Here is a 576,716-nt window from a genome sequence, read left to right as displayed (position 1 = left end):
TTAAAAAGTTGGCTTAAAGCTCAACATTCAGAAAACTAAGATGATGGCAGCTGGTCCCATCACTTCATGGCAAATAGATGGGGAAAAAGTGGAAACATTGTCAGATTTCATTTTCTTGGGTTCCAAAATCACTGCAGATGGTGACTGCAGCCATGAAATTAAAAGATGGAAGAAAAGCTTTTCTTCCTCGGAAGAAAAGCTATGACAAACCTATGCTAAGTCACTTCAGTCATGTCCGACTCTGTGCGACCCCATAGACGGCAGCCCACTAGGCTCCTCCGTCCCTGGGATTCTCCAGGCAAGAACACTGGAGTGGGTTGCCATTTCCTTCTCCAATGCAGGAAAGTGAAAAGTGCAAGTGAAGTCGCTCAGTCGTGTCCGACTCTTAGTGACCCCATGGACTGCAACCTAACAGGCTCCTCTGTCCATGGGATTTTCCAAGTAAGAGTACTGGAGTGGGGTGCCATTGCCTTCTCCATGACAAACCTAGACAGTGTATTAAAAAGTAGAGACATCACTTTGCTGACAAAGGTCTGGCCAGTCAAAGCTATGGTTTTTCCAGTAGTCATGTATGGATATGAGAGTTGGACTATAAAGAAGGCTGAGTGCTGAAGAATTGATGCTTTTGAACTGTGATGCTGGAGAAGACTCTTGAGAATCCCTTGGAGATTCTCCTCGGACAGCAAGGAGATCAAAGCAGTCAATCCTAAAGAAAATCAGTCCTGGATATTCATTGAAAGTCCCTGTGTGGGGAAGATCCCTGGAGAAGGAACCCACAGCTCCTGAACTGCAGGTGGTCTCCTGCATCACATTCAAATTTTTTACCACTGAGCCATCAGAAAAGTCCTGATTACAGGAATAACAGAGTACATATCAGCATGGATCTGTCAGGCGAGTGTATGCTCCTTGGTTCTGTCTCATCACAACAAAGATTTGGAGCAACGGACATTAAAGCTATCAGCACATCACAGCTCTCGGGTCTTGGACAAACCGTATTATAGCTCTTAGACAAGTCAGTGTTACAGCTCTATTTTATTTAGAAAATGGCAAGAGAATCCATCCTCCAGGTGTGAGGGCATGTCGACCCAAAGACAGGAAGAGTGCCCCAGCACGTGGGGGAGAGAGAGAGAGAGAGAAAGAGAAACAGCGCAGGCACGTGGGGGGTGGGTGGAGAGAAAGAGCGCACACATGCGGGGAAGAGAGAAAGAGAGAGCGCTTTGGCTCCTCCTTTTATATGTTTTTTCCTCCCCCTGGGCCTGCCCTATGCAAATTGGGCCAGCCAGGAGTGCTGTTTGTTCTACCTGAAGTCCTCACTCTGGTCCTCGGACCTTTCTTTGATCTTCGTTTGTTCTATTTTTGCAGGCTTTTCTCTTCCTTGTCTTTTAGCCTACGCCATTTTGGACTCTTGTTTCCTATTCTAACTATCTAACAGATCCAATCCTTGCAGAGGTCTGGTTAACTACAAGATCATTCTAACATTCCTTCTTCAGGAAGGACTCTGAACAGTTCTTCTCTGGAAAAAAAAAAGTTCCAAATGTAATTAAACTAGTATTCAGGAAGCTCTCCTTTATATCTTGCTTAAATTCCTCTTGTTGTAACCTCAGTATATTTCTGTTCTTTGGGGGAACTGAAACTTCGACACAGAGGAAGCCAATATTGTAGTTACAGTTAACCCAAGATCATTTATTCTTGCCAACACTTGAGTGCTTTTAAAAATTGTAACAGCATCTGGTGATGACCCTGAATTATTCCCACCCTAGTAAGGGTCTGCTTCTCCTAGTTAGGATTTGCATTTCTCTCATGGGTGGTGCTGTTCTGGGCTAAGCCACTTCCTCAAAGCAGGAGAAACTATGGGTGGGTCATCTGGAAATATTCCCTGAGGTTATAGGCCACCACTTCCCCTTCCTGCTCTATTGAAATGGAATTCCTGGGGCTCTGCTGAGGACTCCCTGAGCAAGTGCTCTCCAGCCCCCAGGCTGGCCCTTTTGTGTGTCAGCCTGTGACTACTCCTCAGTTTTAGATTTTGCCTGTAAGAAAGTCCTGGGAAAACCTGGGGGCTGAAGTCCTGATTCATGCCCCCCACCCCCCCAGCAACAATAGCAGAGGCAAATGACCAAGATGTTGAGGCAACAGGGTGTGCTGCTATAAGTGAAGAGAAATTTAACTTTCAGCTTTGTAATACTGACAAGGAACATGCCAAGAAACTCACTTTTCCTCAGAAGCAGCTTGTTATTGCCAAATATCCTATTCATCTGATTAAAGAGGAGATTCTCTTTGTATTCTGAGACTCTGTCCTGACTGCGGATATCAGTTGAACAGAATCTACCCCAGGATGCAGGACAGAGATGGGGGTGTAGAATTGAGTTGATGTTCTTTTGCTCTGGAGCATCTGATCGATGTTAAATGATAAACCAGCAGTTAGCACAAACATTGACACTACTTTATTCATTTTGATTTTTAAAAAGACAAATGTGGGATTTAAAATAATTTTAAAAATTAATTTATTTTTGGCTGTGCTGGACAACCTATTCATTGCTGCACAGGCTTTTCTCTACTTGTGGCAAATGGGGGCTACTCTCTGGCGCAGGAGGGCTGAGGGGAGCTGCTCCACGTTCAAGGTCAGGAGGGGTGGCAGTGAAGACATACCCCTCGTCCAAGGTAAGAGAAACCCAAGTAAGATGGTAGGTGTTGTGAGAGGGCATCAGAGGGCAGACACACTTAAACCATAATTACAGAAAACTAGTCAATCTACTCACATGTACCACAGCCTTGTCTAACTCAATGCAACTAAGCCATGCCATGTGGGGCCACCCAAGACAGGTGGGTCATGGTGGAGAGGTCTGAAAGAATGTGGTCCACTGGAGAAGGGAATGGCAAACCACTTCAGTATTCTTGCCTTGAGAACCCCATGAACAGTATGAAAAGGCAAAAAGATAGGATACTGAAAGAGGTTGGTACCCCAGGTCGGTAGGTGCCCAATATGCTACTGGAGATCAGTGGAGAAATACTCCAGAAAGAATGAAGGGATGGAGCCAAAGCAAAAACAGTATCCAGTTGTGGATGTGACTGGTGATAGAAGCAAGGTCCAATGCTGTAAAGAGCAATATTGCATAGGAACCTGGAATGTTAGGTCCATGAATCAAGGCAAATTGGAAGTGGTCAAACAGGAGATGGTAAGAGTGAACGTCGATATTCTAGGAATCAGCTAACTAAAATGGACTGGAATGGGTGAATTTAACTTAGATGACCATTATATGTACTATTGTGGGCAGGAATCCTTTAGAAGAAATGGAGTAGCCATCATGGTCAACAAAAGAGTCCGAAATGCAGTACTTGGATGCAATCTCAAAAACGACAGAATGATCTCTGTTCATTTCCAAGGCAAACCATTCAATATTACAGTAATCCAAGTCTATGCCCCAACCAGTAACACTGAAGAAGCTGGAGTTGAACGGTTCTCTGAAGACCTACAAGACCTTTTAGAACTAACACCCAAAAAAGATGTCCTTTTCATTATAGGGGACTGGAATGCAAAAGTAGGAAGTCAAGAAACACCTGGGGTAACAGGCAAATTTGGCCTTGGAGTACCGAATGAAACAGGGCAAAGGCTAATAGAGTTTTGCCAAGAGAACGCACTGGTCATAGCAAACACCTTCTTCCAACAACACAAGAGAAGACTCTACACATGGACATCACCAGATGGTCAACACCAAAATCAGACTGATTATATTCTTTGCAGCCAAAGATGGAGAAGCTCTATACAATCAGCAAAAACAAGACCGGGAGCTGACTGTGGCTTAGATCATGAACTCCTTATTGCCAAATTCAGACTGAAATTGAAGAAAGTAGGGAAAACCACTAGACCATTCAGGTAGGACCTAGTCAAATCCCTTATGATTACACAGTGGAAGTGAGAAAGAGATTTAAGGGACTAGATCTGATAGATAGAGTGCATGATGAACTATGGACGGAGGTTCATGACATTTTCAGGAGACAGGGATCAAGACCATCCCCATGGAAAAGAAATGCAAAAAAGCAAAATGGCTGTCTGGGGAGGCCTTACAAATAGCTGTGGAAGGAAGAGAAGTGAAAAGCAAAGGAGAAAAGGAAAGATATAAGCATCTGAATGCAGAGTTCCAAAGAATACCGAGAAGAGATAAGAAAGCCTTCCTCAGCGACCAATGCAAAGAAATAGAGGAAAACAACAGAATGGGGAAGATTAGAGATCTCTTCGAGAAAATTAGAGATATCAAGTGAACATTTCATGCAAAGATGGGCTCGATAAAGGACAGAAATGGTATGGACCTAAAAGAAGCAGAAGATATTAAGAAGAGATGGCAAGAATACACAGAAGAACTGTACAAAAAAGATCTTCAGGACCCAGATAATCACGATGGTGTGATCACTCATCTAGAGCCAGATATTCTGGAATGTGAAGCCAAGTGGGCCTTAGAAAGCATCACTATGAACAAAGCTAGTGGAGGTGATGGAATTCCAGTTGAGCTGTTCCAAATCCTGAAAGATGATGCTGTGAAAGTGCTGCACTCAATATGCCAGCAAATTTGGAAAACTCAGCAGTGGCCACAGGACTGGAAAAGGTCAGTTTTCATTCCAATCCCAAAGAAAGGCAATGCCAAAGAATGCTCAAACTACCGCACGATTGCACTCATCTCACACGCTACTAAAATAATGCTCAAAATTCTCCAAGCCAGGCTTCAACAATACGTGAACTGTGAACTTCCAGATGTTCAAGCTGGTTTTAGAAAAGGCAGAGGAACCAGAGATTAAATTGCCAACATCTGCTGGATCATGGAAAAAGCAAGAGAGTTCCAGAAAAACATCTATTTCTGCTTTATTGACATGCCAAAGCCTTTGCCTGTGTGGATCACAATAAACTGTGGAAAATTCTGAAAGAGATGGGAATACCAGACCACCTGACCTGCCTTTTGAGAAACCTGTATGCAGGTCAGGAAGCAACAGTTAGAACTGGACATGGAACGACAGACTGGTTCCAAATAGGAAAAGGAGTACATCAAGGCTGTATATTGTCACCCTGCTTATTTAACTTCTATGCAGAGTACATCATGAGAAACGCTGGGCTGGAAGAAGCACAAGCTGGAATCAAGATTGCCTGGAGAATTATCAATAACCTCAGATATGCAGATGCCACCACCCTTATGGCAGAAAGTGAAGAGGAACTAAAAAGCCTCTTGATGAAAGTGAAAGGGGAGAGTGAAAAAGTTGGCCTAAAGCTCAACATTCAGAAAACTAAGATCATGGCATCCGGTCCCATCACTTCATGGGAAATGGATGGGGAAATAGTGGAAACAGTGTCAGACTTTATTTTTCTGGGCTCCAAAATCACTGCAGATGGTGACTGCAGCCATGAAATTAAAAGATGCTTACTCCTTGGAAGGAAAGTTATGACCAACCTAGATAGCATATTAAAAATCAGAGACATTACTTTGTCAACAAAGATCCGTCTAGTCAATGCTATGGTTTTCCCAGTGGTCATGTATGGATGTGAGAGTTGGACTATGGAGAAAGCTGAGCACCGAAAAATTTTGAACTGCTTTTGAACTGTGGTTTTGGAGAAGACTCATGAGAGTCCCTTGGACTGCCAGAAGATCCAACCAGTCCATTCTAAAGGAGATCAGTCCTGGGTGTTCTTTGGAAGGACTGATGCTAAAGCTGAAACTCCAATACTTTGGCCACCTCATGCGAAGAGTTGACTCATTGGAAAAGAGTCTAATGCTGGGAGGGATTGGGGGCAGGAGGAGAAGGGGACGACAAAGAATGAGATGGCTGGATGGCATTACCGACTCAATGGACATGAGTTTGAGTGAACTCTGGGGGTTGGTGATGGACAGGGAGGCCTGGTGTGCTGTGATTCATGGGGTCGCAAAGAGTCGGACACGACTGAGCGACTGAACTGAACTGAACTCCAGTTGCTTCTCACTGTGGTGGCTTCTCTTGTAGAGCATGGGCTCTGGGCATGCAGGCTTGAGTAGTTGCTGCTTGCCAGCTTAGTTGCTCCACTGCATGGGGGATCTTTCCAGATCAGGGATCGAACTCCTGAATCCTGCATTATTAGGTGGATTCTTTACCACTGAGCCACCAGGGAAACCCCTATTCAGTTTTTTTTTTTTTTTCCCCCTTTGTTCTCTGTTACAGAGTGTTAAATGTCTCTGTATTTATTGGGTTTTAGAAAATAGTGAACTTGGAATTTAAAGGGTTTGAACTTAACCCCAGGTCCTGGGCTTCCCTTGTGGCTCAGTGGTAAAGAACCCACCTGCCAGAGCAGGAGAGGCAGGTTCTATCCCTGGGTCAGGAAGATCCCCTTGAGGAGGAGGAAATGGCAACCTGCCCCAATATTCTTGCTGGGAAAATACCAAGGACAGAGGAGTCTGGTGGGCTTTGGTTCATGGGTTGCAAAGAGTTGGACACGAATGAGCATGCATGTATACCTGAATTTATAGCTATGTCTTTATTTTCCATGGAAATGAAAATATCACCTTCAGATGGTCTCTGAAGTGAAGTGAAGTGGCTCAGTCATGTCCGACTCTTTGCGACCCCATGGACTGTAGCCTATCAGGCTCCTCCGTCCATGGGATTTTCCAGGCAAGAGTGCTAGAATGGATTGCCATTTCCTTCTCCAGGGGATCTTCCTGATCCAGGAATTGAACCCGGGTCTCCCGCATTGCGGGCATATATAGTCAGAGAAGGTCTCTGAAGCTAATGTTAACCGTAAATTGTGGGTTTTTAAATTTTTTAAATTTAATTGGAAGATAATTATTTTATAATACTGTAATAGCTTTTGCCTTACATCAACATGAATCGGCCACAGGTATACATGTGTCTCTCCTAGTCTGAACCCCTACCCCCCACACCTCTCTTTCCACCTCACCCCTTGGGTTGTCCCAGAGCACCAGCTTTGAGTGCCTTGCTTCATGCGTCAAACTTTCACTAGTCGTCTGTTTTACATATGGTAATGTATATGTTTCAATGCTATTCTCTCAAATCATCCCACGCTTGCCTTCTCCCACTGAGTCCAAAAGTCTGTTCTTTATATCTATGTCTCCTTTGCTGCCCTACAAGTAGGATCGTTGGTACCATCTTTCTAAATTCCATGTATACACATTAATATGCAGTATTTGTCTTTCTCTTTCTGACTTACTTCACTCTGTATAATAGTCTCCAGTTTCATCTACCTCATTAGAACTGACTTAAATGGGTTCCTTTTTGTAGCTCAGTAATATTTCACATGTATATGTACCACAACTTCCTTATCCATTTATCTGCAGATTTGACATCAAGGTTGTTTCCATGTCCTAGCTAATGTAAATAGTGCTACAATGAACATTGGGCTACATAGGTCTTTTTCAGTTCTGGTTTCCTGGGGGTATATGCCCAGCAGTGGGATTGCTGTTGGACACCCAAAATATCTTACCCTGAGAAACTCTAATACAGGGCCATTTTGTTATTCTTATCAACTGTAAAGTATATTATGATACCTCCTGCAGTGCATATTCCAGAGAACACCATTTCCGACATATTCAACATGAATTGTGCCCCTTTGGGTTATAGGCAGTGTAATACTTTGGACACTAAAATGTGATATTTGTACAAGAAATAGTTATTCTTTGTTGATAAGTTAACACAATTGTCTCAAATCCACGTAGCAATGTTGCAAGAAGAAATTACCATCTCCATTTTACAAATGGGAAGTCAGGGTTCAGTTCTGTTCAGTTCAGTCACTCCTTTGTGTCTGACTCTTTGAGACCCCATGAACTGCAGCATATCAGGCTTCCCTGTCCATCACCAACTCCCAGAGTCCACCCAAACCCATGTCCATCGAGTCGGTGATGCCATCCAACCATCTCATACTCTGTCATCCCCTTCTCCTCCTGCCCTCAATCTTTCCTCGCATCAGGGTCTTTTCAAATGAGTCAGCTCTTTGCATCATGTGCCCAAAGTATTGGAGTTTCAGCTTCAGCATCAGTCCTTCAAATGAACACCCAGGACTGATCTCCTTTAGAATGGACTGGTTGGATCTCCTTGCAGTCCAAGGGACTCTCAAGAGTTCAAAAGCATCAATTCTTTGGCACTCAGCTTTCTTCACAGTCCAACTCTCACATCCATATATGACCACTGGAAAAACCATAGCCTCAACCAAATGGACCTTTGTTGGCAAAGTAATGTCTCTGATTTTTAATATGCTGTCTAGGTTGGTCATAACTTTCCTTCCAAAGAGTAAGCGTCTTTTAATTTCATAGCTGCAATCACCATCTGCAGTGATTTTAGTAAAGCTTATTATGTCGACCCCTCTCTCCCTGTAAGAAAGTCAATAGTTAAGGATGCAGAAATAAGGTTTTGAAATCTGTTTGATTCTAAAATGTGGGCTTTCCCCACTACTCTATGAATATTGAATATCTTGGCAGTAAATGGGTAATCCTTCATCCATTCAGCAGATGCTTATTGAATGCTATTAAAAATATCAGTAAAGAATTATTGACACACATTAGGTGTACCAGGCTAAGGATAAAATGGGAAACAAGACCAACGTTGTCCATGCATGCATGGAGCTTTTTGAAAAGGAAACATTAGGCAAAGAAGTCAACAGCTAATACATTTGGGTTTCATATGTGACATACCTTGTTCTATGTGTTTTCAGTTCAGTTAAGTTCAGTTGCTCAGTCATGTCCCACTCTTTGCGACCCCATTGACCACAGGACGCCAGGCCTCCCTGTCCATCACCAACTCCCAGAGTTTACTCAAACTCATGCCCACTGAGTCGGTGATGCCATCCAGCCATCTCATCCTCTGTCATCCCCTTCTCCTCCCGCCTTCAATCTTTCTGAGCATCAGGGTCTTTTCAAATGAGTCAGCTCTTCGCATCAGGTGGCCAAAGTATTGGAGTTTCAGCTTCAACATCAGTCCTTCCAATGAACATTCAGGACTGATTTCCTTTAGGATGGGCTGGTTGGATCTCCTTGCAGTCCAAGGGACTCTCAAGAGTCTTCTCCAACACCACAGTCCAAAAGCATCAATTCTTCAGTGCTCAGCTTTCTTTATAGACCAACTCTCACATCCATACATGACTATTGGAAAAACCATAGCCTGGACTAGATGGACCTTTGTTGGCAAAGTAATGTCTCTGATTTTGAATATGCTGTCTAGGTTCGTCGTAACTTTCCTTCCAAGGAGTAAGCGTCTTTTAATTTCATGGCTGCATTCACCATCTGCAGTGATTTTGGAGCCCCCAAGAAATAAAGTCTGACACTGTTTCCACTGTTTCCCCATCTATTTCCCATGAAGTGATGGAACCGGATGCCATGATCTTCGTTTTCTGAATGTTGAGCTTTAAGCCAACTTTTTCACTCTCCTCTTTCACTTTCATCAAGAGGCTTTTGAGTTCCTCTTCACTTTCTGCCATAAGGGTGGTGGCATCTGCATATCTGAGGTTATTGATATTTCTTCCTGGCAGTCTTGATTCCAGCTTGTGCTTCTTCCAGCCCAGCGTTTCTCATGATGTACTCTGCATATAAGTTAAATAAACAGGGTGACAATATACAGCCTTGATGTACTCCTTTTCCTATTTGGAACCAATTTATTGTTCCATATCCAGTTCTAACTGTTGCTTCCTGACCTGCATATAGATTTCTCAAGAGGCAGGTCAGGTGGTCTGGTATTCCCATCTCTTTCAGAATTTTCCACAGTTTATTGTGATCCACACAGTCAAAGGCTTTGGCAGAGTCAATAAAGCAGAAATAGATGTTTTTCTGGAACTCTCTTGTTTTTGTTTTTTTTTTTGATGATCAACTGGATGTTGGCAATTTAATCTCTGGTTCCTCTGCCTTCTCTAAAACCAGCTTGAACATCTGGAAGTTCATGGTTCACATACTGTTGAAGCCTGGCTTGGAGAATTTTGAGCATCACTTTACTAGCGTGTGAGATGAGTGCAACTGTGCAGTAGTTTGAGCATTCTTTGACATTGCCTTTCTTTGGGATTGGAATGAAAACTGACCTTTTCCAGTCCTGTGGCCACTGCTGAGTTTTCCAAATTTGCTGGCATATTGAGTGCAGCACTTTCACAGCATCATCTTTCAGGATTTGAAATAGCTCAACAGGAATTGCATCACCTCCACTAGCTTTGTTCGTAGTGATGCTTTCTAAGACCCACTTGACTTCACATTCCAGGATGTCTGACTCTAGGAGAGTGATCACACCACTGCGATTCCCTGGGTCATGAAGATCTTTTTTGTACAGTTCTTCTGTGTATTCTTGCCATCTCTTTTTAATATCTTCTGCTTCTTTTAGGTCCATACCATTTCTGTCCTTTATTAAGCCCATCTTTGCATGAAATATTCCCTTGGTACACTCACACTAATTCTGTGAGGTATATATTACTTTTCTGTTTTACAGATGAAGAAGCTGAGGCGCAAGAATAATTTGTCCACGATGACATTTCTGGTCAATGACAGATGTGGGAGTAACAACCAGGGAGTCTAGCTCTAAGGGGCACTTAACTACCAGCAACACTAATGATGATGTAAATCACTATTTTATGACTGCTATAATAAAGGGTATAAAAGAAAGGCATGGTGTGAAAGCACGTAATGTATTTATTTTTATTCAAATGGCATTAGACCCTCACTTTTTGTTAAAATCCATACATGCATTTTTAAGGGAAAGAATTTTAGGAATATGTATGCATATTTATTTTATATCAAATTCTTAACCACTATTTTCTAGGAGTTCAAGCAACTTTAAAATTTTTATTTTTGTGATTTTTTGTAATATATAATTAAAAAAAAGAATCATCTATTAATTTTATCATCATAAAAAATGCTAGTACCCTTTTAATCTTGGGAAAATACTATAAAAACTGGGTTTTGATTAAGAAATTATCCTTCAGTGGGGCTTTGGGGGGCAGTAGTGGGGAGAACCTGATGTCCAAGGGGGAAAAAATTCACAATGAAAAAACTTTTCCATGATTCACCTCTGTGTGAAAATACATAAAAACCACTAAATTTTTCAACTAAATATTGAATGAGTCCTCTGGCTTCAGAAGATCTCACATTACACTCAAATTTTTTAATTCAAAAAGTTTGATTTAGATTGAATAAGATAAACAGCAGTAAACACCTATCTTCATGGGAGGTTTGTTACAAGGAAAAGCCAAAGCCTTGTAACCATTCAGAAGTGAAACTTGCTCAGTCATGTCTGAATCTGTGAACCCATGAACTATACATGGAATTCTTCAGGCCAGAACACTGAAGTGGGTAGCCTTTCCCTTCTCCAGGGTTTCTTCCCAACCCAGGGATTGAACCCAGGTCTCCCACATTGCAGGTGGATTCTTTACCAGCTGAGTTACCAGGATTCTTTACTAGCTGAGCTACCAGGGAAGCCCTTACCTGTCTACCAATTGTGGTTAAATGCTTTTTCAGGTAATAGAAACAGAGGTTGTTTTTCAGAAGAAAAAGACAAAGTGCTCTGATTCCTTAAGGGCTGGCATAGAGGAATACGCCTATGTTGCTATAATCTGTGGAAAATAAACCTATAAACCTAATGACTCAATAAATGATCCAATAAACCTAAATTCTGAAAATTTCCTCTTCTGATATCCCCCTAAATTTGCCCATTCTTAAAGTGATTGATGGCTTCTCTTTTAGAAAGATGAAACCATGATCAAGCCAGAATGCTGAGGCTAACGTAGGTAGTTTTGACTGCTAATTACTGTTTGAACTTTTTCAAAGTATAAAATACACATGACAATGGATACATGTCAAGAATGTACCAAGGAGGGCACAGCAACCCTCCTGGAGAATCCCACGGACAGAGGAGCCTGGCAGGCCCCAGCCCATAGGGTTGCTTCAGGACACCACTGAAGCAACTTACCACACACGCACACCCAAGAATATACCGCTTGGTGAATTTTCACCAACTGAACACATCCGTATAGTTAGCACCCAGATCAAGAAACATCATTACCAGACCCGAGCATCTTCCCTTCATTACCTCTTAAGAGTCAAAGGTAACCTCCTCAAGGTAAGCCCTCTCCCAACTTCTAACAGCACATATTGGTCCAACATGATTTTTATTTCTATCTATAGGATCTTTCACTATGTTCTCTTTTTCAGTTGGTTTCTTTCACTCAGCATTTCATCTATGAGACTCATCCATATTGTGGTGTACAGATTGCTTATCATCATTGCTTTATAGGCAACCTGTTGTATGCACAACAGTTTTTCATTATATATTCATTTTCAACACATAGAGCTAAAAATAATTTTGCAGTGGTGTTCAGGCTGCCTTTCTCCAATTCCCTAACCCCTTGACATAGAGTTTCCTAAAGGAGTTTATTAAGGAAACTTTTCACTATAGGAAGGAAAATGTTGGATTCCCGTTAATTTTCATTTGTTTGGAGTTTTCCACAATGGGAGATGTTAGCAGGGGAAATACAACATTGTGTGGGAAACACAGCAAATCCACTCTTTGTCATCCAAGATTGCCAGGCCAGTGTAACTAACTTCCTGTTTAAGTCCCTAGGTACTTGAAGACAGGAAAAGATGCTGCCATCTCGCTGCTCCAAAGAAAGTTGGAACCAGGCCCAGGTGTGACGTGGTTTAAATTGGCTTCTAGTCCTGCCCCAGTCTCCTTATCATCATCTGCAGTCTCCTATTGCTCACTGAGATGCCTGGGATCATGACCCTCTTCTTTATCAGTAGATACACACCACCTAAAAATGACTTAACTCAGTCATTTCCCACTATTTCTCCATCACTTATCAACCCAGTTGGGATCTTAGAGCTAGTATGAATAAGGCAATTTTCCCAGACCATGCTATGACCTTTCCTGGGAAATTGTGTCTTTCTGTCAGAGATACTTGGAGGTTAAGTATCTCCTAAGGAGAAGGATTGGAGAAGGAAATGGCAACCCACTCCAGTATTCTTGCCTGGAGAATCTCATGGACAGAGGAGCCCGGCAGGCTACAGTCCATGGAGTCACAAGAGTCAGACACGACTAAGTGACTAAACCACCAGCACCAAGGAGGGGAATATGAGTTGGCAAACCTAGTAATAGAAGGGAAACCCTAGTGAGACTATGAATCTTCTATAGGCGATGGGAAAAAAATTTGTAATTCCACACGAAATAGTGTGGTCTGCTAATACCATCAGCATTCTTCCACAATGGTGAGGTCAGTCACGTGCATGGTCATGGGAAGAGCCAGAAAACTGGTGTTCTTCCTGTATCTCCCTTGACCTGATGTTACCATGGTCACATCAGGGAAACACACCTTACCCTGGTACCCCTACTCCAGGCTAATGAAACCCTGCAGCTCACCTGGTGGGAGTCCCAGGCTGCCTGGTACAGGTCTTCAAAATACTGGTGTTTCTTCCTCTTTTTTAGTTAGTTATTTGATAAACTTGCCTTGTACAAAGCAGATGCTCAACAATAATAATAATACCTACCTTTCCCAGGGATATTAGCATTTGAGCAGTGGATCCTGAATGCCTAAATCCAAAGAATAAATGTCAACTTTACCAGTTAGAATAAAAATGATAATAGGCATTAGTTTTTCGAGCATTTGCTATGTGCTGGGTACTACATGAAGCACTCTAAATGCATTATCTTATTTAATCCTCCATTATTGTTATTTTATGAATGATGTGTGGAGCTCTAATAAATTTTGGAAGGTCATACAGCTGACAAGTGGCAGAATTGTAATTCAATTAAAGCCAAATTGCAATTGAATTAAAGCCAAACCCGTCTGATTGAAGAGACAAGTTCTTGATCATTACAACATAGACATTGCCCTTTGGATTTGCTTTTCTGCAGTAACAATTCTGCTTTTTACAGTTTTACAGTTTACAGCCATTATTTTCTTTGCTCCACCACATATTGCTGAGCTTGTTTTTTTCTCACACCTGTCCCTGATGCCATATTCTCTTTTTTTCTCACTGGACATAAACAACCAGTTGTTTAAAATAATCTCCTGATTTTTCAGGTTTATGAATTAAAACAGTCTCTAGAGAAAGGCTTTTCTCAGCTCTTGGCTTGATTCCTATTTATTAGAAGCATTTCTTCTCCTTCCTATTTAGTCTCCATCAGTTTGACTTATTGGTGTTCACTGTCATTCAGAAACCTGAAAAGAGAATTTTAAGCACTTGCCTTAAATTACCTACTGAAGCTTCCTACAGCAAGGTCAAGGCAGAAGGTGAGATGGGGTAGTAGCCCAGGACTCCAGCCAGGTGAGTTGTAGGGTTTCATTCATTAGGACTGGGGGAACAGGTCTCAGATCCCATTTCTGAAGCATGGTTATGCAAGGATGTTCCCTTCACAATGCGTTTGGGTACTAAGGTTAGGCAAGTTACAGGAGATGAAGCCAGGCTGTGGAAAAATCTTAGTTATGATATAAGGTTGAGCCTTTGTGTCATTATTACCATAGTCACTGGAAAAAAAAAAAAAAAAAAAGCCCCACTAAAGTAACAGCATTGGAGACAAGAAGGTTGCTGACATTTTCCCTTATTGCACAATCTTCCTAGAAATCCTGGAGCCTGACTCTCTAATTGTGGAATTTTTCAAAAACTGAGATAATCCAGGAAAGAGAGCTTTTAGAGAAACATCCTTGAAATCACATCCCGGCAGCTGCCAACTATGTCTAAACACAGAGCCCAGTGGCGCCGGCATAGTGAACGCTGCACGCACTTTGTCACTGCTGCAACTCTTACCTTACGCAGCTTTGTGTCCAGGTCATGTATACTCTGTGGATGTTTCAGAAGCATCTGTGGCTCCATAAAGATATACAGAAGAATATGCAGTGGCTGAACTTTTGGCCAAAAGGGATCTTGGAACCCTGTATGGTGACATGAGGAGAACTGGATCTTTGAAGTCAGACTTCATGACTTTGATTTGAGAAGAGGGTCTGGTATCAGCTCTACAATCCTGAACAAGGCAACTGATGTGCTTAAGCTTCAATTTTATCATTAGCAAAATGTCATGCACACAGCCTATAATCAATATCACATACTAATGTTGGCTCATTTTAAGTCAGTTTTTCCCTCTAGACGATGGTCCATAAAGATAAGGATACATCATGCTCATTGCTATATTCTATCACGCCTAGTACAGCATCTGGCAAGGACTAGGTGATCAGTAAACAGTTATTAAGTTAATAACTATAAAAATAAAAAAATATATATAACAAAAAAATCCACTGAGATTTTTATTAAAATTAGAGTTATATAGGATTAGATTAATTTTAGGAGTATTTATATTTTATGATTCATAAATATACCTTTGTGTTTTCTGTAATTTTTTCAATAAAGCTTTATAATTTTTTGCTATAAGGCTCCACACATCTTTTGTTAGGTGTATTCCTAGGTATCCAAAATTTTTATAATATTGTAAAGCCTTTTTAGAAAAACATCACATTTTCTGGTTCTTTGTATTGATGCTTAGAATTTCAGCTTAACTTTGTATATTATTTGATTATTGAGTCACCTCTTAAAATTGTCATTAGTCCTAATAACTTATCTGTAATTTCACTGAGGTTTTCTACTCAATTATATCATTTGCAAATAAAGATGATTTTGTTTCTCACTCTCCAGTCCTTATATCTTTTTTTCCTTTTATTCCCTGTCTTTTTTAAAACTATAGTTAATGTACAATATTATATAATTATAGTTATTATATATTGACTCACAAATTTTAAAGATTATACTCCATTTATAATTATAAAATATTGCCTATATTTCCTGTGTTGTACAATATATCCTTGCAAGTTATTTGGTACCTAGTAGTTTGTACTTTCGGAGAAGGCAATGGCACCCCACTCCAGTACTCTTGCCTGGAAAATCCCATGGATGGAGGAGCCTGTTAGGCTGCAATCCATGGGATCACTAAGAGTCGGACACGACTGAGCAACTTCACCTTCGCTTTTCACTTTCATGCATTGGAGAAGGAAATGGCAACCCACTCAGTGTTCTTGCCTGGAGAATCCCAGGGACAAGGGAGCCTGGTGGGCTGCCGTCTTTGGGGTCGCACAGAGTCGGAAACGACTGAAGTGACTTAGCAATAGCGTAGTTTGTACTTTTAACCCCCTAGCTCCATGTTGTCCCTCCCCTCTTTGCTCTTCCCACTGGTAAACACTAATTTGTTTTTTATATCTGTGAGTCTGTGTCTTTTTTGTTACATTCACTATTTTATTGTACTTTTTGAGTATTCCACATGTAAGTGATATCATACAGTATCTGTCTTTCTCTGCCTGACTTCACTTCACACCATACCCTCCAAGTCCATTGACATTGTTGCAAATAGCAGATCACATTAACAAACTGAAGAATAGCAATCATATGATCACCTCAATAGATAAAGAAAATGCTTTTGATAAAATTAAGCATCCATTTATGATAAAAAGTGCCCAGAAAGTGGGTATAGAGAGAACATACTTCAACAAGATAAAGGCCATGCATGAGAAACCCACAGTTAAGATACTCAATGGTGAAAAGTTAAAGGCATTTCCTTTAAGATCAGGAATAAGACTAGGATGTTCACTCTTGCCATTTTTATTCAAGGCAGTATTGGAAGTCCTAGCTATAGCAATCAGAGAAGAAAAAGAAAGAAATGGAATTCTAATTGGAAAAGAAGTAAAATCGTCACTATTTGCAGATGATTTGATACTACCCATAGAAAATTCTAAAGATGCCCCAGAAAATTATTAGAGCTTACAAATGAATTCAGTAAAGTTGTAGGATACAAAATTAATATAAAGAAGAGAGAACAAGATGGCAGAGGACCAGTTGGACGTGGAATACATCTCTCTTCACGGATACATGGAATACAGGAATACACCTGCAGACACAGAAGTGCATGCAGAATACCAGATGAGAGCATACAGGAGTACCTGATGAGTGGAAAAGAATATATAGAATCATGCAAAACTCAGTAGGATGAAGGAAGTAGGGGGAAAACAGAAGTGTTAGTAGGATTGGACCTGCCCTCCACTGGTGGGGGAACTGAAGCAGGGGTCCAATCCCAACACTGGGGCGATTGTCTGAGTCAGAGGAGAAACATTTAAGGCTGAAAGTGAAACAGCTGATCTGTGGCAGCCTAAATGGAATGAGAATCAGACAGTACTTGTCGCATCTATACATACCCCATATAGGGACACAGGTCCCCTGGAAGGCGCAGCAGCTGGGAGCTGGAGTTTAGGGATTGTGGAGCAATCCCAGGGCAAGGGCTGCTGTTGACTGTGGAGAGACGGATAGAGGGGATGTGAGGGAGGAGATTGTGGTGGGAAATGCCTGTAGAGGAAAGTTAGGCAGCCATGGAAGCAAGGCAATATTGCTGAGTCACACGTAGTGGGTGGAGCCATCACCACAGTCTCTCTGTCTCCACACACCAGCATCCGCAGCCAAATAATAGAGAGGCTGGCCCATCAAACGCCTGACCGCACTGAACTACAGAGTAGGACCCCACCCAGGGTGCCCTTTAAGTGTCTGACCCAGGGTGCCCTTCAAGTGTCTGCCCTGAAAGCGTGCTTCTTTAAGTGACTGATGTACTGAACTACAAAGTAGGACCCCACCCAGGGTGCCCCTTTAAGTGTCTGACGCACTGAACAACAGAGAAAGGACCCCAGGCAAGGGAGCCTTCTAAGTGCCTGAACAGGCGGAGCGATGGAGAAAGATTGGCCAAAGAGACCTTCTTATCACCAGCTACAAGAGGGTTGAAAAAAGACTCTGATAAAGCCATAACTCCTGCGGCGGAGGCAGTCTGTGTCCCTGCACACTTGGCGCTGCCAGGGTCCTGGCAAGTCAAGCAGCTGTGCCACTTTCAAGCTCAATCCTCACTAGGGCAGAGATGCCACAGGCAAAAAAAGTCTTGCATCTATACTCACAGGGTCACTTCGGTAGTATCTGACTCTTTGAGACCCTGTAGACTGTGGCCTGCCAGGCTTCTCTGTCAGGGAGGGGGGTTCTCCAGGCAAGAATACTGGAGTGTATTGGCAAATACTGGTTGCCATACCCTTCTAGAGCACTATAGTTCCTGCTGCCCTAGCTGCGAACTCCCCTGAGTACCTGGTGCTACCAGAACCCCTGCGACCCAAGCAGATGCACCACCTCCACATCTGGCCCTCACAGGGGCAGACCCAAATCCTCCAGGGCAGCCTCAGGAGCAAACCCTAGTGGACTACCCACATGCAGAGGTGGAAATAAAACCACACTTGAAACCCAGGGGCAGTGTGGCTAAGGAAGAAGACCCAAAACCTTCCCACAAGCTATTCAGGCTGCAGATTCAATCCACACTATCAACTAGGCAGACTGTGTCTATGGAATATATAAAAGCACATCGTGAGCTCCCACAAAGGAAAACACACTAGTTCTGATAGTTGTATGTGGAGGCAAGAGCACACAGGAGTAGGACCAGATTAGAATCTGAGCTGTTCCCACAGCAGGTATAGAGACCACCAGCACAGTGTTGGAGGGCATCCTAGGGAGGTGAGGTGGACTTGACTCCCAGCAAGGGAAAGGACTCTAACAGCAATGACTCAAGAAAAACATTTATTATTCTTATGCTTTGACTTGTTCTGTAGATTATTTTGGATATTTTTCTTCCCCACCCCCTTTTCCTCCCTCTGTTGTAGTTGTCAATTTTGTTGGCACTATTAAATCTAATTAAACTTTTGAGATATTTTTTCTCAGTCACATTTTTTTTCCTCCTGTCACATGTTGTTATAAACCTCTGCCTCTATGTTGGGCTTTTGCAGTTCTGTGGAGTTTTCCTTTTTTTTTTCCCCCCTTCTTTCCTTTTTTTTTTAAAACCTATTACTATTTTTTCTACATTTATTCCTCTGTTTGCTTTTCTTATGGTTCTTTTCTCCTTGCAGTTAATCTTTAATGTATATAAATATTCCTTATCTTCAGTTCAGTTCAGTTGCAGTAGTGTCCAACTCTTTGCAACCCCATGAATCACAGCACACCAGGCCTCCCTGTCCATCACCAACTCCTGGAGTTTACTCAAACTCATTTCCAACGAGTGATGCCATCCAGCCATCTCATCCTCTGTCATCCCCTTCTCCTCCGGCCCCCAATCCCTCCCAGCATCAGTCTTTTCCAATGAGTCAACTCTTTGCATGAGGTGGCCAAAGTACTGGAGTTTCAACTTTAGCATCAGTCCTTCCAAAGAACACCCAGGACTGATCTCCTTTAGAATGGACTGGTTGGATGTCCTTGCAGTCCAAGGGACTCTCAAGAGTCTTCTCCAACACCACAGTTCAAAAGCATCAACTCTTCGGTGCTCAGCTTTCTTCACAGTCCAACTCTCACATCCATACATGACCACAGGAAAACCATCGCCTTGACTAGATGGACCTTTGCTGGCAGAGTAATGTCTCTGCTTTTGAATATGCTATCTAGGTTGGTGATAACTTTCCTTCCAAGGAGTAAACGTCTTTTAATTTCATGGCTGCAGTCACCATCTGCAGTGATTTTGGAGCCCCACAAAGTAAAGTCTGACACTGTTTCTACTGTTTCCCCATCTATTTGCCATGAAGTGATGGGACCAGATGCCATGATCTTAGTTTTCTGAATGTTGAGCTTTAGGCCAACTTTTTCACTCTCCTCTTTCACTTTCATCAAGAGAGTCTTTAGTTCCTCTTCACTTTCTGCCATAAGGGTGGTGTCATCTGCATATCTGAGGTTACTGATATTTCTCCCAGCAATCTTGATTCCAGCTTGTGCTTCTTCCAGCTCAGCGTTTCTCATGATGTACTCTGCATATAAGTTAAATAAGCAGGGATAGGAGATGGCAAGAGTGAACATCGACATTCTAGGAATCAGTGAACTAAAATGGACTGGAATGGGTGAATTTAACTCAGAGGACCATTATATCTACTACTGTGGGCAGGAATCCCTTAGAAGAAATGGAGTAGCCATCATGGCAACAAAAGAGTCCAAAGTGCAGTACTTCCTTATCTACCTCTATTTAAATTTTCATATCTATTCTTTCTTTCCTTTCCTCTTAACATATTTACAAGTTTTATTTTCATTTCTTTACTTCCCAATTGGCACCTTGCTTTAGTTTTGTTTTCCAGTTTGCGCTTTAGTTAGTTTTGTTCTGATAGATATCATTTTTGGTTTTCTTTGTTCACCAGCTCAACCTACTGTATTTTATTTTTGTTGGACTGTTTTGACTTTGCTCATGGGTGTATATGTATATGTGTAAGTTCCATTATTTTAATTGGAGAAGGAAATGGCAACCCACTCCAGTACTCTTGCCTGGAATATCCCATGGATGGAGGAGCCTGGTAGGCTACAGTCCATAGGGTCGCAAAGAGTCAGACACGACTGAGCGACTTCACTTTCAGTTTTCTTTCATGCACTGGAGAAGGAAATGGCAACCCACTCCAGTGTTCTTTCTGGGAGAATCCTGGGGATGGAGGAGCCTGGTGGGCTGCCCTCTATGGGGTCACACAGAGTTGGACACGACTGAAGTGACTTAGCAGCAGCAGCATTATTTTAATTATTATTTACCTGATTTTGTAACTGTCATTTGTTTGGGGTTCACCTTTGGTTTCTTGTTTTTGATATCTGTTTTAATCTCACTTAATGCCATAATAAACCACTTGTGGAATCTTCATTTCTGACCAGAAATCAAGCCCAGAGCCTTTGGAGTGGGAGCACTGACTCCAAGATCCTAGACTCCCAGAGAATTCACCCCAGGTAGTATCAAATAGTGAGAATTCACACAAAGGAAGCCACTGTAAAAAAAAGACCCGGCATCACCCAACCAGTAGCACCCTGTGCAGGATGCCTCATCTAAACAACAAGCAAAAAAATACACACCCAATCATCAGCAGACAGGATTACCATCTCACTCAGTCTTGCCCATCAGAGGAAAAACAAACAAACAGAAACAGAAAAGCTCAGCACAAATCTCACCCTAGACAATGCTTACACAAACCACTGGGCCAACCTTAGAGGGCAGAAACTAAAAGGAAGAAAGAATTCAACCTTGAAGCTTGGGAATAGGAGACCTCAAATACAATAATTAAAAAAAAGAAAAAAGTGAAAAGGCAGAGAAATACTACACAAATGAAGGAACAAATCAGAAACACAGAAGTTCAAATAAATGAAGAGGAAATAGACAAACTACCAGAAAAAGAATTAAGAATAATGATAGTAAAGATCATCAAAAACCTTGAAAACAAAATGGAGAAAATGCAAGAATCAATTAAAAAAGACAAAAAGAATTAAAGAATAAACATACAGAGACACATAACACAATTACAGAAATTAAAAATACTCTAGAAGGAATCAATAGCAGAATATCTAAAGCAGAAGAATGAATAATTGAGCTGGAAGATAAAATGGTGGAAATAACTTCTGAAGAGCAGAATAAAGTAAAATGAATAAAGTAAAAAGAACTGAGAATAGTCTCAGAGACCTCTGGGACAATATCAAAGGCACCAATATTCAAATTATAGGAGTCCAGAAGAAGATGAGAAAAAGAAAGGGAATGAAAAAATATTTGAAGAGATTATAGTTGAAAATTTCCCCAATTTGGAAAAGGAAATAGTCATTCAAGTCCAAGAGGCACAGAGTCCCATACAGGGTAAGCCCAAGGAGAAACACACCAAGACACATACTGATCAAACTAACAAATACTAGATACAAAGAAAGAATATTAAAATCAGCAAGGGAGAAGCAACAAGTAACATTCAAGGGAAATCCCATACACTTAACAGGTGATCTTTCAGCAGAAACTCTGCAGGCCAGAAGGGAATGACAGGATCTATTTAAAGTACTGAAAGGCAAAAATCTACAACCAAGATTACTGTACCTGGCAAAGACCTCATTCAAAATTGATGGAGAAATCAATCAATTTTGTTTCTCAGATGAGCAAAAGTTAAGAGAATTCAGTACCACCAAACCAGCTTTACCACAAATGTTAAAGGGACTTATATAGTCAAGAAACACAAGAGAAGAAAACAGATCTACAAAATCAACCCCAAACAATGAATAAAATGGCAATAGGAACAGATATGTCAATAATTACTTTAAATGTAAATGGACTAAATGCTTCAACCAAAAGACACAGACTGGCTGAATGGATACAAAAATAAGACCCATATACATGCTATCTACAAGAAACCCACTTAAGACCTCAAGACACATATAGACTGAAAGTGAGAGGATGGAAAAAGATATTCCATGAAAATGGGAAGCAAAAGAAAGCTGGAGTAGCAATCCTCATATCAGACAAAATAGACCTTAAAATAAAGAAGATTACAAGAGATAAGGAAGGACAGTACATAATAATCAAGAGATCATTCCAAGAGGTAGACACAACAATTGTAAATGTCTGTGCACCCAACATAGGAGCACCTCAATACATAAGACAAACACTAACAGACAAAAAAGGAGAAGTTGACAGTAACACAATTATAGTAGGAGACTTTGACACTCCACTCACACCAATGGACAGATCATCAAAACAGAAAATTAATAAGGAAACACAAGTCTTAAATGATACATTAGATGAGATGGATCTCATCAACATCTTCAGGACATTCCATCCAAATGCAGGAGAATACACCTTCTTCTCAAGTGCACATGGAACATTCTCCAGGACAGACCACATCTTGGGGTCACAAATCAAACCTCAGTAAATTTAAGAAAATTGAAATCATATCAAGCATCTTCTCCAACCACAACGCCATAAGACTAGATATCAATTACAAGAAAAATATTGTAAGAAACACAAACATGTGGTGATTAAACAACATGTTTCCAAATAACCTTCAGTTTACTGAAGAAATAAAAAAATTCTAGAAACAAATGACAATGAAAACACAACTAAAAATCTAAGGGATGCAGGAAAACAGTTTTAAGAGGAAAATTTATAGCAATACAATCCTACCTCAAGAAACAAGAAAAACATTGAATAGACAACCTAACTTTACACCTAAAACAACTGGAAAAAGAACAAAAAAGCCCCCAAATTAGCAGAAGGAAAGAAATCATAAAGATCTGAGCAGAAATAAATGAAAAAGAAATGAAATAAGCAATAGTAAAGATTAATAAAACTAAAAGCTGGTTCTTTGAAAAGATAAAATTGATTAACCTTTATCCAGATTTATCAAGAAAAACAGAGAGAAGAATCAAATCAACAGAATTAGAAATGAAAAAGGAGAGGTTACAACAGACAATGCAGAAATACAAAGGATTATAAGAGATTATTATGAACAGCTATATGGCAATAAAATAGATAACCTGGAGGAAATGGATAGATTCTTATAAAAGTTCAAACTTCCAAGACTGAACAAGGAAGAAATAGAAATTATGAACAAGCCAATTACAAGTACTGAAATTGAAGCTTTGATTAAAAATCTCCCAAAAACCAAAATCACAGGACCAGATGGCTTCACAGGAGAATTCTATCAAACATTTAGAGAAGAGCTAATGCCTATCCTTCTAAAACTCTTTCAAAAAATTGCAGAGGAAGGAATACTTCTAAACTCATTCTATGAGGCCACCATCACCCTGATACCAAACCAGACAAAGACAACACACACACACACACACACACACACACACAACTACAGGCCAATGTCTCTGATGAACATAGATGCAAAAGTCCTCAACAAAATTTTAGCAAACAGAATTCAGCAACACATCAAAAAGCTCATACACCATGATCAAGTTGGGTTTATTCCAGAGATGCAAGAATTCTTCAGTATACACAAATCAATCAATGTGATACACCATATTATGAAATTGAAAGATAAAAACCATATGAACATCTCAATAGATGCAGAAAAAGCCTTTGACAAAATTCAGCACCCATTTATGATTAAAATTCTTCGAAAAATGGGCATAGAAGGAACCTACCTCAATATAGTAAAGGCCTACTATGATAATCCTATAGCAAACATTATTCTCAATGGTGAGAAACAGAATGCATTCCCCCTAATATTAGGAACAAGAATAGGGTGTCCACTTTTACCACTATTATTCAACATAGTTCTGGAAATCCTAGCTCAGCAATCAGAGAAGAAAAAGAAAGCAAAGGAATGCAGATCAGAAAAGAAGTAAAGCTCTCACTGTTTGCAGATGACATGATACTGCCCATAGAAAACCCTAAAGATAGCATCAGAAAATTCCTAGGGCTAATCAGAGAATTTAGCAAAGTCTCAGGATACAAAATCAATATACACAAATCACTTGCATTTCTATATACTAACAATGAAAAATCAGAAAGAGAAATTAAGGAATCAATTGCATTCACCATTGCAACAAAAAGAATTAAATATCTAGGAATAAACTTACCTAAGGACACAAAAGAACTGTACACAGAAAATGATAAGACACCAATGAAAGAATCAAAGATGACATAAACAGATGGAGAGATATTCCATGTTCCTGGGTAGGAAGAATCAATATTGTGAAAATGCCTATACTACCAAACGCAATCTACAGATTCAGTGCAATCCCTATCAAATTACCAAAGGCATTTTTCACAGAACTAGAACAAAAAAATTTCGCAATTTATATGGAAACACAAAAGACCCTGAATAACCAAAGCAGTCCTAAGAAAGAAGAATGGAGCTGGAGGAATCAACCCTCCTGACTTCAGATTATACTACAAAGCTACAGTCATCAAGCCAGTATGGTACTGGAACAAATATAAAAATATGCACCAATGGAACAAGATAGAAAGGCCAGAAATAAACCCATGAACCTATGGGTGACTTATTTTTGACAAAGGAGGCAAGAATATACAATGGGGCTAAGACAGGCTCTTCAATAAATGGTGCTGGGATAACGGGTGGAGCTATATGTAAAAGAATGAAATTAGAACACTTCCTAACACCATACACAAAGATAAACTCAAAATGGATTAAAGACCTAAGTATAAGACCAGAAAATATAAAACTCTCAGAGAAAACATAGGCAGAACACTTGATGACATAAATCAAAGCAAGATCCTCTAGGGCCCACCTCCTAGAGTAGCAGAAATAGAAATAAAAGTAAACAACTGGGACCTCATTAAACTTAAAAGCTTTTGTACAGTAAAGGAAAGTATAAGGAAGATGAAAAGACAACCCTCAGAATGGGAGAAAATAATAGCAACTGAAGCAACTGACAGAGGATTAACTTCCAAAATGTACAAGCAGCTCATACAAATCAATACCAGGAAAACAAACAATCCAATCAAAAAGTGGGGAAAAGACCTAAACAGACATACAGATGGCTAACAAACACATGAAAAGATGCTGAACATTATTCATTATTAGAGAAATGCAAATAAAAACCACAATGAGATATCACCTCACAGTGGTCAGAATGGCCATCATCAAAATGTCTACAAACAATAAATTCTTGAGAGGGTGTGGAGAAGAGGGAGTGCTCTTGCACTGTTGGTGGGAATGTAAATTGATACAGCCACTATGGAAGATGGTATGGAGATTCCTTAAAAACTAGGAATAAAACTACCATATGACCCAGCAATCCCACTCCTAGGCATATACCCTGAGGAAACCAGGGTTGAAAAAGACACATATATCCCATTGTTCACTGCAGCACTATTTACAATAGCTAGAACATGGACACAACCTAGATATCCATCAACAGATGGAATGGGTAAAGAAGTTGTTGTACATATGTACAATGGAATATTACTCAGCCATAAAAAGGAATGCATTTGAGTCGGTTCTGATGAGGTGGATGAACCTAGAACTTGTTATACAGAGTGAAGTGAATCAGAAAGAGAAAGAATAATATCATATTCTAACACATATATACAGAATCTAGAAGAGTGTTACTGAAGAACTTATTTACAGAGCTCAGTGGAGAAACAGACAGAGAAAATAGACTTATGGACATGGGGAGAGGGGAGGAGAGGGTGAGATGTATGGAAACAGTAACATGGAAACTTACATTACCATATGTAAAATAGATAGCCAACGGGAATTTGCTGTATGGCTCAGGAAACTCAAACAGGGGCTCTGAATCAACCTAGAGGGGTGGGATGGGGAGGGAGATGGGTGGAGGTTCAAAAGAGAGAGGATATATATATACCTATGGCTGATTCATATTGAGGTTTGACAGAAACCAACGAAATTCTGTAAAGCAATTATCCTTCAAGAAAAAAATTAAAAAATTAATATATAGAAATCTACATTTCTATACACTAACAACAAACTCTCAGGAAAAGAAATTAAGAAAACAATCTCATTTACCATTGGGTCAAAAAGAATACAATATCTAGGAATAAACCTACCTGAGGAGGTAAAAGGTCTATACTTGGTTAACTGCAAGACACTGATGAAAGAAACTTAAGATAATACAAACAGATGGAAAGATATACCATGTTCTTGGATAGGGAGAATTAATATTGCCAAAAGACCTTATTATTCAAGACAATCTACATTCAGTGCAATCCCTACCAAAAGACCAATGACATTTTTCACAGAACTAACTTTAAAATTTGTATGGAAACAAAAAGACTCTGAATAGCCAAAAGATTTTTGAGAAAGAAGAACAGAGCCTGAGGAATCATGCTTCCTGACTTCACACTATAATACAAAACTCTAGTAATCAAAACAGTATGGCACTGACAGAAAAAGTCACATAGATCAATGGGACAGAACAGAGAGCCCAGAAAGAATCCCATGTATTTATGGTCAATCTGCCAAATAAGAGGCAAGAATATACAATGATGAAAAGACAGTGTCTTCAGTAAGTGGTACTGTAAAAACTGGACAGCTACATGTAAAAGAATGAAATTAGAGTAATCTTTGTTTTTTATTTCTCGTCTAAGACATCTAGTGCAATACTGAATAGTGGAAACAGTGGGATCTTGTCTGACTACTGATCTTACAGGGAACGTTTACAGTGTTTCACTACTCAGTAGAATGCTTATTAAAGATTTTCTTTTAGATAACACTTATTACATTACAGAAGTTTCCTAACATTCTAATTGTTTTTAAATAAATGGATGTTGAATTTCACTGAACATTTTTTGTGTATATTGAGAAGTTTACATGCTTTTCTTCTTTACTCTCTTAATATGGAGAATTACATAACTGATTTTCTAATGTTAAAACAATTTTGCCTTCCTGGGGCAAATCCCAATTGGTCATGGTACACTATGCAACCTCTTCATTGTTTAGATAGTTCACATAAGGAAAGTTGAACTAAGGGAATATAAGCCACTTGCCCAAGGCCACACAACTCAGATACTTATTAAAAACCAACTACTGAAAGCTCGACATTCTGAGTAAAGTAGACTGGAAAAAAATGGATTCGACCTAAAAGGCGTTTAGTGATTACCAGCAGACCACTTTGTTCAGAAAGAACCACTCCGTCCCTTGGGTAATAACATCTAGTTCTAAACTTGCCTTGCAGTAGTAGGACCCCAATGTTTCATTTAGAGTTATGCAGGGTCCCCATCATCTCATAACCTCTGAGAAATCTCTGAGAAAAACAATTCCATCTTATCAAGGGCCAGAATCCATAGAATTATTTGAGCCTCAAAAACTGATGTATTGTTTAATGTCACAGCTGGAGTTAATATGTATTTTGTTCAGTGACTCATTTTGATAACCAAGATATTTGGGTGCCAAGTATTCCAGAGTATTTATGGAGTTTTGTTTTTTTTTTATTATTCAGGTTCACATGTTGATCTGAATTCTCCTCTTTAAGTCTAACAATGCAGTCCCCAGAAATAACATAATCTTTTAAAAATGGGCAAGAACTGAATAACTACAAAAGCAGCAGCCAAAAACCCATGGAGCAGTTCATGTTTACGTCTTGGACATCTATGTTTTCTGTCGTTTTTCACCTCTGTTGAGCCTGCCACCATTCACACCTCACTGCCAGTGACTGTACCAAAGTCCCCAAGCTTGTTAAGTGGAAAGTGTCCCAGTTTTTTGTGTTATAGTCTCAAAATACTACAGATTAGGTAAACTCTCTAGTAATCTAAAATTAAAATTTAAAAAATGAGAAAAATTCATAAAATTTAGAACATTTTAAAATTTTTCATAAAAATTAGAAAAATGAGATTTTTGTTGCAGTTATTTACCAGTTTGGTGAAGTTTCTTAAATTGGTAGTTATTTATCAGTTTGGCCAAGTTTCTTAAGTTATAAAATTGATAAAGTGGGCATTAGAGCAAAACTGAAGAAATGAACACTTTCATACCCTACTGTCAAGTTTATATTTTTATCTGGAGAATGATGAAATAGTTTCTGTCAATATTTTAAATGCACATAGGTTTTGCCCTAGTAAATCCACTTCTAGTAATTTTCCTAGAGAAATTATAGGACAGATATAGGCAAAGATAAATATCCTACAATGTTTTGCAGTATTATTTATGATAGCAAGATTTTTATCAATATGGGATATTTTAAATAAGTTATGGCATATTATATAATGGAATATTATGCAGCCCTTATGAAGGCTGATGTAGGTATATATTCATTAATAAGAAAAGATGTCCTTAATATATGGTTTAGTTTTAAGAACCAAAATATAAAAATAAAACTGTAATATAGTTTTGTTGAAAAAATTTTTCTGAATATATGAATTAAAAAAATTCTGAAAGCCTACCAAGTTAATAGTGGTTATCTTTGGGTGAGGTGATATAATGGATGATTTTCACTTTTCTTTTAAACTTTCTGTATGGGTAGGGATCCTTTATAAGAGAATATATTGCTTTTATATTTTCATTTCAGCAAAAGACTTCCTGCGGAAAGTTTTATTAATTACATTGACAGAAGAGCTAAAAATCATAATTTTACTGTAATAACAGAGTAAAACAACAAACTTTAGCTATAGAAAGAGAACACTTGGTACACATAGTTTACTCATGAATGAGTCAGCCAAATTAAAACCTCAAATGACACCTTTTCCTGTCTCTTTATTGTTAAAGGAGAGCAAATCCCTAGGAGACTATTATAACTCTTGGTAAGACAATTCCCTTTTATTAGGAGCCAGGAACATGGAATTATTTGAAGATTAAAAATTTGGACTTGATTTGATTACTTCCAGCTAAGTGATTTTATACAGCTGCCATTTTCCCATTTCTCTATGTTATGATAATCTATTGTTTAATGCCATGGCCAGAATTTACATGTATTTCAGTAAATTACACATTTTTATAACAAAGATATTCACAAGGAAAGGAAGCAATTTTTAAATTTACATGCAAATAATTTTGAAGCATAATTCAAAATTACCTATCCTTGTAGGACTCACTCAGGGACCCTCAGGCCAGTGGAAGCCACAATTAAAGCTGCCTTTGTTCTAATTATGCCTGGGAACTCTACACCCTCTGCGTAAGAACTCGCTTGGTCAGACTGCACAAGCAGGCTCTTCTGAGCCCCAGTTTCAGAGCAGAGACACTGTTCAGGTTGTCATTTCCCACAATACCAGTGTGCTGCAGTCCACAGGCTCACAAAGAGTCAGACACAACTGAGCACCTGAACACACACACACAATCTATCTGTTAAAGAAAAAAGACCTAGTGCTGCTTTCAATTCTATATATTTTTGTTCAACTGAAAAGCGTGTGGTGGAAGAGGACAAGGGGTTCATGGTTCTGAATGCAAGAACATTCTGTGGGCTATGGGCTAATGCAGGCTGTGGAGAGGGTGCCAGTCCAACCAGGGCTATGGAAGAGCATTGAGTGTTACAGGCAAAGACAGTATCACTGCTCTGAATAGATGGCTGGCTGAGAGAGAAGACTTCTCAGATGCCAGGAATCTGATGTGACTTGAATAGGTTTTTAGTAAGTACACTAAGAGCCAGAGGTTACAAAAGTGACTAAGACACAGTGCCTGCACTGGAGAAACGCACAGTCTTCTGAGGGAGAGTGGGGTTCAGGCCCAACCAGCAGAGGAGGTACTTGTGGTTGCCCAGAGTACCTGGCACTCAGATGAAAGGCCACAGCCTTGCTTTTCTTACAGAGCCTGCCGCTGCCTGTACAGCCTTTAGCTGTGTGCTGGTCCCATGCCGACCACATCAGGTGTCACAGAAAATATAGATCCTTTTCCACACAGCAGTCCTTCAAGTACTTGAAGAGTTACTGCTGACGCCAAACCAGAATCACTCCCGTTCTCCAAATCCTTTGTGAAACTTTCCTTTTAGAGTGAAGCAGAGGGTGTTAACCTTTGTTGACCTTCCTGACCATTCTGACCTTCCTGGACTTAAGTCAACCAAGAAAGACGGTAGGCTCCTCTCTTGCATTCTAGTCTGTCTGCCCAGTCTCCCTTGGCCTCCTCACCTACCGTTTAGCCTTGATGCTATTTGTAGCCTCAGGGTTTTGGCTCCTGATCTCCTTCAGGATTTGGTCCCGGACTCCCCAGTCACTGGCCCCTAGGGTTTCCCTCATTCAGTCTCCATGGACTCAGCCCTAAGCTAAAATTGGCCTGATACTGGCCCCTTAGTAGTGTTCAGACTCTTCCTGCCAGTGCAAGTCTAGGGTCTCAAAGAAGGACATACATTTGAATCTGACTTTAGGAACTTATAATAGGGGCAAGCAATAAAGAAAAAGGAAAACTTGTATATTCACCAGATTCATACATTCATTACAGTAAAAAAATATGTGTATGTGTGTGCTCATTCACTTCAGTTGTGTCTGACTCTTTGTGACCCTATGGACTGTAACCCAACAGGTTCCTCTGACTATCAGATCCTCCAGGCAACAATACTGGAGTGGGTTATTATTTCCCTGGCTAAGGGATCTTCCCGATTCAGGGATGGAACCCATGTCTCCTATGTCTCCTGCATTGGCATGCAGATTCTTTACCACTAAGCCATGTGGGAAGCTCCCACAGTTAAAAATAACACTCTTTAATTAAAAAAAAAAAAAGTGTATGTACAGTGTGTGTACATATGTGTGTGTGTTTGTCTGTGTTGGAAGTGTAGAATACATTTCTCCCCTGAAATTCTTCTCTTCTTAATCTGAAGTTGTTAAATTTCTAAAACCCAATAAATATTAGCACTTTAAGAAATACACTTGACCCTTGAATAATATAGATTTGAACTGGTTGGATCCTCTTATATGCAGATATTTTTCAGTAGTAAATACTACAGTGTTACATGGACTGTTGGCTGAATCCCCAACCGAATGTGGAAGGACCATAGATACCAAGAGCCAATGGTAAATTACACATGTAACATGAATTAATACTTTGCAGTTGTTCAGAGTCAAATGTGATAGAACAAGCTGTCTGTTTGTGTGAGCCACTTGAGGATGACCTCGCCTTGACTTGTGGGTTGGGAGCAGAAACCACAAGATGCACCTCCAGTTCTGTACCCTTCATGCGCCCTAGCTCACAGCTGCTCTCTCCTGAACCCTGGTGGCCCTAATTATCCTCCTGGGCATGCATTCTTTCATTTAGGCTTTTCTCCTTTATTTGCATCTGGCTTATATCTCCAACTAGATTGAAAGGTCCTAGAGGCAGTGTTCCATGCAGACTTAGCAGACCAAGTGTCATAACTTTGTGAAGTCCCAAGTCCTAGAACAATGTTCTACATGTAACAGACATTCAATAAATGGTTGTTGATGGGAATGCTATTACATAGTTGGATATTGGTCTAAGAGGCCTGACTGCACAAATTGCTTAATCCTTAAATAAAAAGCTTAACTAACTGGAAGGAGTACTTTTCTGAACTAGAGGTGGTATTTTGAATGCTAAATTTGTATTTTTATTCTGTGTTTGGTGCTCTTGCCTCTAGAATATTGTAGGGGAAATCAACCTGGAGAATGTGTGAAGCTGTTATTAGTCTTGATACAAGAAGTAGCTTGATTTAGTTTCACTCGTGATTCATCTTTAATTACCAGAGTTCATGCATGGAATATTCACCAGAAAATCAAGAGAAGGGGGTCAGAAGGACCACTTCTTCTTTTTCCAGAAAGTGCTTTTTAATGAATTTAATGGAAAACCCACATTTTAGTATGGTCATTTCAGCTAAACTTGAGTTTGAACCCCCTCTTCTTCATTTATCAGCTCTGGCATGCTATAATCCTCCAAGTTGCAATTTACTTTTTAACAAAATGTATATCATAATAATCTCTGAGTAGATGAGCCAGCTGTTCAGATGGAACTAACCAGGAAGACTGTTATGGGAATTGAATGATATATAGGCTTTAAAACAGGGGCTCCATAATAGTAACTAAAAATGTAACAATATCTTTGTTTCACTTCCTCAGTGACTTTGAGAGACTATCCATGGTATTCATGTACAAAAAGGTCACTCATTTAATTGTGTTTTTAGTGTTCAACTGTAGGGTGATAACCCTTCTGTGGTTATCACAGCCTTCTGGTAATCAAAGGGCCCCAGACACATATGCTCCTCGAAGGATAAAAATACTTTTAATACAAAAACCACTTCCTAGTTCATCTGCTGAGTTTAGAGTATTCTTGTGCGTGCATGTCCAACCACTGAGCTTGCACAAAAGAATCTGACTTATTTTACTCAGCTCAAGGGTCACCTTCTCTAAGCATCCTTTCCAATTACCTGTCCACTGCCACCGTCAGACTGAGGTAGATATCCTTTTGTGGGATTCGCACATGTGTATACACAGTCTCCTCCATATCGTTACAATTAAATTTCTATATTTGTCTCTTCACTTGGTCTTTGAGTTCCATCAGGACCAAGACTGCAATTTTTTTTTTTTTTTAAAATACGGCTTCTTTTTTTTTTTCTTTTTTGGCTGCGCTGGGTCTTTGTTGCTGTGTGTGGGCTTTCTCTAGTTATGGTGAGCAGCAATTTTATAGTTTCAAAGCATGGGCTTCTCATTGCAATGGCTTCTCTTGTGGTACATGGGCTTAGCTGGCCCTTGGTATGTGGAATCTTCCTGGACCAATGATCAAATCCATGCCCCCCACATTGGCAGGAGGATTACTAACCACTGGATCACCAGAGAAGTCCAGGACTGTATCTTATTTATCTGTATGTCTCCAGAGAGTAGCTTAGATGAGAGCACAGAATAGACCCTATAAAAATGCGTAGAACAAATAAATGAAACCCTGGATGGGGCTAAGTAGGTGTAAATAGGGCAATGTGGAGTGTGTCCTGAGACTCTGACTTATATTTAAGGTTATGTGGGTAGACAGTTTTATGAACATTCATGTTTGCTGTTTGAGACCTTTGCCCAGATGACTGATTCCTTTGCCTTTCCTTCCCTTTCAAAAACTGGAGAGCAAGATAGAGACACGAAATACTTAGAATACCACAGACCAATTTAAATAGAACTTCAGCAGGAAGAGTTAGCAGTTCATGAAATGTGTGTCAGATATCTTTTGAAAACTATTTGGGGAGAGATAACATCTTTGTCCATGACCGCGCCAGCCATCAGGGGAGTAACAGACATGTAGGTGTTTTGTTTTTTTTTCCAGTTGTAACTAGAGAAAAAAATATTACATCAAAAAAGAGTATGATATATTATCAAATGAAAAAAAGCACTGTGCCAAATACACAATGTGATTCCAATTCCACTGGTGACAGTATTTTGGATGATATTTTTCCCTTCTCCATGCTTTTCTTTACAACAAACATGTATTATATTAACCAAAAGAGGGAAAAGTTATATGTTTTTTTTGAAGTTCTAGCTTGTCATCCTATGGACTATTCTGTAGAAAGGACCCTTCTCTGTGCAGAGGACTAGCTGTGCAGGTGGAACTTCCCTGAGTAATTAACTGTCTTCTGCTTGACCCAATGACAGATGCTACACACCATGGTACAACTTTAACATGGCCTGTGAGATCTGACATGGTCTAGGTGCTCCCTAAGTCCCCAGCCTCCTTCACCACCGTCCAGCCACTGTGCTTCTCTGGTAGCGCCCAGGCTGCTCCAAGCCTCAACTGGCCCAGAATGTTCTTTCCACATCATACTTTTTTTTCTTCCTTCATTAACTGTGTGATTTTAATCTAATATTTAATGCCCACCACCCAAGGAAAACAACTTTGCTCCATGAGCACTCTACTCATTACTGAAACCCTAGTGTTAGCACAATGCCTGAAGCCTTGAAGGAGCATAAACATTTCGTTCTTTCTTTCTTTTTAAATAAATTCATTGGAACTCTTGGATTTGAGCCTTTTAACTTTTTTAGTTTTATATATTTTTTTAATGAATGATAATTGCTTTACAGAATTTTGTTGTTTTCTGTCAACATCAACATGAATCAGCCACAGGGATACATATATCCCCTCCCTTTTAAAAAAATTTATTTTTTATTGAAGGATAATTGCTTTATAGAATTTTGTTGTTTTCTGTCAAATCTCAACATGAATCAGCCATAGGTATATATATATCCCCTCCCTTTTGAAACTCCCTCCCATCTCCCTCCTCATCCCACCCCTCTAGGTTGATACAGAGCCCCTGTTTGAGTTTCCTGAGCCATACAGCAAATTCCCGTTGGCTATCTATTTTACATATGGCGATGTAAGTTTCCATGTTACTCTTTCCATATATCTCACCCTCTCCTCTCCCCTCCCCATGTCCACAAGTCTATTTTCTCTGTCTGTTTCTCCATTGCTGCCCTGTAGATAAATTCTTCAGAACCATTTTTCTAGATTCTATATATGTGCATTAGAATATGATATTATTCTTTCTCTTTCTGACTCACTTCACTCTGTATAATAGGTTCTAGGTTCATCCACCTCATCAGAACTGACTCAAATGCATTCCTTTTTATGGCTGAGTAATATCCCATTGTATATATGTACCACAACTTCTTTATCCATTCATCTGTCGATGGACATCTAGGTTGCTTCCATGTTCTAGCTATTGTAAATAGTGCTGCAATGAACAATGGGATACATGTGTCTTTTTCAACCCTTGTTTCCTCCGGGTATATGCCTGGGAGCGGGACTGCTGGGTCATATGGTGGTTTTATTTCTAGTTTTTAAAGGAATCTCCATACTGTCTTCCATAATGGCTGTATCAATTTATATTCCCACCAACAGTGCAAAAGCATTCCCTTTTCTCCACACCCTCTCCAGCATTTACTGTTTGTAGACTTTTTAATGATGGCCATTCTGACCGGTGTGAGGCAATATCTCATTGTTGTTTTGATTTGCATTTCTTTAATAATGAAAAATGTTCAGCATCTTTTCATATGTTTGTTAGCCATCTGTATGTCTTCTTTGGAGAAATGTCTGTTTAGATCATCTTCCCACTCTTTGATTGGGTTGTTTGTTTTTCTGGCATTGAGTTGTATGAGCTGCTTGTATATTTTGGAAATTAATCCTTTGTCAGTTGTTTCATTTGCTATTGTTTTCTCCCACTCTGAGGGTTGTCTTTTCACCTTGCTTATAGTTTCCTTTGCTGTGCAAAAGCTTTTAAGTTTAATCAGGTCCCATTTGTTTACTTCTGTTTTTATTTCTACTACTCTAGGAGGTGGGTCCTAGAGGATCTTGCTTTGATTTATGTCATCAAGTGTTCTGCCTATGTTTTCCTCTAAGATTTTATAGTTTCTGGTCTTACATTTAGGTCTTTAATCCATTTTGAGTTTATCTTGTGTATGGTGTTAAGAACTGTTCTAATTTCATTCTTTTACATGTGGCTGTCCAGTTTTCCCAGCACCATTTATTGAAAAGGCTGTCTTTGCCCCATTGTATATTCTTGCCTCCCTTGTCAAAAAGAAGGTACCCATAGGTTCATGGGTTTATTTCTGGCCTTTCTATCTTGTTCTATTGGTGTATATTTCTGTTTTTGTGCCAGTACCATACTGTCTTGATGACTGTAACTTTGTAGTATAATCTGAAGTCAGGAGGGTTGATTCCTCCAGCTCCATTCTTCTTTCTCAGGACTGCTTTGGCTATTCAGGGTCTTTTGTGTTTCCATATGATTTGTGAATTTTTTTTGTTCTAGTTCTGTGAAAAATGCCTTTGGTAATTTGATAGGGATCGCATTGAATCTGTAGATTGCATTTGGTAGTATAGTCATTTTAACAATATTGATTCTTCCTACCCAGGAACATGGAATATCTCTCCATCTGTTTATGTTGTCTTTTATTTCTTTCATTGGTGTCTTATCATTTTCTGTTTACAGTTCTTTTGTGTCCTTAGGTAAATTTATTCCTTGATATTCAATTCTTTTTGTTGCAGTGAAGAATGGGATTGATTTCTTAACATTGCTTTCTGATTTTTCATTGTTAGTATATAGAAATACAAGTGATTTCTGTGTGTTGATCTTGTATCCTGTGACTTTGCTAAACTCACTGATTCAGTTCAGTTTAGTCGCTCAGTAGTGTCCAACTTTTTGAGACCCCATGAATCGCAGCATGCCAGGCCTCCCTGTCCATCACCAATTCCCAGAGTTCACTCAGACTCACGTCCATCAAGTCAGTGATGCCATCCAGCCATCTCATCCTTTGTCATCCCCTTCTCCTCCTGCCCCCAATCCCTCCCAGCATCAGAGTCTTTTCCAATGAGTCAACTCTTCGCATGAGGTGGCCAAATTCACTGATTAGCCATAGTAATTTTCTGATACTATCTTTAGGGTTTTCTATGGGCAATATCATGTCATCTGCAAACAGTGAGAGCATACTTCTTCTTTTCCAATATGGATTCCTTTTATGTCTTTTTCTTCTCTGATGGTTATAGCTAGGATTTCCAGAACTATGTCGAATAACAGTGGTGAAAGTGGACACCCTCGTCTTGTTCCTAATCTTAGGGGGAATGCATTCAGTTTCTCACCATTCAGAATAATGTTTGCTGTAGGCTTATCATATATGGCTTTTACTGTGTTGAGGTAGGTTCTTTCTATGTCCATTTTTTGAAGAGTTTTAATCATAAATGGGTGCTGAATTTTGTCAAAGGCTTTTTCTGCATCTATTGAGATTATCATATGGTTTTTACCTTTCAATTTGTTAATGTGGTATATCACATTGATTGATTTGCTTATATTGAAAAATCCTTGCATTCCTGGAATAAACCCAACTTGATCATAGTGTATGAACTTTTTGATGTGTTGCTGAATTCTGTTTGCTAAAATTTAGTTGAGGATTTTTGCATCTATGTTCATCAGTGATATTGGCCTGTAGTTTTCTTTTCGGGGGTTTTCTTTGGTTTTGATATTGGAGTGATGGTGGCCTCATAGATTGAGTTTAGAAGTGTTCCTTCCTCTGCAATTTTTTGAAAGAGTTTTAGAAGGATAGGCATTAGCTCTTCTCTAAATGTTTGATAGAATTCTCCTGTGAAGCCATCTGGTCCTGTGATTTTGGTTTTTGGGAGATTTTTGATCACAGCTTCAATTTCAGTATGTGTAATTGGGTTGTTCATAATTTCTATTTCTTCCTGGTTCAGTCTTGGAAGATTGAACTTTTCTAATAATATGTCCATTTCTTCCAGGTTATCCATTTTATTATCATATAGTTGTTCATAATAATCTCTTATAATCCTTTGTATTTCTGCATTGTCTGTTGTAACTTCTCCTTTTTCATTTCTAATTTTGTTGATTTGATTCTTCTCTCTTTTTCTTGATGAGTCTGGATAAAGCTTTATCAATTTTGTTTATCTTCTCAAAGAACCAGCTTTTAGTTTCATTAATCTTTACTATTGCTTCTTTCATTTCTTTTTCATTTATTTCTGCTCAGATCTTTATGATTTCTTTCCTTCTGCTAATTTCAGAGGTTTTTTGTTCCTCTTTTTCCAGTTGTTTTAGATGTAAAGTTAGGTTGTCTATTCAATGTTTTTCTTATTTCTTGAGGTAGAATTGTATTGCTATAAACTTTCCTCTTAAAACTGTTTTCCTGCATCCCTTAGGTTTTGAGTTGTGTTTTCATTGTCATTTGTTTCTAGAAATTTTTTTATTTCCCTTTTGATTTCTTCAGTAACCTGTTGGTTATTTAGAAACATGTTGTTTAATCTCTATGTGTTTGTGTTTCTTACAGTTTTTTTTCCTTGTAATTTATATCTAGTCTCATAGCGTTGTGGTTGGAGAAGATGCTTGATATGATTTCAATTTTCTTAAATTTATTGAGGCTTGATTTGTGACCCCAAGATGTGGTCTATCCTGGAGAATGTTCCATGTGCACTTGAGAAGAAGGTGTATTCTTCTGCATTTGGATGGAATGTCCTGAAGATGTCGATGAGATCCATCTCATCTAATGTATCATTTAAGACTTGTGTTTCCTTATTAATTTTCTGTTTTGATGATCTGTCCATTGGTGTGAGTGGAGTGTCAAAGTCTCCTACTATAATGGTGTTACTGTCAACTTCTCCTTTTTTGTCTGTTAGTGTTTGTCTTATGTATTGAGGTGCTCCTATGTTGGGTGCACAGACATTTACAATTGTTGTGTCTTCCTCTTGGATTGATTCCTTGATCATTATGTAGTGCCCTTCCTTACTCTTATTATATTCTTTATTTTAAGGTCTATTTTGTCTGATATGAGGATTGCTATTCCAGCTTTCTTTTGCTTCCCATTTTCATGGAATATCTTTTTCCATCCTCTCACTTTCAGTCTATATGTGTCTTGAGGTCTGAAGTCAGGGTTTCTTGTAGACAGCATATATATGGGTCTTATTTTTGTATCCATTCAGCCAGTCTGTGTCTTTTGGTTGAAGCATTTAGTCCATTTACATTTAAAGTAATTATTGACATATCTGTTCCTATTGCCATTTTATTCATTGTTTGGGGTTGATTTTGTAGATCTGTTTTCTTCTCTTGTGTTTCTTGACTATATAAGTCCCTTTAACATTTGTGGTAAAGCTGGTTTGGTGGTACTGAATTCTCTTAACTTTTGCTCATCTGAGAAACAAAATTGATTGATTTCTCCATCAATTTTGAATGAGGTCTTTGCCAGGTACAGTAATCTTGGTTGTAGATTTTTGCCTTTCAGTACTTTAAATAGATCCTGTCATTCCCTTCTGGCCTGCAGAGTTTCTGCTGAAAGATCACCTGTTAAGTGTATGGGATTTCCCTTGAATGTTACTTGTTGCTTCTCCCTTGCTGATTTTAATATTCTTTCTTTGTATTTAGTCTTTGTTAGTTTGATCAGTATGTGTCTTGGTGTGTTTCTCCTTGGGCTTACCCTGTACGGAACTCTGTGCCTCTTGGACTTGATTGACTATTTCCTTTTCCAAATTGGGGAAATTTTCAACTATAATCTCTTCAAATATTTTCTCATTCCCTTTCTTTTTCTCATCTTCTTCTGGACTCCTATAATTTGAATATTGGTGCCTTTGATATTGTCCCAGAGGTCTCTGAGACTATCCTCAGTTCTTTTCACTTTATTCATTTTACTTTATTCTGCTCTTCAGAAGTTATTTCCACCATTTTATCTTCCAGCTCAATTATTCATTCTTCTGCTTCAGATATTCTGCTATTGATTCCTTCTGGAGTATTTTTAATTTCTGTAATTGTGTTATGTGTCTCTGTATGTTTATTCTTTAATTCTTTTTGTCTTTTTAATTGATTCTTGCATTTTCCCCATTTTGTTTTCAAGGTTTTTGATGATCTTTACTATCATTATCCTGAATTCTTTTTCAGGTAGTTTGTCTATTTCCTCTTCATTTATTTGGACTTCTGTGTTTCTGAATTGTTCCTTCGTTTGTGTAGTATTTCTCTGCCTTTTCACTTTTTTTTTTTTTTAACTTATTGTATTTGAGGTCTCCTATTTCCAGGCTTCAAGGCTGAATTCATTCTTCATTTTAGTTTCTGCCCTCTAAGGTTGGTCCAGTGGTTTGTGTAAGCATTGTCTAGGGTGAGATTTGTGCTGAGCTTTTCTGTTTCTGTTTGTTTTTCCTGTGATGGGCAAGGTGAGTGAGATGCTAATCCTGTCTGCTGATGATTGGGCGTGTATTTTGGTTTGTTTGTTGTTTAGATGTAGTGTCCTGCACAGGGTGCTATTGGTGGTTGGGTGTTGCCACGTCTTGTATTCAAGAGGTTTCCTTTGTGTGAATTCTCACTATTTGATACTCCCTAGGGTTAGTTCTATGGTAGTCTATGGTCTTGGAGTCAGTGCTCCCGCTCCAAAGGCTCAGGGCTTGATCTCGAGTTTTGCATGGGTCTATATATTCTTTTTTCTGCTGGTCAGGTATTCCTGTCTGCTCTCAGCCAGTGTCCTGAATGCACTTCTGTGTCTTAAGGTATAGTCCTGATGTATCCAGGATTTGAGGTTTTTTTTTTTTTTATGGCTATGCTGGGTCTTTGTTACTTTGCACAGGCTTTCTCTATTTGTGGCAAGCAAGGTCTACTCTTCCTTTCAGTGCATGCACTCATTGTAGCAGTGTCTCTTGTTTCAGAGCACAGTCTCTAGAGTGCAGGCTCAATAGTTGTGGAACACAGGCTTATTTGCTTGGCAGCATGTGTGCCGGGAGCCACCACGGGAGACCCCACCCATGACAAGGTCATGTGGAAGAGATCTGACGAGCAAGGCGGATCAGAACTCGAGGGACCCCCTGGATCTGCTCGACCATCTACCCCAAAACCAGAATCTGTCTGTCTTACTATTTTGTGCCTTTCACCAACTCTTCTGACATTAACAGGGGGGTTATCCCCGACCACCTTTCTCTGGAAAAAGTCAACTTAGGGCTTTAGTTAATAAGTCTCCTGGGCTTGATAGGAGTGTTTCAATTCAAATCCCTCTGATGGCTTTCTAGCTTGCCTGACAGGTTTATCCAGACTCTTGCAGCTACCCATGTGATTGTTCACAGCCTCCCAACCGTGAGAGACATGGGAAGCCTAAAACATTCTAAAAATATAGAGCCTTTCGAAGAGTTAAAAACTATTAGAGTAGTGCTGGTGTAAGATTTCATTGTTGAGCCAATGCTTGCTGCCAAGTTTCCATATCTCTTATCCATTATGAACCTGGGAGTGCATTGGTTAACATAGTTGGAATGTAAGAAAAACAAGTAGCAGCCTTGGAATTAACCACATCAGACTTTTGAGCTAATTGGTTCTTTCTTTGTTGTAACTCACTGCGCCTTTGCTCTGTGAGAATATAACTCTGTTTAGCACTTTCTGAGGCTGACATAGATTAGAAATATAAAGAAAAAACACTTTAAGGGAAAATAAGTTTTCCGGTTGAGCAGTCTTTATCAAAAAAGGGTCATAAAATGTCCACAGGCCTCCAAAGCCAGAAGATAATGTACACAACATTGTTTATGGGAAAGGTATGCTGAAAAAATCCTGGTTTTGATAAAGACAAAACAGATGTAATGTTTGGGCTGATTCTGCATGACTTTGCATCTTTCATTTCCTTCTATGTACAAGTCAAGGTATAAAAGTTCCTTTTGAAAATAAAGTTATGGGCCTCGCTCACCGAAGCTTAGTCTCCCTGTGTCATTCTTTCTTTCCTTTTCTTTCTTTCTCCCTCTGTTCTTCTTTCAGGATGACTCCTTGAGGCACAGGGGCTCTCTGAATTCACTTTTTTGTCTGGGCTTCTAAGACCCGATCAGGAAGGCACCCTGCATCTTCACCAGGGAGGGGGCATCCTGCATCCTCACCCCACCGAGAGGGCGCCTACGGCCTCCGTGAACAGAGCAAGTTCCATGCCAGGAGCTTTATTGGCTTTCTGTGTAAAACGAGGAAGATCAAGCCTCTTTCTCCCCCCCTTTTTTACTTTCCTTATCGCTGATGCTGTTATCCTGAGGGTACCCCTGGATCCTGCTGGGGCTGGACCCCAGCACATGTGGAATCTCCTCAGATCAGGGATTGAACCTGTGTCTCCTGTATTGGCAGGCAAATTCTTATCCACTGTGCCACCAGGAAAGTTCAGCTATTTATTGTGTATATAAATGAATCACTGAAATAATACAAACAGAAATCAGAGAGGAAGATGAAGGAGACACTTTTATTGTGTCTACCCAGAGTCATAAATCGAATCAATGAATCAACAAGTATTTGTTGGGTGTCTGATTGCTCTCTGCTGGATACTACAGGAGAAGCAAGACTAATATAAAAAGAGGTGTCATCCTTTGGGAATTTTTAGTACAATACAAGATGAGAAAACATGTATGGAACATAGAATAAATACTATTAATCAGATTATATTGGAATCATCATGTTTTTAGTGGCCACCTAATTAGAAACAATATAGATTTTTCTCCTAGACTAGAGCATTTGAGCAAATGTTTTCAGTTTGAACAGCTTTTAAACAGTCAATGGTATTTTCCTTTCATTCCTATTCCTTGGAATTCTTTTCTACTTCCCTCACACTCCTTACAATTTAACATTATCCCACTTAAAACATATTGTTGATAGAACCTAGAGTTTATCTAGTGCCTTCCCTCATATTCATCTGAGAAATGTTTTTAAATGAAGCAATGTCAAAAAGAGAGTCTAGAGTGTAAAAATAAGAATAGGAGGAAGGCAAGGCAAGTCTTAGGGAAAAAAAAAAAAGTGAACGCATCCACTGCACTTGCACTGTGCCAGGTATTGTTTTGAGCACTTCAAGTGTAAATCCATTTAACTGTCCAAACAATTCCACGTGGTGATGATGACTGGTGACTTATCCTTATTTGTTAGTATAGTTGAGGGAACTGAGTCACAGGAGGAAAATACCTCCACAGGTCACACAGATTGTCGGTGATGGAGCCAGGCAGTCTGGCTCTGAACCCTTGCATCACGCTGCTCAAAGATCCCTGTGCTTTCCTATCTCTCAACATCCCTTGTTCCCCTGCTTCCATCCCTCCATCACTGCCTCCTTTACTAGGCTTTCTATTTCTACCATGTGTTAATCCTTTCCTCTTCATTCCAAACTCCTAAGTTCAAATGCAGCTCCAAGGTCCTTAAATCATCTTTATCTTTGGACTTCCAGATTTTTCCATTTTATTCCACTTTCAATCAGTCCATGAGATGCCTACTTACAAGCTGTAATAATCATGTAGTGAATCAAAAATAACATCCACTACTGCACAACTGAATTCCGAAGGGATAAACTGGAGTTATGGTTTTCTGACTTGACACTAAACACTTGATACTTGGTTTTACTGCCTGATGGCATATCTGAAAAGTAATAATAGCTTATATTCATTGAGTGCCAACTGTGGGCTAGTTATTGTTTCAAGCATTCCACATATCAACTCATTTAATCGCATAACAACTCTGTAAGGTAAGTTCTATTACCATTCTATTTCACAGTTAAAAAAAAAAAAAAGAGGCATAGAGAGTTTAAGCATTTTTGCCTGGAGGACAGCCACACATGGAGCCAAGAGGGGTCTCAGGTAGTTGACTCAAAGAGCCCAAGTCTTAACCACTGTGCTACACAGACTTTTACTTTCCCAACACTAACCATTTTCACATTTTTTTTTTCTAATTTAAGAAGCAGAAGTTCCCTTCTAATAATTACCCATGTCTGTTTTATATCTCACTCCAAAACTCTAACAATCCCTCCAGATGCCAGAAAACCCTCAGTGGCTTTCCCTTTCCCACCTAATTTTTTTTTTGTAACTATTTTTGCTCAGAAAGCTGCTGGAATAGAAAACATTCACTGAGATTTTACAGTAACTGGAAAATTTACATTAATGATTAAGACCAAGTGTGTTTTCCGATATATGGCCTTAAATTGGAGTAACTTATCATAGATCATATCAAGGAAACTTGACCACTGGGGAACGTGGGTATGATTCCTGCACTACCCACCCTGGAATGTCCAGGAGTGATTCACACTTGCCCCTGTCTGTCTTCAGACCACCTCCCAGGGAAGTCTATACCCCACCTCCCTCCCCCTTCCTCAGTGACTGTTATTTCTAAGTTGCCAACATCGCTCCCATATTATCAACATTCTAACTTCGTGGGAAGGGCTGTGGTGACTTTCAGGAAAGTGAATAGGAAGTGCTTTTCTAAACAGCCTGACAGCTGAGGGGTGGCTGCGAGATTATAAGAAGTCTGGGCCGGACAGACAGCAGAAAGCCAGCCGTGTCACAAGAGAGATGGTAAGATCATTTCTTTTTGCTATGGGAAGTGGTTGGATGGAAGAGGTTTGGGAATGAGGCAGGCAGATAAGGATTCCTAAAATGTGGAATAGCAGTAGTTATGGATTTTTATACTGAGTAGCCCCATGGAGTTTGTAAGAATTTTGAAACCTGCTGCCCGCTTTGATCTTCCCAGCATCCTTTTGAGTTGCTATGCCCATGTTACAAATGAAGCTGCTGTGCCTTCCAGAGAGGCTAGGTGTTTGACCTAAGGTGCACTGTTGGACTGGATGTGGTCTGGATCTGAATTTCTGTCGTCTTGCTCCACAGCTACTGTCTTTCTTAGCAGCGCTTACAGGGACTCTCTTGGAGCAAATTCTGGTTAACCCTCAACTCTTCTCCAGGACTGATCTTCTGTCTGGGTTGAATGCAAGGCTGAGCAAATGCCCTGGTATAAGACTACAGTCAAATGGTTTCTCATCCCAGCTCTCCCATTTCTTTCTCTGTACCCTAGGAGTCTGCTGGGACTGATGTGGACTAGCCACACAGTTTCTGTTTCTGCCACAACTCTCAGTCCTGCTAGTGCCTCACTTTTCTCATCTGTAAAATGGACAGAATAATAGTACTTAACTTTGTAGCATCACTTTGGGAATTAAATAAGCTGAAAAACAAGTAGGTCTGAGCCTGGCACATAGTTGTGGGTTAGTAGATGTTAGCAATCATTGTTATGAGAAATAGAAGGATCGGAAATCCAGGAAAGATCCAAGGAAAAGGGCATTCTTGAACTCATTAAATAAGACACAAACACACAGTTTTACCCTTGACTTATGAGGTGTATCTCGTACAGTCCTAGGATCTAAAATCTTTTAGTCTGTGGCGAGAGAGGAAGCAGACTGTCCCTGTTTTTGAGCCCCTTTCTATGGAATACCAGAAGAAAGTAGTGCTTATATTCACTTTACCCCCATTTCTTTGTTTTACGATAGAACAATTTTCAAACACTTTAGTGAGGATTTTCCAGGTTGGGTTGAATAGGGATAAGAGGATGATGAAAAGAAGAGGAAGGAGTTTGAGTCTGTCCTGAATGTGAACTCCAGTGATGTAAGAATGTAGATTTCTTTTATCTCTTTATCTCTTGCATATTTTTCCTGAATTGGTCAACTTAAATGAATAAACAGTTATTTCTTTCTTCCATCTATTCTCCCTGGGATCCTCCTTTTAGAGGAATGTTAACAGACTGAATCATGGAGTTCTTTGAGATTCTGAAGAAAGGTGCAAATCCTTTCCCAGATGAAATGCCAGACATCCACATAAACATTGAGCTTTATGGATAACTGCAGGGGGTCCCCAGACTTCCATGTCTAAGAACCCCACCCTTTCACCTCCTGCGTTTTAAGCTCAAAAGTTTCTCCATTGGCTTCTTGGAACTAGGCTGGGACTCTGCAGTGAAGTGCTAAGAACTCCAGCCCTGGAATTGTTTTAAATGTTCCAAAGACAAGACCTCTTCCTTTGCCCTAGAGCACATTTGTCTCTTGGGATTCGGGAACCCCAAGCTCTGCATGTAAATTCAACTTCAAGTTCAGAATGGTTTCAATTAACCCTAGGACATGAGGAAACATATTAAGGTTTATCAGCTGGTGCGTTTTCAACCAGATGGATCTCAGAATGTAGGAGCTCTAAATGGGGAACTAACAGTTAAATTATGCCAGTGTTAGGGTATCAGTGGGCTAAAGAGGAGGTCTGGGTTCACTTTCGTCTATGCCTTTTAACCATTTTAGGTCTGTTAATTCTAGTTCTTGCTCTTCCTTTCATTAGCTATTTTTCAAAACATAATTAAATGGTTCACATTCTCCTGGGCTGGCTGCTAGGTCTTAGAAAGTTCAGCTTCAGAATTTTGTAAGTGGAAACTTATTAATCAAACCCCCCAAAATCAAAGTGACTTACTATTCAACAGGCAGCCTTGGGAAAAGACACTAGACCTGACCCTAAAGGATAGCATATGGTGTTTCATAAATGGCATTTATTACATTGTCTTCTAAGTAATTCATTTCTCTGATTGAAAAGCAAAATAGAAATTTTATAAAGTCAAATACACAAAATGAATCTTTTGTATTTTAGAGATATAGTTCAGTGATGGTCCAGATGACTTAAAATCTTTTAAGTATGCTACTTTATTTTTAATATTAATATTTTACCCTATATAATGGTGATCAGGAGTCTGATTTAAATATATACATATGCTTTGATTCTTAGTTTTGATGTCCTGGGTTCCTTCCTGTCTTTATTTCTATTGGTTATTTGGTTTTTAGATCTCTTTGTTTCACTGTTTCATTTTCTGCCTTTAGGCTGGGCCACTAAAAGCTATGCTATATTACCACCACCACCCAGAAACTTAAGGGAAACTATATGATCAGCTGTACTACCTAGAAAATCTCGACTCTGCCACCAAGAAGTTTCATAATTCTATCTCCTCAATGACTCTCACATCTTCCTACCGCCTTTGCATTCCTATTGACCCTCTTTAATTTTCTTTCCTTCCCATAGGAAATTTCTAAGACAAAACAAACTGATTCTGTAGATATTATAATACCCAACATTTGCAAATATTCATTTGGTACCCTGCCATGTACCTAGCAGTATGCTAGAAATACATGTAAATAAATGTTGAAGAGAAATAATTTGTTTAAAATCACCTGTAGACTTGCTGGAGAAGGGAAATCCCATGGAAATCCTGGGAAATCCCAGGGACAGAGGAGCCTGGTGGGCTGAAGTCCATGGGGTCACAAAGAGTCAAACATGACTCAGAGACTGAGCACAGACTTATTACATTTTGAATTTGAAAGTCTACAGATTATTACCACAAATTTTTAAAAAGAGAGAGACAGAAACATCATCTACTCAGGATGCTTCTCTGTTCAAAACCCTGGCACTTGGATTCCTTCTGCAACCAGTATTTCTGACTCACACGATTTGGCCATGAACCAACTCCTTTTCAACTAACCCCCAGGACTTCCCAATTTTCAGCAGCAATCAGACTACATCACTCCCTCTCTTAAAATCTGCTTGCTGCCCCACTTGACTTGCACTTAGAACAAACATTTCATCTCCTTGTTTTGGTTCCCAAAGCCCAGAGTGATCTGTCCCCAGCATCATTTCATCCTTTGCTTCCCCTTGTTCATTCCATTCCAGCTGCACTGCTTTCTTCCTGTCCTTTGAACACGCCAAACTTTCCTTCCACTTTAAAGCCTTTGTATTAGCATTTCCTTCTATCTTTAATGCTCTTCCTCCTGTTTCTCTCTGCTTTCTTCTGGTCATTCTGCTCTCAGTCTAAATGTCACCTTTTTAGAGAGGTCTTCCCTGACCTCCCTCCTGTCTATTATCACTACCCCGTCACTCTATCACATAACCTGGCTTTAATTCTCTAACTACTCCTTATCACTAGCTTCTGATTTTTATGTTTACTTGTTCAGTACTGTTGTATATGTGTTGGTGTTTGTTTCATTGTCTGTCTTCCATAGAATGTACATTTCATGAGGACAGGAACTGTATCTTTTTAATCATTTTAATGCCATTGCCTGGAACAGTACCCGACACATTGTAGGCACTTAATAAATCGATAGTTATTGAAATAAGTAGTGGGAAAGAACACAGGCAATTACAAGGACATGCCTATCTTGGTGTGGGGAGGAAGAGGTTAGTATGGAGAAGGCTCCTTTAAGGAGGAAATTCCTGCTGTACTAGAGCTAGGCACCCACAGAGGGAGAGGGTGCTCTGGGCATAAAAAGAACATAGGGAACATACAGTGTATTCTGAAAAGTACAAGATTTCTTGTTATAAATGCATGGTAGAATTGTGGCGGACGAGAGGGGTAATTGAGTAATGGCAGGAGATGAGACTAGATAAATAAGAAGAAGCCTCATCTTGAAGAGCCTCGAAGTGTCATCTTAAGAAGTTGGTATGTATTATTCAGGGAATAGAAACAGCTGATGGACTTTAAGTAGTGAAACAATATGATCAGATTTTGTGTTAGAATATTCTGATGGCATTAGAGATAAAGAACTGGAGATGGGTAAACTTGAGAAGAAAAGATCAAGGGGAAGATGATTTCTTTGGTCCGGGAAAGAAGTGATAATGTCTGAATTAGTGCGGCAGCAGTAAAATGGAAATCTGGAGAATGGCCAGGTATCTCATCAGAAGGTAAAGTCCATGGGGTTTGATGGCAGATTGATGTGAAAGGATCTTTGGTCTTCCTTCCCTGTTCCTACTTGATGGAGGACTTGAAGGTCTTTGTGGGCAAGTAGGTTGTGGGGCTTGGGTCAGGGATACTGTTAATAATAAGAACATGCATACTTTATATGAGCCCTGTTTGGTGCGGGGGTCTTTCAAAGGGACACACCCACTCCAGAAATTTACATGGAGTTTGCCATCTCCTCTTCCTCTTCTAAGAGCTGCTGCTATCTGATGGTTCTCCAGGCTTTCTTGAGACACACTAGCTATGGTAGGTCCTGATTTCTCTACCTCTCCTCCACTGGCCACTGTCCCAACATACCTCCTTGACCTGGCCCCAAAGCCACCCACATCGAGTTCAGTGAGTGAGTCCTGCTCCTCTGTTCTCTCACATGGGACGTGAGCCATCATGCCCTTGTTTCTCTCACACTCCAAGAGAATGAGACAAAGTGCCTAGAACATATTTTTTGTACAGCCTTCTTATACTCTCTCTCACCACACTTTTTTTTTTTAATTGAAGGAGGACTTCTTTCCAATATTGGTTTGATTTCTGCCATATATCAATATGAATTAGCCAATAGGTGTACATATGTCCCCTCTCTCTTGAACCTCCCTCCCACCTTCCATACAATACACTTATAAATTTGATACAATCACTGCTGTAACCCTATTGTACATAATTCTAATTATCACGTTTTCCCAACATTTTTCCATTCAGCATGCTTCCATTTTACCTTCAGTCATCCCCTTGCTATTTTTCACTTATTTGTTCATTTATTCATCTGTAACATACTTTTAATATCATTTTATTTATTTATTTATGGTTGTGCTGGGTCTTCGTTGTTGTGCAGGTTTTTCTCTAGTTGCAGAGAGCAGGTGGGGGAGAGCGGGCTACTCTTTGCTGCAGTGCACAGGTTCTCCTTGTGGTGACTCACCTTGTCGTGGTTCCCAGGCTCTAGAGCACAGGCTCGATAGTTGCAGCACACAGGTTTAGTTGCTCCGTGGCATGTGGGATCTTCCTAGACCAGGGATTGAACTTGTGTTCAATCCCTGAATTGGCAGGCAGATTCTTTACCACTGAGCCACCAGGGAGGCCCTTTGTAACACATTTATTAGGCAGTAAGCATCTGTTCTCTACTATGGCTGGGGTTCAGATGTAAGTCATAGCCCTTGTCCTAAGATGGCTCTGCCAGCTGCTCCCTCCAGCTGAGTGCAAATAGGTTTCTTCTGCATTTGGATTGCAGACTTCATGCTCAGGAGGAAAGTCAGGGGTGGAGATGCTGATGGAGAGCCACTGACATGCAGATGACCATAAGGAGGCCTCAGGAAAGCAGAAGATTGATGAGAAGAGGGTCCTGGAGGCAGGAGCCCAGGTTAATCTCTGTCTCTGCAAGTGAAGGCAGAGTTGATGTGGATTCAGGAAAAGACTGAGATCAATCCCTCAAGATGTCAGAATAGAAGCAAGAGAAGAACCAGGGAAGCATTTTAAGCAAAAGGAAGTAGTAATATTTATTGCTACAGAATGGTCAAAGTAGATAATGATGGAAAGACTGCATCAGGTTTGGTCACTGGGATGTCAGTGGTGAAGTCAGCACTTCACCACTGGTGGGACTGGTGGGACTAGGAGGGAGAAAGAGGAGGCAAGGAAATTAATAAAACTGAAATGTAGGGGAAGGAGAAGAATCAGACAGGACCTAAGCAGAAGACAGGGGGTCTAGGGAGAGACACTGAAGGTTCTGCCTCTAAAGTGCAAGGCTGTGGTCTTCAACATAGGCAGGAGAACAGAATCACCTTTCTGCGGTGCCTTTCCTGCCAACTTTGTCAGCCCCCTGGCATGCTGGCAGACATGGGATTACTACTGGGATCTGAAAGCTCTATGCAAAGGTCGAGGGGAAAGAAACACTTCCTGCCCCTTCTACTTTGTCTCTGCCTCTCTCTTCACCCCACACTCACTTTTAACTTTTTGGAAAGTAAAATTAAAGACAAGCACAGTGGAAAGCAGCTTTCATGAAGGTTTACACAGGCACAGGATGTTATTCCAATAACCCTGTCTCAGACTCCTTCCCAGTGACTTCCGGTTTGATGTAGGCTGCCAAAGAATATTAAAATAAAAATGAACAGAGCACACGGCTTCTCCTCAGGAGGTATTTCCTGGTGTTTCAGCGCTTGTTTAGTCACAGACACCAAGACAGAGCCCTTAACTCTTCACCATCCTAGATCTAGTGCTGCCTTGTCCTAACGGTAACAATGAAAGTAGGGACAAATGTGAGAACGCTTCCTCACCCCAAGGAAGTTTCAGAGGAAAATTATTGCTGAAAGGAAGGCTTTTAAGCATCATTCATCTTCCACACCCACACACCAAATGCTTGTCAGTTGCCAATGAGTCAAGGAGCCGTCTTACAGTTAACATAGAGATTTGCTCTCGGAGTCCATGAGCCTTCTGAAATTGTCCGAAAAATTTTAAGTGCGCAATTTTTAAAAAAGAATCCTGATTATGGCTTTTATCAGACTTTCAAAGGAGTTCATGAGTTCTGTGAGAATAAGAATCACTGTGCTTTATACATATAAAAAGGATAACCAACAAAGACCTATTGTATAGCGCAGGGAACTCTACTCAGTACTCCGTAATGACCTATATGGGAAAAGAATCTGCAAAAGAAGGGATATATGTATATCCAAAATTGAATCACTTTGCTGTACACTTGAAACTAACACAATATTATATATCAACTATATTCCAAGATAAAATAAAAATTAAATTTAGGAGGAAAAAAAGAATCACTGTGCTAAGCCAACATACATTCCAGTGAGCAAGCATCGGCAGGTCATATGAACTCACTGAGTCTCAGTGGTAGGCAGTGACGGTAGTCCCAGACCTGCTATAGAATGCTGGAGAAATGCTTAATTGACTTGGTAGTCATCTTTACAGTCTCCTGCCGCTCTTATAGAATGAGAGGTGATTCTTGGTATAATCGTGATTTTAGAAAACAGAAAAGGATGGTCAGATTAAAGCAGGAGACACACAATGACTTGAATTTTCCTTTCTCAGGTCTTGTGTCTTAACAGAAGCAATTGCCAGTCCTCTAAAATCTTAGAAAGTTTAAAACCAGCACACACTCTCTTTCTCTCTCTCTGTCCCTATTTTGCTAAACCAAACCATGTTGAAAAGTTTACGCAAACAACTTAAGACATAAAATGGTTCTGCTGGGACAGTGGGTGGACTTGGAAATGCAGATGGGGGTAGGAGCCTCACTGGCTCACTATTCCAACACTCTTCCTTGAGCTGGCCCCAAAGCCAGAGAAACCTGTAGAAATACTCTCCACAGGAAGAAAACCACTTTCTCAGGGCACAGGGAGACCACCCCCTAGATGATAAACACTACGATCCTCTGGTCTACCTGGGAGAAAGCCAGCAGATTCAAAGGCAAATATTGAATCTCATTAGCTACATTACTGTGCTGTTCACCAGCAATATTTTTCCTTCTGTCCTTGCCCCCCATCAAAATCCTGGAAAATTATATAACCTCTTGAACCCTTCTAAGTGGAGAGCTAAATTTTTAATCATAAGTTTTAAAATAAAAGACGGAATTTCCAGTGAATTCTAAAAATTGGCCTTTCACAATAAATGTTACATCATTTCCTAGAGTTTATCCAATGGAATAAAATACCACCGTGATCTGATAACACTTAAAAAAAAAAACTAGTTCCTAATAATAGGGAAGTTAATATTTTTTCTTTTTTGTTGTCTCTTCTTTAATACCTATTTCTATTTCATTTCCTGTACAGAATTTTAACCTAATACATTTTAAGCTTATTTTATTGATAACTATATCATATATTTTTATATAAATAAAAATATAATTAAGTTGAAATGTAAAAGATTCAATTTTATGAAATCATAAATCTGTGTTAAATGTTTTCCTTTTTGATCGAGTTAGCATGACAATTACTTTTAGTACACAATTTAAAAATAGCATAAACAATACTGTAAGTTTTAATAAGTAACTTAAACTTCCATATTTAAAATGGTATTGAAGACACATCTCTATATAAGGAGAGGGGCTTTTTCCCTATCCACGTAACCTTGTGTGAATATTATTTATTGATGTAATCAAACAAGTTCACCATCAATTCTATTCCTATATTTCATTTTGTAAGGATTTTATTAAACATTAAGGACCTTTATTCATTTGAATAAGTAAATGGAAATGGAAGCTTCTTATAATGATGTCTCTCAATTCTTTGAACTCCTTCCAAGTTTCATGTCCCAATCAAGTTAATGAAAAGAGAGAAATGGAAAACTCCTTGACATGAAAAGGATTTGTTTCACTATCATTTGAAGCATTCAAGTTGTCAGATCTACACCAATACTTTGGGTGGTTTCTGTTTGGCATACCAGATGTTTTTTACATACAGAGACCAGGCTTAATGATTAATAAGAGTTAGGTTACAAAAGGTGTGATTTCTTTTGTAAATGGAAGAAGTAAATACATTTGTAGGCAGATTGGTTTTAGGGAAGTGTACATGTTGAAGATAAAGTTGGGAATCTGAACAGAGATTTAATTAAATTCTCCCTGCTTATGTACTCCTTGGGAAGCCAGGCTCATTCTGGTTTGAAGATTGCTGCTATAGCACGTGGCATGACACTCGTTGGGTACTGAATTGAAAGTGGTATAACAATAACTGGTGATACAATATAATCCACAGAGAACTCTGTGGGATTAAGTTCCTACTAAGGGGATTATCCGGAGAAGGCAATGGCACCCCACTCCAGTACTCTTGCCTGGAAAATCCCCTGGACAGAGGAGCCTGGTAGGCTGCAGTCCATGGGGTCGCTAAGAGTTGGACACGACTGAGCGACTTCCCTTTCACTTTTCACTCTCATGCATTGGAGAAGGAAATGGCAACCCACTCCAGTGTTCTTGCCTGGAGAATCCCAGGGATGGCGGAGCCTGGTGGGCTGCCATCTATGGGGTCGCACAGAGTCAGACACAACTGAATCGACTTAGCAGCAGCAGCAGCAAGGGGATTATCGCCATACTTCCTATGCAAAGAAACAGCACCATAAATCATAACATTATGATACTCTCAACGTTTGATAATAGGTCCTGCAGCGGCCAGTTGATTAGCATTCTAGTAAGAACACAAAACATGCCTGCTTATCAAAGCCAATATTCAGAAAATCTAGATAGAAAAGTGCCAGGCTTCTTATACAAAGATAACTCCGCTGTCTGGAAGATTTGCACTGATTTGTGTTACATGCCCCACACTATCTGGTCTGTCTGGAGTCAACAGTACATATACACTGTGTGCACACGCACACACACACACACACACACACACAGACGCTACTACCACAACCACCACTTACCCCTATAGACCCTATATCATCCATCTCTGGAGCCCAACTGTGGCAATTGAGAATTTCTATCTAGGTAGCGATCTGGCTGGAAGAGCAACATAGTATCAGTAGAAAACAAATACATGATTTTTATGTTTGTGGTTTTGCTGGGGTGGCTCTGGATGAGCACAGATGTGGAAACTAGGCTCGGGCATGTCACATATTCCATCATCTACAACAGCAATGCAGGGTGGGTTTGAAAACCTAGAGATTTAGAAAAGTAAAAAAGCAGAGTGGCAAAAGTTCTTGTTTCAAAGTTGGGCTCTTCTTCTGTCATTTTCAATGTGCTGCTTTCAACTCTACCAACCATCAGTATTCTCATGTGTAACATGAGGATGCTGGGTGAGCATCTCCAGAACTTATTTGTCTAAAAACACTTTCAGTTCAGTTCATTCAGTTCAGTCAGTCAGCCATGTCCGACTCTTTGCGACCCCATGGACTGCAGCATGCCAGGCTTCCCTGTCCATCACCAACTCCTGGAGTTCACTCAAACTCATGTCCATTGCATCAGTGATGCCATCCAGCCATCCCATCCTCTGTCGTCCTCTTCTCCTCCTGTCTTCAATCTTTCCCAGCATCAGAGTCTTTTCCAGTGAGTCAGTTCTTTGCATCAGGTGGCCAAAGTATTGGAGTTTCAGCTTCAGCATCAGTCCTTCCAATGAATATTCAGGACTGATCTCCTTTAGGATGGACTGATTGGATCTGCTTGTAGTCCAAGGGACTCTCAAGAGTCTTCTTGAACATCACAGTTCAAAAGCATCAATTCTTTGGTGCTCAGCTTTCTTTATGATCCAACTCTTACATCCATACATAACTACTGGAAAAACCATAGCTTTGACTAGGTGGACCTTTGCTGGTAAAGTAATGTCTCTGCTTTTTAATATGCTGTCTAGGTTGGTCATAGCTTTTCTTCCAAGGAGCAAGCATCTTTTAATTTCATAGCTTCAGTCACCATCTGCAGTGATTTTGGAGCCCCCCAAAATAAAGTCTGTCACTTGTTTCCACTGTTTCCCCATCTATTTCCCATGAAGTGATGGGACCAGATGCCATGATCTTAGTTTTCTGAATGTTGAGTTTTAAACCAACTTTTTCACTCTCTTCTTTTACTTTCATCAAGAGACTCTTTAGTTCTTCTTTGCTTTCTGCCATAAGGGTGGTATCATCTGCATATGTGTGGTTATTGACATTTCCCCCAGCAATCTTGATTCCAGCCTGTGCTTAATCCAGCCTGGCATTTTGTGTGATGTACTTTATATATAAGTTAAATAAGCAGGGTGACAATATACAGCCTTAACATTCCCCTTTCTCTATTTGGAACCAGTCTGTTGTTCCATGTCTGGTTCTAACTGTTACTTCTTGACCTGCATACAGATTTCTCAGGAGGCAGGTCAGGTGGTCCGGTATTCACATCTTTTTAAGAATTTCCCACAGTTTGTTGTGATCCACACAGTCAAAAACACTTTAAACATGTTAATAGATTTGATGAAATCCCAACATAAGGGAGCTTATGAGAAGTCATCCTTGCTATAGATTCAAGGCAAATAGTTTATTATTCATTTATTAATAAAAATTATATATGTCTACATACATGCATTAAGCATTGAATAATATTATAGACATATATTAAAATAGTAAAGGAAGAAAACATAGATCAATAATACAGAATAGATGGCATAGTGCAGCATGACTAATTGATGTTCTGTGCGTCAAAGTACAGGCCAGACAACTGCGTGGATCAGGGAGGTTTTGTGAGACTTCCTATTATTCTTGAGTGTGGCATACCAGTTTTTAAAGGGAGATTATTACATAATAATAATGATAGCATTTTTAACATAATGCTACAAAATGTATCATAAAAGAAAATACTAGTGGCACCAAGTTGTTACTCAATAAATATTTGTTGAATGAATGAAGAAATTAAGTCTGTTCTAAGCCTTGATGCAATGTTCACCTAGGGGAGGACTTAAGCAGAGTAGCGAGAAATAAAAATAGAGCAGAAGGCTTGAGCCACCCCCTAATGGAAACAGACAGGTCACTCAAGACCATGATTACTAAGTAGAAGTGGTTGGCCACATTGATTGCACATGGACACTAAAAGGCAGTTTTCTTGTTTCAGGCCAGCTGCCCAAAAGCCATCTGGAACTGGAGATTTCAGAGAGCGGTCTTCAGAACTGTCCAACTCCTTTGCTTCAGTGTCCTGATCTTCGGTAAACCTTATGCTAACCTTTCACTTGGTCCTCAGAGATGAGGGTAACTTCTCCAAATGGGCAAAGTTAAGGATGGTAGCCAGTTGTGAGGCATGGGAAAACTGTCCAAGCCCAGATTCCTAGACGGGGGGAAATACACCCAAAACCACCATATTGGTAGAAAAGGCTTCAGGGAAAACATACAAAAATACACCTAGGGCCAATTTATGCATTAGACTCAATAGACACAGGCCTGAATTACCTTTAGAGAGCCACAAAAATGCTGTAATTTCTTTAGAAATTATTTTCTTCTAGGCCAAAGAAAATGTTTTCATGTGCAATACTAATATGTTCATCTTTAAACCAATGCAGTTATAAAAGTTTTAATTTTATTACTGAAGAAGGGGATTCTGAAGGCAAAATTCTATGCAAATCAGAATCTAGCCCTGGTGATATCAGAATAAAGTCTTATAGCGAAACAATGCCATAGAGGTGCCTATGAGGGAAGGCAAACAGAACCGACTCTCATGTGGGTAGCTGAGGAAAGGGTTGATTAGGAGCAAGGCCTCATAAACAGGAAAAAGAGCCATTTCCAGGCCTGATTGCACCTCTTCACTTGGGAACTGGCCTCTTCTGGTGGGGGTGAGCTCCCACTGGCTAGGTTAACACTACTTTGTGTCCTAATGCCCTTTATACTTTTGAAGGGCACATTCTTTATTTCATTCGATTTCATAAACATTCCTTTTAAAGGCCTGTTTTAAGTGCTATTTTAACAAGTGAGTAAGCAGAGATGGAGGAAGTAGAGTAATTTATCAAAGGGAAACAGCCTGGAGTAGTGGGATGAGTGTAAGATTGCAACCCAGGAGATACAATGAGCCTCTGGCACAAACCTGGTGCTTTTACTCAACAAGTATGCAGGGAATGCCTGATTAGTGACAAGCTCTTTGCTTGGTGTTAAGAATCCAGAGGTAAAAAGAGACCCCCATTAGGATTCACAATCTAGCAGGTGTGGCCCATGTCATACAAACAATGTTGCAACACCTGGCAGTAAGGGAGGTGCAGATAGAGACAGGGTGCCTGGAAGAAGGAACACCAAGCCCCCCTGGAGCAGTCATGGAAAGTAGGTGGAGGAACAGTTTACCAAGCCTAAGCAGAAAAGGGGAGCCAGAGGAGAAGGAAGAGCATGTGCAAAGGCATGGAAGTGGGTGACTTCTGGTTTTGCTAAAGAAAAGTAAATATGGCGGATGATGAGGCTGGACTAGCAGGTAGGCTCCAGATCATAAAGCATCTTATTTTCCACGTGAAGAGGTAGTACCTGTAGATAATGAGGCAGCCATCAGGACATTTGACATGTCATTTAAATGGCACCCAACTCCAGTACTCTTGCCTGGAAAATCCCATGGATGGAGGAGTCTGGTAGGCTACAGTCCATGGGGTTGCGAAGAGTTGGACATGACTGAGTGACTTCACTTTCACTTTAATTTGGGCTTGGGCAAAGTATTTAACATCTCCTCCATTTCTAAAAGGAGAAGGTTAGAAGGCCCCTAAGATCCCTTTCAATGCCGGTACTTAGTGATTCCAAATCTTTAATATTAATACCAAAGATCCTTAGGAGAGGACACTTTCTTATTCTTTTTTTAAAATTTATTTTTAATTGGAGGATAGTTGCTTTACAATGCTCTATTGGTTTCTGCCATTCAACAATGTGCTGCTGCTGCTGCTGCTAAGTCGCTTCAGTCATGTCCAACTCTGTGCAACCCCATAGACAGCAGCCCACCAGGCTCTGCCGTCCCAGGGATTCTCCAGGCAAGAACACTGGAGTGGGTTGCCATTTCCTTCTCCAATGCATGAAAAGTGAAAAGTGAAAGTGAAGTCACTCAGTCAGGTCCGACTCTTAGCGACCCCATGGACTGCAGCCTACCAGGCTCCTCCGTCCATAGGATTTCCCAGGCAAGAGTACTGGAGTGGGGTGCCATTGCCTTCTCCGCTGAATCAGCTATAAATATACATATATCCTCCCCTGGCTTGAACCTCCTTACCACCCATCCACTCCCACCCCTCTACATCATCAGAGAGCACTGAGCTGAACTCCCTGTGTTATACAGAAACTTCACTAGCAATCTATTTTACACATACAAATGAATACGTTTCAATGTTACTCTCTCAATTCGTCCCACCCTCTCCTTCCCCCACTGTGTTCACAAGTCTAGAAGAGCACATTTTCTTATTCTGACTTAAAGTGTATCAATACTTTTAACTAAAAGACGGAAACCATTCTTTTTCCTAAAAACAACTAGATTAGACATAAAAGAATCATGCTTTTGGTATTTCTCTTCTAGTCAGACTTGTCTGACTATACAGAAATAACTTATGCTCACAACCTCTTTCTCATTAGGGATGCTAACTTGATCCTCACTCTCCTTTACTTAGAGGTAATAAACCAGAAAGAAGTATCAGCATGGACCTACCACTACAGCAATAAAACATATTCATGGAATTATTCCCGGGCATTCTGTCAGAAGTACTACACGGATTTAGTGGCCATCCAGAATAAAAACGAGATTGCTTATCTCAACGAGACCATACCTTACTACAACTCTTACTACTGGATTGGTATTCGAAAGATCAACAATAAATGGACCTGGGTGGGAACCAACAAGACTCTCACTGAGGAGGCTGAGAACTGGGCTGACAATGAGCCTAACAACAAGAGGAACAACCAGGACTGTGTGGAGATCTACATCAAGAGTCTGTCAGCCCCTGGCAAGTGGAATGATGAGCCCTGCTGGAAAAGAAAGCGAGCACTCTGCTATAGAGGTAGGGGCTTCTCGACTCTAAAATCTACCTGTTTTTTAAAAAAATGCTTTCCCTGGTTCATTAATATAGCCCCTGAGTCAATAACATTGAGTCTCAAAGTCAGGGACATGGAAACAAAGAGTGAACTGTCAGTCAAGCAGCATTATTGAGCATCTTGAAGAATATAAGATCAGGATTAGAAAAAACTGGCCTTTTGAAGCCCGAAGGAAATTTTAATATCATTCAGTCCACCCTTATAATTTATAATGGCCAAAATAGATGCTCAGGAAGTTTTGGTGTCCTAAAATTTATGTCCATAGCTTTTCATTATCACTGGGCCCTAGAATAAGAGAATGTATAGTTTGAGAGAGAATTTGGCCTTGTCTCTAGGAGACAGCTATGACCTCATCAACACAGACACTCATTGCTTTTGTAGTATCGTTTCTAATACGAATCCACCACAGGTGCGCAGTGCCTACGCCCTCAAAGAGTCTCTTGCAGGAAGGAAACTCTGTCCTTCTCTATTCTGTCATCCAAGTGGCATAGACTTAGGGAGGAGGGCCTGGCAGGCCAGTCATGCTCTGTACCACCTAAATCTCATATATTCAGACCTATGACACAGCTCCCTACAAGGTCATTTGTCTTTGATCATGAGTAGGTCTTAAACATCTCATTCAACTCCTCTGCCATGTGGTCCTGGGCATAGACTTAACACAGGCAAAAAGTGGAAAGGCTTTGGCCCTAACTTCAGACAGGTTGGACTCAAAGAAGGAACTTGCTTGAGGTCACATAATAGAAGGGGGTGATTATGTAAGTGTGACCCCTGCCACCCCTCATCTAGTTCCTAACCTCCATGCTGTGATATCTGTCATAGGAGCTTCCATAATAATACAACTTTATGAATGTGATTGGTTAAGAGCCACAGCCTATTTTGTACCACACAGAGGAGCTTCTCTGACTACCCATGTACTGGTAGCTCCATTTGTCCCTCTGTGTCCCCAGATGGCAACCCCTCTTTAGGCCACATTAAATACAGCCTAAAACAGAAGTCAGGCAGTACTGATGAACCAGTAAGGGCAGGAATAAAGACGCAGACTTGTGGATACAGTGGGGGTGGGGGGACACAAATTGAGAGAGTAGCACTGAAACATATACATTACCATATGTAAAATAGATAGCTGGTGGGAAGTTGCTGTATAACACAGGGAGCTCAGCCCAGTGCTCTATAACAACCTAGAGGAGTGGGATGGGGTGGGGTGGTGGGGCATGGGAGGGAGGCTCAGGAGGGAGGCGACACATGTATACGTATGGCTCATTCACACTGCTGTATGGCAGAAACCAACACAACATTGTAAAGCAACTATCCTCTAATCAAAAATTTTAAAAATAGAAGCCAAGCAATGCTCCAGCAGGCTCCTACGGCACACTTCACAGGGAACAGGCTGGCTCTCCAGGGGACACTGTGGTTTTCTGTTGTCTGGCTAGCTCGAGGTTACTCAAGTGGGGCTAAGACTTGGAATAAGAAACCAGCTTTTCTTTGTACCTCTTAAGAATGCCTGTGATTCTGACCCTTCTGTATCCATGCAGCCTCCTGCCAGGACATGTCCTGCAGCAAGCAAGGAGAGTGCATTGAGACCATTGGGAACTACACCTGCTCCTGTTACCCTGGATTCTATGGACCGGAGTGTGAATATGGTGAGCCAGCTGATAGCAACGTGGTCCATGGTCTTGTGCTAGAGGTGATGCCAGGAAGCAAATCGTCATGTTGGAGGCTCTCCAGAGGGTACAGGCTAGTCCTAGGTCCTCTCTTTACCATCTGTCAGTCTGCCCCACTCAAACTGGCCAATCACACACTCAGGGTTGAACCACTTTATTTTTAGAGTGAACACATCCTCCTAAAATTTCAAAATTTAAAAGGGAAAATGTAAGGGCAGTAAAACAAAGAGAACTCTTTCAGGCTAATTTTGTTTGCTGGAAATAAACACCAGTGAAAGTATGATCATTTCCCAGGATGCAACCAATACAAGAGCTTCCCAGGTGGCTCAGTGGTAAAGAATCCACCTGCCAATGCAGGAGATGTGGGTTCAATCCCTGGGTCAGGAAGGAAATGGCAGCCCACTCCAGTATTCTTGCCTGGAAAATTCCATGAACAGAGGAGCCTGGCAGAATATAGTTCATGGGGTTGCAAAAGAGTAGAACATGACTGAGCGACTAAACAAACAAAACAAATCAATACAAAGGAACAGAGTAAAGATGAACAGGTTAGGTTAGAAGCCCAGGGAGATTGATTCAGATGGGTTATACAAACAGTTTCAGCTTTTAGCAAACCTGACATTTTTTTTCAGTGTGCAAAGAAAGAAATCAATATTTTGTCCTTACAGTCAGAGAGTGCGGCGAGTTTGATCTTCCTCAACATGTGCACATGAACTGCAGCCACCCTCTTGGAAACTTCTCTTTCAACTCACACTGCAGCTTCCACTGTGCTGAAGGCTATGCGCTGAACGGACCCAGTGAGCTGGAGTGTTTGGCTTCTGGAATCTGGACGAATTCACCCCCACAGTGTGTAGGTATGTACACCCAATTCTTTTCCATTCTCATTGACAACTAGAATTTCAGAGGGGACAAGAGGCTTTCTCCATTTGAAAACCAAGAAGATCTACACTAAATGGGACATTGTGCTTATTACTACTGCCCATCAACCAGAGTAACACTAGTTTTCATTTTCATCTGAGGAGTGAGGGAGTTTAATTCTTGATCCTCATGCAAAAGCATTACAAAAAGGTCCCTCTCCCTTTGTTCATTGCAAAGTGAACAGAGTGCGATAATGACTCGGGGGTTGGGTATTATTAATTTGAGAATTTCACCTTGCTTCTTTAAAAAGGAAACAAAGCAAGGATGTTTGGGTCTTTCCGAACAGCTACTGAAAGTACCATTTTACCAACCAAGTTCAGCACCTTACCTAATGCTTTGGGAAGATGTAGCACCTATTGCTGGCTTCCCAGGTGGTACTGTGGTTAAAGAACCTGCCTGCCAATGCGGAAGATGAAAAAGACACAACAGTTTCGACCCCTGGGTTGGGAAGGTCTCTTGGCATAGGAAATGGCATCCTGCTCCAGTATTCTTGCCTGGAAAATTCCTTGGACAGAGGAGCATCCATGGGGTCACAAAGAGTTGGACATGACTGAGTGCATGCACACAGACACACAGACACACACACACAGCTGTTGCAGCATCCTAAGGTTTCCAAGGTGCTGGGCATGACACCAGGCCTCATGCTATTGCTCTGTGGTTGTTTTTAGCTGTCCAGTGCCCGGCTCTGAAGTCTCCGGAGCAAGGAAGCATGAGCTGTGTCCAGTCCGCGGAAGCATTCCAGCACCAGTCCAGCTGCAGCTTCAGCTGCGAAGAGGGATTCGAATTAGTTGGGCCAGAGGTAGTGCACTGCACAGCCTTGGGGGTGTGGACAGCCCCAACTCCGGTGTGTAAAGGTGAGTTCCAGGAGGTTGAGGATGTATAATGTCCACTGCATCTGGTTCTTGCTGGGAGCACAGATGAAACCACCCTGAATCACAACTTGACTCTCCTTTTACCTACCACTCAGCTAGACTGGGGGCTTCCCTGGTGGCTCAGATAGTAAAGAATCCACTTGCAGTGCAGGAGACCCGGGTTTGATCCCTGGGTTTGGAAGATCCCCTGGAGAAGGGAGAAGCTACCCACTCCAGTATTCTTGCCTAGAAAATTTCATGGAAAGAGGAACCTGGCGGGCTACAGTCCATGGCGTCGCAAAGAGTCAAGCAATTCAGTCATGTCAAGCAACATGACTGAGCGACTAACACATGCACACACACACACACAAACACACACACACACACACACAGAGCTAGATTGGGTTCATCTGGGATAGGAAAGGAGTGTCAGGCTCTAGAAGAACAAGAGGCTGATTTTACTATTGACTGTAAACAAAATTTAGAAGTCCTCCTCTCCCCAAAACTCACTGCCCTCAAGTAATTTCAGAATGACCTCATTCATAAATTTCACCTAAGATGGAATGGTGACATCTCCATCTGTAAGTAGATTCTAGAAAACCTACCAAGAGAGGTTTCTAGCAGTAAAGGGGATAGAGGACATTTGATAAAGGAGTCTTGAAAGAAACTTTTATTTTAAAGAGATTTAGGTCCTCCCGAAGCTTGGTTCTACAAGTCTGGACAAACGTCATTAGGATCTCCTGACCCTTACAGATTCCTAGCTCCACTTAGATTTCCAGAGGTGGTTTCACCATTGCTCTCCCAGCTGTGAGCATGGTTCTTCTCCTTCCTCAGTACCTTTCTCTATGGCCTTGTTGATTCTGGCCAGCTATGCAGTGTGAGTTCCTGGAAGCCCCTACCAAGGGAATCCTGGACTGTGTCCATCCCCTTGTTTCCCTTGCAGTGGCTCTAGCTGCAAATTTGAATGCAAACCTTGCCATCGAGTGAGGGGCAAGGCAAACTGCTGCCTTGGCCCTGGCTGGGGAACCCCACCCTTGCCAGCCTTCAAGGGTAGGATTTTTTCACCAATAGCCCGCAGTCCACTGGGTAGTATAAGTTCATGCTGTCTATTTAGGCAAGGAGTCTTGACACAGTGGGGAAGACCAAGGGCTTTTAATATCAGTATGATCTTTTCCAGGCTCTGATCCTGAAATGGGTTGTTTAGCCCCCAGGAGGGATGGTTTTCTCTTCTGTAAAATGAGCTATGAATTGCAAGGAGCTTCTGTGAAATGAACTATGAATTTCAAGGAGCTTTAATAAGGATGAAGCATATAAAAAGTATACAATTAAATAGTATGTATAAAGTACCTCGCAGAGAACCTTTGTTTCTACCTCTTTTTTCCCTGTCTGCCTCACCGGTGTCTAGAAGCAGTGGGTCAGTGTCCTTGCTATACTTCAGACAGAGTCAGAACAGTGGCTATCAGGACACACAGACAGATTGCTCATCACAGTCCTTGGTGGCAGTCTTTGACAAAGGATCAAAGGAACACTGTGACAAAGGATCAAAGAGAGGCTGTGATACAATCCGAGGCAGGTATCTAATACCATAAAACTGCGTTCTGTGCAACTGCCTCACACCTCACACCAATTGCATCTTATCAAGCAAAAATGGGGAATAGCATAGCAAGAAATTAAATATTGGATAAGTGAATTCCTGGAAGACCTGAATTATAAGCCCAGCTCTATTACTGTCTACATGTGAGACCTTAGGGATGTCACTTAAAATTTCTAAACCTCACTTTTAATCTGCAAATTTAGAGAGAAATGCTAGAGGATCTTTGGAACTTAAATACCCTGATTCTGTAAAACCTAGAGGTCTAAGGTCACTGTGTGCAGTCTTTGTATTCTGAAAAACTCCAGGAATATTCTGGAGATGAAATGCTTTGTCAAGGAAGAGCATGAGGAAATCAGCCTTTTTCAGAACTGAGGTCACTTGGGGCTTAATTATGCTCAGGAACTGACCTTGGGCTGCACACTCACTTGGCAACCGAAGCCTGTTTAGGATGACATCCTGTGTTCCAGAAACAAGGCTCATTTAGAATCCTTTTATTGGGCTGGGTATTAGAGTGTCAACAATAAGCTATGTTGTTTTCGCTTTTTCCTTAAAAGTTCAGTCTGGCTATATCTCCTCTGTACAGATCCAATTTTCACAAATATTTTCAATGAATATTTAAAGAGTACCTTCAATGTCTCAAACACTGCCAGGCTCTCAGATACAATTCTGGATGACTGACATCAGCCACAAAGAGACTGCAGTCTAAGGGGCAGAGTTATAATACGGCATGAACAGCTCAAGCACAGGGGCTGTGGGAGCATGCTGGAAGGGGTTCTACCCTGAGCTGGGATGGGCAGGGAAGGTTTCTTAAGCAAAGTGTAGTGTAAGCTGAGACTTGAAGGGCAGGTGAGAAATTCAGGCAAAGAAGGGGAGAGGAAGGGAAGGTGCTCCAGGAAGATTCCCCATTTGGAAAAAGGACAATTTGGGGTTCTGAATATACTGACAATGTGAGTCAAAAAGATGCATGATCTCTTGAGGGGCTCTTCTGCAAAGGAATTGAGCCCTTCCACCACCCAGTGTCTGACAATCACTATTTCCATTTAGCCATTGCCTGTGAGCCCCTGGAGAGTCCTGTCCATGGAAGCATGGATTGCTCCCCGTCTTTGAGAGCATTTCAGTACAACACCAGCTGTAGCTTTCATTGTGCTGAGGGTTTCACACTGAGAGGAGCTGACACCGTTCGATGTGCTGATATGGAAGAGTGGACAGCGCCAGCCCCAGTCTGTCAAAGTATACTGTGACATCATAATGTTGCTTCCGTGCCTTTCGGCTTATTAGAGGCATCAGCATCTACATTTAGTTCTGTCATTCAGTTATTGCTCAAACATTCACTGAGAATCTATCCTGTGCCAGACCCTTTGCGCTGGGCACTCAGGATGAAGTAGTGTGTGAAGGCAGTCTTAGGGACATGTTCATTACAGCATCCTGAAATGCAAGGTGAGAGCTACACTGACTGACACAGATGTGGTGAGTTAGCATGAAGGACAGGGGGTTGAGACAGAGCAATGACACATGAGGAACAGCATGGTACAGGGCAAGAGTAATGACAAGACTTAGTCCAGTTCTGTCCTGTCCTGACAACAAGCTCTTGGTCTCCCTGAAACTCAGTGTCACCTGCAAAGTAAAGGTACTAATATTTGCCTTACCTACCCACCTCACCAGTGGTTGTGGATTAAAGTGTGTAAATGCAAGCTTAAAACTGCATGAGCTTCATAAATGTAGGTAAAATAATGATAATAACATTACTTTGTAAATCATATGTCTCTGATCTGATTTTACAAAATCATCTCCTTTAGATAGCTCCTGTTCTCAATATTTTGCTCTTGAAGAACAAAATAGGGAAGCCACTAGGATTATTTTCTTTTACAAGGGGGAACTGCACACAGAATTTATGTCCCAGAAGTGAAATACTATTAATAGCATCTTATGTGAGATCCCAAGCAGTTTATGTGAATCTCCTGGGTCAAAGTATACCCTGATTTTAAAATGAGGCAGTGGTTTGAAAGCAGGGTCTTGAAGAGAGATGTATACATCCATGTTCATAGCAGCACTGTTCATAATAGTTAAAATATGGAAGAAACCCAAGTGTCCCACACAGATGAACGGATGAGGAAAAATGTGATGTATCCATACAATGGAATATTATTCAGCCTTAAAACGGGAGGAGACTCTGGTTTCCCTGGTAGTTTAGATGGTAAAGAATCTGCCTGCAATGCAGGAGACTCAGGTTCAATCCTTGGGTAGGGATGCCCTGGAGAAGGGAATGGCAGCCCACTCCAGAATTCTTGCCTGGAGAATCTCATGGACAGAGGAGCCTGGCGGGCTGCAGTCCATGGGGTCGCAAAGAGTCGGACACGCTAAGCGACTAACACTTTCGCTTTTCTGACATATGCTACAACGTGGATGAATTCAAGGACATTAAGCTGAGGGTAGTAAGCCAGTCACCAAAAGACAAGTACTCAATGATTCCACATATGGGAGGTACTTAGAGTAGTCAAAATCAATGAGACAAAAAGTATTAAAATGGTTGTTGCTGGGGACTGGAGGGAGTGGGTGTAGGTAGTTACTGTTCAATGAATACAGAGTTTCAGTGGGAGATGAAGAATGTTTTGGAGATGGATGGTGTTGATGGTTGCACAAAACTATGAATATACTTAATACCACTGGACTGTACACTTAGAAATGGTTCACTGGTAAAAGATAGGCTTTATGCAATATGTATTTTACTACAGTTAAAAAATGGAAAAAAAAAAAAAAAGTGAGGCAGTAGAGGACTAGATCAGTACCGTGATGGGGAGGCTTAGGGAGGGGAATGGGATCTATTGTCTGAGAGACAAAGGCACAGAGAGCACTGCGACATGCTTAAAAGGGAGAGGTTCTTAAGGGGTCACTGGAGCCAGTCTTGTCTGCAGGCAGGTAATAGAAAACTGGCTTATTCTCTTAAGCATCCAGATACATGTTCTCAGTAACTCCCTTGATAGGCCTTCCTAGCGTTCTCCACTCTGACAGGCTAGGTCAGCATCTGATGCATAGCTATAATGATTTTAAGACTATGACTACTACTGATATACTGCTGGATGCTGCTACTACTATTAGTAATAATAGCAATATATAATATTTATTGAACATTTTAGTCTAACTCCATGAGATCATTAAAAGTATTGCTCCCATTTTAAAGATGAGAAAAGACTTATATATAAAATGCAGGTGTTCTCTCCATTTAAAGCCATATACTTCATATGACTGAGATCATAGTGTACATATAATTTATATTCTGCTTTTTCACCTAACATTGTACTTTGAGACACCTCTCATATCTTTTCAAGGTACAATAGATCATATTCCTTTCATGGCTCTACCATAGTTAATTTTCAGCCTCTAATTAGTGGCAGTTATGTTTGTTTTCAATATTTTGCTCTCACATATGATAAAAAAGGGCTTCTCTGGTGGCTTAGCTGGTAAAGAATCCACCTGCAATGTGGGAGACCTGGGTTTGATCCCTGGGTTGGGAAGATCCCCTGGAGAAGGGAAAGGCTACCCACTCCAGTATTCTGGTCTGGAGAATTCCATGGACTGTATAGTTCATAGGGTCACAAAGAGTCGGACATGACTGAGTGACTTTCACTTATGATAAATGATAAAAATTTAGTGGTATTTATGTTTGTTTTCAGTACTTTGCTCTCACAAATGATATAAAATTTCTCCAAACTGATTTTTGATATGCATCTTATTACATACTTAGCATCAATTCTTGGGTCCAAAATTACGATATTTTTAAAACTCTGGATGCATATTATCAAATGCTTAACAATGACTCAGCATTTCCTCATTAAGTCATTCAACTGGCATTGTGACTATATGATACTTTTCTCATCCTCCTTGTTAAACACGCCCAATTCAGAGATCCCTCTTGTTGGCATTAGAAAGAGTTAAGGGGTGGGAATCAATGAGTACTTGTGTATTACTCCTTCCTCACTCCCTGCTTCCTCCCTCCTTAGCATTGCAGTGCCAGGATCTTCCAACCTCAACTAAGGCCCGGGTGAACTGCTCGCATCCCTTTGGCGACTTTAGGTACCAGTCGACCTGTAGCTTCACCTGCGATGAAGGTTCATTCCTGGTGGGAGCAAGTGTGCTGCAATGCCTGGATACGGGGAACTGGGATGCTCCTTTTCCAGAATGCCAAGGTAGGATGAACTCTTTCCAGTGTCTTGGAAACAAATTGTAGAGTTATTTCAAAAAGCTGTATTTAAAAGGTGGTGACTGTCTAGGAGACAGAAGCTTGAAATGGACTAGAAAATGAATAAACACTATCATAAGGAAGCCCTGATTATCAGGTCACATGGGGATCCCATGTGCAGAGGCCTTGAGCAGCTGGCAGATACCACAAGCGACGGGATGTCCAACAGCAGGACAGGGGAGTGGGCTGAAGGCCCCTACCATGGAGTAGGTTCACTGTTCTCACTTCGCTAAAGATAGTCTCTGGAAACAAGGCCAGGGGAAAAGATAGTCCCAGGATGTTGTTCCAAGACTAATCTGGCACTTCAGTCCTAGGAAACACAGAGTATAGTGGTGGGATGGCAGGTAACGCATGGGTTTAATAGGAGAATGGGAGGGGCAGCATTTACAGGTGCCCGGCTGCAAATAAGATTGGAGAAACCCGCTTAGAGTAAAAGTGAAGAGTGATGAAAACAGAAAGAAACTAATCTACATATGCAAAGTCACAGGATTCTCAGAAGAAAAAAAGTACCTATTCACTAGAGTCAACTATATCTGCATTTCACTTGATATAAAATAAAGCCAGTTATTGAGTGAAATAGAACTGGTTCTGATCATCTGGGTTTGGAAATTGAAAGATAGATGTATACTTTTTATACTCCCCATTCCTTTTTCTACCCAATTATTTACTTATATTTATGGCAAACCCTACCTTTAAAAGATAACATTTGTATTTATAAAAGCTCTAGAAAAATAAACAAAAAAATCTTACATACTGTCCCCAAAATATCCCACCCTAAAGTAGACACTGGTTATGTTTCTCCCTTATTGTATAAATTCCTCCAATGTTTTCCTACTTTCCCCTCCACACAATTAGTATTTTTATGAGGCATATATAAGCTTAATAATAAAATCAGATAGGTAAAATACTAGACAATTCTGCATTGTTTGCCTTTGCTTTTCACTTTGTGCCCACTTTCAACATGAGTAAAAGCAGACAGATACGTGTTTTTAATAAAAAGGAAACCACTTGCTATTCAGGTCACACATAAGCACACACACACGCACACTACTATTAAGTTAGGGCAACACAGAGTGAACAAATGAATGAACAAAGGGGCTGACCAACTCAACAGAACTGCATGGTCTTTACCCCCAGACACAAGGGAGCCTGGCAAGCCCTGGGGGTAGGGCTGAGCCCACCTTCCGAGCTGGGTCTGCAGAGACCAGGTTTAGGATTATGACCTTGGCCCCTCAGCTCTCACTCTGGCTACGCTGAAGCCTGGATGCACTACAAAGTCCACAGGACTGTGGGGAAGAACTCGGGAGTCCCTGAGGGCGTTCCAGAGTACAGCACCTTTCCGGACAGCCTTGGGCTGTGCAGGGCACAGATTACAGTTCATTGCCCCATACCAGCCTGCCTGTGGGTGTTTCACAGGAGGGAGGCTGACACTCACCACGGCTTCCTGTGACCTTCTAGTTCCCTTCCGCTTTTAGTTCTTTGTTTACTCTGACTGAACTTTCTCCTCTTGCTGCTGAGCGAGCATCATGTGAAATACCCAAATGTGGTCTGGGCAGGAAGGTACCATGAGGCTTGCAACCTACTAGCTGTTGTAATGTGCCCCAAAATGTGTTATCAGTTTCCTTTTCCAATGCCACACCCCCTCACCCACCTTCCCACCCCAGCTATCAGAAGGCAAAGTCACAAAGGAGCTGCCAACAGACTCATGGCACCACACTCATGGCACCACATTTGTCCTTATGGTTCATAGGCTTCTTGACTTGTCTCCTCTCCCTTCTCCTCACCCCCACACTGAACACAGAAAGACTTTTCAAGTGGTGGAAAATACCAGGTCTTTGGACAAATGGATGAGATGGAAGATGTAGCTGGAGAGAAGAAGGGAAGAAGGGAAGAGACAGGTACAGAAAATGCTCACAAAGCTTCAGGCAGTTCAAATCTGTGGCTGAAAGACAGCCCTGGTTCATCCACACCACCACTGTCTCTGGTCTAAAGCCACACATGACCCAATCAGGCCAAACAATGAAGAAGAAACACCCTAAACCATGTATCCTTTTTTTTTAAAAAGCCAGTGTGTTTCATTGAGTTTTATTTCATTAATTGGCTGAGGGATATCTTGGCAGCCATTAACATTTGCATACATAGTGTTTTCACTTTTAAACCTTATAAAAATCCTGAGAACTATGTAATGCTATTATCCACATTTTAAAGGTGAATAAACATACGGAAATTCAGAGAGGTTAAAGTCACAGAGCATGATCTCCAACCAAATCAAATCCTCTAGCACCACAAACTCCACAGGGATAAACTGTGGCAAAGAACTGTGATATCTTGTTGACCAGTTTTTGTAAGTAGACAGGCAGAGTCATTTGCTGCTGGTCACTGTAGGATGAGACTGGTGGAAAGAGCATTTGCAGATGGCCAGTTACATTACTTGCCTACTTTGTGTCATGATTTTTTAATTTAATTTTTGCCTAGGATTTTGTTAACTTATTATTTTATATAATAATAAATTTGAGGTTCTCTGCAAAGCAAAGATTGTTATTTTTCCCATTTCATCGATGAAGCAACTGATGTTCAGTATGTTTACTGTCCAGAGATGCACTGCTAGTGAGTAACAGAGGCAGGTTTTGGACCCAGAGGTCATCACTTGGTTGGGGGAAGGAACTTTTGGAAGGGGAGAAAGTATTTTACTCCATTTCCCTATTTCCAATCACTTGTCATTGTTTTCTGGCAAGGTTAATGGGTCTACCTCTGAAGAAAGTGTCAAGGGAGCAGTCACTCCCACTCCCATCCAGGGGTAATTAACATGAATTGCATCACCATCACCATCTTTCCCAACAAAGTGCCAGCATCCTTTTAAATCACCTCTAAAGCTCTTTTAAATCCCTTTAGGGGTAAGCGTTTCAGAATACCAACCCACTGTCAGCTGCCGTTTCACACATTCAGGACGTCTAACTGGTGACTGGTACCATGAAATTTAAACAATCGTCTAATCCAGTACTGCACTGGTCTGTTAAGGACACACACATACACACACACACTGCTTTAAGTGGCTGTGTTCTAAAACAATCTCCTCTCTCCTCCTTGGCTATGCCCACACTAGCTGTTACCTGCGCAGCTCTGCCAAACCCTCAGAATGGAGAAAAGACTTGTGTCCAACCTCTTGGAGGTTCCAGTTATGAGTCCACATGCTGGTTCACATGTCATGAGGGATTCTCTTTATCCGGACCAGAAAGACTGGACTGTACTCCATCTGGACACTGGACGGGCTCCCCACCAACGTGTGAAGAAGGTAGGACCATGGGTTTATCCTTTCTTTTGGCTTCTCAGGTAACAGTATAGAATGGAGCATCATCATCAGGAATTCATGAAAATCTCAAGCTAAAGAAAGGCTTCTCTTCAAGGCATAACAATCTAGACCAAAAGCTTCCCCCCTCGAATATTCTTGTAACAATAACTTTAACCATTTCATAGTTCCATAATGTATTTCAGTGTCATTGTGACGTTTGATGTTTATCACAATCCTGAAATAAAGAGGACAGGCAATACTATCACCATTTTATGGATGAGAAAATAGAGGCTCAGAGATTAGGTAATTTATGGAAATTCATACTATTAGTGATGAAGCTCAGCTATGTCCCTGGGACTTTTACTTCATTATAAAGAATTCTCCTACTACACTCTTATTCATTCCCACACCCTCCTTCACTGAGCATTGCTAAGCCCCAGACACTGAGCTTATCTCAGGGGTGGGTGTGATTTCATCCCAGCCCCTCGAGGATCTCACAGTCTAAGGATTTGTATATAGCCCCTCCTTGCTCCAGTTCCATATGGATTACAAGCTCCCTGAGGGCAGGAACTGCGCCAACTTCATCTTTGCATGTCCTGCAGCAGCTAGACAGGAAAAAATGTAGGTGTGTGACAAGTATCTGTTGAACTGAATCTTCTCATTTGCTGGTTAAATTTATTCAAGCTCAAGCCTTATTGACAATGAATTAGTGGATCCTCAAAGGCAATGGCCAGATCTTAGCTATGATTCCCCTGAAACATCTGGCTGACACATATCTGGTATATGAAAGTGAAACTGTTAATCGCTCAGTTGCGTCTGACCCTTTGTGACTGCATGGACTGTAGTCTGCCAGGCTCCTCTGTCTATGGGGATTCTCCCATCAAGAATACTGAAGTGGGTAGCTGTTCCCTTTTCCAGGGGATCTTCCCAACCAAGGGCTTGAACCCAGGTCTTCTGCATTGCAGACAGATTCTTTACCATCTGAGCCACCAAAGATAGTGTACTCTAAAGTAGAAGTTTGCAAACTGATTCATTTATAGCTCTTTCAAACATCATCATTTTGCTCTGTGACAACCTAGAGGGCTAGGATGGGGTGGTAGACAGGAGGGAGGCTCAATAGGGAGGGGACATACGTATACCTATGGCTGATTCGTGTTGTGTGGCAGAAACCAACACAATATTGTAAAACAATTATCTTCCGATTAAAAATAAGTAAATTAAAAAAAAAACAGTCATTACACAATTTAAGTTGCAGGAATAAGCAATTATATAGTATTTTTTTACCTGTAACATATGAAACCCAGAATAAAAGCAATATTCTCAAAGGAAAAAAAAGTCACCATTTTTTTGGTTCTTTTGTTCTGTTATTCCATGTACTACAGTCAGGAATAATAAAACCAGCAATAATAGCTAACTTTTATTGTTTGCTTAAGTACCAGCTATTATATTTGCATTTTTGCATTCAATACACACAATCCTTAACATGGTTATCATTATCCCTGTTTTAAAGATGAAGAAGTGGAGGCTTGAGAAGATAAATAGCTGGCAAAGATATGTGTGCTACATCTTAGCTACAAAGTGTGCAGTTAGGATTCAAACCCAGGTCTAGCCTGATTAGAGGACTAGAGCTTTTACCACTGCACTACACTGCCACCCAGTGGCCAGTTTCTAAACCCCAGGTCAGCTCAGCTCAATTCAGTTCAGTCGCTCAGTCCATTCCGACTCTTTGAGACCCCACATACTGCAGCATACCAGGCTTCCCTGTCCATCACCAGGTCCAAGCCTGTCCATCACCAGGTCCGAGAGCCTACCAAACTCATGTCTATCGCGTCAGTGATGCCATCCACCCATCTCATCCTCTGCCGTCCCCTTCTCCTCCTGCCTTCAATCTTTTCCAGCATCAGGGTCTTTGCAAATAAATCAGTTCTTCGCATCAGGTGGCCAAAGTATTGGAGTTTCAGCTTCAACATCAGTCCTTCCAATGAATATTCGGGACTGATTTCCTTTAGGATTAACACGTTGGATCTCCTTGCAATCCAAGGAACTCTCAAGAGCCTTCTCCAACACCACAGTTTAAACGCATCCATTCTTTGGCACTCAGTCTTCTTTATGGTCCAACTCTCACATCCATACATGACTACTGGAAAAATCATAGCTTTGACTAGATGGACCTTTGTTGGCAAAGTAATGTCTATACTTTATAATATGCTGTCTAGGCTGGTCATAACTTTTCTTCTAAGGAGCAAGCGACTTTTAATTTCATGGGTGCAGTCACCATCTGCAGTGATAGTCATTCATAAATTTCACTGCTCTTGTCTAGTTGCAGCAGCAACTGCAGTAGCAATTGTTTTAAAATGAACTTTAGATGAGTGATCAAGTGAGTGAATATGTTTTTAGAAATCTATTAGTGAAAAGAGCTAAATACTTATTCTTTCTTATTCCTTCTTGTGGGATGAGCACTAGATTAATATCCATAGACTTGTATTGCTCTTCCCTGAAGTTATGGAGTCACACAGAAGATCATGTCACACCCTGATATTCTCAACTCCAAAAGGAGAGGAGTGGACAGGACACCTCTGAGGCTTTTCCCCTGGACAAGGATCCTGTAGGCTAAAGTACATAAAATGCTACTGTGCGCGTATGTGTGCTGTCTTGTCCGACTCTTTGTAACTCCATGGAGTGTAGCCTGCTAGGCTCCTTTGTCCCTGGGTCTCTGTCCACGGAATTTTCCAGGCAAGAATACTGGAGTGGGTTGCCATTTCCTCCTCCAAGAGATCTTCCCAACCCAGGGATCTAATGTATATATCTTGCGTCTCCTGCGTTGGTAGGCAGATTCTTTACCACTGTACCGCCTGGGAAGTCTAAAATGCTATCATCTATTGTCAAAAAAAAAAAAAAACCACTACAAGCCATCCAAGAAATCTAGGACTTTGATAGCTGATATCTTCAGGGCTTGTGCTTCATCACAGATTTTTCAATCACTCATTTGTTTATTCCATAGGCATTTATCACGAGTTCTATTTTTCCACATTCTGTTTTAAGGCTAAAAAATTTAAAAAAAAAACAAACCCTGAGATATAAGAAATACCTCACTGAAGTTTTTTGTTTTTGTTTTTCTCATGAAAGTTTTAAATCATACACTGCAATCAACATGGTTGTTAAATCTGTAATCTCTGAAGCCCCCATTCCTCCTGACTCTTTTCCACCTCCTTTTCTCCACAAGAGGTGGCATTTCAGGCCTGGCCCTGCCCAGTGTCTAAAACCAAACTTGACCGTGGGCAGCAGCTTTCGTGAGCTATGGGCTTTGGAACTGCCGACCTGGTCTGAACCTGATAGTTAGCTCTGGCTTTGGACCTGTGTTTCTATCTCATTCTCCAAATTTAGGCTCTAGATTTAGGCAGAGAGTTCCTCTTCTTTTCCCATATGCCTGAGTCCATGAATTTTGAAACTTTCAGCAGTGAACTCTGATTCTCACATGGTACTCTGCAGAGTCCTGGACTCTATCAGAGGGGACTGAGGGCTACCAAGTACACAGGGGCGATGTGGCAAGTGGAGCACAGTCTCTTGTTTCACGGTGCAAAGTGGGGCTCCATTTTTCTGAGTAAGTCCACAGATGTTTCCCTTTCTGTTAGAATGCCAGTTTCCTGGGCCCTCTAGGACTTGAGCTCCACCTGCATTTCCTAATCTTCCCCCTTGCCTTTAGGACCTGAATTCTTTTCCCTGAGCATAAGCGGTATTGAGTTGCTCCCATCTGGTTGCTCTGTCCCCGACATTCCTGGCTGTTGGGCCACTATCCTGATACGATGACTGTTCCCTCAATCACGTTGTCATTGACTCTCTGGAGACCCTGTTCAACTGCTGGACCTGACACCTAATGACCAACCTCACCTTGATGGGGAGGTATGGGTCCTGGTTTTGAGTCCCAATCCTAGCTCTGTGCTTCTGCCACACCCCAGCTCATCCAAGATCTAAAATACAGTAGACTGGTGCCCTCTAAGCTCTGGCCTGGCTCATGTCTCTGTTTCATTTCTCCACTCCTCCAACCTTTATCTGACTCCGTGAAGATTGCCAGTCTTTATTTTCAAAGTTTGAGTTTAGAACCACCAACTCAATGAAATTTATTATGTACACTATTTTTTCTTTCCAAAAATTTCATGACAAAACCACATTTGACTCAAGCTAAAAAAAAAAAAAATAATACACAGAGACAAAGAATTCATTAAAATTAAAATAATATAAAGCAATATTTTATCAGTTGATGACAGCATGTCTGTGAACCCACTAATTCATGAATTCACATGCCATCATGTTCCCCTACATCACCAATCAAAGAAAACATCAATGAAGACCGTTTCAATAGACAGCATTGCTTTGAAGTCCATGAAAATAGAGCATTAAATATGGTAATAAAACCAGCCCTTATCCATTTCCTATTCTTCTTGTAATAAGTCAGTTTTTAATAAAGTTTTAGAGTAGGCTCAAGAATATGACTACCTTTTGTTGTTACCCAGAGAGGTCATCTCTTGGTAAAAATCTCATCCTCTACCTCTGCACTAGGCCCCCTCACTCCACCAACTTCCTAAATTTAATTCAGCCCCCATTGCTGAGTGCCCACCACTTGCCAGATCTGGAATGGGCTTCCACATACCTCATCAAGTCTGCCCCTCAGACCGGAAAACAGGCTTCCTTGTGCAAGTTAGTCAAATCCTTCTTAGGGGCCTTTGATTTGACAAGGTTTATGTTTACAGAAGAGGGTTCAGAAACTTTCCTAGACACAAAAGGCTGTGTTTATAACCTTGGCAGAAAAAGACTCATAGAACTGAGACCAAAGCATATCCCCCAAGTAGATTTAATGCTGTGGAATTCTCTTTGTATGCTAGGGGTCACTTAAATCAATTTTTAAAAACAGGAACTCCTCTTGTTTCTTTTCATATCATGTAAAAACACTTGTCAGAATGCATCCAAATTAAATTGTGCTTACTAACGTTCATTCTTTTGACAAATATTTTTAGACCCCTCTACTCTGCGTTAGGCACTGTTTCCTGGGGTATAGCTGACATTATGTATTTTCTGGGAGATTATGAAAAAGCTATTTGAGGAAAAATGTTCATAAATGATTTAAACTCTATGACTTATACCAATAGATAATAAATGTTTGATAAACAGAATTGATCTGCCAGGCATGGATTCATTAATTACTCAACAATTTCATAGTTCTAAACTGAAATTAAGTATGTTACTTTGGCTATCTGAATGGTTTCACACAATCAGGATCCACAGTCCTTCAGTGAACAGCCCACTCCAAAAAAATGTGGGCCAGCATGAAAAAACCAATACTTTTCCATGAGGTGTTGCACAGGGCTTCGAGAGGCTTTTTTTAAAAAAGCAAAACAGCTAAGCAAAATGAGCTTTATCTGACCAAGGCATTGCATTCAGATAGCCTTGGATTTAAAGAAAGAACAGTCACTTAGTTTGGAATAACCCAACATGAGTGAAAGTCACTCAGTCATGTTCAACTCTTTGCGACCCCATGGACTCTACAGTCCACGGAATTCTCCAGGTCAGAATATTGGAGTGGGTAGCCGTTTCCTTCTCCAGGGGATCTTCCCAACCCAGGGATTGAACCCAGGCCTCTGGCATTGCAGGTGGATATTTTTCCAGTTGAGCCACCAGGGAAGCCCAAGAATACTGGAGTGGGTAGCCTATCCCTTCTCTAGGGGATCTTCCCTACTCAGGAATCAAGCCGGGGTGCATCGCAGGCAGATTCTTTACCAGCTGAGCTACCAGGAAAGCTCCAATAACCCAATATTTGTAGATAAATAATAGTCTCATGTCAGAGAATGTCACTGAGAGAAAGACATGATCCTAAGATAAATACGTAACTTCAATAAATTTATAAAAATAGTTTTTGAGGGAAATAGTGAATTCCTTTACTCATACACTTGGCATATGGTTGTTGAATACCACCTCTTGAGATCCTGCAGTGTGATTGTGGGAGACACAGAGATTTATGATTCTCAGGTTTAGGAGCTTTCCATCCAGGAGACGAGGGAAGAGTTGACATGTGATATGATAGCATGAGAGTTCAAACAAAAACACTAATGTGTTTAGAGGAGAAGACTTCAAGTTGCAGTGATCAGAAGAGGCTTTGGAAAGGCTGTTGTCTGATTGGATCCCAGAGGATGGCTGGGATTTTATTCAATGAAAATGGAAAGAAATTTAGGGTAGTTGGAGTCAAGGCCCAGAGGCAAGAACACATGAGGTCAGTTAAGGGAATTCCCGGGGAATATCCTAGCTTGACCAGGAGGTTTTGCACTTACCTGTGCTATGAAACTGTGGTTTTCTAAAAAAAGAAGGCCTGGGGATCCAAATGGAAGGAATAGTAGTTTAGGACATAACATGATCATTGCAGGTGTAGATGTGCTGAATTTGTGGAGATAGCAGGATATCTAACCGGAAGGAGTTTCAGGCAGAAGGAAGGACAGAAATGAAACCTTGGGCTGCCCTTATACAAAGAGGATGGTGAGAGTCAGGGAGGCCACGAAGTCTCTGAAGCAAAAAGTTTAGAGAAAAGAGGATGAAATGGTGAATTCTTGAGTCTGACTGCTTAAACCCTTGACTCCTTCATTTTCAGAATTTCTCCCTATACTCCTCTTTGCAAACCCACCATCCTTTCCCCTGCCCTCTGCACTTCATGACTTGTGTTTGTTGTGAAATGTCTGCTACCTAGCAAAACACTGGAGACAGTGGTAGTGCAATTTGTTGAAAACGTGAATGAATTAATTTGGTGCAAAACAGGGTTTCCAGATCAATTTGGAGATTGTGACATTCTTGATTTGGTTCTCTAGCCATCAAGTGTCCAGAACTATCTGCCCCCGAGCAGGGAAGCCTGGACTGTCCTGACACTCATGGAGAATTCATTGTTGGCTCAATCTGCCATTTCTCCTGTAACAAGGGCTTGAAGCTGGAGGGGTCCAACCATGTTGAGTGCACACCTTCCGGGAGATGGATAGCACCCCCACCAACCTGCAAATGTAAAAGATACATGTCTTGTATCCTTGCAAGACAGCTCTTCTTCTAGAAATTTTCTCAACAAAAATAACAAATACTTACAAACACTCTTACTATGTGACAGGTACACATAATATTATTATGATTGTGAAAGGTTCACTTCTGTCATGAAGTGGGTTATCTATTGGGATACAGGAAACATAGCCTATGGATTTAAAAGACATATAAGGAGAGGCAGGATTTTTTCATATTTGTGAATAAAAGATATACTAATTTTTAAGCACAAATTTTCTTTCATAATTTTGGCCTCTTTTTCTCAAAGAGCTTTGTTGGGTCCATTGAATGGTTTCCATTTCTTCATCACCAGCTGAACACTAGGGGTGGAGTTACTGGTCAAATGTTTCAAATCAAGGAACTGAAGTGGGGAGAGGTCAGTTGTCATCTCTCTGCCATGTGGCAAGTTAATGACAGAGCCAGTGGCATCTTCCTCACCTCACATTTCATGTTGACCTTTGGCCTGAAGATAATGAACACCTCCCAATAGAGCAGCAATGGGCAAGCAATTGGTCTATGCATATTTTGCTGAATTTTCATATTTCTACACCCATTATTCTGGTTTTTTTTTTTTTTTTTTTGGTTTTGTTTTCTTCTTATTATAAGTAACATTGACATCCTCTCCCCAAATTCTTCTTCTGGCCAGGGTAATCATCTCTTCAAGGATAATTTTAGATAATTGTTTTCATCTGGTTTTCTATGGTGGTGGATGGTTTAGTTGCTAGGTTGTGTCTGACTCTTTTGTGACCTCATGGATTGTAGCCTGCCAGGTTCCTCTGTTCATGGGAATTTGCATGCAAGAATACTGGAGTGGATGCCATTTCGTTCTCCAGGGGATCTTCCCACACCAGGGATGAACCCGTATCTCCTGCATTGCAGGCAGATTCTTTACCGCTGAGCCACCAGGGAAGCCCCTGGTTTTCCATACCTGATTTTAATAGTTTTCCTTAACTTCCTTAAGGAGCTATTGCTAGAACCTCCCTGATTATGAAAGGACCAGAAGACAGTTACTGTATGTCAGTCTTAACTCTGTTGTGCTCCTCTTAGTTGGGAGCTCTGTAAATTGAAACATTTTCTTTTCACAGTGGACACAGTATCAGCTCCTGCTCCAGGGGTGCAATGCCCAACCCTCATCGCTCCGAAGCAGGGAACGATGTCCTGTCAGCACCATGTGAGGAACTTTGGTTTGAATACCACTTGCCACTTTGGATGCAAAGCTGGATTCACACTCCTGGGAGATAGTGCTCTCCAGTGCAGACCTTCCAGACAATGGACGGCAGCAGCTCCCACGTGCAGAGGTGAGGCGAAACAGCAGGCAGCGCCGATGCTGTCTCCTAGCATGCTAGGCATTGTCCATGCCTGTCGAAATCCTACCCAATGCCAGTGACCACTTCAAGGGTCAGCTCCTCCATGAAACCCACAGCAATCCCAATTAGAAGTAATGAGCAACAGGCATATCATGTTTCCCCTTCCTTACATCGCAAGCTAATGCCCTGGTACTCCTAAAGGAGGAAACACATGGAAATGACAAAATGTGTTAGAGCCACAAGCATGCTGAACATGAAACCAGCTATATGAATTGTGAGTTACAAGGTACAATTCTATTAATGATGTGGCCTTGTAAACATTGCATATTTCATAACTGGAACCCAATTAAAAAGATAAATTATGAATGTTACCTCTTGAAGACCTATACCCTATGCATGAAGCAGTGTGCCTCTTCCATCATTGTATTCCCTATGAAGCACAGAACAGTGTTTTGCAAATGTCAGTATTGCCCAACAATATTTGTTAAATTCAGTCTCCTGAGTTGAGTTAAATTTGAGTTAAATTTCGTTTTCTGTACACAAATCTGGGAGAATATCCTGAAATGCCCTGAAAAACAGTTTAAAGAGAATGGTGGTCTCTACTTCTTTCAAACTTTCAGAGGCCAGGTATGCTGAACAATTGTTATCTCAAGAAACATGTGCTGACATGGCAGTTAATTGCCAGTGGTAGTAATAATAATATTTAGGACAACAATATTTTTGAGAAGCAAAATTCTGTAAATAGTATTTTTGTGGGCAAGACTGATCAATCCACTGGAAGTTTATTTACTGAATCGCCACTTTCAGCCCTCCTTAGTTCTTCGGCTATCCTTCTTTGAGTGTATATCTCAGTACATTTGATGTTGGAAGAACTTGTGGGAATATCAAAAATAGCTCATGTCCTTTCTGATCTTTTGTATTCCACCACATCTACTGGCAACCCTAGCTATGTTTCATATGAAACCATAATCTTTTATGTGCTTTCTGTATGTTCGCTTTTCCTACATTCTTTTTTCTTCTGCAGCTGTCAAATGCGCCAAGCTACCTGTTACTGAGCCAATAGTGATGAACTGCTCCAACCCTTGGGGAAATTTCAGCTATGGATCAACCTGCAGCTTCCATTGCCCAGAGGGTCAATTACTTAATGGCTCAGAAAGAACAGTATGCCAAGAGAATGGTCAGTGGTCAACGACCATGCCAACCTGTCAAGGTATGTGTCTCATACAGGTTAGGAAGTCACTTTGATATGGAAAATAATGAAATCAGTTTTTCTCCTCTGTGTGTTTCTTAACAGTGGTCTCATTTTCTATCACTGGGTTTCCCCTGAGTTTAAGAATTGTTTCACAATGAATCAAACAGAATCTCTGAATCTTATGCAGCGCAGTGGGAATCAAATTTCGTGACTCTGTGTAAACAATCACCACTACGTTTTCAAAGCTCCAATTTGTGAAATGAATCCTCTCATTTCCTTATAATCTTTGTATAGTATTGGATTGGCCAACAAGTCCAGCTGGGTTTTTCCATAAGATCTTACAGAAATACCCAAATGAACTTCTTGGCCAACCTAATATATCTTGAAGTTTCAAGATGTTTTAAACAGAAGGTTATTTAATGAAGAATCCTAATTCATTATCTCAGCAGACCTTTGTTTACCATATACCTCCCCCAAATAATACCCTATGTCTTCCTTAATCAAGCTCTGCTTGTAAGGTTTATTTCATCCCCTTCCATGTTTTTTCCCCTCTAGTGGCTTGTTGTAACTACTCTTTGTCATAAAAATGAATCTTCAATTACCTTCCCCCTCAAATTACCCAGTTTATTGTGTTTGTCCAAACTGCCATTTAATCATCTAATTCCATTTATTGAGTCTGTACCTTGACTCCTTAGAAATTATGTTTGATATTTAAGCATTAGGAAGAAAATCAAGTCCTGCTTGTGTCCCATTCTGTTGCAGTGATTTGCAACTTCCAGGCTTTTTGTGCTGGGTTGTTAGCACTGCCAGGACCTTGGAGGACTTATTTGATCTCACACCTTAGCGTTGTTGGGGCCCTTCTGGGGGAATGATGGTCTTCTGCACGAAACACTTCTTACGTCTCACACGTGTGTGTTTTTGTTTTACAGCAGGGCCACTGACTATCCAGGAAACCCTGACTTATGTTGGTGGAGCAGCAGCTGGTACAACAGGCTTAGTGACGGGTTCAATTCTCCTGGCTCTGCTAAGAAGGCGTTGCAGACAAAAAGGTAAATTGGAAACGGTATTCTCCTTATTTTCTTCTTTCATGTGATTTGGGGCAAGGCAGTGAAACCACAACTTCAGTAGTTCATGTCTGAAAACATTTGCATTAAAAGAAAATAAAGCCAAGTTAAGTGGTCCTGAGAACCAACTCCCATCAGAGTCAAATTTAGGGGGAAAAAATAAAACACAGATCCTCATATAATGGAAATCTGGACATGGGCCTGGAAATCTGAAATTTTCACAAGTTCCTCCCCACCCCAACTCCACCTACTAAGATTTTATGAGGCCAGTGTGCATACTGACACTTGGGGGCTTCTGGTCCAGGTAACCTTGGTTATTGCCAAAACTAACTAGAAAGGAGTTATACTTCATTCATTCATTCTTTCACACAATAGCCATTTATTGGTCAATTGATTAGGTAGTGTAACCCAGAATGATGGTCCTTGATAGTAAGGAATGTATAATTCAGTAGGCGACTTCAAGTTAAATCAATGCTAATACTGAAGTGTATCAAGTGCATTAGGGCAAAATGCTACCTGACCACTCCTGGAATACAAAATAGAAGGGTCCCACCCAGACTGATAGGGCAGAAAAGGCTCTTTTAAGTTTAACTTTGAAGAATAAGAGGGATGGATTTTGCCAAAGGAAAAAATCAAAATAGAGCTACAGCAGAGATAATAGCATGTGACAAGACCTAAAAGGGAAAAATACCTGGGAAAATGCCATGTTCAAGAGTTTATTGCACCTGAATTGGGAAAAAAAAAAAAGCTAGTGGAGGAAGTGAAAAACAAAGCAGGAAGTGTAAAAGAGCTGCTGCTTTAGTAATGACTTGGTATGAAAGCTAAGAGATGTGTATGTGCTCATGAAAACTTGTAGAGCTAATTCAGGATTGAGGCAAGAAAGTGACCCAAATGGATGAAGATTTTCTATAAGGGAAACTGTGTTTCTCGGATTGTTCATCAAAAGATAGCTGTAGCCTAGGAATAAAAAAAGAGAACCCTCCCTTAAGAGTTCAAACATCCTTTCATTGTCTGCCTGAGATGCTCAGCCTGTCCCTAAGTGGAGAAGCCTCTTCTTTTTTTTAAGTTGATGTACAATATTGTGCCAATCTATATAGCTAAGTGACTCATTTTTACACATACATACATTCTTTTTTAAATATCCTTTTCCATTATGGCTTATCCCAGGAGACTGGATACAGTTCCCCATTCTATACAGTAGGACATTGTTTCTTCATTTATATGTAATAGTCGGCAGCTACCAACCCCAAATTCCCAGTTCATCCCTTATCCTCCCATCCTCCCCCTTGGCAATCACAAGTCTGTTTTCTATGTCTGTGAGTCTGTTTTGTAGATAAGTTCATTTGTGCGATATTTTAGATTTCACATTTAAGTGATATAATATGGTATTTGTCTCTTTCTGACATAAACAAGCCTCTTCAAATAAGCTAATGAGGCTGCCCATCTTTCCTCATCAAACTGGGGGTATCAAAGGGGTCAGGAATGCTCAAATCCAGGGACAGAAAGTGGCTATGTTAAAAGTACTTGCCAGCACTCTCCTGGAATTGAAATTTCAACACCTATTCTTCACTGCTCAGAAGAACCCCTTGTTCCCTATTCTCATGCTCTCTCCTTTCACAAAGCCACCATTGCATTAGGCTGATTTTCCAAAGTTCCTTCATATACTCTCCTGTGAGTGAGTGAATAGGACAACAGATAAACAGTAACTCTGCTTAAAGACCAAAAATCTACAACCAGTCCCTCCACGCAACATCTGTGCCTGCTTAACCTAATCCAGAAGGCAGAGGCAAGAGCTCCTAAGACCCTGATCCCAATCTCCATCACCGTGTAAGAATCCTGTTCCTGCATCTTCCCCAAATTCTTTCTTTAGTTTTGAGATATTTCCAGTGAACCCTCTAAACTATGGAGAGGGATCAGCCACCACCCATCCTCTAATATCTATATAATAAAAAATTCATTTGTGAGGATGGAATGTTCTGATCTGTCCCACTTTGATTTTAAACTTTCTAGGATTCCAAGTTCAAATACTAGGAAAAGCCTGCATACTATGTCCCTCTCCTGCAAATTCAAAGTGCACCCTCATTATCACACCGAAAGCTCAATCATGCCCTGTAATAAATACACTTGTTCTTTTTCATTTCACCTAATATTTTCTAAATGCATTCAGACATGAGATGCTTTCCCCTTTGTATCTACCCATGGGATGATTGACAGACATGCTGCCATGTTTAAAGTGTCCACAATCAGAGTTCAGTGTCTGGATTATGACAGGAGGCCCCCGATAGTGTATATGATCAGGGAAGGAAAACACCCACTGTTATGTTTGGGTTTGTTTATGCAATTAGCTTGCCCAAGCTCAGTTGGTAAAGAATCTGCCTGCAATGCAGGAGACCCAGGTTGGATTCCTGGGTCAGGAAGATCCCTTGGAGAAAGAAACAGCAACCCACTCCAGTATTCTTGCCTGGAAAACCCCAGTCTAACAGGCTACAGTAAATGGGGTTGCAAGAGTCGGACACAACTTAATGACTAAACCACCACCAAATAATGATTAAGAGAGTATGGACAGAATGCAAATGCAGAGGGTCTCAGGTGCCAAAGAAATGGGTTTTGAGAACCGATGGTCTCAACGACACCAAGAGTAGCCAAGGGGATGAAGTCAGGGACCAGAGGTAGGACAGGTTGTTAGAGAAAGAGAAGAGAAGAAAGATGAGGGACTCTGGAGTTGCATACTGCTGAATGTTTAATTTAGCCTAAAACAGGTCCCACCTCTCAGGGAGGGATTGTTCCCATTAAGTCCCTTATAATAAGCCTGCCTGGAAATCAGTCTGCTGACTTACCTCAATAACCCTATCGCTGATGACCTTTCCCCTTCATCTCATTTTTTTTCTTTTAAACCAATTGTCTGTGTCTTCTTGCTTATTTCAGATGATGGAAAAAGCCCCTTGAACCCTCAAAGGTAAGATGGAAATGTTTTATGGTTAAGTTTTTCTAGTTTGACTTTTTAATTCACTCTATGAATTATTAATTCACTGTATGAGTATGTCAGAATGACTATACAGACACGCCTTTTATGAAACAGTCTTTGGCAATGTCCCCTAGACTAATTCTGAAGCAAAACTTACCAGTAATATGTCCCAGCAATACATAATATTTTTAAAAAATCACTAAGTGCCCTAATGATAATATAAGGGAGAAATACAAGATACAAGGGAAAGTGACATAGAAATAACACACTGGAACTGGGGCACCACACTAGCAGTGCTATGAGGTCATCATCCATCAGATACTTGTACCTTCAGGTAGAATCACGATGAAGGCAACAGTCAGAAAGGTCAGCTGGCAGGAATAGTCTATTAGTGAGTCAAACAGTATCCGAAGTGTTGTCAACACCAACCTGATTTTTTAAAAAGATGAATTATTCTGGCGAAGAGTTGGAAAACCTGTTATTATCTTCTCTTAATTCAGATGGTAATTGTGTTTTAAAAGATACACACAAAAAACTTAACATTTATATGTAAAGCTGTTCAGTTCTAGGCTCAGAGATTTTTCACCTCCAGGAGTGTTGAGTAGCTTTTCTAAAGTTGTGTGGAGTGTATAAGACAATTCTTTTGTGCCTTGGGCATTTTAGGACATCCAGCATCCTTAGTCCCTGCCTAAATGTCAATAATAAGTCTTGCTCATTATGAAAAATTTTAAAAATTGCTATAGAGAGCAGTACTACCATTCTTTGAAAAGTATTGCCGTATGATCAAGTATTAAGGGTAGAATTTTAAAAGGATTTCCTCTCACCAGGAAGAGGCTACAACAGGGGTCAGAGCAGGTATTCAGTACCTAAAGTATCAACAATAACTTGGGTATGAAGCACAAAGAAAATTACCCAGAACAGTTGATTGGGATCTTGAAAATCTCTTTGATTTTTACTCTTCTTTCCCTCTAAAGTCAGAGAATTTCAGGGCTGGGTGGTATTTCATGGTCTCTGGATGAACTTTGTGAAGGACTGGGGTCAAGGACAAAGCATCATATGGCAAGTTCACCTTTGTGTTTCTGTTCTTTAGCCACCTAGGAACATACGGAGTTTTTACAAATGCTGCGTTTGACCCAAGCCCTTAAGGTAAGTTGCCTACAGATATATTTTTGAAGGAAACAGACAGTAGGAAAAAGAAGACTATAAAGCTTGCCTTTTCTTTATATAATGAGGAGTTACGCTTTAAGCATATATTAGAGTTCAAACTATGCAGGAAATTGTGTTGGCAGTGGGAGACAGGCACAGCAGAAGAGTACAATAGATGGTGAGCATATAGGAGGATTTCCATTTACTCCAGGATATAAGTGTTCTAATTAGATGTAACTTATTTCAGGATGTATGACATTCCCATTACTGGCTGCTAGATGGTACTCATACTGTAGCCTTGCTTGATCACCAGAAATCATGACAACTAGAAAAATTTTACAAACTTTATGGAGCCAGTTCCCTATGCAACCTGCTGGGAAAACAAAAATAATATGATATTATCATATAATTATCAAAAATAATATGATATTATCATATATTATAATGTTATATTATCATATAATATATATGCCATATATGATAATACCTTCTTTCTTCCAAAAAGCTCAGTGAGTGGTTAAGTTTCCTAAATAGCCTAGATGACAGAATATCTGGAATCTAGAAAAAGATTATACAAAGCCTTAGAGGGTACATATGATGAGAGCTTTCTTTGATATTTTTCAGGAAAATACAATAATTTTAATTCTCGCTGTCATTTTCAGAGACCTGTCCTTGTCTTGGTGACCTCGTCCAATCCCCACAGGATCCTATTTTTGAACATCAGCTTTCCCGAAAAGACTTGATTATAACTGTTGAGTATTTGCTGCCATTTTCTGTAAATACTTGTGAATAAAGGACATGGAATTTCCTTTAGATTAGTTCTGCACCAGAGCAGACGGACTGGACCACAAGCCCCAATTCTCCACCCACCACCCCTTCCTGCTCCATTTCCTCTTCCTCCAACACAAGCCTCAGAAGCTGGGACTGAGTCTTTCTGCTGTGTTCTGTGGGCTTTGGCCTAGCTGTCACTTGCGGTACTAATTAGCTAGAGTCCAGAGCATCTGACTCACCAGAAGACCAGACTGGAAAAATAAAAATGCCTCTTTATTTTGGGACTGGAGGAGGTTCTCCTCTACTTTGTTGGAAGGCAGGAGGTGTCTCTGACTTGAGGGAATTTCTATAGGATTTCCTGGGTCTTCAGTGCTTGCTGTTGGTGAAGCCTTCTGGACTTCCTTGAAGCTCCAAGAGAGGCCTCTGGATGGCACCAGAGGCTGCAGAGGCCACAGAAGACTGGTGCTCCAGACAGGAAGGTACACGTCATGTAGACCGTCCCTCCGCCGTCACTCTCCCCCAGAGGACCCAGAGACCAATCCTTGAATGTCTAGTTAAAAGGATTCCCTAAATGCCATGTTCTAGTGTTTGATATTTTGCTGAATAAAGTCTGTATCCATCACTTTGTTGACATTAATGTAATATACAATCACGGTTGTCCCAATTACAAACTCGAGACTAGAGTCGGCAAATATGTATCTTACCACCACCCTAAACACACAAGAAGAAAATTAGAGAAGCAGAAAAGTCTTCATCGCCTGAATGTGTTTTATTTGATTCACATATTTAATAAATACGTTATTAAAAGTTACACAGTACTTATCTGAAACTGATACAAAAAATACAGAGCCAAACAATAGAGCTGTCCTTTCTGTGAAAAGCGAGGCAATGAACATGTCACATGGACTAGGTAAACATGCAAATAAAATGCAAATAAAACACGCAAATAAAAATGGTGAAACAGTCTAACTAAAGGTTACAAGGTTTTGCAAGAATTTTGGTAGTAACCTCGAGATTTAGGGACACACTGCTTTTAAAAGGTGTCACTGTTCTAGAGTCTTTTGGACTCTGTGGGAGAGGGAGAGGGTGGGACGATTTGGGAGAATGGCATTGAAACATGTATAATATCATATATGAAACAAGTCACCAGTCCAGGTTCTATGCACGATACTGGATGCTTGGGGCTGGTGCATTGGGACGACCCAGAGGGATGGTATAGGGAGGGAGGAGGGAGGAGGGTTCAGGATGGGGAATGCATGTATACCTGTGGCGGATTCATGTTGATAAATGGCAAAACCAATACAATATTTTAAAGTTAAAAAATAAAATAAAATAAATAAATAAAAAGCTTCACTCACATGAAAGTGCCCATAGCACCTCTGACTGCTCAGTTTATGCTGATCACTAGGCTCAGTATTAGGGCTTCCCTTATAGCTCAGTTGGTAAAGAATCTGCCTGCAGTGCAGGAGGCCTGGGTCCGATCCCTGGGTCGGGAAGATCCCTGGAGAAGGAAATGGCAACCCACTCCAGTATCATTGTCTGGAAAATCTCATGGACAGAGGAGCCTGGTGGACTGCAGTCCATGGGGTGGCAGAGTCAGCCACAACTGAGCGACTAACACTTACTTAGGCTCAGTATTATAGGAGAATGATTGTCAGCCCTGTGTCCTGATTCAGAATCTATATTTTGTAAAAATCTCCCCCAATGGAATTCTGATGGCTTACCAGCTTTGTAAAGCACTGATATTATAAATGAAAAAGGAAATGGCACTGTTCCTGTTCTTCAATAGCTGATAATGTAATTGGGGACACAAGAGACACCAATACAAACTGACCAAGAGTAATAAGTATGTTATTTGAAGAGTGTGGTAGGAATTCATAAAATGGAAAAGTCAGTTTGTCCCAGAATCAAGGAGATAGGTGAGACTCTGATTGGAATTTACAGAGTGGACAGTGAAGAGTAAGAGAATGGCATTCTTAGTAAATCAAATAATGTCAGCCAAGAAGCAAAGACAGAGGTTGCTGAGGAGCCTGACATCATGGAGATCCCATGTGAGATGCTAGATTACAATTTATTGAGAACTGTTGCAACAAATCCTCTGTCCATGGGACTTTCCAGGCAAGAATACTGGAGTGGGTTGCCATTTCCTTCTCCAGGGGATCTTCCTGACCCAGGGATTGAACCCATGTCTCCTGCATTGACAGGCAGATTTTTTTTTTTACCACTGAGCCACCAGGGAAGCCCCTGAGACAAGTCATAGACAGAAGCTTGGAGGCAAGTAGATTCAGGGAGCCCAAGATAAATCATAATGATGCTTCAGACAAGATAATTCTCAGATTCTCTATACATAGCAAAATCATATCTTAAAGCCATGAGAACCAGCCAGATCCTCTGAAATACGTAAGGAGCCCTGGGGACAGAAAAGATATAATCATAGTAATCAACTACACAGTGTTCCTTTATCCTCCCAACCACCCTATTGGGGAAAATTATTATTATCATCCTTATTCTCCTGATGTCAAAACTGAGATCAGAGAGGTTGTGTAACTTATCCAAGAGAATACAGCCAGTAAGTGGGATTGAGATCTGGTCTGATTCTCCCAGTGAAACTCTTTAAGCCCTCTCTTTTGTCTCTGCCTTAGGTGGCCACAGGCCCTTATCAAGACAGAACTGTGCAACAGATAAAGACAGATGGCAGATAATATCACTTACATGCGGAATCTTAAAGAAAATGGCACAAAGGAACTTATTTACAAAACAGAAACAGACTCCCAGACCCAGAAATCAAACTTAATGAATACCAAAGGGGGAGATGGGAGGGATAAATTAGGAATTTGGGATTAAAATATATACACTAACTCTGTATAAAATAGATAAACAACAAGGACCTACTGTATAGCACAGGGAGCCATACTCAACAGTTTATAACAACCTATAATGGAAAAGAATCTAAAAAAGATTATATACATTTATGCTGTTGTTTAGTCACTAACTTGTATCTGACTCTTTGTGACCCTATGGACTGTAGCCTGCCAGGCTCCTCTGTCTATGGAATTTTCCAGGCATGGAAATTAGCTACTAGAGTGGGTTGCCATTTCCCTTCTCCAGGGGATCTTCCCCACCCAGGGATTGAACCTGTGTCTCCTGCATTGGCAGACGGACTCAACCGCTGAACCACCTGGGAAACCCATATATGTATCACTTTGCTGTACAGCTGAGACTAACACAATATTGAGTCAAGACAGAACTGTACATGGGTAGAAGTTAGTAAAGTGAGCCAGGCCATCAGGCCCCATTCATGTGATCACCCCCTTGCTTCCTCACCACCTGAAAATATAGTATTTCTGTGCCCAGCAACAGGGCATAATGCCCTCTTCCTCAGATCAGAAGGAGAGTGGTGTGGTTAAGGATTTTGGGTCCCACCACGATGGGAACTGCAGAAGGTCTGGCAAGTGTGAACTCTGCCCCAGGCAGCTTTTTTGGTGGCTGGGGCTAGTGAGGGGTTCCTGGGCAGTGGGCTGAGCAGATGGAAGTGTGGGAGACAGTTTTACCCCCTCTCATGAATCCCTGAGTACTGCCCTGGCCGCTAGAACCTCCTATCACCGCATTTCCTTCACCCGTGGTAAAACAGTCACTAACTTGCTGGCTCTTCCTAATACCTCCGTCATCTGGGGCAGTGACCCAGCCAACCCTCAGCCTAGAAAGGTCTGAGGAGGTGGGGACAGTCCGGGCTATAGCCATCAGCGGCGCCTGGGGGAGTTGACAAGGAGGAGGACACTGCCACCCGCAGCCTCTGGGAGCTCACTGCAGCCCGGCCTGCGGACAGCCTCGCAGAGGCAGCCCTAACCCACCCCCGGGGTGGTGGCGGCAGGCAAGAGAAGGAAAGGAACCATGTTCCTCGCTTGCCCTGGCTTCTGGGTCCTCGTGGTCCTAGGCAGCAGCTGGGCAGGCTGGGGGAACCTAGGGGCTGAAGCAGCAAAGCTAAGGCAGTTCTACGTAGCTGCTCAGAGCATCAGATGGAACTACCGCCCCGAGTCCACACACCTCAGGTAAGGCAGGTGGGGTGTCTGGATGGGTTTCTCCGGGAAGAATAATCTATTTCTTTTAGAGAACATTCCTTTTGCAATTCCATTTCTGTGTGTGTGTGTGTGTGTGTGTGTGTGTGTGTGTGTGTGTGTTTAACTTCAGATAGGTAAATATAATTAATAGGAGGGTTTAATGAATAAAATTGGTGGATGCTTATTTTGCCTCTAATAATACAGTGTAATATTCTAAGGTTACAGAAAATATTGTTTGGCTAGATACTGCTTTCAAGAGTTTGTTGTTGATATAATTTTGTTAGTATCATTGCTTGTTGGTTTAATATATTGATTGATTCAAAAGCACCAGGCACCTACCTCTTCGTTAGCCCTTGTTGCAAACTCCTATTCCAGATATTTAGTAGTTTAGTATTTTTAGGAAGGGCTTCCCTGGTGGCTCAGATGGTGAAGAATCTTGCGCAATGCAGGAGACTTGGTTTCAATCCCTGGGTCAGGAAAATCCTCTGAAGAAGGAAATGGCACCCCACTCCAGTATTCTTGCTTGGGAAATCCCATGGACAGAGGAGCCTGGTGGACTATAGTTCATCAGGTCACAAAGAGTCAGACACAACTTCTAGGTACATACTATTTATTTTATATCCACTTAGCTTCATCTTCTAAAACTAAAGATGTGTACCTTGTAACTTTATTATAAGCAGATTATTGAGTAACAACTGCCAAACTTTTGTTACCTTCTCATAAATGACTTTCAAATCATCAATTCATAAAAATGCAACATTGTTTTTCTTTTATCTTTTTTCCTGTTTCACATGACTCTCATTCTTCTCTCATTCTTTATCAGTCCCTGGGATATGGTCTACTCTGGCTATTTTGATAAGAGTCACTATTAAAAGGCCTATGTAACTAAGACAAGGGTCAAATAATAAAACTGTATCTGAGTTGCAAACTCTTTTCCTAACTGAAAGATTAGAAATAAGATTTCCCAGAAATTAAACAAATCACAGGTTCTACTCAGTATTTCTCTGAATAGTAAACCTCTTAGTGTAACTAAGATTTTTTTTTAACTTAACATCACAGTTTAAATGATTGTGAAAGATGTGTTCCTCTTTTACAATTTCGAAACCAAAGCAATCTGCCAGGAAAGTATTGTGATGTTTTAAGCCTTTTAGTGCATAACATTAACCCTTTCAAAATCTCTTCTCTGTAACTGGATTATTTCGGAGGGTGTGTCAGCTTGGTCTTGTAGTAGTAAGTCCCTCTTTAAAAAAATCATTTAAAATATTGTATTTCAAGGTGATAATCTAGGTCACACCCTCACCCTTAGAGAGCCGATACTAACAAAAACCCCAAAGGAAATAGCAGTCTTTCCAACATCTATTTTCCTGCTCATGGGTAGAACACTAGCTTGGATGTTGGCTTTCCTATGTCATGCTTATGCTTGCTTATACTTGGGAGTTCTTTCTTCTGCAATTAACAATGAGAATAACAAGTTGAATATTGAAGGCAGAATCACATAGGGCAACACCCTGATTTACATGGTGAGTTGGTCATCCTATCCTCTCACTCTGTGATTGAGTTTCCAGAATTCTGGGAACAGTTACTCCTCTGGTATCAATTATTGAGTCAAAACCAAACAGTGATAATCCAGATGAACTGTCGCTATTTTCAAACCTCAAATCATGTCATTTCTTTCTAGTACTTCTTTTTTAAAAATTTATTTATTTTTAATTGAAAGATAATTGCTTTACAGTATTGTGTTGGTCTAGTACATCTACGTGAAAAATTAAACCTGTATATCTGGCTGCTTAAACTAAGAACTTGTTTTAAATTGTCCTACATCGAGAGCTAATGATACTCACTATAAAGAAATCAACATCCATCCTTTCCTAAAGTGTATTTTAGCACCAAGCAAAGATCTTTCCTTATTTCATGTAATATTGTCAGGGCAGTGCCTTTTAGTGGTGAAATAGATCTTTTATTCTTGCTCTGGAACAAAAGTGAATATTTTTGAAAATTTCCCTAAGGAAATATGTTCAATCACTTGCATGCATATAGTAACAGATATTGAAAAAAATAGATGTACATTGGTCTCTCAAGGGTTTAAGCCTTATATGATTTTATTATGAATAAATCATCTTTAAAGAATTCTCATAAATGGAAAACTCATCATGCATATTGTTTGAATTCATCTTTAACTTTCTGCTCAGTCTGATTATTTTCCAATAGCAATTCAGTTGTTCAAATTAAAAATAAATATACCTCTGTATGCACACACAATATACACAGGGAAACATATTAGGATGCACAACTCTACTAAAATTACTCTACATAAAAGACTGATTTTTCATAGTAAAGATCTTATACTGTCACCTGTACTCCTGTATTTAGAGATCTATGGTTAGGGTCAGGAAACACGTTTCAATTGCACCCTTCCAAGAAAAAGGACCTCCACATTATGGACACTAACATATACAATCCTAGGGTTCTTGGGCTCTATAAACTCTTAAGAGGTCATTTAATTAATTTTCAACTTGCCTGTTTTAACTTCCTACTTTTTCCCAAACTCAAAGAACCCAAAGCAATTAGTAAATAATTGTCTAGTTTCTACCTGAATGCTTCCAGTGACTGAGAACCTACCACCTTCTATAGCTAGCCCTTCCAAAAATACTTATGCGTGCCTCTTTTAATTCTGCATTCAAATATTAACACAGTTCTTGTACCCCACATTTTAAAATTATGAGAACTACTAAAATTACAGATTTTTCTGCTTGCTGGGAAAACTTGAAAGTGAAAAATCAACTTTAATTACACTTTTAAGATATTACTAGCTAAAATGCATTGAATATTTACAATGTGCCAGCTCTAAACCCTTTGTAGGTATCAGTTTATTTAAAATTTGTAATAATCCTTGAAGGAAATTTTACTGTTGGTCCCAGCTCACAATTACAGAAACAGAGGCAAAAATGGATTAAATAAACTTTTCAAGGTTATATAGGTAACAAGGGGTAGATACAGGATTCAAATCCAGACACTCTGTACATACAACCAGTTCTCTTAGCCTCTGTGCTACATAAACATCAAAGCAAATGTGGTTAGTATCTTTCTCTGTTATGACCTAATTATACTGGGCCACTCTCTGGATTAGGAAGCATATCAAAGCCAATATGGGCAACTGGTTTACACATCTGTAAGAAATTGTCCCCAATTATCTTTCCTTTTGGGCTCCCCTGGTGGCTCAGATGGTAAAGAATCTGCCTGCAATGCAGGAGATCTGGGTTTGATCCCTGGGTTGGAAAAATCCCCTGGAGCAGGCAACAGCTATCCACTCCAGTATTCTTGACTGGGGAATCAGATGGACAGAGGAGCCTGGTGAGCTGCAGTCCATGGGGTTGCAAAGAGTCAGAGATGGCTGAGCAACTAACACTACTACTATTATCTTTCCTTTTACCTTTAACTTTGAGTTTAAGACAAGGATGGGAATGGCGTGCCCATCTTTAGAGACACAGAAGGAAAGGATGGAAATTATCCCAGTACTCTCCCTGCTTTCCTCTCTGAATTCTTAACCATGGAAACAATTGGCCCTGTGCATCTGTGGATATGAAAGCTGAAGATACAGCCGGCTAACTGTACTGTTATAGAAGGGACTTGAACATCTGCAGTTTTAAATAAACTGATACCTACAAAGGGTTTAGAGCTGGCACAGGGGTGTTGTGGAACCAACCCCCACAGATACCAAGGATGACCGGACAGTAGTTTTTGAATCTTGGTTTTGCCATTATCAACTGTTTCTCCTCAGGCAAGTTACTTAAACTTAGATTTGTCATTCATTTGTTTCCTATATGAATCCCAGGGCTTTGACTCCATTAGCCATCTTCAACTTCTGAGCAAGAAAGAGTCCATTAAATCAACAGTTTTTGACAGTTCCCCAGCAGCTTGGGCTTCCCTGGTGGCTCAGGCAGTACACAATCTGCCTGCAATGCAGGAGGTGCAGGTTCAATCCCTGGTTGAGAAGAATCCTGGAGAAGAAAATGGCAAACCACTCCAGTACTTTTGTCTAGAGAATTCCATGGACAGAGGAGCCTGCTGGGCTACAGTCCTGCTGCTGCTGCTGCTAAGTCGCTTCAGTCGTGTCCAACTCTGTGTGACCCTAGAGACGGCAGCCCACCAGGCTCCCCCGTCCCTGGGATTCTCCAGGCAAGAACACTGGAGTAGGTTGCCATTTCCTTCTCCAATGCAGGAAAGTGAAAAGTGAAAGTGAAGTCGCTCAGTCACGTCTGACTCTTCGCGACCCCATGGACTGCAGCCTACCAGGCTCTGCCATCCATGGGATTTTCTAGGCAAGAGTACTGGAGTGGGGTGCCATTGCCTTCTCTGGGGCTACAGTCCATGGGGTCACAAAGAGTCAGACATGACTAAGCAACTAACACCAGCAGCTTAAAACTGTATATGAATGATGAGTTGAAAAGCAGCTCACATATTTATTCATAAGGAATTTGGCCATATCTTTAATCATTTAAAATATAAGCCTAAAGTTTGGGTTCTTTTTTAGAAATTTGATATGAGTAATAGGGTTGGTTAATGCAAGCTAAATTTGTGGAAGAATGGTTATCACAATAGAATATTCTTGAAGACATCAATAATTATTTTATTAACTTCACTTATCGTTCATATTTATAAGACCTGGGGTTTCTGAAATGCAGTTAAAAATACTGTTATTTCTAGTAAAGGTTTGAGGACATGAGAGATCTATTTTGTTGTACTGTGAGTAGATGTCATATAAGCCTTTCAAATGTATTTTATTTCCAGTTCGAAACCTTTTGAAACCTCCTTTAAGAAAATTGTCTACAGGGAGTATGAAGCATATTTTCAGAAAGAAAAACCACAATCCAGAACTTCAGGTAAGCCTGAAATATATTTTTAAATTTTAAAGATAAAACTCTATGGCTAATTTGATATTCACATATATCTAAAATATACATTTAGGGATATTTTATAGTAATGTGTCTTTGTTGTTTTTAACCAGTGTGACTACATAATTTGTAGGGCTCTTATTCATAGTGTTGAGAGTTTCAAAACAGTGACAACAAAGCATTAAGCCAAGCTGGGGGCCCTCCTGAGTATGGGGCCCTGTGCAATTTCATGGGTCACATGCCTATGAAGACAACTGTTTTTAATATTGATTTAAAAAAGCTAAACACAACTTTTAGGTGTTTGAATTTTTATTCATTCATCTAGCAAACTATTAAAGAGCACCTACTGTGGGCTGGGCATTGAAATAGGCACTATGGATGTCATGGTGGACAAGACAAATGCATCCCCTGCCTTCGTGGAGCTTATGGTCTAGTTTAACGAGCACAAATGAACTTTAGCAAATGATTATTTGCTGGGTCCTGAAATTCGTTTAAAGGGACTGTATACGGCTGATTTTTTTTGCATCTATCCTTCCCATCTCTTTTTTATTTAGTGTGATATGCATAATAGCTATAATTTTTAAAGAAAAATTTCTTCTCTTTTCCTCAACTCTTTTTCAGTTAAGGAAAGTAGGATGAATGGGTTTCTGGGATCTCAAATGTGGTGAATATGGTAACATAGTTCACAGGACTGATAAAGGCCATTAGGAGATGACGTCCTCCAGTTAGGTCCCCTAGATGATAATTCACATATGCTCAGATGGTACAGCGTCTGCCTACCCTGCGGGAGACCCAGGTTCAATTCCTGGTTCAGGAAGATCCTCTGGATAAGGAAATTGCAACCCACTCCAGTGTTCTTGCCTGGAGAATCCCAGGGACAGGGGAGCCTGGTGGGCTGCCAACTATAGGGTTGCACAGAGTCGGACACGACTGAGGTGACTTAGCAGCAGCAGCAACAATGGGCTTCCCTGTGTTCTGCAACACATTATTCACCTGAGAGCACAGGATTGTGTTAGCTTACCTCCTGCAGTTTTCATTCCAAAACTGCATAAAATTGGGTACAGGCTGTGCTACCATCCTGCAATCTCAAGACAGGCCACTCTTTCCCCCAATTTGACATTGGGCACCAAAGAAAAGGCAGAAATGGTCTTAGGTCATCTGGCTTATGGAGGATCTAAATGGCAGCTCAAACAACATTCAGCCGTGTTTGCTGTTTGCCTCCATGCATGAAGGTATTTGGTTTGCATTTGTAAAAATACCCCTTTGTTTTGCTTTAATTCTGAAGAAGCAAATAGGGAGGCTAAACAAATATTGCTAACCACTCATTGCAGTAAGAGGTTAAATTACTTAGAAGACTTATTCTGGGCATCAGGCATGTGCAGCCATGTGATGCCAACAAACAAATCAACCGAGCAAGGCATCCATGGTAACAAATTGAAGTGGGCCATGTGACAGCAGTCAGCACCTGACTTGGCTTATGGGCATTCTGGGCAGGTGGGAGTAGCCAGTGGGGGCTTCTGTTGGGAGCTAGGTCTGAGGGTATCAGCCAGAAGAGAGGGGTCAGTCAGTGGAGTCAGCTATGGCCAGGAGTGAAAACCAGTGCAGACATGGGGACTATTCCAGGAAAGTGAGGGAGCTGCCCTGCCCTGCAGAAGGCGGTAAAAGAAACCTTTGGTTCAAGAGTCTAGAGACCTGAGTTCTAGTCCCAGCAATGCCACCCAATCACTGACTGACCTTGGACACGCCACTCTTTCCATCCGCTTCCCAGGCTTTGTAACCATCTCTCAGATGAGGATTCAGCTCTATGGACTCCATGGTCCTATGCAGAACTAACATAAAAACTCAAACAAAAAGCTTCTCACAAGGTCAGTGTAAACTCTAGGACTTGGAGCTCAGGGAGTGGAATAAGACAACAGTGGGTGGAAACATAGGACGACTGTCTCAAAGATCACATTCTCTCATTGCTAAGGGAAAATGAGTTTCCTATCATTGCTGTAACAAATTACCACAAACTTAGTGGTTTAAAACAACACAAATTTGTTATCTCAAAATTCTTGAGGCCAGAAGTCCAAATGAGTTTCACTGAGTTAAAATCAAGGTGTTTGAAGAACTCTGTTCCTTCCAGAGGCTTCTGGGGAGAATTATTTCCTTGCCTTTTCCTGTTACTACTGATAGAAGCTACCTGCATCCATGGGCTCATGGCCCCTTCCTTCTTCAAAGCCAGCAGGTAGCATCTTCTAGTTGCTAACTCAGATACTCCTGCTTCCCTTTTCTGAGGACCTTTGTGATTACGTTGAGCCCACCTGGATAATCCAAGAAATGCTCCCCATCTCAACTTCCTTAACTTAATCACACCCACAGAATCTATTCTGCCATATAAGATAGCATATTTACAGGTCCCAGGGATTAGGATGTGGGAGGGCATTATCCTGCCTACTACACACCACCCCACAACAAAACTCTGCCACAATGTCCTCCATTTCAGGAAATGGCCCTCTCATCCACCCAGCCCTCCAAACCAGAACCTCAGCAGCCATCCATGGCCACTTGACCTCCCTCACCCCCTACTCTACATGCAACCCATCAAGTCCTGACAGTGTGATCTAAACAGCTCTCTAATATGTTCTCTCCTTATCATCTACATTGTCCTAACCTTGAACTAAGTTACCAACATCTCTCAGCCTTCACTCTGGTTTCTCACAAATGCAGCTGGTCACTGGTCCATGTTGCACCCCTGCTTCCAGATACTATTAGGTTAAGAGGCAAAACTCTGAGAGGTCTACAAGGCCCTGTGTGATGAGACCTCTGATCATGCCTTTGGCTTCACTTTCTGCCTTTCTCTCTTACCTCCAAAGCTCTGCCTTCCCACAGCTATCTGCCAGTTCTCTGAATAGGCCAAGTGTGCTGGCACCTCAGTGCCTTTGTACATGCTAGTCCCACTCCCTGGACTGCTCTTGTCCATCTCTTTGCCTTGCCTTTGGGCTTCAGTTAAAGTCTCACTGTGGTGGTGTCATATTGAATTAATTTTCACAACCACACAGGATTATAAGAGACAGTGTAGGGACAGCTCATGAAAGAGCAATTCTCCGAAAAAATGCTGAGTGTATATTTATAAAGTCCTCTTTTTGGACAAGGGAGTCATATAGTAAGGCTTTGAAGATAAGAAAGTTTGTTCTGCGTGCAGAACACCACCTATCGAGGCTGACGTGTCAACCAAGATATCTGTCTTAAGGGCATGAGAAAGAGCACAAGGAAAGGGTAAGACAGAACAGTCTTCAGAAAACAGGGCCTTGAGAAAGTAACAACATTTATATCTTCATACCTCACTTCCTCAGGGAAGCATTTTCCAACTCTGATCCCCTTCCTGCCTCTAAGAATTGCCTAGAAGCCCCTGTCAAATGCCCTGCAGAGAATCCTTTTCTTTTCTTTCATAATATGAACCACAGTTTGCAATTAAATATTTGTGTGACCATTTGTTAAAATCTGTCTTGCCTTCTATTTGAAGGCAGGGGGTACATCTGTTCTACTCACCATTCCAATTCTGACACCTAGGATAATGTGAGCACTCAATATTTCTTAAAAGAATGAATAACTACAAGGTGCAATAAAAAGAGGTGGTTAAAAGCTTAGCATTTAGAGTCAGACAGATTTAAGGTTAAATTATAGCTATGCCTCTAATTAGCTATATACTATTGGGCTTGATATTTAAATTCTCTGAGGTTCAGTTTCTTCATCTGTAAAATAAGTATCTTAATAACAACCTTAAAGATATGCTGGAAGGTTTAATGTAAAGACTTAGAGTGCTCAAATATATCAAGAGGGACAATTACAATTATCTCCATGGCAAACAAATGCTAGTTGAATTCCATGACTACTGTAACTTCCTTCTCCTGCTCCTGTGATTCCTAATGGGCAGAAGCCAACCCCATGAGAGCTTATGGATGGCCTGGAAGTGAGAATGGTCAACTGTCTGAAAAAGGGCTTTTGGCAACAAGTCTTAAAGCTTTGAAGGACATCAGAATCATTCAGGAGCACACCTCTAAAATGCAGATTCCCAGACCCCACCTCCAGACAGACTCAGGTTCACTGGGGCTGAGAGAGTACTTACTTGAGAAATCTGCCTTTTAGTTCAACCGTCACTGATTCTTGATGCAGAAGCATCTAAGGATTACACTCTGGGAAACTGTAACATATGATTCTTCAGAAAGCTGAGTCAAATATCAACTCTTGCCCTAACTCCACAGACAGAGTTGGTCCTTCATCCTTTCTGCTCCTGTAGCATTTTGCCCATATCTCAGCAGTAGCTCCTACCATATGTCTATCTCCAAATGAGCCTGTGAGCTCCTTAAGGACAAGGACAGTCGCTTATTTATCCATGTGTCTCCAGGACCTAGCACAGCACCTGGCATGTAGTAAGTGAAGCCTCACTGTTGATTTCTGCACCTCAATCTGCTGTCCCTGCTGTGCTCCCCATCAAAGTAACTGCTAACATTACTTATCCAGTTGTTTAGATCAAAACCCTGAGGATCACCCTTGCCTTCTCTCTCTCAATGGCTACATCTAACCCCTCAGCAAATGTGCTGCCTCTACTGTCAAAATGCCCAGAGTCTAACCTCTTCTCCCTGCTTCACTGCTGCACATGCTGGCCCAACACAGCATTATCTCCAGTCTATACCACCTGGTCTGTGTCCGCTGTTGTCACTACACAGAATATTTTCTACCCAGCAGCTAGGACAAATCTTTCTTGTGATTTTTTTTTTTAGGATGAACTTTAAAAAAAAAAAAAACTTTTTATTTTGTATTGGGGTATAGTGAATTAACAATGTTGCGATAGTTTCAAGTGGACAGCAAAAGGACTCAGCTGTACATAAATGTGTATTCGTTCTCCCCCAAACTCCCCTCCCACCCAGGCTGCCACATAATATTGAGCAGAGTTGCCTGTGCTATACAGTAGGTCTTTGTTGGTTATCCATTTTAAATATAGCAGTGTGTACATGTAGAATTAACTTTAAAACATATGAGACCATGTCTCTCTGCTGCACAAAGCTCAGTGATTTTCCATTTCACTTAGAAGAAAATCCAAAGTCCCTACCATGGCCCATAGGGGGTGACCCTAACTTTTCTCACTCTGGCCACACTGACGGTCTGTTCTTTGGATACATCAAGATCACTCCTGCCTCAGGACTCTGAACTTGCCTCAGGGCCACAGAATGGTCAGTTCTGCTCCCTGACTTCATTTAGGTCTCTGAGGTCTCCCACCGCAGAGAGATCTGAAGTAGCCAGTCGCCTTCTCTCACCTCACCCTTTCTTGACCCAAGATGGCAGTCTCTCCAGGAATGACAGTGAATCAGAATGGGGTGGACATGATCAGAACTATTTCTTCTATTTCCTTAACTGGCTTTGGGCCCAAGCCAGGTATTTCCACCTTCCTTTCCTTATCTGCCTGCATGGAATACAGAGGTAATGAGCTGGGAAAGCCTTCTAGATTGAAGATAAGCTCATCAACCTCAAGACTGAGAGGAATGACAGCAATCACCTGTGGGGTTTTCTGCATGTTTTTCTTGCTTAGCAGCTCTGTCTTGCTGCTGCTGCTGCTAAGTTGCTTCAGTCATGTCCGACTCTGTGCGACCCCATAGATGGCAGCCCACCAGGCTCCCCCGTCCCCGGGATTCTCCAGGCAAGAACACTGGAGTGGGTTGCCATTTTCTTCTCCAATGCATGAAAGAGAAAAGTGAAAGGGAAGTCGCTCAGTCGTATCCGACTCTTCGTGACCCCATGGACTGCAGCCTACCAGGCTCCTCCATCCATGGGATTTTTCAGGCAAGAGTACTGGAGTGGGGTGCCATTGCCTTCTCCGAGCAGCTCTGTCTTAGTAATCCTGAATACAGACATATTTAAAATCCTTGTTTTCATAGGACTTCTTGGGCCTACTTTGTATGCTGAAGTTGGAGACATCATGAAAGTTCACTTTAAGAATAAAGCACACAAGCCCTTAAGCATCCATGCTCAAGGAATTAAGTACAGTAAATTCTCAGAAGGTAAGAGGAATTTAACATCATATCCCTCTGACATGGGAAAATGTACAACTCTTTTACCACCAGTGTCAAACATTTTGAACCATATTGTTAATTAAGTTAAGAGAAATCTCCTTTCCTATAACTGGTAATAATAAAAATTGTGCCTTTGTAGATTTCAGAGGAGAAAGTGAAAACCTTCTGGAGTCATCTAGACCTCAGTTTTTTTGCTATGTTCTTGTTTTTGAATAGTTGGATGGGCAGGTTATCTAATCTTTATGAACTCCAATATGTTCCTCTGCAAAATGAGAATAATAATATTGCAAGATGGGTTAAGGCAGGGGTTCAAAAACTTTTTTGTGAAGAGCCAGTAAATACTTTGGGCTTTGAGAGTCATAGAATCTATCTTGCAAATACTCAAATCTACCATTTAGTACAAAAGCAGCCACAGACAATATGTAAATGGATGCTCATGGCTGTGTCCCAGTAAAATTTTATTTACAAAAAACAGGCAGCTGACTGGATTTGGTCCATGAGCCATAGTTTGAAACAGTGACATAGGACTAGTCAAACACAGGGCTACCCTGGCACATAGGTGGCATCTAATAAGTGATATTCAGTGGTGATGATGGTAATAGATGTAGTATTGAAATTTTGGACATACTGAAGTGGTTAAGAACATAAACTTTAAAAGCATACTTAGGTTCAAATTCCAGCTTTACAATTTCTGATTCTATGAGTATAGCATCTCTGAGCTTCAGTTTTCTCATCTATAAAATTGGAATAGTTATACCTATTCCATAAGATAGCTTTGAGGAACAAATGAGATCATTTAGGTAATGTACTAAATATGGTTCCCTGGAACCTGGTAAGTCCCCAGTAAATGGTGACAGTGATGGTGAAGATCATGGATATGGTGGAGGTTAAAGGGACCACATCAGCTACAGAATGGTAAGTACCTATTGTTGATATTATTCTGGTTATTTCCATTACGTTGATGTTCAGACCACAATAAGCAGAGTAGAGTTCTGTTAGCGACTGATTTAAGAAAATTATCCATACTACAATAGATGTTCGTATAACACCATTTAAAAATAAATTTTAACTTTTCATGATTCACAATTCTTTTCCCCATGTATGCCAGCCATTATACCTTTGAAGAGAAGAACTAAGTAGGAGAGTAGTTTACAATGTAGGTCTGGAACTAGATACCCCATACAAATTTTGGCTCAGACATTTATTAGCTGGGTGACTTTTGGCAAGTAACTCTACCTCTTGGTGCCTCGTCTTTCTCATCTGTAAAATGGGGATTGTAATCATATCTATCTCATATAGGTTTGTGGTCAAGAAATATCAGAACAATGCCTTGCATATTCTCCAGGCAAGAATTCTGAGTGGATTGCCATGCGCTCCTCCAGGGGACCTTCCCCACCCAGGGGCTGGACATTGGCACGCAGGTTCTTTACCACTGGCGTCACCTGGGAAAGTGAAAGAAAGTGAAGTTGCTCAGTCCTATCCAGCTCTTTGAGAACCCATGGACTGTAGGTTGCCAGGGTCCTCCATCTATGGGATTTTCCAGGCAAGAATACTGGAGTGGGTTGCCATTTCCTTCTCCAGGCCACCTGGGAAGCCCTGTATATAAAATAAGCACTTGATAAATATTAACAAATAATAAGCACTTGATAATTTTATGATGATAAAAGTAATTCAATTAAAATGTCTTTAAATTATAATGTTATAATGTCAATTTTATCTTGATTAAAAATGTTATTTGAAATATGTTCAAATAATTTAATATTTACCTGACAGTATATGGTTAGAGGGCTTCCCTGGTGACTCAGAGGGTAAAGAATCTGCCCGCAATGCTGGGGACCTGGTTGGATCCCTGGGTCAGAAAGATCCCCTGGAGAAGGGATAGGCTACCAACTCCAGTATTCTTGGGCTTCCCTGGTGACTCAGATGGCAAAGAATCTGCCTGCAATGTGCAAGACCTGGGTTCAATCCCTGGGTTGGGAAGATCCTCTGGAAGAGGGCATGGAAATTCACTCCAGTATTCTTGCCTGGATAATCTCCATGGACAGAGGAGCCGGGCAGGCTACAGTCTGTGGGGTCACAAAGAGTCAGACAGGACTGAGTGACTAAGCACACAGCACATATGGATTAGAAAGTGACTTTTTATTTATTATTTCCTATGTAAATTGCTATCAAACTCATCCTGACAACTCATGACTGATAATGTCAATGAACTAACCTCCCCAGGACCATTAGCATTATCACTTCATCTTTGGCTTGAGGAAAAACAATGAAGCATTAACTGAAATTTCAGGCATCTTGCCACTTTGCAAAACTCTGGGTGAGGTAGCATGTAATGGCATAATGACATAGTGAAGAAGAATTTCAACTACTTATAAGTATTCCAGATGACTGCATCAGGAATTCGGCAATGCCATGCACAAGGGGAGAACCCTCAAAAGGTTCCTGCTGCTGCTACTGCTGCTAAGTCGCTTCAGTTGTGTCCGACTCTGTGCGACCCCACAGAGGGCAGCCCACCAGGCTCCCCCGTCCCTGGGATTCTCCAGGCAAGAACACTGGAGTGGGTTGCCATTTCCTTCTCCAATGCATGAAAGTGAAAAGTGAAAGTGAAGATGCTCAGTCGTATCCAACTCTTAGCAACCCCATGGACTGCAGCCTACCAGGCTCCTCTGTCCATGGGATTTTCCAGGCAAGAGTGCTGGAGTGGGTTGCCATTGCCTTCTCCAAAAGGTTCCAGGCAGGTTCTATTTCAGATGTTGGAGGAGTTAAGTGTTACAGACTTTGTACTCCACTTAAGCTGTTTGCACAGAGAATGAACCTTGCAACATTATCCCTCTTCCTTTACTGTTTACTTGTCCCTGCACTCCCCTCCTGCCAGAATAATTTATGAGCAGTTGTTTTAAAATGTTCCCACCACTTCCATTGGTCACTTGGTTATTGCCCCTGGTTTCATGAATCTGAGAAAGGTAAACACAGATTAATGGGCAAAGTCCAATTTTATCTTGGAGATGAGATACAAATCTAGTGAACAGACTAAAAGATTGATCTGTCCTTTGTGGTGAAAAATAAAAAGGCAAGCCTTCTATTCATTTTATTGTGTCCTCTGTTAGAATAAAACATCTCCTTTTTCATGTCTGACACTTACCCTATGTCTTATAGCCTCCTTCTATGGTTTGTACTATTTTTTCAGGAGTGGAAATAAATTAACCATATGCTGAGTCAACTACAAGAGAATCCAGATTCCCTTATCTCAGAGGTAGATACTTGAGAGATGAATGGTTGGGAGGTTGAAACAATATAAAGGCTTAAGAGAAGACTCAAACAGTCTTTGTGGCTGCTTGGGCTAACCAGTGAATGATCCAACCTAGACAGCAATCTTCTTTATCTGGAAATTAATCCTTGAGCCCCACCAAAGATTTGGAGACCTACTGACATCAGCTAGAAGAAAAAGATAGCCATGGAAAGAATTCTGGCTTTAGAGCCAGAATGACCCCTGGATTTGAACCCTAAATTTGACTAGGCAATTGACTTTATCGCTAAGCCTCAGTTTTATTTCTATAAAATGAGGTAGCAATTCCTCCCAACTAAAGTTATTGCAAGGATTAGTCACAGTATATGTCAAGTTTTTGGCACATAGTGCTCATCATTTTATTTCTACGCAAATGAAATAAAATTCTACAATAGAATTCAGATGACAAAAGGAACTAAAATTGCACAGAAAACTTCAGTTATCCAGAGTACATAAGGAATGAATTGTTTTTTTTTTTTTTGAATGAATTGTTTTGAGTAATAACATTTTCCAGATAGTTTGAGGTTTACTTTAAGTGTTAAGATACTTTTTAAAATCACTTTGGATAGAACTCTTTCTAAATGTTATACTTTCCCAGACTTTTTAAAAACAGAAGATGAGGAGTAAAATTCTAATCCCTTCCTAAACCATTACTTACAATCTACTATGAGATTTTACAAATATTCACAAATGTTAGAATTGTGTGTAGTCTAAGAGTAAACAGACTCGAAATGAAGATCTACGTTGTCTATGGTGAATGAAAGTCACTCAGTTGTATCTGACTCTTTGGCACCCCATGGACTGTACAGTCCATGGAATTCTCCAGGCCAGAATACTGGAGTGGGTAGCCTTTCCCTTCTCCAGGGGATCCTCCCAACCCAGGGATCGAACCCAGGTCTCCCACATTGTAGGCGGATTCTTTACCAGCTGAGCCACAAGGGAAGCCCATTATCTATGGTATTGTCATAGATAAAGACCCTGAGCTTTCATTCATGGATTTTGTTACATTTATTTTGGTTGTCCAGGAACTTTGTTGCTTTTTTAAATTCTAGACTATGCTTTAGTTAGGAGATGACTGGAAATATGAGTCCAGGTCAGGAAAGACGTTACTGTACGCCAAGTTGTAGCATGGTGTTTTCAACTTACTTCCAGTTGCACGCCCTCCACAGGTGTACAATGTTACGTAGGGCAAGGATGGGCAGCTCTTTTGACAGGACAAATTGTGATTTATAAAAATACTTACAAGAACATTTCTTTTAGAAATGCATTTGATAGGAATATGTTTTTAAACCAGTAAATAAAATATTAATATCTGCAACTGTACCTGATTTTAAACTTTTTATCACTAAAAGAATTTCAATCTGAGGCTAAAATATCAGAAACTCTGTAGCTAGTATGTGCTGAACCGTTTGATCACAGTGCTACACGCTTGAGCAAATTTTGTTGTCCAGTAAGATTTCTGAAGCTGTTTCAGACAGTTCCCTTTAGCAATTTGTTTCTGAGGGAATATTAATATTATTCTTTGACTTGAAAGTGAAAGTGAAGTCGCTCAGTCGTGTCTGACTCTGCAACCCCAAGGACTGTAGCCTGCCAGCCTCCTCTGTCCATGGGATTCTCCAGGCAAGAATACTGGAGTGGGTTGCCCTTTCTTTCTCCAGGGGAACTTCCCATCCCAGGGATCGAACCCAGGTCTCCCGCACTGTAGGCAGACACTTTACCGTCTGAGCCACAAGGGAAGCCTTTGACTTATATTCTTTGACTTATATTCTCACAATTTAAATGTGGGAGTTGCACTGTGAATACTACACAACAAAATGAGTTCTATAATATTCAGCTATCTGCTGGTAAGCTAATTCCCCAAATAATACATAAGCAAGTAAATAACTTTTCCACCAGAAATTGTTCTTTGCATCTAAGTGTTGCCAAATTCTCTATGTGAAAACTTAGTCCTCTCAATTTTTCCAAAACATTCCAATGCTTGACATCATGCAGTCAATTACATTTTCCACTTTGCTCTGGATATTTTGGCCTCCTACAGATGCTTCTTTGAGTATATAGTAAATATCTGAAACAAACTGTAAGGGCTAATATATTGATAATAATTCTCATAAGTCTAAAAAATGTGACAAGTGTGCAAGTCTTTCTTCTTCAAAAGCCTTGCAGGCCCTGAGCAATGAAACTAGGCTCTTTACACAACATCAGCACTCAAATTTGCTCAGTGCCTAAGTTATAGTCTCTAAAAGAATGTTCTGAATATTTAAGGGCACACCGGACAGTTCACTGAGTTTATTAAATGGAGAGGAAAAGCTCCTTAGTGGGTGACCAAAGCGGCCCTTTATGTAACTTCACTTTTCCAAAGCTTGTACGCACTATTTTACATTTGGAAAAAAAACCCTGAGAATCTCTGGGCAAATAATTAGTTCATCATGACAAGTGTAACCACAAAGCTGACTATAGACAGAGCAGGAAATGAACAGAATTGAGAACTATAAAATAAAAGGTCACCCTTGTGTAAAGAATTTATTCTAGCAGGAAGCTGAACAAGGACTTTTTGTCCTCTAGCCTAATAGTCTTTGCTGGATAGTTCTCCTCCTTTTGGTTAAGAGTTTTAAACTTTTTGTTTTGATTACAAAGTCAGATTTGCAAAAAATATATTTCATAAATGCTTCCTTTATATAGCCATTTCTATTTCATATGTCATGTTATATACCTTACAAAAATCAAAGATACAACTTGCTTGTTTTATTCTAGATGAAAAGTAAAATAAAATACTTTAAAGTGAAAAGAATTAAAGCAGTGAAAAATTATCCCCAAACTATCACATTAGTAATCCTCACTCAGTTTAATTACAGGATCTATTCCTATATGCAGATTTGTTTCAAGATGCCCATATTTCACCTTGTAATTTTTCATTTAGTTACTTGAAATTTATCCTGTGTTTAACTAACAAGTGAATCTGAAATTTTCAGTAATTTACTCTGGTCAACAAGGCAGACATTAAAAACCACCATGTGTTCAAATAAACTTAGATATGAAACCCTGACCATTTTTTGTTGTTGTTGTTCTTTTCTTTTTTTTAATTTAATATTATTCTTAAACTTTACAATATTGTGTTAGTTTTAAGTTTGATATTGTTGGATAATCAGTTATACTGCTCTATCTAGCATGTGTTGGAACTTCTTCAGTGATTCTTATATAATTATATGATTGGTCTCATTAGAGATGAACTGATCTGATCATGGTGTTCTGATCATGGCTTCTCCATTGAAGTGGCCCTAGAAGAAACCTAGAAATGAAATCCAACACAATCAGGGCACTTGCTTGTAGTCTGCTATTAACTAAGCTGTGAGCTCCCTCAGGGTCTCAAGCTATCTTCTTTATATTTGTGCCCTGGCACCTAACCCAGAGCCTGGGACATAGATGATTGTGATAACAATCATCACTGAACTAAACTGAGAAACTGAGGACCAGATTAGAAAGTAACGACTACATGTTATTTTCTGCTTGCTCTGAAACTTACTAAATTTGCTGTGATTAATATATTAAGAGACTTTAAGAACACAAGATAAATTGTATCAGAAGTATGAAGTTCATTTCTTCAAAAACGGAAGAGGCAATGTCAATTTTAAAAATGCCTAGGAGTGGGATGAGAGGCTCAAGAGGGAGAGCATATATGTATAATTATGACTGATTCACATACAGCAGCATCCAACACAATATTGTAAAGCAGTTATCCTCCAATTAAAAAAAAAAAAAAACAGCTGAGAAAGGACATAACCAAAATACGAAAATATTAGCACAGGTTGCCATAACACTGGTTAAGTGCCAGATATTTTGCATGTATTTTTCAGTCCTCAGAACCCATAAACAATGAACTATCATTGCAAGAAAATGATTACATTGTCTTAAGTTATGAATGAGAATACTGAGGCTGCAATTTCCCCAAATTCAGACAGCAAGTGGTGCAACCAAGAAATTTCAAGTGTAGCTCCTAAACTCATGTATTTTCTTCCATAACCTAGCAGGGAGATGATACCATTAATCATATAATTTCACAAGTATTTTAATTATAGTATCATCAATTTTAATTAAGTATTTGTGAAATTATATATATCAGATATCATGGAATGAATAAGCTGAAATATAGGTTGATATCTGAAGTTTGAACATATGTTTATCCAGAGAAAGGAAGGAAAAACTTCAAAAGTTCTCTCTCACCCTACAAAGAATATCACATTTTATCCTTTTGAGAGCTTATGAATGCCATTTTCTACTAGAGAAATTCATACAGTAGAATCACAGTTGGAACAGTGGAAGCATTATGTCCAGAAACTTCATTTTTTCACCTCATGAAGTCACAAAGCATTAAGCATTGAATAAGGGTCATCATGCTTGATTCAACATAGCGTCAGTCAACAACTTGCCATGCAAATTCCGGTCAATAGACAAGGTTTGACCTGAGATGGCAAATCTCCTTATCAGTCCTGGTTGTGCTCTGTTACCAAAGCTGTTTTGCAACTTTCCAGAGGTAGTTCATTGTGTTTATTAGTAGAGACTCTTCCCCATAAACTCTTTTTTTCTTTTGGGTTTAGGCTGGAATAATATGATTATTCACAGGAAGCTATTTCAGCTTTTAACATTTCTCAACTCTTGATAATTTTAACACTCACATCCTTTTTATCAACAGAATGTAAGTTCAACCTATTAAATATTGGTTATCAGTGTCAAAAGGATATCCTCTGTGGGGGCGGGGAAGATACAAGAGTCCTATGTTAAGCTTTTCACTAGCACAAGGGTCACAAACATAGATGCCAACAGCAGCCAGGAAGGAAATTCAATGAAAATCTGAGTCCAGTAGAGACTGGTGATCAGATAGCCAGTGTCCAACTGCAGGGGGCAGCCAGGACTCAGATCCAGCCAAATTCTATGCAGAAATTTGGTCCAGTGTCACCTTGATCTCTAGCTTTTATTTGTTGTTGTTATCCCTTCTCCAGGGATCTTCCCAACCCAGGGATAAAACTCAGGTCTCCCACATTGCAGGTGGATTCTTTACTGGCTGAGCCACCAGGGAAGCCCAAGAATACTGGAATGGGAATCCTATCCCTTCTCCAGTGGATCTTCCTGACCCATGAATCAAACTGGGGTCTTCTGCACTGCAGGTGGATTCTTTACCAGCTGAGCTACCAGGAAGTGTATATTCTTTAACACAAACAAGCAATCCAGATTCTTACACAGTATCTCCATATAGTTAAAGTTGATATCTGATTTGGTTTAACACCACGCAATTCTAACAGATATACACATGAGCTTAGACTTGATGATCTTGCTTCTAGCCCATAGGAACCTTAAATCTTAAGAGTTCAATACGTTCATTGAGCACCTTCTCCATGCCAGGTACTGTAAAAGCATCAGAGATACTAAAAGAAGTATAATCCAGCACCTGTCTTTGAATTGTTCATATTCTAGTGATAGAAATGTGCATGGTACAGTTAATTATTATCTAGCAGGAAGAAAAGAAATTAATCATATAATTATACATATATTTAATTATAAATTGTGATGAGTGCTATAAAAGAAAAAAAAAGACACAGTATAATCAGAAATCAAGGAAGAAGCAAGCTTACATTTAAGCTGACATCTGAAGGATGAGCACACATTTACCCAAAGAAAGAAAGGGAGGAAGAACATTCTAGGCAAAGGAAATAATATCTGCAAAGATCCTGAGCTTGGCCACAATTTGGCATGTCTGGGAAACTAAAAGACCAGTCACATGGTCCAAGTGTGACTGATACACAGTGAACAAGGAGAAAAGTCACACATGTTGAGAATGGAGAGAAAAAAGGGCTAGATGATAAATGGACCTGTGGTTGCTGTTAGGGATTTTGAGAAATAAGAGGTCACTGTCAGGATTTTAAGCAGGAACATGGCAAAGAAAGATCTGCGGTTTTAAGGGATCCTTCTGTCTACAGGCTGGGAAATAGATTGTGGGGTTCCTCTTATGCCAGAATCCCAATGACCAGTTAACAGGCTAGTTCTCAAGTCTAGACTTGTCCTACAGTGATGGCTGTAGAGAGACACAGAGAAGAGTGCAAACTTGGAGTATATTTTAGAGATAGTACATTGCTGTGGATTATAAAATATGGACAACATAGAGGTATAAAGGGAGATGATACTGGATAGGCGGACTGGGTAAACTGATGAATGATTTCAGCAGCCATAGCAACACATTTAGTCTTTATCCTGTGGGTAAGACAAAACCCTTTAAAGTTTGATGGAATGAGTTGATACAGTTGGATTTGTGTTGAGCTTAGAGTAAATGATTCAGTTTCCTGTCTTCAATAGACTTTATGGTCCATCCACAACTAGTCTTTTTTTTTCCCCCTATGACATAAGCTTAATCATCAACAATAAACTAGAGGCTTCTGAGGGTATTAAAGTATATCTTTATTTCTTATCTCTAAGGCAAATGAAATCGTGACTATAATATTATTTCATTTGGTTGCATTGTCTTTCATACACTGAATGGTGTCCTGTGGAGAGCGGGTCAGTAAATCTAGATATAACTACTCAACTCTTCTGTCTTATGATTTCCATGCTTAGAACCTCATGTGGTACAGCAGTACATGCTCCTGCAGCAGCTGCATGTCCCACTGCTGATGAGTGCAGATGCTGTTTCCCACACCCATCTGGAGAGCCCAAATATATGCTGATACCATGCCAATTCACACGAGTGTTTCTGAGTGGAATATATTTTCCTGATGATGTGCAGTTAAACAAGGGGAGCTGATACTAAGATAACATAAAATATTTCTTATAGAAATGCAGCATCTCAGACTCCAGTTCCTGGACACGAGGGAACAGATTTATCCTTTTGCTTAACAGACAGGTAGGCAAAACAGATGAAAGAACAGTTTTCAGATATTGAACAAGAGACACTGTGAGAGAATGGTCCACAAGAGAATGAGACGGGCCCTCTGCCTGGAGACAGTCTCCAGGGCATAGCACAATGAGGGTGAAATGAAATAGAGCCCAGCATTCTCTGTGAATTGAAGAAACAAACTTTACTTGATTTAGACTATAGTGATTGGAACTTATGATTTGTAGTGCAGAGTACTAGAGAGAATGGTGTAGACACAGAGAAAGTACTCGTGAGAATCCAGTGAACGGTCCTCTCAAGTCTTCAGCTATTATACTAATATGCACAAGAGGAAAATATTAAGGGTAAGGAAAATATTACTAAAGAGAAAAAAACAGAACAATCCCTAGACCACACACAGGATCAGGAATAGTGTATGTTCCCACTATCAAAAGTAAAAAGACTTCCTAATAAATGGGCATTGGGTAGAATCACCAGCGGGAACAGAAATTGGACAATGGACTGGAAAAGGTCAGTTTTCATTCCAATCCCAAAGAAAGGCAATGCCAAACTACTGCACAATTGCACTCATTTCACATGCTAGTAAAGTAATGCTCAAAATTCTCCAAGCCAGACTTCAACAGTACAGGAATCCTGAACTTCCAGATGTTCAAGCTGGTTTTAGAAAAGGCAGAGGAACCAGAGATCAAATTGCCAACATCCACTGGATTATCGAAAAAGCAAGAGAGTTCCAGAAAAACATCTTTTTCTGCTTTATTGACTATGCCAAAGCCTTTGACTGTGTGGATCACAATAAACTGTGGAAAATTCTGCAAGAGATGGGAATACCAGACCACTTGATCTGCCTCTTGAGAAACCTGTATCCAGGTCAGGAAGCAACAGTTAGAACTGGACATGGAACAACAGACTGGTTCCAAATAGGAAAAGGAGTACGGCAAGGCTGTATATTGTCACCCTGCTTATTTGACTTATATGCAGAATACATCATGAGAAACACTGGGCTGGAAGAAGTACAAGATGGAATCAAGATTGCCAGGAGAAATATCAATAACCTCAGATATGCAGATGACACCACCCTTATGGCAGAAAGCAAAGAACTAAAGAGCCTCTTGATGAAAGTGAAAGAGGAGAGTGAAAAAGTTGGCTTAAAGCTCAACCTTCAGAAAGCTAAGAGCATGGCATCTAGTCCCATCCCTTCATTGCAAATAGATGGGTAAACAATGGAAACAGTGACAGACTTTATTTTGGGGGGCTCCAAAAATCACTGCAGATGGTGACTGCAGCCATGAAATTAAAACACGTTAACTCCTTGGAAGAAAAGTTATGACCAACCTCAGATCAGATCAGATCAGATCAGCCGCTCAGTCGTGTCCGACTCTTTGCGACCCCATGAATCGCAGCATGCCAGGCCTCCCTGTCCATCACCAACTCCCAGATTTCCTCAGACTCACGTCCATCGAGTCAGTGATGCCATCCAGCCATCTCATCCTCTGTTGTCTGCTTCTCCTCCTGCCCCCAATCCCTCCCAGCATCAGAGTCTTTTCCAATGAGTCAACTCTTCTCATGAGGTGGCCAAAGTACTGGAGTTTCAGCTTTAGCATCATTCCTTCCAAAGAAATCCCAGGGCTGATCTCCTTCAGAATGGACTGGTGGGATCTCCTTACAGTCCAAGGGACTCTCAAGAGTCTTCTCCAACACCACAGTTTAAAAGCATTAATTCTTCGGCGCTCAGCCTTCTTCACAGTCCAACTCTCACAACCATACATGACCACAGGAAAAACCATAGCCTTGACTAGACGAACCTTTGTTGGCAAAGTAATGTCTCTGCTTTTGAATATGCTGTCTAGGTTGGTCATAACTTTCCTTCCAAGGAGTAAGCGTCTTTTAATTTCATGGCTGCAGTCACCATCTGCAGTGATTTTGGAGCCCCCCAAAATAAAGTCTGACACTGTTTCCACTGTTTCTCCATCTATTTCCCATGAAGTGATGGGACCGGATGCCATGATCTTCGTTTTCTGAATGTTGAGCTTTAAGCCCACTTTTTCACTCTCCACTTTCACTTTCATCAAGAGGCTTTTGAGTTCCTCTTCACTTTCTGCCATAAGGGTGGTGTCATCTGCATATCTGAGGTTATTGATATTTATCACAGCAATCTTGATACCAGCTTGTGTTTCTTCCAGCCCAGCGTTTCTCATGATGTACTCTGCATGTAAGTTAAATACACAGGGTGACAATATACAGCCTTGACGAACTCCTTTTCCTATTTGGAACCAGTCTGTTGTTCCATGTCCAGTTCTAACTGTTGCTTCCTGACCTGGATACAGGTTTCTCAAGAGGCAGATCAAGTGGTCTGGTATTCCCATCTCTTTCAGAATTTCCCACAGTTTATTGTGATCCACACAGTCAAAGGCTTTGGCATAGTCAATAAAGCAGAAATAGATGTTTTTCTGGAACTCTCTTGCTTTTTCCATGATCCAGCGGATGTTGGCAATTTGATCTCTGGTTCCTCTGCCTTTCCTAAAACCAGCTTGAACATCAGGAAGTTCACGGTTCACATATTGCTGAAGCCTGGCTTGGAGAATTTTGAGCATTACTTTACTAGCGTGTGAGCTGAGTGCAATTGTGTGGTAGTTTGAGCATTCTTTGGCATTGCCTTTCTTTGGGATTAGAATGAAAACTGACCTTTTCCAGTCCTGTGGCCACTGCTGAGTTTTCCAAATTTGCTGGCATATTGAGTGCAGCACTTTCACAGCATCATCTTTGAAGATTTGAAATAGCTCAACTGGAATTCCATCACCTCCACTAGCTTTATTCGTAGTGATGCTTTCTAAGGCCCACTTGACTTCACATTCCAGGATGTCTGTTTCTAGGTGAGTGATCACACCATCATGATTATCAGGGTCATGAAGATCTTTTTTGTACAGTTCTTCTGTGTATTCTTGCCACCTCTTCTTAATATCTTCTGCTTCTGTTAGGTCCATACCATTTCTGTCCTTTATCAAGCCCATCTTTGCATGAAATGTTCCCTTGGTATCTCTGATTTTCTTGAAGAGATCTCTAGTCTTTCCCATCCTGTTGTTTTCCTCTATTTCTTTGCATTGATCACTGAAGAAGGCTTTTTTATCTCTTCTTGCTATTCCTTGGAACTCTGCATTTAGATGTTTATATCTTTCCTTTTCTCCTTTGTTTTTCGCTTCTCTTCTTTTCACAGCTATTTGTAAGGCCCCCCCAGACAGCCATTTTGCTTTTTTGCATTTCTTTTCCATGGGGATGGTCTTGATCCCTGTCTTATGTACAATGTCACGAACCTCATTCCATAGCTCATCAGGCACTCTATCTATCAGATCTAGGCCCTTAAATCTATTTCTCACTTCCACTGCATAATCATAAGAGATTTGATTTAGGTCATACCTGAATGGTCTAGTGGTTTTCCCTACTTTCTTCAATTTAAGTTTGAATTTGGCAATAAGGAGTTCATGGTCTGAGCCACAGTCAGCTCCTGGTCTTGTTTTTGCTGACTGTATAGAGCTTCTCCATCTTTGGCTGCAAAGAATATAATCAATCTGATTTCAGTGTTGACTATCTGTGATGAAAACCATAATCTTACAAATTCAGGGAGGTTGACAAAAGCAAGAAGAAATATAAATAAAAGCACAAGGCATATCATAATCAAATGAAAACCAGTGATGAAGAAAAAATGTTCAAAATAGAGGGAAAATGTCATGGATGGACAAAAATAGAATGGTATCACATATCATTAGAAACAATGCAAGCCAGAAGATAGTTGTATGTGTGCCACTCAGTCATGTCTGACTCTGCAACCCCATGGACTGTAGCCTGCCAGACTCCTCTGTCCATGGAGTTTTCCTGGCAAGGATACTGGAATGGGTTGCCATTTCCTTCTTCAGGGGATCTTCCTAACCCAGGCATCCAACTGGGGTCTCCCACATTGTAGGCAGATTCTTTACCATCTGAGCCACCAGGGAAGACAGAGATATCTTTAAAGTACTGGATAAGGGCTGATGGGGATGGTCTGTCCACTTGGTGTTCTATACCAAGTAAAAATATCCTTTAAAATGAAGGCAACATAAAGACTGTTTTAGACAAAGAAAGCAGAAACAATTTCTCATTAGCAAACCAGAGAAAAAAAAAGTTAAAGGAAGTGCTTTAGTCAGAAAAAGGTTATATCAGAGAGATTCTTGGAGCCACAAGAAGGAATAAAAGTTCCAGAAATGGATAAGTATAGAGAAAATTTTTTCTTGTTTTTAAATGATAATTGATTATCTAAATTTGAGCAAAGAATAATGACAATTTATTATGGGGTATATTATATATGTAGAAGTGAAATGGAGGTGACAAGCAGCACAAGGCTGGGAGGACAAAAATGGAAATATACTATTGCAAGTTTCTTGTAATGTAAGCAAAATGCTATAGTATTACTTGAAGGTAGACTATGATAAGTTGTATGCTGTGAACTGAAGGGCACTGCGAATAAAGTAAAGCTAAAAAGCCAACAGTGGAGGTAAAAAGGAAATGTTAAAAACACTCAATTAATCCAAAAGAAAGTAGGAAAGAACAGAAAATAATGAACAAAAGCCAGATGGACAAATAGAAAACAATAGCAGGATGGTAGATTTAAACCTAAGCATATCAATAATTATATTAAAAGCAAATGGGAAGAACACTACAACTAAGAGGTAGCTTTTAAGACTGAATTGAAAGCAACACGCAACTTGATGCTGAACTCAAGAAATCCACTTTGAAAACAAAGATAGATAAAAAGTAAAAGATGGAAAGTATATCACAGTAACTAATTAAATCAAACAAAATGGATGCATCATTCCATTTACATGAGAACACAGGAAAGCAAAACATAGAGACAGAAAGCAAATCAGCAGTTGCCTGTGTGCAGAGAGTAGGGGAAGGTATTGACTACAAATGTACATGGAAACTTCTTGGGGTGATGGAATTGTTCCGGACCTCCATAGTGATGGTAACTATAGAACTGTACATATTTATCCAAATTTAGCAAATATTGTACTTAAAATTGGTGAATTGCATTGTTTGTCATTTATACCTCAGTAAAGATGATGAAAGGGTGAGGGAGAGAGAGAAGGGGGGAGGAATAAAGAGGAGAAGAAAAGGAACAGGAAAGGGGGAGGGGAAGAAAAGAAATTAACCATTTGTTTTCCCAGTCATTTCAGTTACAGTAGTTTCCACTGGCCTTTTGCTCCATCATGTTAAACATTTTAGCCCTTTTCTCTGATCCTTAATTTCTACTCATATTTATACTCTAATGGTCTTACCTTCCACCTTAAGGAATTTATTGACTGTTTTACTAAACAAAGATAACTGAATCCCAAAGAGAAATTCTGGTACCAGTCGATGATGTGAAACTCTTACCTAATTAAATGAGGAATTCCTCAGAAGAAACTGCTCTTCCCTCTTGCTGTCGAACATCGACCTCTGCCCTTCCTGTCCTCACTTGCTCCATCTCTAGCCACATCTTCCTTTTGTTGCTGAAAACGCCACCCAACCCTCTGCTCTGCTTTTACTCTTGAGCATCACAGTTTCCTTTCTTCAAAAAGGAAGACCATTTCTATATCCTCCCCCATCTCCCACCAGTATGGAAAGCTGAACACATGAAGGTCTTAACTGGTGGGCCTTCTAGGTACACAAAGGACTGAAGTAAAGCATGTAAACTTCAGAGGGTAGATACATTTCATAATCACAAGAACAACTTGACTGCTAGACTCTGAGACTCTGGGGAAAGAATTGCGATAATCAGATGGTAGAGATGTGATAAAGGGCTCAGAGTGGCATCAATCGGAAAGAAGACATGAAACAGAGTGAAACAGTATATAAGTAGATGTGAATGTACTTAGAACCCATGCTAACAGGTGACTGAATATTCTTACTTATAGACTGGGAGAAAATATTTGCAAAAATATATGCAATCTCCAAAATGTATAGACAGCTCATACAACTCAATGACAAAAAAAAAAAAAAGTCAAAAAATGGGCAGACCTAAACAGACAGTTTCCCAAAGAAAATGTACAAGTGGCCAACAGGTACATGAAAAGGTGCTCAACATCACTAATTATCAGAGAAATGCAAATCAAAACTACAATGAGCTATCACCTCACTCAGGTCAAAGTGGCCATTATCAAAAAGTTTATAACTAACAAATGCTAGAGAGGGTTTAGAGAAAAGGGAACCCACTTACACTGTTGGTGGAAGTGTAGACTGGTGCAGCCACTATGAAACACAGAACAGAGGTTCCTCAGAAAACTAAAAATAGAGTTGCCATATGATACAGCAATCCTATTTTGGACATACATCCAGATAAAACTCTAATTTGAAAAGATACGTGTACCTTAATATTCATAGAGGCACTATTTGCAACACCCAAGCCATGGAAGCAATCTAACTGTCCATTGACAGAGTGGATAAAGATGTGGTATATGTACATCTATCTATCTATACATACATACAATGGAATACTCAGTTCAGCTCAGTTCAGTCACTAAGTCATGTCTGACTATTAGCAACCCCATGAATCACAGCACACCTGGCCTCCCTGTCCATCACCAACTCCCGGAGTTCACCCAAACTCATGTCCATCGACTTGGTGATGCCATCCAGCCATCTGATCCTCTGTCGTCCCCTTCTCCTCCTGCCCCTAATCCCTCCCAGCATCTGAGTCTTTTCCAATGAGTCAACTCTTCGCATGAGGTGGCCAAAGTATTGAAGTTTCAGCTTTAGCATCAGTCCTTCCAAAGTACACCCAGGACTGATCTCCTTTAGAATGGACTGGTTGGATCTCCTTGCAGTCCAAGGGACTCTCAAGAGTCTTCTCCAACACCACAGTTCAAAAGCATCAATTCTTCAGCACTCAGCTTTCTTCACAGTCCAACTCTCATATCCATACATGACCACTGGAAAAACCATAGCCTTGACTAGACAGACCTTTGTTAGCAAAGTAATGTCTCTGCTTTTGACTATGCTGTCTAGGTTGGTCATAACTTTCCTTCCAAGGAGTAAGCATCTTTTAATTTCATGGCTGCAGTCACCATCTGCAGTGATTTTGGAGCCCCCCAAAATAAAGTCTGACACTGTTTCCACTGTTTCCCCATCTATTTCCCATGAAGTGATGGGACTGGATGCCATGATCTTCGTTTTCTGAATGTTGAGCTTTAAGCCCACTTTTTCACTCTTCTCTTTCACTTTCATCAAGAGGCTTTTTTGTTCCTCTTTACTTTCTGCCATAAGGGTGGTGTCATCTGCATATCTGAGGTTATTGATATTTATCACAGTAATCTTGATTCCAGTTTGTGCTTCTTCCAGCCCAGCTTTTCTCATGATGTACTCTGCATATAAGTTAAACAAGCAGGGTGACAATATACAGCCTTGACGTACTCCTTTTCCTATTTGGAACCAGTCTGTTGTTCCATGTCCAGTTCTAACTGTTGCTTCCTGACCTGCATAAAGGTTTCTCAAGAGGCAGGTCAGGTGGTCTGGTATTCCCATCTCTTTCACAATTTTCCACAGTTTATTGTGATCCACACAGTCAAAGGCTTTGGCAGAGTCAATAAAGCAGAAATAGATGTTTTTTTGGAACTCTCTTGCTTTTTCTATGATCCAGCAGATGTTGGCAATTTGATCTCTGGTTCCTCTGCCTTTTCTAAAACCAGCTTGAACATTTGGAAGTTCATGGTTCACATATTGCTGAAGCCTGGCTTGGAGAATTTTGAGCATTACTTTACTAGCGTGTGAGCTGAGTGCAATTGTGTGGTAGTTTGAGCATTCTTTGGCATTGCCTTTCTTTGGGATTAGAATGAAAACTGACCTTTTCCAGTCCTGTGGCCACTGCTGAGTTTTCCAAATTTGCTGGCATATTGAGTGCAGCACTTTCACAGCATCATCTTTGAAGATTTGAAATAGCTCAACTGGAATTCCATCACCTCCACTAGCTTTATTCGTAGTGATGCTTTCTAAGGCCCACTTGACTTCACATTCCAGGATGTCTGTTTCTAGGTGAGTGATCACACCATCATGATTATCAGGGTCATGAAGATCTTTTTTGTACAGTTCTTCTGTGTATTCTTGCCACCTCTTCTTAATATCTACTGCTTCTGTTAGGTCCATATCATATCTGTCCGTTATCAAGCCCATCTTTGCATGAAATGTTCCCTTGGTATCTCTGATTTTCTTGAAGAGATCTCTAGTCTTTCCCATTCTGTTGTTTTCCTCTATTTCTTTACATTGATCGCTGAGGAAGGCCTTATCTCTGCTTGCTATTCTTTGGAACTCTGCATTCAGATGCTTATATCTTTCCTTTTCTCCTTTGCTTTTTGCTTCTCTTATTTTCACAGCTATTTGTAAGGCCTCCCCAGACAGCCATTTTGTTTTTTTGCATTTCTTTTCCACAGGGCTGGTCTTGATCCCTGTCTCCTGTACAATGTCACAAACCTCCGTCCCTATTTCATCAGGCACTCTATCTATCAGATCTAGGCCCTTAAATCTATTTCTCACTTCCAGTGTATAATCATAAGAGATTTGATTTAGGTCATACCTGCATGGTCTAGTGGTTTTCCCTACTTTCTTCAATTTCAGTCTGAATTTGGTAATAAGGAGTTCATGATCTGAGCCACAGTCAGCTCCTGGTCTTGTTTTTGCTGACTGTATAGAGCTTCTCCATCTTTGGCTGCAAAGAATATAATCAATCTGATATCGGTGTTGACCATCTGGTGATGTCCATGTGTAGAGTCTTCTCTTGTGTTGTTGGAAGAGGGTGTTTGCTATGACCAGTGCGTTCTCTTGGCAAAACTCTATTAGCCTTTGCCCTGCTTCATTCTGTATTCCAAGGCCAAATTTGCCTGTTACCGCAGGTGTTTCTTAACTTCCTACTTTTGCATTCCAGTCCCCTATAATGAAAAGGACATCTCTTTTGGGTGTTAGTTCTAAAAGGTCTTGTAGGTCTTCATAGAACTGTTCAACTTCAGCTTCTTCAGCATTACTGGTTGGGGCATAGACTTGGATTACTGTGATATTGAATGGTTTGCCTTGGAAACGAACAGAGATCATTCTGTCATTTTTGAGATTGCATCCAAGTACTGCATTTTGGACTCTTATTGATCATGATGGCTACTCCATTTCTTCTAAGGGATTCCTGCCCACAGTAGTAGATACAATGGTCATCTGAGTTAAATGCACCCATTCCAGTCCATTTTAGTTCGCTGATTCCCAGAATGTCAACATTCACTCTTGACATCTCCTGTTTGACCACTTCCAATTTCCCTTGATTCATGGAGCTAAAATTCCAGGTTCCTATGCAATATTGCTGTTTACAGCATCGGACCTTGCTTCTATCACCAGTCACATCCACAGCTGGGTATTGTTTTTGCTTTGGCTCCATCCCTTTATTCTTTCTGGAGTTATTTCTCCACTGATCTCCAGTAAGTAGCATATGGAATACTACTCAGCCATAAAAAAGAATGAAATAAGGTCATCAGTAGAAAGATGGATGAACCTAGAGATTATCATACTAAGTGAAGTAAGTCAAACAGAGAAAGACAAATATGATATCACTTTTAGGTGAAAATCTAAAATATGATGCAAATGAACATTTTTACAAAATAGAAACAGCCTCACAGACATATAAAACAAGCTTATGGTAACCAAAGGGGAAAGGGAGTGGGAGAACAATCAATTAGGAGTTTGGGGTTAGCAGATACAAACTACTATATATAAAATTATTATGACAACAAGGTCCTACTGTATAGCACAGATAACTATTTTTAATATCCTTAATAAACTATAATGGAAAATAATATTTTAAAAGATATACATATGTAACAGAATTATTTTTTTATTCACCAGAAACTAATATAGCATTATAAATCAACTATACTTCAATAAAAAATTTAAGGATTTTAAAAATGTTGGCTGTCTTGTCAAGTATCATAGAGAAGATACAGCCCATCCTCATATTCTCTGATGATTTCCTGATCAAAGGTTACTTACTTCTTTGATTAAATTTAAACAATAATTATTTAGACACACTGGAAAATTAACTTGCTAACCTTTAAATAATGTATAGTAACATTTCTTATTCACTTAGATCACCATAGACTCAGAGTTTTCATAATTATACAGACACAGAAGTGGATCTAAGTGAATCTTTCCACATAATGAAGGTTTACTATAGAAAGGCACAAACATCTTCATTGAAAGCTTATGGTCCTGCAGATTTAAGAGTAGTGAAAAAGTCTCAGAAACTCTTCAGATGTTCTCATGGCTTTTACTTTTCCAGGTGCGTCTTACTCTGACCACACACTCCCCATGGAGAAGATGGATGATGCTGTAGCTCCGGGCCAAGAATATACCTATGAGTGGATTATCAGTGAGGACAGTGGGCCCACCCACGATGACCCTCCATGCCTCACACACATCTATTACTCCTATGTAAATCTGGTGGAGGACTTCAACTCTGGACTGATTGGACCTCTGCTTATTTGTAAGAAAGGTAAAAAAAATTCAATGCCAACAAAGATGTTGGACTGGTAAGGAGCACTGTCATGAAATGAGGTTTGAAAGTACCTTGCGATCTTTTCATAAATTAAGAGAAGGGTGCAGAAACCAGATCATTGTTTGACACTGATATTTGAAGGGTGGAATCTTCTCTTTCTTCAATCCTTCCTTCATCTTGGTCCTGGGAGTCTCTCCCAAGTAAATCTTTGTCTGAGAGTATGTTCTGCTGCCATGCCCATATGATCTGTAACATTTACCTCAAGGCCAAGTCTTTTTGAAAGTATACAGCAGCCTACATACTCTGCTGAGAGTCCTTGGAAAGAATTTCGAATAATATACCTGAGGTTTGGGTTGGTAATTTGGTCTATAAATACACAAAACTCTAAGTTTCTTTCTTGTAAACAAACTGAACACTTTGGGTGGTAGATTTCAAACACACTCAATTGACTTTATAAGAAATTTCATTGGCTGGGCTTCTTAAGGAGTAAGCTTGGATTATTTTACCCCAAAGAATTTATCCCATCTTTTATTAAAATAAACAACCACAACGAATTTCACTGTGGGAAGCCATATGATGGATTCACCACCTGTCTATCCAAATACACATACCAAACCTACATAACGTTCCTAATTCATTTATTCACTACACAAATACATATTTTCATTGCCTGGTATACAGAAGATACTGTGATGACACTGAAAAAGATTTTCAACTTATAAAAGTCTCTTATTTCATTTTATTATCAGCTGCATTTTTTCCCCTCATGAGAATAGATTAACCTTGACCCTCTCAACCAATTCTCTATTTCTCATTACAGATACTAGCAAGATGGCTCTATTAAACTTAGAGTGTGATGCTTTTACCAGATGAGCTATGGGACCTATATATTGACTTATTGACACTGGAAGAAATGGCTACTTTACTAAAGTCTTGACAGTCATCAAATGTTTTCTCTATGTGTCAGATCAAATTTACCTTTAAAGTCCCATTCCTCAAGGCTATCAGATGTCAGAGGGAAAAGGTGGTATCAGGATTTTAATAAGCATTCAATCATTATTACTGATAGATGCTATTTTTTATAAGAATGTCTTACAGTAGACATCGGTGTGATTGGCTGCTTATCTAAAACACTGCCATCTAGGAATAGCTAGAGTCTTCTAACTTGGATGTTATTAAAACTATGTCTTTTTTCATAGGCACCCTAACCGAGGATGGAACTCAGAAAATGTTTGAGAAGCAACATGTACTGATGTTTGCTGTGTTTGATGAAAGTAAAAGCTGGAACCAGACATCATCCTTAATGTACACAGTCAATGGCTATGTGAATGGGACGATGCCAGGTAATACACAGGCTGTGTTGAAAAACTAGTTGAAGCATTGGTCCCATTGTTTCCCTAAGGCCCTAGGGAGGTTGACTATACTATTTTTTTTTTAACTTCTGATCTGAAAGGTCATGTAATCTAGTTTAGTAGTTCTCAAGATTTTATCATCCTATATAAAAACAAAAAACAACAACAAAAAACTAGCAAGTACAACAGACAAATTAGAAGCTAAGAGAATCATGTGATCTTACTAGATATCATGCTCTGAGCAGGTTTCACCTGCATTTCCAAGAAGACCTCCAGGATATCAGCTTGGTCTTCAGTGAATTGTGTGGTTCCTGCTGCACGGTGACCATACCTTCCTCCAGAGAGGAAGCCTTAGAGGACAGAATTCAAGGTCAATCCCTAGCAGGAAAGGTCAGCAGGAAGAATGCAATGAAGACATTTACAGTGAAGATGACTAGGAGACCAGGAGAAATATCCAGTATATGAAAATGCTACCAGCATTGCAAAAGACGATGAATGAGTAATATTCAATGACGTGGGATATTTTTCTCTTCATTTGCATTTCGACTCTTGTGAAAAAGCAAAATTATAACTATTGTTAAGAGAAAAAAAATTGACCCCCATCTAAACCACCTCTGCTTCTCTCTGATAGAAATGACCTAGAATCAAAGATCCTGTGGAGGAAAAATGGGAGAAGTGAACATATTACTTTATTAAACAAACTATGCTTCAAAGCACTAAGCTTCTCAGAAGCTATTTTCTGTATCTGAAAATCACAAATGGCTTCTCTTACTAAAAATGAAACTCGTTAAGAGTTGAGGTCTGGATATTGCTTTTAAATTGTGTTCCCTTTCATTTGATTCCATCTTCCCAGTCAGGGCTTTATACTCACATGACTCTGGGTTTTGATTCAGAGTTTAAAAACTTTAGTTAACTGAGCACATCTGACCTCACACCTTGCTCACTTCTCTACCTTATTGTGTTTTTTTGGCAGTTAACTGTCTCAATGTACTTTCTTACAAAAATGGGTTAATCATCTATCCTGGTGCAGAGGGTACTCAAGAATGTTTTTTTACAGATAACATAGCGCATCTAGTACTATGGGCCTTAAGGGGAGTGGTCAAAAGAGAAACTGTATGTGTCCTGGCAGAGTAAATTGTCTGTGCAAATGCAGAGAAGAAGCCAAAGTAACCCATATGAAAAAAATAGCAATTAATAACTCTATGTGGGCATAGAATTTAAGAACTTATAGTTGAAAAAGAGTAGTTGGGGTTAAGAAGGGCGACATAGGGAAATGTCATTAGTAGAAACAGAAAAGTTAATGCTTGTTAAACTGCCTTATGGAGTAGTATAAATTGAAAAACTATGATAAATGCCAGCACAGATGTATATAAGGCTCAAACCAATATAAGCATTGATTTGAGATAGATAAATTCTTCCACCAAATCCTCCTACCTTCCAGCTTCTTGTTCTTACCCATGATACCAGGAAATGGTCTTGTTACAATGGTCTAAAACAGACAAGCCCTCATTCCCTCTTTGTGTGAGGGACTGAATCATGGCCCCACAATCTAATATCAAGTGATTATAGATCTGAAATTTAAAACCCAAGCCAAGGATAGAAGCCAAGGTTGGAATCTCCTGCAGAGCAGATTAGCATTTTCACGGTCACTGTGGGAGCAAAGAAGGAGCCAAACAGCTTTTGTCCTCAGTTCTCATTACTCCATCCATGAAACGCTCCCAGTGACCCAGTATAATGAGGACTTACCCGCTGCATATTAAGGAGGTCCTATAACACAGAGAGTAACTCATTGCCTTGTCATTAAAATAATCAATCAGTGGGTAAAGAAACAGTGCATGCATGCTAAACCACTTCAGTCATGTCTGACTCTTTATGACCCCATGGACTGTAGCCCACCAGGCTCCTCTGTCCATGGGATTTTCCAGGCAAGTGCCCTGCTCCAGAGGATCTTCCCAACCCAAGGATCAAACCTCCATCCCTTACATCTCCTGCATTGTCAGGCGGGTTCTTTACCACTACTAGCACCACCTTGGAAGACCAAAGAAACAGTATAAACTCCTTAAAGTATCTTCACTTAAACTTGACCCCAAAACTCAGCCCTATTGGAGGTTTGGCCCTTAAACTCAGCCCTATTGGAGGCTCTGGCAACTCCAGCTGAGCCCAGGTTGGTTGTAGAGTGACCAACTACTCAGGCTTGCCCAGGGCTTTCTCAATTCTAAAATTGAAAGTTCTGTATTCTGGGACCCCTCTGTTCTTGGTAAACCAGAAGTGTTGGTCACCTACTTGCCTCTCTCTTTGGATCTTAGCAGTCCCTGTGTTTCTGAGCTAACATCCCCCATCTCTGGGCTCTTAGTACCACTTATTGCAATGAGTTGTGACTACTTGTTTGCTCATGACTCAGATGTCTGCTTTTCTAGGGAAGGTACCATAGTGGGAGTGTTTATACCCCCAGAATCTTGCATAAGGCCTGATGCAAAGCAGGTGCTCAAAATGTATCTGGTGAGTGAATTATTTTATCACAGACTGCTGATGACCTGTGTTGGCCCCCATCTCTCCCTCAGATATAACAGTCTGTGCCCATGACCACATCAGTTGGCATCTGATTGGAATGAGCTCTGGGCCAGAACTGTTCACCATCCATTTCAATGGTCAGGTCCTGGAGCAGAACCATCATAAGATCTCAGCCATCACTCTCGTCAGCGCCACGTCCACAACCGCAAACATGACCGTGAGCCCCGAGGGAAGGTGGACCATAGCTTCTCTCATCCCCAGACATTTTCAAGGCAAGAAATTCCTCCACAAGTCTTGCTTATGAATGTAGGATCCTTCTTTCTTCCTACCTAGGCACTAACTCTCTCATTCTCCTTACAAGCTGCCCACGCTCCAGACATAACATTTCTTGGTCCTCAAAAACAAAATTTAGATACTTTGCTCTTAGACTTATAACTTGTTAGTTGGGGATGGAGGAAGTAGAAAAATTGACAAATATTTTTTAAAAATGATGCAAAAGCCAACAAGATCTCTACTTCCTTGAAAGGAGAAAAGAGGAAGGAAACAAAAACATATCTGCAGATATTCTTTCTTGGGGTATTCAATATGCAGCTAAAGGAAAAGAAGTAGATGTTGGAGCCAGTCAAACTTCTGTAAATTTATAGAAAGACCAAGTTATAGACAGTGAAAAAGTTTTAACATGAAAAGATTGTCTTTCATAACAAGACGAGCACAAAGCCTTGCCCACAGAGGAACTCAGTGGATGTGTATTGACTGGAAAAAACAGAATCTAACCAGCTGAGGATTTTAAAGGACATCAGTGAATTCTGGTGGGAAAAAAAATCAACTTAGGTTGTTATATGCTGTCAGGTAAACAAAATAATGCTCTACTGCACATTGTTGCTTTAAAACTGTTAGGAGAAAGGTTTCTGTACATAATAGTAAATATCACTATAGGAAATCATTGTGTTACCAAAATAATGTGTATAAAAGCAAGACATACAAAAAAGAGACACTTCTGGGATCATTTCAGTTTTTGTTCAAACTGAGTGGTCAAAATTATATTTGAAGTAATGAATTGTCACAATATTCCTAGAAGATAGAGTCCCAAATAACAATGAAATAATAAAACTAACATTACTGAGTTTAAGTACTTTTGTCTTTTTACAATTTCATATAGTATATATTAGTATTAATATTATCTTAATTTTACAAACAGATGATAGGAAAAATGAGAAATTGACAAGATCTAAGTCATAAAGTTTTAAGAGTCTGGAAATTACACAAAATTTTTCTCCCTTGAGAAGTACAAAGAAAACCTTTCCAATTTTTTCCCCCTAACCCATCCTCTCTCTTTCCTTTGCTTTTTATTCTTGCCTTCCTCACTGTACTAAAATAGTTTCAAACCAAAATATTCAAAAGTTTTCTAAGTACTATATTCACTGTTATTACTGAAAACTTCCACAAATTTATTTAAAAGATTTGCATTTCTATCAGCCTTAATGTCTTCTCTCAAATTCTTCCATTTCCCTTACGTTCTAACTCAGCTGGGATGCAGGCTTACATAGACATTAAAAACTGTGCAAAGAAAACCAGAAATCCTAAGAAACTAACTCGAGACCAGAGGCGGCACATTAAGAGATGGGAATACTTCATTGCTGCAGAGGAAGTCATTTGGGACTATGCACCTATAATACCAGCAAACATGGACAAGTGAGTTTGGAGGGGTTCTTACTACTGTGCAAATGTTCATGACATGGTCTATAGGGTCCTAGATTCATAGAGTCCTAGATCCATAGGGTGAAATGTCATGAGTTGACAGCTTTCAAGGAAATACGTGTATTGGATTTCATTTTCAAGTCAATCTGAAATTACTCCATACTTACCAAGAGAACTCAGCATGATAATAACTATAGTCATAGGAACAACAACAATAATAATAGCAGCTACCACTTGTTGAATGCTTCCTATTGCCAAGCAGTGTGGTAAACCTTTCTAAGAGCTTTAACTCCACAATTAGAAACAGCTCTTATTTATTTTAGAGATTAGGAAATGGGAGAGCTGGATTAAGAAAATTAGAAATTCAAATAGCTCTTAAACACTTGAAAAACACTCAAGCTCACTCAAGAGAGATATGCAAATTATTAACAAACTTCTGTGGAATACTATTTTTCACCTATCATCAGACTCACAAGTTCAGATGATATAATCTAGTAGCAAGACTGTAGGAAACAAGCTCTATCATGTATTACTGGTGAAAGAGTGAACTGGAAAACCATTCTAGAAGATAATTTGGCAGCATGTATTAAAATTACAAATGCATATATCTTTTGACCCAGCAATCCCACTCTGGGAATTTACTATATAGATTCATATATTTGCTTACAGGTGAAATGAAGTATGTACTGGATGTTCACAGCTGCATTGTTAGCAGTAGCAAAGGCTTGGAAACAACCTATGCAAGTGAAAGTTTCTCAGTCGTGTCTGACTCTTTGTGACCCCATGGACTGTAGCCCACCAAGATCCTCCTTCCATGGGATTTCCCAGGCAAGAATACTGGAGTGGGTTTCCATTTCCTCCTCCAGGGAATCTCCCAGACCCAGGGATTGAACCTGGGTCTCCTGCATTGCAGGCAGATTCTTTACCATCTGAGATACCAGGGAAGCCCTGAAACAGCCTATAATGTCCCTCAATAGGAAAGTATGAGTATATTCACACAATACTAGGCGTCTGTTTTAAAAAGGAGGCAAACATTCTCTCTCTACTAATACAAAAGTTCTCCAAGAGATAGTTTTTAATTAATAAGTCGAGGGAACAAGATAGTAGAACAGCAGATTCCCCTACTTGTATCCCGCACCAAGGGGATACCACAAAAATACAAAGGAACACAAGAGACTACTACAAACAATATATACCAGTAAATTGGATAAGTAGCAGAAAGGGAAAACGGTCCTAGAAATATGCACTCCACCAAGACTGAATCAAAAAGAAACAGAAAACCTGAACAGATCAACAAGTAAGAAGATCGAATCAGTAATCAAAAACCTTGAAATAAAAGAAGCCCAGAACCAGATGGCTTCACAAGTATATCATACATGAATCCTCAAACTCTTCCCAAATATTAAAGAGTAGGGAACACTTCCAAACTTATTTTACAAGGGCAGCATTACTCTTATACCTAAGCTAGATAAGGACATTATAAGAAAAAAATTACAGGCCAATATCCTTGATGAACATAAATGCCAAGTTATCAAAATATTAGTAAGCTGAATTCAATACCACATTGACATTATCATAAACTATGATCACACCTCCTGATTTCAAACTATATCACAAAGCTATAGTTATCAAACAGCATAATAATGTCATAAAAACAGACACATAGACCAAATGAACAGAAGCAAGGACTCAGAATAAATATATGCATGTATAGTCAATTAATCTTTGACAAGGTCACTAAACATACACACTGGGGAAAGGATAGTCTCTTCAATAAATAATGGTGGGAAAACTGGATATCCACATGCAAAAGAATAAAATTATACCCTTAGCTTATTACATACAACATATACAAAAGCTAAGTAAAAATAAATTAAAAACTTAAATGTAATATCTGAAACCATAAAACTCCTGGAAGAAAACAAAACAAAGAAGCTCTTTCACATTGGTCTCAGCAATGATTTTTTTGACTATGACACCAAAAGCATAGAGTAACAAAAGCAAAAATAAACAAGCAGAGCTACATCAAACTGAAAAACTTCTGCAAAACAAACAACAAAATGAAAAGGTAACCTACAGAATGGGAGAAAATATCAGCAAACCATGTATCTGATAACAGGTTAATAGCCAAAATACTGGGTTGGCCAAAAAGTTTATTCAGGTTTTTCCACACTATAAAAGGAACTCATGTAATTCAATGGCAAAATAAACAAATGAAAACAGCCTGATTAAAAAATGGGCACAGGACTTAAACTGACATTTTCCCTACAGAAAACATACAAATGGCCAATAGGTATATGAAAAGGTGTCCAGCATCACTAATCATCAAGGAAAAATCATATCCTTGATGAGATATCACCTCACACCTGTGAGGATGACTAGCACGCAAAAGAGGTAACAAGTATTGACGAGGGCACAGAGAAAAGGGAGTCCTTGTACACTGCTGATGAAAATATAAATTGGTGCAGCCTTTATGGAAAACAGGCTTCCCTGGTGGCTCAGACGGTAAAGAAACTGCCTGCAATGCAGGAGACGTAGGTTCAATCCCTGGGTCAAGAAGACCCCCTGGAGAAGGGAATGGCAACCCACTCCAGTATTCTTGCCTGGAGAATCCCCATGGACAGAAGAACCTGAAAGTCCATGGGGTTGTAAAGAGTCAGACACAACTGAGTGACTAACACTTTTACTTGTGGAAAATAGTAAGGAACTTCCTCAAAAAATTAAAAATAGAATTACTGTATGATTCTGCAATCTCACTTCTGGGTATATATCCAAAGGAAATGTAGTATATCCTACCAAAGAGATGCCTATACTCCCATGTCCACTGCAAGTGCTAATCATGATAGCTTAAACGTGGAAACAACCTAAGTGCCTATCAGTGGAGATATATATGTGTATGTATGTTACAATTATACGTGTAATAATTGCATAGTATTCAGCCTTAAAAAAGAAGGAAATCCTGCCATGTGCAATAATATGGATGAACCTGCAGGACATTAGGCTAAGTGAAACATTCCAGACACAGAATGACGTATGCGGAATCTAAAGTTGAACTCATAGAAGCAGAGAGTATAGTGGTGGTTGCCAGGGGCTGAGAGGGTAGGGGGAATGGGAGAAGTTGATCAAAGTATACCAGTTTTCAGTTTTAAAATGAATGAGATCTGGAGACCTAATATAGAGTGTAGTATATTAACTAAAGTTAGTAACACCATAGCTAAGAACATTGTATTATATTCTTGAAATTTGTTAAGACAGTAGATCTTAAGTGTTATCAAAATTAAAAAAATAAGCAACTAGGTGAGGTGACAGAGTGGTTATTAGCTTGATTGCGGTAATCTCATGTACTCATATACAAATCATTATGTTGTAAATCTCAGATACATACATTTCTCAGTTATATTTCAATAAAGTCAGAAAATGCAACAAAAAATTCAAGGTATGGTACAGAATATGCAAATAGCTGCTTTTTGTTAGAGGCATGAGAGGAAAAGAATAGTTATATCTGCAAGTCATATTTGCATAAAGATGCTCTGGAATTATCTACTTGAACTGAATACAAATGAGTATTTAGGAAAGGCAGGAAGAGTTAGGGAAGTGGGGTTAAGAAAAAAAAAAATCCAGATTGCTCTGTAGCAGCAATCAGTGCTTTTTATTGTATATAATAAATCCATAAAATGCATAAACTCTATTATGGAACTCTGCTTTTACAAACAAAGGCAATAAAAAGGACCAAGGGGGAAAGTAGTTCATGTTATCTCCCCTAAATCATTTATTGCAGTAGCTACAGAAGACAGGTGAAGGCAGTTGGTTTTCAGTTGGCACCAGGACTGGGTGGATAGTAGAAGGGATAGCCCAACAGTACAGAACTATGTTTAATAAAGACAGTAGAAACTTCCCAGAGTGGGAATGTGTTCTTTTAGAGATGGAGAAATACCTGGAAAGCCAATTGCTTGTTGTTTTAGTCACTAAGTTGTGTCTGACTCTTTTGCAACCCTATGGCCTGTAGTCCATCAGGCTTCTCTGACCGTGGAATTTTCCAGACAAGAATACTGGAGTGGGTTGCCATTTCTCTCCAGGGGATCTTCCCAACCCAGGCATCAAATCCACACCCCCTTCATTGGCAGGCAGATTCTTTACCACTGAAATTCTTAGCCATCATGGGAGCCCTTAGGAAAGCCAACAGGATACTATAAATTAAGTGATACTTAAGAACAATTCATAGTGTATCTTATCCTTTCATCCAGGTAGACCTTTCAGAGATAGCTACTCTAGAAACCAGAGAGATAGGAAGATGTAAGTAGCTGCTTCTAACCAAGATTATGACTTCATCAGTGGTGGAGGAGACAGATCAGAGGTTTCCAGTTTTCCAACTAGAGAGAAGATATCAGGACTTTGCAAATCACATTAAGGTTTTCCTCCCTGCCCCCCCAAGAAAACTAGCATTTTATCTAATTCAAGAACAGAACTTCTAAACATAGACTCCCATCCTATTGAGTTCTCTACTTGAGAAAAATATTTAATCTTTTAAACTTTATTTCACTTTAAGAAAATACAGATCTCTGCATTTGGATAATTTCTCAAACCGAATTGGAAAACATTATAAGAAGGTTGTCTACAAACAGTACCAAGATGACTCCTTCACCAAACGCCTGGAGGATCCCAGTAGTGAAGGAGATGGGATCTTGGGCCCTATTATCAGAGCCCAGGTCAGAGACACACTGAAAGTAAGTAACAGAAATACAGAATCATGGAAGAACTTGAATAGTGAAAAACAGATGATAAGTACTGGTTATTTATTTTTTTTAACGTGTCCATGTAATTTTGAATTCAAATGTGGTTTTAAATCTTTTTCGTATTTGCATTTATTATAGCCTATCTCATAATACAAATCATCTAAAATAGTTGATCAGATTATAAAGGAATAAACCAAGGAGCCGATGTAACTGGGGTGAAGGATAATGTGGGGACAAAGAAAATAAAGCCAAGGATAAGTATGATGAAACACATACCATATGCTCCTATAATGTCTGCAAATTTTGTCCTAGGCTTTCTAGCAGCCAAAATAAACAGGTAAATAGGTCAGGCAAGATTCACAATAGTCATAAAAGAAGTACAATTTCCCCTGTTATTGAGACTTAGAGAAAGTTAGCCTATGGATGCTTAAAAAGAGCGTGCTGTGTGATGTGGTAGATGCAATCCTTGACCTATCTACAACTGGTATGATAAATGTAAAAGCTGCATGGCTTTTTATTTAATTATATTTATTTTTAATTGATTGATGATTCTTTACAATATTGGTTTGATTTCTTTTTGGAGGCCTCGGGGTCTTCTGCTATCATTTAGAGGTTACTCTGTAGGAGTTGTTCCATATTTTCATGAGTTTTTGATGTATTTGTCGGGGGGCAGGTGATCTCCCTGCTTACTCCTTGGCCATCTTCCTCCACTTCCTAAAAGTTGCATAGATTTTTAAAATGTTTCTCATTATAGCTGAGAGCATAACCAAATTGAATGAAAACAATTCATCAATGTGGTCTAAGCATGTAGTTCTCTGATGACTGGTCTCTGATGAAAGTAAATTTTGATACGTGTCAGGAACACTGAGTGTTCCTCAGGCTGGTTTCTTTACATGTTGTATCATGTCATCACCTTATCTTTTGGTAAGAACTAGACATCAGAGAATTAAAAGTTGCAATCCTTGGCTAGATTCTAGGATGAACATAATCTGCAGATTAAAGATGACCCGAATGCTTTAGCAAGCAACCAAGTAGAAGATAAGATTAATGTTGTTTTTTTAGATTAAGGAGGCTAATTAGGACTCCTGTGTGATGAAGCTGCTTCCTTCATCTCTTCATGGAAATGAACTAAGAGGATATCTTGCAGACAAAGCCAATTCTGTTCATTAAAAAATAAATAACCAAAGGGCAGAAAACCACCTTTCTCCTGTTTCTCTCTTCCCTCCCTCATTTCTGATCCCTTTTAGGTGCTCTTAGAACGTATAAAGATGCCTCATTGGAAATTCAAAATCTGGCTATTTGCTATGCCCTGTCAAGAAGATGTTTTGTGAGGGACTTCCCTGGTAGTCCAGTAGCTACGACTCTGCACTTCCAGTGCAGAGGACCCGGGTTCAATCCCTGGTCAGGGAACTAGAGTCCATGTGCCACAACTAAGAGTTTGAATGCTGCAGTTATAAGACTATATGCCTAGAAGATTGAAGATCCTACAGGCCCCATCTAAGACCTGGTGCAGCCATGTAAATAATGAATAAATATTAAAAAAAAATAAGAAGATGGCATCAAGGACAAGGGTTTGGGAGATCTGGCAGACTGGAGAAGGGAAGGAGCAGATTCAAAGGCAGATGTGGTCCAAGCCAAAAGGAGAGAGAAAGGGAGATGGGGCTCAACTTGGAGAGGGTGATGTACCGTGAGGAAAACGTCACTTCTAAAATCAAACTTCTCTTTCCATTTTCCACCTTACTATGTAAGTGGAACTCTCTCAAATGCATCTGTCGGGTGATGGGAAGAGGTTGCCCCTCACATACACAGTTATTAGTTTGCATTCACATAAAGACACAAACACACATATGCACCATGCAACAAGTAAATACGCAAAGCTAGCATTGTCTATTCTCATGACTGACCTTAAATCCTGAAATAATGGATTTGAATTAATTTTGTAGATCGTGTTCAAAAATATGGCCAGCCGCTCCTACAGCATTTACCCTCACGGTGTGACATTCTCTCCTTATGACAATGAAGTAAACTCTTCCTCAACCTCAGGTTTGAATCTTTCACGTCTACTGAATGAAATACTGACCTCTGAGAGACTGTCATATTGTCCCACTGTCCTTCTTGCCTGTTAGTATAACTTGTACCGTCAGATGGTATACATGTAGTGTGTGTGCTAAGTTGCTTCAGTGTCTGACTCTTTGTGACCCTAATGACTATAGCCTTCCAGGCCCCTCTGTCCATGGGATTCTCCAGGCAAAAATACTGGAGTGGGTTGTCATGCCCTCCTCCAGGTGATCTTCCCGACCCAGGGATGGAACCCGCGTCTCCTGTGTCTCCTGCATTGACAGGCAGGTTCTTTACCCCTAGTGCCGCCTGGGAAGCCCCCAATATACATGTAGGGGTATCCTCAGAATCACAACCAAACACTGCTTACTTCAGGGAGTTTGTTTATTCTGATGACTACAAAGTATGGTGTCCTTTGTTAGTGTAATAAGAGGCCTCAAGTGGACCAATATCTAATAGCTACAAGCTATCCAGAATAAAATGTGGAAAATTCTGAAAGAGATGGGAATACCAGACCACCTGACCTGCCTCTTGAGAAACCTATATGCAGGTTAGGAAGCAACAGTTAGAACTGGACATGGAACAACAGACTGGTTCCAAATAGGAAAAGGAGTACATCAAGGCTGTATATTGTCACCCTGCTTATTTGACTTATATGCAGAGTACTGGGCTGGAAGAAGCACAAGCTGGAATCAAGATTGCCGGGAGAAGTATCAATAACCTCAGATATGCAAATCACACCATCCTTATGGCAGAAAATGAAGAGGAACTAAAAAGCCTCTTGATGAAAGTGAAAGAGGAGAGTGAAAAAGTTAGCTTAAAGCTCAACATTCAGAAAACTAAGATCATGGCATCTGGTCCCATCACTTCATGGGAAATAGGTGGGGAAACAGTGCAAAGAGTGTCAGACTTTATTTTTTAGGGCTCCAAAATCACTGCAGCTGATGATTGCAGCCATGAATTTAAAAGACGCTTACTCCTTGGAAGGAAAGTTATGACCAACCTAGATAGCATATTCAAAAGCAGAGATGTTACCTTGTCCACAAAGGTTCATCTAGTCAAGGCTATGGTTTTTCCAGTGGTCATATATGGATATGAGAGTTGGACTATAAAGAAAGCTGAGCGCCGAAGAATTGATGCTTTTGAACTGTGGTGTTGGAGAAGACTCTTGAGAGTCCCTTGGACTGCAAGGAGATCCCACCAGTCCATCCTAAAGGAGATCAGTCCTGGGTATTCATTGGAAGGACTGATGCTGAAACTCCAACACTTTGGCCACCTCATGTGAAGAGTTGATTCATTAGAAATGACCCTGATGCTAGGAGGGATTGGGGGCAGGAGGAGAAGGGGACAACAGAGGATGAGATGGCGGGATGGCATCACCGACTCGATGAACATGAGTTTGAGTAAACTCCGGGAGTTGGTGATGGACAGGGAGGCCTGGCATTCTGTGATTCATGGGGTTGCAAAGAGTTGGACACGACTGAGCGACTGAACTGACTGATCCAGAGTTCTGGACATCTCCCAGGAGGCTCAGTGTAAAGAATATGCCTGCCAATGCAGGAGCCTCAGGAGACACAGGTTCAATCCCTGGGTCAGGAAAATCCACTGGAGGAGGTAATGGCAGCCCACTCCAGTATTCTTGCCTGGAAAATCCCATGGTCGGAAGAGCCTGGTGGGCTACAGTCTATAGGGTTGTAAAAGAGTCACATATGACTTAGAGACTAAACAGCAACACCAATTCAAAGTTCTATCAAATGGAGCTTAATATAAAGAGAATATCCCTTTCTCAACACTGATTCTATTGAGAGCTCAATTATTTTAAATTACTCATTCATTTTTTACTTATTTTTTCCATGAAATAATTTTGAAAATCAAAACCAATTTTAAATATACTTTTTTTTAGGCAGCAACACCATGATCAGAGCAGTTCGACCAGGGGAAACCTACACTTATAAGTGGAACATCCTAGAATCTGATGAACCCACAGAAAATGATGCTCAGTGCTTAACAAGACCATACTACAGTAATGTGGACATCACAAGGGACCTTGCTTCTGGACTGATAGGGCTTCTTCTAATTTGTAAGAGCAGATCCTTGGATAGACGAGGCATACAGGTATTTTGTCCCTGAAGTAACCTTTCAGAAATTGAGAACTTCTGATGGGAATAGAGTAGTTCTCATTGGTAAATAACGGGGCTTTTGCATCTGAAGAACAGAAAATATTTGTAGTCCCTTTTTAGCGTGAATGTAACAAGCCTTATTCCTTTAGTTACTTTATTGTCTTATTTATTTCTTAGATAAGTCTTATATGGACTCTATTGGAGAAGACAAGTCTACAGTACTATAACAGTACTTTTCGTTTGTTTCAAATTCCAGATCTGTCCATACTGGCTACATGATAAGCAAGTCACTTGGTTTCTCTTAATTTTTTCCTTTCATCAAAACAGTATTATTCCTTCCTAAAATTTTTACAGCGCTGTTTCAGGGCTCAGTGAGACATCACCTGGTAAAAGTGACTCTCACAAGGGCTTTGTTCACAGTGGGTTCACAGATGTCTGAATTTGTGGCTCCTCGGGCCCCGAGACCTGTGTGCCTTTAGTTTCTGAGAACTCAGTGTTGTAGGTAATCCTTAGGCCAGGATGCTAATCACTGCACACAGCACTTTTATCCTCCAGAGGGCAGCAGACATCGAGCAGCAGGCTGTGTTTGCCGTGTTTGACGAGAACAAGAGCTGGTACATTGAGGACAACATCTACAAGTTTTGTGAAAATCCTGAGAAGTGAAACGTGATGACCCCAAGTTTTATGAGTCAAACATCATGAGTAGTAAGTCGGAGGCCTCTTTTTGTCCATCAGTTTTTTATTCCTGTGGCTGAAGTGTGACTGTATCAAGAGGCAGAGGTGTGAATTAGAATCCACTCACCTCTTAGTCTCACTTCCAGTCCAGGAATTTGGTGATGAAATTACTGGGTGATAAAGAACTCTTTTTACAGCAAGAGGTCAATGCTTGTTATCCTTAGACACCCTGTTGGTTTCCTGCTTCCAATACATGTGTGTGTGTGTGTGTCTGGGTGTGTGTGTGGGTGTGTGAGCACATGTGCATGAACACATGCTCTGAGCAGGGAAGAACAGGGTGAAGGGTGGGGGTAGCTGAGGGAAGAGGCCTTGGTCAAAGGTATCTGAGGATTTTAGACTGGGTGCAAGGTGAATAGTCTTTATGCCCAGGGCAGAAACAAGGTAAATGATCTAAAGCTAGACTCAAATCAAACTAAGCAAAATGCAAACAGGGAGCCAAGAGTCTTAGAAAGCCAATCCATGAAGAGGTTTGAAGTGAGCAGTAAGAAGTACAGAACAGAAAGAATAATCTGAGTCAGGATTCAGCAGGCTTTTCTGTAATTTTAAAGTCCGTGCTCAAAGCCACTGCTATGGGAAGTCTGGGAGAAATTTCACTGAGCCAGCTGGAAGCAAACTTCTCCACAAGGGTCAGGGTCCCTTTCCTCAGAGCTGGGAGTTACTGTACTCATTTTCTCTCATAAGTAATCACAGAAAGGAGGACAATTTCTCCACAGTCTGTTCATATAATTGCAGATGACTGACAGTTGACGATTATTAGAACTGGCAGTTACCAGGAAAATAACTCTGAACAGGGAGTCAGCCTCAGCTTTTTTTGCTTAATTTCATTTTGGCAGCAAACCTGTCATAGTTCTAGACCAGTGCTGTCCATTTGAAATTATATATGAGCCATAAATACAATTTAAAATTTTCTAGTAGACATATTAACATTAAAGAGAGAAAGGTGAAGTTTGTTTTAGTAATGTTTTATTTAATATATTGCAAGTATTATTTAAACATATACTCAATATTAAAATTAAAGAGATTTACTTTATTTCTTGCTAAGTCTTGGAAATCCAGTGTGTACTTTATACTCACAGCACATCTGAATCCAGATTATCCATATTTCAAGTGCCCAATAGTCACTAGTGGCTAGTGGCTACCACATTAGTGCAGCTATAGATCATTTAGAAAAGCTTCCAGAATCAGGTACAAAGTAAAAACACATTAGGTCAGCTGTGTGATAAGTATTTAAGTGCTCACTAGTGCCAGGCATTATACTAGGATGAGGGTTATTGTGGTAACCCTGGCAGACATAGACCCTGCCCTCATAGAAAATCATCTGTGATTTTATTAACATGCTTAGTATATAAGTAAATACTGATACTGCCTAAAAATGTATCCCATTGAAAGAGAATGAAAATGTCTGAACTTGATAGCTGAGTGCAAACTAGCGATTATATAAATGCTAAGATGGAGCAATAAAAACTGAAAAATATGCTAAATAGACTTCGTTTTTAGGGATAATTACTTGTATTCAATAACTAATGCTTTAAGAATTTGACTTTCTTATGTTATGCTTTTTCTCCAGGTAAAATTACTCTAGATAATATTCTAAGTTGACTCTCAGAATATCTTTGAAAGCAGACCTAGAGTATAAAATATACACTTAACGAATGAATAAATCAATGTGAATGAAGGCTTTGTTTTTATCCTGACCTTTCTCCCTTGGCTAACTTTAAAGAATAAGTTCTCATTTGAAAAGTCTGTGTTTGATGTTCAATCTGGTAAAGCTTATCCCATATAATCACTAAGACCCAACCAGAGTATCATTGGGTTATCGTTAGCCACATTTCCTCTTGTTGGTATAGACCTGATGTTTTAACAGATTTCACTCTTCCAGCTATTAACGGCTATGTGCCTGAGAGTATACCCATACTAGGGTTCTGCTTTGATGACACTGTCCAGTGGCACTTCTGCAGTGTGGGAACCCAGAATGACATTTTTACCATTCACTTCACTGGGCACTCATTCATCTATGGAAAGAGGCATGAGGACACCTTGACCCTTTTCCCCATGCAGGGGGAATCCGTGACTGTCACAATGGATAACGTTGGTAAGACTTGGATATTTAGAGGGGATCCTCTGCTCTGCCTGGTCTGCTGCAGCTCTTCAGACTACCACGCTTCCTGGGCTTCTCTCTCTGATTCCTGGTGGGCTTTCCTTTCAATACTATTCATGATTTCTGTTGGGAGAATTGATTACTCAAATGGGTCCAGTCCTTTTATGTGCATTTCATTTAACCTTCTCTGGGCTAAGTGAATGTCATTGCAATATGTGCCAAATGCCTAGGACTCAGTAGACAATCAACATGTTATATCTATGGAAGACTTGCCAGGAAATCACATACCATTTCAAAGAGATTCAATATTGTCTTGGATCCACTTGAATTATTTATTCCTTAGAAATACCTAGATGTTTCTTATTTCTTGGGAAACAATAGAAACAAAAGAAACAATAAGATGTTTCTTATTTCATCATCTTTCACCTAACTTCAGCTCTCTAACAAAATGTGCAACTCACAAGAGCTTTGATATTCAGACCATTTCATTCTTGGGCTTCCCAGGTAGCTCAGTGGTAAAGAACCCGCCTGCCAATGCAGGAGACATAAGAGACCTGGATTTGATCCCTGAGTTGGGAAGATCCCCCTGGAGAAGGGCATGGTAACCCACTCCAGTATTCTTGCCTGAAGAATTCCGTGGACAGAGGAACCTGGCAGGCTATAGTCCATAGGGTCGCACAGAGTCGGACATGACTGAAGTGACTTAGCATACATGTACATTTCATTCTTGATTCATCTCTTTTTGAATATATTCTAAAACAGGGATTCTCAAACTATTTGTGCTGAAAGTTTTTTCTCCCTAATTTGCACCCACCAATACTTTGGGTCCATATTCTGTCAAATAAGATCAATGTACTGATCACATGGCTGGATGTCATGGAAATGTCAGATTGCAAAAAGGTTTCCTATACTCTTTCCTCTCAATTTCATTCCTTATGTCACTGTGGAACAGTAACCAGCAGTTCACAGATCAGTTATGGTCCACAGACCACAGTATCCCTGATGAAAATTCACTGGAAATTATCTGCTACAATGGACCATAGAGTTTTTAATATCTTTTTCTGTCCTCAGAGTTCTCTATTCTGTTTGTTTCTTTTTTGTAGGAACTTGGATGTTAACCACCATGAATTCCAATCCAAGAAGCAAAAAACTACGGCTGAGGTTCAGGGATGCTAAGTGTATCCGGAATGATGATGATGACTCCTATGAGATTATATATGAACCTTCAGGATCTACAGCCATGACTACAAAGAAAATTCATGATTCTTCAGAAATCGAAGATGAAAATGATGCTGACTCTGATTACCAGGACGAACTGGCTTTAATACTAGGTCTTAGGTCATTCAGAAATTCATCACTGAATCAAGAGAAAGATGAGCTCAATCTTACCGCCCTAGCTCTGGAGAAAGACTCTGAATTCATTCCTCCAAGTGCCAACAGATCTCTTGGTTCAAATTCTTCTTCCCCAAGTCATGTTAGCAGGCTTATTGCCAACAACTTTGCAGAATCTCTGAAAACTCTTCTGCACCTGGAAGCCCCTGCAGCTGGTTCCCCCCTGGAACACGCTGGCTTAGATAAGAACTCAGCTCTCAACCCTCCCATGGCAGAGCATTCCAGCCCTTATTCTGAAGACCCTAGAGAAGATCATCCACTCTCAGATGTCACAGGGATAAGCCTACTTCCATTTGGCACAGGATTCAAAAATCGAAAACCTGCCAAACATCAAAGATTCCAGGTAGGAAGAGGCCAAGCAGCAAAGCATAAGTTCTCCCAGACGCGATTCCCAGCACATAAAACCAGGACACGTTTAAGCAAAGACAACTCTTCTTCTTCCAGAATGGGGCCCTGGGAGGACATTCCCAGTGATCTGTTACTCTTACAACAAAAGGATCCATATAAGATTCTGAATGGAGAATGGCATTTGGTTTCTGAGAAAGGCAGTTATGAAATAATCCAAGATGCTAATGAAAACAAGACTGTTAATAAGTTGCCAAACAGCCCCCAGAATGACTCAAGGACTTGGGGAGAAAACATCCCTTTCAAAAACAGTCATGGAAAGCAGAGTGGCCACCCAACATTTTTGGTAACTAGACGTAAACCTCTACAAGACAGACAGGATAGAAGAAATAGATTGAAGGAAGGCCTTCCATTAATTAGGACACGAAGAAAGAAAAAGGAAGAGAAGCCTGCATACCATGTTCCTCTATCTCCAAGGAGTTTTCATCCTCTGAGAGGAGAGGTCAATGCCTCATTTTCAGACAGAAGACATAATCATTCATTGTTACTCCATGCGTCCAATGAAACATCTCTTTCCATAGACCTCAATCAGACATTCCCCTCTATGAATCTTAGCCTTGCAGCCTCACTTCCTGACCATGACCAGACCTCACCAAATGACACCACCAGTCAGACTAGCTCCCCTCCAGATCTTTATCCGACAGTGAGCCCAGAGGAACACTATCAAATATTCCCTATTCAAGACTCTGATCCAACACATTCTACTACAGCCCCCAGTAACAGATCTCCTGATCCAACACATTCTACTACAGCCCCCAGTAACAGATCTCCTCCCACACAGCCCAGCCAGATACCCAACTATGACCTAAGAAACAGGGCCATCCCTACTGATGTGAGTCAAATTTTCCCTTCCTTGGAACTCGAAGTCTGGCAGACAGCTACCTCTCTAGACCTCAGTCAACCATCCATCTCCCCAGACCTTGGCCAGATGGCCCTTTCCCCAGACCCCGGCCAGGAGTCTCTCTCTCCAGACCTTGGCCAGACGTCCCTCTCTCCAGACCTCAGCCAGGAGTCTCTCTCCCCAGACCTTGGCCAGACAGCCCTTTCCCCAGACCCCAGCCAGGAGTCTCTCTCTCCAGACCTTGGCCAGACGTCCCTCTCTCCAGACCTTGGCCAGGAGTCTCTCTCCCCAGACCTTGGCCAGACAGCCCTTTCCCCAGACCCCAGCCAGGAGTCTCTCTCTCCAGACCTTGGCCAGACGTCCCTCTCTCCAGACCTTGGCCAGACAGCCCTTTCCCCAGACCCCAGCCAGGAGTCTCTCTCTCCAGACCTTGGCCAGACGTCCCTCTCTCCAGACCTTGGCCAGGAGTCTCTATCCCCAGACCTTGGCCAGACAGCCCTTTCCCCAGACCTCAGCCTGGAGTCTCTCTCTCCAGACCTCAGCCAGCTTGATCTCAAGCAGACATCACCTCCTCTAGATCTTAATCAGACATCCCACACTTCTGAATCAAGTCAGTCATTGCCTCTTCCAGAATTTGGTCAGACTTTCCCTAATGCAGATATTGGTCAGATGCCATCTCCTCCACCAGACTCTACACTAAATAACACTTTTAAACCAGAAGAATTTAATCCGCTGGTTGTAGTAGGCCTCAGTAGAGATGATGGAGATTATATTGAAATTATTCCAAGGCAGAAGGAAGAGAGCAGTGAAGAAGACTATGGTGAATTTGAGTTTGTAGCCTATAATGACCCTTACCAAACTGATCTTAGGACAGATATCAACTCCTCCAGAAATCCTGACAACATTGCAGCATGGTACCTCCGCAGCAACACTGGAAACAGAAAATATTATTACATTGCAGCTGAAGAAATATCCTGGGATTATTCAAAATTTGTGCAAAGGTTTGACCAGTTCTTATATTTTCATTTTTTGCACTAATGCTAAAAAAAGTAATTATAACAGTCTAAGAAGATGATTTTGGACAAATCACTCTAAGATAACTTAGTTCCCCTATATAGTGCAACTTGGCTTATACTCTTTTCCATTGTCAATTCCAAGATAAGCTTTTCTACTTCAGGTGACATCGAGACAACACAAGAGCCATCACTGTGAGAAGTCTTTGGTATGGTGTATTTAAATCAGCAGCCTCCTCTCTCTTCTTTTCTCATCAAAGATGTTCCTACTCCTTCTTGCTCCAGTGCAGAGCCCAATCTATCAATGTTGTTGTTGTTTAGTTGCTAAGTCATGTCTGACTCTTTGTGATCCCATAGACTATAGTTTTCCAGGCTCCTCTGTTCATGGGATTTCCTAGGCAGAATACTGGAGTGGGTTGCCATTTCTTCCTCCAGAGATCTTCCTCACCTAGGGATTGAAACTGCATCTCCTGTGTCTCCTGCTTTGGTAGGCAGATTCTTTACCACTAGCACCACCTGGGAAGTGACTTATCAATAGCTGTAGGATAATCAATATGATTTCACTGAAGTTGGCTTCACATCTAAATTTGTGATGTAGAAATCTCCTTTTGCCATTACTTAACAAAAACATTTTTTAATTGTTTACTGATCAGTATGAAGTATATACCATCTTGGTGAAGATTAAGTCAAATTCCATGTGATTCCAGTTGCTGAGGTCAAGGGTATAAAGTAGCTTAGAAGCAAAAAGCAAGTTTATACCCTCGATTGAGCCATTCATTAGATTATGATTCATCTTGATTGGAACTTTTATTTTAACTTGGTTTATAGCATCACTCACCCATTCCAGTGTTCTTGCCTGGAGAATCCCAGGGACAGGGAAGCCTGGTGGGCTGCCATCTATGGGGTCACACAGAGTCGGACACGACTGAAGTGACTTAGCAGCAGCATAGCATCACTCAGTTAATAAGTCTTGGTGTGTGTGTGTGTGTGTGTGTGTGTGTTCAGTCGTGTCTGATTCTTTGTGACCCCATGGACTGTAGCCCGCTAGGCTCCTCTCTCCATGGAATTCCCTAGGCCAGAATACTGGAGTGGGTCGCCATGCTCTCCTCCATGGGATCTCCCCGACCCAGGAATTGAACTTGCGTCTCTTATGTCTCCTACATGACGAGCAGGTTCTTTACCACTAGTGCCACCTGGGAAGTCCAATAACTCCTTAATGAGGGCTTATTCTCTCCTAGGCATTGTGCTAAGTGCTGAGACAATAAAAGAGAATATAAACGCACATGACTCCTGCTCTCACTAGACACATTGTGTCTAGTCGGGCAGGTAGATATGAACCAAGTGCTCATATAAATAAATGTAAAAAAAATAACCATGATGAAGACCAATAAGGAAAAGTGATCGATGGTGATATGAGAAGTGGCAAGTCTGACTGGAAAAAGTGATGTTTGAGTTGAGACCTGAAAATGAACAGGAGGTGGAGAGGGGAAAGCATTCTAGACAGAGAGAACAGCATGATGAAGGCCCTGGGGAAGGAGGAAGCCCTGAGACTGAAGGCCTCTGTAGGTGGAGCTCAAGATGAGCGTGTGTGCTAAGAAAGTGTTTGGCTAGCTCTGTAGAGATAAGATACTACTAGGCTTTGTGGGCCCTGGGAAGAATTTTGATGTTTTTCAAAGAGCAGTAAGAAACCCTTCAAAAGTTTTAAGCCACTCCTAGTTGATTGGGATATTTGCAGTCTTTTTAACAAGGAGTTATACCAAGTGGGCCCCAAGATCTGCTTCGGTTCTAACATTTTAGGGTTCTAGCCACTTTTCAACCATAGAGTTGAAGGAGTTGATGCAATTTTGTAAGTGGATTGACTTACAACAGAGAGTTTTTAATGGCTTGACATGCATTTTTTAAAGTTAGTTTTCATTTTAATTTGCTCAAGTGTGGAAAACCACATTGGACTGGGTTCTATATTCTGGGATAACAATATAGAAAAAGAAGAGAAAGGGGTACAAGAAGCAACTACAAACTCTTGGGGATAACTGATGACATGGTAGCTGATGGCCATATTTATACTGTCCAAATATAGCCCATAGCTTTCACAAAAGCTAGTTGTTACCCTAATAAATTAAAATCAAAGTGCAACTAGAGTAAGCAAACACCACACATGGTGTGATTCAGAGAAATTATTTCATTAATTTGGTGCCTGACATTTCCACATGAAAACTCTGTGAGTTTAAGAGACTTTCTCCTGTGACTTCCTATTTAAATGTAACACCCTTTACTATATGAGAATAACTAGTTTGTCTGGGGATTGCTAAGCAAGTTCCTGAGGGAGTAAGGTTTTCTAGAGTGTAAAGAGATGAAACCAGTTCCTTCAAAACCCCATGTGTGTCTCCTGGAAGAATCCCATGGACAGAGGAGCCTGGCCAGCCACAGTCCATGGGGTCACAAAGAGTCAGACATGACTGACATGACTTAGCACACACATTCATGTGTGTTCTAGGGGACTGTATACCATGCTTAGAGTCTGGAAGAATGGGATTACTAGTATAGCAAGACTAGAAAGAAGGCAGAATGGGATTCTCTAACGATGGCTTGTATTGTATAACAAATACTATGAGATTCATGGTGAGCTTCTGGCCTGTTTCCCAGATTCTTGGCGAAGGAAATGACAACCCATTCCAGTATTCTTGTCTGGAGAATCCCATGGACTGTAGCCTGTCAAGCTGCTCTATCCATGGGGTCGCAAGAGTTGGACACAACTTAACGACTAAACCACCCAGACTCTAGGGAAATTTAAGATTTAGTAGGAAAATTTGATATTCTCTAGTCCCAGACTGAGCTGGTGAACCACATGCAGAATAATGTGATTTAGCAAAAGCAAATGTGGGGAGAGTGGCTACTTTCAGAATATAAAGCACCCACCCATCTAGTGGCCTTTACAGAGGTGACCCTCTAAATCAACTGACCATTATCATCTGCCTGTCCCAAACCCTGGCACTATTCCATTGCATGACTTTCTCTACTTTTTAAAATTAAAATCTGCTATGTTGATATCTGATTATATTTGTCATTCATTAATTGCAGTTGTTGCTGTTCAGTAGCTAAGTTGTGCCTGACTCTTTGTGACCCCATGGACTGTAGCCCACCAGGCTCCTCTGTCCATGGGATTTTCCAGGCAAGAATACTGGAGTGGGTTGCCATTTCCTCCTCCAGGGGATCTTCCCAACCCAGGGATCCAACCCCTTCTCCTGCATTGGCAGGCAGATTCTTTACTGCTGAGCCACCTGGGAAGCCTTATTCATTAATACATAAAATAAGTATCTGCTTACTATTTGCCAGGTACCTTGCTAGGCACTGGAAATAAAAATTATAAGCAAGCTAAGCACAGTCCCTGATCTCATGGGGCTTTCACTCTAATGGTAGAGTCAGATTTTAATAGGTAATCTCACAAATAAATAATATATAATTTACTATATATACTATAGAAACCCTATAAGAATACAACAGGGATTTACTATATATACTACAGTAACTATGTAGAAATTTAGGGAATGTTAGAGAGAGATTTGATCCAGTCTAAAGGGTCATAGGAGGATATGCTTAGAAACAATACATGAGATGGGAGCTGAATGATATTTACTGGCTTATGATTTTAGTCCCTTATATTTTAATTCATTTGTTCATCAAATATTTTCAAATATCTTCTTTACACTAGATGCTATGTTCAGAAACAGAGAATTTCCTCAATTCTTTGAATGGTCTTTAATTTGTTCCTTTAAACAAATGCTATTACTTTCATTTCAGTGATGACGTTGACTATGTTCCAGAGGACACCGTATACAAGAAAGTAGTTTTCCGAAAGTACCTTGATAGCACTTTTACCAAACTTGATCCTCAGGGGGAGTATGAAGAGCATCTTGGCATACTTGGTCCAGTCATTAGAGCTGAAGTGGATGATGTTATCCAAGTAAGTTATCTTTCGAGCATTGATAAGATCATCAGAGGAATCTCCACAAGCACCAGAGGGCTGTAGAGATGGAAGTGGCAAGAAAGCTATAGGTGACTTACTTATTTTCTAAAATTAACAAATAACTACATTTCTTTTCAAGACTTCTTACCAACCTACTTGCCACTCTTCAAGAAAAAAAAAGAAATGATCTCACAATTTTATTTCTTCCCCTGCCAAGTTCCTGTTCATTCTATATGGGCCAATTCCATCTCTCTGAAGAAACTATAATTCTCTCAACCTCTCCTAAACATTCAACTGAATTGCTCCTCCCAGGCATTCCCACCAAATCCCATCCATACTTTGTTTACAGTACCTTTTGTCTCCAGATTTTTAACTGGAATTCACATGTACATATCTCTTTACACCAGTAGATTGAAATCTTATTGTGAGTAAAACCAAAAGAAAAGAAAGAAAGTGAAGTCGATCAGTCATGTCCGCCTCTTTGAGACCCCATGGACTGTAGCCTTCAGGCTCCTCCGTCCATGGGATTTTCCAGGCAAGAGTGCTGGAGCAGATTGCCATTTCTTTCTCCAGGGGATCTTCCTGACCCAGGAATCAAACCCGGGTCTCCCGCATTGCGGGCAGACACTTTACCGTCTGAGCCACCAGGGAAGCCCAAAGCCTCATTCATTTTCAGATCTGTAGTGCCTATCTTTATCATTTCATTTGTAGATAATCTTTGAGCCTAAAAACAAACCTGTTTTGGTGTTTCTGGAGAAAACTACATGGGCCCTATCTCATTGGATGGTTGTAAAATTAGATTAAATAATACACAAAAATTACTTTGCGATTCTAAGCATTCAATATATCTTAGATTCAATTGAATAGCCATCCAGTTTAGCCCATAATGCTGACATTTTGGGGGTTGGGCTTTATTAAGTTTAAACACATTTGTGAATCATTCCTTTCTTTTTAGGTTCGTTTTAAAAATTTAGCATCCAGACCATATTCTCTTCATGCCCATGGGCTTTCCTATGAAAAATCATCAGAAGGAAAGACTTATGAAGATGACTCTCCTGAATGGTTTAAGGAGGACAATGCTATTCAGCCCAATAAAACTTACACCTATGTATGGCACGCCACTACGCGATCCGGGCCAGAAAACCCTGGATCTGCCTGTCGGGCTTGGGCCTACTACTCAGCAGTGAACCCAGTAAGCATAGCCATTGAAAATTTTTGTCGTTCCCCTAAGTTGAGTCCATCAAATGGAATGTCACGATTTCCTAGTAAATATCTGTCCTGCTTTCCATGAGGCATGTGTAAGGATTAGGGTCCACAGTCAACTGCTACCAAAACCAGGGACTCTGCATGCAGATCTTCAGAAGACAGTGAGAAGTGGAAAGGAGGAAGGATTACTTAAATGGTTAGCCCCAGTTGGAGTGACTGCTTTACAGAGGAAGATGTTTATCTGCAATTTCCTTGAACAAGTATTAGCTTTCTCCTGCTTTTTCTTTTTTTAAAATAAAAGAACTATAAATTCAAGATTCCCCCATTTTGATGGTGGTAGAGAGAGCATAGTCATAGATTTCAATTTCTATCCTATCTCTTACTGTGTAGCCCTAGGAAAGTTACTTGATCTCTCTCAGCCACAGTTCCCAGAGTTAAAAATGAGGTAACAGTACATAGCATGTGGAGTAGGCACTTGGTAATATTTGTTCAATCAATGAATTTATTTTTTACCATATAGGATTGCTGTCAGAATTAAATAAGATACTACAGGGAAAATATTTAACCTAACAGATTCTCAATAAATAGTATTTATAATAGTATCCCTATCATTATCATCACCATAATTATCATTACTACCATGTTGAAATAAGGGATTAATCAGAGGAAGGCAATATGAGCATCACAGAATGAAGACAATAAATATCCAGGTTTATTAAGCTGTAATTCATTTGTAATCTTCAAATTGAGAGCCTCTGAGAAGGTCTCCTTTTCAATAGGATCAGTGATTGTCAGAAGAGCAAAGAAAATCTTGAGAAACCATGAATGTGTGCTGTCTGCTCTTACTGTCTTCCAGGAAAAAGACATCCATTCAGGCTTGATAGGGCCTCTTCTGATCTGCCGAAAAGGGACACTTGATAAGGAGACCAACATGCCTGTGGACATGAGAGAATTTGTCCTGCTTTTTATGGTCTTTGATGAAAAGAAGAGCTGGTATTATGACAAGAAGCCCACAAGGTCTTGGAGACGTGCATCCTCAGAAGTAAAAAACTCCCATGAGTTTCATGGTATTTTCCTCTGACTTTGATCTCATCTCCAAACCAACTTACTGGGTGACAGTGATTCCTGCCCACAGGTCTTTTCAAAATCAGGCATAAGATGCTTCTGTGGAAACAGGAGCTCTAACTAAAACCAGATCCTTAAATGTCTAGGAGGCTGATGTCACCTGGCAGGTGGCAGTGTAGGTGAAAGAGAGCAGCAAAATCTGAAAGATAGCACACAAGGCTGCTGCAAAACAAACCCAAACCAACCAACCAAAAGCCACTGGGCTTCAACTGGTAACATAAATTGGAAAGGAATTAGTATTATTCTGCAATTAAACAGTTCATAAATCTGTTTCTTGATCTCTAAAGGATCAATTATTTATGTGGAAGTGATCGCCCACACATACTTCCAAAATAAGAATGACTGTCATATTTGTAACTCTCAGCAGTTCACAGGTGGATCTCAAAGAATATGAGAAGAAAGTGATTTAGGAAACTGGGTAGCCAGGTAATGAAAGAAGAATGCCAAGACAGCATTTGGGTGGGGTAAGAGGGAAAAGTACATCTACTCTGAAATCCATTTGGGAATTTAGTCAGTAAATTGGCAGTGGAATTACAGTTTTAGGGAAAGGCAGAATTTAGGATACGGTGAACAACGATATCCTAAGTAATTAGGATTTAGAAATCCTAAATTTCTAAAGAATTTAGGAATTAGAAAACAAATTAAGATCCCGTTTTCAGAGTTTGATGAATAGAGGTGATTGCTATGAGATTTCTGATCAAGGAAGGTCCTGTGCTTTGGGTGATGGGTCAGTCAATGTAATAGGAAAGAAGAAAGTTGCTACTGCTTCAAGAATTAAAAAAAAAAAAAAAAGACATTATAAGCAATATTCAATTCACTGCCACCTCTCCCAGCCAGTCATCAAGGCTAAGCTGGTCTATGCTCCCTCTCCCACCCTATTTACATACTCAGGCTACCCCTTTTAAGCTTATTTTTCCTAATTAAACTTCTACAATTGTAGAATTCAGTCTGATCTCATCTGTAAGAAAACAATATGATTTACAATCTGCTCCAAAACCCCACCCTCTGGACGCTGCTTATCACACAAGGTTAAAAAATTCTATTATGCAGTCTAGAATAGCGTTGATTGAGAGCTGACCAAGAGACTCCAGGCAGAGCTTTCTTTTCTTTTCTCCTACCATCTCTAGGCCTTTCAGCCCAAGGTGCTTGGTCTCAAGGTAGGAAGCACAGCCTCTGAAAACCTCTGAACACAGTGGGAAAGCGCAGACTGCAGAAGCAGACAGGCTGTCTCGTGGCTATGTCCTTTACCTGCTGAATACTCTCGCGGCCCTGCTTCTGATTATTCAAGGAAAGACTAAAATGCACCCTGTTTAATTTTAGTTTTAAATGTAATGTCATCTAAATTGCTATAATTTGGTAATCTTCCACTGTCGAACTTATCAGGGTATTTGATAAGCAGACCACCTATGCCTGGCCTCTGCTGTATGCACTAAGTAAATATGTGTTGAATTAATAAATCAATGAATGAATTCTATCACTCAGCTAAATTCAGCAAATGTTTATTGAGCACTTGCTGCTTTGAGCATCTTTTCTTCTCTATCCTGATGTAATGATTTGACCTAATAACTGCTGGAGATAACCTTTATTCTTAGATCTATTCACAGAAACCAAGATGAGGAGGGGAGGCTGATGTTATGAAGATATAGACAGGTGCTCCCATACCTGATATAATTTTAAGGGGGCCAAAATGATCTCAACTCTTCTCCCTCCAAAAATTCATTTGCTTGGTTCCAGAAATTCCATAATAGTTCCTTTACCCTTTAGAAGAATAAGCAACAACAGATAACACCACCACCAAAACTTCCCTCACTTCAGTCCCAATTAAGTGCAAGGTGGCCCTAAGCGTTATCATTAAAATTTTATACGTATTCTTTTTTAAGATGACCAGGTTTACCAGATGTTTAAAAACATACACACTTCAGTAAGGGGAGAGTTGATAAAGTCTGAGAACCCTGGACATCCCAGCTGGGAAAGGGGCAGAGGAGCACTCAGACAAATGAGAGGATAAACATGAATCTCTAAGGTTTTGGGGTCCAACAAAGATGAAGTGCAACTTCCTAACTTTGCCTGGAACTCTCTCTGAATTTCGGAGGCCTTAGGGTGATACACTGCATATCCCCTTACTTACCCTCTTTTCTCTAAAGACTAGTTTACTTATCTGCCCATATTAGTCCTTATCTTTTAAGTAGCCCAGGAAAATTCATATTATAAATGTAAAGAATAAATGGATAAAGCACAGAACAGGAAACATGTAAATTTGAGGAAAAGAGTGATAAACTGCTTGGAAAGGGGACTCACCCACACTTCTGTCACAGGCTGGTATGAGGAGGAGAAGTGGTTCTATTTCAGTCTCTCACTGATGTTAGGAACTGTAGGAGGTCCCTTACTATGCCTGGGCAGGGTTGTGGGGTGGGTAGGCATGCAAGTAATAAAGAAGATGGGTGGTGAGTGGGAGGCCCTATATTTCCTTACCAGCCTCTCTCCTGGTAGACACAGATTTCTAATTGACTGCAACTTTCTGTCCTTTCAGCCATCAATGGGATGATCTACAACTTGCCTGGCTTGAGAATGTACGAGCAAGAGTGGGTGAGGTTGCACCTGCTGAACTTAGGCGGCTCCCGAGACATTCACGTGGTTCACTTTCATGGCCAGACCTTGCTAGAAAACGGCACTCAACAGCACCAGTTAGGGGTCTGGCCCCTTCTGCCTGGTAAAATTCTTGGCAATGAAAAGAGGTCTCAGTACCAAATGGCAAGGCTGTAACTTAGCATCTGTAACTCTTTCCCATTCCCTCTTTGTGCATCTCTTCCTTGTGCATTGGCTTCCCTGGAGGCTCAGAGGTTAAAGCGTCTGCCTCCAATGCGGGAGACCCAGGTTCGATCCCTGGGTAGGGAAGATCCCCTGGAGAAGGAAATGGTAACCCACTCCAGTATTCTTGCCTGGAGAATCCCATGGACGGAGAAGCCTGGTAGGCTACAGTCCACGGGGTCGCAGAGTCAGACACCACTGAGCAACTTCACTTTCACTTTTCACTTTCAAAAGCGGTCAGGCATAGGCTCTGACTTGGATCCTGCGCAAAGCTATATTCCAAAAGTGCATGCAGAGTACAGAAGACTCAGCCAGTGTCTGCACTGTTTGCAGCACAGCACAGACTAAATCTGCAGACCGGCTTGGTTCTACAGAGATGCTATGTCTAGCGCAGGTTCTTCCAAGCCATTATGTGTCATGTGGGCCAGGTCTTAAGCAGATTACAAAATGAATCCCACAAGGATCAGGCATCTAAAACATTCTGTTGGGCAGAAATCAGAGACTAACCAGGATTTCAGCGTTCTTGAATTCTACTCCTCAGTCTTATCACCCTGATATCTTTGGGCTGTCGAAATCTGAATCTTAAACTGACTTATGAAGTGAAGAATATATTTTTAAATGATTATAAAAGCCAAAGAATAATAAAGGTATTTAAATCTTTTCATATGCAAAATAATGACTAGGTTTAAACAAACTACAACCATCAAAAAGGATTTTTATGTCCCAGTGAATTGCTTGTAGGTGTGTGAGTAGGAGTGTGTTTGATGCCATTGATCCTCAAACTGTACTGGGCATAATAAAAACTTACAAAGCTGGTTAAAATGCAGATGCTTTAAAGAGAGATTTTGCTCTCAGAGATTTGATCTGGTAGAACTTGGGCAGGAGCCCAGCAGTCTGCATTTTTAATAAGCAGCCTACCTTCCACAAATGGTATCTGAGAAGCTAGTCAAGGCAACTCCTTGATAGGATTTTGAGTGGGGAAGTTGGTGTGTGAATCAGCCTCAGAAGTAGGCACACTAGTCCAAACAGGCTGGATGTGGTTAAGGATGGGGGAAGAGAGGCTCCTCAGGTGGTACAAGGGGTAAAGAACCCACCCACCAATGCAAGATACATGGGTTTGATCCCTGGGTTGGGAAGATCCCCTGGAGGAGGGCATGGCAACCCACTCCAGTATTCTTGCCTGGAGAATTGCATGACAGAGGAGCCTTGTGGGCTATAGTCCATGGGGTCACAAAAGAATTGGACACCACTGAGCAACTAAAACAACAAAACAAATCACACACTGAGTAAGCTAGAGCTTCACAGCAGGAGGTTCCTTGAGACTTCTGCCTATTGGGGGCTGCGCATACACTCAGAAGGGTTGAACATGTGAAACAAGTGCCCAACAAATCTGCCGAACAAACAAAAATAATTATAGTGTAAGTAACTTTTTGTGTTTAAGGAACGTACTTATTGCTGGCATATGACCTGAAAATGGGATTGTCCTGCTGCTAAAGGTCAGAAGCAAACTCACGCCCTCCAGACTTTAGTTTGACACACCCTAATAGGACACTACAGAAAGAACGACTGGAGCAACAGCACTCTCACACACGGGGAAAAGGGGTTCTGTTTGTATGCAACACACCAGTTTCTCATTAACAAAGCTATCAAAAGCCACTCTATTAAAATCAGGGACAGAAAGAAAGGGTTAGGTCAGGCTCACCCCTGACTTCTCACCAAGTATTACCAGATCAATTATCCCTTCCACTAGCCTGGGAGAAGTGGGTCAGGGAACTGGCCCACTTAAATCTTTACACCTAACACCTGCATTAGAGAGTAGAAGGCTGGAGATCTTTTTTTAGTGTGTCTGAGGAGGATGGCCATCAGCTATTAATTTTTATTCACAATCTAGGAAATGCTCACAGATCATAGTCAATAGAATATAAGTATTAACTAGTGGTAGGAAATGTTAAATACCAGAATGAATAATCAGAGGTTTCAGAAATTTCATTTTTTCAGTGCTTTTCTGAAACAATGTTTGTACACTTCTATCTAAAATGTAAACTTCATAGAAAATATGAAACATGGGGGAAGGATGTTTTAATTTTCTCATATAAAAAAGAAAAACTAGAAAAATGAAGAGAAGGAAACATGTACAAGATTTGTGAGGCCCAATGACTATCATTCAAAGTTGCTTTGATAAGCTGCATTATGTATGGGTTAACTTGTAACATGATATTTAGATAAATGAAACATTTCTTTTTGTAAGGGGTATTGGAGATGTTTTTAAGGTCCCAGGGCAATTTGTTTTTAGTGAATGTGTGTGTGTGTTGTTGTTTGTTTTGATACACCTGTAATACTGCCTAAAGAGAAATGGCTAACTCAAGTTATATTCTAAATCACTTGCCATGCAGAGATTTTAGGATTCTTTGGTAGGAGTCAACCAGTGTTAGCCTGTTAATCTTTGGGTATGTAATGTTGTCTTTTATTTTAGGTTCATTTAAAACTCTTGAAATGAAGGCATCAAAACCTGGCTGGTGGCTCCTAGACACGGAAGTTGGAGAAATTCAGAGAGCAGGGATGCAGACACCATTTCTCATTGTAGACAGAGGTATCATCCAAGAGCCACATTATTTTTTTGTTTTAGCAGGAGAGTACCTGTTCCTAGAATATCACCAAGTTTTAGGTTGGAAATATTCAACTGTGAGAACTCTGACACAACAGAAGCATGATCTGTAGCAGTAATTGCTTTTATTTCGACCTAGAGTCTGATTGCAAACATCAGTCTGCTAGGAATCTTAAACTAAATGGTTCAAACCAAAGGCATTCCTCTCATTTGCTGAAGCGAAATAAAGCATCCTCCTTCATGATTTGTGAACCACGGGAAAGCGCATAAGAGAAATTCTCCAGACTTCTAGAGTAGAGGAAGGGAAAGATACCAGGAATTCAGCTTTGACCAAGATAGTCACTGAACTTGGCATTTTGGTATTCAAGAAACACAGTTTCCATCTGTCCATCCACTAATCCAGCCAGCCAGCACTTATTAAGCACCTGTTGAGTACCAAGCACTGTGTCAACATCCAAATAGCTTAGTGGCTAGCATTCCCTTCTTTGTTCAGCACATAAATAACATTGTAACTTTCAGGTCAACTTTTGAGAACACAGTCTTATAAAGGGTACTTAATATTGTAAAATGGCTTATTTTAAGATACAAAAATATGGAAATCAATTTAAAACCTATTTGCACTTCTGGATAAGTTGTTTTCCACTAAGGTGTCATTAATTTTCATTTCTATTAAGTATCAGTCTTGCCAGTTCATTTATGATTTTATGATCAGACATATTTAAGTGAGCTGCCACACAGATAGGTGAAAACAACTAATTACTGACCCAGAAGAGGTATATCTTTAGCCATGGAGATTTTTACTTTGTTATATGTGCTTTCTAAGCAAAGTTTATTCATTGTTCAATTTCTTATAGAATGTAAGATGCCAATGGGACTAAGCACTAGCCTGATAGCTGACTCACAGATCCAGGCTTCTGAGTTTTGGGGTAAGTAGTAGCATCATAGCCTGTGAAAGGGACCTCCTACAGTTGTGCTGTATACAGCCTGCAAAACCATACATGATGACCCTGCCTCCATGGGTCATTGCTCCTCTCAAGGCTTTTTTCTACCACATTTTGATAGTAAAACGGCAGTAAAATATCTAATTACTGACCCCCCAGAGATATAATCTCTAGCCATGGAACTTTTACTTTGTTACGTGTATTTTCTAAGCAGAATTTACTCATCACTGATTTTTTTATAGAATGTAAAGGTGTCAATGGGACTAAACTGTGTAATATTCCAGCCGGAACCACAGGGTCTTACAGGCAACATAATATAGTTCCCATTCAGTTCAGTTCAGTTAAGTTCAGTCGCTCAGTCGTGTCCGACTCTTTGCAACCCCATGAATTGCAGTATGCCAGGCCTCCCTGTCCATCACCAACTCCCGGAGTTGACCCAGACTCACGTCCATCAAGTCAGTGATGCCATCCAGCCATCTCATCCTCTGTTGTCCCCTTCTCCTCCTGCCCCTAATCCCTCCCAGCATCAGAGTCTTTTCCAATGAGTCAGCTCTTCGCATGAGGTGGCCAAAGTACTGGAGTTTCAGCTTTAGCATCATTCTTTCCAAAGAAATCCCAGGGCTGATCTCCTTCAGAATTGACTGGTTGGAGCTCCTTGCAGTCCAAGGGACTCTGAAGAGTCTTCTCCAACACCACAGTTCAAAAGCATCAATTCTTCAGCACTCAGCCTTCCTCACAGTCCAACTCCCACGTCCATACATGACCACAGGAAAAACCATAGCCTTGACTACACGGACCTTTGTAGACCCCTTTGCTGTGTCAACCATTCATCTATTCAAGAAATTTTTTGTTCACCCACTGTGCATCACAAACTCCTCAATTTCCTCTCTTTGCCTTCAAACTCTTGTCAAGATCAAGAGGTCAAATGTAAAGGATCATGCATGTGTACAAGCTAAGTCTGTTCAGTCATGTCCAACTCTTTGCGACCCTATGGACTGTAGCCCTTTCTCTATCCATGGGATTCTCCATAGACTGGAGAATACTGGAGTAGGTTGCCATTTCCTCCCCCAGGGGGAAAGGATCATGAGGCTCCCATAAATCTGCCCCATATCTTTCTGTTATGCAGGCACACTCAGCAGAAACCACATCAGCATAACTGAGAAAAAATAAACATGACCTATATTTAAGAAAAGGGGGTGGGTGGTGGTTGACAGCTGTCCAAGCACAGGCCTGAAACCAAGATCTCATCATCAGGGACTAACTTAGTAGCTGAGGCCTGTTTCCATTGCCTGGTTTCCTAACTAAAACAGATGTTCCTTTAGAAATCTGATTTTCCACTGGGACTAAATTCACTTGAGAAATTGCTAGCTGGATGTTCATTTTGTTTTAATTCTGAATAAATTATTTTCTTCCTTTGTATTTAGGTTATTGGGAACCCAAATTAGCAAGGTTAAACAATGGTGGATCATACAATGCTTGGATTGCAGAAAAACTTTCAACGGAATTTAACCCTGAACCTTGGATCCAGGTATGTCTTACTAACCTGATAATGCATGCATGCTCAGTCATGTCCAACTTTTTGCAACCCCATGGACTGTAGCCCACCAGGCTCCTCTGTCCATGGGATTCTCCAGGCAAGAATACTGGAGTGGTTTGCCATTTCCTCCTCTAGGGGTCTTCCCGACCCAGGGATTGAACTTGTGGCTCCTGCCTTGCCTGAGCCACCTGGGAAGGCCCAACCTGATAATAGTTACTACTATTGTAATAAAAAATGACAGTGGTTTAATAATTTCTTCTTGTTGTTCTTGCAATGTTGTTAAGGGAAATGGCAATTACTAGGTGCTAGGCAGCATTCTAAGTACTTTACATACTCAAAACCTGTGAGGTTCAGTTCAGTTCAGTCGCTCAGTCGTGTCCGACTCTTTGCGACCCCATGAATCGCATCACGCCGGGCCTCCCTGTCCATCACCAACTCCCGGTTAGTCTAGCAATATCCAGTTTTATAGATGAAAAAAACTGAGGCACGGAGGGATTAACTAACTTCCTAATGTCACACTCAACTAGTTTCTGGTTGAGTTTGGATTCAAATTCAGGTATCCTGTGTTCAAATATGGGTTGCACCTAGCCATTTTATTAGTTTGTTTGCTGTTATTTTGTTCTAAGGAAAGTTAGCTGTGCATTGACCTCAGGCAGTGTGTGTGTGACTTGTTGACAAGGATAGTGCTGCTCAGTGGCTTTGCTACATTGCAGGTAGACATGCAAAAGGAAGTCCTGCTCACGGGGATCCAGACCCAGGGCGCCAAACACTACCTGAAGCCCTACTACACCACCGAGTTCTGTGTGGCTTACAGCTTGGATCGGAAAAACTGGCGTATCTTCAAAGGGAACAGCACAAGGAATGTGATGGTCTGTGGGCACCACTGTTTCTCCCCAAGCCTAGGGTTACTATATCTTTTTAAAAAATACCTTTTGGGTGTTATAAATACAGATGGCATTTTTAGTGTTTTATGAAGAAAAGTGGTAAAGTGATGTGTCTGTATATTATAAACTAAAAAAAAAAAAACCCTTAACTTCTGAAATTTCAAAACTCCATAAAACTTGCAAGAAAAATCTCTTTTTCATCAAACCAAGTATCCAAACTTCTCAGATTGGCAGATGATATACAGCAGAATATCTGGTTGTGTGTCTTAAAGAGCCCATGCTAAAATTTGGCCACCAATTTTCGATTTTACTCTCACCTTTCATTTTGTTCTTTAGTTCAGTGTAACTGAAGGAAGCCCCAAGTGAAGGAAATAGTGTTAATACCAGCAATGCTCTGAGGCAGTATGATTCTCACATTTCTTTCTTTCTTTCTTTCTTTTTTTTGCTGTCACGCCTGAGGCGTGATGTCCCCCTGCTGGATCTTCCAAAGGCTCAGCCAGGGTTATTCCCAATGACCCAGTTATTCCAAGCCCAATCCTTCCCCTCCTCCCATGCTCCTCTCTCCAAAGAAAGCTATCTGAATACAAGGATCAGTCCACCATTATTATACTGATAACCTTGAATCAGTTTCATTTTTTTTCTGTAAATCGTTTACTATTTTACTATCTTCTATGTCATCATTTAGCTATTTCTTATAATAAATCATTTGCACTATAACCTTAGAATAGATCATGAAAACCTTAAATTGTGAATCATAGCAATCAGTATTGCAGAGAGTACACAAATTAAAGATTAATTTGTGTACTCTCTTAAAGCTTAAAGATTTTTGCATCTATGTTTGTGAGGGTTATCTGTGTATAGTTTTGTTTCTACTGTCCTTTTGTTTTAATGTGAGAATAATACTAGCTTTATAACATAAATTAGGTAGCATGCTCTTCTATTTTCTGGAAGAGACTATCTAGTATGGACGTTAATTCTTTAAACTTTTGGTATAATTCATCAGTAAAAGCCACATGGACCTGGAGATTTCTTTTCTGGGACTTTTTAAATTACAAATTCATTTTTTTTAATAGTTACATGTTATTCAGATTATCTATTTCATTTTGGGTGAATTGGGATAGTTTGTGTTTTCTCAGTCAATTGAGTCATTTCTTCTAAGTTGTTAAATATACATGTACAGGTTACTTGTATTATTCCCTTACTGTCCTTTTGATTTGTGTAGGGTCTGTAGTGATATTGACTATTTCATTTATGATATTGGTAACATGAATCTCTTCTCTTTTTCGCTTTATCAGTCTTACTTCAGATTTGCCAATTTTCTTTAATCTTTTTAAAGAACTGGCCCTTTGTTTGATTGCTCTTAGCTGTTGCTTTTCTGTTTACAATGCTACTGATATCTGCTCTTAGCTGTGATTTTCCTTGGCTCTTTCTGACACTGTTCTGCCAGGGAAGGGGGATGGGACACAGCCTCTTTACTGCCAGGTAGAGGTCACAGTCCATTCTCCACTTGGCCTCCTCTGTTGACGCGTGAGCTGGGACCCCTCTCCTCCTTGCAAATAGGTAGGGATGGAATGGTCTCCACTGACACCACAGGAGGGAAAGCCTTATTATAAGATAGAAGAGATGGAAATCCAGGGTCTCTATTTTGTTTTCTCTGCCAGGACTCCAGTGACAGTGTTGGGGTGCCTCGTTACAGTTTCATGAGCATGGGAGTCTAGGTTCCCCATCTGGCCTTTGCAGCTGTTGATAGGGAAGGGGACACTGTTTTCTAGCCTATGGTGTTTGGCTTATAGTAGAACAATTGTTGCCTCCAAGTTTTCAGTCTTGCTAGACTGCCTTTTCCGGTCCTGAGGCCAGAGAAAAAATGCTTTCGCTGTTTATTCTGTTTTTGTTTGTTTGCCTGTACCTATTGGTGGCTCCTGATTCCCGGCTCCCTTACTTATAAGTCTGTATATGAGGTAAAAAGAAAACCCAGGGGACTGACACCGTGTTGTTCCTTGGGTCCTGAGAACCCTAGCCAGCCTGCCTTCTCTTCTCCACCTTTCAGAGTCTTTCTATGTTTTCAGTTGTACTCAGCAGGAGGAACAGGGCAAAATTCATCTATACTATCTTCCTGAAGTGGAAGTATTCCCAATTATCTTTTAAGACCAAATTAATTTGACTCAGGCTACCTGAAAACGTAATATTACAACATTAAATTGGATGAAAATTTTATTATAAAATCACTTTATAGAGAATTGTTACATAACTAAATTTTCCTCTTTTCCTCTAGTATTTTGGTGGCAATTCAGATGCTTCTACAATAAAAGAGAATCAGATTGACCCACCTGTTGTGGCTAGATACATTAGGATCTCTCCAACTGGATCCTATAACAAACCTGCCCTTCGATTGGAGCTGCAAGGTTGTGAGGTTAATGGTAAGGAACACAGATGCATTATTTTCTTGCTCAGTTCAGTTCAGTCTCTCAGTCGTGTCCAACTCTTTGTGACCCCATGGACATTTTTTCGCTGCTATTCATCGAGTCAAGATTTGGGGCATATGGGAGAATGAGTAGAATTTTTAGTTTTCTCCAATTACTAAGGCTCCTAGAAAAACCTCTGTGAAACACAGGTTCCATTCAAGGAATGATCTAGACTGAGACTGGTTCTAGCAGCCAGAGGGCAGGCACCATCTCTCTGAACAATGTTTGGACCATATGGACACTGCTCTGACCCTCCAAAGAAGGACCCTAGCAAAGCATGACCTCCACCAGCCCATTTCCAATAAGAATTGAGAGTCAAACCGGGTCTGACCCTTCTAAAAGCCTTCCAACCAGGTCACTCAGACTTTAATATAATAAAAGTGTCTTGCAACATTACTGGCATATATTGCTGCTGCTGCTGCTGCTGCTAAGTCGCTTCAGTTTCCTTCTCCAACGCTAAGTCTATTCCATTTCCTTCTCCAATGCATGAAAGTGAAAAGTGAAAGTGAAGTCGCTCAGTCGTGTCCGACTCTTAGCGAGCCCATGGACTGCAGCCTACCAGGCTGCTCCATCCATGGGATTTTCCAGGCAAGAGTACTGGAGTGGGGTGCCATTGCTTTCTCCGACTGGCATATACTAGGTAGTCAATAATTGTTTTTGAGAACTAAATCTGCTTCCCAACTTCCTGAAACCTTGATTGAACTCTGTGTTCTGTTTCACATTCTATGTAGGTACCCAAGCCTTTTCTAAGTAAGTTTCTGTTTTTCAGGGGATGTAATGTGACCTGTGGTATATATAAATCTAGGCAATCATAAATGGCAATAATAAAATTCTTCTATATATAATAAGATGTTTAAGGTTCTCATCAACTATTCTTCTCTCTTAAAGTGGTACTTTCCAACATTTTTTACTTCAAAGCATATATAGAATATAACCTCGGTCTCACAGTCCGCAGTAAAAGAATGAAGCAGACCACCCTGGGCTTGGCTGATCCAGGCACCACCAAGTTGCTCAAGGGCTGAGGGAGGAGGGAGATCAATATACAAACATACCTAAAACTTGCTGCGGCACACCTGCTGGGAAGGTACAGCACCTTCTCTCAGGTAGAGGATAAAAGCACAGCTCACAGTGGAGAAAGTAACTGAATCTTGGAATCAGTTTCTTATCAAAGCAGATAATAATACAATAAACTCTTGATATTCATGAGGGATATGGAAAGGGCATTTTACCCATGTCCAGATAGCCATGGTATATAATATCCTCCACATAAAATGCAAATTTTATATAAGCAGGAAAATTTGAAACAGCTCCATAGCATAGCGTGTGCATGCTCAGTTGTGTCTGACTCTTTGCGACCTCATGAACTGCAGCCCATCAGGCTCCTTGGTCCATGGAATTTTCCAGGCAAGAATACTGGAGTGGATTTCCATTTCCCCCTCCAGGGGGATCTTCCCAACCCAGGGATCAAACCCACATCTCCTGCATTGGAGGCAGATTCTTTGCTACTGAGCCATGTGGAAGCCCTGAAACAGCTCTTTGAGTCATTTTTTTTTTTTCTTTCCTTATGGTATATGATGTTAACTGGTCATTTGTTCAGGTCATAGAGTCAAGCTACCCTAAAATGTGGCATTCAACAATGCTAGTCTATTTAAAACCTCCATTTTCTATACAAGAAGCATTAATTTTAAAATCTCTTCACTTTCTTGATGTTTATAATTAGTATCTATGACAGACATTCTTCTTTTAAGCCTCTTTTTTCCTGGAGAAAGTAAGGTATCACTTCAAGAAAATGTCTACATGACTTACTAGCAAGAACAAAGTGTCTTGTCTCTGTGACACTTTATATACATAGGGGCTTCCCGGGTGGCTCGGATGGTAAAGAAACAGCTTGCAATGTAGGAGACCCGGGTTTGATCTCTGGGTTGAGATTTCCTGGAGAAGGGAATGGTTAGCCACTGCAGTATTTTTGCCTGGAGAATCCCATGGACAGAGGAGCCTGGCAGGCTACAGTCAATGGGGTAAAGGGTAGCACATGACTGAGCAACTAACACTTTCACTTTCACTTATATACATGGATGTTTAGGAATATTGTCTACCTGAAAGCAGAGACCAACGTTTCCATGACTCTCTGAAGGAGAGAAATGAGTTTAGATGTTTAGAACATGGCATTTGATGTCAGACTGCCTGGGCTCAAATCTAGTTTCTGATTCTTTTAGCAGTGTTACTTTAGTCAAGTTTCTTTTCCTTGCTGTGCTTGTTTTTTCATTTGTAAAATGGAGCTATTTAAGAGCATTAAGTAATACATGTATAGACTGAAAACATTGCTGTGATGGTTGTTTTGTTGTTACTTAGCAGTAATATTATTTGTCTTCACTGAAGTACAAAATACCATACAAGGAGTACCGGTGGTGTGTAAATAATCACATTACTTTTCTCTTGACAGGATGCTCCACACCGCTGGGTATGGAAAGTGGAAAGATAGAAAACAAGCAAATCACCGCTTCCTCGTTTAAAAAGTCTTGGTGGGGAAATTACTGGGAACCCTTCCTTGCACGTCTTAATGCCCAGGGCCGTGTAAATGCCTGGCAAGCTAAGGTGAACTGTCCCCTGTGAATGGAGTTCTCTGTCTCTCTGAAGAAGGCATAGGCCCTCACTCCAGGGAACATGGGAACCTGGGAAGCCAGAAGATCCTCCCTTGTTTCTACAGAGTATGATCCTATGTCTGAAAACTAGGATGTGTGTTGTCTGGACAGTTTTAGCTCAGAGAGAAGTTACCATCTCTGTGGTCTTGATTTAGACTGCTGCTGCTGCTGCTAAGTCGCTTCAGTCGTGTCCGACTCTGTGCGACCCCATAGACAGCAGCCCACCAGGCTCTGCCATCCCTGGGATTCTCCAGGCAAGAACACTGGAGTGGGTTGCCATTTCTAGGGGCGGGCAAAACTTTTCTGCAGAGGGCCAGATAATATTTTAGGCTTTGTGAGCCATACATTCTCTGTCATAATTACTCAACTCTACCACTGTTGCAGGAAGCGGTCATCAACAATATGTAAATGAATGAGCATGGCTGTGTTCCAATAAAACTTTATTTATAAAAACAGGCAGTAGGCCAGACTGGGCCTTGGGCTGTATTTTGCCAGCTCCTGATTGAGACAACTTACATTATCAGTAAATGATTTAGATTTGTACCATATTCTCTTCTTTGGTTCCCTCCACAATCTAGCACTATCCTTTATTTTATTAAGAGTGTCATTTAAATTTTTTTGTTCCTGTTTTTTCAGAACTCTGTAACACTCCTTTGTATTGGTGACATCATAAAATGATGCCAAACCCGGTTTTAAAATCTGTGATCTAAGTTTTATAAACATCTCACAGAGAGTTATATTGTCCTAGATGTTAGCCCATTGAGTAATTAAGGTAACTTAGTTCTACGGTAACTATTAATATTGACTCATATTTATTTCATTCTTCAACTGATCTGGAAAATCAGAATGCCATAAGAAATCAAAACAGTCCAGTCAATCAACGTAAGCCAAGTTCCCTATTTTCTATCCACCTAACGCTCTCTCTTAAGGAAGTGAAAGTCACTCAGTCGTGTCCAACTGTTTGTGACCCCATGGTCTATACAGTCCATGGAATTCTCCAGGCAAGAATACTGGAGCCCTTTCCCTTCTCCAGGGGATCTTTCCAACCCAGGGATCAAACTCAGGTCTCCTGCATTGCAGGAAGATTCTTTACCAGCTGAGCCACAAGGGAAGCCCAAGAACACTGGAGTGGGTAGCCTATCCCTTTTCCAGTGGATCTTCCTGACCCAGGAATTGAACCGGGGTCTCCTGCATTGTAGGCAGATTCTTTATCAACTGAGCTATCAATTGATAGCTCAGGGAAGCCCCTCTCTTAAGAAAGCTACACTCCAATTCCCTGGACTCTCTATAGCATCCTGCGTCCTAATCTTAAATTAGGCCACCAGAAAGGAAAAGGGAGTTGTATTGTGCAAGCAGAGTAAACAAGAGTTTGGACCCCATCTTAGGGCTTCCTAGGTGGCGCTAGTGGTAAAGAATCCACCTGCCAATGCAGGAGACATAAGAGATGGAAGTTTGATCCCTGGGTTGGGAAGATCCCCTGGAGGAGGGCATGGCAACCCACTGCAGGATTCTTGCCTGGAGAATCTCATGGATAGAGGAGCCTGGTGGGCTATAGTCCATAGAGTCACAAAGAGTCAGACATACTGAAAAGACTTAGCACAGACTCCATTTGGATAGTCTCGGGGACCAATGTCTGTGCCCTGAAATTCATTTCTCAACTACCATAGACTCACAGAAAATTAGAAAGGCAAGGAGTTTTTACAAAGCATCTGGTCCAGATTTTTCTTTTAAGTCTAAACACATGCATCCGTGCTGAGTCGCTTCAGTCGTGTCCAACTCTGTGACTCTATGGATTGTAGTCTGTGACTCTGTGGATTGTAGCCAAGTCTAAACACAAAGGAAGTTAAATAATTTTAGTTTAGCCTGGTGGCAGAATCAGGAATCTCACTCTCCAAATAAACAGATCTGTGGTCTTTGTACCATCTGAAGCAACCCAAGTACTCATTTTGCAATTTTGCAAAAGGGGAAAACTGAGACCCACAGAAATTAAAGTAATAAAAGTGACAGTGTTGTATAACATTTTTATTTAATTTCTATAATATAAATAGTGAAGTGAAAGTCACTCAGTCGTGTCCGACTCTGCGACCCCCTGGACTGTATAGTGCAATTCTCCAGGCCAGAACACTGGAGTGGGTAGCTGTTCCCTTACTCCAGGGGATCTTCCCAACCCAGGGATCAAACCCAGGTCTTCCATATTGCAGGCAGATTCTTTACCAGCTAAGCCACAAGGGAAACCAAGAATACTGGAGTGGGTAGCCTATCCCTTCTCCAGCAGATCTTCCTGACCCAGGAATCGAACCGGGGTCTCCTACAATGCAGGCAGATTCTTTACCAGCTGAGCTACCAGAAAAGCCATATAATATAAATAAGATAATAAAACATAATTATCATTCCCTGGAAATCCAGTAATAAGCACTCCATACTTTATCTGCAGATGCATGGGTTTGATCTCTGGTTAGGGAACTAAGATCCCACATGCCATGCAAGGCAACCAGGGAATTTTAGGTCAGAACTGTTTGTTTCACTTAACCTTCAATTAGTATAAAATGTCTTTTATAGAGCTTCTTTAGAGAGGCTGAAAGTCTAAACCAGGCATGTGCAGGTATGTGCACAAGTGTCTCTATCTCTTTAATGTAGAGACAAAAAGATACACACCTACAAAAATCTTCTAGTTACCTATATGCATTCTGTATCATTCACACAACCTTGAAGACACACTAAAACACCAGTAGATGTCACTACAGGGTGTTAAATTAACCCAAGTTATCTAATAGAGTATATTTAATTAATTTGCTTTAAAAATACAGTAACGTGATTGTAGCGTATGTTTATATACATACAGCCATGTATATATGAGTGACGTTGAGAAAATATACATTGGTTATTTCATGTAGAATTGAACAAGACTACATTGTTGTTTAGTCATTAAGTCGTGTCTGACTCTTTGAGACCCCATGGATTGCAGCCCACCAGGCTCCTCTGTCCATGGGATTCCCCAGGCAAGAACACTGGAGTGGGTTGCAATTTCCTTCTCCAGGGGATATTCCTGACCCAGGGATCGAACCTGCGTCTTCCACATTGTCAGGTGGATTCTTTACCACTGAGCTACTAGGGAAGCCCAAATGAGACTATGGGCCAGGATAAATCTCCCAAAGATGAAAATTAATCTCAAGTTATTCCAAAACCTAATTAGTCTTTCTGATCCTCTTTCTCCAAGCACTTAATGCCAAACATGTGATTAGGCATTTTGTTTAGGCCAGAGACAAGACAACTACCATGACATGTGCAGCCCTGGGTGTAGCTTTATCAAGTCTCTCAAATAACATGTTTACTTGAACTATCGGAAAAGAAGAAATTGGACCGTTTCTATTTGACATTAGCAATGGAAAGAAAACTGGAGCTTTTCTAAAATAAGTAAGAGAGAGTAGACTATCTAGTTCTTTCCCAGATAACTTCAATAATATCATCATAGTATTTAATTCTCTTCTTTTCATTGTGGTAAAAGTCACATAATATGAAGCATACTATTTTAAGCCATATTTAACTGTACAGTTCAGTGAACTAAGTACATTCACATTGTTGTGCAACTCTCACCATCATTCGTCTCCCAAATTTTTCACCTTCTTAGACTGAAATTCTGTCCCCATTAAACACTAACTCCCTATTTCTCTTCCCCACCCCTCCTCACCTTATGGCCCCTGGCATCTATCAATATACTTTCTGACTATGACTTTGACCATTCTAGGCATCTTGTATAAGGGGAATCAAACAGGGAATCAAACAGTATTTGCACTTAATGTATACTGCAATGCATTTTATACTATACCATCATAGTATTTTAAACCAACTTGCTTAGGAGAAAAATATTTAGATAATTTAGCAATTGATTTTTTTCCTCGGATAAAATATTTTTTGAGCACCATCTGTGTGCCATACATTGTGTTAAGTAACTGGAAACAAAGCTAAGTCCCTGCCCTCAAAGAGTAAGGAATACACATAAACAAGTAACTGTTGTACAATGTGTAAAATATTCCGGAAGTACATGCCGATGATAAATGAGAAGGAACAGGGGAGGATTCTAGGAGAAAGGGAATTCTCAGGGATGAGACAGAAAAGAAATCCTTTGACCTCAACGCATTTCTGAATATCTTGATCTAAAAAAAGCAAAAGTTTTAACCTCTGTCTTATCCATTGTTCTAATCATTTTCATAGGCAAACAACAACAATCAGTGGTTACAAATTGATCTGCTCAAAATCAAGAAGATAACTGCGATTGTAACACAAGGATGCAAGTCTCTGTCCTCTGAAATGTATGTGAAGAGCTACACCATCCACTACAGTGACCAGGGAACGGACTGGAAACCTTACAGGGAGAAATCCTCAATGGTGGACAAGGTACAGGGAGATCTTGGCAAAAAGAAAACAGTTTGAAAACTGCTGTGATGAGAACAGTACCTCAGATTTTCAAATAGCTCTTGTATTTGATAAGTGTGCATTGATGTGCATCCCTCTTTAAGTCTTCTAAGTCCTGGACCTGGTCTTGGGACAGGGACCGTGTATACTATCTTTCTGTTTTGACTGAGTCACCTACAAAATCACAAGAACAACAGGGGATGGTGTGAAGTTTAACTGTCTCTGATTGAGGAAGATGGTGAAAGAGTCCTCACAGCCTGCTTGGGCTGTGTAATGAGTTACCACAGCCTGGGCGACAAACAAAAAGCACTTATTTCACACAGTTCTGGAGGCTAGAATCCTAGCTCAGGGTGCCACCAGGGGCAGGTTCTTGGTGAGGGCAGTCTTCCTTGTCGTGCCCTCCTATGGCCTTCCTTGGTGTGTGCACACGCAGAGGGAGATGCCATGAAGGCCCTACCCCCATCCCTAGTTCTAATCACCTTCCAAAGGCCCTACCTGCTAATATCATCTCATTGAGGATGAGGGTTTGAAGACATGAATTTTGGAAGGACACAAACGTACAATCTATAACAGGGGTCTAGACAACCTACCATATTAGCATTAGCTTAGGTATATTTGTTATTTATGGCTGATCAAATACCTATGGCCATATGCCTTTCTGTGCCACTGTTACTAAGCAGAAAACAATTGTTATCCTTCCCCACGAGGAGATTAATTTCTTGCAAGATGCACTACTCCATCACACTCTTAAATTCCTAGCTATGTGGATTTAAAATCTTACTAGAGGCAAAGCTAAGGAGATGAGCTGAATATTCTAGGAGTGGGAACTGGGCTGAACCAGTACGAGGGGGAGCACAGGAGTAGGGGATGGATGTTTACTGGATGCTCATCATGGACCCGGCCCTTATCTTAGTTAATGGATTTGAATCTCTCTTTCTGTCTCTAAACCCCTGGTTTGTTTGGTTTATTTCTCACTGTATCAGGATGTTCTCATAGTAGGGTAAACATCATTTTTATAAACAAATAGTGACTCAGTCTCTGATGTGTGTAAATCTTGGGGAGCTTTCTGAGAATGACAAAAGCACACCTCAAACACAGTTTAGTTGAGGATGTAGGGCATATGACAGAAAGGATATTAACACATAAAAATGCACGATTGTGTTTTATTTTAAATGTTAGTAGTAACTAAACATAATCATTAGCTATTACTAACATTTAAAATAAAATGCAACCATGCATTTTTATGCTTATTATCTGGCACTTAATAAACACTTGTCATATGTTGACATGCTCTTAAAATCTTCACAACAACTTCTACTGGGTAAAATCTATTATCTCCATTTTACCAATGAGGAAAAAACGGAGAATCAAAGTCTATAAGTAATTTGCTCAAAGTCACATAACTCAAAAGGGGCTAAAGGTGGAGATGTTTTTGTGGCTGCTTCACAGCACCATATCAGATTTCTTTATTTTTTCCTATTTCAACTCAGATCAGTGGAGAGGTGATATCCCTAAAGAGGTATGTCTGGAGTGAGATTTCATAATTAATTGAGGATCATCTTTGTGATAAGTTGTATGTGTTCATTGAGATCCACAGTTTGAACTAAAAAAGACAAAAAATTACCTGTTAATATTTTTTTAACTGAAATACAGTTGATGTACAATATTATGTTAGTTTCAGTTATAAGATTTCCATACCCATTATGCCATCATTAAAGAGTTTCTCATATTTTGCTTTCAGATTTTCGAAGGAAATAATAATGTCAGAGGACATGTGAAGAACTTTTTCAACCCACCAATCATCTCCAGGTTTATACGCATCATTCCTAAAACATGGAATCAGAGTATTGCACTTCGCTTGGAACTCTTTGGCTGTGATATGTACTAGAATTGAATATTTTAAAAGATAGGAGGGACTCAAAGATATCAAACCACTTAGAGTGGGCAATGCATTTTGTAGCTATTTTAAGTATAAAAAAATTTCCATTATTTCTCTTTTTTCTATTAGAGAATAAAATTTTATATGCAAAACCTTTATGATATAACTCCTGATAACCACTAAGTAAGATGATGACTATTATTTCTGCATTAATTTGAATATAGATAGGAAAACACCAAGAACCAACAAGAAAAGGCTTCTCTTCCACTGATTAAAAATTCTATATATAAGTAATATTCATATGATTAACATTCATCATTATAGTTTTCTTAAATGCTATACACATTAATAAAAGAAGTATTACTTCCTTAAACCACTCATAAACCCAGATAACTTTCATTCCTACCTTTTCCCTTAAAAGAGCTATGATTTAAGAGTATAGGGAAAAAACAGTATTTCTAAATGTTTTGCTTGACAATGGAGAAAAAAAAAATCATACTGCATGAAAGAACAAGTATTTAAAATGCCCTGTCTTACTGACATGCCAATGATTGTTCTGACCCTCCAGGAGTAAAGATATAACTAAACATATTTTCAGTGGTCCCGCCAGACTTGTGATGCTGGCCTGGATTCCCTTGGGACTGATTGCGTACATTGATGTTCAGGGTTAGGGATCATTAATAGGACAGATCTAAAATAAATATGGGATGGCTGAACGTGTAACCTTCATTGCATTCTAGCTGGTACTATTAAATACATGGCACACTGTTTCAAACATAGGCTCCCCTACAGGAAGGCAAATACCCGTCAAACAGATCATCAGAATTCTTGGCCCAAATGCAGCTGTTCCTGCTAGACCCGGCTCCAGGCAAACAGCTGAAATTCTCTCTCAGTGCCCTTCTCCTTATGGCCCCAGCCTCTACTTCTCCCTTCCTCCTCCTCCTCTCCCTTCCCCTTTCAAGCACTCCCTTTCTTGGGAACTTGGCATCTCACAGTTTTACAGATACTGTGAGACTGGGTAACCTTTTGGTAGCCTCTAAGTCACATGAGAGAGAATCACTGGTGAGGCGATCTATTTTAGTGGAACAAGCCACCCCAAAACTTAGTGCTTAAAACAGCCACAGATTTATTATTGCTCCTGATTCTGTAGGCTGACTGGGCACAGTTAACTTTATTTGGGGATCTCTAGTCATCTGGAGACTGAACTCAGTGTTGGGACAGCTGGTCCTTTATCCCTCTCCAAGTAGTTTCAGATTCTCTCATTACATGGCTTATCCACATGGTCTGTCCACTTGGTGCCTCCCACACTTGAGCTAGACTTCTTACACCATGATAGAGGCTCCCAAAAGCAAGAGTTCAAGAGGTAGGAAGCAGAAACTGCCAGTCCTTTGAAAGCCAAGCCCAGAACTGGCACAGCCTCACTACTGCTGTATTCTACTCATTCACATAAGTCACAGGCCAGTCTAGACTCAATGTAGGATGTCACGACACAAAGCTGTTTCTAGGAGATGTAAGTCATTGGGAGCCTCTTCAGATACTAATTCTCAGAGTTACCTATTGCCCCTCTGAGTGGGGTGAGCATTATGAATGTATTCAAAAGCTTCAAACATCCACAAAACATTGACTTTCTTTTTTTATGTTTAAAAATTTTCATTTTTGAGGCACAATTGAAAAATAAAAACAGAAATATATTTAAAGTATATATGTTGGTTTGATATATGTGTGCATTGTAAAAGGATTCCCACCGCCAAGTTAATTAACATCCCCACCACCTCACAGTTACTTTTTCTTTTTTCAATGAGAATACTGAAGATCTAATCTTCAGTTCAGTTCAGTTCAGTTGCTCAGTCGTGTCCGACTCTTTGCGACTCCATGAATTGCAACACGCCAGGCCTCCCTATCCATCACCAATTCCCAGAGTTCACCCAAACTCATGTCAATAGAGTCGGTGATGCCATCCAGCCATCTCATCCTCTGTTGTCACTTCTCCTCCTGCCCCCAATCCCTCCCAGCATCAGAGTCTTTTTCAATGAGTCAGCTCTTCGCATGAGGTGGCCAGAGTATTGGAGTTTCAGCCTCAGCATCAGTGCTTCCAATGAATACCCAGGACTGGTCTCCTTTAGAATGGACTAGTTGGATCTCCTTGCAGTCCAAGGGACTTGAAAGAGTCTTCTCCAACACCACAGTTCAAAAGCATCAATTCTTCGGTGCTCAGCTTTCTTCACAGTCCAACCCTCACATCCATACGTGACCACTGGAAAAACCATAGCCTTGACTAGATGGACCTTTGTTGGCAAAGTAATGTCTCTGCTTTTGAATATGCTATCTAGGTTGGTCATAACTTTCCTTCCAAGGAGTAAGTTTCCTTCAATTTCATGGCTGCAGTCACCATCTGCAGTGATTTTGGAGCCCCCCAAAATAAAGTCTGACACTGTTTCCATTGTTTCCCCATCTATTTCCCATGAAGTGATGGGACCAGATGCCATGATCTTAATTTTCTGACTGTTGAGCTTTAAGCCAATTTTTTCACTCCTCTTTTACTTTCATCAAGAGGCTTTTTAGTTCCTCTTCACTTTCTGCCATAAGGGTGGTGTCATTTGCATATCTGAGGTTATTGATATTTCGCCCAGCCCTCTTGATTCCAGCTTGTGTTTCTTCCAGCCCAGCATTTCTCATGATGTACTCTGCATATAAGTTAAATAAGGAGGGTGACAATATACAGCCTTGATGTACTCCTTTTCCTATTTGGAACCAGTCTGTTGTTCCATGTCCAGTTCTAACTGTTGCTTCCTGACCTGCATAAAGGTTTCTCAAGAGGCAGGTCAGGTGGTCTGGTATTCCCATCTCTTTCAGAATTTTCCACAGTTTATTGTGATCCACACAGTCAAAGGCTTTGGCATAGTCAATAAAGCAGAAATAGATGTTTTTCTTGAACGCTCTTGCTTTTTCGATGATCCATCTTAGCAAATTTCAGTTATACAACACAATGTTATTGACTGTAGTCACCACGCTATACTGATGGTCCTCAGAATTTAATCATCTTAACAGTAAATTTTCAATATGCTATCTAGGTTGGTCATAACTTTTCTTCCAAGGAGTAAGCGTCTTTTAATTTCATGGCTGCAATAACCAACCTAGATAGAATATTGAAAAGCAGAGATATTACTTTGCCAACAAAGGTCCATCTAGTCAAGGCTATGGTTTTTCCAGTGGTCATGTATGGATGTGAAAGTTGGACTGTGAAGAAAGCTGAGCACCGCAGAATTGATGCTTTTGAACTGTGGTGTTGGAGAAAACTCTTGAGAGTCCCTTGGACTGCAAGGAGATCCAACCAGTCCATTCTGAAGGAGATCAGCCCTGGGATTTCTTTGGAAGGAATGATGCTAAGGCTGAAACTCCAGTACTTTGGCCACCTCATGAGAAGAGTTGACTCATTGGAAAAGAATCTGATGCCGGGAGGGATTGGGGGCAGGAGGAGAAGGGGATGATAGAGGATGAGATGGCTGGATGGCATCACTGACTCGATGGACGTGAGTCTGAGGAACTCCGGGAGTTGGTGATGGACAGGGAGGCCTGGCGTGCTGTGATTCATGGGGTTGCAAAGAGTCGGACACGACTGAGCGACTGAACTGAACTGAACAGTAAATTTGTACCTTTTATCATCCTCTTCCTATTTCCTCTACCAGCAAGCTCCTGGCAACCACCATTCTACTCCTTATTTATATAAGCTTGCCTTTTTTAAAGGGTTTCACATGAAGTAATACCTTGCAGTGCTTATCTTTCTCTGTCTAGCTTATTTCACTTAGAATGATACCCTCCAGATTCATCCATGTTGTCACAAATGATAAGATTTTATTCTTTTTATAGCTGAATAATACCCCATTGTGAATACAGACCACACTTCCTTTTTCCATTCATCCATCTATAGATACTTAGATTATTCCTATATCTTAGATTTTGTGAAAATGCTGTAATGAACATGGAAGTGCAACTCTGTCTTCAAGCTAGTGGTTTTCTTTCCTTTGGACATATACTCAGAAGTGGGGTTGCTGAATCATATGGTAGTTCTGTTTCCAATTTTTTGAGGAATCTCCATACTGTTTTCCATAGTGGCTATACCAATTTACATTCCTACCAATAGTGTATAAGGGTTCCCTTTCTCTACATCCTCACCAACACTTGTTATTTCTTATCTTTTTGATAATAGTCACTTTAATAGGTGTAAGGTGATACCTTATTATGGTTTTGAGATGCATTTTCATGGTGATTAGTGACACTGAGTATCTTTTAATATACCCATTGACTATCTACATGTCATCTTTGAAAAAGGACTATTCAGGTCTTTGCCTATTTTTAAATTCAGTTATTTGGTGTTCTTGCTCTTGAGTTCTATGAGTTCTGTAAATATTTAGGATATTAATCTCTTGTTGATTGTGTGGTTTGTAAACCTTTTCTCCTGTTTCATAGATTTCTTTTGCACTTTGTTGATGGTTTCCTTTGCTGTACAGAACTTTTAGTTTTGTAAATTCCATTTGTTTACTTTTGCTTTTGCTGCCTGTGCTTTGGCTGTCATATCTAAAAAAGTCATTACCAAGATAAATGTCAAGGAGCTATCCTATGTATTTTATTTTAGAAGTTTCATGATTTCAGGTCTAACATTAAAGTCTTTAATACATGTTAAATTGATTTTTGTGTATGGTGTAAAATAGAGGTCCAATTTCATTCCTTTGCATGTGGATATCAAGTTTTCACACCATTTATTAAAGAGACTATCCTTTCCCCGTTGGATATTTTTGGTGCCTTTGTCAAAAATTAATTGACCATATATATTCATGGGTTTATCTTGGCTTTAATTCTATTCCATTGGTCTATGTGTCTGTCTTTATGCCAATTTCATACTGTTTTGCTTGTGTGTGTACGTATGCTCAGTTGCTAAGTCATGTCCAACTCTTTGCGACCCCATGGACTATAGCTGGCCAGACTCCTCTGTCCATGGGATTATCCCAGCAAAAATGCTGGAGTGAGTTGCCATTCCCTCCTCCAGGGGATCTTCCCAACCCAGGGATCAAACCCATGTCTTCTGTGGTTCGTGTGTTGGCAGGCATATTCTTTACCACTGAGCCACCTGGGAAGCACCCACTGTTTTGATTACTACAGCTTTATGACATAGCTGAAATCAGGAAGTGGGATGCCTCCACCTCTGCTCTTTGTGTTCAAGATTGCTATAGCAATTCATTGGCTTTTGTGGATCTGTAGAAATTTTAGGATTGCTTTTTATATATATATATATATTTTTTTGCTTTTTATATTTCTGTGAAAAAAAGCCATTGGAATTTTGAGAGGAATTGCACTGAATGTGTAGATTGCTTTGCATAGTATGAACATTTTAACAATATACATTCTTACAATCCATGATAGAAAATATCTTTCAATTTAATTGTGTCTTTAATTTCTTTTCTCAATGTTTTATACTTTCCAGTGTACAGATCTTTCACTTACTTGAGTGAGTTTATTCCTAAATATTTTATTTATTTTTGATTCTGTTATAGGTGGGATTGCTTTCTTTCTTAATTTCTCTTTTCAGTAGATCATTGTACAGAGAACAGGTCAGTGTATAGAAATGCAATTAGTTTTTGTATAATGATCTTGTATCCTGTAATTTTATTAAACTTACTTACTAATTCCAATGGCTTTTTAGTCGAGCCTTTAGGATTTTCTAAATATAATATCATCTGCAAATAATTTTACTTCTTTCTTTCAGATTTGAATGCCTCTTTTTTCCTTGCATAATTGCTCCAGCTATAACTTCCACGTGTTGAACAGAAATGGTGAAAATAGGCATCCTTTTCTTGTTTCTGATCTTTGGGAAAAGCTTTCAGTTTTTTACCATTGAGTACGTTAGTTGTGGGCTTGTCAGATATGGTCTTATTATGCTGGGGTGCATTTCATCTATACCTAACTTGAGAGTTTTTATCATGAATGTGAAAGTTGCTTAGTCATGTCCAACTTTTTGTGACCCCGTGAACTGTAGCCCACCAGGCTCCTCTGGCCATGGAATTCTCCAGGCAAGAAAACCCAAGTGGATTGCCATTTCCTTCTTCGGGGAATCATCCTGACCCAGAGACTGAATCTCGGTCTCCTGAATTGAAGGCAGATTCTTTACTGTCTGAGCCACCAGGGGATCCGTTTATCATGAAGGTATATTGAATTTTGTCAAATACTTTTTATGCATCTATTGAGATATGATTTTTATCATTAATTTTTGAATGTGGTATATCATATTTTGATTCACAAATGTTGAACCAGGGATAAATCCCACATGATCATAGCATATGATCCTTTTACTGTACTGTTAAGTTTATGAAAATTTTGGTGGGCATTTTTGTATCTATGTTCATCAAGGATATTAGCCTCTAATTTTCTTTTGTATCCTCATCTGGTTTCAATGTAAGTGTAATGTTTGCCTTATAATATAAGTTCGGAATGTTCCTTCTTCAATTTTTGGGAAGGATTTGATAAGGACTGGTATTAATTCTAATGTGGTAGAATCTAACTGTGATGCTATCTGGTCAGTTTCTGGATATTTATCTTGTTCTTCTGTTTGGAATATATTTTCTCACTTATTCCTTTTTCTTGATTCTTTGCATTTGTTTCTGTGTATCAGATAAAACAGCCACCTCTCCAGTCTTGACAGACTGCCTCCTGTAGGACATGAACCTCATGAGTCAGCCTAGCCTGAGGTCCTGGTTGCCTCTTAAACTTTTGTGATTGACCAAGCCACTTTCTTTGTTCCTAGTGCTCCCAGTAGATTGCCGGGCGCTAAGACCTGTCATTGTCCCAATGGCAGTGGGAAGTGCCCACATGGCTGTTTAGGGTCCTAGAGGACTATTAACTGTGTTACCTATCAGCTCTCAGTTCAACTCAGTTGAGTCGCTCAGCTGTGTCTGATTCTTTGCGACCCCCACGGACTGCAGCATGCCACGCTTCCCTACCCATCACCAACTCCCGGAGCTTACTCAAACTCATGCCCATCGAGTCAGTGATGCCATTCAACCATCTCATCCTCTGTTGTCCCCTTCTCCTCTCGCCTTCAATCTTCCCCAGCATCAGTTCTTTGCATCGGGTGGCCAAAGTATTGGGAGTTTCATCTTCAACATCAGTCCTTCCGTTGAATTTTCAGGTCTGATTTCCTTTAGGATGGATTGGCTGGATCTCCTTACAATCCAAGAACTCTCAAGAGTCTTCACCAACACCACAGTTCAAAAGCATCAATCCTTCAGAGCTCAGCTTTCTTTATAGTCCAACTCTCACAACCACACATGACTACTGGAAAAACCATAGCTTTGACTAGACAGACGTTTGTTAGCAAAGTAATGTCTCTGCTTTTTAATATGCTTTCTAGGTTGGTCATAGCTTTTCTTCCAAGGAGCAAGCGTCTTTTAATTTCATGGCTGCAGTCACCATCTGCAGTGATTTTGGAGCCCCCCAAAATAAAGTCTCTCACTGTTTCCATTGTTTCCCCATCTATTTGCCATGAAGTGATGGGACCAGATGCCATGATCTTAGTTTTCTGAATGTTGAGTTTTAAGCCAATTTTTTCAATCTCCTCTTTCACTTTCATTGATGGAGGATAATTGGAAGCATGACTTTCAAGCAACAACTAAGAAAGTCAAGATATTAGATATGCAGTATAGAACTATCAGGGAGAAACCTGGAAATGGGTGTTTTTGCCTACTTACTCTGCTGAGCCAGAGAGAATAGTCTCTTGTAGTATCTGTGCACCCACTTCATTTTCTTGGTCCTGGGGGACTCATAATTGCCAAGCCAAATCAGTACCCAGAGCTCGTTGCCTTGGCAGCCAGTCCCTCATGGAGCAGCCATAATATTTGGTGTGCTACATGGGTGGGTATGTTTCTTCCAGGGAGAAGCTGGAGACTTGGTGAGACAGCAGAGGACATGCCCACCAGCTCTTTTAGGCTCCTGGGAGGACCTCAGTCAGCTTCCACAGGCAGGCTGATTAGAAGCCAGAACCTCAAATAGCATCTGAGAAAGTATACACCCAAATCCCTCCTAGGAAGAAACTAGGAAGAATGTTTTTGCCTGTTCTCTCTGCACTGGGCCTTGAGAGGGAATAGCGGCAAAAAGTGCTTGCCTGCCTGTTAGAAAACTGCTCTTTAAATTTTATTATGGTCCTATGGGACTCTGACTGTCCAGCCCTGTTAGATATCAGAGCCGTGTGATTTGAGGACACACTTCTCAAGTGGCAGTTTCCAAAGTTGGGGCACAAATTTCAAGGGAGAAGTCGCTGACTTGGTTTTTGTTGTTCTTGTTGTGAGCCAGAGTAAGAATGTCGGGGAAATACCCACCAGCTCTTTTAGGCTTTTGGGATCCCAGATAGCATCGATATCCAGGCTGATTAGAAGCTGGACCCTCAAGCAGCAGCTGGAGAAGTATGCAGTGAAACCCCTTCTGGCAGAAACTGGGAGACGGGAGGTTCTGACTGCTCCCTTTGCACTGACCCTGGGGTGTCACCGCAGGGAGTGTTCATGACCCCTTTAACCACTCCTCCTCTGTTTGCTAAGATCCTGTGGGACCTGGGAAATGCTGAGCTCCACTGACTCTCTCAGCTAGGTGATCTGGGCATTCCTATTACTCAGGTGGCAGTTGCAAAAGTTGGGCACTAGGTGTGTGATGCAAACCTTCTCAGGAAGAGAGCTCACAGGGAGAACTGAGAATTGGAGAGGGGTGGAGCGTCTCTCCTAGTTGAAAGGCACTATGCTGGGGGTGGGCTCTGCAGTGAATGTGTTTCTCAGCCCTTCCTACCCATTTCGATGTGGGTATTTTCTCAGTGACCCAATGTGTAGGAGTCACTCAATTTTTTTCTAGATTTCTCTCAAGGGAAATGGACCATGTGAAATTGTTTATTCAGTGAATCTGTGGGAGGAAGGAGAGTCTGGAGCCCCCTATCTCGCCACCTTGGTCAGTCTAAAACACTGTCTTTCTAATAATGGGATTATTGCTTCTCTTTCATGATTCATGTCACTGTTCCACCAAAATTTCTCTTGCTTTCATTCTGTTAAGAGCAAAAGTGAAAGTGTTAATTGCTCAGTCATGTCCAGCTCTTTGTGACCCCAGGACCGTAGCCCAATAGGCTCCTCTGTTCATTGGATTCTCCAGGTAAGAATACTGGAGTGGGTTGCCAGTTCCTCCTCCAGGGGATCTTCCCAACCCAGAGATCTAACCTGGGTCTTTTGCATTGCAGGCAGTCTCTTTACTATCTGAGCCATCAGGGAAGCACTAAGAGCAAAAGACTGTGTCAAAATGAGAAGGAAAATTTCCTTTGGTCTCTTCAGGACCAGCCTCCGGGTGTAAAATGATCTGTTCAGTTACAAAGAGTCTCCATGTCCAGAAGGGCCCTGTGTTTAGTTTAACGCTCTGGGGTCACCCTCTTGAAATTCTTAATACTTTTTTTTCTTAACAATTTTTTAACAAGGAGTCTCACAGTTTCATTTTGCAATGGGCCCCACAAATTATGTAGCTATTCCTAGGTCCCTCTAGGAATGGGCAGGATCTCTTCCAATCTACCAAAGTATAATAGGGGCAAGAAAATAATAGGAGTGATAGGGGAAGAGATGAGAATAAAGCATGAGGTCAAGCTTTGTCATCCTATGTATGAAAAAAATTAAGGCCACAAAGTTTTGACAACCTGCCTGATGCTATGCTTTATGTCAGAGCTGGAACCAGAAACCAGATGATCAGATACCCAACTTCTTTTTCAGTCTAGTTTCTCTTTCATAAAATGGAAATTATAATGTTTGCTCTATCCCCCCAGACAGGTAGACATGAATATTGATTAATAAGGACTATTAATTTATTTGAAATATACTCATTTGGGGATCAATGAGATGTTTGGGTTATTTCTGATGCTATATAGAAATATTGAAACCCCTCTTATTTTGAAATAAAACCATGTCCATATTTTTAAGTTTAAAGTTTGAAGTCATTGAGATAAAATCACAACCTTTGCTATGTAGCACTTTTTTCACTGACATAACATAGTCTACTGCTTGCTTTATCATCACTGGTTGCTATTGAAAGGAGTTAAATGACTTGCAGTAGAATCATGACTCGGAAGAGGAAACTAACAGATAATATCCAAAACATGATGGATTATTTTAATTGAGAATTAGAAAAGAGGGGCCATGAGTGTATCACAAATATGCAATGGCCAGGGGAAAATATGGAATTAATTCTCCAGGGTTTTTCAGATTCTTAAAAGAAATTACGAACTGCATGTCTCTTTTTAGAATAACTTTGAATAACCACCCTATTTTGAGTTCAGGACCATTTGGCAAAACTCTGGGAAAAGGCATTTGTCAAATAGTTTGGATCCTCCAAAGAGCCATGAATATTTCACCATTTATTTCTCTAGAGGGGTCAAAAAGGCGCAAGTCATGGGGCAGTGGGTTTTGGTTCTATAATTGACATATACCTTAAGGCAGCTGGACTAATTAATACATGGTTTAAAATATCTGAGGGTTCCAAGCCACTGTTTTTATTGTGCAGGGTTTTTTGTTTTTGTTTTTCTAATAGAGAGTTATTTTATGGGAAATTCTGAATGCTTAATTCTCCCAAATTCTTATGGGCTTATGAACTAGCGGCAGTAAAAGCAGTAGGACACGGCAAATAAAATGACTCTCTGCTTCAGCTATTCCTAGCCAGAGTTCCGAAGACATTCTCACAGAAAGAAAAGTGAAAGTGTTAGTTGCTCAGTTGTGTCCAACTCAGCAACCCCATGGACTGTAGTCTGCCCAGCTCCTCAGTCCGTGGGATTCTCCAGACAAGAATACTGGAGTGGGTTGCTATGCCCTTCTCCAGGTGATCTTCCCAACCCAGAGATCGAACCTGGGTCTCCCACACTGCAGGCAGATTCTTTACCATCTGAGTCACCAGGCAAGCCCATTCACACAGAGGTCAAGCCTTAATTATCCTTAATTAAATAAAGAATTTAACAGCTTGAGTTGACTTTCACCTGTGGACTTAACTGACCTAATTATGCTCTTCACAGAGATAGAGACTATTTAAGAGTAGTTTACATCTTGAGTCCACAGGCCTGTTATGGGGCTTAAAATTACTGTAAATTATCCATAGTAATTTTAAAAACAGAACTAAGTAAAAATTTACAAGAAAAAAAAAATGAATTGGTTGTCAGTGAAGAAGGCTTGAAAAAGGGAGTCGTTAATAAGTTGTGCCAGAGGCTAAACTAGGAAGAATTGTCAGTCAGCTCATAGAATGGTTGCTGCTGCTAAGTCGCTTCAGTCGTGTCCGACTCTGTGCGACCCCATAGACAGCAGCCCACCAGGCTCCCCCGTCCCTGGGATTCTCCAGGCAAGAACACTGGAGTGGGTTGCCATTTTCTTCTCCAATGCATGAAAGTGAAAAGTTAAAGTGAAATCGCTCAGTCGTGTCCGACTCTTAGTGATCCCATGGACTGCAGCCTACCAGGGTCCTCCATCAATGGGATTTTCCAGGCAAGAGTAATGGAGTGGGGTGCCATTGCCTTCTTCATAGAATGGTTAGATTGTAGTATGTATTATGAAGACTGCCAGTGCCAGCCAGCAAAGTCGATCAGGTCCCGAGAATGTGCACGGCGAGGCTGAGAAAGAAAACTACAGCAAGAGACTACAACAAAGATAGGGTCGAGAGGTTCAGACACATCTCCACGAAGGGACGCAGTCTGACCCCGACTTTATTCAGCATCTTATATTTATACAGGAGAGTGTGAGAAAGACAAGACAGTTAGCATTTTTCTTGGTTGACCTATACATCTTACAAAAAGTCACAAGAAATCTTGAGAGCATGGGAATGGCACCCTGTTATTATTTCTTATACCAGATAACATTTCCCTGTGCGTGAGAAGTTTGCACAGAACTCCAGGTGTCTGCAGTAAATAATCGCCTAATCTCTGGGGTGGTGGGACAGAGAACTATGTTTGCAAGCAAACCCTTAAGGACTGAGGCAGCTCCCAGAGCTGTGTCCTTCAGGCAAAGGACCCCGTTCTCATGGGCAGCTCCCCGCAGAAGACTATACTTTTCTGTAATGAACCAAATAGGTCTTTTAAAATTTATCAGCTAGTGATGAATATATAGTTTGATATCTTCCAGACATTATAAAGAATCTTCTCTCCCCTCCAATCAGCTAATATACTAAATCAAAGATTCTCATACTTGTTCAGGAGGCGACATAATTGGACAGCACCATGCTCTCAGCAAAAAAATAAAATTCAAATGACTAAATGTAATTTGTAATATATATAAATGTATATATAATATATATTGCATAAAACATATATATTAAAACATAATTTTATATACATATGAATGGACTTATATATCTCTCGTCTTGTTCTTCCAAAAGATTTATGACTGCTTAGAACATAAAATCGGAGAAGGCAATGGCACCCCACTCCAGTACTCTTGCCTGGAAAATCCCATGGGCGGAGGAGCCTGGTAGGCTGAAGTCCGTGGGTCACTAAGAGTCGGACAGGATTGAGCGACTTCACTTTCACTTTTCACTTTCATGCATTGGAGAAGAAAATGGCAACCCACTCCAGTGTTCTTGCCTGGAGAATCCCAGGGACGGGGGAGCCTGGTGGGCTGCTGTCTATGGGGTCGCACAGAGTCAGACACGACTGAAGCAACTTAGCAGCAGCAGCAGCAAAACATAAAATACTACTAGATAGCATATGTTAGAAGTAGGAAAGAAAGCAAAAACAGAGGTATAATCATCAACAGTATAAGAATGCATACCATAAAGCCATTCACTTTGCTATGGGTGGTGCTTGGGTGTACCATGAAGTCTGTAAATAGCCAATGTAAAAAGAAAAGACTTATCAGCTATACAACTCAGTGTCCCTGAAAAATGTCCTAAAGAGCACCTTTTTTGACTCTGAAATTAAGTTAAAGTTAATGGGAGAAAAACTGTAAACTGGGAAAATTATTTGCACTGGTCTAATTTTTTTCCTATAATTTGGACTAGAGCACCATTCGATTCTGGTAGTAGAACACCTTCATCCAGCTCACAGAATACCTATGGCAAACACATCAACATTCAAAAGTAAGTATAGACATAATCTATTTAGTACAGATTAAGCATTTCTAATAATAGCCTTTCTTGAAAAAGAACAGATCCTGTTTAGAGTCTTCCAATTCAGTTAAACAAATGTTTATTTGTTAATCATTTCTAGAATTCAAAGACTGCTGCTGCTGCTAAGTCACTTCAGTCATGTCCGACTCTGTGTGACCCCATAGACGGCAGCCCACCAGGCTCCACCGTCCCTGGGATTCTCCAGGAAAGAACACTGGAGTAGGTTGCCATTTCCTTCTCCAATGCAGGAAAGTGAAAAGTGAAAGTGAAGTCGCTCAGCCGTGTCCGACCCTCAGCGACCCCATGGACTGCAGCCTACCAGGCTCCTCCATCTATGGGATTTTCCAGGCAAGAGTACTGGAGTGGGGTGCCATTGCCTTCTCTGATTCAAAGACTAACAGACTTATTTATAAATTTCTAGTTATTAAGGCCTGGTTTGAGTAATTATATATTGACCTCTTCTTAATAGCTGACAGTATTTTCTGATGTGTTATATTAACACTCAGTACAGTGGATTCAAAAGCAACAATTTCTCCTAGAATTTGAAATCATTTGGACTATAGCCTAGATTTTGAAACAAATATGTCACGAGCTCCCTGGAGAGGTATTTGTTTTAAGAGGGTGCCATGTATCAAGATCAAAGCTTTGCAAATAAACCCAGGTTTATATTTAACTACCTTCCCTCATTTTCCTCTCCAACACATACTCTGTTTCCCTAACACTTTATTCACCTTATTTTTTTTTCAGAATTCACAAAATGTATCTTTCCCTTTTTCATATTAAGAAAACTTCATTCAAAGTAAACATTTTTATCATCTACTTTACCAAGAGCATCTTGTCAGCCTATGTTTAGCCCCATTTAAAGTACTGGCCAACTAAGGAAATTGATTCTCCCCTAGAGACTCCATAAGGAAGTAAGCCCTGCCAATACCTTGATTCTGGCCCAGTAACATTCATTTTGGACTTCTGATATGAACTATATGATAACAGAATTTTGTTGTTTTAATCCACTGAATTTGTGTTAATTTGTTGAGCAGCAGTAAAAAACTGATACTATAAAAAAGTAATAAAGTACTGGCCACTTAAACCTAATATTACACTTTAAAAAAAATATACTTTCTAATAATGTTTCTTACCATCTAAATTGGTATAGATGTGGAGGGATTTTAAATTCAACTATAGGCTTTTCCTAGACTATATCCTTAGAATGCAAAGCTTCCAGTTGATTTTTTAAAATCTTATCCTACTCCCTTATTTTCTTTCTCTGACCTTTGATCCGACTTTGGACTATAAAGGATCTGGTAATAAACAGTAGCTTTTTAGTCTCTTCTTTTTTTCATTTTCTCTCTTAGCTTTCTCCAGAGAAAAAGACCTTTTAATCATGTTTCTTTCTCCTCTATCTAAGCTTGCATTCAATGAAAACTGAATCTCTTAGGAGCAAATCTGTTCAGTCAATTCATATTAAAGTCACAAGCAGTGTTCTAAGTACCAAAGAGAACAAAACAGACAAAATCACTACTCTAATGGTGGCTACGCTCATGTTGAAGGAGAAGGCAATAAACAATAAGAAAAACATACAGGATGGCAGACAATAAGTCCTAAGGGAAAAATAAATCAGAGGAGTGAACAAGGTGTTTGTAGAAGGGGTAAGATCAATATGAAATAGGGTGGCCAGGTAAGGCCCTAGAGTGAAGTGAAATTAAAGCAAAGACCAAAAGGAGGTTAAGAAGTAAACACAGACATATGGTTGGGGTGGGGGGAATTAGCAGGCAGAAAGAACAATGAGTGCAAATATTCTGCAATAAAAGCACGCAAGGGGTGGCCCAGGAATAGCAAGGAAACCAATGAAACTGAAGCCAAATGAGCAAGGAGGTGGGGGTATGGAGGTCATGGCATGTAGGTCTAGAAAGTCCTTGGACATCTTTGCTGAGTAAGGTGGGAAATTACTTGGGAATTTTGAACAGAAAAGTGGTAAGATGTGAATTAGGCTTTAAAAGACTGGCTGCTGTATTAACAGAGCAAGGATATTCAGAGAAAGACTAATTTATAATGCAATTGCAGGTATTCATATAAGTGGGTGGTAGCAATAGAGTGGTAAAAGCCTTTGGGAGTACAGGTGTTAGGGTACAATGTACAATGTACAATGTATCATACTCCCAAAGTCTCCGGGGAAAAGTTCTTCCAGGAAGCACTGCTAGTGCTTTCTAAAAGCACTTCAGTTCAGTTCAGTCGCTCAGTCGTGTCTGACTCTTTGCAACCCCATGAATCGCAGCACACCAGGCCTCCCTGTCCATCACCAACTTCTGGAGTTCACTCAAACTCACGTCCATCGAGTCGGTGATGCCATCTGCCATCTCATCCTCTGTCGTCCCCTTCTCCTCCTGCCCCCAATCCCTCCCAGCATCAGAGTCTTTTCCAATGAGTCAACTCTTCGCATGAGGTGGCCAAAGTACTGGAGTTTCAGCTTTATCATCATTCCTTCCAAAGAACACCCAGGACTGATCTCCTTTAGAATGGTTGGTTGGATCTCCTTGCAGTCCAAGGGACTCTCAAGAGCCTTCTCCAACACCACAGTTCAAAAGTATCAATTCTTCGGTGCTCAGCTTTCTTCACAGTCCAATTCTCACAGCAATTTTTTGTGTGTGTGTCTTCTGCCAATTGTTACCAGATAACTTTGATTCCAGTCTACTTCCTCAGCTAACTCCTGTGCACATAACCTGAACCTGAATCTCTCAGAACAGGTCCTCCTGTGGAATGTCTGACCCAGCCAGCCAGAAACCCCTTCTGGATCTTGTAAACTTCCACCCCACCAAATATTAGATCCATCGAGGCCTCCAGTTCTCAACCCCTCCACTATCTCCTGCATCTCAGATCCCTCACTGCTTCACTTCCTTCTCTAAGCAGCATGCACCACCGTTCATCAGCCTTACTTACAACCCTCAGAACACTCTCATCTTCTCTACCCCTTGTCTCCATGCCCTGAGAAATCCCCAACCTTGGATTAGTCCAGCCCTGCATTCTCCATGGCCACTGCAGGCTGATTCTCACAGTCAGACTTGCTGAGCTGGGCCACCTCCGTACAAGTCCCTTGTCAGTTACTCCCCACATAAGTGATTTCAAAACTTCCATACTCTGCAGTAGAACCTGTCGCATTCCTGTTCACCTTTATCTCAACACATACCTAGCCTCCTTCTGCACAGGAGACACAGATAACATTAGGCAGTGCTTTCAATGTCATTCCCACTTCTGCTGTTTAGTCACTAAATTTTATCCAACGCTTTGCAACCCCGTGGACTCTAGCCTGCCAGGCCCCTCTGTCTGTGGGATTTCCCAGGAATAAGATTGGAGTGGGCTGCCATTTCCTTTAACAGAGGATCTTCCTGACCCGGGAATCGAACCTCGGTCTCCTGGTTGGCAGGTGGATTCTTTACTTCCCTGGGTCACCCGGGAAGCCCTGTTTCCTCTTCTACCACTTTTTTTTTCCATTTCTATCCACCCTACCTCCTTCTCTGAGGAGGAAAAAATGCTCCCTTTTTTTTAGTCAACCTTGCATTTCAGTTTTAGACCCAGCAAGTCCTCCACCTCAGATGCCTCTTTCAAAAACCTCTGAATCTCACAGTGGTGATTATAAGATTATATATGTCAAATCTTATTGAACAATACATTTTAAATGGATGATTTTTAAAAACACTTTTAATTTTGTTTTGGGGTGTAGCCAATTAATAATGCTGTGATAGTTTAAAGTGCAGAGCAAAGGGACTCAGTCATACATATACATGTATCCATTCTCCTCCAAACTCCATTCCTGTCCAGGTTGCCACATAACTGAGCAGAGTCCCCTGTGCTATACAGTCCTTGTGGGTTAAAAATGGATGATTTTTACTGGATGAAAATTATACCTCAAAAAAATTAAGATGTTTTAAAACTCTGACTCTTTTTTCCTCAGCTCACAAAATATACTCCAACATCTTATAGAATAAATAAAAGCTAAATTAGAAAATGTAATCTGCATCTGGGCCTGAACAAGCTTTCAAAGAGCTTCCACTATGTGCCCAGGTCTCTCCTAAGTATTTGGAAGCTGAACCACAATGGTACTTAGAAAATAAAAGATCTCAATTTTTTGATCAATTCTGTGCCAAGCACTGTGCAAAGCATTTACATATCTAACCTTATTTCACCCTCCCAGCCACTCTAAGAAGTAGGTATTACTATTTACATTTTACTTGGGAAAACTGAGCTTTAGAGAAGGGGACAGTACCTTGGGCAAGGTTGCCAAAATGTGCAGTGAGGGCTGGGCCCTACACTCAAAGGCTGTCTGATGCAATTCACCTCCACCCTCTTCATGTAATAAGCCAGGTGATTTGATCTGATAACCCTACCAGATTTCAGGTAGGGTAGGAGTGGAGAGGTAAGGGATCAGAACGACCAGCTGCTCACAAGTTTCGTGCATTTCTCTATCCTGTATGAAGCCCCTATCCTCACTGCTGGGAGCATCAAAACACTCTCCACCAAACCATCCCCTGCCAGAATAAAGTATTAAGGCACAGAGTTCTCGGTCAATCTCCAGACACAATATCCTGAATCTGTGGGTCCTCTCTTGTCTTTCAAGAGCTTCTGTTCTAGATTGCAGGTAGAAAACTTGGGAGGTGAGGTCAGAAATGTAAATTGGTCCTAGTTATAGGTAACAGCATGAATGAATTATTCTCCTGAAAAGGCATTCAAATGCCAATGCAGAAATAGCCCTTTTTGATCTTATGGTTCTTAACAGACTCTAAAGGTGGCTTTGTCTGAGATCAAAATAGATGTTTACATCAAAAAAGAGGAAGTGGGCCATAAGCATAAACTGATTCAGCTATATGTGATGTTATAATACTTGTATATACACAGTACAAAAGTATTAATGAAGATTGGAAATGTAACTTGTGAGGTCTAGTCCACCAACAAGCATCTATGGTACAACTCCTATGCTCAAAACACCAGAATAAACACATGGAATACAAAGATAAAGACCACATTCAGTTTCTGATCACAAAAGAAACCCACAGTTGATGGGAGAGAAGTTATATATATATTTATTTATATCTCTCTCTCTCTCTCTCTCTCTCTCTCTCTCTCTCTCTCTCTCTCTACCAGAAATCATTTACCAGGCAGGACATGGCCAGGGCCTAACAGAAATACCTGTGGTTTGAGCTGTCATCTTCCCTGTACTTGGACTGCTTACTGATAACTGACAATGTCCTCTCTCTGTTAGTAAGGATTCCAGCCAAGAATCCTTGGCCTCAGAATAGGAAGTGTTCAGGGATAGGAGAAAATCTGGACAGGAAATCCTGAACTAGTATTCAGATTAAGAGTAATCTCTTCTGTCTGGGTAGACTTTACATAAAATATTTTGAGCCCTTTGCCATTAGAGAGTACTTTAAAATACCTCACCAAACCACATGGAGAATATATAAATGAGAGGAGAGAAAGTGTGTGTGATTGTGTGTTTGCATGTGTTTATACACTGTTGAGAGGCAGAGAGGAGAGTGAGTGACACATCAGAAACATTTTCATAGATATGGACTGACTCCATGGCCGTGAGAAGCTTATAAAGCATTTTATCTATTCCTTGGTCAAGTATGTTGCCATGATGAATATTAGGTGAGAGAAACCAACACACCCTTATTTCAGCTCATTCAGGATTTCCTAACTTATGACTCACTCACATGTGATGGTGAATGTTGTTTTTGGAGGTTGCCCTAAGAGGCTACATGCTTTCATAAAACAGGACTGATAACATTTTTTCTTAAATGTTCTATGCATTCTTTTAAAAAGATAAAAGTATATCAGAAAGTAAATTATTTCACCACATAGCTTCGTTAAATAGGCTAGGCCGCTCTGGCCTCAGGTGAAATCCATTCTGTGTGGTCTGTCTGATGCGAAGAGGCTCTTCAGCTGAGTCACAGAGGAGACTTTCAAGGTTGCCACTTCACAAGTGACTGTCTGCTCCCACTGTGCCTCTCGCAATCTCTGGAACCCCATGGGAACTTCCAAAGGGCACACCCTGCACACTGGGCCACATTAATCCTAATTCTCAGAGAAAAACCCAAGAGCAGAGCTAAGACACCACCACAATACTGACAGGTTTGCAGTCTCATTAAGCTCTTCTCAGCTACACATATTGCTTAGACCCTGCCAGAGGGGCATCCCACCCCTCCCCTCACTCTTCCTCTTCCATCTTGGTGGGAGTCCAGCTGCCATAAAGTTGGGGAAGGCAGTTATGTAGAAACAGGAGGGAAAATGGGATTTGAGGCCTGTCTCCAAGCTCTGCCAAGTGTCAGATTCTGTCATTGTACCTCCCTACGCAAAGTCATCGATGTTGAGAGATAATACATTCCTTTCCCAGACTCGGTTTATCCCACTGGGTACAGCCACTTGGGTACAACCTCCTGGCTGAATCAATTAATAGATTTTTACAGCTTGGAAAAGCTTTTGTGGTTCATCCAGTCCCAGTCCTCATCTAAGATGTGTCAGGTGCAGCCACCAATCCAAAGTCATGAACCCTGCTGATAGAAAAACCTGAATGAAAACTCAGGATTTCCAACTCCTTAAACAGTACTGCTTGCTACAACAGTAAATCGTATCCTTAGATTGGCTCCTAGAGTGTATGAGGTCCACAGACTCATGCCAGTCAGCTGGGTGATAGATAACATTCTCATTCCTAAGACCATCAATTTCATTTTGCTGATTGAATTCCACAGGTGACTGGTATTTGTAACATGACCTTCATGTCAGAACTCTTACATATTAATTTGTTTTCAAGGCTTCAGGTGTAACCATCCAAGCCATTTTTGGAGAGCCGACAAAAGCCAAAAGTTCTTAGGAAGACAGATTTGGGATATAATGGTAGACTGGAAGGAGACTGTTTCCACATTTTTTTACCTTGGGCATTTATATTAAAGTAAATGCTAGTATTTAGTCCCAGTGTAGCCTCCATAAGATGGGATTAATAGATTTGCACCCTAGAATCTCCAATACAGCTGTATCATCCTGCTTCTCCCACCTTCATTAACCCTATACATTTGCACCAAATTAGTGCTGGGTACCAGGAATTATACATAGATAAGTAAGACATCTATCTTTGAGGATTTTATAGACTAGTAAGGAGTAAGAGGTAAAAAGTCATGATAAACATATGATAGCTATAATAGAGGTATATACATAGCTCCAATGCTACAGAGAATAAAACAAGTAACCTGGAGTGTTAGGGAAGTGTGCCGAGAGAAACTGAAATTTTAATAATTCATTCGTTCATTCATTCAACAAATATTAATTGCAATCCTACTGTTGCCAGGCAATGTTGTAGTGCAACAAACAAAAAGTCACTTCTTTTATGGAGCTCTCATTCTAGGGCTCCAGAAAATATGCAAGCAAACAATTACATAATACTACAAATGGGGATGAGTAAATCAGGGTGGAGGGATAGAGAGGTGTCAGGATGAGATACATGCTGTTTTAAGTAGGATAAGGTGATAATCAGGAAGAAAGCTGAAAGTAGAGAGAGAGGGCACCACACAAGTATCTAGAAAGAGGCTGTTTCAGGCAGAGGGCACAGCAAGTGCAAGGGTCCTGAGGCGGGAGCATGCTCGGTACATATATGGAACAATGAGGAAGCCAGTGTGGCTGGCCCTGAGCGGGAAGTTAGAGAGTCACAGGAGAGGAGAACAGAAGTATACTGAAGTGGAGTGAGCAAATCAGGCAGGGCTTTCCAGGCCATGGTAAAAACTTAGGATTTAATTCCAGGTGGAATGGGAAAATACTGGAGGGGTTTGAGTTGAAAAATGGTACGACTTGATATAGACTTAGGAATATCATTGTGGCTGCTGCTGCAAACACACTACAATTTGGGGAAGACCAAGGTCAGGAAAACAAGCTAGAAGTCTAGTATAGTATCTCAGAAGAAATGGTCATGGCTTGGACTAGAGTTGTAGTGATGGAGGAGATCCGATATCTGAGCAGCATCTTGAGAAACTGGTGAGCTACTTGTAATTGAACATAGGAGTGCAGGGCCAGCAGTGAGGAGTGAGACTAGGAAAGTCAGCAAAAGTCAAAAATAAGAATTTTGGGCTTTATTCAGTAAACACTCAAAATTCTTAAACAGAGTTAAGGACAAGGGTAATAATTGATTCCAGGAAGATTATTCTGACTGTAGTAGGGAAACCGAACTTGCTAGGGAGAGACTAGAGACAAGAAAACTACAATCAAATAAATGCAAGCCAGAGGATGAAAATGGTGCTTTAATAATCTGAGTTATAGTTAACCTGTTGTTAACCATAACTCAGAGGGTGTACTAACTTTTCACACAGGAAAGAATTTAAGATTAGGGAGTGAGGGAGGTGTTTCAGTTTGGATCTCAAAGGGTATCAGAAGACAGGAAGAGTGAGGAGGGGGGCATGTTTTCACCAAGGATATACTGGGCAAACCCCAAGCACTATCCCAAAGGGCCTTGCTTGTGTGGCAGTGCCTCACCTGTGTGGTAGCACATTCCTGCCCACACAGACAGAACTGGCTGATGAGTAGGCAGCCCTATGGAAGGGCTGCTCCAAGGCATGGCTGAGCTGTAAGGTGATGTCTTGATGACTGTATACAAAATTCTGGGTCAAGTATGTAAGAAACAGGCAGAAGAGTCACTTGTGGGCTGAGCTGACATTTTACTGGATAGCACAGCATAGTCATTCAGTCTATGATTATTGTCAGGACACAACATGGTTCTGTTTATGACATAGGTCATCAGCTTACAGGTATTTCAAGGGCACGGCCTGGAGTAGGGCTTGATGATTCACTGCTGATCCATCATATGACACTTCAAGATTGGGATTGTTTTATGATTATTTTTTATGGCACCAAGGACAATGCTTGGACAAGAGGCAGTTTTTTAAAAAAGAAAAAAGCTTATTTATTTTTGGCTGTGTTGGGTCTTTGTCGCTGCATGGGCTTTTCTATAGTGTGGTGAGCGGGGGCCACTCTCTAGTTGCCGTGTGTGGGCTGGTCACTGCAGTGGCTTCTCCTGTCGTGCAGCACGGGCTCTAGGCACGCAGGCCTCAGCAGCTGTGGCACGTGGGCTCGGCAGTTGCAGTTCCTGGGTTCCAGAGTGCAGGCTTCAGTAGTTGTGGTGCATGAGTTTAGTTACCCCGCAGGACGGGGGATCTTCCTGGGTTAGGGATTGAATCCGTGTCTCCTGCATTGGCAGGTGGATTCTTCACCACTGAACCATCAGGGAAGCCCGACAGTAGACTCTTAATAAACTCCTGTTGGAATAAACATGACTCGGAAGGACTGAGATTCCCTGTCACTCAGTTTTCCCACTTATAAACCGAGGAAAATGTCTATTTGTACATATCATACTTAAAAGAATGAAGTAAGAATATAAGTTGGAGAACATACATTTGAAAGGCATTTCAAGACCCTGCTTTCAAGAAGAACTGATTTATGGTACATTATATTGAAAAGTAAGGAAATATTAAATAATAGAGAACATAAAAGGCTACCTGGCAAGGAGGATTAACATTGGACAGTTAGCCTGCACAACCAAAGACCGTTTTGAGTTTGCTGCTAATTCTCTTAGTGATCTTGGTAGACTGATTTACATTTTTTGGCCTCAGTTTTGATATTATTTCCAAAATTAGTAGTCTATGATTATGTTTTTCTGAAGTACATCATTATTTCTATTGTAGAACAAAGTAAAAATTGGGTCAGCAGGCATGTTTCCAATTTCATCACATCACATCTCTTAATTTCTCTGTAATCTGGAGTCTTCCTCTGGAAGGTAATATAATAGGCAGGCTGATATAATCCTTGCTTTTGCTCTAAAGTTCTATATGCCACACCATAGGTTATATATGTTTGACTCGCTCATGCTTTGTAGATCCCTACTTGCTAGGAGGCTATCCTTGAGGGTTTTTAAATGGGTCACTAAGGGATTCGAATTAGTAATCTATAGGGGGCCATTCATTCACCAAGATTCATCAGGCTCCTTCAAGTAGTCAGATAGTCAGATACTGTGCCAGAGAAACAGAAGATTAAGACAAAAAGGTTTCTGTTTTTGGTCCAACAATCTCCTCAATAAGGTCAGGTTAATAAGTAAAATCATTTTATCATTCCCTTTCTATTTTTTGTGGTTTATTTTTTATACTAGTGCATTTATATTCTTAAGGGGCTTCCTTATTGCCTATACATGCAGCCTTCATAGATTTGAGGGGAGGATTATTATTAAATTTAAATAATGTCTATATCTGAAATTCATTTTTACATATGGTATAAAATTGCCTCAACTCTAATTTCTTTCATATGAATCAACAGTTTTGCTGGTAAAATTTGTTAAATTATTTATCTTTTTTTCATTTAATGGAAGAAAATAATTATCAATTAAATTTTCACACATAATAAATCCTATTTCTGGATTTCCTAGTCTATTTCACTTATGTATTTCTCTATTTCAATTATATTACCAAATTGATCTGCTTCTAGAACCTTTAAAGTATGTTCTGATATCTGTTTAGGCAAGTACCCCCTTACTAGCCTTTTACAAAATTTTACTAGCTATTCCTGTACATTTATTATTTTACATGAACTTTAAAATAGTTTTGGATTCTTAATTGAATAGTTTGGATTCTAACTGTAATTGCATTAAGGTTATAAATTAACTTGGGCAAAAGGGACATTTTTATGATGTTATTTTCCTGCTGCTGCTGCTGCTGCTGCTAAGTCGCTTCAGTCGTGTCCAACTCTGTGCAACCCCATAGATGGCAGTCCACCAGGCACCGCTGTCCCTGGGATTCTCCAGGCAAGAACACTGGAGTGGGTTGCCATTTCCTTCTCCAATGCAGGAAAGTGAAAAGTGAAAGTGAAGTCGCTCAGTCGTGTCTGACTCTTAGCGACCCCATGGAATTCAGCCTACCAGGCTCCTCCGTCCACGGGATTTTTTAGGCAAGAGTACTGGAGTGGGGTGCCATCGCCTTCTCCAACCAAGGTCATAATATGTCTGACCATTGGTTCACAACTCGTTTTACGTCAAGTCAATAAGAAATACTTTTAAAAAACAATATCTTCAATGAGAGGACAAATAAAGCCCTTATCAAATGACACACTCTCATAAATTGACAAGAGGAATAAACAACCAAAAGAAAAATGAACAAAGTACACGAATAGGTAATTTACAGAAAAGTAAATCCAAATACCTGACACACATTTGGAAAGGCACTTAAATTCATCCGTAAAGATTTTCAGATTGAAGACAAAATGTGGCATCACTTTATACTGGGGTTTCTCAGTCTTGGTACAGTTGGCATTGTAGGCTGGATAACTTTTTGTTGTGGGGGCTGCCTTGAGTATTCTAGGATTTTGGCAGAATCCTTGTCTCTGCCCACTATAAGCTAGTAGCACCAACCCTCAACCTTGACTGACAATCAAAAATATCTCCAGACTCTGCCAAATGTCCTGGGGTGGGGGTGGGGCAAAATCAATAAAGACTGAGAACCAATGATTTTCACCTATCAGACTAGCAAAAATTTTAAAGCCTGATTACACCTGTTGTTGGAAAGCACCCAAGTCAAAAAGAATACTCTCATATGCACCTACTAAAATTGTAAGTTATTATAGCTTTTATAGAAAGTGACTGAACAATGTCTACTAAAAATATGTAATTTTGATTTAGGAGTTATCCTATTCCTAGGACTAAATTCCATAAAATGAAAAAATATACAAACACATATTGTACAAGGATGTTAATTGCAGCATTGTTGGGCAGTGACCAAAAAAATCTAAAAACAGAGTAAATGATCATAAAAGGGAATAGTTGAATAAATTTTAGTACACCCACACAATGGAATATTAGAAAGAATTAAAGCTTAACCTTATTACATGGAATGTTTTCCATGAATTATTCCTGAGAAAAAGCAAGATTCAAAAGGGTACATAATATAATTCTACTTTTGCAAAACACACAGTCCCCCATTCTCTCATATATAGATCTTCCTAGCTTGCACAATGGGGACATCTCAATAAACCTATTGTAAGTTGAAAATATCTTAAGTTAAAAATGCATTTAATACATCTACCAAACATCATGGCTTAGCCTAGCCAACCTTAAACATGTTCAGAACACTGATTTTATCCTACAATTGGGCAAAATCACTTAACACAAGGCCTATTTTATAATAAAAGTGTTGAATATCTCATATAATTTATTAAATGCTTACTGAAAATGAAAAACAGAATGGTTGTCTGGGTATGGAATGGCTGTAAGTGTGTTGGTTAGTTACCCTCATTAGTACCTGGCTGACTTGGGGCTCTGGCTGCAGCAGCATCACAAGAGAGAACCACACCATGTGAGCCCCTTGTTCTTGTTCAGTCGCTAAATTGTGTCTGACTCTTTGCGACCCCATGGACTGTAGTCCGCCAGGCTCCTCTGTCCATGGGATTTCCCAAGCAAGAATACTGGAGTGGGTTGTCATTTCCTTCTCCAGGGGATCTTCCTGACTCAGGGTTTGAACCCCCATCTCCTGCTTGGCAGGCATACTCTTTACCACTGAGCCACCAGGGGAGCCAACACTAGCTGCAGAAAAGCTAAAAATTCAAAATTCCAAGTACGACTTCTACAGAATGCCATCACAAAGTTGAAAAACCATTAAGCTGACCCATTATGAAGTTGGAGACCATCTGAATAGAGAAAAAATGTCTCTCAATATTCTATTTATATCAACAGAATGAGCAAAAGATTTGCATATCATATCTTACAAGGCTCTGCTTTTCAGAATGTATTTTAAAAAACCTCTTAGACTCAAGAACTAAAAGATAAACAATCCAATTATAAAGAGGGTAAAAGATTTGAATTGACCTTGCTCCAAAGAAGCTATACAAATAGCTAACAGACACATGAAAAGATGCTCAATATCACTAGTCATATTAGGGAAATGCAAATCACAGTCATGAGACACCATTTCACACACCTAGGATGGATATTTGAAAGAAAGAAAATAACAAGTGCTGGCCAAAGATGTGGAGTAATTGGGATCCTCCCACATTGCTAGTGGGAATGTTAAATGGTATAGGGTCTGAGGAAAACAGTCTGGTCATTCCTTAAACAGTTGAACATAGAATCATTAGGTGATCTGGCAATTTCATTCCTAAATACCCAAAAGAATTAAAACCAGGTATTCAAACACTTACACATAAATGTTCATAGCAGCACTATTCACATGGCCAGAAAAAGGGAAACAACCCAAAAGTCTATCAGTCGATGAATGGATAAACAATGTGTTATATACATAAAGCGGAGTATTTTTCAGCTATGAAAAGAACGGAGTACTGATACATGATTCATGTGTCAATGAACCTTGAAAATCTTACGCTAAATGAAGGAAATGAAGTGGCTCAGTCGTGTCCGACTCTTTGCAATCACATGGACTGTATCCTACCAGGCTCCTCCATCCATGGGATTTCTCAGGCAAGAATACTGGAGTGGATTGCCATTTCCTTCTCCAGGGGATCTTTCCAACCCAGGGATCGAACCTGAGTTTCCTGCATTACAGGCAGACGCTTTACCGTCTGAGCCACCATGGAAGCCCCAAATGAAGAAAAGCAGAAACCAAAACTCACATATTGTATGATTCCTTTTATGTGAAACATCCAGAACAGTTAAATCCATAGACAGAAAGCATATTAGTATTTGTAAGGGCTAGGGGGAGGGAAGAATAAGGAGTGATACTTAGGGGGTACAAGTTTCCTTTGAGGTGGTGAAATGTCTTAGAACTAGATAGAGGTGATGGTTGCCCAACACTGTGAATGTACTAATACCAGAGTTGTACACTTAAGTACAGTTACTGGGTCATCTTGATTACGTGAACATTACCTCAATTTAAAAAATGTATTCTATTTACCTCTGTATTAGTTTACTAGTGCTATAAAACAAATCACTACAAATTTAGCAGCTTAACAAAATTAAAATAACAATATAGCTCACAGTTCTGTAGATCAGAATTCTAGGGGTCTTGGGTGGTTTCTCTACTTCAAGCTTGACAGGAAGAAATTAAGGTGTTGGTTGGGTTCTCATCTGGAAGCTCAGAGAAAGAATTCATTTTCAGGCTTGTTTTTAGCCAGATTCAGTTCCTCCTGATTGTGGGACTGAAATCCCCAGTTCCTTACTGGCTGTCAGCCAAGAGTCAGTCTCAACTGCCACAGAGTGCCGTGGCACATAACCCCCTCCAAAAACAGTGTGGCATATCTTTCTCTTACTTCAAACAGGAGACAAGTCTCTGCTTTTAAAGGGCGCCTGTGATTAGACTGGGCCCACCTGGATAATCTCAGGTGGGCCATACAACGTAACAGTTGTATTGTCTGGTTAACTTCACTGGTTCCACCCGCCACTCAAAGGGGTGTGGCTTATACAAGGGCAAGCTTGCTGGGGATCATTCTTACAATTCTGTCATGATCTCTTAGAGAAAAATAATGAAACAGTTTCTACTAATTCAAGAACAATTATTTGTTAATGCCCAACATTGCCTAAGTGATTTACACCAAGGAAAAATTTCAAGACTAATGATTTACAGATGAACACAACTCAGGTCTCCAAGACTCAGGGAAGGGATGGAAAGCTGTTCTTAACAGGTGGGCTTCTCCTTCTGAAGCCTCTCAGTTGTTTTTCTCTTTCTTTCTCTTCTACTAAAGCATTGAATGTAAATGTGAAGCAATTGCCAAGTGGACCACTGATGTTCCCTCTGTAATCAAAATGAAAGGCAGATACTGTGGCTAGAATTTAGGGGACTAGATAATTGTATTATGTAGTTCTTACTTTTTTGGCCTCAAGTTGCCTATTACTGAAGTTTCTAAAGACTAACCTAGACAGCTATTGAAAAGCAGAGACATTACTTTGCCAACAAAGGTCCATCTAGTCAAGGCTATAGTTTTTCCAGCGGTCATGTACGGATGTGAGAGTTGGACTATAAAGCAAGCTGAGCACCGCGGAATTGATGCTTTTGAACTGTGGTGTTGGAGAAGACTCTTGAGAGTCCCTTGGACTGCAAGGAAATCCAACCAGTCCATCCTAAAGGAGATCAGTCTGGGTGTTTATTGGAAAGACTGATTTTGAGGCTGAAACTCCAATACTTTGGCCACCTGATGCGAAGAGCTGACTCATTGGAAAAGACCCTGATGCTGGGAAAGATTGAGGGCAGGAAGAGAAGGGGACAACAGAGGATGAGGTGGTTGGATGGCATCATCGACTCGATGGACATGGGTTTGGGTGAACTCCAGGGGTTGGTGATGGACAGGGAGGCCTGGCGTGCTGTGGTTCATGGGGTCGCAAAAAGTCGGACACGACTGAGTGACTGAACTGAACTGAAAGACTAACTTTGTGGGTTATACCTACTGATAGGCTTCCCAGGTGGCACTAGCAGTAAAGAAGCTGCCTGCTAATGCAAGAAGGCGATGGCACCCCACTCCGGTACTCTTGCCTGGAAAATCCCGTGGACAGAGGAGCCTGGTAGGTTACAGTCCATGGGGTCGCTGAGGGTCGGACACGACTGAGCAACTTCACTTTCACTTTTCACTTTCCTGCATTGGAGAAGGAAATGGCAACCCACTCCAGTGTTCTTGCCTGGGGAATCCCAGGGACGGGGGAGCCTGGTGAGCTGCCGTCTATGGGGTCGCACAGAGTTGGACACGACTGAAGCGACTTAGCAGCAGCAGCAGCAGCAATGCAAGAGACATAAGAGAGGAGGGTTCCCTCCTTGGGTAGGGAAAATCCCTGGAAGGAGGGCATGGCAATCCACTCCAGTATTCTTGCCTGGGGAATCCCATGGACAGAAGAGCCTGGAGGGGTACAGTCCATAACGTCACAAAGAGCTGGTCATGACTGAAGCGACTTAGAACACAGAGCACAAATGTATACCTGCTGATAGTTGCCATATTAGAATTAAATCTGGAAAGTTTTTAAACAGAAAAATATACAAACATATTCTCTTGGCCTATTGAGTGACAATGACATCACACATAATGTAGTCTTCAGAGTGCAAAAGGAAATAAAATCTTAGTATTATTACAAAAGTAGTTTGACCCTGTGGAATTCTGGAATGATGCCAAGGTTCCCTAGGGCTTCCTGGACCACACTTTGAGACCCATAGATAGATGTATGACTTCCTTGGTGGCTCAGCTGGTAAAGCATCTGCCTACAATGTGGGAGACCGGGGTTCAATCCCTGCATCAGGAAGATCTCCTGGAGAAGGAAATGACAACCCACTCCAGTATTCTTGCCTTGAAAATCCCATGGGCTGAGGAGCCTGGTAGGCTACATACCATGGGGTTACAAGGAGTCAGACACAACTGAGTGACTTAAACATTGGCTATCACGACCGATAGATGTATAACAACAACTGCATTTCTTCAGCAACCGATTGACTCACGTACTTTGGTGCATTCACTTGTGCAGTTTTAGAAACAAATCTCCTTTCCCTTTACTAGTATGTTGTTTCATTTAGTAGAGTTACTTTTGTGGCTATTGCAAAAAGTATTCTTTTTGCAGAAATTGTCATTTGCTGACTCAGGAGGAAAACTGGGCTAGATAGGTCTAACATATATTATGCAAAACAGAGTTAAAAATGTTTTCTCTGAGTTTCTGGTAGGATCTGTTACTCTGTAAATACAGCATAGGGAAAATTGCTTTAAATGGTGCAGCTGGTCTGCAGTAGGAGGACTGGGATACAGTCAAGCTGAGTCAGGCAGAAAAAGGCTTAGAGAAATGAAAGAAAGCATTGCGGATTCTTGACACGCTTTGTCCTTGAAAACTATGCCAAGACCTCTGTTGTGGTTTTTTAAATAAAGAGACGGATCATAATTCGTGATTGCTATAATGATTCGGGATTTCCCCTTTATCTTTTAAACACTGGGTATACTTACAGCTATGTTTGCTTTCATTGTATTCCGCTTACAAATTGTAACAAAATAAAGCCAAAGCGCTTTCAAATCAGGACTCCAGAACATCTTTCTCTTTAAGTGTCTGGCTCTTTCATTCTTTTCTCAGTATTTTATCTGCTTTTTCCTGCTCAGGCTCTTGGTCAAAGCCTCAGAACGCTTAGACACCGGGCTTCTTTTTTTTTTTTTTTTTTTTTACTGCAGATGAATACAGTTTAAGAGCCGGAAATCTACTGGAAGAAAGGCAGAGCATTCCCCCGTCCCAAGGTTAAATCTTTGGTGCTGGCCACCTGGGAAAGAGACTCTGAACGGACGTTCTAAGAGGGACCGTGGTTAAGAATGAGAAGCTGTGATACAGTACGCTCCTCCTGCTGGGGATGAGGCCCACGCCGAGCATTCGTGACCTGTGAGCTGCAACACCGCGAATGCACTAGCCAACCTCCAGCGTGGGCGGAGGGCTTTCCGCTTAAGCAGTGCGCTCCCGGGCCTCTCATCCCCGCGTTCTCACCAGAGTCCTACACGTCCTCTGCTCCTGAGCCAGAGGACGTCAGCGGTCACGCACTCGCCGCCACCGCCTACGCGGGTTCGCATCTTGTGAGCCACCGACCAATGGGAGAGAAGCCACTGCCCGGCGTCCTCTCCAATTGGTTCTAGGCAGGTAGGCGGTGGCGGAGGGCGTGGCTAGTTTTCGGCGGCGCGGCTGGAGGGCTGCGGCACGTGTGCCTCCGGACGCTGGGAAAGCCTGGGACGAGCTGCGGTGGGAAGCGGGTATCCCAGAACTGCCTGCCCCTGCCGGGAGGAGGCGCCACTTGCAATTGCAGGTGCCTGCGCTAGGGGCAGAGCTTCAGCCTCACTCTAGTTGGCAGGAAGAAAAAGAAGGAAGGGGCCGTGTCCCCGCCCCCCGGATGGTCGTGCCCGGCCCGGTGTCCCGGCGGGCGGCGGCGGCGGCCACCATGCTCCTGCGCACAGCTCGGGTCCCACGCGAGTGCTGGTTCTTGCCCACCGCGCTGCTCTGCGCCTATGGTTTCTTCGCCAGCCTCAGGCCGTCCGAGCCCTTCCTGACGCCTTACCTGCTGGGGCCGGACAAGAACCTGACGGAGAGGGAGGTAAGCGCGGCTGGCTGGCGGTGGCTTGGCCGGCGCGGGGCGCGGACCGGCCGAGATGTGAGGAAATAGTTGAGAGCGGGTCGGAGGGGACGCAGGTGAGGAAAGGCGGAGGGAGAAAGACGCTCGAGCCGCGGGGAGGCATTCTGGCCAGAGATTGCTGACTTTCCCCAGTTGGAAGGCGGCTCCGTGTTGGGCGCTGCCTTAATTCACGCTGTGTTTCTGTCCTTGGTCGGATTGGAAGGGCAGGTCTTAGGTGAAGGACTCGGAGCGTGGTTCGGGGTTTGGGAGCCCCAGTGCACGTGTGCTTCAGGCGATGTGTTGATGTTGCAGTAGCCCCACTCTGCTCCAACTGATCCATCTTGGGGGCGGGGGAGAGGTTTAAATAAATATTTGCTGCTGTAAAGTAAGGAGCCACATGCCGAGTGACTCCTACTTTCTGAAAGGATCCTCCCCTCTACCTGCTGCACCTTCTTCTTCCCCTTCTTTACATTGTTTACCCTTGACGGATGATCGTGCTCAAGTAAGAAGTGTACAGAACAAGAACCGTCATCTTGATTTTTATTGGGTGAGACTGTGTCCAAGGATACGCCTCACTGCTCCCCCCCCCCACCTCTCTGTGATAAAAGTAGATATTTAGATGGTATCACACAGTTGTCATTTAATTATAGTTTTTCGTGCATTGTAAATTGTTGCCTCACGGATGTTAGTTTTGCTCCTGTTCTGCCCGCGATGTTCAGAGTAATTGAGATTACATAGTCCATGATCAAGAACTTCTTGGTGATTGATTTTCCCTAGGAGAATTTGTAAGTACTTTAGAAGTGCGTTGTGTGTATGGGGAGGGAGGAGTGAGGAGGGAGGAGGGTTCAGGATGGGGAACACATGTATACCTGTGGAGGATTCATTTTGATATTTGGCAAAACTAATACAATTATGTAAAGTTTAAAAATAAAATAAAATAAAAATGTGCTCAACTCTTCATAAGTGTATGTCAATCTCAACACCTGTTGTTTGAAAAAGAAAGACCTTAACTGGAAAAGGAATTCAATTGAAGTTACTCCCATACAACCCAAAGAAAGCAGATTCAGCATCCTCTTCCTTGGATACTACAAAGCATGGAAGCTGAGATCTGGTATTCCTTTCTAGAACACCACAAAGGGTGAAAGCTGAGTGCAGATGTTAGCTGTCCCTTTTTTCCAGTGTCCACTCCTCTCACCCTGCCTCCCTGCCCCAGCTGCTCCCAGTGAAGTCCTCCCGTTTAAACCTTACTCCCTTCACAGTGATTACTGGTCACCTCTTTTGAATACCCCTGCATAACAGGTCAGAGCAGGATGTAATTACTTATGTTCCAATTTGTTGTTGCATTGCTCTTCCATTTTCAAGGGCACTTAACAAGGGAATTGAAATTCTGGCCTTGAACCCTGGGTTGAGGATTTCATTTGAGTTTCTCATATTGCCTTGCAGCTAGCAAGTAGCATTAACTTTTACCCAACTTCAGCTTTATTTCTCAGTCTTATGGACTGCTCCACAAGGAACTGTAACAGTTACTCATTACCTGTTTGAATTAGAATATTGGTTAAAAACAGTAATGAAGTGGAAAGGGCCAACTCCTGTGAACAGAATGATTCTAGAAGAAGGAACATGACTTCCTTAAATAGAATGATTCTATTAATAGAACACCCCCAAACAACGCTGAATCTGAGGCCTGACCTCTGAAGCAGAAATGACACTACTTTTGAGCTATTCACAATTAAAGTTTCATGTGACCTGCCATGTGATCTGCACCTTGCCTGAAAGAGAGGCACAGGGAGGAGAAACATGCTTCCAGTGTTGCTATTTGAAAGCCAGTCTGCTTTATACAAGTGCCCTGGGCAGAATTGCTGTGTGACGTGCCATCATGTGCCCTGATTATCAGAAATCTTCCTAGGGCGAATGAAATATGTTGGGGGCGGGGTGTAGTGCAATAAAGCAGGGGTGCCAGGCCCAGGAAAAATTTGCTGAATGTGTAACGAAAACAGAGTATGCTTCTGTCGCTGCAGATTAGTGGAGGAAGAGGGCGGGGTTTGAAGAGAAATCCAGAGGTCTGGAAAAGGATGTCGTTTGTCTCTGAGAACCTCAGAATTGTGGCTGATTCTGTTCTGTTGGTCAGGCACAGTATAGCTCTGTCCAGCCTCTCCGGAATCCTAGATTTTTAAAATCTCTAATAACTGAAATAAATAGCACAACTTGTTCTCCTTCCTGAGTGCTTGTTTTTCACCTCTGGACAGTTATTTATTTACTTAATATTATATGATTTTTTTTTTTTTTTAGGAAAGTGAATGTCAAATCATGGTTAGTAATATTTGTGTTGAATTTTATATTTCCTCCAGGAGACTTTAGAAGGGATAAATGTGATCATCTTAGATAGAGCTATTGTTAACCAGGTCCAAAAACAAAAGGAGGAGAAAAAGGACAGAATTTCCTCTTTCCATTCTCAAAGGATTTCTTCCTTAGATTACAGGAAAACTGTTAACCTGTATCACTTTATAAATTTTAGATAGGTTAAAATTTGTATTTCAGTAGTTAAAAGCCAACTTTTAATAAAATAGAGCTCTTTACCACCAAAACCCTTTTTATCCTTTCACCTTTTTCAGCATGGGATTTGACATTCAGTACTGTTTTTTGGGGCTTTGCCAGTGGCTCAGCAGTAAAGAGTCCTCCTGCCAGTGCAGGAGATGGGGGGTCCATCCCTGGATGGGGAAGATCCCCTGGAGGAGGAAATGGCAACCCACTCCAGTATTCTTGACTGGAAAATCCCAGATAGAAGAGCCTGGTGGGCTATTTTATTTATTTGGCTGCAATGGGTCTTAGTTGTGGCATGTGGTTTCCCTGACCAGGGATTGAACCTGGGCCCCCCATGTTGGGAGCGTGGAGTCTTAGCCACTGGACCACCAGAGAAGTCCCTTTGATGTTTTTAAAGCATTTGATTTAATATATTAAAACTACTGTACCTACTATTCAGAGCCTTACAGAATTTGGCTCTTACTTGTTAACATCCTTATCTCCTACTCCATTCTTCTTCCTCTTGCCTTCTATTAATATGTGCTCAAACTCCATCCATGTTAATCTTATAGTCATAAATCCAGCATATCCATTCTCTCATCTACTGGCTTGTACTCAAAGATGTGATCTCTGCTTGGGATAATCTTCTACAGAACTCTTGATATCTTTCTGTTGGCCTCTGATTTTCTCATCCTTCAAGGTCCAGTTCAAAGAAGCAACCCCGTATTTCCTATTCTCCCTTATCAATAATTTGTGTGTATGTGTTCTTCACTAGGTTCAGAACTCCTGGAGAACTGAGGCTTCGTTTTATTCTTTTTTTGTCTGTCTGTTTTTGTAATCTTCATATGGTTTGGAAATAGTATTGTAAGTGCTTATTAACTAGTAGTCTAAATGAAACTTGATTGTAAAAGTCTAAAGCTAAATTAGAGTTTAAAACTAAACATTTTTTTTAAATGTATTTATTTTTTATTGAGGGATAATTGCTTTACAGAATTTTGTTGTTTTCTGTCAAACCTCAACATGAATCAGCCATAGGTATACATATATTCCCTCTTTTTTTTTTAATTTAAATTTTTAAAAAAATTTTTATTTATTTATTTATTTAGTTTATGCTGGGCATACACATCGAGGAAAGCAGAATTAAACATGTTTTTCCTTAACTGTTTGTGTCTCAGAAGAAAGCACAAACAAGCTCTGATCCAAAGATCTGTGAAAGACACTTTAGAATAAAATCAATTCCCTTTTCTCGAATGGCAGATGTTACCTGAGATAAGAGGGTATTGTCCAAGTATGGGCAATGAGATAGAAAGTAATCTCTGTAATCTGTACATTTTTGCATGTAGGAAGTTTCCTGAAGGGAAAGTATCCATCAAAGAAGTTATTTCCTGGTACCACGGCTTCTCCTTGGAGGCATTGAGAGAGAAGGGATCTTCTTTTTTTACTATTAGCTTTTTAGTTTGTGTTGGGGTACAGCTGATTAACAGTGCTGTGATAGTTTCAGGTGAACAGCGAAGGGACTCAGCCATGCATATACACATATCCATTCTCCTCTAAACCGGCCTCCCATCCAGGCTTCCACAGAGCATTGGGCAAGAGTTCTCTGTGCTTTACAGTAGGTCCTTGTTGATTATCCATTTTAAATATAGCAGTGTGTACATGTCCATCTCAGACTCCCTAACTATCCTGAGAAGGGATCCTCTTTTGGAGACCCAGTGGCTAAGCTCTGTAGGTTGTTTGGTCTTCTTTCTTCTTGAAAGCCCCATAAAAGCACCCCTATACAGGTTGGAAAAGGTGCTGTCGGCATTAGAAGTAAGGGGGGAACATAGTAGATAATCAAAAGCAGTTTTCTGATTGAAGAAATGGGGCGTTTGAATGTGGTAGATTCAGAATATCCAGTCAGGTTCTCCCTCTGCCAGTGACTTGGTGGGATAACTTTGGGCAATTCACTTAAGGCCTAGTTACTTTGGTTGTAAGATAGAGATGATAAAAGCAATTACCTCTTAGCCTTGTTTGGATGAAATGAGATCATACAGGTGAGGTGATTAGCATACTGCTGACAATACTGTGGAAGAGGCCGTCTACTTGGGTTGATGTCTCTCCTAGGAGTAAATTCTGATTTCTTATTTAGAATAACTTAAAGAGAACACATCTGGTCTTTCCCCCCCTGCTTGCCTTATTTTTGTTTCTGCTTGGCATTGCTATTCCTCATCTTCATTATCTAAATTGTGGTTTTTGTATTAGGAGTGGAATTAGACTCATAAGTATAAACACTTTAAATTGGTAATTGAAAGGACGAGATGTATGTAATAAAAACTTGGTAGCTTTTGGGGACAGCTAGTACTGAAAGGTATATAACACGTAAGAGTACGGACAGTATTACTGGAGTGAAGAATCAGTGAACCTCCCATGGAGTGCACTGCAGAACAAAGATGGAGTTCAGAAGAAAGGTATTTTTTAAAGGAAGTTGTGATTGTTAACAGCTCTGTGGTATTGTGTTAGGAAAATGTGAAGGTGGAGAAACATGCAGAGTCAACCAGAGGAGGCAGTTTCACACCTAAGAAAACTATGGGAGAATATCTAAAACTATAGGCTGAAAAGAAGTGGAAATTTGCTAATGGAACACACCTGTGCAAAGTCTGTAGAGACGACTTCACGCTTCAGGACTTTAATCTCAAGCTTGCCCTTCTCTGCTCTGCTTTTCTACTGAGAAGTGTCTGACCCTGTGCTGTGTCAGCCAAGTGCACTTTGTTCCTCGTTTGCTAAAATTTCTACACTTGTGAATTGGAATCATTTCTACCGTTCTCAGTTATTCTTTTATGTTATTCTTTTATGTACACGTTCAGTCACAAGAAAGTTTCCTGGTAAATGGAGGTTGCTAAATGATTTAGAAACAGAAATTAGACCAGAATTCATGAAGGTGAGGCTATTAGATCAATCACTTTTTTTCCATTTTTTTCAAATTTACTGTTAATTGGAGGATAATTGCTTTACAATGTGTGTTGGTTTCTGCCATACAACACGGTGAGTCAGCCGTAAGTATACATATATCCACTCCCTCTTGAACCTCCCTCCCATCCCACCCCACCCCACCCCTCAGGGTCATCACAGACCACTGGTCTGAGCTCCCTGTGTTGCACAGCAACTTCCCACTAGCTGTTTTACACATGGTAGTGTATATGTTTCAGTGATACTCGCTCAGTTCATCCCACCCTCTCCTTCCCCTGCTCTTCTTTCCACAAGTGCGTTCTCTACTTCTGCATCTCTGCTTCTGCCCTGAAAGTAGGTTCATCAGTACTCTTTTTCTAGATTCCATATATATGCATTAATATACAATGTTGGTTTTTCTCTTTCTGACTTATTTCACTCCATATAACAAATTCTAGTTTCCTCCACCTCAGTTCAGCTGACTCATTCCTTTTTGTGGCTGAGTAATCTCCATAGATGAATCACTTTTGATGCTCAGCCAATCAGAAATCAAGTCTAAAATGTATCTCAGATTATGTTTTCCTTTTATAGTTGTTCTCTACATTGGCAAATATTTTATAATGATTTTTTACTATATTGTTCCTCTAAAACTTTAAAACGATTAGACCATGTTACACTTGGGTGAACTGAGGTATACATGAGAATTAAAAAAAAGTAGAGGGTTATATCGCTCCATCACAAAGTATTTAGCCTGTTAGCAGGACTACCTTTCAGAAAGCACTTAAAAACTGAGGTCACCAATCTGAACTTAATGATCACTTAGAAACTGACTTATTATTAAGCCCCCAGGAATTTGCTAGGCTCTGGGGTAGGTGTGAGAAGAGTAAAACGTCTCCTACCTGCAATGATTCTTATTTGAAGAATGGAGTCTTAAATCAATTAATTTAATGCATATTGTCTCAAGTGGTCTGTGTTTTAGCTTCAGTCCTTAAGTCTTTAGACCTATGAAAAGATGGTGGAGTAAGTGACTTACATGTATTTTCTCATTTAGCCCTTGCAACAAACAACCCTGTGGCATAGGTTTTCCTTCTCTTTTACTGATGATGGAGATGGCTAAAGGGAACTTAAAAAAAATCAACTTAAAATCATTCAGCGAATGATGGAACTAAACTTCCAGCGGGGGTCTTTTTGGTTTAATAATTATTTCTACTGTCTTCCAGTGAAAAATTAATGAAAAAGGAAACAAAACCTTCCTTTTTTTTCCATTTTCATATCATAGATACGCAAAAAGAAAGGTACCAGAGTTGCTTATGATGCTTCATCCATAGATTGTTACGCTGTTAAGACTGTAGGACAGAGTTGCTTTCTTGATCTATTCCTGTTACCCCAAAGAAGTGAAACTTAATAACAGAAAAACCTAATCAATCTGTAGGATCTATGTTCCCCATTCTGTGGCTGAAAGTAAGAACTGATGATGATTCCAAAACATTGGTTTGTTTCCAAAGCATTTATTCAGCCAAGTATCTTCCAAACAGTATGCAGGCTGTGCAAATGAAAGTAAAGTCCACCCTGAAAGAACCTGTAAAGCTGCTGCTGCTGCTGCTAAGTCGCTTCAGTTGTGTCCAACTCTGTGCGACCCCATAGACGGCAGCCCACCAGGCTTCCCTGTCCCTGGGATTCTCCAGGCAGGAACACTGGAGTGGGTTGCCATTTCCTTCTCCAATGCCTGAAAGTGAAAAGTGAAAGTGAAGTCGCTCAGTCGTGTCCGACTCTTATCGACCCCATGGACTGCAGCCTACCAGGCTCCTCCGTCCATGGGATTTTCCAGGCAAAAGTGCTGGAGTGGGTTGCCATTGCCTTCTCCAGCAGTGGTTCTAAACTCTGGCTCATGTTAAAATCTCCTGGGAAGTTTTGAAAAAATGCCTGTGGCTAGGCTTCCAAAATTTTTAAAGCTCCTTGGGAGATGTGTAACCATGGTTAACAAGCAGTGCTATGAGGTAATTGAAGAGAGTGACACATAGAAAGCAGTGTCAAGAGAGCTTTGGATGTTGGGTTACAAATACCATCAACTGTAGCCAAGTCTTCCAGGATGAGGAAGGCATTGAACTAGGCCTCGATGAATAGGGAAGATATTAGGAAGAGGTGATGGGATGGAAACAGGGAAGTGAATTCCAAACAATTCTCAGAATTGTTGATGAGATTTCTTTGTTTGCTAAGAATGAGATCTTTGAGGTTATGGTAGATTGTTTTATAAGAATAAATTATTAATGAATATTCCAGTTTGTTTGAGGTCACTAACAGGGTTTTATCCTTTTTCTACCAGGTCTTCAATGAAATATATCCAGTATGGACTTACTCTTACCTGGTGCTGCTGTTTCCTGTGTTCCTTGCCACAGACTACCTCCGCTATAAGCCTGTCGTTCTGCTCCAGGGACTCAGCCTTATTGTTACGTGGTTCATGCTGCTGTATGCCCAGGGACTGCTGGCCATTCAGTTCTTGGAATTCTTCTATGGCATCGCCACTGCCACTGAAATTGCCTACTACTCCTACATCTACAGTGTGGTAGACCTGAGCATGTACCAGAAAGTCACGAGCTACTGTCGAAGTGCCACATTGGTGGGCTTCACAGTGGGCTCTGTCCTGGGGCAGATCCTCGTCTCAGTGGCATCCTGGTCCCTGTTCAGCCTGAATGTCATCTCTCTCACCTGTGTTTCTGTGGCCTTCGCTGTGGCCTGGTTTCTGCCTATGCCACAGAAGAGCCTTTTCTTTCACCACGTTCCTCCCTCCTGCCAGGGGACAAATGGCATCAAGATACAAAATGGTGGCGTTGCTACTGACACCGCAGCTTCTAACCACCGTCCGCAGTGGGAGGACGTTGAATCAAAAATCCCTCTAAATCGGGAGGAGCCACCGGTGGAGGAGCAGGTAAGCTCAGCCTTCAATGCCTGTGGTTGCTACTCTGGGGCTAGACCAGTGGTAAAAAAAACAGATGGAGACCCAGCAGTTCATTTGGATTCTGGTTTTATCTCAAATTGCTTCATTGGTTCCATTTATTCATTCAAGATAACATTGATTTGTATGAGGGATGAAAAATGTATTTTCCTTTGGAGTGTGTGTTAATTGCTCAGTTGTGTCTAACTCTTTGTGACCCTATGAACTATATAGCCCACCAGGCTCCTCTGGAGTGAATAACCTCTCAGGTCAAACTGATTCAACATATTGCTCATATTGGAGATATCTTAGAAGCCACAGCAACGTCTGTCTCTTCTTCAACTTTCTATCTTCAGAACTTGGTATATAAAGAAAGCCCCTCAGAACATGTTGTCTAAATGAATAGGTGAAATGACTCCAGTAAATCATGAATGTCTACTTCCAGAAATGAAGTCCAAAGTATTTAGGAATAGGAGCTTATCTTCCTCTTCTCTGCTGAAAATTATGTGCAGTGCGGTCATAACTCAAAGATACTGCAGGTTTGGTTCCAGACCACTGAAATAAAGCAAATATCACATAATAAAACAAAGTCACACAATTTTTTTGGTTTCATAGTGCATATAAAAGCTATTTTTACACTATACTGTAGTCTTTTAAGTGTGCAAGGGCATTATGTGTAAAAAATATAGATACCTAAATTTTAAATTACATTATTGCTAAAAAAATGCCAACCATCATCTGCACCTTTGGTGAGTTGTAATCTTTTGCTGGTGGAGGGTCTTGCCTTAATGTTGATGGCTACTGACTGATCAAGGTGGTGGTTGCTGAAGGTAGAGGTCACTGTGGCAATTTCTTAAAGTAAGACAACAGTGAAGTTTCCCACTTGATAGACTTCCTTTGGGAATGATTTCTCTGCAGCACCAATGCTGTTCAGTAGCATTTTACTCCTAGTAGAACTTCTTTGAAAATTGGAGGCAATCCTCTTAAACCCTGCTTTATGAACTAAGTGTATGTAATATTCTAGATCCCTTGTTGTCACGTCAGCAGTCTTCACAGCATCTTTACCAGGAGTAGATTCCATCTCAAGAAACCACTTTCTTTGCTTATCCATTGAAGTAGCTTTTATCCATTTAAGTTTATTATGAAATTTCAGCAGTTCATTTACAACTTAAGGTTTCATTTCTAATTATAGTTTTCTTGCTATTTCCACCACATCTGCAGTTACTTCCTCCACAAAAGTCTTGAACCCTTCAAAGTCATCCATGAAACAAAAGTTTTACAGCACAATGGTTGTCTGACATTCCATTTGTTTTTTATAATGTGATCACTGCTCACTAAATTGATTTTATTACCTACTAATGACTAGCATCCCAGGTGGTGCTAGGTGGTAAAGAACCTGTATGCCAGTGCAGAAAGTGTAAGAGACGTGGGTTCAATCCCTGGGTCAGGAAGATCCCTTGGAGAAGGAAATGGCAACTCACTGCACTATTCTTGCCTGGAGAATCCTATGAACAGAGGAGCCTGGCAGGCTACAGTCCATAGGGTCACAAAGAGTCGGACATGACTGAAGCGACTTAGCAGCAGCAGCAATCACTTGAAATGTAAGGTTTAAAAAATTATGTCCTAGACCACCTTGATATTTATTATTTGTAGATATGCAAGATGTCAGTACTTGACATGCTGAAGAATTATAAAATTTTAGAGTTAGAAGTGATTCTAACCACAAGTCATAGAACAATTAGAGCATGTTAAAGGGACTTTAGATCATATCACCTTTTCATTTTAGAGATAAGGATTGGGAACTATTAATACAGCAATACTTTTATTTGCAGACTGACACATTTTACTGTTAGGAAGCATTCTGTGTGTATGTGTGTGCTGTGTGTGCATGTGTGTTTGAGTTCTGTAAAACAGTGACAGAAGCAAAATAAATATTTTCAGTGTATACTCAGTATTATCTGTTGCAGCACAGTGTAGCAGATTTTGAGGAAGAAAGGCAGTCTGTAGTACTGGTACTTAGCAGCAGGGTGATCTTGGGCAGGTTTCTTAATTCTCTGTGGCTGTTAGTTCCTTTGTTCATATACCTACCTCATAGGGCTATTTCAAGTATTAAATCCACTAGAGCTTTCAAGTTAGTATTTGTAAGTAGGTAATCAGTACATTGTAATTTTTATTATTATCTTTATCATTAGATATGAATAATCAAGAACAGATTTGTACCTTCACCAAGATATTTATTTGTGGGGCTATAAATAATTTTTCATTTTCCCTTTGAATTAGTTATCCCTGGTATTCTGGCCCCTATAAAAATAGCTATGAGGATCTGGTACTGGTCAGTCAGTTCAGTCAGTTCAGTTGCTCAGTCGTGTCCGACTCTTTGTGACCCCATGAATCGCAGCACAAATTCCCGGAGTTCACTCAAACTCAAGTCCATCAAGTCAGTGATGCCATCCAGCCATTTCATCCTCTGTCGTCCCCTTCTCCTCCTGCCCCCAATCCCTCCCAGCATCACAGTCTTTTCCAATGTGTCAGCTCTTCCCATGAGGTGGCCAAAGTACTGGAGTTTCAGCTTTAGCATCATTCCCTCCAAAGAAATCCCAGGGCTGATCTCCTTCAGAATGGACTGGTTGGATCTCCTTGCAGTCCAAGGGACTCTCAAGAGTCTTCTCCAACACCACAGTTCAAAAGCATCAATTCTTTGGTGCTCAGCCTTCCTCACAGTCCAACTCTCACATCCATACATGACCACAGGAAAAACCATAGCCTTGACTAGACAGACCTTTGTTGGCAAAGTAATGTCTCTGCTTTTGAATATGCTATCTAGGTTGGTCATAACTTTCCTTCCAAGGAGAAAGCGTCTTTTAATTTCATGGCTACAATCACCATCTGCAGTGATTTTGGATCCCCCCAAAAAATAAAGTCTGACACTGTTTCCACTGTTTCCCCATCTATTTCCCATTAAGTGATGGGACCGGATGCCATGATCTTCATTTTCTGAATGTTGAGCTTTAAGCCAACTTTTTCACTCTCCACTTTCACTTTCATCAAGAGGCTTTTGAGTTCCTCTTCACTTTCTGCCATAAGGGTGGTGTCATCTGCATATCTGAGGTTATTGATATTTTTCCTGGCAATCTTGATTCCAGCTTGTGTTTCTTCCAGTCCAGCGTTTCTCATGATGTACTCTGCATATCAGTTAAATAAGCAGGGTAACAATATACAACCTTGACGAACTCCTTTTCCTATTTGGAACCAGTCTGTTGTTCCATGTCCAGTTCAAACTGTTGCTTCCTGACCTACATACAGGTTTCTCAAGAGGCAGATCAGGTGGTCTAGTATTCCCATCTCTTTCAGAATTTTCCACAGTTTATTGTGATCCACACAGTCAAAGGCTTTGGCATAGTCAATAAAGCAGAAATAGATGTTTTTCTGGAACTCTCTTGCTTTTTCCATGATCCAGCGGATGTTGGCAATTTGATCTCTGGTTCCTCTGCCCTTTCTAAAACCAGCTTGAACATCAGGAAGTTCACGGTTCACGTATTGCTGAAGCCTGGCTTGGAGAATTTTGAGCTAATTCACAAATTATTTTTCTTTAACTGAATTAGGCTGTCCCTAAATGTAGAGAATGTTAAGCCAGATGCTCATGAAGCTTTCCGTGACTCTAGAATCCTGTGTTTTGTGAGCTGGTTGACGTGAAGGTACTCTGTCATTTTTCTTCTGCTTCCCACTCATACCATGAACAACGTCTTTTTGTCCAGCCCATATATGTAGGGATACATAATTAATACCATAGAAGTAATTTAATTGCAATAGTCAGCCCTTGTCTTAAATCTTCATAATTTAGGCATTAAACCCTAATTATCTTTGTCCACATTTTTCTGTTGTATGTAGAAGAAAATCCAAAGTTCTCATCATGGTCTATAAGACCTCATACAGTTTGGCTCATTGCCAACCCCTCTGACCTTATCTCTTAATTGGGCTGAAACACATCAAGCTTTTCTCAGCTCAGAATTTCATTCAGGAGGTTCTCTCAGTCAGGACTGCTTTTCACTCTGATTTTCATGGCTGGTTCTTTTATGTCACTCAGGTCTCAACTCAGACATCCGCTTTTAAAAAGCCATTGAACATTCTTAGCAATCATTACTTTTCCATACCAAAGTCGCTTGCTAGCCCATTCCCTGTTTACTGTCTTTCTATAGTATTCCTACTGTAAGGTCTCTTGTATGTGTATATTTATCATCTATCTCCCTTACTCCAGTGTAAATTTCAGGAACTTTCCTGTTGTGTCACTAGTGTCTAGAACATTGCCAGACAGATTGTGGGCACTCAGCTGACTTTATTGGCTCCAAAATCACCACAGATGATGATTTCAGCCATGAAATTAAAAGACATTTAACTCCTTGGAAGGAAAGTTATGACCAACCTAGATAGTATATTAAAAAGCAGAGACGTTACTTTGTCCACAAAGGTCCGTCTAGTCAAAGCTATGGTTTTTCCAGTAGTCATGTATGGATGTGAGAGTTGGACTATAAAGAAAGCTGAGCGCCAAAGAATTGATGCTTTTGAACTGTGGTATTGGAGAAGACTCTTGAGAGTCCCTTGGACTGCAAGGAGATCCAACCAGTCCATCCTAAAGGAGATCAGTCCTGGGTGTTCATTGGAAGGACTGATGTTGAAGCTGAAACTCGAATACTTCGGCACCTGATGCGAAGAGCTGACTCATTGGAAAAGACTCTGATGCTGGGAAAGATTGAGGGCAGGAGGAGAAGGGGGATGACAGAGGATGAGATGGTTGGATGGCATCACCGACTCAATGGACATGAGTTTGGGTGGACTCTGGGAGTTGTGATGGACAGGGAATGCTGCGGTTCATGGGGTCACAGAGAGTCGGACACGACTGAACGACTGGACTGACTGACTGAGGGACTATTTGTTGATTGCATTAGTGAGTCATGATAAACAGAAGATAAAGGAAACCAACATTTACTGAGCACTTGTTACATACTGAATAATACTTATCTAGGCAATAACCTGTTGAAGTAAGCATTAATTTCCATTTTACAGTTAAAAAAAAAACCCTAAGATTTGGGAATTTTTCTCATCTGAGTGTAGACAAGTATGCTGCTGATTGATCATCTTAGCTCCCATATATTTTGATGTGGGTACCAGATACTGTGCCCCAAACCTCAGATTCATTATCTCATTCTTATTAAAATTACTGTTACTAAAACTCTGTGATAAACGTGTCAGAGAGACAAGATGGCAGAGAAGTAGGGTGGACACAGAGTACATCTCTCTCCATGGATACATCAGGAATACACCCTTAGACACAGAAGTGCATGCAGACCACCAGCTGAGAGTGGACAGAAGGACCTGACCCACGGAAAAGAGTATATAAAACCACACAGAACTTAGTAGGATGAAGGAACTAGGGTAGAAAAGCAGGAGTGTTAGTAGGACTGGACCTGCCCTCAGTGGGTGGGGGCACTGAAGCAGGGGTCCTATCCCCACAAAGGGGCAGTTGTCTGAGTCAGAGGTGAAACATTTAAGGTTGAGAGTGAAACAGCTGATCTGTGGCAGCCTAAATGGAGTGAGGACTTCCCTAGTAGCTCAGATGGTAAAGCATCTGCTTGCAGTGCAGGAGACCCGGGTTCAATCCCTGGTTGGGAAGATCCCCTGGAGAAGAAAATAGCAACCCACTCAAGTATCCTTGCCTGTAAAATTCCATGGGCAGAGGAGCCTGGCGGGCTATAGTCCATGGAGTCGCAAAGAGTCAGACACGACTGAGCAACACACACACACACACACACACATATGGAATGAGAATCAGACAGGCCTTGCCACAGCCATACATACCCCTGGCAGGGATGCAGGTACCCTAGAAGGCACAGCAGATAGGAGCTGGAGCTTAGGGATTGTGGAGCAATCCCAAGGCGAGGGCTGCTGTTGACTGTGGAGAGACAGACCAAGGAGATGCGAAGGAGATTGTGGTGGGAAATGCCTGTGAAGGAAAGTCAGGCAGCCATGGAATCAAGGTAGTACTGCTGAGTCATGCGTAGGGGTGGAGCCATCACCATAGCCTCTTTCTCTCCACATGCCAGCATCCGCAGCTGAAACAATAGAGAGCCTGGCCCATCAAATGCCTGACACACTGAACTACAGAGCAGGACCCCACCCAGGGTGCTGCTTTAAATGACTGATGCGCCAATGTACAGAGTAGGACCCCAGCCAGGGGGGTCCCACTATGTGCCTGACACACCAAGCACAGGCAGAGGAGCCCTCTAAGTGCCTGAACAGGCGGAGCTATGGAGAAAGACTTGCCAAAGAGGCCTCCTGATCGCCAGCTACTAGAGGCTTGAAAAAAGACTCTGGTAGGGCCCTAACTCCTATGGCTGAGGCAGTCCGTATCCCTGCACTTGGCGCCGCGCAAGGTCCCCGCAACCCAAGCAACTGTGCCACCTTCACACTCAACCCTCACTGGGGCAGAGCTGCTACAGGCAAAAAAGGTCTGGCGTCTGTGCATGCCGGGTTGCTTCAGTCGTGTCCAGTTCTTTGCAACCCTGTGTACTGTGGCCTGCCAGGCTTCTCTGTCAGGGGGGTTTTCCAGCCAAGAATACTGGAGTGTGTTGACCAATACTGGTTGCCATACCCTTCTAGAGCACTGTATTTTCTGCTGCCATAGCCACCAACTCCCCTGAGTACCTGGTGCTGCCAGAACCCCTGTGACCCAAGGAGCTGCACCACCTCCACATCTGGCCCTCACTGGGGCAGACCCAAGTCCTCCAGGGCAGCCTCAGGAGCAAACCTCAGTGGACTTCCCACATGCAGAGGTGGAAATAAAACCACAGATTTCTCAAGAGGCAGATCAGGTGGTCTGGTATTCCCATCTCTTTCAGAATTTTCCACAGTTTATTGTGATCCACACAGTCAAAGGCTTTGGCATAGTCAATAAAGCAGAAATAGATGTTTTTCTGGAACTCTCTTGCTTTTTCCATGATCCAGCGGATGTTGGCAATTTGATCTCTGGTTCCTCTGCCCTTTCTAAAACCAGCTTGAACATCAGGAAGTTCACGGTTCACGTATTGCTGAAGCCTGGCTTGGAGAATTTTGAGCATTACTTTACTAGCGTGTGAGATGAGTGCAATCGTGTGGTAGTGTGAGCATTCTTTGGCATTGCCTTTCTTTGGGATTGGAATGAAAACTGACCTTTTCTAGTTCTGTGCCCACTGCCAAGTTTTCCAAATTTGCTGGCATATTGAGTGCAGCACTTTCACAGCCTCATCTTTCAGGATTTGAAATAGCTCAACTGGAATTCCATCACCTCCACTAGCTTTGTTCGTAGTGATGCTTTCTAAGGCCCACTTGACTTCACATTCCAGGATGTCTGGCTCTAGGTCAGTGATCACACCATCGTGATTATCTGGGTCGTGAAGATCTTTTTTGTACAGTTCTTCTGTGTATTCTTGCCACCTCTTCTTAATATCTTCTGCTTCTGTTAGGTCCATACCATTTCTGTCCTTTACTAAGCCCATCTTTGCATGAAATGTTCCCTTGGTATCTCTAATTTTCTTGAAGAGATCTCTAGTCTTTCCCATTCTGTTTTCCTCTATTTGCATTGGTCGCTGAGGAAGGCTTTCTTATCTTTTCTTGCTATTCTTTGGAACTCTGCATTCAGATGCTTATATTTTTCCTTTTCTCCTTTGCTTTTCCTTCTCTTCTTTTCACAGCTATTTGTAAGGCCTCCCCAGACAGCCATTTTGCTTTTCTGCATTTCTTTTCCATGGGGATGGTCTTGATCCCTGTCTCCTGTACAATGTCATGAACCTCCTTCCATAGTTCATCAGGTACTCTATCTATCAGATCTAGGCCCTTAAATCTATTTCTCACTTCCACTGTATAATCATAAGGGATTTGATTTAGGTCATACCTGAATGGTCTAGTGATTTTCCCTACTTTCTTCAATTTAAGTCTGAATTTGGTAATAAGGAGTTCATGAGCTGAGCCACAGTCAGGTCCTGGTCTTGTTTTTGTTGACTGTGTAGAGCTTCTCCATCTTTGGCTGCAAAGAACATAATCAGATTTCGGTGTTGACCATCTGGTGATGTCCATGTATAGAGTCTTCTCTTGTGTTGTTGGAAGAGGGTGTTTGTTATGACCAGTGCATTTTCTTGGCAAAACTCTATTAGTCTTTGCCCTGCTTCATTCCGTATTCCAAGGCCAAATTTGCCTGTTACTCCAGGTGTTTCTTGACTTCCTACTTTTGCATTCCAGTCCCCTATAATGAAAAGGACATCTTTTTTGGGTGTTAGTTCTAAAAGGTCTTGTAGGTCTTCATAGAACCGTTCAACTTCAGCTTCTTCAGCATTACTGGTTGGGGCATAGACTTGGATTACTGTGATATTGAATGGTTTGCCTTGGAAACAAACAGAGATCATTCTGTCGTTTTTGAGATTGCATCCAAGTACTGCATTTTGGACTCTTTTGTTGACCATGATGGCCACTCCATTTCTTCTGAGGGATTCCTGCCCACAGTAGTAGATATAATGGTCATCTGAGTTAAATTCACCCATTGCAGTCCATTTGAGTTCGCTGATTCCTAGAATGTCGACGTTCACTCTTGCCATCTCTTGTTTGACCACTTCCAATTTGCCTTGATTCATGGACCTGACATTCCAGGTTCCTATGCAATAATGCTTTTTACAGCATCAGACCTTGCTTCTATCACCAGTCACATCCACAACTGGGTATTGTTTTTGCTTTGGCTCCATCCCTTCATTCTTTCTGGAGTTATTTCTCCACTGATCTCCAGTAGCATATTGGGCCCCTACTGACCTGGGGAGTTCCTCTTTCAGTATCCTATCATTTTGCCTTTTCATACTGTTCATGGGGTTCTCAAGGCAAGAATACTGAAGTGGTTTGCCATTCCCTTCTCCAGTGGACCACATTCTGTCAGATCTCTCCACCATGACCCACCCGTCTTTGGTGGCCCCATGGGCATGGCTTAGTTTCATTCAGTTAGACTAGGCTGTGGTCCTAGTGTGATTAGATTGACTAGTTTTCTGTGAGTATGGTTTCACTGTGTCTGCCCTGTGATGCTCTCTTGCAACACCTACTGTGTTCTTTGGGTTTCTCTTACCTTGGACGTTGGGTATCTCTTCACGGCTGCTCCAGCAAAGTGCAGCTGCTGCTCCTTACCTTGGACGAGGACTATCTCCTCACCTCCACCTTTCCTGACCTTGAACGTGGGATAGCGCCTTTAGGCCCTCCTTCGCCCACGCAGCCACTGCTCCTTGGACGTGGGGTTGGTCCTCCCGGCTGCCACCCCTGACCTCGGTCGCAGGGTAGCTCCTCTTGGCTGCCACCTCTGATTTTGTAAATGCCATTTGTCTGGGGTTAATCTTTGGTTTCTTGTTTTGAGGTATTTGTTTTAATCTCATTTAATGCCATAACAAACCAGTTGTGGAATCTTTGTTCCTGACCAGAGATCAAGCCCTGAGCCTTTGGAGTGGGGGCACTGACTCCAAGAACCTAGACTACCAGAGTACTAACCCTGCTGCTGCTGCTGCTAAGTCGCTTCAGTCGTGTCCGACTCTTAGCTACCCCATGGACTGCAGCACACCAGGCTCCTCCATCCATGGGATTTTCCAGGCAAGAGTATTGGAGAACTAACCCTAGAGGGTATCAAATAGTGAGAACTCACACAGAGGAAACCACCAGAATATAAGACCTGGCATCACCCAACCACCAGTAGCACCCTGTGCAGGACACCTCATCCAAATAACAAACAAAACAAAAGTACAAACTGAACCATCAGCAGACAGGATTACCACCTCACTCAGCCTTGCCCATCAGAGGAAAAACAAAACAACAACAACAAAAAACTCAGCGCAAATCTCATCCTATACGAAGCTTACACAAACCACTGGGCCAAACTTAGGAGGGCAGAAACCAAAAGGAAGAAAGAATTCAACCTCGAATCCTGGGAAAAGGAGACCTTAAACACAATACATTTAAATAAAAAACGAGAAGGCAGAGAAATATTGCACAAATGAAGGAACAAACTAGAAACACAGAAATCCAAATAAATGAAGAGGAAATAGGCAAACTACCTGAAAAAGAATTCAGAATAGTAACAGTGAATGTGAAAGTCAGTCAGTCATGTCTGACTCTTAGTGACCCCATGGACTGTATAGTCCGTGGAATTCTCCAGGCCAGAATACTGGAGTGGGTAGCCATTCCCTTTTCCAATGGATCTTCCCAACCCACGGATTGAAGCCAGGTCTCCTACATTGCAGGCAGATTCTTTACCAGCTTAGCCATAAGGGGAGCCCAAGAATACTGAAGTGGGTAGCCTATCCCTTCTCCAGTGGATCATCTTGATCCAGGAATTGAACTGGAGAAGGCAATGGCACCCCACTCCAGTACTTTTGCCTAGAAAATCCCATGGACGGAGGAGCCTGGTAGGCTGCAGTCCATGGGGTCGCACAGAGTCAGACACAACTGAAGCGACTTAGCAGCAGCCTCCTGCATTGCAGGTGGATTCTTTACCAACTGAGCTATCAGGGAAGCCCATAGTGATGGTAAAGATCAAAAATGTAGAAAACAGAATGGAGAAAATGCAAGAATGAATTAACAAAGACCTAGAGGAATTAAAGAATATACATACAGAGACAAACAGCACAATTATTCAAATTAAAAATACCCTAGAAGGCATCAATAGCAGAATATCTGAAGCAGAAAAATGAATCAGTGAGCTGGAATATAAAATGGTGGAAATAACTTCTGAAGAGCAGAATAAAGTAAAAAGAATGAAAAGAACTGAGGATAGTCTCAGACACCTCTGGGACAATATCAAATGCACCAACATTCGAATTATGGGGTTCCAGAAGAAGAAGAGAAAAAGAAAGGGTATGAGAAAATTTTTGAAGGTCTATAGTTGAAAATTTCCCCACACGGAAAAGGAAATAGTCAATCAAGTCCAAGAGGCACAGAGTTCCAAACAGGATAAACCCAAGGAAAAACACACCAGGACACGTATTAACCAAACTAACAAAGACTAAACACAAAGAAAGAATATTAAAATCAGCAAGGGAGAAGCAATAAGTAACATACAAGACTCTCAAGAGTCTTCTCCAACACCACAGTTCAAAAGCATCAATTCTTTGGCGCTCAGCTTTCTTCACAGTCCAACTCTCACATCCATACATGACCACAGGAAAAACCATAGTCTTGACTAGATGGACCTTTGTTGACAAAGTAATGTCTCTGCTTTTGAATATGCTATCTAGGTTGGTCATAACTTTTCTTCCAAGGAGGAAGCGTCTTTTAATTTCATGGCTGCAGTCATCATCTGCAGTGATTTTGGAGCCCAGAAGAATAAAGTCTGACACTGTTTCCACTGTTTCCCCATCTATTTCCCATGAAGTGATGGGACCAGATGCCATGATCTTCGTTTTCTGAATGTTGAGCTTTAAGCCAACTTTTTCACTCTCCACTTTGACTTTCATCAAGAGGCTTTTGAGTTCCTCTTCACTTTCTGCCATAAGGGTGTGTCATCTGCATATCTGAGGTTATTGATATTTCTTCTGGCAATCTTAATTCCAGCTTGTGCCTCTTCCAGCCCAGCGTTTCTCATGATGTACTCTGCATATAAGTTAAATAAGCAGGGTGACAGTATACAACCTTGACGTACTCCTTTTCCTATTTGGAACCAGTCTGTTGTTCCATGTCCAGTTATAACTGTTGCTTCCTGACCTGCATATAGGTTTCTCAAGAGGCAGGTCAGGTGGTCTGGTATTCCCATCTCTTTCAGAATTTTCCACAGTTTATTGTGATCCACACAGTCAAAGGCTTTGGCATAGTCAGTAAAGCAGAAATAGATGTTTTTCTGGAACTCTCTTGCTTTTTTCATGATCCAGCGGATGTTGTCAATTTGATCTCTGGTTCCTCTACCTTTTCTAAAACTAGCTTGAACATCTGGAAGTTCATGGTTCACATATTGCTGAAGCCTGGCTTGGAGAATTTTGAGCATCACTTTACTAGCGTGTGAGATGAATGCAATTGTGCGGTATTGTGAGCATTCTCTGGCATTGCCTTTCTTTGGAATTGGAATGAAAACTGACTTTTTCCAGTTCTGTGGCCACTGCTGAGTTTTCCAAATTTGCTGGCATATTGAGTGCAGCACTTTCACAGCATCATCTTTCAGGATTTGAAATAGCTCAACTGGAATTGCATCACCTCCACTAGCTTTGTTCGTAGTGATGCTTTCTAAGGCCCACTGGACTTCACATTCCAGGATGTCTGGCTCTAGGTGAGTGATCACACCATTGTGATTATCTGGGTCGTGAAGATCTTTTTTGTACAGTTCTTCTGTGTATTCCTGCCACCTCTTCTTAATATCTTCTGCTTCTGTTAGGTCCATACCATTTCTGTCCTTTATCGAGCCCATCTTTGCATGAAATGTTCCCTTGGTATCTCTAATTTTCTTGAAGAGATCTCTAGTCTTTCCCATTCTGTTGTTTTCCTCTATTTCTTTGCATTGATCACTGAAGAAGGCTTTCTTATCTCTTCTTGCTATTCTTTGGAACTCTGCATTCAGATGCTTATATTTTTCCTTTTCTCCTTTGCTTTTCACTTCTATTCTTTTCACAGCTATTTGTAAGGCCTCCCCAGACAGCCATTTTGCTTTTCTGCATTTCTTTTCCATGGGGATGGTCTTGATCCCTGTCTCCTGTACAATGTCATGAACCTCCTTCCATAGTTCATCAGGTACTCTGTCTATCAGATCTAGGCCCTTAAATCTATTTCTCACTTCCACTGTATAATCATAAAGGATTTGATTTAGGTCATACCTGAATGGTCTAGTTGTTTTCCCTACTTTCTTCAATTTAAGTCTGAATTTGGTAATAAGGAGTTCATGATCTGAGCCACAGTCAGCTCCTGGTCTTGTTTTTGTTGACTTCTCCATCTTTGGCTGCAAAGAACATAATCAATCTGATTTCGTGATGTCCGTGTGTAGAGTCTTCTCTTGTGTTGTTGGAAGAGGGTGTTTGCTATGACCAGTGCGTTCTCTTGGCAAAACTCTATTAGTCTTTGCCCTGCTTCATTCCGTATTCCAAGGCCAAATTTGCCTGTTGCTCCAGGTGTTTCTTGACTTCCTACTTTTGCATTCCAGTCCCCTATAATGAAAAGGACATCTTTTTTGGGTGTTAGTTCTAAAAGGTCTTGTAGGTCTTCATAGAACCGTTCAACTTCAGCTTCTTCAGCGTTACTGGTTGGGGCATAGACTTGGATTACTGTGATATTGAATGGTTTGCCTTGGAAACGAACAGAGATCATTCTGTCGTTTTTGAGATTGCATCCAAGTACTGCATTTTGGACTCTTTTGTTGACCATGATGGCCACTCCATTTCTTCTAAGGGATTCCTGCCCACAGTATAATGGTCATCTGAGTTAAATTCACCCATAGCAGTCCATTTTAGTTCGCTGATTCCTAGAATGTCGACGTTCACTCTTGCCATCTCCTGTGTGACCACTTCCAATTTGCCTTGATTCATGGACCTGACATTCCAGGTTCCTGTGCAATATTGCTCTTTACAGCATTGGACCTTGCTTCTATCACCAGTCACATCCACAATTGGGTATTGTTTTTGCTTTGGCTCCATCCCTTCATTCTTTCTGGAGTTATTTCTCCACTGATCTCCAGTAGCATATTGGGCACCTACCGACCTGGGGAGTTCCTTTTTCTGTATCCTATCATTTTGCCTTTTCATACTGTTCATGGGGTTCTCAAGGCAAGAATACTGAAGTGGTTTGCCATTCCCTTCTCCAGTGGACCACATTCTGTCAGATCTCTCCACCATGACCCACCCGTCTTTGGTGGCCCCATGGGCATGGCTTAGTTTCATTCAGTTAGACTAGGCTGTGGTCCTAGTGTGATTAGATTGACTAGTTTTCTGTGAGTATGGTTTCACTGTGTCTGCCCTGTGATGCTCTCTTGCAACACCTACTGTGTTCTTTGGGTTTCTCTTACCTTGGACGTGGGGTATCTCTTCACGGCTGCTCCAGCAAAGTGCAGCCACTGCTTCTTACCTTGGACAAGGGGTATCTGCTCATCGCCGCCCCTTCTGACCTTGAATGTGGAATAGCTCCTCTAGGCCCTCCTGCGCCCGTGCAGCCACCGCTCCTCGGACGTGGGGTTGCTTGTCTCAGCCGCCGCCCCTGGCCTCGGGCGTGGGGTAGCTCTCCTGGCCGCTGCCCCGGACCTCGGATGTGGGGTGGCTCCTCTCGGCTGCTCCTGCGCTGTCACAGTCCGGCACTCTCGGCCGCCATCCCTGACCTTGGACACGGGGTAGCTCCTCTCGGCTGCCGCCCCTGACCTCGGACGTGGGGTAGCTCCTCCTGGCCGCCGTATCCTCTCCCTTTTCCGCTTAAATCCCTTGAAACTCAGATAGGTGTCATCCCTCCTGAAAAAGAGTAGCCAAAGGCAGATCTCTGCACCAACTCTTAACAGGTTTCCAATGCTTCACTTTCAGGCTTATGAACTAGGGCTCTATGAGATACCAGACTGAGGCAAGAATGAATATTCCTAGGATAAGATAAGTGCACAGCAGGCCAGAGCAGGAAAGTGTGTCCCAGAAGCCTTTTCTGTTGGAAGAGAACTCTGTCATTGCTGCTTCGTAAACACACCTCAAAAGTGCCTTCTGTCCTTTTGTTCTTGTTTCCTTTGCATGTTGTTCATCAGTATTGCTGTATTCTGTGTCTCCCAAAGTCTGTCTCAAACATTCTTCCATGATATGTATTTGGTTCCTTTCCCTTGAAACCAGGTGTACTTTTATCTGTCCCTCATTGTATACATTTTTACTATTTTGGATAGTGAAATATCAATAGCTGAGGAAATAGTGATAGTCTTCCTTTCATCATAAAAAAAAAATTGTTCACTGTTGATAGCAAGAGTTAGAATTATGTCCTTCAAAAGCACTTAACAGAAGACTTATTCTCGAAAATTTCCATCCTTGTTTGATTATAGACAAATTTCCTTTTGCATATACAACTGAGCTAAGAAAAGAGTAATTATTTAACTTGATATTGTAAACACTTAACTATTAAAAGGTTCTGTTTAAAGAGAAGGGGCTACACAGAAATTAACATAAAATGGCTTAGAGTTGAATATAAAACCTGAAACCATAAAAATGCTTAGAAGAAAACATAGGTGGTAAACTTGATATCTGTCTTGGCAATGAATTTTTTTTTTAATTTGATAACAAAAGCAAAAAAATAAGTGGGACAGCATCAAACTAAAAGCTTCTGCATGCCAAAGAAAAACATCAACCAAATGACAAACTATTGAATGGGAGAAAATATCTGCAAATCATGTTTGATAAGTGGTTCATATCCAAAATATATAAGGAACTCATACAACTCAAGAGCAAAAAAAAAAAAAAAAGAATCCAATTTAAAAATGAGCAGAAGATCTGAATAGACGTTTTTCCAAAGATGTTTGGATGGTCAGCAGGTACATGTAAAAAATGCTTAAATCACTAATCAGGGGAATGCAAAGCAAAACCACAAGGAGCTATCACCTCACACCTGTTAGGATGGCTATTTTCAAAAAAATAAGAAATGTGTGGGTATGGAGAAAAGGAATCCTTTTTGCACTGTTGGTAGAAATGTAAATTGGTGCTGTCACTATGAAAAACTGTGTGGAAGTTCCTCAAAAAATTAAAAACTCGAGCCACCACAAGATCCAACAGTTCTACTCCTGACTACATACCCAAAGAAAATGGAAACACTAACTCAAAAAGATACACCTACCAGTTCATTGCAGCACTATTTATAATAGCCAAGATGTGAATACAACCTAAGTGTCCAACAGTGGATGAATGGGTAAAGAAAATGTGATATACTCACATATATATGGAGAAGGCAATGGCACCCCACTCCAGTACTCTTGCCTGGAAAATCCCATGGACCGAGGAGCCTGGTAGGCTGCAGTCCATGGGGTCTCGAAGAGCCGGCCACGACTGAGCGACTTCACTTTCACTTTTCACTTTCATGCATTGGAGAAGGAAATGGCAACCCACTCCAGTGTTCTTGCCTGGAGAATCCCAGGGACGGGGGAGCCTGGTGGGCTGTGGTCTCAGGGGTCTCACAGAGTCAGACACGACTGAAGCGACTTAGCAGCAGCAGCACATATATATACACACGGGAACATTATACAGCCACAGAAAAACAAATGAGGTCTTGCTATTTGCAACAACGTGGATGGACTTGGATGGATGCTAAGTGAAGTAAGACTCACAAAAATATTGGGTTGGGCAGAAAGTTTGTATGGAAAAATCTGAACAAACCTTTGGCCAACCCAATACCATATGATCTCATTTATATTTGGAAACGAAAAACAAAACAAAAAAACCTCAAGCTCATAAATACAGAGAATAGATTGGTGGTCGCCAGAGGCAGGGGCTAGGGGATATAAACAAATGGGTAAAGAAAGGGGGGTCAAAGTGTTCTAAGTCCCAGTTGTGACTAAGTTGTGAGGATGTAGGTACAGCATGGTGATTATAGTAAGTAATACTGTATTGTTTACTTGAAAGTTGCTAGATCTCAAAATTCTCATCACGAGAAAAAAATTACAGCTATATATGGTGATAGATGTTGACTATACTTATTGTGGTGATCATTTCACAATGTGTATAAATACAGAATCATTTTGTTATACACCCAAAACTAATACAATATCAAAGGTCAGTTATACCTGAATTTTTTAAAATAAAGGAAGTTTCATGTTCAAGACTGGCTTCCCTGGTGGCTCTGGTAAAGGATCCGCCTATAATGCAGGAGACACAGGAGATGCGGGTTCTATTCCTGGGTCAGGAAGGCCCCCTAGAGGAGGGGATGACAACCCTAATGCCTATTCCAGTATTCTTGCTGAGAAAATCCCATGGGCAGGGGAGCCTGGCAGGCTATAGTACCTAGGGTTGCAGAGAGGTTGACACAACTGACGAGACCGAGCAGCAGCAGCAGCGTGTGCAACACATGGCCGCCGGCCAGCTAGCGGGTTGAACCATGCTGCTGCCACCCATGTAAATAGTCTGTAACATGCCTCTGTCACACATCCTTCCTCTTGAATGCTGCTTCATAGGTAGCTTCCTCTTGGTCTCTGGATTCTCTCATTTTGCCTTCCTGTGTTAGCTGCAAAATTTCCTATGTTCTGAGCAAGGTTCCAAACTTAATGGGAACTTTTGATAGATTGACCTTTGATATGATTGGAGTTGGCCCAGAAGTTTGTATGGAAAAAAACGAAATGGGTAAAGAGGAGTCGAAAGGTACTGAGTTCTAGTTATAAATAAGTTGTGGGGATGTAATGTACAACATGGTGACTGTAGTTAGTAATACTGTATTGCATATTTGAATATGGTGTCTGGACTCTCACATTGACTTCTTGACATAGTCCAGGGATAATGGAACATAGCTCAGTCATGTTTTGATTGACTCAGTTACATGCATAATAGCTTTGTTACCTCATTATTATAGTAACATTTCCTGTACATACTGGGGAAAAAAACATAAAGGAGAAAATTAAAATCATTGATTAACCCCTCACCCAGAGAGAACTGCTGCTAATATTTTGGTTTATTTTTTCCTAAGACTTCTGTTTTAACCATTCTTTCAGTGAATATAATAGGTTCTTATTCATGAACTCTACCTGAACAGTGACTTACTGGTGGATGCTAAGTCACTTCAGTCATGTCTGACTCTTTGCCACCCCATGCACATAGCCTACTGGGATTACTAATTGTTGTTTATTCTTAATGCTGCTTGCCTCTGTGTGGGAAGATGTGGAATGTCATCTCCCTTTGACTGACATGTGCAGTCTCTGACCATCTTTATACCTTCGTTTTGTAAACAACGTATCATTTGCTGGAGGTACTAATGTATATAGAACATTTAAAGCAAAATATATTTTTCCCCCAAGAGGGAATAAATGTAATTGCTATGAAGTTCATACACACACACACACACACACACACACACACACACACAAACATATACGGACATGAGTTTGAGCAGACTCAGGGAGGTAGTGAAGGACAGGGAAGCCTGGCATGCTGTAATCCATAGGGTTGCAAAGAGTTGGACACAACTAAGCAATTGAACAACAACATATATGAAAGAAGCAGTTGGTTTTCCCGAGGAAACAGAAAAAAGTCTGCTGAATAGAAAATTGAGTCTACACAGCTTTCTGTCCAGTTGCTTTCTTCCCTTTTTCTGGGTAGGAATCCAAGCCAGACCGTCTCCTCGTGCTGAAGGTCCTGTGGAATGACTTCCTGGTGTGCTACTCCTCTCGCCCTCTGCTCTGCTGGTCTGTGTGGTGGGCCCTCTCCACCTGTGGCTATTTTCAAGTCGTGAACTACGCACAGGGCCTGTGGGAGCAGGTGATGCCTTCCCGCCATGCTGCTATCTATAATGGCGGTGTGGAGGCCGTTTCAACCTTACTGGGTAAGCAGTACTGGGTGGTAGGGCAGGTTGGGTGGGGAGAGTCCTCTGGTAGTTTAGTTGAACATGATCAGAGTTTTTCTCCCCTCTCAAATTTGAAGTAACCTCAAAGAACGGTTTTACTTTGAGCTCTAATTTTATCATTTAGGATGACAGTTCAAAAGTGTATGTTCAGGGAGGACTATGACTAACTAACCTGAATTCTTTTTTTTTAATATAAATTTATTTTAATTGGAGGCTAATTACTTTATAATATTGTATTGGTTTTGCCATACCTTGACATGAATCTGCCACGGGTGTACACGTGTTCCCCATCCTGAACCCCCCCTCCCACCTCCCTCCCCATACCATCCCTCTGGGTCATCCCAGTGCACCAGCCCCGAGCATCCTGTATCATGCTTGAATTCTTTATAACCTTTGGGAAACCTAACATAAGGATCCTGTAAATTGTTTTCTTACCCAAGTTTCCTTTATGTCTGATTTACTGCGTGCTTTGGCCATGTGTGAATCTTCGAGCAGCACTGTTCAGTACTTTCTAACAACAGTAGCTAGTATATGTTGTGTTGCAGGTGCTGTTCTAAAGACTTTATGTTTATTAACACCATCCTCACAGAATTCCTTTGTTTCAGTTATTACCCCCATTTTCCAATTAAGGAAGCTGTTGAAAGACATGTTAATCACTTGCCCAAGGTCATATAGATGGTCAGTGGTAAAGTCCAGGTTTGAACTCAGAGCCTGTCTTTGGCCATTAGCATCTATCGTTCCTTTCTAATCTGTTGATCCACCTCATAGGTCTTAGAAGATCATAAAGGACTTCTGTGAACACTTTTATCTCTGACCAGCACTTAGAAAGCGCTCCATACCATTTAGCTCTCATTATCCTCATCATCGTCATTTGACCACGTGATAAACTGCCCCTCAGATGGGAGGAGAGATGAACCATCCTGCCATGTTGCCAAGCTACAGCCAGGATGGTTCTTTTTGACTCTTGCCTCTGCATCTACTTCAGTAGCTTTCCCTTAGCAGCACCCCTGGTTCTATGTCCTCCTTTTCCATCTCATTATCCACTGCCCTAATTCAGTCTCTCATCATCTCTCCATGGCCTCATACTATTTATTCCATCAGGTCCAAAAATCTCTGCCTAACTTTCAAGGGCCTCCATAATCTTGAACTACCCTGGTTATAAATTTAAAGAGCTTAAAATGTCATAACCTAAGGTGAATTTTCATTTAGTGAAATAGTACTTGTTTAGCAAAATGAGTTGGGGAAGGCAATGGCACCCCACTCCAGTACTCTTGCCTGGAAAATCCTATGGACGGAGGAGCCTGGTGGGCTGCAGTCCATGGGGTCGCTAAGAGTTGGATATGACTGAACTTCACTTTCACTTTTCACTTTCATGCATTGGAGAAGGAAATGGCAACCCACTCCAGTGTTCTTGCCTGGGGAATCCCAGGGACAGGGGAGCCTGGTGGGCTGCCGTCTGTGGGGTCGCACAGAGTTGGACACGACTGAAGCGACTTAGCAGCAGCAGCAGCAGCAGCAGCAAAATGAGTAATGACTTTTCTGTTTTTGTTTTGTAGGTGCTGTTGCAGTGTTTGCAGTTGGTTACATAAAAATATCCTGGTCCACTTGGGGAGAATTGACACTGTCTCTCTTCTCTCTCCTGATTGCTGCTGCAGTGTATATCATGGACACTGTGGGTAACATTTGGGTGTGCTACGCATCCTACGTTGTCTTCAGAATCATCTACATGTTACTCATCACAATAGCAACGTATGTATTACGATTCAAAGAAGCATTAGGAAGAGCTGTAACAGGATTAACTTTTGGTTTCTTTACAAATTAAATTTTCTGGTTCAAGGGCAAATGGGAGGAAGCATTATACCATAAGTGCATTATCAGTTTTTCTTTTGAGGAAGCATTTAGGCAAGTTTCATTTACTTCCTTGTTCATGTTTCTGCTGTTTTCAGACATTTGCATGAGGTTTACATCATTTAGCAAAAGAATATTCTTCACTTGGTTGGGAAGGGAATTGACAGTAGAAAAGTACGGGCTACTCTTCACATTTGGAATAAAAAATGTAACTATCCTTGAAGTAATTCTTATCTATGCATTCTTTTTATTTTTTAAGTTTTCAGATAGCTGCAAACCTCAGCATGGAGCGCTATGCCTTAGTGTTTGGTGTAAATACCTTCATTGCCCTAGCACTTCAGACTCTGCTCACTCTAATTGTGGTAGATGCCAGTGGCCTTGGCTTGGAAATTACCACTCAGGTAAGGTCTGTTTCAGTACTGAAGATGTTATGGGTTGATCAGGGTAACAGAAGTGGAGCATGCTTCAGGGAAACAAATTCAAACAATATAGACAGAAAATCGAAAGTAAAAGTGTTCTTTCCTTCCTTCAGTTATCCCCCACCCTTAGTTCCTTTCCATCAGGAGGATGCTAAGACCATCATCTCTTTGATGAGGCCCTAGAATGTTTCTGAGTGTGGAGCTGAGAGGTAGTGTTGGTTCCATCTGGACCCAGACCTTCTGCTTCTTCACCCATTATTTCCCTCCATTTTTTTTTAAATTTTATTTTATTTTTAAACTTTACATAATTGTATTAGTTTTGCCAAATATCGAAATGAATCCACCAGAGGTACTGTATCCCATGTTTGAGATGCCTGCTTCACTTGAGAGCTCTCTGAGTCTCCTCCCTTCTTTAAACACCCCCCACCCAGATACCAAGGTAATGACTTGCTGTTGATGACTAGCATTACATATGACCTATTGAGAAAACACCTGCACAAACACCCAGAGACAGTGTGATACGTTTATTCACTCTGGAATTGTATGGTTGTATATGGCTTCATTCATTGTGAGTTGTAAATAGGGCTTGGGATGTACTTTAGCAAAATGGGCGATTGAATCAAAAAGTGCCTACCCCAACTCATCTCAGCTCAAAAGATTCTATCTCCATTGTTCTTCCCACTTACATATTAGTTTTCCTACAATACAAAGACCTGACATGTTAGCAGTAATTAACTTTGTTTTTACCGAGGAGATCTAAAAGAAAAACAATAGATAATGTGTGCTGAGTGCCTTCTGTGTGCCAGGTACTTTATATAGAATTTTGCAGGGTTGCTATCATGATTAGACGTCAAGAAAATGAATCTGAGAGAGGTGTTGTTTAAGGTCACGGTCAATAATAGTATGGCAGAACCAGGATTCAAAGCAACATCTGACTCAAAAGCCTAGGCATCTACCTCTGCATCATGCTGGCTCAGAAAAGGGTGGGGGAAAGGTGGACAGAGCAGAGGAATGGGAGCTTATTATTGTCTTTTAAGTAATTATTACTTATGTGTTTCCCAGTTACTGCCTGCAATAAAAACGTTGGGAAGACCTCTCAAGGGTTAAGTGCTTTCATTTGGGATGGAGGGTAGGAGAATAAGTGCTTGTCATCTGGCTATAGAAGCAGTGGGTTTAAATGTATGGAATAATAATTTTGTGGGCTGTGGTCAAACTCATGACTGCCATGATTAATTAACCGATTTCCTATAGGAAAATGTGTCCAAATTTAAAAGACTTGGCTCAGAGGGTTAGGCTTCCCAGGTGGTGCTAGTGGTAAAGAACCTGCCTGCCAGTGCAGGAGAGTTAAGTGAGTTCGATCCCTGGGTCAGATCCCCTGGAGAAGGAATCTGCAATCCACTCCAGTGTTCTTGCCCAGAGAACCCCATGAACAGAGGAGCCTGGTGGGCTACAGTCCATGGGGTTGCGAAGGGTCAGACATGACTGAAGCAACTTAGCATGCACGCAGAGGGTTAGAGCGGCACACTTACTGGATCCATGAACCAGCTTATCAGTATTTAGTAAGTTATTTTAATAAGAAAATGATGATATTGATAAATCATATAATCACATTAAAAATGGCTTAGAGAAGATTCTTATAAAAAGTTATCTTACAATGGAATATAGTTGACCTTCTGCTGCCCTCTTCTGGGAAAGAGTGGGAATTCTTGATCTTCAGAACTTAGCCTCGTATCAGCTTGAGTTAGTCGGTTTGAGGGTAGAGACCAGGATTCAGTTATAACAGCAACAAAAATGAAAACCAATAATATTAACAGTATTAGCATTGTGTTAATAAACATTTACATACAGAATCATATTCCTTCCCAACAACTGTAATTAGGATATATTATGAATTACAAAATGGGTTGTAAATGAAGTGGAGGCTCAGACACTGAGTCTCTCCATCCAGGCCATACAGCTGGTAAGTGGGTAGTCAGGATTGGCAGTCAGGATGCAGTGTTACCATGCTGTCCTGCCTCTCTGTATCCTCAGTGCCTGGCACATTGTGTAAGCACAATGTTTTTTGAAATTGTATTGAGAAACTGAACATTAATTATAGAGTCTGTTCACATATATGTAATAAAAGAGCTGACCTTTCAGTGGATAATTCTGTAAATTACTTCTTCCCCCCTCTTTAGTTCTTCATCTACGCTGGTTACTTTGCACTCATCGCTGTGGTTTTCCTGGCTAATGGTACAGTCAGTATTATGAAGAAATATAGAAAGCAAGAAGATCCAGAATCAAGTTCTCAAGAGACCCCCTCATAACATACTGCAAAAGAGCTTCATATTGCAAGAATTCTGCACAACGGCTGTAACCGGCTGTATTTAATTTTTTAAAGTGTAGACACATATTTATGAGTATGCATTTCATGGCTTCAAAGCAGCCAGTTGACTATACCTTGTCTTCCCAGAGTAACAATACAGTTGAGAAATGAAGTGTACTTCCTGGAATACTTATGAGAGCCAATTTAAGAATCTGTTTTTCCTGCTTCAAAAGTGAACTTGCTTTTGAAAACCAAGAATCAAGAGCAATTAGGCAGCACATGGTAATGTACACATGCTCACAAGTGAGTCTGGTGTTTCATAGGTCAAGTATTCTACTTCTGTGTCTGATTAGCCAGATGCTTGGCCTGTTGGGACCAGGGCTTCACGGGCCACAGGATGTTACAGTCAGAATCGAAATAGTGTTCTAACAGCATCTGCCTCTGTTCAACTTAGTTCTCATGTCTGTGTTACTCATGTGCGTTTGTTTCTACAGATGACAACATTTGCCCTGGTTTGGTGTTCTATAAAGAATATGTGTTAATTCTGAGTTATCTTTAAAAATTCATTGTGTAAATACTCTCAGTGCCCATCTTGACTGTTGTGTATTTGTGTTGATTTCTTAGAAGTATATTTTTACATTATTCATATGCTTCCCAGAGAAGCTAATTTAGTTAAAAAATAAGGCAAGTTTTGAGGCCTACTAATAATATAAGTGACCTAATGGAAAACTTAAGGTAGGTTTACTTGTCTTGTATTCTTCGGTATGAAGGACTATTAAATCTATGATGAAAAGTTACTAAGTGGGCTAAAGGCATAACTAGTCCATTTTGTATCTGCAGATCTCCAAAATAAAATGGGAAAGTCTTCTTAAAATAACTTCATCTCCCTTTATGGCATTTATACTGTTTGTCCTTCTTATCCAAGATAAAGGTGTCATTAATTGTTGGATTATTCCAAGGTCTTTTTCACAAACTGAGCCTCTTTATTTTGGTGGGACAGGACGTATGATGGACTTGGTTCCTGCATTTTGTATATTAAATTTGCCTTTGTTTATAAAGGTGCATCTTCTTAAATAATCTGCTTAAAATAAGAATTGCTATTGATTCCAAGTTACTTGAAAAATGTTATTCTGTGTACATTTAAGTGGGAGATTAGTCTACCAAGTGACTGCTAGCATATGTGAGACATGATAACTATTTTAAAGCCAATTTTGTTGCCTTATCTTAAAAAAAAAAAAAGCTAGGTCAACTTTTTTAGAATGACGTAGGTAAATACTGAATAGTAATGTCAAGATTCCAAAACTGACTTATTCATTTATGTAAGCAAGAATTCTAGAAGCAAATTAATGAGGATAAGAATAAGTCATTTTCTAGTCACCTTCCTTTCTGAGTAAAAGAAAGGAGAAGAGCACTAGCTAAGGAAGGAAAAAGGAAGCGATATCATAAACATCAGCCTCTAATTTTGTATTTTGTCGTCGTTTTATTTTGCTACATAGGGAATGTATACTCAGAAACAAGTAGAAAAATGGTGTTTGAGGAATTTAATTTTTTTAATAAAATAGACTGTGGCACAATCAAACTATTCATGTAACTAAAGCAGTATTTCCCTGGAATTTAAGTCACAGTTGGTTTTATACAATCAGAGCCTTTACTTAAGACAATAATAAGTTCCTATCTTGGTGTGTGTGGTACTATTTGTAGAATGCTGAACCCAATTTGCAAGTTGTACTGTATGCGGTTTTGGAAAGAAGTGCAAATAATTTGTTGTACTTTTTATTCAATACTGTATAGATTATACAATTATTTTTTATTAAATAAATATTTTGCAGTATATTTTTCCTTGTTTAAAATATTTATGTCTTTGTTGCTACATGCAGGCTTTCTCTAGTTGTGGAGAGCACGGGCCCTAGAGCCTGCAGGCCTCAGCAGTTGTGGCTTGCCGTCTCTCAGGCATGGGCTTAGTGGCTGTGACGTGCGGCTTAGCTGTCCCTCAGCATGTGGGGTCTTCCTGGACCAGGGGCTGGATCCATGGCCCCTGCACTGGCAGGTGGAGTCTTAACCACTGGACCACCAGGGAAGCGCTGGTCTTTACCTTTGACTCTTCCCTCTCATTTCTGTTGTTTTCCCAATTTTTTTTCTAGCACCGCATTGTTCTACTTACTTTTCTTGGTCTTCATGTTGGTACCTCTTATATTTTTAAAAGCATTCTCCCATTTAGAAACTAAAAAGGCCAACGTTCCCTTCAGTGTTAACTGAATTTTTCAGATAAATGAAATGAAATTGAATCAAAGGTAGAAGGTGCCATCTTGTTTTGAAAAAATCATAGCCTTTTGGTTATAGCCCCAAATGTTCTGGTACCCACGGAAGCATCTTCTTGCCATCTTCTTGAGAATTGCTTTGTTCATTTTAGCAGACAAACCAAACCAGTCTTTTCTAATAGTATTTGAATGTGTACTTTCACATTAGTTCCCATTGCAAAGCCTTCATTAAGGCATTTTTATTGATTATCACCAAAGACTTGGAAATTTTTCATGCAAAAAACTTTTTAAAGTTTTCTGTCCTTATAGCACATCTTATGTATCTGAGCAGGAACCACGCCTTATTTTTGTCTTTTGTTGCAAAACACATCTTGTGTTTGTGCCCCATGAACACTGAATTATACAAATGATATGTGATGGATTCAACGTAACCACCTGCCAGTACCAAAGCTAAATAAACGCTATTTTTCAAAAAGTACATCAAAGTAAAGCATTAAGATTAAAATGCCTGTCAGTGATGTCTAGTCCACTGGATGCTTTATTCAGGGCATTGTGCTCAAATGATAGAAATTGGATACCTATTTGTCTTACTTCTTATGGAATCCTAGGGCTTCCCAGATGGCGCAGTGGCAACAAACCCACCTACGAATATAGGAGATGGAAGAGACACAGGAAGATCTTCCCTGGGTTGGGAAGGTCCCCTGGAGAAAGAAATGGCAACTCACTGCAGTATTCTCATCTGGAAAATTCCATGGACAGAGGAGCCTGGCAGGCTGCAGTTCATGGGGTCAACAAACAGTCAGACATGCAGGACTGAGCAACTGAGCAGGCATGCACGTGTAATTAGTACTTTACATTTATATAACACGTTTTAGTTTGGAAAGGGATTTGTGAACATCATCTCTTGATTCTGGAAAAAGCATCCTGTGGTAGTACTAATTCTACTTTTTTCATTAAGTAATGCTGATAGAAGGGGCTTCAGAATGCTGAGTTTGCCATTCAAAGCTCTGATTCATTAGGGAAGTTACTCTGGAGCTTCAGTTTATTTTTTTTAAATATTTCTTTTTACTCACTTGGCTGTGTCTGGTCTTTGTTCTGGCATGCAGGAACTTGAGTTGCATCATATGGGATCAGTATGCCAATTCTTAGTTGTGGCATGTGAGATCTAGTTCCCTGATCAGGGGTTGAACCTGGGCCCCCTTCATTGAGAGCGTGGAGCCTTAGCCACTGGACCACCAGGGAAGTCCTGAGCTTCAGTTTCCTTATCAGTAAGTGGGGATGATACTTACCTCATGAGACCGTCGTGAAGAAATGAAAGAACATTTGTGAAAGCACCTGTCACGTGAGAAATCAGTTCCCTTCCCCCTCATTCTCTATTAACAATTAGTTTTAGCTGTCAGTCTCAAATGAGCCGACCATTGGAAAAGACTCTGATGCTGGGAAAGATTGAGGGCAGGAGAAGGGAGTAACAGAGGATGAAGTGGTTGGAGGGCATCACCGACTCAACTGACATTAGTTTGAGCAAGCTCCAGGAGATGGTAGACAGGGCAGTCTGATGTGCTGCAGTCCATGGGGACACAAAGTGTCAGACACGACCTAGTGGCTGAACAACAATCAATCTCAAAATTGTACTCTCAAATGAAAGTTCTTTTGGAATGTTTCAAAATAAAAATGATAGGAGGCTTTTAAACACTCTCATTTTTTGGTCAAGTTTTATTTAATTACTTTGACATTGCCCTTCTTTGGGACTGGAAAACTCATCTTTTCCAGACCTGGAGCCACTACTGACTTTTCTGTATTTGCTGGTGTATTTAGTGTAGCACTTTAACAGATCATCTTTTAGGATTTGAAATAGCTCAGCTGGAATTCCATATCATTGGAATCAGTTTTCATTCCAATCCCAAAGAAAGGCAATGCCAAAGAATGCTTAAACTACCACACAATTGCACTCATTTCGCATGCTAGCAAAGTAATGCTCAAAATTCTCCAAGCCAGGCTTCAACAGTACATCAACTGAGAACTTCCAGATGTTCAAGCTGGAATTAGAAAAGGCAGAGGAACCAGAGATTAAATTGCCAACATCTGTTGGATCATAGAAAAAGCAAGAGAATTCCAGATAAACATATACTCCTGCTTCATTGTCTACACTAAAGCCATTCTTAAAGAGATGGGAATACTAGACCACCTTACCTGCCTCCTGCGAAACCTGTATGCAGGTCAAGAAGCAACAGTTAGAACCAGACATGGAACAATGGACTGGTTCCACATTGGGAAAGGAGTATGTCAAGGCTTTATATTGTCATCCTGCTTATTTAAATTATATGCAGAGTACATGATGAGAAACGCTGGGCTGGATGAAGCACAAGCTGGAATCAAGATTGCCAGGAGAAAGATCAATAACCTCACATATGCAGATGCACCACCCTTATGGCAGAAAGTGAAGGGGAACTAAAGAGCCTCTTGGTGAAAGTAAGAGAGGAGAGTGGAAAAGTTGGCTTAAAACTCAACATTCAGAAAACTAAGATCATGGCATCTGGTCCCATCACTTCATGGGAAATAGATGGGGAAACAGTGACAGACTTATTTTCGTGGACTCCAAAAACACCACAGATGGTGACTGCAGCTACAAAATTAAAAGACACTTTCTCCTTGGAAGAAAAGTTATGACAGACAGCATATTAAAAAGCAGAGACATTACTTTGCTGACAAAAGTCTGTCTAGTCAAACCTATGGTTTTTCCAGTAATCATGTATGAATGTGAGAGTTGTACCATAAAGAAGGCTGAGTGCCAAAGAATTGATGGTTTTGAACTGTGGTCTTGGAGAAGACTTTGAGAGTCCCTTGGAATGCAAGGAGATCAAATCAGTCAATCCTAAAGGAAATCATTCTGAATATTCATTATAAGGACTGATGCTGAAGCTAAATGTCCAATACTTTGGCCACCTGATGCAAAGAGCCAACTCATTAGAAAAGACCCTGATGCTGGGAAAGATTGAAGGCAGGAGGAGAAGGGGACAACAGAGGACGAGATGGTTGGATGGTATCACTGACTCAATGGACATGAGTTTGAACACACTCTGGGAGATGGTAAAGAACAGGGAAGCCTGGTGTGGGGCAGTCCATGGAGTTACAAAAGGTCAGATACAACCGAGGGACTGAACAACAACAACATTTAACTAGATGAATTATATCAACAATAATGATAGCTCATCATTAGATAGTGTTTACTATTTATGACTGTGCTGAATAATGTTCTAAGGGCTTTAGATGCCCTATTTGATTTCTGTTATTACCAAATGTTATTGAATTGCAGGTTATTAAAATAATTTCTAGTAATACAAAATTTTGTAAGAAAAATTCTGGAATATATTTTGTGAGATACTATTAAAGCTGTTAGGTTTTAAATGGTACTGCTTTTTAAATTCATGTGTTTACATAGCAAGTTATAAATATGTAATCTATTTCATTTGAAATAAGAAAGTATAATTTGAGGTAAAATTGTTATTTAGAAACACTCCCTCTTATTTTTAATTTATGTTTTAGCAAGTTCTCCGGATACAACAAAACCGTCATGACTCCGGATATCAAAGAACTTAAAATGTGTGATAAGAAAAGATAAGTATTGATAGCAAGCATAACAGAGAGCCCCAACTGCAACACAAGTTAGTGTGTCAGGTATCATAATGATTTAAAGAGGCTTGGATCTCAAAAACTACAAGTCCACTGGGGAAATAATGTATGACTTCCTGAAGGAGGTGGCATTTGAAAAGTTAGTCATGCAGCATGGTCAGAATCTTAAAGGAAATTTAAAAAGAGGAACGGACTATAGTGGAGAAAGAGGCATAAGTAAAGGTATGAAAGTCAGAAAGTGCGGGTGCACAATCAGCAAGGAATATAGAGAGCAGGACAGGGGGCCATTTTCTAATGTTCATTACTTGCAGAAAGAATCAGGGAGTAATGATTAAGCTTGTCTTTAGAAATTTAATCTGGCAGCAGTGGAAGATACTACCTAAAATTTCTGGGAAGATACTACCTAAAATTGCTAGGTGGACTGCTATTTTGGGTCCACTAGGAAGGCCTAGTCCCTGAGGAAGGCCTTTATGACCCACAGCAGCGGGGAAAAAACAAGACTGACTTGTGGTTATGAACATTCTGGAATGGTAGCTTAGAAAGTGTAAATAACCTACCCAAGGTCACATGTCTTTGAAGTGGAGAAGCCGGGAAAGTATTTCTTTTTTTCACTTTAATAAGATTTTATTAAAGTTGCCCCTAAACTTTGCTGATCCATGTGGCTGTATGGTGGAAACCATCACAGTATTGTAATTATTCGGGATAGGATTCTGATTCCCACCCTACACTGCAAACTAACCGTCATTTCCACCCCTGCATGCCAGCGGGTCTGTAAGGATAAGACCCCAGGGGGAAGAATGAGGGGATGGGAAGATGCAGTCCTGACTCAAAAGCCTGACTTCCAGGGTGGAAGGATGCCAGGCAGGGCACAGCCGCTGTAGGGTGGGTGGGCCCAGGGGCTCTGTTGGAATGGCTGGCTGAGTGACTGTGGGGTAGGAGCACCGCGGTACGAGTTGCCAGGATAGAGTAAAACAAAGTTGCAGAAAATCCAAGAAGGGATTTTTCAGCTCCTCCTCCACATGGCCCCCCGCGCTCCTCACCCCTCCAGCTCTAGACTGGAGGCGGGCCTGCGGCGGGCGGAGCGTGCGCACTTTCTTGCTCTCTCTTACTGAGCCCTGAGCGCCTGCCCTTTACAGCCTGCCGCCTGCCCGTGGGCTGCGCCCCATGCCAAGTTTTCGCACTCTCTTTTAGAAACGGTGCTCCAACGCCGCTGCCACCGTGGGAGAGGGAGGTAGGGCTTTGGAAAGACCAGGCTGTGTGCCGCACTTGACAGTTTTCTGAAAGTCCTCCTCTGAAAACCACAACCCCAAACCCCCGCGTGAGGGAAACCCAGGTGAAGGACTGCTAAGGGGGTGGGTGGGCTGCCGGACATTTCAAATGTGTTTGGTAATCAGTATGCTGCTTTGCTGTGCTCAGTCCTGCCCAACTAATACTTATTGAAAACCTCTAAACTTATTCATCTGTTTGATACAGTTCATCTTCTGCCCACACCACCACCAACTTCTTACTCTTAACAAATGGCATGACTTGACCATCATTCCTTGCAGGATGCCAAAAATCTTGGGAGGACCTATCTGCCACGTTCTGGGAGTGTTGACGGAAGTAGATCTTGAGCTCAAGAACAGTATTTACAGATTGAGCACTTGGACAGAGTGCTCCCTGGAAATCCCAGTGAATTTCAACTGGAATAATAATAACAGTGAATTACAACTGAAGGATACAGAAGACACAGAGTGCCTTTGAGGAGTTCTTAGCCCAAAAACTAGAGAGAAAAAGGACACTAGAGGAATTTGAATCCCACAGCACCTGTAGCTACCAGAAACACTACACACAGCCCAGTTATATTCTAGTCATATTGACATAAAATCTCACACTAAAAGCCTATTTACCTCAGTCCCTATTAGCTGATATATCATGTCTAGTTTTCAACAAGTCATGATAAAAGGCAAGAAAAAGCACAGTTTGAAAAAACAAAGCAACAGGACTAGGCCCAGCTTGAGAGCGTTAACTGCTAACTGGAGTTAGCAGACTGGGCCTTTAACTATGGTCACTATGTTAAGAACTCTAATGGAAAGTGAAAAATCCAACAGCCATTCATGTTTAAACACAAAACTAAAATAAAAATTTTCAGTAAACTAAGAATAGAGGGGAATTCCCTCAACTTGATAAAGAACATTTATAGAAAAGCTACACTTAACATCATACAAAATGGTGAGAAATTGGGACACTTTTCCCCCTAAAATCAAGAACAAGGCAAGGATGTCCACTCTTACATAAATGATGAAAAGGAGTTAGCAATGCAAATATGCGAGGAAGAGCATTCCAGGCAGAGGAAACAGCAAAAATGGAAAAGAGGTTCCCATGTTTGAGGAACAGAGAGACGAACAGGGAGCTTGGTGTATCATGAATGAGCAGCAAAGTGGTAGGGGATGAGGTTATAGGAGTAAGAAGGGGCCCAATTATTCAGAACCTGGGAAGTAAGGTAAAGAATTTGAATATTATTCTAATAGCACTGGAAAGTCAGAGAGGGGTATGATCTGATTTACATTTGCTTGCTGACATGAACCTCTAGGTGTGGCTATGTATGTTCTTGGGAGTCATTTACTATTTGCATCTATTCAGAAAACAAGATGAGTTCATTCCCAGTTAATGGCAAAGGTACTTTTGCACATCCAAGTTTTATAATGAGCTTTAACAATATTGCCAATCCCAGAGAAGAAATAGAGATAGCCTACATTGCTATTAGATTGTCACTTTAAAGCAGGAGACATTCACCAGGTATCAGTTCAGTTCAGTTGCTCAGTCGTGTCCGACTTTTTGTGACCCCATGAATCGCAGCATGCCAGGCCTCCCTGTCCATCACCAACTCCCAGAGTTCACTCAACCTCACGTCCTTCGAGTCAGTGATGCCATCCAGCCATCTCATCCTCGGTCGTCCCCTTCTCCTGCCCCCCAATCCCTCCCAGCATCAGGGTCTTTTCCAACAAGTCAACTCTTCGCATGAGGTGGCCAAAGTACTGGAGTTTCAGCTTCAGCATGTCCTTCCAATGAACACCCAGGACCGATCTCCTTTAGGATGGATTGGTTGGATCTCTTTGCAGTCCAAGGGTCTCTCAAGAGTCTTCTCCAACACCGCAGTTCAAAAGCATCAATTCTTCGGCACTCAGCCTTCTTCACAGTCCAACTCTCACATCCATACGTGACCACTGGAAAAACCATAGCCTTGACTAGACAGACCTTTGTTGGCAAACTAATGTCTCTGCTTTTGAATATGCTATCTAGGTTGGTCATAACTTTCCTTCCAAGGAGTAAGCGTCTTTTAATTTCATGGCTGCAGTCACCATCTGCAGTGATTTTGGAGCCCCAAAAAATAAAGTCTGACACTGTTTCCACTGTTTCCCCATCTATTTGCCATGATTTGATGGGACCGGATGCCATGATCTTCGTTTTCTGAATGTTGAGCTTTAAGCCAACTTTTTCACTCTCCTCTTTCACTTTCATCAAGAGGCTTTTTAGTTCCTCTTCACTTTCTGCCGTAAGGGTTATAGCAGGTATAGGTGAAGAGAAACCTACACCAGGTATAAGTGAAGAGAAAAAGCTGGAAGAATTGAGTCATTGTTTTATAGTTTTAAAACATTGTTATTCTCAAGAAAATCTGAACAGCCATAAAGAACCTGTTTATACCCTGACTTGTCCCTTTCCTCACTGACTACTCCTACTAAAAATCCCACCAAAGAAATTATTTTAAAGATAAATGCCAGGACAATAGGTTTTTCTTGAGGAACATATACGCTTTCTTTAAAAAAAAAAAAAAAACTTATTGGAATATAGTTTTTTGGGCCTCCTAGGTGCTTAGTGGTAAAGAATCTGCCTGCCATTGCAGGAGATGTGGGTTTGATCCCTGGCTTAGGAAGATGCCCTGGAGAAGGAAATGGCAACCCACTCCAGTATTCTTGCCTGGAGAATTCCATGACAGAGGAGCCTTGTGGGCTACAGTCCATGGGGTCACAAAAGAATTGGACACCACTGAGCAACTAAAACAACAAAAATAAATCACACACTGAGTAAGCTGGAGCCTCACAGCAGGAGGTTCCTTGAGACTTCTGCCTACTGGGGGCTGCGCATACACTCAGAAGGGGTGAACACGTGAAACAAGTGCCCAAAAAATGTGCCGAACAAACAAAAATAATTGTAGTGTAAGTAACTTTTGTGTTTAAGGAACGTACTTATTGCTGGCATACAACCTGAAAATGGGATTGTCCTGATGCTAAGAGTCATAAACAAACTCAGGCCCTCCAGCCTTTAGTTTGACACACCCTAATAGCCCTTTACAGAAATAATGTCTTGATTTATTTTGGCAGTTGCTCTATTTTTATTATAACTATATCAGATATCTGATATGTAATATACATATATAATTCATAGATATTATACATCAAATATGTGTATAATTAAATTAAAAGCATCAAATGTCACTTCATTAAGGCTTAACTTGAATACATCTTTTGAAATAGCCAACCTATTACTACAACCTAGCCCCACACTTATAATTCTCTTTTTTGCTTTATGCTTTATATATCATTTTTCACTTTCTAACACAAATATGATTTACTTATTTAGTATATTTGTTATTTATTGTCTTTTCTCCCTATTAGAATGTGAGCTCTATAAAGGCAATGAGTTTTTGAGTTCCTAAAACAAGTATTCCCTATATTATAAAATAGTTTTTAAAATTTACAAAAGACCTAGATGTTAAGGTGTTGATTTTAAATACATGTATTTTAAACACTAGTATTATAAAGCTTCTGTGTTCTATAAATAAATGAGCCTTAAAAATGGAATGCATATGTACAAAACTCAGAAAAATGCTCAAATATTTCACCTCTTCTTTTTCCTTTCCTGTCAAATGATAACATTCTAATTTCTGGGCTGGGAACTCAGAGATCTGAACTTATTAGAATAAAGTAAGGCAAAGGACTCTGAGATGTTTGCACTTTTCTTTTTGGCAACTGGTTTCAAGGATCTGAGGTAGGTGGAACTCTGACTATAACATATAATACATGTATAATTCATTGATATATTCCAAGTATTAGAATAGTGTCTTCCATATAAGTAATGAATAATTATTTGTTGACATGATTTAGAATATTGTGACTCTAGGCAGAATCTGAATATTATCTATAAAATATATTTCTTTGATCAGTTTTATAGAACATATGTTAGTCATATCTTCTTAATTCTTGGCACCTATTTAATCTCTTCTTAGTTACTTAAATAAATACTGACTTTTCTAAGTCAAAGCATTCCTTCAAAGTTTTTATTTATTGAAAGAGACTGTTACTCTACTTTGGTCTCTTCTTCATATTGTGTAGTTTTCTCCTATAGCATGTGTAATGAATAAAGACAGAAAACTGGAGTTTTATCTATTTCTTGGATCTTTTTTCAGAATGAGCATTCAAAATTTATAGTTATAATTAGTACTAAATTAACCAGTCAAGAGGAAAAACACATGGCCCTATGCATATATACAGTGATCTCTATTTGTAAAATCCCATTGTCTTCGATGAGTCACTAATTTCAAACACACATTTCTGCTCCCTATAACTAAAATACATTTATTGACATTTAACATTTTCAGACTTTGAATAGCATTAGAGTCCATCTAAATGAAAGGCCCTGGATAGCAGAAAATGTCTTTTTTTTTGTACCAGGCTTTACCTAAACTACTCTGTTCTTATATTTCCTAAATTCTCCTTCCTTGTACAGTCATTGATAGTGCAAGGGGGCTCACATCCAAGAGAAGAGAAAAGAAGACTTTATTTTTTCAGCTTCACTAAGGTATAATTCACAAATAACAATTATATATAGTTTAGTTATACAATTTTAATGTATCTAATGTGAGTATATATAATTTATAAATATAAATGATTACAATAGTCAACTTAATTAAATACCTATTACTTCCCATAGTTACTTTTATTTTTTTGGTGCTAGCACTGATGATCTACTCTCTCAGCACGGGTACGAATGACCAATTCGGTAACATTTTCAAGGTGCATTATGTTGTAGTGTTTATCAGTACTTCATTCCTTTTTATTGCTGAAATATTCCATGGTATAGATATATTACACTCAATTTGTCCACTCATCATTTGTTGGCTATTTGGGTTGTTTCTGCTTTTTGTCTATTATGAACAATGGTACTAATACTTGCAAAAAGATTTAAAATATTTAGGAGGGTCAGTGGGAAAAACATTTGACTAGGAATTCAGAAACCTAAAAGGTCCACTTTAGCTTAGGAAGTAATTCCATGTTCACTAAAGATCTGACTAAAATTCCTTTGACTTTCAACAGTTGATTATTTTATATATTTTTTTTGTCTTTTTCAAGTGTTTGGCTTAAGACCAAAGTCCTGCAGCAGAAGAAACATTAGGTTATTACAACCATACATTCTACACTGTAGCTAGGAGGTGCACTTACTATTGCAATTCATCTTAATTTTTTTTTAACTTAGTCTACTGTACAGTTTGGAGAATACTTAAAAGTTCAATTTTATATTGCTCCTCTTTGGAGAAAAGATGCTGTCCGTTATACCAAATGACAGAAATCCTAATAATAAAAAACAATAATCTGAATGTATTGTACTGAGGAAATATTTTCACTTTTCTCTGTGTTACTTCTGGCAGGGAATGGACAAATCCTTAAATCTTGCCATTTGTCACCTCAATCTAAAAATCATCTTGCTCCTTTCTTATACATAAAGATGACCTTTAAGGAGGACGTTTAAGGATCTGGAAAATTCTAGATGACCGTTTTAACCTGCTTGAAAGTGGAAACAAACATCCTATTTCCTCTGACCATTCTCTTGGACAATGGAGGTTTTAATTTTTCATTGAAATATAATTGATTTACAGTGTTGTGCCAATCTCTTGTGTACAGCAAAGTAATACACATATGGATGTACTCGTTTTGAATATTGTTTTTCACTTATGGTTTATCACAGGAAATTGAATATAGTTTCCTGTGCTATACATTAGGATCTTATTATCCATCCTCTATGTAATAGTTTACATCTGCTAATCCTAAACTCCCAATCCTTTCCTCCCCGACTCCACTCCCCCTTGCCAACCAGGGGCCTGTTCTCTAATTCTGTGGGTCTGTTTCTGTTTTATAGGTATGTCCATTTGCGCCATATTTTAGATCCCACATATATGTGATATCGTGGTATTTGCCTTTCTCTTTCTGACTTATTTCACTTAGTATGATAATCTGTAGTTGTAAATGTTTGGTTTTGAATGGATGGGGAATCTTAGGGTCAAAAAACTGGTAACTAATTAACGTGCTTATCAACAAGTGAAACCACTTCTGGACATTAACAGTGAAGAAAATAACATACAGCAGTATACTTGTAGCGGAGGAGTCACTGGCGACCCACTCCAGTACTCTTGCCTGGAAAATCCCATGGACGGAGGAGCCTGGTAGGGTGCAGTCCATGGGGTCGCTAAGAGTAGGACACGACTGAGCGACTTCACTTTTCACTTTTCACTTTTCACTTTCATGCATTGGAGAAGGAAATGGCAACCCACTCCAGTGTTCTTGCCTGGAGAATCCCAGGGACGGGGAAGCCTGGTGGGCTGCCGTCTGTGGGGTCGCACAGAGTCGGACACGACTGACGCGACTTAGCAGCAGCAGCAGTATACTTCTAGAACTTAATAGAATACATACCCCTCAAGAGACAGCTAAAACCTAGGAAAATTCATAACCAAGAATAACCTTCCCCCAATTCTTACTAACACCTGTGAAAGTTGCGGATGAGGCGTGAATTTCTTGGTCGTTTCCCCGGAAACCGCAGCCACACACGACGTTTGCCCGCACCTTGAGGAGCGCCTGTAGAGACAGGTGTTCTTCGGCTATGTTTTGCGCCTGCGCAGGCCCACTGCGCCCACATACTGAGAGGCCCGGATGAAGGACAGGGAGACGCGCCGTTGCCATGGCAGCCGGGTCCTGGCCGCTGCGGCTCAGGTGCTGGGGTTTCCCCTGCCTCATTGTCAGAGCTTAAAACGAGGAGAGGCGCACGCCCCCGGCCATCTTTGTGACTCCAGCCGCTGCGTCTTTACACAGGCAAGAGGGGGTATAGAGGGAGCTAAGGGAAGGATGATGCAGAGATATCTACGGAGGGAGGGAGGGTAAAGGGGTAATATTCTGGGACAGCTGGGAGGAAAGGTGGGTAGAGAAGCGAGTGAGACTTTGTGTTGGCGCCTCATCCTCTGAGTCTGGGGTCCACAGAGCTTGGCTCTGGCCCGGAAGCCTGGCAGTTTCGCCTTGTTTAGCTTTGTTTGAGGGAAGCCCCTTGGAGGGTAGCTTCATTTCTAATTTTTGTCATATTCTTTCGCCTCATCCCTGGGAGAGAAAAAAGTCACTCTTGAAATGTTAGTTTCCATGAAGAGGCTAAGACATTGAGTTAGTTGGTGGTACCTTGGGACCCTGTATAGAAATGAAAATTACCACAGATGTTTGTAAAGTATTACTTATCATCATACTATGTGACAGATTATTATGACTTAAAAAATATACTCATGGGATCACAGTCTTGGCAGGATGTAGAAGTAAGAATGGGCCATATGGCCTCAAGATGTTATTATGGGTTCGGTTTTGCTTAACTACTTATTTTATATGATAAAGAAGTTCTATTTGACGTTCCTCCCATTTTCTTAGATTTTGAGCTTAAAATAGTGTAAGACAGGAGTCAATAAATTAAAGTATGATTTAGTTTTTGAATCCTGAAAGAAAGTATCAAAATTGTGTGTATTTGTGGACCTAGTTGGGCTTCCCTGGTGGCTCAGACAGTGAAGAATCCGCCTGCAGTTAAGGAGACCCCAGTTTCATCCCTGGGTTGGGAAGATCCCCAGGAGAGGGAGTGGCTACTCACTGCTTTATTCTTGGTTGGAGAATTCTACCAGACAGAGGAGCGTGGAGGGCTACAGTCCATGGGGTGGCCAAGAGTTGGACACCACTGAGCGACTAACACATGGACTTAGACTCACAGTAAAAGATCTGCAGTCACATACCCACATGGGATTTAGCAGACACATAGGAGGAGGGAATTAATTTCTGTCTCTTGCTTAATAGTTAATAGTTCCCTATTAAGAGGGTTGTTCTGGCCTAAAACAGGTATATAGAATTTTGCTGATGATACACATTGAATGCGTGAAACTCATAAGGAATATGTGTTAGTTTGTGTATGAAACTGAATATGATTCAGTTTGTGTGAGATGTATTTTTGTTCCAGAATGTTTACTGTGTACAATATGGCCAGTACCGTGGGGATGAAGATTAAAAGAAGTGAAGGGGACTGATTATCCTGTGACGCATTTGAAAAAGGCTTAAGGGACTTGGTAACGCGAGTTTATGATATATGTTCTTTGTTTACTTGGGAACCAGCCATGGCTTTTTTGAAGTTATAGGGAAGGAATGGCACTTCTTGTTTGATGAACTTCATTTACTTCCCTGAGTCACTTCAACTATGGTTTTTTTCTTTTGAATTACGGCATAATAGTTTAATTTCATAATAACCTAAAAGTTTAATTTATAATTATTTGATTTTTATTTATTTTGATGATTCTGTGTTTTAGTTTTGAATTTGAGTTTTCACATGGTTGTGAGATACTTTGTAAATAATAATATGTATTTACTAAAGTTTTCAGGCAACCATTTATTTACAGTTGAGACAATGTTTTAATAAAACTAAGGGAAAGCACTGTTGAGTTCGGTAGAATTCTTATCTAACAGTTATGTAACGTAAACATCTTGAAATAATAAATTTCCAGATTTCTGATCAGAAAATGAAGCATATTATCCTAAGGCATTTGTGACTGTGAAAAAGTTTTATTTATGTGTTTTGGGTTACAGTGAGTTTTAGTGTATTCTATCTACATCATTCATGACACCCTTACTTTGAATGGTTAGGTACATAAACACAACAGCTTGCGTGATTTAGCCTGTCTTGTGGCTTGTTGTTTAGTCTCTAAGTTGTGTTTGCAACCCAGTGGACTACAGCCTTCATGCCTCCTCTGTCCATAAGGATTTCCCAGGTGAAAAAACTGAAATGAATTGTCATTTCCTCCTCCAGCAGATCTTCCTAGTCCAAGGATCAAACCCGAGTCTCCTGCATTGGCAGGTGGATTCTTTTATCACTGAGCGACCAGGGAAGCTCAGGCAGTGATAAACTCATTCTGGAATACTGATTTGTTTTCTTCAGATCACTTCAAAATATTAGTGCTCTCAACCTCTGATTTATGAATTATTGAAGCATTACTTTGACTCTTTTAAGAAAGTCTATTTCCTATTTTTTAGCTGAAAATAAATAAATAGAAGGAATTACAGTCCAACTAATACAGTAGAAATAAATTATAATTATGTGGTTGAATAATTAATATTTAGTGTACCTAAAACTAACTTTGTCTTGAGCGTTAAGGGGAAGTAATATTAAGAACTCTGCAGGGTAAAGGTGACATTTAAGTGAAATAGAATTTTAAGTCTTGAATTTAGTTATTCAGACAATGATCATTTATTTTATTTTTGACTTTTAAAAATATTTGTTTTTCATTGATGATTGGTTTACAATATTGGTTTGATTTCTGTCATACATCAGTATGAATTAACTATAGGTGTACATATATCCCCTCCCTCTCAAATCTCCCTCCCACCTCCTGCCCATTCCTACCCCTCTAGGTTATTACAGAGCCCCAGTTTGAGATCATTTATTTTAGACTAAGCATTACCATGGTACTCTACATTTGTTTGAACATTCTCTTGAATTTCATAAGTTGGCAGTTTTTTGCTAATTTGCATGTTATAATAAAGGTTAAAATAAACCTTAAGGATCATCTAGCTCACCTCTTTTTGTAAAGCTTCAGTCTCCCTTTAAAACATGCTATGATCAGCTTCAGAGCTATGTATAAACATTTGATCAACAGAGAATGCAGCTCACTTCAGGACAAGTTTGAAACTGTAAATTATGCCAAAATTTGCTCCTGAGTTTCTAGTCCTTGGTACTGGTCTTAATGTTTGAAATTATGCAAGTCCAACCCTTCTTCACAGAATGACTATTTAAATATTGTAAAGCAGTTGTCATGACTCTTCTTTAGGGGATTTCTCTTCTTTAGGCTGACATTCCTAGGGTTTTCAAGTAGTCCTCAGAATCTGACTTTAAGGCATTTTATTCTCATAACCTGCCTTTGTCCCTTTTCCTTGTCCTTTATCCCCTTTTCCCCTGGTTTACCAACCTCTGAATGTGTTCCAGTTTCTTTTGTTCTCTAAACTGTAGAAAACTGGATACAGAGCTTTATGTTATCTGTTCTTTAGCCAAGTCTCAGTCTTGGAGCCCATTTATGTTTTTGTTCTCATAATTTTTTAAATTGAAGTATATTTTATTGAAGTATTCTTGATTTACAGTGTTGTATTAGTTTCTGGTTACAGCAAGCTGATACACACACACACACACATACACAAACACATAAATACACACACACTTATTTATATTCTTTTTCATTCTAGTTTGTCACAGGACATTGAATATAGTTCTTTGTGCTATGCAGTAGGGCCTTCTTGTTTGTCTGTTTTATATATAGCAGTATGTATCTGCTAATCCAAGACTCTTCGTTAATTATCTCCCACCCCCTTTCCCTTTTAGAAACCATATGTTTGTTTTCTGCGTCTATGAGTATGTTTCTGTTTTGTAAATAAGTTCATTTGTGTCATACTTTAGATTACACATATAGGTGATATCATATGGTGTTTCTTTCTCTTTCTGCTTTACTTCACTTAGTAAGATAATCTGTAGATCCATCCATGTTGCTGCAAATGGCTTTATTTCATTCTTAGTTTTTGTGGCTGAGTAGTGTTCCACTGTATATATGTACCACATCTTCTCTATCCATTCATCTCTTGATGGATACTGAGGTTACTTCCATGTCTTGGCTATTGTAAAGAGTGCTGCTGTGAACATTGGGGTGCCTGTGTCTTTTTGAATTGTCTCATTCTTTTAACTTATATTGCACATAGTACTGAAAACCCTTATCTCTTCTTTTAGCTAGTGCTGGTACAGCTAGTGGAAAGATGGCCTCCCACATGCTTTCATTATCATTTGATGGAAAAAACAGAAATCTTGCTTTAGTAAAATTGGTACCTGGTTAGGTGGTCTGGTCAAACTTTTTGGAAGAAGTGAAGCTAATGGCCACAAAAAGCTTGTAGATATTTATCAAATCAAACATAATACCTCTCATTTTATATCTTTAAAAATATGCCTAGATTTCACATGTTCTTGACATCTGTACTTTCTACTTCCAGACAAGTTTTTAGGTAACTTAATCTTGGTGTTAGAGCAAGAAAAGGCAGGTATAGAAACAGGGTCCCAGGTGTTAGGGGTCCTGCGAATCATATTTCTACAGTTCTTTGAAATTGGACCTAAAATTCTAAGTGTATTTACAGAGCATTGCTCTTTTTGTTTTTGTTTTAAGTCAGTAGCAGAAAGTATGCAGATTATTGCTGTATATTTCTACCTCTGGCTATTTCATGACAATTAGATATACATAAACAATTTTCCCTCAAGCTTTTTCTTTTTGAAAAGATAATATGACATCAAACTGACCCCTTCTGTCTCCTTTTAGAACCTTTTCCAGGGGCACATTTATGTTCAGGTCATATTGGGAAATTCCATGTACTTTTATGTTTGTTCTTTTTCAGACTGTTCTCTTGTCTGGAGTAGATGATGAACTCTCATATCAATATTCAAAACACATCTCAACTTGCCTTGATATTTCCAATTTTAAACTTAGTTGCTTTTTAATTCTTCCTTCCACAGTCCTTTATACCTTTGTTCCACTTACCTGCATTTTCAATTTATGTTTTGTCTACATTTGGAATGTATGTATTTGACTTACATTTGTCTTCTGTATCAGGGCTCAAGAGCATATTTTATAATTTTTAGAGACATGTTGTAGGTGTTCAACAAATAGGTTTGTTAACATTGTAATGTATATTCACATACATATATAGTATGCTCACACACACAAAGACATGTTATAGGTAAAGATTGACATGCATCTTTCATTTGAAAAATTATGGGCCAATAATTAGGGCTTGGAACTGACCTCAATTTTCAGATAACTGTATGGTTTGTTTTCTTAAAAATGACTAAAATTTATACACCATTTTCACAAACATTTATTAACTTTCACCTGACATTCTTATTTATTGTCACTGCCTTCCAGATAGTAGTAGGCATTACAGTTTGTTTTTTATATAAAAAAATATTTTATTTAGAATTTGACAGCAGTTTGACTTCTGTGGAAATTAGCTTTTACCATAACTAAGAGTCAATTGTTACATAGTTAAAAAAAACCCTCTCAGATCAGAAATTATAATTACACTGAATAAATTACCAGAAGGATTGAGAAACTGAGGATCACAATTAGTATAATCATTTTAATTTGAATATAAGAAAATGTGTGTGAGTAAGACTAAAAAGCTGATTCATCGGCTCAGACCTGGACAAGGAGTTTTAATGATTGGCAGGGGATGTGGAAAATCCTTCTCTGATACTCAGATAGTCTTCTTATATCTGCCTTATTAAATCTCCTTGTATATTAGGCTGTCAGGAATTGGGGGGAGATGCAATGGTTATTAGGAGTGGTATACCTAGAAAACAAAGATCATGGCATCTGGACCCATCACTTCATGGGAAATAGATGGGAAAACAGTGGAAACAGTGTCAGACTTTATTTTTTTGGGCTCCAAAATCACTGCAGATGGTGACTGCAGCCATGAAATTAAAAGACGCTTACTCCCTGGAAGAAAAGTTATGACCAACTTAGACAGCATATTGAAAAGCAGAGACATTACTTTGCCAACAAAGGTCCGTCTAGTCAAGGCTATGGTTTTTCCTGTGGTCATGTATGGATGTGAGAGTTGGACTGTGAAGAAAGCTGAGTGCCGAAGAATTGATGCTTTTAAACTGTGGTGTTGGAGAAGACTCTTGAGAGTCCCTTGGACTGCAAGGAGATCCAGCCAGTCCATTCTGAAGGAGATCAGCCCTGGGATTTCTTTGGAAGAAATGATGCTAAAGCTGAAACTCCAGTACTTTGGCCACCTCATGCGAAGTGTTGACTCATTGGAAAAGACTCTGATGCTGGGAGGGATTGGGGGCAGGAGGAGAAGGGGACAACAGAGAATGAGATGGCTGGATGGCATCACTGACTCAATGGACGTGAGTCTGAGTGAACTCCGGGAGTTGGTGATGGACAGGGAGGCCTGGCGTGCTGCGATTCATGGGGTCGCAAAGAGTCGGACAGGACTGAGCGACTGAACTGAACTGAACAAATACCTAGAAGATGTCTGGCCTTTGTAAGTCTCTATTTTAGGATATACTGATATGTTTATTCTGAACATCCCATAATTTGTGTTTCTATGTGTTAATTAGCTTACCTTTAGCATTAATCTTGGAGAAGGAAATGGCAACCCACTGCAGTGTTCTTGCCTGGAGAATCCCAGGGACGGCAGAGCCTGGTGGGCTGCAATCTATGGGGTTGCACAGAGTCAGATACGACTGAAGTGACTTAGAAGAAGAAGCATTAATCTTCATACTCCATACTGCCCCTAAAGTGAACATGACGTAACACCTTATCTCTTTTAATCTTACAGCATTATTCTTTAACAAACAGAAAATGAATGAAAATAAAGATACTGATTCAAAAGACAGTGGAGAATATGAAGATGACTTTGAAAAGGACCTGGAGTGGTTGATTAATGAAAAAGAAAAAAGCGGTGCCAGCATAATGGAGGTACATATAAATTGCCAGCAGCATTCGTAGTAATCATATTAACCAGTGTTTTGTAGTTCTTGAGTTGTTTTCACATGTATTATCTCATTTAAACCTCACAAAATTTCTTTGATAGACATAGAACGAGTAGCATTATTCCTATTTTAGACATGAAAAAATTGAAGCATATAGAGTTTAAATGTTGTGTCATAAAGCATAGGGTTAATTAGAGAACAGTGATTAAATTAGCACTTAAAGCTAAAATTATAATTAAAAATAAAATTATAATTTATATAATTCAGTAACACAATTTATTGCATCAGAAGTAAAAAGCAAATACAACTAATGTCTACTTTATGTGAACTTAGGTAAAATCAGGGGATTTACTTTCAATATACATAAAAAATAAAGCAAAGCCTCAAAAACATGGTCTTTCAGCTAATATTTGAAACGTTAAGAGTGAATTTTAGGGGAATAACTATACAGAAAAAAATAAAGGGTCAAAGACTGAGACACAGGAATATATGTAGAAAAAAGTGGATCCATTAATCATGATTCTATACTATTTATCAGACATGCAGTAGGGCTATCTAGGAAAATGAATCAGTTTCTGAATTATAGAAGGTTCTCTTTTTACTTATATACAGTGTGTATGTATATCTATACTATATGAGTGTATATATATATATATATATATGCATACGTATTGACACTGAAAAATGAAAGAAAGTAAAAGTGTTATTCGCCCAGTTGTGTCTGCAGCCCGCCAGACTCCTCTGTTCATGGAATTCTCCAGGCAAGGATACTGGAGTGGGTAGCCATTCCCTTCTCCAGGGGATTGTCTTTACCATCTGAGCCACCAGAGAAGCTCCTACTGACACTAATTATATATAATTTTATTAAAATATATAACTATTATACATAATATAATTAGTGTCACTAAATAGGGAAGTAATGAAGAAAAGGACCAAGACTGGGATAAGACAGGTGACTTGAGAGGGATGTTGATCAAAGTATTTACAGCAGGAGCCAGTTTGAAGAGGGTTAAGGAAAAGACTACAAGGAGATGAAGGCTGAAGGTTTTGTTATCACAACTCTCTTGGTTCTATCTTGCTTTCTTATGCAGTGGAGAAGACAGATGAGATAGATAACATTTGGAAAAGGCAACAGAGTAAAAAGTGAAGACTTTTCTAAGATGGCTTTTACATGGTGGTTTTATGCATCTTTAACAGAAAAATAATCAGAATGAGTAGAGGAAGAGATGAAAGAAAAGTGAAAGTCGCTCAGTCGTATCCTCTTCTTTGCGACTCTATGAACTGTAGCCCGCCAGGCTCCTCTGACCATGGAATTCTCCAGGCCAGAATACTGGAGTGGGTAGCCATTCCCTTCTCCAAGGGATCTTCCCAACCCGGGATCAAACCCAGGTCTGTCACACTGCAGGCGATTCTTTACCATCTGAGCCACCAGGGAAGCCCAGAGGAAGAGATACCAGAGCAATAATGCTGAACCAAGGTCTCATGACTAGCAGGGTATGAGATCCACAGCACAGGGTTAAAGAATTAGAGAAATTATAATGATAATTCATTGCCTTATTGCTTATTCATTGAAAAGTAATGATCACTTGGCCATGGTGTCAGAGGTTGTTCTAGGTGCTGTGGATACAGCAGTGGTTAAAACACAGTGCTCTAATGAATCTTGGTCATTTCAGTGGATTATTAAAATCACTTTTTCCTTTGAGGCTGGTAGGAAAAAATGGATGACAGAGAAACAGGGGTGAGGGTTAGGGGAAGATTTTATTGTAGTGGATTTTAAAAAGAAGTAAAAGCTAAAGGAGAATTTGAAAACAGATACTGTAGAAATGAACCAGAGAATAAAATAAGGCTAAAAAGAACAATTACACTGCAGAGATCTTAGTTTAATTTTAGTAACTTGGTAGTCATTTTAGGAGCCACGTTGATTTGCTTATTGGACTTACAGCAGTGTTGTCCAGGTTAGGAAGAAGAGGCTCTTAGAATTGGTGACTAAGCTAGTAAAAGAGGAAGGGAATTTTAAAGGGCTTGACGACAGCAGGACATAGTAGCCATTACTTAGTAGATGTGGAATAGGGTTTTGTGAAAATACTGGTTCATGGTTCATGTGGGATTAAATTTTTTTAAAAAAGTAAGACCAAGTTATATAATGGTGTTTAACATAGATTACTGGAGCCTCTGAAGATAATTGAGGAAGGAAAATCTGATCCAGAGGTAAAAAGTGACTTGGAATTTGGGTATAGATCATGCAGAAAATAGCAGCAGTAATAATTTGAAAAGATCATAGGAAACTCCGAATGATGACTTGACCAAAGGCTGTGACCTTTGTAATGGTCCTGGGGAGAAAGATATCTTTTTGAAAAAGTACAAATATTACAAGGAGAAAACATTTAAAAGTATATTCTTCTGAAAATGTAAAAGGAGGAACATTTTATAGAGGGAGGGATAATAATATTGTACTGTTTGTAGTTACATTTTTATACATTGGCATGGAATCTTTAAAAAAAGTAATGACTCTAGTACTTAGCAACATCAAATTCAGATTTAAATTTTTCCCCAATTTTTTTGCTTTTTTCCTTGGGGAAGTAAAATATGAATTAGAAAACTATGAGTGATAATATGAGCAGGAAGCATGTAACTTTTCCCATTCATAAAATAAATTATGAGTATGAACATCCATTTTGGATTGTCTACATATGAATGGACAAAGAGTCTCAATTTTTACTGAAAATGAATCTCATCTCTCTTTTTCTAGATGGCTTGTGGGAATGAAGAGAATATTAACCAAGACTTAAAAGAGAATGAAACAGAAATAGAACACACCAAGCAGCTTTCTGATCCTGATAAATCTTTGAAGGATGAGGTTTCACTGAGAAGAAATGACTTTATTTCTGTACCAAGTATTCAACCTTTGGACCCCATATCAGATTCAGATAGTGAAAACTCTTTGCAAGAATCCAAACTAGAAAGCCATCAAGACCTGGAGGAGGAAGAGGATGAGGAATTAAGGAGATATATTATGGAGAAAATTATACAAGCCAACAGACTTCTACAAAATCAAGAACCAGTGAATGATAAAAGGGAACGCAAACTTAAATTCAAGGACAAATTAGTTGATTTAGAAGTTCCTCCTCTGGAAGACAGTGATACTTACAAAAATTATTTTGCAAATGAAAGTAATGTGTCTGGAAAACTGTCACAGTTATGTATTTCCAATGAATTTAGACAAGAAAATGTGATCCTGTCACTTACTGATGGAAATTGTGAAGAAAACAAGGATAGGAAAATCCTAATGGAGAGAGATGGAAAGTTTGAACTTGTGAATTTACAAGACATTAAGAGTCAGGGGGTTTTGCCTCCCATTAATAATGCTAATAGTACAGAAGGTGAACCTCAGCAGTTGTCACCCAGATCTCCCAATTCGTCTGTCAGTGGAGTCAAGAAAGAAGAGCCAGTAGCCAAAGTACATGCTCTTGCTCCCTCATCAACAGAAGAGCCACTGACTTACATCCCTCAGCCACCACCCAACCCCAAGACTTACCCAAGCTCTGCTGTCAACTCAGATCGAAGTAAGGGGAACGGAAAATCTAACCAGAGGACCCAGTCTGCAGATGTGTCTCCAGCGACCTCAACATTCTGTCTCTCTCCTCGACAGAAAGAACTGAAAAAACGACTAGAACAAAAGAGAGAAAAGCTGAAGAAAGAGGTGAGAGCACAAGTGGGCATTATATTGAAAGTAGAATATGTTTCTATGTTTTATAAATTCAGTAAGAATTGACATGGTTCTTCAAATGTTTGGATACATGCACTTGCTTGTTTTTTCCTGTTTTTAAATTAAATGGTTAAGTGTTAACAATCTGTATTTACGGAACAAGCACCCTGATTACCCTGGTCCTTTCTTGTGAAGATCACAAAAGCATAGTAATAAATGACTTGTGTTAGAGCTAGAGGAGATCTCAGCGATGGTTTCATCTGATACTTTCCTTTTAAAGGTGAGGCTCAGAGAAGTTAAGTGACTCCTGAAAATAATCTCGATATGCTGTGCTGTGCTTCATCGCTCAGTTGTGTTTGACTCTTTGTGACCCCCTGGGCTGTAGGCCGCCAGGCTCCTCTGTCCATGGGGATTCTCCAGGCAAGAATACTGGTGTGGGTTGCCATGCCCTCCTCCAGGGCATCTTCCCAACCCAGGAATCAAACCCAGGTCTCCCACATTGCAGGTGGATTCTTTACCATCGGAGCCACCAGGGAAGCCTATGAATACTGGAGTGGGTAGCCTGTCCCTTCTCTAGGGGATTTTCCCAACCCCCAAACTAGGGTTTCCTGCATTGCAGGTGGATTCTTTACCAGCTGAGCTATCAGGAAAGCCCAATTTTGATATGAGATAGGAGAAAATCAGATGTCAGATGGACAAAATGAAGGCACAAATTTGTTGGGGTTTAGAAGGCAACAAAGGAATTAGATTATAATTCTCTGGTGTGTGTGTATGTGTGTGTGTATATTTCATGCATCTTCCAGGACTACTGGATGGAAGAAATTTTCACATATTGAGGTACGGGGAATCCTGGCTTATACATGATTTGTCTTGAACGTTGTGCACTGCCTGGGAAGCCTCTTATGCTGACTAGGACAGCCTGCTATTTGAACAGCCCCTCTGCTTTCACCATTGGGGGAAAAAAAAAACAATACTTAGCAGATTGTTTAGAATGCCTCCTTGAAGATAGGATAAATGCTCCCCACCTTCCCATGACACTCATGCTGGTTCTCCTTTGAAGATGAGCACCCCTTCCCAGACACCAAGGCCATACTGAATTACTGTGTACATGTTAATCTGTCTCTTTTGAAACCTTGAAGGAATGTACCCCTGTCATATTTGATATTTCATGTTCTTTGTTCTGAAAAGATAAAAAACTGTGGTTCAGGCATCCAGAATGGAGCTGGGTGGCCATTGTGGATATGGTTTCAGATGTGTTCCTGTATCACCGAGAACCTGAATTTTCTGAACTGCGTCAAACTCAAGTATATCACCAGACCTCTTCAAAATACCATCTGCCAGCTTCAACCTGATGGTCTCAAGGTCTCCCCTTGTAGTTATTTAACCATTTCAGATACCAGCCAATCCTTGCTTAAGAAGCACCGTTATTTTTTGCTAGCTTCAATCCTAATCCTGACAAACAACTCTGTGATTTGCACTTTTTGCCTATATATATGCCTCCCCTATTTTGTAATGCCGTGGAACACAATCCAGATGCTTCTTGAATTTGTGTCTCCTGGGCAATAGTCCTCAGTGTGGCTGGAATAAAACTCTTTTCTGTTCCTCTTACAGATTGTTATCAACACTACATTTTCTTGATTTCAGGGATTTTCGTTTTAAGAATAGAGCCTAATAACCTAACTGAAATGTCTCCAAGATGCCCTACAGAATCCAAAATTATTATTTTGAGGGGGGGTTGCTCCTAAAGAGAATAAAAGTGTTTTATAATTGAAACTTCTAAGTACTACAATGGGAATTTTCTCTGAACTACATAAATCAGTGCCCTGATTCTCTGTTTTACTGAATACCAGATAGCATTAAGCTGAACCACATAAAATGTCTACCTGAAAATACCTAACAGCAAAAGAATCACAGTTAATAGAACATAAGAAGAAACCTTAAAGATTATTTCATAGGTGAAAAACTAGTCCAGAAAATTTAAATAACTTTACCAAAGTCCCATGACGTGTTTGTAGCAAAGTAGAAATCCCAGTTTTCCTGTCATGTTGAGAAGTTGCTGCTGCTGCTAAGTCGCTTCAGTCGTGTCCGACTCTGTGCGACCCCATAGACGGCAGCCCACCAGGATACCCCGTCCCTGGGATTCTCCAGGCAAGAACACTGGAGTGGGTTGCCATTTCCTTCTCCGATGCATGAAAGTGAAAAGTGAAAGTGAAGTCGCTCAGTCGTGTCCGACTCTCAGTGACCCCCATGGACTGCAGCCCACCAGGCTCCTCCATCCATGGGATTTTCCAGGCAAGAGTACTGGAGTGGGGTGCCATTGCCTTCTCCATTGAGAAGTTGAGAAGTGGTATATTTTCCACTTACGTAGGAAATGATCAATGGAAATTTCTGGCATTTAAATCAGGAACTCAAATTAGCAGAAAAAGATTAAGAAATGAAGTTACTAAGAACATGTTGTAACCTATAGCACACTTTTAGGCAGGAAATCTGAAAGGGTGCATACTAAGTAAAATTTAGCTTAGTTGGCTACTGAAATCTGAACTCTTATTAGACTCAGCTTCCTTGGTTCAGGTATATAATAGGTACATAAAAGGATCTGTTAACTCAGAACTGCATGGTAATATAAAAGAATTTGTTGAGAATAACTGAACTACTTGTTTGCTGCATACACACATACATGTTTACATGTGTGCTTCTGTATATATTTCTGTAGAAGTTATATATGTGGTTTTATATAATGTCAGTGTCTTTTTCACTAATGAACTAATGGTAATCTTTAATGGGTATGACTAATGGATAGTTCGTTTTTCTTTTGATCCTCTTTTTTTGGGTGTCACACACTTTTTTGGGATATACTTTCTCATGTCAGGATCCTCATAACTAAATTTCACTTTGGTTATGTACTAGCTCAATTAAGTGCTAAGACTTTAAAATATTTTCAGCTGGTTTCAGGAGAAGGCTTTCCTTTTTGATGCCCTGCAAAATATTTCCTAGGGGCAAATAGGGCTGCTCTACTCCATCTCTCTACACTAAGTGCATCATCTCACTGTTCTCTTTGGCAGCTGCAGTGTCTGTGCTTTGGCTAATATCATCTGTTTAATCCAGATGTCCTGTCTGGAAAAATAATTGTCCTACAATTATTCATGCAAGGCATCCCAAATCCTTTGGTAAAAGGGAGCTAAAATAAATATAAAATGTAATACTTAGTAAATTCACATATTATGTAAGCTCCATTATAAGGGCTTAGAAAATGGTATACAAGTTTTTAAAGACATTTTATGCTATTAATTGTATAGAATTTTTCCTTCTACATTTTGTTCGATCAAAAAGGGCTTGGTATACTGTCAAAACACATGGAAAGAACTCTGAATTCATTATTTGAAAACAGTTTAAGCATGGATTCTATCATTCAGTTTATTTCCATGCTAAAATTTTAGTATTGAAAGAGACTTATGAGCTTGTTAATACAACTTCATATTACAGATGAGAATACTGAGTTAAAGGGTTTGCCTGAATTAACATAGTATGATGGCAGTATGATTGTTACTCAGATCTCTTAACTTCTACCATGGTGATATTTCCACTAAGACTTGCTGCATTGCTCCCAGTTACTGTTTTATAGCTCTTCGTAATTGGTTTAAGTAAATACCTCCCTTAAAGTTTAAGTAACTCTCTTTTATAACATCACTTTAATAATTCAGTTAAAGAAATTCATTTTGTTCTTATAGTTAACTGTTTAAATATTTTTATGATAGCAAAAATGTTACTTTATGGATATACACTAGTTGAAAATGTTTTTAAACATTATGATAAAAAATCTCCAACACATATGAAGGTACAGTTAACCCTTATGTCTCCATTACCCAGATTCAAGAGTCATTGAGATTTTGGCTTATTTGCTTCATCTCTTCCTTTTTTGGCGGAAGTTTTTTTCAAAGCAAGTCCTAGACAACCAATCATTGCTCACTTGTACACTTCAGAGATGATTGTATACTTCAAAAAGAAAATGATAATAGCACTGGTTTCGTAATCACAATGTCATGTGTCACAATTAACAAATTTAACAATAGTCTAAAAATGTTTAAGGCATTTATAGTGCTTCTGTAGACACCATATTCATGCTTGTAGAGTGAGAGAGAGAGAGAGAGAGTGTGTGTGTGTGTGTGTGTGTGTGTGTGTTTGGGGCAGTCTTTTGCATAGCTGTGGTTTTTGAGGAGTTAAATACCAAGAATAAACTAGGAAGCAAAGGAGAGATCCAAGAAATTCTTGAACAGCATGTTGCATAGTGTAGATTTATGTAATTATAGACTTTACCTTTGCAGTTTATCTGAAGTCTTCCTTTTTTTCCCCTAAGAAAATTGGAGGGCCTGTTTTCTTTAGGGAGGCCCAATTTACAGATGCAAATTTTTAGAGGGAATTCTAATGTTAGACATCAAAATATCTCTCTCTACTTTGATAACATATATAATTTTATTAATTTTTCATTAGTGTGTTTGGATATTCTTTCCCCCAGGAAGATCAAAAGAAAATAGAAGAAGAAAAAGAAAAGAAAAAAGAAAACGACATGGTATTTAAAGCATGGTTGCAAAAGAAGAGAGAGCAGGTCCTAGAAATGAGGAGAATTCAGCGAGCAAAGCAGATTGAAGACATGAACAGTAGAGTAAGTAGTCCTTCTTCATGAAGAATAAGTTCATACATATATGAAAGCTGGATTTATTTACAGAAGGGAGTCTGACTATCAGACTAAAAGCCTAAAGAATAAGTAGAAAAAATGGTCCAAGAACTACCCTTGCAAAAGATGCAACATGCAGATAACTTTATTACATAATTAAATTCTAAGAAGCCTTGTAAAAATGAAATGATTCTTATTTTATTCAAACAGTTAAAGCACAGAAAAAAGGAAAGCTACCAATTAATTTTTTTCAAGATATGTAACTTTGATATTTAAATAGGACAATGTACACAAAATCTCTACAGATTGGTCTCACTTAAGAGTAGATGTATAGGAATCTTACGTGAAAACTAACGAAGCCATCATATTATTTAATTTTTTAAAAAATTTGAAATATACAAAAACCCCATAAGAAAGTAAAAAAAAATCATCTATATCCCTACTATTTAAAAAATGTATATAAACTAAAGGAGAAGGCAATGGCACCCCACTCCAGTACTCTTGCCTGAAAAATCCTATGGACGGAGGAGCCTGGTAGGCTGCAGTCCATGGGGTCACTGAGGGTCGGACACGACTGAGCGGCTTCATTTTCACTTTTCCCTTTCATGCATTGGAGAAGGAAATGGCAACCCATTCCAGTGTTCTTGCCTGGAGAATCCCACGAAGAGTGGAGCCTGGTGGGCTGCCGTCTATGGGGTCGCATAGAGTCAGACACGACTGAAGTGACTTAGTAGTATATAAACTAGAAATTGACAATTCAATCCTAACCCCTTCCAGGCTCATCTCCTAGTGGTAACTGATTTTAACAGTGTGCTGCAAATCCTTATAGCTTTTATTTTTATTTACCTGTTTATCTGCTAAAAATGTATTATGTGGTTGGGTTTTTTCACTTATTCATCAAGGATGTATTTTTAGATCATTGCATTTAGATCTCTTTTCAAATAGCTCCATGATATTCTACTTTCAGATGTAACTTATTAAACCATTCCTCACTTGTAGATATTTAGATTGATTCTAATATTTCTCTATTAATTAACAGGGCTGTTGTGAACACGTAAATTCTATAGGAGAACATCAATATTCTATAAGAGGGTTTCTTGGAAATTTATGACTTATTGGATGTCCAGAATGAAAGTTGTGGTTAAATATGCAAAGTTAGCCTCCTAAAAGTTTGTATTAATTTTTAGTCCTTCCAGCAGTATGTAAGAGTGAATGTTTAATATATCCTGTCTAACACTGTATGTAGTTTATTTTCTTATTTTTTTCAAATTATTAATATATATGAGTGTATATGAGGATGTGTTTTCTGTGAATTTCCTATTTGTAGTCTTTTCTTTTTTATTAGTTTTATTTTTCTTGTGCTTAGTTTCTCAGTCATGTCCGACTCTTTGCGACCTCGTGGACTCTAGCCCATCAGGCTCCTCTGTCCATGGGGATTCTCCAGGAAAAAAAACTGGAGTTGGTTGCCATGCCCTCCTCCAGGGGATCTTCCCGACCCAGGGATGGAATCCAGGTCCTCCTGCATTGCAGGTGGATTCTTTACCAACTGAGCCACCAGGGAAGCCCAAGAATACTGGAGTGGATAGCCTATCCCTTCTCCAGGGGTCTTTCTGACCCAGTATTTGAACCAGGGTCTCTTGGATTGCCCGCAGTACAGATTTTAATCCTTGTCTATTATGTCTGTAAATATGTTTTCCTTGACTAACAAAATGATGTACTTTTACATTATTTATTATGCTATTTATAGAAATTTAGCTTTTATAATCTTGGGATGGACAGTATCTTTTCAGGTAGTAAACCTGAAACCATGAACTAAAAGAGAAAATATTGAGAAATTTGACTCAAACTGTATAGTAAAATAATAGCATGCTATAACCAAGTACAGTTTATTTTAGGAAGGAAATTATGGACCAATAATAACAAATCTATTAATATATTTAGTACAAAATAGGTAAATAAAAAGAATTTGTCTACATTAAAAGATATAGAAAAAGTATATACTCATATTTACTAGCATTTATTTTTAATTTTTTCTAGTAAAATGTGGATTACAGGATAAATACTATCTTAGGAAATACTATAGGTATACCCATTAAAGTCAGAGACAGGTAAGCCTCCCTTCTATAATAAATAATTTTATTCTGGTAGTTCTAGCCAGTATATTAAGAGAAAAGGAAATGAGGTAGTTTTTATGTGTAGCAATTCAGTTTTCCCAATTCCATTTATTGAAGAGACTGTTCCTTCCTCATTGTTATTGTTGGTTTCTTTGTTGAAAATAATTGACAGTATATGCATGGGTTGATTTCTGTGCTCTCTATTCTCTTCCATTGATCTGTGTCTATTCTCATGCCAGTACTATTAATATACTATTTGATTGCTTCAGCTTTATAATATAGATAAAAATCAGGAAGTGAGATTCTTCCAGCTTTGTTGTTCTTTCTCAGGATTACATTGGAGGTTTGGATCTTATACATATTTTAGGAGTTTTTTTCAATTTTGTGAAAAATTCCATTGGAACTTTTATGTAATGAATTTTAGATTGCATGGACAATTTTTAGATAGTATGGACATTTTAACAGTATTAATTTTTCTAGTCCATGGTCATGGAGTATCTTTCCATTCATTTGTATCTTCAGTTTCTTTCATCAATGTCTTTTTGCTTTCAGCATATAGTCTTTCACCTCCTTGGTTAAATTTATTCCTAGGTACCTATTTCATTCTTTTTTCATGCTATTTTACAAGGCCTTGTTAATTCTCTTTCAGATAGTTTGTTTTTAGTGTATTGAAACACAGTTGATTTTTATATATTGATTTTGTATCCTGCAGCTTTACTGAATGGTTTATTTTTTTTTTTTTGTGGGGAGGGGTGAAGTCTCTAGGGTTTTTGTATATAATAATAATATGTAATGTGCAAATAGAGCAATTTCACTTCTTTCTTTCTAATTCAAATGCCTTTTATTTCTTTTTCTTGTCTGATTGCTCCAGCTGGATCTTCAAGTATGTGTTGAATAAAAGTAGTGAGAATGGGGATTCTTGTCTTGCCCCTGATAGTATGATGTTAGCTGTGGACTTGTGATATATAGTCTTCATTATATTGAGGTATATTCTCTCTATACCCAATTTTTGAGAGTTTTTATCATGAAAATATATATTTTGTCAAATGCTTTTTATGCATCTATTTAGATCATCATGATTTTTATCTTTCACTTCATTAATGTGTATAACACTGATTTGTAGATTTGAACCATCCTAGCATCTCTGTTGGAGAAGGCAGTGGCAGCCCACTCCAGTACTCTTGCCTGGAAAATCCCATGAATGGAGGAGCCTGGTAGGCTGCAGTCCATGGGCTAAGAGTTGGACACGACTGAGCGACTTCACTTTCACTTTTCACTTTCATGCATTGGAGAAGGAAATGGCCACCCAATCCAGTGTTCTTGCCTGGAGAATCTAAGGGACAGGGGAGCCTGGTGGGCTCCCGTCTCTGGGGTTGCACAGAGTCGGACACGACTGACGCAACTTAGCAGCAGCAGCAGCAGCAGCATCTCTGTAAAATCCCACTTGATCATTGATGTATGATCTTTTTTAATATACTGCTGAATTAGCTTTTCTGATAGTTTGTTGAGTATTTTTACATTTAAAGAATTCATCAAGCATATCAGCCTCTAATTTTGTTTTCTTGTATTGTCTTTGTCTGGCTTTGGTATCACAGTAATTCAGGCCTCTTAAAATGGATTGGAAGTGTCCTCTCCTGTTTATTGGAAGAGTTTGAGAATGATTGGTATTAATTCTTCTTTAGATTTTCTGGAGGCCATCTAGTCTTGGACTTTTGTTTTGGGGGAGATTTTTGATTATTGATTCAGTTTCATTACTAGTAATCAACCTGTTCACATTTTCAGTTCTTCCTGATTCAGCCTTGGTAGATACTATGTTCCTAGGAGTTTATTCCTTTCTCCTCACATCTCCCATTATTACTGTCTTTCCTTACCATACTTTTCTTTTGAACCTGACATAACAGTCAATCAATCCTATATTTCATCTTATCTTGAACACTGCCCAATACAATTTTCTGTGATGATGGTAACACTGTATCTACACTGTCCAGTAAAGTGGCCACTAGCCATAATTTGATTGTTAAGTACTTAAAATGTAGCTAATGTGACCGAGATACTGAATCTCTAATTTTATTTAAGTAGTTACTTGTGACTAGTGGCTACTGTATCATACAGTGCAGGTATAGAATGTATGAGAAAGGGAGCCTTGTTTCCCCACCTCCCCCCCCCACCTTTGATGCATCCTAGTAGCTCTGTACAGGTAGATACTGTATGTAGTAGATGCTCTGTAAATATCTCTTGAATGAATACCCATCAGTGAGTGATACCCATCAATCCTGTCTGACCCTGCATTCCTAACTCTTTTAATCTATAGTTGCAGATTGAACACTTTTTAGTAATCTCCGGATACTCTCAAACTTTCAGGTGTTCAGCAATGGTCTTGTAGGTCCATAGGACCTCTTCACAAAGTTCTGCATTATACACCAAAGATTCTAGGTTATATAAATTATATAAATTAGACTGGAGCATACTTGGCAGTATAGGCTACAGATAAAGGAAAATGCAAGGTGTAGGAGCTCTCTATCACAGAACTCAGATGTAGCAAAAGGATTAAATGAATGCATCTTTTCCTTTTGTATTCTAGCCAGGCATCCATATAATGAGTCATGCTTTTTCCAAGGCTGAAGAGCTGCAAAATCTTTCCCTTAGCTCTCTTTACTCTCCCAAATAAGAGCTCTTTCAGCTTTTGAAAACTCCTTGAGGATAGTATCCATCATAAAGTTTGAAGAACCATACAATAAGCTATTCCCACTAGCCCATTCTTATGACAAAATCCTCATGGCAATTATCCTTATGAAAAAATTCTTATGGTTGAAAATCCTCATTGCCATGCTCCATAGTAATAATTGCATTTTTGGAGATGGGCTTGGCAGATGCTCTTAAAAATGAAAGAAGAATTTAAAAGAAATGGGTCATTGGTTTTCAATTCCATTGGAGCTTCCATGGAGCTTACTTCAGTAATTGATACCAATACCTCACTCATACTGACTTTATATGCTTGTGTCGGTGTGCAAAATTATTTTATTTGTCAAAGGGCTCAGTTTTGAAAAGTTTGCCAATCACTGCATCTTGACATTCTCCATTTATTTATTACCTCAGTAAGACTTTTGAAAGAAGCCAGAGGGCAGTGAGTGTTGATTCAGAGGTCATATATTTGGTTTGGATGCTAAGAGTGCAAGTAATGAGACTGGTATTATTATGAACAGCTGGTGAATAGGACATGTATTCTTACAGGGTCCTATTGGCAGGGCCTTAAAAAGTAGTTTTCATTTCTTTAAATTAAGCAAAACTTACTTTTGCGAACAGCAGGAAAACAGAGATCCACAGCAAGCTTTTCGATTATGGCTTAAAAAAAAGCATGAAGAACAATTGAAAGAAAGAAAGACAGAAGAACTGCGAAAGCAAGAGGAGTGCTTAGTCTTCCTTAAAGGAACAGAAGGCCGTGACAGGGCCTTTAAACAGTAAGTCAAAGGAAGGGCGTTTCCCCTCCTCCTCATGGGCAATTTAGAAAATTATATAGTCAATAAAACTTAAAAAAAAATTAATCCCTTAAATTATATACCTATAGTTTTAAAGCCACAGTTTTAAATTTAACTCCATACTTTGCATAATATCTATACCATTCTTTTAAGATATGTTTTAATACTAAAACTATTTCTTAATGGCACCAGTGTGATAACTTTTGATAGCCTCCCATTGATTGATTGATTTGTTCATTGCTTGGAGAAGTGGGCCAAAGATTGGTTACAGCTTCTCCTACTTAGTCCTCAGAAAACTGAATAAAGAGTTGCACTTAACCAGTAAGTATTTTTTCTGTAAAGAGGAGGAAGATCTGTACAGACCAGATGAAAAGGGGATTTAGACACCTGTTTTGGTAATTGAAGGCAAACCCAGTCTCCTTTCAGTTGCCTGGGTAAGAGTGTAATACCTGGCTTATTCTGAGGAAACAGATCTGGCTTCATAAGTTTGCCAGCAAGACTTGGGAAAGGGAGTGGAAATTTAGTCCATTGTTTGAAGTTCATTTCTTTCTTTTCTGCTATCTTCCTCTTTCTTAGTTTCTTTGCCTCTTTCTTTCCTTTCCCTTCCCAGTTGACCCCTAAGGGACTGCATTTAATTTGCTCAAACTACTATCCAATTCAGGACCACCCAACATTGGATGAGAGGTTTCTTAAGTCTCTTTTATGCTAGTGCAATCATATAGTTGTTTGATTTCTGAAAACATATACACACATGCACACACCACATATGCACTTTCATACCAGAGATGTAATAGTTATTTTTAATGTTATTTAACCTAAGCAAGCTTTATAGACTTAAATTTGTTAGAATGTTGATATTTTTCTTCTAAGGCTTATTTTTCTATTTTAAGGAGGAATTATTTTATTCACTGAAAAGCAGGAATTCTATGATTTCTCTACCAAGAATAGCAAGGCAGCATTTCTGCATACTGCTAAATAAATTATATGGAACCAGTCAAATACTTAGTTGTTTAGAAAATCATATTTTAAAAAAGATTTAAAAATCATTTTACATATGACCTATGTATTCCACATGTAAAATAGTTTCTAAATCACTTTAAAAAGTTTTTTAGTTGGCAGTTTCATTATAAGACAAACTTAATTCAAATATTTGATTGTAAATGTTACCATGCTTTCCTAGTGTGAGCCTTTGGTATAAGAATGAAAATTTTCAGTTAATACTAATTTGTGTTGAGCAGAGCATTTCAGTATAAAGAAGTCCAATTTCCTATAATTGTCTATAGTAATAAATGTAAAGTGTGAAGATATATTCAGGCTGATACCAGATCTGATTATGTCTCTCTCTACAGATGGCTAAGAAGAAAACAGATAGAAAAATTAGCAGAGCAACAAGCTGTCAAAGAAAGAGCTAGACAGCTCCGACTAGAAGCAAAGCGATCTAAACAGTTACAGTGCCACCTTTATAATATGTCAGAAGCCAAATCTTTCCGTTTTACTGATCATTACAACTGAAGGTATTTATTAAATCTTCATTTGGAAGCTGCTGTCCTCAAAATTTTGGATATCATTTTTTATGGCCTGTGTGCTTTGGTTATACTCTAAATTATGGAAGTGCTACTTATCTTTTGGTGGTGTTGATGGTGAATTTGTCTTATTTCCTTTAATAGAAGAGCAAAATAAATTTCTTATCTTGCAGCATTGTAATGTGTTATACCATCTTAGTCCATGTAAAAAATTGAACAAATGAACTCTACATTCCTTTACTTCTAAGTTATTTTAACATTTCTAGCTGAAACAAACACAAAAAAGGGACAGGTACCTATTCTTAGTTCCTATTATCATTTAAAAAAAAATTGCAGTAGAACATTTCATAAGGCAGGAGAAGTGACCTCTTAAACAAATCTGGATCAAGGCCTGATACACAGTCCTAATTATGTCAATTTTGAATAGCTGTAGCAAGCTAAGCAATAGGTTAGGCATACTTCCACATGTTCTTTAAAAAAAAAAAAAATATATATATATATATATATATATATATATATAACTATTTTGGGTATGTTATACAAAATCATACAGCTCTTATTGAGAGTTCATAATGTGCCTGGTATTGTTGTAAATGCTTTACATAAATAATTTGATCTTATAACAACTCTATTAGTCATTCTTGTTTTGCAGATAAAGAAACTATAGAGTTGAGCAGTTTGCTCACAGATTCTGAGATTTGTATGGTTGCAGAATTCTTTCTTTCAGTGTTACTATAAAGCTTACATACCTTGGTAGACATTTGTAATTCCACGTGTGGGGAAACAGTATCTTTGATGTGTGTAAGAGCACTTGAGGAGTGGAGGACAAAGGCAAACATACAAGTATGATGGAGAGTGGAGAATTGCTGTAGGAGTTCTTTAAACGCTTCAGAAGACAGGGTTCTTAACAACTGGATATTTGTACCTTAATCACTTGACCCTAAATTAGAGAACAGAATTATTCAATCCTTTCTCTGCTTATTACAGCACTTTGAGTGTATACCAGGCAGTTTAACTTTTCATTATAACTAGTCTTGTGTTGTTTAAAGTTTATTTTTAATGATAAGAACCAATTTGACATTTAAGTATTCCACAACAGTTTTACAAAATGGGCTGCTGAAATTTTCATAAGGATTGCAGTGAATCTGTCATTTGCTTTAGGTAGCATTGCCATCTTCATGAGACTGTGTGTGTGTGTGTTAGTTGCTTAGTCATGTCCGACTCTTTGCAGCCCCATAGACTGTGGCCCACCAGGCCCCTCTGTCCATGGGATTCTCCAGGCAAGAACACTGGAGTGGGTTGCCACTCCCTTCTCCAAAAGAAACTATGGAAAGAAAGAAAATGAAGTTGCTCAGTCGTGTCTGACTCTTTGCGACCCCATGGACTGTAGCCTACCGGGCTCCTCCATCCATGGTGTAGCCTACCAGGCTCCTCCATCCATGGAATTTTCTAGGCAAGAGTACTGGAGTGGGTTGCCATTTCCTTCTCCATCATGAGACTGTCTTCTAACCCATAAACACAGCATGTCTTTTCATTTAGTGCAGCAATGTTTTATAGTTTTCAGTGTATAAGTCTTTCACTTGCTGTATTAAATTTATTCATAGATATTTATTTTTTGGATTCTATTGCAAATGGAATTGTTTTCTTAATTTTCTTTATGTGTTCTATACTTGAAACACAAACAGATTTGTGATTATTGATGTTGTACCCTGAAACATGGCTGAATTTATTAGTACTAAATTTTTGGTGAAAATTTTTTGAATTTTCTCTGTATAGGATAGATGGTGGTGGTGGTGTTTAGTTGCTAAGTCATGTCTGATTCTTGTGACCGCATGGATGGTAGCCCACTAGGCTCCTCTGTCCATGGAATTTCCCAGGCAAGAATACTGGAGTGTGTAGCCATTTACTTCTCCAGGGGATCTTCCTGACCCAAGGATCAAACCCACATCTCTTGGATTGCATGCAGATTCTTTATGGCTGAGCCACCAGGGATGCCCATGTAGGCTAGGTATCATCTGCAAATATAGTTTTAATTTTTCCATTCCAAATGGGATGCCTTTAATTTATCTTCCTTGACTGATTCCTCTGGCTAAGACTTCTAGTATAATGTGGAGTAGTAGTAGTGAAAGTGGACATCATTTTTTTTCCACATGTGTCTATTAGTTGATCTTAATGTAGCAGTGCTTCCCTGGTGGCTCACATGGTAAAGAATCTGCCTGCAATGCAGGCGACTAGGGTTTAATCCCTGGGTCGGAAGGTTCCCCTGGAGAAGGGAGTGGCAACCTACTCCAGTATTCTTGCCTGGAGAATCCCATGGACAGAGGAGCATGGCAGGGTACAGTCCATGGGGTTGCAAAGAGTCGGACACCACTGAGTGACTAACACTTTCACTTTCATTAATGCAGCAGAGGAGACAAAAGTTCACAAACACTCCACATATTTCTCAAGACTCATTGCCGAAAAAAAGTGACTCAAAAGGATCAGTAGTACCCTCAGGTCTTAGTGGATGCTTTCTTGGAGGAGGTGAACCTTTTATTCTTGGTGAAGGGGGTCCTCATTCCTGGAGGGGGCATGCCTGTTGATATCTCTTGAGTAGGAGGAAGGAAGTGGTGGGCCCATGGTGGTTTCATACCAGGTGAAGGAGCCATAATTCCTGGAGGTGGGGTTGCTTGGTCAACTGATGGTGGCGGGGGCAGTCCCCCATCCTCGTGGATACTACTTGGGGTTCAAGCAGTGCTGGCAGGAGCAGCAGCTGCTACTGTGCCTCCTCCTTGTGGGGTCACTACCTGTTGGGATGACCCCTCAATCCCTTGGACAGAGCCTGCTGTTCCAGCAGGGGAATCGGAACACCAGCTGGAACATCTCTGCTAACTGCTCTGCCAACCCCAGGGCCTCCTGCAGCTCCAGCAAGAGGTACCAGAGCAATGCCAGTATCGTTCCCTCCAGAGTCATGGAAACCAAGTTTCCCCAAAGAGCAACACTTGACCCCAAACTCACTTTTCTTCATGCTGGGGCTGTTTCACATCCGTTGGCTTAATCCTCCTGAACTCATCACAGTCATAGAGGGTGAAGTTCATATGTTTGTCAAAAGCCTTGAACGTACCAATGAAGATCCGGCCATCTTGCAGGATATATTCTATCCTATGGTATGTGTGCTGCAGCACCTTGCTGCTCCTTCCCACAGTCATGATTGCTATTCCACCAAATCCAATGCCCACAGGAAAGATTTGGGATCCTTAAGACCTAAGAGAAGGCAGTTTTGTTTGATTGTTTCTTTTGGAATCAGCCACCCAGGTGTTCCAGTACTGCTTTAACCATTTCTTGGTGTCTCAGCTAAGAAAGCTCGTTTCAGTTCTGCCTGGAAATCAACCACAGGTACTTGCTGCTGCTGCTGAGATTACCTCAGGTACAGGTGACACTTCTGGTTGCTCCGTGAGGCTGTCCTTCTACGTTTGACTTGGACTTCCACCTCCAGTACTTGCTTTTCCATAGTCCGTCTCAGGTGTAAATGGTCCCTGGCTTGCACCATCACACCACTGGCTGCTCCTCAGAACAGAACATCTCCGACTGCTACTCCACTCTGCCTGGGCATCCTTATCTTGTTCTTGATCTTAGAAGGAAAGCTTTTAGTCTTTTAGCCTTAAGTATGGTGTTAGCTGGGCCTTCCCAGGTGGCACTAGTGATAAAGAACCCGCCTGCCAATACAGGGGTCATAAGAGATGCAGGTTTGATCCCTGGGTCAGGAAGACTCCCTGGAGGAAGGCATGGCAACCCACTCCAGTATTCTTGCCTGGAGAATCCCACAAGCAGAGGAACCTGGTGGGCTACAGACCATAGGGTCACACAGAGTTGGACATGAAGCAACATAGCATGCACACATGCCTGATGTTAGCTGTGAGTTTTCCATAAATGTCCTTTATAAAGTTGAGGAAGTTCTATTCCTATTCCTCTCCTGTACTTTCTATTCTTCCATTACATTTTTTTTTTTTTTTGAGTGCTTTTATCATGAAAGTGTGTTGGATTTTACTAAATACTTTTTGTGTTAAGTGAAATGATAATGGGTTTTTTCTCCTTTGTTCTATTCATGTGATATGTTACATTGGTTGACTTTCTTAATATTGAAGCACCCTGCATTCCTGAGACAAATACCTCTTGGTGGTATATAAATCCCCTTTTCTATGATATTCCATTTGGTTTGCTAGTATTATGTGAGGAATTTTCATCTGTATTTTTAAGAGATTTTTGGGGTAATATTCTTTTCTTGGGGGATCTTTGTCTGGCTTTGGTATCAAGGTAATGCTGGCCTCATAGAATGAAGTATTCCCTCTGTTTTTATTTTTTTGGGAGGATTGCTATTAACTCTCTAAATTTTTGGCAGAAGTCACCAGTGAAACCATCTGGCCCTGGACTTTTCTTTGTTGGGAGTTTTTGTTTCTTAGTACAGTTTGTTTTTTAGAGCAGTTTTAGGTTCATAGAGAAACTGAGCAGAAAGTACAGAGTTCCCATGTAACTCCTGCTTCCTCTCTCCTTAAAATCTCCCCTAGCGTCAACATCTCCCACAAGGTGGTTCATTTGTTGCAATTAATGAACCTACATTTACACATCACTATCATCCAACATCCATAGCTCTTGCTGTTGGGAGGTTTTTGATTACTGATGTCATCTCTCATTATAAGCCTTTATCCTGGTGACTCAGATGCTAAAGAATCCACTTGCAATGCAGAAGACCTGGGTTCAATGCCTGGGTTGGGAAGATCCCCTGGAGGAGGGCATGGCAACCCACTCGTTTTCTTGCCTGCAGAATCCGCATGGACTGAGGAGCCTGGCAGGCTATGGTCCATAGAGTCCCAAAGAGTTGGATACAACTGAGTGACTAAGCACACTCATACATAAGCCTTTTCATATTTTCCATTTCTCCTTGAGTCAGTTTTGGTAAATTGTGTTTCTAAGAATTTGTCTATTTCATCCAGGTTATTTGTTGGTATATAATTATTCCTTTATTTAAATGAGATTGCTAATGTCCCCCCACTCATTTCTGAGTTTAGGTATTTACAACTTTTTTTGTCACTCTGGTTATAGGTTTGCCAATTTTGTGGATCTTTTCACAGAACCAGCTTTTGATTTTCATTCTCTATTTTTCTATTTTCTTTCCACTCTAATTTCAGTCTTCCTTCTGTTAGCTTTGGGTTGTTTGCTTTTCTAGTTCCTTAAGGTATAGTATTTAGGTTGTTAATATGAAGTCTGTTCCTTCATAACAAGGAACAAGTTAATAGCTCGATTAACTTGTTATCGAGCTATTGTTATTATTACTGACACGCTTTAACCAACAGTTGCAAAGTGTGCCACTAGTTTGTGATTATATGTATAGAATTTTTTTTTATTGTGGTAAAATATATATAACCTAAGATTTATCATTTTGACCATTTTAAAAAATGTATAATTCAGTGTCATTAAATACATTCATATGTATTTAACCATACCCCTTTGTCTTCATGATTTTTCATCCTCCCAAACTGAAACTCTGTACCTAGCAAACAAAAACTCTCCATTCTGCTTTCCCTTAACCCCAGGTAACCACTATTCTACTTGTTATTTCTATTAATCATTTCAGGTACCTCATATAAGTAGAATCATACACTATTTGTCCTTCTGTGTCGGATCTCAATATGGAGTTTTAAAGGTTCATCTATGCTGTAGCATCAGAATTTACTCCTTCTAAGCTGAATATTCCATTGCATGTATATACCTTTTGTTTATGTATTCATCCATCAAAGGACACGTGCTACTATTTGTTGGCTATTGTGAATAATGCTGCTATGAACATTGGTATACAAATATCCTTTTGAGTCCCTGCTTTCAATTTTTCTGGGTATCTACCTCGAGGTGGAATTCCTGGATCATACGGCAGTTGTATGCATACCCACCAGCAAGGCACAAGGGTTCCAGTTTCTTCACATCTTTGCCAACACTTGTTATTTTGCTTTATTGGTAGTAGCCATTCTGGGTATGAAGTGATAGCAATTTGAATTTACTTAATAATTAGTGATGCTGAGCATCTTTTGATGTCCTTATTGGCCATTTGTATATCTCTTTTAGAGAAATGTCTATTACTTGGCCCATTTTTTTTAAACTGGATTTTTTTTTTTTTTTTTTTGGTTGTTGACTTGCAGCCCTTCATTTATTCTCATCAGTAGACCCTTGATACATGACTTGTGAATATTTTCCTTCATTTTGTAGGATGCCTTTTCATTTTGTTGAGTGTTTCTTTTGGTATGCAGAAAGTTTTAATTTTGATGAGGTTTAATCCATCCATTTTTTTCTTTTGTTGCCTGTACTTCTCGTGTCATAGCCAAGAAATCATTACCAAATCCACTGTCATGAAGCTTTTCCTCTATGTTTTCTTCTAAGTTTTATGCTCTGTAAACTTAAAAGAAAGACTGAAGAGTAAGTTGTAAATAGTATAAACTAGATGAAGACTTGAATTGAAGCACATCATTCTGGAGGGAAGAAAAAAATCAATATTCAAACTAAAGCAGGTAAAGAAATTTATTGCCACCCACTTGAAACTACAACTCAGATGAATCAGACCAAAAAAAAAAAAAAATCTTTAAGTTGACATTAAAATATATTGTTACTTGATCAGATTTGTCTTTTGAGGATTTCTTTACTGATAGGTAAAGAAACCCATTAGGGTAATTTGTTATCAACATTTTTGTGGACATTTTTCCAGGCCTCTAAAAAGGTGTTTTATGATGGCCCATCATAAATAAATAATAACACATTACATAGTAAAAATCAATCGATGAACTGCATTTTTGAGCTTGAGCGATGTTCTCCAAAGATCTTACTTTCTCTGCCATATTTCATAAGTATCAAATTGGATATTCCTATTGTGCTGCAATTGCCAAACTGAGCTCAACAGTTAAGTTTCTTCTGTAGATCAGTTATATCCATTTAAAATACAGAATCCCCTGCATAAAACCAAAATAAGAACAATGATTTTGCTCAAGCATTTGTTTAATGTGGCTGTAAAATATTTAAATTTTTTTTTAACATTTAGCATTTATTCTTAAAATAGTTCCTCCACCTGTTATTTCCAGAAGACTCTTTTGTACTCTGCTCCAAAATCACCAAAAAGAGAAAGGACTCCTACCCCATTCTCTCCCCAACCGTTGCAGCTACTTTTGTGTTAGAGTGAGGGTCAGAAAACTTTTTCTGTAAAGAGTCAGATAATAAATATTTCAGGCTTTGCTAGTTATATAAACCCTGTTGTATCTACTCAATGCTGCTATTGTAGCATAACCATAGACAACAGTAAATGAATAGGTATGGCTGCATATGACCCAAGGCTACAGTCTGCCAATCCTTGCTTTAGAGTTCAGAAATTAAATCTGTTTATGTAAAATATATAGCAAGATAAATAATAAATTAGGGCCTGAAACAAAGGTATAGAATCTAGTCCTTTAGGAAAACCATCTTAACATGCCTGGGAAGTACTGTCTACTTATATATATCTACACAGTTTCATTTTTTTTCTTTACCCTGAGGTATTTATTAAGAAAGGGTAATCTGGAGTCCAGTACATGGAACATCTTTGGGGATATATATTATTTAAATAGAAAGAGATAATACTTCTAGCATCCAAAGACCCCCAGCTCCCAAATAATAATGACTCTTGGGTAAAAACAAGTGCCTGTAGTGTGCCTCCACCAGACTGATTGTTAAAGGGCAATAAGTTCTCCCTGGCAGTGATTGCAGCAATTGAAAGTTATATTTTCATATCTTGTATAGGGATGAAATCGTCCAATATTTTTCTTTGTAGCAAGTAAGGTGGTTGGTGAAGACTCAGAAAATGGATTATCAGGTGAGCTTTCGGTACATGTAACTGGATCCAAAATGCGTAGAACCTAAGGAAAGTAAGAGGTAATGTCATATATACAGCAGGGACTACAAAAGTCCTTGGCTTACTAATATGTAACTACTCATACGTTCTATTTCATTAATAGGGAACTACCATAAAAAGTAAGATCTGAATGATGAATTTGACTCGAGAACTTACGCTTTTTCTCAAAAAGCTCTAAATTTAACGATGATGTCTAGTTGTTATATTACCTAGGTTACGTATTTTTAAAAATAAAGAAATGTTCTCATGCGTATTGATGAAAATATAGAAGAAAATAAATTGATACGGTTATATCTATTTTACCATAAGTGATACTCATTTTTATCCTTAATCAAAATATACTTATTACCTTTCTCCTTCAGGCCTTCATTGAACTGCTTGAAACTGGAATTCTACCTTTATTCTTCTATTGACATGTATTTCAAAGTTTTTGATTATTTACTTGTCAAATCAATGGCTTTTCATTTCTTTTTTTTCTAATTTACATGCAGTATTATGCTAAAGATCATGTTTTTGTTTCTTGGATTCATGGACATCATACACTCTCAATTCTTCTGCTCTAAATTTTCTATTCCATTTCATTTTCTGAGACCCACAACTGGAGGAAATCTTGGTTTGAAAAAAATTCTCTGGTTAAGGGCAAGGATAACATGGCTGGCTCACAGCTCCTGTTTCTCATTTTCATATTCTCCTAACCATCTTCATAGGGCTTCCCTGGTGGCCTAGCAGTAAAGAATCTGCCTACAATGCAGGAGATATGGGTTTGATCCCTGGGTCAGGAAGATCCCCTAAAGAAGGAAATGGCAACCTACTCCAATATTCTTGCCTGGGAAATGTCATGGACAGAGGAGCCTTGGGGGCTACAGTCCATAGGGTCGCAAAGAGTTGGACGTAACTTAGCAACTAAACAGTGACAACCATCATCATTATGATGAGTATGAGTTACTGTGCAAAGGAGATTGGCAGTGGAATTAGAAAGGAACTGGGAAAAGCAGTGAGGAAAGGAGCTTTCTCTTCTATGTAAGGCTTATTAAAACAGCTTTCAGAAATGGCTCAAGGTGTCTGTTTCCCTAGCTCTCATATTGTCCAACAGGATTTTTTCCTTCTAAGTTACCAATGTACCCAAGGGGCCACAACTAATTAAAAAATGTCCTGGCATCATTTAAGAGCTACCATTTCATTTCCATACCTCTGTTTTTCTACAGGATTATTGCTTCTTCAATTTAGTTTTTGATATTCTTCTGTTTTTATGGAGCTTGGTTAGATGCTAAAGGACAGAGATAAAGGGCTTATCTTAAAGCTGCTTATAAATTGAGAAGGGGAAATAAGAAAGGTACCCCTATTCTCTGTATTTGTAATTACATTATGTATCTTTAGAAACAAAATGGCAAATGAATACAGTTAAAGGAGACTGAGATACCAATAGGATAAAAGGTTTCCAGATTTTAGCCTGAAAGTGATCAAGATTTTAAGCTGGGTGTCTTTCAGAGAGATCACTCTGTACACAGCTGGTGGATGAGAGAAGGGGTGGGAACCAAAGCAGACAATGGGAATAAGAGAGAAAGGGAGTTTAATGCAATAATTAAGCTAAGAAAGGTTGATCTTGAAGCAATGTGGCTGAAAGGTCTAAGAGACACTGAGGAAGGAGGACTGTCAGTTTTGTTCCGTGAGACAATGTGGTGGATAAAGGACTGGAGGAAGAGGATGTAAACCAAGAACAAGCCCTGAGGCTACCCACCATCGTGTGGTGAAATAGAATGGTCAGAGAAAAGAGAAAAGAGAGCGGGTAAGGTTACATCAGCCACGGGAAGAGAGTGTTTCAAGATATCAGAAGCAGTTAGTTATACCAGATGCTACTGGCAGCAACTGAGTGGGCAGCAACACAATTTCCCAACAAGAAGAATAGAAAAGGAGAAACAATTTTGGATAATGTTTAGTTTCAGGGACTGATTCATTCAGTAAATAGCTGAACACCTACTGTGTATAGAGGATTATGCCAGACTCGAGGAAACATAGTGCCCATCTTTGAAGAGCTTACAGTTTGGGAGGTGGAGAATCAAACTGCAATGAACCATGATAAAGAGCTATACTAGATTTATGTACAAGATGAACTGCAAGCCTAGAGGAAGGAAAATCTAGGTTTGCCTGAAGGAATCAGGGAAGGCTGATTCTTAAAGGCAGTGTAGTGGTTGGGCAAGGAGAGAGATTGTTGGGAGGCAGTCTAGGCAGAGGGAAGTGTGTACAGAGGCGTGAGGTACAGTGGCCCGTCTGTGGAATGAAAGTGGTTAACACAGCTGGGATGTGAAGTGCAGGGGGTGGGCACACCTGGGAAATGCTCCAAGGGAAGGGGAGCTGGAATAATGATTAATGAAAGGCCTTCTATACAATATGAAATAATTCAGATTCAGTAACGAGGGAGACTGGGAGTCCTCTGAACATGAGTACCAAGATGATGGGACTGACATTTTTGAAAGAACAGTCTGGCAGCAGAGGATGGCTGCAGGTAAGTAAAAAAGCAAGGGAGGGATACTGGTTAGGAGGCTACTGTACAGTCTAGCCTGGCAATCAGGTGTCTAAACTTGGCAGAGGGAATAAATTAGAAGAAACTGACAGGACTCATAAAGGCAACAGGTTTAGGGGATGAAGGATATAAAAAATGATAGCTACTATTTATTGAGAAATTACCTATACTGCAAATGGCTACAGGCTTTATATGTAGTATTTTATGGAAGCCTCAAAACATCCAATGTAGTAGGTACAGTTCGCTAAGCTAGGAAATACAGAAGAAACAGGTTTATTTTTCTTTTACTTTTTTTTTCCCCCTAGAATGGTAATACAAATACAAAAGCAAGAGGTTGTTCTGTTTTTAGCTGTCTATGGGACGAGCTAATGGAGATGTCCAGCTGGGTATGTATCTTATTCTAGAAAAAAAAGTCTCAGCTGAAGAAGTCACAAGCATAATGCTATGGGGATTAGCTAATGATAATCCCGAGATGATACAGAAAGTCAACTACGTGAGGAAAGGCTCAAGAGTGGGCACAGGAAGAGGATTCCCCTTCCCCCCACCAAATGCTGAGAACGAACAGTCACAGCAGTAGCAAAGAATTGGGAGAGTATGACGGCTTCAGAAACTGAGGGAGTTCAAGTAAAATGTGACAAAGTACTTAAATACTCATGGCCTTAATGAGAGTCCTTTTTCAGGACAGTGGAGCTGGAATTCTACTGAGATAAGCAATGGCAGGAGTTGAGGAAGGGAGGTATGTAAGTAGAAATAAATATGAACTGCTTGTTCCAGAGTTTTGGTTGTGAAGGGAAGGTGATAAGACCATATGTAGAGAACTTAAGATAGAGGGAACAGTTTTCTTTTTAGATGGAAGACACTTGGACATGTTCTTAAGTAAAAAGAGTCAACAGAAGAAGTACCTGTTAGTGGGAGGCCTGATGAGCCTGGGGGAATATGCTATGCTTTAGAGAGCCAAAGAGACACTTTTCCAGTAACAGAAATATATGTAAGGTTGGAGGCCACATAGCTAGGCTTCGAGATACATAGCAGCTGGGACCTGGAGGGAGTTTTCTGCCTCTACCCTCTTTTTGTTCTGTGAATGAGGAACCAAAGTCATCTACTGAATCTGAGGTACGAGTTGGATGGGTACAGAAACCAAGAGGGCAAGCAGCTGAACTAAGATAGGAGTGGCCATCTTTAAAAACAATTACACTTTTTTCTCCTCAAGAGTATACTAATAGAGTTTGAGAAAATTAAGCTCAGAGGAGGAAATAATTTCCTCCAAGATTACTAGCTCATTAGCATGAGAAATTTTGATTCCATATTTCCTAACTCCCAGTGCCAAGCACTTTTCATTATAACATGTAAGAGGACAGTCTTAGAGGTTATACAGATCATGAAAGAGAAATATTTTACCGTTTCAGCCATTTTTTCTGCTGGAGTACTGCAGAATTCAACTGTTGATGGAACCTTTTTTTGACCATTAGTGCCAACATTTCCCAGAAGATGAGAATTTACTGCTTTTGCCAACTTGTGATTTGTTAATGCTAGTTCTGCCGTGCTGTGAGGTTGCCCGCTAGGGTAGTAAGTTTGCTCCCTTCCCCACTGCAAAGAGACCAAGAGCTCCTCCAGCAACCTGCAGCAACACACAGCACTGAACATTAGTAAGAGGATAAAATATAAAAAGCAAGAATGCTGAGAAACATGTTTCTGAAATCACATAGTTTCTTTCTCCTCTTTCTCTCAAGAGTTCAATAAACCAGGAAGTCTGGTAAAATAAGTCAGATTACAAAAAGCACCTAAACTGATTTTATGGTTATGAGAGGCAAAAAGTACCTTTTTGGTTCTCTTATTTTAGTACAGGTAAAATATAATATACTCAGTATTATAGAACTACTTATTTAATTTGTGCATTTATTGAGATGCTTATATGGTATGTGTGTATATATATATGTATGTGTATGCATATGTGTGTGTATATATACATTATATGTGGGCATGTATGTATGTATATATATTATAATTTTTTTGTATTTCATTGGTTGATTTTTAAATGATAAACCAACCTGTAATTCTTGGGGTAAAACCTCCATGGCCATGATGTATAAAGCTTTTTATATATTGTTGGATTTGAATCACTAAAATTCCATTAAGGATTTTTGCATCTATAGTCATTATAGATAGATATTGGCCTGCAGTTTTCTTGTAATGCCTCTGTATAGTTTGGTATCAAGATGATGCTGGCCACAAAAAATAAGGTAGAAACTGTTCTTTTATTTTCTAGTAAAGTTGTATAAATTTGGTTTTATTTCTTCCTTAGATGTTTGTTAGTATTTACCACTTGATTCACGTAGGCCTGGAGTTTACTTTATTAGAAGATTTTTAACTACAAAGTAAATTGCTTTAATAGGTCAGGGCTATTCAGGTTATCTATTCAGGTTATCTGTTCTTGAGTATTCTAGTAGTCTGAGTCTTTTAAGTAGATTGTCCATGTAAGCTGTTGAACTGATTGGAAAAGAGTTGTTCATAACATCCCCTATTATCTTATGACTATAGACTCTGTAGTATCCCCTTTCCTTCTCATGCTGTGTATCTTTTTTTTTTTTTTTTCCCCCTGATTGTACTGCCTGGAGGTTTTGTAACTTTATCCTTTCAAAGAACCAGTGTTTGGTTTTCTATTTCATTTATTTCTGCTCTCATCCTTTCTTTCCTTCTGCTTAATTTGCTCTTTGTATTTCTTAAAAAGGAAGCTTAGCTTATTGATGAGACCTTTTTTCCTTTTCTATAATAAGCATTTAAAGCTATAGCTTTATTAATTCCCTCTAAACACTGCTTTAGTTGCCTCCCACAAAATCTGATATTTTGATATATTTTCATTCTTCTAATGTCCCCTATAATTTTCTCTTGAATTTTATTTAATTTGTAAGAAATCAATTATATAAAAGTATAAAGTGCTTTTAAGGAAGAGTCTCAATTTTGACAGTTCTGGTGCATATGGATATGAAAGTAAGCTCTCATACTGTAGAATAGTTCTCAAAAAGATCTCCCTCCAAAGTAAAGACCGGTATACTTTTTGGCTTCTACCAAAAACTACAAAACTGCTATAACTGTAACCAAAAAGTACTTTGAAATGCAAAAATTTCTTCCACTATAGATATAACTAATCTCTCCCCCATTAAGAATATAAGAAGCATGTCTTCTGCTTTTTTCATTCTTCCTCCTTTCCCTGGGCAGCTATTTTAAAATGCTACTCAAAGTATATGCTCAGTGAATTAATAAATGTAGAAATACGAAAGAACTATAAAAAAAATTGCAGGAGAAAGTAGAAGGGCTCAGAATGTAAACAAGTGCCATACTTCTGTGTAGCTATCATTTCCTGACGAAACTGTTCCCGTTCACTCAGGAGATCTTGTATAGCGCTCTGTGCATCACGGTTCTGACGCTGCAGAACTGCTCTGGAGTTGGTTAACTCATCTGCCATAACCCTGGAAAAGATAAAAATCTTGCATATAAATTCTCAGACAGTGTTAAAAAGTTAATATACTACCTCAGTGATTATCATTTTTAACAACTTACAAAAAGATTTACAACTGTCAAATTACTTCTCAGTTTTTAAACCTTCACTTCAGTTTAGTCAGTTCAGTCGCTCAGTGGTGTCCGACTGTTTGCAACCCCGTGAACTGCAGCACGCCAGGCCTCCCTGTCCATCACCAACTCCCGGAGTCCACCCAAACCCATGTCCATCGAGTCGGTGATGCCATCCAGCCATCTCATCCTCTGTTGTCCCCTTCTCCTTCTGCCTTCAATCTTGCCCAGCATCAGGGTCTTTTCAAATGAGTCCGCTCTTCGCATCAGATGGCCAAAGTACTGGAGCTTCAGCTTCAACATCAGTCCTTCCAATGAACACCCAGGACTGATCTCCTTTAGGATGGACTGGTTGGATCTCCTTGCAGTCCAAGGGACTCTCAAGAATCTTCTCTAACACCACAGTTCAAAAGCATAACATTTAAAATGTTTATGAGTTTAGAACTCATTAAAGGGACTCAATTAAAATATCTGTTTACAAAATGACAAAGAAAACAATGTTTTAACTTTCCTGTATAGTGACTTTGGAATGTACTTCAGTCTTACTCTAGATTAACCAAATTTTGGAAGAAAAATAACATTAATTATTCTCAAATAGAGAAAATTTTAGAGAAAAACAAGAGTTATTTTTCTACCACTCATTACCTGTCATTAGAAAAACATTAAATATAGAAAGGTTTATATAAAAGGAAAACTAAGTCCTCTTGTCCAGCAGTCAGGCCCCTCCTTTTATAATCAGTAATCAATAAAGTAACCAATATATTTTTATAGGAAAAAATAACTTATATGTATATCAGCATAAAAGTATGTATAAAAATAAATATATTAATTTTATTTACAAAAAGGAATTATTTGATACAAACTTTTTTGTAGTTCACTTTTTCACCTAATAATTTACCTTGATGATTTTTTTCGTATTAGCATACATAGAGCCATTTCGTTCCCTTTTTGTTTTAAAAAAAAAAAAAAACAAGCTTCATGTTTTCTGATTGGATGTAGCAAAATGTGTTTAACAATTCTCTAGTGATAGAACTGAAGCAAAATTTTAAAGTATTTTTATTCAGTTGAAAAAATCTTACAACTAAAATTAAAGTCTCAGACCACAGTAACCACTGAATTCCTTAAAATGAAAACAGTTCTGATGTTAAAAGATTAAATCAACTAAAATATAAATAAAGTTTGGTTTCACTATTATTGCCCTCAAAGTATTACTATTAACATTGATCAGAATGTTTAATAAATTACATATTGTAGTAATCTGTAAAATGCATGCATGATTTGCTTCTTAAGCTGTTCAGTAAAAATTAACTTATTCATTCTAAGCCAATAAACAGTAAATTCATTTCTCCAAATACATCCTTTATTAGTACAATTAGAAAACAAATTAAGGATTTTAACAGAGTAATCAATTATTAGAAAGTATCACCGATATTAAGACATGAAGAAATAACTTTCTAAAAATATATTCATTACAATCAGTGGTTCTTAAGGTACAGACTGGAAACCTTTGGTGTTTGTGAGAAACCTCTTAAATCAATGTTATTAAACATATTATATGGGAAGCACTGAGCTAAACACTGAAAATACCCAGATGGATAACACCCACATTCTGTTCTCCAGTAACTCAAAGTTGGAAGGAGGGGATGAATAGAAAATAGTAACATATAAGAGACCTTCCCAACTACCAGTGTATTCATGCGTCTGGGGGTTGTAAGGGCCTAAGGTTCTCACCTCTACTAGAGAGGTAGCCTCGTCCGGTATGCCATGCAGATTATCGCTTTCTATTTGTGTATAAAGAGAAAAAGGTTGGGAAGCTCTATTATGATGTAGCTAAATGAGCAATGAGAACAGAGTCTGAGAGACAAAATAAGACATTATGCAGTGGCAATGATATGTGAGTTTTTAGAATGTGGGGAAAAATCTTCTTTTAAAAATTTAAATATTTATTAGCTGTCTGAGTTTAGTTTTGTTCTGATCTTAAACATTGTAGTTAGAGTGATTTCCACTACAGAAGAGTAACTCAGAATCTGGAATGAGGGAGTAGCTTTATGCTAGCACTTTTCCATTTAGGGAGACTGTATGACCATCCAGAGGAGGGCGAGTCCATCTCTTAAATCATGTATGAGTTAATTTGACAATCTCAGTCAAATTTTCACACTACAATCCAGTTTTTTTTGCATTAGAAGGGTCAACAAATCTGACAGAGCAAAAAGTAGGAAATGAGTTACTATTTACTGTATGACCATCCAGAGGAGGGAGAGTCCATCTCTTAAATTATGTATGAGGTAATCTGACCATCTCAGTCAGAAATTTTCACACTACACTTTTTTTTTTTTGCATTAGGAGGGTCAACAAATCTGGCAGAGCAAAAACTAGGAAATAAAATAGAAAATACCTGCTTGCGAGGAATTTACTTCGCCACACATCACACTGTATTGACATCCGTTCTAACTGTTCAGAAAGCTGAGCGATGTTTCGACCCAGGGCTTCATTTTCTAAAATAAGCTGATTTTTCTCACGGGCTACACGTTCAAAGTGATACTGAAGGTCATCCCCAACAGAAGCCACCAGCAGCTTTTTTAACTCACGATTGACCTGGAAGAAATCATGACCAATACAAGCTCAAAGTAATGCCAGTGAGTTCAATGTAGCAAAATGAACAGAAGAGAAACTGTGTTTCATATGTAATTTGGACCGCCATTACTACAAGTGCATATCAAAAAGTGATATCAAACAGTTAAGTTTCATAATATATACATACCATGTCTATATCTCTATTAATCTACAGTCCATGCAGTTATAATTTGAGCCTCTTAAGAGTACAAATCATTATCATAATAATTACAAACTGCCTCTCATCAACACTTAAAGGAAAAAATTTAAAAAACTGAACCAATAAATTTTGCTAAAAAGTATGACAGTGTTTTATAAATCTTTTTCAACATTTAAAAATTGGTTTCTTTGTGCCCTAGGATTTTTAAGAATTTAAGCAAAGAAAGCTATTCAAGATGTCTATAATCATGTTCTTCACACTGTTATAAAAAATGAAACAAAATTAAAACAAATGTCCAATAAAAGGTATTGGCATGTGGTATAGTTACTGAAAAACACTGTTGCTATTAATAATGATATTTTAATAGGATATCTTGAGACATGGGAAAATATTAACTAAAAAAAGTAAATTACAAGGCAAAAATGAACTCAATATGTATAATTATGCACTTACAGCTGGATGGTATTTATAGGTGATACTATTTTCATTGTTTTTTCTGTATTTTCTAAGATGTTTACAAATAAATATGTACTAGTTTTGTAATTTCAAATTAGTTATTTAAAATATATTATTAAATACATTAGAAACATATTTGGATAAGAATCAGTAACCATGGTGTCACTTATAAAGACTAACCTCTAGAACAAAGATGTATAATCTAACAGAAACAAAGTGGGCAGTGCTAAGGCAATATTTACTAAGATGTAAAGATTAAAGACTATGAACTTTTTTTTAATAGCCTTTACACTTTACATTTTAGCAAATATTGCCTTACCACTCCTCACTTTGTTTCTCTGTCAGTCACCTGATGTGAAGAGCCAACTCATTGGAAAACACCCTGATGCGGGGAAAGATTGAGGGCAGGAGAAGGGGGCAACAGAGGAAGAGATGGTCAGATGGCATCACCAACTCAATGGACATGAGTTTGCGTAAACTCCAGGAGACAGTGAAGGACAGGGAAGCCTGGCGTGTTGCAGTTCGTGGGGTTGCAAAGAGTTGGATACAGCTTAGTGACTGAACAACAACAGCAAAAGTTTAAAGACAGTAAATCAAGCAGTATAGGTCATTTCCAATTTACAATGAAGATACCAATACTTATTCCACAATTTTCTTTATTCTAACTATTATCTATACATAGAAAAAATCCTTGGAATTTATGGATGCTTAAAGCAAGGATTACTGACTAGTCGATTTGGTTCATCTCTGGCCTGTGAGTTCTTAACTGTAACCTCCTTAATAACTTACAGGTGGTCTTGTACAATGTCCAAAGTACCGCACATTGTCCAAAGTACCTTACATGTCATCTTCAACCATGTTTAGAATATAAGTTCCCAACATAAACTAATTCTAATAGAGGCACTAACAGAACGGGAAATTTAAGAGGAAGCATTTTGGAGTAATGACAAGTTATAATGAACAACATTCCAAGAGGAAATATATTTTATCCTATATTTATAATATTTTCTGTGTTCATTCTATGTTCATAGCCATTGTCATTAAAGCTATTAAGGCTGTTCTTACCTCTGACTGTACTCTGAGCTGGTTTGAAAGGCCTTCTTTGTCCTGCAGCAACCTCCTTTCAGAGTTCTTGAGCTTTTCCAATGTATTCTTTACCTCAGACAGTTCCTTTCTGGGTTCTCTGACTCCCTCTGGCTGTCCAAGGAGTTCTCCTTTATGATGTCCCAGAGACTTAACCTTTGCATTTTTGTAGGGGATATTATGGGTTATAGCGGCTTTGGGAACTAAAATTCTTACAGCTTCGACTTCCACAGCTTTTTCAGCGAGAATCTTCCCTAGCTGAAGAACTCCTGGGCTCTCTGATGGGACTGATTTCTTTCGTGGACTCTGAAGGATGTGATGCGTTATAGGTTGGATTCCAGGAGTAACTTCAATAGATTTAGGTGGCTCCTCAGTTTCCATTCCATCTCCTGCTCCTCGGATTGGGGATGGAGTAAGGATGGCTGTAGGATGGAAAACAAAACAAGCTATTTGCTGAAAAGAAATGCCAGGAAATGCCAAGATATACTTTACCCTACATTCAGAATTCCTGGCACTGAAAAAAAAATTTTTTTCAAATAAAAATTAAATTTCAAAACAATCCTGTGTCAACAAAGGATGAACGAAGTCTTATAGGTTCAAACCTTCCTTAAGTAAATGGTTTCTCTCTTGGTGGAAACTGCAAGAGACTTGGAATCAAGTTATTTGGTTCCCACTTCTACTTCCTAGTATGCTGTGCTGTGCTGTGCTCAGTCGCTTCAGTCGTGTCCAATTCTTTGTGACCCTATGAACTATAGCCCACCACACTCCTCTGTCCATGGGATTCTCTAAGCAAGAATACTGGAGTGGGTTGCCATGCCCTCCTCCAGGGGATCTTCCTGATCCAGGGATCGAACCCATGTTTCCTGTGTCTTCTGCATTGCAGGCAGATTCCTTACTGCTGAGCCACCGGGGAAGCCCACTTCCTAGTATAATCCTAGGTAAATAATGTAACTCTCTATGAATCTCAAGTTCCTAATCTGAAAAGTGGAGATAGTAACAAATATGTAATAAATATGCTACAAGGTTGTGATAAGAAAGGCTGTAGTAAGATCAAATGCCTGGCACATTGTGGACACTCAATAATCTTAAATAATAAAAATAAATGTAGGCTATGTACATACCTATTTGAAAGTGTCTATCTCAGAACAGACTCACCTGTTTGTGAACTCTTAGCAAAGAATGGTTCACAAACTATCCAACTGGACTACTCTCTCTCCTAGGCTTCTAATCAGGCCTCTGTTTCCGCTATTTCTTATTCTTTTAGATGGCTTCTTCCACCATTTACTGTGATTCTAACTTATCCCTTTAAGAAGCCAGCTTAAACTCTACTCTGCATTAAAAATTTCCAACTTTTAGCCTATACTCTGAATGCCTGTGCTACTTAACTATCTCAACACTCAGTGTGAATCTTAATCATGATCCATGATTATCATTTATGGGTTTTATTATATGCTAAATCTCACTTCCCCAATAAGTATGATAAACACTCTGTGGCCAGGCACCATGCCCTAAACAAATGGAAGGAGCAGGACATTATAGAAATGCCATGGACTCTGGGATTAGCCAGATCTGGTTCTTAGTTCCATTTCTACCACTGCTTCCTGTATAATCCTGTACAAAACCCTGCAAATTATCTGAGCTTCAGTTTTAGCCTCCACGAAATGGATTTAACAGTACATCTAGGGTTACCTGTGTCTTCAATGAAAGAATGGTAACAAATAACCAACGTTTATAAAGACTTAGCACATGTCAAACACTATTCTAAATACTTTACATATAAGTATTTTATTCTTAAAATCACCCTTTGAGGTAGGTGTAATTAGCTCTCCTTTACAGATGAAGAAAATGAGGCACAAAGAGGTCCAGGAACTTGCCCACAGTCACACCACCCAGCTAGTAAGTAGAGGGTATTATCATCATTGTTATTCAGTCGCTCAGTCATATCCGATTCTTTGTGACCCCTTGGACTGCAGCATGCCAGGCTTCCCTGTCCTTCACTGGGGTTAGGGTTAGGGCCTTGACTACTGTACACACTGCCCCTTCAAGTGTAGAAACTGTCTTGCACAGAAGTAAATGCAGATAAATGATAGCTCCCATCCCCCTTCCTCTGAAACACTTAATACATTGATGCTCATGCCTACTAATTTGCTCAATTGAAATAAATGATCTCCTCTCATATAAGCCAACCTGACTAGTCATCCTTAGTTCAGATAACCTTTGGAAGGCAGCTACGCTCACTACTGTACCACCATTGCTCCAGTCAAAGAACAGTTTGTTTCTTTTCTATTTTACCTTATCTCAAATCACTCAGTGTAAGAAGCTTCACTGAGTCACCTTTCTCCAAGAAAAGGCTACTTTCACTAATTGATTCAAGAAAATACGTGGTTTAGAGCTTAGAAAGAATTGAGAATCTGTGAGGATGGGAAATGTTGCAAGCCTCGACGAGATGGCTAGAATGACACCTAACTGACACGGAATTCCTGAATTAGTAAATTCACTAACATTCCTCTGAGCAACAAGTGAGATTCCTTGCCATTTTACAAGTCCAGAATACATTTGAGAAAATTGAGGCCAAAACCTAGGAATAGCTTTTATTCACTTCACTATGTGCCAAGGACTCAGTTCTACTAAGTTCTTCAGATGCATCAGTATCATTTGGTTTTACAAGTCTCATGACTTTGCATAATAGAACCCATTTTGCAGACAGAAACAGAGGCAATGAAAGGTTAAATAGCTTGTCCAAATCATCAGTGTCAAACTAGGATTTCAGTCCAAATATGAATCCAGAGCTAAGATGTTAATGGGTCTGGGAAAGTGTAGTCCCTTGGTCATGTCCAACTCTGCGACCCCATGGACTATACCTCACTAGGCTCCTCTGTCCATGAAATTCTCTAGGCAAGAATACTGGAATGAGTAGCCATTCCCTTCTCCAGAGGATCTTCCTGACTCAGGGATTGAACCCGGGTCTCCTGTGTTGCAGGCAGATTTTTGGGCCTTCCCACAAACCAAAACTATTGCACCTTATCAGCCTAAACTTATTGCCTCTCTTAACAGCCCTGTTAGGTTGCAAAAGCCCACAGAGTTTATATAACAGTTATAGCAAGCTTAAAAAAAAAAGGCAGATTGGACCCTTGAATGATTTCCCATTACTCTCAGAATAAAGACCAAGATCCTCACCATGGCCTACCTGGCCCTCGGTGATCTAGTCCCCTGCTCAACTCCTGGGTCTCAACTTTATGCCGTTCACTCCCTCAGATCCTAAGTTACAGCCTTATTTGTTTTCTCTTAGTGTCTCAGTAGGAGTAGACTCCTTCCTCTTCCTCTGCAAACATTTTTTATTGGAATATTCTTCCTAACTTCCTCCTCCCGACTCACCTTTCAAATCTCAGTTCAAACTTTCGAAGGGAAGCCTTTCTCTATAGTCTTCCAAGATTATATGCTTCAACAGCAAAGACCATGCCTTGCTTTTTACCATTTATCACAACAGTTAACTGACATTTTGTTCAGTGTAATTAGAAATACACTGTTTTTGCCTTCCAATGGGATATAAGTCCCATGAGGGCGGGACTGTGTGTCCTGTGTTTACCCTTGTATTCTTGGTAAAATGCCTTGTACCTAAGACTCTGAGGAACGATTAATGCATGGTAACAAGGGAAAAAGGATGAGCACACGTAATAGTGGTGATAAGGATAAACTTCAGAGTTTATCACCAAGGGGAGAAAAAGCTTAATTAATATGATAAAACATAATTCTGCCTTCTTTTCTCTTACACTAAAGTTCTACAAAGTTATATCACCATACTCCAGAACTATTTTTTCATTTAACAGATTTTTGTAGAGTTTTTCGTGAGTATGTAGTAATGGACAGGGAATCCCAAGTTATGTTCATTAGACAAGAGGTAGAATGATGTCTGAGCTATAATTAAGGTGTTCTATTTAATAAAATATTTTATAGTAGAATAAAGTATCTGTCATTTCTGTATTAAGTGTTAACTAAGATATTTGGGCTTTAGGACTGATTCTACTTTCAAAAAGATGAAAAAAGGAATACTTCAGAAAGCGAAAGGGTTTTGTACTTAATTCATGCATATTAGCATGGAGGACAATTCCCAAAAATGAACAGTTTTAAAAATAAAGGCCTATTCCCATGCCCTCAAAACCTGGTTTTAAGTTTGTCTAACTGTACTTAGTGCAAATTTAATCTTGTCACTCAGACATTCTGGCATTTAAGAAGTAATATAGAACCACGAATTAACTACAGAGTAGTAATTTAAAAGACCACAAAAAGACACACTAGAACTATACCATTCAGGCCCTCTGAACCTGAAGAAATAAAACTAAATATGATTTCTAAGCAAGTCATAACATTGTTAGGTTGGAATTTTAGGTAATGAAGATTCAAGAACAAAACATAAAATGGTTAATGCTACATTTAAAAGCCAAAGAAACATTAATGGGTACTTAACAGAAATCTCTTTTCAAACAAAATATGTTATAAAACTCCAATCACGAAATTTAATCAACTTTGTTCAAACTCAGTTTACACTTTATTTAAACTGTTCTACTTACTCAAGCATTTGTGAGAACCAAAGCTGTACCGTGTATCACATGGCAGCTCCCTCTTTGTAACATCTATACTTCTAGCTAATGTGCACAGGCAAGGAGACAGGTTGGGGAGCCAAGGCTTTGTGTTTTCTCACCTGGTAACTTACTTTCATAATTCTGTTTTTCCTGTGACACACATTGAAGCCTTTATTACATACGCACTAGGTCCAACCCAGGGCATATTCAAGAGCAATTACCTTCGGTCTGGTGGAAGGACAACGACCTACTGTACAAGCTCTGTAATTATGGGCAATGTTTGAGTAAAATAACCCCTTTCCATTCTTTAAAGGGAACCAACAAAATGATTCTTCAATTATTCATCAATAGTAATTTCTACTTGTGATCACTTATTAAAGAATGAAAACATATCCAAGGTTTACGGCTCATTCTTTCTGCCTTTCTCCCAAATTGGTGACATGCAGGGAAAGAACAAATATTCTACAGTAGGGGTTGGCAAACTTTTTCCATTGAAGGCCAGATAATAAATATTTTAGGGTTTGTGGACCATGAGGCAAAATTAAGGATATTATATAGGCATTTATATATGAAGAAAAAAACCAAAATTTTAATGATGAAACTCAAATTATAATAACAATAAAAGTGTTTTTTTTGTAATATAGATCTAATAATGAAAAGAACAGTTCTTTTTATTTGTGATGTGCGTTTGCATGCATGCTCAGTCATGTCCAACTCTTTGCAGCCCCATGGACTGTAGCCATCAGGCTCCTCTGCCCATGGTATTTTCTAGGCAAGAATACTGGAGTGTGCCATGCCCTACTCCAGGGGATCTCCCGACCTAGAGATCGAACCCTCAGCTCTGGCATTTCCTGCACTGGCAGGCACCTGGGAAGCCCTTTTATTTGGGATAAACACTAGGCTTAAGTGGGATTCAAAGTTAGTGTTCCCTATTATCAAACTGACTGCAAATATTCTCAGAAGGCCTAAGATCCCTAATTTGCCAACCCTTGCTCTAAAATACTGAGGCAAATTTGCTGTAGCAGAAACTAGTTGAGACACCCACATTATTATGTTACAGCCCTTATTCTTTCTGCCCATTCACCCTGTCTCCTACAGATGTTTTGTTCTCTCTCTCTCGTCTAACTGCACCCCGAGAATGACTACCCTCTCGCTAAAGCTGTACAAAGCACATGATGTCTAGAAAGCACCTGATGTCAAGAAAATGCTCCTGTCCTTTGTGAGCATTCTTCATTCCAGAAAGGAGGTCATACAACGATAACCTTGAGGACCATCAGAATCAGTTCTGGAACCACCTGATGCCATTGCTAATGATCTTAATTAATGTCTCCATGAGGAAAGAATAATTTAAGACAGCGTCAGCCCTGATCCTTATCTACAACCCTATTTTCCACTCTGAAACTCTAAGACCCCTTGCCATCCCTCAGGAAAGGGACAGTCTAGACAGCATTAGCCTGCTGTGGCCCTCGTTGCTTGGCAAAGTACTGGGTTGCCCAAAAGGCTCCTTGGGTTTTGTAACATCTTATTGGAAAACCTGAATGAACCTCTTGGCCAACCCAATAACAAAGCTACTCTTTGCTCCTCCTCCAAAGCTCTGTCTTCACGTTTCTATTCGGCACTGGTGAACAGAGGCCAAGTTTTTGGCAACAAAAGAACATCATTTTATAGTTTGTTATTAAAAAGACATTTCTCCTTTTTTCATAAAACTAAATCTATGAAGACAGATACTCAAACTCAGCAGGATCGTATAAGGGAAATAACACTGGACTCTGAGTCAAAAACTTAAGTCTCTACTGCCACTTATTATATGACCTTGGGCAAACCATTTAACTTGCACACACCCCCACCCCTGCGACTCCCACAACCCCTATATCCTACAGTGGTTTCAGAATAATGCAAACACAAGAGTATTTTTCTCTTGTAGATGAAATTGCTGAGAGATCCTTAGGGAAGGGACTGCCTCCTAATGTTTGTATCACCAACTTACTTTAAAGGTACTTGGTGCAGAAAAGGGGAATACGTGTTTTGAAGTTCATCAATGTTAATATTAACACATCACCTAGAAGATTTCATTTCAACATCCAATAATTATTTAAAAATTGCTGAATATTTTCCCATTACAAAAAATCTGTACTCATTTATAATCTGACAAATTTTTCAGATCATATGCAGTTCAGCTATAAAACAGTTATTAAGGATCATCACTTGGTGATTTTAAATTAATATTATTTTAAATGTTACCAATATCACCTAATAAAGTTTGGTTACCATTTCATTAGAAAAATATACTATAGGCAGTGAATTTAAAGAGTTAGGCGCACATGTACTGACATGGAATCCAAACATTCCTTTTGTCACAGGCTCCGCAAATAGAGTTCCCTGGTCAAATAAGTGTGGGCAGTGCTGCATACTATACCTCTTTGGAGTTGCACAATGTACATTAATATATTAGAGGCTCTGAGGGGTCCTATAGTATAATCTCTCCTTTAATCCAGCATTTCCCAAATTTATCTACCCATGGAGTCCTTTTTCACCTAACAACTATTTTACAGACCTAGACTTAAAAGTTAGACTATTTATGGAGTTAAAAGTATCTGAACATCTCAGACCTTCCTATCTGAAGGTCAGACTAAATTGTCTGACTTTAATCCCTTTACTTTTAATTTCAACTTCACTCTCCGAAAAAGGTTTGGATTTGAATTCTAATTTTCTAGTTGTCCCTATTTACTGAAATGTTTCCCTTTCAATAACAGCCCTAGCAGCAAGGACACATCCCTCTCATGATGGCTACTGCTCAAATGTCCACTGAGAGAAAGTTCTGTCTCCTTAAGCCAATCCTGCTTCTTTTCTGAGGCAGTAATAGGAAATGCAAGCAACCAACAAACATCAGCCATGATAAGTTCACCCTTTCTCAGGCCACTCGATACAAGTTACTCTTCTTCACTAACAACAGTTATCATGATATTACATAGGATTAGGACTAATAGCTGAATTATCTACTTCACTGTAAAATTAAGATCAAATGAAACAATGTATGTGAAAGTGCTTTATAACTCTAATCCTCATTACAAACACGTAACAACAAATAATAATTTCACAGAGGCCTTGCAGTGACTTTTAATTACTAATGATAATGTCATATATAACTTTTCTTTTTGCCAAGAATCACCGCTAACTGCTTTCATATTAGTTACGATTTAACTGCTCTTTTTCCCATTAATCCCCAGCTTGTTACTTTCATTTCAGTTTCTAATTTGCTTATTCTAATACTATAAAAAGCCTCTGGTGACTCTGAAATGCTGTTACACACAGCTGAATTGAATTCAATTAAACATTTATTAGCATGATCTTCACTTCCTAAACACATTTAAACCCCCTTTAAAGAGTTTGCTGTTGGAGATCTGCTTGCTGCAAAAGTGACTTCTAGAGAATAGTTTCTCATCTCACTCCACCCCGCCTGGCCCTCCCCCCTCCCCACCTCAAAAAAAGAAAACAGTTTCTCCATAACTCACTCCACCCAAGAATAACCTCAAACAAGAGGTGCTCACTTTGGGACATGCTAAGACTTAATCTATGTCTAAGTGAAGACGGTAGACAGTAGGCTGTATGGGTCTGAATCACAAGAGAAGAGATCTAAGCTATAGATTTGGAAGTCATAAGTATTAAAGCAGTGAAAGCAGAAGAGAAAGAGGGCTCAGAAACATTAATATTTAAAAGGTAAACCAGAAGAAGAGGAGGATTAAAAAGAAACTATAGGCCGTACCAGGTGGAACAGTGGCAAGTAAGAATCTGGCTGTCAAAGCAGGGGACACGGGTTGGATCCCAGGTCTGGGAAGACTCCACACATCCCAGACCAACTAAGCCTATGCATCACAACTACTGAGCCTGCGCTCTAGAGCCGGCACAGCCTGGAATCCACAGGTGGCAGCTAGGGAGCCTGAGCACCACACCTACCGAAGCCTGCGAGCCTAGAACCTATGCTCTACAACGAGAGAGGCCACGGGAATGAGAAGCCCCTGCCCTGCAACAAAGAGTAGCCCCTGCTCGCTGCAACTAGAGAAAGCTGATGCAAAGCAATGAAAACCCAACACGGCCAAATTAAAAAAAACACAAAAAACTATAGCTACAGCAGTGGTGTCCAACAAGACTTTCTACAATGATGAAAATGCTCTATATCTGCACTTTCTAATACAATAGCCACCAGTCACAAGTGATTACTGAGCACTTAAATGTGGCCAGTGTGACTGAAAACCTCAAAAAAACCCGAAAACCTAAAAATGTTTTAATTTTTAAGAAAATATTAATTTAAATTCAAATAGCCACATGTCACTACTGTGTTGGACAGTGAAGGGCCACTGAGTAAATGGAAAATAAGATGAACTCATGGAAATCATAGAAAGAATTTCAAAAAGTGGGAATGAGCAATAGCATGAAATGCTCTACAAAGGACAAGCAAAGCAGGACTAAAAACTAACTAATGTAGTTAGCAAGTACTCTGAGTTGAATTGTGTCCCACTCCAAATATTCATAATGTTGTCCCACACCTCAGAACATGACGTTATTTGGAAATAGAGTCTCTGCAGATGTAATTAGTTAAGATGAAATCATACAGAGGTATGCATTTCTAATCCAATATGATTGATGTCCTTATAAAAAAAGGATAAATTTGGACACAGAGACACACATACACAGGGAAAATGCCACATGAACAAAAATGCAGAGATCATGATGATGTGTCTACAAGACACGCAATACAAGAAATTCCCAGCAAGCCACCAGAAACTAGGGGAGAGGCCTAGAATAGATCCTTCTCTACTGCCTGCAGAGGCAGCATGGCTCTGCCAACACACTCATCTTGGACTTTGTTGTTGTTTATGCTTAGTCACTAAATCATGTCCAACTCTTTGGTGACCCCATGGATTGTAGCCCGCCAAGCTCCTCTGTCCATGGGATTCTCCAGGAAAGAATATGTGTGGGTTGCCTTTTCCTACTCCAAGGGAATCTTCTCAACCCAGGGATCAAACCCGAGTCTCCTGCATTGGTAGGCAGATTCTCTACCACTGAGCCACCAGAGAAGCCCATGATCTTGGACTGTGCTGTGCTGTGGTTAGTTGCTGAGTCGTTTCTGACTCTCTGCTACCCCATGGAGTGTAGCCCACCAGGCTCCTCTGTCTATGGGGATTCTCCAGGCAAGAATACTGGAGTGGGTTGCCATACCCTCCTCCAGGGGATCTTCCCAACCCAGGGATCGAACCCAGGTCTCCTGCATTATGGGCAGATTTTTCACCGTCTGAGCCACCAGGGAAGCATGAGAATATTGGAATGGGTAGCCTATCCTTTCTCCAGGGGATCTTCCCAACCCAGGAATCAAATGAGGGTCTCCTGCACTGCAGGCGATTCTTTACCAGCTGAGCTACCAGGGAAGCCCAGATCTTGGACTACTAGATTTCAAAATTTTGAGACAATAAACTTCTGTTATTTAAGTCACCAGTTTGTGATTCTTTCAGTATCCCTAACCAATGCAATAAGAAAAAGGTATTCTATATCTGCCAGTTGTTTGTCTGTCTACCTAAATCTTTAAAAAGGTATGCTCTTATTTACTTAAATCTTGATCTTCTAGTCGACAGAGAACATAGCTCTAAAACATTTGCTCTCACTACTGTTTAACAGCAGTAGCCATCTAGTAAATACTACCAAACAATGTTAATATTCAATCATATATCTGAAGTGCTGAAGTGTAAACACTGTATTAAAAAACAAACATGAAGAGATATGAAGCACAGATGATTCCCAAGGCACAGATGATTCCCAGGGGCTCTTTGGGGTTTGGTTCCCTGGCTGAAACATTCCTTCATCTTATTGTCAGAAATTTCATGTTTTAAAAATAATTATCACCAAAAGAAGAATACTTACCTTTGGTTTCTAAGCTTTCAAGAGTAGTCATTGTTTTTCACCAATGAAAATGTCCCCAAGACTTCTACTGAAAAACCTAAAAATGTATAAAATGAAAAAATTAAAACAGTATCATATAAACACATTCACCAAGTCCCTGTAATTTTAATATTATGATATTCTACTTGCTGCTGCATTTAGTAAACTTGCATTTGGAAGTGCCCCTTAAAGCCCCTTTTCACAAGGTAATATAGTTATGGCTACCAAATATCTTAAAAAAAATTAGGGGTAGCTTACTTTCAAATTTCACTGTTTACTGTAAATTACCACCAGTAGAATCTAAATGATCATATGTGTGTCCTTAAATTTAGCTCAGAAATAGTACTGTAGTTAATATAGGGGCTTCTGTATCACTGATGGACACCAGGAATTTAAAAGCAATTAATTTAAACTAATTAAGTCCTCACGAGACTTCATTGACACTATTTTGTTCACTAAATCCTGGAGAAGGGAATGGCAGTATTCTTGCCTGGAGAATTCCATGGACAGAGGAGCCTGGCGAGTTACAGTCCATGGGATCGCAAAGAGTTGGACACGACTGAGCTTGTAACACCACCACCACCACCACCACCCCACCCACTGTTCATTAAATACATCACAGAGGAGCTTCTCTTCAAATGTTTGACAAGCGACAAAAAAAATTCATAGCTTAATTTACATTTCTTGGTAATAAAATTAAAATGGCATAGTATATGCTTTCAGAAATGTATGGATGGCCTTAAAGGCGGTACAAGCCTTTCTGGAACAACAGGCAACCTTTCCCTAAATCCAAAGCGGCTCAACACCCAAACTTCAACTCGTGCCGCCGTCCCTTTCCAAAATTCCCTCTTAGTTACACAAGTCCGTTCTGGGACTTACCTCTCAGATTCTTACTCTTCCTACTGCAGGGGGCCTCACTTGACAGATTCTTCGTCCAGATCTCAATGGTTTAACGACAGGCACTCCTCTAGCATTCTGAAGCCGATCCGCCCAGGCCTTGGTGACATCAAACTTCTGGTTCACAAATAATCACTTCCGATTACTCAGGGTTTCGTTTCCGGAAAATTTTCCAAAAGAAAAATGTCAACTCACTCTGCGATGCATTTAAACTTAAGTAACATAGAACATATGGTGTAAGACTTGAGTAAGTGAAAACTGGATAAACTCCTATTAAAAAATGTAGATTATTTGGGCCTTAGCCACGTAGTAGCTTCAACTTCCGGTCACCTGTCCACCAAACGGAAGTGACGATAGGGGAAAGAGGTAGGCGGTGTTCCGTCACCCTAGGCGACTGTCGACAGAGTGGGCGGAGGTGCGTTTACTCTTAGCCAATAGAGACGAAGGGGCGGGCCACGGGCGGCCCGGCTGGAATCCGGCAGTAGGCGGGGCTTTGTTGCCGGAGTAACCCGGCGTTGGTTTTGGTTCCTTCCTGTTGAGAAGATAGCTGTTTCCTTGTGCTAAGATCCCTGAGGCTATGGTGAGTGCTAGGCGAGGCCAGAAGAAAGGCTCCGGGGTCGGGTGTACGTCGCGTCCCAAGTCCTGGGGCTTCTGGGCCCTGAAAGGAGTTCGCGTCCCTTCTCTCATTACCGCGTTTTCTTTTTCTCCCTTTCCAGGCGCCGTCCCTGCAGTTTTCTTGTTTTTCCTGTTTTTTTTGTAGCACCATGAACCCCACTTTTGTACTGCTAAGCCTTGAGAGTAATGTGACAGAAAGTTTAGGGGTAAGACACTGAGTCTCACAGTTTGAGGTGAGACACTGTTTCGAACAGACGTGTAAAATGTTTTTAGTTTTAATCATTTTTTTCCTCCAAGCTCTCAGCTTCACCTTAACGCGCTTCATTTAACACTATGTTGTGATGTGTATGTTACTTTCTCATTGGCGTGTGTGTGTGTGTGTGTGTGTGTGTGTGTACGCGCTCAGTCGTGTCTGACTCTTCAGTGACCCCAAGGACTGTATGTAGCCTGCCAGGCTCCTCTGTCCATGGGATTTCCCTGGAATGTCCCAGGCAAGAATACTGGATCTGGGTTGCTATTTCCTTTTCTAGGGGATCTTCCCCACCCAGGGATCGAATCCATGTCTCTCGAGTCTCCTGCATTGGCAGGCAGGTTCTTCTAACAGTAGCGCAACCTGGGAAGCCCTACTTTCTCGTTACTGATCTTAATATCCTTATATTCTGAAGTCTTTGCTTTCTTGAATGGTCAGCCACTGTCGCATACCCTGTCTAAGGGCCATTTAGTAATAACTGTATTTTGCATTAGTTCTCTTCTAGCCAGTTGATTACCTTCTGGTTCTGTGCTTTTTAACAAGAATGTCCCTCAAGATCACTTGGAGATCATTTATAGAAAATTCACTTGCTAGAGCTTCATCCCTAGAAATTCTGAATAAATAAGAATAGGGCTCCATATTTGAATTTTTAAAAGCCTATAGATGATTTTAATTCAGTCACACGTTTGAAAACACCAGGGTTCTAGTGTATTCACTTAATCGCTAAATATTTTAAACATTTACAAGTAAGGAACTGGAGGATAGAAGGATGTCCATTGTCAGATGAATTTAGTTATGAACTTAACATCAGAGACTCTCCCACTACCCTTTCCTTCTCCACTACTACTCAGCAACCCATTTTATTACCCCGGTCTGTCTCTGCCCTCCTCCTTCCGATCCCTTTCCAAACCTTCACTTTTAAAAACCCTGTCCCCTTTCCCTCCATTACAACCAAATGACAGAGTCTAACGGTCAATTTCTTTAACCCCAAGTCTCCAACCTATATATTGATATTTCTTTTTACCCATCATTGGGTCTTTTGTTTCTATTTTTTAGAAACTAATGTTGAAGGATAATGCTTTCATTTTTGCTCTAAATCTTATTCCTTCCCACTCATTACAGGACTTTTGCTTCGGGTTATCATTCTCCTTTCCTGTACTTTCAGCCTCTTCCTCTCCCTTTCCTTCTCCTCAGTGTCTGAGTCATACGTCTCAAGAAAATGAAATAAAACAAAAGCCCATTTCCCATCTTGTGTTTATCTATTCTCCCCACCTATCAGTAAGCTGCTGAAAAGCATAGTGCTTCCTTTTTTAGCAGATTGTGCTTGTTCACTTGCATCCTCAAAACTCTGTTGTCTGAATTCCTCTCTAACAGCTTCGTGAAGTTGTTCAGTCACTAAGTCATGTCTGACTCTGCAACCCCATGGACTGCAGCACGCCAGGCTTCCCTGTCCTTCAGTGTCTCCCTGAGTTTACTCAAACTCATGCTTATTGAGTCAGTGATGCCATCCGACCATCTCATCCTCTGTCACCTACTTCTGCTGCCCTTAATCTTTCCCAGCATGAGGGTCTTTTCCAGTGAGTTGGCTCTTTGCATCAAGTGGCCAAAGTATTGGAGCTTCAGCTAAGCATCAGTCCTTCCAATGAATATTCAGGACTGATTTCCTTTAGGATTGATTGGTCTGATCTCCTTGCAGTCCAAGGGGTTCTCATGAGTCTTCTCCAGCACCACAGTTCAAAAGCATCAATTCTTCGACATTCAGCCTTCTTTATGGTTCAACTCTCACATTTATACATGACTACGGGAAAAACCATAGCTTTGGCAATATGAACCTTTGTTAGCAAAGTGATGCCTCTGCTTCTTAATGTGTTGTCTAGGTTTGTTATAGCTTTTCTTCAAAGGAGCAAGCATGTTTTAATTCTGTGGCTGTTGTCCCCTCTAGTGATTTTGGAGCCCAAGAAAATAAAATCTGCCACTTTTTCCACTTTTTCCCCATCTATTTGCCATGAAGTGATGGGACTGGATGCCACAAGCTTAGTTTTGAATGTTGAATTTTACACCAACTTTTTCACTCTCCTCTTTCACCTTCATCAAGAGGCTCTTTAGTTCCTCTTTGCTTTCTGTCACTAGGGTGGTATCATCTGCATATCTGAGGTTGTTGATATCATGAAGTTGTTCTTGCTTAAATTGTGAATGGCCTTTTAAGTGCCAAATCCACTAATTTCTCCTCAAAATTTATTTTATTTAGCTTTTCTGTGACAACTGAAGTATGTGCTTAGACACTCAGTTGTGTCCAGCTCCTTGCGACCCCATGGGCTCAGTAGCCCACCAGACTACTCTGTCCATGGGATTTCCCAAGCAAGAATACTGGAGTGGGTTGCCATTTCCTTTTCCAGGGAATTTTCCTGACCCAGGAATTGAACCCACGTCTCCTGCATGCAGTTGAATTTTTTATCATTGAGCCACCAGGGAAGCCTGTACAGTATCATAAGGAGATGAAAAGTGACATTTGCAAAGTACTGTTTTTTGGTGCCTGCCATTCAGATTTTCCAACAACCCTAAGAGCAGTGAACTCCTCCCTGCACTCTCTGTGCTGGCTGGAGGTGTGTGTGGTGGCTGTTTCAGATTGGGTGGTCAGTGAAGGCTCCTCTGAGGAAGTGACTTTTGTCTTGAAGTCTGAATATTAAGGTGCAGTGATCTGAGGGAAGATTCTAGACTGTACCAACAACAAGATCAAAAGAGCTTTGAGCTCTGACCTTAAGGTTTAATGTGAACAAAGAATAGAAATTAGATTCTGAAGCGGTGTGGGGGGAGTACGGTAGAGAATAGCATGAGATTCCAGTAGAGAGGTAGGCAAAGGTTAAACCACAAGAACGAGGTTTAGCAGTGTTTTGCTAAACTATAGTTGTAACCCATTATTGGATCATGAAATTAATTCGTGGTATATAGCCAACATTAAAAAAGAAGACACATGAAGTAGACTTTAAGTGTATTTATTGCATGTAAGGGTCGCTTTCATGAAACTTTTTAAAAAATTCTATGCGTGTTGTGTGTACTGGATTATGATGTAGAATATATTTCTTACTGTACATCATGATCCACAAAGTTCAAGATATAATATACTTTGAGCAATACACACTATAAATGGCAAGATAGTTGAAATCTCAAGGGATGCAGATGTGTGGCAGGAAAAACTCTGAATTTAGTGAAAGCATAAAATTGATTAAAGTAGAAGTTTCAAGTTTCTGCATCCAAATCTTTCTCTTACATCAGTTGCTATCAATCCTTTATGAGAAAGAGTAGGCCTTTAGAAAAAGAACAGATGTCCTTTCTCTGTTCAGTCTGGCCACAGGCATCTGTACTCTATCAAAGCTGATGGTTGCTATAAGCAGCTGAGGATGGAGCTTGTTTCCTGGTGTGGCTTCCTGGTCATTGCAATTAAATTATCTACATCTGGTTTGTTACTGTTGTAGCTTCTAGTAGCAGAACTGGGTTCAGGTTTCAGATTTTAGAACCACCTTTATCTTATGAAGCAGAGATAGGCAACTGTAGTTAAGGTTGTCTCCCATACATTCTGTTTAAGATAAGATAAAGAATATAGTAGAGTCATCAATTTATTTACTTTTGTGTATACAGAGAATACTGTACTGTACTGTAAGTCACTTCAGTCGTGTCCGACTCTGTGCGACCCCATAGATGGCAGCCCACCAGGCTCCCCAGTCCCTGGGATTCTCCAGGCAAGAACACTGGAGTGGGTTGCCGTTTCCTTCTCCAATGCATGAAAGTGAAAAGTGAAAGTGAAGTCACTCAGTGGCGTCCGACTCTTAACGACCTCATGGACTGCAGCCTACCAGGCTCCTCCGTCCATGGGATTTTCCAGGCAAGAGTACTGGAGTGGGTTGCCATTGCCTTCTCTGGATACAGAGAATAGAGAAGATAATTCCAAATAGTACCCATTTGTACTCTACAAGCAGTGTGCCATGGGCTTCTGTGGTGGCTCAGATGGTAAAGAATCTGCATGCAATGCAGCAGACCCAGGTTTGGTCTCTGGGTTGGGAAGATCCCCTGGAGAAAGGAATAGCTACCCACTCCAGTATTCTTGCCTGGAGAATATCATGGACAGAGGAACCTGGAGGGCAACAGTCCATGGGGTTGCAAAAGAGTCAGGCATGACTGAGCAACTAACACACACACAGCAGTGTGCCAGTGTGTCTATTTCTCTTAACCTCTAACTTGATATAGTACAAAGGCATGCTTTGTGGTGTTACTGTTCAATTTTGTGGATATTTAAAATTTTTCCTTTTATATATTAAATTGCATCTTCCTCAATTACTGTTAGAGATTCATTTTCCTAAGGAAATAGTAAAAGGTCAGGGTAAAGGGAGGGGATGGGAGATGGCAGGTATAGTTCTTGAAGCCAGTTTCATAGCTCTTATGTACTTTTGGGGCTTCCCTGGTGGCTCAGTGGTAAAGAATCCCCCTGCAGTGCAGAAGACATGGAGACAGGAGTTCCATCCCTGGGTCAGGAAGATCCCCTGGAGTAGGAAATGGCAACACATTCCAGCATTCTTTCGTGGGAAATCCCATGGACAGAGGGGCCTGGTGGTTTACAGTCCATGTGGTTGCAAAAGAGTCAGACACAACTTTGGAACTAAACAACAACAAACTTTTGGGAAAGAGACAGCTAAGCATGAATGATATGTATTTAGCAACTATTAGATCTTGAGATCCATAAATTTCTGTCCAACTTAAATGGATTAGCTGGGAACATTTACTTTTATTACTGGTAGTCTTGAAATTTTACTATGCAGTGATTTGATTGTGAAACTATATGTAGGAGCCCTTTTCAGGTCTAATCTTTTTCTTGCGACTGCTGCTGCTGCTGCTGCTACGTCACTTCAGTTGTGTCAGACTCTGTGGGACCCCACAGACGGCAGCCCACCAGGCTCTCCCGTCCCTGAGATTCTCCAGGCAAGAACACTGGGAGTGGGTTGCCATTTCCTTCTCTGGTTTCTTGCTACAGAGGCTCAGAAATAGGGCTTTGGAAAAATGGGAAATCTCTCCATCTAGTGGCAAGTATGGGTCTATCATTTTTAGTAAACCATCTTGCTCTTTAAGCAGTTTCTTGAGTGTTACTGTGTGTACCCAAATCTCTGAAAGGTGAATATTTGTACATCTTAGATATTTGAGTATTTTTCATAATTAAATAATTAAAAATTTAATCTCCAAAGGGAGAATGGATCCTATAATAACATGCTCAATTTTCCTCAGTACATGCTTGAGAGGCTGCTTCAATTGGGTCCGATTCTTTGCGACGCTATAGACCGTAGCCCGCCAGGGCTATGGGATTCTTCAGGCAAGAATACTGGAGTGGGTTGCCATTCCCTTCTCCAGGGGATCTTCCCAACTCAGGAACTGAACCCGGAGATGGGCTCCGTTACCAGTAGTGTCACCTGGGAAGCCCTCTTTTTCTCAGAATTTCCTAGTTATAGTTATATAGAAGTGGAGCAGAGCCTCTTGAACTCAGCCTTCTGCCCTACTGTTCGGTTCCTGCTCCCTGCTGTAAATGTGAGATACAAAGATGAATTAGACCAGATCTCTCTCTTAAGGAGCTCACTGTCTTGGAGGAAGAAGGAAGGCAGGGAGGAGAGAAACATGATATACGGTAACATTGTAATATTAAGAAGAATTCAATTTTCTCATTTGTAATATGAACATGATAATAATACTAGCTCCCTCATAGGGATACTGTTATGATTAAAAGAGATAAAGTGCTTAGCTTAATGCTCTATCCATTGTAAGCTTCCAATACATGTTAGCTGTTTTTATTACTTTTGTTGTTATTGACAGGTGTTGAGATAGAGACCTACTGAACATAGGAAGAGAGGAGAGACCAATCAGTATGTAGGCGTGTCAATTAGAAACAAGATTATTTACCTTTACATCTCATGGGAGAAGCTTTCCTCTTCTACCCGACCTAGAGTAGCACCTCCAGTTACTCTGGTTCCCCTCCTCTTCTTTACCTTTTTTCACCTTGGTGGTTTAGTCACTAAGTCATGTCTGAATCTTGTGATCCCATGGACTATAGACTCTCAGGCTCTTCTGTCTATGGGATTTCCCGAGCAAGAATACTGGAGTGGGTTGCCATTTCCTTCTCTATGGGCTCTTCCTGATCAAAGGATTGAACCTGGGTCTCCTGCATTGCAGGTAGATTCTTTATCTGCTCCTGATAAAGAATTGCACAGCTGCAATTTTAATAATGATAGTGCCTGATGTTTATATAATGTTTTCCATTGTTTAAGGCATTTAAAAGTCTAAACTAATTCAGTGTCCTTTAGAAATAGAAATTGTGTGTGAGGAGGAAGATCAAAATCTGTAGAGAGCAGAGAAGTACAGACATTCAAAGAAGAAGAAGAATGCTCTGCAAAGATAGTAGAAAAGAAGAAAAGTTAACTTTCCACTGAATTTCCCTTTGAGTCCCTTTGGTAGATTGAAGGCAAAAGGAGAAAGAGACAGCAGAGGATGAGATGGTTAGATAGCATCACCGACTCAATGGACGTGGATTTGAACAAACTCAAGACAGTGAAGTGAAAGTCGCTAAGTCATGTTAGACTCTTTGCGACCCCATGGAATTCTTCAGGCCAGAATACTGGAGTGGATAGCTGTTCTCTTCTCCAGGGGGTCTTCCCAATCCAGGATTGAACCCAGGTCTCCCACACTGCAGGCAGATTCTTTATTAGCTGAGCCATAAGGTAGGCTGTTTTATTCTAAGAGAGAACTCTAGATTCATTAACTCATTCAACAATGACTTTTAAGTTCCTATTATTTGCCAGATAGTGTTCTAGGCACCCTGGATGTAGCAATGTCTGGCAAAGTCGTGCCCTCATAGAGCTAAAATTTGGGGATGGGGAGTCATACAATTTAAAAAAAAAACATGTAATGTAATGTTAATTATTGATAAGTGCTCTGAAAAATTAGATTATGGAAAAGGAGTGGAGAAAGTAGTATTCTTTCTACTGTTATTTAGTGGGTGGTCAGGGAAGCTTATCTCGCTTGCTAACATTTAGCAGAGAGCTGAATGCAGTGATACTTAGAGAACCCTGGTAATCCTAGCAGTGGAGCAGAAGAGACAGAGGGCATACCAAGGGTAAAGATTCTGAGGTGGGAGCCTGCAAGGATGAGCAGGAAGGCCGGTAAGATTGGAGCAGAGATGGCGAAGGAGAAAAGAGCAGAAATGTTGAGAGGTAGCCTGAGGCCAGATCATATAAGCTCTATGTGGTATGAAATCATAGACCCTTAGAGCTGAAAGAGACTTTTGTTTCTGAAACTGAGGTTGAGGCCTTTTGGTGGATTGTGAACTCTAAACTGAATAGCGATTCGCTTTTACAAAAGTGTGACGTACCAGTACATTGCACATTCTGAGGATAAGAATTGTTTGATAGAACTTTTCTTCAGTTGTAGGGTGTGTGTGTGTGTGTGTGTGTATTGGTTTTGGTGGAAATTATAGTCATTACTGTAAGTTTTGGTGAAAACAAAGTAAAATGCTTGTGAACCACTGATCCAGTCTTACATCCAAATTTTGTAGATGGGGAACCTCAAGTTAGGAAGTACTCAGAGGTGCACGTGATTTCTTGCTCAGCAAGCTCTTCTTGCTGCCACACTGTGCTCCTGTCTAGATGTTGTATGCACGTCCGGATGTAGATGTGACTGACTCCATGCTGCTTTAGTTCTAATTTCTGTTTTTTTAAATATTTGTTTACTTTTCTCTACTCCGGGTCTTCATGGCTGCTTTCTCTAGGTGCAGCACGTGGGGACGACTCACTAGTCGTGGGCACAACCTTTTCACCTGGTGGCCTCGCTTGGGGAGCACAGGCTCTAGGCCTGGAGGCTCAGTAGTTGTGGTGCATGGGCTTAGTTACCCTCGGGGCATGCGAATCTTTCCGGACCCGGATTGAACCCCTGTCCCCTGCGTTGGCAGGCAGATTCTTAACACTGGACCACCAAGAAAGTCCTCTAATTTCTTAAATAAGGGAAGGAATTACAAGCCTTATTTAGTTAATACCATATCAGTAAGTATTAGGATAGCAGCTTCAGTTCTGTTTTATGATCCTTTTTTACACTATTTGACTTATATCCTTTTGCATTCTTCATTTTCCTAAATATCCTTTTTATTTCCCTAGGAAAGAAAGCTATCCAAAGTGAAGAGATAGAGAGGGAGAGAAAGAAATCCAGGACCTAGAGAGAGGGAGAGGGACAGACATCTACAATCCAGGAGAGAAAAGAGAGAAATCTCCAAGGCCATGAGAGAGAGAGAGAGAGAGAGAGAGAGAGAGAGAGAGAGAGAAGTAGCCACATCTCTGACTTGCCTACTCTTCCTGCCGTTTCCATGGTCCCCATTGCTCCTTCCTGAAGGTCTGGTCTGCTGGGATGACAGTGCTGGTGGAGAAGGGGCTCCGTCCACTTTCAAAGACATGTATTGGGAATTTACCTCTGTAATCTGCGTTCTGGCTCTCAGAGGATCAGTAATGTGCTGAGGAGAGTGAGGTCCTGGAGAGTAAGGTTTATTTACTATGCTCCTTGACATTCCTAGGCCTGGTCCATGAAGGTCCTCAGTAATGCTGTGCTTTAAAGACCTTCCTAATTAATACACTGAGCTGTCATGAGACTGTTCCTATCTGTTGCAACTAAATGGTCACTTCTACAAACAATAAATCTGTAATATGAAAGGGAAGGAGGATTAGGCTCAAAAGAGACTTAATTTTGGAGAACTGCAAAGGTAGATTAATAAAGTTTGATGATATTAATCCAAAGGTTAAAAAAAAAATTCTTTTACAAACACATATACACACACATACCAGATTAATCCCTTCCTTTTTTTCATGTCATGAGAAAGATGTTCTTGAAATTGTTTAACAGGATTTAAAATAATTATTGTTTTGAATTGTTTAAAACCCCGTATGTCACATAATGGGATTTTAAACAATTCCAAACAATAATTTTTAAAATTCCCTGGAACAGGAAATGGCAACCCACTTCAGTATTCTTGCCTGGGAAATTCCATAGACAGAAAAGCCTGGCAGGCTACAATCCATGGGATTTCAAAGAGTCAGATATGACTGAGCACACGTGAATGTAATGTATATTAGATGTTAGAAGGCAAATGAAGAGAATTCAGTGGATGTTTTTCTTCTTTCATAAGAGTTGTTGTTTGAACATGATCATTTCTTCAGTGACTAAAAAAATATGCTTTAAATCTACTTGGGACTAGTTGGGGAAAGTATCAAAAAAGAGCTCAGATTAGGTCCTTTTTATGGAAGGAATTAGAAATGAAATTGTTGACCTGGCATGTATTGTCTTTTCATTAAAATATTTCTTAAAGCCCTGATGACTGAAAGGGGATCTAGTAAAAACTAAGTTAACTTATTAACTTATAAATCAAAATGGGAAACCTTTTCTTAGTAACTAGTATCAATCATTTATTTTAGGCCTACTATAAATTAAGTTCTTTTCATGGAGGGAAACAGTCTCAGTGTTAAAAGACACCCACAGTTATACTGCTGTTGAGTGGCTGGGCCCTGATTTGAACCTGTTTAGCCTGGAAACCTGAACTCTTTTTCGTCTGCTGCAACTGGGGTCATGGTGTTTAAATTTTTTAGGAATAAATTTCTTCCTCTTTTTTTTCATAACTATAGATTGAAGTGAAGACCCTTCCTTTTTGAAAACTCAATTTCTAGAGCATATGCATGATACAAATTTTCTTCAAAAATTCATAATTCATATTTTGATAGTTATGGCCTCTGCAAAATGACCATGATTTAATATAGAATTACAGGGCTCCGACTGAGGGGTGTTTGTCAAATGGCTGTGTGGTCTGGATATGTTGAAATCCACATTGAGCATTAGGTGGCGCTCCTTCATCACTGGATACATTTTTTGGGGGAATGATAGTTTTATGGATATTATTAGTTGCTCATTAATTTTAATTTTATTGATATGGTATACGAATGCCATTCATCTGGAAAGAACACAGTATCACGGATTATTTCTCATGAAGACACACACTTGTCCTTTTCATAAATGAGGAAACTGAAACCTAGATGATGAAAAGAAGGGCTTTCTTGGGGATTAAAATAGAAAGTGGCTTCTTTGAAGAATCTGTTACTCCACCAAAATATCCTTTGTCCTGTTTAAAAGAAGCCCCAAACAGTAAACTACTACATTTAAATGAAAATAACGCAGCAGTCACGTGAAATAATGTAGGCAAAAACTTTTCCAAACAGTAGGGAGGATTATCCTAATATGTATCTCTTCAGATAGACTCTCTGATGATCAGTACGTCTAACACTTGCTGATAGAGTCAAGACTTTTGCCACTTTTATAGAAGTACATTTTGCTTATAGCCCTTTGAATCTGCATCACTTGAACATGCATGTAGTATTTTCTCCAATGATTGATACTCCAAAATACTCAGACTCATTCCTTTCCACATGAGGATAAAGCTAACAGAATCAGTAGCCAACTGTACTTAATGCTCAATAGTAATAATTACGATGTTTGCAAAGCTACATGTATGTTTAGCATCTGTAGCATTCGGTATTTGAAACAGAGGAAACATGGAACCAGTTTGGTTTGTGAAGAGCAACACTTCTCTGTCTCTGTAGCCAGGGCCACTGCAGTCTTCTGTGCATGGTGCACTCTACAACTATGAGTGAATTGCAGACACGTTTATTTTTCTAATAGATGAGAGAAAATGTTCCAAGGAAAACACAACTTTTTCTGATTTGTGTAAAAGCACCAGGTCTGCTAAGGAACAGGCTTGGCACTCAGTGCCATTGGCATTTTCCCTAGAGGAGAAAAGAGTAGAAGATAGAAGAGGGAGCACAGGAGAGAGAAGGTGATATAAAAATAACATTCTAGGATGTGTCTAAATTGCTCAAAGGGTCACAGTGGTTTTAGGGCCTCCACAATAGTGGCAGGATGCCCTCCCACCTTATCTGCCCCTCTCCCACCACCTTTAGATCATTACTGACTTTTCTACCCCATGAATTCAGCAAGCCTCATCTTCCCATTGAGGCTTTATACTTTTTGTCTTTCTGGAATATTTCTCCCCCAGACTTCTGCAAGAATGGGTTATTTCTTATCCTGGTTTTACTTCAAATGACATCTCCTCATAGAGGGCTTTGCTTTATATTCTAGTTGAAGGAAGATTCCTTAGCGCTGTGTCTCGAATCATTAACACATTTACTTATGCATTGTCTTGTCTTTATAACACTTATTGTTGCAGGAACCACGCCATTTTTAAAAACATGCTACAAGGAGAGACAGAAAGTTGGTGAGCAAGCTCCATGTCAACAGGGCCTTGTCAGTTTTGAATATCCCTATTGTCTGTCGCAGTGCCTGGCAAAGAGAAGAAACTGAATATTTGTTGAATGAATGGAGGAATAAATAAATTCAGCTTTTTAGGCATGAATAGTTTTTATTTGATAATGGCCAGTGGATAAGTTCTGTTTTTTAAATTTGTTCTTTCAACGAATATTTAATAACACCTATTATATGCCATATTGGAGAGGGAAATGGCAACCCACTCCAGTGTTCTTGCCTGGAGAATCCCAGGGATGGGGGAGCCTGGTGTGCTGCCATCTCTGGGGTCACACAGAGTCGGACACGACTGAAGTGACTTAGCATAGCATAGCATTATATGCCATGCGTATACTTAGTCCCTTGGACTACATCTGTGAACAAAACAGACAACAGTTCCTGCCCTAAGAGGTCTTAAATTCTGTTGAGGGAGATGTCTAATAAATAATCAACATATTAAGTATAATATGCATAATATTTGAAGGTGTTACATGCTATAGGGAAAAAATGGTCAGGGTGATGAACACTGGGAATGCTAGTAATGATGGTGAATGTAATTGACAGGGAAGTGGCCAGGGTCAGTCTACCCGAGAAGATGATAGCTGAGCAAAGACTGGAGAGTGAGAAATGATACGCCAAGCAGACGCTGGAGAGAAAGTATTCCAGGAAATAGGGCAGCCAATAGAGAGGCTCTTAGGTAGGGAATGCCATGTGTTCAAGTAATAGTGTGGCTCTGACACCGTAAGCAAGAGTGATAGTTGTGGGAGATGAAATCAGATAGGTAACTGGAGGCCAGGTTTGCAGGTCATTGAAAGTGGGTTGATTTTATTCTGATAGAAATAGGAAGTGTTTGAGTCTGCAGGTTTTAAGAGGAGGGGTGAGGTTGTTCAACTTACATTTTTACAGGATCTCTGACTGCTTTTTAGAGAATAGAAAAATAGAATAGAATGTGGTGAAGGGCAGTGGTCAAGAATGGAAGTAGACCATTTATTAGGTGTCATCTAAGTGAGAGTAGGATGGCTTGGAGCAGTGATTGCAGTGGAGGTAGTGGAGTGATGCAGTGTATATCCTTTGTAGTTAGAGCTAACAGGATTTCCTGATGGATCTGAGGTTTCAGAGAAAGAGTGAGTCAGGGATGGAGTTAAAGATTACCCTTGGGTTACTGCCTAAGCAATGGTAAGGACTGAGTTGCTGTTAATAGAGACATGGAAGACTGATGAGAAGCAAGTTTGGTGAGGGGCTGGAACAGGGGTTTAATTTGGAGCCCATTCAATTCGAGATACTTATTTAATATCTAAGGTAAGAGGCAGTTGCTTACATGACCCTGAAATTTGGAAGAGGTCTACCCTGAGAGCTGTCTGTATATGGATGTATTTTAAAGTCGTGAGACCAAACAATATCATTAGGAGAATGAATATAGATAGAAACAAGATGTTCGAAGACCAAGACCCAAGGTACTTGAACATTAAGAAATCAAGGGGAAATGCAAATGCTGGAAAAGAAGTTACAAGTTAGTAACTTAAGTTTCTACCTTAAGAAATAAGAAAACAAACAAAAATAAGAGCAAACTCAACCTAAGACAGGAAAGAGGATGGAAATGAAGTTTAGAGTGGAAATCAATAAAATAGGAAACTGAGGAACAACAGAGAAAATGAATGAAACCAAAAATTGTTTCTTTGAAATGATTAACACAGATAATACTGTGGTTAGACGGACTAATAAAAGAAGACCAAAGGTATTGATATAAATTTCCAAAATTAGGAATGAAAGAGAAGGTATCTCTACTGACCCTCCATAAATTAAAGGAATTATAGTGAAATACTATGAACAACTTTATGCCATCAAATTAGACAACTTGAGTGAACCGAGTGAAGTTCTTGAAAGATAGAATTACTAAAACAGACTCAAAAAGATGGAGAACATCTGAATAGACCTATACCAGGCAAAGCAATTGAATTAGTGATAAAAAAAAAACTTTCTACAAAGAAAAATTCAGGCCGAGATGATTTCTCTGGTGAATTATATCAAACATTTAAAGAATAATTAATACCCACCTTCCAGGAAAATAGAAGAGGAAGTACTTCCCAACCCATCCAGTGACGCCACTATTACCCTTGTACCGAAGCCAGAGGAAGACATTATGAGAAAAGAAAACTGCCAGTATTCCTTGTGAAACGTATGTGTACAGATCCTCAACAAAATATTAGTAAACTGAATCCAGCAACATACGGAAGGGATTATACAAACTAACCCAGTGGGATTTATGCCAAGAATGCCAGGTTGATATTGTATCTGAAAATTTAGATTAATTAGTATAATTCACCTTATTAATAAAAGACAAAATCCACACGATCATCAGAAGACAGGAAAACACTTTTACAAAATCCAGTACCATCCATAACAAAACTTCTCAACAAATTAAGAGGAGAAGGAAACTCCTTCAGCCTGACTCAGGAGATTCACAGAAAACCTATAGCTAACAACATACTTAATGGTGAAAATGTTGATGCTTTTTTCCTAAGATAGGTAATAAGAGAGGGTGATGTCTGCTTTCACCAGTTTTATATGATATTGTAAAAGAAGTTTTAGTCATTTGCAGTCAGGCGAGAGAAAAAGGGATAAAGAGGCATCCAGATTGGATAGGAAGAATTAAAACTGCCTTTATTCATAGATGATATAACCATATATGTAGAAAATCCCGAGTCTACCACCCACCTACCCCAATACCCAAACACTTTTGTAACTAATATGTTCAGTAAGGTTGCAGAATATGAGACCAATGTACAAGATCAATATACAAAAATCAACTATTTCTTTGTATTACAATGGATCATCTAAAGAGGAAATTAAGAAATAAGTTCCATTTCCCATAGCATCAAAAGAATAAATACTTAGACATTTTTTTTTAACAGCAGCACAGGATGTACACTGAATACTACAAAACATTGCTGAGTAAAATTGTAAGATTTAAGATCTAAATGAGTGGTGACATTCCGTGTTCATGGATTGGAAGAATCTATAATTTTACTGGCAATTTTCTATGAAGTAAATAGATTTAAAAAACAAACCTGAAAGTAAATAGATTCAGTGTAGTCCCTATCAAAATTCTAGCAGACATTTTTGTAGAAATTGACAAGCTGATCCTAAGTTGATATGGAAATGTGAAGAACTCAGAACAGTCAACACAGTTTTAAATGACTAAAACTGGAAGCTTTAGACTTCCTAGTTTCAAACCTTAAAGACACAGTAATCAGGACAGTGTAGTGCTAGTGTAAGGCTAGACACAGATCAGTGGAACGGGATTGAGAATCCAGAAATAAACCTTTTATGGTAAATTGATTTTCAACAAAAATGCCAATGCAATTAAATGAAGAAAGAATTCACACAAATACTCACAAATGGTACTGGGACAATTGGATATCCATATTAAGAAAGATACATTTAGACTCGAAATGAAAAGCAATCAAAGTGAATTATAGACCTAAACGAAGAGCTAAAACTATAAAGCTCTTAGAAGAAAATACAGGGATAAATATATGTGACCTTGGGTTAGGCAAAACCTTCTTAGATATGACAACAAAAGCATAAGTAACCAAAGGTCCCCTCCCCCACCCGCAGTAAAGTTATCTGGAATTGGCAATGTGAAGCAAGAAGTACCTCTATCCCAATGTATCATTCTAGGTCCTACCAGACATAGATATTCTATATTCAATTGGGATAACTGAAAAGTTTACTGAAGAGACTAATTATAGAGGTATGGGTAGAATTAAGGGGAAATGGTTCAGTATAAGGAGGGGCTATTAGCTGCAGGGAGCCAGTAGTACCTATAGGGCTGTCCCCAGGACAAAAGGAGAGAGCTACCAGGGAAGAGCTGTCATGGAAGGATGGAATGACAGGAGCTGTGGCCTTTAGTAGAGGGGAGCAACTGACCAATGCCGTCTGGAAGAGGGAGAAAGTTAGGAGAATAAAAATCTTCATTTTCTTTCTTTGATCTTTAGTCACTGCCTCCCACTGGCCAGACTCTTGTAAAAAGTCCAGAGACAAGAGAGTCATTTGGTAAAGCACATGCTAGTTGGCTGGCTCAACTCAGCACAGGTTAAAAAAGAGCAGAGTGAAGGTCTGGAAGGACACATGGAGACTGGTTAGCACATTCACTTCCAGGCCCAGTGGTGCAGTGGCTGTGGGATAAAGGCATGATAAGATTAGGCCAGCTATACTTGTTATGACCTTAGCAACAGCTCTTTGGATCCAAAAATGTACAGATACCATTTATATTCTAATTTTCTGTGTTATGAAATGATTTCTAGCCCAAGAATGGAATAAATTTTCTAATTGACTATTAGGTGAATAGTGTGTAATTGCTTTCATAGTCTCTTGCCATTATAGTTAGACCTAATATTTCTTTTTTGGTTCAGATCCATTTGCCTTTTTGAGTATTGTGGTTCAGATAATTATTGACAAGAGATCCTTTATGGATAACTCTTATCCTGGAGTCCCTTAATCTTTCATCAAGTATGTTTTTTAAGGTGCCAGTTAGGAAAACCATACTTATTTGAAAAAGTAAGAAAAAATGTCTTTTGGAATTTTTCTGGAAATAGAAATAAACAGACATGCAGACAAATGGGTGTTGGGTTTTGTTTTTAATCTTGAAGGGTGAACTTTTGCCATTTATCAAGATCTTGTCCTGAACACATTTATTTACTCCCTTCAATCTTTATTTTGGTAGCATATGTCTGACTTTTTTTTTAAGGGTCCCAAAACTAGCAAAATCACTCTGGAGTCTCAAAAGCAATAAATGGTGCAGTTTCTATCCTTCAGAAGCTCAGAATTTTGTTATGGAGAGATTATGTGTTGTACAAACCTGCCAGATGACAGCCCAGTGTTCTACTGTGGAAGCATCAATTTGCCTATCAGGAAACAAAGGTTTTGTTAAACTCTGCTACTTTGCAAGTCACAAAACTCTTGCCAAGTCACTTAATTTATATATGTTCCCTTGATCTCTGGAAGTTGGTGAAAATCAAGTTCCAAGTATATAGAAATATCAGTTGGCTAGGATTGATCTGGAAAGACTTTACAATAATTGTGTATTCTTTCAGCCTTGCTTTTCAGAGAGAAGGTTTCCCCTGGTATTTTTTTCTGTTAAAGAAAAGAATGCATTCTACTCCTGAGATATTTTCTCAAATGACTCTTTTAAAAAGGAAAACTAAATCTTGGAAATATGTAGAATCCTCATGTTGAACATTCTCTTTTTCATAAAGGGAGAAGATAATTGGCCTTAAACTGACATTTTTAAAAGATGATTACAGCATTTTTACTTAATTCTTAAAGAATTTTCATGGAATAGGAAAATAACTGAATTTAATAGTTCGCCAAACTTTTCCTCCTAATGTTACTTGCTTGTCTGACTTTATTCATGAGAACTACTAAGCTAGACTTAGCAAATCAGATTCTCTACACGAAGACCCTTTTCACTTGAACTAACCTTCTGTTTGCCTTTCATGGTGGATTTATCAGGAAGTAATAGCCCTCTGAGAACAATCTGGACAGGTTTGAAAGTAGTTTTGGCCACATTAAAGTTAAGGTTAGTATTTGACACAACTCTGTGTAAAAGAATGCTTGATCTTTGAAAGAAGCGCTGGAGGAAAACTGGTAAAGATTTAGTACAAAACAAGGTATTGCCTAAAGTCTAGTCCATGGTAATGGGAAAATAGAAACCTTTTGGTCGTTGACTTTTCATTTCTACTGTACTTACCACCGTGGCATCTAAGTAGAGCCATAGGAATTGCTATGTTTATGTACCTACTAGTCAGGTAATAAATATTTAAGGATCCACTATGTTCTCAGAATGTTCGAGACCAAGTGAAGTTCTTTGGAACCACTTTTCACGAATCCTCACTGAAAGCAGCTGGCTTGATGTGGCAGGTTCTCATGTACTGTTGATTTCTATTTTGAGTCATTCAGGGTGGATGGAGGTACATGGAGACTTAGATTAAACTTTAGAAGCCTGTTGAATGGTAAACTTTACCATCTATATAGTTTACTTCAGGATGCCTTTGAGATCACATAGAAGCAGATATTTGGGTTAAAATAGATGGTGACCAGTTACTGAATCTTAAGTATGCAACTTCTGAAAAATCAGATTTCTGGTTTAAAACTATTGTTCATGTTGAATTCTACAAATCCATTTCAGTTTGATTTAAGCAGGGGAGCACTTTTGTATAAACAAAAGTGTTTTGTTGCCATGTTTTCTGAAATATAGCATTGTAGAATGCAATATACATTTTTCAGCGAAATGTTAGAATTACAAGTCTGACGAGTATGGCCTGATTTTTATTGTTGTTGTGTTGTTTTTTAATATGTGATTTGTTTCAATAGGCAATGAAAATGAAAGAGTTTGGCTTTGGGTATTGGGGACCTAGCAAACAGAGTAGTATGTGTAGGCTGCGTGGTCCTGTTTCCCTCAGACCCCCTTTCTGCCACTCTGGGGAGCGTGGTTAGAAGCATGGGTTCTGGAATCAACCTGCCTGGGTTCACATGTTTCTAAGCCGGGTCCCCTTGAGAGTGTTTTTTAACCTATCCGAATCAGTTTTATTTTCTTTCAAGTACAGATAATAATCCATCTCTCTCCTAACATTGTTCAGGTAAAAGTGTTTACTTAGCACATAACAAGTACCTAATAGAAAGTGCTAGCTTTTGACTATCACTATTATTGTCCTTGGAATATTAACTTAGAATGATTTGTTTATGTATTTGGGTTTTACATCACTGACTTCCTTACTGACCTCCTTAAAATCAGGGATTGTTTCTTAGAAATCACTGAATGTACCACCAGAGTTTGGCACAAGAGAAGCAGTTAATAAATGCTTTTAAAATAAATGAATGTGTAAATAGAGAATTTGAGCATCTGTGGTCTGTTTTTTTCTTTTTTCTTCCTTTTTTTTTTCCCACAATAATAAAACATGTTTATCAGTTTTCACAATCAATAGCCAGACAAAAAATAAAAACTATTGTGACAAAATACACACAACATGAAATTTATCATCTTAACTATTTTTAAGTGTACAATTCAGTGGTATTAAATGCACTTATAATGTTGTGCAACCAACCATCCATCTCCATAATTCTTGTCATCTTGTAACACTGAAACTCTGTAACCTATAAACAATGACTCCTATTTCCCTCTCCCCCAGGCCTTGGCAACTATAGTTTTGACTACTCTTTAAGTACCTCACGTAAATGAAATCATGCAGTATTTATCTTTTCGTGACTGGTTTATTTTATTTAGTATAATGTCCTCAAGTTTCATCCATGTTGTGGCAAGTGTCAGAATTTCCTTCCTTTTTAAAGCCGAATAATATTCCCTTGTATGTATATATCACATTTTTGTTTATTCATTCACCCATTAATGGATGCTGGATTGCTTCCATATTTTAGCTATTGTGAATAATGCTGCTGTGAACATGGGGGTGTGTGTGTGTGTGTGTGAAGATATATATATATCTTCAAGACCCCACTTTTAATTCTTCTGGGCATTTAAGTGGTCTCTTTTTAAAGAAAAAAGAAGATAAAACTTTTGATACTGAATTCTTGTAGGAAACAAAGGTAGACAGGAAAGGGTGTGTGTGTGTATGTATATATATGTACACACATATATATAACATATATGTACACACATGTACACATATAACATGTACACACATATATAAAACATATATATGTATGTGTGTGTGTGTATATATATAAATTGTTTTGATCTCCCATTCCTACTAGAAAAAAATAGACTGTCTCTCCCTCATAAAAGAGTGCTTAGTTGTAATTTATACACCTCTGTGTTAATACATTACATATGTTGTAAAACAGTAATAGAAACCTTCATAGATTAAGATTTTTTAAAAATAGGAAAAGCAGTGTTGAGTTTTTTTTTTTTTTAATTCTATCTAGGATCTTAGAGAATATTTGGCCTAGAATATTATCAAACTTAGATTTAAGTTCTGCTTCTGGCACTTAAATGTGGTTATTTAACTACTCTGTGTCCCAGTTTCCTATTCTGGAAGGTGGGTACAATCATAACAATCTTCTAGAATCACTGTAAGGATAAAATGCAATAATATATATAAATCACTGTGGTGCATAATACATAATAAAGGCTCAGTAAATGTTAGCAGCTACAATAATAATACTGATAATAAATTAGAGTCATGTTATTGCTTTGTTGATGACGATAAAAATGATTTTTTGGAAGATATGTTTCCTTTGGGAATTTTTCATGAAATTGCTAGCTTTTATCTATTCTAATACATTTTTTATGGAGGGGAGGATTTTAAATCATCAGTTCTGTACTTCTGGGCTTTCCTGGTAGCTCAGCTTGTAAAGAATCTGCCTAATCTTGTAGCTCCAAATTATTAATTACTATAACAATTAAAAGTTCTGTCTTCATTTCAAAAATCTATTGGCCTAAATGTAATCTTATTACGTTTACCTTTGAAAAGATCCCTGCATTCTTCCATTCACTTTGGAAACTTTGAAAAAGCTTTGATCCATCTCTGTGTTTTATTCCCGTATCTCTTCCCTTTCTGTCATGAATTTATTACTACTTACTTAAAATTGTCTCATATTCATCACTTCCTCTTCATTCTTAACTGTTACCACTTTTAGGCCTGAATTAAGACATTTGATTCGTCTCCCAATCAGTCTCTCTGATTTAGACTGTTTGTGCTCTTATCCATCCATCTGTACATCCAGTTATTATATTGGAAAACATTTATTGAGCCCCTTCTTTTGCCAGATACTTTTCTAGGTACTGGCAATAAGGCTCCTCCTCAACAGAGCATATCCCTATTCAGATGACTCTTATTTTAATTTTAGCCTTATGATCTTATGTCTCTATTCAGAATGTTCACTATCTCAATGATCCACTACTTTCATTTGGTTTTTAAAATGTAAACGTATCATTTGTTGAACCTTCTGTGTCCTTGTACAAGCTCCATCCTACCAGGCTACCAATAACACCCAAGCTTATTCCCAGCTCAGCTCTCTGTGGCTTTGTCATGATGATCATATAAACTGCTCTTCTTCAAATGCCTGTAGTTTTGGCTTATCACAGCACTTGGCTTATTTCTGAATTATTTGTGTAGTTTTCTAGCTTTTTTTTTTTTCATGTGTACTGGTTTTTATTTGCCCATTTAGGATGATTGCAAAGCACCTGATTATGAGGATTGTTATTTTGACCTCTGTATATCCCCCCTTCTCCCACCTAGAACCTAGGACCGAGTCTAGAAGGGTTCTTATTCTATCAATTCAGTCTGTACAGAGCCTGCTGAAGATCATGTGTGTGAAAGCAACCTACACTGTCAACGTATTTTATCAGCTTTTTGTTTTATTATTAAAAACAGAAAATCTGATGTTGAACTTCTTAATAGTAATCAGACACGAGGAATTAAGTACAGTATCTGGTGGTATGTCTTTTCTTCTCCTCTCCCAATCACTGGTGTTTTTAAAGGCTTGAGTATGTTTACCTCAGCCTCGTAGGTGTTTAGAAATTATTAGTTTGTTTATATAGTGACTAATTAAACACATGTTTATTTGAGTGCAAAAAATATATATATGATTTGGCTGATGTACTTTTAAAAACTTGTAAATATATTAGTGACAAGCAATTAGTAGATATGCAGGGTAAAGTTTATTAAAAGTAGAAGTAAAGTAGTAAGATATAGAAATACAACAATTTTTTTTGTAATCTTAACAGCAACAGATGGGCATATAAAAAAACCTGCCCGGGTTGTGTTGTGCTAGGTATTTTATAAACAGTTTTCAGTAGGAACTGGTTCTTACATGAGTCCAGGATTGAAGTACTGACCAATTATTGACTGAATGCCAACTTGTAAAAGGCCCTAGGATATGTACTTTGGGGATATAAAGATGAATGATACCCTTCCTTTGTCCTCAGGGATTTACATTATAGTAGATAGATAAACTGTCTGTAGACAACTGTAAATGTGCTTCAAAGGGTCAGATAAAATGCAAGGGGATTTCAGAGTATTGAAAAATATCTTTCATTTGGGAGGCTCATGGAGATTTTTGCCAAGCAGGTGGAATTTGAATTGTGTTTTGAAAAGAATATATGTGAGGGTTTTGAAGGAACTGAGAGTGTTCAAAAGCTTAGGAGAAGTACCATAAAAAATAAGATACATGGTGCCTCCCATTGATCCAGGTCTGCAGAGAATTTAAGGGTGTATTTCAGCATTTAGAAACTGAATTAGTTCACCTTTAGAATTTAAAGTGTGATCCTTTTTTGGTCCCAGAAAAACTAAATGGGCCAGTTATTTACTTACAATTTTAGAGTCTGCCTGTGTTTATCTATATTCATTATCCAGAAGGAGCCAGTCACTTCTTCCTGGGATGGGATGATGGGTAAGAACTAGTTTCCTGTTTCTTCCCCAACTCAGATAACAGTTTGTGCTATGCTGTTGATCCATCTTTGTATAGGTGGTTGCAAGGTTCCTTAAAAGGAAAAGGAAATTACAACTCTGTAGTTCATTGGTAACTACAGAGTGTAGCTAACTAGAAGGCTTACCGTTTTCCTGAGTGGGTGGGCTTTTATTTTGGCAAATCTTTGTGAGACAGATCTTATTCTCTCTTTTTAAAAAAAAACAGATTTCACTCAATAAAGGGAGGATTCAATTAAAGATAGTTTAGTTTGTGCCAAAATTAAATGCTTTAAAATTTGGAAGAGTAGAAAAGAAGATGAAGGTAAAAGGACTAGAGTAAGGCAAAAGGGGTAGACAGTTTTGCATTTCTTAGATCTGAAACATTTCCTATATTAAGTGGTTCAGTTCAGTTGCTCAGTTGTGTCCGACTCTTTGCGACCCTGTGGACTGCAGCACATCAGGCCTCCCTGTCCATCACCAACTCCTGGAATATACTCACACTCATGACCATTGAGTCAGTGATGCCATACAACCATCTCATCCTATGTCATCCCCTTCTCCTACTGCCTTCAATCTTTCCTAGCATCAGGGTCTTTTCCAATGAGTCAGCTCTTTGCATCATGTGGCCAAAGTATTGGAGTTTCAGCTTCAACATCAGTCCTTCCAATGAACACTCAAGACTGATCTCCTTTAGGATGGACTGGTTGGATCTCCTTGCAGTCCAAGGGACTCTCAAGAGTCTTCTCCAACACCACAGTTCAAAGGCATCATCAAATTTTCAGCACTCAGCTTTCTTTATAGTCCAACTCCCACATCCATACATGACTACTGGAAAAACCATAGCTTTGACTAGACGGACCTTTGTTGGCAAAGTAATGTCTCTGCTTTTGAATATGCTGTCTAGGTTGGTCGTAGCTTTTCTTTTCTTTTTTTTTTTTTGGTCGTAGCTTTTCTTCCAAGGAGTAAGCGTCTTTTAATTTCATGGCTGTAATTACCATCTGTGGTGATTTTGGAGCCCCCCAAAATAAAGTCTGTCACTGTTTCCATTGTTTCCCCATCTATTTGCCATGAAGTGACGGAGCTAGGTGCCATGATCTTAGTTTTCTGAATGTTGAGTTTTAAGCCAACTTTTTTACTCTCCTCTTTCACTTTTCATCAAGAGGCTCTTTAATTCTTCACTTTCTGCCATAAGGGTGGTGTCATCTGCATATCTGAGGTTATTGATATTTCTCCCGGCAGTCTTGATTTCAGCTTGTGCTTCATCCAGCCTAGTGTTTCTCATTATGTACTCTGCATATAAATTAAATAAGCAGGGTGACAGTATACAACCTTGACATACTCCTTTCCAGATTTGGAACCAGTCTGTTTTTCCATGTCCGGTTCTAAATGTTGCTTCTTGTCCTCATACAGATTTCTCAGGAGGCAGGTCAGGTGGTCTGGTATTCCCATCTCTTTAAGAATTTTCCATAGTTTGTTGTGATCCACACAGTCAAAGGCTTTGGCATAGTCAATAAAGCAGAAATAGATATTTTTCTCGAATTCTCTTTGTCTTTTCAATGATCCAGTAGATGTTGGCAATTTGATCTCTGTTTCCTCTGCCTTTTCTAAATGCAGCTTGAACATCTGGAAGTTCATAGTTCACATACTGTTGAAGCCTGCCTGGTAGAATTTTGAACATTACTTTGCTAGTGTGTAAGATGAGTGCAATTGTGCAGTAGTTTGAACATTCTTTGCCATTGCCTTTCTTTGGGACTGGAATGAAAACTGACCTTTTCCAGTCCTGTGACCACTGCTGAGTTTTCCAAATTTGCTGGCATATTGAATGTAGCACTTTCACAGCATCATCTTTTAGGATTTGAAATAGCTCAACTGGAATTCCATCACTTCCACTAGCTTTGTTCATAGTAATGCTTCCTAAGGCCCACTTGACTTCACATCCAGGATGTCTGGCTGTAGGTGAGTGATCACACCATCGTGATTATCTTGGTTGTGAAGATCTTTTTTGTATAGTTCTTCTGTGTATTCTTGTCACCTCTTAATACCTTCTGCTTCTGTTAGTAATAAAACAAAATACAACAGAGGGTGCTTACTGCTGTCCAGTTAAGAAGAGAACTAGTAGTTTAAAACTTTAGCCAAAATTTCCTAGTTCCCTACAGTTAACTAAAGCATTTTTTAAAATAGTAATGAGAATGTTTTGTTAAACTTGTATTGATTAACAGACCATGGCTGTATTGTGAGATGCCATGGGAAATGAGGGAAGCGCAAAAGTTCACTCTTAATTCTTGCGCAAGTGGGAAAATGTAATGAGAACTATGGTAACAAAACTTGCAGCAATTTGATACATTTAAAAAAAATTGCCAAGGACTTCATTGTTTGCTGGAAGAGATAAAACTTCTAAGTGGCATTGAGTTATGATCCATAAGTTCAAATAATTTGTACAATAAATATTTAAATAATGCACATTTTAAATTTGGTGTTTAGCTTTTAAGGGGATTCCCTGGCAGCTCAGATGCAATTCAGGAGACCCAAGTTGGATACCTGGGTCGGGAAGATCCCCTGGAGAAGGAAGTGGCAACCCACTCCAATATTCTTCCGTGGAAAATCCCATGGACAGAGGAGCCTGGTGGGCTACAGTCCATAGGGTCACAGAGAGTCGGACATGACTGAATGACTTTCTTTCTTTTCTTTAGCTATTAAACTAGTTCTGCAGAAGTGATAATTCTTGTTAGCTAGAATGTAATTATTTAGACCTAGTGAAGTGTCATATGGCACTTTCACTGGACTCTGTTTCAGATAATTTATTTCAGAAACACTGATTCTTTTTTGCTTCATCTTTCTATGAGAACTTTAAGCAGTTTGATTATTTGTGCCACGCAGCCCAGGCCCCATAGCATCATGGGTTGTTCACTTATAACCTTACTGAACCATAGAGTTGTAATTTCCTCCTCATTTTGAGCTACTACTCTGTCTGTGCATGGATGAGTCAGTAGCCAGTGTGAATGTATGATTGTTTCCCCTTTCTAGTCGGTTTTCAGTTCAGCACATTTATTTTAATGACTGATATATTGCTTGGTTTCAGTAAGGAAAACCATTTTTTTGTCTTTTTGAGGGTGGTGAGCCTGAGAGCAAAGGAGAGTATGTGAAGGGAGCATGGGAGGTAATAACAGTGTTTTTCAAAGATTTTTGGCTATATTTGTTAAGTTGTAAAGTCAGCTTCTGCACAACAAAGGAAACTATAAGCAAGGTGAAAAGACAGCCTTCAGAATGGGAGAAAATAATAGCAAATGAAGCAACTGACAAACAACTAATCTCAAAAATATACAAGCAACTCCTACAGCTCAATTCCAGAAAAATAAATGACCCAATCAAAAAATGGGCCAAAGAACTAAATAGACATTTCTCCAAAGAAGACATACAGATGGCTAACAAACACATGAAAAGATGCTCAACATCACTCATTATCAGAGAAATGCAAATCAAAACCACTATGAGGTACCATTTCACACCAGTCAGAATGGCTGCGATCCAAAAGTCTATAAGCAATAAATGCTGGAGAGGATGTGGAGAAAAGGGAACCCTCTTACACTGTTGGTGGGAATGCAAACTAGTACAGCCACTATGGAGAACAGTGTGGAGATTCCTTAAAAAACTGGAAATAGAACTGCCTTATGATCCAGCAATCCCACTGCTGGGCATACACACTGAGGAAACCAGAAGGGAAAGAGACACGTGTACCCCAATGTTCATCGCAGCACTGTTTATAATAGCCAGGACATGGAAGCAACCTAGATGTCCATCAGCAGATGAATGGATAAGAAAGCAGTGGTACATATACACAATGGAGTATTACTCAGCCATTAAAAAGAATACATTTGAATCAGTTCTAATGAGGTGGATGAAACTGGAGCCTATTATACAGAGTGAAGTAAGCCAGAAAGAAAAACACCAATACAGTATACTAATGCATATATATGGAATTTAGAAAGATGATAATAATAACCCTGTATACAGGACAGCAAAAGAGACACTGATGTATAGAACAGTCTTTTGGACTCTGTGGGAGAGGGAGAGGGTGGGATGATTTGGTAGAATGGCATTGAAATACGTATAATATCATATATGGAATGAGCCGCCAGTCCAGGTTCGATGCACGATACTGGATGCTTGGGGCTGCTGCACTGGGATGACCCAGAGGGATGGTATGGGGAGGGAGGAGGGAGGAGGGTTCAGGATGGGGAACACATGTATACCTGTGGCAGATTCATTTCGATTGTAAAGTTTAAAATAAGTAAATAAATAAATAAAGTCAGTTTAGTGGGACTCCATTAATGTGTTAAAAAAAAAAAAGACTGGAGTAAGAAATAGCTTAGTAAGTTGAAAAAGAATGGCTCTTTATATATGTATAACTGAATCACTTTGCTATACACCCAAAACTAACACAGCACTGTTAATCAACCATACTCCAATATAAAATAAAAGTTAAATAAAATGAAAAGAAAAAATATCTTAGTACACAGTGTATAGTAAGGATAAATATTGCTCTGTGACATTTATCAGTAACATATTTACATGTGTTAATATGTGTATATTGGGTCATAGTCTGAAGTTATTACTGTAGTAGTCAAAAATATGAAAGCCACTAGTGTAATGGGATTTTAACGTATGGAAAAAATTATATTGTATAATAATAAGTAATTTTTCCTGTATTACATATACTTTCTATGATTTTTAAAAAATAACTTTAATAACTGTGCTTTTCTCATTTAGACTCTAAAGTCGTTCAACAGTCTTATTTATTCAACTTTGTAAACATTTTCTACTCCTATCCTCTTTGCCCAATATACTATTTTGTTCTTCGATGAGTCTCAATTAGTATTTCTCTCTTAACAATGACCCTTTGCAGTTCTGTAATTGTAAAATACATAAGTAGCGGCCATTTAAAAATCTTATCTTTCACAATTTCAGAAACTAGATGTACAGTATTGTGTTTCAGACATATAGTGGATGCTTGGTACCTAATATCTTTATGTTTCAAAAGATGCATTTCTTTGAATAACTGAAGTTATTTGGGATAGTCTTCAGTTACTGTTTTGGGGTAGAAGACACCAAAGTATTGTTCTTCGAGATGCATTCCTGAATAACTGTTAGTTCTCCACTATCAAATTGTATAACTAGCAAAGTTACCCCTCAAAATAGTGGAGGTGAGATAAAGACATTTCCAGACAAGCATCTTCTGTGTCTCTGAATCCACACCACTACATCCGATCACTGTTGCACTGCAGTATTTTCTCTTCTATTGTGTTTTTCTGTTCCATGAACTGATTTTCATTCCCTTGGAGTCTTGTGTTGACCTCAAGTAACTCCTTCCCCATGATCTCCTATAACACATTTTAAATACAACTGCCAGAAACATTTGAGAGGCCTCAGTAACCTTGACAGAATCCTTCTGTAACTTGGAATGCCTCCTGTTTTTCCTTGGATTGAGGCCAGAGTTTTCATTGTAGTCATCTCCTCTGATTTATTATTGCAGCCCACTTTTGTGTTCAGATGTGCCTTTTAGACAGACTACCTTCCTCACTGCCTCCCATCTCTGCTGCTCTTCTGGCTGATCCAGAACTCCTGATTTTGTTATATGTCTTGATTCAGTGCTTTCAATATCTGAAAATAAGCATCAATTTTTTGGCATCAGACAAACCTTTGAATTCCAGCACTGGCTCTGACTAGCAGTTTGCTCTCTATCAGTTCAGTTCAGTTCAGTTCAGTCGCTCAGTCGTATCCAACTTTTTGCGACCCTGTGAATTGAGGCATGCCAGGGTTCCCTGTCTATCACCAACTCCCAGAGTTCACTCAAACTCACGTCCAACGAGTCGGTGATGCCATCCAGCCATCTCATCCTCTGTCATCCCCTTCTCCTCCTGCCCCCAATCCCTCCCAGCATCAGAGTCTTTTCCAATGAGTCAACTCTTCACATGAGGTGGCCAAAGTATTGGAGTTTCAGCTTTAGCATCAGTCCTTCCAATGAACACCCAGGACTGATCTCCTTTAGAATGGACTGGTTGGATCTCCTTGCAGTCCAAGGGTCTTCTCCAACACCACAGTTCAAAAGCATCAATTCTTTGGCACTCAGCTTTCTTCACAGTCTGACTCTTACATCCATACATGACCACTGGAAAAACCATAGCCTTGACTAGACAGACCTTTGTTGGCAAAGTAATGTCTCTGCTTTTGAATATGCTATCTAGGTTGGTCATAACTTTCCTTCTAAGGAGTAAGTGTCTTTTAATTTCATGGCTGCAGTCACCATCTGCAGTGATTTTGGAGCCCCCCAAAATAAAGTCTGACACTGTTTCCACTGTTTTCCCATCTATTTCCCATGAAGTGATGGGACCAGATGCCAAAAAGAGTCATAAGTACAAGTAATCAAAGGTAAACAGTGGATCCCCCTGATTTATGCAAGATAATGATTGTTGGTACCCTAAAAAAAAACCAATACAATAATGGCACCATCTTCCTTCCTTCCTTTTCTTCTTTGTAAGCATTTTAAGTGTTTAAAGGTGGTGATATTTGTGTTGGTATGTACTGGGCTGATACCTTATTTTTCCAGTATCCCCTTGAGGCCTTATGAGAATAAAGAAAGGGTCCCTGGAAGAATAACATACTTGTTAAGGAGCTCTACCCCAGTGGAGCAATTTAAAATCAGAACTGCTCTTCAGAAACCTTGTAGTTTATTTGTAAAAAGCAGTAAAGATAATTTTGTACTATTTTCATGTATTATTCAGAAATATTCATCTTCACTTAATATACACTTAAATGCATATATACCCATGAACTCATAAACCCAAATGCTTATGTATGGGGGAAGAACATTTCTATCCATATTAATATTTTATTGTTTCTTCTGAATTTATAATTGATGTGGGATCAGATAATGAGTGTGATTTTCTTTTTCAAATGAAAGAAAGCCTGCCTTTGTCCCAGGCTTTGCTATCAGGAGTAAAAAATTATGTGAAAAGTTGCCTTAAGCAGACATTTTATTTCACTGTTGAACTATAAAATGAAGATTTAGATAACTTATTTGAAAATAATTTTCTGTGCTTTATTTTATTTTATTTTTGTGTGCTTTATTTTAGATACCAGAGAAGCCTTGGACTGGCATGCTTTCTTATAAGTACCTATTTCTCTCTTTTAAGTAAAATATAGAACATCTCTTCTTTGCTTTGTGGAATTGGAGGGAGAGTCTTCAGATTTTACTCCTATCTCATAAACATTCATGTAGCTCCTTAGATTTCTTCTTGGTCTTGGTAACTGGGCACATAGTTAATTTTGAATCTTAGAGTAGTTCAATGGTAAGATATGACACCTGCTCCTTTGAACATACAGTTTGCTAGTAAGTATAATGTCTATTATGACTTTATATATTATATTAGCTATAGAATGTGAATGTTTTCTTATGATTTTCTATTATCTCAGTGTTTCCATGCCAAACCAAGGCACATTATTTATGTTTTTATATCTACAAATTGCAGCAGTAATTTTGCGTTTATTCATGTAATTTGTGATTTTTTTCCAGTGGTACCTTTCCTTTGAGAAGTTTGAGTTATAATACTAATGATTAACATGTAAGAGATGACATCATAAAATTTAAGAAGAAAATTGGTACTCGATTTAGTATTGATAAAAACAGAGCCATAATTTTGTCTGAGCTCCTTAAAAGGCAAAAATTTATACTGACTCTGATTTGCTACATGCCCTTTGTAAAAAATTAACTTATTGCAGAAATAGCTATATATGTTCAGTAGCTCTTCTTTTCATAATAAAATTTTAGTCACATTCATAGTTTTCTCTTTGTCACAAACTTCTTCCTTCCCACTGATTTTTTTTCTTCTGCAAAAACCTTTAAAAAACTATTTACTAGGATTTGTTCCTTTGCAGGCTGCAGTGTCACTAATTCAAAGAGCCCCTTCTTGAATATCAGAGAAAGGCCAGTGAAGAAATACTTGTGTGCAGTGTAGCTCACAAGTCACAGGTGTCCCAACAAGCCACCATCACTGCAATAAGACCTAAGTAACAGAAATCCTAGGGCTTTGTATACACTAGTCATCTAATCCACATAACTACTCTCTAAGGAAAGTACTATTACTGTTCCCATGTTGCAGGGAGTGTACCTGAAGCTCAAGAGGTTTATCTTGTCTGTGTCACCAACCCCAGGTCTGTCTGACTCTAGAGCCTGTGTTCTTAGCTATCCTGAAGTGTTTTCCATCTGACCCCAAAAGAAAGCTCTTCAGTTTCCTGGATTTTCTTTTCAAGCAACACAGCTCAGAGCCACGTCATTTGCTGAAGCTACTACCAGCAAGAGTGTTGGAGAAGACTCTTGAGAGTCCCTTGGACTGCAAGAAGGTAAAAGCAGTCAATCCTAAAGGAAATCAACCCTGAATATTCATTGGAAGGACTGATGCTGAAGTTGAAGCTCCAATACTTTGGCCACCTGTTGTGAAGAGCCGACTCATTGAAAAAGATTCTGATTCTGGGAAAGGTTGAAGGCAGGAGGAGAATCGGACGACAGAGGATGAAGTGGTTGGATGGCACCAGCGACTCAATGGACATGGGTTTGAGCAAACTCCAGGAGATGGTGAAGGACAGGGAAGGCTGGCATGCTGCAGTCCATGAGATCGCAAAGAGGTGGATATGACTGAGCAGCTGAATGACGAGCAACAACACTGCACTGAGCAATAATGGTAGTGCCAGGTCCAGTCAGTATTTGTTGATTGACTGCTATAGTGTCATCAGAAATGGAATGTTTTTTTTTAAATTGAAGTATAATAGATTTATAATAACAATACTGTGTTAGTTTCAGGTGTACAGCCAAGAATGCATACATACATATATTTTCAGATTTATTCCCTGTGCTACATAGGAAATCCTTGTTGTTTATCTGTTTTATATATAGTAATGTATATCTGTTAATTTCCTACTTCTCATTTATCCCTTGCCCACCTCCCTATTTGGTAATCATTTGTTTTCTTTGTATGTTTCTGTTTTGCAAATAGATACATTTGTATTATTTTTTAGATTCCACAGATTAGTGATATCATAGTATTTGCCTTTGTTTAACTTACTTCACTTAGTATAATAGGTCCATCCACGTTGTTACCAATGGCAATATTTCTGGAATGGTTTTTTCTGACCAGTAATATTGAAGTGTGGGATTCCCTCGTGGCTCAGTCAGTAAAGAATCTGCCTGCAATGCAGGAGACCTGGGTTTGATTCCTGGGTGGGAAAGATCCCCTGGAGAAAGAAATGGCAACCCACTCTGCTATTCCTGCCTGGCGAATCCCATGGACAGAAGAGCCTGGTGGGCTACAGTCCATGGGGTGCAAGAATCAGACACAAGTTAGTGACTAAGCCACCACCAACCACCAATATTGAAGTGTATGAGGCAAAAGTACAATTATATTTTTGGCACAAGCTTAATAAACTTACTCTTGAACTAAGGGATTTTTAAAAGCACATCAGATCAGATCAGTGGCTCAGTTGTGTCCGACTCTTTGTGACCCCGTGAATTGCAGCACGCCAGGCCTCCCTGTCCATCACCAACTCCCAGAGTTCACTCAGACTCACGTCCATCGAGTCAGTGATGCCATCCAGCCATCTCATCCTCTGTTGTCCCCTTCTCCTCTTGCTCCCAATCCCTCCCAGCATCAGAGTCTTTTCCAATGAGTCAACTCTTCACATGAGATAGCCAAAGTACTGGAGTTTCAGCTTTAGCATCCTTCCTTCCAAAGAAATCCCAGGGCTGATCTCCTTTAGAATGGACTGGTTGGATCTCCTTGCAGTCCAAGAGACTCTCAAGAGTCTTCTCCAACACCACATTTCAAAAGCATCAATTCTTCGGCGCTCAGCCTTCTTCACAGTCCAACTCTCACATCCATACATGACCACGGGAAAAACCATAGCCCTTGACTAGACGAACCTTTGTTGGCAAAGTAATGTCTCTGCTTTTGAATAGGCTGTCTAGGTTGGTCATAACTTTCCTTCCAAGGAGTAAGCGCCTTTTAATTTCATGGCTGCAGTCACCATCTGTAGTGATTTTGGAGCCCAGAAAAATAAAGTCTGACACTGTTTCCACTGTTTCCCCATCTATTTCCTATGAAGTGATGGGACCGGATGCCATGATCTTTGTTTTCTGAATGTTGAGCTTTAAGCCAACTTTTTCACTCTCCACTTTCACTTTCATCAAGAGGCTTTTTAGTTCCTCTTCCCTTTCTGCCATAAGGGTGCTGTCATCTGCATATCTGAGGTTATTGATATTTTTCCTGGCAATCTTGATTCCAGCTTGTGTTTCTTCCAGTCCAGCGTTTCTCATGATGTACTCTGCATATAAATTAAATAAACAGGGTGACAATATACAGCCTTGACGAACTCCTTTTCCTATTTGGAACCAGTCTGTTGTTCCATGTCCAGTTCTGTTGCTTCCTGACCTGCATACAGGTTTCTCAAGAGGCAGATCAGGTGGTCTGGTATTCCCACCTCTTTCAGAATTTCCCACAGTTTATTGTGATCCACACAGTCAAAGGCTTTGGCATAGTCAATAAAGCAGAAATAGATGTTTTTCTGGAACTCTCTTGCTTTTGTCATGATCAAGCGGATGTTGGCAATTTGATCTCTGGTTCCTCTGCCTTTTCTAAAACCAGCTTGAACATCAGGAAGTTCACGGTTCACATATTGCTGAAGCCTGGCTTCACACTAGCGTGTGAGATGAGTGCAATTGTGTGGTAGTTTGAGCATTCTTTGGCATTGCCTTTCTTTGGGATTGGAATGAAAACTGACCTTTTCCAGTCCTGTGGCCACTGCTGAGTTTTCCAAATTTGCTGGCATAGTGAGTGCAGCACTTTCACAGCATCATCTTTCAGGATTTGGAGTAGCTCAACTGGAATTCCATCACCTCCACTAGCTTTGTTCGTAGTGATGCTTTCTAAGGCCCACTTGACTTCACATTCCAGGATGTCTGGCTCTAGGTGAGTGATCACACCATCATGATTATCTGGGTCATGAAGATCTTTTTTGTACAGTTCTTCTGTGTATTCTTGCCATCTCTTCCTAAAAGCACATATGCATGGAAAACATTGTTAGTTTCACATGATCCATTTAGGGCTGAGCCTTCCTTCAAGCAGTGACAGAGAGGTGTGGTATAATTTGATTTTCCAAAGGCTTGTAATTGTTTAGTCACTAAGTCCTGTCCAACTCTTTGCGACCCCGTGGCCTGTAGCTTGCCAGGCTCCTATGTCCATGGGATTCTCCAGGCCAGAATACTGGAGTGGGTTGCCATTTTCTTCTCCAGGGGATCTTCCTGACCCAGGGATTGAACCACACCTCCTACTTGAGAGGCTGGTTCTTTACCACTGAGCCACCTGGAAGCCCCTCCAAAGGCTTAGTTGACCTTCAAATGTCACATCACCTGGAATTCCAGCATTGGTTGAAATTCCCTTAAAATCAGCTATTTCAATCTTACAAATTATGTGAATTTTATATTCTACTTAGTAATGTATGTTTGATGCAATGTGAAAATGTTTATATTATCATTGATGAAGACTAATTTTTAGGAAGGCCTGAATGCTCACTCACTCTTTGATATATATACCATTCAAAATGAATGACTAGACACAAAGCTTATATCCTTCACAAAATTAACTCAAAATGGATCACAGACCTAAATATATTAATAAATTACAAAGCTGTAAACTCCACTGCAAGCACAAAGAAAGCATAGTAGTTAATTTCATTTAGAGTTGAGTTGGCCAAATGGTGCAATGGAAAGAACTGTTAGGAGTGTGATTGAAATGACAAATCAAGGAATCTGCAATGGATAAGGAAGGAAGTGAAAGAAAGGGAGGCTGGTGCTTTAGGAATATGTGAAAGTACTTTTGCATTGGAAAGCCTGATAATGAGGACATAACTAACTGTGAGTACAGGAGATATGGCCAGTGAAGAGAATGCTCCAATCCCTGAATTTGGTGGAAGAAAACGTTCAATAACAAAGGCCAGAATGAGGCTAACTCAATCTATGTTAATTCTGTCCTTTCTTCCAGCATTTATGCAAATTCATTCATTACCATACTTTAATCAACATATGTATGTTTTTAAAATTATACCTGTTTTATAAAAGAACATAATTATTTCTACTGTTGATAACCTTTTTTTTAAAAAAGGGAATTGAGAGAAGGAAAAGTGTTTTCAAAATTAATGGAAGAAACTTACCTAAGTAATCAGCATGTACATGGTATAATCCTACTATTTTAAAAAAATGACTGCACTGGGAGATGATTCATTCCAGAATGTCATTTGAATAGACAGGAATTTTCATATGGTGCATTTTAAAATGACATTTTCCTTTTTTAGAAGGCGTTACAAAATAAGTTTAGAAAAATAATCTAAGGTTTTTCAACATTTAAAAAATGCATACCGTCAAAGGGAAATTAAAAATAAAAGTTGTAAAGTGCTTTACAGCACATTCTGATGAGTAGTTATATAAACAGTATAAAATGGGTTTTGAGTAAGATGAGAGAAAAATTAAATGACCTACTTAACTGAGTTATTGTAATGTAGTAGAATAGTGAATTTAGAGCCAGGAGTTCTAGTTCTAAGTTCTTACAAGTAAGAGTAACACAATAGATTCTTTTCCTTCTTTTTTGTTAAAAAGGTATTTGTGTGATTGATTGGCTATTCTCTGCTAGATAATAAGGTCTATGAAGGCAAGGTTGATGGTTGTTTCTAATCATCATTGTCATGTCATATCCGAGTACCTAGCATAGTATACAGAAGGTGGTAAGTGCTCAATCTGTTGAATGCGTGAATTGATGGATGGAAATCAGATGACATAATAAGGTGTAGTGGCCTTGCCTTCTCCTTTTCAGCATGTAAGTGGTGAGGCCTATGCTGAAATTGTGGTAAATTTGTATTTGTTGTTTAGTTGCTAAGTTGTGTCTGACCCTTTGCGATCCTATGGACTGCCGCATGCCAGGCTTCCTTGTCCTTCAGTATCTCCAGGAGTTTGCTCAAACTCATTGAGTCCATTGAGTCGGTGACGCCATCCCCTTTTCCTCCTGCCTTCAGTCTTTCCAAGCCTCAGGGGCTTTTCCAATGAGTTGGCTCTTCACATCAGGTGACTAAAGTATTGGAGCTTCAACTTCAGCATCAGTCCTTCCAATGAATATTCAGGGTTGATTTCCTTTAGAATTGACTGGTTTTGTTGCAGGAAGACTGACCCCTTCCAGGGCCTGAAACTGGGCTCTTATCTAACACTCAGAAATGAATTGTCAGAGGAGACACATGTGCTGACAAAGCAAGAGATTTTATTGGGAAAGGGCGCCCGGGTGGAGAGCAGCAGGGTAAGGGAACCCAGGAGAACCTTTCCCAATAAAATCTCTTGCTTTGTCAGCACGTGTGTCTCCTCGGACAATTCATTTCCGAGTGTTGGACAAGAGCCCAGTTTCGGGCCCTAGAAGGGAACGCCTTCCTGCAACAGTTTGATCTCCTTGCAGTTCAAGGGACTCTACACCACAGTTCAAAAGCATCAATTTGGTGCTCAGTTTTCTTTATGGTCCAACTCTCACATTTGTACATGATGACTGGAAAAATCGTAGCTTTGATTATGTGGAACTTTGTCAGCAAAGTGATGTCTCTACTTTTTAATACACTGTCTATGTTTGTCATATAAAGAAAGATATAAATAGGTTGAAGCAAGTCACTTTGACAGTTGTAAGCATTTTATTAATTCAAAAAAAACCTGAAGTACACTGTTTGAACTGCAGACGTGAGATTGAACACACTCTCATACAGCCCTTCAAGTGAATGCTCACTTGCAGAACCCTGTGTCAGTTTCTCCTAAAATCTAAGCTGTAATTTTAAATCTTCTAAGAATTGTAGATGTTGGTAATGCTCTGAGATTAAAAAGTGATCATTTCATCCTGAAATTCTCATCTTTAATTTTGCTAATTTGCTTCTGATCTTTAATCATTCTGATTTATTGATAGTATAAAAAATTGATTGTTTTGTTTGCTGTTGAACATTAGCCAGTGCCTTTTGGCTCTAACAAAAGACCTTTTCAGTTTTCCACATTGTGTAGCAGACCCTTTCACAAATGTGCTCACATTAACTTTATTTGGAGACTGAGCGTATCGAAGTTAGGAGCTAGTTAGTTATAGATTGTTTAACTCCAGGACCATACTCTAAACACACCACTTGTTTTTATTATGGCTAATGCTTACATTAACTAAAAGTCAAACCCAAATTTTAATATAATATATAGAAACTTCCACATATGACTCTGCTTTGTACTGAGCCCTGTATAACACTAATAGCCTTTTCTTATACAAATCTGAATGATTTTCCTTTTTCTTAGTTCTGAAATCATGGTTTTAGAACTTGTTGCTACCTCTTTCTGAAATGCTTTTGTGTTGGGGATTTGTCCTCTTCTACTTTCTCTATATTCCACTGCTACTTAAGAATGCATTTTGCTTCAAAACATTCCTCTCCCAATTGCATCTATCTTCCTGTTTTATAAGGGGAGAGGAGGGGTAAGTTTAAGATAAAATAAAAAATGCTGTATCCAATTGTCTGCTCACTACAAGTTCTACAATGTAAAATATTTTTAAATGTTCTTATATCTTTTAAATGAAGATTTTTATAGAAAATTTATTTTTTGGTACTTCTTATATAAAGTTTTTTTAAGCTTTTAATATGTTTTTATATAAAAATACAAAGGAGTAGAAGAAAAGTAAATCTTAAACTTTTAATGTTAATTTTCCCAATCTTTTTTGTATTGTATGCTGCTGCTAAGTCACTTCAGTCGTGTCCGACTCTGTGTGACCCCATAGACGGCAGTCCACCAGGCTCCTCCATCCCTGGGATTCTCCAGGCAAGAACACTGGAGTGGGTTGCCATTTCCTTCTCCAATGCATTAAAGTGAAAAGTGAAAGTGAAGTTGCTCAGTCGTATCAGACCCTCAGCGACCCCATGGACTGCAGCCTTCCAGGCTCCTCCATCCATGGGATTTTCCAGGCAAGAGTACTGGAGTGGGGTGCCATTGCCTATCTGATACATAATTGTTTACATTGATTTTTATAAACCCAGGTTTGATCCCTGGGTTGGGAAGGTCCCCTGGAGAAGGACCTACTCCAATATTCTTGCTTGGGAAATACCATGGACAGAAGAGCCTGGCGGGCTACATACAGCCCATGGGGTCGCAGAGGAGGGCACAACTGAGCGACTGAGCAAGCACACACATGTTCTGAACCTCATTATGTGGGTGTCTGCTTATAACATTTGAAAAGTTTGATGACATCTTGGTGGTTATTTACAAAGTTGGAACTAAGTGTGCTTGAATGCTTTATTGTGTATAAACAATAAAAGTGTTTTATTATGTATAAGTTATATTTGAAATGTTCAGAAGAAGGAAAATGATTCGGCATCTTTAAGGAAAAGTCTTTCTGTGCTAGAGCATGATTTTTAAATATTCTGCATGATGGTATTTCTGACAGAAACGGAAATCTTTGTTGTCCCTGTGATTATCCAGGCAGTGACATTCTCATCTGAAGATCTGACAGAAAACTGGAGGTGTCCCTGAGTGTGACTAAAGTGTTAGTTTCTCCTTCTTGAGTAGGCCCCGGAAGCTCAGTATTATGGAAATATCTGAGTCATAGTGACTGGAGGTTCCAGTTTTAGCTCAGTCATCAACTAGGTCTGTGACTTTATGGGTGTAATATATATTTGCTTGCCTCAGTTTCTTTATCCATAAAATGAAGAGTTTGAACACAATGATACTCAGCTCTGACATCAGTGAAAAAAAGGAATTGAGTTCTTTGCTAGATTTGGCTCTACTTAGCTGAAAATAAAATTCTTAAAATTTAAAATGTAAGGTGTTTAGGTGTGTGGGTTGTGGGTGTGTGCTTGTGTGTGTGTGGGTATGTGTGCTCGTGTGTGTGTGTGGTTATGTATGAGGCAACTAGTTGAAAGGCCAGCCTGAATGGGATGTTAACATGTGTCATTGCTCTCTGCCAAGTCCAGATGTATCACTGTTACATCTCTAGACATCTTTTGACTCTAGGAAATAACCATTTTCTACTGCAAAGGTTAAGGTTAAATCAAATTTGGATATAATTTTTACTTGGCATGATAAATCTTTTTTCATAGAAGAAACAGTACTTGCTTGTTACTTTCTTCTTCTATAATAGAAGTTCCATTATTCATATATAGTTTTTTAACAGTCTCATTGAGGCAAATCACAGTTATAGGTGAAGGAATGAGCTAATTTTTTGAGAGATTATACTTTTTTCTTTGTATGTAGGTGCTATTGTGAAACTGTATATGTCAAGACTTCAAGAGGTTTTGTATAGGTATATACTGTATTTCATTTCTCTTGGGTTTGTATCCAGGAGTGGAATTGCTGGGTCATATATAACTCTGTGTTTAACATTTTGCTGTGCTTAGTTGTGTCCAACTCTTTGAGACCCCATAGACTGTAGCCCACCAGGCTCCTCTGTCCATGGGGATTCTCCAGGCAAGAATACTGGAGTGGGTTGCCATGCCCTCTTCTAGGGGACCTTCCCAACCCGGAGATCAAACCCAGGTCTCCCACATTGCAGGTAGACATTTTGAAGAATTGCCAAATTGTTTTTCAGAGTAACTGCATCATTTTACATTTCTACCAGCAAAATATATGTTTCGTTTTCTCTACATCCTCACGAACATTTGTTATTGTATATCTTTCTTATAGCCATTTAGGTGTGTGAGAGGTACTATCTCATTGCAGTTTTGATTTCCATTTCCCTAATAGCTCGTGGTATTGAGCATCTTTTCATAGGTTTATTGGCTCTTTGTGTATCTTCTGATGTCTTCTTTGGGAAAATGTCTACTCAGATCCTTTGTCCATTTTGTAACTGGGTTGTCTTTTATTATTGAGTAGTTAAAATTCTTGGTACATTCTGGATGCTAGACCCTCCCTGATCAGATAACGTAATTTGTGAGTGTTTTCTCCAATTTGGTGGCTTGTCGTTTTGCTCCCTTGATGACTTAGAGTGCAGATTATCTGTGTTTTTGCTGTTCTGTTTTTTTGATCATTTGTGCTTTTGGTGTCTTATCTAAGAAACCATTGCCTAACCCAAAGTCACAAGTGTTTCCTTCCAACAGTTTTTCTAGCTTGGCTCTTGGTGTTTAGTCTGTGATCCATTTTGAGTTAATTTTTGTATGTAGACTGAGGTAGGGATACAGTGTCATTTTTTTGGTCTGATACCCAGTGGTCCCTGCACTATTAGTTGAAAGACTGATCTTTCCCAATTTGAATGGTCTTGGTGCCCTTGATGGAAATCAGCTGGTCAGATATGTATGAGCTTGTTTCTGGACTCTCTCCTCTTAGATTAACCTGTATCTATTCTATGCCAGTAGTATACTGTCTTGATTACTGTAGATTTGCGGTATGTTTTGAAAATAGAAAATGTGTCTTCCAACTTTGTTTGTCATTTTTGAAACTGTTTTAGCTATGCTGGGTCTCTTGCATTTCCATATGAATGTTATATGGGTTTTAAAATGTAGTTCTATATTTAAGGGTTTTTTTGGTATTTTATAAGGGCACACCTCACTGACTTGATTTCTTAAGATTCTGGAATTGGGATGTAATTGAAATGAGATATTTTGTTAAGTATGTTTGATGTCACAGGGAACAACTTGATTTCCTTATCCTATTTTATAATAATCTATTCCCTTTCTCCTACATGATTGTTAAATGTTACAAAATTGACCTTGAAATAGAATTATTTAACTTTACATAGATGAGTAGTTAAGTACTTCAGTTCACCATAGTTTAGGCCCAGTGAATGAGTACTTCCTTTAACACTGACTTTTGTATCATTTTATGTAGGTGTGCAGTTTAATGGGACAAAATATGGGTTTTGTCTTCAAACAAAATTTGAGTGCTGACTTACTCATTTTTTGTTATGTAACCTTGGACCAGTGTTCAAATTATCTGGGCTTTACTATTCTTGTCCATGAAATAGTATCCCTGGTTCTGTCAACCTACACTGTCTGTCATGAGAATGGAAAGAGATCATGTATGTAAAGAACCTGCTACTTAGTAGGTATTCTAAAAATTATTATTGTTATTGTCATGATTAATGGTTATTATTAGTGTCTTAAAGTTTGAATGGCACTGATTTATTAAGTATTTTGAGAATTGTTTTCCTGTGGTCTGGGCACTAGGAGATGAAGAAAAGTCGTTCTAACAGAACAGAGTGTAAAAAATTGAACAGAATGTCTCCAGTTTGTGTGCCTATTATCTTAAGAGATATTCTTTTCACTGATGTTCATTGGAATTTGAGAAAAGATTGAGTAGCTGATATAGGAGATACTCTTTTTTTGCATCACATGGTTTAAAGAATATTGTCTTCCCCTCACTCTCTTTATATTCTTATTGACCTGCATTCAAGTTCTACTTATTTTATATACCACAAGACATTATTGTAATTTTATATATGCATTATTTATTTAGATTTACCCACATACTTATATTTCCATTGTTTTTGGAAACAATGGTTTCCTTCTATTTCTTGAATCATCTTGAATCATTTTCTTTCAGAACTTCCAGTGGCAATAAATTTTCTGTTTTTACTTGTCTGAAAATATCTATTTCACCTTCACCTTTTGAAGGGTAATTTTCTTAGTTATAGAATGCTATGTGCAATTGCTTTTCATTCTTTAATTTCTGATTTATTAAAAAAGTAGATTCTGGTTCTCTGGTGAAATTATTAACCTTTACATATATTTTTCATACTTATTTTGAAAATTTTGTCTGATAACTAGGGTATTCATGGATTTCTTTCTATTATTTCTTTTTTCCTGTTGGTCTTCTTTTTTGGTAGATCGCATAGTTTATCTTTGAAAGCTTGACATTGCATAGGAAAACCTGTATTTCCATTTCTGGAGATTCAGGCAGCTAAAATAGAGGAAGTATCACTTTAGCATGATTAAGGGCTAAGCATTGCGTGAATACAAAACTTGTTTCAAATTTTGTTAGTATTAGTTTACCTTAGTTTACCCATGCTCCTGGAGTGTGATGTTCCAGGAGACACAACAGAAAGGCTACTGAAAGCTCCGTTGAACAAACACAGGCTTGAGCTCACTTCTCTAAGATTTCATTTTCTCTAGGATCTTTGCCCCTCCAGTTTCGGCTGGTTTGGTCGACTCAAATTCCAATATCTGTCTACTTATCCCCATGACCTTGTCAAAAATCTCTGCCTCTAGACGGCCTTCCTCTGTCAGCTTCTTGGGCTTCTTCATCTATTGTCCAGCTTGACTTGAGTCTCAGCACATGTCGTCAGGTAAAAGCAGCATAAAAAGTACTGTGCTCACCTCAGTGAGCTTCCTTTCTTTCTGAATCTTAGATTATCAAATCTGGCTGTCTTAGGTGCTCTCCAACGTCATCAGATAGATCCTTTTTTTTCTTTTTTTATCCCACTTTTCTGGTTGTTCTTGGAAAGCAGCAGTCATATGCCACAAGCTGCATTATTAGCCAGAAACAGTACTTCCTCAGTTTACTTTCTTTGTATTAAAGCTGTTTTCTGAATAATGAATCACGAAAAATTCTACCATCTGGTATAGAATTAAAGAGTGTGATTTTGTGGTTAAGGCTGCCTGGATAAATGGAACTACCAAGTCTCACTGGTTTTTCATTTGCCTCACTTTCAATTACATGTCTCATCATTTCTTTTATTTCATAATTTTACCTATTTTAATGAAGGCAATATTTCAATAATGCTTTTGAACAAATGGATATTTTAATATAGATAGTAAGGTTTTTGATAAACTACTACTATTTAAATTTTGTATTAAAAGGAGAGTATAATACTAGAATACACAATGAAACCTAAATTTTAAGCAGTCATATTAAAAAATAAAAATAAAATGCTGTATTTATAAGGATTAATATGAAAAATAACAAGACTTGTATTAAGACAATAGTGTATCTCTTATCTTTTTGTTTCTCTTGATTACTACACGTTATTTAAATGTGTCTTTTTGGGTGATTGCGGGAAAAATAGTGTCTTAAAAAGTGCCTCTATTATAGCTTATGAATATGATCATAAATATAGCTAGACATACTATTATTAGAATTTATAAGTGAATTATGAATATAAAAGAAACTCATCTATATACACTAACCAGAGAATCGGATGCTAAATCTAGAGTTAGTAACAAAACCCTTAGATTCCTTTCTTCCTTCCTCATTTGCTTATTGTGATGAAGGACCTTTAGGGGCTAAGCTATTATAGTGTGTGATGGGAAATTCTGCCTAATAGTCAAGGAAAGAGGGCCATCTTTGACTTATGTTTCATTGTATACACCTCACAGATCTTCATCTAGAGGGAGCTTAAGTGACCAAAGGGTCTTAGTTCCCGTGCTCTGAAATCTACTTCTGCTTTTGTGTTTAGGACCTGTTTTTCAGGGGTTCCCAGCCCTTGGCTGAGAGAAGCAGAAATACTAAAACAGGCCCACCCATCACCGGAAGTCAGGGAACTCTCTGAGGGCTATCTGGCTTGAGCACTGCCTGATGTCTTGCTGAACCTTCCTTAGACTGTAGAGCAATTCAGGAGGGTTCCCCCCAAACTTCCTTCTTTCTCTCCTTCAACCTCAGGGTCAACTCTGTATTGTGGTCTGTCTGCTTTCTCTGGATCCCTTCCTATTTTCTCTGTTAGGAATTTCCATTCAGAATTTCTCCTACAGGAATAAGATTCTTGAATGTTTAATCCTGTCTTGGCATCTTGTCTGCTTCTCGGGGGACCTAGACTAACACATTCTCCCACTATTTCTATAAAAAGATACTATCATGTGAAATTACTAAGGAGAGAAAAGATGCTTGCTATAATCTGAATGACAACAATATTCTAATACTGCTGGAATCTTAAACTTAGAACAATTAGAACTTTATGGAGAGGTACTGAATTATAACAGTTGTCAGATAAGGAGCTCATGTTCTAAAAAAGTGTCAGTTTACCCAGGATGATTGGGTGGCTGTGAAGTATTAAGTTCATAAGTCAACTCTGAGATATCGAAGGGTATTTAATAAGAAATTAGAGGAAATATTTCTAAGGATGTGTTGATAGCTGTCATATTGTTGAAAACCAGAATTATTCAGTTATTAATAAGTATTATAATAGCAGATATGTTTATTGCAAATATTTGGTCATTCTTTCAATTCATAGGATTTTTTTCAAGAGGGCTTATATTTGGTATGTTATTGTTAAAATTCTTCTTTCTTTGCAGAATCATAGTGAGAGGTTCGTTTTCATCGCAGAGTGGTTTGATCCAAATGCTTCACTATTTCGACGTTATGAACTTTTATTTTACCCCGGGGATGGATCTGTTGAAATGGTAAATGAGCCTTTCTTTGCTTAAAAGTTGGCAAACAGAGTAAAGGTGGGATTGGGGGAGGAATAGGATTGCCTTTTTTTCTAGTTGTGTCTATGTGAGATGATGAATGTTCATGGAATTTTTGTGGTCATCTCTTCATGATTTATGTGAGTCAAATCCTTATGCCATATTCCTTAAACTAATATATTAATCATATCTCAACAAAACTGAAAGAAAAAAATACATTATTATTTGGGAAATCAAAAAATTTGTTGGCATTATAATTCCATTACAAGAAGATACTTTGTGCCTTTATTTTTTTAATAGAAATTGTTTTTTCAGTTAGAAAACTGAAGTAGGGTTATTCATGTTTTGTATTAATCAATAGTCAAGTGGTTGTAGATAAAGATTATCACAGTCATAAATGTCAGTATTGTTGAATGCTGTTATCACTACAAAAAGTCAGATTGTAGAAGACTGAGCCAAGAGATCCTGCTTATTTCTTGTGTCCCTTTCCTGACAGTCCCTTTTGCAGGCTGACATATCTGGTATTGGGATTTTGTGTAGGCAAGAAAGGAGAAATTTGGCATCTTGGAGGCACTAATTTGCTACCATGATTTGGAAATAAACAAAAATTTCTACTCAGGATTTAAAAGTATCAAATTTGTAATTTTTATGTTATTACTGGATTAGAGTAGGAAATGCATGTTATCAAAGAAATTATTACTTGTAGCAAAAATGAAACAACAAAGGTCTGTCTTGTCAAAGCTATGGTTTTTCCAGTGGTCATGTATGGATGTGAGAGTTGGACTGTGAAGAAAGCTGAGCGCCGAAGAATTGATGCTTTTGAACTGTGGTGTTGGAGAAGACTCTTGAGAGTCCCTTGGACTGCAATGAGATCCAACCAGTCCATTCTGAAGGAGATCAGTCCTGGGTGTTCATTGGAAGGAATGATGCTAAGGCTGAAACTCCAGTACCTTGGCTACCTCATGCGAAGAGTTGACTCATTGGAAAATACTCTGATGCTGGGAGGGATTGGGGGCAGGAGGAGAAGGGGACAACAGAGGATGAGATGGCTGGATGGCATCACTGACTCAATGGACATGAGTTTGAATGAACTCCGGGAGTTGGTGATGGACAGGGAGGTCTGGCATGCTGTGATTCATGGGGTCGCAAAGAGTCGGTCACGACCGAGCGACTGAACTGAACTGATGTAACTTATGTTTAATAATACAGAATTAATAACTTTATTTCTAGTTTATAAATAGGTTAACATTTCCTGCTGACAATGATTTGTTTTATTGTATTGTTTTTGATTCCAGCATGATGTAAAGAATCATCGCACCTTTTTAAAGCGGACAAAATATGAAGATCTTCACCTGGAAGATTTATTTATAGGCAACAAAGTGAACATCTTTTCTCGACAACTGGTGCTGCTTGACTATGGAGATCAATACACAGCTCGTCAACTGGGCAGTAAGAAAGAAAAGTAAGAAAATTATTATGTAATCTTTTTTTAAATTCTTAGAACATTATGTCTGTCTTGGTACCAAATTCGAATTTCTTATTTCTATCTTGTGTTTTTTATAGTATAAGTATTTTTCAGTGATCCAATTCAGTGTTAGAACATTTTTAGAATTCTGTGGAGCAGATTCTGTAATTTTTTCCTCACTTAGATAATAAAGTGATACCCATGGTCTTAGACTGTGATTATTTTCTGGAGGGAAAAGTGCAAATCTTTTATATACACCCTCATCATTCTTCTAACTGGGAGTTGAGACTTTAAGTCTTGGTTTATGGGGCAAAAGTAGTGAGTGCCATAAGCTAAATGGAAACTCAGAAGAGAGTATTAATATCTGTTAGCTGTTTTTATATCAGACATTGTGTTAAAATGATTTCTATGCATCATTTGTTTAAGCCCCACAACAACCTAAATACAAAGGCTAATACTATTATTGTTAATTCCACTCTGTTAGATGGAGAAGTTGAGGCTTAGAGACGTTAGGTAACTTGCTGAAGATCGCAGAGTAGAGGCAAGATTAAAGTCCGGTGTCTGTATGAATCAGGAATGGGAGGATTTAATCACAGGAGAATGAGTAAGACCTGCAAAATGGTTGTCTTCTTTCTGTCTCAATTCAGATTTTTGTCTCCTGTGGCACCTGGCACATCTCCTCACACATTACAAGCACCTTATCTGTGTTAGGTAAACGAATCATTGAATAACAATTTAAAATTTGTTATCTACTCTTTCCTTTTTTTTATTCCCCCCATTTTCAAATGATGACCATTGATCTAATTGACAAAGATGTTTTTGTATTGCTGACTAAGTCGCTAAGTCTTGTTCAACTCTTTGTGACTCCATGGACTGCAGCATGCCAGGCTCCCTTATCCTTCACTATCTCCTGGAGTTTGCTCAAACTCATGGCCATTGAGTCAGTGATGCCGTCCAACCATCTCATCCTCTGTCACCCCCTTCTCCTCCTGCCCTCAATCTTTCCCAGCATCAGGTCTTTTTCAATTAGTTGGCTCTTCACATCAGGTGGCCAAAGTATTGGATCTTCAGCTTCAGCATCAGTCCTTCCAGTGAATATTCAGGACTGATTTCCTTTAGGATGGACTGGTTTGATCTCCTTGCAGTCCAAAGAACTGCAAGAGTCTTCTCCAGCACCAAAGATTGCTTTTAATATAAATTGTCTCTTTTTGAGTGTATTCATAGATATCTGATAAATACTGACTGATCAATTGAAGACAGAATATTTATTTTAAAAAGAAACAAATGTACAAAAACACTGTGATACAAAGAAATTTAATCCATTTTGGGATCACAACTGCCTCCCCAAAGTCCATTGTATTGTGCCTCAAACAAGGAAGTATTCACAGGAGCTGCTCCACAAAATTTATTGAATAAACAGTACATCTTTGAAAATAGTTGTGTCTGGAGGAAGAGCTTCTGGCTGGCTGCTTCCCTGCCTTCTCCTCTCCCTGCCATTGTGTGTTGCTCTTCCTGTGACATGGAAAAAGTATAGCATGGTGTGTCTCTGGTCTTCTTTCTTCATTGTTTGTCAAAGCTACATTTGTCATTCTGACTTTTCCTCAGTTTTGATTTAGAAGAGAGACAAAAACAAGTTGGAATTATAGCTGAAAATTAGGCTATCCAGAAAACATTACTAAAATGACATTGTAAGTTTTAATCTCTGCATTTATGAGTTTGCAGCTTTCTGAATCTAGCTTGAACTGTATTGAAATGGAATTTTCATTCTTTGGTCATCTTTCCAGGCTCTAGTTTCTGTGGCTTATATTATATGCTCTTAATCTGACTTGAGGGATTCTTTGTGTTTGTGGAGTGATTATTGCAGTAGTGAAGAATAGGGATCACGGGTGGAAGTTAAGGCTGCTGCTGCTGCTAAATCACTTCAGTCGTGTCCGACTCTGTATGATCCCACAGACGGCAGCCACCAGGCTCCCCTGTCCCTGGGATTCTCCAGGCAAGAACACTGGAGTGGGTTGCCATTTCCTTCTCCAGTGCATGAAAGTGAAAAGTGAAAGGGAAGTCGCTCAGTCGTGCCTGACTCTTAGCGACCCCATGGACTGCAGCCTACCAGGCTCCTCCATCCATGGGATTTTCCAGGCAAGAGTATTGGAGTGGGGTGCCATTGCCTTCTCCGGAAGTTAAGACTATCTGTATAAAAAGCTCAAAAACTATTTAATTCTACAGGAAAAAAAAATCTGTCAAACTATTTTTTGAGGTTTGCCACCCAAATAATAGCTGATTACCTAACATCTGAGTCCCCTCATAGTAATATTCTTTCTGTGACTTTTAAAAAACTCTTTATGATTCTAGAGGTGCTTTGATGCTCAGTGTGGTATTAGTACACAGGTGGTGATGGATCAGTGAGATGGTGAATGATTCATAAAAAAGAAAAACCAAAGATTCCCAGGACAACTCGAAATAGGAAAAAAAAAAAAAGAAGATAGAATGTTAGATAAATAAGAATCTCATTATTATGAGATCTACTAATAAAAGTCTGTGGGGTTAAGGAAGCATCAACCACAATTCCTTTATTTACAAGAAATAAATATTTATAACTTAAAGTTTCTGAGCACATGCTATATGCCAATCACTGTGGTAGGCATCTCAGTTCACAACTACTTCAAGTTTTCATTTAAACTAGTAAAAATAGGTAAATGAGGGAGACAGGGTTAATAGTATGACCCAATCAAAGTAAAATCTATAGCATGTATATGTATATATATATATATATATATATATATGACCAAATCAAAGTAAAATCTATAGCAATTATTATAAATACATATAAATTATTATATCTGTAGTATGGAGAAGGCAATGGCAACCCACTCCAGTTCTCTTGCCAGGAGAATCCCATGGATGGAGGAGCCTAGTAGGCTGCGGTCCATGGGGTTTCGAAGAGTCGGGCACGACTGAGCATCTTCACTTTCACTTTTCACTTTCATGCATTGGAGAAGGAAATGGCAACCCACTCCAGTGTTCTTGCCTGGAGAATCCCAGGGATGGGGGAGCCTGGTGGGCTGCCGTCTATGGGGTTGCACAGAGTCAGACAGGACTGCAGTGACTTAGCAGCAGCATATCTATAGTAATTATTATATATATTATATATTGTATATATAGCAAAGTAAACTCTATAGCAATTATTAGATATTGTATATAAAGTCTGATTTTTCTACAGTGAATGTTGTTGTTTCCCTTTTATAGAATAGTTCAGTAACTTGGCCATAGTCACACAGCTACAAAGAAAGGGGAAACAAGTAAATCTTGTCGTGTTTGACTTTAAAACTCATTCTCTTTCTATTAAACCTCTAATTCATATGTTGGTAAATATTATTGAATGGACTGATTTAAAAATAGGATAGAAGAATATGAAGGCAGATTTTAAATATTTGGGCTTTATAAATATAATTAATTAAAATATGTGCTGTATTATATTTTTACTGACTAAAATTATTTTGCCATTTTGTCTTCTGATTCTTTCCTAACTGCAAGGGGGTTAAATCCAGCAGCCATTTGGGTGACTTAAATAAGCTTCTTCAGAATTAAAGAGTTTTTTAAAAAATATATTGTTTCATTTAAATGACCAAAGAGGTAGGCGTATGGAGAAATACATGCATATCTATCATGGTCCCATGGAAATATCTTGTATGTAATAATTGTAACTTAGCCTGGCTCTCAGTTTTATATAGTGTCAAGGAGAATTTATGAACTAATTACATCCTTATTATGTTAATCATACTCAATTCCTTTCTTTCTGGAGTAAAGCCTCTTGGAGAGGGAGGAGTATTTCTGTGGTGCCTATCTGCTAATTTTGAGGGATTTATCAAGATAATTCTGTTCTGTGTAATTCAATTTAGCTCACAAACTAGCCTCAGCTTTCGAATTCCTCTTAACTGTTGAAATCTGACATTTGATTCACATTTCTATTCTCTTTTTCAAAATCTCTGTATTGAGGTATAATGGACAAACAAAAAGCTGTAAATATTTAACACAACTTTGGAGTTTGGAGATAAGTAAAACCTGTGAAACAATTACCACAATCAAGGTTGTAAATTTATTTATCACCTTCAAAACTTCCCTCCCTCCCTCTTATTATTTTTTACGTTGATTTTTCTTTTGTCGTAAGAGAACTTAATGAAAGATCTACTCCCTTAGCTAATTTGTAACTTGTTCCCTTTATAAAGCTCCTCAAATCAAATGGATAAATGTTATTAGTTGTCAATGAGTCAGAGTATTTGATTTTTTAAATTGTTTTGTTTCCATTTTTGTCTTTTTAAATATTTTTCTCTTTTTTTTAAAGAGTATTTGATTTACATTTTGTGTGGTAAAAATGAATTGGTGGGCTTCCCTGTGGCACTAGTGGTAAAGAATCTGCCTGCCGATGCAGGAGACCCAAGAGATTCGAGTTCATTCCCTGGGTTGGGAAGATCCCCTGGAGTAGGAAATATCAATCTGTTCCAGTATTCTTGCCTGGAAAATTCCATGCACAGATGAGCCTGGCAGGCTGCAGTCCATGGGTCCACAGAGAGTCAGACATGACTGAGTGACTAAGCAATGAATTGATGCTTTATAGTTTTACTGTTCAGATGTAAAGACATCATACAGTCTTCGTGTCATCTCTTGGGTTCAGTTAGTCTCATTCTCCTCCTAATTTTTAACTGATGGAGCACTGATGTAGGTGCCAGATGTAAATCAAAGTAAAGTACTGGTTTAGGCTGTCTAGTATAAGCCACCTCTGAGAGTGGTTGAGATTTTCTTCCTGCCTACTTCACTCACACGGCGATTCAGTTCTCTTAATTATAGGGGTTAATTAGCCCTTGGTAACTGGTGAACCCACCTGATGTCAATTCCCCCTGTAAATAGTAGCTTCTCTCTGCCCTGAGTAGCCAGGACTTTGCTACATCCTGCCCACTGTAGCAAAGTACTCTTGCCTGGAAAATCCTACGGATGGAGGAGCCTGGTAGGCTGCAGTCCATGGGGTCGCTAAGAGTCGGACACAACTGAGCGACTTCCCTTTCACTTTTCACTTTCATGCATTGGAGAAGGAAATGGCAACCCACTCCAGTGTTCTTGCCTGGAGAATCCCAGGGATGAGGGAGCCTGGTGGGCTGCAGTCTATGGGGTCGCACAGAGTCGGACACGACTGAAGCGACTTAGCAGCAGCAGCAGCAGAAATGACTTAGCAGCAGCAGCATCCCACTGTCTGCCCCACACGGTGAGGTGTTGCTCTAGAACCCTGCTTCAGGCATGTAAATGCCCCTCATCCATTAAACTACTGTGATCTCTTTTGGTTTCTCTGGCTCTTTCTTCTGTCTTGAGGCCTGGCAACTAGCTACAAGGCTTACAGGCCTGTGGGTGCAGCCTAACAACCTTACATGGCAGAGTCATTGTAGATTTGATTAAGATTACAGGCCTTGAGCTGGGGAAATTATTCTGGATCATCCCCATAGGCGCAGTGTAATCACAGGAGTCCATAAAACCAGAGAACCTTAACTGGCTGCAGAGAACCAGAGTGATGCCAGTGTGAGAAGGACCTCATCTCCATTGTTGGCTTAGAAGATAGAAGGAGACCACAGCCAAGGAGGGGGAGCCTTAACTGTCTTTCTCAAGAATAGGTTTGATTGATAATAAATTTTTTGTTGATATCTTTTTATCATCACTTTACTTTCAGGTTTGTTAAGTTATTAGATATATCTCTTATAAACAGAATGTAGCTCCTTAAAAAACATTCTGCCTGAAAACCTCTAAATTTTCACTGGTAAGACTAGTGTAAGACAGAGTGCCTGATGAACTATGGATGGAGGTTCATGACACTGTACAGGAGATAGGGATCAAGACCATTCCCAAGAAAAAGAAATGCAAAAAAGCAAAATGGCTGTCTGAGGAGGCCTTACAAATAGCTGTGAAAGAATAGACGTGAAAAGCAAAGGAGAAAAGGAAAGATATATCCATTTGAATGCAGAGTTGCAAAGAATAGCAAGGAGAGATAAGAAAGCTTTCCTCAGTGATCAATGCAAAGAAATAAAGGAAAACAATAGAATAGGAAAGACTAGATATCTCTTCCAGAAAATTAGAGATACCAAGGGAATATTTTCTGCAAAGATGGGCACAGTAAAGGACAGGAATGGTATAGACCTAACAGAAGCAGAAGATATTAAGAAGAGGTGGCAAGAATACACAGAAGAACTTATAAAAAAGATCTTCACGACCCAGATAATCACGATGGTGTGATCACTGACCTAGAGACAGACATCCTGGATTGTGAAGTCAAGTGGGCCTTAGGAAGCATTACTACAAACAAAGCTAGTGGAGGTGATGGGATTCCAGTTGAACTGTTTCAAATCCTACAAGATGATGCTGTGAAAGTGCTGCACTCAATATGCCAGCAAATTTGGAAACCTCAGCAGTGGCCATAGGACTGAAAAGGTCAGTTTTCATTCCAATCCCAAAGAAAGGCAATACCAAAGAATGTTCAGACTACTGCACAATTGCACTCATCTCACACGCTAGCAAAGTAATGCTCAAAATTCTCCAAGCCAGGCTTCAGCAGTATGTGAACCGTAAACTTCCAGATGTTCAAGCTGGTTTTAGAAAAGGCAGAGGAACCAGAGATATAATTGCCAACATCTGTTGCGTCATCGAAAAAGCAAGAGAGTTCCGGAAAAACATCTATTTCTGCTTTATTGACTATGCCAAAGCCTTTGACTGTGTGGATCACAATAAACTCTGAGGAATTCTTCAAGAGATGGGAATACCAGACCACCTGACCTGCCTCTTGAGAAGTCTGGATGAAAGTCAGGAAGCAACAGTTAGAACTAGACATGGAACAACAGACTGGTTCCAAATAGGAAAAGGAGTACGTCAAGGCTGTATATTGTCACCCTGCTTATTCAACTTATATGCAAAGTACACCATGAGAAATGCTGGGCTGGAAGAAGCACAAGCTGGAATCAAGATTGCCAGGAGAAATATCAATAACCTCAGATATGCAGATGACACCACCCTTATGGCAGAAAGTGAAGAGGAACTAAAAAGCCTCTTGATGAAAGTGAAAGAGGAGAGTGGAAAAGTTGGCTTAAAGCTCAACATTCAGAAAACTAAGATCATGGCATCTGGTCCCGTCACTTCATGGCAAATAGATGGGGAAACAATGGAAACAGTGGCTGACTATTTTTTGGGCTCCAAAATCACTGCAGATGGTGACTGCAGCCATGAAATTAAAAGACACTTACTCCTTGGAAGGAAAGTTATGACCAACCTAGACAGCATATTCAACAGCAGAGACATTACTTTGCTGACAAAGGTCTGTCTAGTCAAGGCTATGGTTTTTCTAGTCGTCATGTATGGATGTGAGAGCTGGACTGTGAAGAAAGCTGAATGCCAAAGAATTGATGCTTTTGAACTATGGTGTTGGAGAAGACTCTTGAGAGTCCCTTGGACTGCAAGGAGATCCAACCAGTCCATCCTAAAGGAGATCAGTCCTGAGTATTCATTGGAAGGACTGATGTTGAGGCTAAAACTCCAATACGTTGGCCACCTGATGTGAAGAGCTGACTCATTTCAAAAGACCCTGATGCTGGGAAAGATGGAAGGCAGAGGAGAAGGGGACGACAGAAGATTAGATGGTTGGATGGCATCACCGACTCAATGGATATAAGTTTGCGTAAACTCTGGGAGTTGGTTATGGACAGGGAGGCCTGGTGTGCTGGGGACCATGGGGTCACAAAAATTCGGACACGACTGAGCAACTCAACTAAACTGAACTGAAGACTAATACATGTATATTTACATATGTTGTACTTGTATTTTTGTACATATGTCTACATTTTACTGCTTTCTTGTTTTTTCATTTTTTTTCATGTCAGTTTTTTGTTGGTGGTGTTTATTCCTCTTCAGTTTTTTTCCTCTGAGTCTTTTATTGAAGACATAACAAATTGCTACAAAGTCAGTTGCTTAAACAGTACGAATTTATTATCTTAGTTTTGTAGATGAGAAGTCCAGCACAGATGTCATCAGTCTAAGATCAAGGTGTTGGCAGGCAAGGCTGCATTGCTTTGTGGAGGCTTTAAGGGAGAATCCGGAGAAGGCAATGGCAACCCACTCCAGTACTCTTGCCTGGAAAATCCCATGGATGGAGGAGCCTGGTGGGTTGCCGTCTATAGGGTTGCACAAAGTCAGACACAACAGAAGCGACTTAGCAGCAGCAACAGAAGGGGAGAATCCTTCTCCTTGCCTGCTCCAGCTCTTGAGGCCTCAAGGAAAGAGAAGCCTCACTGCCTCAGCTTTGTGACCCATCCCAGCTGAAACCACTCCACAGCTGACCTAGAAGATCATGAGAAACTGTATTTTTAAGCCAATACATTTTGGGGTGATTTGTTATCAGCAAGCAGAAAACACAAGTTCCATTACTGGGTCAGGAAGATCCCTTGAGAAGGGAATGACAACCCACTCCAGTGTTCTTGCCTGGGAAATCCCATGGACAGAGGAGCCTGGTGGGGTACAGTCCATGGGGTCGCAAAGAGTCGGACATGACTGAGCAACTAAACAACAGGTAACAAAGGCACTATTAATATATTTTTGTGGCCCTTTTTTTGTGTGCTATCTTCACTTTTAAATAATATATATGATTCCTGATGCCTATCTTATTTTCCCTCCAAAATAAGTTTAACTATTATCTATTGAATAATTAAACAGTAAAGACATGATTGTACAGTAGTTTGAGCATTCTTTGGCATTGCCTTTTTTTGGAATTGGAATGAAAACTGACCTTTTCAGTCCTGTGGCCACTGCTGAGTTTTCCAAATTTGCTGGCATACTGAGTGCAGCACTTTGACAGTATCATCTTGTAGGGTTTGAAACAGCTCAGTTGGAATCCCATCACCTCCACTAGCTTTGTTCGTAGTAATGCTTCCTAAGGCCCACTTGACTTCGCAATCCAGGATGTCTGTCTCTAGGTGAGTGATCACACCATTGTGGTTATCTGGGTTATGAAGATCTTTTTTGTACAGTTTTTCTGTGTATTCTTGCCACCTCTTCATAAGATCTTCTGCTTCTGTTAGGTCTATACCATTTCTGTCTTTTATTGAGTCCATCTTTGCATGAAATGTTCCCTTGGTATCTCTAATATTCTTGAAAAGGTTTCTGGTCTTTCCCATTCTGTTGTTTTCCTCTATTTCTTTGCATTGATCACTGAGGAAGGCTTTCTTATCTCTCTTTGCTATTCTTTGGAACTCTGCATTCAAATGGGTATATCTTTCCTTTTCTCCTTTGCCTTTCATTTCTCTTCTTTTCTCAGCTATTTGTAAAGCCTCCTCAGGCAGCCATTTTGCCTTTTTGCATTTCTTTTTCTTGGGGATGGTCTTCATCACTGCCTCCTCTACAATGTCACGAACCTCCGGCCATGATTCTTCAGGCACTCTATCAGATCTAATCCCTTGAATCTGTTTGTCACTTCCACTGTATAATCGTAAGGGATTTGATTTAGGTCATACCTGAATGGTCTAGTGGGTTTCCCTATTTTGTTAAGTCTGAATTTGGCAATAAGGAGATCATGATTTGATCCACAGTCAGCTCCAGGTCTTGTTTTTGCTGACTGTGTAGAGCTTCTCCATCTTTGGCTGCAAAGAATATAATCAGTCTGATTTCAGTATTTACCATCTGGTGATGTCCATATGTAGAGTTGTCTCTTGTGTTGTTGGAAAAGGGGTTTGCTATGACCAATGCATTCTCTTGAACTGAACTGACTGAATCAGTGCTTTGTCTCCTGTAGGCATTTAAAGAGAAAATGAAACTGCATTTTAAACTAAACTGCAAAACTTTTCACATTGCTTCTTGTTCACTGCTGATATGTTTTATATTTTCTTTAAGAGCTTTGGTTCTTGAAGACATTTCTAGAGCTTAGTATAAACAATCATGGGTTAGTTTGGCCTTATTATATTTAAACAATTGAGCTAAGAAGTGACAATTTTAATTTTATCTTCAATGAAGCCTTGTAAAATGCTATAAGAGACTCACTTGCTTCAAAATAAAAGGTAGTCCATTTATGACAAGCTCTATCAGACTACAATGAACAGCTTTTGTTGTTTAAAAGTTTTAAAAGCCAGCCGTAAGTTTTAGGGTTCCATGGACAGAGGAGCCAAGCAGGCTGCAGTCCATGGGGCTGCAGAGTCAGAGACAACTAAGCGACTAACACACACATAAGTTATATCCAACTGTAAGGATATTTTTATGATTATATTCTTAGCTAAGTTTGTCTCATTGGGGGAAAAAAAATCGACTATGGAAAAGCCAAACATTTTCTTTTTATAGATTCCTTGAATTAATACCAACATATCAGAACAACTGAAAATAAAAGGAAAGTGGCAGCAATTTTTAAATCTTATTTTGTGTGTCATATAAGCTGAATTACTCCAACTAATCTGATTTTACCTTATATGTACAAGTATTAATCTTGAGGATTTGTGATTATGTTCTTTTTTATATATTAATAGTAACTTTATTTGTGGTGTGGAAGGAGCACAGACCATCCAGGAGTCATGTTGTTGTAGCCATGCGTTCCGGGAAACAAACTCACTCAAAAGGACAATGCAGATAGTGGAGTGCAGTTTATTACACCGGGGGGCCCAAGGCAGAGTCTCCTCTTAGCCAGGGACCCCGACCAGCATTTGTGAACATCTTTTATACCCCATGTGTACATGTCTGAACCTGCCACTCCAAATTCCTTGAGACTTACATAAACCAAGGAAAATACAATCCCAATAACCCCATCATTCACGTGCTATGTGCTCATGTGTTTAAACAGTCAAACAGTTAGCCAATAATCAAGAAACCCGAGGTTACACTCTGATTGATACAGAAAAATTTATGGCCTGTCTGGAGGAAGGGGTGATTAGTGTATGTTTTCTCTTAGGCGATGAGTAACCTAGATACGATCTTCAAGGTTCCCCTGTCTGGAGGGGGTCTTATCCTTCTGTTTTTTTCATAGGCACTAAACACAGAGTTCAGAGTCCATTGGAAAGGTGGCCTAAGATGGAGTCCAGACCCTATGAATTCTTTCTTCAGTGTGAGCTGGTGTTTTGTCCTGAAAATGCCATACACGTGTTGTGTGACCTTTGGAGAGTAACCTCTCTGGGTTTCATTTCCTTGTTAGTAAAATCAGGAAACTAAGGTGCTCTCCAACTCCAAAAATATATTCATTCTGTGGCTTCGGAGGGGAAAATGCATAGCTCTGATGTATCCTCTTAGAAAGAAAATGTGATTTGAGTCAGTTCTAGTGAGGTGGATGAACCCAGAGCCTGTTATACAGAGTGAAGTAAATCAGAAAGAGAAAGACAAATATTGTTTATTAACACAAATGTATGGAATCTAGAAAAATGGTGCTGATGAACCTGTTTTCCAGGGCAGCAGTAGAGACCCAGACATTGAGACGGACTTGTGGACACAACGGGGCAAGGTGGAGGGGTGGGGCGAATTGAGAGAGTGACATTGAAACATATGCACTGCCGTAAGTCAGATAGATAGCTAGTGCATCTGGTCCCATCACTTCGTGGGAAATAGATGGGGAAACAGTGGAAACAGTGTCAGACTTTATTTTTTTGGGCTCCAAAATCACTGCAGATGGTGACTGCAGCCATGAAATTAAAAGACGTTTACTCCTTGGAAGGAAAGTTATGACCAACCTAGATAGCATATTCAAAAGCAGAGACATTACTTTGCCAACAAAGGTCTGTCTAGTCAAGGCTATGGTTTTTCCAGTAGTCATGTATGGATGTGAGAGTTGGACTGTGAAGAAGACTGAGCACCGAAGAATTGATGCTTTTGAACTGTCGTGTTGGAGAAGACTCTTGAGAGTCCCTTGGACTGCAAGGAGATCCAGCCAGTTCATTCTGAAGGATATCAGCCCTGGGATTTCTTTGGAAGGACTGATGCCAAAGCTGAAACTCCAGTACTTGGGCCACCTCATGCGAAGAGTTGACTCATTGGAAAAGACTCTGATGCTGAGAGGGATTAGGGGCAGGAGGAGAAGGCGATGACAGAGGATGAGATGGCTGGATGGCATCACTGACTCGATGGATGTGAGTCTGAGTGAACTCCAGGAGTTGGTGATGGATAGGGAGGCCTGGCGTGCTGCGATTCACGGGATCACAAAGAGTTAGACACGACTGAGCGACTGAACTGAACTAAGTGTGAATTTGCTCTATGACAGAGGGAGCTCAACCTGGTGTTCTGTGACAACCTAGAGGGGTGGGATGGGTAGGGGATGAAAGGGAGGTTCAAGAGGGAGGGGACATAGTATACTTATGACTGATTCATGTTGTTGAATGGCAGAAACCAACACAACATTGTAAAGCAACTATCCTCCAATTAAACACATAGTGAAAAGAAATGTTAGCAGGGTGTTTGCTAGTCATAGACGTTGTCAGGTGGGGGGACATTTATTTCTTTGTACGTGATTCATGCTATGAATAAACAGAAGAATTTAGAATAATTTCCAAATCAATGCTAAACTGACTGCATGGCATACACATGTTAAAGTTTAAGAGACCAGAAATCAAGGTGATAATATGTTTAATGCAACTTTTTAGAAAATTGTTATCTTTTATAAAATGTTAAGAAATAGAAGTGTTTTAAAACACTTATGTTTTCTTACGTGGGCATATTTAAAATCACAGTCTTAACTTTTTTTCCCCTCTAACCTTTTATTCGGAGAAGGCAATGGCACCCCACTCCAGTACTCTTGCCTGGAAAATCCATGGATGGAGGAGCCTGGTGGGCTGCAGTCCATGGGGTCTCTGGGAGTCGGACACGACTGAGTGACTTCACTTTCACTTTTCACTCTCATGCATTGGAGAAGGAAATGGCAACCCACTCCAGTGTTCTTGCCTGGAGAGTCCCAGGGACGGAAGAGCCTGGTGGGCTGCCGTCTCTGGGGTCTCACAGAGTCGGACATGACTGAAGTGACTTAGCAACCTTTTATTACTCTTTTTATAGATTGGGTACTAATTTTTATTTCCTTGGGGAAAACAGTAAACTTACATTGAATAAGTTTTTATTTATTTATATATTTTAATTGGAGGCTAATTATACAGAGTGAATTGGAGCCTTTTATACAGAGTGGTGGCTCAGAGGTTAAAGCATCTGCCCGGAATGCAGGAGACCCAAGTTTGATCCCTGGGTCGGGAAGATCTCCTGGAGAAGGCAATGGCAACCCACTCAAGAGTACTGTCCAGTACTCTTGCCTGGAGAATCCCATGGAGGGAGGAGCCTGGTAGGCTACAGTCCATGGGGTTGCAAAGAGTCGGACACAACTGAGCGACTTCACTATACAGAGTGAAGTAAGTCAGAAAGGAAAACACCAATACGGAATGTTAACACAAATATATGGAAATTAGAAAGACGGTAACAGTGACCCTATATGCGAGACAGCAAAAAAGACACATATAAAGAACAGACTTTCAGATTTTGTGGGAGAAGGCAAGGGTGGGATGATTTGAGAGAATAGTATTTTATAAGTTTTTAAGAGATTATTAGTACATTTGTCTTTATAATTTACTTTGAGCTAGGATTTTAATGGAAACGACCTCTGATTAAGTATTATAAGTAAAAACTGCTGAACTATTTTTATTTTTAAATTTATTTCCTTACAGAACATTAGCCCTGATTAAACCAGATGCAGTATCAAAAGCTGGAGAAATAATTGAAATAATAAACAAAGCTGGATTTACTCTAACCAAACTCAAAATGATGACGCTATCAAGGTAAATTTTTTGATCATTTTCAGTTATATAATGTCTGGTTCCTTTTTTAAAAAAAATTATCTTTCATGTTGTTGTTTAAAAACTTCCACAGAATGACAAAGAATAAATTAGTAACCTTATTAGAATGAGAAAATATAAGACAACAGGTAATCAGATGTGTAAATCATGATTGAACTCTAAGCAAGTAGGAATTGTCAGGTTATACTAATAACTATTAACTATTTATTAGACATTAATTCTTTATTTTCTTTCATAACCCCATCAGTGTTTCATATCTGTAATTTTTTATATAACACATTGTATAGAAATTATAGAAGAAATGAATATTAGATTATTCATATTTGACAAGGAACTCTTACTGTTGAGATTTCAAAAGTGATGTGTTTGGAAATGTTTTAGTTTGGAAATGTTTTCGTTCCTCCCAACATATTATATGTGATTGGTAGATATACCTATTTACTGTTCTGAAAAGCAAGCCATTTTATTTGACCAGATATTTTCTAAGTTATTTAGTGAGAGTTAGACTTACTGTAAGGTAAGGGGATTAGTGTAGTTGTTAGGCAGGGCTGGACCCAGCAGTTTTCTTACTTACTTCAGTGATTTATGTTTGTTTGGTTAGGTGTCTTCTCACTGCTGTTCCTGGCTCTCTGTCCCATGGGACAGTTGCTTTTTTGTCTCTATGAGAACAGGGAAAATGGATAGCAGTAGAAATTCAATACTGAAAAGTCTGCTCTCTAGAAACCTTAACAAAACATGCTCAATTTTACCCCAAAAAAAGACAATTTGAAATTTTCCCCTATGTAAGATCTCTCAGCTTAAATATATTCTAGAAAGGCAGACATCTATTTCAGAGCTCAGAATCTAGAGCCAGATTAGGTTGTGGCTCTGCACAACTTACTTCTGTTTCAGTTTCTTCATCTGCTAAATGGAGGTTATAATATCACCAATACTGTAAAGTTGTTATGAGGGTTATGTGAGCTTAATAAAAGTAAAATGCTTTGAAAAATTGTTGCACACAGTATACGCATATAGGTGTTAGCTGTTAGTGGTGGCAGTATAGTACTTACCAGTGCTGTCATTACTTAGTGGAAACAGAGGTCATGATCCTTATGAGCATAGTTAGATTTGTCCCATTTCTGTCTGTATTGAAGATGCTTGCCCTTAGAGCAGGCAGTGGGGCTGAGTTCTGAGAGATGACTTTGAATAGTGTTAGTGACATTGAACTTTTTTATGTCTATATCAAACATTGGAGGTGTAATCTGGCATCAAATTTCCCACAATAAAGCTGCCCCAAAAAACTTAATAGCTGTTTAAATTGTTCATAGCACCTCATACATCTCTATTAATATTACTGTAAAGTCTTGGATTTTACCTAACTTAAAAGTTAATAAGTTAGTATGTTACTCTCTCAGGGATGCTAGCAGAAGACATGAGACTTCTGAGCCAGGGACACAGGGCTTGATTAGGTTCAGTTAGCAGCATGAACATCATGTTTCTCTTGGTTCCCATTGCCTTCATGTCCTGTGAGAATAATATGAGATGGGCCTGGGTGGATGTTGCACACACAGTTGATTGCATCACAGCTGAGGAGGGTTGAACTCAGGTTACCCACTGTTTCATTAGCAAGCTGTAAACAAGTCTGCTCTTTGTACTAAGGAGACATGACCTCATCCCTCAAAGTCACTCACTATAAACATAACTCCAAGAAATGGCTAGGATAAAGAGTAGTTGGGGCCTTGCATTCTTGGCATACACAATAAGATGTGTTAGGAAGGCAAGAGACCCACAGAGAAGTGTCTCCCAAAGCTTAAATCTTCTCAAAACTTATTTGCTCAAACGTCGGCTCCTCCCTCATGACGGTATCTGAAAAGCAGCAGCTGGGTTCCATTTAACTGTACTTCTAGTTCTCGGATCAGGGCCTGATTCAAAGTAGACACTAAGTAAATATTCCATAAAATAATTAATAGATCATTGTGAGAATGTTATGAAAACACAAGAAAACATAACAAAACAAGAACAGAAAAGACTTCTGTAGGTGGTCATGCACTTGTTTCTCTCCATGTAAGCCTTTTAAGGGAGGAATTAAATAAAAGTGATGAGAAAAAAATTCATGAACTCATTTTGGTTTCAGTGATAGATTTTGAATGGAAGTAACTGTAGAGTCAGTGACATGTTAGAAGAAAACAAAATACTTTCAGTAATTAATAGTTTTCATTAATGTTAAAGATGATTTTGTTTTCTTAGTAGTTCTGTAGAATTGGTCAGATTAGTAGTCTCACTGCTAACTCTTCTAAAATACTCCCCACTTGAATTTTTCAGAGTTTTTACCTCATTTTAGAATGCAATACAGATTATCCATATCAGTTTTTTGAATTCTTCTGCTTACCCACTAGAGATTTTATTTTTATTTTTCTGAAGTTGGTAATAGAAAGGTCATAAGGAATCAGAAATTTGGGTTCACATCTCCTTTTCCTTCTTCCTTTACTAAGTAGCATTTTGATCTGGATAAGTTATGTAATCATGCTGAACTACATTATTTTTAAATGTAAAATGAAGATGATCATACCTATTTCAATATATTGTTGTGGGGAATAATAAAATTTAACATTGGCATATAATAGTCTCTAGAAGAATAAATTTTCTTCCCCTTCTATGTCTTGGGGCAAATTTTCTTTTCTATACTTGCGTAGTATACTTTCATAATCTCTTCATGGCCAAAGAGAATATTTTAGTACATTTTGTTTGAATAAAAATATATCCTGATATATGAATTATTATATGAATTCATTATATGAATTAATTAATTTTTAATGGGCCCATAAGAGCTTAAAGCATCACGTCAAGCCCCTGGTGGCTTGAAAAGAATCAGCCTGCAATGCAGGAGACCTGGGTTTGATCCCTTGGTTGGAAAGATCCCGTGGAGAAGGCAATGACTACCTACTCCAGTATTCTTGACTGGAGAATTCCATGGATAAAGAAGCCTGGTGGGCTACAGTCCATGGGTTCGCAGAGTCGGACATGGTTGATTAACTAACATATAAAATCTTAATGCATTGCATACTAAATTATCAAGCCTGAAAGTTTAATCCTTTGTTAGAGGATACTTTGCTGTTTTAAAAAATTGATGTTGACATATGTTTGTCACATACTATGAACTGTTTCAAGCCTTTGAGAAAACTGTATAAGTTTGAGACACTTGATTTGATTAGCTGAAAAGTCTAAATAACTTTTTCAATATGTGTAAAATTCCATTATCCTAATTATTTTCTCCATGGTCATGGGACTATAAACTTAAAAAGTAAATCCTGATTGCCACTGATAAATTCAGATTTCTGAATATATCTATATTATCCCTTTTTTGGGGATGTAAGTTCAAGCATTAGTTTTTAATACAGTAATAACTAGTAAGAGTACATTGATGTGCATAATTTGTCAAGCAGTCTTTAAAAACACAAGTCCATAGTCTTTCTTTTGGAGCAATCTATATAAGAAAGAAAATTTTAACTATTAAATTAAAATTCTAGCCTAAGCTCTCAAGTTAAAGCCTATAGAAGAAAGTAAAAACTTTTGAATTTGTAAATATCTTTGCAATAATTAATATTTTTCTTTTCATTGATAAAGATTACATATTTTTTGATGTTCAACTTACATGAACTTTAAAAAACAGTAATTCTTATTGATCATATGTTAAATGTTGTTTTTAGAATGATAAAGATGCTAGTGAAAAGGAAGATAGTAGACTTGAACATGAACAGTAAATATTGCCTCTTTTATTCATTTTAATTTTATATCTTAACATAGATATGCATACTAGCAAAAATTTGAAAAGAGGGGGCATTTGAGCAGAATATTTGGTGAAAAGTCCTTAATTCTCATATGGATCAAATAGAGAATTTCACTATTTTATTAATATAAGTTATTTTCCTTACATAATTGTTAACTTTTGTCATTTTGATTATTTTATAGGAAAGAAGCAACAGATTTTCATATAGACCATCAGTCAAGGCCCTTTTTAAAGTAGGTACTGAATTCAAGGCTCATGTTGTATAATGGAGGATATTGTGGAAAACTAAAGAGTTATAATTTCACAATTCAAAAATCTGTTACCTGAGAATAATTTGTCAAAAAGTCCTTAGCAGGGACTTCCCTGTGGTGCAGTGGCTAAGACTCCACACTCCCAATGCAGGTTCAGTCCCTGGCCAGGGAACTAGATCCCATATGCCACAACTAGAGTTCACATGCCTCAGCTAAAGATCCTGCATGTCACTGCTAAGACCCAGTGGGGCAAATAAATAAAATAAAAATATCTTAAAAAAAAGTCCTTGGCAACATCTTACAACTGCAGAGAGCTTTTTTTCTAAGAATTGGTATGTTTTTCCCCCTCTCCTTTTACTAGGTGAAAATTCTTTTTTAAATAAATATGCTAAACGTTAGTCAGAAGCAAATGGCATGAACTGCTTAAATTATGAGGAGCATAGCTTTCTTTTTAGATTTCAGTAGAATAAAAATAGAGTAATAATTACATTTATGTTGAGTATCTATTTGTGTTTTAAACTATTAATGGTATTCTCAGTGTATGTAAAACATTGTTCGTAGAACCCTTGTGTTAAATAAATTGTTTGATACACATTTTGCTGTTTGAAATATATCGACAAATATGTTAGAAAGTAAATCTATATTCTAAATATTTGGGTTGTATTTAAAGTTAAGTGAATATGGTGTACCTCATTACTGTTGACAAAGGAGAAGTGCTTACTTTTCTAATAATGAAGGATTAGCCAAGCTATGGAAAACATTCTAGTTGGTGTCCTGTACATAATAGTGTTTTATTCAAGTTTTACATAAGAAAATCATTATGTTATAGGTTATTTTAAACAAAGCATTATCAAAATATTCCCAAACCTTGTGTAGAATAGGCATCCATAATTCTCTTGGAAATTATTCTTCATTATAGTCTTTGTATATATTTGTATTATTACAGCTTCTAGTTTAATGTCTTGTATGTCACTTGACCAACTCAGTGCTTAGTGACTGAAAATTCATTGTCATTCTTTGAATTCTAATAAATCTACACAGAAATTATTGGATTCTTACTACAAATATATTCCAAGACATCACTCATCACTTTGTCTATTGAGATTTTATTTGACTACCATGTTAAATATGTTAAAACAAGAAGATTCTTCTGTACCTTTCAGAACAATGCAAAAAGCAATATAGATCAACAATATGCATTTTAAATCAATGAAATAGTCTTAGTTCACTGAAACATTGATGCTTCTGCTAACAGTAATTGGTTTGACAACAGTGATTTGTAGTGACTCAGGCTACTGCAGGACACTCAGTTTATAAAAACTTTACCTTATCCATGTAAAATTCACTATGTCCAATAGTTCTGAGACAATAATATTCATATTTATAGCTATGTGATTAAATACTCAAATGGTAATATTTCTTTGTTAAGAGAGATGCCTTGGTTAATACAGAAATGAAGCAAATCAATCTTTCACCTGTTTCACAGTGAGCTGATCCAGTTTATTACAAGTGGACCTATAATTGCCATGGAGATTTTACGAGATGATGCTGTATGTGAATGGAAGAGACTTCTTGGACCTGCGAACTCTGGACTGGCACGTACAGATGCTCCTGAAAGCATTAGAGCCCTCTTTGGAACAGATGGCATAAAGAATGCAGCTCATGGCCCCGATTCTTTTGCTTGTGCTGCCAGAGTAAGGTGTTTTTAAACTATTTTAATTTGTTTTGGTTTTCCTAAATGTTTGATGTCAGAGTAAAGCATTTTGTCACAGCTGACTTAAGGTAGATTTATGCAGCTGATCTAATAGTAGAAGAAACCTTTGACCTTTTGCTTGTAATTAAACAGACATGAGTTTGAGCAAGCTCTGGGAGTTGGTGATGGATAGGGAAGCTTGGTGTGCTGCAGTCCATGGGGTCGCAAAGAGTGGGACAAGACTGACTGACCAAACTGAAACAGTGTTTCAATGATATGTGTCCTTTGAGAACTGGCAACCTGGTCATCCTCTGAATAAGTTTCTCCAGTTAAAATACTTGTTGTCTTGTTTTGTTCCAAAGACTTAAATCACTGAGGCTTATCAGTAAATGAATTATTCCTGTAAGAATACCACTTTATGGAAAGTGAATATTCAAAAAGACATATTCTTTCTTTGACTCAGACTTGACACCATATTTTCAAGCTTAACATCCTTCCTTTTTCTACATGTAGCTAGTGTTTATGAAAGTTTTTCTATTAATAATTCTCATTTTAAATTTATATAAATAAGGTATTACTCCACTGGGTTTATACTGATGTTGAATTAATGAAATGCAAGTTAACTCTTAGCATTCTGAGAAGTTTCTCAGCTAATTTAAGATGGTTTTTAGTCTGGTCATATACAAAGTGGAATAATACTAGCAAGTTTTATGATATGAAAGTGAAAGTGTTAGTTGCTCAGTCATGTCTGACTCTTTGCAACCCCATGGTCAGTAGCCCGCCAGGCTCCTCTATCCATGGGATTCTCCAGGCAAGAATACTGGAATGGGTTGCCATTTCCTTCTCCAGGGGATCTTCCCAACCCAGGGACTGAACCCTCTTCTGCATTGTAGGTGGATTCTTTTAGTGCCGAGCCACTGAGGAAGTCCTTAAGTTTTGCTGGCTGTGGAATATTCTCCTGCATGGATAAAGCATTTTGACTTCAGCATTTCCTTACCTTTGGATGTTTTGTTAGGTTCTAATTCTTTTCATGTTTGTAATAAGGGTGCACTGATCATGTGACTTCATATTTCATCAATATCTTGGTTTATTTTCTGAGAACAGATTTCATATTTGACATTAGAATATGTAGATTTCGGTAATTTTTTTTAAATGTCTTAAATTGAGTCCTTTACAAAAATGATATTTAAAATGACTGTGTGAAATTTTCAGAGACACCTGTAACTGGCAACCATTTATTAATGTATTTCATCATGATGATTAAGGATATGGGTATAGATTAGTCAAATGTTTTAGGAGATTTCACATGGGGTCTTATCAGGGTGAAATTTATGAAATGATATAAGTATATACTTAACAATTTGTATAAAATACAGTACAAAAAACTGTATACTTAAAGCTGATCAAATTGAGTCTGAGTTTTATTTTTTGGGAAAGTTGCATATCTTTATCCTTCCCTGCTAGGTCATTTAGAGACATATAAAAGACTTAAAGTAATAGCAAAGAACCTCAGAAAGAGGAAAGCTTTATGCAGAATGTTTAAAGCAGCTGAAATCACAAATGAATATGAATTCTTTTGTTTGACATTATCAGTATATTTGTTGTTTGAAGTCTCTAAATTACTTGCCATATAACCATGATCTAGTAACAGGGTTCTTGCAAATATTAGCTGAATTAATAGGTGAGACAGATATGGCAGTCAGCCCAAGGAGAAAGAGAAAGCAAAGGCATAGAATCTCACTTTCACCAAGATATATTTAAGTGGCAATCTTTATATTTTTGCCTTAAATACATATTTATTCATATATAAATGAGTACTTGAAAAACTTGGGTTTTTATTTTTTTAAACTGAGCAAAAAAGAGGTTGGGACAAAAATAATTGGTCAAATAATTGGTTAAACTAGAGTTGGAACATTCTAGCATTGCTTTTTACATCTGAAAGAGAAGTGATATTATAGAAAAAGTTCAGGACTTTGGAGTTAGTATGACTAGATTTTGAAACATGACTTTACCATGTATTAACTCATAAGGGCTTGTTCCTTAAGCCTTCTGAATGTCTTTTTTTTCTCATTTGTTCAGGGTAGATAAATAAAAATTCTTCATATGTTAAATAAACTGCTTCTGAATTTCAATCATTCCAAAATGTTTATTAAGAAGCTATTGTGAACAAGGCAAAGTCCTGCTTCTCATGGAGCTTACAGCTCTTCTAATGTCAGATAATAAATAAACAGATCTATAACTCTGATGTCTACTGATAAGTGCTCTGAGGCAAATAAACCAGGAGAAGGCCACAGAAAAAGACCAGAGTCAGAAGGATCATATGTGGAGTGGAGGTGTGGAATACTATTTAAAAAAAAAATTATTTTAGTTTTGGCTGTGTCCGGTCTTAGCTGAGGCGTGCGGGATATTTTGTTAAAGTGCCCAGGCTTTCTAGCTGTGGCAGGAGACCCAGCAGTGGCAGCGCACAGGCGTAGTTGCCCCTTAGCATGTGAGATCTTGGTTCCCCGACCAGGGATCAAACGCACATCCCCCCTGCGTTGGAAGGTGGATTCTTAACCACTGGACCACCAGGGAAGTCTCTAGAATGCTGTTAAATCTAGTATATTCAGAAAGTCCTTACAGTCTCTGGTTTGAGCAGAGATCAGAAGGAAGTGAAGGAGAAAGCCATGCAAATGTCTGGGGGAAAGTGTTCCGGGAAGAAAGGGAACAATACATGTAAAGATTCTGAGGTAGGATATTTGCTGTGTTCAAGGAACAGTGAGGAGGTTAGGCCAGTGATGCTGGGGCAGAAATAGCTTCATGGAAATAGGTTGAAGATTAGGTCAGGTGTAGCAAGGGACCAGGTCCCATAAGGCCTTGTAGGACATCTGGGACTTTGAAATTTATTGTGAATGAGACAGGAGATGTTGGAGGGCACTGTGCAGAGGAGTGACACGATTTTTCTAAGTTTCATTTTTACTACTGTTAATAATGGACCAGTTAGGGTGGAGGGACGTGTGTTGTGGGAAAAGTTGGAATGGGAGGTCAGTCAGGTGGTTAGTGAAATTGTTAAAGGGAGAGTTGGTTGGCATGTGGCATGGACCAGAGTGATAGATGTGGAGGTAGTGGATGGATTCTGGATATATTTTGAAGGATTTCCTGATATATGGGACAGGTGGAGAAGAATCAGGAATTGCTAGTTTCTTGTTGTTGTTTATTTTTGGCTTGTGCAATTGAAGTATAAGGGAAAAGGTGGGATTGAACAGATTAATGGGAGACAGTGGAAATGAGAAGTTCTGTTTTGGATGTTTTAAATCTGAAATGTCAATATGGATGTGTAGTTTAGGGCAGAAGTTGAGCTGGAGGTTAAAGTGTAGGAACCATCAGAATACAGAGAGCGTTGAAAGCCATGGGACTCAAGGACCTCAGCAAGACAGTGGCAATAGAATAGTGACAATAGATAGTACTAGACCCCTCATGAGCACTTAGGGGTCTGCTAGATAGGAGAAAATCATTAAAGGAGACTGAGAAGTGACTAATGAGGTGGGGAGAAACCAAGTAATGAAAGCATTCCAGGATGAAGGGATCAATTGTGTCAAATGCTGTTGGGTCAGGTAAGGTGAGGTCTGAGAATTAACCAGGGTACATGGCAACGTGGAGGTGGCTGGGGATTTTCATGAGTAAACTTCCACAGAGTGAAAGCCTAATTAGTTGTAAGTTTAAGAGGAAATGGAAGAGAAGACAGAATGAAGACATCTTTTTTGAGAAGTTTTGTTGCAAAGGAAGCAGAGAAGAGGAGCTGTAGAAGGGCCCTGTCCTTACAGTTTGCAGTCACACTGGGTTTACTTCATTCATTCATTCACTACCTACCAAGACCCTGTAGGTATTGGAGTTTTCACCTGTACCATAGGTATTTTCACCTGTACCATACTTCTTGTCACACTGGGTTTACTTCATTCATTCATTCACTACCTACCAAGACCCTGTAGGTATTGGAGTTTTCACCTGTACCATAGGTATTTTCACCTGTACCATACACATTCTCTGAGAATATGTTATCAAAGCATCTAGTACAGCTCTGCAAGCAGTACTTGGTGATACTCATCAAGAAGAGTAATAAGCAAAGGCATTAATACAATAGAAAGATACTTGTCTAAGGAATGGAACATTTTAATTCTAAAGAGTCATTAATGCTGGAATCACTCAAGTATATATGCTACTATTTGAACAGTTCCTCAGATTGTTTTTCTGGCAGCACCATAAGGCATTTTATATCTTAGCTCCTCAGTGAGCAATCAGACCTGCACCCCTGCACTGGGAGTGCAGTCTTAACCTCTGGACCACCAGGGAGGTCCCCCAAGTGGTTGTTTTAAACTGCATACCAGTGTGGTACCGTAACACATCCTATTATCTTTCAATTTTTAAATTTAGTGAAAGTGAGTATTTACTTTGAGCTCTTTGTTTTAGAGGCTGAAGCACCTACAAGGCTATGCAAGTTAGTTATTTTGGGGGGCAATTACCAAAATAACCACAACCTTGGAGAAGTATAGGGTACTGATGATTGGCAGCATCAGTAAAGGCCTCCTGGAGGAAGTGATCTTTGAAGTGATCCTTTACACATTAGCATGGTTCTTTGAGGACAGTCGGCTTTATATCGAACGGTGGAGATAATAGTAGAAAAGCTTAGTGGCAGAGAAGCGCACGTCTGAAAAAATGGTTAGTGTGGCCATCTTCATGGCCAGTTCAAATTGCTGGGTTGTCCTTTTAATGAATTATGTGCAAAGCAAATAGCACAACATGTATCTGGCTATAAAATAAGGTTCATGTGATTTGACTTTCAACTAGTACTATTTATATACATATATAGTAAATTAATTTTAACTAACTGTAGCTCTGATTCTTGAATACTCATCTGTTTCTGTAAAGATTTCCTAATTTTTAACGGCATTTTAGACATTTTAATGAAAAGCTTTGAATTGAACCTGTGTCTCATAAACTGATACTTTGGATAAAATAGGAAACCTTATATTGATTACATCCAATATTCAAAATGTTAAGACGTTCTCAGTTTTATTCCTGGGACAGAATAGTACATATTGTCATTGCTTTAATACTTCTTTATATGTTCTTTTTTAAGACTTAGAACAAGGTTCAGTTCATCAGTTAGTCTTTGTAAAAATTTTTAGGAAATTCAGGAAAGAATTTACATTGTGAAACTTTAAAAGTGATTGCTTTGTTCTTCCCTTCTCATATAATTAGCTTAGGAGTAAAAGAGATTGTATTTGGGTAGGACACTATGGGGCCTCCCTGGGACAGTCACTTCCCCTATATCCTCTACTTTAGCTCCTTTCTGAGGTACCCAGATAGTAGTCTCTGATGCACATTTCCTGAGTCGTTTTACAGATGTATAGCAAAATTACATGTGCCAAAGTCATTTCTCTGTGTCTTTAGGAAATGGAGTTATTTTTTCCTTCAAGTGGAGTGTGTGGGCCAGCAAACACTGCTAAATTTACTAATTGTACTACTTGTTGCATTGTTAAGCCCCATGCTGTCAGCGAAGGTAAGTACTGTGTTCAATACAGTATAGCCAATACATTCTGCTAATAGCTGAATTTGTTAATATTTGTTTTCTTGATATAGGCTATATGTTGAAATTAAAATATAGTTTTAATATTTCCATTCACTTTTTTGAAGGCACATGAATAAAAGTCATGTAATATGAGGGCAAAATCTGAGTTTACATTTGTCTTTCTCTTTGTGCATTTCTAAAAGGTGTTCCTTGGGTTCCTGCTCATGCTCATCCTATTACTGATCTTGATTCCCTGACTTTTAATCTGCTTTCTCTTCTCCCAGCCACATACTGTGATTAACTTAATTCACTTAAACAGCACTTCTAATTTAAAGCAATGTCTATCAGATCTGCAGTATGCCCTTCCTGAGAAAGCTAGAAACTTCTTTTGGTTCTGAGTATCTGAAACAGTTCTTTCATATGTGTGTGTTTGTGTGTATGTGTGTGAAAGAGTTTGCAATTTTTTTCTTTATTTTTCTTCATGTGTTTGTTTTAGTTGTTCAATGTGTTTTTGTCAGTCATCCCAAATCCTTTTGGAAATGAGATGGGGTATAATTTAAAAGGTCATCTTTAAAAAACTGCAATATACTAAATAATAGATGTTTAAATAAATACTAAGTAAATACTATTTATTTATACTAAATAAATAATAGATGAATGAATGGATTTGAAAAATTTTTGTATTCTAAGTATTATATGGGTTTAAATCATTTTTATTTTTTAAAGATTTAAACTATATTTCGTATACTCATATTTGATATATGAAAGTAGAGGCATATGAGTTCAAGTAAAAAATTTTTGTTGAATCTAATCAGATGGCAGAATATTTTATTTAAACTTTGATATATGAAGGCATTTTTTATTTTTAAATTTCAATTTTAGGGATTTTTAAACCATTGTGAAATGCATAACTAACCCAATTCAGCTTAAGCTGTGACTATATATATATATATATATATATATATATAGTTTCAGGTCTCATGTTGAGTTTATTATTAGATTTACTTGGCCCCCTTCCACTGGCTGGTTTATGTTTCTTTTTCTATAATGATCCGATTTCCTGGTGCATTTAATTTTACCTGTGGTCTCTAAGAAGAGATTTTTTTAAAAAAGGAGTTGTTAAGAGAGCAGCTGAAATGGAATAACAGAATATTATCTTTTGTTGACTGTCCACTGCCCCAAAGAAGGCCAAAAAGGCTTGTTGATTAAGCAAAACTGAGTTTATTGCTTACTACAGTAAGGAGATCACACTTAGTGGACCTTACAATGGAGAGGTCATGGGCAGATAGTGGAGAATTTCAGGTGTGACCCTGAGAGATTTAAGATAGGTCTGTCAGTGCAGTGGTATGATTGAAATGGGGTAAAATTTGTGATATAATAGTTTAGAATTAGTAGAAACATTGAGGCAAGAATCTTAACCAAGTCTTAAAAGTATACAACTGTTTGAGTTATTTGCCCTATTGAAGGAATATTGTGAAAAAGAAACAGTTTGAATAGTCTGTTGTTGAGATAACTGGACTTTTGGGAGGTTCTTGAGCTAAACAGTGAAGTTATTTACTGATTTACAGTTTTATCTTTGTAGGCAGTAATTTCTTGGCACAAATGATAAAGTCATGTGGATGTAGGCGGCCTTGGTTCTTAGTATTCTAGTTAATCTATATGGATGCAGTGATTCACTTCTAACTTATAAGAGAACTAGAGAAAAAAAGCTTAATTTGTGGAACAAATGGTGGAAATTTGGGGTATTGTAGTCTTTTTACCTAAGTAGATTGAAATATATTTTGTTATTTGGGACTTAGGATTTAAAAGGGAAGAAAAACAAGGTGAATTTTCTTGTTTTGTTTTCTAATTTATAAATTATGCAATGTGTTTGTCTTGATGTCCTTAGTATTATTTACATATAGTTAGTTTAATTCCATCGATAAAATAAATTATTTTTACTCTGAAATCAGGCTGTGTAGATTTGTATTCTGGCTCTGCTACTTACTAGCCATGGGAATACTGGATAAATTACTTAACCTCTTTGTACCTTGTTTTTTCATCTATAAAATGGGAATAACAGTATCCCCTCTTCACGAGGTAGTGGTAAGGTTTAAGTGCACTTAATGTAATGGTTACATGACTAAATGATTAATTAAGTGATTAAATGTAGAGATTAATGTCCTAAACAGTGCCCAGAACTTAAAGTGCTGTATGTGTTAGGCATTATTACTATTATGCTGCTGCTGCTGCCAAGTCGCTTCAGTCGTGTCCGACTCTATGCAACCCCATAGACGGCAGCCCACCAGGCTTCCCCATCCCTGGGATTCTCCAGGCAAGAACACTGGAGTGGGTTGCCATTTCCTTCTCCAAAGCATGAAAGTGAAAAGTGAAAGCTAAGTCGTTCAGTCGTGTCCGATTCTTCGTGACCCCACGGACTACAGCCTACCAGGCTCCTCTGTCCATGGGAGTTTCCAGGCAAGAGTACTGGAGTGGGGTGCCATTATTACTATTATGATTACTACTATATTCCTACTACCACTACTACTGTTATTATCTTTTACTTTTTAAGTAAAGGTGAATGACACCTTAGAGACAAAGCAGTAGTTTAAAATACTAACAAAATCCAACATCCGTCATCCCCAGAAAGAAAATCCCTTTATTGTTTGAGGAACAAAATACTTTATTTTTTTAAAGTCTAAACTTAAGCCCATAAAGTAGGATTAATGCTTCCATCTAGTTGTTTTTGCAGCTATCAGCAATTACCTATTCCGATTGTCCATTACTGTTGGTATTGGGCAGGAGATGTTAACCAAATATGGGAGAGCTGCTTTTGCACTTGAAATGGTCAAGACATTAGGCTTTTTGATATATTAGAACCCTGAAGTTTTGTTGGAAATTTTCCTTTCTTTTAACAGATTACTGCATTAAACAATTTGCTGCATTTTTCATAACATTGTCCTCTCTGATTGTATGTTCCTCCTCAGTAAAATAAGTTAGGATAGTTTAAGAACAGAATAGACATTATTCTGTGAAACTGTATAGAAAATTCTTATGAAAGAAAAGTATATTGTGTAGCTCACTGTTGTGTTTTGGCTCTAAAAACTAACTTACTACCTAACAAGTGCCCCCCTGAATTTCGGCTGATTGAATTTGGTTAAGTTCCCAGCTTTTTATGTGTTGGATTTCCTTCAAGTAATTCAGCATCTGGAATACTATGGAAGAGCCATGACAGTTTTTGATATAGAGAGACTGGATTTACATATGATTTCACTTATATGAGGAATATAAAAAATGAACAACAAATGAACAAACAAAGCAGATACAGGTTCACAGAGTCCAAGAATAAGCTGGTGGTTGCCAGAGGGAGAGGGGTTTGGGGAGGTGGACAAAATAGGTGAAGGGGATTAAAAGGTACACATTTATAAAATAAATAGGTCAGGAGGATGTAATGCACACATCGACGAGTCAGTAACCCTGTAACAGCTTTGCATGGTGACGGATGATAACTCGTCTTAATGCGGTGATCATTTCGGAGTGTGGAATCAGTGTACACCTGAAACTAATGTAGTATTATATGTTAATTATAAATAAAAGGATTGGATATAACATTGTTAATCTCAGTTTCAATAAAAATTCTTGGAGTGGGCCCAGCTTTGCTAGGAGTTAGAGTTTTAAACTCTAAAACTCACAGTTTTAGAGTTTTATGATTGTTTTATCCTATCTGAAGGAGCAAACAGTCGAAGGGAATGTACAATAGGTTCGTTGAACTGTTGTATATATAATACTCTGACTTTGTATGGAGCTTAGCATGCATTTTTGAAGCACAAAATTAAGGTATTGAAAATATCTAATGAATTGGTAAGTTATGGGGACTTTCAATGAAGTCATCAATCTTTCACTTATAAGGAATCTCAAGAGTTCTGTTAGTTCCTACTAAAGAATCCCAGTCTTCAAGAAGGATAGCTTTTAATGGTCCTAACAAAGTAGTTGTGCATTAGGCTACTGAAAACATTTTAGAAATAGTGAAATTTGCCTGCTAATATGTTCCAACATCTAATACCCTTTAGAAGGAAATGAGAGCCCCTAGGATTGTCAGTTGTAATGTCTTGAGTGAGGGCAGAGAAGAAAGTCTCCTCAAATCTTGTTATGAGACTGTTAGAAATTAAGTATAGAACAACAATAGTTTTTATTATTAATACTAATTGTAGTTCATGTTTATGGAATGATAAGTACTTTACATGAATTATTTAATTCGTAAAACTGTGAGGCTAGGTATTATTTGAAATGCATGCCACAGAGAAAGAAACCTAGGCAGTGAGATGTTAATAACTTGCCAAAAGTCCTACAACTCTTAGGTTGTAGGGTTGGGATTTGAACCAAATTTGTCTTCTTTTTATCACATTATACTGTCCTGCATCTACATGGGTTATCACTTAGACCCTATAAATCCCCATCGTCAAGTTTGATTATTAACCCCATTTTACCGATGTGGAATCTAAGAATTAGAAAGGGGTAGGTTATAACTTGAAATCCAGGGCTGTTTGATTCCACAGCTGGAATTATTTGTGATATTTGTGGTACTCCATGAATATTGAGATCAACTAATTATGGAAAGCCATTTCTAATAGGTATGAAGGGTAATCTGAATATCTTAAACATAGTTTTAAAAAACTTAATTGGGTGGAAAATACTTATAGTTTAAGATGGAACTTGGAGAAATGAATGCTGTTCTGGTCAAGGTAATGGTTAAGAGATGAATGCTGCTGCTAAGTCACTTCAGTTGTGTCCGACTCTGTGCGACCCCATAGACAGCAACCACCAGGCTCCCCCATCCCTGGGATTCTCCAGGCAAGAACACTGGAGTGGGTTGCCATTTCCTTCTCCAATGTGTGAAAGTGAAAAGTGAAAGTGAAGTTGCTCAGTCGTGTCCTACTCTTAGTGACCCCATGGACTGCAGCCTACCAGACTCCTCCATCCATGGGATTTGCCAGGCAAGAGTACTGGAGTGGGGTGCCATTGCCCTCTCTGTAAGAGATGAATAACAAGTTCTTAAAAACTGTAAATTTAGAATACTTTCTTAAAATTTTTCAGTTAAATGGGAATAATGCTTTTTATATTTCTAAAGATGTTTAATTTGATTACAACAATCATTGTTCTTTTTAACTGTTTTTATTTTCATTTTAAAATCAATTTTTATTGGAGTATAGTTGCCTTAGGCTTCCCTGATAACTCAGTTGGTAAAGAATCCGCCTGTAATGCAGGAGACCCTGGTTTGATCCTTGAGTAGGGAAGACCCCCTGGAGAAAGAAAAGGCTACCCACTCCAGAATTCTGGCCTAGAGAATTCCATGGACCTTATAGTCCATGGGGTCATAAAGAGTCGGACATGACTGAGCGACCTTTACACACACAGAGTTGTCTTACAAGTTGTATTAGTTTCTGATGGAGCAAAGACAATTAGTTATTCATATATATATATCCCCTCTTTTTTATATTTCTTTCCCATGAGGTCACCACAGAACACTGAATAGAGTTCCCTGTGTTATACAGTGGGTTCTCATTAGTTGTCTATTTTATGCATAGTGTGTATATGTCAATCCCGATTTCCCAATTAATCTCACCACCCCACCCCTGACCCTTGGTATACATATGTTTATTCTCTATTTCTGTGTCTCTGTTTATGCTTTGTAACTAAGTTCATCTGTACCATTTTTCTAGATTCCACATATAGGTGATAATATATGATGCTTGTTTTTCTCTTTCTGACTTCAGACTGTATGACAGTCCCTAGGTCCATCCATGTCTCTGCAGATGGCACAATTTTGTTTCTTTTTGTGCCTGAGTAATATTCTATTGCCTCTATGTAAGGCTGGATACTGTAAAACTCTTAGAGGAAAACATGGAAAACATTCTTTGACATAAATTGCAGCAAGATCTTTTTTGACCCACCTCCTAGAGTAGTGACAAGAAAAACAAAAATAAACAAATAGGACCTAATTAAATTTAAAAGCTTTTGGCACAGCAAGTTCAGTTCAGTTCAGTCGATCAGTCGTGTCCGACTCTTTGTGACCCCATGAATTGCAGCACACCATGCCTCCCTGTCTATCACCAACTCCCGCAGTTCACTCAGACTCATGTCCATCGAGTCAGTGATGCCATCCAGCCATCTTATCCTCTGTTGTCCCCTTCTCCTCCTGCTCCCAATCCCTCCCAACATCAGAATCTTTTCCAACGAGTCAACTCTTCGCATGAGGTAGCCAAGGTATTGGAGTTTCAGCTTTAGCATCAGTCCTTCCAGTGAACACCCAGGACTGATCTCCTTTAGAATGGACTGGTTGGATCTCCTTGCAGTCCAAGGGACTCTCAAGAGTCTTCTCCAACACCACAATTCAAAATCATCAGTTCTTCAGTGCTCAGCTTTCTTCACAGTCCAACTCTCACATCCATACATGGCCACTGGAAAAACTGTAGCCTTGACTAGATGGAACTTTGTTGGCAAAGTAATGTCTCTGTTTTTGAATATGCTATCTAGGTGGGTCATAACTTTCCTTCCAAGGAGTAAGCATCTTTTAATTTCATGGCTGCAGTCACCATCTGCAGTGATTTTGGAGCCCAAAAAAATAAAGTCTGACACTGTTTCCACTGTTTCCCCATCTATTTCCCATGAAGTGATGGGACCAGATGCCATGATCTTCGTTTTCTGACTGTTGAGCTTTAAGCCAACTTTTTCACGCTCCACTTTCACTTTCATCAAGAGGCTTTTGAGTTCCTCTTCACTTTCTGCCATAAGGGTGGTGTCATCTGCATGTCTGAGGTTATTGATATTTCTCCCGGCAATCTTGATTCCAGCTTGTGCTTCTTCCAGCCCAGCGTTTCTCATGATGTACTCTGCATAGAAGTTAAATAAGCAGGGTGACAATATACAGCCTTGATGTCTTCCTTTCCCTATTTGGAAGCAGTCTGTTGTTCCATGTCCAGTTCTAACTGTTGCTTCCTGACCTGCATACAGGTTTCTCAAGAGGCAGGTCAGGTGGTCTGGTATTCCCATCTCTTTCAGAATTTTCCACAGTTTATTGTGATCCATACAGTCAAAGGCTTTGGCATAGTCAATAAAGCAGAAATAGATATTTTTCTGGAACTCTCTTGCTTTTTCCATGATCCAGCAGATGTTGGCACTTTGATCTCTGGTTCCTCTGCCTTTTCTAAATCGAGCTTGAACATCTGGAAGTTCACGGTTCACGTATTGCTGAAGCCTGGCTTGGAGAATTTTGAGCATTACTTTACTAGCGTGTGAGATGAGTGCAATTGTGCAGTAGTTTGAGCATTCTTTGGCATTGCCTTTCTTTGGGATTGGAATGAAAACTGACCCTTTCCAGTCCTGTGGCCACTGCTGAGTTTTCCAAATTTGCTGGCATATTGAGTACAGCACTTTCACAGCATCATCTTTCAGGATTTGGAGTAGTTCAACTGGAATCCCATCACCTCCACTAGCTTTGTTCATAGTGATGCTTTCTAAAGCCCACTGGACTTCACATTCCAGGGTGTCTGGCACAGCAAAAGAAACCATAAATAAGATTAAAAAACAGCCCTCAGATTGGGAGGAGATATTTGCAAATGAAGCAACTGACAAGGGATTAATCTCCAAAATACTCAAGCAGCTCAGTATCAAAAAAAGAATCCAAACAAAAAATGACAGAGAAGACATACAGATGGCCAACAAATACAGGAAAAGATGCTCAGCATCACTATCACTGGTTATTAGAGAAATGCAAATTAAAACTACAATGAGGTATTACCACACACTTATCAGAATGGCCATTATCAAAAAAAAAAAAAAAAAAACAAATCTGCAAACAATAAATGCTGGAGAGGGTGAGAAGAAAAGGGAACCCTCCTACAGAATTGGTGGGAATGTAAATTGATACAACCACTATGGAGAACAGTATGGAGGTTCCTTAAAACACTAAAAATAGGACTACCATTTGAGAAATCCTACTCCTGGGCATATACCCAGAGGTAACCATAATTCCAAAAGATACATGTACTCCAATGTTCATTGCAGCTCTGTGTACAATATCCAGGATGTGGAAGCAACTTAAATGTCCATCAGCAGAGGAGGGTATAAAGAAGATGTGGTACATCTATACAGTGGAGTATTACTCAGTTCTTATTTTGTTTTATCCTGTTTTTAAAGTTGAAGTCTTTTCCTAGGTGTAATTTATTTTCATGTATTTCAGGTTACTCTGCCCCTTGCTCCTGCACTCCAGAACCACTCCCTTGTTCCTTTTCTCCTCAGGGCCTTTCTACTACTTTGTTTTCCCTGGGAGGTGCATCCCTTCCTCCTCCCACCCCCCAAAATGTCATTTTCTCAGGGAAACCCCAAATGACATGTTCTCTTGTTGCACTCTGCTTTCCCTTTATAGCGCTTAGCATGGTTTGCTGTTATATATTGTGTAATTATATGTGTATGTGTGTGTGCATGTAGATGCATATATAGCTATCATACATAATATATATTAATTTTTGAGTGATCATTTTTACCTCTACTGTATTACAAACTCTGATTATAGGAACAGTATTTGTTTCATTATCATACTTTAAAAAATATTTTGTACTCCTCATTGTACCTTTTATTTTAAGAGAAGAAAGTGAAATAAAATGTTACTTGCTCAGTCATGTCCAACTCTTTATGACCCCATGGGCTGTAGCCCACCAGGCTTCTCTGTCCAAGGGATTCTCCAGGCAGGAATACTGGAGTGGGTTGCCATTCCTTTCTCCAGGGGATCTTCCCAACCCAGGGATTGAACCCCGGTCTCCAGCATTGCAGGCAGATTCTTTACCATCTGCGTCACCAGGGAATGTGTTACTTAGGAGTCTTTACTGTCTGACTGTTGTCCGAGAATGTGGTCTCTGTGATGTTTGTTTCTTTGAAATTTGTTGTTGTCCTTTGTGACTTAACTAGTGACTCATTTAAAAAAATTCCAGTGTGTGTTTGAAAGAAGGATGTTGCTGCATTGTTCTCTCTTTATATATAAGTAGTTATTAATTCAAACTTGTACTTTTTTGAACTGCTTGAATAATCAGCTTCTGAAAAAAACTTTGTTAAATTCTTCCATGTTAAAATTATCTATTATTATGAATTTGTCATTTCTCCTTTCAATTTGGACTGCTTTGTTTATCTTGAGGCTTTTTTGTGTGTGTGATTATCTTTTTATTCCTAACGTAGTATCTTACTTTAGTCCCAATAATTGTTTTTTGTTGTTTACCTTAAAAGAGGCATATATTTTTCTAATTTTTAGCCTTTTCTTTATATATCTTATAATCATTATAACTGAATTTTATTTCATTCCTATTTAAATTTTTTTTGCTTTTTCAATCCAGTCTAGCAGTGTTAAAATAGTTGAATTTAACTCATTGCCATTTATTGTGATAACTGATTTGGATTCCTTTTTTTATCATACTTAAGATGTTTTTTTCATTTTTTCTCCCTGCTCTTTAACCCCCCACCTCTTTCCACCTTCTGTTAGATGGATAAATTTTTCTTTATTTCCCTCTTTCTTTATTGTTTATCTGCCAATTTGAAAGCCCTAGAGAGGGGATCCGCAGACTACAGCCATTGGGCTAAGCTGGATCAGCTACCTGAGTTTATAAATAAAGTCTTATTTGGGGCTCTCTTGGTGGTCCAATGGTTAGGATTCTGTGCTCCCAAAGCAGGGAGCCTGGGTTCAATCCCTGGTGAGGGAAATAGACCCCACAATCCGCAACTAAATATCCCAGCTGCTACTGCTGCTGCTGCTAAGTCGCTTCAGTCGTGTCTGACTCTGTGCAACCCCATAGACGGCAGCCCACCAGGCTCCCCCGTCCCCGGGATTCTCCAGGCAAGAACACTGGAGTGGGTTGCCATTTCCTTCTCCAATGCATGAAAGTGAAAAGTGAAAGTGAAGTCGCTCAGTCGTGTACAACTCTTAGCGACGCCATGGACTGCAGCCTACCAGGCTCCTCCGTCCATAGGATTTTCCAGGCAAGAGTACTGGAGTGGGGTGCCATTGCCTTCTCCAATATCCCAGAGGCTACAACAAAGATGGAAGATCCCATGTGCCACAACTAACACCTGGCACAGCCAAATAAATTTTTTTTAAAATAAAGTTTATTGGAACACAGCCATACTCATTCATTTATGTATTGTCTATGGCTGCTTTTATTGCTACATTAGTATGATTGAGTAGTTGTGACAGATACTAGTAAATCCTGAAATGCCTAAAATATTAACTGTCTTACCTTTTACAGAAAAAGTTTACTGACCTCTGATATAGAGTATATATTTTTTAATTCATTTGTTCAGTAGCTAAGTTGTGTCCAACTCACGTGTTCAACTCTTTTGCAACCCCATGGACTGTAGCTCGCCAGGCTCCTCTGTCCATGGAATTCTCCAGGCAAGAATACTGGAGTGGGTTTCCATTTCCTTCTTCAGGGATCTTCCCGGACCAGGGATTGAACCCGTGTTTTCTTTTTGGCAGGTGGATTCTTTACCATTGAGCCACCAGGGAAGCCCATATTTTTAAATTGGTTCTACTTAAATTTTAGCATCTTAAAATTTAAATTTTAAATTAAATTTAGCATCTTAAAATTTAAATTTCTACTTAATTTTCAGCATCTTTAGTACTTAGCTCTAATAAATCATATTAATAAAATTTGAGCTTGTTCACTCCAAATTTTTCCAGAGACAGACTTTAGAATGGTTTACGCAACCGCTGAGATCTTCTTTTCCCATCTTCCAATTTATTGGTGTGAAAGTGTTCTCCTTTTTAAATTTTAAGTAGCTTTATTGATGTTTAACTTATATAGTATAAAATGCACACATTCTAATTGTACATTTTTGGTACTAATAATGTCAAACTCTTAGAGTCAAGAAGTCCTCCTTAGTGGATAAACTTGGTCCTGGCTGATGTCTCTTGGGAGAGATTTAGAGGATGAGTGGTTTTGATTATTTGCATGTTACTATGTGAAAGCAGGAGGATTGAATAGATTTATTCCAGGCCTAATTGTGTGCCTTTATGATTATAGGGTTTGAAAAGTCACTGTGTCTTTTATTGTTGAAAGTCAGGGCTTGCTCTTTACACCTGCCTGGAATAAAGAAACATCTGTTGCTAGGCAGCCAAAGCACTAGCACCTACCAACTTCGATGTGTGCATGAGGAATCTTAGACTGTCTTCAGAACCTAGTGATATGTAGTGCAAGTGAAATATCTATACTCAAATGTGTGAATTAGAAGAAATAAGAATATAGATAAAAGAATGGCATAGAGCTCAGTGAAAATCCTAATAACTCTATCTGGCAAGAATGATCATAGTATATAATGTTTGGAATGACTGTTATAATTCTATGGCTTGACACTGATTATGTGGCCTTGAAGACATTTCTTAACGTCTCTAAAGCTTTATTTATTTTTTTTGTTCTGCAAAGTGAAGATGACAGAACCTACTTCATGAGTAAGTTAATACATGTGATGCACTCGGAATAGTTTGCCTAGTAAGTATACAATGAAGTGTTGACTATTAGTAGTAGTAGCTTTAGAGATAATATCACGTAACACATTTTTTGAAAAACCTGAATCAGTTATATTTTATCGCTTTGTAACAACCATCCCCAAATTAGTTCCTTGAAAATGATTTATTATTTCACCTGGGCTCAGTTGGCAATTTTCTTGTACTATACATGAGGTTGCTTAGTGGCTTCATGCAGCTCGAAACTGTGCTGGAGCTGGAATGTACAAGATTGTTTTTCATCCTTCCAAGACTACTTCCATGTGGCATCTTACCATTCAGCTTCCCTGGTGGCTCACATGCTAAAGAGCCTATCTGCAATGCAGGAGACCTGGGTTCGACCCCTGGGTCAGGAAGATCCCTTGGAGAAGGAAATGGTAACCCACTCCAGTATTATTGCCTGGAGAATCCCATGGACAGAGGAACCTTGGTGGGCTAGAGTCCATAGGGTCACAAAGAGTCAGTCACGACTGAGCAACTAACACTTTTTCACTTCCTTACCATTCAGTAGTCTATCCTAAGCTTCATTATGGCATGGTTGCTGGCTTCCAAAAAGAGTATTGAAGGCAGTCCTCAATGTGCAAGAGCTCAACAAGCCTCTGCCTCCATCATGCCTTACTGTCCTAATGGCTAACTCTAGTCATGTGGCCAAATCAGTATGAGAGGGAATTACACAAAGGCATGAATACCAGTATGTAAACCGAGAACTTCCAGATGTTCAAGCTGGATTTAGAAAAGGCAGAGGAACCAGAGATCAAATTGTCAACATCCGTTGGATCATAGAAAAAGCAAGAGAGTTCCTGAAATACATCTATTTCTGCTTCATTGACTGCGCTAAAGCCTTTGACTACGTGAATCACAACAAACTGTGGAAAATTTTTAGAGATGGGAACACGAGACTTCCTTACGTGCCTCCTAAGAAATCTGTATGCAGGTCGAGAAGCAACAGTTAGAACTGAAGATGAAACAATGGAGTGGTTCCAAATTGGGAAAGGAGTACGTCAAGGCTGTATATTGTCACCCTGCTTATTTAACTTCTATGCAGAGTGCATCATGAGAAATGCCAGGCTGGATGAAGCACAAGCTGGAATCAGGATTGCCAGGAGAAATATCAATAACCTCAGATATGCAGATGACACCACCCTTATGACAGAAAGTGAAGAGGAACTAAGAGCCTCTTGATGAAAGTGAAAGAGAAGCGTGAAAAAACTGGCTTAAAACTCAACATTCAAAAAACTAAGATCATGGCATCTGGACCCATCACTTCATGGCAAATAGATGGGAAACAATGCAAACAGTGACAGACTTTATTTTCTAGAGCTTCAAAATCACTGTAGATGGTGACTGCAGCCATGAAATTAAAAGATGCTTGCTTCTTGGAAGAAAAACCATGACCAACATAGACAGCTTATTAAAAAGCAGAGACGTTACTTTGCCAACAAAGATCTGTCTAGTCAAAGCTGTGGTTTTTCCAGTAGTCATGTATGGATGTGAGAGTTGGACCATAAAGAAAGCTGAGTGCTGAAGAATTGATGCTTGTGAACTGTGGTATTGGAGAAGACTCTTGAGAGTCCCTTGGACTGCAAGGAGATCCAACCAGTCAATCCTAAAGGAAATCAGCCCTGAGTATTCATTGGAAGGACTCATGCTGAAACTGAAACTCCAATACTTTGGCCACCTGATGCAAAGAACTGACTCATCGGAAAAGACCCTGATGCTGGGAAAGATTGAAAGCAGGAGGAGAAGGGGATGACAGAGGATGGACATGAGTTTGAGCAAGCTCTGGGATTTTGGTGATGGACAGGGAAGCCTGGCGTACTGAAGTCCATGGGGTCGCAAAGAGTCGGACACAACTGAGTAACTGAACTGAACTGATGAATACCAGGGATCATGGTTCACTGGGGACTGCCAGTGTCGCAGTTTCCCTCAAGTGCTATAAAGTTTGTACATGGTTGGCGTTTGGTACTTGAACCTGAAACCATGGAGATGTGCTAGACAGTGCTTCTCAAGCTTTTCAGTGAACCAGAACCATTTGGGGGACTTTTAAAATGCATATTTCTGGGCCCTAACTTCAGAATTTAGTAAGTCTGGACTGGAGGCCAGAAATAAGTATTTGAAAAGTCTCTCCTAACCTAGAGGGGTCAGAGGTGGGAGAGAGGTTCAGTAGGGATGGCGTATATGTATACCTATGGCTGATTCATGTTGGTGTATGGCAGAAACCAACATAACATTGTAAAGCAATTATCCTCCAATTAGTGATAAATATATTTTTTAGAAGTTTCCCCAGGTCATCCTGAGTGAAGTAAGCCAGAAAGAAAAACACCAATACAGTATACTAATGCATATATATGGAATTTAGAAAGCTGGTAACAATAACCCTGTATACGAGACAGCAAAAGAGACACTGATGTATAGAACAGTCTTTTGGACTCTGTGGGAGAGGGAGAGGGTGGGAAGATTTGGGAGAATGGCATTGAAACATGTATAATATCATGTATGAAACGAGTCGCCAGTCCAGGTTCGATGCACGATACTGGATGCTTGGGGCTGGTGCACTGGGACGACCCAGAGGGATGGTATGGGGAGGGAGGAGGGAGGAGGGTTCAGGATGGGGAACACATGTATACTTGTGGTGGATTCATTTTGATATATGGCAAAACCAATACAATATTGTAAAGTTAAAAAATAAAATTAAATTAAATAAAAAAGAAAAAATAAAAGTTTTCCCAGGTCATCCTGATGAACATCTGATGTCCAGTTTGAGAACCATTTATCATAAGTTTTGAGCACAAGGAACATCCTGTTTTTCCTCTGGTAATCTACCTGTATCAGAGGCTACTTTTTAGTTGTTTAGTTGATCAGTCATGTCCGACTTTTTGTGACCCCATGGACTGTAGCCTGCCAGGCTCCTCTGTCCATGGAATTTTCCAGGCAAGAATACTGGAGTGAGTTGCCATTTATTTTATACCAAGTGGAAGATTTGAAGCTTGTTTTCTGTGGCAGGTTAATAACAACCACGAAGAAGGTTAAGGAAGAGTTACCTTTTAGTTTTCAGTAATGCATATGACTCCACAGAGGTAGTCCCCTGTTCTCCGTTTTAACTTGGTGAGAATTTCTTGGAGTGATGGAAAATTTGAGTATCCATGGCACTCTGCTTTACCAAGGTAGCTTCTCATAGCGTTATTCTCAATAATGTCTGTTTAGCAGTTGTTTAATAAAAATAACAGAAAAGTTTGACCCATGTCTAGCTAGGCATTACTCGCTAGTGAGATTAGAATGAAACCTGTTTTTATTGAAAGAGCACTGGAAGAAGTATAACATTAAGGAAAGTGGCTTCTAAGATCTCTCGGAAGTCTTAGTGTAATTTTAAGCTTTGATAACTTTAGAATTATAAATGCAACAAATAATACCATTTATAAAATTAATTTAAATTTCTTTTACATTTATTCCATGTTTTGTAGCTTGAATACAGTTTATGTTTTGGTAAATATTTAAAAAGAAATCTATATAACTTTCAAATCATGTTTTATTATACATTTCTAGCATTTATATTTCTAAGTTACTACACTAAGTCTCGTGGGACAACCTGTATATATATTACTGAAGGAAATGATATTTATTGGCAGGAGAATTATTTTGTTTGAGGAAACTTCATTTTCCCATTCCTTTTTTTCACCTTTTTAGATGTTAGAATTTAAGAGTTACCATTCAGGGAATGATGTTACTGAGGCAACATGACACATATGACTTTGAGATTATCCACCTGTTGACCTGTTCAGTTCAGTTCAGTAACTAAGTCGTGTCCGACTCTTTGCGACCCCAAGGACTGCAGCACACCAGGCTACCCTGTCCATCACCAACTCCCAGAACTTGCTCAAACTCATGTCCGTTGAGTTGGTGATGCCATCCAACCATCTCATCCTCTATCGTCCCCTTCTCCTCCTGCCTTCAATCTTTCCCAGCATCAGGGTCTTTTCAAATGAGTCAGTTCTTCTCATCAGGTGGCCAAAGTATTGGAGCTTCAGCTTCAGCATCAGTCCTTTCAATGAATTTTCAGGACTGATTTCCTTTAGGATTGACTGGTTGGATCTCCTTGCTGTCCAAGGGATTCTCAAGAGTCTTATCCAACACCAAAACTCAAAAGCATCAATTCTTTTTTTTTTTTTTTAACCAATACAGGTTTATTGAAGCAAAAGGGGAAACACAGGAAGTTCAAGCTATAGGGAACTTTGCTTCTTAGAGAGTTATACTTCACTAGCTAATTTAAGGAAATCAGGGATATCAAATAAAGGAAAAACATGCTAAGGAAAAACTAATCTTTTCAAAAATCCCCCATTAATCTTTCTACAGCATGTTTAAAAGGTGTTAGCAGTTATTTTAAGTGCAATGTAAATTAGATTAATTATTCTAAACAATTCATATTTGAGACTTGGGAAAAGAGAAACATTTTATTTGACTCTCTCAGCCCCTAAATGTGATGCCCTGTGCTTTCTGGAGAAACTCAGTATTACAAATAAAGCATAAATGTACTGATCTGAGAGGATAGGGAGGAAGTTTTCCCATTTAGAAAGTTGTTCCTTTGTCGAAGATAAAGTGTACATAAGTGTGTGGATTTATCTCTTGGCTTTCTATTTTGTTCCATCGACCTATATTTCTGTCTTTGTGCCAGTACCACACTGTCTTGATGACTGTGGCTTTGTAGTATAGTCTGTAGTCAGGCAGGTTGATTCCTCCAGTTCCATTCTTCTTTCTCAAGATTGCTTTGGCTATTTGAGGTTTTTTATATTTCCATACAAATTGTGAAATTATTTCCTCTAGTTCTCTGAAAAATACCATTGGTACCTTGATAGGGATTGCATTGAATCTATAGATTGCTTTGGGTAGTATACTCATTTCCACTATATCGATTCTTCCAATCCATGGATATGAAATTCTTCCAATTCCATATCCAATTCATGAGATGTTTCTCCATCTCTTTGTGTCACCTTTGATTTCTTTCATCAGTGTTTTATAGTTTTCTATATATAGGTCTTTAGTTTCTTTAGGTAGATTTTTTTTTTTTTTCTTTTTTTTTCTAATTTTATTTTATTTTTAAACTTTACATAATTGTATTAGTTTTGCCAAATATCAAAATGAATCTACCACAGGTATACATGTGTTCCCCATCCTGAACCCTCCTCCCTCCTCCCTCCCCATACCATCCCTCTGGGTCGTCCCAGTGCACTAGCCCCAAGCATCCAGTATCGTGCATCGAACCTGGACTGGCAACTCGTTTCTTACATGATATTTTACATGTTTCAATGCTATTCTCCAAAATCTTCCCACCCTCTCCTTCTCCCACAGAGTCCATAAGACTGTTCTATACATCAGTGTCTCTTTTGCTGTCTCGTACACAAGGTTATTGTTACCATCTTTCTAAATTCCATATATATGCGTTAGTATACTGTATTTATGTTTTTCCTTCTGGCTTACTTCACTCTGTATAATAGGCTCCAGTTTCATCCACCTCATTAGAACTGATTCAAATGTATTCTTTTTAATGGCTGAGTAATACTCCATTGTGTATATGTACCACAGCTTTCTTATCCATTCATCTGCTGATGGACATCTAGGTTGCTTCCATGAAAAGCATCAATTCTTCAATGCTCAGCTTTCCTTATAGTCCAGCTCTCACATCCATACATGACTGCTGGAAAATCCATAGCTGTGACTACATGTTTTCTAGGTATTCACAGAGTATTTAAGGAGGAACAGGATCCATGCAAGAATAGATGCTGAGTTTTGACAAAATACTACTCCCCTTGTTTATTTTTCATGTTCATGTCTGTTAGAGGACCATGTAATTTTAGAAATGTCATTAAGTAATGCTGAACATAGTTAGAAATGTTCTGTGCTGTGAGTGCTAAGTTGCCTCACCAGTTGCATCTGACTCTTTGCAACCCCAGGGACTACAGACTGCCAGGCTCCTCTGTCCATGGGATTTTCCAAGCAAGAGTATTGGAGTGGGTTGCCTTTTTCTTCTTCAGGAGATCTTCCCAACTCAGAGATCAAACCTGCATCTCTTAAGTCTGCTGCATTGGCATTGGCAGGTAGGTTCTTTTACCACTAGCACCACCTGGGAAGCCCAGAAATGGTCTAGACTTGAGGAAAACATATCTCAAAGAGTTTGCAAAGACAGTGTGTTCCCATTCTGCCTTTGGAGGGATCTCTGGTACTGATTGATTGTGTATCCTTCTTATTCCTCCTCTGCAGAAATGCCCCTGTAATTGCACAATGACAGAGGAAGACAACTTTCTTCTACTTAGGCTTTGGTCTTGTTCTTTGGTCAGCTTCCTTCCACTAACCCAGGAGCAGGACCCATCTCTCCGGAGCTGGGGCCCAGGGATTTGGGCCACATCATGTTACTTTATCAGGAGATATTTTAAAAATGAAAAGCCATGGTAGCATGATCTTGTGTGGTAAGGCTTTAAAAGATGACTCATGTTCCATGACAGATTATAAATGAGGAAATTCTTACAATTTAATTAGAATTGATTCTTATGAGGAAGAAAAAAGGCATACATCTAAAGAAGGGATGGTACCTTACAGAAGTCTAGAGAGCTTGGGTTTCCAAATGATGTGTTAAAAGACGAGAGCAGTTGATACTTATGAGAAATGCTGGAAGATATGATCTGTGTCATTACTTTTTGCGTTGTTTAATAAATGGTACACTGCTTTTCTGCATATTCACACAAGCTTCCTACTCTAGAAAGCTTGTGGTTCAAAGTTCTCACTTGTTTCGGTGGTTAGTTCATTTGTACCCTGTCACCACCTTACATCAACTACATCTCTGTGTTGTCATACAGTGGCTTGTGTGTGCCAAATGGGAAGTTATTTCTCCTCAGCCATTTTCATGGTGGTCATTACAGAAGAGCGTAGTTATCAAAGGAACACTCTGCAGTGTCTCTTTAGGATAATCTTAAGGGTCTTTTTTCATTATTGAAATGTAGTTTACTTACAGTGTTTTGCTAGTTTCTGGTATACAGCAAAATTATTCAGTTATATATATATAAAAATAACTGAGTGTTATGATTTTTTCTGAGCACAGATGTTCACTTTAAAATTATTAAACTCTTACATATTTTGCCTAAAACAAGTACTTTTTATATTTTACAGTAAATATTTAGAAACTGGGCAATGCAAAGAGTAGATGGTATTAAAAGTGAAGCTGTAGTCGCTCAGTCTTGTCTGACTCTTCACTACCCTATGGACTGTAGCCTCCCAGACTCCTCTATCCATGGAATTCTCCAGGCAAGAATACTGGCGTGGGTAGCCATTCCTTTCTCCAGGGGATCCTCCCAGCCCAAGGATCAAATCCGAGTCTCCCACATTGCAGGCAAATTCTTTACCATCTAAGCCACCAGGGAACCAGTAGATGGTATAGTATGTTCTGATTTCCTTAAAAACAAACAAACAAAAAATATATGTATGTGTATTTGTATGTACGTTTAGTATTTCTAGAAGAATATGTAAAGTCTTAATTATAGTAATTTCCTCTAAGAGGAAGGACTGAGAATCTGGGGTGGAAAGGAGATTTACTTTCACCATGTACCCCTCTTACTTCCATTTTGCTTGTTTTCCAATGAGGCATATCTTTAAAAATTGTATAAAAAGGGGTAGGGGAAATTAAGACCCAAAATTCAGAACTTAAGAATTTAAGACGTGTTTGACTTGTTTTTTAAGATGATGTAGGTATGGAGTAATGGGATTAAGGAAGAAGTGGACTAGAGATTAAAGTCATAGGCTTTTCAGATCATCTTCGCCTTTTTCATGGCCAGGAGAGTGGTAATTGTGATGCTCTCTTGTCCTCAGATCTTTTGCTCCCAATCATAGTTTTCAAACTTTAGTGAGCATCTGGATAACTGGATCTGGATTGTTAATCTCTATTTTGAGATTCCTGGGCCATACCTTTAGAGTGTTTGACTCAGTATGTCTTCATTTCTGAAATTTCCAAGTCAGGCTAATGCTGCTGATGCAGGGACCACATTTTGAGAAATAATGGTCAGCAAAACTGCCCCCTACATAAGGACATGCTGGAAAATAAACCAAAAATGGAGGCCCATACCCAGTGCATATAAACTATGCTTCTAACAGATGAGGAGCAAGAGTTATATAATTTGTGGCATTATGTCTACTTCTAAGCCTATCTATGAATGGCAATGTAATCTTGCCAACTGGGGAAATTAGATAGAGTCATTTAAGGTCAACAAAAGAATCAGTGTTTTTGTAATAAGATGTCTAAGTTTGTTTCCACCTTAATGGTGACTTTGGATAACTGGAATAAAGAAAATAAATGTTCGTATTTTTAAAAATTGTGCAAAGACAAGCTTCAAGAGTCCTTTTCTTTATATGTTGTAAAAATAGAACACAAAACAACAAAACTAATTTTATGGAAGGGAAAAGACTTGTACTTGGTTTTGTTCATTTTAGAGTTAATGGACCCATGGTTTTGAATTACCTTTTCAGGCTTTTCTGGTGCTTGCTTATAAAACTAACAAATTTCTATTGGTAAGTTATAATGTAGTCACTAAGTTGTGTCCAACTCTCCTGCAACCCCATGGACTGTAGCCCACCATGCTTCTCTATCCATGGGGTTTCCCAGGCAAGAATACTGAAATGGGTTGCCATTTCCTTCTCCATGCGATCTTCCCAATTCAGGGATCGAACTTGTGTCTCCTGCATTGGTAGGCAAGTTCTTTAAAAGACACTTGCTCCTTGGAAGAAAAGCTATGACCGACCTAAACAGTGTATTAAAAAGCAGAGACATCACTTTGCTGACAAAGGTCCATATAGTCAAAGCTAGGGTTTTTCCAGTAGTCATGTATGGATGTGAGGGTTGGACCATAAAGAAGGCTGAGCAGTGAAGGATTGATGCTTTCAAACTGTGGTGTTGGAGAAGACTCTTTAGAGTCCCTTGGACAGCAAGGAGATCAAACCAGTCAATCCTAAAGGAAATCGACCCTGAATGTTTATTGGAAGGACTGATGCTGAAGCTGAAGCTCCAATACTTTGGCCACCTGATGTGAAGAGCTGACTCACTGGAAAAGACACTGATGGTGGAAAAGATAGAGGGCATGAGGAGAAGGGGGCAACAGAAAAATGAAATGGTTGGATGACATCATCCACTCAATGGACATGAGTTTGAAGAAACTCTTGAAGATAGTGAAAGACAGGGAAGTCTGGCATGCTGCAGTCCATGGGGTTGCAAAGAGTCGGACATGTCTTAGCAACTGAACAGCAACTGAACAGTCTTAGCAACTGAACTTAGCACTACCACCAGGGAAGCCCCTATAACATGTATAGCACATGTACAACCATATTCATGAAAATCTCCTAGAAACGTGATGTCTACTTCCAGTGGGACTTGTGCTTTCTCCAACCCTTCAGAAGAGGGACTGGTTTCTTTCTTTCTTTCTTTTTTTTTCCTTTCAAGTGTTTATTGGCCATTTTCTTTGCAGTTCTGTGAAATGATTCTATAGGTTTCTTTCAAGATTAGAAAGAATCTCCCACTGCCTGGAAGCTGGCAGTAGTATCCTGTAGTTTAAAAATGTAGCATTGCTTTGTGATTATGTGATAGACTTGTTTTCCGTGGTAACCTGGTATTAACTTTGGACTTCTGATGGTCTGTTTGCCTAATACTACAGAATTTTCAGTTTTTGCCCTGTCAGCTTGGTACCCTGCTTTGTTTTTCTTGGACTGTCCATGTTTTAAAATTGTAATCTTATTTCAACCCTGCTGATGCTGATTGTTCTTGGCTTCCTTTGCTATGCTGAGTCCATCCTTTTTTCCCAATAAGGAGGGGTTCTTGATGGCCTTTCCCTGGAGATTTTTAGATCCGATGGGTCTTCTCTGTTGCTCTAATGTTGGTGTAGAACCCGCCTTTACTATTTTCTACTCAATTACATTGTGATGAATTTTAATATACTGAGTTACCATATTGTGGGTGCATCTGTAAACTTATATTGGTTACTCTTTTTATTGCCTTGTAAGGAATTTCAGATTACAGTTGTTAGGACATTGGTAAGGAAGTGTGTATTTTAGTTGTGGGTGTGTAGTAGAAGTGGAGAATCAGAAATGCTTTTCGATGAATTAGGTCTGTATTTTATAAGTCTTCTTGCTACTGGAATGAACTTTATGATCAGCTAATGAATTTGAGATCCTCTAAGACGTAAGTTGCCAGCTCTCAGTTTAATAATTCTGCTGAATTCAAACTCTCATCTGCAATTGATGTCATGTGATGCTACAATATTTTTGCTTACTAGCCAGCAAAATATCATAACAGACATTTGAAGCCAGGCTGATCTATGGATTTATCTTTTGATCTGATTAAGAATTACTGGAAGATTATCAGTGAAGTGGTCTTGCCTAGTGACATATTGCTGCCTAAGAAACAGAAAGCTTTTGCACCTGGCTTTTATGCCTCAGTTGATTTGTTATGTATGTTTGCTATGATTAGTACTAAATTCTTGCTCTTGAATTCAGTAATGTTTGTTATTTCTTTTGTATTTTGGCATTGAAAATTAAACTCAAACTCTTAATGATTAGTTTGCTTTACACTAATCACATTTTAAGGATAAAACAGACCTATTTTCTAATGAAATAAAAGATTTAAAATTGAAAAGAAATCAAATTCTTTCATTTTGCTTTAAATTGATTATTAGTATTAAACATGATATCTATTTATAAATCAGTTTTGTTAGTTCATGCATTCTTGGCTGTATCAGTATTAAAACTTCTGTTTCATAGGTCTCACCCTGATGTTTCACAGGTCTCAGCTCAAATACAATGCAAGATTCTTTTTTGACACTTCTTTAGCTTCCATTTTTATTTCTCACCACCCCTATTTAGTGTAAGGATTGTGGAGCATAGCATCTAAATTGTGATGAATTGTCTTGTACAACAGGCTGGCTGCTGCTTTTTAAAGTTTTAATTAGAGTGTAGTTGACTTACAGTGTTCTGTTAGTTTCACATGTACAGCAGAGTGAATCAGTTATGTATATATCCACTCATTTTTAGATTCTTTTCCCATATAGGCCATTACAGAGTGCTGAGTAGAGTTGCTGTGCAATATAGTAGGTCCTTATTGGTTATCTGTAAAATAGACAAAATACATAATATGGTACCATCTATAAAATAGAGACTATCTTTAAATGGGGAGTTATAAATTGACTTATCCTACATTTGCCATTTTGTTTTATGATTTTTTTATTTCAAAAATTTGATGTAAATATAAAGTGTTGTCTTTTTTCCCCTTGCAGAGGTTTTTATAGGCAAAAGTTTGTTTCAAATTCTACTTAAAGCTGTACATATTCTTTATGAACCTATAGAAGTTGTTTCACTAATATACATACTCATCTACTAAGACAGAACTCAAGCTCTTTACACAGTTCACCTCATATATTTCTAGGAGTTCCTAGTCAGAGAGAGAGGCCTTGCTTTGTCAAGTGTAAGGACCCTCTTCTTCCTTCTTTTCTTGCTCAGACTTCCTCCTATATTTATCATGGTGCTTGCCAGGCATGACTGGCTTAGACAGCAGTGGCTTTCCTTCTGAGAACCAGTGGGGTTGCCAGGCCCTATTGTGGCTCTAGCTGGGTATAGAGCTGACCCTATTATCTGCTTCTCACAGTCACTGCATCAATCTCATTCACTGTGACATGACCATTAGCATTAGTCTCCTGGAGGTGTGTCTGTGACAGAATAGTCTCCTGTCAAATAGAACATATAAAATGTTTGCATTTTAACAGTACTGCTGAAAATTAACTTCACGCTAGTTGTATTAGCCCAGCTGTGTATCCTAACACACTGGGATGATTATTAGCTCTAGTACTACTCTACTGGGGCTTCCCTTGTGGCTCAGCTCAGTTCAGTTGCTCAGTTATGTCCAACTCTTTATGACCCCATGGACTGCAGCACGCCAGGCTTCCCTGTCCATCACCAACTCCCAGAGCCTGCTCAAACTCATGGCCATCGAGTCGGTGATGCTATCCAACTATATCATCCTCTGTTGTCCCCTTCTCCTCCCCACTTCAATCTCCCAGCATCAGGGTCTTTTCCAGTGAGTCAGTTCTTTGCATCAGATGGTCAAAGTATTGGAGTTTCACCTTCAGCATGAGTCCTTCAGATGAATATTCAGGACTGATTTCCTTTAGGATTGAATGGTTAGATCTCCTTACAGTCCAAGGGACTCTCAAGAGTCTTCTCCAACACCATAGTTCAAAAGCGTCGGTTCTTTGGCACTCAGCTTTCTTTATAGTCCAACTCTCACATCCATACATGACTACTGGAAAAACCATAGCTTTGATTAGACAGACCTTTGTTGGCAAAGTAACGTCTCTGCTTTCTAATATGCTGTCTAGGTTGGTCATAGCTTTTCTTCCAAGGAGCTTTTAATCTTTCTTTTAATTTCATGGCTGCAGTCACCATCTGCAGTGATTTTGGAGTCCAAGAAAATGTCACTATTTGCATTGTTTCCCCATCTATTTGCCTTGAAGTGATGGGACCATATGCCATGATCTTAGTTTTCTGAATGTTGTTTTAAAACAACTTTTTCACTCTCTACTTTCACTTTCAGCAAGAGGCTCTTTAGTTCTTCGCTTTCTGCAATAAGGGTGGTGTCATCTGCATAACTGAGGTTATGGATATCTCTTCTGGCAGTCTCGATTCCAGCTTGTGCTTCATCCAGTCCAGCATTTCACATAATGTACTCTGCATATAAGTTAAATAAGCAGGGTGACAATATACAGCCTTGACACACTCCTTTCCCAATTTGGAACCAGTCTGCTGTTCCATGTCCAGTTTAACAGAATGTTTGCATTTTAACAGTACTGCTGAAAATTAAATTCATGCTAATTGTATAAGCCCAGATGTGTATCCTAACACACTGAGGTGATTATTGGCTCTAGTACTACTCTACTGGGGCTTTCCTGGTGGCTCAGTGGTAAAGAATCCACCTGCCAATGCAGGAGATATGGGTTTGATCCCTGGATTGGTAAGATGCCCTGGAGTAGGAAATGGCAACCCACTCCAGTATTCTTGCTTGGGAAATCCCATGGACAGAGGAGCCTGGTGGGCTACAGTTCATGGGGTCGCAAAGAGTCGGACACAACTTAGCGACTATACAACTACTACTACCCTGCTGCTGCTAGATGCTCAGTCATGTCTGATTGAGCCACCAGGGAAGTCTCTACTGCTGCTTACATTACCTAATAATGCTGTTGTTTGCCACTGGCTGTTCTAAGAATTTTACATATTCAGACACATTTAATCATTGTGACAACCCTGTGAGGTAGGTATTACCCCCTTTTACAGACGAGGAAAGAAACTGAGACTGTAGAGAGGTTAGATTGATATAGGCAAAGGAGATGGCTCTTCAGACTGAAGTGTTCACCAGCCCTTACATCTGTGGCCTGGAGAGCAAATTGCACACTTGGTCCCTGGCCAAATATCTCATGTGTCGTCATTGCCGATAACCGTCCTCTCTGTGTGCCGCACGTTTACTCCTCTTTGGCAGCTGTACAGATAGAACAACTCATTTCAACTGTAGGTTATCATGAGCAATATAATCCTAATGAAACACATAAGGGGTGCCTTTCAGTCTAAGAGCCCATTTTTGCAGGGGTGATAGCAGATAACAGAACCAAACGAAGGCAGGTCTGTTAACAGTGATTTATTTACCCTGACCAGGTACAGATTGGAGGGAGAAACAACAGATTCTCAAAAATGTATACTGTATTTCAATTTATGTATTTATTTAAAACTGGGGAAAAAAACCCCACGTTTATTTCCATTTTGAATTCAAGCCATGTTTTCATTGTAACTGTTGGGAGAAGCTTGTCTCAGTCCTGAAGACTCTCATCATGTTGCTGCTTTCATGCCCCTAAAAGTCTTAAAACATTATATTAGGACCTCATTATACTTGCCTTGGTGACCTAGGGTCCCTAGTGTGCGCTCAGTTTGAGCTCAGTTGTGTCCAAATCTTTTTGCGACAGCATGGACTGTAGCTCACCAGACTCCTCTGTCCATGGGATTTCCCAGGCAAGAATACTGGAGTGGGCTGACATTCCCTACTCAAGGAGATCTTCCCAACCCAGAGATCAAACCTGCATCTCCTGCATTAGCAGGAAATTTCTTTACTACTGAGCTACCTGGGAAGCCCCTGGGGTACTTTATGTGACACTTATGCATCCATCCTGGATCATATAATCCTGATGCCCTTATTTTCTTCCAAATGATGCAAACCATGTTGTGTTATATGATTTAAATTGAATGAAAATCTTTACTGTCCTTTTTATTTTATTGATACCAATTGGTGTTAAAGTGCCTGTTTTATTCAGTTTCCTTGCAATTTTATTTCCCTTATTTGGTTCCAATCTGTTTTGTTTTTTTTTTTAATAGTTAAGTCTACTATTTCTAAAAATACTGTTTGGACTTCAGTGTACCTGAATATTTATCATTAGTTACTTTTCTTACACTCTCCAACCATGATCATTTATGAACTTTATAGACAGAAGTGGTAGTTGCTCAGTTGTGTCTGCTCTTTGCGACCCCCATGGACTGTAGCCCACCAGGCTTCTCTGTCCATGGAATTCTTCAAGCAAGAATACTGGAGTGAGTTGCCCTTCCCTTCTCCAGGTTCCCAACCCAGGGATAGAACCCAGGTCTCTTATAAGCAGGCAGATTCTTTACTGTCTGAGCTACTGGGGAAGCCCTAGTAGACAGAAGGGGAATCTTCAAATTTCAGTTTTTGATTATGTGCCTATGCTTATGATTTTTTTCTAAGATATTTGCTGACTTTAATTTTTTTATTAGAAAGCACACATCAGAGTACTGCAGCTTTCAAAATGTACTGTTTCTTCTTTATCACCCGGCTATAGCCTTTTTTCCCTCAGGCTACAGTGTATCACCTCATATAAAAAGGGGGCTTGATGAAGACACTGTTAGTACAGCTGACAGAAACCCAACTTGAATTTCCTATTTGTCTCATTTAAGGATAGTGCTGGAAGTAGATAAGGGGCTGAGTTTGGCTTAGGGAGACTTGCTCAGTATCTTTGTTCTCTCTGGCTTTTGACTCAGTTTAATGCTTGCAGATTAGCTTTTAATAGCACTTCGGGAGAGAGGTTGGGTTGCCAGCAATGAGAGTCTCATATACTTAGAAGCATAGTGGAAAGAGTTGTTTTTCCCCTGACTCTAGCTGAGAAATTCCAGGGCAGAAGTCTGATTGGGTCAGGGAAGGTACTCTGAATTGTACCAATTCTCGGCCCATTCCTGGGTTTGGCCCAGCCGGCTGAGTGCTATGATTGACCTTGTTTAGGTCTGGCCTCCACTTCTTGACCGCTGGCTGAAGCTTGTGGTTATAGGGTCATGTAAGAAGATGGCAATTCCCTTTCCAGTCAAATGGTTTAGTTTTCCTAAGAGAGGGTAGGAAGCTCCTAAACCCAGGAGAAGCAAGCCTTTTTAGAAAGATGAAGTAATAGATGTATTGTTGATGACTGGATGGAGGGTGGCTGCTTATTAAAAAGGCTTTAGAACAGTTCAGATGAAAGATACCAGGATATGAACTGAGGAGGAGTGGAGATGGAGAGGCGATTTGACATTCAAAACATTTAGGTAGCATTCGTGGAGTTATAAGCAAATTATTAAAAAACAAGTTAACTGTGCAAACACCAGCCAAATAAGCACCTGCTTTGTTTGACCCTTTTGAACATGTTTGCTGTGGAGCATGCAGTTGTACCTTTTTTGTTGTTTGTTACCTTATTTACATAGTTATTGTCATTTGTTTAGTCAGCTGAACATTTTCTGTCTAGAACAAAGTAAAGGACATAAGGTTATTGATTGTCGTTTCAAGCTGTTAAACACAGAACAGTTTTCTTAAATGCCTCTTTATCATGCCTCTGCGCATAACCAACTGAATATTAAAAAAAGCAGTACCCTTGAACTCATGTCTGACTGTTCTTGGCACAGTGTCAGGGCTGCTTGGACTATAATTTTTATTGGTTTATCTGTGAATAGAGTTATTCTGTTCAATGTGTAAATATGACCTACAGGGCATAGTTTAATGTGATTTATAGATTTATACTAGATTGTATATTTCTCTTTGTATTGGTGAATGCATAGGACTAAATATGACTTTCATAAAAAAAAACCAAACAAACAAACAAAATAAATAAATACGACTTTCATATTGACATCAGGATTCTTATGTAATCATGTAAAATTTTTCTTTATTATTATAAATAAGATCTTTTCAGGTATCCTCGAGACCAAATCTCATAAGTACTAAGCATTTATTTGCGTTTTAAAATGTGTTGACATTTGGACCCATGGTGCAGAAGCAATGGTGTGTAAAACTGCTGGCACCTCAGCAAAGATCAGGATAGTGGTAGCAGACTGTACCAGTGGTCAATATATTTTTAACCATCTTGTGTTTGCAGAAAAATTTAAAAAGCCGCTTTCACTTAAGAATATCCTTGATGAAACAGTTAAAATTATTAACTTAAGTTTTGACCCTCAAGTCAAAATATTTATAATATTCTGTGTGAAGAAATGGGAAGTATGCATAAAGCAGTTTTGATCCATATTGAAATGTAATGTTATCTTTAGGAGAAATACATATACAGCTGTTGTACCATTTTTACTTGAAAGAATGACCATCTATGGTTATTCAGATAAGGCTATTTGGCATTTTCTTTAAAATAAGCCTGTCATTTAAAAGAAGTGACAACTGGAAATAATTGTTGCTCAAGATAAAAATCCAAAAGAAGATAAAATTACAAGTGAAAATTAGAGTTAAGAGTTTGGAAAACTGTATGCACCATCTTGAACAGCTTCCCAATACTTAGACTATTCTGATGAAATTGGTATTTGACAAGTTTTCGATGTTGTGTAGTAGAGTCAGCATTTGGAAGATCTGCATAATAGAATTTTCCAAACAATGTGTATAATGTTACAAAATCATGCAAGGATAGAAGATTAATACAGAGTATAAGATAGACCAGTGGATTTTAGTGTAACAAGGTTAAAAAACGTTCATTGGTAGAAGTTTGAAATTATATGTTGCAGTGAGCTTTTAAGAAACTACTTCTTGTCAAAGAAAGAAGAATATATAAAATTTTATTAGACTATTAAAATACTACATTTTCCACCCAAATCTACATATTTTAAGCAAACAACACAGAGCAGCAGACTGAAAGTTGAAGCAGATGTGAGAAGGCAGCTGCTTTTCGTTAAATTAGAAATTAGAGATTTTTTAAAACATGAAACTATCTCTCCTCTCTAATTTTTTATTGTTTTGGAAAAGTCATTTTTCTCATAAAAATTGTATTTATGTTAAAATGTAAAGAATTTTTGTTATATTTAAATTAATAAATATTTTAAAATTTACTGTTTTAATTTAAAATACAGCAAATATTTATCAATATAACCTAGTACATAAAAGTGTTTTAGAATTTTTAATAATTTCTAAGAAGAGGTCCATGAAACCAAAAAGTTTGGGGAACTTTTGGCCTATAGGATGACATTCAAACCTCTGTATAAGGTCCAAGAGTCCTTCTACCAGTGTCTTCTGCCACCTCTGCTATGCTCTCTCCTGTCTCATTTCCCCTTTCCCAAAAGAACCTTGCTATTTTTCTTCTCCATACATTTGCTGTATGCTCTTTTTGTCATGAATATCCACTTTCTTTCAGCTGTCGGTCTAAAGTTCTGTGTTTGAATACTTCTTAGGACATTTATCTGTATAATACCCCTTTCATAAATTCTACTTTATTTAAAATTAATATGACCACTCCAGCTTTCTTATACTTATTGTTTGCATGGTATATCTTTTTCCATCCATTTATTTTCAGCCTACCTGTGTCTTCATATTTAAACTTGCTTTCTTATAGATATCATAATTGGATCTTGATTTACTAATGCATCTAAAATCTCGACCTTTACTAATCTCATTTATGAGGGCTCCGACCTCATGACTTAAGCACCTCCCAAAGGCACAACCTCCTCCTACCATCCATTGTTGTTTAGTCACTAAGTCGAGTCTGATTCTTTGTGATCCTGTGGACTGTGGGCTGCCAGATTCCTGTCCAAATCCCCTGTCCAAGGGATTTCCCAGGCAAGAGTGCGTTGCCATTTCTTCTCCAGGGGATCTTCCTAACCCAGGGATTGAACCCGCAGCCACCAGAGAAGGCCCCTATCATCACATTGGGCATTAATATTTCAACATATGAGCTTAGATAGTACACAAAAACTTAAATCATAGCAAGGGAAAAGAGGAGGCAAATCTTTAACCTGTTATGATTGTAGGTAAGTGAAAAATGAAGATTAATTCTGAGTAAGAAGAGCTTGTGGTGGGTAGCTGAGACTGAAGATGTAAAGACTGTTCAAAATATTTCAGGGTTTCAAAAGACACTGGGGAAAGAGTTAGAAGGTGGTCTGATGGTGAGAGTGAGAGGAAAAAACGGACCAAGGTAGAAAGGAATAAATATGTGGAAAGAGATATGAAAGAAGATTTCATGTTGGAGGAGGGTGATTCTGTTCAGAGCTGGAATTGAAGCTTTCAGCCAACCTCTTTCTCTCCTTTTCAAAAGGCTACTTATATCATGAGAAGAGAATAATCATCTAGATGTTTTCCCAGGCAATTTTGTTTATTTTATTTTTTTTACATTTACCTTGAATTCATTAGAATTAATGTTTGTATGTGGCATGAAGTCACCATGAACTTTTTTTTCTTGAATTGTTAAACCAAAAATTAAAAAAAAATTTTTTTCCCTTCTCTAATTTTAATTACTCCTTTACAATTTTCTGGTGTTTTCTAACTGTGCTCTGAAGAGTCTTAGAGTTTCTCAGACTCGCATCAGGCCGAGAGCTATGATTGTTTCTTTCTTCTGGCTATTTCTTTTATTAACTTTGTTATTCAGTGAGCAATCTTTGTCAGCCACCGGCTACATCCATGCTAGACTAGTGACACCAGTGTCACTAGAGATACCATGAGTCTTATTTTCATTTTATTTTTTTTAAATTTTATTTTATTTTTAAACTTTACAATATTGTATTGGTTTTGCCAAATATTGAAATGAATCCGCCACAGGTATACATGTGTTCCCCATCCTGAACCCTCCTCCCTCCCCATACCATCCCTCTGGGTCATCCCAGTGCACCAGCCCCAAGCATCCAGTATCGTGCATTGAACCTGGACTGGCGACTCGTTCCATATATGATATTATACGTATTTCAGTGCCATTCTCCCAAATCATCCCACCCTCTCCCTCTCCCACAGAGTCCAAAAGACTGTTCTATACATCAGTGTCTCTTTTGCTGTCTCGTACACAGGGTTATTGTTACCATCTTTCTAAATTCCATATATATGCGTTAGTATACTGTATTGGTGTTTTTCTTTCTGGCTTACTTCACTCTGTATAATAGGCTCCAGTTTCATCCACCTCATTAGAACTGATTCAAATGTATTCTTTTTAATGGCTGAGATACCATGAGTCTTAGAATGAACATGGCACTTGCCTCAGGAAGTCACATTGTCTAGTGAGTTTCACATATCAGGCTTCCATACATTCCTTTTTTCCTATTAAAACTGGCAGAAAGACTGATATGGAGATCCAGTAGTTTTGTGATGTTAAGCAAATTTTATTTATCTTCTCCAAATCTTCATATAGTCTCCTTCTGTAGTTGGATGGTAATCCCCGTTTTAGCGTATTGCTGTAAGGATTAAATGGAATAACTTCCTGTGAAAGGGCTAAGTTCCCAACAATTAATTTACTTTCTTCTTTTCTTACCTATATTTTTCCTATTGATAAAAGTCTTGAAATTTTGGTTATCACTCCTGTGTCCAATGTCAAATGTCATCTGACTATTTGATACAGATTACTAATAGGTTGGGGCTTCCCAGGTGACTCAGTGGTAAAAGATCCGCCTGTCAATGTAGGAGATGCTGGAGACACAGGTTCAATTCTTGGGTTGGGAAGATCCTTAGAAAAGGGAATGGCAACCCACTCCAGTATCATTGCCTGAAATACCCATGGACAGAGGAGTCTGGTGAGCTACAGTCCATGTGGTCTCAAAAAGGGGCGGATATGACTGAGCATGTACATGCAAAACTTCTCTTTCCTAACCCTCTGTTGATAGGACTTTCTTTAATATCGTCATACCATCTTGCTTAAGCCAGCGGATTTATCTTAATTTCCAGGGTGCTTAATTTCCTTTCATTCTTAAAGATCCCTATATTCCAAGAATTTTCCTTTCCTTTTCATATTATAATACTACTGTGATATTTTTCTTATTGATTCTCTTGCAAATGTCCTTTTACATGTCTTTATTCATTTGAAGAATTCATTCTTCAGTCCCCACACTTCAGGTATTTTCTCAAAACTCATTCCTCTCATCTCTCTCTTTTTTTGTTTTTCCCCTTATTTTTATCAAACAAATACTGCTCTCTTCTCATCACTTCAACTCTAACCTCTCTGTGCCTCATTATATGTCTATCTATTGGAAGACCCCACATTACCAATTTAATAAAGGGAGTTTATTCATTCATTCCTTGATGATTTTTTCTGCCATTGGATATACTGTCTTCTCAGTGTTCTGCTCTAAAATTCTGTTTCTGTGTACAAATTAATTCAGTATCTTTGTTCTTAATTCAGTTTCATAGCTTTGTTTTCATCTTAAAAGTGCTATCATTCTTCTGGTCACTTAGTCTCAAATCCTTTATTCTTTCATCTTCATGCTCTATGTTCACTTTAGTCTTATTACTTTTTTTTTTGAAATATCTTATATTCATTACTTCTTTATTTCTTTACTTCTACCATGCAAATCTAATCAGCAGAATAGATGATGTCAACAGCCTTTACTATTCTTTCCGTCTCTTATTCTTTTCTTCAGACCAGCTCACCCATTATTATTACATTAAAAATCTTCCTATATTCTCCTGTTCACATTTTCAGTGATTCATTTCTTTTGGCTGTGTTTCTTATGAAGGAAGATTTTTCTCACTGGATTCTCAGTGTTGATATAAATTATTTTAATTATAATGTAACTTAAGTATGTCCACATATACAAATAAATGTAAACTTTTGCACATACAGCTGTATAACTAAAACAGTTTACAGATTCATTACAAACAAAACTATAAAATCGATAAAATTTAGGTTAACGTTAATGTGACAAAAGATGTTTGTGGAAAATCAGTAAGTTCAACATGAATATGGCGCTGAGTATTCTGCATTTGGCAGGGACCTAGTGTACTCTTGAAACTTCTGAGAAAGCTTTCTTTCTACAGCATGCTATTGTATCATTTGGCCTTCAGTTGGTACTAATGTATCTTTTTAGAAATAGATCTGTCCTTGTCTTTTTTGTTTGCTTGTTTTTTCATGCCTCAGCCAGCTGTGATTAAAATAGCCTATTTGGCAGCAGTAAGATAATAAATAAAAATACACATTCAGGCACTGATACTACTTATTTGTTACTGATACTAGTTATTTGGGATCATTAGGTAAGCATCAAGATGATCCAGAACAGGGAGTGTGTCTGTGTGTGTAATGTGTGAAAGAGAGAAAAAGAATTTCAGTTCACTTGAAAAAAAGAAACTTAGATTTTTATAGGAGACTAATGGAGAAGGCAATGGCACCCCACTCCAGTACTCTTGCCTGGAAAATCCCATGGGCAGAGGAGCCTGGTAGGCTGCAGTCCATGGGGTCGATAAGAGTCGGACACGACTGAGCGACTTCACTTTCACTTTTCACTTCCATGCCTTGGAGAAGGCAATGGCAACCCACTCCAGTGTTCTTGCCTGGAGAATCCCAAGGACGGGGGAGCCTGGTGGGCTGCCATCTATGGGGTCGCACAGAGTTGGACACAACTGAAGCGACTTAGCAAGAGCAGCAGGAATGGAATCTGAAAAATCAGTTCTAGACCTTCAGAGTCTGAAACCACCATTATAAAAATTGCTATTTGTGGCATAAAGACCAAATTCTTCATGTTGACATCCAAGGCCTTTATAAATTTGGGTTAAATCTCTTTTCCTTTTTAGCTTTTTTCTTTTTTGACCTCTTACTATTGTATATGGACTTCCCGGGTGGCACCAGTGACCTGGGAATCCACCTGCCAAGCAGTAGACCTGGGTTCAATCCCTGGGTCCAGAAGATCCCCTGGAGAAGGAAATGGCAACCCACTCCAGTATTCTTGCCTGGGAAATCCCATGGACAGAGGAGCCTGGCAAGCTATAGTCCATGGGATCGCAAAGAGTCTGAAGGCACACACTGAAATGTCTGAGCACACCCACAGGCACTATTGTGTACACAGGTTCACATTTTCCCCAGCTTTATGCCTTGTCTCTTTTTATACCTTTGTCCCTATATAATCCCATCTGTCTATAACCTTAAAGAGCTACTTCCTGCCTTCGTTTCCCACTGAAGCTTCTGTTCTCCTCTTCATTTTTAATTTGACGTTTCTCTGCCTTTGAGTTCTTTTGGACTCCTTCCATATCTGGTACTTTAATACCACATCTTTTTATAATATTAGTTTAACTCTTTGATTTTTGTAGTTTTTAATATCACTAGACTTCAGGTTCTTAAAAGTTTTTTGCATAGTCTTCAAGATTGGTTTTGAGGAGAACAGACTTGTAGACACAGTGGGGGAGGGCGAAGGTGGGATGAAATGAGAGAGTAGCATTGCAACATATACCTTACCAGGTGTAAAACAGATAGCTGGTGGGAAGTTTCTTCATAACACAGCTCAACAAGGTGCTGTAGTTAGAGGGATAGGCTGGGGGCAGGACTGGGAGAGAGGTTCAAGAGGGAGGTGATATATGAATACTTATGCCTGGTTCACGTTGTTGAATGGCAGAAACCAACACCACATTGTAAAGCAGTTATCCTCCAATTAAAAATAAATTTAAAAAATAGTTTTCAAAACTGAAAAAAGTGATTGTCAATATTCCTGAAGCACTTTACTAAACATTTGGGATTGCAAAATCAAATGGGGTTACTGAATCAAATGGGGTCACAGTATTAGAGGCCTAGATTTCCTGGGCAGGTTTGTGTGATTCACTCTTACATAGTGTAAGCAAGTGTTAGTTGCTCGATCTTGTCCAAGTCTTTGTGACCCTATGGATTGCAGCCCATTAGGTTTCTCTGTCCATGGGATTCTCCAGGTGAGAATACTGGAGTATTCCCCCTTCTACAGGGGATCTTCCCAACCAAGGGATCAAACCTGGGTCTCCTGCATTGCAGGTAGATTCTTTACTGTCTGAGCCAACAGGGAAGCCCAAGTGTTTAAGCAAAATACTTTGATATAGAAAATTTGCATTTCTATAAAGCTAAAATGCCTTAGAAATTTTGTATTTTTGCACTTATTTGTTCTGTATTTTCAGGACTTCTGGGAAAGATCCTGATGACTATCCGAGATGCAGGTTTTGAAATCTCAGCTATGCAGATGGTAGGTAGTTTGCAAGAGTCATTAACTTACTGATGAACTGTGTGTGTGTGTGTGTTTTTTACACAGTATGCTTTAATACGTTTTACATTGAATTTTCTCTGTGCACTTGTGAACTCAACACATTAAAAGCAAAAAGATATGTTGAACATGATAACTTTTAGTAAAAAATATTTTTGAAATGATTTTACCAGTATAATCTCTCACAGAGAGCTAACTGTCCAATGGTACATCTAATTTAAGCTTATAAAGCAGATTTATATAATTCCTGGAACTTTAGTTGCAAAGTAAATGCACACTGAAACAATGCATTTAATTCCTCCAAACAAGAAATAGTTTTAAGCTAAGTACTTATAATGAAATTTTGTTGTCTGGATTTGTGACTAAGAAGAGAATCAATTTGGCTTTTTCCCTGACCAGGACCTTTGCTGGTTTCTGGACTTTCTCTCAGGATCTTTAGAGTTAGCACATTTCAGCCCCTCTCTTGGCAGTCACACCAATAAGCCTCCGGAGTCCACAATCATTCAAAATCGCCCTGCTGACACATTTCCAGGAAACCCTTCACTGAAGAAACAATATTAACTTCTCTAGAGCTCTTCTGTGTCTTTGTGGTACACTTATCATTGCATTTGACAGATAAATTGGTACAATTATTATAGGAATCCAATTAATAATTTGCATTTTACAGTTTTTGAAAAACAGCAAGTTTGTGTTGTTATGGTAGTGAATTACCAGTTCCGGAAAGAATTTTCATACCAGTTTATTTTCTCTTTCTCTGGAAAGGAACTCCTTTTGATTTCTATGAAGTCTGCATCAGCCCAGATCAGAGGTCAGGGCACTGTCTGGGGTTCTGCCTGTTTTGTATCCCAGATTGGTGGGAATGCTCATAAAATGAGAAAAGATTAGATGTATCAGCTAGTTTGCAAAGTTATCAGGCACAGCTTGGAGACAAATGAGAAATTTAATATTTGAAGAGTCTTGCCCAGGACTGTAATGAAATTGATAGCAACAGCGTTCTCAAAGTATTAGCTTGGTGATGTAGTCAGCCACAGGATTATGGGATCTAAGCCTGCTTAAGTAGTAATCAGTGTGAACATTTTAGAATTAAACATTAATCTAACTCTAGGCTTACAGCCTAGCATAGTGATTGCCCATAGTAAGTGCTCAGTGGAAAAGAAAGAATAATTTGTTTTAAAAAAGATTAATTGAATTTATGGGGGAGGCATGGTAGTTTAATGGCAATCAGAATCATTGTGATTTTTGAAATCAGTAAACCCTATTTCTGAATCATGGATCTTCTACTTTGTAGGTTATAAACTTGGCCAGATTTTAACCATTCTTATCTTCAATTTTCTCAACTAGAGAATGATAATATTATTTGCCGCTATGGTTTATTTTGTGCACTAAATAAATTAAAGCTACACAATACTTTGAAGAATTTCCAGTTCAAATTACCAAATATTTAATAAATTATACCTTGTTATTGGGCTTTCCTGGTTGCTCAGATGGTAAAGAAACCACCTGCAATGCAGGAGGACAGAGTTTGATGCCTGGGTTGGGAAGATCCCCGGGAGAAGAGAATGGCAACCCACTCCAGTATTCTTGCCTGGAGAATTCCATGGACAGAGGAGCCTGGCAGGCTATAGTTCATGGGGTTGAAAGGAGTCAGACAAGACTGAGCAACTACTACTTTCACTTTTCACCCGGTTATTATTTTATAATATTAGTAATATAAGAAGTTATATGAATATTGAATAAGATATTGAAATCAAACAAGTTCCCTCCCTGTAATAGCTGTGTTGCCTATGCAGAGTACATCATGTGAAATGCCAGGCTGGATGAAGTACAATTTGGAATCAAAATTGCTAGGAGAAATATCAGTAACCTCAAGATATGCAGATGACACCACCTTTGATGAAAGTGAAAGAGGAGAGTGAAAAAGTTGGCTTAAAGCTCAACATTCAAAAAACTAAGATCATGGCATCCGGTCCCATCACTTCATGGCAAACAGACGGGGAAACAATGGAAACTTTATTTTGGGGGGCTCCAAAATCATTGCAGATGGTGACTGCAGACAGGAAATTAAAAGACGTTTGCTCCTTGGAAGAAAAGCTGTGACCAACCTAGATAGCATATTAAAAAGCAGAGATATTACTTTGCTATCAAGGTCCATAGCAGTCAAAGCTATGGTTTTTCCAGTGGTCATGTATGAATGTGAGAGTTGGACTATAAAGAAAGCTGAGTGCTGAAGAATCGATGCTTTTGAACTGTGGTCCTGGAGAAGACTCTTGAGAGTCCCTTGGACTGCAAGGAGATCCAACCAGTCAATCCTGAAGGAAATCAGTCCTGAATATTCATTGGGAGGACTGATGCTAAAGCTGAAGCTCCAATACTTTGGCCACCTGATGCGAAGAAGTGACTCATTTGAAAAGACCCTGATGCTGGGAAAGATTGAAGGCAGGAGGAAAAGGGGACAACAGCAGATGAGATGGTTGGATGGCATCACTGATGCGATGGACATGAGTTTGAGCAAGCTCTTGGAGTTGGTGATGGACAGGGAAGCCTGCTGTGCTGCAGTCCATGGGGTCACAAAGAGTCGGACACAACTGAGTGACTGCACTGAACTGAACTATGAAAATAAATAGTTTAAACTGTTGTCTGGGTAGGGAGAAGCTCCGTGATCTTCAATCCTGGCAACAATAAAAGGACAAAGTAGGGAGGAAAACAAAAGTCTGTGTCTAATTTTTAAAAATTGAAAGTTTTGGTTCTTGAAACTCTAGAACTTAATGAAATTTTATTTTTAAGTTTGAATCCAGCCTGGATAAGAATGAGTCATTGTAGCTTTACCTTACTAGCATACTCTGACAATTCTTTCTGAAGAATAGTAGGATTTTCAGATGAATGGTATCAGTGCTTTATTATGAGCCAGACTAACTAAGGGCTTTTTCTGAATGCCTGGGAGGATAAGAGTATTATTTCCAGGCCCCTCTACAAAATTTGAAGAAATTTTCTTTGGTAATGTTGCTTTCTTTTGCCATTGATCTATTGATAAACAAAATTACATTGTGCCTATGTCTTTTTTGTATGAAGAATGAGGTTTTTTTTTTTCAATAAGATAGATTACAGTAGTTGAGAGCCCAGTCAGTGGGATCAGACAATTTGAGATGGAATGCCAGGTAGTGAAGGTTATATTACCCCACTGAGTCTTCACCTCATTCGTAAATTGGAGATGTTAACATTACTTACATTGTAGGGCTATTGTTATAATTAAATAAGATGGTACATGAACAGCACCTGGAACAATGCTTGATATATTAAATACTCAATAAATGTTACAAATAAATTCTTATTTTTGATAAACAATAATTTATTATTGATGGACTGAACTTTAATACTTCTTCAAAGACTAATTTCTTCAGGGTTTAAATTTTAAAGAAAATATGTCTAAGAGAACATAAATATTGAGTGCTAAGTGTGATTCATTCTATTTTTTTGGTTGACTTATGTTTTTCTTTTTTTTAAAATACAGTTTAACATGGATCGGATTAATGTTGAAGAGTTTTATGAAGTTTATAAAGGAGTAGTGTCTGAGTATAATGTAAGTACTGAAGTAAATGTAAAGTATTGGTATTGAAAACTTGTGTATCTCAGATTTTGTAGATCTCAGTATAATTTATAATCGTGAAAGTATTCCTTGAAGTATTCACAGTTCTGCCAGTTGACAACTGATCATACCAATGACTGGAGTATTTTTATCCCTGAGAGCCAGTGGTTCAGTTTTTAAAATATGATGCTGTTTCATTTATGGAACAAAAATATACAGAAATCCAAAAATCACTTTGCTGAGATATTGACACATTAAAAAAATTTTTTTTATTATTATTATTTTTTTTACTTTACAATGTTGTATTGGTTTTGCCATACATCAACATGCATCTGCCACGGGTGTACACGTGTTCCCCATCCTGAACCCCTCTCCCACTTCCCTCCCCATACTATCCCTCTGGGTCATCTCAATGCACCAGCCCCAAGCTTCCTGTATCCTGCATCGAACCTGGACTGGCAATTCGTTTCTTATATGGACTCTATGGGAAAGGGAAGGGGGGCATGATTTGGGAGAATGGCATTAAAACATGTATAATATGATACTGACACATTTTGATAGGCTTCCCTTGTGGCCCAAATGGTAAAGAATCTGCCTGCAATGCGGGAGACCTGAGTTCAATCCCTGGGTTGGGGCTATCCCAGGGCTAACCCACTCTAGTATTCTTGCCTGGAGAATCCCCATGGACAGAGGAGCCTGTAGCCCAAGTGGGCTACAGCCTATAGGGTCACAAAGAGTCCAAAACAACTGAGCGACTAAGCACAGCACATGGAGATAATATTCTCAAGATAGAAGACTGTTGAAAATGCTTTAAAAAGTTGAGAGCAAATAGTTCTTGATGTAGTTGCACAGCAGTTATTTCATAGCATAGTCTATTTAATGATACAAATGCAGATAGAATCATCTGAAAATACAGTGGAGAGTGAATAATAGTAAGACTTAAGGGGAACTGTTTAGAGAGCAGTGAAATTCATTCTTGAAAACAAGACTGTATTCAAATAAACCAAGTGTTTTTCCTTAAAATAACACATGACAGATATTTAATCAAAGCTAGTTTCCTTCCCCTTTTATCAGATTAGATACATTTGTGCTGGTGGCCTGCCTCATCACACTTATTCCTTTATAGGGCATTTTGCTCTTTTTTTTTTTTTTTCTTTTTGTGTAAAGTTCACCCTGACAGTGAGACTAGATTCCCCTCTCCTCATCTCTCTAAACCCTTTCCTTTTTACCTAGTTTTTAAAAAATTTATTTCTAATTTTTTTTTAATGTATTTATTTATATTTGGCTGTGCTAGGACTTCATTGGTGCACGGTTTTTTTTCTCAAGTTGCCAAGAGTCAGGGCTGTTCTCTGGCTGCGGTATGCAGGCTTTTCGTAGTGGTGGCTTCTCTTGCTGGGAAGCACGGGCTCTAGGGTATAGGGGCTTTAATGGCTGTGGTAGTTGTGGGGCATAGGCTTAGTTGTTCTGCGGTGTGTGGGCTCCTCCTGCATCAGGGATTGAACCCGTATCTTCTGCATTGACAAGTGGATTCTTTAGCACTGAGCCAACAGGTAAGTCCTCAGCCTACTTTAGGAAAGGAAAAAGGCACTGGTCCAAGAGCTGGCCCGAGCCTTTCTCCTGTTTGGCCGTACATAGTAAAGACTGATGATGAAATCTTATATTTTGCATTTAGCATACTGGTAGTGTTCTACCCTTCTTTAGAGGAACCAAAGTGCTTTTCCTATTGTTACAGCTTTTCAAACTTTAATCTTATCAGCTTCTTCATTTTAGAGTTAAGCCTTTTCTTTTTTTTTTTCTTTTTTTAAATTTTATTTTATTTTTTAACTTTACAATATTGTATTGGTTTTGCCATATATCAAAATGAATCCACCACAGGTATACATGTGTTTCCCATCCTGAACCCTCCTCCCTCCTTCCTCCCCATACCATCCCTCTGGGTCATCCCAGTGCACCAGCCCCAAGCATCCAGTATCGTGCATCGAACCTGGACTGGCGACTCGTTTCATATATATTATACATGTTTCAATGCCATTCTCCCAAATCATCCCACCCTCTCCCTCTCCCACAGAGTCCAAAAGACTGTTCTATACATCAGTGTCTCTTTTGCTGTCTCGTATACAGGGTTATTGTTACCATCTTTCTAAATTCCATATATATGCGTTAGTATACTGTATTGGTGTTTTTCTTTCTGGCTTTTCTTTTTTTGAATGGAAGAAATTTTAAAGTGTGTTCTTAACATCATTTATTCAACCAGTGACAACTGTTTTCCATTTTAAAAATCTTTCTTTTTTACATTTCCCTTCTTTTATGTGTTACATTAACTTTTAAATATATAGTTAAAAGCAACTACCTTTGTTAATGCACATTATATTGTAGTTTTACTGTTTATAAGATAGAGAGACTCATGGATACTTATCTCACAGTACCTTTGATCCTGAGTTATATTCTCCTACAACAGCATATAGAATTGAATTGGTGAACATTAATGTTTTATATACATCTGAAGTAGGTCATATTTCCTGTTGGTAAACAACTTAAAAAAAAAAACTTCTCTTTTAAAATTTACTTGTTGTTGAGGTAACATTGGTTTATAACATTATATATCAGTTTCATGTGTACAACATTATATGCTGTGTTTTATAAATGCCATACATGCAATTTTTATATAGTATATATTTACTCTTGGAATTTTTTGAACTCAGGATTCTGGAGATTAAGATAAATGTATTACTGGGTGAATGTGTCATTTTTCCTGAGAAATCAGGAATTTGAATGCCAGTAGCAATGTTATACTTTAATGTCAAAACAGCTCAGAATGATTGGTGTTGATGTACTTTCTTCTGTTTATTCTTCTCAGTAAGATATCATCTATAATTATTAATTAAATCTTGTAATATTAATAAAAGAACCTACTTAGGAGAAAGAACAGAGGGACTCTATGGAAGGGAAAAACCACTTTATTCCAGACTAATTATTAGTCTTGTGAGTAATTTTTAGTAATGGTTATAATTTTTATTCAGCTTAAAATGGCTTATTCAGCTTAAAACATATATTTCAAATGGTTGGTTTATAACAGTCTGTTAATGGGAGAATGCACTGGCTCATATAATATGAGCCAGAGTATATCAATATCCAGGTATCTTTGAGATGTTACTATATTTATATGATACAAAATTTTACTGAAGCTAGGAAAAGTTATTTCCTTGAAAAATTTTCCCCAAAGGGAAGTAAGAGTGTTTTTATCCCAGTAATAGCTTATTGAAATAAATAATATTCTTATGAGTGATTTATAGTGTGATTCTTTAAAAGTTCTTGTCTCATTCATTCTGACTATTTCATTCTGACTCTGACTATTTCATTCAGAGGAAGTTGTGTGATGGTCTGTATTCACATACTAGAAATGCATATGTTTGTGATATCTTTCCTTGGGTAATTTGTGATCATGAGAATCAGATAGCAAACCTTGGATCTCACTTGCTATTGTGATTGTTTTATTTCTCTTGGGTGTCTTATTTCTCATGACAGTTAATATTTAGGATTCAAATTTTAAGTTCAAGGAAAAGGTAAAATGCTGCATACTGGATGCCTCTTAATTTTGAAAAAGTGAAAGTGTTAGTCACTCAGTTGTGTCCGACTCTGTGACCCCATGGACTCTAGCCCCTCAGGCTCCTCTGTCCATGAAATTCTTCAGGCAGCAATACTGATGTGGGTTGCCATTCCCTTCTGCAGGGGAATCTTCCCAACTCAGGGATCATACCCAGCTTTCCTGTGTTTCAGGCAGATTCTTTACTGTTTGAGCTACCAGGGAAGCCCCTTAATTTTAGGAGCTTTATATACTGCTAGAAAGTAGGCCCTGTAAAAATAATCTTAAGAGGCAACATAATCTAAAGGAACTAAAAAACAGGTGATCTGATTCTTACTGACTTTGTTAGTATAATGCTTTGACCTCTTTGTCTTCAGATTCTTACTTATAAAAGAAGATATATAAGGTCATATTAGTGGTTCCATCCATTTTATTATTTTAAACTTAAAGTTTTCTTAATGTCAGGATGTGAAATGATCCTCTCAAATGTAGAATATGTCAGCAGTCCTTAAACTTTTTGGCTCTATGGATCAGTTTCGTGGAAGACAGTTTTTCCATGGATCCTGGGGAAAGGGATGGAGGGATGGTTTGGGGATGAATCAAGTGCATTACACTTATTGTGCAGTTTATTTCTATTATTATTACATTAGCTCCACCTTAGATCAGCAGGCATTAGATCCTAGAGATGAGAACCCCTGGATACATACTGGGAAATAATACAGTGTCACTGACACTGTTGTACTAAATATATATGTGTGTGTGTGTATATATATGTGTGTGTATATATATAATTCTACTCTAGTTCTAGGTTTTCTCATATCACTTGCTTCAGATTGTAGAATTTTCCTAGCTCCCAAATTTCATTGCAGCTGCTTATAGCTTCCTTACCTCAGGTTCCTTCCTTTTTTGACTGTCGAGTCAGATGCTAGGTTCAGATACCAAACACACCAGTTATGTGACCATAGACATTACTTACCTTTTATAAGCCCTAGTTTACCCATATATAAAATTGAAACAATGTTATTATTACTTTATAAAATTATTGTGGTTATTAAATGAAATAAATCATGTAAAGCAATCTCACATATTACTGAGATTGTTGCTTTAGTAAATATCAGCTGTTTTTATTATTACTACTTTTATTATTATTATTATTATAACTGACATTCTTTATAGTAGATTCCATGTTGATCATTTACACTTAAATTTGCTGCTTCAGCATTTGCAATCATGAAAAGGTAATAATTACTATCTTATAGTGTTATCAGGATCCAATTATTTGCCACACATATATTACCGCTTGTGGGTCAGACAATGTGTTGGATACCAGGGAGCCAGAAATGCACGCTGCCTGCATTCTTGGAGCTTATGTCCTGGTGAGGATGGATATTAAATCAGATACTCCATTTCAACTACTTAAGGACGTTAATCAAAGGGCTATTAAGGGAGGAAACAAGTACTTTTTTGTTTGATAATTTTTAATTAAGTAAAAACCTAGGTTTGAGACTTCTGTTAATTCTCTTAATTCTGTTCATCTATTAACAGAATTCTCAAGTTCAATTTTTAAGGATCATTTTATGTTTTTGATGCAGTTCTTTTTTCAACATATTCTTTGTGTTTTGTATAGCCCTCTGTTTATCATTTTAGTAGTATTTAACACTGAAAGAGAGAGAGACTCTCACACACATAAAAGAAAGGTGGACAAAATTGGCACTTCTCTTTTTGGATAACGTACTCATCCCTTCTGCCCCAACTGAGGATTTAGGCTCTTGACATTTATGTGTAGCCAGTACTTCATATCATGAGACAGAAGATCCTCCTGAACATAATTATCCATAAGAATCAATTTCATATGACCTTTGTGAATTAGTGAAGTAACTTCAGGGGCATAATTTAGGGGTTCTAATGAGTAGGGATCTGTTTACCATATCAATTATGAAGTCCTCTCCCTTTTTTAACTTCTGGCATTTTTAGTAGACATGATGATTGAGTTCTGATTAAAATTTAAGTACTGCTCTGTAATAAATTGCCTTTATTTTACTTTGGCATTGGGTATTTTAAACCTTCCAAAGTCATTAACATGGCTTACATGGCCTACCATGATCTGACCTTATCCTTTGTCTTTTCTAATATGGACTGTTTTTAAAGTCTTTACTGAATTTGTTACAACATTGTTTCTGTTTTCTGGCCACAAGGCATGTGGAATCTTAGCTCCCGGACTAGGACTGAACTCACACACCCTGCTTTGGAAGGCAGTCTTAACCACTGGACAAGCAGGGAAGTCCCCTGGGCCTCATCTCTTAACTGCTTTCCTGTGGCCTCAGGCAGCTCCTGACATCATAGCTCTTTACTGATCTTCATACACCCCAGCTGTACTTCTTCCTTCAAGTCTTTATACTCATTTTCAGTTCTGTCTGAAATGTTCCATTCACTGAATCTTCAGTGAGAGGCACTTTTTTTCTGACCATGTTACTTCACATATACAGTTAAGAACCGTAAACAGTATATGTCTATCTCCTCCCTCTTCCTCTGCATGCTGTTGTTGTACATTTTACATTTATATGTTAAAAGCTTTATGATACATTGTTAATATTTTTGCTTTAAATAATCAATTAAATTTCCTTTTTTAATTCCTGTGAATGTTTTATATTTACCCACATATTTACCATTGTTTTGTGTGGCTCCATATTTTTGTCTGGCATTTTTATTCTGTCTGAAGAACTTCCTTTAACATTTTCTATGGTATAGGGCTGGTGGTGGTGAATTCTCTCAGATTTTGTTTGTGTGAAAAAGTCTTTCTCTTTTGATTGAAAGATCATTGACTCACAATATTGTATTAGTTTCAGGTGTACAACACAGTGATTCAATATTTTTATAGATTATGTTCCATTTACAGTTATTACAAAATAATGGCCATATTCCCCTGACAGGTTTATCCTTGCTGCTTATTTTATACATGATAGTTTGTATCTCTTAACCCTATACCCCTGTCTTGCCCCTACTCCCTTTCTTCTCCTTACTGGTCACCATTCGTTTGTTCTCTATATCTGTGAGTCCATTTCTGTTTTGTAATATACATTTTTTTTTTAAAGATTTCACATATAAGTGGTAACATACAGAATATTTGTCTTTCTCTGGCTTCACTAAGAATAATACACTCTAGGTTTATCCACATTGTTGCCAATGGTAGAATTTTGTTCTTTTTTTATTACTGAGTAGTATTCCATTGTATGTATAAATCACATCTTCATTATTCATTCACCTGTTGTTGGATACTTAGATTGCTTCCATATATTGGCTCTTGAAAATAATGCCGCTATTGGAATGCATATATCTTTTTGAATTAGTGTTTTTATTTTCTTCAGATATATATCCAGCAGTGGAGTTGCTGGATCATATGGTAGTTCTGTTTTTACTTTTTCTGAGGAACCTCCATACTGTTTTCCGTGGGGGCTGCACCAATTATATTCTCACCAACAATGTACTAGGGTTCCCGTTTCTGCACATCCTTGCCAGCATTTGTTATTTGTAGACATTTTGATGGTAGCTGTTTTAGCAGGTGTGATATCTCAATGTGCTTTTATTTGCATTTCTCTGATTAGTGATATAAAGGATAAACTATCAGGAGAATATTGCCATTATTTTATAATAACTGTAAATGGAATGTAATCTATAAAAATATTGAATCACTGTGTTGTACACCTGAAGCTAATATTGTAAGTCAGTGATCTTTCAATCAAAAAAGAAAGACTTAATCAGACAAAATCTGAGAGATTTTGGCCATCTGTATGTCTTCTTTGGAAAAATGTCTATTCAGCCCTCCACAGTTCTTAATGGAGTTTTTTGTTTTTTGCCATTGAGTTTTATGAGCTCTTTATTTTTAATATAACTCCTTATCAGTCATAGCATTTACAGTTTTTTTCTCCCATTCAGTATGTTGTCTTTTCATTTTGTTGATGGTTTCCTTTGCTGTATAAAACTTTTTATGTTTAATAGTTCCCATTTATTTATTTTTGCTTTTATTTCTTTTGCCTAAGAGACTGATCCAAAAAAAAAATAATGCTGCAATTTATGTTGAAGAGTATTCTGTCTGTATTTTCTTGTAGAAGTATTTTTTTTTGATTCAGGTCTTACATTTAGATCTTTAATCTATCTTGAGTATATTTTTTGTACAGCATAAGAAAATGTTCTAATTTCACTTTTACATGTAGCTGTTCAGTTTTCCCAGCATCATTTGTTAAAGGGACTGCCTTTTCCCATTGTATATTCTTGCCTTCTTTGTTGTAGAGTGGTCATAAGTGTATGGGTTTATTTTGGGCCATCTGTTCTGTTCGCTTCATCTATGTGTCTGTCTTTGTACCAGTACCATGTTGTTTTGACTACTGTAGCTTTCCTGTGTAGTCTAAAGTCAGGGAGCATGATACCTCCAGCATTTTCCCCCCTCAAGATTGCTGTGGCAATTCAGGGTCCTTTGTAGTTCCATATAAATTTTAGGATTATTTGTTTGACTTCTGTGAAAAATGTCATGGATATTTTGATAGAGATTGCATTAAATCTGTAGATTGCTTTGGATAGTATAGCCATTTAACAATATAACTTTCTCCAGTCCAAGAACACAGGATATCTTTGCATCGTCTTCAGTTTCCTTCATCAGTATTCTATAATTTACGTAGTATAGGTCTTTTACTTCCAAGACAAGGATGCCAACTCTCCCTGCTTCTATTTAACACACTATTAGAAGTCTTTGCCATAGTAATCAGAGAAGTCAAAGAAATAAGAGGCATTCAAATTGTGAGGAAGAAGTAAAACTGTCACTATTTGCAAATGATATGGTATTATACGGAGAAGGCAATGGCACCCCACTCCAGTACTCTTGCCTGGAAAAGCCCATGGGCGGAGGAGCCTGGCAGCCTGCAGTCCATGGGGTCGCTAAGAGTTGGACATGACTGAGCGACTTGACTTTCACTTTTCACTTTCATGCATTGGAGAAGGAAATGGCAACCCACTCCAGTGTTCTTGCCTGGAGAATCCCAGGGACGGGGGAGCCTGTTGGGCTGCTGTCTGTGGGGTCGAACAGAGTTGGACACGACTGAAGTGACTTAGCAACAATGGTATTATATGCTACTCTGGAAGCTCAGAGTTAAAGAATCCACCTGCCAATGCAGTAGATGCAGGTATGATCCCTGGGTTGGAAAGATCCCATGGAGAAGGAAATGCTTACCCATTGTAGTATTTTTGCCTGGGAAATTCCGGTGAGCAGATGAGACCGGTGATCTGCAGTCTATGGGGTCACAAAAGAGTGAGACACAACTTAGCAACTAAGCAACAAGTGGTATTATATAGAGAATATCCTAAAGTCTCCACAAAAAAAAAAAAAAAAACAAAAAACAACTATTAGAATTAAGTGAATTCAGTAAAGTTGCAGGATACAAAGTTAACATATAGAAATCTATTGGTTTCCTTTACACTAAAATGAACTATCAGAAAGATAAAGTTAGAAAGCAATCCCCATTTGAAATTGGGTCATAGAGAGTAAAATACCTATGAATAAACTTAACCAAAGAGGTTAAATACCTATACTCTGAAAAAGCCTTTATTTTTCATTCATTTCAAAAAATATTTTCCAAATATTTTCTCAGCTGATTATAGAATTTGACAAAAGTTGTTGTTTTAATCCTTATCTTTGTTCTTTTTTTTGATGTTTCTACAGTTTTTGTTGTTGTTTCAGTATTTTTTGCTGCGTTTTTTGTTGTTGTTCTTGTTTTATAGCCAATCTGATTATGATGTGCCCTACTTTATTTTTCTTTCCACTTTTTCTCCTTAGATTTTGTTATATCTGTAGGTTTATAAGTTTCATCAAATTTAAAAACTTTTTAGCGATTAATTCTCAAAATACATTTCTGTTCATCATCCTTTCTTCTTTTGAGGCTCCAATTACACTGCTTGATGTGTCCCATAGTCTTTTTTAAAAATTTAAAAGTTTTTCTTCACTCTTCTTTCTTTCCATGCTTGCTTTTTAATGGTTTATGTTGCATGCCTTCAAATTCATTGATCTAAATTCAGATGTAGTTTTCATGTCTAGAAGTTTTGTTTGTATCTTTTTAATATCTTTTTTTGCTATGTATTATGTACATGTTTTCTTCTATAATTTGAGCATGTAGAACCTATTTATAGTGACTTTTAAAACTTCTTCTGTAATTACATCCATCATTTCTGTCATTGCTGGGTTTGTGTCTCTTGAGTTTGGGTCTGGTGATAGTTTATATTTTCCTACTTCTTTGTATTCCTGGCAATTTTTGTTATGTACTGGTGTTGTGAAATTTCAACTGTTACATGGTGTCACTGTATTCCTTTAAAAAATGTTTGATTTTGTTCTGGCCCTTGGACAAGTTACTTGGAATCAGTTTGACACTTCTGAGACATGCTTTTAAGCTTTCATAGGATAGATACAGAGTGTTCCATACATAAGGCAAGTTTAGGCCAACTACTATGGTATATTTTAATGACAGAAAATGAAGAGGAACTAAGGAGCCTCTTGATGAAAGTGAAAGAGGAGAGTGAAAAGCTGGCTTCAAACACAGCATTCAAAAACCTAAGAGCATGCATCTGGTCCTATCACTTCATGACAAATAGATGGGGAAAATGTGGAAACAGTGTCAGATTTCATTTTCTTGGACTCCAAAGTCACTGCAGATGGTGACTGCAGCCATGAAATTAAAAGACGCTTGCTCCTTGGAAAAATAGCTATGTCAAACCTAAGCAGTGTTTTAAAAAGCAGAGACATTACTTCGCTGACAAAGGTCTGTCTAGTCAAAACTATGGTTTTTCCATGTATGGATATGAGAGGTGAACCATAAAGAAAGATGAGTACCAAAGAATTGATGCTTTTGAACTGTGGTGTTGGAGAAGACTCTTGAGATTCCCTTGGAATGCAGGGAGATCCAGCTAGTCAATCCTAAAGGAAATCAATCCTGAATATCATTGGGAGGACTGATGCTAAAGCTCCAATACTTTGGCCACCTGATGCAAAGAGCCGACTCATTAGATAAGATCCTGATGCTGGGAAAGATGGAAGGGAGGAGGAGGAGGGGACAACAGAGGATGAAATGGTTGAATGGCATCACTGACTCAATGGATATGAGTTTGAGGCTATGCAGGGAGATAGTGTTGGGCAAAGAAGCCTGGTGTCCTGCAGTTCATGTGGTCACAAGGTATTGTATACCCTTAGAGACTGAACAATAACAACTAGAGTATAATACCATTCTAAGGTCTCTACATGATGCTCTGTATATCATATAGGGGCTTCCACTCCAGCTCATGGGAGTACAGATTCCTCCCAGTCTTATACTGTATTTATGAATTGTTTCATTTACTGCTGTCTGGGAGTTCTTTTCTCAGCCTTCGGTAGTATCCTCTATATATACACAGACTCAACCTACAGTCTAAGACTCAAAAACTTCTCTGCAGATCCCTGAGACTTACTCTCTTGTTGCTCTCCCACTTCCTCTAGTATTCTGTTCGGCAAATCGTAGCCTCATCAGCCTCCCTAAACTCCAGTCTCGATTTGTTCTATTCAGTGAGAATGTTGGGCTCTTTTGTGTTTCCTATACCTATTTCACTGTCTAGAAGCCTTCAGGCAGTAAGATGGGCAGTTGTACAGCTGATCCCATTCATTTTCCGTCTCTTGAGGATCATGGTACTGTGCTGTCTATTGTTCAGTGTCTGAAAACAATATTTGTTTATTGCTTTTAGTTTCTAGATGTTTAATGTGAGAAAATGAATCTGATGCCTATTATTTCTCATTGCTGAAACTCATTATGATTTTTATAAGTTTCTTTGGGAGAAACAGTTTGGAAAATATATCTTTTAAAATGTTCATTTGATAGTATTGTGTTTGAGAGGAGAGAGCCTTTTAAAAGAAATATGTACCAGAAGATAATTTCAAATAGTGAACATATCAAGTAATAAAGCATTAGTATGATAATGGTAGGAATGGAGACAAAGGAACATATCTAAAACACATTTTTATAGGAAAAATAGACAAAATGTGGGAACTGCTTGGCATAGAGGGTACAGGTGGAGAAGAAATCAAAGATAACTTTAACATTTTGAGTCCAGTAGAATAGTAGTGCAATTAATAGAAGAGAAGCAAAAGATTATTAAATTATACTCATTTGTTAATATTATCTTATTTATATATTATAGGAAATGGTGACAGAAATGTATTCTGGGCCTTGTGTAGCAATGGAGATTCAACAAACTAATCCTACAATGACATTTCGAGAATTCTGTGGACCTGCTGATCCTGTAAGTTTTTGTTTAATATATTGATCAAGTCTGTTTTATCCATTAACTACATATCTTAATGGGTTTTTGATACCTTTAGTTTGTTCTTTAAAGGAAATAATACAAAATGAATATATGGACACAAAGTTTTATTCAAAATAGCATTTTATGTTATTTACTTCTTAGATAGTATTCCCCTAAAAGTGAATTTTTTTATTAACCTGGTGACAATATATGGGCAGAAACATTTACTGTGGCATTTTCTTTTACTGTTTCTTGTTGCTAAATTGTATAAGTAAATTTGTTAAGCTCTGTGATAGAAAGTGGTCATGTATGGATGTGAGAGTTGGACTGTGAAGAAAGCTGAGTGCCGAAGAATCGATGCTTTTGAGGTGTGGTGTTGGAGAAGACTCTTGAGAGTCCCTTGGACTGCAAGGAGATCCAACCAGTCCATCCTAAAGGAGACCAGTCCTGGGTATTCATTGGAGGGACTGATGCTGAGGCTGAAACTCCAATACTTTGGCCACCTCATGCGAAGTTGACTTATTGGAAAAGACCCTGATGCTGGGAGGGATTGGGGGCAGGAGGAGAAGGGGACGACAGAGGATGAGATGGCTGGATGGCATCACTGACTCGATGCACATGAGTTTGAGTGAACTGCGGGAGTTGGTGATGGACAGGGAGGCCTGGCGTGCTGTGATTCATGGGGTCGCAAAGAGTCAGACACGACTGAGCGACTGTACTGAACTCAACTGAACGTATTAATTATCCTTTGATGTGAAAGTCAAAGTGTTAGTCACTCAGTTGTATCTGTTTGTGACTCCATGGACTATAGCCCACCAGCCTCCTATGTCCATGGAATTCTCCAGGCAAGAATACTGGAGTGGGTACATTCCCTTCTCCAAGGAATCTCCTTGACCCAGGGATCAAACTCAGGTGTCCTGCACTGCAGGCAGATTCTTTACCATCTGAGCCACCAAGGGCCATAAATAAAGCTCTCAATGTGTAGAATATTGATATGATGGCTTCATACCAGATGTGTAAATAATTATGAGCAGTGAGACTTAAGTGAAAAGTGATATTCTCTGGTATGCCCTTCAGTTTCCTTCAGGTTTCATTACATGGGCGTTTAGTAGTAAAAGGAATGAAGTATGAAGTGGGGATGAGGTTTAAAAGCAGAAATAACAATTGAATACATATGCAAAAGCTTTATGCAAATATTCTAAGATAAGTAGGGTTATAGGAGGGTTATATAGTGTTTACTGATTTTAAACACTAACTATAATTTAAATTTACTGTTTATTTCACTATCATTTGTAAAGTTTATTGAAGAACAGTCAGTTAGTGCAATTGCATTTACTGAGTCCCCTTAAATGTAAGATAGTAAATTACTGGTGCATGCTAAGTCTCTTCAGTGGTGCCCGACTCTTGGTGACCCTATGGACTGTAGCCCATGAGGCTCCTTTGTCCATGGGATTTTCCAGGCAAGAATACTGGAGTGGGTTTCCATACCCTCCTCCAGGGGATCTTCTTGATCCAAGGATCGAATCCACATCTCCTGTGTCTCCTGCATTGGCAGGTGGGTTTTTTACCTCTAGGGCCACCTATAAATTAGCCAACTTAAATTAAAAAGCCAACTTATATGACAGAGTGTGATGCTGGATTAAACCCTGTAAGGGAGAACAGTAATCCAGAAGTGCACACATAAAGTTCTTCCCAAAAACTTACAGAGCAATATAGTGTCAGTTCAGGTACAATACAAATGTTAAAAGGTTGTTTATTAAGGGAGCAATTAATATTCCCGAAGGTAATTAAGAAGGAGGAGAAATGTAGAGAGATGTTTTTGTTCACCACCTAGAATAATGAAAATAATAACAAAAGTAAACAGATGAGACCTAGTTAAGTTTGCAAGATTTTGCACAGCAAAGGAAATCATAAACAAAATGAAAAGATGGCCTTCAAAATGAGAGAAAATATTTACAAATGAAGTGATTGATAAGGGATTAATCTTCAAAATGTACAAGCAGCTCATGCACCTCAATATCAAAAAACAAATAACTCAATCAAAAACTGATCAGAATGTATACATAGAAATGTACCCGAAAAAGACAGATGGCCAAAAAAGCACATGAAGACATGCTCAACATCACTAATTATTAGAGAAATGCAAATCAATGCTACAACAAAGTGTCATCTTACACCAGTCAGAATGGCCATCATCAAAAAAATCTACCAAGTGGATAAGGTGTGAAGAAAAAGTCGTCGTGAAGTCGTGAAGTCATTCAGTCGTGTCCGACTCTTTGCGACTCCATGGACTGTCTGTTGCCTACCAGACTCCTCAGGCGACAGTCCATGTAGGCGACAGTCCATGGAGTGTTTCAGGCGAGAGTCCTGGAGTGGGTTGCCATTTCCTTCTCCAGTGAAGAAAAAGGAACCCTCTTAAACTGTCGGTGTTACCACCACTATGGAGAACAGTATGGAGGCTCCTTTTAAAACTGGATCTACCATATAATCCAGCAGTTCCACTCCTGGCATATAGCTGGAGAAAAACCATAATTTGAAAGGATGCATGCACCTCAGCTTTCATTGCAGCATTGTTTACAACAGCCACAACGTGGAAGCAACCTAAATGTCCATCAACAGAGGAATTGACAAAGTGGTTTATTACTCAGCCATGAAAAGGAATGAAATAATGCCATTTGTAGTGACATAGATGGGCCCAGAGATTGTCATCAAGAATGAAGTAACTCAGGAGAGAAAAACAAATACTATACAATATCATTTGTATGTGGTATCTGGAAAAGTGGAGCAGATGAACTTATTAGCAAAGAGGAAATAGAGTCATAAGTGTAGAAAACAACCATGGATACCAAGGGGTGTAGTGGGGGAGGGATGTATTGGGAGATTGGGATTGACATATATACACTACTTTTTATAAAATGATTAATTAATGAAAACTTACTGTACAGTGCAGGGTTTTCTACGTAATGCTCTGTGGTGATCTACATGGGAAGGTTATGTAAAAAAAGACTGGATATATGTATATGTATAGTTGATCACTTTGCTGTATAGCAGAAACTAACACAACATTGCAAAATGACTATACTCCAATAAAAATTAATTTAAATTTAAAAAATGAATCAAGGTACAAAGACAATAGGGAAAGCTTGAAAGCTCAATATACAAAGGTAACCATGCAGGAATTTGCAGATTTACTATGATATACATCAAGAACATTTGCTTGGCTTCAATGGGAAATGCATACCTGGAAACACAAGGAAATAATTTTTTTTTTTTTTTTTTTAGAGGAAACGAGAATACTGGTAGAGATGAAGGTGTGATGCATATCTTTAAAAGACTGGCTAAAAATTGTGGATTCTGTGTAATTAGAATACTGAATAATAATAAACAGAAATTCCTTATATGTAGTTTCAATATACTAAATTATTCCTTTGATGCAACTAGAGCAAACTGAACTGGAAGAGATTAAAGGCAGGGGCTCTAGAAATGGAAAGGTACAGATGTGATGGCATCAGTAGAGAAAGAGTTACTCTATATCTTTTCAAGGAGAAAGAAGAGTAGAAATAAATAATATGTGTGATTGTGAAAGAGTGAATATTAAAATGTGATTCTGCTTTAGAGGACATTAGGAGAAAGTGGTGGTGATGTTAAGTAGTTATTGAATATTAATTGTAAAATATTAGGAAGGAATACTTTTTGGCTATATGAATAAGTAGAACTCAGGGTCATTTTAATTTTTGATTTCTGTTTGGCCAAAGAGTATTTTGTTCATTTGTTTTTTTAAGATAGTTAAAATTGTGGGTGACCAGCTGACCAAACATAGGTAAGTTAAAGAGAGAAAAATTAAGGCAAAAAGGAATGAGAAGAGTTTGCTCATTCTTTCATTCATTCAATAAATATTTGTTGAATCTGTGCTAGTATTTGTGACTATAAAGACAGAAGCTTTAAAGAGCTTACAGTCTATGAGTGGGCACAGATATTTAGGTGGTTAGTTTCTATGTTTTGTGGCAACTGCATTATTGGATACTTATATTGGGTACTAAGTGCTAGCTTAGTCACTCAGTCGTGTCCGACTCTTTGCAATCCCACGGACCATAGCCTTCCAGGTTCATCTGTCCATAGAGATTCTCTAGGCAAGAATACTGGAGTGGGTTGCCATGCCCTCCTCCAACGGATCTTTCTGATGCAGGGATCGAACCCAGGTCTCCCACATTGCAGGCGGATTCTGTACTGTCTGAGCCACCAGGGAAGCCCATTGGGTACTCTGGCAGTCCAGAATTATACCATTTAGCTTAGTCTGGGGATGGATGATGGAGTCAGGCGAGACTTCTTCAAGAACATGATAGCTGAGCTAAATTGTGAGGAATGAGTAGAACTTAGTTAAGTGGAGAAGGTGGGAAATAATAAAGGTATGAATTCATAAAACAACACTGCTTTTGCTGAAGTAAAGGGCAGTGAATCAGAAATAAAGTTGCTGGGGAAGAGTTGGGAAGTAAGCAGGTGAGTGATCATAGAAGGAAGAGTCCTGAATATAAAAATTTGCTGATTCCGTTTCTTTCTAAATATTCAGTGAACACTTATGGATTGAACAGTATGTACAAGGTTTACTGCTTTGTCACATGGCCAAGCCATAATAAAGATGTCTAAAGCAAGCTGTCTTTCATTAAGCAACTCATAATCTCTTTCAGAGTCCAAATTGCATCGTTAAAGCATAGCTGGAACTACCCCACTTAATTTTTTTATTGTAGTTTTTTATGAACCCTGTATGATGAGTTCAGTTCAGTCACTTGTTGTGTCTAACTCTTTGCGATCCGATGGACTGCGGCACGTCAGGCCTCCATGTCCATCACCAACTCCCGGAGTTTGCTCAAACTCATATCCATCAAGTCGGTAATGACATCCAACCATCTCATCCCATGTTGTCCCTTTCTTCTCCCACTTTCAATCTTTCCCAGCATCATGGTCTTTTCCAGTGAGTCAGTTCTTCGCATCAGGTGGCCAAGGTACTGTAGCTTCAGCTTCAGCTTCAGCATCAGTCCTTCCAATGAATAATCAGGACTGATTTCCTTTAGGATTGACCGGTTGGATCTCCTTGCATTCCAAGGGATTCTCAAGAGTCTCCTCTGACATCATAGTTCAAAAGCATCAGTTCTTCAGTGCTCAGCTTTCTTTATGGTCCAGCTCTCACATCCATACATGACTACTGGAAAAACCATAGCTTTGACTAGACAGACCTTTGTTGGCAAAGTAATGTCTCTGTTTTTTAATATGATGTCTAGATTTGTCATAGCTTTTCTTCCAAGTAGCAAGTGTCTTTTAATTTCATGGCCGTAGTCACCATCTGTAGTGATTTTGGAGCCCAAGAAAATAAAGTCTGTTACTGTTTCCATTGTTTCCCCATCTATTGGCCATGAAGCGATGGGACCGGATGCCATGATCTTAGTTTTCTGAATGTTGAGTTTTAAGCCAACTTCTTTATTCTCCTCTTTCACTTTCATCAAGAGGCGCTTTAGTTCCTCTTTGCTTTCTGCGATAAGGGTGGTGTCATCTGCATATCTGAGGTTATTAATATTTCTCCCTGCAATCTTGATTCCAGCTTGTTTGGCATTTCACATGATGTACTATGGCATTTCACATGATGAAATGGCATTTCACATGGTGTACTCTGCATACAAGTTAAATAAGCAGGGTGATAATATGCAGCCTTGATGTACTCCTTTCCCAATTTGGAACTAGTCCATTGTTCCATGTCTGGTTCTAACTGTTGCTTCTTGATCTGCATACAGATTTCTCAGGAGACAGGTAAGGTGGTCTGGTATTCCCATCTCTTTAAGAATATTCCAGTCTGTTGTGATCCACACAGTCAAAGGCTTTGGCGTAGTCAATAAAGCAGAAATAGATGTTTTTCTGGAACTCTCTAGCTTTTTCTATAATCCATCGGATGTTGGCAGTTTGATCTCTGGTTTCTCTGCCTTTTCTAAATCCAGCTTGAATATCTAGAAGATCTCGGTTCACATACTGTTGAAGCCTGGCATTACTTTGAGCATTACTTTCCTCAAATTTTGAGCATTACTTTGATAACATGTAAGATCAGTGCAATTGTGTGGTAGTTTGAACATTATTTAGCATTGCCTTTCTTTGGGATCGGATCGAAGACTGACCTTTTCCAGTCCTGTGGCCACTGCTGAGTCTTTAAAATTTGCTGGCATATTGAGTGCAGCACTTTCACAGCATCATCTTTTAGGATTTGAAATAGCTCAACTGGAATTCCATCACCTCCACTAGCTTTGTTCATAGTGATGCTTCCTAAGACCTGCTTGACTTCACATTCCAGGATGTCTGGCTCTAGGTGAGTGATCACACCATCATGGTTATCTTAGTCATTAAGATCTTTTTTGTATAGTTTGAACATTCTTTGGCATTTATTGCATTATATAAAGTTGTACCACAGGGATTTTAGATTTTGATACTAATCTAACATACAAAATGTTAACAGTGGCTGTCTTTGGGAGGTAGGATTATAATAATAGTCAATTCTACTTTCCTATATTTTACAGTTTTTCTCTAAGACTTTTATTATAAGAAAAATATATTTTATTTTATCATAAAACTAAATGAGGAGTTGGGACTGACTTAGGACTGATTTCTCCTCTGGACTCTCAGGGTCCTACATCATGTTCTAAGTGTAGGTATAGGATTTCAAGTGGGACCATATGCTTTTTAAAAATTTGATTGGTGGATGTTTAAAATTTTTTTTGGGGGGGGTCAGAAAACGCCAGGTATTTTTACATTTTATTAGCTACAGTATAGACGCTAGAGCTGCCTCATTTCTTCCCCTCCCCCACCCCCAGGACAGTGCCAGGCCTTCCCAGGAGCCCTGCCTCTGCTGCCTGGGCAGTCTGAAACTCCTGTTGCAGCTGAGCAAAGGTCTCCCTCTGTTGTTCTGACTGACGCTCTAGATCCCGGAGCTGGGATTCATATCACTTAATCTCAGCTGTGATGTAGTCCAGCCTTTTACCCACTGTGGCCCGAGATTCCCCCAGCTCCTGTTTGACCAGTATGGGCCCCAGAAGTTTAAACACCACATTGGACCCATCCAGTAGAGCCAGTTCCTCCTTCATGATATTATTTTCTGTTAGTTGTACCTCTAGTTTCTGCCTCCCTGACACGGATTTACTCAAGTCCTTCTGCAGCTGTTGATATTTCTCCACTTCTCCCTGTAGCTTCTTCTGGATTAGCTCAGCCATGGCGGGGATGAAAGTGTTCTCCCTTCAGTACTGGTAAACCCTATTTTTTTAATTTTAAGGAAATATAGATGATTTACAATGTCTTGTTAGTTTTAGATATACATCAAAGTAATTCAGTTGTTTACACATATAAGTACCTATTCTTTTTTAGATTCTTTTCCCTTATAGGTTATTACAAAATATTGAATTTAGTTCCCTATTCAAGACCATATGCTTTTGATGAATATTAATGATTATTTCAAGTCAGAAGAAATACCATTAGTCATTATAGTCAAGCTTTATGAACAGTAAAATAGCTTTTTCAGTTTGGTCTCAGAAGTTAGTTCATTTTATCCTTCTTCCTTTCTTTTCCTCCCTTTCCTCCCACCTTTCCAGTCTTTGAGGAATTTAATGGTCTAGTTCTAGGAGGTAGACTTGATAATTAAATAGCCGTCTTACTTTAAGCCATTAGGTGTGCCAATCTGTTGATTGTTGTTGTTATTCAGTTGCTAAGTCCTGTCTGTCTGTTTGCAACCCCCTGAACTGGACTGTAGTACACCAGGCTTCCCGGTCCTTCAGTATCTCCTGAAGTTTGCTCAAATTCATGTCCCATTGAGTCGGTGATGCTATCTCACCATTTTTCTCTGCCACCCTCTTCTCCTCCTGCCCTCAATCTTTCTCAGCATCAGGGTCTTTTCCCATGAATTGGCTCTTCACATCAGGTGGTGAAGTATTGGTACTTCAGCATCAGTCCTTCCAATGAACATTCAGGGTTGAATTCCTATAAGATTGACTTGTTTGGTCTCCTTGCAGTCCAATGGACTCTCAAAAGTCTTCTCCAGCAGCATGATTTGAAAGCCCTCCAGCAGCATGATTTGAAATTATCAATTCTTTGGTGCTTAGCCATATTTCTTGTCCAGCTCTCACATCTGTACATGAAAAACCATAGCTTTGACTATATGAACCTTTGTCTATAAAGTGAATGTCTTTGCTTTCTAATACACTGTCTAGGTTTATCATAGCTTTCCTTCCAAGGAATAAGCATGTTGTAATTTCATGGCTGCAGTCACTGTCTGCAGTGATTTTGGAGCCCAAGAAAATAAAATCTGTTACTGCTTCTACTGTTTACCCTTCTATTTGCCATGAAGTGATGGACCAGATGCTATGATCTTAGTTTTTTGAGTATTGAATTTCAAGCCAGGTTTTCATTCTCCTCTTTCACTCTCATCAAGAGGCTCTTTAGTTTCTCTTCACTTTCTGCCATTAAAGTGGTATCATATGCAAATATGAAGTTGTTGATTTCTCTCCCACCAATCTTGATTCCAGCTTATGATTCATTTACCCAGCATTTCACATGATATACTCTGCATATACGTTAAGTAAGCAGGGTGACAGTATACAGCCTTGACGTACTCCTTTCCCAGTTTGGAACCAGCCTGTTCCATGTCTGTTTCTAACTGTTGCTTCTTGATCTGCATACAGGTTTCTCAGGAGGCAGGTAAGGTGGTTTGGTATTCCCATCTCTTTAAGAATTTCCCACAGTTTGTTGTGATCCACACAGTCAAAGGTGTAGTCAGTGAGGCAGAAGTAGATGTTTTTTTTCTGAAATTCCCTTGTTTTCTCTATGATCCAGCAAATGTTAGCAATTTGATCTCTGGTTCCTCTGCCTTTTCTAAATCCAGCCTGTACATCTGGAAATTCTCGCTTCCCATACTATTGAAACTTAGCTTGAAGGATTTTGAGCATAACCTTACTAACATGGGGAATGAGTGCAACTGCCTGGTAGTTTGAACAGTCTTGGGCACTGCCCTTGTTTGGGATTGGAATGAAAACTCACCTCTTCCAGTTCTGTGGCCACTGCTGAGTTTTCTAAATTTGCTGACATATTGAAATACTGGAGTGGGTAGCTATTCCTTTCTGTAGGGGATCTTCCCAATCTAGGGATCATACCCAGGTCACCTGCATTTCAGGCAGTATCTTTACTGTCTGAGCCACCAGGAAGCCCTAATCTATTCATGTATTATGTTAAAATAATTTACATATTTCTTCACTGCTTAGTAATTCCCATATATGAAGTGAGAACCTTGGTTATAATACATGTCAATCTAATTAGTACTTGGAAGAATGCCAGGTACATAATGACCATGGAATTAATATTTGATGAATTAATGAATAGACTGGCTATATTAAGAACTGGTAGTAATTCATTATTTAAATATATTTTATCTACAAAGTAGATCCTTTTTTTCTTTATTCTTTTCTAAAATATAGAACTACTTTTCAAGTTGATTCAAAAGAAGATTCAGCATAACAGTGACCATTAGATCAGTTTATGACTATACAGCTGACCTTTAAACAATGAGTGGAGGGGCACCAACCCTCCAAGCAGTCAAAAATCCGTGTTTAACGTATAGTCAGCCCTCCATATCTGTAATTCCTCTATATCCATGTTCTGATTGCAGGGATTCAACCAACTGCAAGTTGTCTAGTACTACCAGTTCAGTCACTCAGTCATGTCCAACTCTTTGTGACCCCATGGACTGTGGCACGCCAGGCTTCTCTGTCCATCACCACCTCCCGGAGCCTACTCAAACTCATGTCCATAGCATCAGTGATGCCATCCAACCATCTCATCCTCTGTCATTCCTTTCTCCTCCCACCTTCAATCTTTCCCAGCATCAGGGTCTTTTCAAATGAGTCAGTTCTTCTCATCCGGTGGCCAGAGTTTTGGAGTTTCAGCTTTAGTATCAGTCCTTCCAATGAATATTCAGGACTGATTTCCTTTAGCATTGACTGATTGGATCTCCTTGCAGTCCAAGGGACTCTCAAGAGTCTTCTCCAACACCACAGTTCAAAAGCATCAGTTCTTCAGTGTTCAGCTTTCTTTGTAGTCCAACTCTCACATCCATACATGACTACTGGAAAAACCATAGCTTTAACTAGACAGATATTTACTATTGAGAAAAATCTGTATATTAGTGGATGTGAGCAGTGGAAATCCTTGTTGTCCAAGGGTCAACTCTTAGGTGTTGTATATTGATTTATTTCATCATTGATATTTGCTGTTGGCAGAGATTCTGCCTCTCTATGGTCTCATAGCTTGAAGAAAACATATATGAATGGAATTTCTTCCAGTCTGTTCAGAAGTGGTCTTCAGAGAGAGGGTGGTGCATAAGACAATTCATTGTGTGGGGAAGTATTAGACTTTCCACTTATATTTATTTGCCATATAAAAGTAACAAATTGGGATGGGGTGGGAGATGGGAGGAGGGTTCAAGTGGGAGAGGACAAAAAGTAAACAAAAGAAATTAAAGTTTGATAAATGCAATATGTGGATGAATAAGAGTACATTTAAATAATCTATTAAAATATATACATATTTTGGTGTATTTACATCTTCTACTGATAAGCGTACTTGGGAAATGTCAGTCGCTGCTACATAGAGTGGTAAAATTATCACAACAGATTTCTTTGCAATTCAAGAAGTATTCACTCACCACACAATCACCTGCAGAAATACATTCACTTAGGCAGGAAATCTGTTCCAGATGTGCCTCTGGAAGAGGTTTTCATTGCACCTGTTGAAGAATTTCACTGTTGAGTAGCTTGGCAGTTTTCCTGCTGAGTCATTAGCAACCTGAAAGAGTCACCAAAGAAGTAGTAAATTGTCTGGAAAAATCATGCAGAATATATTTGTCCTTGGACTGGTAAGTATGACAAGCAAAAATAACCTAACATAGGTATGCTTTCTTTTATGAAAAATGTCTTTGTTAAATATTTTATGTAAATGGTCTTATTTCAGGGAATCTGAATTATCCTTATCTGCTTTCTTCCTTTGAAACCTTTAACCCCATCACCAGATTCTGTTGTGTCATTTTCATATACAGAAAGTAAAAGTAGTTCTTTACATTTTAATGAAGTTTTGCATTCATTTTATTTTTCAGAGGGATATTCTACCTGTTATCCAGTGGTTGATTTCATGGTCAAAGTAGAAGTGTCATATTTTAAAAGGCAGCTCTTTTATCATGAATGTGTGGCAAGTTGTTGAAACTTGGGAGAGAAATGCTTGAAAGTTGTTGGTTCTATGATCTGTTGAGTTTCTGGTCACATTCCTTTATTAACTGAAAACTTGGAAATCCTGCTTATATTCTTCTTCATCCCAACACTTACCGTAACATCCATGTGAAGGATTCACCCAACACCTGGCCTCAGAGCTCAACTATAAATTTTCTCAGTTTTCCTCCATAGCCATACTCAATGCTTTTTTAAAATACTGGAATATAGTTGTTTTACACATTATGACATCATTAATCGTTGTGTGTAATCACTGACATTTGCATGTATTATGAAATTATCACCATGTTAAATGTAATAACCATCTGTCCCCATCTAAAATAATTGTATTATTTTTGATCTGTTCCTTATGATTGTATATCTATTCCTTCTACATCATCATGATTATTTATTATGTAAGTGAAGTTTTGTACCTCTTAATCCTCTTCACTTATTTCATGCAACTTCCACCCCTTCTGGCAACCACCAGTTTGCTCTGTGTGTCTTTGTTATTGTTGTTGTTGTTGAGTCACTAAGTTGTATCTGACTCTTTGCAACTCCATGGACTGTAGCATGCCAGGCTTTGAATTCCTTCACTATCTCCCAGAGTTTGTTCAAACTCATTTCCATTGAGTGAGTGATGCCACACAACCATCTCATGCTCTGTCATCCCCTTCTCTTCCTACCTTTAATATTTCCCAGCATCAGGGTCTTATCTAATGAGTTGGCTTTTCTCATCAGGTGGCCAAAGTATTGGAGTTTCAGCATCAGTCCTTCCAATGAATATTCAGGGCTGATTTCCTTCAGGATTCACTGGTTTGATCTCCTTTGCAGTCCAGGTGGCTCCCAAGAGTCTTTTCCAACACCACAGTTCAAAAGTATCAATTCTTTGGTTCTCCGCCTTCTTTATGGTCCACCTCTCACATCCATACACGACTACTGGAAAACCATAGCTTTGATTACGCAGCCCTTTGTCAGTAAACTAATGTCTCTGCTTTTTACTACACTGTCTAGGTTTTTCATAGCTTTCCTTCCAAGGAGCAACCATCTTTTAATTTCATTGCTGCAGTCACCATCTGCAGTGATTTTGGAGCCTCCCAAAACAAAATCTGTCACTGGTTCTATTCTTTACCCATCTGTTTGCCATGAAGCGATGGACCAGATGCAGTGATCTTAGTTTTTTGAATGTTGAGATTTAAGCCAACTTTTTCACTCTCCTCTTTCACTTTCATCAAGAGGCTTTTGAGTTCCTCTTCACTTTCTGCCATAAGGGTGGTGTCATCTGCATGTCTGAGGTTATTGATATTTCTCCCAGAAATCTTGATTCCAGCTTCTGCTTCTTCCATCCCAGCATTTCTCATGATGTACTCTGCATATAAGTTAAATAAGCATGGTGACAGTATACAGCCTTGATGTACTCCTTTCCCGATTTGGATCCAGTGTGTTGTTCCATGTCCAGTTCTAACTGTTGCTGCTTGACCTCCATACATATTTCTCAGGAGGCAGTTCAGGTGGTCTGGTATTCCCATTTCTTTAAGAATTTTCCACAGTTCACTGTGATACACAGAGTCAAAGGCTGTGGCATAGTCAACAAAACAGAAGTAGATGCTTTTCTGGAACTTCCTTGCTTTTTCAGTGATCCAGTGGATGTTGGCAATTTGATCTCTGGTTCCTCTGCCTTTTCTACAACCAGCTTGAACATCTGGAATTTCCTGGTTCATGTACTATTGAAGCCTGACTTGGAGAACTTTGAGCATTACTTTACTAGCATGTGAGATGAGTGCAATTGTGCAGTAGTTTGAGCATTCTTTGGCATAGCCTTTCTTTGGGATTGGCATGAAAACTGACCTTTTCTAGTTCTGTGGCCACTGCTGAGTTTTCCCGATGTGCTGGCATATTGAGTGCAGCACTTTCACAGAATCATCTTTCAGGATTTGAAATAGCTCAACTGGAATTCCATCACCTCCACTAGCTTTGCTTGTAATGATGCTTTCTAAAGCCCACTTGACTTCACATTCCAGGATGTCTGGCTCTAGGTGAGTGATCACACCATCATGATTATCTTGGTCATGAAGATCTTTTTTGTACAGTTCTTCTGTGTATTCTTGCCACCTCTTCTTAATATCTTCTGCTTCTGTTAGGTCCATACCATTTCTGTCCTTTATTGAGCCCATCTTTGCATGAAATGTTCCCTTGGTATCTCTAATTTTCTTGAAGAGATCTCTAGTCTTTCCCATTCTGTTGTTTTCCTCCATTTCTTTGCATTGATTGCTGAGGAAGGCTTTCTTATCTCTTCTTGATATTCTTTGAAACTCTGCATTCAGATGCTTATGTCTTTCCTTTGCTCATTTGCTTTTCACTTCTCTTCTTTTCATAGCTATTTGTAAGGGCTCCCCAGAGAGCCATTTTGCTTTTTTGCATTTCTTTTCCATGGGGATGGTCTTGATTCCTGTCTCCTGAACAATGTCACAAACCTCCGTCCATAATTCATCAGGCACTCTATCTATCAGATCTTGGCCCTTAAATCTATTTCTCACTTCCACTGTATAATCATAAAGGATTTGATTTAGGTCATACCTGAATGGTCTAGTGGTTTTCCCTACTTTCTTCAATTTAAGTCTGAATTTGGCAATAAGGAGTTCATGATCTAAGCCACAGTCAGCTCCTGGTCTTTTTTTTGCTGACTGTATAGAGCTTCTCCATCTTTGGCTGCAAAGAATATAATCAATCTTATTTCAGTGTTGACCATCTGGTGATGTCCAAGTGTAGAGTCTTCTCTTGTGTTGTTGGAAGACGGTGTTTGCTATGACCAGTGCGTTCTCTTGGAAAAACTCTATTAGCCTTTGCCCTGCTTCATTCCGTATTCCAAGGCCAAATTTGCCTGTTACCCTAGGTGTTTCTTGACTTCCTACTTTTGCATTCCAATCCCCTATAATGAAAAGGACATCTTTTTTGGGTGTTAGTTCTAGAAGGTCTTGTAGGTCTTCGTAGAACCGTTCAACTTCAGCTTCTTCAGCATTACTGGTTGGGGCATAGACTTGGATTACTGTGATATTGAATGGTTTGCCGTGGAAACGAACAGAGATCATTCTGTCGTTTTTGAGATTGCATCCAAGTACTGCATTTCGGACTCTTTTCTTGACCATGATGGCTACTCCATTTCTCCTGAGGGATTCCTGCCCGCAGTAGTAGATATAATGGTCATCTGGGTTAAGTTCACCCATTCCAGTCTATTTTAGTTCGCTGATTCGTAGAATGTCGACATTCACTCTTGCCATCTCCTGTTTCACCACTTCCAATTTGCCTTGATTCATGGAGCTGACATTCCAGGTTCCTATGCAATATTGCTCTTTACAGCATCGGACCTTGCTTCTATCACCAGTCACATCCACAACTGGGTATTGTTTTGCTTTGGTTCTATCCCTTCATTCTTTCTGGAGTTATTTCTCCACTGATCTCCAGTAGCATATTGGGCACCTCCGACCTGGGGAGTTCCTCTTTCAGTATCCTATCATTTTGCCTTTTCATACTGTTCATGGGGTTTTCAAGGCAAGAATACTGAAGTGGTTTGCCATTCCCTTCTGCAGTGGACCACATTCTTTCAGACCTCTCCACCGTGACCCGCCCGTCTTGGGCGGCCCCACACAGCATGGCTTAGCTTCATTGAGTTAGACAAGGCTGTGTTCCGTGTGATTAGATTGACTAGTTTTCTGTAATTATGGTTTCAGTGTGTTTGCCCTCTGATGCCCTCTTGCAACACCTACCATCTTCTTTGGGTTTCTGTTACCTTGAATGGCGGGTATCTCTTGACGGCTGCTCCAGCAAAGCACAGCTGCTGCTCCTTACCTTGAACGAGGGGTATCTCCTCATCGCTGCCACTCCTCACCTGAACATGGAGTAGCTCCTCTGGCCCTCCTTTGCCCGCACAGCCACCGCTCCTTGGACGTGGGGTTGCTCCTGCAGGCCACCGCCCCTGGTCTCGGGCGGCAGGTAGCTCCTCCCGGCCACCGCCCCTGACCTCAGACGTAGGGTAGCTCCTCTCCACCGCTCCTGTGTGGTTGCAGCCTGGGACTCTCAGCTGACGCCTCTGAGCTCGGACATGGGGTAGCTCCTCCTGAATTAGCCTCCAATTAAAATAAATAAATTTTAAAAAATATAAAAAATAAAAAAAGCAATGCATTCAATTCAGTTCAGTTCAGTTCAGTAGCTCAGTTGTGTTTGACTCTCTTCAACCCCATGGACTGCAGGATGTCAGGCTTCCCTGTACATCAACATTCCTGGAGCTCCCTCAAATTCATGTCCATCGAGTCAGGGATCCCATCCAACCATCTCATACTCTGTCAGCATGAATTATTTTTGTCTTAAAAAAAATTTCCTGTTTTGCAGTCAGGTCCCAGGAAGGTGACTGAGGAAAGAGAAGCTGACTGATGGAAATTCTTAGATACTTTTCTTTCATTCATTCATCCATGAATAATTGAATGCCTACTGGGTCCCATGGACTATTCTTGGTACTAAGGGTACATCAGTGTACAAAACAACTGTGTGTGTGTGTCTGTGATACAGAGAGAGCTCATGTAGTCTTCTCACAAAGCACTGGGGTTACATTTGTTGAAGACAGAAAATAGCCCAATAAAAAATAGAGTACACAGTATTTCACATGGATAAAAATGAAGCAAGAAAAGGGAACTGGAGCAAGGATATATACACAGAATTCTGCTTTAAATTGGAGTCATAAGACAAGGATGAAAGAAGGAAGAGAAAAGAGCCAGACATGCCTATTGCTATGTGGAGAATGTCATAGGCAGAGGGAACAGCCAAGGTATAAGCTCTAGGAGAGGAGGTTGCTTGGGGTAATCCTAGAACTTGGGGGAATGAGTAGGTGGGAGATAAAGTCAGTGAGATAAGAACTGGGGTAGATCTTGTAGACTGTTGTAGTGATTTAAAGACAATAAACTTTGCCTAGGCAAAGAAGAGATCCTGTTTATCACAGTAGGTTTGATATCATGATTTGAACTGACTTCTAATAGAAGATCAAGGCTCCTTCCTTCTGCCTTCACTATTACTTCCTTCAGAAGTCTGGATCTTGGGTAAGAAGCTACACCTGTTCTTTTTTATTGTCTTTAAAATTTTTCATATATTTTATACTAAGAGCACATCTCAATTTGAACTAGGCACATATCATATACTTAATAGACATATGTGGCTACTGGCTACCATATTGAATAGTGCAAATCTAGGCCATTCCAGCAGACCTTACTTATGAATAAAGGACCTTCTCCCATAGTCTAACTGAGATTGGAGTGCTACACTGGCTCAAAATACAAACAGTAAAGTATTATAATGCATTGTTTTAATCCCCTTGTGCTTGTTTCTCTCAGGTACTTTTAAGAGTTCTAATTGCATGTTTCTTTAGACCATGCAGTGGGCGTTAGGCAAGGGCCACATTAGAAAAGGCTTTGTAAGTTATGCTAAAGAGTTGGGATTTCATTCCAGAGGCCTAGAGATGAGAAAGGGGGAGGAGTTAGTGAGTTTTCAGCAGAGCAAGTATGTAATCATTTTTGCATTTTTAGAGAAGTTATTATTATGGTAGTATAGAAGACCCATTGTAGAGCAGCTTGATTAAAAGCAGAGAGAAGGTCCTTGTTGACCTGAAACAAATAGACTGCCAGCTGTCTCTCTAGCAAAGACAGTTTTATTCAGGATCAGCAGAAAATTATAGTTTTGAGTCTGCAACCAAGGTAAGCCATGTGCAGATCCCCACGTGGCAAAGGAAAGAGAATACATTTAAAGAGCGGAAAAGGAAGGTGGGAGGGCAATAGTAAGCAAAGAGTCCATGGCTTTTCATTAATCCTTTCATTAATCCTGAATCCTTGCCAGGAATGAGGAAGAGTCTTTCTGCCTTTTGGGCTCTGTCATCCTCAAAGGGCATGAGAGCTCCCTCTTCTGTTTCCCAACTATATTTAAGTGAGGTTCCTATTTTTTATTTCCTTATTTTACATCCTATGAAAATGTAGATAAGAAGTGGTGAAGGGCTAACCTAAGGTAGTAGCACTGTAGTCAGAGCAGAGAGGGCAGATTAAAAGATGCTAAAGAGGGCTGTAGAATCCACAGTGCTTGGTATCAGTTGAGCATGATACACGAAGAAATATCAAAGATGATGCCTAGCTTTAAAAAATTACTTTATCTTAGGCAGCTTGGATTGTATGTAGAACTATTAATTAAACTAGTAAATATAGGAAGAGAAACCAATTTGAGAGGAAATGTTGAATTTCATTTTGGTACATACGGACTTTGGAGTGGAGAGAGGAGAGTTTGAAAAGTATCCAACTTGTTGTGTTGGGAAGCCTGATGAAAGTGGTAAAAGTAATTACGATGGAATAATGAGAGTGAAAGCCAGGCTATAAATGCATTGAGGAAAGAATGAAAGATTTTGAGAAAACATAGTATATTCAATTTATTCTTATAACAAATATTAATTAATATTTAAAATGCATTGGAATGTACATTGGGAATACACTCACGAATAATATAGTATCTGATCTCAAGCAGTTTTCTGTGGGGATGGGTTAAGCCACAAATAAAGCAGACATTTAAAAAGTATAAATGAGGACTTCCCTGGTGGTCCAGTGGTTAAGAACTCCCCTGCCAATGCAGGGGACATGGGTTCGATCCTTGTCCAGGAAGATCCCACATGCTGTGGGACAACTAAGCCCAGGCGCGACAGCTACTGAAGCTCACACGCCCTAGAGCCCATGCTCTGCAACAAGAGAAAGCCACCTCAAGGAAGCCCATGCACCGCAATTAGAGAAAGCCGGGGTGTAGCAGCAAAGATTCAGCTCAGTCAAAATTTAAATAGATAATAAATAAAAGCTTAAAAAAGTAGTAAGTATGAATAGCTAAGATAGTCACCAGATGGCACTATGAAAGCACAACAGAAATGTCATTGACCTCTAAAGGGTTAGAACAGGGAGAGTGAGGAGCCCTAGACATAACACTGAGTCATTTTAACATGGTTTTTCTTCTGCTACAAGATTTCTTTAGGGTCCATGTTGTATCATGTAGAGTACATGTGGAAGACTTTTCCCTCTTCTAGATGAATCAAAGACTGAAGAAGGAAAATAATTTCAACCCCAAGTTTGTGGTGGTGCTCTCAAGTTTCCTTTTGCTCATTAGATAGAAATATGTGAAGGCTGCCAAGGGGCCACAGTTAATAAAGGGCTGCAGTTGAGGAAGGGGTCTCCTTTGAGCCCTGAAGATAGGTTGTGGAAGCTGCTTCTGTCTACAGCTGTGTTGTCCAGTATAGTAGTCATCAACTAGCCATGGGTGGCTATTTACATTTAATGATAATTAAATAAAAGTGAAAATTTTACTCAGTTACACTACCACACTTCAAGTTATTAATAACCACATGTGCTTAGGGCCTCCATATTGGATAGCCTAGACTATAGACGTTTGTTTTCTCACAGAAAGTTCTCTTAGACTGCACTGGTGTAGATGACTTGCTTTGTTTCTATGAGTACAAGGAATCTAAAAAATGTATGTTATTACCTACTCTATCGTTTTAGCCCTCTAGGTTTTTGTGCTAGATCCTATAGTTTTATAAACTATGTAATTATTTTTAGATGTTTATTGTTTATATATTGTTTTTAGCTTACTTTCCTTGCTATTTTTATTATTTCATAATTTCTGTATTTGCGGCTTTTAACCTCTTGTGTCCTTTATATCATTTTCATTCTCATCTCCTATAGGTGACCCTTTAGCAACCTGAAGGTCTTATAAGTTACTTTTGATTGAGCCTCCATTTCTTTCTTTGCTGATTCACCTAAGTAAATGAAGAGACTCATAAAATAAATTCCTTTTTGGGAACAGCAATATTACATGCATTGATACTAGCAAGTTCCCTCAGTTATTAGAAATATGTTTTCTTTATACCATATATGGGTCTAGTTCCTTTATTAGAAGATCTGAAATCGCCAGTTTTGCTATACTTAAAATCTTTAATTGAGCCATTTAAACAGATATGACTTTCTAAAGGGGACAGGTAGTGACAGATACTATCCACTGTTTATTAAGCATTTATATTTGTTAAGCCCTGTGCTGCTGCTAAGCTGCTAAATCACTGCATTCGTGTCCGACTCTGTGTGACCCCATAGATGGCAGCCCACCAGGCTCCCCCGTCCCTGGGATTCTCCAGGCAAGAACACTGGAGTGGGTTGCCATTTCCTTCTCCAATGCATGAAAGTGAAAAGTGAAAGTGAAGTCGCTCAGTCGTGTCGGACTCTTAGCGACCCCATGGACTTCAGCCTACCAGGCTCCCCCATCCATGGGATTTTCCAGGCAAAAGTACTGGAGTGGGGTGCCATTGCCTTCCTGCTGTGCTAAAATCCATTTAATCATTTAATTCTCCCAGCAATCCCATGAGAATATTATGATTTATTCCAACATACAGATGAGGAAACTGGGGTCCTGAGAGAATGTCAGTATCTGGCCTAATATCACACATTAGGTGAAAGACTTGAAATTAAGTGAAAGACTTGAACTCCCAGATTTGAACTCTAATTCCAAAGCCTACAACATTAAGTAGGAGGTTCCTCTTAGGGAAAGATCCATAGACATAACATGTCTGGTTCAGTGATGGCAAAGAACTTTATGGTATTGAATCTTCTCATGTGTGTGTTTTTTTTGTTGTTGTTGTTGTTTGTTTTTTGTTTTTACTATTTATTTGACTGTGCCTGGTCTGAGTTATGGGGTGTGGGATCTAGTTCCCTAACCCAGGTCCTCTGTATTGGGAGCACAGAGTATTAGCCAATGGACCACCAAGGAAGTCCCTCATATGTTTTTATGAACATAGTTGCATTAGAAGATCCATGGCCAGGTTTTTGAAATTTTGATAAACCACATTGGCCTCCTCTCTGCTGATAATTCTTTGAGTTCTGTTCAGTTCAGTCGCTCAGTCGTGTCCAACGCTTTGCAACCCGATGAATCGCAGCACGCCAGGCCTCCCTGTCCATCACAAACTCCCGGAGTTCACTCAGACTCATGTCCATCAAGTCAGTGATGCCATCCAGCCATCTCATCCTCTGTCGTCCCCTTCTCCTAACCCCTCCCAGCATCAGAGTCTTTTCCAGTGAGTCAACTCTTTGCATGAGGTGGCCAAAGTACTGGAGTTTCAGCTTTAGCATCATTCCTTCCAAAGAACACCCAGGGCTGATCTCCTTTAGAATAGACTAGTTGGATCTCCTTGCAGTCCAAGGCACTATCAACAGTCTTCTCCAACACCACAGTTCAAAAGCTTCAATTCTGCAGTGCTCAACTTTCTTCACAGTCCAACTCTCACATCCATACATGACTACTGGAAAAATGATAGCCTTGACTAGACAGACATTTGTTGGCAAAGTAATGTCCCTGCTTTTGAAAATGCTATCTAGGTTGGTCATAACTTTACTTCTAAGGAGTAAGCGTCTTTTAATTTCATGGCTGCAATCACCATCTGCAGTGATTTTGGAGCCCAAAAAGATAAAGTCTGACACTGTTTCCACTGTTTCCCCATCTATTTTTTGCCAAGAGAATGCACTGTTCATAGCAAACACCCTCTTCCAACAACACAAGAGAAGACTCTACACATGGACATCACCAGATGGTCAACACCGAAATCAGATTGATTGTATTCTTTGCAGCCAAAGATGGAGAAGCTCTATACAGTCAGTAAAAACAAGACCAGGAGCTGACTGTGGCTCAGGTCATGAACTCCTTATTGCCAAATTTAGACTTAAATTTAAGAAAGTAGGGAAAACCACTAGACCATTCAGGTATGACCTAAATCAAATCCCTTATGATTATACAGTGGAAGTGAGAAATAGATTTAAGGGACTAGATCTGATAGATGGAGTGCCTGATGAACTATGGATGGAGGTTCATGACATTGTACAGGAGACAGGGATCAAGACCATCCCCATAGGAAAGAAATGCAAAAAAGCAAAATGGCTGTCTGAGGAGGCCTTACAAATAGCTGTGAAAAGAAGAGAAGTGAAAAGCAAAGGACAAAAGGAAAGATATAAGCATCTGAATGCAGAGTTCCAAAGAATATCAAGAAAGAGATAAGAAAGCCTCCCTCAGCAATCAGTGCAAGGAAATAGAGGAAAACAACAGAATGGGAAAGACTAGAGATCTCTTCAGGAAAATTAGAGATACCAAGGAAATATTTCATGCAAAGATGGGCTCGATAAAGGACAGAAATGGTATGGACCTAACAGAAGCAGAAGATATTAAGAAGAGGTGGCAAGAATACACAGAAGAATTGTACAAAAAAGATCTTCACGACCAAGATAATCACGATGGTGTGATCACTCACCTAGAGCCAGACATCCTGGAATATGAAGTCAAGTGGGCTTTAGAAAGCATTACTACGAGCAAAGCTAGTGGAGGTGATGAAATTCCAGTTGAGCTATTTCAAATCCTGAAAGATGATGCTGTGAAAGTGCCACACTCATTATGCCAGCAAATTTGGAAAACTCAGCAGTGGCCACAGGACTGGAAAAGGTCAGTTTTCATTCCAATCCCAAAGAAAGGCAATGCCAAAGAATGCTCAAACTACTGCACAATTGCAATCATCTCACACTCTAGTAAAGTAATGCTCAAAGTTCTCCAAGCCAGGCTTCAGCAATACATGAACTGTGAAATTCCAGATGTTCAAGCTGGTTTTAGAAAAGGCAGACAAACCAGAGATCAAATTGCCAACATCTGCTGGATCATGACAAAAGCAAGAGAGTTCCAGAAAAACATCTATTTCTGCTTTATTGACTATGCCAAAGCCTTTGACTGTGTGGATCACAATAAACTGGGAAATTCTGAAAGAGGTGGGAATACCAGACCACCTGACCTGCCTCTTGAGAAATCTATATGCAGGTCAGGAAGCAACAGTTAGAACTGGACATGGAACAATAGACTGGTTCCAAATAGGGAAAGGAGTACGTCAAGGCTGTATATTGTCACCCTGCTTATTTAACTTCTCTGCAGAGTACATCATGAGAAACACTGGGCTGGAAGAAGCACAAGCTGGAATCAAGATTGCCAGGAGAAATATCAATAACCTCAGATATTCAGATGACACCACCCTTATGGCAGAAAGTGAAGAGGAACTAAAAAGCCTCTTGATGAAAGTGAATGAGGAGAATGAAAAAGATGGCCTAAAGCTCAACAGTCAGAAAACTAAGATCATGACCAGCCTAGACAGCATATTAAAAAGCAGAGACATTACTTTACCAACAAAGGTCCATCTAGTCAAAGCTATCGTCTTTCCAGTAATTATGTATGGATGTGAGAGTTGGACTATAAGAAAAGCTGAGTGCCGAAGAATTGATGCTTTTGAACTGTGGTGTTAGAGAAGACTCCTGAGAGTCCCTTGGACTGCAAGCAGATCCAACCAGTCCATTCTGAAGGAAAGCAGTCCTAAATATTCTCTGGAAGGACTAATGCTGTAGCTGAAACTCCAATACCTTGGCCATTTTCTGTGAATAACCGACTCATGGAAAAGACCCTAATGCTAGGAAAGATTGAAGGCGGGAGGAAAAGGGGACAACAGAGGATGAAATGGTTGGATGGTATCACCAATGCGATAGGCATGAATTTGTGTAGGCTCTGGGTGTTGGTGATGGACAGAGAAGCCTGGCATGCTGCAGTCCATGAGGTCACAAAGAGTCGGACACGACTGAGTGGGTGAAATGAACTGAAGACTTGGAAACAGTCTAAATGCCCCTTGATTAATGGATAAAGAAAATGTGGTATGTGGACACAATGAAATATTATTCAGGCATAATAAGAAGGAAATCCTATCATTTATGACAAAATGGATGGACTTTGAGGGCATTATGCTAAATGAAAGAAGTCAGAAAAAGACAAATACCATATAATCTCACTTATATGTGGAATCTTCAAAAAAAAAGGCAAACTTATACAGAGTATAGGTTTGTGTTTTATGGATCTATCTATTAATATCTATTTTCTAGTGGCATGGAGAATACAGGAAAGTATTCATTGTGAAAAAAACTCCTAGAGATTGAATGTGGAACAGACTTAGGGTATGTCGTTGCTGTTGTTCAGTCACCAAGTTATGTCCGACTCTTTGTGACCCCATGGACTGCAGCACACCAGGCTTCCCTGTCCCTCACCATCTCCTAGAGTTTGCCCAAGTTCATGTCCATTGAGTTGGTAATGCCATCCAACCATCTCAATCTCCATTACCCTCTTCTCCTTTTGCCTTCAATCTTTCCCAGCATCACGGTCTTTTCCAATGAATTGGCTATTCACATCAGACTTAGGGTATACTAGAAATAAATTTCACTTTAAGAGATTTTTACCTTTTACCTACATTTTTGTTGGATTGGCATTTTACTTGGCTTCATTTAACTAAAATTATAGTATACACTGTGTATGTGAGTGGTATTTAGTAGTGCGATAATAGACGTTAGCTTTGTCAATGTGGAGCTGATAGTCTAGTGAGGAATATGGTTATTAAGCAGTTGACTATATGAGTATATATTAGAACTGTGTTAAAAACTGTAACAGAGTGTGATCCTTGTGCAAGAGCTATATAATAGAAAGCTTAGTCAAAGTAGAGAGATTCCTGAAAGATTCTCGTTTATCCAAATTTGAAGGATAGTGAACAGCCACATGTGGTGGCCCTAAATCTGGGGACAATCTTGCATATTCTAGGAATTCAGGGAAGTTCAGTTTGACTCATGCTTAGAGTGTGAAGAGGAGGGTTGCCTACAGAGTTAATGAAGAGACAGTTTAGGCAGGTTCTAAAGGCCACATTAGCTAGTTTGTGCCTATTCAAGTACAATGGGAAATTCTATGGAAAAGCTTAAAAAAGGGGTCAATATGATCAAATTTGTATTTTAAAATACCATTCTGACTACCATGTGAAAAATCGTTTGGAGCAGGATAAAATAATTCCCCTTGGAAAATTTTAGACCCTGAACTCATAACCAGCATTAGATGGTGACAATGGGAGATTTTGAATATAGTATTGGAAAGGAGAACTTGTGGAACTTGATGATTTGGATATGGGCAGGAAGAGTTAGGTAGTTTACTATAAACAAATTTGTGATAGAAGGGTCTCTATTTATTTTTAAATTTTATAGTTCATTAACAATGTTGTGTTAGTTTCAGGTGTACAGCACCTGATGTGTATATACACATCTGAATCACTATTTAGAAGAGATACAAAAACAGATTAAAACACCAAAGCCTATTTAACCATATTCATTATTTAAATGTTCTTCCTGAGCTATCAGTTTAAATTTTAGGTACACGAAAATAACTTCTACTCTCAAAAGTTAGAGATAGGAATAGAAAGAAAGCATTCAGTCTTGAGTTTAAACAGTGTTATTTGGGCATCTATCAGCTTTTTGAGTATTTGGAATCCATCGGTAAAGTTATTGCCTACTTAAAGAAAGTAGCCTGGTCATAATGGACCCTTATTCAGCTCCTTCAATGTGAATTTTAATTTTGACTTTTTTTTGTAATCAGGTTTTGTAAAAACAAAAATGCTATGTATTATCCTGCTGTAATCAGCATATGCTATTTTCTTGTTAGTTCTGCATTGGGGATTCAGAAGTGGGTGGAATTAGTTAATTAGGATCCAAAAACAAATAGACTGTGAAAAAAAATTCTTTAAAATCTTAAAGAGTTGAAATACAACTACTAATGCTTTTTTTTCTTAAACCTGTAACTCTGTGAATATTTACTAATTTATTATCTCCTATAAATATGATCCAAGCCATTAAAGGTTACATTTATAAATGCTTTGGGATTGATCCCGGTTTTGGCCTTTAAGCCTTCCTATTAATTACCATAATGTACTGCTAGGAAATGTGACACTTCCTGAGATGTCACATTTAATCTTGCATGAAATGCAAATGAGGTGCTGATTAAATCATCAATGACATAATCTCTAATTTCAAAGCTGTGGAAATGATTAGAATAGAAATATGTCTTCCTTTTCCTAACTAGGATAGTACTGTTACTTTAGTTTAACTGTGCATGTAAACTTTCAGGGAAAAGTTTACTGATAACAGCCACTTATCCTTTGTTTTCCTTTCCTGCTGTTAACCTCACTTCATCAGGCTTCTGAAGGCTCCTTTCAAGTTGTAGAGGTAGTATAGACAGTGAACTTGGCTCAAAGCATTTCTTTTTATCTCTCTGATTTGTGATTCAAATAGTCAACCCACCAGCCATCAAGCAACGTTTACATACCATCTAGGTGTCTAGATTGACAATGAAAAGATGAACAACACATTTTCCCTGAGCCAAAGGAACTTGTGTCCTTGTAGAAGGCAGTCCCTGCACAACCAGTAACTGCAATAAAGTCTTCTAGTGGCTATGATAGACATATGTATCAAATGGAAAAAAGTTTGTGATCAAATAAATTGAAAAATACCAAAACACTAATTTGAAAAGATATATCCATGCACCCATGTTCAGAATGGCATTATTTACAATAGTCAAGATATGGAAGCAACCTTAAATGCTCATCAATAGGTGAATGGATATGGACCATATACACTATGTAATAGTAGCCTTTAAAAAGAAAAAAAGAAATCTTGCCATTTGCAACAACATGAGTGGGCCTAGAATGTGTTGTGCTAAGTCATGGGTGGACCTAAAGGGTGTTGTGCTAAGTGAAATCAGGCAGAAAAAGACAAATGCTGTATGATTTCACTCATATGTGGAATCTGAAAAAGCACACCAAATGGACAAACACAGCAAAACAGCCACAGAGAGAGAGAACAAACAGGTGGTTGCCAGAGGGGAGAATGGGGTTGGGGGAAGACAGAAATAGGTGAAGGAGATTAAGAGGTACAGACTTCTAGTTACAAAATGAATGAGTCATGGGTATAAAATGCACCGTGTGACTATAGTCAGTAATTATGAAATATCTTTGTAGGGTGACATGGTAAGTAGCCTTACTATGGTGATCATTTTGAAATGTATAGAAATATTGAATCACTATGCTGTATACCAGGAACTAACTTAGTATTGCAGGTGAATTATTCTTTAAAAACAAATTCATAGTAAAAAAGATCACATTTGTGGTTATAAGAGGCAAGAGGTATGAGAAGAGGATTAGGATAAAGGTATTCAAAAGGTCCGAGCTTCCAGTTATAAGATAAATAAGTACTACGAATGTAATGTACAACATGATAAATATAGCTAACACTGCTGTAAGTTAGGTATCAAGGTTAAGAGCATGAATCCTGAGTTTTCACAAGGAAAAATAATTTTTTTCTATTTTTTAAAAAATTTTTTATCTACACGAGAAGACCGAATGTCACTAACCTTATTGTGGTATTAGTTTCCAGATATAAGTCAAATCCATTATGCTGACCACCTTAAACTTGTACAGTGCTACATGTTCATTATATCCCAATAAAACTGGAAGAAAAAATTAATACATTTCTAACAACTGGGAAGAAAACAAGCAAAAAGGTTGAAAAATACTGGGTTAAATGACGTTAAGCAAATTTGTCTATTACAGGACTCTAGAATATTTTGAATGCTAACATGAATTGTGAATCTCCAAAAAGGGCATCTGGTATGAAGTATTTTCCAACTTTGTTGCCAAAAGCTAGAGATGGCAATCAGGATAAGAAGAATTCCAAACCATAATTCTTGCTAAGCTGCCTTCAGGGACTGTGAAGAGAACATAAAGAATTTTGAAACATAGCTTTTACTTTTTAGGGAAGAGAGAAAATTAAACAGGGTGGTATAAATCTAAATTTCAAAATTTATCTTCTTTCTTCCTATTGACTCATCCCAGCATACTCCTTCTCCCTGCCATGGATCTGTGCACTGATTTTGAGTCTTCTGTGCTTTTGAAATTCTCATCAATGTTAGAAACTAACCATTTGTCCTATTAGTGAAATTCATTCATCTTGATATTCTAACATTCAGAAATACTTGCATTTTTAGGTCTAGTCTCTAAGTATTAAATGAAAAAGATTATCTACAGTTAAAGGAATTTTGAAAAATAGTTTTGTTTCACTTCTGTTTGGTTTTTGTCTTCCACTTTCTGATGCTGAGGGAACAGAAAGGTACTTAGTTTCTATTTTATTTTAAAGTTTACTTAAGTATAGTTGATTTACAATGTAGTGTGAATTTCTTCTGTACAGCAAAGTGATTCAGTTTATATATGTATATACACATTTCTTTTCATATTCTTTGCCATTATGGTTTATCCCAGGATAATGAATATAGTTCCCTGGAAAAATGTTTTTTTCCAGTAGTTTTCATCTGCTAACCCCTAGCTCCCAGTCCATCCTTCCCCCATTCTCCCCCTCGCCTTGGCAACCGCAAGTCTGTTCTCTATGTGAGTCTGTTCCTGTTTCATAGATAAATGCATTGATTTTAGATTCCACATATAAGTGATATCATATGGTAATTTGTCTTTCTGACTTACTATGGTAATTTCTAGATCCATCCATATTGCTGCAAATGGCATCATTTTGTTATTTCTTGTGGCTGAGTAGTATTCCATTGTATGTATTGAAGGGTACTCAGTTTTGATCCTCTCCTTCCCCTTTGAATATTGCCTGAGATTGATCCTAGAGGAGGAATTCTTATCCTGTTTTCTATAGACCCCTAAGGTTTTGGGGAACAGAATCAGGAGTCTGAACTTGGATGCAAAACAAAAAGTCATGTACTTACTTTCACTAATCTCTGAATGAAAGAATTCCTGGGAATACAAGCAGTAAACCACTATAGTAGCTATACCTTGACTTTGCAGTCATTAGAACTGACAGATATTTTTGTGTCACATTACAGTTGTAGAGGTTGTAAAATATTATTTACAGCCATTGCCATTTTAAAAATATAGGAGTTATTAGATCAGCTGCTAGATCTTAGTGAATATGCAAGTTATATTTTTATATTACAGCTTAAAATACTTTGATAATTGTATTTCAAAATACTTCCCTTTGTAATCCTATGTGTTTTATGCATTTAAAAACATTGCTCTGAGAATGGTTTTTAGATTTCATCAGGCTGCCAAAAGAGGACCCAAGCATAAGACAAAAATGAAGAACTATTGTTTTAGAAGAAGATATTCAGGGTTAAATAAGGATAAACCATAAGACCCGGAGTTAGAAGACAAAGGGTACCCAAGGCAGCTTCTTCCATTTTATTCCTTTTCCCACCATGAATTCTCTTCTTCCTTATGAGAACTTTTAAGACTTATAACCCATTCTTACTGTTCATTCTCTTAACACTCGCACTAACTTCTATATAGATATTTAGATGAATTCATTCATTCATTCAGCAGCTATTTGTGGGGTACCCATTATGTACTGAGCAGATTATGGAGATACAGCAATGACCAGAACAGGCAATGAACCTTGTCCTTGTAGAGATGACAGACTGATGGAGGGAGACAGATCATGAACAGAATGAAAAGTGAAAGTTGCTCAGTTGTGTCTGACTCTTTGCATTCTTTGGTGGACTGTAGCCTACCAAGTTCCTCTGTCCATGGAATTCTCCAGGCAAGAATACTAGAGTGGGTAGCCATTTTCATCTGCAGGGGATCTTCTCAACCCAGGGATTGAACCCAGGTCTCCTGTGTTGCATCCAGATTCTCTACTGTCTGAGCCACCAGTTAAGCCATGAGCAGAATAAATAAGTAAAATGTTAAGTATGGCCAATGATAGTATGTGCTATGGGAGAAAAATCAAGCAGGAAAGGAAATAGAAGTGGGGGAATGGACATTGAATATAGACTTGAAGAAGGTAAGAGTCATCTAGTGATCTCAGTCAAGGGAATAGCAACTTTCAGAGTTGCAGTGCCTGGTGTGCTTGAAGAAGCTAGGGGCACAGTGTGGCTGGAGCAGAATGACCATGGGGAGCACAGCAGGCGATGGGAAGGGATGGGAAGAAAGTCTGTGTTGGAGCACTGCATGCCACTGAAAGGACTTTGGCTTTTACGCTGAGTAAAATAGAGGCCCATTGACAAGTCTGAGCAGAGGACATGACCTGACGTGTTTTGACAGTATCTCTAGTTTTTGTGTGGGGGGAATAGATTAAACAGTGCAGGAACAGAAAAAAAGGTCTAGAGATTTTCTCCACTTCCTATTTTACACAGTAATTTTCTACCTAGTTTCCTTACATTCAGAATGACTTCCCTCCACTTCAGTAAGCACACTGCTACCTGAGTAATTTTCTTTTTTAATTCTCATCATAGTATGCTCCTTCTTGAAACCATTCTTTTGCTTCCAGTGTTTGCTGAGTAGTTTAAAATACCTCAGTAAGACAGACAAGGCCATATACTATCTTAGCCCTTTCTAGTTATGAAGTAGAACTTACCATATCTCTGTTTTAAAATGTAGGTTTTATCATTACTCATGAATGGTAAAGTCTGCAGATCAGGAGACAGCTTGCTACTGGAAAGGTATTTGCAGTTCTGAAGAGGAAGAGGCGTGCCATCCCACACAGAGCCATGGGGGAAAGCACCAGAGTTAGTCGAGAAGCAGAAGTAGGGTGGCAGCAGGGAGTATGGGCAAGTCTATTGTGACTTCTGTGGAAGGACAGGTAAGCAGGCTTAGGATTGCTGGTTTTTATAACTTTAGCGAATTTTGGGGTGTAGGGGGCTGTTCTAAGTTATCTGGTACCTGGCCCTAGGGTAATACGGGCAGGGAAATATTGGCCAGGAGTACATATGCCTGATAGAGGAGGAGAGGGTGCGTGTGGGGTGGGAGTTTGAGGGGGGATGCTACGGATTGCTTGGACTTTCCAGGGTCTGTAAAGCCCAGATGTCAGAACATCAGAATAAAGAGACATGCTAATAACAATTTCCCACTTTCAGTGGCTTTGTTCCAATCAGTTCTAAAGTATATATATTAGTACTTGCAATTTCTGACCATTCCATGTTAAATTTCTCCACCCTCTTCCTGGAAAAGAACAATTTATCTCTAATGATTTTCTTGGTGAAGTTTTCCCTAACCTTTCCAACAGACTCATAACTCCCTACCATGTATATTCAGTGTTGCTTATCACATTATGTTACGGATACTAGTTCACATGTATTGCTTAAAACCACCTCCCTCCCAGACTGTGAGCTCCTTGAGAACTAGAACTGTCATATTCTTCTTTGACTTTCTAGGGTCTGTAACCTAGCATGTAGCTGACATTTAATATACAGTTGTTGACTGAGATGAAAAATGGCTTAATGAATAACTGAATGAATGAAAGAGTTTTAAATCAGTCTTAACCATAAGAAAAGCATCACTATTGAGATTACCTTATTTTGTAAGCATTAAACAAAAGTCCCCAAATCCTCAGTTTTATTACTCCTGTGAAGTTGTCATCAAACTAAATGATTTATGGTGCTCCTTCCAACTGTGAAATTTTTATTTTTGTTGAACTTTTGGTGAATTAGATCTTTTCCTGTACATGGCTTGGGGACATAATTTGCAGTTTTAAAAATTGAAACTCTCAGAAATGTTGTTACATGATTTTTATTTGTGTATACAATATTATCCAAGAAGTATATCAAGGTGGTTAAGATCTTGAGTTTTGTTATCTGAGTGCACATTCCACATACACCAGTTGCTCTTGGTCCAGGTAGGTAACCTCTCAAAATTTTAGTTTCTTCACCTGTGAAATTGGGATAATGATATCTACCTCTTGGGATTATTATTGTAAAGTATAAATGAAATTATTCATGTAAACTCCCTAGCATAGTGAACACTTAATTGACATTATTAACAGATAGCATTATTATTGTCATCAGAGTTAGGGAGATTATTATGATTATTGCTACTCAATCATATTCTGCACCCTTACTGTATGATACTGGCCAAGATTTAAAGACTGCAATGGCATTATGTTTGAGAAATAAGGAAGAAAATAAATGGATTATTTAGCTTTAAATATTTATATTTAGCAATTTTTAATTGCTATTATCTGTCACACTTTGCATAATCAAAACAAAGACAATGAAAAGACATCTTTAGAAATAGTAATAACCCAGATAGGCTGTATGGTAAATTAATTTTTAGAGAGATTGAAAAAAGAGAGAGGGGGGAGAGGAAAAAATCTTTTTGTGTAGTTTGTAAAAACTAAATTATATACATTTGCTTTTTTAACAGCACTATTGAGATATAGTTTCACATACAATTCAACTTACCTGTTTTAAAATGTACAGTCCAGTAGTTTTTAGTATATTTACACATATGTGCAACCATTACCACAGTCTATTTTGAACATTTAGAATATCACCTCAAAAATAAACCCCATACCTTATGCTATTCCCTTCCTATGCCTCAGTCCTGAGCAACCACTGATCTTCTCCTCCCCTCTGTAGATTCGCCTGCTCTGGACGTTTCACATGAAGCGAATCTTGTAATACGTAGTCTATTGTGACTGTCTTCTTTCCTATAGCACAGTGTTTTCAAGGTTCATCCCTGTTGTACCATGTATTTGGAACTTTCTTTTTCTGACTGAATAATACTCATTTAGAATCTATACCACATTACTTTATCCGTTCGTCACTTGATGAACATTTGGGTTGTTTCCCTTCCCTGGTCATTATGAATAATGCTACTGTAAACACTGTGTACAAATTTTTGTGAGGACGTTCTCTTGGGTATATGCCTGGGATGAGTACTGCTGGGTCATACGGTAACTCTGTGTTTGAAGATCTGCCAGACTGTTCAAAGTGACTGCACCATTCGACATTACTGCTGCTGCTGCTGCTGCTGCTGCTGCTGCTAAGTCACTTCAGTCATGTCCGACTCTGTACCACCCCATGGACGGCAGCCCACCAGGCTCTGCACAGTATACTAAAGCCTTGGTTTCTCCACATTCTCATCAATACTTGTTATCTGATTTTTTGATGTTAACTATGCCATTGGTTTTGATTTGCATTTCTCTGTTGACTAATGATATCAAGTATTTTTTCATATACTTATTATCCATGTATGTATCTTCCTTGGAGAAATTATCTATTTAGTTCTTTTATCTGTTTTAAACTGGGTCTTTTGTCTTTTTATTATTGAGTTATAAGAGTTCTTTGTATATTCTAGATAAAGTCCCCAATCAGACATATAACTTGCAAACATTTTTTCCCATTCTGTTGATTGTCATTTTACTGTCTTGATGGTGTCCTTTGAAGCACAAAAGTTTTTAATTTTAGCAAAGTCCAGTTTATGTATTTTTTTCTTTTCTTGCTTGTGCTTTTGATGTATTTTTAAATCCTTTTTGCCACATCCATGGTCATGAAGGTTTTACCCCTATGTTGTCTTCTAAAATTTTTACAGTTTTAGTTTTTACTCTTAGGTCTTTGTTTTTATCAATAGTTAAAAATATGTATTTGGTGTGACGGTAAGTATCAAACTTCATTCTTTTGTATGTGGCTATTTAGTTCTCTTAGCATCATTTGTTGAAAAGACTCTTGTTTCCGCATTGAATGGTTTTGGCGTCCTTGTTGGAAATCAGTTGACAGTAGACATATGGGTTTATTGCCGGGCTCTCCCATTGATCTGTAGTGTCTGTCCTTCTGCCAGACATACATTTGATTTGATTTTGAAACATTTTATGATTTTTCTGTCTTTTCTTTCTTTTAAAGAATGAATGACATTCTTTATTTTTTTTCCCATGTGCTTTTTATTTTTTTTAATTTTTAAAATTATTATTATTATTTTTTTACTTTACAATATTGTATTGGTTTTGCCATACATCAACATGCATCCGTCACAGGTGTACATGTGTTCCCCATCCTGAAGCCCCCGTCCCACCTCCCTCCCCATACCATCCCTCTGGGTCATCCCAGTGCACCAGCCCCAAGCTTCCTGTATCCTGGATCGAACCTGGACTGGTGATTTGTTTCTTATATGATATTATACATGTTTTAATGCCATTCTCCCAAATCATCCCACCCTCTGCCTCTCCCACAGAGTCCAAAAGACTGTTCTATACATCTGTGTCTCTTTTGCTGTCTTGCATACAGGGTTGTCATTACCATCTTTCTAAATTCCATATATATGCGTTAGTATACTATATTGGTGTTTTTCTTTCTGGCTTACTTCACTCTGTATAATAGGCTCCAGTTTCATCCACCTCATTAGAACTGATTCAAATGTATTCTTTTTAATGGCTGAGTAATACTCCATTGTGTATATGTACCACAGCTTTCTTATCCATTCATCTGCTGATGGACATCTAGGTTGCTTCCGTGTCCTGGCTATTATAAACAGTGCTGCGATGAACATTGGGGTACACGTGTCTCTTTCAATTCTGATTTCCTCGGTGTGTATGCCCAGCAGTGGGATTGCTGGATCATAAGGCAGTTCTGTTTCCAGTTTTTAAAGGAATCTCCACACTGTCCTCCATAGTGGCTGTACTAGTTTGCATTCCCACCAACAGTGTAAGAGGGTTCCCTTTTCTCCACACCCTCTCCAGCATTTATTGCTTGTAGACTTTTGGATTGCAGCCATTCTTACTGACGTGAAATGGTACCTCATAGTGGTTTTGATTTGCATTTCTCTGATAATGAGTGATGTTGAGCATCTTTTCATGTGTTTGTTAGCCATCTGTATGTCTTTGGAGAAATGTCTATTTAGTTCTTTGGCCCATTTTTTGATTGGGTTGTTTATTTTTCTGGAATTGAGCTTCAGGAGTTGCTTGTATATTTTTGAGATTAGTTGTTTGTCAATTGCTTCATTTGCTATTATTTTCTCCCATTCTGAAGGCTGTCTTTTCACCTTGCTTATAGTTTCTTTTGTTGTGCAGAAGCTTTTAATTTTAATTAGATCCCATTTGTTTATTTTTGCTTTTATTTCCAATATTCTGGGAGGTGGGTCATAGAGGATCCTGCTGTGATTTATGTCAGAGTGTTTTGCCTATGTTCTCCTCTAAGAGTTTTATAGGTTCTGGTCTTATGTTTAGATCTTTAATCCATTTTGAGTTTATTTTTGTGTATGGTGTTAGAAAGTGTTCTAGTTTCATTCTTTTACAAGTGGTTGACCAGTTTTCCCAGCACCACTTGTTAAAGAGATTATGTTTTCTCCATTGTATATTCTTGCCTCCTTTGTCAAAGGTAAGGTGTCCGTAGGTGCGTGGATTTATCTCTGAGCTTTCTATTTTGTTCCATTGATCTGTATTTCTGTCTTTGTACCAGTACCATACTGTCTTGATAACTGTGGCTTTGTAGTAGAGCCTGAAGTCAGGGAGGTTGATTCCTCTAGTTCCATTCTTCTTTCTCAAGATTGCTTTGGCTATTCAAGGTTTCTTGTATTTCCATACAAATTGTGAAATTATTTGTTCTAGCTCTGTGAAAAATACCATTGGTAGCTTGATAGGGATTGCATTGAATCTGTAGATTGCTTTGGGTAGTATACTCATTTTCACTATATTGGTTCTTCCGATCCATGAACATGGTATATTTCTCCATCTATTAGTGTCCTCTTTGATTTCTTTCATCAGTGTTTTATAGTTTTCTATATATAGGTCTACTGTCAGCAATTATATGCCAATAAAATGGAAAACGTGGAAGAAATGGAAAAATTCTTAGAAAAGTACAGCTTTTCAAAACTGAACCAGGAAGAAATAGAAAATCTTAACAGACCCATCACAAGCATGGAAATTGAAACTGTAATCAGAAATCTTCCAGCAAATAAAAGCCCAGGTCCAGACGGCTTCACAGCTGAATTCTACCAAAAATTTAGAGAAGAGCTGACACCTATCCTACTCAAACTCTTCCAGAAAATTGCAGAGGAAGGTAACTTCCAAACTCATTCTATGAGGCCATCATCACCCTAATACCAAAATCTGACAAAGATGCCACACAGAAAAAAAACCTACAGGCCAATATCACTGATGAACATAGATGCAAAAATCCTTAGTAAAATTCTAGCAATCAGAATCCAACAACACATCAAAAAGATTATACACCATGACCAAGTGGGCTTTATCCCAGGGATGCAAGGAATCTTCAATATCTGCAAATCAATCAATGTAATACACCACATTAACAAATTGAAAAATAAAAGCCATATGATTATCTCAATAGATGCAGAGAAAGCCTTTTTTTTATTTTTAAACTTTACAATATTGTATTGGTTTTGCCATATATCAACATGAATCCACTATAGGTACACGTGTATACCAGAGAAAGCCTTTGATAAAATTCAACATCCATTTATGATAAAAACTCTCCAGAAAGCAGGAATAGAAGGAACATACCTTAACATAATAAAAGCTATATATGACAAACCCACAGCAAACATTATCCTCAATGGTGAAAAATTGAAAGCATTTCCCCTAAAGTCAGGAACAAGACAAGGGTGCCCACTCTCACCACTACTATTCAACATAGTTTTGCAAGTTCTGTCCACAGCAATCAGAGCAGAAAAAGAAATAGAAGGAATCCAAATTGGAAAAGAAGAAGTAAAACTCTCACTGTTTGCAGATGACATCATCCTCTACATAGAAAACCCTAAAGACTCCACCAGAAAATTACTAGATCTAATCAGTGAATATAGTAAAGTTGCAGGATATAAAATCAACACACAGAAATCCCTTGCATTCCTATACACTAATAATGAGAAAATAGAAAGAGAAATTAAGGAAACAATGCCATTCACCATTGCAACGAAAAGAATAAAATACTTAGAAAATATCTACCTAAAGAAACTAAAGACCCATATATAGAAAACTATAAAACACTGATGAGTGACATTCTTTAAAAGAAAAGAATGTTTTAAAGAATGTTGACATCCAGGAAGGTGTATGTAAGATTTGTTTGTTTTGTAAAATTTTTGAAAATAAGCAATTTTATCATCATAATGATAGAGTTAACCGACATGAAAAGTAAGAATTCATTCAGAATTACATTCTTAAATATAAATAAGAATATAATTCCAAGTCTTGCATAAACCTGGAATATTTCTGAATATTAACCATAGCTTATATTTTGAGAATATCTTTTTCCAAAATTCTTTTTCAGTTTTTAAAGCAATTAAATATACATTACTTCACTTGGTCCTAAAAATAATTTGGTGAGATATAGGTACTGTTATTTACTGATGTTACTGTCTTTCCCTTTTTATCTGTGAGGAAACTGCATGGAAAATGCAGTGACCTGTCCAGGTCACTCACTCAGTTTAAGCCATTTCTATACTCTGACCACTTCACCAGGCTGCTCTGCATTGTTAGATTAGGGATCAGAATTTTATTATATTAAAATTACTTCTATGAAGTAAGAGGGCTACATCCTGAGATCTTGACTCTCCAGTTCTTGTACTGTTAGTTGTTCATTTGTGTCCAACTCTTTGAGACTCCATGGGGTGTAGCCCACCAGGCTCTTCTGTCCATGGTATTTTCCAGACAAGAATACTGGAGTGAGTTGCCATTTCCTTCTCCAGGGGAATCTTCCTGACCTAGGGAAGTAGTTCTTGCACTACTCTAGCAAATAACTTGCCACATACAGGTGTGCTCAGTCATGAGTAGAAAATGATAAAACAACCATTTATTTATGTCAGAAGCTGGGCAGCTCCCTTGATAAGTGATTTGCTCCCATTCACAAGCCTCTGCAGTGTTTTATTATATGTCACACACCTTCAGTATTTTAAGTACTTGAAACCACAAATGTCTAATCTCTGAATTCCAGGCCTTTTATTAATTATGGAAGTATCTTAATGATTTCCTAAATGGTGGTTCCTTTCTAAAAACAATTCTTAATTACTTCCTTTCATTCATTCAGCCATGCACCAAGAACTTCTTACATGTCAGGCAATACTAGGCCAACGGATACTGCAGTGAAAAAAAAAAATACAAAAATCCCTGTCTTTGCAGAGTTTTTGTTCTAATGGCCAAACAGGCAAGGGAAAATAGGTAAAATAAGACCACAGGGATATGGGGAATGCCTTAAGGACAGCCTCTGAAGACTGAAAATGAACATGGCCTTAATCAGTACTTTTGCTGTGAGGTCAAAAGAAATGGCTGAAATAAGAAATGTTTTACTTATTTTTTAAATTAATTAATTAAAGTATAGTTAATTTATAATATTAGTTTCAGCTATGTAACATAGTGATTCAGTATGTATATGGTTGTACTCCATTTAAGGTATTATGAAATATTGACTATATTCCCTGTGCTAATGTCTTTGTGGCCTATTTACTATATATATAGTCGTTCATATCTCTTAATTCCCTACCTCTGTGTTGCCCCTTCCTGCTTTCCTCTTTTCACGGTAGCCACTCGTTTGTTTTCTGTATCTGTGAATCTCTTTCTGTTTTGGTACATTCATTTATTTGTTTTATTTTTTATATTCCACATATAAATAAAAGCATATAGTCTTTGTCTTTCTTTCTCTGATTTACCTCACTAAGTGTAATACCCTCCAGGTCCATCCATGTTGTTGCAAATGGCAACATTTCATTCTTTTTATGGTTAATATTCTATTGTGTGTGTGTCTGTGTGTGTGTGTACACGTCTTTATCCATTCATCTGTTGATAAACACTTAGGTTGCTACCGTATCTTGACTATTATAAATAATGCTGCTATGAACATTACAGTGCATATATCTTTTTGAATTAGTGTTTTCATTTTCTTCAGATTGGCAAAAGAGGTTTTCTATTATTCTTTGATATTAAGAATAATATGAAAATGGAATACAGTTGTTACAATATTTCAAGGTAAGATTCTTGGAGCAAACGTAGCTTATTTAAGCTTTTGGATAACAATAACAGAGTGCCATCCATGTATCAAACATCAAAACTTTATTTGGAGGATCCAGATTGGTTCTTCCTTACATCAGTTAGTTGTGCTGAGGAGCGCTTGTACTTGAATGTCTCACATAAAAGAGGTCAATTGCTTATTCTACCCTATTTTATTTTACTTTTTTCTGTAATAAGTTTTAGGTTCTAAACATACTATATCATTTATTGAACACATTTTTTTCCCCCAGTGGCATATAAAGTCTAGGAAGGAAGGAATTTTTTGTATTATTTTCTCACCAATATATTAGGAAGAGTGTCTGGCACATAGTAGGTACTCATTGTACTTTTTTCCCCCAAAAGACGAATGTTAGTGGAGGATAAAATATTAGTACATTTCACTTTCTATTGCCTAAACACGTATTTCATGAACTATTTTTTGTGGCTACTTTATCTAGTCTTTGACCCAGAAGCCTTATGTTTACTTGCTTTATGCTCAATGTCTTTAACAGTAGATTTTCTGGTGCCTGTTTTATAGATGAAGAATGAAATCAAGGCTCAGAGAGACTTATTTACAAACTTTAAAAAATATCTTTTAATTTTTTTTCCTGAAAGGACATTTTCCTATCAAAGACGAAGTCTGGATTTGAACTCTTTTTTTGCCTGGTTCCATCTTGAAATTTTTTTAGTGATTGAAAAAATCTCAGTAACATTTTTTCTCCAAATTATAATTGCATAAAGTGCAGGAAACATTTTGAAGATCCACAAAGCACCTAAGAATATAATTCTCTTGCTGAGTCAGTCTCTAACCTCTTCAGTGTGGTTTCTGTCTGTGACAATATTAACAAGAGATATTTTGAAGGTGAGAGTGATCTCTTTGTAGACATCAGTCTAAAAATTAGCTTTCTGATACTGTAGTTCATTTCAGTTACCCATCATGAAACTGTCACTCATAAAATTTTAGCTGTTTTGAAGATGCTTACCTATGTATCCTTTTGGGTTTGGTACTTTTCCTGACTCTTCTAGCATTTTGAATTTTGTTTTCCCTGGGAGGTTTTTGGCTTTCCTTGCTCCTCTGGCCCTAGCATCTTCTATCATGGCAAAGTACTGTGTCCACCCCTCTTCTTCCACCTCCAGCTTCTCATCCCTTGCCTTTTATTCCATAGGTGCCATCTTGGGATTGGGGAAATTTGGTAGCTATATTTTTTCTTTCATAATGGACCATTACGCCTTTCTTTCTTTCTTTCTTTTTGTTTCTTTCCTTCTTTATTTTCTTTCTTTCCTTCCCTTTCTTTTTCCTTCCCTTCCCTTTTCCCTTCTCTTTTCCTTTCTGTAATTTTAACATTTAACTGGTTTTCATTTCCCCTTCCCCATATCAGTACCTTTCTCCAGTATGTTTTTCTGAATGATCCTCACAAGAAATTTTCCCTTTTAGTCTCATTTCTTTCATTGATTTTCCTTTTTAATTTAAAAAAATATTCCTCCTAAACTCCGGGAGTTGGTGATGAACAGGGAGGCCTGGCGTGCTGCGATTCATGGGGTCGCAAAGAGTTGGACACAACTGAGCAACTGAACTGAACTGAACTGAATGGTCCTTTATTCTCCCTTTGGCTGCTTTAACTGTTTTCCACCAGATAATACTGTTCCCATTAAGATCTCTTAGCTTAACATTTTACCTCTTTTTTTTCTTTCCATTTTTTTTTAATTCATATAGGAGATCATTTGTTTCACATGTCTTCAAAAATAACCATATTGCAATCAGACACGTCCCCGTCACAGTCAGAGGGCGGGGCTCGAGTTTCCCCAAAGCAGTGCACACTGGGCCGTGCGTCACGGCTGCCAGCTGGAGCTGGTAGTGTTCTAAAATCCCAGGAGGCCACAGCAGCATGTGCCAGGTCTTATCACCCTCATGCACATGTGCTGCCTGTTAGTTTCAAATGTCAACTGCTAGTGGTATTACTTAAAGACAGTAGTCTTTGTGTTGAGATGGAAGGAAAATATTTTTAAACCTTCTAAAGTCCCTGGGAAATTACCATTTGGGGACATATAAGAGCCTGCCACCTTGCAAAGTTCTCAATAGGTAAAAGCCACTGACACCAGCCCCAAGCTTGAGCCCAGGATCAGTTACATTTGGCGTGAATAGTACTGAGCCATGGTGTTCTCAGGATGTTGTTAGTAAAGCATTTTATTTATATCTGTGTGAGACAGTCCTCCCACTTGCATGGCCAAAGAAAGGGACTTCAGGGATCCTTAAAATAAGCACACAGACAACCTTTGTATTGTGATTTTTGATCGGTGACACTGGAGAGCAAAACAATAATCATTGCTCCTCCGTAGTAAGTATAGCCAGAATCTTTTTGAAAGCAGTTAAAATATAATGAAAATGTTAGCTCACAGTAAATTTAGGAATTCACTATGTGTATCCTAAAAGGATTCTGTAGTTTGCAATAGAATCTTTTCAGTAGGGCATTAGAATCTTTTCAGAAAGACCTTCCCCTACATTTTAAGTAAAACTCAAATATAAGACATTTAATGTAAAAAGTAAAATAGAAATGGATTAAAAAGAAAAAAAAAAAAAACTTGTTCTCACTCAGAGAGGGTTAATTATACATTTCAGAATAAATAAATGTGATCTCTCAGGATTCCTCACTCTGTTATCTTCTGAAGCTTTGCTACCTGGTTAGTATGCTGTTTTCTAGTTGCTATAAGTTGTTCAGACTTAATAGTTTCTGTCTTTGCAGGACATTTGGTCCTGTCCAAAATATCCATAGGGCATTTGATCCATGCCAAAAGGTCCTTGCTGTTTTTCCTGTGCAAAACCATTTGGCAAGAACCAAATATGCATTCTGAGTAGAACCAAATTTCCAGAACCTTTTGATGTGGGCCAAATGTCTAATGAAGTAAATATCTTACAGACATTTTGGACAAGACCCAGGGGCTGCTAACCATTTCTCTCCTGATGCTACTCAGTCCTCAGTCAGAGCTCTAGTTATGTCACACTTACAAAACTGCTAGAGAGGAAATTTATCCAAGTTGGGTTGCATATACCATATTCACTTTTCCCTTCTTTTCTAGGTACTGTTTTTCCTTTAAGACACTACAGAGTGCTCCAACCTTGAGTTACATTTGATTTCCTTTGAACTCCTGTATTACTCATTGTCTACACAATGAATGATACAGGCATTTTACAGGAGTTTCTTGGTTTTTTTCTAATTTCTCTGATGAATAGGAATGGACTTTAGCTTGCTCATTTTAATAAATAAATATCACACTGGTTGAGGTTATATGTGTATACTTTCTACTTCTGGCTTCACTTGACTTAGGCTTGCTTAAGAGCAAGGGCCATCCTAACACATGTCCAATCATCTGAGTTATCCAGTCTTTTTCTAACTTTTGCACTTACCTGGGACCTCTAGCTTTGAGGAGCACCTACAGTTTTCCTCATAGACTCAAATCCTGTGGGTATCACATTTCAGGGTCAAGAATTATGCATAAACTTATTCTCAATTTATAAAAAAATTTTCTTCCCTTTTCTGATGGAATTCAAAAGTGGACCATTAAGAATTATCAACAAGCAATGACTGGGTCCTGAGGCTGTAATTGCAACAGAGAAACTCATGTTCATTACCACAGAATCCATTGTTGATTTCCCTTGTTTCCCCAAATAGAGAACACAGTAATTTAACAGATTATGTGCACTTCAAACTTTGATTGCCAGTATTAAAGTATCCAAATAGGACTCATTATTCAGATTATTTTGGTAGAAATAGTTAACTTGCATCCTTCCTGTGAAATGTCAGTGCCAGATGTTATTTGGTGTGAGTGACCTATAATTTTCATGGCCTATAATTTTTTGTATTGCCTCTCTCCCCACGTCCCAAATCTACTTCAATATAAGTCCTCAAATCAGGCACACTAAAACTGAAGACATTTCTGTTCTGCAGCTAGTGAAATGAATCACTTTTTGATGTACTTTTTATCGTTTTTTCCTGAATTTCTAAAGTAGTTCATGTTTATTACCCCTACCCCCCAAAGAAATCAAAGTAAGGAAAATTATATAAAAGAACCACGAGCCAACTTACAAAAATTTAAAAATTGCTATTGTTGCAGTCCTTTAATGGACTGAAATCTGGTGGTCCGGAGTCGACAATAAGAAAGTGAAAGAGAGAATGAAGCTAATGTTCTCTGGTTTATGCAGAGAACCAGTAAAACCCTTGCACCATTCACAAAGGCACAGGGCGCCCTCTCGAGGATGTCTTGAAAGCCCGGGCAGGAGAATGAGCTTGGCGGGTTTCCATACTCCAGAGAATTAGCCGGAGGGAGAGAGAGAGAGGGGGAGAGAGAGAGAGAGAAAGACACGGGACCCAAGCCTCTGGTGGAGCAGGGGTGCTTTAATGATCTTTCTGTGAGTATATATAGGCTGTTGTACAAGGAATTTCTTTCAACAATGATAAAGATCAGAAAACCAAAGGTACAGCAACCGTTGTCAAGGGAACAAGGGATTAACAATGGTCATAAGGTCAGGAGACAACCCATATCTCAAGAAAGAGGATCGAGACTAAGCAGTATTGTCGTAAGGAGAATGTTTCCTGAAGGAGATTCATGCATGTGTTTCATCCTATGACCTCAGTCCTGGGAGCGGCATGCTGTTCCACTCGTTCCTGTTGCCAGGAACTGATAAGGAACAGAGGATTTATGAGAAACAACACGTAGGAATCTTCCTGTTAAACGTTGCCTGTCAGTTTTTCTACTTTTCAGAAATAAATGCCTTTTGGTCTCAAACCATATTTACGTATATTCAGTTCAGTTGCACAGTCATGTCTGACTCTCTGCAGCCCCGTGGGCTGCAGCACCCCAGGCTTCCCTGTCCATCACCAACTCCCGGAGCTTGCTCAAGTTCATGTCCATCGAGTCAGTGATGCCATCCAACCATCTCATTCTCTGTTTTCCCCTTCTCCTCCTGCCTTCAATCTTTTCCAGCATCAGAGTCTTTCCAATGAGTCACTTCTTCGCATCAGGTACCCAAAGTATTGGAGTTTCAGTTTTAGCATCAGTCCTTCCAATGAATATTCAGGACTGATTTCCTTCAGAATTGACTGGTTGGATCTCCTTGCAGTCCAAGGGACTCTCAAGGGTGTTCTCCAACACCACAGTTCAAAAGCATCAATTCTTCAGCACTCAGCTTTCTTTATAGTCCAACTCTCACATCCATACATGACTATTGAAAAAACCATAGCTTTGACTAGATAGACTTTGTTGGCAAAATAATGTCTCTGCTCTTTAATATGCTGTCTAGGTTGGTCATAGCCTTTCTTCCCAGAAATAAGCTTCTTTTAATTTCATGTCTACAGTCACCATCTGCAGTGATTTTGGAGTCCTCCCAAAATAAAATCTGACACTGTTTCCATTGTTTCCCCATCTGTTTGCCATGAAGTGATGGGACTAGATGCCATGATCTTAATTTTCTGAATGTTGAGTTTTAAGCCAACTTTTTCACTCTCCTCTTTCACTTTCATCAAGAGGCTCTTTAGGTCTTCTTCTCTTTCTATCGTAAGGGTGGTGTCATCTGTGTATCTGAGGTTATTGATATTTCTCCCAGCAACCTTGATTCCAGCTTGTGCTTCAGCCAGCCTGGCATTTTGCATGATGTATTCTGCATATAAGTTAAATAAGCAGGCTGATGATACACCACCTTGACATACTCCTTTCCTGATTTGGAGACAGTCTGTTGTTCCATGTCAAGTTCTAACTGTTGCTTCTTGACCTGCATACAGATTTCTCAGGAGGCAGGTAAGGTGGTCTGGTATTCCCATCTTTTGAAGAAATTTCCACAGTTTCTTGTGATCCTCGCAGCCAAAGACTTTGGCATAGTCAATAAAGCAGATGTTTTTCTGAAACTCTTTTGCTTTTTCTTTGATCCAACATACGTTGGCAGTTTGATCTCTGGTTCCTCTGACTTTTCTGAATCCAGCTTGAACATCTGGAATTTCTGAATCCAGCTTGAACATCTGGAACAACTGTATTCACAGTTCACATACTGTTGAAGCCTGGCTTGGAGAATTTTGAGCATTACTTTGCTAGCATGTGAGATGAATACAATTGTGCAGTAGTTTGAACATTCTTTGACCTTGCTTTCTTTGGGATTGGGATTAAACTGCCCTTTTCCAGTCCTGTGGCCACTGCTGAGTTTTCCAAATTTGCTGGTATATTGAGTGTAGCATTTTCACAGCATCATCTTTTAGGATTTGAAATAGCTCAACTGGAATTCCTTCACCTCCACTAACTTTGTTCATAATGATGCTTCCTAAGGCCCACTTGACTTCACATTCCAGGATGTCTGGCTCTAGGTGAGTGATCACACCATCGTGGTTATCTGGGTCATGAAGATCTTTTTTGTATAGTTCTTCTGTGTTTTCTTGCCACCTCTTCTTAATATCTTCTGCTTCTGTTAAGTCCATACCATTTCTGTCCTTTATTGAGCCCATCTTTGCATGAAATGTTCCCTTGGTGTCTCTAATTTTCTTGAAGAAATCTCTAGTCTTTCCCATTCTATTGTTTTCCTCTATTTCTTTGCATTGGTCACTGAGGAAGGCTTTCTTATGTTTCCTTCCTATTCTTTGGAACTCTGCATTCAAATGGGTATATCTTTCCTTTTCTCCTTTATCTTCAGCATATTATTATAAAAGTAAAATTAAGGTCATGCAGTATTTACAATTTTGTAGCTTCCTTATTTAATTAAAAATATGTTGTGATCTCTTCTAATGTCATTAAGTCACTTCCTTAACCTGATTATTAAGAATTGCATAGTATTCCAGCATATGTATTAGGTAACAATTCTTCTACTGTTGATTTATTTTTATGTCAAGGACACTGCAGGGATCAGATTTATAAATAAATACTTCACAGGTTTTTATTATTTTCTAATTTTATTATTTTATTTTAATATTTTATTTATTATTTTTATTATTACCTTTGAATAAATTCCTACAGGTGAAATTACTGGTCAGAGGACAAAAGGTATTCATTTATAATTTGTTTTGTCCTTTCTAAAGCCACAGTGGTAGCATAATAGACTATGACTTAAATGATTACATGGTTTCCTTTGTATTTTCTTTGAATAGCAGGATTTTTTTTGGTTCATAAAGTTCATCAATATATATGAGAATTATGTACTATTCAGAATACTAATTAACCCGAGGAGATAGTAAACAGTAGGCATTACATGCATTACAGTGAGCGACATTCATCAACTTGACTTACCAGCATTCACTGTCTAGTTTTGTTACGGTCTTGTCACATTTGAGAGATTGAGACTGTATATATACTATTTGTTGCCTTTCACAACCAGCTTTTTATCATATTTTAAAAGCAGAATCAAATATTTTTAAATATATTTTGAAAATCGCTGAATGGCATGCACTGATGTATCACAGCATTCATGTAAATATGGGACTGCTTTTGATACAGGTTGTTAAATAAATAGAGCGATGATCATGCAAGGACTTTATGAGTTTAGTTTTATAAAAGTAAATAAATCTTTCAGAAAGTAAGATATTTAGCACATGGATAGAGAAGTTCTGTGATTTTAAAATATTCATTGTTTGCCTGCAACAAGAATGTCTGCACTTACATATCCATATAATAGTTGCAATTGTATATAAGCAGATATTTTATTATAGGCTAACTTTATATATCTTTTAAAAAGCTTACAACATTGCCATTAATACATTTATTTATTTGTTTATTTAAATTTCCTTTTTTCCAGTTATTATTTAAGGTAGATTAGAAACAACACTATGCAAGATGGTAAGACAAATTAAAATGAGTGAGGAGATGAGAAAACATGCCATTTTCTCACGCGTGGTAGAACGCACACCGTGAAATCCTGTACTTTTACACAAAGGCCACAATGTACATGCTGTTTTAGACTTCTGCACTATCAAGCTGTATGACTAGCAGTGTCCATGGCATAAACAAACTTGTTTTCTCAAAATCCTAACTTTTCCTGATGCCTAAGAAGAAATTCTTTCATGGATCCTGGAAGAAGGCCCTATGTGATCTAGCACTCAATGTCTTCAATGGCAGCAGGTTTCATAGGCTATTCTTATTAAGAAGCTGGTGGTATCAACCAGTGGGCAACAATTGTATGAGAAATCAGCATGATCTCTAGTCCTAAACAAGAGGTAGTGCAGTGCAGAGACAGAGCTTTAAAAGGAATTTCCTTGAAGCAATCTCTATACATTTTCTTTATTAAATCAATATTTGGTAATATTGAGTGGCACAAAGATCAAGGTTAAAGTCCCTGGAAAATCTCTGGAATGTGGTTATTCTGTGTCCCCGGGCAAGTACAGAGAGGGTGTGCTTTTCCTCTTAGCCAAGCCAGGTGCACTACTTGCGGAGATTAAGGAGAATAACATGGACATTCACTTGAATGGAGGGAAAGCCATAATGAGGCAGGCTCGGGCCGTATCCACAGGCAGGGCCTGGATTCATTTCCAGTTCCAGTTGTGTGTTGCATGGCAATTATTGGAAGAATCAAGTTACCAAAACCCTATAGTATGAAGCATGTCTATATAGTGTTAGTATGAAATATTTTTTTTTAAAACAGGTGTGATGAAATACTTATCCTTGCCTGAGATAAAAACATACACATTCAAACAAAACAAAACAAAAACTCTCAATAAAGTACCCATCAAACATTTGTCCTTGAATCTTGTTTTATTCTAATATACTCCTCAAAGAGAACTTGTTATAAAATGCTCCTTTAGATATTTGAATGAATTCACTCACCAAATAGGATGTGGCATCAATAAAAACTTTGAAATAGGTAAGAAATATATTCGGATCAGATCAAATCAGTTGCTCAGTCGAGTCCGACTCTTTGCGACCCCATGAATCGCAGCATGCCAGGCCTCCCTGTCCATCACCAACTCCCGGAGTTCACTGAGACTCACGTCCATTGAGTCAGTGATGCCATCCAGCCATCTCATCCTCTGTCGTCCCCTTCTCTTCTTGCCCCCAATCCCTCCCAGCATCAGAGTCTTTTCCAATGAGTCAAGTCTTCACATGAGGTGGCCAAAGTACTGGAGCTTCAGCTTTAGCATCATTCCCTCCAAAGAACACCCAGGGCTGATATCCTTAAGAATGGACTGGTTGGATCTCCTTGCAGTCCAAGGGACTCTCAAGAGTCTTCTCCAACACCATAGTTCAAAAGCATCAATTCTTCAGCGCTCAGCCTTCTTCACAGTCCAACTCTCACATCCATACATGACCACAGGAAAAACCATAGCCTTGACTAGACAGACCTTTGTTGGCAAAGTAATGTCTCTGCTTTTTAATATGCTATCTCGGTTGGTCATAACGTCTCTTCCCAGGAGCAAGTGTCTTTTAATTTCATGTCTGCAGTCACCATCTGCAGTGGTTTTGGAGTCCCCCCAAAATAAAATCTGTCACTATTTCCATTGTTTCCCCATCTATTTGCCATGAAGTGATGGGACTAGATGCCATGATCTTAATTTTCTGAATGTTGAGTTTTAAGCCAACTTTTTCACTCTCCTCTTTCACTTTCTTCAAGAGGCTCTTTAGGTCTTCTTCTCTTTCTATCGTAAGGGTGGTGTCATCTGCATATCTGAGGTTATTGATATTTCTCCCGGCAATCTTGATTCCAGCTTGTGCTTCATCCAGCCCAGCGTTTCTCATGATGTACTCTGCATATAAGTTAAATAAGCAGGGTGACAATATACAGCCTTGACGTCTCTATTTCCATACTTTAGCTCCAGTACTTCACATATTACAGGTATAAATAATTGTTGAATAAATAAAGGGACAGGTTAACAAATGAGATTAACAAATTAGGTAGTGACCAATGGTTGTGGATAACATGAAATTGTTAGAAATAGATCTGAATTATCTAGCATGAACTTTTGGGAAAATAGTGATGCCACTAGAAACCAAAGAGAAAGTGCATTGGCATCAGGCAGGGTGTGGGGGTTGGAGAAATAGTGGAAGATAATTATTTTGGGATGTGTGTTTGAGGTGCCAGCAGAAGATCAAGGTTGAAGATTACTAACATTTATTCCAATTACTATACAATGATAGAAATTATTTTTTTCTGTGGTTTTCTAAAATACTTAACTACATAGACTAAAGTTCAAGGTTAAAAAAAAGATTGCTTTATTCCAGCAGTATAAGAGAAAATAAAATTTCTATAATACATTCTGAACATTGCTTTGGCAGAGAAAAGAGAAGAGAATGAGGAAATTTAAAAAAGAGAGAAGTAAATTATGTATTTCAAGGTAATGTTTACAAAAATCCTAGGAAGAGAAAATGAATTTGGGGGGAGGATAAAATTACCTTTTAGAATGTAATGCCTAAAGAAAAAAATTTATTTTTTAAAAAGCTATTATAGTTAAAGACTGAAGATGAGAAAAAAAAAAGTATTTTTTAATAATAAAAGCCTTGGGGAGGGAAAACAAGATACCTTAGAGGGCAAGAATTTAAATCTGAATTATTTAGGTAAAAGGGTATTCTTATTTAGGAAATATTCCCATTAATACAATAATTCAGTATATTCTGTATACAAATTAGTGGTTTTTAAAAATATAACCAAAAAATAATAATGTTGATTTTGCAATTGTGGTAAACAGAGTTTATTCTTTCTGTTTTAAATGAGAATCTTGCCTCAAGATCATATTTTAAAATGTGAATTATTGCATTATAGAGCAATAGAGGAGTATATATTTTAAAAATAGGTAAGAGAATTTAAGCAAATAAGATGAAAGATCATCTACTGTAGTAAGAACTCTAATGTTTAGAGTGAATTGGTCTTTTCTACACTGTGTATATTCACCCTAAGATTCAGTATTTCTTCAGGGAATTAGGCATGTCTTTATATCCCCACTGGAGAAGTCACTTATGATCTTGCACTTATAAATGCAATGCTCCTTTGGTGGATTGCTCCCATCTCATTTGGATCCACTGCAAGATGTCTCATATCTGTGATAAAACGGGGATATTCTCTTCAATCAAAGTCACAGAGCAAGTATTTTGAGAGCTTTGGGGATCAGTACTTAGAGTTTTTGGACTCCATTCTCAGACACATGTGCCCTAGTTTGAGAAAATCTGATATACAAAACTGTCGGTTCACAAAATAGATAAATTAAGTGATGATTACTTGGATTCCAAAAGGATTTGCTTCAGTGTTCCTTAAAACAGGCACTTCTGAAGAGGGTAATTTAGCCAAAGTGGGCTGGAATACTGATAACCTAGAGGCATAGTTTCACTGTCTGTCATTAACCAGGTTAATGAAGTGTATAAATTTGGTCATGTTAGTCATTTCATTTATGTATTCTCTCTTACATTAAATTATAATGACTGTTACTTAATGATTCTTTTATGAACATTTCCTATGTGTTGGATATAGGAAGGTCATAGTCCTTGTCCTTACAGAGTTTACAGATTACAAAAGTAAAACAGATGTGTGAACAAATAAATGGAATACATTTTTGATGGTAGAGGCACGCTGGCTTATTAGGAGACCCAGTGTTCTAAACAAGATGAGAGGGTGAACTATGACAATTGGGGTTAACTGCAAACGTTAAGGAAAGGATGCTTTGTTAAAGAAATGAATCTGTGTCATTGACTGGGTTGGATATGGGACCCAAGAGGAACAGAGAGAAGAGTCTGAGGATGACTCCCAAGTTTTGTTCTAGAACCTTGGTTGAGTGGTAGTGCTGTTCATGAAGAGAGGGAATTGAGGAGGAGGAGGATTTGGGATGGGAGGAGATACTGAGATTAGCTTTGGACAAATTGAACATGAGTCCTGTGGATAACCAAGTGATGTTGCTTAGGCAGTTGTATATTCCAGTTTGGAATTTAGTAAAGAGGACTGGGCTAAATTTAGGGATTAAAGAGTCCTCTGAAGAGACATGATTAGTAATGAATGAGATCGCCCAGGGAGAGCCAACAGATAAGAGAACAAAGAGGAACTCTGGACAGGAGGAATGTGTAAACAAAGAGGGCTGAGGAGTCATAAGGAGAACCTGGACTGGCTGTCACGTGGACTAAGTAAAGGTAGAGCTTCAGGAATAAGGAATGGAGAGAAGTCACATATGGAGAGATTCTGTGACCAATTAGAAAAAAATTGGTGTCCTTTGCCAAAGCAAAGAGTATAAAGGGAATAGAGATTATTCAGTTCAGTTTAGTTGCTCAGTCGTGTCCGACTCTTTGCAACCCCGTGGACTGCAGCATGCCAGGCTTCCCTGTCCATCACCAACTTCTAGAGCTTGCCCAAACTCATGTGCATTGAGTCAGTGATGCCATCCAACCATCTCATCCTCTGTTGTCCCCTTCTCCTCCTGCCCTCAATCTTTCCCAGCATCAGGGTCTTTTCAACTGAGTCAGGTCTTCGCATCAGGTGCCCAAAGTATTGGAGTTTCAGCTTCAGCATCAGTCCTTCCAATGAATATTCAGGACTGATTTCCTTTAGGGTGGACTGGTTGGATCTCCATGCAGTCAAAGGGACTCTCAAGAGTCTTCTCCAACACCACAGTTCTAAAGCGTCATTTCTTCGGCACTCAGCTTTCTTTATAGTCTGACTCGCACATCCATACATGAGTACTGGAAAAATCATAGCTTGGACTAGATGGACTTTTGTTGGCAAAGTAATGTGTCTGCTTTTTAATATGATGTCTAATTTGGTCATAGCTTTTCTTCCAGAAATTATTAAGACTTATTAAAAAGGAAGGGAAGAGATGGGAGAGTAATTAAAGTTGTGTATTTGTGTGTGTGTGATGGGAGAGACTTGAGCTTTTCTGTAGGATGCAGGAAAGAGAAATATTGAAAATATTAAATACAAGAGAAATAGAATTATAATGAAACAAATTTCCTAACTTAGAGTGGCCAAGAGATGGGAGGGTTAATTAGTAAAAGGAAAAGACATACTTCTTCTTCCTTTTACAGTAAATAATAAAGGAGAGTATACAAATATAAGTAACTGGGTAGAGGAAATTTAAGGAGATGATTCTGGATAGTCTCAATTTTCTCTGTGAAGCAGGAAACAAAGTTGTCTGCTGAGAGAACAGATGTAGCTAAGGATAGGGGCATGAGGATAATGGTGTACATTTGTAATGTCACTTGTAGAAGAAAAGTGGGCAACAAACATGATAGATAGATAAATAGATAAGATGAGATAAGATAAGATTATAGCCTAGGATGGAAATATGAGAAGCATGGCTAGATTGCCCTAGAGGTTTTGGTCCAGTGGCATCTGGTCCCATCACTTCTTGGGAAATAGATGGGGAAACAGTGGAAACAGTGTCAGACTTTATTTTTTTGGGCTCCAAAATCACTGCAGATGGTGACTGCAGCCATGAAATTAAAAGATGCTTACTCCTGGGAAGAAAAGTTATGACCAACCTAGATAGCATATTCAAAAGCAGAGACATTACTTTGCCAACAAAGGTCTGTCTAGTCAAGGCTATGGTTTTTCCTGTGGTCATGTATGGATGTGAGAGTTGGACTGTGAAGAAGGCTGAGCGCCGAAGCATTGATGCTTTTGAACTGTGGTGTTGGAGAAGACTCTTGAGAGTCCCTTGGACTGCAAGGAGATCCAACCAGTCCATTCTGAAGGATTTCAGCCCTGGGATTTCTTTGGAAGGATTGATGCTAAAGCTGAAACTCCAGTACTTTGGCCACCTCATGTGAAGAGTGGACTCATTGGAATAGACTCTGATGCTGGGAGGGATTGGGGGCAGGAGGAGAAGGGGACGACAGAGGATGAGATGGCTGGATGGCATCACTGACTAGATGCGTGTGAGTCTGAGTGAACTCCGGGAGTTGATGATGGACAGGGAGGCCTGGCATGCTGCGATTCATGGGGTCGAAAAGAGTCGGCCACGACTGAGTGACTGAACTGAACTCAACTGAAAGTCTCCTTGATACTATAGATATTAGCATTTTGGGCTCAGCTTTTAAGTAGAATGTTGCCAAGAAGTACACTGGGTGAAAGAAGAGAGCTACCAGTCTCTAGGTCTACGTTATCCACATGGTGGCCACTGTGCCCTTGTAGCACTCAAGCACTTAAAGGATGACTGGTTCAAATTGAGATGTGTTGTACATATGAGGTACACCAAGGACTTTGAATATTTAGTATGAAATAATAATGTAAAATAGCTCATTCATAATTTTTATATTAATTATTCACTGGAATTATATTTTAGATATATAGGGTTAAATAAATTGTATTCAGTTCAGTTCAGTCACTCATTCATGTCCAACTCTTTTCAAGCCCATGGACTGCAGCACACCAGGCCTCCCTGTCTATCACTAACTCCCAGAGTTTACTCAAACTCATGTCCATTGAGTCGGTGATGCCATCCAACCATCTCATCCTCTATCGTCCCCTTCTCCTCCCGCCTTTAATCTTTCCCAGCATCAGGGTCTTTTCCAATGAGTCAGTTCTTCGCATCAGGTGCCCAAAGTATTGGAGTTTCAGCTTCAGCATCAGTCCTTCCAATGAATATTCAGGACTGATTTCCTTTAGGATGGACTGGTTGGATCTCCTTGCAGTCCAAGGGACTCTCAAGAGTCTTCTCCAACACTACAGTTCAAAAGCATCAATTTTTCAGCTCTCAGCTTTCTTTATTATTAAAATTAACTTCTCTTGTTTTACTTTTTAATGTGGCTCATGCTATTATATCTATTAGACTGTGCTGCTTTTGGTAACTGCGGGAGGCATTTAGATGATTTTTAAGTGCTAACCTCAGTATGGAATCTTAGCTGCTCAAAGTGACTTTAAAGGGAATTATAGTGGACCTGGGGCAGTTAGGAAATTAAAATTTTGATAAGAGTTTTCCCAAAGTGGTTGGATCTTTGAATACACTCTTTCTTTAGTGCTGGATGGAAAGTCTAAGATGGTCCATTAAACCAAATTATCCATATCTACAAAAGGTGAAAACTATTTGCATTGTCAATACAGTAGGAGGTTGTGAGATTCATATAAAATACTACTTGCTTTTTAAAATGAAAAGACTATGTGAGTGCTGCATGGTTAGTTATAACTTTAATATGAAGATGAGTTTATCTACTTCTGTGTGCCTACGATTTGGTCAGACAGTATTAGACATTTTATGGGCATTATCTCATTTAATTCAACCTAGCGCTGGTGGAGAAGGCACTGGCAACCCACTCCAGTACTCTTGCCTGGAAAATCCCATGGACGGAGGAGCCTGGTGGGCTGCAGTCCATGGGGTCGCTAAGAGTCGGACACGACTGAGTGACTTCACTTTCATTTTTCACTTTCATGCATTGGAGAAGGAAATGGCAACCCACTCCAGTGTTCTTGCCTGGAGAATCCCAGGGATGGGGGAGCCTGGTGGGCTGCCATCTATGAGATCACACAGAGTCAGACACGACTGATATGACTTAGCAGCAGCAGCAGCAGCATCATTGCTGAACCTAAGCCTTGAATAAACTCTCTGTCCTACTTTATAAACTCAACTGTACCCATACTAGCACTTTTCTCACTGTGCTGCTATATAAGAGATTTCAGCAAGAATACTGATTATTTCAGGTGACTTTTGAGAGAGTAATTTCAAGAGAGTGGTGGTGAAAGCCAGATGGCAAGAATGTACTTACTAAGTGGTTTGGTCGCTAAGTCTTGTTGGACTTTTGCACCCCCATGGACTGTAGCCCACCAGACTCCTCTGTCCATGGGGTTTCTGACAAGAATACTGGAGAGGGTTGCCATTTCCTTCTCCAGGAGATCTTCCTGACCCAGGGATTGAACCTGTGTCTCCTGAATTGCCAGGTGACTCTTTACCACTGAGCCACCTGGGAAGCCCTACTTACTAAGTAGCAGCAGAGATTGTCCTTTTGTGTAGAGATGAGGAAGAGAGGTGGAACATCAAAGTATCATTGAAAGTTCAGAGCAGGAAACAGACCAGCCAAGGTATTCTTTAAAAAGGGATTTGATACAGGGAAAAAGTAGACATTAACAAGCATTAGAAGGGCTGCATAACCTGATATCAGGAGCTGCCATTGGAGTTGTTGAGTGTAAGGGCATTCCTGCATCTAGAAGCAGAAGTGGCTGCTGCTGCTGCCTCCACTGCTGCCACCATCACTGACTCTCATTTCTAGGAATCTGGTCACTCAGACAGTGAGTCTGGCCACCACAAATGCCTCCAAACATGCATTTCTTCCACCACCGGCTTTGTCTGCCAGTGACATTATCAGTGGAAGATGGGCTCTGCTCAGTTTTGCCTTCTAGATCTCACTAGCATGACATAACTTGCACCATGAAGGTAGTTTTTACATTTCTGACTTTCACCTAGAAGGGGGATAGAATGAGGAGTTGAAAGAGCCACTCTGTAGAATCCACCACGGCTGATTTACATTGCTTTTTCTGAACTATTTGTAAAGAACATAAGAAAAGGGAGAAGAATTTATGAGCCAGAATATGCAAAGGGAATAGTATGTGTTTTCATGCTTGAAGTAGGGAAGAGCTTGGTGGCTTTGAAAAATTGGAAGAGGTTGATGTGACGAGACTATTTCAGGTGAGGGTAGAGAGGTAAGCAGATATTCGATCATGCAGGACTGTATAGCTTATGTTCAAATTTGTGGATTGTTCTCTTAAGAAAAGCATCAGAGGATGTGAGGCAGGAAAATGGTATAACTTGACTTATGTTTTATAGAGCCCACTCTGACTATTTTGTGGCGAATATATTTATCAAGAGCAGTGGATGAACCAGGAAGAAATCAATAGTCTAGAAATCAATGAGAATATGGTGGCAGAGTGAAGATAGAAAGTAGACTGCTAAGGGCCACATTTCATCATTTGTAATGGCAGAATGTGGCAGTGACTCAGTTGTCAGAGATGCCAGAATGGGTCTTAGCTATTTCATTACTTTATTCCTTCATTACTTTATTTATGTAGCTCCATTACTTTATTGAGCTGCAGGTCTCTTTAGGAAAGAAGTTTGAGCAGCAGTTATTTTATCAGGGTGTAGTAGACTGTGCACAACATTTTTTTTCCATGGGGGAGAGATTGAGAATGCCCCTCAAGTGTCTCGGTAGTGATGTGTCTATACAGGCTTACTTTGTTTTATTGTTCCACTTGATCAGGCTTCACTAATACCATGGGGTCTTTTGTTTGTGTGTTTGTTTTTAACAAACGGAAGGTTTGTAGCAACCCTGCCACAAGCAAGTCTGTCAACACTATTTTTCCAATAGTGCTCGCTCACTTCATGTCTGTGTCATATTTTGGCAGATCTCACAATATTTTGTACTTTTTCATTATTGTTTATATTTGTCGTAGTGATCTGTGACCAGTGATCTTCGATGCTGCTATTACTGAAGGCTCAGATGGTGGTTAGCATTTTTTAACTAATAATAACTAAGTTGGTTCTGTTGTGTCCAATTCTTTGTGACCCTATGGACTGTAGCCCTCCAGGCTCCTCTGTCCATGCGGATTCTTCAGACAAGAATACCCGAGTGGGTTGCCATGCCCTCCTCCAGGGTAACTTCCCAATCCAGGGATAAGACCCGTGTCTCACGTCTCCTGCACTGGCAGGTGGCTTCTTTACCACTAGTGCTACCTGGGAAAGCCAAGCATTTTTTAGCAATAGGTTATTTTTTAATTAAGGTATGTTCATTTTTTAAGATATAATGCTGCTGCTGCTGCTGCTGCTGCTGTTAAGTCGCTTCAGTCGTGTCCGACTCTGTGCGACCCCATAGACGACAGCCCACCAGGCTCCCCCGTCCCTGGGATTCTCCAGGCAAGAACACTGGAGTGGGCTGCCATTTCCTTCTCCAATGTATGAAAGGAAAAGTCAAAGTGAAGTCACTTGGTCATGCCTGACTCTGTGCGACCCCATGGACTGCAGTCCACCAGGCTCCTCCGTCCATGGGATTTTCCAGGCGAGAGTACTGGAGTGGGGTGCCATTGCCTTCTCCAAGATATAATGCTATTGCACACTTAATAGACTAAAGTGTATTGCAAACATAACATATGCACCGGGAAACCAAAAAACTTGTGTGACTCACTTTATTGCAGTACTCACTTTGTTGCAGTGGTCTGGAATCAGATCCATAGTGTTTGCCAGGTAAAGCCTGTACTTCAAAGGTTAAATCTCCTATAATGTAATTTTTGGGAAAAACAGAAAAGAAATAGAAAAATATTTACTGAAAAGGAGTTTGTTTCCTCTATATTAATGTTTATGTTCTCAGACTTTACGTACAAACAAGTCCTTGTGCGTTTTGCTGAAATACAAAGCAAGTCACATAAAAGCAAACAAAAAGATTTGTCCAACAATTTTAAAAAAGGAGAACCAGGAGAACCAAATCATTTTACATATAAAAAAATACCTGTGTCAAATGAGACCTTATGTCAGCCAGTGCCTACTATTGGCTGCAGTAGCAAAAGCTCAGTTGGAGGCAGTGACTACTGTGACCTGTGGTCTTTTGGAGCCTGTGGAGAAGATAGGATTGAATTGTCTAAATGGTTCACCTGAAATTACACTTAATGATGACCCTCTTCAGGTTCTATAAATTTACATTATAGCTAATTTCTATTTAATTAAAAGGGAGCTGTGAAGCTTGTCAGAGGTAATGATTCCTCTTATATAAATAATTCATGTGGTCTCTAGAGCTAATGAGAGTATTTACTGTAAATTCTCCAATGGCTCATTCAATGAGACTAATATATAAGTAGATGTGTTTAGTTTTGCAATTATTTTTTCTAGAAGGATCCTTAGACTTATAGAAAGTAGCTTTTGGATCTCTTCTCTGATTTCCTTTCCTATTTCTGATTCCTTTTGGTGTTTCAATAACTTGTTTAGTTGTGAATTAGCCTGGTATTGGTCATCTCCCAGGAATGTGAAACTGTAACTGCATTAGTTAATACAAAGTTGCATGGAAATGGGAAAAATGTTTGGTGGTTAAGGTTTGGTAAGATATATTTGGAGTATCAGAGGAGTCAAGAAGAGGGCTTAGCATGTACTTTTTAATATTATAGGACTCTGCCGAAGAGCACCAGTAATGGCTAGAAACTTGAGTGTTTGCTGTTTTAATTATAGTGGTTGTTTCATTGGCCTTTGATATTAAATTCTGTTACCCTTGTTGTCTATAAATGATGGCAGTGGTTGTAACATTTCTTTTGTTTCACAACTCTTTTAGGATTGCTAAGATTGGAGCCATGCTAGTTCCTCTGTTAAGATTTATCCTCTTATCTATAGCACTACTAACATGGTTATCCTATAGATTAAGGATAACCTATAGATTAAGGTTATCCAAGAGATTAAGCCAAGAATTTTTTTCCTTTTACTTAAAATTTTCCCCTAATTAGGCTAATGACTAGCTGTGATTATGCACCATATGTCACTCATTTTATGACTGTATTCTAGCTGCTGCTGCTGCTGCTAAGTCGCTTCAGTCATGTCTGACTCTGTGCAACCCCATAAATGGCAGCCCACCAGGCTCCGCTGTCCACAAGATTCTCTAGGCAAGAATATGAAGTGGGTTGCAATTTCCTTCTCCAAACTGTATTCTAGAGTTGGTCACAAAGTTGTTGTTCTTAAAACTTCCATAATCAGTGAATTTTACAAATCTCTTCCAGATTTAATTCATTTTTTAAGTGGAAGGTGATTTTCATTCTTGTGTATCTCTTCTGTATCAGGGAGAACTGAAATAGATTAGCTTTCTAGGGAAGCAGTTTGTTTTCTTTGTCCACACATACTTTGTCAGTCTGATAGACCTATTATTGAATAGACAATAATATTCTTTATAATCCACGCAGTAATAGAATAATTATGTAAACCTCCTCTTCTTTGTTTTCAGTATTGTATTACCATTCTACTTAGTACATTTTTTCCCCCATGTCTTTGATTTAAAGGTCATTCTTTAAACCACATTTCTTCCTCCCACTCACAGGGTTACCTGAATAGAATTTTTAGTACTTAAAATGAGCTGTTCAAGCATTTGACTTGATGGAGCTGAGAAGGCAAGGTTGTGGTGGGGGATGAATATGCCAGAAATTCAGTACAGTTTGAAAGACTTCTAAGTGCAAATAAACAGTCCTCTTTAAAGAGTCTTACTTTCTCAGCATAATCCCTCACTTATAATATTGTGATAACTTAAAATTTACCTGTTAAATATAAATTGCATGTGGATACTTCTGTTGCTTTTATTTACCTGGTACTCCTCTCTGCTTCATTATGGGAGTGGAACTGCATGGTAGGAGGGTTTTCACCATACAATACAGGAGCGTGAGGAACATGGATCTATTGGGAATGATTAGGGAATGTCTCTCAGGAAATTAGGGGGGAAATGATCAATGGAGGAGTTTTCTAGGCTTTCACTTTAAACATTTCAATATTTTTTACTCTTATAGGGCATATTTGATATTTTACAATGGTCAAATCTAACATAAATGTATTACCTTTAAAAAAAAAAAACTGATCCAAAATGAAAGTCTAAATTTGAACAACAGATATGAACCGCATGGACTGTAACCTACCAGGCTCCTCCATCCATGGGATTCTCCAGGCAAGAATACTGGAGTGGGTTGCCATTCCCTTCCCTTGGGGATTGTCCCAACCGAGGGATCAAACAGAGTCTCCCACACTGCAGGCAGAGTTTTTAACTGCTCTGCTGCTAAGTCACTTCAGTCGTGTCCGACTCTGTGCGACCCCATAGACGGCAGCCCACCAGGCTCCCCCGTCCCTGGGATTCTCCAGGCAAGAACACTGGAGTGGGTTGCCATTTCCTTCTCCAATGCATGAAAGTGAAGTCGCTCAGTCGTGTCCGACTCCTAGTGACCCCATGGACTGCAGCCTACCAGGCTCCTCCATCCATGGGATTTTCCAGGCAAGACTACTGGAGTGGGGTGCCATCGCCTTCTCCGTTAACTGCTCTAAAATACTTCTACTTACTCTAATTATCACAACAACATTGTAGTTACGTCCTGTTTTTAATTGATATTTTACAAAGGAGAACATTACAATAGGCAGAAAGGTTAAGCCACATGGCATGGCCACACCACTCGTAAGTGACAGAAGCAAATTTCAAATCCAGAGAGCCTTTCTCCACAGTCCTTATCCTTCATTCTGCTGCTTACTGGCTTTTTGAATAGCAGTGCTGGCATTTTATGTCAGTCAGAAATATTTAGCAAACACTTGCTGTGTGTTCATCCCTAGTGGCTCAGTTGTTGAAGAATCTGCCTGCAATGCAGGAGACCCCAGTTTGATCCCTGGGTCAGGAAGATCCTCTGGAGAAGGAAATGGCAACCCACTCCAGTAGGCTTGCCTGGAGAATTCTATGGACAGAGGAGCCAGGCAAGTTACAGTCCGTGTGATCACAGAGTCCGACACAACTGTGCGACTAATGTTCAAATTCCACCTTTCATAAATAAGGCCTAGAATACTAAGCAAGTCTTATGTTGTGTCAAAGGGGAGTCTAATGGAAACTTACTGAAATAGGCACACAGAAAAACTATGATCGCAAGTCAGGGATATACAGTAGGAACATAGATTCCTGTACGAGCAGTGGGAATGGAAAGATTACTCTGGGAGGAATTCAAGTTAGTTTTATAGAGGAAATTATGTTGTTGGGATTTTAGGTTTCAGGGAAGGTGTGTGTGAGGCCTAAAGGATAGATTTAGGCAGAATGTGGAGGAATATGAATGACACACTAACAAGCTGAGACATTAGGTCATAGCAAGTGAGTAGCATACTAATGTCTGTGTTTTACACATAAAATGATAGTAGCTAGTGTGAATTAAAGGTAACTTACTAGGTTTGGAGAAATGGAAATGTCAGTAAGATGAGTTTTTCATCAGTGTGGCAGATAACAAATATATACCCATCTTTCCCTCCCTTTCCAATCCTCAGAAACTATGGGAGATGTATTTTACCTTGTTTTATTTAAAAGAGGAAATCTCCAGCCAAGCTGGAAAACAAGAGAGTGCTTAACTTTAGCAGGCCATCAACTTCGAAAGACAAAAGCGGGTAGGATTGGACTGTTAAGGAGAAGCCTACTCTAAAGCACGCAGGAGAGGCCTACTCAGAAGGGGCAGGGCATCTGACTGTATATCAGATGATGTGGACACGATGCCCAGGAGGGGCCTTGAGCCATTCATTAGTAGGGTGATGGGTGAGGAGGCTGCATGAAGAGCAGCAGAGTCCACCAGCCATTTCCCCTTTGCTTGCTTATGCTGAGTGGAAGACAGCTGATGCTTTTAGCCACAGCCCAAGGCCATGAATATGGGGCTTTAGCTAGAGGTAGAAGGCATTGGAGGAGGAAATGGCAACCCACTCCAGTGTTCTTGCCTGGAGAATCCCAGGGACAGCAGGGCCTGGTGGGCTGCCGTCTATGGGGTCGCACAGAGTCGGACACGACTGAAGCGACTTAGCAGCTTAGCAGCAGCAGCTAGAGGTAATGTGGTGGGTAGGTAGCTAGTGACACCCGGGAAAAATGAGAAACCCTGCCTCCTTAAGAAAAGCAATGAGCATACCTTATAATATGTTGGTATGTCCCTGCCCTCTGTGACAGGTAAATAGAGAATTCCAAAGATAAAGAGTCAGGAGTTCCACCCATTTGCAGTTAATTCATATCATAAAGAAGACACCAAATACAACAAACGTAATCAACACCTAAGGCAAGCAAACTACTGGAGCTAACAAGAGTCTTTAATGTAGTTGTCATCCCCAGAAAAAGAATATTGGATCCATAAAAATCATTACAGATACAGAAAACTTAAAATATAATTTTTGAAATGTTAAAAATACTTAGAAAATGAGTAGAATTCTGCAGTGGACCCAGTTTAAAAGCAGATTATTGAGCTGACAGGTCAAATGGAGGAATTCTCCCAGAATATAACACAAATAGACAATTAGATGGAGAATATAAAAAGATAGAGGCAAGATAGAATCATCAGTTTCAATATCTGTTACATGGAAATGGCTGGTTAAAAAAAAGGAAGAAATAAAATGGAGGAGAGAAAACAATAAAAGAAATAATAAACTGAAAATATGTGTCTTCAAATTAGATTGGACTATTGAGTATGGAGGAGAATGACCAGTAAATGGCCAATGCCTAGATAAAGAGATAATTCAAAACCTTCCAGAAAAGAGAAAAAAATTACCTAAAAGGAATGGTAATCAGATTTCAATAGTCCACATGTGTTTTGTCATACATGCTGTATATACACATGCATTATATATACATGTGCATGTGTGCCTGTCTGTGTGGGTGTATGTTTGTATGTTTGTAATTAGTAGATGCCATGGAGGGCTGCTCAGATCCCCATCTGCCCTTCAGGACTGAAATGCACAGTCCCCAGCTGCTGGGAGTGTTAGCAGCTGACAGTAATACAGTAAGTCCCTCTCCAGAGACTGCTGTCTGCTGAAGAAAAGCCATCTGTCCAAAGACATGCCCCCTTCCTTGGAGTGGCCTCTGTCCAGTGACTTGTCAGTTTGGAGAAATAAAAGTCTGACCCGTTTGTGTCAGTTGAGGACAACTCTGAAGCTCCAGAGCTCCTTGTAGGATTACCTGGGGCAACTGCTGTTACTGCATTGAACTTCAACTTCTCCCTCTGCCCAGTCTTGTTTTCCTCACTTCCCCACAAGTATAGATCCTAAGGCTACTCCCCAATAAACTTCCTGCATGCAAATGTCCACCTCAGAGTTGGTATCTCAGAGAATGCAACCTATGACAATATTCTTTTCCACTACTCATGTGTGTGTACATGCGTCTCTCTGTGACCCTGTGGACTGTAGCCTACCAGGCTCCTCTGTCCATAGGATTCTCCAGGCAAGGATACTGGAGTGCGGTGCCATTTCCTACTCCAGGGGATCCTCCCAACCCAGAGACTGAACCCTTGTCTCCTGCTTTGGCAGATGGGTTCTTTACCACTGCACCACCTGGGGAGCCCCCACTATCCATGAGACCGTCACTAAAATGGACTCTGCATTAGGACACAAAGAAAATCTGACAAACCTTTCAAAAGAAGACCAAAGAAACTGCACTCTCTGACCACAGTACAACATCCCTCCAACACACCAGTCTCTCCAGAGTTCAAGTGCTGTGCACGTAGCAGACACCTACGTGAAAGTGATATTTCAGAGTGAGTCACTTCCAAGTTTTTCCCCTAATCTGAAACAGTAAGGAAAAGAAAAGAAGTATTCACCTTTCATTCACCTTTCGTAATTTTCCAAAGTACATTGTATTTCACAGAACGGCAGCTTACCACCACATAAGTAGAGTAGGTGTTTAATATCAGGTACTTCATTCCCAGACAATTATGAGGAACAGAATGAAAATAATTGAATATGAAATAAAATATAAAGTCATCCTTATCTCCTAGTTGATCAAATGTTTTTCTTCAACTTGATAACATTTGTAACTGACATTTGATAGAAACCTTGAAACTATGACTTAAGTAATTAAATGCATGCCTTTAAAATGTGCTGAAGTGATGAAATCACAGCTGTGAACGCTGCTCAGCATCCCAGCACCATACCCTACGCCTGTCATAATTCTTGGAGATTTGCATATTCATACAGGTAATCTATTCCTTAGGGCTTCCCTGGTGACACAGACAGTAAAGAATCCACCTGTAATGCGGGAGACCTGGGTTTGATCCTTGGGTTGGGAAGATCCCCTAGAGAAGGACATGACAGCCCACTCCAGTATTGTTGCCTAGAGAATCCCCATGGACAGAGGAGCCTGGTGGGCTACAGTCCATGGGGTGGCAAAGAGTCAGACACGACTGAGCGACTCAGCACAGCACAGCACAGCACAGTCCATTCCATACCTTGGCCTCTCCAGCTGTTGTCCTCCTTTCTTTCAACCTTCTTTCTTTCCACCTGACCTCAGCATGGTTATACCTTAAAATTTGTCATTATAAATCTTTATAACCCCATCTCTGCCCACCCCCAGTAATTCCAATTTCAAATATCCAGTCTCTTAACTTTCCGGCTCATTTCTTCTAACACACAGTTTTCCATAAATCATCCCATTCCACTAGGAGCTCTGATGCACTGATCTACCTTTTCATTGTGTCTCACCCTTTTCCTTGTCCTCCCCCACTTTACTTTCTTCCTCAATTAAAAAAAATTTTGTCCATCATTATCATCATTTTCTTACATACACCCTGAGCCTCCCTCACCCCTCTCTCGTGTTGTTTTGATAAAACCCCAGCCTTCATTAAGTTCAACTTTCTGCCTCACCTTTGCCTGTGTCCATGACTGGAGAACACACAGCTGTTCTGAATAATCTGTCTTTTGTGATCACTGACCTCAAGAGGGCCCTTAGTGCCTGAGTCACATCCATTTTTCTAGTTCATTCACTTTTCTCCCCTCTTAAAATGTTATCTCATGCTTTCTTTTCTCTCCTCAGATCCCCAAAACTTCCTCCCCATCCTTCCTCTCAGTTGGTGACAATCTTGCTGACTTTTTTCACTTGAAAATAGTCAAAATGAGTCAAAAAAAAGTATCTAGAAGGAACTTTAGAAATGTTCTATATTCTGTTTAAGATGAGAGTTGCTGAGTATATACATTTGACAGAATTCATGGGGCAGTACACTGTAAACCAATGCATGTTATCATATGTAAGTTATACCTCAGTAAAACTTAAAAGTAGAGAAAGAACTTCCGTAAGTTCCAGCTACCACATAAACCCACAGCTATAACTGGGCCCGTGTACTGTCTTGATGTTTAGGATGAATGCTTCATGCTCTTAGATAAGGCCAACTTCTCTACTTAGTCGCTTGCTTCCATCTCTCCAACAACTCTTTCTTCTCCCTTCTGCTTCATCAGTTTTCCCCTTTGTTGGGTTGTTCCTATCACCATAAAACCATACTATTATTTCTCCAACTGTGAAAGTCACATCCTGTCTCTCTCTGTCAAAAAAAAAAAAAAAACGTCTCTTTATCCCACCTCTCTCTCCAGTACTGCTCCATTTCTTTCCCCTTTGCAGTAAAACTCCTTAACTCTTGTATGCAGTGATGATTGAGGGCAAATTGTTTCAGCTATTTAAGAAAGTAGTTTGACAGTACTTAGGGAAACTGAGTATGTATATTCCCTAAGATTACAGAAAAACTGCACATATGCACCATGTACCAAAAGGCTTGTAGCAGAATTGTTTGTGTGTGCATACATGTATGTGTATGTGTGAGCTAGAGAGAGAGGTGGGAGGATACAGAGAGAGGTGGGAGAGAGAGAGATTAACTGAATGTCAGTCATCAGGAAAATAGATAAACTATGTTCTGTCCTACACTGGGGGCTTCCCTGGTGGCTCAGAGGTAAAGAAACAACCTGCAAATTCAGGAGACTTGGGTTTAGTTGCTGGATTGGGAAGATTCCCTGGAGAAGGGAATGGCAACCCACTCCAGTATTCTTGCCTGGAAAATCCCATGGACAGAGGAGCCTGGCAGGCTACAGTCCATGGGGTTGTAAAACAGTCGGGTACAATTTAGCTGCTTAACAGTCATACATTGGAATATATATGGTAACAAAAATGAGTTACAGCTACACATATTTACATGAACAAATATGAAAAACAATGCCTTGAAAAAATAACAAGGTAATAATGGTAACCTCTGGATGGAGACAGCACAGGGGGCCTTGGAAGTTATTTTAATATTATTTTAATTCTGCTCAATGGCGTGTACACAGGCATTTGTTTCATTATTCTAAATATTCATGTGGCGTCAATGCCTTTTTTGCATGTACAATATATTTCAAAATTAAAATAGGATTTTAGAAAATCTTTAACTTAGAAAAACAAAGACTATTAAGTATACCACTGATATTCCCATGTCTTCAGTTTTTTTAACCTCATTTCTTTTACCCACAATTGTATGAGTTATTTGTAACTTTTTTCCCCTAAGTGTGAGGTAGCACTAAACTAATACAACTGTTACATTTTAAAAAAAACCTTTTGAAATCAATGCTGTCAGACTACTTCATTTTAAATTAAGTCGTTAGGATCTCTATTGTCTTTATAAAATACAAGTCTCTCACAATAATGAACTGGGTTCATATTTTATGTGATTCCTGTAATCTTCTGATAAGAAGAGATGTAATTGTTGTTGCCTTCAACATAGATTACAGTGGATGTTACATTGGGCCAGGTGAAAGTTTTGTGAGTCAACTGAGAATGTTCATTGCTCAGTTTTCATGCATTCGTGTTGTTTCTAGGAAAAATCATTACCAGTAACATATACATGTATCTCATTAATGAATAATTCAGGTGTTTCATATAGCTGGTGGTTTTTTTTCCTTTTAATTAACACTACATGACTGACTTTAATCTATATGTGAATGTGTTTTTAACAGGAAATTGCCCGACATTTACGCCCTGGAACCCTCCGAGCAATCTTTGGTAAAACTAAGATCCAGAATGCTGTTCACTGTACGGATCTGCCAGAAGATGGTCTATTAGAGGTAAGATGAAGAAGGGTAAATATCCTATTTATATTTCAAGCTCATAAATAATCTCAGTGGTTCTAGTGTAAAAGGAACCTTTTAGTACTCTTGGATTACAATGCTCTTTGGCCATCTGATAACTTCAGACTGCAGCATTAAGACCAAGTTGTAGGATGCTGTTTGAAATAGGTTCTGTAATAAATATGATAAATGTTTTATAGGAAGTATTTTAATCTTAACAGTAACTCTAACAGGCTGACATTATCATGTCAGAGAAGTTAATTAACATCCTCAGATCAAACAAATAATAGAGGACAAAGCTGTATTTTAACTTCTCATTTGTTTAATTAACGTAAGAAACAATGAAAAAAATTACAAGAAGATGAATGAAAATTGTTCTGGTTTGGGGTTAAGAAAATCATTTTACAGCTAAAGGAAAGAGACCTTAAAGAAGAGATTGGTATTTTTAACTTCTTATAGTTTAAAAGGTTTTTTTTTTGTGTCAAGGAGCTAAATGGAATTAAAAGACAAATGATGAATTTAAGTGATTATAGCATGAACGGCAGAAGACTGATTGCTATCCTTAATACATATTTATTTCAGTAAGTGTTATGTTTTATATCAAATCTATCAGTCTTTTTATCTTTGAAGTCATATGTAGAAAAGCCTTCCCAAACATTTTGTTTTTGCTTTCTTACACTGAGATATGCATCTCACCTGGAATTTATTTGCTGAATGATGTGAGGTATGGATCAAGTCAGCTGTCACAACATTGCTTTTTAAATCCTTCTGTTTTTCATTGTTATTTTTCATTTATTGAATACTTTATGCACCTGTGCCTGTTTCTTAACCTTGCATTTTATTCCATTGGTCTGTGCCAGAAGAATACTATTTTTTATTGTTATAGTTTATTCATACTTTTAAAACATTTTCTTGTTTATTCTCTGAAACTTATTCCTCTGAATGAACTTTACATGAGTTTACCAGTTTCTTACCCCATCCTCACAAGATACCAATAGGACCTTGACTGACTTATATGTTTATAAATTAATGTTTATGTTTATAAATTAATATGTTTATAAATTAATCTGGATGTGACAGAAGTATAATAATAGTTCATCAAATGCATATATGATATGCCTCTTTTATATATGGGTCTTAGACATAGTGTATTACATTTATTTCTATTAGTTTTCATTTTAGTTGCTATAAAGAATGACTTTGCTAACTCCATTAAGACTGTTATAATTTGGGATGTTAATCTGCTAAAATCTTATCCAAACTGCACTGTGGAATGAAATGTAGACATACATACTTCTGAAATGTAAAAATGTAACAATTTTATTTTTAATTACCCAAAGTATTAACTATTTATTCTATACTTCACCTATTTTATAAATATTCCTTTTGCCTTCTGATAATTTAGGAACTATAAATTAGGCTTGAATTCAGACTGTTGTTCAGTGAAACTGAAATATTATTAACCATGAATTTTATGCCCATTAAAAAATATCCAAGGTATGCTTGTGATTTTGCTCATACAATTTGAAATAGGTTATTACGGCCTACAGTTTACAAAGCCACTTACTGATTAAAATCTCAAACCAAACTACACAGGAGATCTAATTGCAGATTAATGGCTGTGTGGTTCAGAGAATTAATCAAAAACCAGAGACTGGAGCTCCAATAGCCTCCTTTCACCTTGCTGATAATTCATACTTGATGTGCCCTGGAATAAGTCACTTTTTCTTTCCATTTGTCACTTGTCTTATCAGCAAAATGGAATAAAGAATGCTGATACCATCAGGGGATATTCTGTTAGTTAGCAATTAACTATTTGCAGATTGTAACTTAGCTTTAAGTGGTAAAATATTATTTAAGGGGGAAAAAAAAACCCATGAGGCCCAAAGAATTATCTGCTTATAGGTTTTTAAAGTGAAATTCAAAGTGACACAAAGACAAGCTCCCTGGACAGGACCTTTCCTTTGCACTTAGATCTACTATTCATGAAAGGAATATCCTTTTGATGTAGAATGACCATAAAATGTGTTGCCCAATCCAGAATTCAGCAGATAGGGTGTGAGAACAAAAGGTATAAATAAGAACTGTCATTGGCACACTGGAATCACGGGTGCCCTAGTTATATGGAAAGAAGGAACAACCTACTTCTCCTTTTTCTCATGTGATGTTTACTGAGCTAAATTTATTTGTGTCACGTGTGAGGAGCTCAGAAAATATGGTGTCAATTTATATTTTGTCACCATCCATTATCTTATTTAGTTATTCTTACAGCAAAGAATTATCGAGTGCGTTTTAACTTTCTGACGTTGAAATAGGATTTCAAAATCAAACAAGACATTTTTTTCTGTCCTCATTGAGTTTACAGTAAGTCTTAGAGGTCAAGGATCTTAGCGAGAGTGTAAAAATCTGATGTCATTGAATGCTGCTATTGTGACACAGCCAGTTTTGTGGTTATAGGGAAAAATGACAGCCTCATTTTAGTATGAGACATTGTAAGATGTTATTTTGCTGGTGCCATGCACAGAGACTATTGGTAGTAATTATAAAGATATTAAACTTATGCTTTAAAGAAAACATTAATGGAAAATGTTTAGCTTAACTTGTAATAAAGAAATAGTAGTTTTCTACTAGTGGCAAAGAAGTTTTAAAGTATCAGTGCCCACTTCTGGTAAGGCTACAGTAATACTGATACCCTCATATTGCTGATGACAGCTATGTGGTAGTGGGTATTGAAAGCCATGGGATTTTTTCATATACTTTGTCCCAGAATTCTACTTAGAATCACACCAAAGGGGAGAGATAGCAGCACAACTCCTAAATGGGAAGTTCATTTAAGAAGTATTTGTGGTACATGGAACTCTGCTCACTGTTATGTGACAGCCCAGATGGGAGAGGAGCTTGGGGGAGAATGGATACATGTTTATGTATGGCACAGTCCCTTTGCCATTTGCCTGAAACTATCACAGTATTGTTAATTGGCTATACCCCAATACAAAATTAAAAGTTTAAAGAAATTTTTTTAGAAAGTGATGTGAGGGAACTCTCTGGTTGCCCAGTGTTTAGGACTAGGTTCTTTCACTACTAGGGCCTGGGTTCAATCCCTGGTCAGGGAACTAAGGTCCTGCAACTAGTGTGGCAAATAATAATAATAAAATAAAAAGAAGTATTTTTGGTAATTAAATTGAAAATAGAGTACATATCTAAAGATACATCAATGTTCATCCTCTGATTAAGCTTCCTTAAAGCTTAATCAGTAAAGGTCCATCTGTGTGTTTTCATAGCACTTTCCTTTCCTCTAATACATTAGTGTGGTCAAGAGTCAACATAGATCTGTGCTCTAGGCCCTAGAGTCTAGGGAAAATTATTCAATTCATTGTGCCTAGGATTCCTAGGTACAATGAAAGGAAGATAATAGCAGTATCGGACCTATCAGATAGCATAGTATCTAACACATGTTACTTATTGAACAAATGATAGCAATTATATTATTTCAGCACTTATTTTGCTTATAGATTATTCCCAGTGAGACTTGGTACTTGTAGGGAAGAGATTCTGTCTTGTCTGGCCTAGCGAAACTCTAGTCAGTTTTTAAAGAAAAGATGGAAGACTTTGGTTAAATAAATTATAGTTAATGTACTAATCTCTAACCTTTTTTCTTTAATGTTGATAATGAAGACTCTACAGTAGTGGTTTCTAGCCTTGGTTGTATGTTAGGATCACCTGGGCAGTTTTTAGAGTACTGATGTCAAGACCCAACTTTCAAGATTCTAATTTTTTTAAAAAGTAATTTCAAGCTTAGTATACAAAGTTTTTAAAAAATAAATGTCTGGGATTAAGTTGCCAATATAATTCCCCATTTTTCTGAGTATTTTAGTGTGTATTTTTTAACATAAAGGAATATTTTCCTACATAACCATATCAGTTCAGATCAGTCGTTCAGTCATGTCCAACTCTTTGCTGCCGCATGGACTGCAGGACACCAGGCTTCCCTGTCCATCACCAACTCCTGGAGTCCACCCAAACCCACATCCATCTACTCAATGATGCCATCCAACCATCTCATCCTCTGTTGTCCCCTTCTCCTCCTGCCCTCAATCTTTCCCAGGATCAGGGTCTTTTCAAATGAGTCAGCTCTTCACATCAGGTGGCCAAAGTATTGGAGTTTCAGCTTCAGCATCAGTCCTTCCAATGATAGTCAGGACTGATTTCCTTTAGGATTGACTGGTTTGATCTCCTTGCAGTCCAAGGGACTCTCTTGTTGGAGTCCCTTCTCCAACACCACAGTTCAAAAGCATCAGTTCTTCAGTGCTCAGCTTTCTTTAGAGTCCAACACTCACATCCATACAGGACTACTGGAAAAACGATAGCTTTGATTAGATGGACCTTTGTTGGCAAAGTAATGTCTCTATTTTTTAATATGCTGTCTAGTTTGGTCATAGCTTTTCTTCCAAGGATCAAGCATCTTTTAATTTCATGGCCGTAGTCACCATCTGAAGTGATTTTGGAGCCCCCCAAAATAAAGTCTCTCACTGTTTCCGTTGTTTCCCCATCTATTTGCCATGAAGTGATGGGACTGAATGCCATGATCTTAGTTTTCTGAATGTTGAGTTTTAAGCCAGCTTTTTCACTCTCTTCTTTCACTTTCATCAAGAGGCTCTTTAGTTCTTCTTTGCTTTCTGCCATAAGGGTGGCCTTATCTGCATATCTGAGGTTATTGATATTTTTCCCAGCAGTCTTGATTCCAACTTCTGCTTCATCTGCCCAGCATTTCGCATGATATACTCTGCATATAAGTTAAATAAGCAGGGTAACAATATACAGCCTTGACGAACTCCTTTCCCTATTTGGAACCAGTCTGTTGTTCCATGTCCAGTTCTAACTGTTGGTTCTTGACCTGCGTACAGATTTCTCAGGAGGCAGGTAAGGTGGTCTGGTATTCCCATCTCTTAAAGAATTTTCCACAGTTTGTTGTGATCCACACAGTCAAAGGCTTTGGTGTAATGAATAAAGTAGATGTTTTTCTGAAACTCTCTTGCTTTTTCGATGATCCAGCATATGTTGGCAATTTGATCTCTGGTTCTTGTGCCTTTTCTAAATCCAGCTTGAACATCTGTAAGTTCACGGTTCACATACTGTTGAAGCCTGGCTTGGATAATTTTGAGCATTACTTTGCTAGCATGTGAGATGAGTGCCATTGTGCAATAATTTGGACATTCTTTGGCAATGCCTTTCTTTGGGCTTCCCTTGTGGCTCAGCTGGTAAAGAATCTGCCTGCAATGTGGGAGACGTGGGTTCAATCCCTGGGTTGGGAAGATCCCCTGGAGAAGGGAAAGGCTACCCACTCCAGTATTCCGGCCTAGAGAATTCTATGGACTGTAGAGTCCATGGGGTCACAAAGAGTCGGACATGACTGAGTGACTTTGATTTTCACTTTCTTTGGGATTGGAATGAAAACTGACCTTTTCCAGTCCTGTGGCCACTGCCGAGTTTTCCAGATTTGCTGGCATATTAAGTGCAGCCCTTTCACAGCATCATCTTTTAGGGTTTGAAATAACTCAACTGGAATTCCATTACCTCCACTAGCTTTGTTCATAGTGATGCTTCCTAAGACCCACTTGACTTCACATTCCAGGATGTCTGGCTCTATGTGAGTGATCACACTATCGTGGTTATCTGGGTCATGAAGATCTTTTTTGTATAATTCTTCTGTGTATTCTTGCCACCTCTTCTTAATATCTTCTGCTTCTTATAGGTCCATACCATTTCTCTCCTTTATTGAGCCCATCTTTGCATGAAATATTCCCCTGGTATCTCTATTTTTCTTGAAAAGATTTCTAGTCTTTCCCATTCTGTTGTTTTCCTCTATTTCTTTGCATTGATCACTGAGGAAGGCTTTCTGATGTTTCCTTGCTATTCTTTGGAACTTTGCATTCAAATGGGTATATGTTTCCTCTCCTCCTTTTCTCCAAAATGATGTATCATAACCATATCACAAGCATCTACATTAGGAAATTATTATTGATACATTACTTCTATGGAATCTTCAAACTCTGAGTTTTCCACTCAATAATAAATGGATCCAGTAAATAATAAATGGAAAGTGTTCAGGTCAGAATCTTGCATTGAATTTAGTTTTCTCTTTAGTTTCTTACATTCTAGAAGAGTTCTCAGATTTTCCTTGACTTTTATGACCTTGACACCTTTGACGATAATAAGGACAGATTGCTATTTAATTGATCCATTCATTCCTTTGCTCTTCAGAAACTCTAGATGGCTTCTACCTACAGTCCATACCAGATACTGACATTTTTATTTGATGATATGGCATATATTCTGTATGCAGTGTCATCTGTTGACTCCCTGTCCATGAAAATGCATGATGCCTTTTTGCTCTGTGACTCTTTTTGCTTTGTGTCTCCCCTGCCTTCAGTGTTACTCCTCCTCCTACCCATGTCATTGATGATACAAATACTTCTGAGCATCAGTTTGATTTTCTCCTTGCTTTCTTTATCTCTCTCAAAGCTTTATTGAAAAAGTATATTCCTCTGCCTTTCCTTTACTACTGTAGTCTGTTCCCAGGCCCATCTTTCTCTGATTATCTTCAACATTTTATTGTAAAGTGTATTATAATTGAAATTCTCAAATTTGACTAATAGGGGTATGGTAGAAAATTCAAATATGTTTGAATCTTGAATTCTGTACACCAAAATGATGTATAGAAATGATATTTACATTTTTAACAAAACTGAAACACAGCACTGGGGACACAGCAGTGAATAGGGTAAGTGTAGCTCTTGCCCTCAGGGAGCTTACCTTCTAGGAGACAATAATCATAGTAATTGTTTTATGGAATTGTTTTATAGAATGATTAAAATATGGATCTTTTCTCTTTTTTTTTTTTTCCAAATGTTCTATCTCTTGGTTATATCACTTCTGTAGCTATAAAATGAAAATTTAAGAAATACATTAAATATTTCATTGTATGTATGAATAGTCAATCAACACAAGTCTGAATTTGGTTGTCATTTGGTAGTTATTTCCTCATTGCTCCTTCTAGTACATTCTAGAAGAAAAAGAATCAAGCATTAACCAGAAATAGACATAGGTGGAGGGTGAATAAGATGATTGGACAGGCCTGGAGTTTTTGGCTGTGGTTAGTGTAGGCCTCTGCACACACTAACACTCATAATTTAGCTTTAGTTTCTATCTTGAAGGAAGAGTTACGATTTTTACTAGTATATCGTCCAAGAGGAAACAACTTGTACAAAGACAAGAGCGAATAGCTTTCTCTAAGAGATCTAAAAATAGTTTAGTAAGGCAGGGGCTTTGACCTTGACGTGGAAAATGACAAGAGATAAGGGTTGAAAAATCAACAAGGGGCTTGTAACGTCCTATTAAGACATCTGAACTTTATCCAGAGGGCAACAGAAATCCAAATATATGTTTTACGCAGGGGATTAGCACAATCATTTCTGTGTCATAGGGGCCACTCTGGCTGCAGCATAGAGAGCAAATCAAAGCGGAGTTGGGGAAATCAATCAGGAGGGAGACAGACCCCCAAGGGAGAAGGCTATTAAGATAATTCAGGGACAGATTCTGCTAGCCTGAATGGCCACGACAGTGGAAATAGCCACAAGCAAGAGCTTCAAAAGATTTTTTTTGGGGGTGTGGGGGTTGGGTGCGGAGTGTAGAAGTGACAACCACAGAGACTGGCAGATATGACAGATAACCTGAGGGAATGAAACAAAATTAGCTCCAAGCGAAGATGCTGGTACAGAAACTACCGTCTTTGTGATACCAGCATTTCTGAGACCAAAGTGTTTTTTTGTAAGTTTGATGGCAGAGCCTAACCTGGTCTTATATATGACATCCTACCTGGGTTCGATCCCTGGGTTGGGAAGATCCCCTGGAGAAGGGAACAGCTACCCACTCCAGTATTCTGGCCTGGAGAATTCTATTGACTGTATAGTCCATGGGGTTGCAAAGAGTCGGACACAACTGAGCAACTTTTGTCTTCACTACTTTTTAGGGCTTCCCTGATAGCTCAGTTGGCAAAGAATCCACCTGCAATGCAGGAGACCCTGGGTGGATTCCTGGGTCAGGAAGATCTCTGGAGAAGGGATCTCACTTCACTACCCACTCCAGTATTCTTGGACTTCCCTTGTGTCAGCTGGTAAAGAATCTGCCTGCAGTGTTGGAGACCTGGGTTCGATCCCTGGTTTGGGAAGATCCCCTGGAGAAGGGAAAGGCTACCCACTCCAGTATTCTGGCCTGGAGAATTCCATGGCCTGTATAGTCCATGGGATCACAAAGAGTCAGACATAACTGAGCAACTTTCCCTTTTCCCTTTCCCTCAATATCCATGTGGGTTGTTTCCAGGACCCCTGTGGATGCCAAAATCTGTGGATGATCAAGCCCCTTATATAAAATGTAGTCCACACTTCATACCCCATGTGTGTGGAACCCGCAGGTATAATTTTCATATAACCTACTTAATGTGACTGTTCACACTGCTGCAGAAATGTTACTATGTTAAATTGTCAGGGAGCTTTCTTGACTTGATGTTGTGGGAACTACAATCATCACTTCTGTGTTCCAGGCTTGAAAAAGAGGAAAAGCAAGGGGCAAAAGGTGGAAAATGCCAGCTTAGCCATCACCCTCCTCCCCACCAGCTTTAATATGCTTTTCCAGAAGCCCCACCCAACAACTTCTGCTTAAGATTTGTTTGCTGGAATTTAGTCCCACAGCCACCCCCTTCTTCAAGGGAAGCTGATCAATGTAGTTCTATTATTTGAGAGCATTACTACCTCCAGAAAAATCAAGTTTTGGCCAGAATGCATAAAGGGGAGGGGGTGAAGAGCAGTGTCTGCCATAGGAGGCCAACAGGGTAATAGGGGTATTCAGCCAGGGAACAGGTCTCCAGTAGACTTGGCCCCTGCCCTCCCCTAGTACAGTAGTTCTCAAGCTTCATCTCTGACCAGCAGCATCTCCCTCACTTGAGAACTTAGTGGGACTTAAATTCTCCAGCCCCAGTGTAGACCTGCTGACTCAGAAATTCTGGAGATCAAGCCCAGGAACCTATACTTCAACAGGCCCTCCTGGTGATTCCCCTAAAGGCTGAGACCCACTGCCCTAGTGCAATGGTTCCCAGCTCATGGCGCATCAAAATCACCTGTGGAATTTTTAAAACCACATGCACTAGGAGCTCCATCTTAGAAGGTTCTGGGTAAGTGGGTCTTGGATCCATTTCCTATAAATGCATTTTTCTTATGTTGTAGGTGATTTTGATGTAGTTAATAATTAAATGAACATTTGGAAACCACTGCCCTTCAAACTCTTTGGAAAAAGTTGGTCATGATCCTCCTTTTGAGAGAAACCTAGACCCTGTGGGTAGGTCATCAAAGGGGTTAATTTGCTTTGAAAACTCAGTGAGACTCAGAAATAGGAACAACCTCTGAAATTTGAGGTGATCTATAGCCTTATCTCTGAGCAACTTTACTTTCTTTCACTTAATCTCTGCCCTGGTGGCTCAGACGGTAAAGCGTCTGCCCGCAGTGCGGGAGATCCGGGTTCGATCCCTGGGTTGGGAAGATCCCCTGGAGAAGGAAATGGCAACCCACTCCCGTACTCTTGCCTGGAAAATTCCATGGACTGAGGAGCCTGGTAGGCTATAGTCCATGGGGTCGCAAAGAGTCGGACACGACTGAGCAACTTCACTTTCTTTTCTTTCTATAGCCTTATCTATTTCCCAGGTGACTCAGTGGCAAGGAATCTGCCTGCCAAAGCAGGATATGCAGGTTTGATCCCTGGGTCAGGAAGATCCCCTGGAGAAGGTGATATCAACCCACTCCAGTATTCTTGCCTGGGAAATCCCATGGACAGAGGAGCCTGGTGGGTTACAGTCCAGGGGGTCACAGAGTCGGACACGACTCAGTGACTAAACAGTAACAACATAGCCTCTGTCAATGGATGCAGCTGCAGCCAAGGGTTGTTGTACTTCCACAGAAATCCCAGTCTCTGGGGGAATCTTTGGGTTCTCAGGAAGTGAGGCAGCCATGACCTGATTGAGGACCTGGATTTGGGGGGAAGGCTCAATGTCGAGGCTGCCATAATGCCCTCCCAGGGAGTAACTAGAAGCCTGCATGTGTGTGTATGTGTAAGCACTGATTCATGCTAAGGCTAACAAGGACAGAGGCCTCAGATCGCTCACAGCTGAAAACAGTTCTCCTCAGACCCTTCTCATCTGCACTCACAAATTAGCCTGGGCATGAGGCTCAAGGTGTGCCAGGAACCAAGTCACATCTTGTCCTTCTACCCTGTAGTTGTGTAGGTGCCTGGAGGGCCCTGATCTCTCATAGGCTTTTGTCTCTAGATCCTGCCTAGCATAGCATACTGCACACTTGCAGCCAACGTCTATTGAGTCAACACAGCCAGGATGTGGGGGAATGTATCATGAATGGGGTCAGTGCACCTCCATCCCTCTTTCTGTCTTCACATGGTTGAAAAGGCACAGCCTGATGAGGGTGAGCCCCACTGTCAAGGCCACATCCCACTATTCCCTCCACTTACCAATTGTCAGAAAAGTCTACTGCTGCCAGCATCCTTTATTGCTGACTATGTATATAGGTCAAACCAGAAATATGTGTGTGTGGAGAGCTGATAGTTTGCATCGAGTTTTCTTCCTTCTCAAACATAATACTTAATAAGTTTCTACATTAAGATCTTAAAAAATTCTGAAACCATAAGAAGCATTAGGCTATCAAATTGTAATTTTTTATGGTCTAGTTATTATTTCATCAGAATTGGTTATTTTCTCTGATAAAAGAATCTATAAGGAACAAGTTCAGGTTCCCTCTGTATCCTGCCGCATGTAGAGCTCATGTTCCTTGCTGGGTGACTTTGATTACTTTCACCTCAGTTTCACACTCTCTCAGGGATCAGCGATCTCTAGTATTTCCCTCATTTAGCTTAGGTGGGACTTTAATTTTCTATTCAAGACAGTAGTGGAATGCTGGCATAATTTATCATAAACGGTCACAATACCTGTTTACATCATGTAAATCTCTATAGACATTAATACTATAATAACTATGCAGTTGTTCTAATGACTGAAATGACATTACATAAAGGGAGTTCACAGGTCCCTAGGTCCTTCAGTCACTCAATTACAGCTTCAGCTCCAACTTTCTTAGATCAACTGTTTTCTCACCCTGAGAAGTAACAAGCCTGATCACTTACCGTCTATATTTAGTATCATTTATCCTACCTTGGGGCTTCTCTGGTGGCTCAGATGGTAAAGAATCTGTGTGCAATGCAGTGCAAGAAGACTCAGTTCAATCCCTGGGTCGTGAAGATCCCCTGGGAAAGGGAATGGCTACCCACTACAGTATTCTTGCCTGGGAAATCCTGTGGACAGAGGAGCCTGGCGGGCCATACTCTATGGGATTGCAAGAGTTGGACACAACTGAGCAACTAACCGCCCCGCCAACATCCCATTTTGAATAGGCACTTATAAAAACATCCACTGTAGACTCTAGGAAATAAATCTCAATTCTTTTTGTAAAGATTGATTAGCCAATAACCATGGCAAATCCATACAAAATAGATGAAGAATTATTGGACTAAAAAAATGACCTTAGAGGGGCATTTAAAAACCTCCAGATATTTTGTCTCAGCACTTTCTCATCTTCCCTACCTAGTTGGAAAGTTCAGTCAACTCTGATAAAGTCTGCAACCTTTATCAGCAGCAGAATCCACTGGAGGCCTTTTTAAACACAGAGATGACTGGTCTCCTCTCCAGAGCTTCTGATTCAGTAGGTTTGCACTTCTAAAGAGTTTCCAGTTAACCCTGATGCCATCATGCCATCTCATGCCCACACTTTGAGAACCACTGCCCTAGGCCAAATGACTGCATGCTCTTACTCTAAGTCAAGTTGTTGTCTTGGTTAATTCTTCTCAGACATGGGATTTTATAGACTTAGGGACATTTGCAAAAGTAAACCAAGCAATGAATAGCAACAAAGCCTGAATTGAGGATAGGTCTAACAATCAACTTTAAATATTCACCAAATGAAGATTTTTTTTTAAAAATTGTTTTTCATCATCACCATCATTTTGTTTTGAAAGGATATTTAATTGCCAACAACATTAAGTCACAGAATAATGGCCTGTCTCTTCAGTTGGATAAATTTAGCTTTCCTCAAAGGGCTTCCCAGGTGGTGCCAGTGGTGAAGAACAAACCTGCCAATGCAGGAGATGTAAGAGATGTGTGTTCGATCCCTGGGCCGAGAAGATTCCCTGGAGGAGTGCACAGCAACCCGCTCCAGTGTTCTTGCCTGGAGAATCCAGTAGACAGAGGAGCCTCACAGGCTATAGTCCATGGGGTCACAAAGAGTCGAACATGGCTGAAGTGACTTATCACAGCACAGCACAGCTTTTCTCAGAACTCCCTTTATTGTTATGACATACCAAGGGCACAGTGGTGGAAGCAGTCTGCTACAGGTACAGGCAAAATGTGGTTGCATTTTCTGTAGATACAGAAACAAAGAACAAAAAGCCTTTCTAATTGGATGGAAAGGTTTAGTCTTTTTTTATTTTTAAATTTTTATTGGAGTATAGTTGATTTACAATGTTGTGTGAGATTCAAGTGTACAGCAAAGTGTATCAGTTATACATATATCCATTCTTTTTTAGATTCTTTTCCCTTATAGGCCATTACAGAGTATTGAGTACAGTTTTCTGTGCTATACAGTAGGTTCTATTAGTTATGTAATTTATACAGTAGTATATATATGTCAATCCCAATCTCCCAATTTATCCCTCCCCACCCTTACCTCTTGGTGACCGTAAAGTTGTTTTCTATATCTGTATATCTATTTCTGTTTTGTGGATAAGTTCATCTGTTCCCTTTTTTTTGTTTGTCTTAAAGATTTCACATAAAAGTGATATCATACAATGTTTGACTTTCTCTGTCTCACTTCTCTCCACTCACAATACTTAGGCTCAAGTGTGATGATATAGATGTGGACGTAAAAATAACTATCATTTCCATATTTCGGGGGTGGCAGCTTGCTGATATGACACAAAGTGGCTACTTAGTCTCTAGAAAGCTGGAAGCAGTCAAAGGTTTTTAAATAGGGCAATGACCTGGCAAAGTAGGTCAAACTTTAACCAGGCAGCAGAGTTTACATGAATAGATAATATATAAAATCACTGCAGATGGTGACTGCAGCCATGAAATTAAAAGACGCTTACTCCTTGGAAGAAAAGTTATGGCTAACCTAGATAGCATATTGAAAAGCAGAGACATTATTTTGCCAACAAACGTCCATCTAGTCAGGGCTGTGGTTTTTCCTGTGGTCATGTATGGATGTGAGAGTTGGACTGTGAAGAAGGCTGAGCGCCGAAGAATTGATGCTTTTGAACTGTGGTGTTGGAGAAGACTCTTGAGAGTCCCTTGGACTGCAAGGAGATCCAATCAGTCCATTCTGAAGGAGATCAGCCCTGGGATTTCTTTGGAAGGAAGGATGCTAAAGCTGAAACTCCAATACTTTGGGCACCTCATGCGAGAGCTGACTCATTGGAAAAGACTCTGATGCTGGGAGGGATTGGGGGCAGGAGGAGAAGGGGACAACAGAGGATGAGATGGCTGGATGGCATCACTGACTCGATGGACGTGAGTCTGAGTGAACTGGGGAGTTGGTGATGGACAGGGAGGCCTGGCGTGCTGCGATTCATGGGGTGGCAAAGAGTCAGACATGACTGAGCGACTGAACTGAACTGAACTGAATAGGAGTAATAGAAACGCATACTTTAAGCATCTAGTAAGAAGTCTTAAGGACTTAGCAGTCTAAAATATTTGTTTGTTTAACTGAAGTATAGTTGATTTACAATGTTGTGTTAGTTTCAGATGTATAGCACAGTAATTGTTAAACACACACACACACATCAGTTCAGTTCAATTGCTCAGTTGTGTCCAACTCTTTGTGACCCCATGGACTGCAGCAGGCTAGGCTTCCCTGTCCATCACCAACTTCTGGAGATTGCTCAAACTCATGTCCATTGAGTCAGTGATGCCATCCAACCATCTCATCCTCTGTCGTTCCCTTCTCTTCCTGCCTTCAATCTTTCCCAGTATCAGGGTCTTTTCTAATGATCTATTCTTTAAATTCCACTGCTCTGCCACTTACTAGCTGTTTAATCAAGTTGCTTAAAATCTTGTGCGTCAGTCTCCTCACCTTTAAGATGAACATAATGACACATCTCCAAGGGTAGTTATAAGAAATAAATTAGTTAATATACATAAATCAATAAGATAGGAAATATTCAATAAAGATAACAATAGTTGTTATTATATGTATCATTATTATAATAATCTTTACCATTACATTTGACTATTGGAAAATAAATATATCAGAGTCAATGGGAAAGCTATAAATTTTATGTTGTGCCCATTAAGTGTCAGGCCTGTTAGGCTCTTTCACAAATAATATCCCCAGTTAAATTAAAGCTCTAAGTATAGTTTCACTATCAGAAACCACTTAATTCTATTTTCACCAAATACAAAGCATATACATACCTGGTTTTAAATATGTTTTTAAATATTAATAAGAGAAGCCTTTATTTTTTAGTGTAGCCCTTTATGACTGAGTTCAGTTCAGTTCAGTTCAGTCACTCAGTCGTGTCCAACTCTTTGTGACCCCATGAATCGCAGCATGCCAGGCCTCCCTGTCTATCACCAACTCCCGCAGTTCACTCAGACTCACGTCCATCGAGTCAGTGATGCCATCCAGCTATCTCATCCTCTGTCGTCCCCTTCTCTTCCTGCCCCCAATCCCTCCCAGCATCAAGAGTCTTTTCCAATGAGTCAGCTCTTCGCATGAGGTGCCCAAAGTATTGGAGTTTCAGCTTTAGCATCCTTCCTTCCAAAGAACACCCAGGACTGATCTCATTTAGAATGGACTGGTTGGATCTCCTTGTAGTCCAAGGGACTCTCAAGAGTCTTCTCCAACACCACAGTTCAAAAGCATCGATTCTTTGGCGCTCAGCTTTCTTCACAGTACAACTCTCACATCCATACATGACCACTGGAAAAACCATAGCCTTGACTAGACGGAACTTTGTTGGCAAAGTAATGTCTCTGCTTTTGAATATGCTATCTAGGTTGGTCATAACTTTCCTTCCAAGGAGTAAGCGCCTTTTAATTTCATGGCTGCAGTCACCATCTGCAGTGATTTTGGAGCCCAAAAAAATAAAGTCTGAGTATCAGATTATATTCCTTTGCAGGCAATCCAAGTCAGTGCCTAAGTGCTAGCTAACCTCAGTGCCATAGCAACTAAACCTGGTCCTCTTGGTTTTTTGTTTTCCAGCTTCTTGTCTAATTGTATAAACTCTGTTTTCTATCACTAGCAGTAAGATGAAACTCATGGATGATTCTTTTTTCAGCTGAGGTTTGAGAGGCCAAAGCTAGATGAGCTAATAGTGAGGGAGTAAAAATACACATTTTATCTAGACAAACAAAACTTTAGCCTGCCAATTCTTTATTAAAAACAAGTAAAACAAAAAGTCCCTTCCGTTCCCACTGAGTGGTGCTTGTCTCTAGTTTGTAGCGCTTCACCACGATGATCTTCACTTATGTTGGCAAAGTGGGTATGGTCAATTCTTGGTCACTTACCAGAATGGAGAAGTGAAGAGGTTGGCAAGGGCACTTGTAATGCAGAGAGAGACCAGCAACCATTTGCCCACTAAGTGCAACCCAACCTGTTCACCAAATGACATTTTTCTTTTTAGGTGATAAGTATCCAAGTGGAATGAATTGTTCTCTTGCTCTTAAGTTTGTTTTTCTTAGCCATTTTCTTATAAAGTACAAAAAATACTTGTGGGCTTAAAATAAATAGTTTATGATCAAATGAAGGTGATTAAGAATTATGAAGGGACCCAAAGTCACAAACTAGAAGTTAAAAGATGGACTCATCCCAGAATTATATACTCTAGATTTGATGAGGTTATATTATCATCACGTATAATCCTCTAGTGATAGAAATGTGGAATTAAAATGTGGAACTAAACTAATATTTAGCCTCTCTGAGTTAAATATTACTAAAAACTAATAAACAGATATGCTCACTGGTGCTCTTATTTCAGTAATGCTAAAGTAAAAAACAAAACAACAAAAAACCTTCCAGAATAGCATCAGAACTGCATTGGGATGGTGTCTGCTATGTGTATAGTCATCCTGTAAAGAAAAAAGGTACCAAACCCAGCACTCATGGGGGTTCATGGCTCTGATCCTGATCTCAAGGGAGGCAGACAAAGCACCCTTTTTAAACTGGGGATGCTTATGGCTCTTCACTGCTATTGCTATTGCTAAGTCACTTTAGTCATGTCTGACTCTGTGCGACCCCATGGACGGCAGCCCACCAGGCTCCGCCGTCCCTGGGATTCTCCAGGCAAGAACACTGGAGTGGGGTGCCATTTCCTTCTCCAGTGCATGAAAGTGAAAAGTGAAAGTGAAGTCGCTAAGTCGTGTCCGACTCTCTTCACTAGCACACCTGATATTGCATTCACATTAGTACCTCCAAAGGCTACCTGCTTGCCTCATTTCCCTGACTCTGAAAGAATGAGGAGGAAGGTGTAACCATCCATTCATTGCCCTTTGCTCTCTGCAGTTTGACCCTGACCTCTTGTCTTTGGTCTACACGATCCTTCATTTTTTTAGCCAATGACTAAGCATGGTCTGAGTTAATAAGTAACTCTCAGTTGACTAATTGAAGGTCCTTAGAGAGTGCCTAGAAAGGAGCCTAAAACATTGTTGACCTAATCAAATTGATCTTCTTTTTCATTCATAAAATATTACTACTACTCCCAGTTTAGTGTCAGAGTAAAAGTTGCTAAACCCACTACTGTTCTTTACCCATTATATAGTTATGGACATTTTTATTTTAATAAGAGAGGAAACAGAAATAATCTAACCGAAGGAAAATTTTAGGCCTAAATGTTTTCCAGAACAAGTACATTGAGATTTTGCAGGTGACAGAAAGCTTCTAAAGAAACTTGACAAGACTTTAATCTTCAATCAAATACCTTCCCTATCACATAGACACTAATTTCGTGTAAGTTTTCCTGTGATAATTCTGCAATTTTCTGTGAAAGTGATAATGGGAGTTATTTTCTCTTCTTTAACCTGAACATTCCTTTACCCACAAAGGTAGCAACTAGACAGTGTCTTGAAAGTATCTTGTCCACAGCAAAGTCACACAGTCTTTTCTTAATGCATGTATAGATGAAATCCAAACCACTATAGTTACTTTAAAAAAATAAATCTTACCTTGGACAAATCTTGATGTCATATATTATAGTTAAGAACTCAGTACAGTCATGTATGTGACTCATTTTAAAAGATAGCTGTGTTATGAAATTTATTTGGATCAACTCCTTTGTGTCATTTGCTGATTACTTTTGCATTTGTATGTATTTGGGTGGCAGCAGTATTAACTAGCTTTAGGGAGTACTTACCACGTGCCAAGCGTTGTTCTAAGTGTGTTACATGCTTTAACTTATGTATCTCTCAATGAAGTTACTATTATTCCCTCATTTGCGGATGAGTAACTGAAGCACAGGAGGGTTAAGCAACTTTCCCAAAGTTGTACAGCTAGAACACAGCAGAATGGAAGTTGAATCCAGGCAGTCTGGGTACAGAATTTACACTTTCTGCCTTCACCGCCATTGTATTATAATCTTAAATGTAGCAAGTATTACTTCTATAGAGTTCTCAATAGGATAGTGGGTAAGAGCAGAAAATTAAGCTGGGAAGAAAATATTTGGCCTCCGTCAATAATTAGGATGATTGGACATTTACTTATGTTTTATCTTGATAATTTTATTCATAAAGTTGTCCCCCTCAGTTTTAGATGAAAAGTATAAAATTACTTATTCCTCAAATAAATAGCACAACCAGTAAGCTACTTACATTGTCAGCAGGGCTTTGGCAGAAGTCTTGGTAAATTCACATGTGATTGTTGCTGCGCATGTTTGTTTTTGCTTAATTTCTACAGAATGCCTGTGTAGGTGCCCTCCCAGCATTGCATCGTCCAAATTTCTATCTCATAACATGGATATACATTAGGAAGTCTGCCTTAGAAAATATGGCCAATTGTTTGAAAAACCACCAATTTATTATTTGAGACAAATGTGCAGCATTGGGGTTTTTTTTTTTTTTTTTTCTCTCAATAATACTAAGTACTGTCTCCTCTCTCTGCTTTCTTCTTCCCTCTTCTCCCTGTCTCAGCCATACTCTCCCATTTCACCCCACTTTAGTTCATATCGCTCATATTTTGCACTGTGTGTCCACAACTGTGCTGGATGCGTTTTGTTTCTAAGGGTTTTAAATGTTTTCTTCCTACATAATTCAGTCTCTTATTTTTTTTTTTTAATTCAGCAAACATGACGGCTTCCATCTTTTTTGTAAGCACCCTCTTGTTTGGTGGTTTTCAGTCTTTTTTTTTTTTGGCATTACAAAATGCTCCTGGAATTTTGTACACAAAACTTAATCTATTCCATTGGTGATATAGCTCTCATTCTCGCAATTTGAATGGAGTGTGTGGCAGGGTGGGAGGTGGGGGTGGCTGGAATGAGGCTGAGAGAGGAAATCAGCAGATCAATTCTCAGCAGGGATGCAGGGCTTAAAAGATAGTCCTTCCGTGGAATCTTCTGATAATGCACCTGTCCCTTGCCTCCACCCCTCATTGTGCTGCAATAACTGACTAATGACAGCCAATAAATGAACCTGGCATAAGAGAGGAGTTCCAGAGTCAGTGAAATGAAGATGTGTGAATTGGCCATCTCATTGGATCCTTCCCCATCACAGTCTACGTTATGCTTATGGTCTATTGTGTCATGAATGGTCATCCTCCCAGTGATAACTACTGGTCCCTTTTGGTATCAACTGTGGAATTTCATAATCTGCTGGGTAAATGAGTAACCCAGGTTTAAAACAGCAAAAATAATTTGTTTGGAATATCAGTGTACATAACTCTCTGTGCAAACTTCTCCTGTTTTACTGTTGCACATTAACTTTTTTGTTACTGTACAATTACCACCCAAGAACAGAAATCTGCTGCTTACTATTCATGGGACAGTAAGAACTGTAAAACATTATACAGCAGTAGCCTGGTATTGAACCTTTTGATGAAGGCATCATAATGATACATTTTCTGAATATTACCTTCAAACTATCTTAATAAAGAATCTGTTGTTCTCCTGGTTATTTCTGTGATAGACACCCATACTGATGCTGATAGCTTAGACTAATTTTTCTGTGATCAAATAATTTTGTTATGTGTCTTTTGTGTTAACAGCCTTTGTTGATGATTATACATTATAGAAGGAGAAGGACATGGCAACCCACTCCAGTATTCTTGCCTGGAGAATCCCCATGGAGAAAGGAGCCCAATGGGCTACAGTCCATGGGGTTGCAAAGAGTCAGACATGACTGAGCGACTATGCACAGCACATACACTGTAGATGTTCTGTTTATTTGTTAGTATTCCAATTTGTCCTCTCAATGGAGGAATATTATTTATGGGTACTCTTGACTCGTCTTCTATTGTTAATTTTTGTTCTTCAACAGTTCAAATGAACATACAAGTATTGAAGACCTATTTGTATTGTTCACTGTTCCAAACACGGGTGCAGAGGGTTGAGCGGCTTCAGACACGGTCCCTACACTCAAAAAATTTAATGTCCTTCAGGAAAGACTGTAATTTAATATCAGGAAGTAAATGCTAGGATGCTGATTTTTACCAGGTGTCATGAAAGCCCCTGTGAGAAGCCTATTTCCCAGCAGATGAGTCAGGGGAGGCCCCTGGAAGATAAAAGCTTTGATCCAAGTATTGGAGGATATGTTAGAAAGAAAAAATGAGGATGGCATCCTAGGAAGGGAAATGATGTGTATGCTGGGAAACCATACTGATTGTGATATATTAGAATTTTAAATAGTATTAGAAAATGGCAGGTGAGCTTGGAAAGGTATCTAAGGATCAAATCAAATAATTATTTTATGCTGTATTTAGGTGTTGAAATTTATTCATAGGGATAGTCTATGGACTGACTGCCTAGGATTGTTTGTGAATTATTTTCACATTATTTGTAAAAAATGTTGTGAATTATTCATTTTCTTGAAAAAAGTATCCAAAGCTTTTATTAGATATCAGTGTATTCCATAATCCAAAAATTAAGAATATTTGTACTGAAAGCATGCAAATATTCATGTGTATGCCACCAGGACATGCAAGGACATACTGTTCATTAATTAGAATAAGTATCACCATATCTGTATTTTACATCATAAGAAATTTGATGAACAAAACCTTACCAGTTCAAAGCTTAGAGTTGCCAGGAAGACTCCTACTTATAGCCTGAGCAAAACCATACATTCATTCATTAAATAAATATCTAATTGAAACATATTCTTGAATCATTTGTCCTGGCATCATGAAAACTTTTTCACCCTTCTCCAATGAGAGTGTCAGGTCTTGGTAACAATTATTTGTTAAGTGGCCCTATGATGCTGTGGTTGGCTCTGAGGAGACAGTGGGACCAAAACACACACTGTCCCTTTTCAGAGCTCAGAGGCTAATGAGGACAGCAAGCGTTAATCAGATAATCACGAAAGAGATGAACAGGCTCATACAGTTATCAGTGCTGTGCAGTGAAAGAAAAGATGAGAAATAGTAGGGGAACCTGATGTAGAAGGGGGTTAGGGAAGGTTTTCTGGAGGAAATGATATTTGAACTGAGAACTGTGGAAATGAGTTAAGTGTCAGCTGGGGAAGAAAGTAAGAGACTCCAGACTCTAAGTCTCTGATGCAGGAAAGTGCTTGGGCTGTTTTAGGAGACGAAAAAAGGAATATAAAGTACAGTGGGGAGAATAGCATGAGATGACCCTGGAGAAACAGAGGTTGGAACATGCAGGGCCCAGTGGGCTCTCTTATTGTGATAAAGAACATGGGTCTTTATCTGAAGAACAATGAAAGGGAAAGTGGGCACTGACATGATCAAATCTGTATGTTTTAAGAAAGTTCCTGGCTGCTGTGTAGAAAATAAACTGAAGGGGAACAAATTGGGGAAAACTTATTAAATAATATACAAGTATCATAATTGATAATACATTGATACCATATACTTTACTGTAACTTATTGGGTTGTTGTAAATTTGCTTTAGTTTCTCCATGTGGAAACTGATGAGGACGAACCGGTGGTTCTCTAAGTTCAGACTTCCCCACAGATGAGTTGAGAAATTGATCCTCAGAGGCCTCAGAGCAGTTCCTTCGATTCTGAATGGCTTCCTGCTGTGACTTCAGTGTGTCACACAAGAATTAGCCTTTTATATATGTGCTGTAAGGTGACAAAGATCGAAAGTCCCGCTGTAAACCCTTTCTGTGCACTGACATTTCACAGATTTTGAGGAAGTCAAATTCCAGTCTAACCCCCTTGTTTTTACCAATGAGAAGTGTGTAGCCTGAAGAAGGAAGTGACTATATACACTGAGATTCCATAGTAGTTTAGTCGCTAACTCATGTCTGACTCTTGCAACCCCACAGACTGTAGTCTGCCAGGCTCCTCTGTCCATGGGATTCTCCAGGCAAGAATACTGGAGTGGGTTGCCATTTCCTTCCTCAGAGAATCTTCCCAACCCAGGACTCGAACCCAGGTCTCCTGCATTGCAGGCAGATTCTTTACTGACTGAGCTACAAGGGAAGGTTGAGATTCCATAGCTCAGTGCATATAGAACATTAGTCTCCTAACCAGTAATGCTAGGTTTTTCTAATATACATACTGTCTTTATATTCTTTGTGATTAGGTCATTGGTTATTATAATGATCAAGATTGCAGGTGCTTTTTTTTCTTTCCTTAGTTATGAACAGAAATGCATTTCATGTTTTTTCAATGACTGGTAAAAATTTATTTCTCTAAGATCTCAAACATCATTTTACTAAAACTTGAAGCTTGCTTTGACTTCCCAGGAGAGCAGACTTCTTACTTTATTCTGACTAGGCCGAAAATATTGCAAGACCAGCATTTCTAAGTCAGTCCAAAGTCTGTAAGCATACAGAAGTGATGAGTAGAAAGAGAAATTAGCTGAGCTTTCAGGAAGCTTTTTACTTGATTTGAACTTGCGTTCAAAGGTAAATCAAACGTTTAAAGTTGAACATGAATCTGAGACAGGCTGAGGAGTATAGTGCTTCTGAGCACAGCCTCTGGAGTTGGGTGATCTGAATTCAAATCCCCAACTTCTTCACCTACCAACTTTGTGACTTAGGAAAAAATTACTTTTTTCAGGCTCATTTTCCCCATTTGTTGAATAGAAATAGTGACATTTCAGAGTAAGCATTGAATGAGACCATATACAAAAAAAACGGACTGTGTCATCAGAGTTCAGTACAGAAAACAAACAAATCATGGTGTTTCAAGAAGAAAGGGTTTAATATAGAGGAAATCAAGGGAAGGAAGAGGATGCCACAGGTCACTGACTTCACACTACTGCAGTTGTGCCCCTTCACGTATCACAGCATTGTCGTGGCGAAGGAACTTGTATAACCCAATGAAACTATGATCCATGCTGTGCAGGGCCACCCAAGATAGATGGGTGATAGTGAAGAGTTCTGACAAAACGTGGTCCATTGGAGGAGGGAATGGCAAACCACTCCAGTATTTGTGCATGGAAAACTCCATGAAGAGTGTGAAAAGGCAAAAAAGATATGACATTAGAAGACGAGTCTCCCTTGGAAGGTGTCCAGTAAGCTACTGGGGAAGAGCAGAGGACAATTACTAGAAGGCGGCAGCACAGGATGCGGTGGTTAGGTGGCATTACGAACTCAATGGACATGAATTTGAGTAGATGCTAGGAGATAGTGGAGGATAGAGGAACCTGGCGGCTACAGCCTACGGGGTCACAGAGGCAGATATAATTGAGCAACTGAATAACACTAACTGTGAAACAGAGTTAGGTAGCTGCTCCTGATGCCACCTCAACCACAACTGCTGACGTAACTGCCATCTCACAGCTGTGAACCGGATGACACCAGGCTGCAAGTTTGAGTCCAGCCACTGCAGACACTCCCTGAACATGCTTGCCAGCATCAGAGCAATAAGAAGACAGTCTTTGTTTGCCTCTCTCTTCCAAATTTCCCATGAATCCCCCAGATTTGTGGAGCCTAGTTTATAACAAGAATCTAAGATGTAAGGGAGTTTGGGAAATGTAGTTTGTAGCTTTCTAGTTACCAAGCTTCCCTGGTAGCTGAGCTGTAAAGAATCCACCTGCAAATGCAGGAGACGCAGGTTCAATCCCTGGGTCAGGAAAATCCCCTGGAGAAGGAAATGGCAACACACTCCAGTATTCTTGCCAGGGAAATTCCATGAACAGAGGAGCCTGGTGGGCTACAGTCCATGGGGTTGCAGAGTTGGATGCGACTTAGTGTTGTTCAGTCGCTCAGTCATGTCTGACTCTTTGTGACCCCATGGACTGCAACACACCAGGCTTTCCTGTCCTTCATCTCCCGAAGCTTGCTCAGACTCCTGTCCATTGAGTCAGTGATGCCATCCAATCATCTCATCCTTTGTTGTCCCCTTCTCCTCCTGCCTTCAATCTTTCCCAGCATCAGGGTCTTTTCCAGTGAGTTGGTTCTTCGCATCAGGTGGCCAAAGTATTGGAGCTTCAGCTTCAGCATCAGTCCTTCCAGTGAATATTCAGGATTTATGTCCTTTAGCATTTAGTGATTAAACACCAAGACAATAACAGCAGTTACCAAATAGAAGGAGGATAAAATAGAAATTGAGACCCAATCTAGGTATCTGCCACAACAGAGCCCAGAGTATGGCATACAAGCAGATGCCACATAAATAATAGTTATTGTTGGTTTTGGTGCTGTTGGTGTATTAGTAGCAGGAGTATAGGTATCACTTAGTTATAATACATAATTTACTTGTAAATTTCTATTAACTTTAAGAGGTTGATTTGCTTCTATTCTTAGGGGATGTACCAGGGATGCAATTAAATGTAAATCTTCATCTATGTTGTGAACCCATTATTTATAAGATCGATTTTTCTCCCTGGCAAGATAGCAGTAGATAATAAAGCAAATTTCTTTGAGTTTTCTGATTCAGTTAACATAATTACTGAATTTAAACAACAGGACTCAATTCAGTTAACTCTTCTGTGACACGATAAGCTTTGCAGCATTTATGTATAAACAGCTGATTGATTTTATTGGGTGCCTAGACAGAAACTAAATCTTCTTTTCCTATAACAAACTGTCAGTGGTACAACCATTTTGAAATTATTTTCTAAGCTAATGAAGGAGTGTAATTATAGCAGTAGTGCATTGCTCTCACCACCATTATTTTCATTTTTCTCCTCTCTTTTATTTATTTTCCCCATTCATTTCCTTCTATTCTGATAAGCTTTTGGTACCCAGAAACCCTAATAACAAAACATCTGTATTGTTCTTTCCATCACTATTTTAGGATGAGAACAAACCCACAAAATGGTAGGTCAGTTACAGAGTTCCCTGGTTTTTCTGATGCAGGGACACCTGTTTTTCAAACGCCCCCTTTCACCTAGAGAGTCTTAGATTGTACTGTTTTTTACTTAAGGAAGATTTAATCAGAAGTGACAGACAGGAATAGCACTTACAGTACTTTTGCAATTAACTGAACTACCAAGAAGAGTAGCTAGTTTAAACATCTGACTTGTCTTTTGAAAGACAAGCAAAGGGTTATATTTAAAATGATAACCAAGAAGGACCTGCTGTATAGCACATGGGACTCTGCTTAATGTTCTGTGGCAGCCTGGATGGAGGGGGCAGTTTGAGGGAGAATGAATACATGTATATGTATGGCTGAGTCCCTTTGCTGTTCACCTAAAACTATCACAACATTGTTAATCAGCTATACTCCAGTATAAAATGAAAAGTTAAAAGGGAAAGTCTGTATTTCTCCTGTATTTAGTCTGTAGCATAAATTTCTCTTTAACTATTTTTATTTCATTCTCTATTTTATGTTTTCCAGTCAATCACACTTAGATAAGAAGGATGCTTATCTTCAGAATCAGTATAAGAGTCTGAAATTTAAATGTTCAGGGCTGGGAAGATTCCACAGGCCTTGGGCAACTAAAACCCCTGTGCCACAACTACAGAGCCTGTGCTGTAGAGCCTGAGAGCAGTGACTACTCAAGCCGGCATGCCCTAAAATGATGTTTATTCCTTCATTTATTTATTTAAGAAATATTTCTTAGATACCTGCTTAACTACATTTAAAATCCAGAAAGCTTTCTACATTGTATTATTTCTTTGCATTATATTTTATTTAGGACTTTACATGTAATTCCTTTGCTAAAAGATATATTATTTTGTTGTTGTTGTTGTTCGGTCACTATGTCCAGCTCTTTGCAACCCCATGGACTGCAGTACACTAGGCTTCCCTGTCCTTCACTATCTCCTTGAGTTTGCTCAAACTCATGTCCATTGAGTCATTGACAACATCCAACCATCTCATCCTCTGTCGCCCCCTTCTAAAATCCAGAGGATTTCTCTGGTGGCTCAGATGGGATAGCATCTGCCTACAATGCGGGAGACCCGGGTTTGATTCCTGGGTCAGAAAAATCCTCTGGAGAAGGAAATGGCAACCCACTCCAGTACTCTTGCCTGGAAAATCTCATGGACGGAGGAGCCTGGAAGGCTACAGTCCATGGAGTTGCGAAGAGTCAGACATGACTGAGTGACTTCAGTTCACTTCTAAAATCCAGAAAACTTTCTACATTGTACTATTTCGTTGCATCATATTTTATTTAAGAACTTTAAATGTAATTCCTTCACTAAAAGATATATGTATTTACCTTTAGACATATCCCTAGGGAATGAATGTCAGGTGTGCTTCCTGACCTTATGGAGCTAACATTCCAAGAAGATGAAACAATTACACCTAACGTGACAACTGACAAAACAAAATTGCATATAATTTAATAGATCAGTGCTGCTATATATGGAGTTAATGATCTAGCATTATGAACATTATGGTTTTGGTTTTTGTTGTTTTGTTGTTTAATAGACTAGTTTTAGAGCAGTTTTAGGTTCACAGCACAGTGAGGTGGGAGGAGGTACAGGGATTTCTGAAATACCCCCTCCCCTGATGCATGGACTGCCTCCCCACTATCAGCATCCCTGGCCCAGAGTGGTACATTTATTAAAATTGGTGACCCCACAACAATTGACACATCCTTATCACCCCAAATCTGCAGTTCAAATTAGAGTTCGCCTTTGTCGCTGTACATTCTGTGGTTTGAACACATGCATAGTGACACACAGCCACCATTACAGTATCATACAGGGTAGTTTGACCACATTAAAAATCCACCGTGCTATGTCTGTTCATCTTTCCTTCTCCCCAGCCCCTGGCAATCACTGATGTTTTCACTATCTCCATAGTTTTATCTTTTCCAGCATATGGTATCTTAGTTCCCCAACCAGGGATTGAACCCACGTCGTGTGCATTGGAAGGCAGATTCTTAACCACTAGACCACCAGGGAAGTCCCTTGTTTGTTTCCTTATTGTTGAGTTTTTAAAGTTTTTTGTATATTTCATGTAACAGTCCTTTGTCACTTGTGTTTTTGTCATTATTTTATCCCAGTTTGTGGCTTCTCATTCTTTCGACAGTGTCATCTCAGAGCACAGATTTTAATGTAATCCAGTTTATCAAATTATTCTTTCCATGGATTATGCCTTTGGTGTTGTATTTAAAAAATCAACCTCTATGCTCAAGGTGACCTATATTTTCTCTCATGCCATCTTCTAGGAGTTTTATAGTTTTGTGTTTTGCATTTAGGTCTGTAATCCATTTTGAGTTAATTTTTGTGAAGGATGTAAGACCTGTGTCTAGATTCATTTTTATTTTGCATGTGGATGTCCAGTAGTTAGGCTTTCCAGATGGCACTAGTGGTAAAGAACCCGCCTGCCAATTCAGGAGACATGAGACATGGGTTTGATCCCCCTGGAGGAGGGCATGGCAACTCACTCCTGTATTCTTGCCTGGAGAATCTCCATGGACAGAAGAGCCCGGCAGGCTATAGTCCATAGAGTCGTAAAGCATCGGACATGACTGAGTGCCTTAGCATGCATGCGTGTCCAGTAGTTCAGCAACAGTTGTTAAAAAGGCTGTCTTTGGGAATTCCCTGTCAGTCTAGCAGTTAGGACTCAGGGCTTTCATGGCCATAGTCCGGGTTCCATCCCTGGTTAGGGAGTTATCAATAAGATCCCACAGTCTGTGTGGCACAGCCAAAAAAAACAAAGGCTACTTTTGCTCCATTGCATTGCCTTTGCTCCTTTGTCAAGGAGTGATTGACTGTGTTTATGCAGGCCTGTGGCTCCTCTCCTATGCTCATGTTTTGTTTTACTGATCTTTTTGTCTGTTTTTTCATCCATTGCACACCATCTTGATTACTGTTACTGTACTAGGTCTTGAAGTCTGGCAGCGTCAGTCCAACTTTGTTGTTCTTCTTCACTGTTGTATTGGCTATTCTGAGTCTTTTGCTTCTACATACAAACTTTAGAATCAGTTTGTTGACATCCACAAAATGTGATATGAAACATCTTTTTCCATGCTGATATGCCACCTTTGTATCTTCAGTGATACACACCATCTGTTGAAAAGACATTGTATTTCCTTCATTCCTATATCAGTGTTCAGTGGACTGTATTTATATGGGTCTGTTTCTGGGCTCTCTGTTCTGTTTCATTGATCTATTTCTTTCATCAGTACTAAACTTTCTGGGTTACTGTTGCTTTATAGTTGGTATATATCTTCTGCATATCCTTCTTTCAAGGAATTAGTTCTTTGATTTCTTTTGTCAGAGTTTTATAGATTTCCTCAGATAGGTCACACAGAGTCGGACACGACTGAAGTGATGCAGCAGCAGCAGCAGCAGCATATAGATTTTAATATATTTCATTAGATTTATACCTAAGTATTATTTTTTGGTCAAAATATAAGTGGTATTGTATTTTTAGTTTCAAATTTATCTTGTTCGTTGCTGGTATAGAAAAGTTACTTACTTTTGCAAATTAACCTTATAACCTGAAAAGTTGCAATAATTGCTTATTAGCTCCAGACGTTTTTTGTTCATTTATTTCAGTTTCTCATGTCATTTATGAACAAAGGCAGTTTTATTTTTCTTTCCCAATCTGTCTACCTTTTATTTCCCTTTTTTTTTTTTTACTGATTGCATTAGCTAGGAATTCCAGTGCAATGTTGAAAAACAGTATTGAGAGAGGAAATCCTTGCCTTTTTTCCAGTCTTAGTGGGAAAGCTTTGAGTTTCTCACTTTTAAGTATGATGTTAGCTGTAGGCTTTTATTTGTTTTTTCAGTAGATAGTCTTTATTAAGTTGAGGAAGTTCCCTCTGTTCCTTGTTTGCTAAGAGTGTGTGGGATTTTATCAAATGCTTTTCCTAAGAATCACATCAATGAGCATATGATTTTTCTTTTTTAGCCTGTTGATGCAATAGATTTAATTCACTGATTTTTAAATGTTGATACAGCCTTACATACTAGGATAATCTCACTTCATGGTAATGTCTAATTATTTTTATATATTGTTGGACTTTTTTTGCTAATATTTTGTTGAAGATGTTTGCCTCTGTGTTCATTAGAGATATTGTTATGCAGTTTTTATGTAGTGTCTTTCTGGTTTTATTATTAGAGTAATGCTGGTCTCAAAAAATGACTTGAGAAGTGCTCCTTCTGCTTCTCTCTTCCATAAGAGATTGTAGAGAATTAGTATAATCTTATGTGTTTGGTAGAATTCACCAATCTGGGCCTAGTGCTTTCTGTTTTGGAAGGTTATTAATGATTGATTCAATGTTATTAATAGATATAGGCCTATTCAGATGGTATACTTCTTTTGTGTCTTTCAAGGAATTAGTCAATTTCACCTAGGTTAGCAGCTTTGGGGACATAGAGTATTTATTTCATAATATCCTTTATTATCCTTTTAATTTCCAAAGGATCTGTAGTGATATCCCCTCTTTCATTTGTAATATTAATAATTTTCTTTCCTTTTTTTCCCTTTATTAGGTTGGCAAGAAGCTTATGGATTTTATTGGTCTTTTTTAGGGCCTTTTTGTTTTATTGATTTTACCTATTGATGACATCTTTTAAATTTTATTGATTTGTGCTCTAGTTTTTATTATTTCTTCTGCTTAATTTGGATTTAATTCGCTCTTTTTTTCCCCTAGTTTCTAAGGTAGAAGTTTAAATTAACATTAGGCTTTGTTTAAGCCTCCTTTGCAAATGTAAGCCTGAATATCACATTCTGAAATTCCTTTTGTCATTACTACTAACAAGTGCATGTTGACCTACCTGTGTTTGAAGGGTCCAAAGATACAACAGACGAATCCATACACATGAAACAATATTCTATACTAGTTATATCATGTTCTTAATTCTTAAAATATATTCCCATCATAATATAAATGAAAATCAGAAGATAGAAGTACTTGAGGGACCACAAACGATATTTAGGAAAAGTCTTAAATGGAGGTGAGACTTGGATAGACATTAAAAGAAGGTAATAAAAGCTGGGTATTCTACAAAGAGGGAGTATTTCAAATAAAGTCGTGGAAGAAAAGATGTATAAGTTCAAAGAAACATGGATAAGCATTTTGGTTGGAGTGAAAATGTCCTTGTAGTAGGGTTCAGGTATGAAAAATATATTTAAAAAGGTAAGTGACAGAAGATAGAGAACATTTAATTTGGGTTTTAGGTTTAGAATCTCACAAACAGGATAGTTTATTTCAGGTAGAATACCTCAGTGCAGGTTTATACAATCTGCCTCAAAGCCTTTGTAGGTGGATAGTTTTCTTTGTTCAGTGGCATAAGTACAAAACTGGTGGCTAGACAGTAAGGTGTTTGCCTACAATGTGGGAGACCTGGGTTTGATCCCTGGGTCAGGAAGATCCCCTAGAGAAGGACATGGCAGCCCACTCCAGTACTCTTGCCTGGAAAATTCCATGGATGGAGGAACCTGGTAGGCTACAGTCTGTGGGATCGCAAAGAGTCAGACACAACTGAGCAACTTCACTGGCCTCTTAGCAAAAGATTATGAAAAATTTGGAACCTTTGTGGAAGGAACATTTTGCATCCAGTGTCTCATTAAAAAGAAAAAAAAAGTGCTGTCTGGTTACTGACAACTATAGGAAGTATAGTAGAAATCATGAATATACTTTAAACAGGAAAAGTGTGAAAGTTTTCACAGCATGGATTTATATGGCATTTTCTTGATAGTAGGTCAAGCCCTCTGTAACTTGGCCGCTTTCAGCAGAACTGCCTCTACTCCCATAACTCCGTGTTGTGATTTAATCTTGGGAGCACTACCAAGAATTCTGAGTTGATTGCTGGACTAATGAAGCATGATCTACTGATTAAAAAATAAATGAAAACAAGGATTTTCTTTATGAGTCAGACTTCTCTACATACCACATCTGAGTAAAAAGTTCCTGTAATGTCCCAATACTAAAACCCTGGTAATATTTAATGGCAGAATAATGAATGCCAGATAATAGATCATAGAAGTTAGCTTTGTTACTTAGTGTCTGTACCACAAAATATCACTGGGCATTGATAATATCCTAACAGTTTCAGGTCAACAATATTTTAAATAAAGCCTAAGCTTAAGAAATGTTTATTTTTAGTCCATGCCTTTCCAATATCATCCAAATGAGGATACAGTTTTTAAAAGAAAGATAAAAACAATTGATAAGTTAAAGGAAATGAAGCAAAGAATTTTTTCTGTTCAAAGTAGAATATATATTATCACTAATCCTTTGGAAATGGTAGAAAATCAAGTAATAAGCATTTTACAGCTAGAGCTTTTATGACTAATATCATTCCACTGAGATGAATACATATTAGTTTTTCTCATTCAAGTATATGATATTTTAGTCATGCAGAACCTATCATGCTGGCCTATGGGGCACTTTTTTCTAACATGTTCAGACATTACATTCAGTATCTCCAACTTAAAAATGTTGTTTCACATTTAAATGAATAAATCTAGGGGCTTCCATGGAGGCCCAGTGCTTAAGAATCTGCTTTTCAATACCGAGGACACCGGTTCAGTCCCTGGTCCAGGAAGATCTCACGTGCCGGGAGGGTCAGCTACACCCACGTGCCCCAACCTCTGAAGCCCACACCCTCTAGAGCGCATGGTCTGCAATAAGAGAAGCCACTGCAAGGAGAAACTCGGGCACCGCAACTGGAGAGTAGCTTCTACTCGCCACAACTAGAGAAAGCCCACAAGCAGCAGTGAGGACCCAGGGGAGCCAAAAATAAAATAAATAATTAAAAAAAATGAGTGGATCTGGGCATAAGCAAAAGGGAAGAACCTTGGCAAGGTTCTTCACTATTTTTTATTTATTATTTTGTATGTTAGTTTACAGATTAGAAGCAAAGTAAATTCCACAGTGTCACTGAAGGACTCAGAAAATTCCCTCCACTAAGGAACAAATAAGAGAATCATTAAATTAATTAAAATTATATAATGACATGGATTAGTAACTTTCTTCTGAATATTTTATGACTCTAACAGCCATCAGGACTAATTTGGAAGGGTATATCTTTAATGGCAGCTTCATAGTCCTTAAATCTTTGGTTTATATTTAGCACTAAATTTTAACCCAGGTATTAAGTTTCCATCTGATCTGAAGAATTTCAGTTTTAAAAGAGGTTACAGTAAAATCTTAGATTTTTATGGTTTGGTTTTGTTCAATTTAAGCTCTGTTCTCATAATCTCCCATAATTTCAAGTTTCATTGTAACGTCCTTTGTTCACTAAAAGCAGTTATTTTAGAATTTCCAGAGACAAAGATGCAATAAGGTCCTGCCTTGAAACCCAGCGGAGAAGGCAACGGCACCCCACTCCAGTACTCTTGTCTGGAAAATCCCATGGACGGAGGAGCCTGGTGGGCTGCAGTCCATGAGGTCGCTAAGAGTCGGACATGACTGAGCGTCTTCACTTTCACTTTTCACTTTCATGCATTGGAGAAGGAAACGGCAACCCACTCCAGTGTTCTTGCCTGGAGAATCCCAGGGATGGAGCAGCCTAGTGGGCTGCCGTCTATGGGGTTGCACAGAGTCAGACATGACTGAAGTGAGTTACAGTACAGTTGAAACCCAGGATCATCTGCTCATGGGAGTAAGCTCTATTTTTTAATATAATCACCACGGCTACGTATTTAATCAGTCTGTTTTTGTTGACTTTTAAGACACTGGGGTGCCCAGTCAGCATCCTGTTAATCATGTCTACTCAGCTTCTTGTGTGTCAGTAGCACAGGAGCATTGAGAGGATGCAAGTGGTAACTATAAGTCTTTAAAAATATAAACCACCGCAGAGAATTCAGTAAATTGTGGTTTTGACTGGACAATTTAAATAAGTGGAACATTTATTCAAAGTATTTTAGTCACTGGTGACTCACTCAGGAATCAGGCCATTTATGAATTAATGTTACCAAATCTGACACTCTTGGAGAAGGCTGGAAAATTTTCCATGATGCCAAGATGAATGATTCAAGAAGGTGGTATTTAATTTTACATATAATTGACATTTTTATCTCTAACCTACTCCAGTGCAATATTTGCACTCTATATTAAGTATAGCTCTAATATCTTCCTTACTCAGTGGAATTGGCATTCTCGCATGAATTAAAAGTGCCAAATTCTGAACAGCTCTCATTGAATGTTGACACCACAAATGTCATTTCCAAGAGTGAAAGAGGCTCAAAATAGCAGAGCGTTTCCCCTTTATACTTGTACTGTAAGCCGTTTTAATACTTTTCTAGAGGAAGAGGGTCCCAAGGGTCAGAGTTTTTTCTCTTTCTGCATTTGGTATAGAGATGTTATTTTCTTTTGGCTGTTCTGTATCCTTAGGTGAACCTTTTACCTGCCAGGCTCAGGCATGGACTTAGGCAGATCCCAAATGACATCACAACCCGAGTTCCCCAGGTAGCAAGGCCTCTCTCCATTCTCTTTTCGTTTCCCCCATCTCCTTCTACTGCATTCCTTTCCACTCCCTTTGTAACCAGTGACTTATTAGCTTGTTTCATGTGCCTTAGGTACCTTTATCATTTTCAGAGTAGCTAGTTTACCATGTCTGCCATACAAAGTGCCACAGACTGGGTGGTTTAACCAACAAAAATTTATGTCCTCATATTTCTGGAGGCTAGAAGTTTGAGATGAAGGTGTCAGTAGCCTTGGTTTCTTCCGAGGCCTTCACTCCTTGCTTGGTAGATGGCTGTCTTTTTTTTTTTTTTCAGTTTTATTTATTTTTTAATTAATTTATTTTTTATTGAAGGATAACTGCTTTACAGAATTTTGCTGTTTTCTGTCAAACCTCAACATGAGTCAGCCAGAGGTATACATATATCCCCTCCCTTTTGAAACTCCCTCCCATCTCCCTCCCCATCCCCAGCCTAGTGACCCCATCTAGGCTGTCTTCTGGTTTTCACACAGTCTTTCTTCTGTGTGTGTTTGGGCCCTAATCTCTTCTTCTTACAAGGGTAAGATTAGGATCCACCCCCTGGTGGCTCAGACCAGTGTCTACAATATGGGAGACATGGGTTCAATCCCTGGTTTGGGAAGATCCCCTGGAGAAGGAAATGGCAATCCACTCCAGTACTATTGCCTGAAAAATCCCATGGACAGAGGAGCCTGGTAGAATACAGTCCATGGGGTTGCAAAGAGTCGGACACACTGAGCAACTTCACTTTCACTTTCACCACCCTAACCACCCGTTTAATTTACTCACCAGTTTAAAGATCCTTCTCCAAATACAGTCACATTCTGAGATAACTAAGAGACATGTGAATGTGGGGGCAACACAGTTCAGCCAGTAACAGTAGCCCAAGATGGACATCATAATACTTGTTGGTCAGACGGAGAATTCAGTTCTTGCCATCCCTTGGAAGGCAATCAGAGGAACTATGGTGGGAGGGAGGCATGCTCCCAGACTTAGGCCTTCAATTCAGCCAAGATCGCATCATGATACCTCTATAAGGGCAACAAAATAAGATTTTCTGAATACCTGTTATGTAGCAAAACTGTGCTAGGCATTTTACGTACATTTATCTAATTAAAACCTTAAAACAGTCCTAAAAGGTGGGAACTGCCAGTAGTCCCTGGAGAAGGCAATGGCACCCCACTCTAGTACTCTTGCCTGGAAAATCCCATGGACGGAGGAGCCTGGTGGGCTGCAGTCCATGGGGTCGCACAGAGTTGGACACAACTGAGTGACTTCACTTTCATTTTTCACTTTCCTGCATTGGAGAAGGAAATGGCAACCCACTCCAGTGTTCTTGCCTGGAGAATCCCAGGGGCGGGGGAGCCTGGTGGGCTGCTGTCTATGGAGTCGCACAGAGTTGGACACGACTGAAGTGACTTAGCAACAGCAGCAGCCAGTATTCTCACTTGGGAGCTTAGGAAACTGAGATTTGGTGATACTAAATGATTTGCTCAAGATCTCATAGCAAGGAAACAGAAATGCCAGAAGGCAAACCCAGATCTACATCTGACTCCAACACCGATGATTTTTCCATGGCACCCATTTGCTTCTCTCTGTAGAACACTAATGTGTTGATTGATCACTTGTCTCCTAGATAATCCCCAAGTTACCCTATTCTGAAGATCTTGTTTTTCACTTTGTGTTCCTGTGGGCCAAGTCAAGACCAGGTCAATAAGCTTTTTTCAGGAAAGAAAAAAAACTAATTTTTTTTTTCTTTTTTACTAACTCCAGGTAGAAGTCTGTATGGTTTGAGTATTCACTGCAATGATTCCCAGCAAAGAAACAAATTCATATATTCTTTTTTATTATTTCAGAGTGTTTCAATTATCTATTGCTGTGCTATAAACGACCCCAAAACTTAGTGGCTAAAAAAAATAATAATAATCATTTTCTCTCTCTCAATTCTGTGGTTTTCTGTTCTTTTGGTGGATTATTTGTTTCCTGTGATGCTGGCTGGAGCTGCAGTCAAATAGGGGTTCAGCTGGGCCAGAATGTTCAAGAGAGCTCTTTCACATCTCTGACGTTTGGTGGAGAACCACAGAGAGCTTGGATCGGACAGCTGAACACTCCTTTTTCTCCAAGTCGACTCAGAGCTGCTGCTTCTCCACATGGTCACATGTCCAGCAGAAAGACTCCTTATGTGGCAGCTTAGGACTGCCAAAAGCAGAAGCAGCTAGGCCTTCTTAAGGCTTAGATCAAGAACTGGCACAACATCCCTTCCATCACATAAACTTTCCAGTACATCCCGTTCATTCGTCTTAACATCTCTCGTCAAAGTGAATCCCAGGCCAGCCTATATCAGTGTAGGGGCAGATACCCAAGGCTACGAATACTGGATGGTGCAACTCATAAAGGCCATCCTTAGAGACTAGCTACACCCGGGGTTTGCTAAAGAAGAGGACTGAGGGAAAGAAGGCATTCACTTCATAGTAAATATTGAGTGATTTATCAATACAGAACTAAATGAAGAAATAGTTTTGAAACACTTTAACGCTTTTTGCAAAAACAAGGATTGTTTTTTTGGATAACGTATCAGTGAAAAGAACTTACGCAAATGCAATATATTTAATCTTTGTAGAAAGCAAATAATACCTTTTCCTTATAATCACTGCTGTGATAAGAACCTGTGAAGCTTTGAGTATCAAGTAAGAAATAGAACATCAGTTGCACTGGTACCGGACTCTCTGCCTGCTCTCTCTAAGCTGCTATGGTTGATATAGTTTTGTGCAGTGACCAAAGTTGAAGTGAGTTTTTGGCTGCTTCTCTGAGTCAGAAAATTTTCTTGAATCTGAAGAAAGAATGGAGGGAGGGAGGAAGTCATGTAAAAAAAAAAAGCATAATTCACCATTAATAAGGTGAATTTGTATTCTATTGGGGTTCAATTAGTATAATCTTTGGCATTTGTTAAGTACCAAGAAATGTTAAATTATATTTTAATCTATTTTTAATTAAAAAAAATTTTTGGCCATACTGCATGGCATGAGGGATTTTAGTCCCCTGACCAGGGATCAAACCCTTGCCCCCTGCTTGCAAGCATGGAGTCTTAACCACTGGACCACCAGGGAAGTCCCTTAAAATTATTTTTAACTAGATTTTTGGACACAAAATATGAAGGCCTCCCACATGGCAGATACAACTTGTGACAAAATATCTTCTCTGCTGTATGATCAGTATGATTTTGCTATTTATGAATATACTCATCGAAAATGATGTATGTTGCCAGCTAGAGATGTGTGCTATTTAGACATAGAATGCTTTAATAAGGGTTGGCAGATTATGGCCCACTTGCTCATGTCCAACTCTTTGCAACCCCCTTGGACTGTAGCCCGCCAAGCTCCTCTGTCCATGGGATTTTCCAGGCAAGAATCATGGAGTGGGTTGCCATTTCCTTCTTCAGTAAAATTAGATTGCCAGGACTCAAATCCTAACTCTGCTTCTTAGCTGGCTATGGGGGTCCAAACCTCAATTGTCACACAGAGATAATAATCATAGATCAGTAAGTATTAAATGAAATAATGCAGAGCATTTAGTAGAACAGTGCTGTTGTTATCATCAGTGTTATTGTAGTTATTACTGTTATTTATATCCATTAAGAATTTGGCTGCTAGAAACAGATGTGCCAAAAATACAACAAAAAAGTAGAGGTTTTCTTATTGTGAAACAAGAGGAGGCAGGCCACGATAGGCTTTGGTTTAGCAGCTCTGGAATTCAGCCCCCAGATCTCTGCAATGCTCTTATCCTTTCCCTTGTGATTGCCCCTTAGTTCCAAGGCGGCTACTCTGTCTCTGGCATCGTGTGCTCATTCCAGCAGAAAGAACTAAAGGGCAAAGAGCAACAGGATACTGCCAGATGAGTGTGCCTGCTTTTAAGGAGCTTTCCTGTAAGCCCTACCCAACACTTTTGCTTATATGATATTAGTCAGAAATGAGTCATCATCCTTCCCTCCCCACCACCTGTAACAGAAGTTATATACTTGGTTATGGTGTTGGAGAAGACTCTTGAGAGTCCATTGGATGGCAAGGAGATCCAACCAGTCCATTCTAAAGGAGATCAGTCCTAGGTGTTCTTTAGAAGGACTGATGCTAAAGCTGAAACTCCAGTACTTTGGCCACCTCATGCGAAGAGTTGACTCATTGGAAAAGACTCTGATGCTGGGGGGGATTGGGGGCAGGAGGAGAAGGAGACGACAGAGGATGAGATGGCTGGATGCCATCATCTACTCGATGGACATGAGTCTGAGTGAACTCTGGGAGTTGGTGATGGACAGGGAGGCCTGGTGTGCTGCAATTCATGGAGTCACAAAGAGTCGGACATGACTGAGCGACTGAACTGAACTGATCCACCAACAAAATCAAAATCCTCTTTATGCAGGAGGAAGGGAAAATGAGTCCTGGGTGGGCAGTGGCAGTCTTCACCACATTATTTTCAGTGTTGTTACTGCTGTTATTACTGCTTTATCTTGAAACACTGTCAGCTTTCTCTACTGTAAAGTTCCCAGAGACAGAATCCATAGAAAACCTCTCTGTTTTAAAACACAATCTATCAACATTATTCTTGAAAATAGCCCCAGAGGAATATGCTAACAGGAAGTCACCTATATTTTAATTGATTGGATTCTGTTTAAGCCTTTGACATCACTGTTCTGTTTTAAGCAATTTAAGAGAAAATGAAACATTAAATAAAATATCGAGGTTTTTGATGAGACCAAGGCCAGGTTATACCATTCAAAATAAGGCTTAGAATAAGAACTAAGCAACTCTGAATTATATCTTTAAAACTGATAAGCTTTACATGATTCATTGTTTTATACTATTCTGGAAACTTAAAGAACTTTTGGAGTATTTATGGGACATTGATATTCTTGTTTGAAAATGAGATTAAGATTGATTCATGATATTAAAAGGACTTGTCTGAAGCATATCTCTGTCATAATCTCCTCTTTGTGGAAGGCTATTTACTCTCCCTTTTTGAAAGAAATATAGTCACTCATTTCTTATCCTCCTGAAATCCTCTCCAGTTCTTTACGGCCCCAAACTGTTCACTGCAAACCAGCCATGGTCTTTGCTGGCCTAGAGACAGAGCTCTTTCCGTTCTGTCCGTGAATGTCAGTGTTTGTTTTTGTATCAGCATGATTGGCAGAAGTCAGTGATGGAGATTGTGTAAGAAACTTTTTTTTTTTAATGTATTCTACTGAAGTATAGTTGATTTACAATGTTGTGTGAGTTTCTGGTATTTAGCAAAGTGGTTCAGTTATGCGTATATATACACATTCTTTTTCAGATTCTTTTCTATTATGCTTTATCACAGGATACTGAATATAGTTCTCTGTTCTCTACTGTAATAAGAGCTTGTTATTTATCCATCCTAGAAATGATAGTTTTCATCTGCTAATGCCAAACTCTCACAGCCTCTCTCCCCCTGGCATCCACAAGTCTGCTCTCTATGTCTGTAAGTCTGTTGCTGTCTCATTGATAAGTTCTTTTGTGTCATATTTAGATTTCTTATATCAGTGATATCATATGGTGTTTGTCTTTCTCCTTCTGACTTACTTCACTTAGTATGATAATCTCCAGGTCCATTCCTATTGTTGAAAATGGTATTATTTCATTCTTTATTATGACTGAGTAGTATGCCATTGTATGTGTGTGGTTTACACACTATATTTTCTTCATCCATTCATCTGTCAGTGGACATTTAGGTTGTTTCCATATCTTGGCTGTTGTGAATAGTGTTGCTGTGAATATAGGGATGCACGTATCGTTTTGAATTATGGTTTTCTCAGGATATATGCCCAGGTGTGGGATTGCTGGATGGCAACTCTGGTTTTAGTTTTTTGAGGAACCTCCATGCTGTTTTCCATTGGCTGCACCAACTTGCATTCCCACCAACAGTGTAGGAGGGTTCCCTTTTCTCCTCCACACCCTCTGCAGCATTTGTTATTTGTTAATTTTATGATGGCCATTCCGACCAGTATAGTTTTGATTTGCATTTCTCTAATAATTAGTGATGTTGAACATCTTTTCTTGTGCATCTTGGCCATTTGTATGTCTTCTCTGGAGAAATGTCTATTTAGGTAAAAAGCTTCTTTTTAATCTGTAGCCAACTTTGAGAAAGATTGGGTGATAAGAAGAGAAATAGAGAACATAATACAGATATTTAATTATCATCTATAGCCCACTACATGTAAAGAGCTCTGACCTATAGAAAAGAATTAAAAGGGGCATCCTTTGCCCTGCAAGAATAAAAGAAAGGACTTTTCAAGCAGTAAAGTCCTTTCTCTGCCCTTGAGCATCAGGAGAGGGAGAGTGACTGGAGCCAGAAGCAAGCTGGTTTTAGAGGGTTGTAATGTTGGGCTATATGAAAGCCACACCAAGAAGTCTGATGTAGTACAATGGGAAACAGGAGCCAGGGAGCCTTTGAGCTAGGGAAGATCTGTGAGGTTCAGAGGCTGCTTTGGGCAGTGACAGTGGCGTTGGCTGGAGCACAGGTGGAGAGGGGAGCCTCCCTGTCTTCTTAGCGTTAGCTGGCAACTCATCTCATTCTCCTTGTGCAGCCGTCTCCAGGCCACTATCTACCCACCCGGAGCACTGGCCACCTCAGCTCAAGGCCATTGTCTCAATTTATCTTTCCCAGAAACTATGCAACAAGCTCTTTACATATATGATAAGAAGCTTGAAATTTCACTGGAATGTATTTAGCCCAGAATAACTTTTGCAGTAGTAGCAGGAAAGTTTATAGAAAAAGTACGGTAACTGCTTTTTATAACATTGTTATCAAAAATTAAAAGTATTCCTTCAACATCTCCAATTTGCCCTTCAAAAGATTGCATTCTAGCCATTTGACCCTTTAAATCTTTGAATATAAGGAGTTCTTTTTTCCTTAAATCTTAAATTATCTCAACATTTCTTAGATTATTTCAACATTTGCCCTCTCAAATTCTTTGTGAATTTAGTAGAAAAGTCCATCCCAACTATTCCATCATTGTTTATTACATATTCTGTCTGCTTTGATCTGATTTAAGCACTTTAAAATTTTTCTAATATGTCTTTATAAAAATGATGCCCTATCTTCTAAATAATTTTAATTGCTACTTTCTAACTTGATCATTTTCCTTTTGGAGCTTTTCAAACTGAAATGTATGTGAAGAATAGCAATAAGAACTTCCCAAGAAACAAGTACCTGTGGGTTTGGTTTTTCTTAAGGGTACTGTAATTCCATGGGCTTGAATTTTCAGTATCCATTATGAGGTCAGCTGCAGAGAAAGCCTCCCAAACAGCATTGCCCCTTGGGCCCAAGCCTATAGGGGAGCATCAGAACACACTGAAGTCCTTTTCCTGAGTCACTGTGTGTTGTTATAGACCTGTCTGTGAGGCTGCTTCATTTCTCTCTCATGAATACTCAAGATGACCCTGTCAAAGTTCACTGTCTCCTTTATTGCCCATCTCTGGGCATATTATCCATGTCAAGGACCTCCAGTGTACTAGCAAATGCCAAGTAAACTGGGAGATTTCTGATCACTTAGGCAGTATCAGATAGGCATGGTTCCAGCCCTGATTTCTAGGTCACCTACTTTTACTAACTCTCTATCCAGGGCAGCGATTGGTAACCCCAGTTAACATCAGAAATATCTGTGGAGTTATTTGATGTGCATATGCCCAGGATCTTCCTGACACCTAATGAATCAGACTCCCGTGGAATGGAATCCAACCATCCATTTCTTTTTTAAATGCTAAAGGATGATCCTGATCTATTGCAAGATGGAAAATAATTCATCTTAACAATTGATCATCATATTTACATTTTTGTGGGCTTCCCTGGTGGCTTTGATTATAAAGAATCTGCCTGTGATGCAGGAGACCCAGGTTCAATCCCTGGGTTAGGAAGATCTCCTGAAGAAGGAAATGAAAACCCACTCTTGTATCCTTACCGAGGAAACCCTATGGACACAGGAGCCTGGTGGGTTGCAGTCCATGGGCTTGCAAACAGTCGGACATGACTTAGCAACTTTCAGTTTCAGTATAGACTATGTTCCCTATCAAAAACCTTTTCTTCTGTAGGGAGTGAGCAAAAATGAATTTCTAACATGAAATGGAAAGTTCACCTGTGTTTTCTCCCCTGCTTGCCTGATATTCCCAAGTGAACCCCTGAGCCTCACTGAAACTGACCTGTAGCAGAGTCCATGTTGAACTGCTTAGTAACATTTATGATTTGTACACAGCACTGCAACTTTATAAATTCAGCCATGGATTTATACATATTCAGCATATACACATTTTTCCCAGTGAAGTAGGTCTTATTAGTCTCAATTTTTAGATTAGAAACAGTCTGAAAGAATTTATATTACTTTCTGAAGAACATAAGGAAATAGTGGCTAGAATTAAACTCAGTTCTTCCAACTCTGAATTCAGTACTCTTTTACTATACTGAGACAGGAAGGTGGCAGGACACAGCCTTTAAAAGAATGACATGGAAAGTCGCTCAGTCATGTCCAACTCTTTGCGACCCTGTAGACTGTAGCCTTCCAGGCTCCTCTGTCCATGGGATTTTCCAGGCAATAGTACTGGAGTGGATTGCCATTTCCTTCTCCAGGGATCTTCCCAACGCAGGGCTCAAACCCAGGTATCCCGCATTGTAGACAGACGCTTTATCGTCTGAGCCACCAAGGAAGTATTAAAAGAATGACATAGCCAGATAGAAAGGAGAAATATTGTATGACATCCCTTATACCAACAAGGACCTATTGTATAGGACATGGAACTCTGCTCAGTGTTATGTGACAGCCTGGTTTGGAAGAGGGCTTTAGGGGACAATAAAGAAAGTGAAAATGTTAGTCTCTCAGTCTTGTCCAACTCTTTGTAACCCCATAGACTGTAGCCCAACAGGCTCTTCTGTCTTTGGGATTTCCCAAGTAAGAATACTGGAGAGGATTGCCTTTTCCTTCACCAGGGGATCTTCCTGACCCAAGGCATGAACCCAGGTCTGCATTGCAGGGAGATTCTTTACCATGTAAGCCACCAGGGAAGCCCACTGGGGGAGAATGGATACACATATATGTATGACTGTGTCCCTTCACGCTTCACCTGGAACTGTCATAAGATCATTAAGCAGCTTCTGAAAGAGATGGGAATACCAGACCACCTGACCTGCCTCTTGAGAAACCTATATGCAGGTCAGGAAACAACAGTTAGAACTGGACATGGAACAACAGACTGCTTCCAAATAGGGAAAGGAGTATGTCAAGGCTGTGTATTGTCACCCTGCTTATTTAACTTATATACAAAGTACATCCTGAGAAACCTGGGCTGGAAGAAGCACAAGCTGGAATCAAGATTTCTGGGAGAAATATCAATAACTTCAGATATGCAGATGACACCACCCTTATGGCAAAAAGTGAAGAAGAACTAAAGAGCCTCTTGATGAAAGTGAAAGAGGAGAGTGAAAAAGTTGGTTTAAAGCTCAACATTCAGAAAATGAAGATCATGGCATCTGGACCCATCACTTCATGGGAAATAGATGGGGAAACAGTGGAAATAGTGTCAGACTTTACTTTTTTGGGCTCCAAAATCAGTGCAGATGGTGACTGCAGCCATGAAATTAAAAGACGCTTACTCCTTGGAAGGAAAGTAATGACCAACCTAGATAGCATATTCAAAAGCAGAGACATTACTTTGCCAACAAAGGTCTGTTTAGTCAAGGCTATGGTTTTTCCAGTGGTCATATATGGATGTGAGAGTTGGACTATAAAGAAAGCTGAGTGCCGAAGAATTGATGCTTTTGAACTGTGGTGTTGGAGAAGAATCCTGAGAGTCCCTTGGACTGCAAGGAGATCCAACCAGTCCATCCTAAAAGAGATCAGTCTTGGGTGTTCATTGGAAGGACTGATGCTGAAGCTGAAACTCCAGTACTTTGGCCACCTCATGCAAAGAGTTGACTCATTTGAAAAGACCCTGATGCTGGGAAAGATTGAGGGCAGGAGGAGAAGGGGACAACAGGGGATGAGATGGTTGGATGGCATCACCGACTCAATGCACATGAGTTTGAGCAAGGTTCGGGAGTTGGTGATGGACAGGGAGGCCTGGCATGCTGCAGTTCATGGGTTACAAAGAGTCGGACACGACTGAGCGACTGAACTGAACTGAACTGATCCTTGGGAGAAAAGCTATGACCAACAGAGACAGCATATTAAAAAGCAGAGGCATTACTTTGCCAACAAAGGTCCATCTAGTCAAAGCTATGGTTTTTCCAGTAGTCATGTATGGTGTTAGAATTGGACCATAAAGAAAGCTGAATGCCGAAGAACTGATGCTTTTGAACTGCGGTGTTGGAGAAGACTCTTGAGGGTCCCTTGGACTGCAAGGAGATCCACCCAGTCCATCCTAAAGGAAATCAGTCCTGACTGTCATTGGGAGGACTGATGCTGAAGCTGAAACTCCAATACTTTGGCCACCTGATGTGAAAAACTGACTCACTGGAAAAGACCCTGATGCTGGGAAAGATTGAAGGCAGGAGGAGATGGGGACGACAGAGGATGAGATGGTTGGATGGCATCACTGACTCAATGCACATGAGTTTGAGCAAGGTTCAGGAGTTGGTCATCACCATCTCCCGGACAGGGAAGCCCGGCGTGCTGCAGTCCATGAGGTCACAAAGAGTCAGACACAACTGAGCAATTGAACTGAACTGAAAAAAACTAACCATGCCACATTTCATGGCCACACTCACCCTTTGCGATGGCCTACAGTCTTTCTGTGGAGTGTGCTTCTCTCTGAATCTGAATAAATCCATTTGTTACTTATCACTTTGTCTCTCACTGAATTCTTTCCGCGATGAGATACCAAGAACCTGAGATTCATTAGGTCCTGAAACCGGGTACCGAGGGTTTTGGCTGGGTTAGAGTCTTAGTCACATGGGTTCAAGTCCCAGTCTAAGATTTCAAAACGATTTCAAAATGGTTAAAATTTAAATTTCTGTACATAGTAGTACTGTATTAATTTCTGGATTTCTCATCATTGTTCTTTGGTGAAGGAAGAGAATATCTGTGTGTGAGGAAATATACACTGAAATATTGAAAGATAAAAGGGAATCATAATTGCAATTTACTGTCATACACACACACACACACACACACACACACACATCAGTCAGTTCAGTTCAGTCGCTCAGTCGTGTCCGACTCTTCGACCCCATGAATCACAGCACGCCAGGCCTCCCTGTCCATCACCAACTCCCGGAGTTCACTCAGACTCACGTCCATCGAGTCAGTGATGCCATCCAGCCATCTCATCCTCTGTCGTCCCCTTCTCCTCCTGCCCCCAATCCCTCCTAGCATCAGAGTCTTTTCCAATGAGTCAACTCTTCGCATGAGGTGGCCAAAGTACTGGAGTTTCAGCTTTAGCATCATTCCTTCCAAATAAATCCCAGGGCTGATCTCCTTCAGAATGGACTGGTTGGATCTCCTTGCAGTCCAAGGGACTCTCAAGACACACACACATATATGTGAGAAATTAATATACACATACACAAGATGAAAGAAGAGAGAGAATGATTAATATGACAAATTTTAACATTTGGAGAATGCAGGTAAAGGGTTTACAAGTAAAGGGTATTATTGCTTTGTAATTTTTAAAATAAGTCTAAAATTATTTTGAAATAAAATGATAAAAATATTAATCAGTAGAAATAAACAATCTAATATTAATGCATGAAAGAGAAGGGAGTGCAAGAGGATGAGGTCACATCCCAGGTCACGTCCAAGTCCCTGGGATGGCTGCCAAGTGTGGGTTGTTCGCTTCATGCAGGAAAGAATTCAAGAGCTATTGTAACGTGAAAGAAGGTTTATTCAGGGAGGAAACACACTCCAGAGAGAGAGTGTGGGCCATCTTGAAAGCCAAAAGAAGCACAGGGTACAGGGCAGTGTTTTTATTTTGGGAAGGGGTGGGGATTTCCAGGAATTGGGCCACCAGCTACTTTTTGCCTGGGGTGTGTCATTTAGCATGCTGATGTGCTACAATGAGTATAAAATGAGGCTGAAGGACAAGTGGAAGCTGAGTTATCCATCTTGAATCTAGTTGGTTCTAATCAATTTATGTTCTGCCCTTGAGCTATACCATTCTTCATTTTTTTTTTTTTTTAGATTTTTTTTTTCTTTTGAACATTTTATTTTGCATTGGGGACTTCAGTTCAGTTCAGTTAGTCGCTCAGTCATGTCCAACCCTTTTCGACCCCATGAATTGCAGCACACCAGGCCTCCCTGTCCATCACCAACTCCCGGAGTTCACTCAAACTAACGTCCATTGAGTCCACTGGAAAAACCATAGCCTTGACTAGATGGACCTTTGTTGGCAAAGTAATGTCTCTGCTTTTGAATATGCTGTCTAGGTTGGTCATAACTTTCCTTCCAAGGAGTAAGCGTCTTTTAATTTCATGGCTGCAGTCACCATCCGCAGTGATTTTGGAGCCCAGAAAAATAAAATCAGCCACTGTTTCCACTATTTCCCCATCTATTTGCCATGAAGTGATAGGACCAGATGCCATGATCTTTGTTATCTGAATGTTGAGCTTTAAGCCAACTTTTTCACTCTCTTCTTTCACTTTCATCAAGAGGCTCTTTAGTTCTTCTTCACTTTCTGCCATAAGGGTGGTGTCATCTGCATATCTGAGGTTATTGATATTTCTCCTAGCAATCTTGATTCCAGCTTGTGCTTCCTCCAGCCCAGCGTTTCTCATGATGTACTCTGCATATAAAGTTAAATAAGTAGGGTGACAATATACAGCCTTGACATACCCCTTTCCGAAGCAGTCTGTTGTTCTATGTCCAGATCTAACTGTTGCTTCCTGACCTGCATATAGGTTTCTCAAGATGCAGGTCAGGTGGTCTGGTATTCCCCTCTCTTTCAGAATTTTCCACAGTTTATTGTGATCCACACCGTCAAAGGATTTGGCATAGTCAATAAAGAAGAAATAGATGTTTTTCTGGAACTCTCTTGCTTTTTCAATGATCCAGCTGATGTTGGCAATTTGATCTCTGGTTCCTCTGCCTTTTCTAAAACCAGCTTGAACATCAGGAAGTTCACGGTTCACATATTGCTGAAGCCTGGCTTGGAGAATTTTGAGCATTACTTTACTAGCATGTGAGATGACTGCTATTGTGTGGTAGTTTGAGCATTCTTTGGCATTGCTTTTCTTTGGGATTGGAATGGAAGCTGACCTTTTCCAGTCCTGTGGCCTCTGCTGAGTTTTCCAAATTTGCTGGCATAATGAGTGTGGCACTTTCACAGCATCATCTTTAAGGATTTGAAATAGCTCAACTGGAATTTGATCACCTCCACTAGCTTTGTTCATAGTGATGCTTCCTAAGGCCCACTTAACTTCACATGCCAGGATTTCTGGCTCTAGGTGAGTGATCATACCATCGTGATTATCCGGGTTGTGAAGATCTTTTTTGTACATTCTTCTGTGTATTCTTGCCACTTCTTCTTAGTATCTTCTGCTTCTGTTAGGTCCCTACCATTTCTGTCCTTTATGGAGTCCACCTTTGCATGAAATGTTCCCTTGGTATCTCTAATTTTCTTGAAGAGATCTCTAGTCTTTCCCATTCTGTTGTTTTCCTCTATTTCTTTGTATTGATCGCTGAGGAAAGCTTTCTTATCTCTCCCTGCTATTCTTTGGAACTCTGCATTCAAATGGGTATATCTTTCCTTTTCTCCTTTGCTTTTCACTTCCCTTCTTTTCACAGCAGTCTTGATTCCAGCTTGTGCTTCATCCAGTCTGGCATTTCTCATGATGTATTCTGCATATAAGTTGAATAAGGAGGGTGACAGTATACAGCCTTGACATACTCCTTTCCCAATTTGGAACCAGTCTGTTGTTCCATGTCTGGTTTAACTGTTGCTTCTTGACTTGTGTACCGATTTCTCAGGAAGCAGTTAAGATGGTCTGGCATTCCATCACTTTCAGAATTGTCCACAGTTTGTTGTGATCCACACCGTCAAAGGATTTGGCATAGTCAATAAAGCAGAAATAGATGTTTTTATGGAACTCTCTTACTTTTTCGATGAACCAGCAAATGCTGGCAATTTGATCTCTGGTTCCTCTGCCTTTTCTAAAACCAGCTTGAACATCTGGAAGTTCACGGTTCACATATTGCTGAAGCCTGGCTTGGAGAATTTTGAGCATTACTTACTAGCGTGTGAGATGAGTGCAATTGTGCGGTAGTTAGAGCATTCTTTGGCATTGCCTTTCTTTGGGATTGGAATAAAAACTGACCTTTTCCAGTCCTGTGGCCACTGTTGAGTTTTCCAAATTTGCTGGCATATTGAGTGCAGCACTTTCACAGCATCATCTTCAGGATTTGAAATAGCTCAACTGGAATTCCATCACCTCCATTAGCTTTGTTTATAGTGATTCTTTCTAAGGCCCACTTGACTTCACATTCCAGGATGTCTGGCTGTTGGTGAGTGATCACACCATCATGGTTATCTGAGTCATGAAGATCTTTTTTATAAGTTCTTCTGAGTATTCTTGCCACCTCTTCTTAGTATCTTCTGCTTCTGTTAGGTCCATACCATTTCTGTCCTTTATTGTGCCCATCTTTGCATGAAAAGTTAGTTTTTATAGGCTGGGTAATTTCATATGCTAATGAGTGGGAGGATTATTACTCCTCCCCCTATGTGGGGGAAGGGATGGAGATTTCCAGGATTTGGGCTACCTCCCACTGCTGCTTCTTTTGACAGTGCATTGGAACTGTCATGGCACTTCGGGATGTGTCATTTAGCTTGTTGATTGAGGATCAAGTTCTAGTCAAAGATCTTGTCTGCCATCTTGGACCCATTTGATTCTAATCCATTTATGTTGTGTCCTTGGGCTATGTCATTCTTTCAGAAGTTGTGCCCTGCCCCTTTCCCTCCTGTTACAGTTTCACCCACAGATATTTTCTGTAAAAGAAAAAATGTTTCTAGTCCAGCGTCCACTCAAGGGTTACATGTTGTATTTGGTTCTGTGTCTCTTTACTGTCTTTGTCTGCAGAGATCCTTAGTCTGCCCTTGTCATTCATGACCTGGTTAATTAAGTAGGTTGTCCCCTAATAAGGTGGTTCTAGTGCTAAAGAACCCACCTGCCAGTGCAGGAGACATAAGAGATGTGGATTCCATCCCTGGGTCTGGAAGATCCCCTGGAGGAGGGCATGGCAACCCACTCCAGTATTCCCATGGACAGAGGAGCCTGGTGGGCTACAGTTCATAGGGTCGCAAAGAGTTGGACATGACTGAAGTCATGGAGCATGCACACGCATGCATGCATGTCCCCAATAAGCTGGAATTATCCTGGCAGTTTTGGCTCTCAGAGCATGAAGAAATTGCTCAGAAACCCAAGGCTTTACTGATGTATAGCAAGACAGATCACAGCATTGTGGGAATGTTGGAGAAGCGATAATGATAGTTATTATGGTATATTTACTATATTCTGGGTATTCTTTTAAATGCTTTCCATATATTAACTCATTTTATATTTACAACAACCCTCATGTGACGATATTATTATATTAGAGATGTGGAATATGAGAAACAAGAAGTTAAGTGACTTACCCAAGGTCATCCATCCAGGAAATGGCAAGGCTAGGAATCGGACCCCCTCTGGCAGGCTCCATCCCAACCTTGAGCTCTTAATCAGAATAAGCAGAGCCCCAGGGGCTCAACTGAGTCCTATGTTCTCAGGCAAGTTGTTAGGTCTAAAATCCCCAGTCTCATCAACTGAAAAAGTGGGACTAATGCATCTATTTCAGTTGTTAGGTTTAACCAAGATAAGGTATCATATATAAAAGATACATAAAAGATAAGCATTTGATATATAACAAGGATTCCATTTTTTTAAGAGTGAATATTGATAAAATTTTAAATGTAAATATTGAAAAATTATACATGACTCACCCTGAGATATGGTGACTATCAGAGAGTACTTTTTAAATCACTGGGCGTGGGGAGAAGCGAACAGAAGTGACAAACACCAATTCGTATTTTTAGATACTTTGAGGGACTGGGGAAGGGCTGCTGCTGCTGCTAAGTCACTTCAGTCGTGTCCGACTCTGTTCGACCCCACCAGGCTCCCCCGTCCCTGGGATTCTCTAGGCAAGAACACTGGAGGGGGTTGCCATTTCCTTCTCCAATGCATGAAAGTGAAAAGGGAAAGTGAAGTCGCTCAGTCGTCTCCAACTCTTAGCGACCCCATGGACTGCAGCCCACCAGGCTCCTCTGTCCATGGGATTTTCCAGGCAAGAGTACTGGAGTGGGGTGCCATTGCCTTCTCCGGGGGAAGGGCTAGCAGCAACCAAACCACCTTCAGGGCAGAAGAGGCCAGATAGGAATGAGTCACAAAACACAATTTTAGAATGAATTTCTAGAAAGGACACCTGTATCTTTACATATATTGGGGGTGGGGGGCGGGGCGGGGAAAGGGTGTCTGTTTCCTGTAAAGAGAAAGGTTAACACCACTCTATTCTGGGCTGAGGTATAATATTCTTCTAGCTTTAAAAAGACGGTTGTTCTCATTAGTGGGTGGCAGCATAAGAATCAAGAGGTCTTTATAAGAGAACTTGGAGAACACTGGGTTTACAGAATCACTGAAATGTCTAGTCATTTAATTGTGAACTTTTCATTTTGTCTTCAAAGACTTCAGCTGTATAGCAAAGTAAATCAGTTATACATATACATATATCAATTCTTAAGATTCTTTTCCCATATAGGTTATTACAGATTATTGAGTAGCGTTCCCTGTGCTGCACAGTAGGTCCTTATTAGTTATCTATCTTATATACGCCTGAAACTAGCACAGCACTGTGAATCAACTGAACTCCGGTTAAAGGGGGGTGGAAAAGAGGCCAAATATGGCCTCTGAAGCATTGGAGAAGATAAACATGTGAAGGAGATAACTCTTAATGACGATGTTGGTTCAACTTCTTTATTTTGTAGCCTATAAATAGATTTGAGGGGGTGCGTCTGCAGTCCAGGAACTTTATAGGCTCTGTAGCTATTGGCTTCACCAAGAAGTTCATTCGGGTGTTTCTGTACCATCTTATGGAAAAAAACCTCATGAAATTTTTGGCCAGTGGAATTGTAAGCAAGGACAGATTTTTCATCCTTTTTCTCAAGGCAAGAATGTTTCCTCTGAGCCCATCTGTCAGGAGAACTCTAGATATCCTTTCCCCACCACCTTTTTCCTTACAAATGTTTACTTCTGAACTCCACATCTGTGGAGCTGAAAACAAGCAGTGACTTGTAGAGGGAAGACAAAGAGGGAGAGAGGGAGCAAGGCAGAGTTCAGAAAGGATTCAGGCTTACACGTGAAGGGCTGCTGGTAGCCTCCTCCAGCTGTCCCCACAGCCCAGGTCCTCTTCCCCTCGCCCCTGCCTCAGGGCTGCGCCTGACATCCCGGCTTCTGTTCCTGTCCTGAAAAGTCTGATGACTCTTATCTTCCATAGCCGGCCTCAACCTGCACCTTCTCTGACCCAACTCTCATCATGGATCTGTCCATTGCCCATTTTACAAGCAGCCTTTTCAACCACATTTTCTACTCAGCCAATAGGAAAACCAGGCTGAAGTAGCCCTAACACAGAAGCCTGTGACTCCAAGAACTGTTGCAGGATGGAAATACAGGGGCCCTGGTTCAAAAAAGAATTTCAAGAGAGAGACAGTGGAGCATTAAACCAGGCATAGGCCCCTCTAGGGCTCCCCAGGTGGCTCTAGTAGTAAAGAACCCATCTGCCAACGCAGGAGACATAAGATGAGGGTTCCGTCCTGGGTCAGAACCACTCCAGCATTCTTGCCTGGGAGAATCCCATGGACAGAGGAGCCTGGCAAACTACAGCCCATAAGGTTGCAAAGAGTTGGACACAACTGAAGCGACTTAGCACTCACACATGCAGGCCCCTCTAAGCATATGGCCCTGTGTGTCAGAACAGGTTACACGCTGTAAGGGTCCCCAGGGAGTTGAAATTTGTTTTCCTTCTAAATAGGCTGACATATTTAAAAATCAATTTATCATTGGAACACCAACAAAATTGTACCTCAATCAAATTCAGATTGATTAGATGTTATCTGAAAATCTACTTAGTATAATGGCACAGGAACACGTATTTAAATTTGGTGCTGAACTCCCATGATAGAAGGATAGGTAAATTCTGTAAATGTTCGAGCATACCTATACTTTGCTTTAAAAGAAAGGAGGGAAAAAAACAAAACTCCACAGGCATTTTTGTTGCTCAGTCAACATTAAGTGTGTGTGAAGTGAAAGTCTCTCACTTGTGTCCAACTCTTTGTGATCCCATGGACTATACCGTCCATGGAATTCTCCAGGCCAGAATACTGGAGTGGGTAGCCTTTCCCTTCTCAAAGGAGCCTTTCCCTTATCAACATTAGGAATCATTGGAAAATAGACACCCGTGCTCCACCTCCAAGAAGTGTCTGATTCTGTCGTCTGTAGTAGAGCCCAGGTGTCAGGAGCAGTGAGCTGCACTAGACTCTGATACAAAGCCAGAGCTAATAAAACATGCAAGGAAATTTCATGCTTGCTCCATATACTAGAAGTTCCACTGGAGGAGTGGTGAACTGGGAATCACTAGCATTAAGACACATTTTTGCTGATACCAAGGGAACATTTCATGCAACGATGGGCTCGATAAAGGACAGAAATGGTGTGGACCTAACAGAAGCAGAAGATATTAAGAAGAGATGGCAAGAATACATAGAAGAACTGTACAAAAAAGATCTTCACGACCCAGATCATCACGATGGTGTGATCACTCACTTAGAGCCAGACATCCTGGAATGTGAAGTCAAGTGGGCCTTAGAAAGAATTACTATAAACAAAGCTAGTGGAGGTGATGGAATTCCAGTTGAGCTATTTCAAATCCTGAAGATGATGCTGTGAAAGTGCTGCACTCAATATGCTAGCAAATTTGGAAAACTCAGCAGAGGCCACAGGACTGGAAAAAGTCAGTTTTCATTCCAATCCCAAAGAAAGGCAATGCCAAAGAATGCTCAAACGACTGCACAATTGCACTCATCTCACACGCTAGTAAGTAATGCTCAAAATTCTCCAAGCCAGGCTTCAGTAATACGTGAACTGTGAAATTCCAGATGTTCAAGCTGGTTTTAGAAAAGGCAGAGGAACCAGAGATCAAATTGCCAGCATCTGCTGGATCATGGAAAAAGCAAGAGAGTTCCAGAAAAACATCTATTTCTGCTTTATTTACTATGCCAAAGCCTTTGACTGTGTGGATCACAACAAACTGTGGAAAATTCTGAAAGAGATGGGAATACCAGACCACCTGACCTGCATCTTGAGAAACCTATATGCAGGTCAGGAAGCAACACTTAGAACTGGACATGGAACAACAGACTGGTTCCAAATAGGAAAAGGAGTACATCAAGGCTGTATACTGTCACCCTGCTTATTTAACTTATATGCAGAGTACATCATGAGAAACATTGGGCTGGAAGAAGCACAAGCTGGAATTAAGATTGCCGGGAGAAATATCAATAACCTCAGATATGCAGATGACACCACCCTTATGGCAGAAAGTGAAGAGGAACTAAAAAGCCTCTTGATGAAAGTGAAAATGGAGAGTGAAAAAGTTGGCTTAAAGCTCAACATTCAGATAACGAAGATCATGGCATCTGGACCCATCACTTCATGGGAAATAGATGGGGAGACAGTGGAAATAGTGTCAGACTTTATTTTTTTGGGCTCCAAAATCAGTGCAGATGGTGACTGCAGCCATGAAATTAAAAGACGCTTACTCCTTGGAAGGAAAGTTATGACCAACCTAGATAGCATATTCAAAAGCAGAGACATTACTTTGCCAACAAAGGTCCGTCTAGTCAAGGCTATGGTTTTTCCAGTAGTCATGTATGGATGTGAGAGTTGGACTGTGAAGAAAGCTGAGTGCTGAAGAATTGATGCTTTTGAACTGTGGTGTTGGAGAAGACTCTTGAGAGTCTCTTGGACTGCAAGGAGATCCAACCAGTCCATTCTAAAGGAGATCAGCCCTGGGTGTTCTTTGGAAGGAATGATGCTAAAGCTGAAACTCCAATACTTTGGGCACCTCATGCTAAGAGTTGACTCATTGGAAAAGACTCTGATGCTGGGAGGGATTGGGGGCAGGAGGAGAAGGGGACGACAGAGGATGAGATGGCTGGATGGCATCACCAACTCTATGGATGTGAGTCTGAGTGAACTGCGGGAGTTGGTGATGGACAGGGAGGCCTGGCGTGCTGCGATTCATGGGGTCGAAAAGAGTCGGACACGACTGAGCAACTGAACTGAACTGTACTCAGGGCAAAGACAAAACACTCTCTGCAAGCGTTTGTTGAGTCTACACTTGAAGCAATTACAGAAAGTATGCATTTGTTTGTACTACTGTACTTTCTTACAGAATCTGCAGTAATCTATATACAAGTCATCAGCAAATGCAGGGACTACTCCAAGGGAGGTCACAGAACCAGTGTAGCTTAGACTTGGAAGATAGAGTCAAGTTCCATCCTTGCCAACTGAGCAAGTCCCCAGCTTACCAGATTACTATGTAGGGATTGTCATACACTTCTGAGTCTCAGGATGCTGCTCTGTCTCGAAATAAGACCACAGAGCTAGTGTGAAGGAGACAGCTTATATATGAAGTTAGACTGTATACTGTGAAGTAGTTAATAAATGTAAGGTATTGTTCTTATTTAAATCTAACAGTGATAAAGAGAGACCAAATCCTCAAGTTAATCTTACTAATGAAGATTGGCTTTGGCATAGCAATTGTATAGTCAGCTAAAATTTTTTCCTTCTTCATCTGTGTTGCTTCCAACTCATCCCGAAGACTCGGATGTTAACCACTTTATGAAATATTTTGTGTTTCCACTGGCAGTTAATTATCCCCCCTTATATCTTAGCACAGAATTGTGATTTTATTTGATTACATGGGTTTTCCTCTTTCCAGGCTATAAGCTTTCTGAGGACCAGGTCTCACCCTTCACTGAATTATCATGACTGGGGTGTGCTCAATATGTTAAATGAATGAATGACAGGGGAGAGAAAGGAATCAAGTATAAGTGAGAATAGTTTAGGCCATTTAAGGCATTTAAATGTGTATAGTGTAAAGCTATAGTTTCATAAGAACAGGGGTCTTATTTGCCTGAATCCTTCCCTCCCTGAGTTCATAATTGGTGCTGGGCACATAGTAGGTAGCTTGGGAGAAATTTGTAAGTAAGAAAAGAAGGTCAGTGCTAGGCCAAGGTTTCCATCAGCATGCACTCCGCCTGCTGTGTTTCAACAACCCCAAAGGGCCTATAAGCTGTATTCTGTTCCCTTGCCCCCCAGAGGTTCCAATGCTGAATAATCAGCACCTTCCCAAGGCCTGACCCTCACCCATTGGTCGTTTTAGAACCCCTGCTCCTTCTCTAAAGGAATAGCCCATTGCTATAGGACTGTTCCATGCTCCTCCAACACTTGCTAATTTAGTAACCATAAATTCCTATAACAAGTCATGGGCACTAAATAGCCTCCTTACAGAGAAATGAAATGTTTGAACCCTGAAGCACTTAAACCAAAGGATCAATCTACTGTGGAGTTTATCAGATGTTGTGGATAAATAAATAGGTTGGTTTCAAATCACTCAGTACCTCCTCCAACCTGGCCTATATAGGGCCAACATGGAGGAAGATGGGCAATTCCTTGGAAAAGGTAGCACTTCACAGACTGCCAGTAAGAGTGCCAATTTAATGAAATCCCTGTTTTTAAAAGGTTTTGTGGTAAAGCAAACTGGAGATAGTAAGTCACAGTTTTATTCAATATGGGCCTTTTCTTAGGGTGTGGGACTCATGTATGGCTAAATAAAATAGTTGGATTCTGTAGTTAGTAAGAATCAGTACCTTCAAGAGAGACTTAATCTCTCAGAACAGACCAATGCTGACAGTTTCTAGGAGAAAAATACAGAATTAAAATATGAACCAAGATAATCTGCCTTTGGTCCAGTCCTCCTGGTTTCACATTGGGTAGGCTATGGCTGATCACAAGCTTCAGTTGGGAGAATAACAGGTTTAAATCTATTACCTGGTCATATTTTCCTGTCTAGAAGGCCTAGAAGATGGCAGATAACATGACTGGTTAATGCTAGTTCCCTCTTAAAGAAGAGAAGAGAGAGTCACATTTTCTCTGAATTTGAAACCAAGAGTGTTTTTTATTCACTTGATTACAACTGTTCTTAAGTGCTCCTTGGATAGTTTCCCTCTGGATTATGTTGCCCTCTGTCCTTAATCATGGATTTTCTAAGTAACCTCATTTAGTTCTCCTCCATGGACCAAATATAAACTGATATTGAGGTGTTACTAATCCTTTAAAAAGCCAGGAGTTTGAGCTTTCACTGGACTTTGAAGGATTTTAATAACTGGATTTTCGTCTCTGATTGCTGATAATGTTTTTAATTTGGAGTTGGAGCGGTTCCCTCTGGTAATAAGTGCAGCCTGAGCAGACAGGGCATGCTATTGTTCTAAAACAACAGATTCAAATTAGATTTTGCCCAAACAGGTACAGAACTGAAAACCTTGGCTTCTGTTAATACCGTATTTTAGGGCAAAAGTTCATGTGTTCTAGTTGGCCTTTTTTTACCTTCATGGGTTTTAGATTATCTGAATACCACCTTAAATTATATTTACTATTTTTAAGTACATTCACTGTGATACTTGAATACATTGGTTTCCATTATGGAAATATTTATTTGCCATTAGGTGGTAAACTAGTATTACTTGTACTTTAATTGAAGATAATAAATACAATGAAAGCAAAAGTTATTAAATTCTGGCTAGATGATATTGCTTGCCAAAGGTTCTGAGCCCCAGGCCTCTCTCCCTTTATTTGAAAGGGGATTAACCTGGGTTGAAGTCATACTAGTACCACATCGAAACTTTCCTTCAGGGAATATGATGGATTGAAAAAAAAAAAGGAAAGAAAGAAAAAAAAGAGAATCCCTTTTCCTCTCTTCAGTAACTTCCAGTCCTTTTGATTCCAAGCGTTACTCAGCACACATTTGAGAAACAATGCCTTTGAAAAAACTCAGTCCTTTTATCTTTTGTGGTGAGGAATTCAATATTTGATTTACTGGACTTACATGAAAACCCTGTCCAGGATATAAGAAAACCCCCAAAAGTAGAAGGCACTGTCCCTATACCCAAGAAATGTGTCACCTAATAATACAAGGTGAGAAATTCATGATAAATGTATAGAAACAAGAGTTCCAGAAATAAGCAAGCACTTCAGTATTAATACTAGAATCTGAGCTGCAAAGGGTCACTCGTGGGTCTTTCTGTAGCAGTTAGGAGAGTACTTGGCACCAGCAAATATCCACGGAGTCAACACTAACCATGCTCCCAGTCTCCCATTGGAGATTGAACCACTCTCGTGGCTAGGGAATGGGTTAGCACCATCTGGAGAGATTACAGGGAGGCAAGATTTGCATAGAATCGTGAAGGAAGGAATAGGCATCTCTGCACACACACATACATACATGGGTGCACATGCAGACATATACACGAACATACAGCATCTTAGAACCGAAGGCACAAGGTTCATATGAAAGCAGGGGCTTGAGACCCGAGAACAGTCTCAAAAATACAAACTACTTTCCCATTTGAATAAATACTCCCCTTTCCTCAGACGTAGAGCCATTCTCCCCTTCTTGTTCATACACATCACACATTTAAGACTCAGTTTCATCCAGACAGACCATCCTCTGTTAAAAATATAAAATACCTTCTATTTCAGTGTATATGGGGTTGCGTTTTGAGAAACCCAGCTTTATGAAGGATGTTGTCTGCTTATGGATGCTGCAGAATCTCGTCAGTTGTTAAGGAGGGCCCCTTAAACCTTTGCATCTAGGCAGTTGTGCCGTTTCCCACTATTCCCTTTGCTACATTTTTAAAAAATGGAGTCATTTTTCCTCTGGTATTCATTTGCCATCACATGATTTGCTGCTCTAGCAATAGCAAAGTCTCAGGTAGTATTTTTAAAGAATAAACAGGAGAAGCAGACTAGCAGGATAATAAAAATGGGATGATAAGGTGGGAATTTAAGCTCTTGCTGCTATATCTGAACAAGCTGTATTGTCGCAGAAATGGCCATGGGCCTCTCGGTCTGTCTCTCTGTAAGAGGGGAGCCCAGCTTCGTACCAAAGGATTTCTCAGACCAGCCTGAAGGCAGGAAGGGTTGGTGTGAGCTGTGGCTGCACAGGCTTTGTGAAAGATTTCTACTTTCTAAAACACGAAGTCAAGACTTTAGTTTGGGTATTTCCCATGCAGGTTAAGTGATACTTAAATCTTCAGCTCAGTTATACCTAGAGAATGTTTTTCTGAAAGCTAATTTTCCCTTTCTTTCACTCTAAGGCTAATTTTTAAATATATGGCTAAATAAGGACTTGGGCTTCCCTGATAGCTCAGTTGGCAAAGAATCTGCCTGCAATGCAGGAGACCCCAGTTCAATTCCTGAATTGGGAAGATCTGCTGGAGAAGGGATGGGCTACCCACTCTAGTATTCTTGGGCTTCCCTTGTGGCTCAGCTGGTAAAGAATCCGCCTGCAATGCAGGATACCTGGGTTCTACCCCTGAGTTGGGAAGATCCCCTGGAGAAGGGAAAGGCTACCCACTCCAGTATTCTGGCCTGGAGAATTCCATGGACTGTATAGTCCATGGGGTCACCAAGAGTCGGACACAACTGAGCAACTTGCACTTTCTTTCACTTTCACTTAAACAAGGACTTAGGCCAAACCATGAACTGAAAACCAGGGTATAAACCTTCTTAATTTATTGAACCTCAACTTTTTTTGGCACATGCTAGTTTTTTCAGTTTTATTATTTTTCATATTCTTTCCCATTATGGATTATCACAGGATATTGGGTATAGTTCCCTGTACTATACATTAGGAACTTGTTATTTATCCATACTATATACAATAGTTTGCAGCTGATAATCTCAACTCCCAATCCATCCCGCCCCTGCTCCATCACCCCTTAGCAACCACAAGTCTGTTCCCTGTGAGTCTGTTTCATAGGTAAGTTATGTTCTATTTTAGATCCCACATATAAATGATGTATTTGTCTTTGTCTGACTTGCATAGTATGATAATCTCTGGGTCCATCCATGTTGCTGCAAATGGCATTAAGTTCCTTTTATGGCTGAGTAATATTCCATTGTGTATGTGTGTGTGTATACACCATATCCTCTTTTTCATTCGTCTCTTGAAGGACATTTAGGTTGCTTCCATGGCTTGGCTGTTGTGAACAGTGCTGCTATGAACATATGGGTGCATGTGTCTTTTCAAATTGTAGTTTCGTCAGGATGTATTCCCAGGAGTGGGACTGTTAGATCATATAGTAGCTTTTAGTTTTTTGAGAAACCTCCATACTGATCTCCACAGTAGCTGCACCAATGAACATTCCAACCAACAGAGTAATAGAGATCCCTTTTCTCCACACATACTCCAGCATTTATTTTTTTGTAGACTTAAAGATGGCCATTCTGACTGGTATGTGATGGTACCTTATTGTAGTTTTGATATGCATTTCTCTAATAATTAGTGATGCTGAGCATCTTTTCATGTGCCTATTGCTCATCTGTACATTTCTTTGGGGAAACATCTATATACATTTTCTGTCCATTTTTTGATTGCTAGTGTCACTTTTTTTTTGAACTGAAGCAATAACGACCTTGACTTTTTTTGAACAGCAGTATCTTGTGAAGCACTAGCAGGAACCAAAATTTCATGTTTTCTAAACTAAGTATCAATGCAAAATATTTCTAAACTTGAACTTTAAAACTTCATTGAGTCTCTGCCACCAGTTAACCTGGTTGTCTCACAGGAAAGGGTGTGCACCTTGATGTCCAATGTCCAGAGTCCTGACCCAGCTCTTGGCTTCTGTTGGATGGAAAAGGCCAAACTTCCATAGGAACTAATGAAATCACATTTTTGTCTTTCAGGTTCAGTATTTCTTCAAGATCTTGGATAACTAGCAGTGTAGAAAGTAAAGCAGTCACAGGTTGGGGCATTTAGACAAGAGTGAATCACGCACATGAGGAATGTGTTCATTCTTTTATTGTCCATTGTTTTAACCTGACTGAATACAAGATCAACAAGAGCACTGTACTCCTGGCAATTATGACATATGTTAGAACATGGATTTTGCACTGTAGACAACAGTCAACATCAGTCTATGGGGTACTGCGTTGCTTTTTATAAAGTCCAAAATAAAGATTTATTTTCAAACAAGTGACTTTGGTTTATTTCATACATTACACTTTTTCTTGCAGAAAAAAATAAAATTGTACAACTGCATAAATATAAAATTCTTCCACCATGAAAATGGTTAAAACATTCATAAAGACACAGCACCAGCATGTGATGCCTCCAGAGAAAGGAAAAAAGGAAAGTGAAAGAAAATGTACAAAGCAAATTAATCGGCCCTATCACTAGCCAAAGTGATGGGCGCTCCAGATCTCACCCACAGTTTCAGAACGGACCGGAGGACGGGGAGAAGGAAGTCAGGACGGCATTCAGTACAAAGCACAACACAACCCATCACCTCTGTGTGTTTCCATAGTGTCACTTAAAATTTAAAGGGCAGTTCCCCCATGACAGCCCACCCCACCCCCCCCACCCAGACCCAGGAAAAAAAAAAGAAGACCTAACACCACAGGAAAAGACTATGGAGTGTGTTAAAAATGCTCATCGATGGGCCGTTACATCTGAAAGAGCCAAACCCAAAGAGGAAAAAAAAAAAGTACCATGCCAGTTTTATTCCCATTGAATATTTACACCTTGGACAGCAAACCTTGCTCACATAGAGTAGAAAACGGATACGATAAAACATGGCTTGAAAAATGACCAGAGTGTGCACCTAGAGTACTGTACACTAAATGAAATACACAAGGCAGCAATACTTAGGGGCAGAAACACTGCTTACTACAGGTCAGTCATGGAATCATAATTTACAGTAAAAATGGGCACGTCCCAAGGCTCAATTTTTATTTTTTTCGTCATTTACAGTAGAATAAATATTTTGTTGCTATTGCTACACTTTAAATTTACATTCTAACCTATTAAATGCAGAAAGCTAGTGTAAAGCATATAGATTAAGTGTAGGTCCCATACGTATGACAGTTTGTTCAAGACTAGTAGGTTTTTGTATCTTTTTTTAAACTTTTTTAAATGGCTAGTGGGAAAGATGTGTGCTTGTGATCAGCTCTTAACTTCAATTTTTACATCAAAGCGTCCCTGAAAACGGTCTTTCTCACTGTACCCAATGTTCTCACCATACGCCTTACACTCTATGCGGATTTCAGTGTCCATGGTGAGGTTGGTGAACTGCACAGCCAGGAGAGGCTGCAGGTACTTGGGCTGCAGAAGCTTGCCGTAGTAGGGATAATACTGCAGAGGGAAACCAGGGTAGCCGCCCAGTCCAAAGTACTCTATGCTTCCAACTTTCTCCTTATCTTCGTCTCGCTAAAAAACCAGAGAGGGAATGAGATTTTAATGGCTCACATCCTGGGAATCACTATTTGTACTTACACACAAATGAGACCGTCAGTCCCACAAAGCTGTCTGCTAGAACACCATCAGTCATCCTCTAAGATGCCAGCTCAAACTCCTCCGGGAGGAGGGGAACATTAACCACTGGAGGATGTGCCACACCTAACATATACTATATTTGACACATATGCAGCCTAATCCATAGCAGCCTTGAGAAATGGTCCTCGATGGAGACTGTGCTCACTGTACAAACGGGAAGCTGCAGCAGAGGCCAATTAAGCATTTCTTCAAGCTAACACAACCTTCCAGAAATAGAGCCAACACTGAAAGTCAGAAACTCTTCAGTATGGGTCCAGTGGATATTCTCAATGACATTATCTCTCAAAGTTTAACTATGTGCCTTGCATTTTCTTGTGTCCATTTCCTTTCTTGGTGCCAACATAAAATTGGACCTTTTGGAGATTCCTTTTATTCTACTTAAAGGAAATACACATTGATGGTTACCTTCATATTTTTATTTTTTTTAAAAAAAAAACAAGAAACAACTTTTCAGTGTAAAATTGTCAGTTGGAAAAAAAATGTTGACCTCAAGTTTTTAACACAACATATAGGCTACAGAAACATTTGTATGGGCTAATTCACCTCTCAGATCTTTAAACCAGTATCCCAAATGATTAAATTTGTTTCTTGTTCCAGTGGAGAAACTGACAGTTTTATTCTTGTTACATCTTATGGTTTTGTTAAGTTTTACCCAGCGTTGACTTCCCTGGTGGCTCAGACGGTAAAGCGTCTGTCTACAATGCGGGAGACCCGGGTTCAATCCCTGGGTTGGGAAGATCCCCTGGAGAAGGAAATGGCAAGCCACTCTAGGACCACTGCCTGGAAAATCCCACGGACAGAGAAGCCTGGTAGGCTACAGTCCATGGGGTCGCAAAAAGTCGGACACGACTGAGCGACTTCACTTTCACCTACAACTCAGTTGGCTGAGACTAATTCCTGGAAGCAGTGTTTCTTATTTCCAAGTTAAAATTTTACCTCTAATTTAAAACCATCTCATTTATTCTCCCCTCTCCCCCACCTACCCTCAGTAACTCAGATCTTACCTTGCCAGTGCACTGAACAGGCAGGACATACGGATTATACTTCATCACTGGGTAAGTCTCCAAGGACTCATTCTTGGGAGGCTAAAAATAAAACCCATGTTGGTCAGTAAGTCTGTAAATAATTTTTTTTTATTTCTGAAAAAGAAAACTAAAACTTGTAGCCCAAACAAGTACACTTTTGTCAGCTGAAATAATAACCAAACACTTGAGGACAGCAGAATGAATGACTGCCCTAACCAATCTAGGAAAGGTCATTAAATTTCTTGAAAATAAATGCTCAACTTTTGTTCTAAATGGAACTTCTAATGGTAACCCATTATGTGCTCTATTCAAGAACACTGAAAAATAAGAGCCAACTCAGAAATAATCCTCTTTTCTCATTTGCTAAGATTAAAATTAGATGGAAAGGTGGGTTGACATTTCTGTTTTTATAAAACTGGGCTTTCCTCCCGAGCCATGAATAAATAATGCCATCCTTCTCCTTTAAGCATGCCTTCTTCAAGTAAGCTTTCCTTTTTTAAATCTCCAGTAGAGGCACTGTCATTTAAGTCCCAATTTTGTTAGGAAATTCCAGCATATAAAACAGATAAAGGTGGCGCTGCCCTAAAGTCTCGTAAAGGGGAGAATCCACTGAAGGGACCCACAGTACACTTTGAAAGTTACGGCTGAAGTGAAATACCCAGGGCCTGCCCTCCTACATCCCTGGCTCAAATCCACCTCATAAGACGAGTGAGGAACATCTACTCCCTGGAACACAGCCACTTGCCTACTCACATCAGCAGAGCACGAGTCTTGACATGAGACGTAAACAGTCTAATCAGAGTTAGATAAAAGGGACAATTTTCTGTATCAGTAAGGGCCTTTTGGTACTATTGTTTTGGAATACAAAAAGATGATCATCTAGATTTAACTCTCTTGGAACTTTCTGCCAGCAATAGACTTATCTTTAAAATATGTTGAGAAAATGTTTACTAACAAAGTAGGTACTGGACTCTGTCTTTAGGGAGGAGGAATCAGGTACATGAAGTAAGACGTGGAGTCCTACAATCTCTATGATTGCAACAACAAAAGAGTTTGGGATTTGGGATGGGGTGCTAGTCAGAAAGTGGTGATGGGTAACCAAGGGGAGTCCAAAGCAGGGGGGCTTGTGGGGGAGACTGAAAAGTAAGAGTAGCTGAATTCATAACTTTAACAGAATATAAATATGCGGAGAGATGTGAATCATAACAGACTAGAAGTACTGCCTCTGTAGGGGACAAATATCATTCAGCATCTATAAAGAGAAAATACCAAAATTACCAGAAAGATTCCAAGAGCAAAGATCACGATTAGTCCTTGGGACACACTGCACCAATTCCTTTCACTGCTGAGTAGCTGGTTTATCTTGGTGAAGAGCTTCCTAGCAATATGAACATCAACTCTGTGTGTTGTAACGGCTCTCACCCTTTTTCTTCCATTATATCCTAGTCCAGACTTCCCTGGGGCTCAATCAGTAAAAAAAATCTACCTGCAATGCAGGAGACCTGAGTTTGATCCCTGGGTCAGGAAGATCCCCTGGAGAAGGAAATGGCAACCCAGTCCAGTATTCTTGCCTGGGAAATCCCACAGAGGAGCCTGGCAGGCTACAGTCCATGGGGTCGCAGAGAGTTGGTCATGGCTGAGTGACTAAACCACCACCATCCTAGTCTAAGTGAAAAGAAGATTTAAAATTCTGTTGAGCGATACATACATTTCTGTGGGCAATCCATCAAATCAGCCAGCCATCTACCCACTCATCTATTTTTTCCTCCTGTGGCAGTGAGGGAGTTTTGTTACATCCTTCGGTTATGGTAATAAAACTTTTCATCTCTACATTGACTTTTAAAAAATATTATTCATGGGTAACATTGTGGGGAAAAAAATAGCATGTAACAGAAAGTTGATGAACAAAAGAGCCAGATTCCAGAAGGAAGTAAGTTTGTTCATATAACTCTGTATACTGCAGTCAATTCCTATCAGAACCAAAACTACCCTTTTAATGGTGATATTCATATGCGCAAATGCAAGAAACCTTATGGAAGAATGCATGCTTAAGAGAAAAGGATGGCATTTTTAAATTCATGATCTGGGGGAGAGAATAAACTTAGCAATTGTATAAAAGCAGAGGTAACACCAATACAATTTTTCCTTCTAAAGAATTACTATCATCGCACTAAATAGAGGCAACTTGCCATTTTTTGGTGATCTCCAGGAATACTTACCTTTTAGGGGTTGCAATAATGGCAAAAACCAATGGCATTGTTATAAAAGTTCAACCTAGTATTCAACTAATTTTGCAATGAAATCTTTGTTCAATAAGAACAAAGTTTATTTCTGATGATCAGATCATTTTTTTCAAATTACCAGATACTTTTTTTAATATAAATTTATTTATTTTAATTGGAGGCTAATTACTTTACAATATTGTATTGGTTTTGCCATACATCAACATGAACCCACCATGGGTGTACATGTGTTCCCCATCTTGAACCCCCTTCCCACTTCCCTCCCTGTACCATCCCTCTGGGTCATCCCAGTACACCAGCCCCAAGCATCCTGTATCCTGCATCAAACCTGGACTGGTGATTCATTTCATATATGATATTATACATGTTTGAATGCCATTCTCCCAAAACATCCCACCTTCTCCCTCTCCCACAGAGTCCAAAAGAGTGTTCTATACATCTGTGTCTCTTTCGCTGTCTCGCATACAGGGTTATCGTTACCATCTTTCTAAATTCCATATATATGTGTTAGTATACTGTATTGGTGTTTTTCTTTCTGGCTTACTTCACTCTGTATAATAGGCTCCAGTTTCATCCACCTCATTAGAATTGATTCAAATGTATTCTTTCTAATGGCTGAGTAATACTCCATTGTGTATATGTACCACAGCTTTCTTATCCATTCGTCTGCTGATGGACATCTAGGTTGCTTCCATGTCATGGCTATTATAAACAGTGCTGTGATGAACATTGGGGTACACGTGTCTCTTTCAATTCTGGTTTCCTTGGTGTGTATGCCCAGCAGCGGGAAATATATACTGTATACTGTGGCCCCTAGAGTACCAAAATCAGAGTCTGACTGTACAGGCAGGTAGGTTTTAAACTTAAGAGATACCTGTTTCTCTTTTTACTTTTAAAGAATTTATACAATTACATTATAGAAATGCAGAACAGGGCCACCGGACTGATGTCAGAATTTGACTCTGCCACATAGGACTTCTCTAACTTTAGGAAATAAGATTAATGACCTAACTCTAAGAATTTCAAGATGGCTACAGAGGTTTTCAATGTTACTCTACTGATGGGGCTTTAAAACTGTCACTGAGGACCCTTTAAAAGCTCATTATAGTCTCTTCTTCTCATACCAATTAAGAACTACATTTAAGTGTGAATGACTCATTGAAATTCTGTGATTTAAAATATTACTTGCCTTAGGTTTGAAGCCCAGAACTCGGTTGAGCTTTATAATGACACATGGTTTGCCATCTTTGTAGCCGTAAGTTTCATCATTTATTCCAGAGCAATTTCCCAGCCATTCAAGCTTGAACCTGCAGACTTTTCGCTCTCCTTGTTCGTTGTTCAATTCTCCTCGATCTTTGAGTTCGCTGGGCACGTCTGAAAATGCAAATGCCATTTGCACATTGTATTGACAATTCCCTGAGCGTTACTGATATAGGACAGGGCTCTCTTCCTGTCACAATGACTGATTCTCAGACAGGGCTATCCTGCACTTACTGTATCGCCTGAATTAAGGAAAGATTCCCAGCAAGCCATCTCTCATCTCTCCACTGACCTTAAAAAGGTCTTTTTACCAAAAGCACCAGCCAGTACCTGACCTCACACCAAAACATCATAGTACTCAATAGAGCTTGATGAGCACGCACATGATGTCTGCTCTCTAGCAATATTTCTCTTCCTTTAAATAATGGATGACTCTGCTGTTTAGAAGACTGAAAGGAAACTGGATCTCTCTTCATGAGTAGCATTGTTTGCACAGGTCAGCATCAGCTCAGCTCAATAATGGGGATGTTATAATTAGAACACAAATTAAAAGGACTGCCAGTAATTTTCAGAACTAGAAGTTTCTTGACTGGGATTTCTTAGAGCTATGCTGCTAATGAACACGCTAAACAGTAAAAAGTGAACAGGAAAGAATTGTTTTTCCTTTTCAACCACCATTCAGGGTTTGAAAAAAATTTTTTTGAGTTTTTGCCTTTTAACACAGTTCTTATAAGCATTTGTTTGATGGGGAAAATTTATAGCTGTGTATTTTAAATTGAAAGCCTTAGGAAAAAATAAATGAAAATAAAATTCAAAGTTAAAGCATTCTGCAGGAAATTGATGCAAATACCATAAACTATGTATGTGTATGTATTTTTAAGTCCACAAATTAACTATTTTCCCTTCCAATAATAAAGTACCTCAGTTCAGTCCATCTCCTGAAAAGTGATTCACTCTATCATATAGGCCATTTAATTATTACAAAGTAAGATGAAAATCTCATTTAAATTCAAATGAGAAAAATTTCATGAAGATGTTTCTTTTAAATTACTAAATCCTTTCAAAATAACTTAAAATGACAATTTACCCCATATTACACAACCATCTGCCATATAAAGAACTGGAGTTGAATGGAATTAGAAAAACTGATTATCACCAAGTAACTCACAGAAGCATCTTATTTGTGATAGGTATGATAACAAAACTAGGAAATTCATACTCCAGGGAGCAAGGGGGAGGATGTGTTTGTGTCAATGGCTTAATGAAACTAAGAGCTATTCTTTACGTTCATCAGTCATTCCCTTATCCAGATGCTTAGCTGCCCAAGATGTATTTCATTATCCATCCTGGCCAGGGTTTCTAAAATATACCCTGACCATAAACCCTCTTCCATCAGTTCAGTGTGGTTATAGCTGATCACACCAAAGGGTCATTTGGGTGAGAGAAGGTCCTGTGAACTCTTCTGTAGGGGCCAGGGGATTGGGGGGAGGGAGCGGGGCAGAAATCTGGAAATATAAGCAATTGTGTTTCTCAAAACCAATGTATGTAGGAGGATCAGAATTGTAGTATGGTCTTTGAGTCTGATCAGTGAACAGAGATGCCTGACAGTGTTCAAAACGCACCTTTCAAGTAGGGGTTAAAGTACCATTTGCAGCTATACAGTTTCACTGTATCCAAGCCTAACCCATAAGTCTTTCTGCTTTAAAAAACAAAACAGTTCCTCTCAATATAGTCAGAGTTAATCTTTTAAATACTTTAGGAGGATCTTTCAATCATTAAATACCAAATAGAAACAGGAGATCAGAATTAACCAATCACAATAATCCAAAACATGTCTACTTACTGCCACAATCTTCGAAAATCATATCATCCTTCTGGGCTGAATCTCTGTACTTCTTCAGGAAATTATCTATGTTATCCACATATGTCATATAGCTCTTGGGATCGTTAGGACGAAAGGCAATTTCAGTCTTTTGGATCTGAGGAATCTGTGTTAATCCTAGACCAGGTAGAAAGTTAGAAAAACAGAGAAAATCATGAGTGGGAAGGCAATCAACCATGATACTGCAGACTCTCCACGTGTAAAACATAACTTTGCTAATGCATTCTGGCTAAAAAGAAACCATGAGTCCACCAAGATATGCAGAAGCAGACTCTTCACATGTAAAACATATTTTGCTAATGCCTTCTAGCTAAAAAGAAAGGCTTTTGAGACTTCCCCAGTGGGTCCAGTGGTTAAGACTCCACCTTCCAATGCAGGGGCTGTAGGTTCAATTCTGCAGTGTGCAGCCAAAAATTTAAAAAACTGGGTTAAATTCTCTCTTGTGTGAAATCCTTTCTCTGGCATTTAGGTTAAGTACATAAGTACCAATGATTGTGTCTTAAGATCAGATATCATATAAGTTCCCCAGCAACATTTCATGATAGACATACCTCTGTTTTATGAATGAAACACTTCTTGCACAGAAAGCTTAAGTACCTGGCCCACAGTCACAGAGGAAGTGGTGGAACCAGAATTCCAACCCAGGCATACTGTACTCTAAAGCCTGTTCTCTTTCCAGTCTTCCTCTGTGCCCAAGTTAAAAAAAAAAAAATGCATTGCAAGCCAGTATCTCATGCAGATGATTCTTCCTTCCCTAACTGCACATAAGACTGAGCACAGAGGTCTTCCTCCATATTCCTTTTAATCAATGAACTTATGACCACTGAAAACTGCAGACTTAAGACTACTCAACAGAGACATATGAATCTTTTAACCTAAACTGGAGGAATACGGAATTTATGTGCTTCTCCAGCTTTCCATTCCAAACATTCTGAGCAAGTGCCAGACAGGGTAAAAACCAAAGTATGTATACCTTGGATTTCCACTCTTTAACAGACTTCTTAGATTCTTTAACTTCTAAAAGCCTCTGCCATTGACATGACTTCCTAGATAAACATTTGAGCAGAGCTACACAGCACTGTCTCAGACAGCGACTGGACAGTCAGTCACAACAGCATTCTATTCTAGGGCTGCAGATAAAATATAAAATGCACAGTTACACTTTAATTGCAGATAAACCATGAATAATGTTTTACACAAGTATGTCTTATGTAAAACTGGGGACATACATAAAAAATTATTCATGGTTTACCTGAAGTTCACATTTAACTGGGCAGCCTGTATTTTTTATTTGTTAATCTAGCAACCCTATATGAATCCCCAGTCCCAGACTTGCCCTCTTGGTGTTGAGCACAGAAGGAGCCTCATCATCACAGTCTTTCAGGGTAACCTCCATTGCTCTCACTTCGAGGCTTATTAAATGTGCAGCCTTCCCAGCTCTGCTGGGGACCTGCCAACTCCCCATCTCTAAGGGTGCAACGTGGGAATCTCTGCTTACCAAGCTTGAAGAGATCCTTAAGCACTCTTGGTTTGAGAACTACTGCTGTAGAGGATGAGAACCTGGGTGTGGCAGTCCTGACTCAATGACCTCATTAAAGCAGAAGTGATGACCAGAGGGTAGTAACCATTTGGTGGTTTAGTCACTAAGTCGTGTCTGACTCTTGCAACCCAATGGACTATAGTCTGCCAGGTTCCTCTGTCCATGGGATTCTCTGGAGTGGACTGACACTTCCTTTTCCAGGGGATCTTCCCGACCCAGGAATCGAACCATGTTCTCCTGCATCTCTCTGCAGGCAGATTCGTTACCAACTGAGCTACAAGGGAAGCCCATTTAGCAGCACCATTTGTGAGGCTTCAGACCAGGTTTCAGTAGGGTCTGGGCTAAATGACCCGTTATTTTTCCTCATCGTTAACGATGGCTTTGCGCTTCAAAAGTAATTAAATAATGAGGCTGGGGAGAGCTCAGGGCTGAATGGGTAAGTTCTTCTGTGCCTGCAGTTACCTAGAGGCATGGAAATGATGAAGACGGAACGTGAGGGTCTGCAGCCAGGCAGAGAGGGTGCCCGAGACAAGCTACGAGTGACATCTCAGAAAGGAAAATGAAGAACCTGAAGAATTTCTGGGGGTAGGGGGAGTGTCAATGGTGATAAAAATGAGTCTAAAAGGGAAGAAGCAGGAAAAGACTCTTCCATTAAAAACAAAGGTTACTACAATTAAAACATTTTTTTATGATGTTCACAAACCATAGAAAATCATATGACTTAGGCAATTTAAATATACTCTAAAAAATGTTTTTCTGTTGACACATTATTAACTTAGAAAATGGGCATTGTGATTATTTATTGTACAAAAAAAGGCCACATGATAAAGACGATAGAGACCTACATGCAAATATACACAAACAAACAGACTGCCACTGGGACTGCCTGCCTGAGCTAGAGCAGTTGGCAGGGCACCTCCTGCTGAAATACAGAAAGTCTAGGAGGGAGGGTCGTTGCTGGTTTGCATTGTAAACAAGACATCTAAGTCAAGGTGACTTCCCTGGACCTGGGGAAGAGCAGAGGCAGGCCCAGAGCTAGAGGTTTCACAGAACTCGGGGGGAGGGGACGTTCTCCTAATCCTGGAATCAGGAGGGAACAGAAGAGCCTCAGGGACATTCACTGGTCTCCGGGGTCGGGTGGGGGGGCCACTGAGAAAGGCAGCGCACAGGGCGAGCAGAGCTCAGGCAAAAGCCCCTGAAGGTGTCAGGTACTCCGTGTGCCTGCACGGGGGTGGGCAGAAACAGACTAACATACGTGCACAGGGTTCAACAGTGTTTCCAGGCTTGGGCAAGAGAGAGGCGGGAGAGCAGTGGACAGATGAGAGAGAGACCAACCGTCAGAAGCCGAGGAAGGAAGGAGGTGGGGAAGAACCGGCTGGCTGACTGCAAGGACATCAGCGTGGTGAGTCAGTCAAGGCAGTCGAGGTCTCTCTGCAGAGCGGTGACACAGCAAAACACAAAACACTAACAACGTCCGTGAGCCGGTGTGAGATTTGGGGCATCTCACCCAACAGTTCGAAAGGTCACGTTGAGAGCAAACATGGTGGCATCTGAATGGCGAGGGGAGGGTCACCCGGTCAGCGTTCCCTCTGGCCCAGCTTCAGCTCTCCTCCCCAGCAGTCTGCCTTGCACTTTCCGGCTGCTTCTGCATCTCTCTTCCCTGGCTATGCTACCTCCCAGGTGGTATGTGTGTACGAGTACAAGTGATGTACTTCTCCGGTTCTCCCAGAGAAGAAAGGAGAGCAAGAAGAGGAGGTGGGGTTCTGCAGAGAGCTGTCCTTTCCCTCTCAATGCCGAGTGCAGGGTCCCCACTATTAAACAGACCAGGTGACATGTGTGAGACCCCAAAGCATTAGCTCCTTTCACTCAGTGCTCTGGCTCTTTACTACCAAAAGGGCACGGCTAGTGAGTTCTTCAGCAGCCTGAGAGCTCTGGTGAAAACCAAATTCATGCCTATCCAGAGACTTGTACCAGACCCCGGTTTTTTTTTTAATAATGTACTGGGCAGAGTAGACCACCTGGATAGCATCCAAGGCGAATCCATTTCTATCACCACAATTACTTTAGCAAACCTGGTTCCCCTCACTCCTACAACATCGTGCAGAGCTAGTGATCGAGTCTGCACACCAGCAATTCTTATCAGAAACACTGCCGTTAGTCATCTGATTAATGAAAATACAGATATTATTATTACATGCACAATGGCACCACTGGCTCAGAAACGAGTTATACACCACGGGTCTTGTATCTACCAAGTTCCAAGAGCCCAAATCCTTCAGAGAGCTTGGCTTATGATCAAGCCTGTATGTTACCATATGAGAGTCATGTAGATCAAATACACTTGGAGAATCTCTGTGTTCTGCACGGAGAAACATCACTGATGAAACCAAGGATGTAAGAGGTGAAGTGGACAGGTAAGCTTTGGGTCTTGCCATCCTTTGAGTTGCCCAGCTGGATAAGACCTTGGGCCAAAGTTGGCAGATGGAGCCCAGGAACGACAGACCAACCCCCGGGGAGTGCAGCCACGTCTCGCTCTCTTCTATAGGTGAAACTTCCCCTCTGGAGTCTGCACAATCGTAGAAGGTATAACTAATATAAGCCTTAGTGACTATCCTTTTAAGATACTCAACTTCTGATCGAAATGGTCCTTCCAGAAAAGCATGAACCATTTGGGTTGAGGTCATGCAATCAGTTTCTCTCTCTAAACCCTAACCTATGGGAGCACACACATACATAATACACAAATATCCAGGAGGCCACCCCAGAGTCAAGTGTGGCTCTCGCCTCCTTGGTGTGTTCTTCAGCTCCCCTTCCTCATATTTCTGGAAGGCCCCTCACTCTCTCACCTACCACCTTTGCCTCTTCTCTTTTCTTTGTCTAGAATCTGCTAACCTGAAAATTTCTCTTCCTGGAAGCTATCAGAGAGCAATCCCCTGGACTGTTCTGTTCTGAATAATCTTAATTAGGAGAGTTCTCTGATGAGATTTTCTCTAAACCATTAGGAAAATTCCTAATAATTTCTCTAAAGCAATTAGATACTCAAAAGAAGAAGATGAAGGACCCTTGACCTGGTATCTAAATCCTTTAAACCATTTATATTATCAGACTAATTTTCCATTAGTCTGGGATAAAAAGGGATAGAACTGGATTTGGCAACTTCTTTATTTTCTTGGGGCTTCCTGGTGGCTCAGATGGTAAAGAATCTGCCTGCAATGAGGGAGACCTGGGTTCGATCCCTGGGTCAGGAATATCCCCTGGAGAAGGAAACAGCTACCCACTCCAGGATTCTGGTCTGGAGAATTCCATGGACAGAGGAGCCTGGTGGGCTACAATTGATAGGATCGCAAAGAGTCATCTTGAGTCCATAAGCAAATTTCTCAACCATGACCCTCTCCAAGGACTCCACAAATCCCTTCAGCTGTCCCTCTCCACAATGCTCACTCCTTACAATTGTTAGTTATAGCTCTGGATAAGGACAAGCTTTGTTTGCAGTAGTAACTCTCCGAGGCCAAAGACAGCAGAACACCCAATCACTGACTTGCAGTTTCAAATTATATTCTAGGAAACAGACCTAACCTTCTGCTTCTCCAGTCTTCTGAACTTGAACCTACATGAACCACACTAAGCTCTGGACAGCTTAGCCCTCAACTAATCATTTGCTGTAAATTACAGACTACTATCAAATAGAGTCACCTGAAAGGACTGAAATGAGAATCTGGATATGTGAAGCTTTAATATTTGGTTTTTAATTAGTATGTCAACTTCACATAAGATTTGAAGTTTAATTAAAAAAAAAAAAACTTTTGGCTTTACACTTGACTTTGAATTACATTGACCTCTTGGTTCCCCATTTGAATTACATTGACCTCTTCTTGGTTCCCCATTTCTTGAGAAACAAATAAGGAAAACACATCACCATGAACTTTAGTAGGGTTCACAGCAGGAGGGGTCAGGGGAAAGTAAAAGAGGAAGGGAAAGGAAAGAGAAAAGAAAGACTGTTTATTAAGAAAAGTATTTTGCTTCTAATTAGGTTTATAATGTAGCAAGCTTATAATTTCTCCATCTACTTACGAGTTTGAAGTATTTAAACTAGAATGCATTCATTTTAACCTTGCAAAGTTACTCAAAGGGAATTCCAAAGTACAGCTGCTTGTGCCTGTCATTTATTACAACCAATAAATTACTAGGCCAAATACCCTAAATAGGAATCACTTTTCACAGAAACCTCCAGAAGACAAAAACGTGCTTATAAAGGTAGCCTTGCACATACTACATACATACTAGTCTCCTGAACATTCCAAGTAGAAAAGTAATTTTCCATTCAAAGAAAAAACTGGGAACGTGGTTTTATACACATAGTCATACAAATCTAGGTACACATAAATACACACATACATGGGCTTCCCTGGTGGCTCAGTGGTAAAAAACCTGCCTGCCAAGGCAGGATAGGCAGGAGATGCGGGTTTGATCCCTGAGTCAGGAAGACCCCCTGGAGGAGGAAATGGCCACCCACTCCAGTATTCTTGCCTGGAACAATCCACGGATAGAGGAGCATGGCGGAGTACAGTGCATGGAGTCACAAAGAGCTGGACACTACTGAGTGCACACACACACATGCACGTGCGCACACACACACACACACGTATTCCCCCTTCAAATGCCACTAGGTTACTTATGGGTTTTGATTGTTGCTTTCAATTTTTATGTTACCTATGCAGGATTAATATCAATTTACCTTACAAAAATACAATGAGGGCACAGGAGAAAAGGTGCCACTGTACTTTCTGGAAACCAGTCGCCTAAACCTCACCTTCTGCCTCTGATTCGCTTTCGACTGTGGCCTGCGATCAGCTGAAGTCAACCCCCTGCCTCTGGGCAGGTTCTCGTCTCCACCCTCCCCAACCCGCAAGAATCTCAAGAAGCTGCTCTCTTTGAAAAGTCTTAGAAAGATGGGTAGCTGGACTCTCTCTACAGCCTATTTGGGTGTTCAGTAACCCTCACTGTATGGAAATCTTTTCTCCTAAGTTAAATGGCATGCACATTGGTTGAAGGCTCTTCTCCATTTATGGAATTACCCTATATCATCAGATTTTTTTCCTATAGTTGTATAATCATCTTCAGGTGAGCAGAGAGAACTACTGATATTTAATTCAACGGCTCTATCTTAGACTATCTTAGGCTCTATCTTAGTGTTGGAGAAGACTCTTGAGAGTCCCTTGGACTGCAAGGAGATCCAACCAGTCCATTCTGAAAGAGATCAGCCCTGGAATTTCTTTGGAAGGAGTGATGCTAAAGCTGAAACTCCAGTACTTTGGCCACCTCATGTGAAGAGTTGACTCATTGGAAAAGACTCTGATGCTGGGAGGGATTGGGGGCAGGAGGAGAAGGGGACGACAGAGGATGAGATGGCTGGATGGCATCGCTGACTCAATGGACATGAGTCTCAGTGAACTCCGGGAGTTGGTGATGGACAGGGAGGCCTGGCGAGCTGCAATTTATGGAGTCGCAAAGAGTCAGACACGACTGAGCGACTGATCTGATCTGATCTTAGACACACATGGAATTTCACAGGGACATAGCTTTAATATCTTGTATAGCTCATTATTATGCTTGTTCTCAGTAAAATAAATAATAATCAGTTTTATAATGGAAAACTATAAATAATCAAATCTACCATATTAATGATGCTTTTTTTAATCCAAGGCCAAACTGATGAACAAGCACACACAGTATTTTGATTTTAGATACAAAATTTGCTAAGTGACCAATATCCTAAAATAAGACGCCGCATTGCACAGGATATCTGATGATGTCTACTCATGCATGTTATGTGGGGAAAGATACTTTGCTGGCTGGAAGCCACTAGGCAATACCCTCCCATTTCCCCTTCGTCTTCCCAGCTTCTCTCATCTTGTCTGTCAGATGAGCCATGAGGTCTGGAGATTACTAGAATGGGAGCAAAGAACAAGCACAGATAGCAAGTGCAACCCATCGTATTTCACCATAGACAGGGAGGTAGAAATGCAGGCTGAAGGTTGATGTCGTTTCCACCACCACCTTCCCCAAAAGAGAGTGGCAGAAAAGCCCGACATGAAGCTTCAGATTCATCTCCCCACTCCCATCTCCACCTCTGCGTGAAATTTGTTACCTGGTTCTATTCACCAGAGGTCTTTGCTCTGCTCAGTCATCTAAAATGAGCATATGAAGTAAGACACATTTTTTTCTGTGACTCCAAGAATGGTTTTAAGTTAATCAGTAGGCTTCCTGTGCACCTGAGCTGACATGATTAATCATACCTTTATCTTTAGACTAGAAGAAAAAGCACCCTGGGTGGGTGAATTGTGAAGGCGTAAGAGCCAGGCTCACTGACGAAGGGACCCTGGAGTTTGCTGTCCTCAACCCTTTACCAAACTACAAGTCTGGGTAGGTGCCCCTGGAAACCTTAGCGCCACCAATACCAACTCATCCATAGCCTCAGACTCCGGGAGCAGGCTGGCAGAACCCATGGGGGGAAGGGAGGAGAGGCAGGTGGGGGAACTGAGTGCCAGGTGGGGCTGGAGGGCATCAGCTGTTTATCATATAAGCTCACAGATCAACAGAATCTAACGGAATGGCAGAAAAACACCTTGCTGGCACTCTGAGGTAACAATTCCCCCAAAGTATAAGGAAGCCAGATATGTCCAATTCCCCCTTTTGAAATTTAAGTGAAAGAGACTAAATACAGTGTGATAATAGTTTGGAAAGAAAAAAAAAGGGAATTCTGAGACTGACGTAATGACTTCTCAAGAAATCACTGGCATTACAGTGAGACTGGAATTCCAATGCCTTGACAAGATGTTTCCCAATCAAGGTCAAGTGGAGCCTGCTGGTGGTGGCAGTGTGGTCTGCTGGTCTCTGCCCACCCTGTTCCCCTGCCTCAATGCTGGCTACCATCTCACTGAAAATATGAGCCCTTTAAAATGAATTCTTCCTATCCTGTACTTCCCTGGTGACTCAGATGGTAAAGCGTCTGCCTACAATGCAGGAGACCTGGGATCGATCCCTGGGTTGGGAAGATCTCCTGGAGAAGGAAATGGAAACCCACTCCAGTATTCTTGCCTGGAAAATCCCATGGATGGAGGAGCCTGGTGGGCTACAATCCATGGGGTCGCAAAGAGTCGGACACGACTGAGTGACTTCACTTAAATCACTTCCTACACTGAGCCATCTTTACATCAAAACAAAACAAAAACCTGCCCATAACTTAAGAGGAAGAGCACACATCCACACCTGCTCACCAGGAAGCAAGGCGGCTGGGGATCTCCCAGACCCCCTGACTAACACACGGTGACCTTCGTTTCGTGCCCCTGTGGCTCTGTGCGTGCAGGGCGGGGTGGACGAGGGATGGACGAGGGATGGAAGGGGAGACTTCTCCCTCACACCACTGGCCAGGCAGCAAAAAGCGCAGGGTCAAACCAGGGGCAGGCACAGTGAGTGTGCATGTGCATGTGGGCACGTGGGTGTGCCTGCTGCTCTCTCCTGCACGCTGACAACTGCGTCTCTCTCCAGACCCAACACCCTTAACCTGTGAGAAGAGATGCCACTGACCACTGCTGAGGATCTTCTTAAGAGGGTCCCCCAGGGAGGAAAGCTTGGCAGGGGTGAACCCAAAAGTGGGAGTATTTTAGAGGGAGAGGGTAGGACCACCACGATGCCACTTAAATGTACTTAACCATTTTTCTTAAACATGTTTCCTAACCCAGATTCTCCCACTCTCCATGGAAAGCTAAGACCCTATTGTTGTTGCTTAGGTGTTAAGTCCTACCCGACTCTTTGTGACCTCATGGACTCCATCAGGCTTCTCTGTCCGTGGGATTTCCCAGGCAGGAATACTGGAGTGGGTTGCCATTCCCTTCTCCAGGGGATCTTCCTGACCAATGAAAATCTAAGTGTACAAAACATCCATGTTATATTATCCAAAGGCTGGAAATACTAAATTCAATATCCAAAAAGAAGACACTCTGCTTCCAGTGAAATGACAGGGCTATACAAAATAGAGGTACCTGTTAACAGCTACCATTTACCTAGTGCCATGAGGTTTGTGACTCTAAAGTACTATTCACTTTATGTATATGTAGTATCTTTTTTAATCCTTAATCCCTATTTTATAGATAAGAAAACTGAGGCTTAGTGAGGTTAAGTACTGTGTGGAATGGTGGGATTGTGTCCAGTTCCACAGCCTCTGCTTATCCTTTTCAGGTCCGTTTTATTGGGAACTTATGTGTCATGGCTTGCGACCTCAGGAACTGTTCTCACGTTTAGGTTACGCAACATGCAACTGCCAACAGGTAACCATTTTTTGACCCACCAAAATAGCAAATTAATATGTTTCAACATAAAATCTCAGCAGCCCTTGCCTTCCAGGCTGAGTAGGCACTTCTGTTTCAATATCACACAGCAACACGACTTTGTAAGGAATATTATAACCACCTATGGCCACAACTGGTCAGGGCAAGAAACTGTACGTTATCTATTTTTTTCTACATTTTTCTTCTGTTTAAAGATTTATTCCTTGCCCTGAGACTTTTGTGTTTAGCCCCGCAGCTTGTCCAGTATTATAGACAAATAGACGCAAATGTTCTGTACAATTGCCGCTGCTTAATTTGGCCACATTCACACATGTTATTTAGAAGAGATCTGATGACAAGGTATTCCAGTGTGAAACGGGCAGTCAAACCTCAGTCTGGTCAGGTTTGTCTTCATGACTCAAGTTCAGTTAATAATAGCATTAATAAGTCTTTACATCTTTAAATAACAGACCACCTCTTTCACACTCACTAAGTTCATTTGACTTAAATATACATTTTCCCCCCTTTAATGGTCATGAAAACAGAGGCTTAAATATATTAATTTGAAGTCAAAAATTTTGCCAGTGTTTCTATACAGTCCATCGGTCTGTGGCCTGAGAAATAGTTATTGCCTACCAAAAATATAAATTCTTAAGATGTGTTAAAGAGAGCCCGGGAGGGTCCTTCAGAGCACTCAGGGAGAGTCCACAGGCTGTGCTTCTCGATTCTCAGCAGCGAGTGTCCTGCCGACCCGGCCACCTCGCTCAAAGGCCACTATCACTTTCAAATGAATGTTATGTCCCTTGAAAAGCTGAGGTTGTAAAAGGAAGCTTGGCCTAGCCTCTACTGGCAAGATGATGGGTGAGGAAAAGGAGAGACAGCGAAACGGCAAAGAACTTGGGGGGGTATGGAAGGGGGTGGGATGGAGGGCTGAGGAGGACTCTTCCTGTGACTCAGACCGAAGGACAGGAATGCATATTTCCAAGATGAGCCACCGGCATTCCTCTGGAGAAGTGACTGTTTGTCAGGTCAGTCCAACTGCTGTGAGGACACTAAATATAGGTACTCAGAACACGTCTTTTAGGAAGGGGCTGGAAGGAAGGGGAGGGAGGGAAATGCAAGGTCATTTGTAAGCCCTTACTTCAAAGGGCTGGCTCTTTGACTTTTTTCTTTTTGAAAGTGAAACTTCCCTTTCTGAAGAGACCATGAAGAATACTTTTAATTTTATTATGGATTGACTCCACAAAGGTTAAATACTCAAGGGCCAGTTTTTAAACTGGAAAATTTTTTTAGGAAATTAAAGAAAATGCTTGACTTTGTTGTCACCTTGAGTATAAGAATTGTTAGAAAATGGCATCATGATTGAAAATTAGCTTTTAAATGGCAAAAAAAAAAAAGGAAGTCTACAAAGATTTAGAATTATGACTGCTAATGCTACCATAAAAGCTGAAGCAGACATGAATGTTAAAAGACACACCATGCTTGACTGTCACAAAAGCCAGTGTCCAACATGTTTACTTAAGATCCTACATTTCTCTGTACAAACCAGAATTCTCACCTCAACCTTTCCACAGACCCACCTCTTTGAGGAAACAGTTGTCATAAACTGTGAATTATTTAGCAGGTTTAAGTCATTTTATATACTTACATGTTCTCTTTTTGTCATTTCCCAAATCCCCTAGATCTAAATTTATCTGTAAATATTTAGGATTTTTCTGACAGTAGAGGACTATTTGACTTGGGGCTAACAAGGAGTGTTTTCCAGCTCCATATTCTGAAGACTTTCTTCTGAGAGTCCTTCTCAGGCCCAAGGAGGAGGTGGACATGACAAGCTTGTGACTGGCAGCCACACTTGATCAAGGCCGCTCAGTCCCATGAAGACAGCCTCGAAACTGTCACCTCAATACAGCTGTTAGTAAACCGTTGCCCGGGGAAAGTGGAGACGGGACACGTCACCGCCACCCCTGGTGGCAGCCTCAAGGTCACTGACCATGTGAGAACCTGGAAGTTATGCAACATTTCCTCTCTCGAGGCCTCCTGACAATGACTTTTAGACCAGCCAGACAGTACAATCACTAACAGAATAATCGAGTGTGCTGGCTCTGCGGTCTCGTCCTTGTGTCAGTGTCAGGCAAAAGGGCCGTGGGACTCCCCGGGGTTTAGTGACCGCCGAGGATACACATGCCTACAGGGCAGGTCACTCTACAGTGACTGCATTCACGTCACAGCAGGGCTCTCATGTGGCAGCCTGCACTTCTCCATGATAAGCTCTTTGTGGCCCCAAGTTTTCAGAGCTAAAGGAGACAGCTACTTAACCTGCAAAGGGGGCCCAGAAAGCCAGTAAATAAGATGCCTACTAAACAAACAGACATAAATAGAGGAGTGAAGAGAGTGTGCCTTGTTGAAGGTCAAGCTGCCCGTCAAGAACAGGTGAAAGAATGGACTCCTGAAGTCAGGACTCCCCTCCCTGGGAGTTGGTGGCCATTTCAGGGCGTCTCATCATCCCTAAAAATAAATTAACCTTTAAAAACGAGAGCCAAAGTGGTTTTTTAAAGGATTTATCTGAGTCATAGTCCCCTCAAGCAAGTGAAAAATGTGTGTGAGCTGGAAAGGCCCCATAACAAGCCCACTAACCAACCCCTCGGGTGTGAGGGACAATGAGAGCAAGGCTCCGGTCAGAGTCACAGAGCAGGTGAGCACCAGACTGGATAAAGGACCAGGGCTCTTTTCCCTCCCAGCAGAGCTGGGAAAGATGTCTGCAACCCCAGCAGCATTGCCTGCAATGCAGGTAGGAGAGCTGGCTGCAAGAGACACAGTCCCCATTTTTTCTTCCCAAGCTGGCTTTGCAACCACGTGTCAGACAAATGTTCAGAAGAATGTGCTCAGAAAATACAACTATTGTTGGCAGAAGTGTTATATCAGTTGCAAAAGTGACCCTTCTTTTACTTCCAGAAGAAAACTGAACATATTTACATTCATTTTACCTGGTGGGGCCACTCGGTCCTGATATGTGGGCTTAAATTCACTGATGGTGAGCAGCATCACTTGGATGGTTCCGATGAAGATGCCCGCCAGGCAGCCATAAAAAATTACGTAGAATAGAAGGATCTTAACTGCAAGGAGAACAGACAGAAATAAAAAAGGCTATGAAGCAGTCCTGTGCTCAGAATGCAGGGCGAACCTTGCCGGAGATGACTGGATTTCCTTCCTGGCTTCCCCTCTAAGCTGTGTCTTCAGAGTCTCCTTTCCCAATCTTGATCAAGAGTCTGCACCTCACTCCCAGACTCCCAGACTGTGGGGCAAAAACAGGGGGACAGGGAGCCCTCCATTATAATGTATCTGTGTTGCAGGATGGTTAAGGGTAGGATGAATATTCAACGAGAACTAATATTCTTTAGGAAATACTTTTATTCTCTAAATTTAAAAAAAGAACAGTCATGAAGATCATCAATAAAACCTAGAGCTGTGTTTGTGTGCTTATGCAATGCCTTTCAAATATGACAATATACTCCCTTAGAGAACGATGTTTCCTTTGCTTGCTTATCCCTTGACATTCCAACACTACAATCCAGGCCCTGATGCTTCTCCAAACATTCGAATGCCCGTGAGTTTTTATGCTGAGAAAGAGTGATGAATGCTGAGCAAGCTGGTGAAGCTCTCTTGACCAAGTACACCCTCTTTCCTTTCGGGGCACCAAACAAGGGGGGACAAAAGAAAAAAGAAGGAACTGCTATGGTAAAATGGCAAGTAGAAATTTTTATTTCATCTTCTGACTGGACTCAGATTAAGGACTGATAAAACTGACTTCTCTTCTTCCCATAGTTCACAGGATAACAGAATGGAAGCTGAAATAGCTGCAAAAGCCAAAATAAAAAAAACACCAAAAACCAAAAACAAAAACCCAAAAAACAAACCTTGAAGCCCATGGACTGGAATGAAGGTATCAGTTACCAGTTTACAGGGATTATCTCCCAGATTAGCCGCATAGTAACAGGCTGTACTAGGCATCGCCGGGCAGCCCTGTGCCAGCCAAACACTCAGTGTGAAGGCAGCAGTGGGAACGGGGTTATCAAGTCTGAAACATGACTGCACAAAGGGGCCTTAAGTTACTTCTCAAAACGCTCAGATTCCTGCAGTAAAAGCTGGGGTCCTTGGGAAAAAGAAATAGAACAAAAATATTATTGAAGTGTGTGTGTATGTGTGTGAAGGAGGTCAGGAGGGAGTGGGTTCACTGTGGCTAGAATTAGCCAGGTTTGCCTTCTGTGTATACTTCAAAGCTCAACTTTTCTATCAGCGATAAATAGTTCAGGGGAAATGATACTCTAGAGTTGTTAAAACAAGCAAAATCCACATAAAACCATACGAAAAATGCTTCACCATAATCCTTTTTCTCCTCCATTTAAAAAAAAAAAAAGGAAAAGAAGGAAATGGGCAAAGACCCACGCCAAGATAAGAAGAAATGAAAAGACTGTACAATCCAGAACTACAGCTGCCCAGCTCAATCCATGCCTCCCCGCAGGACAAGAGTTAAGTGCTGCATTCTGTATCCAGGCAGCAGTAGGCAAATGGCAAGGCTGTGACGTCAAGAGATCTGGAAAAATTTTCCAGTGAACGCTCCTAAGAGGTGCAGGAGCTGGTGTAACATGGTCAGCGCGGTTCTCTGCTGCCCCCACCCTAGGCGCTTATAGCCTAACCACGGAAACGTTTAACACTCATTTCTGGGGCTCCAGATACCCGATTCTAATGACAGGAGGAGGTACAGAATTGAGGCTACGATTTGATTTAAAATACAAGTATGACTGGGGGAAAACAACTCATTTTGCAAGCACACTGATTCAATTTCAGGAGATACAGCCTCCCCTATCTGCCCAACACTGTACCCTCCGGGAATTGAGGGGTTCTCCACTTTTGTGCTGAGGTGTTACTGAGCACAGTCTCCACCGTCGGTGCTGTGAGGTCACTTGCTTCCAGTGGGCAAGGCAGGTGTGGTGGGGCGTAGGCACTGGTGCCAACATGCTGGCTCGAAAAGAAAAACCAGGTATATTGTACCAACCTGACAGGGTGGCGCAGAGGGTACACTTTAGACACTTTTTTTTCCTTTTGAAAAAATAGTTCTTCCTTTAAAAAAAACATATAAGTAATATAGAATAATTCCAATTAAAAAAAAAAAGAGTACCCTTCAAAAGGTCATATGCAGAAGGGAAAATGGCATCTGGGCCCAGCGGTCAACATATACACCTACCAACGCCTGTATTAACTTAACAAAAAGGTAGACAGCACTGGGCGATTTGCGTGCTGCGCTCTCTCCAGCAGGTGACAGGCAAGGCTCTTGCGTCCATCTTGGTGAAAATCTACCTACAAGCAGAACTGAACCAAGGGCAACCTGCCCTGGTCTCAAGGGCATCCATGTTGGGCCCAGGACTGGAAAGGTGGCATTTTCTCCACAGGAAGACACGGCTGCTGCCGCCTTCTCTGTCTATGAGAGACGCTGTCATTTCTTATATGGACAGAAAGGAGTAGACATACTACTGCAAAAGAAAAACTGGATTTCTTAGCCCAGCACCTCATCTGCACCTTGGAAAATGGAAGGAAAGATGAACCATAAGCATCAGTACTCACGTCTGCATTCATGAATCAGTGTATCGACACCGCTGTAGGTAGTATCAAGACACAAACACCAACACACACACGCTTTCTCTCTCTCTCATATGGAGGTCCTGTCAGTTTACAGAACAAGTCGCTCCATACTGCCTTACCCTCTAAAACAAATATTATTCTGGAATTGGAATGAGGAAAGAAAGATGTTTTATGAGAGGGGAAAACTCTAGAGGGCCAATTTTACAATATGCCTAGAATCCATGCAGTCCCTAGCCCCTGCCGAAGCTGTGGTCAGATCATCGTGGTAGGAACCTCCAGTGAATCTGGGAGAAGGGGGCCCATCCTGCAGCGCACCCCTCAGACCTCACTCAAGTTACCAAGAGTCGCTGGGAGATGGCCCAGGCTGGGAGCTGTTCATTCCACAAACACCCTGAATTCTCCAGGCCTTCCCTTCCACGTTAAGGAAACACAGACAGCTATCATTCTGCATGAGAAACTATGGCAGTAACCCCACTGAAGAATACAGTCTTCCCAAAATAAAATATAAAATACAAGCTGTAAGCCATCGCCTTAAAGACGTGCATTCAACATGCTCAGGATACCTATGCTGGTATGGGATAAGATTTCACCTTGACTAACCTTGAAGTGTGATGCATTATTAACCCTTTACTTTTCAATCAAGAGAGACCCATTACAGGCTGCTTTTTTTTTCCCCTCTACAAGAATCGTACGTTCCAGGTTCTTCCATTTCAAAATGTCAGCCAAGCGCTATTTCCCTGACTCATTCTCCTGCCGATGCTCACAGAGCCTTCCAATCAGAAGAATCACATCAGCACCTACCCAGGGCTCCCTCAGTGGTTGCAGTGGCCGGGCTAGTGGTGTTGGTGATGGTGATGATGATATTAGAGAAGGAGGGGGCAGTGATGCAGGAGGGGGGAGTTCCCTCCCTCCTTCCTTCTCTCTTCCGCAGTCACGACTCATATTCAGATTTGCCTACAACTCTGCCCTTCAAAATGACCTTACCAAAAAAAAAAAAAAAGTCACCCTTCCCGTGTAGAGAGGTAGAAGACAAGTAAGGTATCTAATTTGCAACGGAAAAAAAAAAAAAATCTATCCAGCCAAGCAACAGGCTACTCAAAATCTTGTAAGATGACCTGTTTCTGCCTTTATGCTATTTATTTCTTACACCCAGGCACCGATTCTGCCTCTCTCTGTAGACCCTGAAAACAAACCGACTTTGCCATGTTTGCGGGCCAAGGCTCAGAAACGGAGTCCTGACACAGAGCTTCCAGGGCTGTTTCTGGGCTGTGATGACTCCAGGGTAGGTCATCGGTGGCGAGATTCTAGGTCTCGCTACGAAATACTGCAGTGTATGGATTCTGTCACCGCCGCCCCCCACCCCCGCCTTCTGAAGTACATATTTAGACTAGAAGATAGGTGCTATAATACACAAACTCTCCTGCATTCGATCCGATTTCCTTCCTGCGGTTCTCTCAGAGCCTCAAATTTCATTTTTAAGGACTTGGGACACGACTGTAAGGGAGAGACAGATCAACTCTCCCACCGCCGGACCGTTCCCCGGACGGAAGGGCTCCAGTGATGCTCAGATAGTCTACAACTGACCGAGACCGCCACAATCCACATAACGCTCTACCTGGCGAGCTCCCATCCCCGCCCGCGCCTATCCCGGGGACTCTGCATTCCGCACAGGGATGACAAGCCCGGGCCAGCGCTCACCACCCGAGCCCGCTGCGCCCTCGCCAGCGCGGAGAGCGCCGAGCGGTCCGCAGAGCCTGCGCGGGGGATGCGCCTACCCGGAAACACAAGGCGCTAGGGGGGCAAGAGCTGCGGACCCCGTACTTACACCAGCTGCCACCGGTCCTGCCCAAAAACTCCTTCTTCTCCGAGTTCCAGATAAATTTCTTCCAGCTGCCCTCCTCCTTGGCTTTTCCGCGGGCCATGGTGGCGGGTCAGCAGCTGCCGCAGGGACTGAAGATGGGTGACTGCGGCGTGCGCCCTCGCGTCCTCCCGGGGTGCCGCTCGGTGTTCCCGGCCTGGCTCTCCGCTGGCTGCACCCGCCGCTGGCGCTGCGGCTCTCTGAGTGCCAGACGCGCGGCGGAGAAGCAGAGTCAGGAGCGGCAGGAGGGGTAGGCGGCGGCGGCGGCGGCGGCGGGGCGGGGGCGGAGGGAGGAGGGAGGGACCGCGCACGCTGGGCGGCTCCGAGCCCCGCACCTATTGGTGGGCGCGCGGCCGCTCGCGGGCTCTCTTTGGTCCGCCACGCGCTCCTCTTGCCCTTTGGAGGTGGGCGCGGGGGAGGGAGTTCGGGGCCCGCAGATACGGCTCCCGCAGCCACCAGGGACGCCTGTACGGCCCCCACCTCCTATGACCTCTGCAGAAACAGACAGGGACAGGAGAAAGTCAGAAGGAAGGACGAACAAACGACTGCCGTCCGCCACGAGTCGAGAAATTGGCTGGGGGAGCCCTACCTTTACTATATACCGCGCGGGGCGGGGCCTGCGGCCCGAAGGGGCGGGCGCGGGGCTGGCACAAAGGAACAGCGCGGCGGCGGAGGCGCGAGGGGCGGGCTGGAGCCGGGGCGGGGAAACGGCGAGCCCGCAACCCCGCGCAGCCCCCTCCTCGATCCGGGCTGGGCACAGACCCGCCCTTCCGTACTGAGCTGCTCTGCACCTGCGTCGCCCGGCGCCCGGCAGGCGCTCGGGGTCCCCGGCCTCCCTCCGCCGCCGGTCCCACCCCTCCTAGGCCCTGGCTGGGTCGGGGAAGGTCACTCCCGGACGCCTGAGAGTCGGGGACTCTGCCCCGCTCCGCCCCGCCTCCCGGCTCCTGCACCTGCCGCCGGCTCCGCGCTCCCCGCCGCTGCGGTTGCAGTTCCGGCCCGTCCCTCTCCTTCCAGGCCAGCCCAGTCGGCCGCCCCGGCTCCTGACTGCCTCACTGTGCTCCTTGTGGGCGGCCTGAACCACCTCAAGCTGGACAATTGCCAAACCCACCCAGGGCGGCAGCCCGGATCCGGGGTTGGGAAGGGATGAGATGGTGTAGGAGACCGACCGGTCAGACCCCAGTGGGTTGTTCCCTCGGAAACCAGTCGTACTGCCTGGCTGGCGGCTCACACCGGTCTAGACCTGGGCGACAAAATCTGCAGGTGACCCAGCCACCCAGGACTCTCCTTGGCGCCGAATCGGTGCCTGGTACTGTCACGGACATGGTTTTATGCTCCCTTCAGTTCAGTTCTGGGGGGTCACAAAAAGACCACTTTGTCCTATAAAATACCGAAGGCCTAAAAGGCTCAGGGAAGTCCAGTTCAAACGGCGAGAAGTTGCAAGGCAACCCTTGGCACCTATTATTCCTTCCCCTCCTTTACCCCCTGTGCCTCACGTGAAAAGCCAGACTTCTTGGTTTCATCTCCCTCTGCTAAGCCCCTGAGCAGTTTCACATGTCCTTCTCAAGGCAGTGACACAGCAGAAATCAGCAGGGGAGCCTCTGCAGTCAGGGCAGAGAAGCCCCATCCCCAGGGGGCAACCTAGCCCATCCTGGGAAAGGAGATTTCCCATCCCCATATTTAGAAAGCCATACAGGGGGATGCTCCTTGGGGTCACCTTTTTGTCACCAAGGTCAACCTGGCAGGTCTAAGGACAAGCTTGCATTGATGTAGTGCGAGCTCTTTCCCACGAATCCTTCCCAAGGCCCACCTACATGACCTGGGCAAACCTGAAAATTCCTGAAATGCAGAAGCAGCCATCCATCCACCCAGCCCCAGAGGGGCTGCTGCATGTAGGCCTGGGTCAAGGGCAACTTTGAGAACTGCTCTGCGGAGAAAGGAAGCTGCCCCCTGCTTTGCCCCTGCCGTGTTTGTGTTGGAAAAGCCCCAAGCTGGTGGTAGAACTACAGAAAGAAGCTGCACATGTGGCCATGATGCCCTCCCAGCAGAAGTTACCTCATGGAGGACTTGCCAGCGGGACAGGTCACTGGGAAGGGCATGCGTTTATGGAGTACCTGCTATGTGCAGAACCAGGAAAAACCTGTGGGCAAAATCAGTGAAAGAGGATGAGTGGAGGGAAAGATGAAATGGGAAGGGATGGGGATTTGAGTGAGAGAGTGCGGAGCCCTCCTTTGTGCAAACTCCCTTTACCCACCACTCCCTCCATCACTCTACCTCTCTCTCTCTTTTCCAGTAGAAGTATGTAGTACAACAAAGTATGCAGAGAAAGGCTCACATTGCCAGGTTTTTAATTAGAACCCTCATTTTCTCCTTAAAAAAGAGGTATTCTACCTTACTCTCTAGAGTTGTGGCAATTGCCAATTGGCCTGATCCTGTGTCCAGCAAGGATGAGCTTTTTCTGTTGGCCTTTAGGTACTTCTTCCCTGCTATCTTTAGGGGAGGATAAACTCCCCTCAAACTTTACCTCCCCAGCTTTGTTCATTCTCTTTCCCCTGCAGGTAAACTCTTGCCAGGTTCTGACAAGCTTTGAGGGTCATGCCTTCATAGCAGCATCTCATTCTAAATCAACCTCCCCCTGGTTTATAGGAACCTCTGTATTTCTACCCAAACCTGGTATTGCCACTGGAAAGCATGATCTCAGCTCTTTGAGAACCAGATTCAAACTTCACCTTCCATTCTAGAATGTCTAGAATTGTTTCACTCATCTAACCATGTTGGACTTCCCTGCTGGCTCAGATGGAAAAGAATCTGCCCCAAATGCACGAGACCTGGGTTCAATCCCTGGGTTGGGAAGATCCTCTGAAGAAGGAAATGGCAACCCACTCCAGTATTCTTTTCTGGAGAATTCCATGGACAGAGGAGCCTGGTGGGCTACAGTCCATGGGGTCACAAAGAGTCACACACAACTGAGCGACTGACTGAACCATGTCACCAAAAAGAGCAACCTGGTGAAGGGCAAGACAGACCTGCATTCACCCAGGTTCAGCTGTGTGACCTTGAGCAAGTCCCTTGTTCTTGCCAGGGCCAGTTCTCTCAGTTGTAAAATTGGAGTGATACAGTGTTGCAAGGATTAAATGGGAGATGTGGGAAAGCCCTAAACCCAGTTGCCTGGTACATAACAAGAGCTATTGAGCAACCAGCTTAATTATAATTAGCTGTTTCCATTTGACCTTGTCTAACCTTGAAGCTACTGCTAGGACCTTCCCACTGTGATAGCCCCTCCTGCCAGGGCTCTGAATTCCCTGAGAAGGTCACCCTGACTAATTCCCCACCCTCTAGGCCACCTTTCCCCTTGCTTTCCAGTGCTTCCTGCTCTGTGACCTCCTCTAACTTGAGTAATGAATAACTCGAGCACACCATGTCCCTTTGGGCTGTGCTGGGCTGGGCTTGCGTACTGAGGCCCCTTCAGAGAAGGGTGCTGTGGCAGCAGGTTGAAAGCGGACAGTGAGTGGTTCTCTAGAGGGAGGGGCGCTTCTGGCAGATGGAGCTTGTGGCTCAGGGTAGGGCTGGAGGAGGTGTGCGCCACGGGGTGCCCAGGAGGCTGTTCAGTCCATGCCTAGGGAGCTCTGGTATTTCTGTGCAGAAAGGAGAACAGAATTCTTCCGCCCAGGTTAAAGGCTCAGCGCGAAAAGGACAATGTTTTCATCTGTTTTTCTACACGTGCTAGGGAATTGGAATGGCTATGGAGGACTGTGGTTGGTTCTGCCCAAGATTGGAGCTCTGTGTGTGTGTCGGGGGTGGGGGCGGGGGGTGTGAGGTGTAGTGGGGTGGAGAGAGGGGAAGCCTAGAGCAAGGATGGCAGGAAAGAGGGGAGGGAGGTTAGGGACCTCTGTCCAAGCAAGGAGGATGACGGGTCTAACTCAGGAAACAAGGAGATGCAGATTGAAGCAGAATGTACCCTGCAGCAGAGAAGGGGCCCCAAGGTAAAAGGACAGTGCAGCCTTGTCTAGCAGCCTGATGGACCAGTCAGAAGCCGGGCTGGAACAAGAGGCGGAACAGGTCAACCCCAGGCTGCCAGCTACTTTGCTCAAGATCAGAGAGGCTCACATGGAGGTTTACCTGCCCACAAAAGAGAAGGTGCAGCTTGGCAGGCGGCGTGAGCTGATCCAGATCTGAAAAATAGAACCACCCCCAAGCTGTCCTCTCTCTGAACCCCTTGGGCAAACACGCTGCGGTCCGCTCTGCAGAGGGCTGGGGAGGGCTGGGCTGCTGATCCCACGTTCACGCACGTGCTCAGGGACAGCAGGGTTCTGTTCGGCCAGCCCCAGAGAGGAGGGGGTGAGGGAATGTGTTGCACGGTGACATCTTGGCAGCAGAAACTGTGTGCAGTGTGGAGGAAAATGGCTCAATGGCAGTCTCTGTTTGCAGTGGGAAGCAGACAGAATACACTGCTCCATAGTGGAGCCCAAGAACTGGGAGAGAGGAGGGCTGGGCAAGGTCTCCAGGCTGTTCATAGTGGTAGGAACATGGGCGGGTGCCTGCCCAACACCTCACACAGTGTACCTGGCCCCACACTGAGCACCCTACCCATCCATCACTGTGGCCTGAGAGGTCCACAGGACATCATTTTATGCCTCACTAGGGACCCCGCGTATTGGACAGAAAAACATTCTGTGGAAAAGTTCTGGTTTCTGCAAGAAGCCAGAGGCCCTGAGTGGGGACATATAGAAATATCCCTCCATTCCTTTCATTTAAAGTCATTCTGACCCTTTGCTGTTTCACTGGAATTGGAATTCTTATCCTGGGTGAGGACATAATAAGAAAATAATGGAAAAAGAACTTTTTTTTTTGGAAGGTCTATTTGGGAAAGTGGTATTCCTGTCATCAGTGGAACTGACAAGTTACCTATGTGTCACCTTGGTCACCAGGCCCTGGCAGACAGACTTCCAAAAGTTGCTTTCTGTGATCCTGTTTTGGGAAACAGTCCGGAAAGTGTGTGTGTGGTGTGGGGAGACTTCCTTGCTTTGTCTCCGCTGCCCCTGTCCTTTGCAGAGTTGCTGTTAGGTATGTGGATGGTGGATGTGACCAGAGTAGAGAGAAGACACAGGGCACGTGGTTCTGTTTGTTTGCTATGGCAGGACCACAGAGGTGTATGGTTTTCACAAATATGCCTGATGTGGTGGGCAGTAAGAAAAGAAGGTCTGAAGGCATGCACTGCCAGACTGCCCTTTACAGCTTTCAGAGTTTACCTGTCCTCTGTACTTCCCCAGTGTGGGGCAAGAGGTGGAATTTTGCCTTTACCTTGGAAAAATATCTGGTGCCAGTCAGTGCATCCTAGGCTTTAGAAACTAAAATCCCTTGCCTGTATTTTCCATCTACTTAAAAGGAGGCAAGTGGACACCCCTCTGAGGCTCGGCTCAGTGACCAGAGGTCCCACTGCATCATTCCCCTGTCAGTGTGTACATGCTCAGTCACTCAGACGTGTCTGACTCTTTGTGACCCCAGGGGCTGTAGCCCGCCAGGCTCCTCTCTCCGTGGGATTTCCCAGGCAAGAACACTGGAGTGGCTTGCCATTTCTTCCTACTGGGCCTCTTCCCAACCAGGGATCGAACTGGCATCTCTTATATCTCCTGTATTGGCAGACGGGATAGGCCTGGTCTTGCTGGTCTCAGGGACAGGTGTAGATGAGACAAGAATCTGGAGGCATGTCACGATCCTTCCCTTGCTGGACCACTTACCTGAAGTCTTCCAGGGTTGAGAGGGTCTGCTTAATTTTCAACTTCTTTTCTGCTCCTTAACTGAGGGCCTGAAAGTAATGGGGACTCACCATGGATGAATTCACTGCGTCCAGTGCTTCTAACAATAATGCCAGAAGTCCTTGAGTCCAAACTCCCATCTCCTGGAGACAAGGTCAGCTAGCCAGGGGCTGTGTCCTCCCTTCCTTGCAGGGGAGCATTCCACTGTTGGGAAACACTGAACTAAAACCTAGTTCCTGGTAACTTCTGCCAATCCTGGTTCTTTCTTGAAAGAACAGGATTCAAGTCAGGTGCATGTCCAGTGTGTCAGTTCTACATACATACATGCCTTTCAAAGTGAAAAAAAAACTCCCCAGTTTCTTCAGCACATGTGCGAGCTGGTTTCTGACCTCCTCGTTGTACTAACTCCTTTCCGCTGCAGTTTCCCACTTGTTGACATCCTTTAAGAAGTACCCTGGTTCCAAGGAGTACAGAGTCTAGTGGTGATGATTTCGGATTGTGATCAGGACACTATCGGTTTGTTCATCAAGGATGATCCTTCCAACACTGTGCCTTCAGGGTCTGCTTGAGCTAAACCTCTTTAGCACTGACGTCTAATAAATGTTTTAGAAAAAGCTCTGGCAGAGAACAGAGACACCCCCACCCCCTGAAGTCTAGCTCAAGGAAAATGGCTACACGTGGAGCAGTCAGGGCAGGGGGACGCCTGTCTCCAGGCTCCGGGCAAAGGGCCACCAACACTGGGCTTGAAGGGACTGTTCTGGGCAGATGGTGGGCCAGGGTCTGGAGATCTTTAATCTGGCATCCCCACTGAAGCGACTCAGTGGTGTACTGTGGGCTTTCTCACCACGCTCTGACTTCCTTGGAGGCCCCTTTTGCCCAGCTGTGGCCCGTAGGCAGGTCAATTGCCGCAGACCTTTATGGTCCTGCATTTCTTGTGGTGCTGCAGCTGCAGTTCCCGTTGCTGACTGGCGAAGGCTTACTTTCCTCTCTGTCTTAATCCAGGTATGGGAGTCAAGCTGGGACAGACCCCATTTTCACAGGTCAGAGATTTTTGGGGAAACCTTAGCATTGACTATCCTGGCCTAAGTAGCCCCCACCTCATGTGGCTTCTGCTGGTTGAAATGGCTACCGAGCTGCTGGCTGGCATGAGACAGACACACACACTCAAGTAGGCAGGCAGACAGGTAGGCAAACAAACGTGTAGAACAATGAACCTTTATACCCTGTATAAAATTTGCCAGATTTTCTGCTCCCTGAGGTACTGTATCTTTCCACATCATTTTAGAAAGATTACGTTTTCCCGTGGCATCCGTGCAGGGATCAAACCAAAAGAGAGACATGAAAAACGAGTTTTGCATCTCTTGTACTTTGAGGAGGAGCTGGAAGGTAGGAAAATGCATTTTTTTTTTTATAAACTGGATTACAATTAAATTAATATTCATTTCTACACCAAGTAATGAGAACACTTTTATACTCTCAAGGAGCAAATCCTTTAGGCAAATGGGCTTTTGCAGTATCTACCATAGCTAGCTGACAGCTTGTTTTGGGGGATTAATAAATGATAACATTTAGTCTTTCATAC

General features: G+C 39.8%; 7 protein-coding genes, 3 non-coding genes and 3 pseudogenes across 24 annotated transcripts; 6 read left to right on the top strand and 7 right to left on the bottom strand.

Moving 5' to 3' along the window:
* Nucleotides 1–43,884: 43,884 nt before the first annotated feature.
* Nucleotides 43,885–87,217, top strand: SELP (selectin P). Its single transcript, NM_174183.2, is given in 14 exon segments — nucleotides 43,885–43,897; nucleotides 55,618–55,708; nucleotides 58,118–58,504; nucleotides 60,071–60,178; nucleotides 60,865–61,050; nucleotides 61,783–61,968; nucleotides 67,558–67,743; nucleotides 70,900–71,088; nucleotides 79,236–79,448; nucleotides 80,482–80,667; nucleotides 81,579–81,698; nucleotides 84,639–84,669; nucleotides 85,769–85,824; nucleotides 86,487–87,217. Coding segments are annotated over 13 exon segments (1,941 nt in total). The 5' UTR covers nucleotides 43,885–43,894; the 3' UTR covers nucleotide 85,824; nucleotides 86,487–87,217.
* Nucleotides 87,218–90,356: 3,139 nt separating this feature from the next.
* F5 (coagulation factor V) lies at nucleotides 90,357–169,891 on the top strand. The gene is given in 26 exon segments (NM_001434752.1): nucleotides 90,357–90,644; nucleotides 95,442–95,533; nucleotides 101,461–101,583; nucleotides 122,074–122,286; nucleotides 123,489–123,632; nucleotides 126,203–126,424; nucleotides 127,679–127,844; nucleotides 132,397–132,574; nucleotides 134,527–134,626; nucleotides 136,545–136,756; nucleotides 137,317–137,418; nucleotides 137,421–137,466; nucleotides 139,376–139,588; nucleotides 140,698–143,233; nucleotides 147,044–147,206; nucleotides 148,165–148,401; nucleotides 149,272–149,482; nucleotides 152,071–152,250; nucleotides 154,822–154,938; nucleotides 155,808–155,879; nucleotides 157,319–157,422; nucleotides 158,145–158,300; nucleotides 160,588–160,732; nucleotides 163,221–163,372; nucleotides 167,632–167,814; nucleotides 169,574–169,891. Coding segments are annotated over 26 exon segments (6,372 nt in total). The 5' UTR covers nucleotides 90,357–90,486; the 3' UTR covers nucleotides 169,721–169,891.
* On the top strand, nucleotides 152,364–152,435 carry TRNAW-CCA (transfer RNA tryptophan (anticodon CCA)). Its single transcript has one exon. It is a non-coding gene; the product is annotated as a tRNA-Trp (tRNA).
* A 30,637-nt stretch (nucleotides 169,892–200,528) lies between the features above and the next one.
* Nucleotides 200,529–234,226, top strand: SLC19A2 (solute carrier family 19 member 2). Of its 2 annotated transcripts, none has more exons than XM_059875426.1 (6): nucleotides 200,529–200,907; nucleotides 208,694–209,296; nucleotides 227,578–227,800; nucleotides 229,378–229,493; nucleotides 229,929–230,070; nucleotides 232,266–234,226. In XM_059875426.1, exons 1-6 carry the CDS (start codon nucleotides 200,707–200,709, stop codon nucleotides 232,316–232,318), a joined length of 1,338 nt encoding a protein of 445 aa, XP_059731409.1. In that variant the 5' UTR covers nucleotides 200,529–200,706; the 3' UTR covers nucleotides 232,319–234,226. The 2 variants fall into 2 exon arrangements, with proteins under 2 accessions (XP_059731409.1, NP_001192939.1); NM_001206010.3 differs by having other exon boundaries at nucleotides 200,707–200,907; nucleotides 229,378–229,570; nucleotides 232,266–233,262.
* On the bottom strand, nucleotides 203,769–203,841 carry TRNAG-CCC (transfer RNA glycine (anticodon CCC)). The gene has a single exon. It is a non-coding gene; the product is annotated as a tRNA-Gly (tRNA).
* Nucleotides 234,227–246,225: 11,999 nt separating the features above from the next.
* CCDC181 (coiled-coil domain containing 181) lies at nucleotides 246,226–268,727 on the top strand. Of its 6 annotated transcripts, none has more exons than XM_010813222.3 (6): nucleotides 246,226–246,401; nucleotides 252,981–253,120; nucleotides 255,884–256,834; nucleotides 261,354–261,500; nucleotides 266,930–267,084; nucleotides 268,452–268,657. In XM_010813222.3, the coding sequence occupies exons 2-6, from the start codon at nucleotides 253,004–253,006 to the stop codon at nucleotides 268,612–268,614; spliced, it is 1,533 nt and encodes a 510-aa protein (XP_010811524.1). In that variant the 5' UTR covers nucleotides 246,226–246,401; nucleotides 252,981–253,003; the 3' UTR covers nucleotides 268,615–268,657. The 6 variants fall into 6 exon arrangements, with proteins under 6 accessions (XP_010811524.1, XP_024832169.1, XP_059731458.1 ...); XM_024976401.2 differs by lacking the exon at nucleotides 246,226–246,401 and adding an exon at nucleotides 246,444–246,503; XM_059875475.1 differs by lacking the exon at nucleotides 246,226–246,401 and adding an exon at nucleotides 247,577–247,675.
* Nucleotides 268,728–271,117: 2,390 nt separating this feature from the next.
* LOC783740 (small nuclear ribonucleoprotein-associated protein N-like) lies at nucleotides 271,118–271,813 on the bottom strand (annotated as a pseudogene).
* A 122-nt stretch (nucleotides 271,814–271,935) lies between these two features.
* LOC101908227 (SNRPN upstream reading frame protein-like) lies at nucleotides 271,936–272,154 on the bottom strand (annotated as a pseudogene).
* A 2,999-nt stretch (nucleotides 272,155–275,153) lies between these two features.
* Nucleotides 275,154–298,476, bottom strand: BLZF1 (basic leucine zipper nuclear factor 1). 2 transcript variants are annotated; one of them, XM_010813204.4, is made up of 7 exons: nucleotides 298,319–298,476; nucleotides 297,422–297,512; nucleotides 286,911–287,350; nucleotides 285,012–285,211; nucleotides 282,388–282,516; nucleotides 280,448–280,667; nucleotides 275,154–276,532 (listed from the first exon to the last, which is right to left on the bottom strand). In XM_010813204.4, exons 2-7 carry the CDS (start codon nucleotides 297,450–297,452, stop codon nucleotides 276,347–276,349), a joined length of 1,206 nt encoding a protein of 401 aa, XP_010811506.2. In that variant the 5' UTR covers nucleotides 297,453–297,512; nucleotides 298,319–298,476; the 3' UTR covers nucleotides 275,154–276,346.
* Nucleotides 298,477–298,870: 394 nt separating this feature from the next.
* NME7 (NME/NM23 family member 7) lies at nucleotides 298,871–544,789 on the top strand. 8 transcript variants are annotated; one of them, XM_059875438.1, is made up of 14 exons: nucleotides 298,871–298,916; nucleotides 328,117–328,154; nucleotides 342,296–342,403; nucleotides 343,705–343,871; nucleotides 357,560–357,670; nucleotides 361,637–361,687; nucleotides 363,192–363,399; nucleotides 368,829–368,937; nucleotides 386,416–386,559; nucleotides 403,878–403,942; nucleotides 407,469–407,537; nucleotides 419,332–419,433; nucleotides 484,750–484,857; nucleotides 485,347–506,963. In XM_059875438.1, exons 3-14 carry the CDS (start codon nucleotides 342,401–342,403, stop codon nucleotides 485,443–485,445), a joined length of 1,236 nt encoding a protein of 411 aa, XP_059731421.1. In that variant the 5' UTR covers nucleotides 298,871–298,916; nucleotides 328,117–328,154; nucleotides 342,296–342,400; the 3' UTR covers nucleotides 485,446–506,963.
* LOC107133233 (prefoldin subunit 6-like) lies at nucleotides 426,088–426,707 on the bottom strand (annotated as a pseudogene).
* ATP1B1 (ATPase Na+/K+ transporting subunit beta 1) lies at nucleotides 544,059–569,587 on the bottom strand. The gene is made up of 6 exons (NM_001434978.1): nucleotides 569,349–569,587; nucleotides 564,871–564,999; nucleotides 551,981–552,136; nucleotides 550,067–550,251; nucleotides 546,614–546,694; nucleotides 544,059–545,483 (listed from the first exon to the last, which is right to left on the bottom strand). The coding sequence occupies exons 1-6, from the start codon at nucleotides 569,443–569,445 to the stop codon at nucleotides 545,220–545,222; spliced, it is 912 nt and encodes a 303-aa protein (NP_001421907.1). The 5' UTR covers nucleotides 569,446–569,587; the 3' UTR covers nucleotides 544,059–545,219.
* On the bottom strand, nucleotides 555,553–555,684 carry LOC112441946 (small nucleolar RNA SNORA66). Its single transcript, XR_003029899.1, has one exon. It is a non-coding gene; the product is annotated as a small nucleolar RNA SNORA66 (small nucleolar RNA).
* Nucleotides 569,588–576,716: the final 7,129 nt, after the last annotated feature.

Source organism: Bos taurus, chromosome 16, assembly GCF_002263795.3.
Source record: "Bos taurus isolate L1 Dominette 01449 registration number 42190680 breed Hereford chromosome 16, ARS-UCD2.0, whole genome shotgun sequence".
In the NCBI taxonomy this organism is placed as follows: domain Eukaryota; kingdom Metazoa; phylum Chordata; class Mammalia; order Artiodactyla; family Bovidae; genus Bos; species Bos taurus.
Note: the sequence above shows the minus strand (reverse complement) of the source record. Positions and strands in the feature narration are given on the sequence as shown.

Coding starts and splice junctions, on each gene's coding strand:
- SLC19A2 (NM_001206010.3), top strand. CDS start 200,707: ATGGTCGTGCCCGGCCCGGTGTCCCGGCGGGCGGCGGCGGCGGCCACC. Junction 209,297..227,577: donor AGCCACCGGTGGAGGAGCAG/GTAAGCTCAGCC, acceptor TTTTCTGGGTAG/GAATCCAAGCCAGACCGTCT. Junction 229,571..229,928: donor TTACTCATCACAATAGCAAC/GTATGTATTACG, acceptor TTATTTTTTAAG/TTTTCAGATAGCTGCAAACC.
- CCDC181 (XM_024976399.2), top strand. Junction 253,121..255,883: donor GCGGTGCCAGCATAATGGAG/GTACATATAAAT, acceptor CTCTTTTTCTAG/ATGGCTTGTGGGAATGAAGA. Junction 261,501..266,929: donor TTGAAGACATGAACAGTAGA/GTAAGTAGTCCT, acceptor TTTTGCGAACAG/CAGGAAAACAGAGATCCACA.
- BLZF1 (XM_010813204.4), bottom strand. CDS start 297,452: ATGACTACTCTTGAAAGCTTAGAAACCAAAG. Junction 285,212..286,910: donor AGCTCAGAGTACAGTCAGAG/GTAAGAACAGCC, acceptor GATTTCTTCCAG/GTCAATCGTGAGTTAAAAAA. Junction 282,517..285,011: donor AGTAAATTCCTCGCAAGCAG/GTATTTTCTATT, acceptor TATCTTTTCCAG/GGTTATGGCAGATGAGTTAA.
- NME7 (XM_059875436.1), top strand. Junction 357,671..361,636: donor AAAATGATGACGCTATCAAG/GTAAATTTTTTG, acceptor ATTATTTTATAG/GAAAGAAGCAACAGATTTTC. Junction 419,434..484,749: donor TCTGTGGACCTGCTGATCCT/GTAAGTTTTTGT, acceptor TGTTTTTAACAG/GAAATTGCCCGACATTTACG.
- ATP1B1 (NM_001434978.1), bottom strand. CDS start 569,445: ATGGCCCGCGGAAAAGCCAAGGAGGAGGGCAGCTGGAAGAAATTTATC. Junction 565,000..569,348: donor CAGGACCGGTGGCAGCTGGT/GTAAGTACGGGG, acceptor TTCTCCTTGCAG/TTAAGATCCTTCTATTCTAC. Junction 552,137..564,870: donor GGACCGAGTGGCCCCACCAG/GTAAAATGAATG, acceptor TACCTGGTCTAG/GATTAACACAGATTCCTCAG.